Raw genomic sequence first — 544,365 nt, 5'->3', positions numbered from 1 at the left:
AGGAGAAATTAGCGATTGGTCAAATAAAATTGTACATGCATGGTATAGAAAGGCATCGAGTAGGTTGTGAACCTGCAGTACTCAGGCAGTGAGGAAAGGGGAGAAATCAGCTGTCGGGTAATAGGGGATAAAAGGTTAGGATCAACTTTTACTGTACACTCCTGATTGCAGGACGCCCATCATTAATCACAAATAAAATAGCTTCACAGAAGATCCTCTCTAAGAAAATCATGGGGATTTTTCTCACACTCTCCATCCTCAGGATTCTGGTCTCTCCTGAACTTTTTCTTTTTCCTGGGAGTCTCCTCCAGTGAGTCATCGCCACCACCTTGTCAGAGGGAAGGGGATTTCTGGTTAGTGTGCCTGCCTACTCAGCCTCTCTGGGGGCGTTGTGAGCTGGGGATCCTTCCTGACAGCACCTTTAACGCCCTCATCTATCAGCCTCGCCTGAGAAACGACCAGCTGATGAGCTAAGGAGGGATTTATTCCTAATATCTAACCCAAACCTGCCCTCTTTTAGCTTAAAGCCACCCCCTTGTCCCAGGTCCCATCTCGGGGGAGATGCTGAGCCCTTCTCCATCGGGTGCACCTCGAAGGGAGCAGCACTGCAGCACCCAGGACTCGTTCCCGGTGCTGTTCATGGTGACACCGAGCTCACCGTGTGCCATGGGTCCTCCTTCTGCCATCGGGATGGAGAAATACAGAGCTGGGATGAGCTTGGGCAGGCAGCCGGGTGCTGTCGTGGGACGGATGCACGCAGGTGGTGGCCCCAAAAAAAGGGACAGAAACACTGCAAAAACCTCCTGAGGGAGAGAGGAGCACAGTCACACTGCATTGCCTTGAGGTGACACCACCAAGGCTTCATGCGGGTCCAGAGCAGGACTTTGGGAGGTTTTTGGGCTTCTGGCTTCTTCGCAGGACACCACGGCTTAGCCTTAAGGTGTCCCCAGGAGCAGGCTCAGCCCCACGCTCTGGGTGGGCACACGATGAACGTGAGGGTGGCAGGAGACCGAAACACGCCAGGGACATCACGGCTGATAAAACGGGCAGCCTTGAGAGCAGATGTAGAAATTATTTCAAGCAGATGCCACCCAGCACCCCGTGTCCGTACGTACCTGCCCCACGTGTGCTGCTGGCCACGGCACACCAGGAGAAAAGAAGCAACTGTCGCTGAAAACCTGGGCTGCAGGAAAAAAAAAAATAGTTTCTAGGATTATCCTTGCTCTTTTATACCCTGTATCCTTTCTTTCTTTTTTTTTTTTTTTTGGTACTTTTGATTAGCATTTTTTTTTCGCCTGAAAACATGTCAGGTAGACAGCTGTATACTACAAGGAAATGATCACGCAGAGTAAATCATCAAACAAGTTGCCTAGAAAAAAGAAAGCAAAGCAGCACCCACCCTTTATGACTCCAAACCGGTGACACCTACACAGCACAATCTTGGACGAACGTGTGAATGCCGAGGTTACGATTCTGTTAATTTGCTTTTCCAAGAACGCAGGTTTTTAGGTTGAGTCAGATTAGAGCTACTACAAGAAAACAAACTCCGACAATTTGTACCAGAGGTGCTGAGAGGCTGGAATATTTTTCCTGGAGAGAAACCCTTCCCCAGACTTCTGTCAGTAGGTATAAGGTGCTGTTAATTAATCAGGTTATTAGCAGAGAATACATTATTTAGGCAGCAGAAGTCTATCACAAGAGCAGATTCAAAATACATAAGATTATAAAATCTTTGTTTCGGAGTTGAAGGCTTACCCAAAACACCCCTCCAGCAGCAGAAACGAAACTCAGGTTTCGAAACCCAGGGCAGCTCCAAACTCCTCCTGCAGGGCAGGGGCAGGGGCCAGCCCGTCCCTTGAGTCATTTATGTCCTCAGCTGCTTCCTCCTCGCACTCTCGCAGCCTGTAAATGCTGGCTGCTCTGCCGAGGGCTTTGTTTTTGGGTCTCAAGGGCTTTGTTTTTGGGTCTCGAGGGCTTTATTTTTGGGTCTCGAGGGCTTTGCTCAGGTCTCGGTCACCCACTGGGGAGACACATGGGACGTGGGGCTGGTACCAACCCGGCTCCAAGGGCTGGTGAAACACCAGGAATTGGGAAATCCCAGGAATTGGGCACAGGTGCAGGAGCCCCCGTGCCTTTTCTCCCCAAGAAAGGGACATGTGTCCCTGTCCCTGTCCCCTGGTGCTCGTGGGGACCAGCAGTGACACCCATGTGCCCCTGCAGCAGCTCAGCCATTGCCTCGCTGGTGCACCCACCACCTGCTCGAGCAGCAAAATAAACACAAAATTCACACTTCTGTGGCCAGTTCTTGGCCACAGCACCTGCCCAGGGTCGAGGGAAGCTGAAACAAGCAGGACCCAGAAGATGAGGAACCTTGTGCCAGCTGAAGGTGCCGAAAGTCAAAACCCCTCTGCCCATAAATGCGTTGTCAACGCCCAGCAAGAGCAACCCCGGAGGTGTCATGATTTGTCGCTGGTGTCCCTTGTCCCCTGCCTTGCCGCCCTTGGTGTCCCTTGTCCCCTTGCCCCACTGGAACCATCCCAGGCCATGCTATGAGGTCCAGTCCCCGTGCCCAGCCCTGACCGGGGACACCGAGCCCCTTCTCCGGTCCCCAAGGGCTGGGCACCTCCACTGCACGCACGTCGGGGCTGAGCACACACCGTTTGGCTCTTCTGGAAGAAAGATTTTTATTGAGATCTTGGCTTGGACGGGAGACATTCGGGGTGGGCACATTTTGGGGGGACAGGGAGTGACCACGAGGAGTGGTTTCCAGGCACCGCAGAGCCCTGCCAGCTCGCAGATCAGAGCCAGCCCCCATCAGAGGGCACAGACCAGAGCTGGGGGCGCAGCCACCGAGGACCGTGAGCTTTTGGGGTGTCCTGAGAGCCAGAGCTGATGGCTGGTTTCCCTCCCACCCCCTGCAGCACCCCATCCATCCCCGTGCTGTCAGTAGAACACCTTTTCCAGGTAGGTGTTCAGGAACATCCCCGTGGGGTCCAGCTTCTCGCGGACAGAGCAGAATTTGGGGAAGGCCGGGTACATCTTCTCAAAGTCCTTCCTGGTGCAGCTGTGGGCCTGGGGGAGAGAAAAAAGAGGGGGCTGCCCGTGGGTACAGCCTGCCAGGAAGCCCCCCTGGGTAAAGCCACATATTGAGGAGCTGCACCGCATCTCCTCAAGGCACCCATCTCCCTCTGGGGCTCTCCTCTGAGCCTCTCCCAGCCGCAAAGACCCCACCAAGGGACGAGAGAAGGACCCCCCCGAAATGTGAGGACACTTCTACCTTTGCCCAGTGCGGTCTCCCACCGTATTTCTTCATGATGCCCTCGTAGGTCAGCCAGTAGTTGAGCCGGGGCACGTTCTTCCCATAGGGCCTAAAGAACAGGCAGGGGGGATATCATCGGGGGCCGTGGAGGGGATCGCACACCCTCCCCCCAAAAAATGCTCCCCCAGGGGAGAAGGGCAACCCCAGGGACCAGTTGCTGGCTTTTTGGCCAGCACCAAGAGATGGAAACCCTCTTGGAAACATCACGGCAGTGCCCAAGACCAGGCTGGATGGGGCTGGGGGCAGCCTGGGCTGGGGGCAGGGGTCGTGCCCATGGCAGGGGGTGGCACTGGGGGGCTCTGAGGGCAGCAGGGGAAGGGAAGGGAAGGGAAGGGAAGGGAAGGGAAGGGAAGGGAAGGGAAGGGAAGGGAAGGGAAGGGAAGGGAAGGGAAGGGAAGGGAAGGGAAGGGAAGGGAAGGGAAGGGAAGGGAAGGGAAGGGAAGGGAAGGGAAGGGAAGGGAAGGGAAGGGAAGGGAAGGGAAGGGAAGGGAAGGGAAGGGAAGGGAAGGGAAGGGAAGGGAAGGGAAGGGAAGGGAAGGGAAGGGAAGGGAAGGGAAGGGAAGGGAAGGGAAGGGAAGGGGGGGCTGCAGCTCACCTGTACATGATGATGTTCATGTAGCAGCTGTCCCGCTGGAAGCAGGGACTCAGCCAGATGCCGTCCCCCCGAGCGAAGCGTACCTCCACGGGGTAGTGGGCCACCATCTTCGGGTTGTTCTCCAGGGCAGCCTTCAGCTCCAGCAGGGCTTCCTTTGTCTTCTCACTGCCCAGGAGTGGCACGGTTAATGCCAGATCCCTTTGGGTTCAACCCCCCCCAGCTCCATCCCTGGCCCCATGCTAACTCAGGGCACGTCCCAGCGCCCCCCTCCCATTGCTGTGCACCCCGGGATGTGGTGTGACATGGAATTGGTGCCCCGGGACAAGGGTGCCAAATGTCCCCATGCTATGTTTGAAGCTGGGAATGGTGCCACTATCCAGGAGCCTTTCCCCGTGGCCTTGCTGCTGCTCTGTGCACCATGAGCTGGGGCAGAGCATGGGCAGGGGATGGCTTTTGGGGTTTTGGGGTGGCCTGCGGAGCCGTTTACATGGGGATGGCCCAGTCCTGCACGTGCTGCTTGAAGCGACACTCGTAGTTGAAGATCTTGTAGCTGACGGCAACGTTCTCCACCCGGGAGCTGAAGAGGAGCCAGAAGAAGAAGCGGTTGATCCAGCACACCAAGCTGGGCACGAAGGTGCTGCGGGGGGAGAGCGGGAGGTGAGACCCCGGTGCCAGGGCAGGGAGGCAGCTGCGGAGCCCCCAAATCTCATCCCAGGGGTGCTGGGCAAAGGGGGTGCCCCCTGAATGGGGCTGGAGCCCACCCTGGGGCTCAGGACTTTTTTGGCTAAAAGCTCTCTCTCTGCTGCAAAACCTCGGCACGCTGCTGTGTGCACACGAGAGGGCAGTGCAGCCCCAAGCATCAGCCCCAGCCCTGCTGCTCCTGCACAGGAACTCTCTAGGACAGGAGCAGGGAGCCTTCCTCATCCTCTTCCTCCCAGGGGTGGCTGGATGGGGTGCTGAGGGACACAGCCCTGCCCTGCCACCATCCCGGGGACACCCGACGGCACAGATCTTTGCGCAGAGGTGCAGGGGACGGAGCTGGATGAGGAAAAAAAAAACCCTGGAGAAAACCCACCCAAATCCTGGGCGCTGCCCGGATGGTGCCCCTACCTGATCCAGAGCAGGAACTCCAGCAGGTAGTAGCCAACGGCATAATCCCAAAACCAGCTGGCGGAGGAAGAGGGGGGCTGCAAAGCCAAGCAGAGGATGATGATGATGGTCATTATGGACGGGCAGGGGCTGCATCCTTCCCCACCCCACTGGGGAGCACGGGTTTGGAGAAGGGCACCCCAGGACCCCCCCCAGATCTCCATCCCGTGAGGAAATAGGGCCAGAAAATCCAAAATCCAGTCTCAGAACGAGAGCAGGCTTTGGGAGGGGGATGCTGAGGGCTTGCAGAGCCCCGGCTGTGGCCGTGCTGAGGGATGCAGCTTTGGGCACGTCTCCAAACTCCCCTTCTCCCTTCCTGCTCGGGCCCGGCAGCACCTGCCTTGTTGGTGGGGTCCTGGTAGATGACGCTGACGTTCTCGCTGTGCGGGAACCACAGGAATCGGAAATATTCGGATCTCTTCAGGTGGTCCTCCAGGTGATCCAGCACCTGCAGCAAACCAGAGGGAACGGGGCCTGGAGGGAGCCAGGACGCACACACAGCCAGGATGTGCGGCACGGCCCCATCCCAGAGGTGTCCCCTGCTCCGAATGCAAAGTCACCAAATTATTCATAAAGACACAAAAAGGAGCTTTAGGAAAAGCAGCTCTTTAAAGACACCGTGGGCGAGCTGCCTGCTGGCAGCCGAGGACAGCGAGGAGCGGGGAGGTGACAGCCGGGACGATGCCGGTGACGGGGCTGGGGGTGGCTGCAGCCCCAGGACAAACTCAGCCTTGTCCCAGGGACATGGAAAACGAAATCCCCAAGGAAATTTTTGCCTGACCCTGCAGATATGGGCAGGCACACCAGCCCTCGTCCCTGCTCTGTGCAAGGATGGTGAGGATGCGTGCTCACCCTGGGCACGGTGCTCTCCATCGCTTTTCAAGCAGCCTCCCCGTCCCCAGTTCCTCTCACCTCCTCTCCTCCTCCACCGCTTCCAGCTTCGCAGAAAGGCTCAAAGACAACCCGGAGGCTTTGCTCCAGGAATTTGCTTGACATAAAGGGGGAAGCGTGCAGGGAGCAGTGACCCATGGACGTAACCCCAGGGAGGTCAGGGCTGCTTGCTTCCAGATGGGCCGTTGGTATTAACGAGCTATTAATCAGCAGGCCCGGCTGTTTTAGCACCCAGCACTTTGCTGTGACCCCTCCATAAGGTTACAGCCATCGTGCACTCGCGTGGTGCTGGTGGGACGGCAATTAGTGTTAATTAACAACCAAACGCTGCTGCCATCAGCTGCACATCTGCACTGCTCGCAGAGCCACGAGCTCTCTCCAAGAAGGTCCCAGTGCAGCGTGTTTTCTGGCTGGAAAAATCCTTATTTCCAGCTCCTTGCCTCCCCACGGGAACAGAGGGTTGTGCAAGCAGAGGCAGGAGCCACGACCACACGTTTTGACCCCCTCGGTGTAAGGAACAAGTGCACCGAGGAGCTAAAAGAAGTGGTGGAAAGAAGGGTGCAGCGGGCAGCAGCCTTCCCAAGGTGATCCTGCTCGTCTTCCCGAGCCAAAAAAAAAAATAAAAAATAATCAAATTGCCAGCAGGGCGACCTTTAAAATGTGCTCCTTTGATCCCTCTGATAGAGTCAGATTGGTCTGAAGAAAATAAAGCCGTCGGCTTTGTAGGCTAATTGCAGCAGAGCCGAGGGCAGCGAGCTGGCCGGGAGTCCTTGGGGACGCTGCCGGCCGCCTGGGCTGGAGGCAGAGGTTGGCAGCGGAAATCTTGGCGCTGTTACGTGGCCAACACACGCAACGGAGATGGCCCTGGAGCACGAAGAGACCCTGGGGGATTTGCTGAGCTTCGCTTCCCTCCCGGAACAAACCCCTCTGCTGCGCAAAGGCCGGGTCAGAGCACGCTGCTTGCCTTGTGCTGTCCATCAGAGCAAAGCAGGAGAGACGGGGAGCTCGTGGTTTTGGGGAAGAGGTGGGTGCTGAGCCTCTCCCCGTTGCCTGTACCCCCCTGGGAGATCATCTTCCATGCACCAAAAGCAACGCCAGCCCAGGAGGGACCGGGTCAGACCCTGCACTGCGAGGGGATGCACAAAGATTTGGGCACCAGGTGGCCGTGGGGGACCTGGGCTTGAGGGATGCGCCCCAAGGATTTGGGACACATTTACACAGGACACACCACGGGGCTCGGGTGGCCTCAGGTGTGCCACGAACCCCCCTTGTCTGTGCTTTGATCCTGGTCACCACGGGCAGCCAGAGCAGCTGGGAATATTCCAGGGATGGAGACGATCACGAGGCCAGGAAAGAAGGCATGCAGATCTTACATAACCGCAAATCCAAGCCCGGCTCCTCTGACACATGTATTATTTGCAACGTCTTAGATAACTCGGGCTTAAATATTTCAGGCAACCTGCTCCCTTGCCATTATTCTCTTCCGCTTCGCTGGGCGGCTCGACATGAAAGCCTGGAGATCTGGAAGCGAGCGAGGAGCAACGACAACGGGGGATTGATAATGGCATTAATATTTATAGAGTGCATTCCTGCTTCGCCCTCCTGACAGCCCCGAGGGACGGGGAAAGACACGCCGGCCCCGCGGGGCCGAGGGCATGCCCTCAGCCTGGCCCCTGCTCGGCACAAAGCTCCAGCTCCTCGCTAAAAGGCAGATTAGGAGGTGTAAAACCTTCCTCCGGCTGGCACCCTGCTGTTGCTCGAGGCGAGATCTGTCCTTAGGAGAGCTCCAGGGCAGTGCCAAGCCACCCTGCACACCCCTGGTGCCCCGGGGGGAACGGGGAGGGCACGCTGTGGCTGGACCAGGCGTCTCCAGAGGCACCTTCCAACCTCGGTCACTTGGAGATAATGTGAGATTTGGGCTGAGGAGAGGTGCCTGAGCCTGGCTGAGGATGAAAGCAAACGCTTCTCCAAGCCTTGCTGATCAATCCTGCAGCGAATCCTGCTGCTTCAGTCCCAGGAGCATCCATTTTTCATGAGCCCAGCTCAACCAAGTTTTGTGCTGTCGTTGGCCAGGGCTGGAACTGGCCCTGTGGGACTGGGAACTGGGATGAGACAACGGCTGGAGGTGCTGCTGAGGTTGACACACCAGCGGGGGTGTCAGGCCTTGCAGGAGGACAAAGACAACCAGAAGCTGACTCAAATCCAAGCTCCAGGAGTGTTTGCTTTCCATCACCACTGTTTTTTTCCTTCCTGCTGGATGCTGTGCCTCAGTTTCCCCATCCAGCAAGGTAACTCCTTCCAGCGAGCCCCGTGGTGTTGGGAGGCCACCAGGACTCCCAAGGGTCTACGTGCAGGTGGTGCCGTGCTCTTGGTTTTAGCCCCCCGATGACGGGGGTGACCTGGGACACGCTCGGAGCCAACCGTGGGGTGCTCAGCACCCGATTGAGGAGCTCGCCCCATCCAACATCCCGGCACCACGGGGGTGGGAGAGCTCTGAGGAAACGCAGCCAGAATTAGGAGTTCATATATCGGCAGAAATGGGGAAAGTTGGTTTCGATGTGTTCCCAGGAGAAAGGGTTCCTCGGAATTGCTCTCCAAAAATCCCCGCAGGGCCTTCAAAAGGCTCTCTGAAGGATCTGGATGGGACAGCCACCAGTGCCATACACCCCAATCGAGGTGATTGGGAGCTTTGGTAAGACGGAGACAGCTGAGGCCAGTAGTTTGCCAACATGGGAAACCATTTAAAGGGAGTTTTCCACCGTGGGGCTCCATGCAGCTCTGTGGCTGGGCGCTGAGAAGGGATTTCTCATCCCCAGCGTGGTTCCTCTCAAATTCAGCTCCAAAACAAAAAAAAATAAAGATTGAAACGCTGGGAGGTGGAGAAGCCCATCCCAAAACCAGGCAGCCCTCACGCACGAGAAGGGCTGGAGGTAAGACCGAGAGCACAAGGTGCTCTAGGACCATTTCAGGGAGCAGCTTCACCCCTGTGCCTTCCCCTGCGGCTCTCCCCTCTTGCCCGGCTCCCCTCTGCCCATTTCTCCTGCCGGGAGCTTTGCCCAGCCCCGGGGAGCCCTACCTCGGTGAGGGTGGAAGGGAAAGCCACCTCGTGCAGGTGGAACTGGGGCACGCACTGGAAGGTGACGGTGAGCACGACGCCCAGGCAGCCGAGGTGCAGGCGGGCAGCCTGGAAGATGTCCGAATTGACCGATTCGGAGCACTCCAGGACATCCCCCGAGGCCGTCAGCAATGAGAGAGCTACGACCTGCCAGGAGGAGAGGAGAGACATCAGCAAGCACTCCAGCTGGTGGCCCGTCACCAGCCCCGAATCTCGCATCCACCCCAAATCTCACGGCTGGGGGCTGCGCCAGGGTGATCTCTGCTGATCTGCACCCCACCAGCCCCAATCCTGCCCCTTCTGGTGTGGTTGCATGAAAGGATCCTGCTCTCCTCAGGGAATGCCAGGAAAAGCCATGAGCTGAAGAAATAAATCTTCCCCAAGTGACTTCACCTCTCCACACCCATTAGTAGGATCACCATACAGGTTTTGAGCTAGGAACGGGGCATTTTCATAACTGTTTAATTAAAAACCAACCTGGGCACTGCTGAGGCTTGGTTTGGGGGTGGGCTCCAATATTAGGACTGCTTTTCCTTTGGTACAAACTATTTTTTTGGGTTACAGGGTCCTTTCTGGGTCAGGATGACCAGCCCCAGAGCGGGGACGATCCCCACAGGCACCGGTCGATGTCCCTGCATCAAAACCATCCCCCGGGTCTCACCTGGGTGGGGAGGATGCCGTGCTTGATCCCCGTGTTGTGCGTCCCCGTCCCAATCACGCCGGCCGCTGCCACCTCGGAAACGGCTCCCAGACTGCGGGCAAAGGGGTTGGGTGAGCACCTCAACCTCCTCCTCGGGACAGCAGACATCCCAAAGCAACACAAGGAGAGGATTCTCCCACACCCCTTTTCTGTGTCCCACCATTTGACCCGGGGCAAGGACGGGCACCTGGGGGGCACCCAGGAGCAGCCCCCGCACGCGTCCCACTCACTTGGCCAGGGCCAGCCCGTGCTTGCTCAGCTCCACGTTCAGATCCGAGAGGAAGATGCCGCCTTCCACCGTCACTTGCTGCTTCTCCTTGTCCACCTGCAAGGGACGGGGCACGGGGACGGGCAGAAGAGGAGCTCCCCATGGCACGCTGCTCCTCCCGAGGTGACAGGAGAGCCGCGTGCCACGCGGACCCAGCTCCTAGATGGGTGCCAAAAGCACCTCTCCAAGCTTGCATCCAGCACGCCAGGAAAGGCTGAGCTGCCAGAGGGCCCCTGGCATTTGTGGGGGAAATGCCCATTCCCCTGTCTCCTGCCAGCATTTTCAGGGGCTGGTTTAGGAAAACTCCCCTCCCGACCCCTGCCCCAGGTGTGGCGGTGCCAGTGCGGTGCCCAGCCCTCGGTGCCCACCCCAAAAATGGCTCAGGACCACCTGGCCCACCGCAGATCTCACCTTGAGGATCCTGTTCATCTTCCCCATCTGGATCATGAAGTCGTCGGTGCAGGCGATGTCGGAAGGCGAGTGGCCGCCCCCCACCACCTTCACCCTCTTGCCCCGCTGCCGGGCCATCTCCAGGATCTGCAGAGGACACAGGGAGAAGGGCAGAGACCCCCACCTCCACCCTCACCTCTGACACCACCTTTACACTCAAAATTCACCCGCTGGGGTTGAAAAATTCGCCCCCCAGAGCCCAGACCCTTCTTGACGCAGCCCTCGGGACCACCCCAAAATGGTGATAACCCATTGGGGCACCCTGTGGGGCCGTAGTTTTTCCCTGCCTGCTTGCTCCCAGTGCCTGCCCCTTACCTCCCGGACCTCCTCCACCGAGGTGGGCTGGAAGTAGAGCTCCGGGCAGGAGCCGTAGGTTTTGGCCCAGTTCTGGAACCTGACTCCTCCTTGGCCATGAACCTGGAAAAAAACAAATCCAAGAAGTGAAGCAGTGCCCCCCAAACCCCCCCCCCCCCAATACCCTACACACAGCCCCATTTCCCCATCAAAGCCCCTCTTCCCGGGGCCAGGTTCCCCAAGGCCTGGCCCTTTGGGGGCTCAGGGGTCACCCCAAATCCATGGGGTCCCAATGGTGACATGAGCAGGCCACTGGGCCTGCTGCAGGAGGCCAGGCCCATACTGGGGACATTATGGACATAAATACACATGGAGCCCTGCCCTAACTCTTCGTGTGGCCCTTTTGGGGACATATATATGGACATAAATACAGATGGAGGCTTGCCCTCCCTCTTCGTGTGTCCCTTCCTCTCCTACCCCCCTCATCTCATTTTCCTTCCACCCCTCCCTCCGATGCATTCAGCTCTTGTGCAAAGATCCCAAATCTGGCCAAACTGCCCCAAGAAGCAGCAGGGGCTCTCCCAGGGGGGTCCCAGCCCCTGCCACCCCAATGCCCCCTTCCCAATCTCCCAATCCCTCCCCTGAAGGCTTTGCAAATCTCCCAAAAGGAGATCGGAGCCCTCGGGGCAAGGGGGCTGCCTGAGTTCAGAGACAGGGGGAGCAGGCAGGCTCAGAAAAAATCTGTGGGTTAGAAAAAAATAGGAAAAAAAATATAGAAAAAAATAGGAAAAAAATAGGAAAAATCAGAAATCTGTGGGTTAGAAAAAAAAATAGAAAAAACATTCCTGCTCAGCAGCCGGAGCCTGACCTTATTTCGTAGGAATCTGCTGCCTTCCCTCCCCCCTCTCCTGATCAACCTTCCTTGTTTCTCATCCCCATCATTTAATTTGCTATTAAATCCCCGTCGAAGGTCGCAATAAATAAAGCCCTTCACACGCCTGCACCTCCCTCCCCACCCCGAGCGATGGGAAACCCACCCCCCCCCAGCTGGGTGGGCTCCCCCTTACCATGCTGCCGGCCTCCTGGAGCTGCTGCTGGAGGTGGGGGGACGTGGGGGTGATGTGGGGCGGCGATGTGGGGTGGCGAGGCTGGGTGATGTGGGGCGATGATGCGGGGTGATGATTTGGGGTGATGGGGGGCAGCGATGTGGGGCGATGTGGGGCGATGTGGGGTGATGTAGGGTGATATAGGGCGATGTGGGGCTGCTCCTGCTGCCTGGGTTGGTGAGCAGCTGCTCCTCAAGCCTGGGGTCAATGAGTAACAGCCCCGCACCCACCGAGCTCTGCAGGGGGAGGAAAGGGGCTGCGCCCTTCGCCCCCAGGCAGGTGGGGGGGAGCTGGGCTCGTCCCACAGGGCTGCTGCGAACCCTGGGGCTCTGGGAGGAGATTCCTCCATGTGAAGGCATGGCATTCCCTGGAGCAGCAGCCAAAAGGGTCAATAGGGAAAAATCCTGCCACGTTTTGGGGCTGCGTGACCCCCGGCGGGGTGGGCATGGGGAGCAAGGTTTGGCCTCCAGCATCACCTCTCCACGCGCACTGGGGTTCTTCCACCACACCTCACACGCTCACTGTGCACCCAAAATTCTCTCCCCGTGAGCAGAACCCAAGCAGGGGCTGGCAGCAGCTCCCCCCGTCGCCCCTTTTCATCTGAAGGACGGATGGGGCGAGCGAGGAGCGGCACTTGCACGGCGAGGCTGCGCTTTGGTGATAAGAAAGCTGGCCCCTCATTAAGGGAGGATGATAACGAGTCACCCGAGCCGCCAGCACCCGCAGCAAGGTGACCCACGGGGGGCTCAGGACACCCTGGGACACCCGTCCCTTCCCGCACGCAATTATTAATAGGGGAAAATTGCTGCTTAATTACAGAGCAGGAGCCTGCGACGGACCCCGCACCCAGAGCTCTCCAGGGGTCCCCACGTCTCCCTTCAAAGCTCCTCCCGAGCCCCCCCGCCGCTCTTCTCCTGCCCGCATTAGAGCAAATTAATGAGTAATTCGCCCACACATCTTCCTGCCCGCATCGGCGCCCCCGGGGAGGGGGCAGCTGATTGGGGTCAGACCCCTCCAGCTAACAGCTCTGGGGCCAAGTGCTGCACCAGCAGGCGCAAAGGTCAGCAGAGCCTCCAAAAACAGCCCGAGGGATTATTCATTAACAGAGCAGCTGGGGGGGTGCACATGTGGCTCCCCTGCACGCTTTTGGCACCCAAGGGGGGTGACCCAGCTTGGGTCAGTTTACCACTGAGCAGCAGAGATTCCTTTGATTAAATAAATCAATAAATGAACAAGGGGAGGGGGCTGTTGCATTTTGCCAGCTGGTGAAGCCGTTTGTGATTTTTTTATTTATTTTTTTCTGAGTGTCTTTGTGAATCAGGGAAGGGTTGGGTGGGATGGGAGCTGCCCAGGCATGCTGCGCGCCTCCCTCCTGGAGCAATTGCTGCAGAGTTTGGCTTGGTGCTGCTGCTGCAGACCCCAAGCAGGGCAGGATTCAATCCCCTTGGGTTTATCTCCTCCTCTGCCCCGGGGCCGGGCAGTGCCTGCAGACAGGAGCCGCTGCGGCGCCTCTGCAGCTGCTGGCACAGCCCCGGGGTCCTGCTCCGGGCCGCTCTCCAAAAGCTTATTTTCAGGAGACCTGCAAAAATTTCCGACCTTTGCAGCTGTTTTCCTCACTGTCACATCTCATTCGCACATTGCAACCTGTCCCCAAATTGCAGTGTGTTCCCAAATTGCACCACATTCCCAAATTGCAACGTGTCCCCAAATTGCACCACGTCCCCAAATTGCAATGCATCCCCAAATTGCAATGCATCCCCAAATTGCAACGTGTCCCCAGATTGCACCACCTTCCCAAATTGCAAAGCGTTCCCAAATCAGAGAGCATCGGGGAATCAGAGAATCATTTTGGTTGCACCACGTTCCCACACTGCAACATGTTCCCCAATTCCACCACGGTCCCAAATTGCACCTGGGGGCATCAGGGTTTGCCCAAACTGCTGGCTCGTGTCTGGAGCACGCGAGGGGTCTGCCAGAGCCACGACCCCCCTGTGCAGACGGGGTCTGGGGCTTGGCTTTGCCGCAGAGCTCTCCGAGGGTCTGGGAGGTGAGAGTGATTTGAGCACTGGCAGCAAGCGGCTGCTTTTCTTTTTTTTCCCCTCCTTCTTGCTTGTCCATTTAAAAAATAAAAGATAAAATTGAATTATGGGCAGCTTCTATTCTTTATTTCTTGCCTCTCCGCCTCCGAGGATTTCATCCTCTTTCTCCTTCCCCTGATAATTGCTTTTTTTTGTGCTGTATCAGTGGGATGGGGCCCTTGGACCCGTGTCACCTGCTGTGGGGAGCTGGGTTTTGGGGCTGTCCCGGGGGGGCTGTGACCCCGTACACACACCAGGACCCCCCCTGTGCCCCCTGTGGATCAGTGGCCCTGCTGCCTTTGCACTTTGCCCAGCACCGTGGCACCCTCCCAAGGGGCAAAACCCCGCTAGGAGATGGAGCCAGGCCCCATAGGGTTACCCGAGCTTCCCCAAAGCAACCCCCAGGGTTGTAATTTAACAGCTCCAAGGGCTGAGCCTGGCCGGGGGCTCGGGGGCAGCCTGAGCCATGCCCCAAAGCGCCTGTGGTTCACTGCTTCCCCCTGCAGAGTCGATATTTTTCACTGCAGGCTCATTTTTAAGGAGAAACCAGAGGAAATGTGCATTTTCCAGCCCACCCCTGGCATGCGTGGGGCAGGAGCATCCCCAAAACACCTGCACCCCGCACCCCGGTGCATGCACCCCATGCCCATGTGGGTCCCGGGGGGACCAAAAAAAAAAAAAAAAAAAAACTAGCAGGGGATAAATAATGGGAATCCCAGCTTTAATTCCCATGCACGGGGACAAATCTGGCACGAGGCTGAGGGGCAGGTGGCGAGGTGCAAGGCCAGGCGGGGGTGGCCTGAAACCACCACCCAAGCGGTGCGCAAATCCCTCCCCCAGCTGGATTTATTCTTTGCCAAGGCCAAACCGCTGAGTCTCCGCTCTCCCAGGGCCACGCAATGATTTTTCTTCTCGATACTAATATACTTTTTTTTTTTTCCCTTGTTCTTGAAGGTTTGGATTTATGGAGCAGGAACCGCAAAGATTTTTCTCTTCTGAAGCCAACCTTTTGTGAGCTGCCCCTCGTGCCGAGGCAATTTCTTTCAAGCCTCTGCTCCTTGAATCAAGGACTTGAAACCCCCCCGGCTTCTCCCTCACATTTTCTGTTTTCTTGATGCTTTGGTGACCCCCCCAAGGAGCCGGACATCGGCCACGGGGCATTACGAGGACGTGGCTGGTTCGACGCCTTCATCAGTGCTCACCAAAATTTTATGGATCCATTGCAGGGTGCTTCTTCCCACCCCAGCCCAGCTGAAGCCTTCCTACCTGCCTGTCCCCCCCCCAACCTGGCCGGTCAAACCCCTGCGGGGGGCTCGGTGCCCTGCAGCCCCCCCAAAAAAAACCTGTAATGCAAACCCAGGGGCACCCGGCGCCTTTCTGGGGGCGTTTGCATGGCTCTGGATGGGGTCCCTTGGGCTCACCACCACCCTGCCCCACATCTGCTTAGGGTCTGGGGGCTGTGGGGCGCCTCTGCGCTGGGGGGGGTCGCTCTGGGCTAACCCCATCCACCCGTCTGCAGAGCCTCAGAGCTCCCCAAGCGTGCCGAGGATGCGTGCGCCCAGGGGACCTTGGATGCGTGCACCCAAGGGACCCAAAAATGCCCGCACCCACGGGGCTGAAGGCTGCAGGAGAGGGGTCAGGGAGCCTGGATTGGAATTCAGGATGGGGGGGCTGCCAGAGCAATGCCTTGCTTTGGATTTGGGGGGTGCAGTGAGGGAAAGGGGCTCGGGAGCCATCCCCAGGGTGGGCGCAGGACCTGGGCACGGTGCGCTTGCAGCTCCAGAGCCCCCCGATGGGTGCAAGCACCCAGGGGGGGGGGATTGCACGAGGGGCTGGGGGGGCTCCCTGTGCCCCTCAGGCTGCATTCTGCTCTCCTGCAAACGCCCCCGACAAAACAAGTGACGAAGCCAGCCCTGGTGCCAGCTCTGGGGCCCCCTTGGCAGCCCCCACCTCGCTCTGGGCAGGCTCTGGCCGCCGCTCCCGGCTTTTATATTCCAGCAGCAGCCTCCAAAACAGCTCAGGAAGCCAGCAGGATGGGGAGAGAAAGAGAGCCAGAGCTCGCTGGTGGATTTATGGGGAGCCGGAGGGAGCGGCTGGGGGGCCCCACTGGCACCCCGACCCCACAGCTCCCAGGGGTGCCCCCCAGCTCGGATCCGTGCCTGGGGTGCTGAGCATTTTGGGGGGCTCGCTGGCAGAGCCAGAGGTGCTTGGAAGGGAGATGAGCCGGGGTGAGCAGACGGACAAACCGCAAACCCTGCGCTGAAAATAGCCGAGGAAGAGTTTTTTTGGGGGGGAAATACCAAGCGTGTTTGCCCGCTCCTTCACGCCGCCCCGGCTGTCTGCTCGCAGCTTCTGCTGGGGCCAGAAAAAGGGGTTGGAGCTGAGGAAAATGGCACGGCAGGCACGAGGAGGAGAGCCCTGGCACCTCGGGGACGCCGGGGATGCTGCGGCACCAAGCCGCCCCGAGGAGCAAGGGGGGGGATAAGAAGCAGGGGCTCAACCCTCTTACGAGCCAGCAGAGAATCTCCAGGGGTGCCCCAGCCCTCGGGATGGCCCCGGAGGAATTTGCAGGGAAGGGCTGAGCCCGGTGCTGTGGGGACGTGGGGCTGGCGCATCCCCAACCCACGCTGAGAGTCGATGGGAGCCCCTCGGGTCGCTTTGTGCTTTATTTCTCCATGTTTTGGGGTTTTTTATGGGGGGGGGGGGCGATTTTGGCAGCAGCATTAATTCTCACCAGTGCATCCAAACCTCTCTGAGCACACCCCCGGAGCACGGGCAGCCCCCCGGGATGGGGTGGAGGCGATGCAGGGAGTAGGGGGGGGGATTTGGGGTGCTGTGGGGGGGGTCTGCGCCCGGCCCCACTCACAGCCGGGACCCCCTGGGCATGGCCACGTCGGGGGGGAGCCCCTCCAGCCACTCCACCAGGATCTTGTTCAGCGCCGCCGGCCTGGCAGGAAGGGCACAAATTGGGGTTTGGAGATGGATTCTGGTGGCACTGGGGGGGGAGTGCCCAGCCCCCGGGGGGGGTGTCGTTTTTTGGTACCTCTCCATCTGCGTCCAGTGGCCGCACTCCTCCAGGTGACCCCGGCGCAGCTGCGGCACCTTGAAGGGGGGCAGCAAGGGGGTGTTATGTGCTGCCCCCCCACCCGGCAGCAAGGATAAATCCCCCCCCACATCACCTCCACCCCCCTCTGGGAAGGAGATGTTGCCCCCTCCCCGCTTATCCCCTTCCTTTCCACAGCTCCCCAAACCCAGGGGTCCCAGCATGGTTCCCGGGCACCCCCTGGGGGCTTTTCCAGGGGGATTCCCGGGGGCTTTTCCCCCTTTTTTAAGGTCCTGTTACAACGAGGGGGGGCGGGGGGGGCGTGCACCTACCCACTCCTCCATGCCCTTGCTCATGCTGGGGTGCAGCACCACGTCCTTCCCCGCCGTCACCATCAGCGCAGGCATCAGGATCTGGGGTAGGAGGGGAGAAACACGGGGAAGGGGGTGGGCGAGGGGCACGGCGGTGGTCCCATACCCCTTTTCCTATGGGGGGGGGGGGGCACAGGATCCGTCCCCACCTTCCTGTCCTTGGCGGTGAGCGCCCAGCGCCAGTTGGGCCGCATGTTCCGGTACCAGTTCAGGGGACCCCTGGGGACGAGGAAGAAAACGGGGGTGGAGACGTTGGGGTACCCGCTGCCCCCCACCCCAAAACCCCACATCATCGTCCCCACGCGGCCTCATCTCCCCAGGGACTCAGGGAAGGGGTTTGGGACCCCCCCAGGGGTTTGGGACCCCCCTCTTTCCAGCTCCTACCTGAACCCGGACTTCTGGAAGCGCTGCACGTAGTACTGCAGCTCGGGGCCATGCAGGATCAGGCTCTCCGGGGGGTTTTCGGGGAAGCCCACCAGCAGCCCCCCTGCGGCACAAAGCGCCCGGATGGATGCGACCACCCCTAGGGCTGTGCCCCCCCCAAAAACCCCAAAATTCAGCCCCTACCTCGCTCCTGGATGCCGAGGAAGCGGGGCGCGGAGGGCAGGCGGTCCTGCGGGGAGAGAGCTCGTGGCCCTTTTTGTTTCCTTTTTTTTCACCTTTTTTTTAATATTTTTTGCCCCCTCCTCAATTCCTCCTGCCCTCTGCACCCCCCCTCCCCGGAAACCTGGAAGGTTTCTGCCCTGGACCAAGAGATGAAGTTGCAGGGATGGACAAAACGATGGCACCACGGGGAGGATGGAGAGCGCCTCCCCTGCCCTGGTTCACTCTGGTCCCTACTGATGGCAGCACGCCAGCATCAATTGGAAAGGATGGAGAGTGCCTGAGGGTCACTGGGGCAGTGCCAAGCCGCCCCCAAATCCCAGTAACCCCCCCCAAACCCTCCCCCAAGCCCCTTTCCTACCTCCTTGCGGGTGGAGCGGATCAGCGCCTTCAGCGTGCGCCCCACGTCCTTCTCCAGCTCTGCCTCCGCGACGCCCTGTGGGGGGAAACCGAGCCCGGCCCGGTGCTTGGGGGGCACAGCATGGGGACAGGGGGCTTTTTTTTTGGGGGGGGGACACACAGCAAGAGCCCCAGGGGGCAGCAGCTTCGCCATGGGGCAGGCGATGCCCACGCGAGCTGGGGAGCCCAGCACGGGCACGCCTCCCATCCTCCCGGGGGGGGGGGTTTGAGCCCCCAAAATGATCAAATTGATAAATTTCCCCTCCTTTCTCACCGGTTCCTGGAAGTAGAACTGGTAATCGAAGGTGGGGATGCTTTTCATCTTCTCCACGATGTCCACGCTGGGGTCCGCGGGCCGGTACGGGGTGTTGAGCGAGGCCACAGCCCTGTGGCACCACGGGGAGCATAAAAAGCCCAATGCAGGGGGTCGGGGGGCACAAAACGGGGCTGGATTTGGGGTGATCCCCACAGGGATGCACGCCAACCCCACAGGGGCAGCACGGCGCCGACCCACCTCACTCTTTCGGGGTAGAAGAGGGCCATGTGCCACACCACCACGCCGCCCCAGTCGTGGCCGATGAAGACGGCTTGAGGGATGCCCTGCAGGGGGGGGGACAAAAGGGGAAACCACGAGCGGGTCCCCAAAGTGAGCATCCCAATGAAAATCCCCCCCCCAAAAAAAAGAAACCAAGCAGCAGGTGGTGCCCCCAGCGCGGAGAGGAGCTTTGCCATCCTCCAAAGCAGCAAAAAGGGTTGGGGACACGGGGCACCCCGTTAATTGCCCCGTTAATTGGGAACCTGCCCGAATGGGGATGGAGAAGGGGGCAGAGCTGGCTGGAAGGGGCTGGGGGGGGGGACCCCCCAGGGCTCGGGATGCAGCCCCCCAAGGGATTGGGGTGGGCGCATCCTGCCCGGCACCGCGCTTCCCCCTCGCCTCCCTCTCCGCCGTCCCGTCCCCCCTTGGGGGCCTCCAAACAAACCCAATTAAAAGGGCAGCTCAGCAGCCGGCTCCTCATTAGCTGACGAGTTAGAAAGGTAATTAAAATTCCCTTCCAGCAGCAAGAGCTCCCCGAGGATGCTGGCGGGAGGGGGGAGGGGGGGGGGGTGAGGTCCCGTGCTGCCGCTCAGCCCCCTTCCCGTGGGGGACCCCGGGGTGCTGGCGACCCCAAAATTACTTGGGGCCCTGCCATGATCACACAAAGCCCCCTAAAACCTCCAATTTTGGGGCCAATAGAGCTAAACGTGAATCCCCCCCACCCTGCGGGGGAGCAGAAGGGGAGGAAGACCCCCAGCCGGGCACGGGGAGGGGGCGCAAGCTGTGGGGCTCCTCACCATTTTATCCAGGAAAATCGCCAGGTCCTGCAGGAGGGAAGGGGCAGAAGGTGAGACGGAGAAGGGACAGAGCCCCAGCCATGCCCCACAGGCCCTGGGGTGGGGGCTCCAACCACAGCCCCCCCCCTCCCCATATTCGCCCGTGCGCCCGCAGCGCCTCACCTTGCAGATCTGCTCCTGGGAATACTCTTCTATATCTGTAGGAAACCCAAATTCCCCTTGGGGTAGCGCTCATACAGGGGGGCCATGACAGCAGCAGCCCCCCCCGCCTCCCTCTCCACCCCCCCCCCCCCCAAAACTCCCAAGGTCCAGGAGCTTTGGGCAGCACCAGGCGGCACCCGTTTGGTGAAAAATAACAGCAAATTGGGTCACTGCAGCCAAAAGAATCCAGCTCTGCGCCCTCTGACCCAGCAGATTGGGGCTGGAAAAGCCCCGGGGGGCACCCACAGCCCCCCCCCGAAGCTGTAAGGATGGGGTCAGCTCACCCAAAGGTGCCGTGGACTCCCCGTAGCCCTTCATCTCCAAGGCGATGACGCGGAACCCAGCGTCAGCCAGCGCGGGGATCTAAGGGGGGGCGAGCAGAAAACGGGCACCCCCAGGGGCAGGCAGGAACTGAGGGGGGCAGGAGGGACACGAAGCCACCCCCGTGCCCGTGATGGGGGGGTCCCAAATCCCTGCGTGTCCCTACCTGGTAGCGCCAGGACAGCCAGACCTCGGGGAAGCCGTGACAGAGGCAGATGGGGGGGCCCTGCCCCATCTCCACGAAATGCAGCTGGACGCCGGGCTGCAGGGGGTGGGGAGCCCTCAGTGAGCTCGCTCCACCCAGCACCAGCTTTAGGGGCACCCTTGGGTGCTCCTGCCCTCCCCGGAGCCCTTTATGTGGGTTTTGGCACGCGGTGCCGGGGTGAACACCCCCAACTTTACCCGTATGGGGACGTAGCCGTGGCTCACGTCGGCCGGGTCACAGGCGGTGGGCAGGGGCTCGTCCTCGTGGAGAAGCTGCGGGGCACGGGACGGGCTCATGGGGTGGAGAACGGGACCAGGAGCCGTGCACCAGCACCACCACATCGCACCCAGAGCCACCCCAAATCCCTCGGGGTATCAATAAGGCACGAGGGCAAGCGGAGCCAATGCTGCAGCTTGGTTCCCCTTCCAGCACCGAGCCCTCCCCCAGACCCCAAAAAAGCAGAACCTGAGGCTGCCGGCTCTGCAGAACCCCGGGGAGGGATCGGGATGTCCCCAGGGGATGGCAGGGTGCCCGTCCCCGCTACCTGCCTGCACGCCCGAGAGCTCCTGCAGCTCCTTGAGGACGGTCTGGGTGTCCCTGACCAGGATGGTGGCCATGCCCAGCTCCCGGGCTGGCTTCAAATTCTCCCCGATGTCATCCAGGAGGATCACCTAGAGCAAAAGCAGGGCGAGAAGCTGCTGCTGGGGGCACCCCTGGGTGCCCCGTCCCTCCCCAACCCCACGTCCTTGGGCTCGGGGAGCTCTCCAAGGAGCTCTCCAAGGAGCACGGCTCCGGCACCCAAGGCAGCGACCGAGGGCTTTGGGTGCCAGGGGTGCCCCTTGGTGTCCTTGGGTGTCCCTGGGTGTCTTGGGGTGTCCCTGGGACACCATCGGTGTCCTTACATCCTGCGGTTTGGCCTGCAGCACCTCCAGGGCGTGGGCGTAGAGCCGGGGGTCCGGCTTGTGCAGCCCGGCGCGGCACGACTCGATCACCACGTCGAAGTGCCTGCGCAGCGCGCCCAGCAGCGTGGCCGTGAAGAGCCTCCCCGCGCTGTCGTCCACCCAGTTGTTGGTGAAGATGCCGGTCTTGAACCCTAGGGGAAGGCAGAATTGGTCAAACACCTTTTTCCCCCTTTTTCCCCTCTTTTTCCCCCCCTAATTTCATGCCACCTCTGCTCCCCGGCGCAAAAGCGGGAGCGTTTTTTTCGGGCGTCACAGCCTAAAAATCTGCTTTGAAGGCTCTGCCCACACCGCAGGCAGCTTGGTAATAAACCCAGCGCACCCTAAAACCCTCCAGGAGCACCAAAACCCCTTTGGGTCCACCCCACGGGGCTGCCCTCCCTGTCCCCAAGGCTTATTACGGGGCCAGCTGGGACCCGGTGCGCCCTGCGGCACCGCTGCTGGGGGCGCAGCAGGATCAGGCCCCGGTGCTGGGACAAATCAGCGTGACCCCAAATCTGCTGCACCAAGGCACTGAAGATGTTTTTTGGGCTTTTTCCACATGTGCACAGCCAAAATTTGGCCAGCCCAAGGCGGGACCCACAGCGGGGACATCACAACCCAGGGGCGCACGGGGTCCTGGGTGGGGACGGTGCCTCAGGACCACCCGGGGACCCCCCATACCCATGGGATTTGCTGGGAAAAGGGGGAATCTGCCCCCCCCCAGCACCCACCGTTCCTCCTTAGCACGCCGGCGGCCCGCAGGAGGGGGGCATTGACCACCCCCTTGGTGGCCATCTCCTCGAAAGCCCGGGCGATGGAGAAGGTGGGGGGCAGCGCGATGCCCGCGGCCGAGGCACGCTGCTTGCAGCCTTCCTCCGCCTCCGAGAAGAGCTGGAAAAAATAAAAAAAAATCAGCAAAATCAGCAAAATTCCAGCGGCTCCATCCGGAGGGGGGGCCGGGAGCACCCCCTGGGCTCACCTGGGACAGGGTGATCTGCCCCCGCATCAGCTTGGCGTGGGGGCTGTCGGGGCCGCCGGCAAGCAGAACATCCCGCAAGAAATTGCTGCAAAAAAAGGGAGGAGAGGTTGGTCCGGGGGGGTTGTAGGGACCCCAAAAACAAAGGGAGGGAAAAATCCTAAAGCTGGGGGGCGGCCGGGGGGTGCCAGAGCCTCCCCAAAACCAAAGGGAGGGAAAAACCCCGAAGCTGGAGGGTGGACACAGGGTGCCGGAGCTGGGGGGGGACCCCAAAATCAGGGGGAGGGAAAGACCCCAAAGCTGGGGGGGGGTAGGATATGGGATGGGGAGGATGCAGGGAGCGGGGCCGGCCTCTCCATCTCCTGCTCGTTACGGAGCTGCCCATTAATTTCGGGTGGCAGCTCAATTACTTCGCCCCGGCTACGCGACGGGGGCCGATCTGCCAGGGGAAAAAGAAAAAAAATAAAATAAATAAATAAAAACGCCGAGAGAGAAAGAGGTACTTTGTAAGCTGCAGCTCGGGGAAGAGTAATTTGCCCTATCAGGAGATCTCAAAGGGCCTTCTGGGGAGGCCATAAAATAAAATCCCGGCGGCTGGCTCCGGGACAAAGCTCTCCGAGCCACCGGCAGCGCAGCACATCCTAAAATAAAGCGGGGCTGCTCGTGCCAGCGGGCTCGCTGCCACCTTTTTTTTTTTTTTATTATTTAATAAGGTGAAGGAAATAAATGTCTCGTCGCTTGATAAGGGGAGGAATTTATGGCTCCTCCTGCCCCGCGTCCTCCCGGTGTTTCCTAACGCCTTGCTTCACCCCGGCCACGCCGTAACCGGGCCAAAGAGCAGCAGGGGAGAGGGTTCGGTTGGTGAACCCCTACCCCCCAGGGCACCCCCACGGTGCTCCCTGCCCTACAAAGACACGGAAAACCCCGTGCCCACGCAGCCACAGGGCGATAAGGGCAGGATGAACCCGCTGGGGGCAGGCTCGTGGGGTTTTTGGTGCCCTAAGACCCTGGGGATATAGGGCAGGGGGGTCCCTCGGGGCTCAGCGCGGTGCCCGGGTGCTGGTTTTTTGGGGTGCTTTGGGGCAGGATGGGGTTAAACACCCGATGCCAGCCGCTTGGGCTGCGTCCAGCAGCGTTTTGGGGAGCGGTGCCAAGGGTGAAAGGGTGCTGCGGGGAGGGGGTGTGGCGAAATGGCCCTGAGGGAGCCCGGTGGGGGAGCCCAGCTGCGTTGGGTGCTGGTGCATGGGGATCTGAGGGGTTTCGGGGTGTGACACCCGCACTGAGCACCCCATTTGGGGCTCTGGGGCTCGGCTGCTTTCTCCCGAGGCTCCCCCAAAGGAGTCAGCAGCTTGCCTCACCGCCAGGCGGGCTGCCCCGTCCTGCCCCGTCTTGTCCCATCCCATCCCGTCCCGTCTTGTCCCGTCTCGTCCTGTCTCGTCCCATCCCACCCTATCCCTCCTGTCCTGTCTCATTCTGTCCTGTTCTGTCTTGTCCTGTCCCATCCCATCCCAACCCTCCCGTCTTGTCCCATCCATCCCCTCCTATCCCATCCCCTCCTATCCCATCCCCAATCCCATCCCATCCCTCCCATCCCATTCTATCCCCCCTGTTCCATCCCATCCCATTTTGTCCCATCCCATATCCCCATCCCCATCCCATCCCCATTCCCATCCTGTCCCTTTCCTTCCATCCCATCCAACCCCTTCCATCCCATCCCATCCCATCCCATCCCATCCCATCCCATCCCATCCCATCCCATCCCATCCCATCCCATCCCATCCCATCCCATCCCTCCTGTCCCATCCCATCCCATTTTGTCCCATCCCATCCCATTCCCATCCCCATCCCATCCTATCCCTCCTGTCCCATCCTATCCCTTCCCATTTTGCCCCGTTCCATCCCATCCCACCCCATCCCACCCCATTTCGTCCCATTCCCACCCCATTTCGTCCCATTCCCATCGACGACCCCACTCCCTCCAAACCACCGCGGGCGGCGCCTCCACACACAAAATCCACCTCGTCTCCACGGTTCTCGTGCCGAGCCGCGCTCAACAGCGGCGCGGGCGGGCGAAAAAAAAACCAAAAAACCCCAATTCGGGTCCGGGACCCTCCGGACCCTACCGACCCGGACCGGGCCGGGCCGTACCTGGGCAGGCCGCAATCCCGTTCGCAGGAGCCCAGGTGGTGCTGCAGGCCGGGCCCGAACAGCACGCCGCCCAAATCGAACAGAACCGCCCGCCGCGACATTGGGGACAGCCACCGTCTGAGCCGGGATTCGAACCCGCGACCTCTGGATTGCCGCGGTCAGGACACGCCCCCCAGGGACGTCAATCAAGCGCTGGCCACGCCCCCCCCCAGCCACGCCCACCTCGTGCTCTGGCCACGCCCACTGCCCGCGGACCGTGGCTTCGCGCTGGGTCCTAGCGCCGCCCGCTCCTGGCGTGGATTCTCGGAGGGCTCGTATGGGGCTGAGCTCGGGGCTCCGTGGCACTGCTCGGGCTCCGGCCACGCAGAGCTCGAGTGGATTCGTGGTGTTCAGAGTGGAAAGGGGAAGGGGTGCATGGGGAGAAGGGCTTCTGAGTGCTGCAGGCATGCACACGTATGTACACACATGTACACACATGCACACACACATACACACATGCACACACACATGCACGTGCACATATGCAAATACAAATGCATGCACACACACATGCCCACACGTGTCCGCATGCATGTGTGAACACCTGCACGCCTCCATGCACAGCTCCGTAGCTGTTCACATGCACACAGCTACGTGTGTGCACAGCACAAATCTCCACGTGTGTACAAGCACACGCACAAGCACAGGCATGCATCCATTTGCACAAGCATGCACAGAAACATGCATGAGATGCAGACATATGTACACGTGTACAAACACACGCATGCACACACACACGTGCATGCACACACATGCATGTAGCCCATGCACGCCAAACACGCATGCACACTGAGCACGTGTGCACACCGCCAGGCACATGTGAGCGTGCAGAGGATGCGTGTGCACTGCTGAGGACGTGTGTGCACACTGAGCTCATGTCTGTACTGCCAGGCATGTGTGCACACAGAGCATGTGCATGCACACAGAACACGTGTGTGCACACGGAGCATGTGTGTGCACGCTGAGCACGTGTGTGCACACTGAGCACGTGTGCATTGCTGTATTGCATCCACATGTGTGCATGCTGAACATGTGTGAACAAACGCACGCTGAGCACACGTGTGCACACGGAGCACGTGTGTGCACACAGAGCACGCCTGTGCATTGCCGGGCACACGTGTGGATGCTGACCATGTGTGTGCACAAACACGCACACTGAGCACACGTGTGCACCACCACGCAAACCTATGCACCCCAAGCAGGTGTGTGCACGCCCAGCACACGTCTGCATGCCTGGCACATCCGTGCACACGCGTGTGAGGCTGAAGCTGAGCCCACTGCAGCCAACACCCCGGCCTCGCTCACAGCACCCCCATCCCAGGAGTGTGCACCCCCCCCCCTGTGCGTGCAACCCCCAGCCCTCGAAGCACGGTGTGCCCGGTGCCAAGCACGGCGTGCGTGTGCACGTGCGTGTGCGTGTGCGTGTGCAGCGTGGGCCGGCCCCCAGCCTCCGGAGACGCCGGCAGTGCCCGTCGTGGGACAGCCACCGAGCCCAGAGCAGCGGTGAGCGGGGCAGGGGCTGGGGGGGCTGCAGGATGGGGAGGGGGGGGCTGGAAACAGCGAGGTGTGCCATGGAGAGCCCCTGCCTCAGTTTCCCCATCTGGTGAGGCTGAAGCTTCAAAAGGGGACGGCGGGGGGGGGAAGGGGTTGGGTGGGGGGCATTGAATTTTTGCAGACAAAGCGCAGCACAGCCCGGGCATTCCCTGATGGGATGTTTTTTGTTTGTTTTTTTTTTTGGGGGGGGGGCTGCTTTGGGCAGGGTCCAAGCTCCAAGCGCGGAGGATCCATGCATTTAGCATCTGTGGGCACCCCGCTGCTGGGGCGCAGCGTCCCCCATCCCACCCCTGCCTCCCCAAAATCCCCCTAAACCCCCCCAAATCCCCCAAAAATCCCCCAAAATCCTCACAGGGGGACTGATCGGTGGCTGAAAGCCCCTTACCCAGCATCTGGCACGGCTCATGTCCAGCTGGGTGCTGAGACCCGAGGGGCTCTCTGCACCCAAGGATGCTCACGGCAGCCCCATCCCATCCCGTCCTGCTGCAGGGGGGGTCTGGGGCTGAACACCACCCCCCTTGGGGACACCCAAAACCTCCTCGCCCTCGCCGGCAGCCGCTGGTCTCCACCCGCCAGCCCCGGCGCCAGGGCTTTCCAGCGGTTCCCAGCGCTTTCCAGCGGTGGTTTTGAAAGAGCCGCATTGTCTGCTTCCCCCCCCCGCCGTGGCCCCCTGCTTCTCCGTGTGCGTGGGGGGGTCTGGGCAGCGAGCTCCCCCCCAACAGGATCAGCCTCACCCCCTCCGTGCCTCAGTTTCCCCCTGGCACCTTTTGGGGCGCAGGGGGAGTGGGGCTCAGCCCCCCAAACCCCCAGATCCCTGGAAACGGTAGGCAGGGAAAAAACAAGGGGGGGCCTGGGGAATCCGAGGGTCCCCAGTGGGTGCCAAAAGGGTCCCAGAGGGGCGCGGGGGGGCTGAGCCGCAGCCCCCTTTGTGAGGGCCCCCTCCCCTCTCCCTGCAGGACACCATGGTCCCGCGGGACCCCGCGTGGTGCCTGCTGCTGGGGCTCTGCGTCCTGCTCCCCGTCGCCGGCACCCAGGGGACCCCAACCGAGGATGCGGGGCCGGGGGTCCCCGAGCGCTGCGGCGTCACCTTCCACACCCCCAACCCCTGCGGGGCCCCCCAAACTCCCCCCTCGGCCTCTCGCCAAGAGCTGGAGCATCTCCAGAGCCTCCTGCAGCAAACCAGGGCCAGCCTGCAGGACGTGGAGGCGGCGGCGGCGCTGGAGGAGCACCGGCCCCGCTACCAGGACGTGATCGCCGAGGCGCTGCCCGCCATCCGCGGGGCCAACCGGGAGTTCCAGGAGAGCCTGGACAACGTCCGCAGGGAGCTGGAGGCGCACGTGGCCGAGAGCGAGCACCCGCAGGAGGTGGAGAAGAGGGAGAAGTGAGTGCTGGAGGGGTTTTTGGGGACGCAATGGGGTGTCCCCCCGGAGGAGGTGGGCGCAGAAGGGAGCGCGGTTCGCGGTGGGGAGGGTGGGAGCCAGCCCCATGCTGTTGAAAACCAACCTGGGGGGCTCCTCTCTGTGCCCCCAAGGGGATTTGTGGTGGGTGCAGGGGGGATTTGGACGCTCAGCAAGCCTCTACGATTAATCCCCATGCACTCATCCCGATCCCAAACCCAACTGGGTGTCCCCATTGTGCCGGGTCCCCCTGCTCTCTCCAGGGTGGCACGCGAGGAGGGGAGCTTTCCCCTCGCACCCCCCAAACCCCAATACGCACCACGAGGCTGCGGCCACCCTACCCACGCTGGGGACAGCCCCGGGGGGTGGCTCTGAGCCCGCTGTCCCCCTCCCCAGGCTGCGGAAGGACGTCCGCGTGGTGGCCCACGTCCTGCGGCTCACCGCCCGCCTGGCCCGCGCCCTCGACGCCTCCTCGCAACGCCTCCAGGACGAGCTCCACCAGCGCCTGCAGCGCTCGGCCGCCCGCGCTGCTGCCGCCCCCCAGCCCTAAGGCTCTGCCCCCCACTTTCTATATGGCCTTGCTTGCTGGTAGGACCCTTTTTTGCCCCCCAGCCGGCTCGCCCTCACCGCTTTCGGGGTGCCAGGCTCCAACACGCGGTCCCCGGGGTTTGGGGAGCGAGCTGGGTGCCGGGCTGGCACCGGCGCACTGCCCGTAGCCCCAGCCCCAAGTTTTTAACGCATTTATCCCGCAGGAGCTGCGCCCTGCTGGGGCACAACCCCATGCACCCTACGCACGGGGAGATCCCCCCCGCTGCAGGCTCCTTCCCACCAGAGCTCTGCGCCCTCGGGCCCTCCCCGAGGTTGCTTTGTGCATGCAGCTCGCCAGGCTCGTGTGCCAGTATCTGGGGGCTCCCCAGCACCCCCAGAGTGCCTTAAAAACGAACCCCAAATCCTTCAGGGCTCGGCTGGTGACCTCCCCGCATCGCAGCCCTCCTGGATGCGTCCCCGCGTGGGCAGAGCCACTGCCAGCCCCCGTTACTCCATCACCCAGCCTGAAACACCCCCAGCACCCCCCGGCTGCTGGGAGCAGGAGGCTGGGGAGCTGCAGGAATGGGGACAGGGATGGGGACGGGGTTGGGGACAAGGTGGCTGCGCATGTGCACGAACCACCCAGCAGTAAAATCGAAGCTGGCAACCGGAGCGCACCGAGCCCAGGGGGGGTTTGGGCACCAGGAAAAGAGCTGGAGGCAGAACACCCCGCTGCTTTTGGGAGCCAGGGGGGGGGGTCTGCTGGCACAGCGTGTCCTGGGCACCCCAATGTGCTGGGTGTGGGGTCCCCGCTGTCCCCATGGGGTCCCAGGGATGGGCATGAGGTCAGGGATGCCTGGGGCAGCGGCACGGTACGACTTGAGGCGCTGCAGGCAGGGGAATAAAGAGGCACCGCGCTCTGCGTGATCTCCGTGTCTGTTTTATCTCCGTCCTCTGCTGCCTGGGGGTGGCCGTGGCTGCCTGCAGCCCCCCCCCCCGGCTCCGAAATGGCACGGCGAGGGCTCGCTGGCAGCTCCAAATGGTGCCCGGCACCTCCCGGTGTGGCTGCAGCGGGCACGGTCCCCTCGGCTGCCCCGTGCCCATGGGACACTCGGGGACAGACCCAGCCGGGGGGGGCGCTTCCCCCAAGCCCCCCTCGCTGCCTGACCAGGAATCAGCTCCAGAAAATGGAGAGTGCAGAAAAATGTCTTTTTTTTTCCTCTCCTGAATCACTCTCCACGGCCTTACAGCGTTCACCCTCCTGGACCCAGACCTGGACCCATCCCCAAATCCAGGGAGACGTCTTTGGAGACCTCCCCGCTCTCCCCAGCTGATCTCTGCCCCTCTTTCTCACCCCCCCCCATCCTCCTCCTCCACCCCCAGCACCCCCACCCCATCCCCTGACCCTGTGGGCAGCTTTAGGACGCATCCCCATGGGCTCAGGACCCCGCAGAGGGGCTCAGCACCTTGAGGACACCAGGGACGGAGGCAGGATGGGGCGCAGAGAATTCCTAGGGGGGGAGAGCAACAAATTCCAGCACCCCCCCACCCCGAGGAGCCAGGCTCCTGGTTTATCTCCCCGGGGAAAGGAAGCCGATGATTGCCCAGGTCCCCCAGGGCTGGAAATTGCAGCCCTGGGCTTGAGACGCAGGAAGGTTCGAGCGCAACATTTCCTAGCAGGAAGGAAGGGGGGAGGCTGGTCTGGGGACACGGCTGAGCCTCCGGGGAGGGGCGCACGGACAGGTTCCCCATCCTCCTGCAGCTGGGGAGCTGACCAAAAAAACCTGTCCCCATCCCTGTCCCTGTCCCCAAATCCCCGGACAGGCTTGGGGTGACTCGGTGCGTGGCTGCGGGCGATGTGGGGAGGTGCAGGGGGGGTGTCTTGGCTTTTTTCTCCCACTTTTGGCCCAAAATGGGGCTGAGGCAGACCACGGGGATGTGCCAGGCCAGCTCCAGGCGTGCACCCCGGGGGTCGTCCCCTGCAGTGCCCCCCGTGATGCCCCTGCAATGCCCCGTGCACCATCCCCGTGCACCATCACCATGCACTATCCCTGTGCACCATCCCAGTACAACATCCCAGTGCACCATCCCAGTACATCCCAGTACACCGTGCACCATCCCAATACAACATCCCAGTGCACCATCCCAGTACATCCCAGTGCAACATTCCTGTGCACCATCCCATCACCCCCATGCACCATCCCAGTACATCCCAGTGCACCATTCCATGACACCATCCCAGTACACCATCCCCATGCACCATCCCACCATCCCAGTGCACCATCCCAGTACATCCCAGTGCAATGACCTGTGCATCATACCCATGCACCCTCCCAGTACAACAACCCTGTGCACAATCCCAATGCACCGTCCCAGTACATCCCAGTGCAATGCCCTGTGCACCATCCCCATGCACCCTCCCAGTACAACAACCCTGTGCCCCATCCCAGGGCACTATTCCAGTACATCCCAGTACAACATTCCCATGCACCATCCCGTCTTCCCCCATGCACCATCCCAGTACAACATGCCAACGCACCATCCCAGTACATCCCAGTGCAATGCCCTGTGCACCATCCCTATGCACCATCCCAGTACAACATCCCAGTGCACCATCCCAGTACATCCCAGTACAACATTCCCATGCACCATCCCATCTTCCCCCATGCACCATCCCAGTACAACATGCCAGCGCACCATCCCAGTACATCCCAGTGCAATGCTCCATGCACCATCCCCATGCACCATCCCAGTAGATCCCAGTGCACCATCCCAGTACACCATCCCCATGCACCATCCCAATACATCCCAGTGCACCATTACAGTGCACCATCCCAGTACAACATCCCAGTGCACCATCCCAGGACACCATCCCAGTACATCCCAGTGCAATGCCCTATGCACCATCCCTATGCACCATCCCAGTGCAATGCCCAGTACATCCCAGTACAGCATTCCCATGCACCATCCCAGTACACCATCCCAGTGCACCATTCCAGTACATCCCAGTGCATCATCCCATTAAACCGTATCACCATCCCCGTGCACCATCCCCCCACCCCAGTGCACCATCCCAGTACATCCCAGTGCAATGCCCCATGCACCACCCCACGCACCATCCCAGGGGACACCCCTGCAGTGTCGTCCCCCCCCACCGTGCTGCACCCCCCCAACCCCTCTCCCCCTCCATCGCCCCCTCCCCTTCCCACCCCCCCCGTCCGAGCGGGACCTCGGAGGAAACCGGGGACCCCCCAGCCTCCAGCAGACCCCGCAGCCTCCCCCCGCCCGGGGAAGCACCTCGGGGGGGGGGGGGGGGCAGGAGCTCGGTGATGCTGATGCTGAGCGGGGCCGCCCCCCCCCGCCCTCCCCCTGCCGTCCCCGCCCTGGGGCTGAGCCCAAGCAGCCTCCGGAGCCCAGAGCTCGCCGGAGCCTCCCCGGCGCAGCATCCCCGGCGGGGAACGGAGCCCCGAGACCCCCCCCCACGGGCTCTGCCCGAAGCAGGTAAGGGGGTGGCAAGGGTGGGGAGGTGGAGAGGAGGTGGGGAGGGACCCCCGGACCCCCCCTCCCCAGTTTGGAGGCTGGGAGCAGCAGGGAAAGTTTCCCTTTACGCACGAAGTTCCCGTCCTACAGGACCCCCCCCCCCAATCCGACAGGACCCCCCCCCGCGGCTATCTGTCCTTTATCTATTCGTTATCAGCACGAAGAGGGGGGCAGACACCCTCCTGCCCCCCCCACCTGCTCCTCGCTGCCTCCCCACCTGCACCCAAGGGTGCCGAGAGCTCCCCGCAGCACCCAAGGGTCCAGCATTCAGCAGCGGGGTGCCAAGGGCGTGGGGGAACCCGTCGGGAAATTTTTAGGATGTGGGGGGAGGAGGTGGGGCTGCAGGGAAGGGAGATGGCACAGGGGGTGTGAGGGATGGGGTGGTGGGGATGTGGGCACCGAGAGGTGGGTGCAGCCTCCTGGATGGGGCAGGGGTGTTTTTGTAGGGGTGAAGCCCCTGGGGGCTCCATCCTCACCCACCCCATCCCCATCCCCATCCCCTTCCCCATCCCCATCCCATCCCATCCCATCCCATATCCCCATCCCATCCCATCCCATCCCCATCCCATCCCATCCCATCCCATCCCATCCCATCCCATCCCATCCCCATCCCATCCCCATCCCATCCCATCCCATCCCCATCCCATCCCCATCCCATCCCCATCCCCATCCCATCCCCATTCCCATCCACCTCTGGGTGGGGGTGCACCCAGCGCACCTCCTTCCCCTCCCCAACATTTATTATTTGGGGGGGGCCCAGCTTTCCCCACACCACATCCGAGCCTGGCAGCAGCACCCCTGGGCCCCCCCATTTCAGCCATGTGGGGCATTTCCAGCTCGGCGCAGTGGCCACAGCTCCCCCTTCCCATTTCCCACCCCCTCCATCCATTAATCAGCCCGGGTGCGAGCTGGAAACTGCGAGCCCATGACGGCCCCTTGGTTTTATGCTGTTGGGGGGGGGGAAATTTGGTGGTGGGAGCTTGGTGGGCACCAGGAGTGCTGGGCTGGGGGGCTCCTGTGCCTGGGGGTGGGAGAGGCTCGGGTTGGGTATAGAGGGGTCACCTTGCAGGCATGGGAAGGAGCTTTTGGGACCTCTGCAGAGCGAGGGGTTTCATCACTGGAAGAGATTTGGTTTGCTGGGGAGGGAGTGGGATGGGATGGGATGGGGATATGGGATGGGATGGGGATGGGATGGGGATGGGGATGGGGATGGGGATGGGATGGAGATATGGGATGGGATGGGATGGGGATGGGGATATGGGATGGATGGATGATGGATAAGTGGATGATGGACGATGGATAAATCGGTGATGGATGGATGACGGGTGGGTGGGTAAGCGTGGGTGGCACATCTCGCCCCACTGCCAGTGCCATCTCCCCAAATCCCCCCCCCCAGGGACAGCTCCGTGCCACCCCACCATGCTGTCCCATGGGCAGGGAGCCTGGGGACACTCCCCCCGGGGAGCATGAGCTCCCCAATCTCTTCCCAAACACCCACTCTGAAGATTTTCACCCAGGCCGCTATCTTCCAGGAAAAGGAACAAAATTCGGGGCAGGGACCTCAGCCCAGACGCCCAGCTCCATCCCCGGCTCCTCCAGCGCTCGCTGCCAGCAGGGACCCCCAGGACCCCCCTCCGGAGGTGCCCCATGGTGGCTCTCCCCACCGAGGCTCCTCGGCCACCGTTGTCCCCGTGCCTGGGGGCGCTTGGCAGGCAGCAGGGAGCATGGGGGGGCTCTGCCGTGGCTTCGTGCCCCTCCTCGCCTGGTGCTTCATCACCTTCCAGGAGGGTAAGGGCAGCTCTCGCTTTCCCTGGGGTACCCAAATTTCCTTTGCTCCCCTGGGTCCCAGCCTAATTTGGGGATGGGGGCTGTGGGTTGCTGCACACCCTACGGATTTGGGGTTCAACCGCCTGCACAATTCCTTTTGGGCTGCTCTGTGCTGTGCAAAGCCCCAGCAGAAATTTATGGGGCTCTGCAGCGAGCAAGGACCGAGGCAGCTGGTGCTGAGCACGCCCTCGGCCATCCCAGAGCAGCGTTTTCTCTCCGGGTTTCTTGGCTGGCATTGCAAAATCGTCCTTGCACCACGCCGCAAGCACGGGGCAGTGCAGCAGGGGACAAATCCCCTCTCCCCATCCCCACCTGCCCGCTGCAACAAAGGGGGGTTTGCCAAGAAATACCCCTTGCCAAAACAGGGCAGAGAACCAGGACACCCCCACCTTGCAATTTTTTTTGGGGGGGGCAGATCTTGCCTTCACCCCCAAGCCCTGCTGAGGTGGAGCAGGGAGCAGAAAGCCCCCCAGGACAGAGAATGGGATAAAGGGGATGAAATGTTTAATCACTTTTATTTTCGGGGATGTGCACCGCTCTGTTTTGGGGGGGCATGGGAGGGTTTTTTTTTCCCTTTTTACCCAGCCCCCAGCCCCATCTCCTTGCAGCAGCCCCGGCGCAGAAGCAGCCCCGCAGCCACGCGGAGGAGCGCCTCTTCAAGCACCTCTTCACCGGCTACAACCGATGGTCCCGGCCGGTGCCCAACACCTCCGACGTGGTCATCGTGAAATTCGGGCTCTCCATCGCGCAGCTCATCGATGTGGTGCGTAGCCCACCTGGGGGACCCCAGCCCCGTGCCTGCGAGCCCCCTGCAGCCCCCTGAGGAGCTGCTCACGAGTTTGGGCACGGTTTGGGGCCCCTTTGGGCACACAGCAGTGAAATAGGAATCCCCAGGGGATGCTCAGGGCTCCTTCCACTTCTTGCCCACTTCTCCAACCCTTCTGCTCGACCACGGGCAGGGGAGACTCGTGCGAGGGGGGCTTCAGGCAGCAGCACCCCCTGCCCATCTCCATGGGGTGCCAAGCCACCCAGCACCTGCCCAGCCCCCCAACAAGCTGGGGGCTGCTCCCCTCATCCCCAACCTCCCTTTTGGGAGCAGGAGAGCGTCGAGGAGCATCCGTCCATCTGGTTTTGGGCTGTGCTTGTACTCCTTTTTGGACTGTGCGCCGCAATTTGCTATTTATTGCTGCCATCTAGCGAGCAGCCAGCCTCTCCCTCTCCTTGCACTGGCACCAGTTGCTCCCAGGAGCTGGAGCCCAGTAGCAGAAGGGGCTGCACATCCAGCAGCACGTCCCTCTCTGCCTGCCTCGTCTCATTTCTCCCCATTTCACCCCCAAAACAGGATGAGAAGAACCAAATGATGACCACCAACGTCTGGCTGAAGCAGGTAGGAGCCTGGGGAGCAGGAGCGTGCCAAGGTGGGCAGAGCATCTGGGGCAGAGAGACCCTGCTGGGGGCAGCTCCGGGGTGTTCTCCCCCTGGTGGGGTGATGCCAGAGGAGGAGGAGGATGAGGAGGAAGGCACGGGGCAGACCCAGGGCCTCCTGATGCCCCCTGTGCCTCCCTCCAGGAGTGGAGTGACTACAAGCTGCGTTGGAACCCGGAGGACTTCGACAACGTCACCTCCATCCGGGTGCCCTCTGAGATGATCTGGATCCCCGACATCGTGCTCTACAACAAGTGAGATGGGGTGTCCCCAGGGCCAGCTCCCCCATCCCATCCCATCCCATCCCATCCCATCCCATCCCATCCCATCCCATCCCATCCCATCCCATCCCATCCCATCCCATATCCCCATCTCATCCCATCCCCATCCCATCCCATCCCATCCCATCCCCATCCCATCCCATATCCCCACCCCATCCCATCCCATCACATATCCCCATCCCATACCTCCTTCCCCATCCCATCCCATCCCCATCCCATCCCATCCCATCCCATATCCCCATCCCATATCCCCACCCCATCCCATCCCCACCCCATCCCATCCCATCCCATCCCATCCCATATCCCCATCCCATACCTCCATCACCATCCCATCCCATATCCCCATCCCATATCCCAATCCCATCCCATCCCATCCCATCCCATATCCCCATCCCCACCTCACCCCATCCCACCCCCTCCAACCCTCTCACCTCTCCCCCCACAGCGCCGATGGGGAGTTTGCCGTGACCCACATGACGAAGGCCCACCTCTTCTCCAACGGGAAGGTGAAGTGGGTGCCCCCCGCCATCTACAAGAGCTCGTGCAGCATCGACGTCACCTTCTTCCCCTTCGACCAGCAGAACTGCAAGATGAAGTTCGGCTCCTGGACCTATGACAAGGCCAAGATCGACCTGGAGAACATGGAGCACCACGTGGACCTCAAGGACTACTGGGAGAGCGGCGAGTGGGCCATCATCAACGCCATCGGCACCTACAACTCCAAGAAGTACGACTGCTGCACCGAGATCTACCCCGACATCACCTTCTTCTTCGTCATCCGCCGCCTGCCCCTCTTCTACACCATCAACCTCATCATCCCCTGCCTGCTCATCTCCTGCCTGACCGTGCTGGTCTTCTACCTGCCCTCCGACTGCGGTGAGAAGATCACGCTCTGCATCTCCGTCCTCCTCTCCCTCACCGTCTTCCTGCTGCTCATCACCGAAATCATCCCCTCCACCTCGCTGGTCATCCCCCTGATCGGCGAGTACCTCCTCTTCACCATGATCTTCGTCACCCTCTCCATCATCATCACCGTCTTCGTCCTCAACGTCCACCACCGCTCGCCCAGCACCCACACCATGCCCCGCTGGGTGCGCGGCTTCTTCCTCGACTTCATCCCCCGATGGCTCTTCATGAAACGCCCCCCGGCGCTGCCCCCCACCCAGGGGGCCGCGGGCCAATACGACCCCCCGGGGACCAGGCTCAGCACCTCCCGTTGCTGGCTGGAGACCGACGTGGATGATAAATGGGAAGAGGAAGAGGAGGAGGAGGAGGAAGATGAGGAAGAGGAGGAGGAGGAGAAGGCGTACCCCGGCCGTGTGCCCCCTGCCCAGGGCACCCAGTGCCGCTACGGCTGCGGGCGCCAAGCAGGGAAGGCGTCAGGGGGTCCAGCCCCACGGGTGCCCCCCAAGGAGGAGGAGACGGGCTCAGAACGGGGGCTGCTGCTGTCCCCCAGCATCCTGAAGGCCCTGGAGGGGGTGCAGTACATCGCCGACCACCTGCGAGCCGAGGATGCTGACTTCTCGGTGAGTGGGAGCCCCCAGGGCTGGGGGGGTGATGGGGACACCCCCCCGACCCAGTGGTGATGCTGTTGCATCCCTCCTTGGGGAGACATTTTGGGGTCCCCAACTGCTTCCCTGCTGTGCTGAGGACCCCAAAACCAGGAGAAGACCCACAGCCACCTCCTGGGAGATGCGTGGTCCCCAGTGCTCTGTAGCTGGGCAGATTTGGGATCCCCGGGGGGGGGCTGCACCCCCTGCCCACCCCCACCCCTGCGCTCACAGCCCCCTCTCTGCCTGGCAGGTGAAGGAGGACTGGAAATATGTGGCCATGGTGATCGACCGCATCTTCCTCTGGATGTTCATCATCGTCTGCCTGCTGGGCACTGTGGGGCTCTTCCTGCCACCCTACCTGGCGGGGATGATTTAGGGGCTGGGGGCGACGCAGGCTCCCCCCCCCCCCTCCCCTGGGGACCCTCATCTCTCCCCGGATGAGGCCGTGATCGTGGAGGACCCTTGGGTGGGAAAAGCTGGGGGGGAACAAAGGGGGTGCTGGGGGTGATTTGGGGGTGGTGGGGTGGGATGTTCTCTCCATAGACAGAAGGAGAGCACCTGGAGGCACCTAGGAGAGGTGTCTGCTTCCTTGAGCTGCCTCAAATCCTACCTGGAACCCAGGGGATGTGCCTGGTTGTGACTCCAAGGCGCTGGGTAAGAAGAGAGGACCCCAGAGCCGCTGCTGGACGCACCCTGGCCGCAGGGTGCTCAGGACCATGGGCTGGCGCGGTCACCAAAATGTGGGGCGGGTGATGGAGATTCGGGTGGCTCTGCTGAGCCTGGCCAGTCACCCTGCAGCATCCCAGACACGTGCTTGGGTCTTGAGGCCTTGAACCCCGGGGTGCTGCCTTGCTCCGAGGTGCTGGATCCATCGGCACGGGGGTCCCATTCCCCTGGGACCATCCTGAGCAATCATCCTCTCCAACCCACTCCCACAACCACCTGCAGACCCCCAAAATCCCTCGCTCTGATGACTGCTGCCATCCAGCTCTGATTTCTAGCTTCCATGTACCCAAAAGGACCCATCATTAGGAGGGACCGAGTCCCTTCTGCGCCCTGGAGCTGGGATTTTCCCTGCAGTGCTTTCTCCTCCAGGAGACCAACCCAGGCACCGCGGTGCTGGATGCCGTCTGAGAGGCTTCAGAGAACACTTTGTGCTGTCAGGAGTGAAATGGGCTGGAATAAAAGCTCGCCGAGAGACGTGAGCATCCCAGGGGCATCGTGGAAAGGTGTACGAGGCAGCGAGTGCCCAGGCTGGATGTGTGCACGGGTACACCAGCCATATGGTCTACGGAGCCCACTGTGCTCGTCTCAGCCCCCCAAAAGCCCCTCCTGGGCTGTATCCCCTCTCCTTTCCCCTCTCATCTCAGCCCTGCCTGTCTGGGGACGTGGCACAAGATCTGGGGGACCCCCAGTGTGGCATGACGTGCGCCCCTGTGCACCCTTTTTTTTGGGGGTCCCATTCTTGTGGTCGTGCTGCAGAAATCTCCTCCCTGAATTGCCCATGAGTTCCTGGTGGTCCTCAAAAAAGCAAAAGAGCTGTGGATAGTTTTGTTAGCCAAAGTTTTGGGAGCAAGGAGAGCCTGGATTTGGGGTCTGTGGGGCTCCAGAGGTGCACGAGGGGCACCCTCGCCGTGGGAGGGCCGGGACCCATCCTTTAGCCAGGAGGAGATGGTGAGCTGGGGGGGGGGGCTCGCGGGGGCGTCAGGCAACACAGGCACAGCGGGGCTTGGTGCATGGTTTATCTCAGCCAAAACGAGCAGCGTGGTGGGAAGATGCTGGGGAAAAGCCCGAACCGTAGGATTTCCAACTCAAGCACAATCGGCGCAGAGACCTGGGGGCCGTCGTCGCTTACGCAGAGCAGCTCGGGGTGAACTGGGCCCCCTTCTCCTGGCCAGGTTGTGGCACCGATGGGGTCCCAAACCTCCCCCCCTGCACCCCCCCCAAGCTGGGGCCGGGCACAAGACCCGACCCGAGGCAGCGCACGGCCCCGAGCCCCTCGTTAAATAAACCTCACAGGGAAACGCAGGCAGCCCCTCCAGCGAGCACGCCGGGGCTCCCCCCTCCCCACGGGAAGCCAGCTCCCCCCCCGGTCACCGTGTCCCCGGCTCCCGGCGCCGAGGAGTGGGGTGCGGGACCCCCCGCCCAGCCCCTCGGAGGGGCCGAGGGACGGACACACGGACCCGCCGGACGGACACATGGACCCACGGGGTGGGCACAGGGACCCACGGGGTGGGCACAGAGACCCAAAGGATGGGTACAAGGACCCACGGGATGGGTACAAGGACCCACGGACCCCCGCCAGACAGACACACGGACCCCTTGCTGGCTGGGAGCGGGATGCCACCGAGCCCAAGGGACCTTTGTCCGCCCTCGGGGACAGCCAGAACCCGCCCTCTCCAAAAAAATCCTTTTGAGGGACGAGTCCCCTTCTTCAGACGACCGACGAGATGATGCTAAAGACACGAGCAGCTGCAGGAGGAGGGGGGACAGGGAGGGCAGGGCGGCGAGGCCACGGGAGACACACAAAAGCCAGCTCCTCCGTGATGCTCTCCTCCCTTCTCCGCCGACCGGCGCGCGGTGCCGCCTCTCCTCCTCTCCTTCCCCACCCCTTCTCCTTCCCTCTCTCCGCTCCGTCCCTCACTCCAAGCACAGCTTCACCAGGTTGGCCTGGAGCTTGGCTTGGTCCACGGCATCCAGGAGGTTCTTGGCGTCCACGGCCAGGGTGTGGGAGGCCGTCAGCATCTGCCGCTTGCACTCCTCGCTCAGCGAGGTGACGGCGTTCTGCTGCGCCAGGCGCATCTTGTTGATGAGGTCGGCCAAGTCCTTGTTGAGCAGCTTCTGGGTGCCCTCGATCTGGCCAGGACACGTAAAAGGGGTTAGGGGATGCCTGACCCCGCTCCCTCCTCCTCCCGGCCCCGCGGGTCCCTACCTCGGTGCGGGAGGCGGCGGGCAGGACGGGCAGGATCTCGTCCACGCTGCCGATCAGCTTGCGGAGGGACAGGCCCACGTTCTGTTGGGGGAGCAGTAGGGTTAGCACGGCCCCAGGCACAGGGAAGCAATTCATGGGAATGTCCCTGACTCAAGGGTTCCAGTGGGGAGAGGGGCATGGGGGGGAGACGCTCCCCGTTGACCCCAGATGGTGATGGAGGAGTAGAGGATGGTGGAAGCGTTCCCGTCATTGACCCAAGGATGCAACGGAGGACTAGGGCATCTTGGAAGTGATCCCAAAATTGACCCAAGAACACAACGGAGGAGTGGGGCATATTGGAAACGCTCCCACCATTGACACAAGGACACAAAGGAGGAGCAGGACAGGTTGGAAGTGCTCCCACCATTGACCCAAGGAATCAATGGAGGAGTGGGGCATCTTGGAAACGCTCCCATCTTTGACCCAAGAACCCAAGGGAGGAGCAGGACATGTAGGAAATGATCCCATCATTGACCCACGGACCCAAAGGAGGAGCACGATATGTTGAAAACACTCCCTGTTGACCCAAGGAGGTGATGGAGGAGCTGAGAATGGTGGAAGCATTCCCATCATTGACCCAAGGACACGACGGAGGAGTGAGGCACCCTGGAAACACTCCCACCTTTGACCCAAGGACCCAAAGGAGGAATAGGACATGTAGGAAATGATCCCACCATTGACCCAAGGACCCAGTGGAGGAGCAGGACAGGTTGGAAATGCTCCCACCATTGACCTAAAGACATGAGGAAGGAGTGGGAAATGCTCCCATCGTTGACCCAAGGACCCAATGGAGGAGCAGAGAATGTTGGAAACATTCTCATCATTGACCCAAGGACACAACGGAGGAGCAGGACGTATTGGAAGCGCTCCCACCATTGACCCAAGGACCCAATGGAGAAGGACATGTTGTGAATAGTCCCACCACTGACCCAAGGACCCAACGGAGGAGCAGGACATGCTGCTAACGCTCCCTCCCATACACGTAAGACCTTCCCAAGAAAGAAGGACCCTGGGAAGTTCTCCCATGCAGCGGCAGCACTCAGTGCACAGACTCCCAGCTCCCTCCCCACTGCTCAGATCGTCTCCCCCTCCCCTCCCTACCTTCACCACCAGGATGTACCCCTCGGGGGGCAGGAGGCTGATCTCGTTCTTCAGCTGCAGGACAGCCCGCACCAGGTCCATGACGTTGCTGTACACCGTGTCGTCCGTGCGGTCCAGGTTGGCCGTGGGGGCCGGCTGGATGGACTGAGGGCAAGCAGGGCCACCGTGGGCTCGATGCCCCGCGGGCAAGGAGGGAGAGACCAACACCCCCGGGGAGCCCTGGCCCACCAGACCCAGCCACCTCCCACCCGTGTCTCAGAGGCTGAGGGGTCGCCCAGACCCTTTTGGGGCTTGGGAGGGAGAAAAGTCCCCTCCTGCAGGTGCAGAGGGTGATGGAGAAGGACTCAAACCGTGGTGCCCAAGGTCTTACCTGCGCCCCGAGTCTTGGAGGCTTCTGGGGGGGCCCCGTGAACTCCGCTATGCCATCAGTAAGGGAAAGGAAGGAGAGTCACTCTGCCTGCTCCCCGGCACACCGTGAGACCCCTGCCATGTCCCACAGCACCCTGGGGACCCCAACCAGCCCTGGCGGCATCCCACCACCCCTCCAGCACCAGGACAAGGATAACGGGGTGCCCACAGCCCAGGGGGATGCTCCACATGGGAAGCAGCTGTGGGCACTCACTGTAGTCCATCTCCTTCTCCGGGAGCATCTGTGGGGGAAGAAACAGCAGAAAATGAGGGGTGAAAAGTCCTGATCCTGCCAAAGCAGGGGAGGATCTCTGGGCACCCCCAGGGTAAGGACCCCGCTGTGCCCCTGTACACGAATACACCCAGCCCCGGTTCCCTGGCACTGGCGGCACTCACCAGAGGGGTGTTGTTGTTCATGAACACTGTCGGGTCCTGTGGGGGGAGAAGTCGTGTGAGAGGCACCAGGAGAAGGAAAAGGATGGGGAAAGGGAAAGGGAAAGGGAAAGGGAAAGGGAAAGGGAAAGGGAAAGGGAAAGGGAAAGGGAAAGGGAAGGAGAAGGAGAAGGAGAAGGAGAAGGAGAAGGAGAAGGAGAAGGAGAAGGAGAAGGAGAAGGAGAAGGAGAAGGAGAAGGAGAAGGAAAAGGAAAAGGAAAAGGAAAAGGAAAAGGAAAAGGAAAAGGAAAAGGAAAAGGAAAAGGAAAAGGAAAAGGAAAAGGAAAAGGAAAAGGAAAAGGGAAAGAAAAATGAAAAGGAAAAGGAAAAGGAAAAGGAAAAGGAAAAGGAAAAGGAAAAGGAAAAGGAAAAGGAAAAGGAAAAGGAAAAGGAAAAGGAAAAGGAAAAGGAAGAAGAAGAAAAAGAAGAAGAAAAAGAAGAAGAAAAAGAAGAAGAAAAAGAAGAAGAAGAAAAAGAAAAAGAAAAAGAAAAAGAAAAAGAAAAAGAAAAAGAAAAAGAAAAAGAAAAAGAAAAAGAAAAAGAAAAAGAAAAAGAAAAAGAAAAAGAAAAAGAAAAAGAAAAAGAAAAAGAAAAAGAAAAAAAAAAAAAGAAAAAGGATGGATTGACCCCCCCCCAGAACCATTCCCACCCCTCTGCTTCCTCCCTGGCAAAACCTTCCCAAACTTTGTCTCCTTCATCCCAACTCCCAGCAGGGAAAGCAGCACGACCCCCCCTCACCTTGCCCAACATCAGCCACCGAAACCCATCTCTGATCTCCTGGAGACCTCCACGATTTCCCTAACTCCTGGGAGACCCCAGAGCACGCCCCAGGAGCTCATTTCCCAGCTCCCCTTCCCCTCGTGGCCCCGTCCCCACCTTCCCCGAGGGCACCGGGACCCCCAGGACCCCCAGGACCCCCGTGCTCAGCCCCACGACACCAAACGCCAGCCCCTCGCCCCCGCAGCACCGTGCTGGGGGAGCTGGGCTTGGCTGCGTCAGCCGAGCTAATAAAAGCTTTTCTGTCTCTTTCTGCCTCCCCGAGAGCTGCCGCGTTAGTCATGCCTTAGCTACCTTGGCTCCTCGTTTAAAAAAGCGTTACAAAAGCTCATTAAGACGCAACCGCAAGTGCTTAATAATGGCACAGGTTTCACAAGATCAATTTCCCGCAGCAGCTCGGGGAGGGTTTTTTTTTTTTTACAAGTGCAGAAGACAAAAGGGGTGCAGGCGAGCTGCTCTGGAGGAAAGTGAGACCCGCAGCAGGGCAGGGTTTTTGCATCGCAACCCAACCACGAAAAGCAAGCTGTGGCTTTGCCTGCACCTTCACAAGGGTGGGAGCACCCATCTGAGAGCCCGACCCCAGCCCCGGGGCACTCACCAGGGATTTCTCCTCCTGCCGCAGCCACTGGTAGTCCTCCACCATCTGCTTCTGCTGCTTGTCCAGGACCTGCCGCATCTTCAGCCGCTCCAACTCCCACAGCTTCTGCGCTTCCTCCCTGCTGCTGGGACGGAGGAAATCTTCCTCCTGGCGCATGGAGCCAGAGGTGATGGAGGGCTCAGCAGCCAGAGCCCCCCAGGTCTCAGCACGGGAGCCGGAGCCCGCTGTGCGCATGCAAAGCCATGCACCAGACCCCTGCCACCGTGAGCCTGGGGCTGCTCCACACCGACCCCAAGGAGCCCCCGGGCTTCCAGCAGTGAGAGGAACCCACCAGAAGACCCCACACCTTCTGCACCACGTCCCAGCACTCCCAGCTCTGTGTGTGAGCCCTGGGCAGCATGCACAGGATGCCCCAGCACAGCGCATCGTGCCCACGGTGCGGGTGCTGATGGCACCGGGGCCACCCTGGTGTGATGGACAATGCCTGCCTCTGATTTTGGGGCTGTGCAGCAGTGCTGAGGAACCAGGGCAGAGCACCCAAGCTGCCAAACACCACCGGCACTCCAGGTAATGATGCTGAGCATGAGGAGCCAACCCAGAGCCCTGAGGTCCCACCCGTCCCCAGCGCACCCCTGCCCGTTCCCGGAGACGCCGTGCCCACTGCTCCTTCACCAACGTGCCCCCTGCACGGACACGTGCACAACAAGCATGGCAGGGGGCTGCGAGCACCCAGAGCCCTTCACGGGCACGATGCCTCCAGCTGCAAGCAGCACAGAGACAGGATCATGCAGAGCACGAAGCTGGAAGCGGCGCAAGCAGCAGCGCAAAGCACGGCGCGGAGCATCGCCCCCTCCTCTCGCTCTGGTGAGGTCCCCGGGGTGTCCTCGGGGTTTTTGGGGGCCCCTCTCTTACCCTCATGCTGTGGCGCTTGAAGACGTTGTGGCGGTTGAGCGGCGGGGTGTGCAGGGAGCTGGCCGGAGACTGGTACTCGATGGGGCTGGTGAGCGTGGGCGAGCTGGCACACAGACCCTCGGGCACCTGAGGGCGCGGGGCGGCGCGGCACGGAACGAAGCCGGGGGGAGGTTAGTGCGGACAGACGGACAGACAGACAGACAGAGAGCGTGGGAAAGCGGCTTTCACACTTTACAGAGGAGCGGTGGTGGCCCCAACAGGACCCTCCTCACCAGGAGGTTTGCTCTGGCGTCCAGAGCATGGGTTTGATATTTCCTGTACTCCTGCCCAAAGCCCTGCCTGGCACCAGAAAAGCACCCAAAATAGTGGCTGCTCTTGCAGGGGGTGCTCCAAGGAGCAGAGCAGACGGTGGAGGAGGTGATCTGTGCCCCCCCAGGGCAGCTAAACCGAGCTGCAGGTGACATTGAGGTGCAGCCAGCCTCCTCTCCTCCCAGCCGTGCACGCAAACCGCCCTGCCCTGGGGTAAAAGCCGCTCTCCGAGCCCTGAGGCAGGACAAGACACGGGCAGGGCTGAGCCCGAAGCATTGCGCTGTCCTGCTGGAGCTCTGAGTCCCGAAAACCTCCAGCTACCAAGGGCTGGAGCTCCGGGCACGGCTTCCTGGCATCAAGCCCCTGTTGGACCCCCGTAGGCTGCTGTGGGCGCGCAGCCTTACCTGGAACTGCAGCTTGGGAGCCAGGAGGTTGTTCTGGGGAGGAGGTTTGTACCTGGGTCTGCTGGGCTGCAGGGGGAGAAAAGCGGAGTGGGTGCAAGCCTGGGGATGCCCCATTTTGGCTGCACATCCTTGGGTCAGGGCACAGGGAAGGAGAGAGAGCCCCACAGCCTCCTGCCCACCTTGGGGGGCGGCTCCTGGAAGGACGGTGGCTCCAAGATTTTGGGAGGCCGGTGGCGGTTGTTGCGCTCCTGCTCCTTGGCCAGCTCCTTCTCCATCAGGTAAATGTCACTGCAGAGGAGAGGGACAGCCCAAGGGGTTGTCACAGCCCCCTGCAGCAGGGACGCACATGCGAGATGGGGGTGGAAACCAGGAGGGCGCACACAGGGATGGGGAGAGCCGAGCGAAAGGACCAGGAAAGGACCATGGGGAAGGCACAACAACCAAAACCTCCCCTGCTCACCTCAAGCTGCAGACCAGGTCCTTGAACTTGGGCCTCTCGCTGGGGTCGTAGTCCCAGCAGCGCGTCATGAGGGTGTAGAGGACGGGCGGGCAGAGGTCAGGTTTGGGTAGGCGGTCGCCCCTCTCCAGCACCCCGATCACGTCCTTGTTCTCCAGCCAGAAGAAGGGCTGCCGGCCGTAGCTCAGGATCTCCCACATGCACACGGCTGCGGGGCACAGGGGAAGCCCCCCAGATGATGATGTTGGAGTGAGCGCCCCGGGGACCAGCCCCTCGCCCTGGGGTCTTGGGGACCCGGTGGCTGTGCCAGGCTTTGTGGCAGGTCGTGGGGTTCTTGGCATTTCACCCCCAGCCCCATGAGCACCCCAAATTCACGAGTCCCCTGGGGATGCTTGGACAGCAGCGAGCCCTTTCCTAGGGTGCCTTTGCCCAAAACTCAATGACACCCCTGAACCAGGGCAGGATTTGTCCCCGTGCAGCAGGATGGAGCCCCGGGATGTGCCCAGGACCCGCTCCGTCCCCGTCCCACCACGCACCAAACATCCAGACGTCGCTGGCCGTTGTGAAGCGTCTGAAGTTGATGGACTCGGGGGACATCCACTTGATGGGGAGACGGGTGATGGATGCTGCGGGGGGGGAGGCAGACGGGGGCCGTGCTTGTGGCTGCAGAGGGGCCGAAGCGAGCCCCTGGCCCCCTCGTGCTCCCCTTACCTTTATAATACTCCTCGTCCTCGATGTACCTGGAGAGCCCGAAGTCCCCCAGCTTCACGCACTCCGGGGAGGCCACCAGGATGTTCCTCACCGCGATGTCCCTGCGAGGAGAGACCCTTGGTTATGGAGAAGGGCTGGACCCCCCCTCAACCCACACCAACCCGCTCCTCCGGCTCCCCAAAAATGGGTCTGCAAAGGGCTCCCCGGCCTCTGCCTTTCGCATGGTCCTGCTCCCCAAATCTGCCCCCCCCAGCCCCACGCTGCCCACCCCACCTGTGCACGCAGTTGATGGCCTCCAGGTACGCCAGGGCCTTGCTGATCTGCAGCGCGTAGAGGATGAGGGTGGGCACGGCGAGGCAGTGCTTGTTCTGCTCCAGGTACTGCCCCAGCTGCAAGGGGACGGGGACAGGGAGGGGGTCAGGGGCTGATAGGGTGGCACCGAGGTGGGTTGGGGGTCCCCAAAGCCTCAGTCTCCCCCCTCCACGCACCTCCCCGTAGGGGTAGAGCTCCATGATGATCCAGGTGGGTTCCTCCTCGGCGATGCCGATCAGCTTCACGATGTGCGGGTGGTCCAGCTTCTTCATCAGCACTGCGGGGAGACCTCCTCAGCCACCCCAAAAAGGAGGGGCCCTCCGGGAGCCCAAATGGCACCCAGGGGTGCAGGGGAACCTCCCTGCCATGAAGCCACAGAGAGGGAGCAGCAGGAATTGCCAGGGAGGGCTGGGGGTCCCATGGGTTTTTGCGCACAGATGGTGCCCACCTGCTCCCAGCAAGCTTTCAGCAGCTTTTCCTCCCCCCCTTCCCCAAAAAAATGGGAATTTGGGGCAAAAGCCACATCATGGGGGAGCACATGGGACCCTTCCTCCAGCTGCTCAGCTCCACGTTGCAATGGCAATGCGTCCCCAAGCAGGGGGGACGGGGACAGACCGTGCCCTGTCTCCCACCCCAGCCACCCCATGGGCTCCCCCTGTGCCCCACAGGGCACGGGGTGCTGCAGAGGAACCCCAAAAAGAAGCAGCCCCCCAACGTACCCGCCTCGCTCAGGAACTTGTCCTTGTTCTCGGGGCTGCAGTCCTTCTTGCAGGTCTTCACGGCCACGTTGACCCGCTCCCCCTTCTGCAAGGAGAGGCAGGGGCAGCTCCACCCCGCTCCCCCCCCCGTGTAAAGGGGGCAAACGGGGGCAGGGGGAGCACGGCTCACCCACCGGGTTGGTGTAGGTGCCCTCGTACACCTCTCCGAAGAAGCCTTCCCCAAGGATCCTGCCCAGCGTCACGTCCTCCCGGCAGATCCCGTAGTGCTGCACTGAAGGGACGAGGGCGCCCATCCCATCCCATCCCCATCCCATCCCATCCCATCCCATCCCATCCCATCCCATCCCATCCCATCCCATCCCCATCCCATCCCACCCCATCCCACCCCATCCCATCCCATCCCATCCCATCCCACCCCATATCCCCATCCCATCCCATCCCATCCCATCCCATCCCCATCCCATCCCATCCCATCTCATCCCATCCCCTTCCCCATCCCATCCCATCCCATCCCATCCCATCCCATCCCATCCCATCCCATCCCATCCCATATCCCCATCCCATCCCATCCCATCCCATCCCCAGGTTGGGCAGCGAGGGCAAAACCAAATCCTCACTCCCAGTTTTGGTGGGCTGGTGGGGATGGGGTGAGAAAGGGGGGTGATGGGTGTGAAGGCACCTGGGGATGACACCCACCTCCAGATCTCGGTCTTGAGGACTCGTCGGGGATTTCAGCGTAAATATCGGAGTCTAGGGCAAAAAGGAGGGCAGGGGGCAGCAGTGCAGACAGCGCCCCAGGGGCAGGATCCGACCCTCGGTGCCCTGGGCTGGCCTGGTTTGCACCCGGGGTGCTTGGCTGCACCCCCCCTCACCTGCCACACCAAATCACAGCCCCCCCACCCCTTCCAACACCCACTGGGCTGGGGGGGAGGAAGAAAAAGGGGGAGGAAGCCCCCAGACTCACCCACGCTCGCGCTGTCGGCCAGCACCGAGTGCCGCTCCTCCAGGTGCCTGTGGGGTGGGAGGACGGGGTCACCAGTGGGGTTAGGGTAAGGGTAGGGGTCCCGGTCCCCCCCCAGGGGGCTGTGCACTACTCACGGGCTGGGGATCCGCGGCAGGCTGCTCCTCTTCTCCCTTTCTGCAGGAGGACAGCAGCGGTCACCCCCCCAGTGTCCCCTCACCTCTCCAAGGGGAGAAGGGCAGGCACCCCCCCAAACTCCCTCATGATGTTTTGGGATGGTTTTGGGGGGAGGTGTCCGGCCTCCTGGGCACCCACCTCTCCTGGGGAAGGCGATGAGGGAGGTCTCCAAGCCCCCCTGCAGCCGGCAGTAGCCGTCAATGAGGTCTGCCATGTTCTCCGCCTCGGCCAGAGAGGATGTCTTGATGGATAGGGACTGGGGGGGGACAGGGGGATGGGTGAGGGGCTGCACCCCCAGAGCTGAGGGGTGTGGGGGTGTGGGGATGGGGTGGGATGGGATGGGATGGGGATGAGGATATGGGATGGGATGGGATGGGGATGGGGATATGGGATGGGATGGGATGGGATGGGGATATGGGATGGGATGGGATGGGATGGGATGGGGATATGGGATGGGATGGGGTATGGGATGGGATGGGATGGGATGGGATGGGGATATGGGATGGAGATGGGATGGGATGGGATGGGATGGGATGGGGATATGGGATGGGATGGGATGAGATGGGATGGGGATGGGATGGGATGGGATGGGATGGGGATATGGGATGGGATGGGATGAGATTGGATGGGGATGGGATAGGATGGGATGGGATGGGGATATGGGATGGGATGGGATGAGATGGGATGGGGATATGGGATGGGATGGGATGGGATGGGGATATGGGATGGGATGGGATGAGATTGGATGGGGATGGGATGGGATGGGACGGGATGGGATGGGATGGGGATATGGGATGGGATGGGATGAGATGGGATGGGATGGGATGGGATGGGATGGGGATATGGGATGGGGATGGGATGGGATGGGATGGGATGGGGATGACCCCAAGCTCCCCAGCACCATCACCGCAAGCACCACAACCCCAGAACCCCCCAGACAAGGACACTTTGGGTGGGCTCTGTTTGGGGGCAGACCCCCCCAGCAGCAGCTCCAGGCGGGACCAGGACTGCCCACCAGCTCCTGCAGGGCAGAGCTGCCACCCCACAGTCATCCCCATCCCACCAACAAATCCCCACAAGTTTTGCCCCCCTCCCCATCCCCAACCCTGAGCCCCCTCACCTGGGGGGTGCCGCTGAGCCCCAGCTGCAGCACGGCCCTGCCCTCCTCCACGCTGGAGCACCTGATGGACTTGATGTGCTTGAATTCAGCCAGGCAGGTGGGCTGGGGACAGAGGCATGGCCCCACGCTGTCAGAACCATCGGGGGGTCCTCACAACCCCCCCCCAGACACCCCCTTTTCTCGGGGACCCCTACCTTGGCTTCCTTGCTCGTCATCTGCCGGATGCCCTTGGGCCCGATGACCAGGTCCACCGTGATGTTCCACCCTTGCTGCAGGGATGGGGAGCAGAGAGAGGAGGTCAATTTTGTAGGGTTCTCCCCCAAAACCAGCTCTCCCCCCCTCCCCATTTTCTGCGACACCCCCAGAAAGACCGACCGCCTCCAGGAGGGGCTCGGAGAGGGGCGAGCTCCAAGGTGAGAGGAGGATGGTGCAAGGCAAGGAGCCCGGCGTGGGCACTTCTCCACCTTCAGCAACTTTCAGGTGCCTGCTCAAACCCTCTGGGCTTGCTCCCCTGCCTCGGAGCCCGGGGAGAAACCCACAGAGCAGGGAGCAGCCCCCCACGTGTCCCCCCCAGCCAGGTGGCTTTGGCCACGCTGTCACCAAAAGCTGCTGGGGATGCTCTGGGTGCACCCTCACAACCCCACCGTGGCATTTTCACCCAAATCTGGCTGGGTTTAAGGTGCATGGTGGGCACAATCCCAAGTGCCAACCCGTGATGGGGGCTTCAGGACCACCCTGGCAGCAGGGTGGGGGTCCAGCCCATGCCCCCAAATCCCCTCCTGCGGACTCACGATGAGCTCGCAGCGGTAGCTCTCCTGGTCGATGTTGGCGAAGGTGGCGAGGGTGTGCAGGAACTTGAGGATGCACTCCTCCTCCCGCAGCAGGGCGTACTGCTGGAAGGTCTGCTGGATCATCTTGCGGAACTGCTTGGGCTGCGGGCGGAGAGGCTGCTGGCCACGGCACGGGGGCACCCGGCACCCCCCGGGGACCTGGCCACGGCGCGCCGCGGGGCTGCGCGCACGGGCGCACAAACACAGACACAGCAGGGCACGCCCGTGCTCATCTGTGTGCACAGGGACACGCGTGTGCACGCCGGCACAGCTCCGTGTGTGTGCACAAGAGTGGGGGGAGATGTGCACGCACGCGTGCGCACGCCAACCCTTGCACACGTGGCCGCGCTTGGGTGCGCACATGCGCGCGTCTCCGCCAAAACACCCTCACAAGCGTGTGCCAAGCCCCGTCCCCGCGTGCAGATGCACACACAGCCCCACACACGCCTTGGTGCACACACACACGGACACCCCCAGGCACCCAGGTGCGCCCCCACACCCTGCATGTAGGTGTTCAGCCCCCCCCCTTCCAGGCGCACGCCCCTCACCTTCAGGTTCTCCTGCATCTGACTGGGGAAGAAGAGGTCCAGGCCCACCTCCTTCCTGGGGAGCAGAGACCCCACACGCATTAATGGCCCCATAGGGACCCAAAAAGGACCCGTAATGCATGGGGGGGGGGGCACACCAGCAAAGGGGGTGCCCAGGGCCATGGGGTGCTCCTTGGGGAGCTTCCCCCACCCACCCCATGCCAGCAAGGTGATGGATGAGGGAGGATGAGGAGGCTTGGAGCCCTAGAGCAGGCTGGAAGGGGGGTGGATGAAGGGTGGGGGGGGCTGCGGGGGTCTCTCGGGGAGACCCCAGGGCTTCAGGGCAGGCTGTGCCTACTCACTCCAGGAACTCGAAGTTGGACTTCTTGTCCAGGGCGTTTTGGGGCATGTCCTTGTAAAACCTCCTGCGAGAAAAGTGACATCAGACGGCCACCCACACATCACCACGCATCCCCCCCCCCTCAAATCCCTCCTCCACATCCTTCCCCTTAGTGCAGAGCCCCCCCATACAAGGTGCTCGAAGCCCCCTCCCACTGCTGCCACCCCCAAAACCCTCCCGGCTGCTCATCCCGCTGCGCCCCCCCCCAAAAAAAAAACCCAGGGGCACCCACCTGAGCTCGAGGCAGCCCAGCTGCAGGGCCATGCCCTCGCTCACCTTGCTGGCGTAGTTCTGCATGTACTCACTTCGGAGCTGGGGGGGCAGAAAGGGAAGTCAGGGGGTGGAGGGGAGGCCACCTGCGCCCCCAAGGGTCCATGCACTTCCGCATCCCGACCCGGGATGAGGCAGGGAATTTATTGCCATGGGACCATGGGGGGGATTCTGATGGGGAGGAGGTGATGCCCCCGGTGCTGGGGGACCCCCCCAGACCTGCTGGTAGAAGTAGAGCAGCGTGGTCCTGTCCTCTGTGAAGCGCTCCATGTAGTCCTCGGGCAGGTAGCGGATCTGCAGGTCGTACCTGGGGGGCACGGCACAGCCCTCGGTGAGATCCCCAGGGGCGGGCTATGGGGGGCACAGAGAGGGACCCCCGCACCCGAGGGCTCCGTCCCCTACCTCCACTCGGCCTCCAGGTGCAGGCACTCGTATTTCTCCTGCACCTCGCCCACCGTCAGCTCGGGGTGCAGCCAGTGGATCTCGTCCGACTTGACGTGCTTGAGGCGCAGCCCGTAGCACTCGGCCAGCTTGATGTCGGGCCCGATGCGGCCGCTCACCAGGATGGATTTGATCACCTCCTGGGGACGGGACGGGGCAGGGAGGAGCGGGGCTAAGCCCCCTGAAAGCCCCCAGGACCCTCCCCAACCCTGTCCCCCCTCCCCGTGTCCCCTGCGCCGCAGCCGGCTCCGGCTCAGAGCTGCTGCGGTTTCAGCGTGGGCACCCTCGCCGCGCAGCCTGTCCTCGCACAGAGCCCAAATTGCTCTCGCCACCTGCCCCACGGACTTGACACCAAGCCACCAAGGTCTGCAGATGAGCTTTGGCCAGCTCAGCCACGAGGAGGAAACCCAGCACGGCTGCAGGCGCAGCCCCGTGCTCAGCCCCTGCAGCCGCCGCTCGCTCGAGCTCTCCAGCCTGCTCTGCAGAGACACAGCCCGAAGGCGACCGAGGTTTTTTTGGGGTGTTTTTTGGGGACAAAAAGCCTGAAAGGGTCATTTCCAGCCTGGAAGCTCAGCAGAGCTGCCCCGATGTGCTGAGGGCAAGCTGTCGGGGCAGGCGTTTCCTCGCCGCGGCTGGCACCGTAGGCACCGTGCCCACGGGTGTGGGGACAGCGGGGTGGCACGCACGGCCCTGCAGCTCCTGCCTGGCCTTTGCTCTCTGGCTGGAGGCCAAAAAGCGAGCAGAAGCTGATGGCACAGCCCGAGCTGTGCCTTGCAGCGAGCGCCGTGCCTTGTTTTGGGGCGGGGGGGGGGGGTGCGAAATGCTGGCGGTTGCACTTAGGTCCGCAGGTCAGAGCAAGTCCTTCTGAAAGAAAATCTCCCCGTCTCCAGCTACTTGGAGCTTTGGGATCTCCAAATCCAGACACGGTTTCCAAGCCTCCAGGAGCCCTCGGGGAAGTTCTGTCCTTGAGGTTTTCCTGCTTGAAGCCACAGCAGCTTCTGGCCTGGGGAGGAGCGACCCGGAGCATCCCAGCCCTGTGCCCAGCCCAGGGGACAGCCAGACCCTCTCCGTTTCCTTGTCCCCACTTGGATTCCCCACAGGCATCTCCTGATGAGTCCTCTCCTTCTCCAACCACTCCTGTGCTCGTCTCCAAGCCCTTCTGCCACGCCACGAGCTCCTCTCAGGGGATACAAGGAGGGGATGTGCCAGGAGCGACCCCCGGCTCGGCTCTGATCCCCTCCACCTGGGCTTCCCCCCGAGGGGGAGCAGCGTCACCCCCTGCACCCACATCCCCCCTGGGATGCTGGAAACCATCCCCAAACATCCACAGAGGGATGAACCACAGCCAAACTCCTCTTTGCTGTCCAAAAAGGGGCCGGGGTGACTCAATGGGGTTGACCCCTGCTGCAGGAAGGAGGGGGGCAGAGGAACCCTCGCCCTCTCCAAGCTGGGCTGCTGGGGACGCCCAGATCTCCTCTCTGCCCCCCAAGATTTGGAGCCCAGGGGCTCTGGGGGCTACCAAGCTGTGAGAAATCCTCCTGCCAGGATCTCCCCCTGATCCCAGACGGACAAACCGCCCCCAGACGGACCAAGTGCCCTCCCGTGCGCCTCCCTGCCCAACGTACCCGTATCTCCGTCGTCACCGGGCACTTGACCAGCTTGAAATTCTTGCCCATGTTGAAGCTGTTGCTGTAGAAGCACACCTTGAGGATGCGCATCTCCTCCCGCTCGGCTTCCAGCGGCCCCATGCCCAGCGTGGCCTCCAGCGTGCCGCCCAGGCTGCGGAAGGAGCTGCTCCGCGGGCGGCCCAGGGGCTCGGGGACCGCCGACATCCTCAGCACGCCCGGGGCGCTAGGAGCTGAGCATCCCTTCCCTGCAGGGAGAGGAAAATATTGCTGGGGGGTTTGGGGGACGGTGGGAGAGAGAGGAGGGGTACCCCAGGGAGCTGCGGGGATGGGGATGGGGTAGGGAGAGCTGTATGGGATGGAGGGAAGGGGATGAAGAGCGATGGAGAGATAGAAAAAGAAAGGGAAAGGAGTGTGTGAGGGTGCTCGCCCTCCCCGTGTGCTCCCCTCCAGGCAGGACCTGCGTGTCCCCAGCACCCCCTGTGTGTCCCCAGCTCCTCCAAAAAAGTGTCCCCATGTCCCCAGCACCTTCAGAGCAGCACCCCAGTATCCCCAGCACCTTTGCCACAACCCCTGCGCCCCCAGCAGCTCGCTGCTGCCCCTCACCACGCGGACACCGCCGTGCGCACGAGGTTTGGGCTCCGTTACCCAGCTCTGGCCCCAAATCCCCCAGCACAGCGGCCACCCCTCGCCCTCCATCCCACACATCCAGTCTCCACGCTCACCCCAGTCTCCCTCCGTCCACGGCCCCAAAAAAAGCAGGACAAGGCTTCGCCCCGTGCCACGGCGCAGTGCCACTACTTAGGGGAGCCGAATTTAGCCGAGGGCTCCGTGCAGAGACACGAGCAGAAAGGGGGGAGAGAGCAACCCCGGGCCCGTCACCACGCGGAAGGGCAGCGCTTATTTATACCGATTGGCCCTTTTTATTTTTAGAGGCCTTCAGCACAGGTAGCCCGCTCGCAAAACGTCCCGCAGGGCTGGAGGGGAAGTGGTTTGAGTTTTCGTTTTACCAGAAAAAAAAAATAATAAAATAAAATAAAATAAAATAAAATAAAATAAAATAAAATAAAATAAAATAAAATAAAATAAAATAAAATAAAATAAAATAAAATAAAATAAAATAAAATAAAATAAAATAAAATCAGCCTGCGTCGATCTAAAAGGGCATGGGATCGTGAATGATACCAAGCAGGTCCCAAATCTTTTTTTTGTGGGGTGTTTGGGGAGGGCAGGAGGGACGGGGAAAGCCTTGCCCTGAGTGCCCTGGGGCCGCTCGCTCGGTGCCAGCAGCTTTCCCAGGCTGTGCTCTTTGGGTGTGCAACAATAAATGTGGAAATTCACCCTCGTCGGGCCCTTCCTGGGTCCAAGCCCTCGCTGAGAGCTCGGCCCTCGAGTTACTGATTAACAGCCAGGAGGCTGTTTGCAAACAGCAGCCCCAGCTGCTCGCGGGACAAACCCGCCTGGCGTCACTCCTGGGCTGAACGGCCCCAGTTTGGGGGTCCCTGCCCTGGAGGAATCATTTCTGGAGGCACTGGGGGGGCTGGGGAGGACGTAGGGACACCCGGAGGGGTCTGCCCTGCGGATCCAGGCAGGTGGCAAAGGGATCTGGAAGGGGGCAGGGGATGGGGAGGGTGGCACCCGAGGGGTCCCCGCTCTCCGCAGCGTGCCCATGGGGCCGTACAGATGGGGACAGTGCAGGGACAACCCCAAAGCACCCAAGAGCAACCCCAAAATGCCCAGGGGGATGTGACATTTCCCCGGGGCATGGGAAATGCAGCCAGGCACCCTCGGATCCCTCACGTGCCGGCAGCGAGCCCAAAAGCTCGGGGTTGTGCGTGTGCGCTCGCACATTTCACACCATTTTTTTTTTTTAATTTCTTTTTTTTTTTTTCTCAGCTTCACAGCAAGGCAGGGAGGATCTCGCAGCAAGCCACATCCTTTTGCGGAGCCCTCCTACAGCCCCTGGCCCTGCAGCGATGCACCCCGTGGCCTCCCCGCTCACCAGGAGGGCTGAGAGGGGTTGGTGGTGGGGGTGCAGGGACCGCCGGTGCCCCCCGCCCACGGTGGCCGTGCCGTGCCTGACGCTGCGGCCGCCCGGCCTCGCTGTGCTGGCCCCCCCCCTGCTTCCTGCTCACCGAGATCAAAATAGAGATAGGGCCAAGCAGAATTAGCAAGCCCCCAGCCTGGCCCGGCACCCGGGGGCAGAAATATTCGCTTGGGGTTTTGCTGCTCCCCAGCAGAGGATGGGTAACCCCCCCCCAGGGTGGCACCTCTCCTTCCACCCAGGAGGGTCGGCCAGCCCCTCGGTGTGTCCCCCCCGTCCCCAAATTCACAAAGTCCTCACCAAATTGCACAGCAGCTTCTCCTGCAAGCCCCAGACACCTACAGCTGAGCCCCGTGTCCCCTGGGTGTCGGGGGCACCCTCCTGGGGGTGTCACAGTGGGGATGGGGCCCCAGAGCTCAGCTCCCCGGTAGGAAGAGCTTTAGGACACGCGCTGGCGTTTCTCGGGGTGTGTGCACTGCCTGCTTCTTCTTTCTCCCCACCTTCCTTCCTTTCTGGTTCGCTTTCCCCAGCCCCGTTCCCACAACGCGGCCCCTTGCGCTTTCACTGGGGCTGAGCCCAGGGGGCAGAACCAGGGCTGGGTGCCCCCCGCGTGTCCCCACCCCAGTGGGGGACGTGGGGAGCACCCCACAGAGCACCCCACGCTCTCACAGCCCCCTCCAAATCCCTGCACAAGATGCCCAGCCAAAAAAAAGTTAGGAAGCTGGCACAGCACCCCGGGGCGCATCCCCGCCGCCTTGGGCACCCCAAGGACCCCTCATCCAGGGTGGCCATGCCCCACGTTCATCTGGCCATACACAGCCCTAATTTTCAGGGTGCAGAAGGGGCAGCACCCCATATTTCCCCCCCCGCCCTCTCACCTCCCCTCTGGCACAGGGAAGGGGTCCGAGGGATCCTGGCTCTGCCCCGGGCGCAGCGGTGCCGTGTGAGGACAGCGACCCCGAACCGAAACCAAGCCCCTGCACCCCAGAAACACCACCAGCCCCCTTCTGAAGCCCCTGCGCCCCCCCTACAGACCCTCCCCGTCTCCTCGGGGCTGTGCTGGGGCACCCCAAAACGCCCCCCCCTGCACCCAGCCGCCCACACGCAGGGCGCACCGGGAAGTTTCTGGTGCCGGGGACGCAGAAAAGTTCCGTGCCCGGGCACCACTTACCCCCCAGCCCTACCCAAACCCCAGCCACTGGGGGGGTGTGGGGGGGGTCCACACATCCCTGTGCACCCCCAGCTGAGCCCCCCCACTCTCCCCCGAGCTCGGTGTGACGAGTTTGCCCATGCTCAGCCCCCCTGGTTGAACAGAAGGGGGCAAAGGGTTGCGCCCTAGCGCTGCCCCCAGGGAAGCCGGGGTTTTGGGGGGGTGAGGGGGGGAGCAGGAGGCGGGGGGCACTTACAGAAAGTGGGGGGGGTGTCCCCTGTGTGTCCCCCCCGAGCCCGTGCCGGCGGTGCTGCCTCTTCCTGGTGACGGGGCCGTGCGGAGGCATTTGCATAGTGCCTGTCACGCAGCTCATGCTCGCACATGTGCCGTGCACGGGGTGCAAGTGGGGAAAAGTGCCCCCCTAATTCACCCTGGGTCAGTTGGCTCCGGCCCCACACTCCCCGTCCTGCCCCGTGTCCCCCCATACAGCCCCCTTGCCCCCCACATCCCCAAATCTGCCTCAAAGCGCCCCAAATCCGCTGCATTTCAACCCCCCCAACCCAGTTTTGGGCTGCAAGCCCCCCTCCTCCCACAGGGCTGGGGCAGCGGGGACCCTCCACTTACCCCAGCCCCCCAGTCCCCCGGTCAGGGGGCTCCGTCCCTCATGCCAACATCCAGATTTTGGCACCCCAAACCATGCTGCCTGCTCCCTGCTCAGCTCCAGGACCCCAAAAAAAAACACAAAACCACAGCCCCCAGCCCCTTGCCCCCCTCCTGGGGGCTGCAGCGCTGCGCTCTGTGCCAAGGTGCCCCCGGAGCACCCCGGGCAGTGGCGATCCCAAAAGCCAGGGACGAGATCCCAAAGCCCAGGGACAAGATCCCAAAGGCTGGGGACAATTGGGGGCTCCCCACAGCACTGCCCGCCCCACCCAAGCCCTGCCCCATCCGTGCAGGTATTTTGTGACTCACAGCAAGAGCCTTAGGGTGCCGGGAGCCCCGCACCAAGCCTGTGTGCCTCAGTTTCCCCTTTCCCTCTGGGAAAAGGGTGAGGGTCCCCATGGGAACCCCATGGGAGCACCATGCCCTGCCTCGGGGACTGCTGCCTGTCCAGGGCAGGGAAGGCAAGGCAAAAAGACAGCAGGGTCAGGGGTGACGGGGACATCAGGACGAGTGTCCCATTGCAGTGGGGTCGGGGTGTGCGGGATGGTGCTGCCGGCCCCGCCACGTGATGCCCGGAGGAAGCAAATTTCACAAAGCAGAGGGAGGAAATGACACAAGCTGCAGCCGTGGGGAGGGGTTGCCCCTGGGGGGGTGTTGGGGCAGGTACAGGGGGTGCCGTCCTCTCTGCTTGCGGACCCCAAACCAAACCAACCCCCTGCTGACACCCCCGGCGCCCCGTGATGCCCAAAAATGCTGCCAGCGATCCAAAAGCACCCCCAGACCCCATGGAGGATGGGTCCCAGCACATCTCCACCTGACACCTCTCGTGCCGCAGGGGCATTATCCCACCCCTCACCCCAACACACCCCCATTTTTATAGGGTGAGGGTGTTTTTGGGGTGCAGGGCTGTGCCGGGACACGCATCCCACCTCCCAGCCCGGTGCTGCGGCTGCACCCAGGCAGCTGGGCAGGGCGGTGGGGGCAGCAGGCTCCCGAATATCAGGAATTAGACACGGCGAGCTGCCGTGACGCCCACGGCCGGCAGCTCCCCAAGGGGGTGACTCAGGCACGGGGAAAGATCCGCGTGTTCCCGGCACGGAGCCGGCGAGGGGACGCGGCACGGCCATCTGCGCAGGAACAGCTCGCCACCAGGCTCCCTGCGAGCACAGAAACCTCCCCAAAAAAATGCTCGGGCATCAGGGTGCACAGCAGGGACGGGGTCCTGAAGGCAAAATGTCCCCACCGGGCTTGTTTGCCACACCAGTCCCTTCTGGTTTCCACACTGATGGAGAGTTTCCAGGCCAAAAATGCCCAAGTTTTGTCCCTTTGCCATGCCACAGCCATCAGATTCTCCGTGCTCCAGCTAGCAGCAAGCCCCCTGGCACAGCCTGGGCATGGGACCCCCTCCCCGAGCATCCCCAGGCTCTGTGGGCAGCGTGCTCCATCCTCAAAGCCATCTCTGCTCACCCAGGCGTGCTGCCCCGAGCGCCTCCAGACTGCTTGGAAATGGTGATTTTCCAGCAAAACTCCAGGTGAGCAGGAGCAACAACAGCACCTTTCCCTCCCCAAAGTTTCCAGCCCATCCTGCTGCAGGACCAGGCTCCCAGGACCCTACAGATGTGCCCAAACCCCGCGCTGCATCACGGGGAAAAGGCACGAGGGAAAGGCACACCGACAGCCTGGCAGAGATCCCAAAATCAGGCTGGGGGGGGATCGTCGAGCCCCTGAAAGGCAGCAGAGGGGGTGCTGGACGTGCTCCCCCCTCGGGGTGATGCAGAAAACACGGGGCTGAGCCCAGGACTCAGAGCTCAGCCTCAACCCTGCGCACCAAAATGGTCCTCCCAAAGCAGGCGCAGCGCCGCCAGGTTAAAAATAACCCCGAGCAGCACACAAAGCCTCCCCTTGGAGAGGGGAACAGCTTTCCGGGAACATGGTGGGCGTATTTCCCGGTACCCTTTCTGCTGGAGAAGGAAGCCGAAGGGCTCGCAGCATCGGGTTTTGGCAGGCGGGTGCCGGTCGCTAGGCATCCCGGTCGCCAGGCAACACGCGGGTACCAATTGATGCTGTGCCTGCATCCTTTATTTTGGGGAGGGGAGAGGGTCTGGGGCAATAATCCACCCTATATCCAGGGCTGGTGTGCGGCAGCATCTGTGGGATGTGGCCGGCATCACCAAACCGTGACACCTGCAGGGTTCACGGACGGGAGCAGCGCTCGTCCTTCCTCTCCCACCAGTACCAGAAGCGCCCAGTGTCTGCTGGAGCTCTGTGTGCTCACACTAATTAACCTCCTCGCCTCCATCTCTGCTTAATTAGGGAAACTCAGCTCCTCCTGACCCCCTGGGCAGGCTGTGTTGGGGCAGAAATCAAGCCAGAGGGTGCCAAGCTGCAGGTCCCCCTGCGCATCCGTGCCCGTGCCCCGTGCTCAAGCCCGAGCTGTGGCTCCGCAGCCTGGAGCAGCTCAGAAGCCACCACCGAGCCCCCTCCCAAAATCATTTCACTTTCCCAACTGCCAGACCCCGGCACGGGGCGCTCTGAGCTTTTGGGCAGTGCCCACAAGAGGGTCTCGCCGTGCCCCTCGCTTTATCTGCGCCACCCCCGGCGGCCGCAGCGCGGCTCGGCACCAAGCGACCCCCCTGGCCCAGCACGCTTCTTTCTCAGCAGGGCTTGGATCTGCAAAACGTGGGGAAGTTTGCGTTTCTCAGGGGAAATCTGCTGAGTTCGGGGAAATTAATTTCTGTCATTTAATCAAGCATTTCATTTTGCCACCGTCGGTCGTTTTGGTGCGCGCCGGCACGCCGCTTGCTGCGAAAGGCCCATGCAGGACAAGAGTGCCACAAAGCTCAACGTTTCTACCCTTTGCTAAGTTTCCAACCTTTTTGTCGGAATAAATAAATAAATAAATACAATTTTAAAGGCCATTTAAAAAGTGAAATAAGCTGAACGACCCCCAGAGGTTTCTCTGTTGTTTGCCCCTCTGCGCTCATCGCCCTGCGGACACCAGCGCGGGGGCAACACGACGTTTATTCATCTTTAACTCCCCCAAACCGTGAGATTTTTAAAATCTTCCATCAAACCTGCAGTGCACAGCCCCTAGGATTTAAACTCAAGATTTTCCTCGTGCTCCCTCGCACAAATGTCTCCCTGGTGGTGCTCTGGGTGGCACCAAGAGCGCCCGGCCTCCTGCGCCCTTAATGACCCCTGTGCCAAGCTCCTGCGGGATGGGGGCAGCTTCTTTTTGCCCCCCTGTCTCCGAGCACCATGGCTGGGCAGCGATGCTTTTTTTGTAAAATGAGGACAGAAATGCTCTCATTTTGTAAAACGGGGGGCAGAAGTGCTCTCACTTTGCCAAAGGGGGGGCAGCGATGCTCCCACATCCCCCATGGGTGCTGCATTCCCGTGGCTGCACGCCCTTTGCTATCTCTGCGAGGGGCAGGGCCTGGGAAAGGGGGGGAATTTCCCGTCTGAAATCCCTCGGTGCTTCAGCCTCGGGAGATAACAACGGGCAGCAGAAGGCTCCAGGTGGAAATTCCCCTCTCCTGTGGCTGGAACCGGCCACGGGGACAGGCGCAGGTATTTCGCCTCTGGCTGTAGTGGCAGAGGGAGCTGTAGGAAATCCCCCCCCATCCTCCTCCTCTTCCTCCTCCTCTGCTACAGCCCTGCTTCTTCCTCAGCTCAGGGTGCTGTGGGTCACGGCGAGGGGAGCCCCAACCTGTCCCCCCAGCCCCTTATCCACCCCCAAGCCCTCACCAGCTGGAGCCCAGCAGCACCACCAGCATCAGCGTGGCTTCACCCGGGGCAAGGAAACCCTCGGGGACACTCAGAGCCTCCTTGTGTGCCCCAAAAAAAAGGAACAGCCCCCTGCACGGAGGGAAAGAAGGGGCGTCTGCAGGGTGCTAAGCGTGCGAGGTGGTGGGCGTGCAGCGGGCTGCGGGCGCATTGTGGTGGCCGCGCATTGTGTCAGGGCGCATTGTGGCGGCTGCGCAGCGCGGCGAGGATGTGCAGGGAGGCAGGTGAGCGGCACCCGAGGCAGAACAGCTCAGGAAGCGAGGCTGGGGCCAGCTCGCCCCGGAAAATCCTAGCCGTGGCAGCTCTCGTGCTGAAATGGGAGCTGCGTGAGCATGGCGTCGGGCTGGTGCCGCGTGGGAGGCACGGGGAGCGAGGCAGGACTCAGCCCTGCGGGGAGGGATGAGGGCAGGGAGGAGGCTCCTGCATCTCCTAACGGGGCACACGGTGCTGGTAACCACCCTGGAGGCCACCTCCACGGGGCACAGCGTCGCCCAGCAGCTTTTTCACACGGAAAAGGACACGTCCAGGCCACAGCTCGCGTCCCGGGATGACGTGAGTCATGCCCAGCCAGCGGCTGCGTTTTTCCAGCGGCTGCACAGGGAGCCCGCGAGAAGTCTCCCTCTGGAAGAGGTTTTCCCCGTGGGAAGCAGAGTTTTGCTGGAAGCACCTGGGGATTGTGTTATACCACGAAGCGTTCGCGCTGCCCCCAAAGCGAAAAACATGGCTGAAGGCCGTGGGGTTTCCCCGGCTCGCAGGAGCTGCGTTTCGAACGCGCCGGGTTCCTCTTCCCCTTTGAAGCTGCTTCCCCAAACAGAGCTCGGAGGCCTTGCCGTGATGCCCCCGCCCCACCGGGCTGCGGAGAGGTGGCCAAGCCAGACAGACGGTCACCCCCGGGAAGGATTTTTCCTATGGAAAATAAATTTTGCCCCCAAATTCCCCCAGGGAGGTGTCTCCCCGTGATTTTTGTGCCGAGCATCCTAGCTTTTAACCTCCTTGTCCCCTGGGCTGCTCAGTGGAGGAGGAGACCTGCGGATGCACGCTCGCCTTCGGGAATGCGAGAAGGCTTCGCAGGGAAGGTTCACGTCTCCCATCTACTCCTCGTGAGTAATAACCGTGCCAGGGAAAAAGCAAAATGATTCAGATGTTGCCTCCCCAGCCCCCAGCCTCCTGAAAAGAGCCTCAGCGCCGAGCGCTCACAGCAGCTGAGCACGAAGGCGTGGAGGCGCAGAGCCTGGGGACGCGCCGGACCCCACAGGCACCCTCGCACTCTGTGTGTGTCTCGTGGGGTTTCACACCAGCGTGTGCAAGACTCCAGCAGCGAGGCCGAGCCTGCATCTGCCATGCACACACCGACACCACAGGCTGTGCGTGCGCCCCTGCCTGGCCTTTGGAGACGTGTCGTGACGCCCCATGGGGTGCTCCCGCACGGCACCGCTGCCCCGTGTGTCCCCTGTGGGACATTCCCAGTTCCGTGCGCCCTCCTCTCCTGTCCTGGCACTCCGAAAAGCTGACCCCATGCAGTTTGTTCTGCCCTGTCCCACACTTATGGCACGGAAAAACAGCAGCAGGAAGGTGCCCAGGCTGGATGCTGTGCCAGGAGCAGTGAGTGAGGATGGGGCCAGTCCTGGACCATCGCAGCTCCTCTCCAAGCCCCCACATCTCCCTGGGCTCTCCTCCAGCAGGAGGAGAACGCAGAGGGGCACTGCAGCTGCCTGCCCCCAGCAGGTTGTAGGGCCCTGTGGACGTTTTGCCCTAAAAAAGCCCCTACTCTGGGCGGTTTGGACACGGGCAGATTCACCCCCTGCATCACCCCAACGGTGCTGGCTTCGGAGGAGCAGCGTGCCCTGCCTGGATGACACAACCCCGGCCCAAAACGGAAAAAGAAACTGCAACGAGAGGCACCCAAAGCAGAGCAGCACTCGGGCACGCCGGCACCTAGTGAGCACGGGGGTGTTGCATCAGCCCCTCGCACCGCAACGCTCCCGTGTCCTCGTCCTCCCCGTTTTCCCCCCTTTGCTCCTCTCCAGGTTCGGCAGGAGAAACCGCCCTGCCCTTGGGCAAACAGTGAGCTGGCAGCAGATAGCAGAGCGGCACCTCCCGCCCCGCCACCACGGCCCAGCTTTTCCCCAGCACCCCGGCACGGATGTGAGCGACGGCCCCGCTCCCCATTTTTCGCCCCGAAAGCGAGCGGTGGGCGCTCACCTTGGCGTGAGGGGCGCGTGGGGGACGCCTTGGCGCGGGATGACCCCGTGGGAGGCTTGGCAGCCTCGCCAACAGGAGGGCTCCCCGGGTGGGTGCGTGTCCCGCGGGCTGGTACCGGTGCCGAAACCACTCCTCCCCGCCGCCCGCTTCCGGATAGGGCTCACCAGGGCTGGCGAGAGCCACGGCGACGCCGCCGAGGAGGAAGAGGAGGCAGAAGGCGAGGAAGGCCCTGAGATCCCCTCACCTGCCCACCCAGCCACCCTCTCCGGGCCCCACGATGCGGGTCGGGGCAGGTCCCATCCGGGAATTTGGGCACGGAGCCCGGCAAGCCGGTGTTTGGGGCCGGTCCCGCTCCCTGCTCGTACCTGGGAAGAGCTGGCAGGCTGCCCCCATGGAGCCCCGGTGCTGCGCAAGGGTCGGGGCAGGAAGGAGGATGGTGCAAGAGCCGCTGTGCCAACGTCCGGGGGTGCGGGGTGGGGGCTGGCACCGTCACCACCACCGCCTTGGGCCACCCCCCCCCTGTTTACGGGGTGCCCCAGGGCTCCCCGGATCTTTGCTCGCCGAGGATCCCCTCCACGGGTGGGCTGCCTGCAAAAGTGCCCCCAGCCCCGGAGCAACGCCGAAACTTAACCTCAGCCGGGGTTGGGCACCGAGGAGCCGAGGAAGAGCTGGAGGAGGAGGAGGAGGGGTCACCCCAAAACATGGTGGTGGGGAGGGAGGGGGTTGTGGGGGCACAGCCGTGCAGCGGGGCGGGATGGGGGAAGCAGCGGGGTGAAGCCGCAGCGGGGCACTTCCCCTAAACCCCGGGCAGGCGTCTTCCTTCTGCCGCCAGCTCTGCAGGCAGAAGCCACAAACTGCATCTGCTGCAGCCCCACAGGCTCCGTGGGCTAACGGGCTCCTCCTGGGAAGCCCCCCCAGCCCCATGGCAGAGATTCCTCTTCCCCACGGGCGATCTGGCTCTGGGGCTGGGTTGTGCCATGGGGGGGAGGGCTGCATGGGGGTGGCGCAGCCCCCTGCTCCATCCATCGGGACCCCATCGCTGCTGAGACCACCAGCAGGGTTTGGGGGAGCCGTGACCTCCCGGGGGTCCCCTGCAGAGTGCGCATCGGTGGCTGCGCCCCATGGCTGGGCGCAAGGGGGTCCGGGGGTTCCGAGCCCCCCACCTCGGGGACCAGGAGCGCAGGGTGGTCACCGTCACCCTCTGCCAGCCCAGAGCTCCCGCGGCGGCTCTCCCACGCAGGCGGAGCGGCGCTGACAGCCTGCGCCCACTCTCCGCTTGCCAGCCGAGCTGTTTCCACGCCTAAATGCCATCCAAGCCCTGCAGCTACCTCCTCACGCCCCGTGCGGGCCAGCATCTCCAGCAAAAGGGCAAGGGGGGGGAGCGCAACGGGCAATGGGTGACCCCCTCCTAGCATGGGTGGTGTTTTTTTTGGGGGGGGTGAGGGCAGAGACCACCGGCTCCAGGATCCCCTCCGGCTCCGTGGAGAGCTGAAGCAGCCCCCCGCACACATTTCTCTCCCCGTGCCCTCCCGAGGAGGTGCCTGGGCTCCTCGTTAAGTTTGGGAGGGACACCGCGGGACGCCGGGCAGCACGGCCCCCCCGGGGAGCAGGGCCAGGCTTTGGTCCTGCTGATCCCTGCCAAAAATGACCCCCCCCATCAACCCCAAACCTCCCACAGCAGCTTCAGCCCCGAGACTTACAGGAGAGCTGGTTCAACAGCCGGCTGAGCCATCCCATGCTCCTGCACCCAGGGCGAGCTCGTAGCTAAGAAATGCTGGAGAGAAACAGGTTTCCCCCCGCCTCCCCGAACAACCCCCCCCCCTCCTCCCCTTTCCCCAAACCACCCTCTTCTTGGCACGGAGAGAAGCGATAAAAGCTGACAGGATTTATTAATAGCACCTCTCCCATCAGCAAGGAGCGGGGTTTCGGCACGGCTTCGAGCATCCTCGCGCGGGGCTGCCGGAGGCCAAAAGGCACCAACTTACTTTTGGCCAGGGCGCAGGGGACGGTGCCGGAGGGTCTGGGTGCCGGAGGAGGAGGACACGGGTGGCAGCTCCGGGGCCTCCAAGCAGAGGTTTGGCGTGCTGAGGAGAGGAGCAGAAGAAGTTGTGCCGTGCCGGAGTCAGGCAGAAACTGGGGAGACGCAGGCAGGAGAGGCGGTTGGGGGTGTCCTTCGAGCAGGAGGGTGGGATGCAGCGGTCCCCACTCGCTCGGAGCCGCTGCACGGCTGCTGCATGTTATTGCTGCCATCTTCAGGACGGCCAACCCGGCCTCGATTTGGGGTTTTCGGGGAGGAAAAATCCCAATCCTCGGTGGGAGGCTGCTGCGGGGCGGGCACAGCGCTGACACCCCCGCGTCGCCCCCAAAATCCAGCTCCGTGGCAGTGCTCGGTGCTGGGGGCACCCCAGCAGGGCTGGCAATGGGGTGCCAACGGGGTCACGAGATTGGGGTGCTTTTGGGGTGGGTGTCACTAGGAGCCGGGATAAATATGCTGCTGGTAAGGGGTGCACCCCAACAGGAGCATAGGTGCTTGAGTCAGCAGCGTGGGGACCCCATTTCCCCAGTGTGGGTGCCCCCCACCAGCCCCCCATTTCTCCTCAGCAGGGTCAGGCCCTCAGGTTTGGAAAAGGAGGAAGGATTTAGCAGGAAAGTGCCCCAAATGGAGCTAGATCTGCTCTCCTGCTCTCCTTTCGGAGCTCTGACCGGGATTTTTCCCCCACTACGCCACAAAGGGGCCAGGCAGGGGTCCTGCCCCCTAGCCCAGGGATGGATGAGGACGAAATGACCAAAATGACCGAAATGACCGAAATTACACGTCCTTCTCCACCCGGAGCCACTGGTGCTCAGGACAGCGGGGTGGCCACCAAACCTGGAGGAACTCAGCTCCAGTGGCATCCCCGCGCTGTTGCCATGGGGTTGCCATGGTTTTTGTGTCTGCTGTTACCATGGAGAGAGGAGGAGGAGGCCGGGAATAGGGGGATGATGCCAGGGGCCACCGGCACGTCCCCCAGACCCCGCACCGAGGAGCTGGGGGGGGTCTCCGGTTCCCTTTCTTGCCCTTCTGGAAGGTGCCTTCCCAGGGAATCCAAGTCGGCTACGGGCAGCCAGGAGTAAACGGGGTGTTGGGGAAGGGCTCTGGGGTTGCCCCAAGCTCTGTGGGGCTGGGTGAGCCCATCACGGTGGTCCCAAGGTAGGAGAGATGGGCATGGGAGGACAGGTTTTGTAGGCACGGGTTGAGCGGGGTCACACGTCGGCTGAGATTTGAGGTCCCCTGGTTTGGGATTGAGGAGGTCCGGTGGGTGCTGCAGTCCCTGATGGATTATTCTTTATTATATATTATAATTATTCTTAATTATATATTATAGGATTTATTTCTGCTGCGTGGTTGTCCCGTATCTGGGGACACACGTAGGGCAACACCTGTGCACGGCGAGGTTCAGGAGGGCACTCAGGTCCCAGTGGGGCCGGGCGCTGAGCTGGCCCTAAAAATCACCGCGGCAGCTCACGAGCGTGGTTTTATTTGAGAAACGAGCCCACGATGGGGGTTTTACCTGAGAAACCTTGATGCAGGTGCACGGAGATCACGGCTGCGAGTTCAGAGGGGTCCGTGAGGCACAGACACCGAGGCTTTATGCCCTAAATTTCCCCATCTGATTACAGATTTACACATAATTAATGAAGCAAATGTGTAACAGGCCATTAAGAATTATGGCCAAGAAAGCAACTATATATAGATAAATCTATATTGTCAACAGGAGCAGCAATCAACAGTGTAGTAGCAAGTGTGTATATATATAAATTATATATATTAATATACAGGAACGTGCCACTATTAATATATAATATGCAACATGTAATATGTAATATATGTGGTATATAGTATGCAGTTTATAGTATGTAATATATAATATGTAATATATAACATGTATCATACAATTAATGATCTAATTATAATCTGATTATCTAATAATAATCTAATATATAATATATAGTATATAAAACATATAATATGTGATAACATAACATATAGCATATAGCATATAACATATAACATATAACATGCAATATAATATGTAATATATGTAACATATATTATAGAATTAATAATCTAATTATAATCTAATTAATAATAATCTAATATATTATATATAGTATATATAACATAATATGTAATAACATATAACATATAATATGCAATATAATATGTAATATATGTAACATATAGAATTAATGATCTAATTATAATCGAATTAATAATAATCTAATATATAATATAGTATATATAACATATAAAATAAATATATATTTCAGATATCAGGTATATCAGATTATCAGATATATCAGATATGATATATAGTATACAATATGCAGCATACGATATATAATGCACAATATATAGTATATATTATTTATAATGCACAGTATATAGTATATATTCTTTATATTTCGTAACATATAACATTACAGGAAATTACCACGAGTATAGTAGCAAATACACTGACGATGGCTTTTTTATCTGCAACGGCCAAGAGCGGTCGCCGATTCCTACTTTCTCAGGACGTTTTTCTCTTTTCCAGACGAGGTGCTGCTGTTTCAGTTCCTCGTTGCTGCCCTTCGTTTCAGTATCTCAGGCTGCACAAAGTTCCTGGGTGCACCCGGTGCCTTTCCAAGGAAGTTTCTGGTTCCCAGGCGAGGTTTTGCGGTGGCCAGGGCATTTGTGTCTCGATCATTAATTTAGCCAATTGTTGTTTTATTGTTTGATTCAGTCTTTCTACTTTCCCTGAGCTTTGTGGGTGCCATGGAGTATGGTATTCCCACTGAACACCTAACGATTGACGTAATAATTTTATTATTTTTGAAGTAAGGTGTGTGCCCTGATCAGAATCAATGTTTATTATCCCATATCTAGGTATCAGGTGTTCTAATAGAATTTTTACCACCATTTGTGCTACGGGCTAAGCTTCTACCCATTGTGTTAAATGATCTACTATTACCATATATTTTGTATATTTTGTGTTTTGTATATATTGTATATTTTATCCTCTCTACTTTGGGCAATTCAGTGCAACCGACTTGTACTTTCTCAAAAGCCCTATAAGCTGCTTTGTTTCGTTTCTCCCTCCCGTGGCTGCTTGTTGAAACACTTTCTTTTTTATCTTCTGACAAGTTAAGCAACGGTTATGTAATAAAAAACAAAAACAAAAAAAAAAAAAAAAAAACACAATGCAACCAAATTTTTTTAGTAAATGATCACTTAACGCCTTTGTACCCCAATGTGTTTGTGCATGCAAACGTCCCAATATTTGCTTCTCATAAGCTTTTGGCAATATCTCTTGCCTGTCTGTCATGGTCCCTCTGCCCCAAAGGGCTCACACCGGTGATTTTGGGATCACAGCCTCCTGTTGAGGCAGAACTATTCACATTCCTACATCCTCTTTTCCCTGCTCATTCAACTTCAAACAGCTCTGTTAAATACATGCCACACCTTCTGCAACTCTTTTAACCCTTCCTTTATTTTCTCCAGCCTGTATTTTTCTCATGCCAACACCAAAGGCTCAGTCAGGGGCCAACTTAATTCCACTCTTTTCCTCTAAGATGCTGAAACAACATATCAGTATGAGACATTTAATCCTATTTTCCTTCTCTACTCAAAAAAAAAATAATAATAATTGCAAGACAGTGTTATAGTCGATTGATCTATAAGGTGGCCATATAATTTATATAGTGGCCACCACTGATTGCAATACTTAGTGAAAGTCCTCTTGCTTTCTGTGCCCCCCAGTTCTTCGAATGTGCCAGTATGCACCCAAGGAGGCTTTCTTTAAAACGTCTTTCTTTCGGATATTACCCATTTCCTTGATTTCCCATTCCCATTTATTTATTTATTTATTTATTTATTTATTTATTTATTTATTTATTACTATTCCTGCACCCAAGGAGGCTTTCTTTAAAACGTCTTTCTTTCGGATATTACCCATTTCCTTGATTTCCCATTCCCTTTTATTTATTTATTTATTTATTTATTTATTTATTTATTTATTTATTTATTTATTACTATTCCTTACTAGTTACTTGTCCTTTCTTTCAATTTCCACGCAAAACTTTTTACTGAGGGTTTTTACCATCTTTTCCTAATCTTCTCCCCAAATGTCCCAATTCTCTGGGATTGAACTCTTCTTCCCACGTACAAACTTTACTCTTTCAGATTATTAACGAGCCCCGTTTCAATCATAAATCCACAGAACTTCAGGAAAACAGCTGAAGCAAAAATCTCTGGGGTGGGGACTCGGCCAGCTGCCTCCCAGCCAAGCAAAACCACCCAAAAAACAACACAACCTCCTCTGCCCCAGGGTGCTAGGAAGGAGCTGCCTGGGAAGGAGGCCTCAGCAGCGGCTGCTGGGCCGGCTCGAGGTTCCTTTGGTCCAACGCAGCCCCAGCCTCCAAAAATTTAGCTGGAAACCCCATCCTTCCCTCCCTGCAAGTTTGCTCCTGAGCTGTTTTCGTGGCCTCATGGCCTGTGCCTCCCGTCCCACCGGGTTTTGTCTCTCTGCTTCCCACCCGCCTCCTCTTTTGGGACCTTTCAACCTCCCCAAGCAGCCTGCTCCCAAAGCCGTGCACTGCGAAACCTCTCCAAATGTCCAACCCCAACGCTCTGCGACATAGGTTGAACCTCCCTTTTTTTGTGTATTATTTTGTTTATGGGAGGCAGTTTAATAGGAAAACAGGGCAGGCTGTGGTGTCAGGACAAGTGCACCGAGCTGCTCCTCGCTTAGCCTTGATCAGCATCATTTTTTTCTCCCTTTCTCCCTATTTTTGCCTTGCCTGGTCCTCTCCATCTCTTTTCTCAATCCCGTGCTCAGTGGTCGTGAGGAGCAGGGATGTGCCATGGCACCCCACAACCTTGGCCCGTCTCATGCTGCTGCTGACTTTGGATACCCTGAAGTGGGACCTGAACATCACCCCGAGCACCGTGTCCTGGAGGAGAGCAGCTCAGGCCGCTCCTGCAGGACCAGGAGGGCTTCCTCCAGCCGAGGTGGAGGAGGGTGGCATTTACATCATCGGGTTTATGGAGGGAAAACCCATTGCGTGCAGCATTTGTTCCGTTGCAAAGAAAAATTCATCCTGCAGAGGAAAGCAGAAATCTACCAGTCCCTTGCAGCATCCATTCAAAACGACCTGCTGCTCTGCTATGAAGGTAAGACCAGCCACCTCGTTTTTTTCCTCTTTGTCCCTGGAGGTTTTGATTTTCACAGAATAACCCCAGTGAGGGCTCAGCAGAAGGGCCCAGGCTTACCACCTACCTGTAGGAAGGCTGCGAAGAAATCTACGGGGCAAAAGGATTATCTGTTATTTGGTCACCAACTCGTGGAGATTTCTGAAATCCAAAGTAGATCATGCACAAATAGAGAAAATTCCTTCCCTGATTTACTCTATTTTCTGTATTTTTTGTAAATCATGGATATTTTCTAGCAGTAATTCATTCTTATTAGACTGACTGCCTCTGAAGGAAGGAGAGGAAGGATGCTGAAGCAATAAGCTGCTGAATCTGATTTTGGTTTTTCCTTCCTTTCCTATCAGTAGGTGGCACAGTCAGAAAGCGAAACGTTTCAAAACCCCAAATCCAGAAGTTGCTCGCCTTGGCTTTGGGAAGACACCTTAATTCCTGGGGTAGTTAGTTGTGGAAATGCACTGCTGGGCCAAAGCAGGGAGGTGTCCTGGGGATGGGCCACCCCAACAGAGCTCTCCTCACAGCCAGCTGCTCTTTCTCTGACCTCTGGAAACATTCGTGGGGCACGGGGAAAAAATTACGGAGAGGAAAGATAACGAGCTCCTGTTGGGGAACATCCCTGTTTAATTAGTGCCTGCGAAACGTGCAGGAAAATGGGCTTGGGCCAGGAGTCAAAAAAGGGACAAAGTCCTGCCCCTTGTCCCCACCTGTGTCCTCGCTCTGGATCCCCGTGTGACAGTCCCCTCTTTGCCACAGAGGCGGCCACGGTAAGAGGACTACAAGCCTTCCAGCGGATGAAAACCATCCTTAGCACTGGGGTGACGAGAGAGGTGGAGAGAGGAATGTTTGAAAGAGCTGAGGAGAGCATGAAAGGGCACCTCCAGGACATGCAGGTACGTTGGGCGCCTTGGGGACCTCCCTCCAGCCATGGTCAGTGCTTGTGGGTAGGGGACAATGGTCCAAAAAGGATCTTGTGAATGCGTGTGATAACGGGAAGGAATTTCCTTGGGAGATGTTGGCTTCAGCAGGTTCTCTGGCACTGCTTTTTTTGGCAGCAGAGCAGCCTCCAGAAGCACAGAGGTGTTTGACACCATTTATCCATTGCACATCACCACTAGGGACCAAGTTGAGCTCCAGGCACCAATGTGTAGACCCTCCTGTACTGGAGGGGCTGCCTGCAGACTTGTAACTGGTCTAGCAGTTACCTGTAACTGGTAACCACCTCACTCCTCTCCCCACATGAACCACAGTTTGGGTGAGGGGGCTTCGAGGAGCTCAAAGCTGCCACCTCCACCCCCCGGAGCCCATCAGCCCTGGTGGGCTCTCGTGGCTCATTTTACCAGAGAGGCTGTGCTCTGAAAAGCTGTATGGAAATCCTTAACCCTTATCAAAATATCGAGCTGTGCTTCAATCCCCACATCCATAACGTTGGTGCGGGCACGTGTTTGGTGATGGGGATGAATAAATACCACCTGGCTTCCCAGGGGGATTGCCCTGGGGGAATCTCCCCGCTTCCCCAGAGCAGGAGAGGCAGGGGCAGGCTTCCCAGGACCAAGGGGCAGATGTCCAGCCCGCTCTAACAGGCTCCTCTGTTTTGCAGACTTGCAGAGAGAATTTTTCACCATCATCAACATTCACAAGGCCCTGCAATCAGCCAAAGTCGCTTAGAGAGCCGCGGGAATTGTCTCCGACGATGTGGTTTTATTATTCACGTTGGTGCCTTGTTCTTGTAATAAATGGCAAAGTCCCAAATAGGGTTACAATCAAAGTTTACAATTTATTAAGGAAATAGAGGCAAGCAAACAGCGCTGGGTGTGCCGGGAGTCTCTGCTCCACCAAGACGCACACCAGTTACATCAAGCAGCTGATTTTTATGCTGCTAGGCTAATACATATTCATTACTACTTCTAAAAAACCAGGGTTATTATAATTAGTTTCCAAATCCAAACCCTCCTACTGGTGCATGCGCATCAGTCTCCGGTGGTCCCTCTGGGGGTCTCTGGGGGTCTCTCGTGCTGAAGGCTCATAGTCTTCCTCCCTCTTGTCCTTCTCCTTTGTCCAACTTGGCTGGATGTCAGAGACTTGTGCAGCGTCCCCTGCAAGCTTTGTCTTTTAGTCGTCCTTCAGCTTTCCCCTTCTCCTTAATCTCCTGGGCAGATATCAGAGACTTGCACAGTGTCCCATGCAACAGTCCCAATAGTTAGCAGTTATTCTGAACCCCCTTTGTTCTTATCCCCTATTGACACGAATTGCTGGACCATTCCTTTGCAAGCTACGAGAACTCTACACATTAACCACTCTGTTCTTCTTAGACCTGTGGTTATACAAGGGTATGGAAGACAGAAATCACATTTCATCATACCCCAGCATTGTTCCATACGGACACAAATCAGATGAACACATTTCACATTCTCTTTACTCTGTGGCTTCATGATTGCTTTTCTGATTGCATTTTCTGACTGGTGGGGCCAGTGCATAGACTCCACCAGCATCCTGCAGGCTTGCTAGCAGCTTTGCCTCCGTGCAGGTGAAGCTTGGTGGTTTTGGGAATATTCTCATAACACTCTCTATCATTTGCCATCCAGCAGGATCTAAGCACGCACGATGCCATTTTGGAGACAAAAAAAGGCCTGAAAACAAGAAAGGCCAGAGCAATAAGGCTCAAGATGCAGGTATGGTATACCTTGTTATTTTGGTGACAAATGCATGTTACAGTGCTAATGCTTATGCACGTGCCTTTTCCCACAAAATATATTTGCTTCCTTTTCTTTCCATTTGCCATGAAAAAAAATAAATGGCAACATCTAACTTTCCCATCTAGGTAACATCTTGTGACGAGGTTTATCAAATTAGTGGGCACCTGGAAGAGAGGTGCTGGCCTGTGGCAGCTGCACCAGTGATCTCCTACATGTTGTTATAAGCCCTTCTGTCACTGACTAGCTTTAAATGCAGGTGTGGGCTGCGTGTCACCTCCTCCCTGCCCAATCTGTCCGTGGCTGTGGCTGGCACCAGCACCCTTGCTCTTGGTTGCACCGGTACAAATACAGCGAGGTGTGAGGCAATTCCATGGGCTCCTGCATCAGGGTTTGTCTGCAGGAGAAGGCTGGCCCGTGACAGCACAAAAAAAAAGCCTTTAAAACATCGCTCAGCAAGGCCTTTGACACAGTCTCCCACAGTGTTCTCCTGGAGAAGGTGGCAGCCCATGGCTTGGACACTCTCTGTGCTGGGATAAAAAGAGGCTGGATGGCCAGGCCCAGAGAGTGGTGCTGAACGGAGTGAAATCCAGCTGGCGGCTGGTCACGAGTGGTGTTCCTCAGGGGGCCCATCCTCTTTAATGTCTTTATTGATGATTTAGACGAGGGAATTGAATGCCTCCTCACTAAGTCTGCAGGTGACACCAAGCTGGGGGGAAGCGTCAATCTGCCGGAGGGTCGGAAGGCCCTGCAGAGGGACCTGGACAGGATGGATCGGGAAGCACTCGGGTCTTTATCTCTTCCTCCCTCAAAAAGCTAAGTTAGCATTACACTGACTACTCACGGAGGCAAACTAAGCATGCCCAACTGCAGTTCATTTACTCAGGCAAAGCTTCTAATTGACTAACCTGTCTCAGCAACTTCCACATCTCTCTCCCAGTCGCGACTGATCTCCTACTGATCTTGGGCAGACCTGTGTGGAGCCAGGAGTGGGACTCGATGACCCTTGGAGGTCCCTTCCAAGTGGGGATATTCTGTGATTCCCCACAGCCCCATGTGGTACTGATGTACCCCATTAAAAGTTCAATAGAGAAATTAAGTGGCATTTGCAGCTCCATCCCTTTCTGCCCCGTGTTTCACAGGGGTTCAGGCATAATAAAAAAAGGAAATGAATACCTTGCTATTTCCCAGTCTTTCCAGCCTTCTGATAAGAGAAGCTCACCTTGGCTGGCAACGTGCAGAGAATAAGTGAGGCGGGGGAAGCCCATGGGTCTAACAGTTTTGGGGTCTCACCCACACAGAAAACAGAGGCTCACGAGGAACAGTCTGCAGGCTGCCATCAATGGGTTCAGCACGGCGGTAAAAGGCGAATTCATGGCGTTTGCGAGGGACACGAATATGAATGAGTCCAAGCTCCAATTCCTCTTACAAGAGGTGAGTGTGAAACAGGGAAAACCCAATGAGATATCCCTGTGTAGCTGGCCCAGCCCTGGGAGTGGGCTCATGAGAGCTCTCGAAAGAGAAATCCTTCTGAAAAAGAAGGCCATCTATGAGTCGCTTGAGCTGTCCATCCAAAGCACCTTAACGCCGTATTACCAAGGTAAGGCTGCTTTTCCAGCTAATTGCGTAGCTGACGCTGTGAGTTGGATGCCTGGTCCTGGGGCACACTCTCCCAGCTTGTGTGTGGAGTCCGCAGAAGGAAACAAAACAAAAGTCCGAGAAAGAAACAAAACAAAACAACAACAACAAAAAAAACAAAACAAAACAAAACAAAACAAAACAAAAACAAAAACAAAAACAAAAACAAAACAAAACAAAAAACCAAAAACCATCAAACTGGAGTTTGGTTTGGCTTCATTTCCCTGGTTATCCCCAGAACCAGCTTTGGTCTCTTAGTAAACAAAAAATTGATTTTTTTAGGTGGGGATTTCCTACTTCGGTCCCTGCATCTCCAGATTTCTGACTTCCTATGAACTCTCCTCTACCTCATCCCAGGCCACTCAGACTCATTCCCGTGGGTTGAAACCCGACGGATTCGAACCGCGGTCACGCACAGCATGATTCATCACAGTTATCTGAGGGAATTTCCTTTCTGCTGGCCAAGGATCTGGCACGCTGGTTGAGCAGAGGCAATGGGCACCTAGGGGGGGTGCGGGCTCCCCTCACCGACTCCTCAGCTGCTTGGGGTATTGGTGGGTGGGAGAGGGCTTGGGGGCAGATTTGGGGAGCTGTGTGTCCTAAAACAGCTGGGCTCTGCAGGTCCCGAGCTTACTTGCATGTTTGCATTCATTTGTACTTAATCATATTATCATTTTATTCCCATTCTGTAAAAAAAAAACAAAAAGGCCAACAAAGTCTGTCTCATTTTGCTTTTCTCCTTGCAGATCTGCAGGAAGAATGCCAAGAAATCCTGGATATGCTGAAAAACTTGTGACAGCCTGGCTGACCAAAAAGGCCGGCGCGAAGAGGCTTTCTTTACATTTTGAGCACTTCTTTTTTATCTTTTTGCTTTTTTTTTTTTTTTTGCTTTTACTCATTCAGTTCATTGCTTTGCTGTGGTGGCCAGCTTGAAGTAGAAATTTTAAAGATGCCAGGGGTTAGACTGAGCAGCTCATGGGGACCCAGAATGGAGTGGGTCCCTTGGGGGTCCCGTCTCACACCCCTCCTGTTTTTCCCCTTGCCAGCCTTTTCCAGCGAGCCCTGGACGTGCAACCACGAGACCTCGGTTGCTTTCTTGAACGTGTTCAAGGAAACAGGACAACAGATGATTAGTTTGATTGCACTGGTACAAAAAGTATATAGTTTATGTGTGGTTTTTATAATCTTTTCATAAAAGTGAATCCCTTTCTACTATGCGTATCAGTTCTCAAGTGTAAGCCAGCACGGTAAGACACCCATGTCTGAATTAAAGCCAGAACCATCCCCAGAGAAATTGGTAGTGTGGCAGGTAAGCAGCAAAAGCCACAAAAGCGCAAATCTGCTGGAAGCGATTTACAGGAAATCTAATAAAATACAAACCTTTTTGGGTTCGGTGTGGCCGATACTTTTTCCAAATGCAAAAGAAAGATCCCCCTTGCATCCCCCGGGGAGCGATGGCAGTGGGACCACACCAGTCCTGCCTTCCCCCCCCCTCCCCAAAGCCCATCCCGGGCTCCCCCTCCCATCCCTCTCCTCCCTCCCCGGGGCGGGGACGACCCCGAGGGGGCGTGCGGAGCCCGGCGCCCCCCCCCTCTCTCCCCTCCCGCCCCCCTGCTACAAAAAGCTCCCGGCCCCGCAGCTTCGGGCTCCAGCTCCGCCGCCTCCCGCAGCCGCTGCTCGGCCTCGGGGGGCACCCATGGGGGGCTGCCGGGGGGAGCTCGGGGCCGCCCCGCCTGGGGCTGGGGGGTCCGCGCCCGTCCCCGACACCGCCGCGCAGCGCCGGGCTTGAGAGGGGCTGCGGGGGGGCTGCGGGGCTCGGCCCCCGGTGAGTCGCGGGGAGAAGCGATGGGAATTTTGGGGGGGGGAGGGTGCGGGGATGGACCCCCCCTGCCTGCTTCTGTGCGCCCTGAGGGGCTGCGCGGGGGTCGCTGCCTCCCCAAAGCCTCCGGTGCGCCCCCCGAGCATCCCTCCGAGACCCCCGGGGGTCGCCTCCGTGCTCGCTGCTCCCCCCCCCGGGTCATGCTTGGGGTCGGGAGGGTGATGCCGGACCCCCCCGGCTGCTCCCCAGTTGGAGAGGGGGCGTCCCGCAGAGCATGTGGGGGCTCGGGGAGTGGGGCTGGGGGCGCACGGCTGGCCCAGCCTGGCAGGGCTGGTGGGGGGGGCTTTAATTCCTTCCCCAGCAGAGCAGTGCGGGGATGGGGGCGTGAGGGGCTGCCCCCCCAAAAGGCAGGTGCCGTAAGGACCCCCCCGTGGTAGGCGCTGAGCTGCAGCCTCCCGACCCCAGAGCAGGGTTGGGGTCCCATGGGGGAGCACAGGGGGGTACTGGGTGCCCCTCGTGGCTGGTGGGTGCCCCTTCTCGGCCCCCCCCCCCCAAGCCAGGGGTCTGCGTTGGTGGTGGGCATTTCAGGCTGCCAGCTGCTGCTGAGCTAGCCCGTGGCTTCTCCATGGGGTCACCGCGGGGTCTGGCTCTTCCTCGGGGGGCTTCCAAACCCATCCTGGCTTTGGCAAGAAACCTCGCGCTGAGATGTGGCCACCTCTGCCCCCTGAGAGGTCCCCCGGCAGCGGGTTGGGGTCCCCCAGGAGCAGATATTGGGGTCCCCCAGGAGCAGGTCGGGGTCCCCTGCTTCATCCCGGGCCGTGCTGGGTGAGCGGGGTCAGGACGTGGCACGGTCCCCAAGCTCCTCACCTGCCCGCTCGGCCCCGCAGGGGACAGGAGGATGGAGAACAAAGCCATGTACCTGCACACCTTCGGCGAGAGGGAGAACGGCTCCGTCTTCGAGGAGCCCTTCGAGGGAAGGAACCTCTCCAAACTGAACCTCTGCGAGGACGGTGAGTCCATGGCGCAGCGCTCCCTCTGCTCCCTTCTTCATCCCGGTGGCACGAACCCAGGGAGATCCTGGGGGGGCACACGGGGGCTTGGCTCACCCGGGGAGCAGCTCAGCAATTTGTCCCTGCGTGGATAAAAGCATCTGGCCTGGCTTAGGATCTGTGGGTCCCAGGGATGCAGAACCGAGGAGGAATCCCTGCGCCTGGAGGGGGCTGCTGGTGGGCGCGTTGGGGTCGGGGCGTTGGGGTCGGGGCGTTGGGGTCAGGGCGTTGGGGTCAGGGCGTTGGGGTCAGGGCATTGTCCCTGGTGGATGCGTGTCACAGAGCACGACTTTTTTTCCTCCAAACTCTTGCTCTCGTGTGTGCGCTCTTGTCCAGAGATGCCCCACGGTGGGGTTGGTGGCACCGGGGCGCGGTGGGACCCGCATTTCTCATGGGACCTCTGCCTCCACCGCGGCCTTGCTGAGCTCTTTTCCTCTCCTCGTGGCCCGTCGAGTGGTGTCTGTGTTGCTCTCCATCCTGGCTCGGTCCCTGCCGGGAGATTTTGTCCCCTGGAACAACCCCCTGAAGGAGACAGAGCAGGGACGCAAACCACGGCGTTTCCCCAGCTTCCCTCCAGGATTTTTTCACGAGGCCTCTGCAGCCGGGACGGGCTGAAGCGGAGATGGGAGAGGTCCCCTCGGCTGGCAGCTTCGCTCAGAAACCACCTGGGGGCTGCCAGCCAAAGCAGGCTTGTTCTGGGGGGGTTCCCAGCAGCGCCGTGCCCCCCAGGCACAGCTCCGTGGGGATGGGGGTCTCGCCTTGCCAGGCTCAGGCACTGGAGCGCGGCGCTTGGGGCATCACCGGGGCGGGTGATGGGGAGCCCGGGACAGGCTGCAGCCAGGCTCTGGGAGGTTCCAAATTGTTTTTTGGATGCTGGCGTGGTGCAGGTGGCTCGTGGTGCTCAGTGCAAGCAGCGATGTGGCCTTACTGGGGCTGGGGACCCTGGGGCTGGGGACAGCTGCGGGGCCGCGGGGCGCATTTCCAGTGCCAGTGAAAGCTGAGATTTGACGTCTCCAAACTCGCTGTCACCCCACAAGGTTCCCAAACCTCATGGTTTGGGATGCCCAAGCAAGGGGCAAAGCCAGCAAAGAGCCCACAAGGATGGATTTCAGGGAAACACCCAACATTGGGGTGAGGATGGATGCTGCACCCTGGGCGCAAACCCAGCGCCTTCTGCTCCCACCCCAGGTTTGGGGGCGAGCCCTGCCTGCTCCCGGCCCCCACCTCTTTCCGCGGCCGGGCAAACCGCAGCCTGGCTCCCCTGGGGGTGGGCAGGGGAGAAATATTTTGCTTTTCCCCTTGGTTACGGGGCCGGAGCACACCCCTGGGCCGCTCGGAGCGCGCTGTTGTGAAAGCCGGGCTCGGCGAGCGCAGGCAAGGGAGGAGTGGGTGGTTCGGGGCGCGGGGCCAGCTCCTCCCGGAGTCTCCCAGGACCTGATCTAAGTGTTAATGTCAGAAAAATATTGCAGCTTTCCTCATTATGAAACCCTCGGCTCCAGCTGTTTGGCCGGTGACAGCCCGCCCCGAGCAGCAAATGGGAACCGCATGCGGGTAATGAGTTGCACATTGGGTGGGTTGGGGAGGGGGGGGGAAAGGATGGGGGGCCCTGCCCTACACCTTCTGCTGCTCCAGGCGCCCTCAAACCCGGCTTCTCTTGGGATCCAGGGGTCAGCCAGCGTGACCTCAAGCGGTTTATTATTTCGGAGCCTGGAGGAGCCTCCCTCAGCCCCAAAACGGGCCCGGGTTGAGCTCTACACCCAGCGTAACCCTTCAGGGGCTGGGGGCTCTGCCCAAGGGCTGTGAGGTGATGGAGAAGGGGACAACCCAGCCCCTTGTCCCTCCAGCACCCCGTAGGTCCTTGGGGTGGGATGGGGTGGGCTTTGGGGATGTCTCGGGGTGCGTCGCTCGTGGCCACAGGAGGGGGTCCCCTCCCCAGGGGGCCTGGTTTTGGGGCTGTTGTGCCTCACCTTTTTGGATTAATTCTGGAGCTGGGTGGTCCAGGGCTGTGCCTGGGGCTTAAAGGGCAGAGAGCAATGGGATTATGGCATCCGAACACCGAGGGGCTGGGAGTTTTGGGGCTCTGCTCCTCATCCTTCAGTCGGCGTCCACGGGGACATCTGGGATCTGGTGAGGGGCAGACCCAGCAGCACCCTCCAGCCCGTGGGAAGCTGCTGGTTCCCGGCCGCTCTTGGAAACCCCTCTTGGAGAAGCGCCTTTCGCTTGGGGTTACCACCACCCCATCACCCCCTCGTTTGCGCAGTGCCCCCGGGCTCACCAAGCGGCTCCGAGGCATTCATCCAGAGCAGTGCTGCAGCCCTGGGGCTGGGGATGGAGGCACCGGGTCCACCTGCAGCTCTGGGCTGTGTTGCATCACAAAACTTTGGGATTTACCCGTGCGGGGCGCAGGCTCTCACCCACCTCCCTTCCGTGGCAGGACCTCTGCTGTCCCTCGCGGATTTGGGGCTGTGACGCCCATCCGGGCTCTGCCTCCCAGCATCGCCCAAACTCTCCCAAAACACAGGTTTGGGCGAAGCCCCGAAGCAGAGGGCTTTTCCCTGGTGCTGGCTTCACCCTGAGAGAACCTTTCACGTGCTCCCTTTGTGCTTTCCTTCATTTTTTCCTTCTCCCTGCCCTCTGTGCCGGTGTTTTCCCCCCAGGGTCCCCGCCAGGCTCTCCGCACCCCATCTATGCTTGAAAGCAGACACACACAGACGTGCTGCCCCCCTCCCCACAGCCACGAGGCTGCCGAAATCCCCCCGGAGGTGGCTGTGGGTGGGAGCAGAGCCCCCCCCCAGTGACGCCGCGCTGTGTCCCCAGGTGCCGGGCGCAGGATGAAGGCGGCCGGGCGCTGCGGGCGGCTGGGCTCGCTGGCGGCGCTGAAGTACGCCGTGCTGGGGCTCTACCTCCTCGTCTTCCTCATCCTCGTCGGAGTCTTCATCCTCGCAGGTAAAGGCCGGGCATGGGGTGATGTTTTTTTTTTGGGGGGGCATCTCTCCAGGCTGGCTTGGGGAGGGCTAAAACCTGGCAGCCCGAATCTCTCCGGGGTGCCGTGGCCACCGGTGGCATCCAGGGGGTTCTGTGCACACAGACCCCCCCCCAGGACCCTTTTGGGGACCCCCAGGCTCTCTCAGACGCAGGCAGGGCATTATCCCTGCGCAACACATCCCTCCAGCCTCCCCTCCTTGGATTTGCTGAGCGCGGGGGCAGAGCCCAGAGGGCAGGGACGGGAAGGCTGCCCACGAGTGCCTCTAATTGCTCCCAGCCCTGCGCACGCATCCCCTGTGCTTGGCTTCACTGCTGGCTTGTCCCCCCCCCTCGCCGTTTTTGGGAGGATGCCCACACCGCTGGAAGCCCCCCACGGAGCAGCTGTAACCCCCCGTGTGGGTCCTGCGGGGCGGGGGGCTCCCATGGGTGCCCCGATGAACCCAAAGATGCTCCAAGGCATGGGCCCGTCGCTTCCCGGGTTGGACCCCCCCAGCACCTCCCTGCTCCAGCCCCCGAGCGCTCCCCAGGGCTGGGCAGAGCTGATCCGATTTCTGCCCCCCCTCCACGAGCCCTTTTGAGGTCTGAGGGTGATTTTTTTTGGTGGGTCCCCTGCAGCAGGGAGCAGGACGGGTTCCTCATTTCCCTCCTCGCCGCCCAGCCCGTGCCTGTTGCGAAGGGCAGATTTTAGCTTTCCGTGGGCTGGGGAAGGGACAGAGGGAGGTTTCGCTGGAATTTGGAAGCCTTTCCCACTGATTTCTTGCATTACATTGTTTTAATGTTGTTGTTGGAGCGAGGAGCCCTGCGCTGGGGATGCCACGAATTGTGCAAAGGGCTCGGGGCAGGCGCGCATGTCCTGGGCTGAGCTACAGCTGCTCGCCTGAGAGCAGCTCCAGCAATAACAGGAACGAGATTAGGGCCCCCGACGACAGCGGGGAGAGCTGGAGCCGTGGGCATCCTCAAAGCCTCCCTCCCAGAGCCAGGATTTCGGCTGTCAGGTTTCAGCAAGACCCCCGGTCAAATCGCCTCGCCCTCCTGGCTGTGGATGGGAGCTTCAGAGAGGCAAAATTCAGCTGAACCCAGGGGGGTCCGACCCCTTTGGGGGTGCCAAAACCCCGGATCTGATGGCAGGAGAGCAGCAGGACCCAGCCCTGAGACCCCGTGGGCTGGAGAGCCAAAAATTTGGCTGCTGGGGGAGCATCCAAAAGCGCTGGCCGAGGAGAAGCGGCGGCTCAGCAGGGCGGTGGAAAGAAGTGGTGATGAAGTGGATGAGCAGGCGACGGATGGATTGGGGCCCTGGGAGCTGCTCCGCCTGCCAGCGCCTCGTTGTAGGGCTGTTAATGGGGAGAACCTCCTGCTGGAGGGATTTCAGCTCGGAGGGGACCCTCCCGGATAGCTTGGGGGCTGGGGCTAAGCTCTCCAAACCTCCTTGTGGGACCAGGGCAGCTCCGAGGGGGGATGCTGAGCCCTGTCCGTCCCTGCCGTGCTCCCTTTCTGCCCAGGGGACGTGAGGAAAACCCAAAAAAGCCTCCATCCCACCCCGTATTTTGGGTGCCCAGCAGCCCCGTGCATCCTTTCCCGGGGCGGGTGTGGGTTTGAAGCTGGCCCGGGCAGGCGTCCCCGCTCCGTGGCAAAGGGGTGGAAAATGAGCAAGCTGCTCCTCTGCCTGCGCCCCTCCCCGCTCCTGGGGTGTGCGCGCTCCTCCAGGCACCAAAAAGGAGGGGAAAAGGTGATTTTTGTGAAGCTGGGGCTCAGGGGGAGCTGGTGCTCAGTCCCCATCACCCTGGGGAAGGGGCTGAAGCCTGCGGGGAGCTGGGCTCGGCTGCTGGAGACCCAGCGCTTGGGGTTACGGGGGGGGGGATTCATGCCCAAGCCCTCCTTGTTCCCCAAAACGGCACCAAACCACGCCTGAGCACTCCTGTCTCAGGTTTTTTTCAAGATCTGGGTTAAATCCTAATATTACAGAGCTTACACCTGCATGCACAGCTCTGCACCGGGGTGTCTGAGCCCAAACCCGAGGCTGATCCCACTCCTTTGCGCACCTTCGTGCCCCTTTTTTTGGGGCAGCAGGAAGGGCTGACGGGGCTTGGGGTAGGGCTCTTGCGATCCTTTTCTTTTTTTTGGGATGGACTAAAACAGCTCATGGGTGCTCCCAGGGCAGGACCCGGGGCTGGGGCTGGGGATTGGGGCCAGGAACCGGTGGGGACGGCAGCCAGGAAGACAGCTTGTCCCGAAAACACAATAGTTTGGGGGTGTGGGGGGGGAGCAGCTGCTCGCCGAGCCCTTTTGGGACCATGAGCTCAGCCCCAGGGCTGCCAGGCCTCGTGCTGGAGCTGGCAGCGGGCTGATATTTTGGGTGTCCGAGGCGGGGAGGGCGGGAGGAGGCTGTGTGGGACCAGCACCCGCCCATCTCCTGCTCCTCCGGCTCAGCCTCGCGCCCGCGGTTGTGCCGGATGAGTTTTTGGAAATTGTTTATAGGGTTTGGGGCAACTCCGTATTTATAAATAACCACAGGTAGAAGGGGAGGGAGCTTGCCCGTGCATCCCAGCCCCCTGGAGGACCTGCCTTTTTGGGGATTTCTGCCCGTGATGGCCACTTGGGGCCTCTTCTCCCCTCGGTTTTATTGCGAGGAAGCTGATGCCTTCATCCAAACGCTGATCTTAATCCCAACCCAATGTCCTCCATCGGTTCCTCCTCCTCAGAAATGGGCAGGATGGTGCCGGGGTTGCTCCAGCTGAACCCCAACACCGCCGAAGGAACAACACTGATTATTTTTTTCCCCTTATTTCTCATTATTCCTGCGGGTTTGGCTTCGAGTCCCTCCTCCCCAGCCCTGGATGTGTTGGAGACCCAGCGTCACAGGGAGAGGCAGGGGGTGGTGATGCCCCCAGGCTGGGTGGGGGGTTTGAGGGTGCTGCTGGGCTTTACTGGGTGCCACTGGGCTTACTGGACAGCTACGAGCTGCTGAGATCAAAGCGGCTGGATCAGGGGTGCCCCCATCCATCCCGGGGGGCTGTATAGGATGGAGCGGGGCCGCACCTCTCCATCAACCCCATCTCCACGGGGGGTTTTCTGATGCCCCCCTCCCGTCTCTCCCTCGCAGTCTCCCGCCCGCAGACGTCCCCCGAGGACCTGAAGGCGCTGCTGGGGAACGTGAACCGCCTGAACGAGAGCTTGAGGGACGTGCAGCTGAAGCTGCTGCACCTCCCGCTGAAGGGCGAGGTGATGGAGCACGTCTGGCGGCTGCAGGACCTGCTGCAGAACCACTCGGACTCCTTGTTCCTGCTGACGGGCTCGCTGCAGAAGCTGGAGGGGCTTCTCTGGAGCCTGCAGAGCCAAGCCAGCCAAACCGACAGGGCCGTGTCCAGCCTGTGGGACAGCCTGGCCCAGCAGAGCGACGCGGCGCAGCAGGAGACCTACAGGCTGGCGGTGGAAGGCAACAGCAGCCGGCTGCTGCTCCAGCACCACGAGCACCTCCTCAGCCACCTCGGCAGCCGGCTGGAGGGGCTGAGCGAGCAGGTGACGGCCGCCAGCGGGGCCGTGGATGCCATGAACAGGACCTTCTCCTACGACGTGAACGTCCACCGCGCCCGCATCCAGGACCTGCAGGTGCTGATCAGCAACGCCACCGAGGACGCGCGGCGGATGCGCCTGGTCCACATCGCCATGGAGCAGCAGCTGAAGCACGAGCTGGCCATCCTGGGCAACGTGACCGAGGACCTGAGGCTCAAGGACTGGGAGCACTCGGTCGCCCTGAGGAACATCTCCGTCATTCGGGGTAAGGCGAGGGCGTCTGGTTAGGGGATCGCTTAGAAGCATGGAGTATCGCGAGTTGGAAGGGATCCGTAAGGGTCATCGGATCCGATTCTAGGATTCTAGGATTCTAGGATTTTGGGTAAGGCGATGACATCTTGTTAGCAGCTCCCGTAGAATCATGGAATCATGGAATATCCCCAGTTGGAAGGGAACCGTAAGGATCATGGAATCCAATTGTAGGATTCTAGGATTTGGGGTAAGATGAGGACATCTTGTTAGTGGCTCCCTTAGAATCATGGAATCATGGAATATTCCGAGTTGGAAGGGACCCGTAAGGGTCATCGAGTACAATTCTAGGATTCTAGGATTTGGGTTAAGGCAAGGACATCTTGTTAGCAACTACCTTAGAATCATGGAATCGTGGAATATCCCAAGTTGGAAGGGACCTGTAAGGGTCATCGAGTACAATTCTATGATTCTGGGATTCTATGATTTGGGGTAAGATGAGGACATCTTGTTGCAGCTCTTTTAGAATCATGGAATCATTGAATATCCCAAGTTGGAAGGGACCTGTAAGGATCATCGAGTCCAATTCTAGAATTCTAGGATTCTAGGATTTTGGGTAAGGTGATGACATCTTGTTAGCATCTCTTTTAGAATCATGGAATCATAGAATATCCCCAGTTGGAAGGGACCCATAAGGATCATGAAGTCCAACTCTAGAATTCTATGATTCTAGGATTCTATGATTCTATGATTTGGGGTAAGGCGAGGACATCTTGTTAGCAGCTCCCTTATTATCATGGAATATCCTGAGTTGGAAGGGACCCATAAGGATCACAGAGTACAATTCTATGATTCTATGATTCCATGATCTGGGGTAAGATGGGGAAGGACATCTTTTTAGAAGCTCCCTTAGAATCATGGAATCATGGAATATCCCGAGTTGGAAGGGACCTGTAAGGATCATCGAGTCCAATTCTAGGATTCTGTGATTTGGGGTAAGACAAGGACATCTTGTTAGCAGCTCCCTTAGAATCATGGAATATCCCGAGTTGGAAGGGACCCGTAAGAATCATGAAGTCCAATTCTAGGATTCTATGATTCGGGGTAAGATGAGGACACTTTGTTATCAGCTGCCTTGGAATCATGGAATCATTGAATATCCTGAGTTGGAAGGGACCCATAAGAATCATGAAGTCCAATTCTAGGATTCTATGATTCGGGGTAAGATGAGGACACCTTGTTAGCAGCTCCCTTAGAATCATGGAATCATGGAATATCCCGAGTTGGAAACGACCCGTAAGGGTCATAAAGTCCAATTCTAGGATTCAGGGTAAGATGAGGACATCTTGTTAGCAGCTCACTTAGAATAATGGAATATCCTGGGTTGGAAGGGACCCATGAGGATCATCGACTCCAATTCTATGATTCTATAATTCTAGGATTTGGGGTAAGACGAGGGCATCTTGTTAGCAGCTCTTTTAGAATCATGGAATCATGGAATATCCCGAGCTGGAAGGGACCTGTAACGATCATTGAGTCCAATTCTAGGATTCTATGATTTGGGGTAAGATGAGGGCATCTTGTTAGCAGCTCCCCTCACTGGTGTATGAAGCCAGGAGGGTGTCCGTGGTGCTTTGGGGGTGCTGGGAGTGAGCCCCATGGCATGGTGATGCCCCATGGGGATGTCTCAGGTGCTTTGGGATGTAGCAAATCCATCAGGTTTGGGTCTCTGTGGGGTTCAGGTGTCTCCATCACCTTGGATGTTCTGTAGCTGGTACCCTGCTCGTGCTCCACACGAGGGAGGAAGCCCACCAGGTCCCCTCACTCACCCCCACCCCACCACCACAGAGCCCCGTTTTTCCATGCTCCCCTTCCCCTGCTCTTCTCCTCTTTCAGCCCATCCCAAATAACCATCCCATCCCTCCCAACCCTTGACCACCAACTCTAGCTTTCGTTTGGCTCCAAAGATGCGTGAAACAAGAGAGGGGAGGGGGCTGCACGCCTGGGCTGGGTGGGAAAGGAAAGGGCTGAGCTCTTTAGGGGCAGGGACAGCTGGGCAGGCTGCAAAATATTGGGGATCCCCCTGATTTGAGGCGCAAGAGCAACGGGGAGGAAGCAGCAGGCAGCAAGCCCAGGGTGGGCTCGGGGCAGCCCTGTCCCCAGCTGCGTTTTCAAGGCTGGAGCCCCTCGCCGAGGACTTTGGGGAGGCCAAAATATTAACAGGTTCAACAGGGGCGAGGGGAATTCACTCTGCTGCCAGCCCCCCCGAGCAGGGGTTGAGCGTTTTCCTGGAGCTTCTTGCAGATGGGAGCGAGTGCCGGGGCTGCTGCCAAGGCTTTTCCCTCCCTCTGGCCGCCGGCTGAGCCAGGAGGGGACAGATGTGGCTTCGTAGCAGCTGCAGCCACCCTGGCCCGAGCCTGCAGGTCTTAAATAACGGTGTCAGCAGCGAGGGAGGGTGCCCGGCCCCGCCGCCAGCCCCGGCCGCTTGCACAACGCGCTGGGTGGGATGGGGACGTGCTGCCGGCCGGCTCCATCTGGCCGGCACGAAAAGCCTCATCCAGAGGATTTTGGAGAGGTTTTTTCTCCTGAACGCTCACATCAGCCCAGCTGCAGTGCTCGGGAGGATGGAGCAGAGCAGGGGGCATCTGGAGAAGGGTTTTTGCCCCCCGCCACAAGCCCTGAGCCCAGTGGGGTGAGGACAGACTTGGCACAGGGGCCTCTCCTTGTCACCCCTCCGTGCTCCTCCATCCTCACCCTCGCTGTCCCTGGGTCCTGCAGAGCTTTTACTGGGTCCTGCAGAGCTTTTACTGGGTCCTCCAGAGCTTTTACTGGGTCCTGCAAAGCTTTTACTGGGTCCTACAGGGCTTGGCCTCCTTGGGCTCTTTTAGGGCACAGGGAGTCACTGGCTGGGCGCAGCACCACCTGCTCGTGCTCTCATCTCCTTCCTATTTCTTTTTTCTTGGTCCATCTACTCAGCTTTTCAAACTCCAGCAGGCCAGCGAGGGGATTTAGGGCCATGCAGTGACACCCCTGCCCAGCAGATCCCTCTTCCCACCCCAAATCCTCTCCTCGCTGTCCTCAGCTCTCCTGGGTGCCGGCGTGTTTTGCACCCTTTTTTTTTCCCCGTGAGGCTTTCTGGCTGACAGCTTTCTGCACGACCATAAGATTGTGGCTTTTGGGGTTTCTAAGCAAACAACACTCAACAATTTCCAATTATCGCCCTGGCTGGGGCAGGACAGCGACCGGATGACCCTTCCGGCCTCTCTCTGCCCAATTTTCTATCATCCCATGACTCATTGATTTTATTTATTTTATTTATTTTTTCATCCCGTCCAGTTTCTTCCAGCGGGCTCAGCTCCTAATTGCTTTCAGCTTGGTGGAGCTGGCCCCTAGCAGGCTCTGTCACCGATTTTGGGCCTTGCAAGAGCTTGCAGAGAGCTGGTGGCTCCTTCCTAGCCTCCTCTGTGCCTCAAATCCCCTCCTGTAGGCTCATCTCCGCCCTTCCAAAATGCATTATTTATTTATTTTTAAACTTTCCTGGAAGATATTTTCACTGGAGATGTCATGGGGTGGAAGGAAATTCCAGGAAATTTAGGCCTGCGCCCAGGTGGAGCTGCAAGGTGAAGTTTTCAGGCGTGTGGAACAGGGCGATGGGGTCGTTTTTGTCCTTCAGGGCTGCTGGCATCGTCCCCCGTTGTCATTTAGGGACTCCTGCAGCCAAATCCTCTTCGTTGCAGGGCCCCCGGGACCCAAAGGAGACCCAGGCCACGAGGGGATGGAGGGGGAGCCCGGCCTGCCCGGCCTGCCCGGCCTGCGAGGTAAGGATTGAAGCGTCCAGACCGGGGTGTACAGAGCCAGGGCCGCAACCCCCATGGGGTTTTTGGGGCCCCCAGCCCTTATGGAGCAGCCCCCATGGGGTGTTTGGGGCCTTATGGGGCAGCCCCCATGGGGTTTTTGGGGCCCCCAGCCCTTATGGGGCAGCCCCTAGCCCTTATGGGGCAGCTCCCATGGGGTTTTTGGGGCCCCCAGCCCTTATGGAGCAGCCCCCATGGGGTGTTTGGGGCCCACAGCCCTTATGGGGCAGCCCCCGTGGGGTTTTTGGGGCCCCCAGCCCTTATGGAGCAGCCCCCATGGGGTTTTTGGGGCCCCCAGCCCTTATGGGGCAGCCCCCATGGGGTGTTTGGGGCCTTATGGGGCAGCCCCCATGGGGTGTTTGGGGCCTTATGGGGCAGCCCCCGTGGGGTTTTTGGGGCCCCTAGCCCTTATGGGGCAGCTCCCATGGGTTTTTTGGGGCCCACAGCCCTTATGGGGCAGCCCCCATGGGGTGTTTGGGGCCCCCAGCCCTTATGGAGCAGCCCCCATGGGGAGTTTGGGGCCCACAGCCCTTATGGGGCAGCCCCCATGGGGTGTTTAGGGCCTTATGGGGCAGCCCCCATGGGGTGTTTGGGGCCCCCAGCCCTTACGGGGCAGCCCCCATGGGGTTTTTGGGGCCCCCAGCCCTTATGGGGTAGCACCCCTGGGCTCCCCCACCCATCAGGGCACTGCTGGGGGTCTGACGTTTCGGGTTCTCCGTAGGGGGCTTTTTTCCATCTCAAGAATGCCTTTTTTTTTAAATTATTATTATTTTTCCCCGTTCTTCACTCAAACCATTGTTTTTGAGAGAAATCCGATTTACAAACCAAGCTCGAGGCTGTTTCTCATTTCCAGCCAACCCTAGAAACACCGGGGTTGGCGCCCAGGACTCGGGGACGGCACCGGGGCTGCCAAGGACCCCCCCTGGGCGAGGGATTTCTGTCCCCAGAAGGATGGGGGTGGCAGGATCCGTCCCCAAAAATATTGCACCCCACTCCGATGATGGACCCACACCAAAATGGGGGGGCTCAGCACCCCATAAAACCCCATTTTTCATTGCCCCGTTGCCCCCACGGGGGTGGAAACCCGGCTGCTGTCCCAGAGCCCTCCCCAAAACTCTTTTTTTTTTTTCTTTTTATATTTTTTTTTTCTTTAAACAGCAAAACCAAAACAAAATCCCCGGAGGCTTCACCTGCCCGGAATTAGATATTTTGGAAATAAAATTCCAAAAAAATAAATAATAATAATAATAAAAAAAAAAGTTTGGCAAAGCCCAGCCCAGTTTGGGCACAGATCGGTGCCAAGGGTGGGGGGCTCTGAGGGGGGGGTCCCGGTGCTGCATCGTGACCCCTTTGCTTCTCCCCATCCTCCAGGGCTGCCCGGGGAGAGAGGACCACCGGGGCCGCGTGGCCTGAAAGGGGACCAAGGGGACCTCGGCCCTCCGGGGCCGCCTGGGATGCGAGGATTCAGAGGTAAGGGGCAGCCTTCAGGGCCCCCAGAGCCCCCCCAGTACCCCCCCAGTGCCACCCCTGCCATGGGCACGACCCCTGCCCCCAGCCCAGGCTGCCCCCAGCCTGGCCTTGGGCACCCCATTTGTGCCAGGCTTTTTTATTTTATTTTATTTTATTTTATTTTATTTTATTTTATTTTATTTTATTTTATTTTATATATTTTTATTTTATTTTTAATATTTTTATTTATTTATTTATTTATTTTTATTTTATTTTAATTTAATTTAATTTATTTTTTCTATTTTTTATTTTTTATTTATTTTATTTTATTTTTAATATTTTTATTTATTTTATTTTATTCTATCTTATTCTATTTTATTTTATTTTTTTTTCTATTTTATTTTATATTTTTATGGTCCCCTTCTGGCTCCCCGTGGTTTTCCATCACCCCACCACACCCTACGGGCTCAGGGAGACCTCTTAAAAGAATCTCCAGGCTGCAGCCTAAATCTAAATTGGGACGGGTAACAACTCCCAAAACAGCCTCTTTCCACCCCAAAACACCCACTGGGGGTGGGCGGGGGAGGCAGGAAGAGCCCTGCCCAGCACCACCCCGCTCCTGCTGCCCCTTTTTGGGTTCATCCCGTGCGCTGCTCCTTGTGCAAAAGCTTCCTTCGTGCAGGCTTTTTTTTTTTTTTTTTCCTGAAAGCCCCAAAACCCACGCAAATTTCAGGCAAAACCCGTGCAGATTTGGCTCTTCCGATCCGAGGAGCGAGCCCTGAGGGCAGCTTTGACTCTCCTGGCTGGAGGAATTTGGTGATGGCACCAACCCCACGCTCCCACCACCCTCTCCGGGACCCGTGTGCCTTACCCCAGGGCCAAAATCCAGAGGTCAGAGCGCTCAGATAAGGGAAGTTTCGCCCCAAAACCCCTTCTCCAATAAATCACGCAGCACGCTGGCGGCGAGTGCCGAATTTCTACGCTTTTTGGGATTCTCTGAAATTGATAGGAAACAGACCCGGAGCGAGGCAGCTCTCCAAGCCCAGGCTTCGAGCGCAAGCTGCTTTCCTGCACCACCAGGCTCACGCCCCTCGGAGGGGGCTCACACCCCTCCCCGAGCGCAGGAGAGCCGGCAGCCTGCCCTGGGGGACCCCAAAACCTCTCCCCAAAATCCCTGGCTCAGACCACAGCGCTTTTTTGGGGCGAAAAAAGCACCCCCAGCCATCCCGGGTTTGGCCTTTCCTCTCCCAGTTGCGTTCCTCTCCCGGTTGCTTTCCTCTCCTCGTTGCTTCCCCTTGTTACGTTTTTCTCCTCCTAGATGTCTTTTCCCCTAAAATTCCCCCAAAAAGGGATTATTTTCCTCGTTTCCATACAGCGGGGGGTGCTCTCCAGCTCAGCTGGGATTTCGTCCCAGCAGGGATGCTCCAAGCCCAGGCAGCAGCGGTGCCACCCGCCGGGCTGCCCCCCTGCCCACCAGGGAGCTGCTCTGCGAAAAAATAGGGAAAAATGGGGAAAAAATAGGGAAAAATGGGGAAAAAAATAGGGAAAAATGGGGAAAAAATAGGGAAAAAAAAGGAGAAAAAGCTGCCAGGAAGAGCCCAGAAACAGCCTGGGAGAAGCCAAGGCTGCGTGGGCAGCGTCAGCTCCGGGGATGGAGCAGGAGGCACGATGCTCATGGGGTTCGCTCCCTGCCGGCATCTTCCCGGCTCTTCCCTCCTCATCCTCAGCCAAAATCGCTCCCCAAAAGGTCCCGGTCCCGTTCGTACCAGCCCCAGGATGGCACAAATTTTGGGACAGGACACGGGGGTGGGGGGGCTCCAGGCTCAGGGCACCCCTTTACTCCCCTCCACCTCCAAACCTAAATCTCAGCACATCCTGGTGGTGACGGCGGTGCCAACGGGGTGCCGGCATCATTTTGGGTGAAAAAAACTGCTTTTTTTTTAACGGGGCCAGCAGCCCAAGGGCTGAGCTCTGCCTTTTTTTCATCACGTGCAGCCCAGCAGCAGCATCTCCAGCCCCTCTCCTTCCTCATCTGGTTCCCATCAGCTCCGGGCAGCTTTTCTCCATCTGACACAGCTGGGGCTGCCCGGGGGGGGGGGGAGCAATTTCGGCTTCCCAGAGCCTCCGAGTTAAAGGGCAAGAATTTCCTGTGTGCTTTTATTTCTTTTTTTTTATTATTATTATTTTATTATTTTATTTTTTTTAATTTATTTTTTATTTATTTCTTTTTTTTATTATTTTTTTTTAATTTTTTTTTTTCTGCTTTATCAGAAATCTCCGGGCGGCTGCGGGTGCGTCCTTGGTGGCTTTCTCTACGCGGAGCGGGGCCGGGGGGGGGGCTGCTTTGCCTGGGTGGGGGGCTCTGAGATGTGAGAAAGCCCCCCCCCAGAGCCACCCCCCCGGCACGAGCTTCATCCCCTCTCCTCTTCCTCTTCCCAGGTGACCGAGGACCCAAGGGAGAGAAGGGGGACCGAGGCGGAGAGCTGGGTAAGTGCTCCTGGGGGGGCATCTCCCTTTCCCCCCATCACCCCGTGGCGATGGGAGCCAAACCCAAGGGGGCTGCAAAGAATCAGCCCCTTTTTTCACTTTTTTATTATTTTTTTTTAAGTTTATTTCTCCCCTTTTGCTTCGCTGGGGAAGGGAAAGGAGGAGTTTGGGGGTGCTCGGAAGAAACGGGCGCAGCAACACGGAGGAAAAAAAGGAGAAATTAATTTTTGGGGTCGTTGGGGGTGATTCAGAGGGGAAGGGGCTGGGGGGCTGCGCTCGGAGGGACGGGGCTGTGGCTGAAGCCCCCCAGGGTCTGATCCTGCGCCCCTGCAGCACGAGGGGCAGCTTTTTTGGGGCATTTCCCCGTGGCCCCGATGCTCAGCGCATCCCCAGCTCCAGCTGGAGAGCCCCCAGGGTGCACGAAAAGAAAAAAAAAAGCCTTGGGGGGGTCTGGATCCATCCTGGAGCCTGGCCCCAGCAGGTCCTGGAAACCCCAAATCTCCCAGATCCCCAGCGAGCGTGCCCTCCTAGGGAACATTTTCCCCAATTTGGGGAAAATTCCTTTAATTGGTGTCCCCCCTAAGCCGCCTTCGCCCCCGATTCGGCACAAAGCGCAAAACGAGGCAGTTTTGGTAAAATCCCAGCACGTGGGGGCTGCACCCAAAATCTGAGCCTGCTTGGGGACCTGGGCGAGAGGGGTGGCAGAATTCCTAAAAGCAAGAAAAAAACACAAAATCTGGAGAATTGGTTGGGTTGGGGGGTTGGCACCCCAAAATCCCAAACCCTTCAGCTCTCCAAGCGCCGGAGACGTGCGCATTTAGGGACGCGGTTGCGTGGTCCCCTCCATGTGTCTCTGGGTGTCCCCTGATGTCCCCAAATGTCCCCAAATGTCCCCCCCGATGTCCCCAGGGGTTGAGGAGGGGCTGATCCGGCTGGTGAACGGTTCGGGCCCCCACGAGGGGCGGGTGGAGGTGTTCCACGAGCGGCGTTGGGGCACGGTGTGCGACGACGGCTGGGACAAGAAGGACGGCGACGTGGTGTGCCGCATGCTGGGCTTCCCAGGAGCCGACGAGGTGTACCGCATGGCCCGCTTCGGACAAGGTCGGGGACAATTTGGGGACAAATTGGGGACATGGGGGGGGACACCACAAATTGGGGGAAAAAAATAATAAAAAAATAAAAAAATAAAAAAATAAATGGGGGGGCTGCAGGGCTGCAGGGGGAGCTGAGTCCCGGTGCTGAGCACGCAGCCGCTCGCCGCGCCGCCGCCACCCCAGGGTTTGGGGTTTTTTGGAAGAAAGGTTTATTGGGGTGATTAGTTTTTTGGGGGCTGGACACAACTTGTGATTTTTTTTATTTTTTTTTCCTGTTTGGAATAACAAAAGGTTTTTATTTTTCATATTTTTTATTTTATTTTTCTATTTTTTTGTTTTATTTTTGTGAGACTTCTGATTTTTTTTTCCTTTTTGGAATACCAAAAGGGTTTTGTTTTTTATTGTTTTTTATTTGTTTTTATTTATTTATTTATTTTTTTTTTAATTTTTATTTTTCGTATTTTTTATTTTATTCTTCTATTTTTTATTTTATTTTTATGAGACTTCTGATTTTTTTTTTCCTTTTTGGAATACCAAAAGGGCTTTATTTTTTTTTATTTTTATTTCATTTTTATTTATTTTTATTTATTTTATTTTTATTTTATTTTTATTTTTCGTATTTTTTATTTTATTTTTATATTTTTTATTTTATTTTTATGAGACTTCTGATTTTTTTTTCCTTTTTGGAATAACAAAAGGGTTTTGGTTTTTATATTTTAAATTTTATTTATTTATTTATTTATTATTTATTTATTTATTATTTTTATTTTATTTTATTTTATTTTTATTTTATTATTATTTTATTATTATTATTGTTATTTTAAAGCTTTTAAAAAAACCTCATGGCAACGCCTGGCACCCACCCTGGTGGCCTTTGCCCCCCCCCCAGCTCCCAAGCCCGGGGGGTGGGGGGGCCCTGTAACCCCTTCCCCACCCACTAGGACCATGGTGCCCACCCTATTGGGGTCCCTTGGGGGGGGACACCCCAAGCTCCAGGACCCGGTGGCCCTGGCAGCACCTTTAGGGGACCCCAAAAGTGCTGCGCCACCTCATTTGGATACCCTGGGGGGGGGCACAGGGTGGTGCCCCCCCCTCTGCCACACACCCGCAGCCCCCTAAATCTTTGGGACAACAGCGTGCGTCTTTTGGGATTTTTCCCCAAAAACAAGGATTGTGCCTCCTGGGTGGCTGGGGAACCCCAAAAATATAGGGTTACGCCCCTGGGTGAGCATCCCAATGTCTGGGACCCCCCCTGGATGAGGAGGGGGGCTCATCCTGACCCCTTTTTTTTTTATAGGGACGGGCAGGATCTGGATGGACGACGTGTCCTGTAGGGGCACCGAGGACAGCCTGCTGCGCTGCGGCTTCTCCAGCTGGGGCAAAACCAACTGCGGCCACGCCGAGGACGCCGGCGTCAAGTGCCTGGCGCCGTGAGGGGGGGGGGGGGCACCCCAAAATGGGGGCACCCCAAATGGGGGCACCCCAAAAGGGGATGACCCGAGAGGGGGCGCCCTGAGAGAGGACATCCCAAATGGAGCACCCCAAAAGGGGACACCTCAATTGGGGACACACCAAAAGGGGACACCCCAAATGGAGCACCCCAGTTGGGGACACCCTGAGAGGGAACACCCTGATTGGGGACACCCCAAGAAGGGACACCCCAGTTGGGGCACCCCAATTGGGGACACCCTGACTGGGGACACACCGAAAGGGGACACCCCAATTGGGGCACCCCAAATGGGGACACCCTGATTGGGGACACCCCAAGTGGAGCACCCCAATTGGGGACACCCCAAAAGGGGACGCCCCAAATGGGGATGCCCCGAGAGGGGGCACCCTGAGAGAGGACATCCCAAATGGAGCACCCCAAAAGGAGACACCTCAATTGGGGATACCCCAAAAGGGGGCACCCCAAATGGGGACACCCTGAGAAAGGACACCCCAATTGGGGGCACCCTAATTGGGGACACCCTAAAAGTGGACACCCTGATTGGGGATACCCTGATTGGGGACACCATGATTGGGGACACTCTAACAGGGGGCACCCTGAGAGGGGACACCCCAAAAGGGGACACACTGAAAGGGGACACCCCAAATGGGGCACCCCAATTGGGAACACCCTGTCATTGGGCACCCTAAAAGTGGACACCCTGATTGGGGATACCCCAATTGGGGCACCCCAAAAGAGGACACCCCAAATGGGGCACCCCAAATGGGGACACCCTGATTGGGGACACCCCAAAAGGGGACACCCCAAGAAGGGGCACCCCAATTGGAGACACTCTAACAGGGGACACCCCGATTGGGGCACCCTGAGAAGGGACACCCAGAGAAAGGACACCCCAAATGGGGCATCCCAAGTGGGGCACCCCAAAAGGGGACACCCCAAAAGTGGACACCCTGATTGGGGACACCCCAATTGGGGCACCCTGAGAGGGGACACCCTGTCAGTGGACACCCCAATTGAAGACACCCCAAGGGAGGACACCCTGATTGGGGACACCCCAAGAGGGGACACCCCAAAAGGGGACACCCTGAAAGGAGACACCATAAGAGGGGGCACCCCAATTAGGGACATCCCAAATGGGGACACCCCAAGACGAGACAACCTGATTGGGGACACCCCAAATGGGGATACCCTGATTGGGGACACCCTGTCAGTGGGCACCCCAATTGGGGACACCCCAAAAATGGACACCCTGATTGGGGACACCCCAAATGGGAACACCCCAAATGGGGACACCCCACCTGGGGACACTCTTGGGGTCACCGAGAGCCCCCGCCCGGCCTGGCCCCCGCTTCCCGAAATGTTTTATCCCAAATAAAGCTTTTTTATTACCCCCCAGCGGCCCCAAAACCTGGTTTCGAAGCTTTTGGGGTGCGGGGGGGGAGCCCCCCCCGTGGCTCCTCGCCCCTGCCTCGGGGTATTTGGGGGGGGGGGTCCCAATGGGATGGGAGGGCTGGTTGTGGGGTTTGGGGGGGCTGCAGCAGGGCGGGGCACCCCACAGCCGGACCCCGACACCTCCAGGGGCTGGGGGGCTCAGAGACCCCCCCCCAGGGATTTGGGGACCCCACAGAGACCCCTCCCCAAGGACTTGGAGACCCCATAGAGACCCCCATAGGGACTTGGGGACCCCCTGGAGACCCCCCCCAGGGATTTGGGGACCCCATGGAGACCCCCCCCAGGGGCTTGGGGACCCCATAGAGACCCCCCCAGGGATTTGGGGACCCCATAGAGACCCCCCCCTAGGGCTTAGAGACCCCCTGGAGACCCCCCCAGGGCCTTGAGGACCCCACACAGCCCCCCCCCAGGGCATTGGGGCCCCTGGTGCACCCCAGAGCCCCCCCCCACAGCTCTTGGGGACCCCCCAGAGCCCGCCCCAGGGACCCCCAGGGCCCCCCCCAGGCCCCGCCCACCCCCGCTCCGCCTCCCGCAGCTTTTTGGCCGCCCGCGGCCGCCGTAGGGGGCGGGGCTCCCGCGCGCGCAGCATTCAAACGGCAACGGCAGCGCCTGGGGGGGGGCTACTACGAGGAGTAGAGGTAGGAGTAGGAGGAGGGGGGGATAGGAGGAGGAGGGGGGTGAGTAGTAGCAGCGGGGGGAGGAGGAGGAGGAGAGGGAGGGGTAGTAGGGGCCCGAGGAGTTGTAGTAAGGGGGCTGGGGAGGAGGAGGAGGAGTAGGGGACTGAGTAGTAGTAGTAGTAAGGGGGCTGGGGAGGAGTAACTGGGCGTGTAGTAGTAGGGGATCGAGGAGTAGTGGGGGGCTACGGAGTAGTAATAGGAGGAGGGGGCCCGAGGAGTTGTAGTAAGGGGGTGTGGAGTAGTAGGGGGACTGAGTAGTAGCAGTAGGGGGGTGTGGAGTAGTAACAGGCCCAAGGAGTAGTAATAGGGGGCTGTGGAGTTGTAGTAGTAGGGGTCTGAGTAGTAGTGGGTGGCTGTGGAGTAGTAGCAGGGTGTGTAGTAGTAGGGGGGATGTGGAGTAGTAGTAGGGGGGATGTGGAGTAGTAGTGGGGTGTGGAGTAGTAGGGGGCCCGAGGACTTGTAGTAAGGGGGTGTGGAGTAGTAGGGGGGCTGAGTAGTAGCAGTAGGGGGGTGTGGAGTAGTAGCAAGCCCAAGGAGTAGTAGTGGGGGGGCTGCAGAGTAGTAGCAGGGTGTGTAGTAGTGAGGGACTGCGGAGTAGTAGTAGTGGGGGGCTCTGCAGTAGTAGCAGGGCGTGTAGTAATAGGGGGCCCAAGTAGTAGTAGTAGGCGGGGTGTGGAGTAGTATAGGGGGGCTACAAAGTAGTAAGGGGGTGTGTAGTAGTAGGGGGCTGTGGAGTAGGAGGAGGAGGCTTGCAGAGTAGTAGTAGTAGTAGGGAGCCCCCAGAGTAGTAGGGGGCCTGCAGAATAGTAGTAGTTAGGGACCTGAGGAGTAGTAAGGGGCAAAGTGGTAGTAGCGGTCCAAGTGGTAGTAGAGGGCCCTTGGAGTAGCAGCAGTGCTGTTTAGGGGCTGAGCCCAGCCCCCGGGGGGGGGGAGCTCCTCGGTGCTCTCCCCGGGGGGCTGCTGGTGGCCGTGTAGTAAACCCTCTACTCCCCGTTGTAGGGCTCAGCTTGCAGCCATGGAAGCCCTCAAGTCCCAAAACGTGGAGCAGAAGGAGAAGCCTGGTGAGTTACACCCAGGTGTAAGCACTGAGGATGCTCAGGCTGGTTGGTGAGTTACACCCAGGTGTAAGCACTGAGGATGCTCGGGCTGGTTGGTGAGTTACACCCAGGTGTAAGCACTGAGGATGCCCAGGCTGGTTGATGAGTTACACCCAGGTGTAAGCACTGAGTAGAGGTGCTGCCATCTGCTGTCCCCTCCTCAGTGCCTGCTCACCTGCGGGCTTGTTTATTTTTGTTGTGGGTGATTTTTTGGGTGATTTTTCTTTTTTTTATATGTGTGTTTTGTCTTTTTTTTTGTCTCTTTTTTTGTCTTTTTTTTGTCTGTCTTTTTTTTGTCTTTTTTTTGTCTTTTTTTTTGTCTTTTTTTGGCTTTTTTATCTTTTTTTTTTGGCTTTTTTTGGCTTTTTTTTTGTCTTTTTTATCTTTTTTTTTGGCTTTTTTTGTCTTTTTTTTGTCTTTTTTGTTTGTTTTTTTTTGTGATTTTTTGGGTGATTTTTTCTGTTTTTGGTTATTTTGTGATTTTTGTTTTTTGTGATTTTTTGTTTGTTCTGTGTTTTTTTTTTATTTTTTTGTGTGATTTTTTTATTATTTTGTGATTTTTCTTTTTTTTATATGTGTGTGTGTTTTCTTTGTCTTTTTTGTTTTTTTTTGTGATTTTTTGTGTTTTTTCTTGTTTTTTTTTTTTTTTTTTTTTTTCTGGGTTTTTTTTGTTTTTGGTTGTTTTTTTTGTGATTTTTTGTGATTTTTTTGTGTGATTTTTTTTGTGATTTTTTTGTGTTTTTTTGTGATTTTTTTTGTTCTTTTTGTGTGTGTGATTTTTGTTTGGTTTTTTTTTTGTGACTTTGTGATTTTTGTGTTTTGTTTTTGTGTGTGATTTTTTTTGTGGTTTTTTTTTGTGATCTTTTTTTTGCAATTTTTTTTGGGGTGATTTTTTTGGGGTGATTTTTTTGGGGTGATTTTTTTGGGGTGATTTTTTTTTTGGTGATTTTTTTTTTGGTGATTTTTTTTTCTGAGTGATTTTTTTGGGTGATTTTTCTGTTTTTTTTACCTTTTCCCAGAGCCGTGCGCAGCGTCCGTCACCATCCCGGCCTCCCCCTTCATGCAGAAGCTCGGCTACGGCACCGGGGTCAACGTCTACCTGATGAAGAGGTACGGGGCCAGGAGGGGGACCCCAAACCCCAAACCCTCCGCACTCCCAGACCCCCTTTTACCCAAATCCCATAAATCTAAATCGTGACCCAAACTCCCATTTCTGACCCAAAATCACATTTTTTTCCCCATTTAGGTCCCCGCGGGGTTTATCCCGCTCCCCTTGGGCCGTGAAGAAAATCAACCCCAAATGCAGCCGGACGCAGCAGAGCCTCTACCAGCAGCGGCTGAACGACGAGGCCAAAATCCTAAAGGGCCTCCAGCACCCGAACATCGTGGGTGAGCCCCCCCCCTATTAAATTCGGAGCGCTAAATAACCCCTGATTTGGGGAAATTTGGGGAAATTTCGGTAAATTTGGGGTTTTGCTTCTTTTTGGGTGCCGCGGGGAGGAGCAGCAGCGAGGCGATGCCCTCGAGGCGTGGAATTAGGGATGTGGGGTCAGGAAGGGTGTGGGATCGGGTTGTGTCCCCCCAAAATTTTCCCAAATAGGCTCCGGGGAGGTGTTTCAGGGCCAGGAGTGTTTGGAGGAGCCGCTCCAGGCTCTTATCTCCCCTCTTATCTCTCCTCTTATCTCCCCGCTCCGTTTGGCATTCGTTCCTCTGTGCCGCCCCAAAACGCCGCCTGGCTTCTGGCAGGAATTTGCAAACACACAAAATCTTGACCTTTCCAGCTTTAAAAAAAAAAACACTTTTCCTTTTTTCCTTTTTTTTCCCCTTTTTCCCTTTCTTTTTTATTTCCCTTTTTCCCTTTTTCCCTTTCTTTTTTATTTCCCTTTTTCCCTTTCTTTTTTATTTCCCTTTTTCCCTTTTCCTTTTCTTTTTATTTTTTTTCCTTTTTCCTTTTTCCTTTTCCCTTTCTTTTTTATTTTCATTTTTCCTTTTCTTTTTTATTTTTTTTTCCTTTTTTCCTTTTTCCTTTTTCCTTTTTTCCTTTTTTCCTTTTTTCCTTTTCCCTTTTTCCCTTTTTCCCTTTTTCCCTTTTTCCCTTTTTCCCTTTTTCCTTTTCCTTTTTTCCTTTTTTCCTTTTTTCCTTTTTTCCTTTTTTCCTTTTTTCCTTTTTTCCTTTTTTCCTTTTTTCCTTTTTTCCTTTTTTCCTTTTTTCCTTTTTTCCTTTTTTCCTTTTTTCCTTTTTTCCTTTTTTCCTTTTTTCCTTTTTTCCTTTTTTCCTTTTTTTTTCCTTAAAAAAAACATTGAAATATTCCCAGGTTGAGATTTCTGCAAACGCCACCGTGCCCCTGCGTTCCCAAGCATCCCCTATTCCCTCCCTGACACCAGCTGCAGGTGTCACCCCCCCAAATAAAAAAAAAAAAAAAAGAAAACAACAAATTCCCCTTTTTTCCTGATTCTCTGTCCCTTGATGATCAGGGAACCCCCCCCCGTACCCTTTTGGGGGGCGCAAAGCAGAGCTGGGGGCTTTTTAGGGGCGCTCCCCTTGCTCCGTGCCCAAAATCTGGGGCTCATCCCCCCACCTGGCGGGGTCACCTCTCCAGGAACCACCCCCCAAAACCACCGGGACCCCTTGGGGTGAATCCGTGCCAGCCCCCAGCCCCTAAAAACACCGGTGCCAGCTCCTTTTGCCTAAAAAGTGATTTTTTTATTATTTTTTTAAGGTTACCGCGCCTTCACCGAGGCCAACGACGGCAGCATGTGCCTGGCCATGGAGTACGGGGGCGAAAAATCCCTCAGCGACCTGATCGAGGAGAGGAACGCCGCCCGCCTCGGCCCCTTCCCCGCCGCCACCATCGGCAAGGTGGCCCTGAGCATGGCCAGGGGGCTGAAGGTGGGTTATGGGGTCGGGGAAACCAAAACCCCAAATTGTGGGGGGGGTGAGAGGGTGCTGCGAGGGGTCCTACAAGGTTGGGGGATGCTCGGTGCCGTTTTTGCGCCTCTCCCGGGCTGAAAAAGGTGATTTTGAGGGCTGGGAGTTGGGGGAAAAAGTGATTTTTTTTTAGGGTTTTGAGCATCGGGGGTGGGTCTGAACCACGGCACGGTTCCGAGAGCTGCTCCTAAAGCTCCGCGGGGATTTTTGGGGTGCTGGGAGGAAATTTGGGGCAGGGAATTTGGTGCTGCTGCAGGCGCAGCTCTGAGCTCCTGGAATAAGCCGGTGGCTGCTTCCAAGGGTTTATTCCCAAAACAATTCTCCCAGTTTTGCTCTAAAAAACCCCAAAACCAGAGTGAAGCAGCCCCCCCGCGCTAAAAAACCCCAAAATCAGAGTGAAGCACCCCCCCCGCGCTAAAAAAAAAACAAAATCAGAGCGGAGCAGCCCCCCCGCGCCCTGCAGGCGGGCGTTAACCCATCCCCGAAATTTTAACGTGAAAAACGACGGATTTGGTGCTTGGTTCTCTAACCCCGCTGGCTCCTCGGTGGTTACGGGTCCCCGCGGGGGGGCTTTAATTGCTTTTCTCCGTGTCCCCCCCTCCCCAGTATCTTCACAACGACAAGAAGCTGCTCCACGGGGACATCAAATCCTCCAACGTGGTGGTGAAAGGCGACTTCGAGGCCGTCAAGATCTGCGACGTGGGGGTCTCCCTGCCCCTGGATGAGAACATGACGGGTAGGGGGGGATTTTGGGGGCACCCAAATGCTCGGGGACTCCCCGATCCCTGGAGAAGGGGGTGCGGGAGCTCTCCAGGAGGTCCGGATCTGTTCCCTTTTGTTTTTTGGGAGCCGTCCCCTTTTGTTTTTTGGGAGCCGTCCCCTTTTGTTTTTTGGGAGCCGTCCCCTTTGGGGTTTTGGGAGCTGCGCCCTTTGGTTTTTGGGAGCAGCTCCCTTTGGGTTTTTTGGGAGCCGTTCCCCTTTGGGTTTTTTGGGAGCCGTTCCCTTTGGGTTTTTGGGAGACGTTCCCTTTGTTTTTTAGGAGCCGTTCCCCTTTGGGTTTTTGGGAGCCGTCCCCTTTGGGTTTTTGGGAGCCGTCCCCTTTGGGTTTTTGGGAGCCGTTCCCTTTTGTTTTTTGGGAGCCGTTCCCTTTGGGTTTTGGGGAGCCGTCCCCTTTTGGGCTTTCGGGAGCCGTTCCCCTTTGGGTTTTTGGGAGCCGTCCCCTTTGGTTTTTGGGGGCTCCTCCCTTTGTTTTTTGGGAGCCGTTCCCCTTTTGTTTTTTGGGAGACGTCCCCTTTTGTTTTTTGGGAGCCGTCCCCTTTTGTTTTTGGGAGCCGTTCCCTTTGGGTTTTGGGAGCCGTTCCCTTTGGGTTTTGGGAGCCGTTCCCTTTGGGTTTTGGGAGCCGTTCCCTTTGGGTTTTGGGAGCCGTTCCCTTTTGCAAGGAGCGAATTTGATCGGAATTTGATCAGAATTAGAAGCAAACAAAGCAGAACCACGGGGGTGGAGGCGGAGGGACCCCGGTGGCTTTGTCCTTACCCCCCAAATGTGTCGGGTTCCTTGCAGTGAGCGACCCCCAGGGCTCCTACATCGGCACCGAGCCCTGGAAACCCAAAGAGGCTCTGCAGGACGAGGGAGTGATCACCGACAAAGCCGACATCTTCGCCTTCGGGCTGACCCTCTGGGAGATGATGACCTTGGCCGTGCCTCACCTCAACCTGGGAGGCGGCACCGACGACGAAGGTTGGTGGCTGTTGCATTTTCTGGGGGGAAAAAAAGCCTTTTTGGAAGTTTCTCCCTGAATAGGATTGGGTTTTTCGGGTCCATCTCAGCACCACCAAGGTGCTGGGTCTGCCCTGGATGCCGTATAAAAACCTCACAAATGTTTTTGTCTGCGCCACCCCAAAAATCCCACAAAACCATAGACAGCCTGAATCCATCTGAGCTGTTCTTGGGTGATTTTTGAGGTGGAAAAAAGGAAAACGAGCGCCCTGCCTGCCCCTGTTTGGCTTTGTAACTCTAAATGAGAAGCTGATAAGTGACAGTAATTAATCACCGCAAACCAGAGCTTTGTGAGAGCTTCGGCACAGATGGAGAGCTCCTTGAAACTCAGCTGCTCCTCAAATTCCCATCAGCCTGGCTCCCTGCTCTGGGGGTGGGTTTAAAAAACGTCCCCGAGCCTCAGGGCTGTGCCTCCAGGAGTGTAGGAGCGATGCCCCGCCGTGGCTGTGCTGTTAAAAAGATGCAGAAAAGGGGCCAGGAAGCCACGCAGTGACCTCCTGCTGGAATTTGGGGGCAGGGATTTGAGCGAGGCAGCCGAGCCTGCTGCGACAGAGAAGCCAAAACCAGCTCCTGTTTTTTTGCCCTGCTGGGAGAAACAAGACGGGCACAGCTTTAACATCAAAAACCCTTAAAGAACGAGGAGAAAATCGGGCTCTGAGGGCTGCCGGAGCCCAGGGTGTCCCCCTCTTTTTCCAGACGAGTCCTTTGACGAAGACGATTTCGACGAGGAGGCGTACTACGCGGCGCTGGGGACGCGGCCGGCCCTGAACATGGAGGAGCTGGACCCTTCCTACCAGCGCATGATCGAGCTCTTCTCCATCTGCACCAGCGAGGAGCCGCAGAAACGCCCCTCGGCCGCTCACATCGTGGCAGCTCTGGAAGCCAGCCTGCCCCCGGAGTGACAACCCCGGCTCCTGAGCCAGCGAGGCCGTTCCCGAAGCTGTGTTACCCTCCTAGGTTGTAAAATCTGCTCCTTGCAGAGCCTAAATCTGTTCAGAAATAGCCCTTTTTAGCCATTTTTAGGTTTAAGGATGTGCCCTCGATGCGCTCCGTGCAATGCCCCCCCAGGTCTTCCTGAAGTGCCCCTGAGCTGTTTAAAACCCTCCCCTGGTTGTGTTTAACTTATCCCCGTCTCTGGTTGATGTTCGTGGCAGACGTTGAAAAGAATTTGTTCTCTAATTTGTGTAATTAGTGCTTTTTTTAAAAAAAAAATCCGAAGGGAAAGGGGTGCGGGTGGGCAGCACCCCCAGGGAGCAGCTCAGCACCAGGGGCTGCAGGCTCCTGGATTTGGGGTTAGGAAAGGGCTAAAAGAGCTGCTCCCAGTCAGAAAAGACCTGCTAGGACCTGGATTTGGGGTTAGGAAAGGGCTAAAAGAGCTGCTCCCGGTCCCGTAGGCAGCCTCTGGCTGCTGTTTTAGCCACCTCCTTTAACGAGAAGAGCTTTTTGGTTTCCCTTTCTCCTCCGTGCACAGAAAGGAGCCCAAGCAGCAGCGTTTCACACAATTTATTGAGCAGGCAGGGGTAGGTAGCTCCCCCTAAACCACGCTGGGAAGGTTCCAGACCTTACACAGCAGAGGCTGAGAGAGATCCTGCCCCGAGCCAACTATTTACACCCAGCCCAGCCCTTCACATTCATCTCCTGCACGCTCAGGATTGATTTCCAAGCACAGTGCACACCGAGCTCCGCTCCCGAGCTGCTCACACACGCGCGGGTGCAGAGCTGGGGGTTGAACACCTCGGGGAGGAAGCAGCCCTCTTTATATTAAAACTCTGAAAGGGAATTAAGTTACTTGCGATAAATTTTTAACTTTCAGAAGAATTATCTGCCAGCCGAGCGAGCTTCTGCTCGGTTTCACAGCAAGGTCCCAACCCCAACGCAGCTCTGTACGAACAGCGAAGCCTTCGAAGAGGTGGAAGGCAGCAGGAAAGCAGCGTTCAGCCAGGTTCCAGCACCAAGACATTACTTTTAAAAACCAAGGAATTAGCTCAGCTGGCTTCCCCCCCCCTCGATGTGTGATTTCCAGGCGGCTCAGTTGCTGTGCACGAAGTTGTAGACGAGGAAGCTGGGCGTCCCGCAGTACCTGGTGGCAAACAGCTTCCCGTCGGGCGTGGGGTCGGAGAAGGCGATTTCCTCCGTGCTCAGGTAGCTGCCGTACATGAAGGTGCTCCTGGAAGGAAGGAGAGAGCCGTCAGCCCCCGCTGCTCCTTGATTTAACCCCGATAATTACCCTTAAGAAGCTGTCGCTCCTTAAGCCTGGCTCTCACACCAGAGAGGAAGGCTTTGAGGACGCCGTTTGCCCTCCTGGATTCCAGCTGCAGGAACCAGGAGGCGTTTTAAGGTTAGTCCAAAAAAAAAAAAAGGAATTTTAAGCACAGACAGAAAGCATCACCGTGCCTGAGGACGTACACTGGCGGCTCTGGAGGCAGGAGAAACAGCCCTGGCTGATCAATTTTCTGAATATTGAGCTCCAGATATAACAGGATCTGGTTATATATTTATAAATCTACGTGTATGTTACATTTTAGATGCATATTTAGATATAAAGTGAGCAGATATTACCAGATAAACATTACTACAAGCTCGTGAGATAAATATTATCTAAATATTATCTAAATATTATGGTGAGATAAAAATTATCTAGATAAATATTACGACAGGCTCAAGGACAGCCACCAAGCACAACCTCGAGGCAGGGTTCGAACGGATGGGGGACGCCCTCCTGGTGCTTGAGCAGAGCCAAACACCCTTGAAAAGCTCCAAATTTCCTGCTCGGAGAAACTTGAAGTGTTTGCTCCATCAGTAAAAACCTCTTCCAGCACGCTTTCTCTTGGAAAACGCAGCCCGTGGAGCTGTGTGTTCCGCCGTTAGCTTGGCCAACACTCGTGCCAGGCTTCAAATTCACCTTATTTACACCACCAATATTTAGCTACACGAATAAACCCGATAACCCCAGGTTTCAACCCACCTGATAACCCCGTATCAGGACGAGGGGATCTCAGAGGTGCTCGGTAATAGGAGAAACTTCAGCACGTTGCCTCCGAGCGCTGCGTGCCACGATCCCCATTCCCTCCCCGAAAATATCCCCCCCCCTACCCGCTGGGATCCTCCAAATACCTGACCACGTCCAGCATGCGGCGCGCGACGCCCTTCCTGCGGGCCAGCCCCAGCACCCAAATCCTGCTGACGCCGCAGACGGCGGGCTCGGGGCGCGTGGAGCAGCGCCAAGCACGGTGCTGCTGCAGCGGGTCCTGCCCCGGGCTCTGCGAGGCCACCGGCTCGGCCAGCACCCGAAACGCCTGCAGGGGATAAGGAGAAGAGTGGAGATGCTGCTTCCAGCCCCTGGGACCCCACAAGGGGGTTTCACAGGGCAAAAAACCCAAAGCGGGGTCAGGTGGAAGCTTGCTCTGTGCAAATATCTCTCATGGATACCAGCACGAGGTTTTCCTTCGTTTTATTTTTCCCTCTCCTGTGCAAGAAGAGGATTTCCAGTGTATTGAGCCCGCAGTTTTTCCCCCTTCCCAATTAATTCCTAAATCACACCTGTTTGATTGACTCAGCCACGAGGCACCCCACAATCATCTTCTCGTTGGACACGAACAGGTACGTCTTGGTCTTGGCTGGGCAGCTCAGCGCCACTTGCTTAAATCCCAGCTCGTTATCCACGATTTCTCGCACGTCTTCAGCCTGAGGAGAAGCGAGAGAAGCGTCAGGTCACACAGTTCCTCAGCTCAGCACAAAAACCCCTCCAAAAAGGGCTCACTTCCCTCCAAAAATCCCGTGCTCGCTCAAGGTCAGGCTCCACGAAGCAGCCACAAAATGTTTTGCAACTTTTTTTTTTTTTTTTGAAATTTTGAAATCCCGTGATGCCAGCACTCACTGCAGCCAGCCTGGCAGCTCTGTTGTTTTTCAGACAGCCCCAAGCGGGCTTTTTGGGTGCTGTTTTTAAATAAAAACACTTCCCCATTTACCAAGAGCCCCCTGGCAGCAGCCGTTCCCTCTGCCTGCACCAAGAGGGGGCTCTCGCTCGCATCTCCCCCTTGCAGAGCGCTCAAGGACTGAAGAGCCCAGCTTGTGCTGGTTATTTAGGGACAAAACATTGGGGCAGGGGTGGGATGTGCATCCTCAGCACCCCAAATCACTCACGCCAGAGCTGCTGTGACCCCGCCGAGCCCCATGAATTTCCAGGGGATGTCTGCTCGTGCGCCGGGGAGCGCAGCCAGAACTCCCCCGCAGCACAAGCCCCAAAACAAAAAGCCCTCGCACCTTCTTGACGGCGTATTTCGGGTCAGCTGGAAGGATCAGGACGATTTTCCCATCCCAGAACTCCGCCACAACCCGCTCTTTCTTCCAGCCCTGTGGCAGAGAGAGGGGAAAAAAAGAAAAAAACAAACAAAATAAAACACGGAGTTAGCGGTTTGGCGAGAGGGGAAGTGATTCAGCCGTAAGCTGAGCCACCTCAGCGTGCAGGAACAAAGCCAGCTCGCAGCCAGCCGACCTTTTTGCTGGAGCTGCACGGAGCTCTCACGCTCAGCTCGCTCTCGGGTGACAAAATATGACAAAATATGACAAAATACGACAAAATATTTGCCTGCGGCTGCCTCGCTGCCCCACCCCGGCCCTTACCACGTAGCGCAGCGCCTCCAGGAACCTCTCGTGGTGCTGGATGTGCTGGGCTTCGTCCTCGGGGTTGCCAGCCGTGTAGATCATCCCGCACGACTTGCAGCCCACGGCCCCAAAATGCTTCTGCCCGGCGTCCTGGGGGAAAAAAGGGAGGTGGATAAAGCGTGGGTCCCGCGGGCTCGGGTTCAAAACCACGCTCGGGCGAAGGAACGAGGGGAGGAAGGGGGTTGCGGCAACAAAAATCAAGGCTGGAGTGTTTGGTTTGGTGGGAATGCAGGGAGAGGAGCGCAGCTTTTTGCTTGTTTGCAGAACTTTCAGGGCTACAGAGCGTAAAATCACTCGCAGGGTACAAGGAACGCGGTATTTGGAACGAGCCCCGGAGCAGATGGAGGGGCGAAACTCTGCGCCAACGACGTAAAACAACACCGCGAAAACAAAGGCAAACCATGCAGAATTTTCTGCCAGTTCTCTTAAAAAAAAAAAAGAAAACAAAGCAGCAACATTTTCACAGCTCTGAGTGCAGGGAGGGGGAGAAAAGGAACCGGGCGGCAGTGCAGCAGCAGGTTGTTCAGCACTGACGTGCACCAAAGCCTCGATTTTTAAGGATTTGGTTTATTTCCCTGCATGCGAGCTCCTGCAGCAGCTCTTTTCCCTTCTCCGTGTCCCCTTTTGGGTGTCCCCATCCATCCCCTGTGTCCTGAGGGTGTCCCCTCTGTCGGTCCCAATTCTGCCACCGTCCTCTGCCGTGGGCTGGATCCACTCGGGCAGGGTGAAAAATAGGCAGGGACCCACCTGGGGCAAGAGGGTTCCTGCTTCTGCCTGCCTCCTGGAGGAGTTTTTGTTAAATATTTCTGGCTGCAGCGCTCAGTTCTTCACCCAAATCACGCTAAGTGTCAGCCCCTGGGGGCGGGTAGGGGGGAACGCGTAGGGGTAGGGTGTAAAGGAAAAGGAAAATGGGGAAAAAGTGGGGAAAAATAGCACTGCGATAATATATCAGTGTTATTTATCACCAGCTCTTCCAAATCTGATGGATTTTTCCTTATTAAACGCTTTCACTTTTGCAGAACAGTGCCAGGGAAAGCCCCCCCTCAGCACCACCACCACAAAACCGTGCCCTTACGATGATCATCTGGTCCCAGGAGCTCGATTCCTTCGCCCTCTTGCTCTTCTGCAGGCCGTGAGCTGCTTTGGCAGGGGGGCTGGATCCGAAGGGAGAGCTCAGATCGTCCAGAGCAGGCTGCGTCCTGAAAATCAACCCAGAGAGGTGTCAGCCCTGCAGCTTTCGGCAGCATTTTGGGAAAAACCTTTGAGGGGAGCGGGCTGGAGCGAGGCTGAGACGCGTTTTTCCCCGGGCTGGTGACCCAGACACGGAGGATTTACAGGAATTCACCAGTTCGTGATGTGGGTTTGAGCTACAGGGAACGAGCACTGGTTAAAATTGTCAAGAATTTTGTTTTTTCTAACCTTACCTTTCGGCTTCTGCGTGGATCGAGGCATTTCTCGAGCAATTTTAAACAGGAAAATCTGTCAGCGCTCCCCCTGACCCACGGGAGGAATTCGGAAAGCAAATATTGCAATCGGAGCTCGCTTCCAACACCTCTCCGTGGCACAGCCCTGCGGTAGCAGCGAGCTTTGGAAGGTTTCTTTTGGCTCGTTTAGAAGGAATTTTGAAGGTTTTTGTTGTTGGTTTTTGTATGGTCACAACAAAGCAGGCTCAGGGTGTTTCCCTTACGAACAAAACCTATCAAGAAGTTGATTCGATAGGGGAGAGGGATTTTTCTAATGATTTTAACTATTTTTTTATCTATCTAATTATTTTTATTTATTAACGATAGTTAAAAGAAAACCTTTATTTCCTTTATAGTTCCAAAAGTGAAGCCTATCAGCTCAAAACCACAGCAAAATCACAAGTTAAATGTACCACGGCGAGCAAACAAACGTGTATTTCCTTATTCTCAGGCTAGCAGCCACCGAAACCCAGCGCACCATTCGTTGTTTGGCCTTCCCTTAAGCAAAACAACAAAAAAACAAGAAAAAAAACAACTCCCAGACCTCACCAGGCTGATTTCTCTTATCTCAGTGCACGGAGACAGAAAGCCAAGCTCCTGTTCTGAGTGCGTGTGTGTGTAAAAATGTGTATTTGTATGGAAACGTATAAAAACTATTTTTTTTTATGCAGATATGGCTCGTCTGGGAAGAAAATTAACAACTTCTGGGACGAAGATGAACGTACCTTTTCTTGCCTGCAGGGAGAGCGCTGAATATGGGGTAGACCTCTGCATTTGAAGACGAAGCTGGAAAAGAGAAGTGAAATTATTGTGCTGCGCTCATCTTTAGCACACGTCGAGGCATGGAAAGAGGAATCCAAGCCCCAGCGAGGCTTCGGAGTGACACGGATCTGAACTCTGCAGACAGGAGATTTTGGGATTGCCAGGAAGCTGTTGGAGTACATTAAAGTTTTATTCAGGAGTGGTGCCCGCACGTCCTCACCTTCACGGCACTGATCAGGGCATCCTGAGCTTTCCCCTGACGTTTGCAATCAGAAGTTGCTGCTGTGGTCGTGCTCCTCTGGCTATTAACAGAGTTAATCAAGCCCAGGTTTTTAATTTTCCCTTATTTCGGCTAAGGCAAAGGGCTCGACTGCTCTCTGCTCTCATTTCTGACTGGATTTGCTAACAGACAGAGACTTCTCGGTAATCACAGGAACCTAAAAAAGTGCCTAAGCTGGAAAGTGGAGCTGAAAGCCTCCAAAACCCGGGCTGTGAGGATGAAGCAGTTCTTTCTAGGCTCAGGACGCAATAAAAACGTCTCTTGTTAACAGCAGAAGTGGAAAGGATTCAGGAAGAAGGCAGCGATAAATAACAAAAAGCCCCAAATTTCCTAGAAATGCAGGAGCTTCGAGGGCCAAGATGCTTCTTGGGAAGGGCCCCAGCAGACAAATAACAGGTGGAGGAAGCAGAAAGGGAGCCTTGCAAAGAAAAGTGGGGAGCAAAGCCAGAATCGTGGCCAGCAGCAGAGCGCGAGGAGCCTCGGGACACAGAGAGGGGGCACAGAAATGAAGAGCAGCAGGAAAACAGAGCCCGCAGCTCCAAAATCAAACAAGATCCCGTGTGGAGCAAGTGTAAAGAGGGGAAAAAATAAAGGGATAAGCTCAGGAGTGCTGGCAGCTTCCTCGAGAGATTGAGTCCAGATGTGCAAGGAGCGGGGCGAGAGAAAAACTTGGCTCCAGCAGGGGTGACCCAAGGCTATCGGGGCTGGAAAAGGTAACTTTGACAATGGGAAAAGGGAAAAAAAGCAGGAAATTGGGAGCAAAGCACAGAAATTGTACATTTCTGTAAGCTTCCTGGCACACGTTAGGGCGTGCTTGGAACGTGAGGCAGGAGGTGGAGGCCAGTGGCTTGTTTTGCCTTACAAAATAAAACCCACAAGCAACACATTTTCCTTTTATAGCCTTGGCGTTCCCAAGGGAGGAACGAAAGCCTCGCGATTCATTTCTAATTCCTGACAATTTCCTTGTATTAACGGGGGAAATTTGGCATAGATAAACCTGCTAGAAGAAAAACGGGGAGAGCTGACAGGGCCAAAAATGTCCTGGTCCAATAATTAGCGTCAAAAATTCACCGCCAAGACAAGAAATGCAGGGTGGAGCTCCCCGGGCCACCACCAGGAATAGATAACAGATGATAACGGCCCTGTAGATGGCAGATAAGGAGGTGGGAGAGATTGATTTTAAAAGGATTCCTACGCTGGAAAGGGTTGGGAAAAAACGAAATGGTTGGGAAAAAACAGAGTGAGATGAGGAGGAGGGGAAGAAGTGGGGGAGCCTGGCCAGGAGGGACAGGGCTCAGCGTGGAGGAAGCAAAAAAACGATGTTGGATGCCTGAGAATCAAGGTTTTAAAGGAAAAGTGGAAGAATTGGGGTAATTTAGTCCAAGAAGAAGGCAATAGGGGAAAAACTGGGTTTTGCTGAGCAGTAAGGTGAAGAGGAAGGCCAGGCTGGGTACCAGGACAAAACCCAATTTACGTCTGCTCGCCACGAGCACAGATTTGGTCGCTTCTGCCCAGCTTTTTGGGACACAAACCTGGAGCACAGCCTGGGAACTCAGCCAAGCTGCTCTCGGGGGATGCGAAAAGACCTTAAAAAGCCTCTTCCACCTCGTTTCCCTCCAGCAAATATCCAGAAGCCGAGGGAGGTGGGGTGCGACTCACCTTCCCTGTCCCCTTTGTGCGGAGATGGGCTCGGAGGAATCACATCAGCCGGCTCCTGGGCTGGGGCAGCGCCGATTTCCTCAGCACCCTGTGAATTAAAACAATTTTATTAGGGTCAAAAAAAAACCTCCCAGCTCTCGGGGAGCAGCTACAGAACCCCCTGCAGTTCGAGCACCCCTGCCGAGGTGCAAAAAGGAATTAAAATTCCAGCTTTTTTTGTCGTCTGTTGACACCTGGCTATTTTTCACCACGGTTCCTTCCTTACCTCAGGCTTAATTCCGAGAACATCCCCTATATATTAAGGATTTTTTAAGAGTTAATTTAATTTAGGTGCCTAATTAAAGCCACGCTCACCTGTCTGCATCCTGATTGTGACCTGAGCAGGGAACACGAGCGCTGTTTTAACACCTCATGCACCCTAGCAAACACTATTGCACCTTCCATCCAAATTAAGGGCTGCCTTTCCTTCAAAATTTGTAGGATTTTTATTTAAATTAACCAAGGGATTTCCTTTCTAAAGGGAAAAGCTCCCTCCCTCCCATATAGCCTTAAAATGCGCAGTTTAAGCAGCTCCAGAATAAAAGTTTTAGGTCTGAAGGGACAAATCCACCCAAAAAAAAAGGAAAAGGAAGGGAGGAATTCTAAAATTAATGGAAAAATCACTTCTTGGTAGCAGCTCCCCGGCTTGTCAGCCAACATCCTGAAGGATTTCCCTTTATTTAGTTATTTTCACTCTCTCGTGTCATTGCTCTCATTATTATTATTTTTTATTTTGTTTTCTGTAAGTGTTTGAGGAAGCCCACCTTGTCCAGGCAGCCCTAAAATGTTGGCTCTTTCTTACCTCTTTCTCTGCCATCCCTCGAGGCTGACACCCGAAATGATCAGGGCACGATTGTGTAATTTAAGAATTAGACAATTAAATTACAATTAAATTACAATTAAAGGAAATAAAGCGTTTGGTGCTTTAACAATCCCGGTGATTCTTTAAAACCAGAGATGTCTGAAGCTGAGGGATTTGTGTTTTTTTTTTGTTTCTTTCGAAAGAAACAAACTCTGGAAGCCTCCCACGTAAATTCCACTAAAATCAAAGTTTCCCAAGCTGATTTTTGCCTTAAACTCTGCTCTTTTCATGTTTTTTTTTCCCAGCCTTGGGGCAGTCAGCGGGCGAAGCAGCTGCCTCCAGCAGAACGTGAAACCAGATCAAGGCCAAGCTCAGCCCGTGCAGGTTTCCCTGCACCCCGCTGCCCTTTTTGCTCCCACGTGGCTTTGAGGCCAGAATTTGGTGAGAAAAACGCTTAAAGGTGTCACAAAATCGTCTGGGGACCTGCTCTGAGCTCTGTTTTGGGGCATTTCTGTGCCACCCTTACCTGTCACACCTAAAAACAAAAAAAAAAGCAAGGTCCACACCCTGAGCTAACCAACCCTCCTCCAAATAACAAACCTTGGGGGAGAAAACAGCCGGGGAGCAGCCCGAGGTGGCTGGCGCCTCCCGATTACGGCACCCAGCCCTAAAAAAAAAGCCCTAGAGAACCAGAAAATGTGTTTTTTTTTGTAAAAACGTGGTGCTGGGGAGCTGCCCTTCCTTTTTCAGGACCCTCTGACGTTCCTAACCAAGCTGGCTCAGCCCAAATCACCAGGACGCATCCCTCTGCCACCTACCACCTTCTCTGCGTCGCCGTCACCTGCAGCAGGAGATTTTTGGGGGCGCGAAGGGGCAGCAGGGGTGCCCCCCGTGCCCTGCAGGGACATTTTTCCTCCACTTTCTGCATTTTTTCCTTCCTTTCCGTGCCTCAAATCCTCTCCGGGCTCCTCGTTTTCCTCCTGAGGCTCAGCAATCCCGTTCTGGGACCCCCCCACTTTAGGATTTTCGCTTGGAGGAGCCGAAGGAGCTGCCCCCGCTGGGGTCCTCCCGCTTCTTTCCGCAGCCCCGGGGGGGATTTGGGGAGATTTGGGTTCTCCGGGGTTTTTTTTGGAGCGCGACCTCTTCCCGGCGGAAAAAAACGCCGCCCCCCCTTGCAGCTTCAAGGCCGGCTTCACCGTCAGGCTGAGCACTCGGAAGGGCGAATCCATCTTTTTTTTCACCAGGTTTTCCTTCTCCACGCCGATTTTCGGAGCCGGGGGGGCCGCCTTCACCTTCTTCGCTGCTTTGGGGTGGTTTTTTGGGGCGTTTTTGCCGTGTTTGGTGCTCGGAGCAACCCTGGCGCTCGTTTTCCCGTTGAGGTTCGTGCTCCTGCCGCTTCCAGCCCCCTTCCCCTCCCCAAAATTCAGCTTCCCCCCCAGCTGCTTCCTCTCCAGCAGGGTGAGGTACCGCTTCTCCTTGCTGTAGAAAGACACCACGGGCACCAGGGGCTGGCGGGAGGATTTCGGGGACGATTCCGATTTGGGAACCCGCAGGGGGGACACATCCAGCCTCCTGGAGGGCGCCGGTTTTTTGGGAACGACCTCGTTTTCCTTCCGCTCATCACCAGAGCCCGGCGACCACTGGATTTGGGACGCACACCAGTGCCTCCGGCACTTCTTGCGCGGAGAAAGCCCGGCGAGGAAGCCCAGCGGCCCTCTCCTCACCGGGGTCTCAAAAGCAGAGGCTGGGCTGCGAAAAGAAGCGAAAAGCAAACATTTTGGGTACAATTCCGAGCTTTTCAGATCTTATTTCCCTCAAATAACTCTTTAAGTTTCGCCCAGACGAGCTGCTGTACCAGCAAGTGCCCATAAAAAATACTTGCATCCTCCCTCCTCCCTCCACCTCAGCTTTTTTTTTTTTCTTTAATTTTCAGCTTTGTATGAAAAAATTCGGAGGGTTTTTGGGGGGATCTAACTCACCCCTCGGGCAGAAAACGCTAGTTTGGTTCTAAAATAAAGAGTTGGGTTGGTTTTTTGAGGAAAATTAAAGATTTAGGAGGGGTTAAAGGACCTGGCAGGGGGGCTGTGGCTCTTTTGTTTTTTAAAAAAAAGCATTAAATTGTGGTTTTATTAGGAAAATAAAATATTTAGCAGGCGTTAAACACACTTATCAGGGGGGCTGTGGCTCCTTTATAAAATAAAATAAAATTGTAAATTGATTTTATTAGGAAAATAAAAGGTTTAGGAGGGGTTAACGGACCTGTCAGTGGGGCTGCGGCTCCTTTGTTTATAAAATAAAACATTAAATCGATTTTAAGAGGAAAATGAGGATTTAGGAGGGGTTAAACACACCTGTCAGGGACGCTGCGGCTCCTTTATTTTTAAAATAAAACTAGAATTTGTTTTTATTAGGAAAATTAAAGATTTAGGAGGGGTTAAACACACCTATCAGGGGGAATGTGGCTCCTTTATAAAATAAAATAAAACTATAATTTGATTTTATTAGGAAAATTAAAGATTTAGGAGGGGTTAAAGGACCTGTCGGTGGGGCCATGGCTCCTTTTTTTTTTTAAAAAAAATAAAGCATTAGGTTAATTTTAAGAGGAAAATTAAAGATTTGGGAGGGGTTAAACACACCTATCAGGGGGAATGTGGCTCCTTTATAAAATAAAATAAAATTGTAAATTGATTTTATGAGGAAAATAAAAGGTTTAGGAGGGGATAACACACCTGTCAGGGGGGTTGCAGCTCCTTTATTCTTAAAATAAAACTATAATTTGTTTTTATTAGGAAAATTAAAGATTTAGGAGGGGTTAACACACCTGTCAGTGGGGCTGTGGCTCCTTTTTTAAAAAAAATCAAGCATTAGGTTGATTTTATGAGGAAAATAGAAGATTTAGGGGGAGTTAAACACACTTATCAGGGGGAATGTGGCTCCTTTGCTTTTAAAAATAAAACATTTAATTGATTTTAAAAGGAAAATAAAGATTTAGGAGGGGTTAAACACACCTGTCAGGGGGGCTGCAGCTCCTTTATTTTTAAAATAAAACTATAATTTGTTTTTATTAGGAAAATTAAAGATTTAGGAAGGGTTAACGTACCTGTCATTGGGGCTGTGGCTCCTTTTTTTAAAAAAAATAAAGGATTAGGTTGATTTTAAGAGGAAAATTAAAGATTTAGGAGGGGTTAAACACACCTATCAGGTGGAATGTGGCTCCTTTATTTTTAAAATAAAACATTAAATCGATTTTAAAAGCAAAATAAAGATTTAGGAGGGGTTAACGGACCTGTCAGGGGGGCTGCGGCTCCTTTTCTGCGGGGTGCGCGTGGCCATGGCTCCGCCGGGGCGCCTAGAAGACGATTTTAGTGGGGTGAGAGAGATTTTGGGTTAAAAAAGGAACAAATTGGTAATTTGGAAGGGAAAGGGGAGGCTGGGGGGGAGGAGGGGCGTGAGCTCCGTCCCGTCCCGATGTCCTGGGGAGGGTGAAACCCTACAGCACCTCAGGGCAGGGTTTTGGGGTTTCCCTGCCCAGAGGGAACCCAGCAGGGTTCCTAGACCCCAGACCCAGGATCCAGACCCAGAGCAGACCCCAAAACCAGACCCAGACCCTAGACCAAGACCCCAACCCCAGCCCCGTGATCCTAAACCCCAGACCCAGACCCTATACCCCAGATCTATGATCCTAGACCCCAATTCCCTGACCCGAGACCCATGATCCCAGACCCCAAACCTATGACCCTAGACCCAGACCCTAGACCCCAGACCCACGATCCCAAATCCCAGACCCCAGTTCCTACAGCCAGGTCCTAGACCCCAAACCCAGCTCCCAGACCCCAGACCCATGATCCCAGACCCTAGACACATGATCCTAGATCCCAGACCCAGGTCCTACACCTATGATCCTAAACCCAGCTCCTAGACCCCAGACCCATATCCTAGACCCACTTCCCAGACCCCAAATCCAGATCCTAGACCCCAAAACAAAGACTCCCAGACCCACGATCCTAGACCCTAAACCCCAAACCCAGATCCCAGACCCCAGTTCCCACACCCCAAACCTTAAACCCAGGTCCTACACCCCAAACGCCAGACCCAGACCCTAGACTCCACACCTATGATCCCAAACCCAGTCCCCTAGAACCCAGACCCCAAACCCCAGACGCAGACCCCACACCCCAGACCCATGATCCTAGTCCTCAACCCAAGACCCATGATCCCAGACCCAGCTCCTAAACCCCAAAACCAGTTCCCAAAGCCATGATCCTAAACCCCAAACCCCAGACCCAGGTCCTACACCCCAGACCTATGATCCTAAACCCAGCTCCTAGACCCCAGACCCAGCTCCTAGACCCAGTTCCCAGACCCCAAACCCAGATCCTAGACCCCAGACCCATAACCCCAGACCCCCAAACCCCAGCTCTCCAGACCCACGATCCTAGACCCTAAACCCCAAACCCAGATCTTACACCCCAGTTCCCAGACCCCAAACCTTAAACCCAGGTCCTACACCCCAGACCCCAGACCCAGGTCCTACACCCCAGACCCATGATCCTAGTCCTCAAGACCAAGACCCATGATCCTAGACCCAGCTCCTAGACCCCAAAACCAGTTCCCAGACCCCCAAACCAGTTCCTAGAGCCATGACCCTAGACCCCAAACCCCAGACCCAGGTCCTACACCCCAGACCTATGATCCTAAACCCAGCTCCTAGACCCAGTTCCTAGACCTCCAGACCCATAATCCTAGACCCTAAACCCCAGACCCCAAACCCAGATCTTAGACCCCAGTTCCCAGACTCCAAACCTTAAACCAAGGTCCTACACCCCAAACCCCAGACCCAGGTCCTACACCCCAGACCTATGATCCTAAACCCAGCTCCTAGACCCCAGACCCATAACCCCAGACCCCCAGAGCCACGATCCCAGACCCCAAACCCCAACCCCAGACCCCACTTCCCAGCCCCCAAACCTTAAACCCAGCTCCTAGACCCCAGACCCAACTCCCAGACCCCAAACCCAGCCCCTAAACCCCAGGCCCAGGCCCCAGACCCCACACCTCAGGCCCCAAACCCCAAACCCAGCCCCCAAATCCCAAACCCAGCCCCAAACCCTGGCCCCAGACCCCGAAAAGCCCCGATCCCAGACCCCAAACCCCGACCCCAAATCCCCACCCCGACCCCCTCCCCCCCCCCTCACCCCGCCGCCATCGCTCCCGCGCCTCAAACCCGCGCCGCTTCTCCCGCCCGCCCGGCCCCCCCTCCCCATTGGCCCATCTCCTTGTCACTCATCCCGCCTCGCGTCGCTATTGGTCGAGAGGCTCTCTGAACCCGCCCCGCTCGCCGTCCGGCCAATCAGGAAGCAGAGCTCGCCTGATAACCTGAGGGAGACTCCAACTCCCAGCGTGCCTTGCGAGCGCAGGGCCGCCTCCGGGCGGCGGGAGCGCGCGGTGCATGCTGGGACTTGTAGTCCCCCCCCCCCCAACATGAAACGCTCCTTGCCCGGTCCTTCCCTCCCGTTATGCGCATGCGCAGAGCCCTCCCCGGCTTCACCTTCCCGGCCGCGCGGCGCATGCGCACGGCCCGTAGCAACGCCGCCGGGCCCGCACTGCGCATGCGGCGTCGCCCCGCGCGCCTGCGCCCTGCTCGCTTCCGGCCCCCGGCGGCAGGAGCGGGCGGAGCGGGCGGCGGCTTCGGCGCTGCCATGGTGTTCTACTTCACCTCCGGCGGTGAGCGCGGGGCCTTACTGGTCCGGACTGGGCCTTACTGGTCCGGACTGGGCCTTACTGGACCGGGCTGGGGCCTTACTGGTCCGGGCTGGGGCCTTACTGGTCCGGGCTGGGGCCTTACTGGTCCGGACTGAGCCTTACTGGGCCTTACAGGGCCGGGCTGGTCCGGACTGGGGCCTTACTGGGCCGGCCGGGGCCTTACTGGTCCGGGCTGGGCCTTACTGGTCCGGGCTGGGCCTTACTGGTCCGGACTGGGGCCTTACTGGTCCGGACTGGGGCCTTACTGGTCCGGACTGGGGCCTTACTGGTCCGGACTGGGGCCTTACTGGTCCGGACTGGGGCCTTACTGGTCCGGACTGGGCCTTACTGGGCCGGGCTGGGCCTTACTGGGCCGGGCTGGGCCTTACTGGTCCGGACTGAGCCTTACTGAGCCTTACTGGGCCGGGCTGGTCCGGACTGGGGCCTTACTGGGCCGGCCGGGGCCTTACTGGTCCGGGCTGGGCCTTACTGGTCCGGCCGGGGCCTTACTGGACCGGGCTGGGCCTTACTGGGCCGGACTGAGCCTTACTGAGCCTTACTGGGCCTTACTGGGCCTTACTGGTCCGGCCGGGGCCTTACTGGTCCGGGCTGGGCCTTACTGGGCCGGACTGAGCCTTACTGAGCCTTACTGGGCCTTACTGGGCCGGGCTGGTCCGGACTGGGGCCTTACTGGTCCGGCCGGGGCCTTACTGGACCGGGCTGGGCCTTACTGGGCCGGACTGAGCCTTACTGAGCCTTACTGAGCCTTACTGGGCCTTACTGGGCCTTACTGGTCCGGGCCGGGGCCTTACTGGTCCGGTCGGGGCCTTACTGGTCCGGTCGGGGCCTTACTGGTCCGGTCGGGGCCTTACTGGTCCGGTCGGGGCCTTACTGGTCCGGTCGGGGCCTTACTGGTCCGGTCGGGGCCTTACTGGTCCGGTCGGGGCCTTACTGGTCCGGGCTGGGCCTTACTGGTCCGGGCTGGGGCCTTACTGGTCCGGGCTGGGGCCTTACTGGTCCGGGCTGGGGCCTTACTGGTCCGGGCTGGGGCCTTACTGGTCCGGGCTGGGGCCTTACTGGTCCGGGCTGGGGCCTTACTGGTCCGGGCTGGGGCCTTACTGGTCCGGGCTGGGGCCTTACTGGTCCGGGCTGGGGCCTTACTGGTCCGGGCTGGGGCCTTACTGGTCCGGGCTGGGGCCTTACTGGTCCGGGCTGGGGCCTTACTGGGCCGGGGAGGAGCCCCCGGCCCCATTTACCCCCCCTCCTCCAACCCCAATTTTTTGGGATGTTCCCGACCCCTTCCCACCGCGGGAGCACTCCAAATTTGTCCAAAATCCTCCAAAATTCACAAATTAAACCCTATAAATAATAGGGATTCCCCTCTTTATCAATATTCCACTTTTTTGGCAGCGTGAGCCTCATTTTCCCCAAATTCCTGCCTAAAAAACTTAATTCCCGAGCATTTAATTTCAATTTTGGGTCGTGCCCGTGCCCCTGGTGCGTTTTGGGTACAAACCAGAACTTTTTTTTTAACCTTTTTTTACTGGAAACGACGGAGCAGAGCCCCCCGGGGCTCCCCGAACCCCTTCTAATTTCTTTTTTCTCTCTCCCCCCCAGCTGTTCCTGCCGTTTACACCATCTACATGGGCAAGGATAAATACGAAAGTGAGTGAGCCAAAATTAAACCTGCTTGGGGGGGGCGCCTGGGGGTCGGTTTTGGGGTTCCCCGGGGAATTTAGGGCCGGGTGGCTTCGTGTTTTGCTCGAAACCTCGTCAAATCCTACAAATTATTCCAAATTTACCCCTCTGGGTAGAGTCACCGAGACTTCAGCTGCTCCTAAAAACGAATTTGTGCTCCGGAGTCCTTTTCCCCTTCCCTTTCCTTTAGGGAAACGGGAAGGAAACCGGAGGGAAATTTCCTCCTGGGTTTTTTTGTGCCTCCTGCTTGTAGGATTGGGATTTTGGGGGCTCCTCAACCTCACCCCCTGATTCCTGCCCCCCCCTCGTGGCTGATTTTTATTCTGGGAAGGCGATGCTGCAGTGACAAATTTCCTGACGCTTCTATTTTGCAGATGAAGACCTCATCAAGTACGGCTGGCCCGAGGACATCTGGTGGGTACCCAAAAAAACACCAAAAACCACCAAAATTCCCCGCTCTGGGAAGTTTTTCTTTTCCCAAAACCACCAAAAACCACCACGAAGAAAACAAAGTTTTTCTTCTCCCATCCCTTTGGTGCTTTCCAGCTCATGGCGGCGTCACCCGCGGGGAGTTTTTGCTTCACGCCTTGCTGCTGGAGGGCTCGCCCTGCATGCGGGATGAGTTTTTAGTAAAAAAGAAGGGGAGAAAATACTTAATTTTAATTTTTTCAGCCTCAAATCGATGTGAACGGCGCTCCCAGGAGGAGAAACCCCGAGTGCCTTGCACGCAGGCGTGGAAATGAGGAAATTTTCCCTGGTTCTGCCCGTGCTTCGCTCCTTAGGCAGTAAAGTTCCCCAAAACGGAGCGTTGCCATCCCTTATCTCCTGCTAAACGCGCTGATTTGGGTTTATTTATTTGGGTTTGTTTATTTGGGTTTGTTTATTTGGGTTTGTTTATTTGGGTTTGTTTATTTGGGTTTGTTTATTTGGGTTTGTTTATTTGGGTTTGTTTATTTGGGTTTGTTTATTTGGGTTTGTTTATTTGGGTTTGTTTATTTGGGTTTGTTTATTTGGGTTTGTTTATTTGGGTTTATTTGGGTTTATTTGGGTTTATTTTGCAGGTTTCACGTGGACAAGCTCTCTTCTGCCCACGTCTACCTCCGCTTGCACAAGGTGAGCTCACAACACCTGTGTTTAAAAGGCCCTGGGGAGCATTTCCCTGCTCCCACGAGCTTCTGAAACCCTTTTTGGGGAAAGCAGAGCACAAATTGTGCGCGTTGCTTCGAGCTTCTCCTTAAAAAAAATCCAAAAAAAACACAAAAAACTCCAAAAATCCATAAAACAGAGTGCAGGAGGGCTGGGCGTGCTCGCAGAGCTTCCCCTCGTGCCCCTGGTGGTTTTTTGGGTGCCCCTGGTGGTTTTTTGGGTGCCCCTGGTGGTTTTTTGGGTGCCCCTGGTGGTTTTTGGGGTGCTCCTGGTGGTTTTTGGGGTGCAGCTGCTGACATTGCCTCCGTCCGCGGCAGGGCCAGACGGTGGAGGACATCCCGAAGGAGGTCCTGATAGACTGCGCCCACCTGGTGAAAGCCAACAGCATCCAAGGTAATTCGGGATCCCGGCTGCAAGAAGCCTCCTGGAGCCGGTTCGGAGGCGTTGGCGTCCCTGCTCCTCACCGGGGGGGGGTTATTTCGGATCAAATACTCACCAAAATTCTCCTCTGGTACTTTTTTGGGGGGCAGATGTTGCTCGCAGCCTCGTTAATCTGCATCTGGAGCTCGTTAGCCCTGCCTGCAGCGCCCCCGTCACAGCAGCAAGCGGTGTTGTGGGGCTTTTCTGTTCCCTTTTTCCCCTTCTTTTTCCCCTTCTTTTTCCCCTTCTTTTTCCCCTTCTTTTTCCCCTTCTTTTTCCCCTTCTTTTTCCCCTTCTTTTTCCCCTTCTTTTTCCCCTTCTTTTTCCCCTTCTTTTTCCCCTTCTTTTTCCCCTTCTTTTTCCCCTTCTTTTTCCCCTTCTTTTTCCCCTTCTTTTTCCCCTTCTTTTTCCCCTTCTTTTTCCCCTTCTTTTTCCCCTTCTTTTTCCCCTTCTTTTTCCCCTTCTTTTTCCCCTTCTTTTTCCCCTTCTTTTTCCCCTTCTTTTTCCCCTTCTTTTTCCCCTTCTTTTTCCCCTTCTTTTTCCCCTTCTTTTTCCCCTTCTTTTTCCCCTTCTTTTTCCCCTTCTTTTTCCCCTTCTTTTTCCCCTTCTTTTTCCCCTTCTTTTTCCCCTTCTTTTTCCCCTTCTTTTTCCCCTTCTTTTTCCCCTTCTTTTTCCCCTTCTTTTTCCCCTTCTTTTTCCCCTTCTTTTTCCCCTTCTTTTTCCCCTTCTTTTTCCCCTTCTTTTTCCCCTTCTTTTTCCCCTTCTTTTTCCCCTTCTTTTTCCCCTTCTTTTTCCCCTTCTTTTTCCCCTTCTTTTTCCCCTTCTTTTTCCCCTTCTTTTTCCCCTTCTTTTTCCCCTTCTTTTTCCCCTTCTTTTTCCCCTTCTTTTTCCCCTTCTTTTTCCCCTTCTTTTTCCCCTTCTTTTTCCCCTTCTTTTTCCCCTTCTTTTTCCCCTTCTTTTTCCCCTTCTTTTTCCCCTTCTTTTTCCCCTTCTTTTTCCCCTTCTTTTTCCCCTTCTTTTTCCCCTTCTTTTTCCCCTTCTTTTTCCCCTTCTTTTTCCCCTTCTTTTTCCCCTTCTTTTTCCCCTTCTTTTTCCCCTTCTTTTTCCCCTTCTTTTTCCCCTTCTTTTTCCCCTTCTTTTTCCCCTTCTTTTTCCCCTTCTTTTTCCCCTTCTTTTTCCCCTTCTTTTTCCCCTTCTTTTTCCCCTTCTTTTTCCCCTTCTTTTTCCCCTTCTTTTTCCCCTTCTTTTTCCCCTTCTTTTTCCCCTTCTTTTTCCCCTTCTTTTTCCCGTGTGGGGCCAGAAAAACCCTCAGTGGTCACGTTCATGCAGAGACCTTTAAAATCTGCTCTCAGCAGGGGGAGAAATCAGAACTTTTTCCTTTTTCTCTCCTCCCCAGGCTGCAAGATGAACAACGTCAACGTGGTGTACACGCCGTGGACCAACCTGAAGAAAACGGCGGACATGGACGTGGGGCAGATCGGCTTCCACAGGCAGAAGGACGTGAGTGCTCGCTGCGGGCACGGGAGGACACATCCAACCCACCCAAATCCTCCCCGAGGAGGTGAAATAGGGTGCCAAAATTAAAGGATTTTTTGTGTTTTTAAGGTGTTTGGGTTTTTTTGGTGCTCCCCCAGGTGAAAATGCTGACGGTGGAGAAGAAAGTGAACGAGATCCTCAACCGGCTGGAGAAAACCAAAGTGGAACGCTTCCCCGACCTGGCTGCCGAGAAGGAAGCCCGGGACAGGGAGGAGAGGAACGAGAAGAAAGCCCAGATCCAGGAGATGAAGCGGAAGGAGAAGGAGGAGATGAAGAAGAAGAAGGAGCTGGAAGAGCTTAGGTAAGGGGGCGAGAAATCGCGGTGCCAGCGCCGGGGGAAACGGTCACGGCTCAGCGATTTGTTTAATCCCCGGCCCGGCGCGCTCAGCTGACCGGCTGCGGCGGTGTCTGCACGGCCCAGTGGTTTCCTTTGTCTCAAAAATAAAACAATTTCCCCCTTTTCTCCTCAAATAAACTCGTCGGGGAGCTCTGGGCCCCGGCTTTCGAAATCTCGAGGGAAATCAGGCCAAAAAAAAAAAACCCCTCGCGGGGTGGGAGCAGCCTCAGCCTGCTCCGGTTTTGTGTCCCAGCTTCCTGCTGCATCCCCAGCGTCTGGGGTCCTCGTTTTTCCCCTAAAAAATCGCTTTTAAGCCCAAAAGGTGGTTAGAAATGTCGTGCTGACCTTCCTGCCATGCAGCAAGTCTCGTTTTTCCCCCCCCCCTTTCCTGCCTCCCCACTGCTGGCCGGCCCCCAGGGCTCGCTTTGAGCGCTTTGTTGTTTCTTTTGAGCGATAACGAGGCTGGAATTCGAAAAACTCAAGGTTTCAACACCCGGAAAGATCCAAAACTCAAGGATTCCACACCCAGAAAGCTCAGGAAAGGGTTTAGAGGCGCAAAATAAACCAGGAGAAATCAGCAGCAGGCTGCTGAGCGAGGGCTCTGCCTTAATGCTGAGCCTTCCTCCGGTGCTGCCTCGTCACCACCCAAAAATTAAAAAATTAAAAATTAAAAGGGTTTTTCTGTCCCCTGGGACGATTTGAGCTCGGGACAAAGCTGCTGAGGCTGCGGAGAATGAGCCCGCACAGCACACGCGCTTTGTTTTGATTACCCAAAGAGCACGAGGTAAGCAAATACTCGCTCAATTTGGAAAGGAGAAATCGATTTTTTTTTATTTTTTCCCCTCTGGTCCTCGATCCTGTTTCATCCGAAACGCCTCCGTCAGTGGGTTTGGGAAATTTATCCTGTAAAATAACGCGATTTCCCTTCCAGGAGCTACTCGTCCTTGATGAAGGCGGAGAACATGTCCTCCAACCAGGTAGGAACCCGCAGAAAATCTGGGGGTGTGCACAAAATCCTCCTAAAATCCTCCTAAAATCCCCTTTCCCACCCCAGAGGAGGAGCATTTGGGTGACCCTGAGCTTAAAATCCTTTTATTTTTTGCACTCTGATCCCTAAAAAAGCGCCAGAGGAGGCCGTGGCTTTGAGGAATCCTCCACTTTTTCCTCCTGGCTCTTTGTCCTCTCGGATTTCGCTGAGAGGGCAGGAGCCCGGGGTAAATGGCAAAACCCCAAATCCTGCTGAAATTCCCCTTCGCCCCTTTCCCTCCTGACTTTTTCTCTCTTTCCCCGCAGGATGGCAACGATTCCGACGATTTTATGTAAAAAAAAACGAAAAAAACTCTTTTTTTCTCAAGCCTGAGGTGGTGCGGGACGCCTGGGGAAGTCGCCGTCGCCGAGAACACCAAAAAAAAACACCAAAAACACCAAAAAACTGACAACTCGGACCCCGTTTCTTCCCTGGTTCTGGCTCTGAGCCGCGGACACCTGGAAAGGGGGGAAAAAAAATCCCCGTTCCTACACCCACCTCTCCCCCCCCCGGGTGGAAGGAAGCAGACTTTGGGGCTCGGGGTTTTTTTCGAGGTTTTATTGCTGCAGCTTCAGATCCTGAGAGATTTGGGGAAGAAAAAGGCAAATTTGGGCTGCCTCGCTGCCGTTTTATCCCAAAAGGGGGCAGAAGCAGAGATTTGGGGTCCCCCAACCCCAAAATCCCACTGCTGATGGCACAGCCCTGGGGGCAAGGGATCCCTCTGCCATCGGGGGGGTGTAAATTTGTAAATGTGTTAATTAAGGCTCGTTAATTAAGGGGCTGCAAACGAGGGCTCCGAGCGCGGCACCGCGTGCCTCAGAACAACCCCCCCCCCCGGGGTTAATTTGGTTTAATTAACGCAATTTTTGGGAAAACTCCGCAGGGGGGGGGAGCTGGCGCGGAAGAGGGGGGTTTTGTGCAGTGCCCGCGCCCGCTCCGAGCTCCCCGAGCGCTCTGTGGGGTTTTTTTGGGGGGGTTTTGTGAACCGATCCCAATAAACGGTGCAGCACCTGGACAAATATCCCAATTTTCACTCATTTCGTGTTCCTAAAACCCTAAAACCTCCTCGTGTGCTGCTCCCTGTCCCCATTTCCCCCCCCCAGACCTTATAAATCCCCATTAGGGTTCCGAGGAGCCATCCCCTTTTTTTTTCTCTCTCCCCTTTCTCCTTTCCCATTTTCTGCCCCAATTTCCCCCCCGGGGGGGTGTTTGGGATTTGGGATTTCTCCTCCCAGCCTTGGGAAAGGGCTCGGGGGGGCCCTACACCTCCCCAAATATCCCCAAATGTCCCCCCCCAGGGTGCTTTTTGGGGGCACCCCATGGGTGCTGAGAGCCTCCAGGGGAGGAAACCTCCCCCTATAGGGCCGAATTTAGGGTGAAGGGTGAATTTTAACCCCCCCGAGAGGTGTTTTTGCTCTCGCTGGAACCAAAATGTTCAAAATTGAACCAAAATCTTGGCCCCAACGGAGTTTTTTTTAGGGGAGGAAGAGCCCCGCCCTGCCACCACGGCCAGGCCCTATAAATAAACAGGTTTTAGATCAGGAGGCGCCCGTCCCCTGAAGATCCCCTAAAGGCTGTGGGGTTTGGGGTCGGGGGGAGCCAGGGGGTTCAGCCCCCAGGATGAGGAGGAGGGGGGGGTCCCTGTAGGGTCCTGCTCCTTTTGGGGACCCCTCTTGGGGTGCTGAGCCGGGCTGGGCGCACGGATGGGGGAATTTGGGGTGTAAAGGGGGCCCCAAAACCCTACAGGGCTGCTCCCTGCCCTTGGGGCCAACCCTACAGCTGCTCAAGGGAAGAAAAGGATCATTTATGGGGTGGGGAGCTGCACCCTGACCCCCCCAGCACCCCAAGGAGCCCCCAAATCCCAGTGGGGCCACTCTTGGGGTGCCCATATCCCCTGGGGACACGTTTTTGGGGTCGAGGCAGGGTGGGGAACAAATTTCCCCCTTCCAGCTGCAAGGGAGTGCCGGGGGGGCCCTATAGGGTTGCGTCCCACCCCCCCCAGGGCCAAAATCCCAAATGAAAGGGCTCTTTCATGGGGTGAGGGCGGTGGCTGGGCTGCAGCTGCTGCTGTTGTGCTTGGCCCCGGCTGCGCTGGGCTTGGGGTTTCCGTGCTGGGAAACGGCCCCGGGACGGCACCTTTTGGGGTCGGCGTGTCCCCGACCCTATGGGTGTCACCTTTTGGGGTCTGTGTGTCCCCATCCCTATGGGTGTCACCTTTTGGGGTCTGCGTGTCCCTGTCCCTTTGGGAATTGCTGTTTGGGGTCTGCGTGTCCCCGTCCCCGTGGGTGTCACCTTTTGGGGTCTGTGTGTCCCTGTCCCCGTGGGTGTCACCTTTTGGGGTCTGTGTGTCCCTGTCCCTTTGGGAATTGTTTTTTGGGGTCTGTGTGTCTTCATCCCCCTGGGCATCCCCATTTGGGGTCTGCGTGTCCCCGTCCCTCTGGGTGTCACCCTTTGGGGTCTGTGTGTCCCCATCCCCTTTTACATCACCTTTTGGGGTCTGCATGTCCCTGTCCCCCTGGGCATCACCTTTTGGGGTCTGTGTGTCCCTGTCCCCCTGGGCATTCTTATTTGGGGTCTGTGTCCTCATCCCCATTTGGGGTCTGCATATCCCTGTCCCTCTGGGCATCCCAATTTGGGGTCTGTGTGTTCCCACCCTTTTACATCAACATTTGGGGTCTGAGTGTCCCTGTCCCCCTGGGCATTGCTATTTGGGGTCTGCATGTTCCCATCCCCTTTTACATCGCTGTTTGGGGTCTGAGCGTCCCCATCCCCCTGGACATCCCTATTTGGGATCTGCATGTCCCCGTTCACCTGGACATCACCATTTGGGGTCTGAGTGTCCCCATCCCCTTATGAAACCCTATTTGGGGTCTGCGTGTCCCCGTCCCTCTGGGCGTTGCTATTTGGGGTCTGCACGTCCCCAAATAGCACGGGGCAGGTTTTTGGGGTATTTTGCTCTGCGCCCCAAAAGAACCCTCACCCCGACGCTCTGTAGGGGCAATAGGGTCGGTGTTTGTGGCCCCCCCACCTGGCACCGAGCAGCCCCGCAGCTCTGCAGGCGGCGTTTTGGGGAGGAAAACAGGAAAACGGCGTGCCAACAGCAACAAACAGCGCTGCGGGACTGCGGGGGGGGCACGGGGATGGGGTGGGGATTTGGGATGGGGATTTGGGATGGGGATATGGGATGGGGATTTGGGATGGGATGGGGATATGGGATGGGGATGGGGGTATGGGGTGGGGATATGGGGTGGGATGGGATGGGGATGGGGATTTGGGATGGGATTGGGATGGGATGGAAATGGGGTCAGAATGGGGTGGGAATGGGGACTGGGATGGGATGGGGATGGGGATATGGGATGGGGATTTGGGATGGGATGGGATTGGGAGATGGGATGGGGGTGGGGATGTGGGGTGGGATGGAAATGGGGTCAGAATGGGGTGGGAATGGAGAATGGGATGGGATGGAGATGGGGACAGGAATGGGGATGGGGAGCGAGCCATCCCCAAATCCGTGGGTACCAAATCCCAATTCCCCCCCCCCAGGCAGGCAGCAGGTCAGGGCTGTGCGAGACCTTTATGGGATTTTTTTTCGCTCTGGCACCACAGGGAGGGGATCCCTGGCAGATCCCAATTTGGGGCCGGCTCCTTCCCCCAGCGCCCCGTTGGTTTTGGCACCGCGACCCCAAATCGGGTACCTGGGGCCCCCCAGCTGCCCCCTCCCTGCCCTAAGCAGGGGAAAAAAACCCACAACCTGCTCCGGGGGGGCAGATCCCACCACCCCACACAGCTCCCACCCCACAAAAATCGGCCCCAGGTGGCCCAGAGCAGCAGAAGATCTGTGGGGTTTGGGATTTGGGGTTTAGGGTTTGGGGTTTGGGATTTGGGGTTTAGGGTTTGGGGTCTGGGTTTTGGGGTTTGGGGTTTAGGGTTTGGGATTTGAGGTTTAGGGTTTGGGTTTTGGGTTTAGGGTTTGGGATTTGGGGTCTGGAGTTTTGGGATTTGGGGTTTGGAGTTTGGGGTTTAGAGTTTGGGATTTGGGTTCTAGGTTTTGGGATTTGGGGTTTGGGGTTTGGGATTTGGGGTTTAGGGTTTGGGGTTTAGGGTTTGGGATTTGGGGTTTGGAGTTTTGGGATTTGGGGTTTGGAGTTTGGGGTTTAGAGTTTGGGATTTGGGTTCTAGGTTTTGGGATTTGGGGTTTAGGGTTTGGGGCTTGGGATTTGGGGTTTAGGGTTTGGGATTTGCAGTTTAGGGTTTGGAGTTTGGGGTTTAGGGCTTGGGATTTGGGATTTGGGGTTTGGAGTTTGGGGGTTTGGGGTTTAGGGTTTGGGATTTGGGGTTTAGGGTTTGGGGTCTAGGTTTTGGGATTTGGGGTTTGGGTTTTGGGGTTTAGAGTTTGGGCCTTGGGGTTTAGAGTATGGGGTTTGGGGTTTAGGGTTTGGGATTTAGGGTTTGGTGTTTAGGGTTTGGGGCTTGGGGTTTGGGGTTTAGGGTTTGGGGTTTAGAGTTTCGGGTTTAGGGTTCAGGGTTTGGGATTTGGGGTTTAGGGTTTGGGGTTTAGAATTTGGGGTTTGGAGTTTGGGGTTTGGAGTTTGGGATTTGGGGTTTAGAGTTTGGAGTTTGGTGTTTAGGGTTAAGGGTTAAGGGTTTGGGATTTGGGGTTTAGGGTTTGGGATTTAGGATTTGGGGTTTAGAGTTTGGGGTTTGGGATTTGGGGTTTAGGGTTTGGGGTATCCCCCTGATTAGCCCCAGCCCAGCAGCACCGGGGGGGGGCTACATAGGGGGCCTCTCCCCCCCCCCCAACCCAGCTCCAGCCAAGCTGTAGGACGGGGCGAGGAGCCCAGGCACCCCCACGGGGCCTGCCGCCCCCACCCCAAATCCCCAGCCAAGCGCTGCCCCTGCCCACACCAGCACCAGGAGCCCCCCAGAACCCCCTAAAACCCCCCAAACCCCCCCCAGGAGGCAGGAGCCGCGGGTCCCTTTGGGGTTTTTATTGTGCCACGAGTACAAAGCGAGGGGCTGGGGGGGGGGGGCAGCATCTGGGGAAAAAAGGGGGGGGGGGCAAACCAGCTGCACCCCAAACCCTATAGGGCCTCGTCCCGCGGGACCCCATGGGCTCGTCGCCCTCACCACCCAAGAGCCAGGGGCCAGCCCCACTGCACCCCAAAATTTTGTAGGGTTGGAGGGGTCCGGACCCCCCCCACACCTGTCCCTTGGGGCTGGCAGCGGGGGGGATGCTTTTGGGGTTGCAGGGGGGGGGGGCTCCAAGGCTGGCTCACGGGCCGGGGGGGCCGGGGGGACCCGGTGGTCCCGGGAGACCCCGTAAACCGGGATCTCCTTTGGGTCCTGTGGGGCCGATCCGCCCCACAGCCCCGGGGGGCCCGGGGAGCCCCGGTTTGCCCTGAGGACCTGGGGGGCCCTCGGGCCCCGGCCCCCCCTCAGGTCCTGGGGGTCCCGGGTCTCCTTGGGGTCCCGTTTGTCCCACGGAGCCGGAAAACCCAAAACTGCCCTTGGCACCCTTGAGGCCGGGGAACCCCTTGGCACCCAGGGGTCCCCTTTCTCCTTGGGGACCGGGGGGTCCCGGGGTGCCGGGGGGGCCGGGGGGGCCCGGTGACCCCAAACTGCCCGCGTCTCCCTTCTCTCCTCTGCTCCCCGCAGCGCCCTTGGTGCCCACGTCGCCTTTAGGGCCGCGGGGTCCTGGGGGTCCCGGTATACCTGTAGGGAGGAAGAGGAAGGGGGTGAGTGCGAAATCTGGGGGGCGGTGAGCCAGGGGGGTGCCCGGGGGGGGTTTTGGGGGATTCTGGTTAAAAACAGAGCTGATTTGGATTCTGGTTCTCTGTGTGGGGCACCCCCAAACATGCAGAGCCCCCTTGACCCCCTTCCTGCAGTCCCCAAGTGTCAACAGGATTTGGGGTCTGGGGACACCATAATTGCTTTTTTCTGGAGCAAAATCCCCCTTTTTCAACCCAAATCACCATGGAGAGCCCCCAAAAGGGCTGAGCTGAGGGGTCCAGGCAGCTCCGACCCCAAGACACCTCCGTGCCCATGGGCTCGATATTTGGGTACCATGCTGGATATTTAGGGTCACCCTAATGGCTGCGGCGGGGATGGGGGGGCTCCCAAAATTTCGGTGGCCGCCCTCACCTCGCAGCACGGCGACGTCCCTCAGGGCCTCCCCGTGCTTGGCGTCCACCCCCTTCATCTCCTCCAGCAGCGCCGACAGGTTGCGGACCTCGAAATCCAAGCGGGCCCTCAAGAACCCGAACCCTTCCCTCAAGCCCTCGGCTTCCCCCAAGGCACGGCCGAGGGATGCGTTGAGGTGCTCGAGCTCCTCGGCTTGGGCGTGGAAGCCCAGGGTGCAGGAGAGCCGCACGTCGTCCAGGTAGCGCAGCATGGCGTGGACGTGCCCGTCGGTGGCGTTGACGTTGGCCGCCATGGTGGCCAGCTCCAGGCGCTGCCCTTCCAACCTCCCTTCAAGCTCTTGGAACCTCTCGGCGGCCATTTTCTGCCCGTAGCGGCTGTGGTAATGGAGGTCGCCCAGGTTTTCCCGTTGTTCGTCCAGCGAGGAGGAGATGTTGTCCAGTTGTAGCTGCAACCCCATCACCTGAAGCACCAGCTCGTGCATGCCCTCCGCCGTCTCCCCCGCCCGCCGCCCCGCCGCCCCCAGCCTGCCCCGCAGCCCCTTCACCGCCTCCCCCGTCTCGGCGGCGGCCGCCCGAAGCCCCCCAAGGAGCCGGGTATGGTTGTGCCACCCGGCCTCCAGCTCCTCCATGGCCTCCTTCTCCTCCTCCACCCTCCTCTCGGCGTTTCGCAGCCTCCCCCAGCTCTGCCCCAAGCTGGCGTTGAGGCGTTGTATGGCCGCCATCGCCTCCAGCCTCTCCTCCATCAACGCCCGCAGGGACCCCCGCAGCCCCTCGGCTTCCTCCCGCCAGCCCCCGACCCTCGCCCAAAGCTGGCCCAAAGTGCGGTTGAGTTGCCCGGTGGCCGCCCAGCAGCCGGCCAGTTGGGCTCCCAGTTCTTGGCCCGAGGAGGCCAGGAGGTGGTGGGCTCGGGAGGTGTTGTCCAAGAGGGTCTCCTGGGCGGTCAGGGAGAGCCGCACGGCTTCCAGTTCGTCCTGGAGTTTGGCCAGCTCCTGGCCCAGTTGGGCCGGTTGGTGGCACTGGGAGCAGTTGGCTGAGGTCTTCTCATCTGGAGGAAGGGTGGAGGGGAGTCTCAGACCACCGCCCACCACCAGGACCCACAGAGCTCCAAGTGGAGGCCCAGAGCCCACCACCAGGACCTACAACCCTTCACCCTGAGGCCCTAAGCCCACCACCAGCACCCACAGACCTCCACCTTGAGGACCACCACCCTTAGTCCACCACCATGACCCACAGACCTCCAAGTTGAAGCCCACCACCCACCACCAGCACCCACAGACCTCCAAGTTGAGGTCCATAGCCCACCACCAGCACCCACAGACCTCCCTGTTGAGACCCTCAACCCACTACCAGAATCCACAGACCTCCAAATTGAGGCCCTAAGCCCACCACCAGCACCCACAGACCACCAAGTTGAAGCCCACCACACACCACCAGCACCCACAGACCTCCCTGTTGAGGACCACCACCCACCTCCATCACCCACACACCTCCAAATTGAGACCCTCAGCCCACCACCAGGACCCACAGACCACCACCCCAAGACCCTTAGCCCACCAGGACCCAAAGACCTCCCTGTTGAGGCCCACCACCAGCACCCACAGACCTCCAAATTGAGACCCTCAGCCCACCACCAGCACCCACAGACCACCACCCTGAGGCCCTTAGCCCACCAGCACCCAAAGCCCTCCCCGTTGAAGCCCACCACCCACCACCAGAACCCACAACCCTCCACCCCAAGGCCCTTAGCCCACCACCAGCACCCACAGACCTCCAAATTGAGACCCTCAGCCCACCACCAGCACCCACAGACCTCCCAGCTGAGGTCCATAGCCCACCACCATGACCCATAGACCACCACTCCAAGGCCCTTGGCCCACCAGGACCCAAAGACCTCCAAGTTGAAGCCCACCACCCACCTCCAGCACCCACAGACCTCCAAATTGAGGCCCTCAACCCACCACCATGACCCACAACCCTCCACCCCAAGGCCCTTAGCCCACCACCAGGACCCACAGACCACCAAGTTGAGACCCTCAACCCACCACCATGACCCACAGACCACCACCCTGAGGCCCTTAGCCCACCAGCACCCAAAGACCTCCCCATTGAAGCCCACCACCCACCTTCAAGACCCACAGACCTCCACCCCAAGGCCCATAGCCGACCACCAGCACCCACAGACCTCCAAGTTGAGGTCCACCACCCACCACCATGACCCACAGACCTCCAAATTGAGACCCTCAGCCCACCTCCAGGACCCATAGACCTCCCCACCAAGACCCTTAACCCACCACCAGCACCCACAGACCTCCAAGTTGAAGCCCACCACCCACCACCAGCACCCTCAGACCACCCTGTTGAAGCCCACCCAGCCCCTGGAGCTCCACGATGGACTCACCCAGCCCCTGCAGCTCCCCCCGGATGGCCAGGAGCCTCTCCTCGTAGGACGCCTGCGCCGAGCTGATGCCGCCCGCGATGGAGTCGACCCTCCTGAAGACTGGGGGGGCGATGAGCTGAGGGGTCAGGGGGGCGCCGGGAACAACCCCAAATGCCCTCACCTCCCACACCAAAGCCTTTGGGACCCCCAAAAGAGCCTACAAAGGCTTTGCAGCCCCTCACGGGGGGCACAGGACCACCCTAAAAGCCACAGGTCCCCCCTCAAAGCCATGGGTGTCCTGTAGGGCAAAGCCCCCCATGATCCACCAGGTCCCACCCCCACCCCCACGCAGGCAGCAGGAGGGCCAAAAAGTCAACGAAGACCATGGGGTGGGGGGAAAATTGGGGGATTTGGGGTCGTTTCACCCCATCCCGCACCAAGCCTCGTGTCGGAGGAAAAGAAAGGGGGAAAAATGGGGAAAAAAGGGGGAAAAATGGAGCCCCCCCCGTGCTCACCCAGGGTGGCCAGCACGGTGACGGCCACGATGAGCAGGATGGAGAAGACGTAGAGGACTTTGACGGCCGTCTGCAGGGACAGGTCCCTCTGGCAGCGGCTGCAGCTGCTCCCTGTAGGGTGGAGGGGTTTAGGGTCAGGCCCTGCTGCTGCCCCCACCCCCCCGTGGAAAATTGGGGAGGGGGGCGGCAACGAGGTGGTCTCGGCGCTCACCGGTGGTGCGGAAGGACGGCATCGCCTCCTCCTTCTCCTCCTTCTCCTCTTCCTCCTCTTCCTCCTCCTCCGCTGCTGCTGCCACCAGGGCCTCTGCTGGAAGGGGAGGTGGCCCCATGGGGTCAGGTGGCCCCATCCCATGTCCCCATCCCCTGTGACCCCATTCTGTGCCCCCCATCCCCTGTGTCCCATCCCCCTGTGCCCCAATTCCATGTCCCCATCCCTGTGCCCCCAACCCTTGTGCCCCCACCCTGTGTCCCCCATCCTGTGTCCCCATCCCATGTCCCCATCCCATGTCCCCATCCCACATCCTCATCCCGTGCCCCAATTCTGTGTCCCCATCCCTGTGCCCCCACCCCCTGTGCCCCCATCCCGTGCCCCCACCCCATCCCCCCCCCAAGCTCCCCAAGCTGCTGCACCGATAAAAAAAAAAAGCAAAATAATCGCTAAAAAAAGCAAAACAAAGCCCCCCCCCTGAGCCCTCAGCCGATTCCAGACCCCCCCCCTTTAATGGGGCAGAGCACACCGATGGGGGGGGCACAGAGCCCAGGACCCCCCCCCAGCAGCAACACCATGAATCCCCCCCCCCCGGGGGGCACCAGGCGAGCGCACCACGACCCAGGAGGGGGCTGTACCCACCACCTACACCCCCCCACCCCCAAAATTTGCCCCCCCCTGACCTTCTCCAGGTGCCGGGGGCAGAAGCGGGGGCTGCTCCGTGCTTTCCACGCCGGGGGGGCCGCGAGGGGCCGCGTCCCATGGCCGGAGTGCTGGCACCGCCAGCGTCCCCCGCTTATAAACCCCGCCGCCCCCACGGAAACCCGGGGCGGCACCTGGGTAGGGGGGGGTTGGGGGGGGTTAGGGGGGGCCCTCCCGCTCCCCTCCACGGCCCTCCGGCCTGTCAGTTTTCAGCTGTCCCAAATTTTGGCTTTTTTGGCCCCAGGAACGAGCGGCAGAGGCTTGGGAGGAGGAGGTGCGCATTGGAAGCCCCCCCCTATTGATTTGGGGGGGTCTCGGAGCGGGGCTGAGCCCACCCCACAAAAAAAGCTGCCCATGGGGTGGGAAAAGAAGGGGGGCAGCCCCACAAGTTTGGGCACCCCATGGCCGCCCCCGATTTTGGGCACCGTGCCGGGGACCCGCGCTCGGCCACCGCCATCCCCTCTACCACCACCCTCACCCCTCTCCTTACATCCCCCACCCCCCAAAAAAAGCCCCCGCCCCCTTTGTGCGACCCCGACTCACCTCTCATCACCCCAAAACCTCCCGGCCAGCAGCGGGGCCGTGGTGACCCCAACCCCGTTGCCACCCCAAGGCCTCAGCGCCCCGCTCCCCGTCGCGCCGTGCCGGCCAGCATGGCCGGGGCTGCCGGGCTCCCCCGGCCCCTCGCTCCCCCCCAGCTGGGCCAGAAGATTTTGGGAACCCCTCAAAAGGATCCCAGTGGGCGGGGGGAAGCCCCCAGGACCCCTTTTTCCCCCATGGGGAGCGGGATGGGGAGCGGGAAGCGCGGCCGGGCTTGGGCGGCGTCCAGCGGAGCGCGAGGGGCTGGGGGAGAAAGGCAGCTCCCTCCTTCCTTCCCTCCCTCCTTCCCTCCTTCCCTCCGGCCCTAATGGTTACCAAATGGCTGCCTGAGTGCCCCGCCGAGCCGTGCCGAGCCGTGCCAAGCTGTGCCAAGCCGTGCCAAGCTGTGCTGAGCCATGCCAAGCTGTGCCAAGTTGTGCCAAGCTGTGCCAAGCCGTGCCGAGCCGTGCCGAGCCGTGCCAAGCTGTGCCAAACTTTCCCAAGCCGTGCCAAGCCGTGCCAAGCCGTGCCAAGCTGTGCCAAGCTGTGCCAAACTGTGCCAAGCTGTGCCAAGCTGTGCCAAGCCGTGCCAAGCCGTGCCAAGCTGTGCCAAGCGGTGCCAAGCTGTGGCAAGTTGTGCCGAGCCGTGCCAAGCTGTGCCAAACCGTGCCAAGCTGTGCCAAGCTGTGCCAAACCGTGCCAAACCATCCCAAACCATCCCAAACCGTGCCAAGCTGTGCCAAGCCGTGCCGAGCCGTGCTAAGCTGTGCCAAGTTGTGCCACACTGTGCCAAGCCATGCCAAACTGTGCCGAGCTGTGCCAAGCCATGCCAAGCTGTGCCAAACTGTGCCAAGCTGTGCCAAGCCGTCCCAAGCCGTGCCAAACCGTGCCAAGCTGTGACACGCTGTGCCAAGCTGTGCCGAGCCGTGCCAAACCATGCCAAGCTGTGCCAAGCCGTGCCAAGCTGTGCCATGCTGTGCTGAGCCGTGCCAAGCCGTGCCAAACCGTGCCAACCTGTGCCAAACCGTGCCACGCTGTGCCAAGCTGTGCCGAGTCGTGCCGAGCTGTGCCGAGCCGTGCCAAACCGTGCCACGCAGTGCCAAGCTGTGCCAAGCCGTGCCAAGCTGTGCCAAGCTATGCCAAGCTGTGCTGAGCTGTGCCAAGCCGTGCCAAGCTGTGCCAAACCGTGCCAAGCCGTGCCGAGCCGTGCCAAGCTGTGCCAAGCTGTGCCAAACCATCCCAAACCATGCCAAGCTGTGCCAAGCCGTGCTGAGCTGTGCCGAGCTGTGCCAAACTGTGCCAAACCGTGCCAAGCTGTGCCGAGCCATGCCGAGCCGTGCCGAGCCGTGCCAAGCTGTGCCAAACCGTGCCAAGTTGCGCCACATTGTGCCAAACTGTGCCACGCTGTGCCGAGCCGTGCCGAGCCGTGCCAAACCGTGCCAAGCTGTGCCAAGCCGTGCCAAGCTGTGCCAAGCTGTGCCAAGCCGTGCTGAGCCGTGCCAAGCTGTGCCAAGCTGTGCCAAACCGTGCCAAGCCGTGCCAAACCGTGCCAAGCTGTGCCAAACCGTGCCAAGCTGTGCCAAGCTGTGCCAAACCGTGCCAAACCATCCCAAACCATCCCAAACCGTGCCAATCTGTGCCAAGCCGTGCCGAGCCGTGCTAAGCTGTGCCAAGTTGTGCCACACTGTGCCAAGCCATGCCAAACTGTGCCGAGCTGTGCCAAGCCATGCCAAGCCGTGCCAAACTGTGCCAAGCTGTGCCGAGCCGTGCCAAGCTGTGCCGAGCTGTGCCAAGCAGTGCCAAATTGTGCCACACTGTGCCAAGCTGTGCCAAGCTGTGCCAAGCCGTGCCAAGCTGTGCCACACTGTGCCAAGCTGTGCCAAGCTGTGCCGAGCTGTGCCAAACCGTGCCAAGCTGTGCCGAGCTGTGCCACATTGTGCCAAGCTGTGCCAAACTGTGCCAAACCATCCCAAGCTGTGCCGAGCCGTGCCAAGCCGTGCTGAGCCATGCCAAGCTGTGCCAAGCCGTGCCAAACCGTGCCAAGCCATGCCGAGCCGTGCTGAGCTGTGCCAAACTGTGCCAATCTGTGCCAAACCGTGCCAAGCTGTGCCAAACTGTGCCAAACCATCCCAAACCATCCCAAACCGTGCCAAGCCGTGCCAAGCTGTGCCAAGCCAAGGGGAAGGACGCTGCGGGGTTGGGGAGATGCTGGGGGCCACTTTGGGGGGCTGCGCCCAGTGGTGCTGGGGGTCCGGAGCCTCGGGGTTGGGTCCTGGGGTGGGGACGGGGGACGGGGTCCTGGTCCTTGGGGTTGGGGTCAGGGGGTTGGGGGTTGAAGCCGTGCGCTTGGGTCAGGGGTCAGAGGTTTGGGGTTTTTGGGGGTTTGGGGGCTGGGGGCCTGCTTTGGGGCCGTGGTTGTGGCTGTGGGGGGCAGGGGCTGTTTCCCCACGTGGCGTTTTCCCCCTTTTTTGCCATTTTCCTGCCTTTTCTGCAATATTTCCCCCCCCAGCACCTGCCCACCTCCTCCCCCGGGTTCCCGTCCTGTCCCCATCCCACATTTGAAGGCATTTCAAGGCCGTCACTCCTCCCCGGCCCCATTTTGGGGCCTTTTTGCTGCTTTCTGCAGCTCCCCCGCGTGCCCTCGGGCCGTCCCTGATGACTCACGGCTGGTGGCACGGCTCCAGGGTGGCCGATTTGCCCGATTCCTCCTCTTTTTGGCGCAGCTTTTTCCACCGCCGACCCGCTCAGTGCTGCGCCCCACGGCCCCTCTCCAACCACGGGAGATTTTTTTGGGGGGCAGGCACCGTTTTCTCCCCAAATCGGGTGGCTGGAGGTGAAAAACCCCAGCCCCTGGCACCAGTAAAAGGGGGGTGCCCACCCCTGGATGATTTTGGGGGGGTGCCCCCAGCCCCAAACCGGGGCTGGGGGCACCAAATTTCGGATGAATGCGCCGAAAAGATTTAATAAAAAACCCACAGAAGAAAAAGATTTAATGATAAAAGATTTAATAAGAAAAAATTTAGTAAGAAACTCACAGAATAGGACAAAGACACCGACAGGCCCCGTTTCCCACCCCCCCAGCCCCTTTACACCCTTTTCTCCCCCCCCTCCCCAAAATCCTCTCCCTCTCCCCCCCCCAACTCCCCATCTCTGCCTCCTTTTGGGGTCCTCTCCGTGCCCCTGCACCTCCTCGGCCGCCCCCTCCTCCCTTTTTTCTCCCCCCCCATTGCGCACAGCCCTCGAGCAGCCCCCCCGAGCCCCCCTAGCACCCACCCCCTGCCCCAATTCCCCCCCCGCTGCCCCCCAGGCTCCCCCCTGCCCCCCTTTTCCCGTAGGCGTCCCCGTCCTGGCGCAACCTCGCCAACCAGGGCAGGAAGGGCTCCAAGGGACCCGGCGCCCCCTCGCCCTCGCAGGGGCTGAGCCGCAGCTCCAGGGGGAAATTCGGGATGATTTGGTGGGGGCCCAGAGCCCCCCCCACGCCGTGCAGGGAGCGCACGGCCGCCAGGATCAGCGGCAGCCTCCTCACCCAGCTCTTGCCCGCGCTCTGCGCCAGGCGCTGCAGGCTGCCCACCACGAGCTCCAGGGATTTTTGGGGGGGCTGCAGGGCGCCCGTAGCCCCCAGGCTTTGCCGCAGGGCATCCCGCAGGAAGGTTGAGCCCTGCTGGCAGCCGACGGCGCGGGGGGTGCCGTAGGGTTCCCAAATTTGCTCCCGGAGGATCCGGGCAGCCTCCTCCGCCGAGGCTTGGCGCATGGGGAAGGCGAGCGGCCAGCGCGAGGCTTCGTCCACCGCCACCAGCAAGAAGCGGGGCCCCTCCTGGTTGGGGGGCAGCCCCTCCTGGTTGGGGGGCAGCCCCCGGATGAAACCGAGCTGCAGGCAGGACCACGGCCCTTCGGGGCGTTGGGGGGGCAAGATCCCTGCCTCCCCCTCGTCCCGGGCGCAGCGGGGGCAGCTCCGCACCCAGCGGCTCACCTCCTCGCCGTCCCCTTCCCAATTAGCCAGCTGCCGCACCCCGGCCAGGGTTTCCCGCACCCCCACGTGCCCCCGATGGCACCGGGCGATTATTTCCTGCTTCTCGGCCTTCGAGGGCTCCCAGTTCTGCCGGTGCTTCACGGTTTTGATCCCGTCGGGAATCCTCTGAGCCCTTTTGGCCACTTTCTGGCTCCACTCCGCCTCCTCTCCGTCCCCGGCGGCGTGCCTCAGGTGCAGCACCCCTGGGTTGGCGCGCGCCCAGCGCAGGACTCGGAGCCACGGCTCCTCCTCGCCGCTCGCCCCCGGCCCCCTGCCCAAATCCTCAGCCTCCCCTCGCAGCTTTTTCACCAGCGCCTTGGAGCTGGCGTAGACGTAGAGGGGCCAGGAGCTGCAGTGGCGCTGCAGCAGCTCCCAAATCGCCTCCAGCTCCGCGCCGGGCGCCGAAACTCCCTTCGACAACCCCAGCAGCCAGCGTTCGGCCAGGTTGGTTGCTGCAAAACCAAAAAAGAGAGGCCCTCCTTGGCCCTGAACGCCGCCAGCCGTGAACCAGACGTTGCCCGGGGGCGTGCGGGGTGGCAGCAGCTCCAGGGAGGGCGCGGGGGGCACGGGGGAGCCGTAAGGGGGGTGCCCCCCGTTGGGCTGCGCGTTCCCTTCCCCTCTGTTGACCAGCAGCAAGGTCCACTGCTCCGGGGCAGGGCTCGGCCAGCAGAAACTCCTGGTTTCGCCCCAAAGGAGGTATTTCCAAGGGGAATGGGGCATTTGGATCACCACGGGGGCCGGCCCGATGAACTCCTCCTCGAAAGCCTTCAGCGCCCCGAGCGCCGCCAGGCACCCCTTCTCCCCGGGGGAATAGGGCACCTCGTGGGCTTTCAGGAGCCAGGAGCTGAAGCTGACGGGCACCAGCAGCCCCCTCTCGTCCTCCTGCAGCAAGGCGGCCCCCGCAGCCCCCCGGCTGACCCTCAGCCTGATGACGAAGGGCTCGGAAATCTCCGGGAAGCGCAGGGCAGGGGCGGCGAGGAGGGCGCGCTGCAAGCGGCTCAGCGCCCGCCGCTGCTCCGGACCCCAAACCCATTCCTCCTCCTTCCTCGTCAGCCTCTGCAGCGGCTCCACCAGCTCCTTGTAGCCCTCCACGTGCTCCTGCAAGGAGCTCAGCCACCCCAGCAGCTGCCGGAGCTGGTGCAGGTCTCGGGGACAGGACAGGGTCCTGACGAGCTCCAAATTGCTCTCGGTGATCTCGCGCCCCCGCGCCGTCACCGTCATGCCCAGATAATTCACCGCGGGCTGCACCAGCTGCGCCTTCTGCAGCTTGGCTTTGAAGCCCGTGCTCTGGATCAGCCTCAGGACCCTCTTGGTGCGGGCTTCCGTCTCTTTTTGGGTCCTGCCGGCGATGAGAATGTCGTCGGTGTAGTTGGAAACCCAACCTCGGTCCGCCGGGGGGAGGCGGGAGAGCATCTGGAGCACCCGGCGGTGCACGATGCTGGTGGTGCCGCAGAAACCGGGGGGGAGCCGGGCGAAGAGGTACTGGCGACCCCGAAAAGTGAAGGCGAAGAGAGCCCTGCTGGAAGGAGCCAAGGGGATGGCGAAGGAGCAGCGAGCCAGGTCGACCACCGAAAAGAACCTGCTGCAAGGGCTCAGCGCCGTCACCGCCCGGGTTTTGGAGAGGGACTCGGTGGCCACCCCGGTGGCGACCCTATTGAGGGCGTCGCAGTTGAGCGTCAGCCTCCAAGTCCCCTCGGGGCCTTCCCGGTCCAGCCAGAGGGGGCTGTTGGAGGGGGACGTGCCCCTCACCACCACGCCGGCGTCCAGCATCTCCTGCAGGATGGAGCCCACCACCTCCTCCAGGTGCCTGGAGAAGGGTTTTTGGGGTTGGAAAGGCACCGGCCCCGTGGTCCTCACCTCCACCTCGCCGTCCACCAGCCCGCAATCCAGCTCGGATCTCGCCCACAGGCTTGGGAATTCCTCCTTCCACCTCTCTTTGCTCCCGTCCTGCAGCTCCGTGGGCTCCAAAATCCACATGATGGGGTGTGGGGGGGGGGAAACACCGCCGGGGGGGCCCTTCCTTCCTCTCGGGGATTCGGATTCGGGGAGGGGCTGCTTCCGAAGGGAAGGTTTCGCTCCGAAAAACTATGGCACGAAAAATGCAGCAGAAGGGTTAAAAGCTGGGTCTGAGCCTCGGGGGGGGGAGGGAGGAGGAGGAGGAAGGTGGCAGTTTGGGAGGAAGGTGGCGGTTTTTTTCGTCCTCCTCCCCCAGGCTGGAAGATGGCAGCTGGGTCACGGTGTCCCCTCCTCTTCTGGCACCAAGGCCTGGGGGGTGGGGGGGGGGGGAAAGCGGAGCATTAGGGGGTGCTGCACCCCAAACGGGACCCCCCAGGAGCCGAGGGGTGCACAGGGCACCGAGTGTTTGCCCACAGGGGGGGCTGCGAGGAGGTGGGGGCCCGGTGGTGCCTGCGGGGGGGCTGGCAGAGCGCAGCTGCGCACCCAAAGGTGCTGCTGGTGGCTTGGGGGGGGGGAAAAAAGGGGGTGTAGGGGGGTGCCAAAGGGGTTTAGGGGGGTGCCAAAAGGACTTAGGGGGGTGCCAAAAGGGTTTAGGGGGGTGCCTAAGGGGCTTAGGGGGTGCCAAGGGGACTTTTGGGGTGCCAAAGGGGACTTCTGGGGTGCTCCAAGGGGGCTTAGGGGGTGCGAAAGGGACTTAGGGGGGTGCCAAGGGGGCGCACCGCTGTGCAAAGGGGGCTTAGGGGGTGCCAAAGGGGATTTATGGGGTGCAAAAGGGACTTTTGGGGGTGCCAAAGGGACTTAGGGGGGTGCCAAGGGGGCTCGCCGCTGCGCAAAGGGGACTTTTGGGGTGCCCAACAGGACTTAGGGGGTGCCAAAGGGGTTTAGGGGGTGCCAAAGGGGATTTTTGGGGGTGCCAAAGGGGACTTTTTGGGGTGCCAAAGGGGATTTTTGGGGGTGCCAAAGGGGGCTTAGGGCGTGTTGAAGGTGTGGCAAGGGAGCGCACCGCTGTGCAAAGGGGGCTTTTGGGGTGCCAAAGGGACTTAGGGGGGGGGGGCAAAGGGAACTTTTGGGGTGCTCCAAGGGGATTTTTGGGGGTGCCAAAGGGGGGGGGGGCTCACCGCTGTGCCGAGGGGGCGTCACCGCTGGGTCCCGCCGGTTTCCTCCCCACTTCCCCTGCCGGGCGCTGCGAGCATCGCCCTCGTTGCGTCTGTTCCGGGAGCTGGGGGGGGGCTTACGGCGAGGGGGGGGGGCTTACAACAAGGGGGGGGGGCTTACAACGAGGGGGGGGGGCCAAGCTGCGGTTTCTGTCCCCGAGCCCCCCCCCAGCCCCATTTTCCTGGGGAGCTGCGCTCCGGGGGCTCCTTAGCGCTGCGCCCCCCCCCTTGTGCCCCCCCCGGTCCTGTTGGCACCCAGAGGGGACCCCCAGGAGCAGTGGGGGGGGCTCCAAGGCCTGGGGGGGGCTCCTCGTTTCCCCCCCCCCATAACGCCCAGGCCTGGGGGGGGGCTCCTCGTTTCCCCCCCCCCATAACGCCCACCCCTTGGGGACCCCCCCCGGGGATGCTCTGCGCGACCCCCCCCTGCTCCGAGCCCAGCATCACACTTAATGGGGGGGGGGCTTTTTTTTGGGGGGGGGGGCGTTTTATTTTGGGGGGGGGCATATCCCAAGCGGGGGGGTCCTTTTTTGGGTGGGCGCATGCCCCTAGGGTGTCCTGGAGGAGGAGGAGGAGGGGGGGGGGCTGCGTGTGGTCGTGCCTCAGTTTCCCCTTTTGTGTTGGGGGGGGTGCAGGGTGCTGGGGGGGGGTCAGACGAAGGATTTGGGGGGGTCTGGGGGGGATTTTGGGGGGTCCCCAGGGCTTTTTTTGGGGGGGGCGCTGGGTGCGATGCGCTGCGCCCATCCCCACGGCACCAGGGCGCAGCGTAACCAAAGTTGGGGAGGGAAAGGGGGGTCCGGGGGGGTCCGGGGGGGGTCGGGGGGGGGTCGGGTCGGGAGGGGGGGGGCCGGGCAGGGCCAGGCGGTTCCAGAAAGCTCCGGGGCCGGGAGCGGGGCGGACCCGCAGCGCCTGGGGAGGATAAAAAGGGGGCGGATTTTGGGGGCGGGCGGCGGAGCGCGCCGGGGACGCACGGAGCGGAGCGCAAGGTCCCGGTCCCTTCCCTTCCCTTCCCTTCCCTTCCCTTCCCTTCCCTTCCCTTCCCTTCCCTTCCCTTCCCTTCCCTTCCCTTCCCTTCCCTTCCCTTCCCTTCCCTTCCCTTCCCTTCCCTTCCCTTCCCTTCCCTTCCCTTCCCTTCCCTTCCCTTCCCTTCCCTTCCCTTCCCTTCCCTTCCCTTCCCTTCCCTTCCCTTCCCTTCCCTTCCCTTCCCCATCCCATTATTTTTTGGGGAGCCCAGCAGTTATTTGAGGTCAGCAATTATTTTTTTTTGGGAGGGGGGCAGAGCCCCCTTGCAGCCAAGCTCTTGCCCAATTTTTTTATTTTTTTATATTTTTTTGGGGGGGGCTCAGGAGCCACTCTGGGCTATTGCACAACCCCTTCTGTTTTACTTTATTTTACTTTATTTTATTTTACTTTATTTATTTTATTTTACTTTACTTTCCTTTACTTCTTTTTTTTTCCTTTTTTTTTCCCTTTATTTTACTTTTTTCCCTTTATTTTACTTTATTTTACTTATTTCCCCTTTATTTCCCCTTTATTTCCCCTTTTTTCCCTTTATTTTACTTTATTTTACTTTTTCCCCTTTATTTCCCCTTTTTTCCCCTTTTTTCCCCTTTTTTCCCCTTTTTCCCCCTTTTTCCCCCCTTTTCCCCCTTTTCCCCCTTTTCCCCCTTTTCCCCCTTTTCCCCCTTTTCCCCCTTTTTCCCCTTTTTCCCCTTTATTCCCCTTTATTCTCCTTTATTCCCCTTTTTTTCCCTTTATTTTCCCTTTATTTTACTTTATTTTCCCTTTTTTTCCTTTTTTCCCCTTTATTTTCCCTTTATTTTCCTTTTTTCCCTTTATTTTCCCCTTTTTTCCTTTATTTTCCTTTATTTTACTTTTTTTCCCTTTACTTTACTTTATTTTCCCTTTTTCCCTTTTTTTCCCTTTTCCCCTTTTTTTTCCTTTTTTCCCCTTATTTTACTTTTTCCCCTTTTTTCCTTTTTTTTCCCCTTTTTTCCCCTTTTTTTCCCTTTTTCCCCTTTTTTTCCCTTTTTTCCCTTTTTTTCCCTTTTTTCCCCTTATTTTACTTTTTCCCCCTTTTTCCCTTTTTTTCCCCTTTTTCCCTTTTTTCCCTTTTTTCCCCTTTTTTCCCTTTTTTCCCTTTTTTCCCTTTTTTCCCTTTTTTCCCTTTTTTTCCCTTTTTCCCCTTTATTTTACTTTTTTCCCTTTATTTCCCTTTATTCCCCTTCATTTCCTTACTTTATTTGGGGAACCCCCCCGGGGGGGGGGGGCTCCCACCCCCCTACCCCACACCATACAGGTCAGCCCCCAGCCCCCCCCCAACCCCCCCTTAACCCCCCCCTTAACCCCCACCCCCTGGGGGTGCCCCCCCCATTCTCAGGGACCTCTGCTCTGTCCGGGGCCGGGGGGGGGCCGTGGGAACGGGGGTGCCCCCCCCCGTGGGAAGGCAGCAGCAGCTCCCCTGGCCCCGTGCCCGTGGCCGGGTGCCCGCTGCTGACTCACAGCCCCGTGCCCATTTTTTTGGGGGGGGGGGGCAGCATCCTTCTGCCAACCCCCCCCAAAACCAAATAACCCCCCCCCAAACCAAACAACCCCCCCCCATTAAATAACCCCCCCCAAAACCAAAAAAACCCCCCCCCCAAAACAAACAACCCCCCCCAAAACCAAATAACCCCCCCCCTTAAATAACCCCCCCCCCCATTAAATACCCCCCCCTATTAAATAACCCCCCCCCATTTTTGCCAGGACCATGGCACCGCCGCTGCTGCTGCTCGGCCTCCTGCTCGCCTGCGGGGGGGGGGCCCAGGCCCTCGTCCCCCCCAGCGAGCTCAAGCGTAAGTGGGGGGGGGTCTAAGGGGGGTATCGGGGTTGGGGGGCACGGGTTGGGGGTTATTTTTTTTTTGGGGGGGTCTGCTGTGGGTTGTGGGGTGCTGGGCTTAGTGGGATGGGGGGGCTCAGTGTCCTGGGGGGGGGTTTATGGGGTTCAGCATCCTCTTGGGGGGGTCGGGATGGGGGTCAGAGTTTTGGGGGGGGGGTCAGGATGGGGTTCAGCACCCCAAGGACCAGCAGTGGCATCCAGACGGGGTCACCAGGCTGCTTCTTTGGGGTGGGGGGCACACGGTGATGGGGGGGGGGGGGCTACCCAAATCCCCCCCCCCCCGGAGACCCCAGGGATGCGCCGAGCCCAGGCGAGATTTTGGGGCCCCTCCTCTCCATTTGGGCACGCCAAGAACCCCAAATCCCCGCATCCCCTGGAAGGGACCTCTTTTATTTTATTTTATTTTATTTTTGGGGGGGTCGCAACCATCCCTGGGGGGGCGTCCCCCCCCCCCCATACCCCTTTTTACTTCTCCCCCAGGCGAGATTTTGGGGCCGCTCCTCTCCATTTGGGCACGCCAAGAACCCCAAATCCCCGCACCCCCTGGAAGGGACCTCTTTTATTTTATTTTATTTATTTTTTTTTTTTTTTTATGGGGGGGGTCACAACCACCCTGGGGGGGCGTCCCCCATCCTTTTTACTTCTCCCCCGGAGACCCCAGGGATGCGCCAAGCCCAGATGAGATTTTGGGGCCCCTCCTCTCCATTTGGGCACGCCAAGAACCCCAAATCCCCGCACTCCCTGGAAGGGATCTCTTTTATTTTATTTTATTTTTTTTGGGGGGGGGTCGCAACCATCCTGGGGGTGTCCCCCCCATCCTTTTTTTACTTCTCCCCCAGGGCTGTCGGCGGCCGGCAGCAAGTACGTGGAGGCGGAGGTGGAGAACGCCGTGGGCGGCGTGGGGCGCATGAAGGCGCTGCTGGAGCGCAGCAGCAAGGAGCACCAAGCGCTGCTGCACAGCCTGCAGGAGACCAAGCGGAGGAAGGAGGTGGGCGAAGAGGATGAGGAGGATGAGGATGAGGATGAAGGCTCGGGGGGGTTGAACCGGTGCTGGGTGCCTTGCAGGAGGCGGTGCAGCTGGCGCAGGAGAAGGAGAAGGAGCTGGCGGCGAGGCAGGGGGTGTGCAACGAGACGATGCTGGCGCTGTGGGAGCAGTGCAAGCCCTGCCTCAAGCACACCTGCATGAGGTTCTACTCCCGGACCTGCCACAGCGGCTCGGGGCTGGTGGGGAGGCAGGTGAGGAACACACGGGGGAACATTTTGGGGTCGTAAAAGGGGTCTCGGTTTGATTCTGAGCCCCCCCAAAACCCGGCAGCTGGAGGAGTTCCTCAACCGCTCCTCGCCCTTCTCCGTCTGGGTGAACGGCGAGCGCGTGGACGCGCTGCTGGAGCGGGGCGAGCGGCAGGAGAGGAGGCTGGAGGAGCTGGAGGAAGGCTTCGGGATGCTGGAGGACGGCGTGGACGACCTCTTTCAGGACGCCACGAGGGTTTACGGTCGCCGGGCCCCATTTTTCGCGGCCCCCTTCGGGGGTTTCCGCGAGGCTTTCCTGCCGCCCCCCGCCGTGCGGCGCGTCCGCGGCCAGAGGTTGGCGAGGGAGCTGAGCCCCTTCGGGTGGCACCACCCGGCTCGGGGTTTTCACCACCTTTTCCAGCCCCTCCTGGAGCTGACGCAGCGGCTGCTGGACGGGGGGGCCGGCTCCTGGGAGCACCCCCTGGTAGGATTCGGTCCAGGTAGGAGCTTGGCACCGTCGGGGACAGCGCTTCCCGACACGGCTTGGGGTTGGGGATGAGCTCAACCCCGCTACGAGACACCGGAGAATCCCCACGGGAGGCTGGGAGCTGTTGGCAGACCCAGGCTGTTGGTTTTTTTTTATGTATTTTGATTTTTTTGGGGTGTTTTTTCCCCGTCGGGGCTGCCAGGGGAAAGGCAGGTGTTGGTTTTGGGCGCGTTCCCACTCCCCTAGGGGCTTGCGCCATCGCCTCCGTCTCCGGTTCCTCCGTGTAGGGCGGCCGGGAACGGGGCTGTGTCGAAACCCGGGCTGGCACGGAGTGCCCGGGGCTACAAAACGCCTCGTTTCGGGGCCAGGAAATGTTTTGCCGTGAAGTCAAAACTTCCGTGGAAAAAAAAAAAAAACACCAAAACACTCGGGTGTTGCACAAGCACCCCGCGGCGCCAGCCAGGGCGCATCCACCCCAAACCGAGCCCGGGGAGCGCCCCCCATTCCCCATCCCCGACCCCATAACTCTGCCCTGGGGGCTGGTGGCATTTTGGGGTCCCTGAGGGTGCCCCCGACTCCCCGCAGAGTCCCGAAACTTCACCAACGATCGCATGGTGTGCCGCGAGATCCGCCGCAACTCGGCCGGCTGCCTGCGGCTGCGCGACGAGTGCGAGAAGTGCCGCGAGATCCTGGCCGTGGGTGAGTTTGGAGAGGTCGGGGGGGCACCTATTTTTTAATTATTTTTTTGGGGGAAGGGAATGAGACACAAAACCCTCTTTTTGGGGGGAGAGCAGCGGGGTGCTGAGGGTGCCGTGCGCCCCGCAGATTGCTCGCAGGGGGATCCGGAGGCTGGGGAGCTGAGGGAGGAGTTCGAGGACGCCGTGCGCTTGGCCGAGCGCTTCGGGCGCCGCTACGAGCAGCTGCTGGGCGCCTTCCAGGCCGAGCTGCTCAACGCCAGCAGCCTGGCGCAGCAGCTGGAGCGGGATTTCGGTTGGGTCTCGCGCCTCGCCAACCTCAGCCGGGGCTCCGACGGCTTCCTGCAGGTCACCACGGTGCGTGCCCGGGTCCCCAAGGGTCCCCCCCATGGCCCCGAGGGGACTCCGCAATCCTCCAGGGTGCCCCCATGTCCCCAAAGGTCCCCCCGGTCCCCAAGGGTCCCCCTTGCCCTTTCCATCCCCAAAGGTCCCTCCACGTCCCCAAAGGTCCCTCCTCGCCCTCTCCAACCCCAAGGGTCCCCCCTTGCCCTCTCCAACCCCAAGGGTCCCCCCTTGCCCTCTCCAACCCCAAGGGTCCCCCCCAGTCCCCAAGGGTCCCTCCTTCCCCTTTCCAGCCCCGAGTGTCCCCCCGTGTCCCCAAGGGTCCCCCCTTCCCATCCCCATAGGTTCCCCCAATTCCCAAGGGTCCCCCCTCACCCTTTCCATCCCTGAGGGTCCCCCCCAGTCCCCTAGGGCCTCCCCTTCCCATCCCCAAAGGTCCCCCCTGGTCCCCAAGGGTCCCCCCATGTCCTTTCTATCCCCGAGGGTCCCCCCGTGTCCCCGAGAATCCCCCCCTTGCCCTTTCCATCCCCAAGGGTCTGCCCCTGGCCCCGAGGGTCCCCCCCAAATCCCTTTCCATCCCTAAGGGTCCCCCCATGTCCCCCCCTGTCCCCAAGGGTCCCCCATGTCCCCAAGGGTCCCCCCATGTCCCTGAGGGTCTCCCCTTGCCCTTTCCATCCCCAAGGATCCCCCCCATGTCCTTTCCATCCCCAAAGGTCCCCCCCGGCCCCAAGGGTCCCCCCTTGCCCTCTCCAACCCCGAGGGTCCCCCTGTGTCCCCAAGGGTCCCCCCTTCCCCTTTCCATCCCCAAGGGTCCCCCCTATGTCCCCAAGGATCCCCCCCATCCCCAAGGGTCCCCCCTCACCCTTTCTATCCCCAAGGATCCCCCCCCCCCCGTCCCCGAGGGTCCCCCCATGTCCCCGAGGTCCCCCCCCAGTCCCCAAGGGTCCCCCCTTGTCCTTTCCATCCCCAAGGGTCCCCCTTCCCTTTTCCATCCCAAAGGGTGCCCCCATGTCCCCGAGGGTCCCCCCATGTCCTCCATGCCCCCCCTGTCCTTTCCATCCCCGAGGTCCCTCCCTATCCCCAAGAGTCCCCCCTTTCCCATTCCATCCCCAGGGGTCCCCCCCGTCCCCAAGAGTCCCCCATCCCTGAGGGCCCCCCCTTGCCCTTTCCATCCCCAAGGGTCCCCCTGTCCCCAAAGGTCTCCCCCCGGTCCCCAAGGGTCCCCCCTTGCCCTCTCTAACCCCAAGGGTCCCTCCCACGTCCCCAAGGGTCCCCCCTTATCCCCAAGTGTCCCCCCGTCCTTTCCATCCCCGAGGGTCCCCCCTTTTCAGCCCCAAGGGTCCCCCCAATCCCCGAGGGTCCCCCCTTCCCCTTTCCATCCCCAAGGGTCCCCCTGTCCCCAAAGGTCTCCCCCCAGTCCCCAAGGGTCCCCCCTTGCCCTCTCTAACCCCAAGGGTCCCCCCTTATCCCCAAGTGTCCCCCTGTCCTTTCCATCCCCGAGGGTCCCCCCTTTTCATCCCCAAGGGTCCCCCCATGTCCCCAAGAGTCCCCCCAGTCCCTTTCCATCCCCAGGGGTCCCCCCAATCCCCGAGGGTCCCCCCATGTCCCCAAGAGTCCCCCCTTCCCCTTTCCATCCCCGAGGGTCCCCCCCATCCCTGAGGGCCCCCCCTTGCCCTTTCCATCCCCAAGGGTCCCCTGTCCCCAAAGGTCTCCCCCTGGTCCCCAAGGGTCCCCCCTTGCCCTCTCTAACCCCAAGGGTCCCCCCTTATCCCCAAGTGTCCCCCTGTCCTTTCCATCCCCGAGGGTCCCCCCTTTTCATCCCCAAGGGTCCCCCCATGTCCCCGAAGTCCCCCCCAATCCCCAAGGGTCCCCCCATGTTCCCTAAGGTCCCCCCATGTCCCTGAGGGTCCCCCCTTCCCATCCCCAAAGGTCCCCCCGTGTCCCCAAGGGTCCCCCACAATCCCCAAGGATCCCCCCTTGCCCTTTCCATCCCCAAGGGTCCCCACCCCATCCCTGAGTGCCCCCCCCCCGTCCCCAAGGGTCCCCCCCTTCCCCCCCCCCACCAGAAAGCGTGTCGGGGCAGACAGAGGCAATTGCGCACCACCGCCCTGCACCCCACACCGCCTGTGGGGCCGGGGGGTGGGTTTTAGGGTCTCAACCCCCCTCCATGTCCCCCCCCCCCCCCAAAGGTGTTATCCAAAGTCCCCGACCCCTCGGACCCCTCGGCGCCCCCCGCCACGCAGGTGACGGTGCAGCTCTTCGACGGGGAGCCCCTGGCCCTAAGGGTGCCCGAGGACATCCCCTGGGACGATCCCCGCTTCATGCAGAGCGTGGCCGAGCAGGCGCTGCGGCACTACAAGGACAACGCCGTGTGAGTGCTGCCCTAAAGGCGATCCTAAAAGCCCCAAACCCCACGTTCGGGGCGATTCCGAAGGCGGGAGTATGGTGGGAGGGAGTCTAAAGCCATAAATCCCACATTTGGGGTGATCCTAAAGCCTAAAACCCCGCATTTGGGGCAATCCTAAAGCCGGGAACCCCCCCCAGGGGACGATCCTAAAGCCCAAAACCACATTGGGGATTATCTTAAAGCCCAAAACCCCATATTTGGGGCCATCCTAAAGCCAGAAACCAAGTCTGGGGTGATCCTAAAGCCAGAAATCCCACATTTAGGATCGCCCCAAAGCAGGAATCCCCACATTTAGGGCAATCCTAAAGCTGGGAACCCACCATGGGGGCGATCCTAAAGCCCCAAACCCCACATTTGGGGCCATCCTAAAGCTAGAAACCAAGTCTGGGGTGATCCTAAAGCAGGAATCCCCATGTCAGGGGCAATCCTAAAGCCAGGAACCCCCCATGGGGGACGATCCTAAAGCCCAAAACCACATTGGGGATGATCCTAAAGCCCAAAAACAAGTCCAGGGTGATCCTAAAGCCAGAAATCCCACATTTAGGATCACCCCAAAACAGGAACTCCCACATTTAGGGCAGTCCTAAAGCTGGGAACCCACCATGGGGGCGATCCTAAAGCCCAAAACCACATTGGGGATGATCTTAAAGCCCAAAACCCCACATTTGGGGCCATCCTAAAGCCAGAAACCAAGTCCAGGGTGATCCTAAAGCCAGAAATCCCACATTTAGGATCGCCTCAAAGCGGGAATCCCCACATTTAGGGCAATCCTAATGCTGGGAACCCACCATGGGGGCAATCCTAAAGCCCAAAACCACATTAGGGGCGATCCTAAAGGCCAAAAGCCCACATTTGGGGCCATCCTAAAGTTCAAAACCCCACATTTGGGGCCATCCTAAAGCCAAAAACCAAGTCTGGGGTGATCCTAAAGCCAGAAATCCCACATTTAGGATCGCCCCAAAGCAGGAATCTCCACATTTAGGGCAATCCTAAAGCTGGGAACCCACCATGGGGGCAATCCTAAAGCCCAAAACCACATTGGGGATGATCCTAAAGCCCAAAACCCCACATTTGGGGCCATCGTAAAGCCAGAAACCAAGTCCGGGGTGATCCTAAAGCCAGAAATCCCACATTTAGGATCACCCCAAAGCAGGAATCCACACATTTAGGGCAATCCTAAAGCTGGGAACCCACCATGGGGGCTGATCCTAAAGCCCCAAACCACATTGGGGGCGATCCTAAAGGCCAAAAGCCCACATTTGGGGCGATTCTAAAGCCGGGACCCCCCCATTGGGGGCCATCCTAAAGCCAGAAACCAAGTTGGGGCGATCCTAAAGCAGGAATCCCCCATGGGGGACAATCCTAAAGCCCAAAACCCCACATTTGGGGCCATCCTAAAGCCAGAAGCCAAGTTTGGGGTGATCCTAAAGCCAGAAACCAAGTCTGGGGTGATCCTAAAGCCAGAAACCAAGTCTGGGGTGATCCTAAAGCCAGAAATCCCACATTTGGGGAGATCCTAAAGCCCGAAACCACACTGGGGGCAACCCTACAACCCAAACCCCCCCTGTTGGGGGCCATCCTAAAGCCGGGAACCCCCTGTAGGGGACCACCCTAAAACCCAAAACCAAGTCGGGGCGATCCTAAAGCCCCAAACCCTACATTTGGGGTGATCCTAAAGCAGGAAACCCCCTATTTGGGGGTGATACCGGGCTCACCCCCCCCTCCTGTCCTTCCCCTACAGGGAGTAGCCACCCCATTACCGCAGCAGCCCCATAGGGGGGCTCGGCCCCCGTTGCCTCCCCCCACTGTCGGCACCGTTCCTACAACTGGACCCCAAAAGGCCGGGACAGAAAACGAAGGTAGAGACCCCCCAGGGCCTTTTAGGGCCGCGCCCCCGCCTCAAATAAACCTCGCAAAAAGCAGCCGTGTGCGCCTGGATTTGGGGCGAAATGGGGGAAAAATGGGAAAAACGGGGGAAAAATTCAACCCGAGGGTGCTCGGGGCCCTAAAAATAGGGTGTGAGGGACCCCAAAAAGGACCCCATGGGGGGACAATGAGGACCCAAATCCTGCTATGGGGGGGACACAGACCCCAGTGTCCTCCTGGGGAAAGGGGACCCTATTGGGGCCGTCCCCCACCCCGTGACATCCCCTTTAGGGTCCCCGACCCCGTGCCATCCCCTTTAGGGCCCCCCACCCCGTGCCATCCCCTTTAGGGCCCCCCACCCCGTGCCATCCCCTTTTAGGGCCCCCCAACCCGGTGCCATCCCCTTTAGGGTCCCCCAACCCATTGCCATCCCCTTTAGGGTCCCCAAACCACCACTCAGTGCTCCGAGGTCACCCCCACTTTATTTGGCACAACCCCAAAAAATGGTTGGGGGGGGGGGGCGCGCAGAGCAGCGGGGCCAGCCCCGACCCCAAACCCGGGAGCTCCCCACCGTGCGCACCCCATTCCCATATCCCAAAAAAAAGGAGGAGGAGGAGGAAGGCTGCCCTATAACACCTTGTCGAGGGCAAATTCAGCTCGGCAGCCCCAAAAGGAATCCGGATAGGGGATTTAGGGCTGCGCAGGGATATAGGGCGGATATAGGGTGGATATAGGGTGGGGGCTCAACCCTCCCCATTAATACCCCCCTGCTCCCCCTGCAGCAACCCCTCCCTCTCCCCCTCGCCACCCCGTTGGGCGCAGGGATTTAGGGCTCGATGCAACCCGTTATAGAGCGCCGTGCCGGCCAGCAGCACCCCAAACCCTACAAGCTGTAAGGCGTGGAAGCTCTCCCACCCTAAAATCAAGCCGAAACCCCAAACGGCCAGGGTGCGCAGGCTGTCCAGGACCATGCGGGTGGTGGCGCTCAGCTCCTTGGTGACGCTGAGCCCGGCGAAATTAAAGAAGGCGATGCTGGTCACCGTCCCTAATAGGGCCACGGAGATAATAGGGCGGCGGGCCACCTGGCAAAAAGCATCGGGGGCGTCCTCCAAAACCCCCCTGGGGTTGGAGCTGAAGCCCCCCGCCGGGATGTAGTACATGGGGATCAGGAGTAGGGCCAGGAGGACGAAGCCGAAAAATCCTATAAGGGTGAAAAAGCCTATAAGGGTGGAGGAAGGGGTGGGAGGGAGGTAACGGGGTCAGGCGTGGCCCCAAAAGGGTGGATCCCACCCCGCAAACCTGTCCTAGAGCTGGGGTTGGGGTCCAGCAGCCGCTCTTTGGGGGTTGTTATACCCTGAGCCCCCCCAAAATGGTGCTCCCCATATTGGGTTTGCACCCCATGCACCCCAAATCCCTCCCCAAAAACACCTGTCCCCATATTGGGTTTGCACCCCATGCACCCTATTACCCCCTAAACCCCCCCAAAACAGCTCTCCCCATATTGGGTTTGCACCCCATGTACCCTGTTACACCCTAAACCCCCCCAAAACACCCCTCCCCATATTGGGTTTGAACCCCATGTACCCTATTACGTCCTGAACCCCCCCCAAAACACCTCTCCCCATATTCGATTTGCACCCCATGCACCCTATTACACTCTGAACCCCCCCAAACACCTCTTCCCATACTGGATTTGCACCCCATGCACCCTATTACATCCTAAACCCCCCCCAAAACACCTGTCCCCATACAGGGTTTGCACCCCATGCACCCTATTACATCCTAAACCCCCCAAAAACACCCCTCCCCATACTGGGTTTGCACCTTGTTACATCCTAAACCCCCCCAAAACACCTCTCCCCATATTGGGTTTGCACCCCATGCACCCTATTACACCCTGAATCCCCCCAAAACACTCGTCCCCATATTGGGTTTGCACCCCACACACCCTATTACCCCCTAAACCCCCCCAAAACACCTGTCCCCATACTGGGTTTGCACCCCACACACCCTATTACATCCCAATCCCCCCCCAAAACACCCCTCCCCATATTGGGTTTGCACCCCATGCACCCTATTACATCCTGACCCCCCCCAAAACACCTGTCCCCATATTGGGTTTTCACCTCATGCACCCTATTACATCCTAAACCCCCCCAAAAACACCTGTCCCCATACAGGGTTTGCACCCTATGCACCCTATTAGGTCCTGAAACCCCCCCAAAATGCCTCTCCCCATGCTGGGTTTGCACCCCATGCACCTTGAAACCCCCCAAAACACCTGTCCCCATATTGGGTTCTCACCCCATGTACCCTATTACATCCCAATCCCCCCTAAAACACCTGTCCCCATACTGGGTTCGCACCCCACACACCCTATTACCCCCTAAACCCCCCCAAAAACCCCTTTCCCCACACCAAATTCACCCCCCCACACCCCCTATTACCCCCTAACCCCCCTCCCCATACCATTTCCCCCCTCCCCTTCACCAAAACCCACCCCAAACCCCCCCTTTTACCCCGTGCCCCATAAAACCTTCGGTCCCCACGGCCTGCAGCGGGTGCACGTCGTGCTTGGAGACGAATTTCTCCTCCAGCACCATCTGGGTGGCCACGATCACCTGCGCCATGACGATGAGGAGGTCACCTGGGGGGGCCAAAAAAATTAAAAAGGGGGGGTCCCAAATCTTCTAAATAGGATTAAATAAAAAATTTATAGGGTTTTTAAAGAAATAGGGGCGAGGAAACGGCGCCGGGCGCGCCGGGGGTCCCCGCTCCACCAGGGCGCACACCGGGTGCATCCAGCGGCTCGTTTTTATGCTAATTTTATGCTAATTACTACTATTAATTAAAAAAATAATTATTATAATTAGGTTTTGGGGTCCAGTTTCCATCCTACAGGGGCACGCGCATCGGTCTCCAATGGGGTTTTTCGTGCCGAAGGCTCCAAGTCTTCCTCTCCAAATTTTTTTCTCCTCCGTCCCCTTTGCGCTCCTTGGGCACCGTCCCAAATTTATAGGTTTTGTCTCCCAGACACCCTTCAGATCCTTTTTTTTTCCCCTTTTTCTTAATCTTTCGGCCACCTGGCCGGGTGTCGGATATCCCATAATAGTCCCCGGTTGTTCCCAAATCCCCAGCCATCAAAAACTTCACCCAAAATTCGCGAATCATTTTCGTTTTGACGCCTCGCCAGAAATTAAAACATTTTTCACCAGGAATTCATGGGGACGGCCCCAAATGGAGCAGCCTTAAATTAATCCCAAAAGAAGACAAAAAAAATTAAAATAAGGCTGGAACCGTTCGAAAAACCCCAAATTTACAAAATAGGTTCGTAAATTTGAGGAGCATTTCCCAAAAACTTAATAAATTGGATGAGGAGGGGGGGGATTTGGGACGCGCCGCGTTTATGGGGCAAGAATTAAATTTAGGATTCGGGCAGGGCTTGTTCTTTATGGCCACCGATTTTTAAGACATTCTTAGCACCCCAAAAAAAGGCTTTTTTCCCCCCAAAAAACGGGGAGCTCCACCTACCCGTGATCACCTGGCTGAGCTGGTGCTGCTGCCCGCGGCCGCCCCGCAGGTCGGCCAACCCCACAAGCAGCAGCCCCAGGATGGTGACCCCGATCCCCAACCACTGGCTCAGCTCCAGGCGGCGCCCCAAAAACCCCACAGAGAGGAGCCCGGTGAAGACGATGACGGAACCCCGAAGCATCTGGAAGCTGGAGGCGCTCGTCATATTTAGGGCTGGAGAGGGAAAAAGACAAAAAAATGACCCCAAAATCATTTTCGGCCCCACGGCGACGCCACCACCCTTTTGGTTTGGGTTCCCCAAACCCCATTGTTGGTTCAGGGGGTCCCCAAACCCCATTGTTGGTTCAGGGGGATCCCCAAACCCCGTTGGGGATTTAGGATGTTGTAGGGTCCCCCAAAAAGCCCCCCCAGCACTCACCCACGTACATGATGCTGGTCCCGGTCATGTCGCAGAGCGCCGGGGGCAGGAAGAGCAGCGGGTTATAGGGTCGCGGGGGGGCCATACGGGGTTCCGACCTCCTCCTGTCCCTCCACAGCAGCAGGTAGAAAACCCCCAAGCAGGAAAATTCCCCCAAAAACATGCCCACCGCCTGCGGGAGGATCGGGTAAGGGGGATGACGGGGGACGGAGCCTTTTAGGGTCTCTCCCCGCGACCCCAAATCCCGCTCTCACCTGTAGGAAGGGGTGCTGGAAGCGGTGCTCCCCCGTCTCGCCGCAGCCCCCGGCGCTGAAGTTGTCGGCCCATCTGTGGGGTGGGAGAGAGCCATGGGGTTAGGGGATGTGGGGCAGATCCTAAAAGGCACCCGGAGCTGTCCTCGTGTCCCCCTGTCCTCATCCTACATTTATTTAGGGACGAGTTGTAGGGCAGGAGGATGACGCCACACCCAGGGGGCAGCTTTGGGGACGGGGTCAGCTTTAGGGACAAGGGGACAGCTTTGGGGTCAGCGCTCCCCCAGGTAGGATCCGTGGCCACCCCAAACTGCTGCCGCTGGCCCCGTTCCCAAAAAAACAAAGCTGAGTGACAGGCAGGGAAAGGGGACACCGATTTCCACACACCGCAGCGACGCGGTGGCCCCGTGCCCAAAAGGATCGTAAGGGACACCCCAAAAGCACCCCCCTGGGTGGCCCAGCCCCGTGGTTTTGGGGTTTCTGGAGGAGGCCGGGCACCCACGCGGCCCCGGAACCCTCAGCTCCAGCCCCACGGCCCCAAATCCTGCCCCACAGCCCCCAGCTCCAGCCCCATAGCTCCAGGACCCCTGGGACCCCAGCACAAGCCCCATAACCCCCAGCTCCAGCCCCACGGCCCCAAATCCTGCCCCACAACCCCCAGCGCCAGCCCCATAGCCCCCAGCTCCAGCCCCACGGCCCCAAATCCTGCCCCACAGCTCCAGGACCCCCAGCTCCAGCCCCATGGCCCCAAATCCTGCCCCACAGCCCCACAACCCCTAGCTCCAGCCCCATGTCCCCCAGCTCTGGCCCCATAGCTCCAGGGCCCCCGGGACCCCAGGACCAACCCCATAACCCCCAGCTCCAGTCCCACAGCCCCAAATCCTGCCCCACAGCCCCCAGCTCCTGCCCCATGGCCCCAGGATCCCTGGCCCCTGCCCCACAGCCCCATAACCCCCAGCTCTGGCCCCATGGCCCCAAATCCTGCCCCACAGCCCCCAGCTCCAGTCCCACAGCCCCAGACCCCCCAACTCTGACCCCAAGCCCCCCATCCCCTGCCCTATGGCCCCACAACCCCAGCTCCAGCCCCACAACCCCAAACCACCACCCTAGGCCCCCCAGCTCCTACCCCACGACCCCAGGACCCCCAACCCCTACCCCACAACCCCTGGCTTCTGCCCTAAGGCCCCACAACCCCCAGCCCCATGACCCCCAGCCCTATAACCCCACGACCCCTGGCCCCTGGCCCCAGCCCCACAACCCCAGGACCCCAACCCCTGCCCCACGACCCCCAGCTCCAGTCCCACAACCCCAGGCCCCCCAACTCTGACCCCAAACCCCCCAACCCCTGCCCTATGGCCCCACAACCCCAGCTCCAGCCCCACAACCCCAAACCACCGCCCTAGGCCCCCCAGCTCCTACCCCACGACCCCCAGGCCCCCCAACCCTGACCCCAGGACCCCAAGACCCCCAACCCCAGCCCCACAACCCCAACCCCTTTACACTGACCCCACAACCCCACAACCCCCAGCACCATGGGGCAAGGCCCAGGCCCTCCAACAGGCCCGGGGCCTACCCCAACCCCCCCCACCCCCCCCAGGACCCCCGGCCCAGCCCCCCCCGTGCCTCAGTTTCCCCAAAAGCACCCCCCAACCCTATAGGGGGGCTCATAGGGGGTCAGGACCCGGTACCCCCCACCCCGGGGGGGTTCAACCCGACCCCTCCCGGCCCCCCCCGCGCTCACTTGGCCGCCAGGGTGTTGATGGAGCCGGTGAGCAGCATGAGGGCGGCCAGGCCCAGCTGCCGCCGGGACCACGACATGGCCCCCTCCGTCCCCTGCGCCGCCACCGCCCGCCCTGAGGCGCCGCCTGGCCGCGCCCCCTTATTTAACCCCGCCCCGCGTGACCCCGCCCACCGCCGCCGACCAATCGGAGGCACGCCCCCCGCTGTGGCCACGCCCCCTCACGTGGCCACGCCCCATCTCGGAGGCCACGCCCACAAACGCCCCTGGCCACGCCCCCTATGGTTAAGCCACGCCCACTCCCGCCGTGGCCACGCCCCCGGGGGTCCGCATGGTCCTAGCGCCCGGTCCCCCCCATGTCCCTATATCCCTCTTACCCCATATCCCCCCATATCCCCCCCATATCCCCCCATATCCCCATATCCCCCCATGTCCCCATAGCCCCCCATATCCCCCATATCCCCATACTCCTCCATGTCCCTATATCTCCCCATATCCCCCCATACCCCTCCATGTCCCCCTGACCCTATATCCCCCCCTGACCCCATACCCCCCCATGTCCCCATATCTCCCCCATAGCCCCCCATAGCCCCCATGTTCCCATATCCCCCCATGTCCCCATATTCCCATGACCCCATATCCCCCCACATCCCCATATCCCCTCCATGTCCCTATATCCCCCCCATGTCCCCATGTCCCCATATCCCCCTGACCCCATATCCCCCCATCCCCTTATCCCCCCCATATCCCCATATCACCCCCATATCCCCCCCATGTCCCCATGTCCCCATATCCCCTCATATCCCCCCCATGTCCCTATATCCTCCCAATGTCCCCATATCCCCCCATATCCCCCCATGTCCCCATGTCCCCATATCCCCCCATATTCCCCCATCCCCATATCCCCCCAATACCCCCCATATCCCCATATTCCCCCATATCCCCATATCCCCATATCCCCCCGTCCCCATATCCCCCTGACCCCATATCCCCCCATCCCCTTATCCCCCCCATATCGCCATATCACCCCCATATCCCCCCCATGTCCCCATGTCCCCATATCCCCCTGACCCCATATCCCCCCATCCCCTTATCCCCCCCATATCCCCATATCACCCCCATATCCCCCCCATGTCCCCATGTCCCCATATCCCCCTGACCCCATACACCCCCATGTCCCCATAGCCCCCCATATTCCCCTAGACCCCATAGTCCCCCATGTCCCCATATCCCCCCCATGTCCCTATATCCCCCCCCGTATCCCCATATCCCCCCATATCCCCCCTGACCCCATATCCCCATGATGTCCCTATATCCTCCTCTGTATCCCCATATCCTCCCATATCCATCCCGACCCCATATCCCCCCCATATCCACATATCACCCCCATATCCCCCCATGTCCCCCCTATGTCTCCCCTATGTCCCCCCCATAACCCCATACCCCCCCATGTCCCCATAGCCCCCCATATCCCCCCCCGACCCCATATCCCTTCCATATCCCCCCCATATCCCCCTGACCCCATATCCCCCCCATGTCCCCATATCCCCCCCATATCCCCCCATATCCCCCATATCCCCCTGACCCCATATCCTCCCCCATGACCCCATATCCCCCTGACCCCACATCCCCCCCCATGACCCCATATCCCCCCCCATATCCCCCCATATCCCCCTGACTCCATATCCCCCCCCGACCCCATATCCCCCCCATATCCCCCTGACCCCATATCCCCCCCCATGACCCCATATCCCTCTGACCCCATATCCCCTCCATATTCCCCCCATATCCCCCTGACCCCATATCCCCCCCCCGACCCCATACCCCCCCCATATCCCCCCAGTGCCACCAGATGTCGCCCTTGCTCCATTTGGGGGCGGGCGGGGAGGCCCGGGGGGGGCCTCACTACTGGAGGTCTTTTGGGTTCGCCTCCCAGTTCGTCCCAGCAGGGCCCAGTCGCCCCTATGGGATCCCCTGGGGGCACTGGGGGCCTCCGGCATCACCCCGAGGGGGCAGGGAGGGGAGGCCCGGGGAAAAGGGAGGCTGAAGGAGATGGGGAAGGGAGGCCGAGGGGATGGAGGCCCAGGGAAGGGAGGCCAAAAGAAGGGAGGCCAAAAGAAGGGAGGCCAAAAGAAGGGAGGCCGAGGGAGATGGGGTTCGGAGGCCAAGGGAAGGGAGGCTGAGGGGAGAGAGGCCAAAGAAGAAGGGGTTTGGGAGGTCAAGGGAAAGGAGGCCCAGGGAGAAGGGGGAGGGAGGCCAAGGGAAGGGAGGCCAAGGGTGATGGGGTTGGGAGACCAAGGGAAAAGAGGCCCAGGGAAGGGAGGCCAAGGGAGAAGGGGAAGGGAGGGCGAGGGAAGAGAGGCTGAGGGAGACAGGGAAGGGAGGCCGAGGGAAGGGAGGCTGAAGAAGAAGGGGTTTGGGAGGTCAAGGGAAAGGAGGCCCAAGGAGAAGGGGGAGGGAGGCTGAGGGAAGGGAGGATGAAGGAGAAGGGGAAGGGAGGGTGAGGGAAGAGAGGCTGAGGGAATGGAGGCTGAGGAAAAGGGGTCAGGAGGATGAAGGAAAGGAGGCCGAGGGAAGAGAGGCTGAGGGAGACAGGGAAGGGAGGCTGAAGGAAGAGAGGCCAAAGAAGAAGGCGTTTGGGAGGTCAAGGGAAGGGAGGCCGAGGGAAGAGAGGCTGAAAGAGACAGGGAAGGAAGGCTGAGGGAAGGGAGGTTGAGGAAGAAGGGGAAGGGAGGCTAAGGGAAAGGAGGCCGAGGGAGACAGGGAAGGGAGGCCGAGGGAAGGGAGGCTGAAGGAGAAGGGGCTGGGAGGCTGAAGGAAGGGAGGCCGAGGGAGAAGGGGAATGGAGGCCAAGGGAAGGGAGGCTGAGGGAAAGGAGGCCAAAGAAGGGGTTTGTAAGGTCAAGGGAAAGGAAGGCCCAGGGAAGGGAGGCCAAGGGAGAAGGGGAAGGGAGGCCGAGGGAAGAGAGGCTGAAAGAGACAGGGAAGGGAGGCTGAGGGAAGGAAGGCCAGTGGAGAAGGGGCTGGGAGGCTAAGGGAAGGGAGGCTGAAGAAGAAGGGGTTTGGGAGGTCAAGGGAAAGGAGGCTGAGGGAGAAGGGGGAGGGAGGCCAAGGGAAGGGAGGCCGAGGGAGAAGGGGGAGGGAGGCCAAGGGAAGGGAGGCCAAGGGAGAGGGGGCTGGGAGGCTGAATGAGGGGAGGCTGAGGAAGAAGGGGTCGGGAGGCTGAAGGAAAGGAGGCCGAGGGAAGGGAGGCCAAAGGAGACAGGGAAGGGAGGCCAAAGGAAGAGAGTCTGAGGGAAGGGAGGCCAAGGGAAGGGAGGCCAAGGGAGAGGGGGCTGGGAGGCCGAGGGAAGGGAGGCTGAAGGAGAAGGGGCCAGGAGGCTGAAGGAAAGGAGACCGAGGGAAGGGAGGCCAAAGAAGAAGGGGTTTGGGAGGTCAGGGGAAAGGAGGCCCAGGGAGAAGGGGGAGGGAGGCTGAGGGAAGGGAGGCCAAGGGTGATGGGGTTGGAAGGCCAAGGGAAAAGAGGCCCAGGGAAGGGAGGCCAAGGGAGAAGGGGCTGGGAGGCTGAATGAAGGGAGGCTGAGGGAGAAAGAGGAGGGAGGCCAAGGGAAGGGAGGCTGAGGAAGAAGGGGTCAGGAGGCTGAAGGAAAGGAGGCCGAGGGAAGGGAGGCCAAAGGAGACAGGGAAGGGAGGCCAAAGGAAAAGAGTCTGAGGGAAGGGAGGCCAAGGGAAGGGAGGCCAAGGGAGAGGGGGCTGGGAGGCTGAGGGAAGGGAGGCCAAGGGAAAAGGGGTCAGGAGGCTGAAGGAAAGGAGGCCGAGGGAAGGGAGGCCAAGGGAGAAGGGGAAGGGAGGCCAAGGGAAGGGAGGCTGAGGGAGACAGGGAAGGGAGGCTGAAGGAAAGGAGGCTGAGGGAAGGGAGGCTGAGGGAAGAGAGGCCAAAGCAGAAGGGGTTTGGGAAGTCAAGGGAAAGGAGGCCCAGGGAAGGGAGGCCAAGGGAGAGAGGGCTGGGAGGCTGAATGAAGGGAGGCTGAGGGAGAAGGGGGAGGGAGGCCAAGGGAAGAGGGGCTGAGGGAAGGGAGGCCAAGAAAGAAGGGATCAGGAGGCCAAGGGAAGGGAGGCCAAAAGAAGGGAGGCCGAAGGAAGGGAGGCCGAAGGAGACAGGGAAGGGAGGCCTAGGGAAGGGAGGCTGAGGAAGAAGGGGTCGGGAGGCCAAGGGAAGGGAGGCCGAAGGAATGGAGGCCAATGGAGAAGGGGCTGGGAGGCCGAAAGAAGGGAGGCCGAGGGAAGAGAGGCCAAAGAAGAAGGGGTTAGGAGGCCAAGGAAAAGGAGGCTGAAGGAGACGGGGCCGGGAGGCCGGAGTGGGACGAGGCCGTGTCTCCCAGCCCTCTCCCAGCACCCTGGGGGAAGTTGGAGGCTGGGAGGAGTGGGGACAGGAGGGGGGGTTGGGGACAGGGTTTTGGGGACGGTGGGTTGGGGCCATTTTTGGGGCGATGCTGCTTTGGGGATGTTGGTTTGGGGACAGTGTTTTCGGGACGATGTTTTGGGGTTGACGGTTTGGGGACATAGGTTTGGGGACATTAGGTTGGGGACAGTCGTTTGGGGTCGTTGGTTTGGGGATGGTATTTTGGGGACATTGTTTTGGGGACTGTTTTGGGGACAGTGCGTTGGGGATGTTGGTTTAGGGACATTGGTTTGGTGACGGTGTTTTGGGGGATGGCGTTTTGGGGACTGGTTTAGGGACATGGGTTTGGGGACCATGGGTTGAGGACAGCGGGTTGGGGATGCTGGTTTGGGGACGATGTTTTGGGGTGGTGGGTTGGGGACAGTGGTTTGGGGTCATTGGTTTGGGGACAGTGGTTTAGGGTCGTTGCTTTGGGGATGGTATTTTGGGGACATCATTTGGGGGACAGTTTTGGGGACGTTGGTTTGGGGACGTTGGTTTGGAGATGGTATTTTGGGGTCATTGTTTTTGGGGCACAGTTTTTGGGGCCAGCAGTTTGGGGACAGTGCCCTGGGGTCGGTGGGTTGGGGCTGGCAATATGGGGACAGTGGCACAACCCCTGTGCCCCCCCTGAAGCCCCCCTGGCTTGGGACCCCCCCATCCCCACCACCCCAAACCCCCTGCCCCTGGTGGTCCCCATCCCGATGCCGCATCCAGCACCAGGGTGACCATGGGAACCCCAAAATATCCCCACCCTGGGGGTCCCAAATCACCCCCCCAGCACCCCCAAAGCCTCTTTATTGGGGACGGGGCCAGGAGGGGACCCCCGAGACCCTTCTGCTGCCACCCCAAGGAGATGATGGTGGAAATCCCAGAAACGGGCACAGGGGTGACCCTCATCGGGGTCCCCAAAACCCCAAAACCCCAAAGGGACGGCGCGGGGGGGGGTCACGGTTCGACCCAGCCTTTATTTCTCTCCGGAAGGGAAACCAGCGGCGCAAACACAATTTTGGGAAAACGGGGAAAAACCTCGTCCCGGGGGGGGTAAAATCCTTTTTTTTTTCTGGGTATTTCTCTCCCCCTTTATAGGGTCACGGCGTAAACGCGCCCTCTCAGAAATGCACATTTTTTTGGGGGGTTAAAAGGTGAGAAAAGAAGCGCCGACGGGCCCCCCGGGGCCCCCCTTGGGTTTGTTTTATTTTTTGGGGGGGTCAAGAGGGGTCGGTGCACGTCTCGGTGTCCCCTCCTGCAGCCCCCTGCCCCCGTTGGGTGAAAATTAGGGTTTTTTCCCCCACTATTCCCTTTTTCTGTGATGGGGACGGAGCCCCCGTGCCCCCCCTGTGCCCCAGAGCGGGGGGAGCACCCCAAAAATTGGGAGCAGGGTGTGGGGTGCGATGGGGGGCAATGGGGTGTGATAGGGAGCAATGGGGGGCTATGGGGTGTGAGGGGGCACAGTGGGGTGCAATGGGGTGTGATGGGGAGCAATGGGATGCGATGGGTGCAATGGGGTGCTATGGGGTGCAATGGGGAACAATGGGGTGCAATAGGGTGTGGTGGGGCACAATGGGGTGCAATGGGGAAGAGTGGGGTGCAATGGGGTGCAATAGGGTGTGATGGGGTGCAATGGGGTGTAGTGGGGCACAATTAGGTGCAATGGGGTGCAATGGGACACTATGGGGTGTGATGGAGTGCAATGGGGTTGCTATAGGGTGCAATGAGGTGCTAAGGGGCACAATGGGGTGCTATGGGGTGCGATGGGGTGCAGTAGGATGTGATGGGTGGCAACGGGATGTGATGGGGCACAGTGGGGTGCAATGGGGTGCAATGGGGCACAATGGAGTGTGATGGGGTGCAACGGGGTGTGATGGGGCACAGTGGGGTGCAGTGGGGTGAAATGGGGCACATTGGAGCACAATGGGGTTCAGTGGGATGCAGTGGGGTGCGATGGGGCACAATGGGGTTCAATGGGGCACAATGGGGTGCAGGGGGGCACAATGGGGTGCAATGGGGCACAATAGGGTGTGATGGGGCACAATGGGGCACAAGGGGGTGCAGTGGGGCACAGCCCCAAGGGTGCAGCTTGGGGTTGTGACGATCAAGGGTAAAAAAACCTCCTCATGCCCCGCATTGTCCCCCAAAAAAACACTTTGCCCCAGGTGACGCCTCCATCCCCAGACCCGCGATGAAGATTGGGGTCGGGGGGGCACCCTACAACCCCAGCCCGGGCACCCCAACCCCTGGTGGCATTTTGGGACCCCCAGTGCCCTGCTCACACCTGGAGAGGGTACCAGGGGGTGCCAGGGGGTGCCAGGGGGGGTCTTGGGGTGCCAGGGGGGGTCTTGGGGGCTCCCCGGACAGGGATATGCGCTCCCCCCCTCTTCCCACCCCACCTCCCCAATTTTTTTCCCCCTTTTTTCCCCGCCGCTTTCCGCCGGCTCCCAGCGCCCTCTCCGGCTCTTCCAAAATTTCACATTTTCGAGGAGTGCCATTTTGCAACGTAAAAATAAAAATAACCCTTAATTTAAGTTAAAATAAAATAACCCGGCCCCCAACCCCCCCCATAACCCCCCTATACCCCCCCAACCACCACCACCACCGTCACCCTCCTGACCCCGCAGCCGCCCCGTGTCCTTTGGGGGGGTCCCCAGAGGGTTTGGGGGGGTGAATTCGGGAAGGGGGGGGTCGTTGGCTATGGGGTGTGTGGAGGGGGGGGGCTACACGGAGCTGCGGCGTTTCACCAGCCCCTGGAAGGCCGAGAGGCTGTGGAGGCCGGTGGAGACGGAGCTGATGGCCGACCGCCGCGCTCCGCAGAAGCAACGTTTGGAAGGGGTCTGGGGGCAACGGCCCGGGGACGAACGCCCCCGTTCCACGCAAGTGTCCGAAGTGGACAAGTCCCGGGGGATGATCATGGGGATGGAGTACTGCAACTTCTCCCGGCTCTTGTACCACAAGCACGAGCACATGGATTGGAAGTGGAGCACCTCGGCGTAGACATTACGCAGCCCCCCTCCTCCTCCTCCTCCTCCTCCTCCTCCTCCTCCTAACGCCATGCCCCCTGTGGAAGCCATTGAGGCACCGGGGGGGCTCATTTCATCTCCTTGCCCTCCTCCTCCTCCTCTCCTCCTTGCCCGGCCCGGTTGAGCAAGGCCCGGTGCTCGGCGTCCCTCTTCTCATCCTCGGCGTTCATGGTCATGAAGCGCAACACCACCAGGTTGAGGAAGGCCCCGATGACCGTCAGCCCCGTCAGGATGTAGACGAAGCTGAAGGCCACGTACTGCGGCTGGTTCTGCAGCGCCTCGTCCTTCTGCAGGGCCACGTAGTCCCCGAAACCGATGGTGGTCAGGGTGATGAAGCAGTAGTAGTAGGCGTGGAAGAAGCTCCAGCGCTCGTAGTAGGAGAAGGCCGCCGCCCCCACGCACAGGGTGCTGATGCAGGAGAAGAAGCCGATGGCCACCATGTTGGCCATGGAGACCTCGGCCCGCCTCATGCCCAGGCACTTCTTGGCGCGGTGCAGGAGGTAGCGGACGAAGGTGTTGATGCGTTCCCCCAAACTCTGGAACATCACCAGGGTGAGGGGGATGCCCAGCAGGGCGTAGATCATACAAAAAACCTTCCCGCCGTCCGTGCTGGGGGCCGCGTGGCCGTACCCTAAAAAGGGGGGGAGAAGGTGCGGAGAGGGGTTTGGGGTGGTCCCGGTGTTTTGCAAAGCCCCCCTGCTGTGGTCAGCCCGGGGGGGTGTGGGGTCTTGGGCCGCAAGGGTTGGGTGGGGATGGGATGGAGAAGGGGAAAAATGGGAGATTTTAGGGAATGGAGAGGGGAGGGGGCATGACTGACCTCTGTCACCCCATCCCTGTGTCCCTGCAGCCCTGTGTCTCTGCGTCCCCATGTCCCCGCATCTGTGTCCCCATGTTCCTTTATCCCTGTATGCCCATGTCCCTTTATCCCTATGTCCCCATGTCCCTTTATCCCTGTATCCCCATGTCCCTGTATCCTTGTATCCCCATGTCCCTATATCCCTGTATCTCCATGTCCCTTTATACCCATGTCCCCATGTCCCTATATCCCCGTGTCCCTATAACCCTGTATCCCATGTCCCTATAACCCTAGGGGGTTATAGGGGGTCCCTGCATCTCTGTCCCCATGTCCTTTTATCCCTGTATCCCATGTCTCTGCATCTCTGCATCCCCATGACCCTATATCCCTGTGTCCCTGTGTCCCTATGTCCCTGTGTCCCCACGTCCCTATATCCCTGTATCCCATGTCCCTTTATCCCTGTGTCCCCATGTCCCTTTATCCCAGTATCCCCATGTCCCTACATCCCTGTATCCCCATGTCCCTATAACCCTGTATCCCATGTCCCTATATCCCTGTGTCCCTTTATCCCTGTATCCCATGTCCCTATAACCCCATGTCCCTATAACCCTATATCCCATGTCCCTATATCTGTGTCCCTTGTCCCTTTATCCCCATCCCCGTGTCCCTACATCCCTGTGTCCCATGTCCCTATAACCCTATGTCCCTATAACCCCATGTCCCTATAACCCTACATCCCATGCCCCTTTATCCCTCTGCCCCCAGGATCTGCCATCGGCCCCCCGGGGGCTGCCAGTTCCCCATCCCTGGGGGCAGCATCTGGCCGTGCCCTAAATCTCCTGCCCGCGCAGGACGCACGCAGATGGGACCGGGTGGGGGGGGAGGATTCCGGCCCCGTAACGCAGCCCAGCAACAGCCAGCTCAGCCCGGGGGGGCCGGGGGGGCTGGAGCTGCCACGAGGGCAAACACCCCCCTCCTCCTCCTCCTCTCCTCCTCCTCCTCCTTCCTTCTCCTTCTCCTTCTCCTTCTCCTTCTCCTTCTCCTTCTCCTTCTCCTTCTCCTTCTCCTTCTCCTTCTCCTTCTCCTTCTTCTCCTTCTCCTTCTCCTTTCCCTTTCTTATTCCCTTTCCTTTCTTATTCCCCTTTCCCCTTCCTCTTTCCTCCCTTTCCCATTATTTTCCTTTTCCTTTTTTCTTTCCCTTTCCCTTCTTTTTTTTCTTTTTTTTTTTTACTTTTTCTTTTTTTCTTTTTCTTTTTCTTTTTCTTTTTCCTTCCTTTTCCTTTTCCTTTCCCTTTTCCTTTCCCTTTTCCTTCTCCTTCTTCTCCTCCTCCTCCTTTCCCTTTCCCTTTCCTTTTTCCTTTTCCTTTCCCTTTCCCTTTTCCTTCTCCTTCTCCTCCTACTCCTTCTCCTCTTTTCCCTTTCTTATTCCCTTTCCTTTTCTTATCCTCTTTCCCTTCCTCTTTTCCTTCCTTCCCCATTATTTTCCCTTCCTTTCCCTTTCCCTTTCCCTTTCCCTTTCCCTTTCCCTTTCCCTTTCCCTTTCCCTTTCCCTTTCCCTTTCCCTTTCCCTTTCCCTTTCCCTTTCCCTTTCCCTTTCCCTTTCCCTTTCCCTTTTTTCTTTTTCACTTCTTTTTCAACTTCTTATTTTTTCCTTTTCCTTTTCCTTTTCCTTTTCCTTTTCCTTTTCCTTTTCCTTTTCCTTTTCCTTTCCCTTTCCCTTTCCCTTTCCCTTTTCCTTTCCCTTTCCCTTTCCCTTTCCCTTCTCCTTCTCCTCCTCCTCCTCCTCCTCCTCCTCCTCCTCCTCCTCCTCCTCCTCCTCCTCCTCCTCCTCCTCCTCCTTCTCCTTCTCCTACTCCTTCTCCTCCTTTCCCTTTCTTATTCCCTTTCCTTTTCTTATTCCTCTTTCCCTTCCTCTTTCCCTTCCTTCCCCATTATTTTCCCTTTCCCTTCCTTCCCCTTCCCCTTCCCCTTCCCCTTCCCCTTCCCCTTCCCTTCCCCTTCCCCTTCCCCTTCCCCTTCCCCTTCCCCTTCCCCTTCCCCTTCCCCTTCCCCTTCCCCTTCCCCAGTTATTCAAAGCCTCCAGGACCTGTTCCCCATAAGAACAGCCGTGTTCCCCTACACGTGAAAAACATTTCCATATATTAGGGCACATGGAAAACTTTAGGATGTTCCCCTATACGTGGAAAACATTTGGGTATTAATTAATTAATATTAATATTAATTAAAATTGGGGACCCCCCCGGGCACCTCTCCCCCGGTGCCGGCACCGTCCCCGGGTCCCCGTGGGCCATTTCTGAGCGAAAACTATCGGGGCCGGCTGGACTTGGGGACGGCTTTGGGGACCCCAATGCTAGATTTGAGGCAAATTGACCCTACAAAAAGTTTTGCCCCTCCTGGGGCCCAGCCCTGCCCTCTGGGGACCCCCCCAGCCACAAAGCCGTGTGGGGTCTGCGGTCCCCTTTCCTCCTGCGCCCTGGGGGGTTTCAGGTCCCCTTTTTTCCTGTGGGGGGGAGCTGGGGGGCTCCAAATCCACCTGCTGCTCCCAGGGGACCCCAAATCCACCTTCTGCTCCTGGGGGACCCCAAATCCCTCAGCTGCTCCTTTAGCCCCATTTCCCCCAGACCATATTTAGTAAATTTACCCCAATTTCCCCAGGGCTATATTTAGGATATTTAATATATTCAGCCCCATTTCCCCGGGGCTATATTTAGGGTATTTAACCCCATTTCCCCAGGACTATATTTAGGATATTTAACCCCATTTCTTGGGGCTATATTTAGCACATTCAGCCCCATTTCCCCCAAAAAGTCCAAGCATCAACCCCCCTCCTCCCCCCCCCCCCAATTCCATCGGGCACTGCCTGATCCCTGCCACATTTTTGGGGTGAAAGTCGGGGATTTTAAAACCTGAAGGACTGGCAGGTGGTAGGGGAGACCCTGGGGGAGGGGGGCGAGCCCCAAAACCCCTCTTGCTTGCCCCCCCCATTTTCATCCTTTATGGGACCCTGCAGATGCTGTGTGCCCCCCTGCCCTATTGGGGACCCCTTCCCAGTGACCCCATTGTGGCAAGGTCCAAATCCTGCCCCCCAAAAAAACCTTACAAAGGGGGCTCAGCACCTTTTCCCTGCTTCCACCCCCCCCCCCCCCAAAAAAAAAAAAAAAAAACAGCCCCAGAGGGTGCCAAGAGGGGAGAAACCCTGGCACGTCCCCAAGGCTCGCGGCTGCCTCGTGGCCTTTTTAGGGCCGCGGAGGAGCAGGTGTAGGGCTGGGACCTGGAGCACGGCCAGGGGATGAGCGGGCAGCGGGCCATGGGGCTGCAAAAAGGGGGGGGGGAACGGTGAGGGGCTGGGGGGCTGCGGGGTGGGGGGTGCCGGGGGTGAAGGGGGTTAATTATGGGGCTGTAGGGGTGCAAGGTATGGGGTTGCAGGGAGTGAGGGGATGGGGTTGCAGGGAGCAAAGTTATGGGGCTGCAGGGGGCAAGGTTATGGGGCTGGGGGCTAGGGCTGCTGGGGGCAAGGGATATGGGGCTGCAGGGGGCAAAGGGATGGGGCTGCAGGGAAATAGGATATGGGGCTGCAGGGGGCAAAGTTGTAGGGCTGCAGTCCCCGTCCCCCCCCCGCGCCCTCCCCCGTGCCGCGGGCCCGATGCTGTCATGGAAAATCCCCGCAGCGGCCAAGGGCCGTGTTTGCGCTGACCCAAAACTGGCAATTTTTCACTCAATTCTGGGGCTCCGCCAGGCCTGTTCCCGGTTTCCAACACCCCCCCCCAAAAAAAGTTCTCCCATTCTCCCTGCCATGGGGCTGGGTGCTGGTGGCCCCCCAGAGGGAAGGGGTCTCGGGGGGGGGGATAAAAACCGTGCTCCAGAACCCGGCACTGTGCACAAGTACCCAGATTGTGCACCGGCACCCAGCTCTTTGCACGAGTGCACAGCACCTTGCACAAGCACCCAGCACCTTGCACAAGCACCCAGCACCGTGCACCAGCACCCAGCACCATGCACCAGTGCCCAGCACCTTGCACAAGCACCCAGCACTGTGCACAAGCACCCAGCACCTTGCACAAGCACCCAGCACCTTGCACAAGCACCCAGCACCATGCACCAATGCATAGCACCATGCATTTGCACCCAGCACCGTGCACAAACATCGTGCACCAGCACCCAGCACCCTGCACAATCATCCAGTACCATGCACTAGCACCGTGCACAAGCACCCAGCACCATGCACAAGCCTGCAGCACGGTGCACCAGCACCATGCAGAAGCACCAGCACCATGCAGAAGCACCAGCACCATGCAGCAGCACCCAGCAGCGTGCACTGATGCCCAAATTGTGCACCAGCACCATGCAGCAGTGCCCGGCACCGTGCACAAGCACCCAGCACCGTGCACTAGTGCCTAGCACCATGCACCAGCACCGTGCACAAGCACCCAGTGCTCTGCACAAGCATCCAGCACCATGCACCAGTGCCCAGCACTGTGCACAAACACCCAGCACTGTGCAGCAGGGCATAGCATCATGCACCTGCACCTAGCACCATGCACCAGCACTGTGCACAAGCACCATGCACCAGCACCCAGTGCTCTGCACAAGCACCCAGCACCATGCACTAATGCATAGCACCATGCACCAGCACCGTGCACAAGCACCGTGCACCAGCACCCAGTGCTCTGCACAAGCACAGAGCACCATGCAGCAGTGCCCAGCACCCTGCACAAGCACCCAGCACCATGCACCAGCACCCAGCACTGTGCACCAATGCATAGCACCATGCATTTGCACCCAGCACTTGCACAAGCACCCAGCACCATGCACCAGTGCATAGCACCACACACCAGCACCGTGCACAAGCACCATGCACCAGCACCCAGCACTCTGCACAAGCACAGAGCACCATGCACCTGCACCCAGCACCATGCACCAGCACCGTGCACAAGCATAATGCAGTAGCACCTAGCACTGTGCACAAGCACCCAGCACCATGCACAAGTGCCCAGCACTGTGCACCAGTACCCAGCACTCTGCACAAGCACTCAGCACTGGTGCACAAGCACCCAGCACTGTGCACCAATGCATAGCACCATGCATTTGCACCCAGCACTTGCACAAGCACCCAGCACCGTGCACCAATGCATAGCACCATGCACCAGCACCATGCACAAGCACCGTGCACCAGCACCCAGTGCTCTGCACAAGCACCCAGCACCATGCACCAGTGCCTAGGACCACGCACCAGCACCCAGCACCCAGCACCAGCACCCCCCAGCACCCCCGCAGCCCCTCTGCTCTCCCCACCGGGACCCCCCCGCCCCGAGGCAGCCGCTCTTCTCCCCCCCTTTTCCAGCCCCACTCCTCCCCGGCCAGGATTTCTCCAACCCTGCCATAAATCCTGCGCGCTGCGCTCGCTGCAGCCCGGCCGAGAAAAAAAATGTTGAAGCCAGCCCATAAATCACACGCGGGGCTCCGGAGCCGGGCCCGGCTTCCCAGCACCCAGATCGAGCTTGGCAATAGGAAATAGGAAAAAAAAAAATAAAAAAAAGACCAAAAAATCACGAAATTGGGCCGCGGGTTGGTTTTTGCCCCTCAGTAGGCTTCAGAGTGAACGGCCCCGATGGCAATACCCCGGGCAGGGTATTGGCACCCCCCCAGGGGTGTTTTTGGGGTGGGGGGGGGGCGTTTTAGGGCAACTGGTGGCCCTAAACCGGAGCAGCAGGGTCCTTCCCCACGGCGCGTTCACTCTGAAGCCTACTGAGGGGCTGGAGCAGCGATGGAAATAGCAGCGGGGGGGGGCGCACGGCAAGGCCCTGGCTCCGACGGGGGGGGGAAAAAGCAGCCAAGGACGGGCAGCGAGGCCAAGGGCTTGGGGGGGGCGCAGCAGGGGGGGGGGGCGAGCCAACCCAGCCTTGCCACCCTGTCCCCGTGTCCCCCCCCGAGGTGTTGGGGAAGGGGTTGTGGGGTCCCCCCCGGGGTGGTGCCCGCGTTCCCGTGTCCTCGTCCTTGTCCTCAGCCTCTTTTTTTGCCCCCCCCCCCGGGGGGGGCTGAGCAGGGAAGGTCCCGGCACCATCCCGCAGTTTGGGAACATGGGGGGGCCACCAGGAGACCCCCCCATGGGGGCAGAATTAGGGACACGGAGGGGACACCGCTGAGCCGTCCCGTGCCATAAACAACCCCAAAAGGGGGGGGGACAAGGGGGGGGACAGTGACAGATGGTGGCACCGTGGCCAGCCCCCGCCACCTGCCCCGAGCCCAAATGGTCACAACGAGGTGATTTTGGGAACAGGGGACACGTTTTGGGGCCGGTGACAGCCCCCCCCCCCCGGCACGTGGCACGGACACGGGGTACCCGTGCGCGCACCCGGCTGCCACCAGCGCTGTCCCCATGGGTGTCACCACGGGGGGGTCATCTCTCACGGACCCCCCCCCCACAGGGCAGCAGCACCCAGCCCCGGGCACCCTTGGGTGCCCCCCAGCTCCCTCCCCAAAACCAGACCCCCCCCCCCTCCCTGAGAGTGTCAAAAGGGACGGAGCCCAGGGGAGCTCGGGGACAGGGGGACGCGTGCTGGGGACAGGGCCGCCAGGGACCTTCAAAGCCTCGATTTTTGGCTCTTTTCCCAGGAAAAGGGGAAAAAAAAAAAAAAACACTACAAAAAAAAAGCACAAAAAGCACGGAAAACTTCAGAGCGGGGCCCAATTTTCCTCTTTTTCTCGTTTTTTTTTTTAAAGCTTGCCCTGCGCCCCCCCAGGATCCGTCCCCGGCTGGGGACAGGCACAAAGCCCCCCCCCCAACGACCCCCCCTGACCCCCCCACCCCTCTCACGTCAGACATAAGCTGCTTCCCCGAGCCGGCCCCAGCTGCTCCGCCAGCCCCCAGCCCATAATAACCCCCCCAGATCAGCCCTGAAGCCCCCCCAGGACCCCCCCCAACCACAGACCCCCCCCCCAGGGTCCTGCCTGCGGCACGCTGAGATTTTAGGGGTCCGGGGATGGGGACGTTTTGGGGCTGGGGGTTTATAGGGGTCCTGTGCCCCCCCCCTCTCTGTCCCCAGCCCCCTGTCCCCCTCCCCTAAAAGAGGGGGGAGCCTCCAGCCCTGCTGGACCCCAAAACCCCCCCAGGATCCCCCTGCAGGGCCTGGAAGTGGGGTCCCTGCCCCAAAACAAGGCTCAGCCCCCCCCCAAACAGCCTAGGGATTTAAGAGGGGGTGGGAATGGGGGGTGGGGGGGTGATTCCGGGCAGGGGATCCCCAAAATTGGGGGGCTCTGGGCTGCGGGGATGGGCAGGGGGTGTGGGGGGGTGTTTTGGGGTTTTGGGAAGGGGGCTGTCTGGGGTCGGGTGGTTTGGGGAGGGGACCTTTGGGGTGGGATTTTGGGGAGGGTGCCCTTGGGGTGGGCTTTTTGGGGAGGGGACTTTTGGGGTGGGCTTTTTGGGGAGGGGTCCTTTGGGGCCGGGCTTTTTGGGGAGGGGACTTTTGGGGTGAACGTTTTGGAGAAGGGTCCTTTGGGGTCAGGCATTTTGGGGAGGGGTCCGTTGGAGCTGGGCCTTTTGGGAAGGGGACTTTTGGGGTAAGCGTTTTGGAGAGGGTGCCACTGGGGCCGGGCGTTTTGGAGAGGGGTCCTTTGGGGCCGGGCGTTTTTAGGAGGGGACTTTTGGGGTCGGGCGTTTTTAGGGGGGGACTTTTGGGGTCGGGCGCTTTTGGGTGGGGACTTTTGGGGTCGGGCGTTTTGGGGAGAGGTCTGGCGGGGTGGGCATTTTGGGGAGGGGTCCTTTAGGGTGAGCGTTTTGGAGAGGGTGCCACCGGGGCCGGGCGTTTTGGAGAGGGGTCCTTTGGGGCCGGGCGTTTTGGAGAGGGGTCCTTTGGGGTCGGGCGTTTTGGGGAGGGCTCCGGCGGGGTCAGGCCTTTTTGGGGAAAGCTCCGGCGAGTCTGCACAGCTTCAGCAACCAACCGTGCAGCTCCCCCTAACACCCCAGGGCTGCGCGCAACGGGGGGCCCCCTCAACATCTCCCTCATCCTCCGGGGGCGCACAGCGCAGCGCACCCCTCATCCTCCGGGGGCGCACCCGCAGGGGCCGGGGGCGCATCGGCAGGGGGCCGGGGGGGGGCACGCCGTTACCTATGGTGGTGATGACGGTGATGGCGAAGTAGAAGGAGCCGGCGAATTTCCACTGCACGCCGGCCTTGTGCGGCTTGAGCTTGAGCACGACCCACTCGAGCTCGCGGAAGCCGGCGGCGCTCAGGTTGTACTTGCTCCGCAGCTCCTGGCTGCGCGCCTCCAGCCTCCGCCGCTCCTCCGTCTCCCCCTGGGACTCGAGGGCGTCGAAAACGGCGGCCCCCACCAGCAGGTAGGTGAAGGTGCACATGATGAGCGCCAGCGTGCGCACATTCTGCCGCTTCATGGTGCGCAGCAGCGGGCGGCGGAGGAGGCGGCGGAGGCGGCGGAGAGGGGGGGAGGCGGTGGTGGAGGAGGGGGCGGCGGGGCCGTCTGGGGCATGGCGGCGGCGAGGTGGAGAGGTGGGGGGGCGCTGGGGTCCCGGTGGTGGTGCTGGTGGTGGTGGTGGTGCTGGTGGTGGAGGTGGTGGAGGTGGAGGAGGAGAGGGGAGGGGGCGGTGGAGGAGGGGGCGGGTGGGGGCGGAGCTGTCCTTCAGCACCAGTGCGCCCCCCCCCGCAATGGGAATGGGGATTGGGAACAAGGGGGTGGTACTGGGAATGGGGGTGGTGGGAGTGGTGGTGGGGAATGGGCGCTGGGAAATGGGAATGGCACCGGGACTGGGCACTGGGCACTGGGACTGGCACCAGTACTGGCACCAGGCACCAAGCACTGGGTACTGGGAATGGCACTGGGAATGGCACCAGGCACTGGGAATGGCACTGGGTACCGGGCACCAGGTACTGGGCACTGGGCACTGGGAATGGCACCAGGTACCTGGCACCGGGCACTGGGAATGGCACTGGGAATGGCACCAGGCACTGGGAATGGCACCAGGTACCTGGCACCGGGCACTGGGAATGGCACTGGGAATGGCACCAGGCACTGGGAATGGCACCAGGACCAGGCACTGGGCACTGGGACTGTCACCAGTACTGTCACTGTGTGCCAGGCACTGGGTACTGGGACTGGCACTGGGTACCTGGCACTGGGAATGGCACCGGGACTGGGCACTGGGCACTGGTACAGTCACCAGTACTGCCACTGGGTACCAGGCACTGGGTACTGGGACTGGCACTGGGTACTGGGCACCAAGCACTGGGAATGGCACTGGTATCGGGCACCAGGCACTGGTACTGTCACCAGTACCACCACTGTGCACCATGAACCAGGTACTGGGACTGGCACCAGGTACTGGGCACTGGGTACTGGGAATGGCACCAGGTACCTGGCACCAGGCACTGGGAATGGCACTGGGCACTGGGCACTGGGCACTGGGAATGGCACCAGGACTGGGCACTGGGCACTGGTTCCATCACCAGTACCACCACTGTGCACCAAGCACTGGGTACTGGGCATGGCACTGGCTACTGGGCACTGGGACTGCCACTGGATACTGGGCACCATGCACTGGGAATGGCACCAGGACTGGGCACTGGTCCCATAACCATGCACCAAGCACTGGGGACTGGGAACGTCACTGGCACCAGCATGGCACCGGTACCATCACCAGTACCACCACCGTGCACCAAGCTTCGTGCGCTGGGACTGGCACCCGCACCAGCACGGGGGTCCCAGCGGGCTGTACTGGTACCAGTGCTGGCACGGGACTGGGAGCTGCCGTCCTGCTGAGCCGGGGGCAGAACGGAGCTGCCCACGTGGCCCCGGGACGCTTTTTGTCACCTGTTGACACCCGAAACGAGGAACAATTGCGCTTGGCACACGTGCTGGCACCTCAAGCAAGATGCCAGCGGGCAGTGACACGGGGCAGGGGACAAATCCTGCCCCCCAAAAATAAATCCCAAAAGAAATTAAAGATAGCACCAAGGCAGGAGGTATCCCGAAGGATCCCTGGGGGGCAGAGGGAGACCCTAAATGCCCCAAAGCAGCTCGGTGCCGGGTTTGGGGCTTGGGGATTTGGGGACCTGGTGGCACCGTGGTGCTGTTGGGGTATTGGGGTGCTCCTGGGGTGCTCCTGGGGTGCTCCTGGGGTTTTGGGGTGCTCCTGGGGTGCTCCTGGGGTTTTGGGGTGCTGCTGGATCCCCGGCACCGTCCCTGCTTTGCGCCAGGCGGAGCGGCGAGGTGCGAGCAAACAGAGCACAACACAAGCTGTCGCTGGCAGCTGCCGCCTCGCCCACCAGCGCGGCCCCGAAAAAAAGGCAGAGGAAAACCTCTTTTGGGGAGAATCCGGCAAAAATTTTTCCCCGCTGAACCCACGGACGCCAACCCCAGGGGTCCAGCTCCGGCAGCTCCAGGTCCCCCGCTTTTTGTGGGGGAAGGAGCAGCGAGAAGGGAACGGGTCCCCCCCTCCCCGTTCCCAAATCCCAAATCCCAAATCCCATATCCTGGCGGCCAGGTCACAGCATTTAGGGTGACTACTCCCTGCTCCTCCATCCCCATCCCTCCATCCCCGTTCCTTCACTCCTGAGCCCCCCCTTTCCTCCTCGGTCCCCCCCCCCGTGGCCGTGACTCATGCCCTGCGCAGCACAAAACGTCTCCAACCCCCGGCCACTTTCGCCTCTCAAAAACCCACAAAATGCATCCGGGCTCGAGCGAGGCCCATTTACTCCCTTCCCCGCTGCCATCACGGCTGCCAAAAATAAAATAAAATAAAAGGAAAAAAAAAGAAAAAACCCTAAAAAGCAGGCTGCCTTCCGGAGTCGGTCCCCGGGGGGGGGGGATTTGATTTTGTCTCGGTAGAAATTTGCCTCGTGCTGCTGCTCCGGGGGCACTGTGAATTTTGGGATGGGAGGGGGTGGAGATGGGGATGGGGATATGGGATGGGATGGGGATGGAATGGGATGGGATGGGGATGGGGATATGGGATGGGGATGGGGATGGGGATGGAATGGGATGGGATGGGGATATGGGATGGGATGGGATGGGATGGGATGGGGATGGGGATGGGATGGGATGGGGATGGGGATATGGGATGGGATGGGATGGGGATATGGGATGGGGATGGGGATGGGGATATGGGATGGGATGGGGATGGGATGGGATGGGATGGGATGGGATGGGATGGGATGGGGATATGGGATGGGGATGGGGATGGGGATATGGGATGGGGATGGGGATGGGGATATGGGATGGGATGGGATGGGATGGGGATATGGGATGGGATGGGGATGGGGATGGGGATATGGGATGGGATGGGATGGGATGGGATGGGATGGGATGGGATGGGATGGGATGGGATGGGATGGGGATATGGGATGGGATGGGATGGGATGGGATGGGATGGGATGGGATGGGATGGGATGGGGATGGGGATGGGATGGGATGGGGATGGGGATGGGATGGGATGGGGATGGGATGGGGATGGGATGGGATGGGATGGGATGGGGGTGGGGATATGGGATGGGATGGGATGGGGATGGGATGGGATGGGATGGGATTTGGGTATGGAGGGACAGGATGGCAGTGTGCCCTACAGTCCCTGGGGACACGACACAGGTCTGGGGGGGCTCACAGCCACCCCCTCTCCCCACCACCCCCCTAGAGCATCCAACCCATGGGGCAGGGCGCAGAGACGCCCCCTCCCCACCCCTTCCCCTCCCCGTGCCCCCAAAATCAACCCCTGCCCGGGCGAAGAGCCCTGAAAAAACCCCGAGGAAAACACCCGAAGGCTGCTCCGTGCCATCTGGAGCACAAAGAAAAGGGAATTTTAATTAAAAACTCATGAGCTGCTCGCTATAAATACACCGCCTCGGGAACACCCAGGGCTCGGCCGGAGGAGCCGTGGGGCGCACGGGGATTTTTGGGGGGGGTTTGGACCACCCCGTTTAGGGTGCTCGGATGGGAGCACCAATATCGGGCACGCTGCTGCCCTGGGGGAGGAGAAAATTGGGGTAACTTTGCCCAAAGTGCCCCAAAAAGGTGCTCCTCCAGGCTCTGGGGGTGCCCAACAAGGGGAGCTGTTAACCCTGAAGCCTAATGATGGGTTTGGAGGAGGAAAGGGAAAGGAAAAGCTCTCCTGGAACGGCTCTGGGTTGGATCAGGAACGTTTCTGGCTCGGGATTTTGTCCCCCATCGTGGAGAACCAGGTCGGGATGGGGCAGAGCAGCCAGCCCCCATCCGGACACCTCCGCCAGGAGTTTTTGGACACCCCAAATTCTGCTTTCAGTAGCCACGCGGAGACCTTCGCAGGGGGAACCTGCACCTGGGGACCTCTTGGAGAGCCCCCAAAGCACCTCCATCAGGGGTTATACTGGGGGATACTGGTTCTAGACTGGGTGATTTGGGAGGTTTTTTCCATCTTTAGTGAATTTATTCCGTGCTCAGCGGGCTCCAAGGGGGCGCAGCACGGCCTTGGGAGGGCGGTGGGAGCGCGGGGGTGCACAGTGAGGCTTCGCCTGGGTGCAGAGCATTTTGCTGGCCACGGGAAGGACAATTTGGGTTTTTATTTAGGGGGATCACACAAAGCTGAGACGCTCGGCAAAAAGCCGGGCGAGGGGGGACTCCTCCAAAATGCTCCGGACCATCCTCAGGCTCTGTTGGAGAGCCGAGCTCACGGAGGGGCTGGGGGGTCTGGAGGGCTCCAAAAACCCCAATAGGGACAGGGACAGGGACACGGGTGGCACCGGCTGCTCGTTTTGGCCGAGTCACCTCCGGGATGGAGGAGGTGATGTCCGGAGCGACCCCGGCTCCCGGCACCGCGGGGAGGAGGCTGGGAGCCAGGGGGTGCCAGGAGGGGATGGAAACGCCCGAGTTCGGCTTGTAAATTGGGGGGAAAAAAACAAAAAGGAGAGGGATTTTTTGGGGATGTGGCATGAAGCACCGGGGACACGCGGAGAGCGGTGTCCTTGGTGGCAAGGAGAGCAGAGGGGTGAACTCAGCCTGCTGGGATCTCGGTGGTTTTTGGGGTAAAAGGGGCTGTGAGCAGTGGGGTTAAAGCCCTCTTCTTGTCCTGAACGCTCTTGGAATGGTTGCGAGGGACTCCTGGAGGTCCCCCCCGCTCCAGCCCTATTTATTTAGGGGGATAACCTCCTGCTTAACCCGGCCTTGAAACCGAGAGCCTCCAGCGCCTGGTGTGACAGCAGAGGAACGAGCTCCGAGCAAATCCAATTTCCTCCGGAGAGCAAAAACAACCCCTGGCAGGCGAGGGAACAGCACGGCCCCCGGCTGCTGCTCCCCCCGAGGACACCACGGACCCCGGTGCGCTCACCCCGCAGCCCCTCGGCACCATCCCCGGGGGGGCCACGGGGACTTTTTGCTGTCCCCTAAACCCCAGAATTAATACTAACGGATCCCAAACCCCCCCAGGAAGCAAAACCAGGAGATGCCAGGCGCTGTCAACGCCCCCCCCTTGCCCGTTTCTGGCTGCATCACGCTGAGGAAATTGGCTGCGGGCGCGGTGCGGAGGCGCAGCTGCGTTTTTTGGGGGGCCTGGGCGAGGCTGATTTCATCAAACCGCCGCCAGCCCGTGCCCGGAGGACCAGGGGGGAGCAGGGGGGAGCAGGGGGGGGGCAGGAGGGGAGCGGGCAGCAGGGATCCGCAGCCCCCCGGAGCCAAAAAATCCAAGTCCCAGATGGGAACAGAGCGGGAAGAGCACCCCCGGAGCAGTGCGCATCGCGGCCAGGCAGGCAAAATGGGGGGGGGCTGCTCCTGGTGCCTCCCCCGAGAGTTTCGTCATCCCCTTCTTTAATTTGGGTCTTTAATTTGGGTCTTCTTAGGGTTCCCAAAACGCCCGGGCTGAAGTTTGGTGTTTTCCCACCTAATCACACACAGAAATGGACCAAAAAGCAGCCCCCAGCGGGTAGCGGGTGCCGTGCCCCCGCTCCTGCACGGACCCAACCCAGAACCTCCTGGGGGGCTCCACCCCAAAAACAGCCCTGCCTCCAGCCCCATACAAGCATCCTATATGGGCCAGAAGACCCCCATAAAATTCGGATGCCTCAATCTCCCCAAAAACGCATCCCCCAGCTGCTCCATGGCACCAGCTCCATGGCGCAGCCCCAGGACGCTCTGAAAGAGGGGTGTGGGGGGGCTCCCACCCCAATAGGATCGCCCTGGTGAGGGGCAGGGAGCCCCCCTATGCCCTGATTAGGGTTTTTTTGCAGCGTAATAGGTTTTTTTTTGTTTTGTTTTGTTTTTTTTCCGCACAAAAGGGCCAGCACCAGGAGAGGAAAAGGGAACCCCGGAGGGCGAGCGCCCACCCGAGCGCACCCACGCTGGGCACCCTCCCGTCCCCCGTTTCCCCCCCCCCCAAAAAAAAAACCCAAAACCCTCTTTCCTCCCTCATTATCTCGCCGGGAAGGGATCCGGAGAAGACGGCGCAAAGCGCTATTTTAAGGGGCACAACCTAATGCGCAAAAAAGCCCGTTTTTCTGCCAAAATGGCCCCGGCGCTGCGCTCGGCCTCCCCGCCGCGGGGCCCCATGCCCAAGTTAGGCGAAAATATTCGGCGCCGCCGGCCGCCGCGGGGGCTTTTGGCCACCCACCCCAAAAAAACCTGTCACCTCGGCGGTGGTGGCCCCGCGGGGACGTGGTGGTGGCCCCCCCCTTTCCGTGCCACCCCCAAGGGTCCTGCGGGGGATGGATGGATGGATGATGGCAGCGCTGGGGCTGTCCCCGTGACCTTGTTCCTGTGTCCTTGTCACCGTCCCCGTGCCCTTGTCACCGTCCCCGTGTCCTTGTCCCCATCCCCGTGCCCTTGTCCCTGTCCCTGTGCCCTTGTGCCCGTCCCCATAACCTTGTCCCCATGACCTTGTCTCCATCTCCGTGTCCTTGTCCCTATCCCTGTGCCCTTGTCCCCATCTCAAAGCCCTTGTCCTCATCCCTGTGACCTTGTCCCTGTCCCCTTGTCCCCATCCCCATCCCCTTGTCCCCATCCCAATCACCTTGTCTCTGTGCCCTTGTCTCCATCCCTGTGCCCTTGTCCCTGTCCCCATCCCCTTGTCCCCATCCCCATGTCCTTGTCCCCATCCCTGTGCCCTTGTTCCCATGCCCTTGTCTCCATCCCCCTGTCCTTGTCCCCATCTCCAAGCCCTTGTTCCTGTCCCTGTGCCCTTGTGCCTGTCCCCGTGCCCTTGTCCTCATCCCTGTGCCCTTGTCCCCATGCCCATATCCTTGTCCCCATCCCCATGCCCTTGTCCCCATACCCATGCCCTTATTCCTGTCCCCTTGTCCCTGTCCCCTTGTCCCCTTCCCCTTATCCCCATTCTCTTGTCCCCATCCCTGTGCCCTTGTCCCCATCCCCATGCCCTTGTCCCCAACCCTGTGCCCTTGTCCCCATCCCCATGCCCTTGTCCTCATCCCTGTCCCCTTGTCCCCTTCCCCTTGTCGCCGTCCCCTTGTCCCCATCCCTGTGCCATTGTCCCCATCTCCATGTCCTTGTCCCTGTCCTCTTGTCCCCATCTCTGTTCTCTTGTCCTCATCCCTGTGCCCTTGTCCCCATCCCCTTGTCCCCATCCCTGTGCCATTGTCCCCATCCCCATGTCCTTGTCCCCATTCCCGTGTCCTTGTCCCTGTCCTCTTGTCCCTACCCCTGTGCCCTTGTCCCCATGCCCTTGTCTCCATCCCAATGCCCTTGTCCCTGTCTCCTTGTCCCCATCCCCATCCCCTTGTCCCCATACCAATCACCTTGTCCCCATGCCCTTGTCTCCATCCCCCTGTCCTTGTCCCCATCTCCATGCCCTTGTCCCCTTCCCTGTGCCCTTGTCCCCATCTCCAAGCCCTTGTCCCCGTGCCCATGCCCTTGTTCCTGTCCCCTTGTCCCTGTGCCCTTGTGCCTGTCCCCGTGCCCTTGTCCTCATCCCTGTGACCTTGTCCCTGCCCGCAGGATCCCTGGGGAGCACAGGCAGTGGGTTGTGGGGCAGCATCACCCCAACTTTAGGACAGATTTGGGTTTTTCCTCCGTTTTTCAGCACGGTGAGGGGACTTTCCTTGAAAATCCCATCGTGTTTCTTCCTGGGGTGTTATATTTATTTATTTATTTTTAATTAATTTATTTTTTTAGGCTTGCCATCTGCCAGCCCCTGCTCCTGCTGCCGAGCGTTTGGACGGGGAATAAAAACCCTAAAAACACGGGGCAGGGGGATAAATAATTCATGGGGCAGGGACTGAACAAAAAATAACACTTTTTTGGCCAAATCGTGCCACTTTCCTCCTCCTCCTTCCCTATCGCTTTCTGCTGCAGTGAGCCGGGATGGGGAGAGCACGCCTCGATCAGCTGAAAAATGGGGGAAAACCCCACAAAATCCAAACCCCATCTAAGCTCCCGTTTGCCCATCCCTGGGCAAAATCCCCGCTCCCTCTTCTTGGGTTGGGGGCACCCCTGGGTGCTGTGGGGGCACACACAAATCCTGACCTGGAGGAGAATGAGATTTTGGGGACACCTGGGGTGGCCCCAAAGGTGTCCGGACCTTCCTCCTGGGTGTCCGACCCTTCCTCCTGGACCCTCGCCATCCTCCTCCTCCTCCCCCAGGACCCGGTTTTTAATTTCGGTGGGGGCTGGAGGAGGGAAATGGAGCAGGACACGTGCTGGCCGTGCCTGCTGCCCGCAGTCACAGGCTCGTTTTAGCTCGGACGAGGTGCCAGGGCATTGTCAGCAAGGAGAAAGGGACAGCGAGGGGACAAAGGGCTGGCTGCCGAGGGGTGGCCGAGAGATTTTGGGGCCCCCACACATGGGGGCTGTCCCCTCCGTGTCCCCTCCGTCCCTGCTGCCTGGAGCGGGGCAGGGATGGATGGATGGATGGATGGAGGGATGGATGGAGGGATGGATGGAGGGATGGATGGATGGATGGATGGAGGGATGGATGGATGGATGGATGGAGGGATGCAGGAGCTGGGGTGGGATGCTCAGCATCCCGGTACCCAGCACAAATCCTGTCCTGATCCCCTGAGACCTTGCCCCAAAACGATGCTGCAGCCCTCGGGCATCCACACACCTAAAAAGAACATTTTTTTTTTTGCTCCATCCTCGGGAAATCTGCCCCAAAATTAAGTCTGGAGCGCTGGAGGCTTCTATTTATTTATCTTTTTTTTTTTTTTTTTATCCTAAGCAACACAATCCGCCAGGTCCTGCCCACGGGGGCTTACCCAGCTGCTGCTGCCCGTCTCGTTGGCACCAAGGGACAAGGAAAGGGTCACGGCCGTGAAACGGGACACCGGCAGGACACCCGGTGTGCCCCGGGCAGGGAGGGGAAATAAACCCTCTGGAGGGGAGAATAAACCCCCTGGAAGGAGAATAACCCCCCTGGAGTGGGAATAAATCCCCTGGAGTGGGAATAAATCCCCTGGAGAGGAGAGTTTGTTGGGTGGCAGAGCTTGGGCGCACGGGGCTGTGGTTTGGCACCCAGGACCCACCTTGGATAACAAATTTCCACCTTTATTAATGCACTTAATATTTATTAAGTGTCGTAAGCAGCGATTTGCACTCGACCCATGTCCAGACAGCTCCTTGCAGGGTGTCGATGATGAGCCCCATGGGCCACCAGCACCCCACACCATGCGCCCCCAGCCCTGCTGCTCCGCTCAGCCTGGTGCAGAGCCACCAGCCCTGCCAACAGAGGCTGGGGGGAGCACCAGCATTTCTCCACGTGTTTTTTTTGACCCTGCACATCTCTGCCTGGTCCCTCCTCATCGTCCTGTTGACCCTATTTAGGGGGATCTTGCTTCCTCGCTCATCCCCCGGAGCCTCGCTGCGGCCACAGGGAGCGCAGGGGGCCAGGCAGGGCAGGGAGCTGCGCCCAAGGGGGTTTGGGATGAGGCTGGATTTGCCCAGCCACAGCACCCCAGCTCCTTCCAAATTAATTCCTCCAGCTTTTCGGGCTAGCTCCAAGCAGCCATCCCGTGGGAAAGGGAGATCAGCGATTGCAGAAGCCCCCACGGTGCCGGCGCCGTGCCCATCATCTTGGAGCCGGGTGAGCAAAGGGATGAGAAGCATCCTTCATCCTCCCTGGGTCATTCCTGCCAGGAAAAGCCCTCGGAGGGCTGGGACGAGCATTTCTCCAAGAGCTGGACCCCCCAGAACTGGGAGGGACAGCCTGGCCGTGCCCCCAGGAGGTGCCTGCAGCAGCCGGGGAGCAGAGGCAGGGACAGCACGCCCCGCTATCAGCCCTGCCAGGTGGCTGATGGAGAGCTGCGATTGCCACAGCAGGTCCCCAAAATGCAATTAGTGCCCTTAAAACAGCAGCTCCACGAGGCTCCAGCTTCCAGGGGCAGCGTTGGAGGGCAAGGCTTGGCTGGGTGGATGGGGGGGAGCCTGAAGATAACGCCCCGGCGGTGATCTTGGAGAGGTTTGCAGGGGGGAGGAAGGTTTTGGGGAGCTCGGAGCAGGGGTATCACAGCCCACGTCTGCTTTGGAGCTGCTGGAGGGTGGCAGGAGAGGGGCTGAGGCCACCCAGCCACGCAGAGAGCACCTGGGGCTGCCCCCATCCTGCCCCCTCTGCGCCCCTTTCCCCCCGCGGACGGGGGCAGAGCTCGGATGTGGGGCACGCAGGAGAGTTTGGGGCCCACACCTCCCTTTGGATCGAACAAAATCAGGGCACAAATTGCTCATCACCTGCTTTTCCCCTCCCCACTCTGTATTAAAACCCCTCCATCCCCTCCCCTTCCCACGGCAGAGCGCACCGGGCCAGCTCCGCGTGGCTCTAATTGCGGCTCTGCTCCGTGTCAGCCTCTTGGCTGCTCTCAAAGATCACGAGGAATTGATTTTTTAATTTTTTATTTTTTTATTTTTTGCCTGCGAAGCACTCAGAAAGGCTTATTTTTAAATTCTGCTTTCCTCTAAAGCATCCCATTTTTCTTCCTGCCCGATTTAGATCCTCGGATAAACAGGATCACCCTGCGCGGGTAATAAATATCCCTGACCCCATCCGAGCCCTTCGAGGTGGGTTCGTGGTGAGCTGGCTCCTGTCTGGCTGCGCGGGGAGAATAATTAACACCACGGCCAGCAGTGCAGGAAGGTAAAAGGAACTGTGAGATCCAGGCATTAAAAAGGAGGTTTAAATACCCAAAGTCTGGCTGCGTGACCTGGTGCCATTTGGGCACGTCTGGGTCCCCAAGGTCCCAGGACCAGGCTGGCAGCGGGCAGGAGATTTTTTCCACGAGCTGCAGCTACACCTCATCGTGGGTTGGTTTTAGGGTCTCCTTCTCTTTTTTTTGGGTCCCTTTTTTGCAGCAAAGACACACAAAGGAGGCTTCGTGTGGGCTGGTTTCGTGCCAGCCCTATCTCCTCTCCACGGCCAGGGGAAGAGCATCCTATAAAGAGGCAGTGACATTGGGTTTGTGCCCAGGGCTGGGACACTTCTTGGGGTCCCTGCCTCTTCCACGAGACCTCTCGGAGCCTGGTTTGCTCCTTTCACCCACCTCATTTTGGTTTTTTTGGGTGTTGGTGGTGGGCAGCAGCGCTGTTGGCACCAGGAGGGGCTCTGCTCCCTTCCCATGTTCCCAACCCCATGCATCTGGAGAGGGTTTTGGGGAAGCTCCAGGAGGTGCTGGCCTGGAGAAGACACCCCACACCATGTCCTACAATCTCTGGTCATGTCCCAGCCCCATCCCACGCCTTTAACCTCGGGTTTCACCTCTGTGCATTCTTGCACCCCGGGGCAGCGCCGTCCACCCCATTTTTGATCCGCTCTCCCAAGCGCCACGGCCAAGTTTGCCTCGCCAAGCGATCGATAAGGAGCTGCCTGAGCCGAGCTGTGTTGGGGTAATAGCATTAGGGAGTCCGGGGGGGAATGAAGGAAATAACAACTGGCTTTATTAAGGGGCTTAATTAAATTACGGGGGCAGGATGGTTTTAAGCTCCAGTCCCGAGCTCTCGGGAGCGCACAGCCCAAAACCTCGCAGGGCTCCTTGGAAAACCTCAGCACGGGGTGCTAACTTGGATCGAGGTTTCCACGAACAAGTGAGCCTGCAAAATGTGTGCCCCCACCTGGGTGCACAGCCAAAAAAATGCAGAATCGGGGCATTTCAGGGATGAAAACAGCGCTGCGCTCTGGGCATGCAGTGGCCACGAGGATATTGATGGCAAAACAAGGGGAAATGTCTGGCAGGTCCCAGCACCCACACAAAGCCCTGGGCTCGCTCTCCCTCGGAGGCCAAACAGCAACGGGGAGGCTGCTTCGTCTCCAGGACACCACGGGGGGAGAGCTGGGATGCTGGCCCCGGACGGCAGCGGTGCCATAAACGCGCTGGCAGGAGCAGCGAGGGACATCTGCCGAAGACACGTAATTGAATTTTATGGCAGCGAGTGGATTAAGGGATCTGCAACGGGGAGGGGGGGGGTGGAAATCACAGCGGCGCAAGGCTGTGGAGATGGAGAGATGAATCCCAGGAGGGCAGGAGCTGAAAGGAGCTGAAATATCGGGGAGGCAGCAAGTTGGGGATCCTGCATGCGCAGCTTGGACAGCGCCGTCTGCGTTCCTGCTTCTGCAGGGGTTATGGAAAAAAATATGGGGCCATCCGAGCCTTTTTTCTGCCTCTTTTGGTGAGGTTTGCCAGCACCCTTTGAGAGCCAGAGGCTCTGAGATTTGAGACATTTTGGGGATGGAGATGCCTCACGTCTCATCGCAATTACAAGATCAATTTTAGGGGCTCGCACCAAAGGTCGCCCCTGCCCTGGATGCTGCCCTAGGGCGCACGGGGCTGATATTTCTGGTCTCCAGACACTCCTGGAAGCCAGGGGAAGGTCTCAGATGTTGCGTAAAGGAGCCAGGTGCTCTTGCAGACCACCATGCTGAGCAGAAATCGGGGACCCACGGATCAATCCGGCTCTGTCCCGACCCCACGAACGGGTCTCACATCTCGCAGTGCCACGCGGTGACGGGCACCACGTGTGGCATTTCCCTGTTTGCTTTCCAAGCCTCTTATCTCCCCCCCCAGGTTGAAAGTCCAACCTCTTCGGATGGCACCGGGGTGCGCATCTGCCAGGTAATTCACCCGGCTGCAGGGCGGGGGAAGGCAACCACGAGAGATAAGGGGGCTGAGATAGGAGCCCGCCCCATAAATGAGCACCACGGGGGGGGGGGGGCAGGGGGGCAGGTTGTCTTGTTATCAGTAAGAGTGAGCGGAGATAAGCTGCAAACAATTAAATGAGGGCTGTGAGTTGCATGGTGCTCATAATGTGAGCCTGGAGATGCTCAGCCCGGACTCCTCTCCCCCAAATTTGCCCCCGCTGATGCCAGCAGGGGTGGCTCAGGGCGAGCCCCTAGGAGCAGGGGGGTCGCCTCGTGCTCTCCTCCACTTCTCCCTCCCTGAAACACTGTAAAAACACCAAAAAAACATCGCCGTGCCCCCGCTCCCAGACATCTGCTGGTGGGGGCAAAGAGCATCCTACGTGCGCCTTCCTCCCACCCCATCCATCCTCCTCTTCCTCGGTACAAAAGGGGCCTTCCGAGGTGGTCTTGGGTCTTCCTGCATCACAAGGCACGCTGATTTCCTTTATTAAAAGGTTCCTCATGTTTTAAATGTATTTTTTTGGGGGAAAGGAGGGCTTGCATCGGTCTGCGGTGCCGCTGGGCTCATGGCACAGGGGGGCTGCCTTCCCCTTCTGGCAGGCTGGATCTGGAAAAAGAGCCTCAAAAATAGGGGCCGAATTCGTTCTGGTTCTGGAGACGGGGTGGGGTGAGATGAAATGGGGTGAGACAAGATGGGGTGAGGTGGGGTGGCGAGGTGGGAGGGCGAGAGGAGACGGTGCTGGGGATCACAGGGACCTTGAGCAGAGGACCCCATGGGCTCATGTCATTCTATAACACACACTCAAACCCCAAAAAGACAGAATCTGCAGCAGCTGCAAAGCAAAACCCCAAAACTGGCTGGGCGCTGGAGCAGGAGGAGGACCCCCTGTCCCGAGGGATGTCCCAGCTCCCCCAGGCACCTGCAGGACACCCGACCAAACACCCCAAACCAGGAATTCCTGCCCAGCAGGACCAAGCAGTGAGAAAACTGAATTCTGAAGCCAATTTTTGTCCTGGTCCCATTTTCCCCTGGTTTCCTCTCCTGTGCTCAGAGCCCAGTGGGCAGGAGCGCCGTGTGGGAGCAGGCTGGAGCCCTGCTTCGATAAAGAGGGGAATTTAATTGCTTCGTTACCAAATACTGGATGACAGAATAATAGCCCTGCACAGTTTCATTCCCCTGAATGAAAACATCTCAGGGAAGCTGTGATCTATTTCATTTTTATTTTTATTTTTTATTTTTTTCCTTCTCTCTCGCGCGCCTCGGCGGCTCACGCGTCTGCCCAACGACAATTCAATTAGGAGAGACCTCGCTCCCTTCCACACACGGAGGAGCAGCAAAACAGAAGGAGAACAACGGTTGCATGAAATTATCTCAGCCCAGCCCCTTCGGAGAGGGAGAGGACCGAGGGGGTGCTCTCCTCCCTGCGCTTTGTGCTGGGTGTGGGGAGGCGAAAGGGCCCTGGCTGTGCACAGGGTGCAAGCTGCCTGATGCTCCCTCATTCTCCTTTCTTCCAAATATTTTTTTTTTACATTATTCCAAGGCCAGGGCTGCGTGGTTGAAAGGGTCTTGCTCACCTCTTTGAGCCCTGGAGGATAATTTGGCTTTAAGCTTGCCGGCACCCCTACATCTGTGCTTGGAGAGCATCGCCCAGGTCCCCTCTGCTGCCTCCCCAGAGCGCGCACAGCAGCAGGTCGTTCTGCACTGCTTGGATGGACATATCAGGACCCCAAAATCTCACGGGGTCCCCCAAAAATCCCTTCCCACCTCCAAGCCCTGCCTGGTGCCATCCCCAAGCGAGGAGAGCCCTGAGTCACGGTCTGGGCACAGGCAGTGCCTGCGAGCGCCCCGGTTCCTCCCAGCTTTCATCTCCAACACAGTGTGGGAAGGAGCCTCCGAGGACCTTTTGATTGCATTTCCTTGGAAATTTCGCTGCCCAAATGCGGTCGATGACTGAGCCAATGCAGGCAGGCTACGCGCCGGGGCCAGAGAGGCCAAAGAGCGCCGGCGAGTCCAAGCGACACGCTAAAAGGGCAGCGCTTCCCCATCCGCTTCCCCGCAGGGATTAATTCCTCCACGTACAACTTTCAGAGCATTACTCAGCCCGCCGGTGCTTGCCACACGCAGACGTTCAGGATTAATCCCGGGGCAGAGCTGGGAGAGGTTTTTTTTTTTTTTTTTTTTTTTGGCACAGTTTTGGAGCTGTTTCCCCACGCTCCATCGCTGGGGTGCTGCTGGGTGGGAGCGGGCACTGGGGTGACTCCTGCAATCCCAGCTGGGAACGGTGTTTTTTTTTTGGGGCAGGTGGTGCTCGCATTCCTCCTCGGTTTCCAAGCACTTTCTGGGAATGAGTCAACACCCACGAGCCCATCCATCAGCCTGTCCTCCAGCCGCCCGGGGAGGAAATGGATGCAGCGGGCAAGGGCTGCTCGGCGTTGCTAAAAGCACATCCATCTTCCAGCCTCGCTCGGTGCCTGGGGGACGGGGACGGGGCAGAAAAAGGCTGGAACAGGAGCTGGAGGCACCGAGGAGAGGATTCAGACCGGGATTGCTCTCAGGGGAAGGAGTGCCTTCCGTGCACAGGAGCCCGGGATGAGCCGAGGTGCGCATTTTGTGCCATCCCCAGCCCCTTGTGTCGTGGGGCTCCAGCTCCCTAAGCCAGTAAATGCTTTATTTTCTCCATCTCCCACAAGAAAAGCTTCTCACCTCAAGGCAAAGCCACCTTCCTGCCCCTTCATCTCCCCCAAACCCAGCAGGACCCCAGCGGGCGGTGTAAACGAGGTGGGTTTATCCGCGCTGCTGGCCCATTTGGGATGGATCTTCCCATTTAGCACTGCCGGGAGCAAGTTTGCACCCCGATTTGTGTTTAGGGGAAGTGTGATCCACGGCCCTCGCTCATCAGTTCATCACGGGGGAAACAAATGTTGTATTTTACTGAAATTATTCCCTGAATAAGGAAATTCATTAAGCCCCAGTGCCCCCATCACCCGGAGCCCCCGGGGTACCGCAGCGGGCGAGCTCAGCTTGGCCACGACACCTCCAGAGGGGCACACAGGAGCCTTGTATCTCGGCACAAAACTCATTTTACGCTCCCCATCATGAGTCTGGGCTTTAAAAAGTCTCCCACTGCCCACACAGAGCAGCAGCAGCAGCGCAGGCAGCCCAACGAGTGCAGCAAAAGCCGGGGCCGGATGCCGACCCATCCGCCGCACCGCCTCGGAAGGGATTACATATGCAGAACATGCAGCCCTGTCTCCTATTTTTTATTTATTCTTATTATTTTTTTAATTTTCCCTTTGTCATTTCCCTTTCCAATCACTCCGCATGCTTTAGGGATTAAGCGCCTGGGTAGCAAACCCACATTACACGCGGCTCACGTCCCCGGGAGAGAGGACGCACCGTGCCGCCTGCACGCCCCGAGAATAATGCGCCTGTTTTGGTTTATTATTTTATTTTATTATCGGGGAAAAACTACACATGTAGAGATTACAGAAACGCCGCTGCCTGGTGTGCCCGGCGGGGAGGGAAGCGCTGGCTCCTGCTCCTGCAGCAGGGCTGATGGATGGGTTGCTCCCCACCCGGCGCCGCTCGGAGAAAGCCCTAAATCCTCCCGTGGGGACCGTGCCCCTGGCACAACGGGGGACCCAGGTGGCTTATTATGGGCTGGCGGGGACATTGAGCCACCCAGGGGTTGAGGTGGTTGCGTACGAGGTGGCATTTTTGGGGGGGACACCACCAGTCCACCACCCCTAAGGGAAGGGGACGCAGCTCCGGAGGGCTCCGGCTCATGTGGGGGTCTCCAAATCTGCAGAGGGGGCTCCGGATGGAGCTGGGGAGGGGTTCTGGAGGAGAAGAAGCTCTACAGATTTATTTTTTTTTATAGCTGGGATCTTCTGATCCTGTTGGCATTCCCGGCCTGTCCCTGCTGCTGAGCCGGCCGCCTGCTGCTGGCTGCCGATCGCCCTGCTGATAATTTCATTCCGTCCCCTTCGCGCTGGTGATCTGAGAAAGCAAAATGTTTTTTTCCTGCTGCAAACCCTTCGCCGTGCTCCTGGTTCCTTGTTCCTGGCTCCCAGCTCCCAGTTCCCAGCTCCCAGTTCCCATTTCCCAGCTCCCAGTCCCCAGTTCCCAGCTCCCCGTCCCCAGTTCCCAGTTCCCCGTCCCCAGCCCCGGCTCTGCTGCTCGCCCTGCCTTTCTGCAGCCCCCCGAAATATTTTGGGAGCTTTTTGCCCCAAAGCTAAAAGATTACAGACAGGAAGGGAAGGAACCAGGGACGTGCCCTGATCCCATGCCAGGGGTTATCCTCTGCCACAGCAGCCCCACGGGGCACTCGGCCACCAGCTCACGTCACCCCCAAACCCCTGAACATCTGCCGAAACCAGGAAGGATTTACCAGGATTTCCTCTCCCCTCTGGGCTTGAAATACAAATGAATCGTGCTGAGGATTCAGGCCTTTTTATATCTTTCCTCTTGCTTTTTTTTTTTCCCCCTTTTTTCCCCTCCTCCTTTGTAGTTCCTCCAGCTGCGGAAAAGCCGCAGAGGGGCTGCGAAAGCTGCTGGGAGGAGAGCAGAGAAGCCCTGCTGCTTGTTTGGGACCTGCTCCTGGGTTTTGCTGCTTTCCCCTGCCAGGATTTGGATAAATCTGGCCCTTGTGTTTCGCTGCTTATCACGCTCCCCATCCCAGGGTGGATCTACAAGCCTGGGGTTCGGGTCCCCAAACCGCTCCGCGTTGCGCATCCTCGTGCACCGCGTGCCCCCTGCCAGCCCGGCAAAGCGTGGGGCCGTGCAAACAGCCACCCACACGTGCAGCCCCAAATGGGATGGAGCAGAGAAAGGGGAAAAATGGGGCAAAGGATGGTGACGGGAGAAACGAGGGCTCCGGAATTTCCTTGGGGTGCCTGTGCCCCCCGTGCCAGCCGTGCGCCCCAGGCCGTGCCACGCTCCGTGCCCCTGCTGGGAGAGAGGCTGCTCCTTTCCCCGGGTGCCGCAGCAGAAGCCAAGGACACTTTAATGATCAGCCTCGTGTAATTACTTCCCCTCGGCGGCGCAGATGGCAGGGGGTGGGGGACAGATGCTCGCCACGAGCCGCGGCCCCCCGGCCCCAGCTGCGTCACCGCGGGATTATGCTGCCGAGGGAAAAGCGGGGCACGTGCAAGGGGAAGGAGACGTGGTTCACTTAACGCTGCCGTTTCACAAAACGCCACGAATTTGCCTTCAAGGGGGAGAGGAGAACCCCTGGGGTTTGATCTCTTTGGGGTCGTCCCTCCTGCAGCCCCACTCCAAAGCAAACGGCACCGGGACGCCCCCCCCTTGGGGTGCTCAGTGCTGGTGCCATGTTGCTGGGGTCTTTCTGATCCTTAAAAAAATAAAAAAGGGTTTTCAGAAGACAAAAAAAATGAGCAACTTGACCATTTCTATCATCAGGGAGATTTAATTGTGGCAGCCCGTCCAGGTTTCCTGACGCCAGCACAATCCATCACCTGTCCGGGGCTTAAAATTTGGGAAACCAGGAGCGAAAACAGCAAATTCCCGTGCAGGAACCGTTCCTCTGTCCCGAGGAAGAGTCTGTCCCAAAAGAGTGATGAGGGAGAAGAGAGAGCTGTGCTTAAGGAATCAAACTGTGGCTCTGGAGGGCTTAATTAAAACCCAAGAGCTGAGAGTATTTAGATAAGCTGTCAGTCCGCATTACGCCGGGCGCGTTTGACTTTCCTGCGTTTAATTAAAGCTATCTGCACGCTCCTGGAAAACACTGCAAGAGCTGTCAGGGGCGTTGAAAGGTAAAGACAAAACCAAACTGAAAGAGGAGGAGGGCCACGTCCCCATGTGTGTAAGAGGGGTGGGTGGGAGGGCACGTTTTGGGGGGCTTTGTGCTCGGTGGATGTTGATGGAACTCCCCCCAGGAGGCTCTGGAAGGTCCCAAGGGTGTGGAGAACACCAAGGAGGCAGCAGAAAGGCCCCCAAACCTCTAAAATTTCTCCTCATTTCGGAAACTGCACAGCAACCATGTGCAGAAAGTCTGGCTCTCCAACCCAACCCAAAAAACCCAACCCAACCCAAAAAAAAAAAAACCAACACAACCCAACCCAACCCAACCCAACCCAACCCAACCCAAACCAACCCAAACCAGCCCAAACCAACCCAATCCAAACCAACCCAACCCAACCCAAACCAACCCAACCCAACCCAACCCAAACCAAACCAACCCAACCCAACCCAAAAAACCCAACCCAACCCAACCCAAACCAAACCAACCCAAACCAACCCAAACCAACCCAACCCAATCAAACCCAACCCAACCCAACCCAAACCAACCCAACCCAACCCAAACCAGCCCAAACCAACCCAAACCAACCCAAACCAGCCCAAACCAAGCCAAACCAACCCAAACCAGCAGAAGATACATTAAAATCATGCTCAAATTGCTCAAATTTATTCTCCTTTGCCTGATCTTTGAGCAAAGCCCGAACCATAAAGGTTTTTGTACAAAAAAAGGACGATGTGAGGCTGAAAATGCCTGAGCTCACCAGGACCCTTCCCAAAGTTAGGGGTTAAATCCCACAGCCCCAGCTCAGGGATGTTTGGGCAAAGCAGCCAGGACATTTCCCTGGGACTCTGCCTGCCAGGTCTCAGAGCCCGGGGATGACGCAGGAGCTCCCAGGCACGCGCCTCCAGCAGCGTCAGATTTATCCTGCCAGAGAAAAAGCAACTCCCAGGACAACAGGGAACGCTGCCTGGAGTGCAGAGGCTTTTTTTTGTTTTGTTTTGTCTTCCCCCAAAAATGGGGTTTGAAATGAAAGGGTTTTAAGGCCAGGCTCCAAGCTGGGGTGGTCCAGGGGGGTGGCAGCAGCACCTCGCGGGGTCACCACGGTCCCTGCTGGAAACCTTCAGCCCCCTGCCCTGCTGCCTCCTTACCAGCAATCCTCCTGAATCCTCCTGCATCAATCTCTGCACTCTAGGATGTTCCAGAAGCTTAAAAACCGAGGGAAATAGGGCTGGAAGGGTTTTTGGGGGGGTGGCAGGGTTTCTCCCCCGGTGCCCTTGGAGAGCAGCGTGCTCCTGCTGGCACCCGCCTGCCCCATGCCCAGGCTGCGCCCTCCCTGCCTCTCATCCCCATGAAAAAAAAAAAATAAAACCACATTTTTTTTCATGCTGAAAGTGGGAAAACAAGCATTTTTTTTTTATTCTGGATTGCCTTCTTTCTGCCCAACGCCGGGCTTGGTGCTGCTGGCGGGGCGGCCGCCCGATAACACACATCCCCAGGCCAAAGGAGCTCGCAGACTAAACAGGGAGAGGTGGGAAGGAGCCAACAGGGCCGGCACACGGGGTGATTCACCAAGCTGTCCTGGCAGGGACGAGGGCTGGAGCGATCCCATAACTCCAGCTGTCCTGCTGGGACGAGGGGTGCCCACCTCGGAGGGGTTAGGGCGAAGCAGCCAGCTCGGTGGGAAGGGGGAGAGCGGCTGGAGTTTTTGGGGACACGTTTTCACCCAAGAGCCCCAAACTTCTCAGGGTGTTTCGGTGCCATCTTCATCCCCTGTCCTCTTTTTTTTTGCTCCAGAAGGGATGCCCCAGCCCTTTATTCCTTTATTTCTGTATATCGCCCTTCCCTTCAGGGCAAAATCCCTTCGCCCCGTGCCAGGAGCCTTGCTCTGATGGGTTTTAATCCAGCTGAACCATCCCCGTCCCCAAATGGTGCAAGGACCCCCTTCCTCCCAGCCCCATGCAGGTCCCATAGAGATGCAGGTCCCAAAGATTTGCAGTTCCCATACAAAGTGCAATTCCCATACAAAATACAGTTCCCATACAATTACAGGACCCCCAGCACCGAGATCTGGACCAGGCAGAGCCCAGCCCAGGACCCCCGGGGTGCCGCAGGGTCCGGATCCGACCCCGCTCCCGGTGCGCGCATCCTGCGGGGCTGCGCTGCCCTCTAACGGGGGAAGGGTTTGAAAACCTGAGGAGCTGCAGAGCCAAGGAACCTGAGCATTTTTTTTTTTTCTTGGCACAAACCCTTTTCTACCCTTTTTTTTTGGGGAAGAAACCTGAGGTTTCTTGAATTTGCGCCTTGTTTTAGGGGGAGCTGCAAGCGCTGCGCCCTTGGCAAGCACCGCGTTTTCTGTGCCAGGATGAGCCACGGACCTGGAGAACGCCCTCAAAATAAAACTCTGAGGGCTGTGAGCATCCTTGGAGGGGTTTGGGTGCTCGTGTGCTGCAAACACCCCAATTTCTCCTGGTTTTTAGGGGCTCACCAGGATTGGCTGCACCTCCCTGGGGAGGCAGAGGTGACCCCGGTGCTGCACGGAGCCCTGGGGAGCAGAGGGCAAAAGGCTCAAAATCTGCTGAAGCAGCTCCATCAGCTGCACCCAACAGTTTAAAGGGTGAGGTTTAAGGCTTCCAGGAGCATCCCATAACCCCATTTCTTACAACCAAGAGGAGAGGGTGAGATATCCCCCGTGGAAGCCCCCCTCAGGGCACCGAGCTCCGCGGGGTCTCCATGTGCCAGGAGGATGCTCGTGGGGCTGAACCTGCCTTGGAAATGCTGTCCAGGGCAAAAAATTGTGGGATTTCCTTCCTCAGAGGCATGGGGAGCTGCAAAATCCCCGGGGGGTGATGTTGGGGGGCTCAGGCTGGGGCGAGGAACTGCAGAGGGGCCTCGCGGGGCCAATAAATGTTGGTGAAAATGATGCCACGAGCGATTTTTTTTCTTATAGTTCAAAGAAATGGATGTCCCTCGGTGCCTGGTCTTTGTACCACCTCATCGTGTCTGCTGGCAGGTGCTAAAATCGTGCACCATGCGAAGAGGAGTTTAAGAGGTGATTTTGGAAATGCACTAAAACGCACAAAAACTTCCCTCGGTGTGTTAAAATCAGCTTTTGAAGCGCTGGAGCAGCCGGTCCCCATCAGCCCTTCTAATGGGGGTGACACGAGCTCACAGGGGGAGTGCTGAGCTTTAAAAGGGTTATTTCGCTTCGGATGTCAGCGAGTGGGGAAAAAAATCAATAAAAAACTGCTAAAAAAAAAATGCATTTCTGGGCTTTCAAACGAGCACGCACCCAGGGGGGTGCAGGTCCTCTCCAAGCTGGCTCTGCGGTGGGCAGTGGGAACAGTGGGGACAGCTGGGTGGCACTGCTCTGAAATGTGTCACCCGCGTCCAAGTTAGCAGAAAATGTGTCTTTTTTGGCAGAAATGGAGCAAGAATAAGGCTGTTCCCAGCCTCTTGCAGCACCATCCAGCAGCAGCAGGAGCCTCCCAGCTGCCTCCCCCTGCAGAGCACCCCCGGGCTCTCCGGCCCTAAATTTCGCAGTCCTGAGCATGAAGATTGAAGGAAATGGCCTCAAAATTTAAGGAAATGGCCTCAAATTGCCCCAAAGGAGGCTCACGTTGGATATTGGGCAGAATTTCCTCATGGAGAAGGTGGCGAGGGGCTGGTATGGGCTGCCCAGGGCACTGGTGGTGTCCCCATCCCTGGAGGACGTTTAGGAGACGTGTGGTGACGGGGACATGGTTTAATGACGGGAATGAGATGATTTTTAAGGTCCCTTCCAACCCCCCCACCCTATGGGCCTCGGAGGGTCAGGCTGATGGCTGGACTGGATGACCTTGAAGATCTTCTCCACCCTACACGGCTCCACGAGTCCATGACTCCATTATTTTGTGATTTCTGCTTCCCAAACCCGCCTGTTTTCCCCCATCCACTCCAGCTGGGTGCCCCCCACCACCACCAGCAGATCCCCGGGCAGCAGGGCAGCACAGGGGGCTCCTTCCCTGCCAGACGGTGACCCCATCCCACCGAGCTAATCCCCTGCCCGTCCCCAATCCCAGCCAACCTCTGACATCCTGGAGCAGCAGGAGAAGCCCCCCGATGGGCGGCTGCCCCCTCTCCTTGGGGTCCTGCTTGGTCCCCGTGCACACAGACCCCATCCAGCACCACCTCCCTCTGCTTTACGTTTATTTTGGGGCTCTGCCTCCCCCATCCCGGAGACCAGCTCACCACCGAGGGCATCCTGGGTGCTGTCCCTCACGCTCGGTACTCGAAGAAGCTGTCCCGGACCTCCCTCTCCTCGGAGGTGACCCTTTTGCCCGAGGGGAAGGTCTGGTAGGTCCGCAGGTTCTCCGGGGACACGCGCTGCAAATGCCACCGGGTCTTCCCGCTGAGAGGGGGGCTGCGGGGGGGCAAGGCAGCAGGTTACCAGCTGGGCACTGAATTTCTGGGCTCTGGGGGTTGGTGGCAAGGTTGCCAGAAGGTCCTGAAGGCTGGGGGGCAGCGGGCATTGCGCCCAGCTTTGTTCTCCAGCACCCTTAGCGGCGCAGGAGCTGGCCGTGCGCTCTGCTCCGGGAGGAGGATGAGTGCCTGGCCCTTGTAGCAGCTGCTCCCCTCTTTGTCCCCCTTTTCCCACTCTTTTCTCCTCAAAATGGGACCGGGGAGGTGAAGGAAACCCTCCCCACTGCTGTGCACCGTCCTCATTTCAGGTGGCACAGGGCACAGCCAGCGGTGGCCAGCCCAAAGGGGCACAGCGCGCAGCGTGGGGGCAAAGTGCTCCGTGCCCACCCATTAACCACAGGGTTAAACATCTTTTTGGGGCTCCACACCCAAAATTTAAGGGATTCGTGGGCTTCCAGGCTTGGTCAATCCATGCCAATGCTCCCAGGGGCTCTAGGGACCAGGAGGGCGCTGCGCCTTTGCGGTGGGGTTGTCCGAAATCTTTTTATCTTTACGCACCCACAGGGGCGAGCTTCACCTCGAGGGGCTCAACGAGGGCCCCCCAAGGAGAGGCAGTGAGCGGGGTGGGTTTGTCCGCAAGGGGTGAGGGGGATGCCACGATCATCCTCCCAGTACAGAGGGGCGAGGAGAGGTGGGATGGGATGGGCAGAGGGGCTGGGGGACCCGCGGTGCCCAGGAGCCCCCCTGACTGGTGCCGGTGGCACAAATTGCTGACAGAGGGTGAGTTTTGCCTTTCAGCTTTTCTGCCCTCCTCTCATCTCCAGGACCCATTTTTTTGGAGGTAGCTGCTTGGCAAGGGGCTGGAGCAGCCGAGCAGAGGACCCCCAGCTCTCCCCACACCCCTCAGGCTGGGTCCCAGCACCCTGGGGCATCCCCTGGGTACTCACAGGTCCAGCGGGTGCGGGTACCTCTCCATCTCCTTCACGGGCAGCACGAAGTAGGGGACGGGGTAAAGCGTCCCGGTCTTGTCCTGGTAAAACTCACGGTGCTGCTGGGCCAGCTGGGGGCGAAACCAAAATTGTGCAGGGGTCCGGGCAAGCAGTGCAGCCCCCCAACCCTGGGCAAGCAGTGCAGCCCAGGTATCGATACAAGATCAATACCTGGATTGATACAAGATCAATACCTGGGCTGAAACCCCCGGGGTGCTTCTGTCCCCATCCCCGTCCCCGTCCCCACCTGGTAAAATTTGCCCAGCTCCAGGGCCCGGCCCCCATCCAGGTGGAAGCGGGTGCGCAGCGGGGTGCGGGGCACCTCCTCCGGGTAGGGCGCAGGGGGCTGGGGGCTCCGCGGCTGTGCCATGGTGGTGGTTCCTGGGCTGTGTAGGGTGATGGGTTTTCCACGCCTGCGTGGGAAATTCCTGGTTGGTTTTCCACTGCTGAGCATCCTTTTTTTCCTTCCTCGCCCCCCCAGGTCACCAGGACACGGTGGCGGGGTGTGGAGGCAGGGGAGGGCTGCACGCACCCATCCCTACCGCTTTTTTCGCCCATTATCGGGAAGGTCCCCGAGCCCTTTGCGTGCTCACAACCCAGTTATCAATAATAATTCATGTTCCAAAACTGTGGTTTATCCAAAAAGCCCGTAGGATTCCCCATGTGTTCACCCAAAAGATAGAAATGCACCCTCTACATCCTCGCCCCCCCCTGCAGCTCACTGCTGCGTCCGTGTGCCACCAGCGCTCCCCAAAACCCCATTTCGCAGGGCCAGGGGAAGCCACTTCTTTCCCCAGGCTCTGCACAGGACCCGAAATCAGGCTTTGAGGCGGCGCACAGCACCTCTTGCCGCACGCAGAGCAGCTTTTCCAGGAAAACCCTTTTTTTTCCAGGAAAACCCTTCCTGATCTGCACACCAAAACCAATTCCTTCGCTTTTTGAGCGCAACGCAGCACCACAGCTCCGCTCATTAAGGACCCAGCTGAGTTTTCACACGGTTTTTTCTCACTGTTGGGTGGATGCTGCTTGCCCTGGAGGGGGTTTTTCCTCATTTTTTGTTTTTTTTTTTTTTTTTTTTTTTTGCCTGCAGTTTGCTGTTCACCAGAGCAGCCAGGAGAAAAGGAGCGGGAGAGATGCTCCAGGATTAAAGCACATAGGGGAGGATGCCAGGGGGTTTTGGGGCATCCTGCAGTGATTTGGACAAGCCCTGAGTGCAGCTGCAGGATTTATTCCTAAAAAATAAAAGGAGAGGTAGAAGGGAGCAAGAGGAGATGGGGAGAAACCACTTGGGGATGGGAAGGGGACAGGGGGCAGGGGGAGGACAAGCAGGAGCTCGGTGATGCTGGCAGGGGCGAGGGATGTTTAGGATCCGTGGGGAAAAGCCCCAAATCTCCCCCCAGGACCCAGCAGTGTTTCAGCAGGGAGCACAGCCCCTGCCAAAGGATCCACGGGGGGTGCAGGATCCACGGGGGGTGCAGTCCTTACCCACCGCAGGTGCCCCCAGCCCGGCCTGGATCCCTCCCGTTCTGCCCTGAAAGGTCACAAACACCATCACCAGGCAACGGGGGGAGCCCAGCACCGTCCCCCCCAAACCTTCCTGCACCCCCCCTGCGCCCCCCAGCACCCACCCGTGAGCATCGCCTGCTGCCACCTCCTGCGCCCCCCCTGGCACCACTGCCTGCACGCCCCCCACCAACCCCTGCGCCCCCTCAACCCACCCTCTGCAGGAAAAGCCCCCATATTTCCATATTTTATTTTATTTTATTTCCATATTTTATTTTATTTTATTTCCATATTTTATTTTATTTTATTTTATTTTATTTTATTTTATTTTATTTTATTTTATTTTATTTTATTTTATTTTATTTTATTTTATTTTATTTATTTTGAAGGGGGGGTTGTTTTGCTTTAGGCAGCTCCTTTGTGAAAGGGGGAACCGCGGGCTCTTTTCCTACCCCAGGAAGATAACTGGGGACCTGTCCCCAAAAACTTTGGGAAAAGTGAACCATCTACATGGAACCAGTGCAGACAACGATTGCATGCACAGACAGAGGCAGATTTGGTTAAAATAATTTAAAAAAATCCCATTAGGCTTGCAAGGATGAGTGCGTGAGCTCGGGGACATGCGGGAATTGGAGGGGCCGGTCTTTATTTGCATCTTGATCTGATAGGTCGGAGATATTGCAAATAAAAAATAAATAAATAAAATTAAATTTAAAAAAAAATTGGAGAGAAAATAAAAAGAAAAGGAAAGAAAACAGAAATCCAGAGGCCTTCCAGCACCTTCATTGTGCCAGGATTTGCAGCTCTGGCTCCGGAGATGTCCTGGCCACCTCTCCTGGCCAGAGCACGACCCAAATTCTTGAGGTCTTGTGGCCGTCTTCTCTGGTTCCCAGTGAGCTGTGGATTCATCCAGCACGGGATTAGTGGGAAGAGGGGATGGATTGATCCATCCCACAGGAGTTTTCTACAGAAAACCTCGTGGGAAAGCACTGCGTGTCCCCACAGCCGGCCCCTCTGCAGGGCGCACGGGTTAGGAAAGCTGGGGTTGGTAGTTGTGCTGAGTTCAAGAAAACGTGAAAACCTCCATATCCGAATCTGTAAAAAAATAAAAGACAAAAGGAAAAAATAAAAGACAAAAAGAAAATCTCCCCATGGAGGGAGCTGCTGCAGTGCCGAGTACCAGAAGAGGGGCGAGCAGCCGCGGGTGCAGCCGGCGGTGCTGGAGAGGTCACCGGAGCTGTGACAACGGCTGAAGAAGTGGCTGACGTTAACCACGAGCAGGCTGAGGCTACGAAGGGACCAGCACCACGAGAGCTGTGCTCGCCAGCAGCTTTCCAGCAGCAGTCACCGGGGCAGAAAGCTCACGGCACGGAGACGGAGCTGGGATTTGGGAAGAGCTGGGATTTGGGAGGAGCGCTGCTGCGCCAGGGCGCTGCGCTCTCGGGGCTGCCAAACCCCGGCTGAGGGCACGAGAACTGAAGCCCCCGTGGGATAAAAGGGGGCTGGGGGTCCCTGCGCACACCCAGGGCAGCTCAGATCTGCAAGGAGAAGCCAAGCAGAAGCTCCAGCTCCTCTGGAGACCAGCAGGATCTTGGCATCGCCGTGCTGGATGGGGAGGTGCAGGGCTCCTCTCCAGGCAGGATGCTCAATTTGGAGGATTTGACTTACACAGGGAAGTTTCCTCCTTTCTTACAAGCCCTTGCGTTTGCTCACGCTCCTGCTTTATGTACAGAAATTGCCTCCACAGCATTTTTTCCCTTTTCTTCCGAGCCCAGCACGCACAGGCAGAGCCGCCCACCGCAGCACTCCGAGCTGCAGATGATGCCACGGGGCGGCCTTACCCCACAAAGCCTCGCTCCTGACGGCTGCATCCCAAAAAAAAACCTACAAAATGAAAAAAACTCGGTGCGGGGGGGGTCCACAGCTGGTGCAGAGAGACCTGCAGCAGGCAATTTGGGTTTGGGAAGAGCTGGGAGGGGGAAAAACAGAGGGGATTATTTGGCAGAGATTGCTCCTGCCTGTCCCAGAGGTTCCCGGTTCCCAGCTCAACCCCCAGCCCCTCTCCGGCTCTCCGAGGAGCTGGCGCTGCCCACAAAAAGCAGGGGAAAGAAAAAGATGGAAACTTTCTGCAATTAATATAAAGGATTTCAGCGGTTTGACAAATGGGGAGGCTGATGTGATTGCTCCGAGCGTAGGAGGAGAAGAGCTGGAAAAAAAAAATTAGAGAAAAAGAGTTAAGAAGAGAAAATTTCATTAATTTTGGACGCGAAGTCCTGTAGCATCATCAGAAGGCCATTGGTTTTGGGGATGGATGATTGGATTGGGCTAATTTTGATGGGATGCTGGTGCTGTGGGGGGTGCACAAGGAGGGTCCAGCTAAGGCCAGATCCTTTCCATGGCAAGCTCTGCTTTCCCCTTAGTCTTTGGTGCAAACCCGTAGTAAATAGGAGCAATCAGCAGTGATTCAGAGGTGGGTGTGTGGTTTTGTTCACATGCAGCGATGTGAAAATTGCGGAGAAAACCGCGATTTGTGTTTATGAAGGGCATTTTCTCACCTCGCTCTGCTGATTGCAGCCAGCCGGGGGAACGCTTCGGGTGCGCCGTGCGTCGGGGACCTGTGTGTTGGCTCGGCTGGGTTCCTGCGTTGTTCCTGCTCACCTTCGTTATCCCATTTAATTGTGTAAGGGGAAGATAAATCACCGGCGGGGCAGGGGGAGACCTTCTCCATCTAAAAATAAAAAAAAAGCACTGAGCTTCTTTAGGAAGCAGACAAACACCAGCAGAGTTTGTGGAGGGACGTGAGCAGGGGCGCAGCTCCATCCAGAAGCCCCATGGGGGGGGGATTTGCACACCCGTGGGGTTCCTACAGACCCCAACTCTTGGGATGGCTGGGGCTGGGGGCACCCCTGGGTGCCCCTGTCCCCCTCCTGCCCCAGTAGGGTGCCCAGCCCCACGGCCCTGGGCTTGGGGAGCTCTCCAAGGAGCAGCCCCCGGCCCCTCTCCACGGAGGGGAGAGCCAAGCACCTGTGGGGTAAACTCGTGCCAAAACCCACGAGAGCTCCTCTGGACGATCAGGACTAAGCTCAGCAAAACCCTCGCTGCCCCCAGCCTCCAGCATTTTAGCAAGAGCGAAGGCAGAGGGGGGGGAAAAGGGGCTGAAAAAACAGCAGTTCTGCCCAGAAGGACCAAAAAGGAACCAAAAAATGCTGTTGGATGGAACCAGGTGCCCTATTTCCACGGTTTTATTACCCATTTGTGAAGGCTACACCCTCGCTTGTCTCTTTTTGATGCCACCAAAGCCCTCCGGGGCTCGCTCTCCACCCCAGGAGTATTTTTCTGGGAAGTGCTGGGCGCCTCGCAGCGGGGGGAACCGTGCCTCAGTTTCCCCACTGCTGTGGGGAGGGTCTGGGGGGTGGTTCCTACATCCCCCCCCCTTTTTTTTCAACCACCTCCAGCCCCGGGGAGGGGCGGGCGGGCAGGCGGGGCCGCTGCCGAAGAAGGGATTAATTCGGCGCTGGGGAGGGAGAGGGGGGCACCGCGCACCGGGCACCGCGCAGAGCCCCGGGCGCATTTCGGGGCGCATCTCCGCGCACAGCCCCGCGCATCTCGGGGCGCATCTCCCGGTGGAGAGCCCCGGGCGCATTTCGGGGCGCATCTCTTGGTGGAGAGCCCCGGGCGCATCTCGGGGCGCATCTCCCCGCACATCCCCGCGCATCTCCGGGCGCATCTTCCCGCGCAGAGCCTTGCGCCCCGCTCCGCACCCCGCGCATCTCCGGGCGCATCTCCCGGTGGAGAGCCCCGGGCGCATCTCGGGGCGCATCTCCCGGTGGAAAGCCCCGCGCATCTCGGGGCGCATCTCCCCGCATCTCCCCGCATCTCTCCGGGCGCATCTCCCCGCGCATCCCCCCCTGCTCCTCACCCCATGGCTCTGCAGCTCCAGCTCCGCACCGTCTCCGGCCTCCGCGGCAGAGCCGACCGCATCGCCAAGGCGGCTTTCCGAGGTAATGGGGAGGGGGCTGCGGGAAGGCGGAGTTGGGAGAATTTGGGGAGGGGTGTGGGGGTGTCCCCGCGGTGGGCTGTGCCCGGCTGCCCCCTCCCTGCCTCAGTTTCCCCGTCGTGGGTGCACCAAGGGGGTCGCCCAGCCCTCCCCGAGTTGCCCCCTCCCCATCCCTGCTGCCCTGGGGAGGGGGATTTGTGCAGGGGATTGGGGAGGGGAAGTCCTAGAGGGGTGAACCCCACTTCCCAGGGGATGGCTGGGGGGGAATTGGGCCACTTTTAGGGTCAGGGCTGCACTTTGGGTGGCAAAACGGTGCCACCAGGGTAGTGTCACCAGAAGGGCTGGGAGAGGAACTCGCCTGGCTCCAGGACCTGCTGTGAGCTGGGATTTCTTCTGAGGCTGCAGTTTTGGTTCTGCTCCGGTCCCTTCCAGCCCCAAAACCTTCCCGGGGGGGCTGCAAAAGGATCCAAACCTCCCCAGGGCTCCGTGCCCTCAGCACAGCCTCTCCTGCCCCGTCCCTGCCCCAGGAGCCCAGAGCAGGGTTTAGGTGCTGCCCGCACCGACACACGGTGCCTGACCCCATAGCTGGGGACTTTTGGGGTCCGGCTCCTGGTGGCCCCATCCCTGGTCCTGCAGGTGGAGCTGGCTGGTGTGAGGTCCCCGAGAAAATCCCACATTTGTGGGTGGGAAGCTTCGTGGCAGGGGACTTTGGAGGGTGGTTTGGGATGTTTGGGATGTGCGCTGCACCTTCTGGTTCTGCTTCCAGCACCTGCCAAAGGGATTTTCTGCCTCTCCTTGGGGAATAATTAAATCTGAAAGGGTCCAGCTATGGGATGGGGCATTCCCTGCAAAGAGCCGTGCCCGCAGGATGCCCCAATTTTGGTAAAATGAAGTTGGAGATGCGGTGGGAGGGGGTGCCTTGGCCTCCAGGGGCTGATTGCGCCCAAAGCGCCCGCCCTGAGCCAGATTTAATTACCTGGGAAGTTTAAAAAAAATCAATTTAATTCAGTGAGATACTCAGCATTTTCCTAACACCACAGGAGGCAACGTTATAAAGAAGATATTAATTAAAAATATTGGTGGGGAGGTGAGGTTATCCCACGAGGGCAGCCAAAAGCTCCAGGCTGGGGTTCCTGGGACGTGGTTTCGTGGGTGAGGGGCAGGACCTGGTGGTCTCGGAGGGCTTTTAAACCTAAAATATCCACGATCTACAAGGCGATCTACAACCAACCCGTGTCTCCTCTGCAGGGCTCTCCTTCTACACCCGAGTGCTGGAAAGCTGCGAGGACGAGGCCAGGTTTGAGGAGGTAAGAGGAGACGTGCCTGCCTCCTGCTCCGTCTCCCCTGCCTGATTTTCCATACAAATTCCCCTCCTCCTAGGGGATCACAGGGATTCCCAAGGCACCAATACCTCCTTGCAAGGAAAAAGGGGGAAAAAAAGCAATTATGGGTGAAAAACTCAAATTTAAGTGTCTTGGCACCAGCTTTACGAGCTCCAGCATTTCCCTGGTGGGTGCTGAAGGATCTCAAGAACCTCAAGACCCCATTTTGCTGGGGCTGGGGGTGTCGGGGGTGATAATTGCGGGGCTGCCCCCAGCAATTATCTGATGGGAGAGTCCAGGAGAGGAATATTTCCATACACAAATGACAAATAATTAACAAGCCCAGGTGGTATATATATATTTTTTTTAATTTATTTTTTATTATTGCCTCACTGCAGCACCCCAAATTCCCCCCCCACACCAGGAGCCTTCACGGGGAAGCTTCCCTGCCCCTGCTCGGCATTCGCGAGATCCCACCACCAGGCTGGATTTGGGCTGCCCCAGTGGTTTCCATTTGTTTGTTTTCCTCCCGTTCCCTTTTTTTTTTTTTTCCAATTATTTTTATTCACGGCTCAATGAATTATGCAGGACCTGTGCCTTCCCAGAGCCTGGGGAAGCAAAGCTGCTGATTATTTCAGGGGGTGGCCGCGGTGCCGTGGCTGTTGCACGGTGGCATCGCATCCCGTGTGCACCCCGAGTGGCTTCTCCTCCAAAGGGAAAAGAAAAAAAAACACCTTTTTTAATTATTTCCTTTTATTTTTTCCCCTTTTGTCAATAAAACAGATAAAACCGACCCATCACCCGCTCAGCTTTGCGCAGGGTTTTTAATAAGACTTTTGGCAATAAACCCGCGAGGAGGACAACCGGCCAGCCAGATGGGGAAGGAAGGGGTGCAAGGAAAGCAGGGGGGGCTCGGGGGGCAGCCCCAGCTCTGGGAGGTGCCACGGTGATGGATGGTGGGGATGGTGTGCTCTGGGGCCGTGTTAACGGGGTCTGCTCACAGGGCTGGGGTCAGGGAGCAGGGGGCAGCCCGTCCCCGTATCCCACCTGCAGGTTCAAGGCAGAAATAAATGATTTATTACTGAAGGTAACCAGCTGCGGAAGCCAATTATCTAGAAGGGTAATTAATTGCTGATTGAATTCTGGTGTGCCTTTTTTTTTTTTTTCCTTTTTTTTCCTTTTCTTTTTTTTTTTCCCCCATTAGAAATTTGTTAAGACCGAGGCACAGGGCGTCTCTAATTTAGGAACCTCTGAGTAAAACACGAAAATCCACGGCCTGGGTTGTATTAGAAATCAGTGAGTGACCCTAATAATCCTTACCAGGCTTAAAAAAATAATAATAAAAAGTTTTTCCTGAGGTTTAGAGCACAGCATCCTCGGGGGAGTGATGGCCGTGATTTGCTGCGGGATGCCCCAGGGCATGGGATGTAGGATCTGTAGGATAGGAAGGAGCAGGGCTGGGTACCCCAAATCAGCTGGATTTGGTGTTTTTTTTGGGGGGGTTGTGGGCAACATCCAGAGCGAGGTGCTCGCCTTTACTGAATTGCATTCCCCGGGGTTTCAGGCAGTGGATGGGGGTCCTGTGGAAACAGGGTGGGCACCAGGGCACGAATAATGCTGGGAAGAGGAGTGGAGCCACGGAGAGCAGCGGATTGGGGCTGTTCCCCGTGTTTTGCTGCTCTCCCAGGTGCAGGGCTTTGGGTTTTGCTCGCTGGCTGTGGTGTTAACGGCCCCAAATAGGTTTTGAGGCACGGAGAGCTCTCAGCAAGGCTCCGTGGGGATGCTCAGAGGGGTGCTGGGGGCTGCACAAATCCATAGGGCAAGGGACAGCCAGGTCCCCGACCCCATAGCAGGGACTCACCCACGTGCAATCAGGACGGAGGGATGCTCGTTCCAATTCCTCCCCAAAAATTGATCAATTACATTCCCAAGGAAGACTTTCTGGGGCACTTTACCCAAAATCCTGACTGCCCCACTCCGGTGGGTGCCAGAGCCCCGGCACAGGTCCTGGGCACGGCGCCTTGCTCCCCATCCCTGTGGGAAGCAAAATGATGTCGTGAGGCCATTTCTATATTTTTTTTCCCTATTTCCAGATGTTTTTATATTCGCTTCCTTGACTCACTGCAGGAAGCATAAAAGGGAAGAAATTAGCTTCAGAAATAAGCGTTGGAGTGTTTCTGAAGAGTCACAGACGCCTTCCTGTGAAGCTGCTTGGCCAGCACTTTCCCCCCAGGCTCTGAATTCAGCCCTGCAGCAGTGCGGGGCTCGGTCCCACTGCCACGTCCCCGTGTCCCCAAGGCACCGAGAGCATCTCAGTTGGGGCTTTGCTCAGACACGGGCGGCTGGAAGGGATCCGAGACTTGGAAAATGAGGAAAATAAGCTTGGGTGGTTTGGCTTGGCAGGGTGATTCCTTGGCTTGGGGAGGAAAAGAAGGAAAAAAAATTGAAACCCAAATTTATCTTTTATCTTTATCTTATCTTTTATCTTTTATCTTTTATCTTTTATCTTTTATCTTTTATCTTTTATCTTTTATCTTTTATCTTTTATCTTTTATCTTTTATCTTTATCTTTTATCTTTATCTTTGTATTTTCTTATCTTTATCTGTATCATCTTACCTTTACCTTTACCTTTACCTTTACCTATCTTATCTTTATAGATATAAATACAGATATCTATATATCTATATCTAATCTATATAGATAGATATAGATATATAGACATCTATATATCTGTTTATCTATATCTATATATCTATATCACATAGATATATAGATATTATTTATATATCTGCATATCTTTATATCTATTTTTGTATAGATAGATATTTATAGATAGATATTTATAGATACCTATACCTATAGATAGGTATCTATAGATACCTATATCGATATCTATATGGATAGGGATATAGATATAGATATAAATTTGGCACCAGGACACATGGTTGGCAAGCCTCCTGTGATACAGCCCTGCCTTTTTCATGGCCCTCCCAGCCCCATCCTCATCACCCCTGCCACCTCTCCCCGTCCCCAGCCTGACGTCTCCCCGTCCTTCCTCCCCAGACCTTCCGCTGGCCGGTTGCGAGCAACATCGATGGGAACGAGATCCTGGAGGTGCAGGTCTTCAACTACAGCAAGGTCTTCACCAACAGGTGAGAGCGGGGCTGCCCTTCCCTCCCTCCGTCCTGCTCGAGCTTCCCTCTTGGGTTTGGGGACCGGGGGGTGAGGAAGAGGTTGGTGATGCCTCCTGGGTTGGGCAAGGAAGCCCAAACCCAACATTTTGTGAAATAACACTTTTTGTGAGTGCAGTTGCTGGTGCCCAACAATTTATTTGTGGTCACTGCCACGTCTACAGCATGGTTTTGTGAAGGTGCTGACACCTATTTCAATGCCCTTTGCATGTGTTTAAGAGAAAATTAAATCTTTTATTAAATTAACAAGGTGGATGTCGATATCTAACAGCAGTTCTCCAGCTCTGCAAATTCTGCAATTGTTTGTTTATCTTATTCTTCCATTTTTCTTACTATTTATCGCAATTTGTTCTCACCTGGGTATGGTTGTTGCCAGGACTTACGCATTATGTGCAATGTTATGACAGCTTTTTGAAGGTTTATTCCAGTTAAAGTTTTGCCCACACGCTGATAATGAACGCGAGAGAGGAGAAGTTTGTCCCTTCTGTCAAATTAGTGGTTTTCATACCATTTTCCATGCTGTCACTGCAAAAATACGGGAGCATTTCACAAAAAAAATGACTGATGAGAATTGTCCTGCAGAACATTTACACTGACATTATAGGGAGGAAGAAAACAAAAAAAAAAAAGATGATTTTTTTTCAAGGTTTGCAGACTGCATTAACAGGCAGCCAAGGAGAGGTTCTGCAGGGCTCGTCCTGCTGCTGTGCCCATCCCATAGCCTGGCCCTTTCTTCTCCCACAAGCTTTGGCTTCGGAAATAGGAGCCAGGACTTCACAGGGAGCCTGGGGATGGGAGGAAGAAGAAGGTTTGAGAACTGGAGGGTGGAAGAAAGGGACCTGGTTGACATCCAGGTGCCCATGGGCAGGGAAGTCACCGTGAATCCATTGGGTTGCATTGGGGCAGTGGGGCTGAGCACCCCCTTACTGCGAGGTGTCACCCAGCCGTGGTGTGTCCTGGGGTTTGCTGTCGCTCCCAACCCTTTCTCCTCGGTTCCTTGTCTTTACAAAACCCTTCTGCAGCCAAGGAAGGGCTTGGGCTCGTGGCTGGATGTTGGATGTTGAGGTTGGTTTGCCTGTGGTTGGACGTTGGTTGGGTCTGGCTCTCCGGAGGAACACACGCTGCTGTAAGGATTTGTAGCAACAAAAAAACTGTGGCAAACATCTCTGCTCTGAAAACAAAGTGTTTTTCCCCAGCTGGGGCTCAGTGGGGTCGCCAGAACGTCTCCCAGATGCACACAAATGTTCACGCAAAAGCTTGCTTCTCAGCCCAAAAACGAGGGGACAGATGGTGTGCAGGGCAGGCGTGTTAAATAGGCACAATTAAAAAAAAATGAGAAAAAAAAAAAAGATTAGCTACTTTCATCTTGCTTTTAAGTCAGAGCTTGAGCAGCAGGAGAGTTGAAAAACTTGTGTTATTCAAGGAGCCCCCAGGGGGTGGTGGCTGGGCTTTGGGGGGGAAGCTTGGCTGATGGAGGGGGCCAGGGCTTGTGGGGACATCCCAGCTCAGCGTGGTGTGAGCCACTTTGAGCCACGTTCAGACCGCTTACTGAATTCCTTCCTCTCCCTAGGTGACCGAATTCTCTTAGAAATCTCCAAATACCCAACACAAAATAAATATCCCCGTAGCACAGCCGAATTACTTAAAATTACTTTTTTTTTTTTCCCTTTGCCACACTGCTTATACAGGAGGTTGGCTGCCTCAGCCAGCCGACAGCCACTTGCACTGCTAGGATGACATTCAATTTTCTCATTCCCATCACTTTGGTTATTTTCCTTGGTTTGCTTTTGGTTCCTGCACACACCTATCAGCCTTACTTTCAGCAGCACCTCCACCTTCACCCCTCGCTGCTGTGCAGTGAGCAGGGATCCGACCCCACTTTCCACCACCTCAGCCCCCTTGGCACAGAGAAAGCCCCACGCTGTGCTCCGTGCCCCAAGGACTCAGAAATCGGGACTCAGGGGTTCCCATCATGGTGCTACAGCCCACAAAACCAGGAGCACCTCTGCCTGTTTTTTGCAGGCATTTTCATCCCTTGAAAGCTCTTGCGCCTTTGTAGTCAGAGCATCCCTCCACCTTGCTTTTGAGAAGGCTGCTCCTGTGGTTTTTTTACCATCCTAAATTGTCTTTGCAGCTCATTATCCCACCAGTGTTCAGTTTTCCTCCTCCAAAGCACAAGCTGGGCACACCTTACCCACCTCCCTCCTCCCTTCGTGCAGCCAGGCAGTAATTGCTTCGTTACGCTCCACGGTGCAAATTCCTGCAGGGCTGTGGATGCGCCAGCTTTTTGGAGCTGTTCCCAGGAGTGCAGACCAGCCTGAGGTGTGGGTGCTGCTTCTTGGAGGTGTTTTTGGCCCGTGAGTGCCCTTTTGGGCTGGTTCGGGCACGTTGTGAGGTCCTCACCACCCTGCAGGGCTGCCTCTGCTCCCCGGTGATGGAGTGCTCGTTATCTGGAAATTGTTTTCTAAGTTATTTTTACATGCCAGTCACTGATGGAGTAGTCATCGGGGTTTAATAGCAAAATTGCACTATATTGCTGCCATTCAGCGATGACTATCAACTGATACCCTATTTTTAGAGTTTCTCCATTAATCTGCTCTTGTTAGTGTGTAGCATCGATAGCAGGCACAGCAAAACCAAACATTTTGTTGGAACCTATTCCTTTAATGCAGTTACCGAAAAAATGACTCTGAAGCACACCGAGCTTGTTTTGACACGCTCCATCTCCTCATAAACTTGCCTCGAATGCCACTGATTACACTCCAGTTTTTAATTGTGTTTTTGTTGAACCCTATACAAGATTTTCTATGATTTTCCTAGGATGGCTGCCAGGTGAGCCGGGCTCTCTCCGTTCACCCCAAGCGAACACTTTGCTGTGCCGGGCCTTCTTTGTTATTCCAAGTTCATTACAAATGCTATCAGCCAGTTTGTGTGTGATGATTACCTGCAAACCACCCCTGGAACAATGCACAGAAATATTTATCCAGCATCTTCGCCTGCTTTATATCACAATGGGCTGGAACAGCAGCTACTGCCCCTGTTTCTGGGGTGCTTTTGCCTTCAAAAGTGAAGCTTATTGTCCCCAGAGGCCGGTTGGAGGATGCTTTTGTCCTGCTGTGGTCCTGGGGTGGGTGCTGGGGGCATCCTGACACCGTCAGGGACAGGTAATCGGGAAGATGCTCTTGTGGCGGAGCATCCCCAGCTCCCTGCAGCAGCTTTCCAGACTTTAATTACCTGCTCCATCTCTCTCTGCTAAATTAAAAAGCACTTCAGGTTGGAAACAGTTTCCTCGTGCTGGCATTTACAGGCAGGGGTAAAATGATCCCCAAAGCATCCCTCTAGCAGTGTGTGTCCCCAAGGCAGAAGGCCACCAGGAGCCCAAGGGGGCGATGGCAGCAGAGCCTCGGCCTAACCCTATGGGAGGCCTAATGGGGGAGGAAGGAACTGGTTTCAGATCTCAGCATCAGTGGCAGGAATCAACCAGCAGAAGACGGCTCCAAGTCCGAAATATAAAGGGATTAGCCACGGATTTAAGTCCTGCCTGCTGAGAAATGCCCACACCAGCACACCCAGGCCGCGTCCTGAGGCAGGGCCACAACCACCGCCCGGCCTTCTGTCCCAGGAGGAGGACAGACAGACAGACACAAATCTTGGCCGGGAGGGAGAGGAGAAAGGAGAAGCAGAGCCCTGGCACAGGCTTTGGAAAGGCGAGCCGTGGTGAATAATTCACGTGCAGCTGATTAGGAGGACTTATCAAAGCCCCAGATAAAGGCCCGACACCCGATGCAGGCCCGACGTGAATAATGGAGGGGCCTGGTGCCGAGCCACGGCTGCGTGGCTGTTTCCTTGCCTTTGTCTGCTGCCCCGTGGCCAGCACCATGCAGCTAATTAGCTGGTAAAATAATCCTTCCCTGGCCCTGGGCCCCTGGGCCCAGCTGATTGCTGCTGGCTCCACCGAGGGGCTGTTGGTTTGGGCCTGGTGGCTGTCCTCGGGAGCCGTTCCCCATGGATTTGGGTGCCCAAAAAAGGGGGCAGTGCATTGAGAGAGTTCATGAGGACATCTTAAATGAGGAAAACCTTCCTCTGGTGGCAGTTTCTTCAGTAAAAATGTGTAAAGAACCTCCTGATTTCCATGGTGGCCTAGGGACATTTCCCCCGTGATGCTTATTCTCTGTCTCCAAACCACTCTCCTTGGTCAACATCACCCAATGTCACCTCGTTGGGGACCAAGAAGGTTGAGTGGAAGCAGAATGCCCCATACCAAGGCACAAAGAGGTATCAGCACCTCCAAAGCCAGCAGGGCAGTGCAGATGCCCCTGCCCCAGCACCTTGTGGGGGTGCAGGTTTAAAATCCTGCACCAAAAGAAGGACAAATAGGCACGGTTTTATGCATCCATCTCAAAGACATGGGATGCTCCGTGTGGTGCCACGCACCATGGAAAGCAGGTGTGGAAGCCAAGCAGCTGTTGCATTGTGAGATGATTTGTAGGAACTCGGTGAGGAACTCCTACAGGAACACGATTAATTTTTGCCCTTTCCCTTCTGGTCCACTGGGAAAACTTAAAAAATATCTCCAGGGTGAGTGAAAATTCATGGCATATGATGCCACAGTGCCCTGGGAGGGGGCATGTGCAGGAGGAAGGTGTGTGATGTGGGGTCCCAGATGTGGACTCGAGTGTGTCTGGGCAGGAGAAGACACCGTGAGCCATGTACCAGCAACCTGGGGTGGGGGACAGAAGTGTGGGAGAGGCAGAGAGAAGCAAGGAGCAGGTGGAGGCATCAGCCAGGGCAGCACACCGTGATGGGGAGACACCAAAGGACACCAACAGCCACAAAGCAGCATCCCCAAAACAGCAGCTCCTGCCCTGACCCACGGGGACCACCTGGACCAGCTCCTTCTGTGCCCCATGTTCCCCCCATGCCTAGAGCCAGGATGTCCTGTAAGGATGGAGAAAGCTGCACAAAACCCCACACCTTTTCCTCCGAGGAGGTTTGTTTTCCTCCCTGCTGGCTGCATGTCACCGTTTTCCTCTCCGGGGTGAGAAGAAGCAGTAACTGGATCTGTCTGAGGGCGATGCCGGGGTGGGCACGCTGATAACACCCCCAGAAGAAAGCTGATCCTTGGAGAGCAGACAGCAGCTGGCTCCCCTTACCTGGCCAAGAAACAGAAGGACTAATACCGAGGGCTTTTGATACAGCTCGCCAGGATAAAACAGAGCTTCATTTCATCCTTTGTGCTCCAATTCGGATCTCTGCAGGGTTCGTGCCTGTAGTGAGCAGCTGCCCCCAGCAGGACTTGGGGACACCGAGGTGCTCACCGTTCCTGCTCGCCTGCAGACGATGATGTGCTGCAGGATTCGCTGCAGGAGCCTGCAGTGCCGGGAGCTTTCTGCTGCCAGAAATGCTGAAATATCACAGCCAGAACCTGCAGCATCATCGGCGTAGCAGCCAGGTCCCGGGGACACCACGAGGTTGCACCCAGGGGGTCTGTGTCCGACCCAGCGGAGCCCCGAGTGCACCCATAAAAATGTGGTTAAAGGCAAAAACAACCCTGCAAATGAAACCGTGTGCCTTTAACCCAGATAAAGTGTTTGCAAAATATTTCAGCTGATAGATCAAGAAGGATCTGATAGACCAGAAAAAGGGCCAAAAGCTCTGGAACTGCTTTATTTATTTTATTTTTATTTTTATTTTTATTTTTATTTTTATTTTTATTTTTATTTTTATTTTTATTTTTATTTTTATTTTTATTTTTATTTTTATTTTTATTTTTATTTTTATTTTTATTTTTATCTTTATCTTTATCTTTATTTTTTTATTTTTATTTTTATTATTTTCTTTTTTTTTTTTTTTTACTTTTATTTTTATTTTACTTTTATTTTTATTTTTATTAACAGTAAATTAAGTTATGCCTCTTCAGTTCAGAAGGGGAGATAACTTGTCTTAACTTTTGGTTAGCCCTGAAGTGGTCAGGGAGCTGGACCTGATCTTTGAACGTCCCTTCCAAGTGAACCATTTTATGCTATGCTGTGCTATAACAGATATCCATCAGGCTAAACCAGGGAGTTATTCATCACTTTTTCCAGCAGAAAAAAATGTGAAGGTTTAAAGGAAGACATCAAGAAGCAGGCTCAGGATGAAGTGAGCCTTCAGACAAAGCCAGCTGGGCTGTGGAGGGCTGAAGTTTACAGGCTCAAAACTGAATTTGGCATCTTCGTGGAATAAAAAACTATGCGAGTTTATTGAACACAAGGATTTTTTCCTCTGGGCCAGGAGCCTTAAGGTGGGCATTTTTCATGGGCCAGAAGATTGCTCACTGACCAGCAGGGTTTGACGAGCTTCCTGATGTGTCTGGGGTATCAGGATACATTGATTTTTCCTCCTGAGAGCCCAGACTCCCTACCCTTTCCAATCCATGGGCTGTCCTTTTTATTTATTATTTTATTTTATTTTATTTTATTTTTATTATTTTATTTTATTTTATTTTATTTTATTTTATTTTATTTTATTTTATTTTATTTTATTTTACTTACGATGCGTGCCCGGAGCTTGAAGCATCCTGAGGAGCCTTTTTCACCGCACAGCCAAAACGCAGCTTCCTCTGTCATCATCCTGCTGCAGCCACAGCTTCCCAAATCGCTCACCTCCTCATCTCCCCTCCACACCCTGGAAAATTAGCTTACCCCGTGGGTGTGTGCAATCATTCCTGTTTTGTTAATGGCTGGATAACCCGGAGAAATGTAGGACGCCCCAGCTGCTCCACCTCAGCAGCCTCCAGACACGAAAAGTTGCTTCGGTGAATTAACTTTATTTTTTTTATTTTTTTTTTTCCCCAAGCAAACTCTTGCAAAAATCCTCATTAAATATGAATGGGTTTTCATTCACCCTGGAAGACAAGCGGAATAGCAGAACGAGTGCCAGCCCTGTCTCGTGGAAACAGATCCTGTCGGGAAAGTCACTGGGGATGCGCTCACAGACCTGGTTGCCAAAGGTGCTGACGCGGATGCGCTCAGACTTGGCACGGTGTCTGACTCGGCGGCACAAAATATTTTGATTAAGAAATGAAAATGAAAATCTTGTCACGGCAGGTGCTGGGGGTGCCGTGCATGTGCTAAAATCCCAGCAGAGATTGGGGACGGGGACGTGTCACCAGGCAGAGCTGGGCGCATTGTGCAGCCGTGCGCAACTCCCTGCGGTGGCGAAATGGGGAAGGAGAAGGATGGATGGATGGATGGATGGGTGGGTGGATGGATGGATGAGTACAGAGAGGCTACCTGCATTCCCAAGGCTTTCCTGGGTTCAGAAACAAAAGGTTCCCAGGTTCCAGGAGCAGAATTTGCCCACGGAAGAAATGGTGTCCAAGGGCTGAGCCAGCAGGGAAAAAAGGAACAAGCCTTCATGGGCTGAAGGATGCTGTTGGCAGAACTAGACCAAGCTGCACAATCTTCAGATTTGTGCCTAATAACATCTCGGGCTTCAGTGCTACAGCCTTTGCTTTGAGGGAGCAAGGAATTCAGTGCTGGCAATGCCTGGCAGGGTTCTACCCAGTCAGTGAAATGCTCTGGGCACGGCTCGCAGAGGGATTCATGGAAAGCTGGCACGTGCCACGAGGGCAAAGAGCAAAGAGCAGCACGTGGTGGGATTTGCAGCGCTCCCAGACCGCCCCGATCCAGGGCTCCGAGCCCAGAATTGGGCTGGGTTGGTAACAGAAGAGGCTCCAGCAGTCTGATAAAATTACGAGCGACCCAGAAAAACTCCCTCTCGCTTTCCATCCGCAGAAATGCCAGAGGGAGGGAGCAGGGCACTCGATGAATTATGAAAGGCTCGGAAGTGAAAGGCGGCGCAGACGGGTGCTGAATATTTCATCCCCTCTGGCCGGGCTCTTGCTGGAGACGTGGGCTGGGAGGGGGCCAAGGAAGGGGACCACCACCCCAAGGCATCTTTCTGGCCCTTCCCAGAATTAAGCTGGGCTGAGCTCTGCTACCAGAGCCAGGGGTGCAGAGTCAGAGCACGCAAGGAGATGCAAAGACACGCAAAGAAAGTGGTGCAGGGACCCCTGCTTTTCTCCAGCCTCAATTAGAGGCACTCACGGGCAGCTTTTGGGTGTTTTTTGGCTGCAGCTCAGGCTGGGGGAGCAGAGAAGAGCTGGAGATGGGTGTGATGCTTTTCTCCTCTGGGCTTCGCTCTTCTCAAGCTGTTCCCCCTGGGGAACGCAGCAGATCCGTGTGTGAAACGCCTCCTGGAGATGTTTGCTCCTTGTTGGCCTCCTGGGCTCTTTCCCCACTCGCCCTGCGATGTGATCTGACAGCGCCAGACCCAAACACGCTCGCAGGCAGAGCTGCAGCCCAAGCACGAGGTTGCTCCTGGTGTGAGATTCCTTAAATTAAGGAAAAAAAAACACACCACAAGTGCTTTGTTGCTGGAGAAGCAGCAGCTGTGAGCCCTGGGCTGCGGGGGATCGGACGGGAAGCAGAGGTGCAGGTGGTGAGAGCTGGGCACGGGCACATCCCCCCCGCTTTTTGTAATCCACAACAAGCCAAGGCAGCTTGAAACCACTTCAGAGCGCTCTCCCCAGCTCCGTGGGAAGCAGAAATGCCCCGGGCTGAGGAGCTGCAGTCACATTTTGTTTTCATTGCCTTCACCAACCCGAGGGTGCTGGAGGGGATGGTGGAGGCAGCCGGAGCCCAGGGCAGGCTCTCCGGCTGCCCCCAGCTCATTTTGCATTTCCAGCCCTGCTGGTAAGGACTTTCTGAGAGTTCCCCATCCCTCTGGGGGTGTTTTTGCTTGCAGACACCTCTGCCACGTGCTCCAGCCCTGCACCTTAGGGCTGTGCAGCATCGCCAAGGGGCTGCATTTTGTGCCAGCGGGTAAAATGCAGAGAGATACAGACACATGCAGGAACACGAACAGCACAGTGAGCAGCCAGCCGAGCCTAAAAACCTTCACAAACAAACCTCCCTAGCAAGCAACCATACCAAAATATCCTGATTTTAGAGCTCAGGCCACAAGAGAAGCTCTCCAAAATGACTTTGAGCTGACCTCCAGCCAGCCAGGAGCAGGGGACAGCCCTCCAGCCCCCCAGCCTTGTTCAACTCTTGTTGAAACCTTTCCAAAGCAACAGAGAGCTGCCTCTCCTGCAAACAGCGAATCCCACTAATTAGCAAACCCCGAAGCCCAGGCTGGTACGGCGTTTTTCCCCTGATAAGCTCATCCCTGGGAAGACGCAGCTCTCGGTGGGAAGCGGTGCTGCATTATTCATGCGTGCAGCCACTGGAAACGCTCGGAGAAAAGGAGTTTTTGCTCAATCTGGTGTCTTTGGGGTGCACGGGGAGCTGGGGTGGGGAGGTGCAGGTCAGTGGTGCAAGGCAGCTCCATTTTCACCTTTTCAGGGCTTTTTCCGTGTCGGGAGCCACACGTTGATTCACAGCTGGCTCTTTCCTCGGGCTGACTCAACCCAGGCTGCGCAGGTCCCCCTGGTGCCGCGCCGGCACACGGAGAACATCAAGCCACGGCTCCTTGACAAGCCATGAGCCAGCGAATAAATAATGGGTTTTATTAGCGAGTTTCAGGCTCCTCTGCTCCCCGTGGCATCCTCTTGGGCTTTTAATTTAACGAGCAGGGCTGCTTTTGGTGCACGGGGCTGCGCTCCTGGCTGCGGGGTGCAAAGAGCTTGGGCAGGAGCCGCAAGGAGCAACGAGGTGCCTGCAGCCAGGGGGGTTCAGGTGCTGGTGTGATGCTCGGGGAGAAGGATCCACGGTGGTCAGAAGGTGTTTTATGCCCTAAATCAGCCTCGGTGTTTGTTGTATCCCTAAATCAGCCTTGGTGATCGCAGCAGCATCATAGGATAAAGGATAATATCAAAGGGTCCCAGGGTGGTTCGTGTTGGAGCATGAACTTTCCACGAGCTCTCCGTGCTCAAAGCAGGCTCAGCACCACCTCCAGCAACCAAAATCGTCCCGTTTTTCCCTTTCCCGTTAAAAATGTTGTCCTGGTGGGTGCTCGCCTGACCTTTCTCTGCCCCGTAGGCTCATCGGCACGTTCCGCATGGTCCTGCAGAAGGTGGTGGAGGAAGGGCACGTGGAGGTGACGGATACGCTCATAGACGACAACAACTCAGCCATCCAGGTGGGTCGCGGCTCTCCTTCCCTTATCCGACCCTGAAGTCCCACTCTTTGTGCCTCTCAGGGGAAATTTGGGATAAAAAAATGCCCGGTTTGGGTCTGCGCCCTTCATCCAGAGCCCCCCAGGTCCGGCTGATGCACCTCAAGGGAGCTGTTTGCCATGGAGACTGAGTTTTATGACACACATGGAAATCCAGCTACTTTTGATCTTCCTGTGTATCAAAATGCTGGTGTTTTGATTTAAAAAAATAAAAATAATAAAAATTCAGCCTTTCTGCCTGCTAGACACAACATTTTCCTGCCTCCATAAGCAGGTTCTGAGGCTCAGCACAAGGGAGCTCCATCAGCAGCGACAGGAGGTGACTTACGCTTTCTGGGGCTTGTTTTGGGCAGAAAAGCCACGTTCCTTTATTTCCCCTTTGTTTTTGGGATGGTTTAGCCCCAGGTCTAAGCTGGAGCTGGGAGGTGAGGGTGCAAGCTCACTTTTGGGGCTTTCATCAGGATTTCGGTCCCTTCTCCCGTGCAGTCTCCATGGCAACTCCAGGAGAGTCAAAACTCACAAATTTGTCTCCAAACCGCTGCTGCCGGGCTCCACTTCATCAAGAGGAGGAATTTGGGCTGCAGGAGCCCTGCAAAGAGAATCCAGAGGGCAACGCCTGGGGCATTTTGGTGACAAAACGCTGTTGGAAACCCAAAAGTGGCACAGATCCCACTGAGCAGCAGGGTCAGTGGGGGTGTGGTGTTGGCAGAAAACCCAGTTGGTGCTCCCAGGGGTGGGCATCACCTCTGAGATGCGAAGAAAAATGTTTTTTTTGGAAATGATGCTCTCCTCTTTACGTGTCTTCTCTCGCACAGGGACCCCCTGTGCTTTGGGACCCCCCTGTGCTGTGGGATCCTGAGTTTTGGGACCCCTGTGCTTGGGGACCCCTGTGCTGTGGGATCCTGTGCTGTGGGACTCCCAAGTTTTGGGACCCAAAAGACCCAAAAGCTGCAAAGCCAGGAGGGGTTTCGTGGTCGTGTAATATGGCCATCAACAAGGGGCTGTGGGACAGCTCAAAAATTATTGGTAGCTGGCTGGGGAGCAAATAAAATAAAAGATAAAGACAAAAAATTAAACTAAATTAATAAAATAAAATAAAATAAAATAAAATAAAATAAAATAAAATAAAATAAAATAAAATAAAATAAAATAAAATAAAATAAAATAAAATAAAATAAAATAAAATAAAATAAAATAAATAAGTAAAACAAAAATAAAGTAAAAACAAAAACCATACAAATAAAACCCAATACAAATACAAATCTTTTTAAATGTCCAGTGATGGACATTAAATGAGCCAGCAGTCCTTCGATGAACTATTCCACCGGGTAATTTTCTTTACCATTACAAGTCAGAGTTTCGTTTTCAGTGTGAATTTGGTTTCAGTTTATAACTATTATTTTCTCTCCGAACAAGTGACAATTTTATTCAGCCCCAAACCAAAATTGTTCATTTTATTGCACCCATCATTTCTAGTTTCTTTTTAAGGATTTTTTCAAACTTTAAAAAATAGTTTTAAAATAAGATTTCAAGAGAAAATGTCTCCTAGCAGCACTGAAGTGGCTTGAAAATATGAAAAATTATTATTTTCATATATCTCCCTCTCCTCTGTATTTGCTTTTTCAAGCCATTTGAAGCAGCTGGGTGGGGGCAGCACGGTGGGGCAAATCATTTTGATTGACTCAAATTTGCCTTTTTCCACGGAAAGAATAAAATCAGTCAAAACCTTCCATCCAGCTGGGCTCATTGAATGTCCTGAGTTCCTCCTGGCCACATCCTGCATTTCTTGGCCCTTCTCCCTCCCTTGGACACCAGCAGCGGGATATAAAGCCAGGTAGTTTTATATAAATTTAAAATTAAAATGAAATTATAAATATAAATATAAATATAAATATAAATATAAATATAAATATAAATATAAATGTAAATGTAAATGTAAATGTAAATGTAAATGTAAATGTAAATATAAATATAAATATAAATATAAATATAAATATAAATATAAATAATACAGGTGGTTCTCCTAAAAATACAGGAAAAGGAAGGTTTTCCATCACATTTTTCCTGCTCAGGGTTTGCCTCTCCAGCAGTCGCTGGCAGCTGATTCCTGATGGATACTAACCATGGGAAATTGTGTATGCCCTCCAAAAACACCCAAATTATCCTAGAATCGTAAAAATCAGAGAATATCCCCCATTTTAAGGGATCCATAAGGATCGTACTGGGAGGCAGCAGCTCGGCCACCCGATGCGGGGCAGCGCTGATCCTTTTGGGGTCCCTCTGCTGGGGACGTGTCCTCCCTCCTCAGGGCTCCTGCCACCACCCATCCCATCCCTGGGGTGACAAATTTTGGTGACATGGTGACAAATTCTCCTTTCTGCTAGAAAAAATCCCGTCCTCACGTCTAACACCAGTTGTCTTTGCATTGAGCTACCCAGTAGCTTCCTAGTGGAAGGTGAAGAAAGATTTGGGGTTCGGGTTTGGTTTAACCTCTGTGGCTGATGGTTCCATATTTGCCTTTCCTAAATTCTCCGTTTTTAGTGGAGACACTTTGCTGGCTGCTCCGACCAAAGCAGAGTTTTTGGGACTTTGGCCCTCAGGACAAGGCGTTGGTGGCTCACATCTTCGTCCAGGCCTTAAAACCCTGCAGGCCTTCCCCCAAAATGCCTCAAGCTCTGGATGAGAAGAGCTTTGGGGGACGTAAGGCAGCAGCTCCTCTTGCTTTTGGGATTTTTTGGGCCCTGCTTTTCTTGGTGCTGAGCCCATTTCCTCGTGCGTTGCAGACCAGCATCTCCATAGAGATCCGCTACCAGGCCCAGGACGGGACGGTGGGCACGTGGAGCGACAAGGAGTTCCTGGAGACCCCCGGACCCCACTCAGAGGGGGACAGCAGACCCCCTCTGGAGACCGACAGCCTCCTCCCTGGTCTTCGGCAGAGCTCGGACGTGTCCCCGGGGAAATCCAGCCAGCAGCCTGCCGACAGGAGCTTCAGGAGGTAATGGGGACAGTATGGTGGTGGCTGGGATGCCACCAAAGGGCAGCAGCATCCCCAGTACCCCATATGGGGGGATTCCCACCCCATAGCGCTCCTCTTCCTCCTCCCCAGCATCTGTGGGACCCACACCACAGCTGGAGGTGAGGATGGGACATATGGGGCCTTGTGTTGGTGCCATAAGGGCCTGGTGCTCCTACAGAGGCCTACAGCACAGAGCCAAGGCCTCCCACGAGCATTGGGATTTGGAGCATGTGGCAGATGTTTGGGTTATAAACGTGGTTAAATACAGATCTGAGGAGGGTCTGGCTGCTGGCAAACCCCTCGTATCGGGTGGGATTGGGGCTGGTTGATGAAGTGTGGGGTCCCGCACCTCCACCCCAGGGCAGGAGGCAGGTCCGGACCCCATAGTGGTGAGGATGCTTATGGGGTCTCAGTGCCACAGGGTCTCATGGTGAGGCCGGAGGAGACACCAGGGATGCTGATAAGCCCTGTTTTCTGCTTTGTCCCTCTAAATATCACCAAACTTAAACGAAATCTCCATCCCAAACCAGGAAAGGCGAGCCCTCTTTGGGTTCATGGCTCCACTCCAGTAGCTCCCGAACCCCGCTGGAAAAGCGGAGCCCTCAAAGCCCTGAATTTGCTTAAAATCTCGTGGAAATTGGTAACCAGTAGAGGAGGGGGGGAGCTGTGCATGGGGGGCACAGGGGATAATAACCCCCCAGGACCACACAGCCCCTGGCTGAGGGTCGCAGCCCAACCGCTTGCAAGGTGAATCTCGGAATAACCCTAGGAATTGGCCAATTTAAAAAAATATATATATTTGCACCAAAAATACTTGCAGCTCTGCCAGCTTGTGCACCCCCCACCCTGTGTTTTTGCAGTCGTGTGTGCCGGCAGTGTTTGTTTTCTGCCTGTGTTTAGCATTTTATTACGGCCATATAAGGGCAAAATTTCTTTTTCCCCACGTTGGGATTGAAGAAATATATTCCCAGTTGCCTGCATCGCTCGTAGGCACTTAATTAACTGTGTGAACTGGGCCGAAACCTGTGGATTTTCAGGCAAATGGGAGGCACGGGGCTTTGGGGAGGGGTCTTGGGGCACAGCCCTGCTTGCAGAGCCCCCTCGCAGGGTCCCATCCTGCCCCTACAGCTGGAGGTGGCTGAGCTGCCCCCGTGCTGGTGCAAAAGGACTTTTTGAGGCTGGTTTGCACCCATCCTTCCTACCGGGGAGCTGAAATGAACGCAGAGGTTTAGGAACAAGCAGCAGGGATGTGTGGGGCTTGAACACCACCACGGCAAATCCTGCCTGGCCCTGATCCTTTTGCTTCATTTCCCCCACAGCTCAGCAGGAGGGTGAGCAGCTCTCGGGGGTCACAGCCTGGCAAAAGCCTCCGAAACTTGGCAGCATTTTTTCCTTGATATCCACAACGTTTTCCAAAAAAAAAATCTCATCCGCAGGGCTCACCCGGAGCTCCTGCTGCAGCTCCTTCCCTGGGCATCCCAGGAGCAGGCAGTCACCACAAAATTGCAAAGCGTGCTCTAATCACTGCCCCAAGCAAGATATCACGAAGATAAGTGCACGAGGGTGGCCCCGGGCTTCTCCTGCTGCCTTTTTCCCAAGGAGAAAAGGGGATGGAGAAGATTTGTCCCGCAGCAGGAGCACAGGGGGCTTCGGTCCCCCCGTGGCCATCAATATCAGCCCCAATACGAACGCCAGGGAGGAAAAGGGCCTCATTTTTCCCATCTCACCACCCCCCGCAGGATGGAAGAGGACGAGATGTATTACCACAGCGAAGACGAGCTCCTGGGCGAGGGGGACACCCTCAGCCAGGGCTCCCTCAGCACGAGGTAGGGAGGCAGCCAGCACCCAGCGGTGCTGGTGGCCATGGGGTGTGCAAGTGCTAATTTGCTCCTGCCGTGTCCCCGAGGATGTCCCGCAAGCTTTGCAGCTGGATTCCCACTTCTCAGTTGCAGGAGAGCTGCAGCAGCATCCTTGGAAAAGGATGCTCGGAATTGAAAAAGCATCCTTGGAAAGGATGCTCGGGGGCTGGGATGCAGGAGGAAAGGCTGTGGGGCGCTGCCTCGCCTGGGAAGCCTCTCCTCCTCCACATTTGTCCCCAAAACCTGAGACCAGAGAAGGGACAAGCTCCCTGTGATGTGTGTTTCTGTTTGCAGTGTTTTTTTCTTGCCGTGCAGTGCTGTGGTTTGTTCCCCACCGTGCCCAGAAAGGGTTCGGGGAGGAGATGCAGCAAAGAGGTAAAACCCAGGCACCAAGCTGACACCATGGTCCAGCCCCACAGGGCAGATTTGGGATTATTTCCCATCCAAAACCTTTCTTTGGATGGGGAAGATCAGGATGGGTGCGATGTGTGCCAGGCAGTTTGTCTTCAAAGGCAGGCAGCGTGCCCTTGCACCATTAATCTGGCAGTGCAGGGGTACGTGGCAGCGGCTCGTTGGGGACATTATTTTGTTTTTCAGCCAATTCCCTTTTTTGAGAAGGTGCAGGAGGGGAGAACAAACGGGTCTGAAAGGGGAAGAGCAGCAGCAGCAACCAGGAGCACATAAATAGTGCCGTGCTTGCTAGGAATTTGCCAGCTGGGACCAAGGGAGCTGCCTGCAGCTCAGCCCCGCAGGCAAATTCCTCCATCAGGTGCTCCAGGTCCCTCCTCCACCACCAGAGGAACGACTGCCGTTCCCAAAAGATGCTCATGAAAGAGGAACAATCTTATATTCTGGACAAAAACAGCTTTGTCCCCAAACCCACCAGCCCCTGAGGCTGAATTCCTGCAGCTGGGCACAGGAGCTCGGAGGTGGGTGCGGGTGGATGGGAAGGGGTGGCCAACATCAGGGTTGGCCCTAAAAAAAATAATCCTAAAATACTGCCCCCAGATGTGGCTTCTTTATGGCTTAGCCCCTGCCTGATGGATCCCCTGGGAGCCTGGGCTCATCCTCTGCTTGCACACATGGCTGGAGGCAGGTGTAGGGTCCCCGTGTTCCCCCTGGAAATGGGGATCCCACCCCAATGATTGCAGGTTTTTTTTTTTTTAAATGATTGTTGTGTTTTTTGTTTTTTGTTTTTTTGTTTTTTTTTTTGCCTTTGTGTTGCTGCTTTTTTTTTTTTGGGTGGCAAGCTGGAGACAAGCCAAACAGAAGCCAGCTGCCACCCCAGCCAAAAAAAAATCCCCCATCAATCCCCAGCTCTCTTTGAGCAAATTCACCCCAAGCAGAAGGGCGGAGGGGAGGAAGGAGGTCGGCACGGAGGGGACCAGTTCAGCTCCACCAGTTCGACCAGTCTCAGCCCCAGAAACCAGTCTGCGGGGGCACAGAGCGTGCTGGGGCTGCAGGGACCGGTGTGAGGCTCGGCTCAGACTGGTTGTGGGTCCCCAGGCATGCGTGGAGTGCTCTGCTGTGGTGCTGTGCTCTGAGGTTATCCTGTCCTGGCACAAATCATCCCTTTTTAAAAACTCTGGCACAACAGAGGAGCCCTCTGACTTCTTATCACAATTTTTCCACCCTCTCTCTGTAAACGCCCCAGCCTTGGAGACGACGCAGAAGAAGATCAGCACCTTAGGTAAATACCCCCAGCAGACCACAACCCTGAAATCCTGCCCTTATCCCGCTGAGACACGCTCAAAGTCTTGCTCTCCAGAGGCCAATTCCTTAAATCCAGGCCAAAATGTCAAAACCTGGGGGCGCTGCCCAAATTTCGGTGGGATGGGGCTGTGCGCGCATCGCCTCTGCCCACCGCCTTGAACCCGAGCCCCCGCCACGCACCACCTGATAGCTGCTGGCCTTGAAATATTGATGGGCAGCACGGAGCCCTCAGCCGAAAGCAATCTGGGCACGGTGAATTATTGATCGTGCCTTTTTTTTGTCCGTGCCCAGCGGACCCAAACCGTGCCCGCTTGGGTTCAGCTCTCTGCCCTTCACTAATTACCCCCACGGCTCGTTTGATCCAAAGCTGGCGTCGCCGCCAAGCTCTGGGGTTGGATTTGGTGATGGAAACCATTTGGGCACACACGTCTGTGGTGTTGCACGTTGCCTCCATCAGCACAATTGGGCAACCTGGGTCCTTTTTTGTCCTGAGAAAAGGCAACGAAACCATCTCCCAAAAACCATCCAGCACATCCAGCAGCAGCAACCAGCAGCTGGGCTGGAGAAGCCTGGAAGGCACTGACCAGGTCGTCGTGTGCCCTGCTGCTGGTGGGATGCTTCAAGAAACCTGACGGTTTGGTTTTTTGGTTGTTTTTCTCTCTTTTTGGTGCCTCGCTCAGGATTAAGTTCAACGACGGATACAAGTCAGTAGCAAGGTACCAAAACGTTGTGGCTGGTGGGGGGTCGCCCTCATCCTGGCCCATCCTGGTCATAAAATTAGGGAATCCTGTGATGGTTTGGGTTGGAAGGGACCTTAAAAAACATTTAGTGCCAAGCCCTGCCCTGATGCAGGAGGAGATGCAGGAGGAGGTCTGTGCTTTGCTGCTGGGGGAGGTGGAGAGGATGCAGAATTTGGGATAGGATCACTGTCCTGCTGCCAGGACGGTGCCTCCTCGCTGCCTGGCCATGAAGTTCTGGTCAAGACCAGAGCAAGACCAACCTCAGCATCATCTCCAGGAGATCCTCCTGGGGTGGGGATGGCAGCTGGTGTTCCTTTCCCCTATTTTGGTGGGCTCCCGTGGGCTGTGGGAGGGTTCATCTGCTTGGGGGGTTGGTTCTTCCTCACGTTCATCCTCCTGGCTGTGTCTCTTCCAAACAGCGAAGACCCCGAAGACCTCAGGTACCAGGGATGGTTTTCCTTCTTGTCTCAGGCCCTTTGGGCATGCTGTGTGCATGCAGGTGGTGTGTGTTGGCATATCCCTGCACGGTGTTTGGCCCCAAAGAAGGATCCTAATTTCTTCCTGCCCTCTTCTTACTGGGGGGCAGAGCTTTCTTGTGCTCGCCCCAATCCCTCCTCCCCAAAGGGCAGGGCTTTGGGGTTGGTCTATTCTCCCCTATGATCAACAAGGACATCCTTTTACTTGGTAGCCTTCTGAAGGAGCTTGGAGGATTGAATTTATCTGTCTGCCTAGCTCTCAGTCCATCCATCCACCCACACATCCATCCATCCATCCATCCATCCATCCATCCATCCATCCATCCATCCATCCATCCATCCACCCATCCACCCATCCATCCACCCCAATACAGTTCTTACTAGCCACCACCCCATCCTAACGTTATTTTCTCCATCTGTCCATTGATCCATCTCAATAAAATCCATCCGTCTCATTGAATTCCTTTCCATTCATCTGTCAGTGCAATTCTTTCCATTCATCCCTCCATCCGTCCACTTCCATATAGGTCTGTCTCTCTGTCCATCTATCCCAGTGCCATTCCATCCTTCCTCTTTTCTTTTCTTTTCTTTTCTTTTCTTTTCTTTTCTTTTCTTTTCTTTTCTTTTCTTTTCTTTTCTTTTCTTTTCTTTTCTTTTCTTTTCTTTTCTTTTCTTTTCTTTTCTTTTCTTTTCTTTTCTTTTCTTTTCTTCTCTTCTCTTCTCTTCTCTTCTCTTCTCTTCTCTTCTCTTCTCTTCTCTTCTCTTTTCTTCTCTTTTCTTCTCTTTTCTTCTCTTCTCTTTTCTTCTCTTTTCTTCTCTTTTCTTCTCTTTTCTTCTCTTTTCTTTTCTTTTCTTTTCTTTTCTTTTCTTTTCTTTTCTTTTCTTTTCTTTTCTTTTCTTTTCTTTTCTTTTCTTTTCTTTTCTTTTCTTTTCTTTTTTCTTTTCTTTTCTTTTCTTTTCTTTTCTTTTCTTTTCTTTTCTTTTCTTTTCTTTTCTTTTCTTTTCTTTTCTTTTCTTTTCTTTTCTTTTCTTTTCTTTTCTTTTCTTTTCTTTTCTTTTCCTCTTCTCTTCTCTTCTCTTCTCTTCTCTTCTCTTCTCTTCTCTTCTCTTCTCTTCTCTTCTCTTCTCTTCTCTTCTCTTCTCTTCTCTTCTCTTCTCTTCTCTTCTCTTCTCTTCTCTTCTCTTCTCTTCTCTTCTCTTCTCTTCTCTTCTCTTCTCTTCTCTTCTCTTCTCTTCTCTTCTCTTCTCTTCTCTTCTCTTCTCTTCTCTTCTCTTCTCTTCCTTCATCCATCCCTTCATCCACCCATCCACCCATCCATCATCCATCCATCCCATTCCCATCTCCTTTTCCTCTGGCACGCGTGTGAGCTGGGCTTTTTCGGTGCTTTCTGCATGCTGCTGAGCAAGATTTTGAGGGCAGAAGGTTGGTGCAAGTTTTGTCACCACATCAGGACAGATCTCACCTGAACTTTGTGGTTGCAGAGCTAAGGCTAAGGGCAGAGAGAAGAGACACCTCGTGTTGCCATTCAGGTACCTGACTCGTGATTTAAATCCTCTCCACCCCGGGCAGATTTACAACGCAGATGGCCCAGCCGAGCTGTTGCCATCAGCGTTTGCTTTTTTTGGATTTCCTCGGCTGCCCCCCAGCTCCAGGCTGACCCCTGCCCGTGCTGGGCTGAGCAGGAGAGCCCCGCTCCTCCTGCACCTAATTTTTTGGGTGAGAAAAGATGTCCATGGCCACAGCTGGGGAGCTGCAGGAGGAAAAACTGCTTTATTAGGCTGGCTGGAGCTCCTGAAACACACTGAAATTCGTTTGCTTTTTGTTCCCCCGATGCCCGGCCACCGGCTCCAGCAAAGGCAGAGAGAAGACGAAGGAGCACAAGTAGGTTTGCTTTCTCCACTCCTTCTCCTCCTCCTCGTTTCCAGCTGTTTTAGCTCACCTTGGGGCTGGCCTGGTACCTTCTGTGCTCTCCCCTTCCCTAAATCTGAAAATCTGAGCCTCTCGGGTCCGGAGGAGCTCAGGTCTCTTGGATATTTGGGGCAGGAGAGGGGTTTGGCACGGGTTATCAGCCAACAAGACCTGGCACCAGCTTTACAGTCCTGAAGGCAGACAGGAGAAGAGGTGGGAAGAAAAATCACTGCCCTGGATAGCCCGGTCCTTGCTGGTCGCCCTCCCAGGCTGGGTGGAAAGGGGAGAAAAGGGATGGGGATGGGGTTGGGGTTTGGGATAGGGTCTCCAGCACAGCCTGGGCTGGAGGATGGGGCACACATGGGGTCAGAACCTACTTTATGGACAAAATTCCTGCAGAGAAACGAGCCGTGACAGCCCCGCTCTCTTTCCCTGCTCTCAGTTCCCCAGTAAAAAGCAATGATTTGAGTGTCCTACCCTGAATAATTAACCTCTCCTTGGAGCTGCAAAACTCTGGATGTGCCTTCCTCCACCGAATCAAGACAATTCATCAGCTCAAACCCTTGTTAGGCACCCGAAAATCTGCGGGAAGCACACGGTGGGAGGCTGGGTGGATGCTCTGGTGTCTAATACGGGGCGAAGCTCGCTCGGAGACACCAAACCAGGCTGCAGCGGGCCAGTAGCTGGCACGATTTTGGAGGGTGCCCAAATTTGGAGGGTGCTGCAGGAGGCTCCAGCCAGGCAGTGGCAGAGGGGGTTGTGGCACAGCCTGTGCTGGCATCTCAGGTTCACAGCTCATGCAATATTCATGCGGGGACGGTGTCAGCTCTCCGCCGGCTCCTGCCGCCTCCCCTGCGTGTTTTAGCCCGGCAGGAGCCACAGAGGGGCTGGCACGGCCTTTCCTTAACGCTGCCAAAACCCTGCTGTGCCCAAAAAGGTGGATTTTGGGCAGGGTGCCCATCCCTGCTCGGCCCTGACCTGCTCGTGGGGCACGAGGGGGTGGCCGTCCTGCCGTAGATGTTGGTGGATCTCCCGTCTCGGAGGAGCTCTTCCCGTGTCTCCTGACGGCCAGCGGGTGAAGGTAGTGCCCCCGCGGGATGGGGAGGGGATGGGGGCAGCGATTGGGGACCTGTCGGTGCTCATCTGGTTTGGAGAAGGTGACCGAGGGGGTTTGGGATGGGGTCGGAGCTGCTGGGGGGGGGTTACCTGGGTGCCTGCCCCCAGAGCACTTGGGATGGCTTCCTCCTGGTCCTTTGCTTCTTCCCTTCTTGATATTTGCCAAAACCCACCCGAATCCACTCCCTTTTGTGGTTTTTGGTTTTCCTCGGTGGTTGTTTCCTAAATACTCATCCCCCTGGGGCTGCAGTGCCCGGGGGAACACCAGGAGGGGCAGGGCGAGGGAAGAAGGGGGGGCTGAGCCCAGCATGGGGACGTGGCCGGGTGCCCTCTGAACCCTGCTCTGGGGCTCAGGCTCATCTCACAGGTGGGCTAGAGGCTCTCAGGATATCTATTTCCCATTTCTGGGGCCTTTTCATGGGATCCTGGAATGGTTTGGGTTGGAAGGGACCTTAAAGACCACCCCCTTTCCATGGGCAGGGACACCTCCCACCACACCAGGCTGCCCAAAACCTCTTCCCACCTGGCCTTGAGCACCTCCAGGGCCACCAACCTGACCCAGTCCCATCCCTAAATCATATCCCCTAGTGCATTTTCAGCTGATTCTCGAGGCTAAAAATCTGCGTTCCCTCCAGCCAGGGTGCAACTCTGAAGCTCCCAACTCTTTGCAAACAGCAGCACGGATTTGCACCCAAATAAGAGTGAAAAAATCTTCATGGAAATGCCTGAAAATCCGTTGTTGCCTTCAGCAATCTCTGACCCTTGGTTCAATCTGTATTTTAGAGCAGCCCGGTGTTGTGATAATCCTGTCGTGTGCTGAGCGCTGCATTTTGGGGGCATTTTATGTCACCCTATTTTATGACTGCTCAGAGCATTTGCTGCTGTAGCAGAGCAAGCCAGGGACTAGAAATTAAATTCATTTAAATGGTCATTTAAATAGATTAAATTCATTAAAACGGTAAATTTAATGAATTAAATTCATTAAAATGGGGAGAGCTGAGGACACACCCCAGGATGCATCCATTTAAAAAAAACACTTGAATTTTGTCCCGTTTCCTTCTGAACTGGACGAGGTGTAAATGGAGGCTAACAACAAAGTGAATTTTCAGCTCCAGCAGCCAAATATTTTCTCTCAGACTCCCGAGATGTCTCTGTTGAAATGGGGAAGTAAAAACAGGGTCTGGGTGCCCGAAGCGCTTGTGGTTGCATCCCACCGCAGCGTTTGGAGCCAGGGGGAGTTTTCCTCCTGATGCTTGGCTTAAAAGGATTAACATTTTTGGAAAGCAACCGGCAGGCAATTTGCAAACCTTTGCCCATCCAGCCCAAACCCTCCCGAGTGAATCTGACCCCATCCCAAAAAGCAACTGGGATCCCCTACCCTGGCCCCCTGCAAGCGAGGGGAACCTACACAGCTTTGCAGCATCCCTAGTCAAAGACATTACTGATTTTTCACACCGAGGTGGCTAGAATTGGTAATTTTTAGTGAACTATTTATTATTTTTTTTTAGGTAATTGCCCTAGGGAGCAATCGCACGGGGGTCAGGAGAGGAAAGGAGCAGCAGGGGCAAGCAGAGAACAGGGCCATGGGGCAGGAGGAAGGGTTTGCTGGTGCTGCTGTGCTCCAGCCTCGAGTTTTATCCCAGTTTGGGGCATTCCTGAGAAAATATGAGGCCCGAAAATCACAGGCAGTGAATTTATGGGGACTTTGGTGTCCTGGCCCTTGTTTGCAGCTGTCCGTGTCTGCTCTTTCGGCTGACTTTCCTCTCTTGCTTTGACCCGTGGAAAGCTCCTACATTTCTCACACCCAAATTCAGGACAACTGCACTGAAAACACATGACTCAATTTTATTTTTATTTTTTATTTTTTCCATTTCAGAGCTGGGAAAGGAGTTTTTTCAGCCATGAAGCTTGGCAAGGCGCGTCCCACAAAGGATGACCATCGGAAGCAAGGTAGGTGCCGGGAGGGGAGCGTTCCCCGCTCCTGTGCTGCTTTTCCAGCATCTCCCACACCCCAAAAAAGCTCCTGAGAGACCCCACGAGGGGCTCACATTGGGCACAGCCCATCCATAACTCAGTTATGGAGTGCTTGGTGCAGAGAGAAGAGATCTCCATGGGGAAATGGGTGGTGGGACCTGATGGAGAGACTTCCCCCATGAAGCCTTCACCGGACAGCAATGTGCAACTGTGGTGAAAAGCCTGGAGGTTGGGCATGCAGCCTCCAGCTTTTTTGGGGGGATAATTCACAGACGTGACGATGCCAAGCACAGTTTTGCCCTTGCGCCTTGGTGCTTGCACAGGCATCAGACAAAGGACGGGCTCAGCCTCCACGGGGGCACCTGAAACCAGACGCCTTCCCGGAGACACACGGGGGGCAGCGGTCGGAAATTCCTTGCTGTTTCCATCCAGATCGAAGATTGGGTTTCAACGGCAAAGAGTCGGGGCAGTGCCTTCTTGTGGGGAAGGAGGAAGGGACCTTAAAGCCCCCACCCCATTGCCATCCCCTGCCATGGCCCTTGGGCACTGCCAGAGATGGGGCACCCCCAAGGCAACCTGTTCCAGTGCCTCACCACCCCCTAATCGATGAATTTCCTCCAAATACCTCATCTAAATCTCCCGTCCTTTATTTTAAAACCATTTTCCTTGCTCCTGGAGCGAGCTGGGGGCCTGCCTAGGCTGGGAAAGGGGCTGGAAACCTGCACCCCAGGAGCAATGTTGCTCCGGTGTTGTTTTACCCCTTGCACTCGGGGCTGTTTCTCATTTTTCATTTTTTTCCAAAGCTTGCTGCCCTCACAAAGCCGTACACAACACGTTCCCCGGGTGGAATAAAACACCACGTGAGGCAAACCTCCTTTTTTTAATCCTTTTCGGACCGGGCTGCCCGTGAGCCGACCCGGCGCCCGTTGTTCTTTGCGTTATCGGGGGGAGGTCGATGGGACGTATTGGTTACCTTCCTCGGCACCTTTAATTATTCACCGAGTGGAAACAACGAGAGGCATTCCTTTGTCTCCCTGTGCCTATGCAGATGAACCCGCCGTTTTGGAGGCAGAAGACCTGGACCGAAAAGCCATGAGGCTCGGGGGGGGGCTGGACCCGGACACCATCTCCTTGGCCTCCGTCACAGCCGTGACCACCAATGTCTCGAATAAAAGGTGAGGGCCAATGGGAGCTTGTGCAAGCAGCGGGGGCTCGCTGGCACATGGGGGGGTAAAGGAAAAATCATGTCATCCCATACATTTTTGGAAATGTCCCACAAAATGTGCCGCGGTGGCTTGCAGCCCCGGGGGCAGAGCATGGGCAGCCCTACAATCTGCAGGGAAAACCCTCACATTGAAGGGTTTTCCCTGCAGATTTTAGGGCTGCCCATGCTCTGTCCCATCCGGCAGAAAGTCCACTGACTGATGGTTCCCTCTGCTCCCCCCCCCCCCAAAAAGGTCCAAGCCCGACATCAAAATGGAGCCGAGCGCTGGGAGGCCGATGGATTACCAGGTAGGCGATGGCTCTCGGAGGGGAAGATGCTCAACAGGAGGCTTTTAGGAGAGGAAGAGGCAGACCGAGAGCTTTTATTTGAACCTCCTCAGACCACAAATTTCAGCAGTGTCACTGCTCGAGGAGCAGGAGCTCCTCACCCCAGCAGGTCCCCCTTGGCTCGTGGGGCGGCTCGGGGACCAGGAGGACGCGCTCTGCATTAAGCCACTTGCTGGTGTGGCTCCCCATCCTGAATCCAATCATCCAATCGGCCCAGAAAGCCCAAATTAACCCATAATAGCAGCAACCCACCTCCAAAGCATTTCTCTTACTTCCCAAGAGCTTTCATCCTGCTGGTTCATACTGAAGACTGTTAGCAGCCAAAAAATCACTGTATTTCCTCGGGTAGGTTGGGACATGGCTGCTGCTCTCTTCTTCAGCTCCATTCCTGCCACTTTAACCCAGCACACGAAGAACCACACATTTGGCTTCTCCAGGCTCATATGAGCCATATTGCTCCCATTTTTTTCCCCATTTGGAGCCGGCGTGACTCATAAGTTGGTTTCTCTCCTCATTTTCACCGAGGCGTGCCGAGTCGGCAGCAATTTCGCTTTATGTCCTCGGCACAGCAACACCTTCCTGGGGACACCTCGGAAGGATGCAAAGAAAGATTTTTGTGAGAGATTTATTGCCGAGCATTGCCAGATCCGCTTGTGAGACCAAACAGGAGCAGGATGTACGTGGAGGAGGTTTAATTAGACTCATAATGAACCTAGACCGAACAGCGAGGCTTTCGGGCACTGAGTGTGCTCGGTTCAGGAGAGGTGCAACCAGAACTTAAAAAGGGGGAAGGAATTGCAGCCAAAAGACAGAAGGGACACAAATTCTGGTTATTTCAGCACTGCCAGGAGAGGATTGTGCCTTGCCCTCCTCCTCCTCCGTTACCCTTTCTCCTTGCAGGAGCACTGCACCCTCTGTATTTTCTAGCAGAAGCACCTTAGGCCAGCTGGGTGTCACCAACCAAGCTTCTCCTCCCCAAATCCCCCAGAATTTATTATTTTGTGGGAAGCAAACCCATGCTCCATGCTCTGGGGTTGAAGGATCAGGGATGCCCTGGGTCTCCTGCTCTCACCACCTCGCAGCTCTCGGGCTTGTTTGAGCAGCTCGGTGTCCTTGGTGTGAGAAAGAAACCCCAAAACTGCCAACATTGTGATGAAAACGCTTCAAAACCAAAAGCCAGGCGGAGATGGGAGTCCAGGAGCAGCATCTGATGGGGGAAAGCCCCACGAATCCCTCTCCGCAGGTCAGCATCACCATCATCGAGGCCCGGCAGCTGGTGGGGCTCAACATGGACCCCGTGGTCTGCGTGGAGGTCGGAGAGGAAAAGAAATACACGTCCATGAAGGAATCCACCAACTGCCCCTACTACAACGAGGTGGGTCTGTCTGACCCACCATTTCTTTCCTGGCAGACTGAGCACCGTAATGCTGTCTTTCTTCCCCAAAAGATTTATTCTCCTGCCCTCACGCCTGCCCTTTCCCTTTCAGTACTTCGTCTTCGATTTCCACGTGCCCCCAGACGTCATGTTCGACAAGATCATCAAGCTCTCCGTGAGTGAGCGTGGTGGCGTTGTCCTTTTTACCAGGTTTTAAAGAAAACGACCCCGTTTTGCTGATGCACTGGGAATGGATGTAAGGTCCCTGACAGGGGCCGAGGTGTTCGGTCCTATGAACCTCACCCTGGTCCCTCTCTGCCACTCGCCTTCAATTGCTGGGGCCACACAGCCCTCCGTGGCTGACTGGGGGTGTTTTAGCTCACTAATGAGGAGCCCCCACATCCATCCCATGCACAGACCGGCTCTACAATTTCTCCCACAACAGGAATTAATTAGGGCACCGATTTTGATCATCCTAAAGACCTTTCAGGTAAATGTCCTGGTGTCCTGTTGCCATAGTGGCTGGAAAACTGCACCTTGGTGCAAAAAAAAATGAATTTCTTTTTATTGTTTCTATTCAATCCAAATAATACAGGCTTGCAAGACTGCTAAGCAAGAGCTGCCAGCTCTGCCTCTTAGGGTCCTAGTACAGACTAAGGTCCTGCACCGAGCGAGGAAAATGCATCAGCTCCTTTCCTGCCCGACATTAAACATCTGGAAAATGCCAGGGTATGGGCAAATCTCTGATTTGTTTTCCCCTTGATTTCCAGGTGATCCACTCGAAAAACCTCCTGCGCAGCGGGACTTTGGTAGGCTCCTTCAAGATGGATGTTGGAACCGTTTACACCCAGCCGGGTACGTGACCGTGATGTGGGACCACCGTGCATGCCTGAGCCCCTGAATAAACACCTTTACAAGGCAGGCACTGCTCCCCTGGGTGATGCCAATCTCACTTAATTAGTGTCCCAGACATAAGTTTCTGCCTAAAAAGCCCATTTCCTGAATCAGGGAATCGCGTTGAGTCCTGCCTGGGGGGGCTGACAAAGCAAATACACACCCAGGGGACCTGCTCTGATCATTGCCCCTCTGAGGGCTCCGTGCTCGCAGCATGCCAGAGCTGAACACATCAGCATCCCTTTGGAAAAGATAGCTCCAAAATCACTGCATGAGGATGAAATCTGTCAAAGGCACGTTAGGTCTTAATGACTTCGAGGCTACATCCCTCTTCAGACAGTTTATCCCATCGTTTCTCTGTTTTTAACACGAGACAGATCTTTTAATTATTTTTTGGGGAGTTTCAGCCCAAATTCCTGCTGTGCTCCGTTCCGACAGTGACTGTCTTGTCCCCTGGCTTCCAGAGCACCAGTTCTACCACAAGTGGGCCATCCTGTCCGACCCCGAGGACCTCACCGCCGGGCTGAAGGGGTACCTGAAGTGTGACATCGCCGTCGTAGGCAAGGGTGACAACATCAAGACTCCTCACAAAGCCAACGAGACAGAGGAGGACGATATCGAAGGGTAAGGATTTGCAGAGCCAGCTTCACACAGCCTTTCTTGGGAAAAAGGCACTTTTCGTGCCTCTTTACCTTGGGTTGTATGAGGACAGAAGGATTTCCAAATCACCCCTCTTATGCCCATGCTCACCTTGTGCAATGAAACCAGAGGGACCGAATAAGCTGATTTTTCAGAGAGAAAATAGGACCCTGCCACCCTACAGACCCTCTAAAAGAGGCTGTGGAAGGAAAAGAAAAAACAAAACCAAAAAAAAAAAAAAAAAAACCTACAAAAAAACACCAAACCAAACAACCCCCCCCCCCCCCCCAAAAAAAAAAAAAAAAAAAATTCATGTCACTTTGTCTTGGACAGCTCCAGCAATTCCTCTAGAAATTATTTTGTCCACATCATCCCCCACGGCTCTCATTTCTTCTTCCAGAAGAGGAAAAAATCTGCCAATAAAAGGCATTTGGTGGAGTTCAGGTCTCACCCCAAAATGATCACCCCTTCTACCGTGATAAAGGCTCTTCTAACATCCCTTTAATATGGTCTGCTTTAGATATCTAAATTAAATGAGTTAATTAAATGAATTAACTTTAATGAATTAATGAATGAATTAAATGAATTAAAAAATGAATTAAATTAAAATCGTCCCCTAGACACCACTGACAACAATGCTTATACCATTTGGTGGGACACAGATTGTCCCAAGGGCACCTCAATAGGTTCCTCTAAGATTTTCCTTACAAAACATCCCTCCCCATCCCAAAACAGGGTGGAGGCAGGACAGCAATAAAATGCAGGGCTGCAGAAATTGCCCTCTTTCCACCTCCTGGGGCTGGTGCTCAAAAAGTGGGGCAGCTTCTCACCCTTATTATTTTCCTCTCCTGCCCAACCTGGCCACCCAAGGGCTGCGCCCAGCCCAATTTGTGCCGTTGCAGGAACCTCCTCCTCCCAGACGGGGTCCCGGCGGAGAGGCAGTGGGCTCGTTTCTACATCAAGATCTATCGAGCAGAGGGGCTGCCCCGTATGAACACCAGCATCATGGCCAACGTGAAGAAGGCTCTCATTGGGGAGAACAAGGACCTGGTGGACCCCTACGTGCAGGTGGTCTTCGCGGGGCAGAAGGTGAGGGAGCTGCGTGCGGTACCGGGGGGTGACCTGAGCAGGAGCAGTCCTGGCACAAAAAAAAAACAGGGGAGGTTTAGGTTGGGTATTAGGAAGAACTTCTTTACCAAAAGGGTTGGTAAAGAATTTTTTTAGGTAAAGAATTTCTTTACCAAAAGGCATCGGGATGGGCTGCCCAGGGAAGTGGTGGAGTCGCTGTCCCTTGAGGTCTTTAAAAGACGTTTAGATGTAGAGCTTAGGGATATGGTTTAGTGGGGACTGTTAGTGTTAGGTCAGAGGTTGGACTCGATGATCTTGAGGTCTCTTCCAACCTAGAAATTCTGTGATTCTGTGACACAGAGGCAGGACAAAACCACCGTGTTTGCTGCATGCCACGTTCCCCGCTCTTGTGCAGACTAGGATGGGGTGGCAGCAGCCCCAGGAGAGGAGGAGAGCCTGTTATGGGGGGAGCCTCATGGCAAAATGTAGGTTTTGGGGGTCACTAGCAAGGAGGAATTCAGGTCGTGATGGGTTTTGAGCTCAGGCCACCCAAGAGATGTCAAACACCTTTCTTGTCCCGCTCGGCAGGGGAAGACATCGGTGCAAAAAAGCAGCTACGAGCCTCTCTGGAACGAGCAGATCATCTTCACAGAAATGTTCCCCCCCTTGTGCAAGCGGATAAAGGTCCAGATTCGAGACTCGGACAAAGTCAACGACGTGGCCATCGGTACCCATTTCATCGACTTGCGGAAGATCTCTAACGAAGGAGACAAAGGTAAAGCTAAAGCAGGGTGCAGATGGAGAGATTTTGCTTTGGCAGAGGTGTAGCACGACAGCCCAAGCTCTCTCCCCACGCACATCACTAGACGATCTTGTAGGTCCTTTCCAACCTCATGTTTCTATGATCCTTTAATTCTCCGTGCATATTTAAGTCCGTATCACTGCGCACACACCAGGAAAGTGCCCTCCTTGCACACCCCCTTCCCTACGTGCAGGCTACCTGCCCACCTTCGGCCCCGCGTGGGTGAACATGTACGGCTCCACTCGCAACTACACCCTGATGGACGAGCACCAGGAGCTGAACGAGGGCCTGGGCGAGGGTGTCTCCTTCCGAGCCAGGCTTCTGATGAGCCTTGCTGTGGAGATCTTGGACACCAGCAACCCGGAGATCAACAGCTCCACCGAGGTGCAGGTGGAGCAGGCCACATCAGTTGCTGATGTACGTAAGCCTCCCCTAACCCTAAAATCTCCAGTGGAGAGTTTGGAGTCTCGGTTATCTCGTTTAGTTATCTCTGGTGTCAAAATCCGAGGATTTCATTTACTGTTGCCCTAAATATTATGGATCTCCCAGGACAATGAAAGCAAGTCCTGCAAGGGTTTCAGGTTTTATGACCATTCAGATGCTGGGAGTTGGAGACAATGAGGGTCATCTCCAGTGTTCTCACTCCCATCCTTGAAGACGGGGTTAAAACAGAAGCCAAAGCAACTTTTTTTGGGGCAGATGATGATAGGACAAGGGGGAATGGTTTTAAACTACAAGAGGGGAGATTTAGATGAGAGGTTAGGAGGAAATTCTTCCCTCAGAGGGCCTGGAGACCCCTCAGGTGGGTCAGGCTGAGGGGGATACCCCAGGGTGTCCTTGAGAACCCATAGGTGGTGGCACCTCACCTCCAGAGAGCCCTTGGGGTGCTGAGAGGGGCCAGGCACCCCTCTGCCCAGCACTGGGCATCCCTCGGGCTGGCCTGAACCCCAATCCATGGGATTTTCCCTGCAGAACTGCACTGGGAAGATGGAGGAGTTCTTCCTCTTCGGAGCCTTCCTGGAAGCCACCATGATCGACAGGAAGATTGGTGACAAACCCATCAACTTCGAGGTCACGATAGGTTGGTTGGGTTTCGGCGAGGGTGGTTTTGGGGAGCATTCAGAGGGGAGAACGAAGGATCCAGAGCCAAGAGTCTGTCCCCTTTTCCATGCTACCACGTGCCAGACTTCATTTCGCATTTTATTCTCGAGGTAATTACGGGAACCAAATCGATGGCACGGCCAAGCCCGTCCTGCGGAGGAAGAAGGAAGGAGGGGACGGGGACGAGGAGGAGTCCGAGCTGCTGCAGAACTCGAGCGAGGATGAAGGTGGCGAGGACGGAGAGATGGTCTCCGTCTCCTCATCCCAGCCCATGAAGCCGCTGGTCACAGACAGGTGACGTGCCCACCCGGCCACACAAAGGGACCGAGATGGGCTCTAGATGATCTTTCAAGGTCCCTTGAAATCCCTGATATTCTGTGATTCTGTGATTTTTTAATGGCTAACAAGGGTTGAATTCACCTCTCCCCCAGCTGTACACCCAACACTCATGGCTGTCCAGTGCTCTAAAACTGTGGTAAACTGGGATGAGGCTAGGCAGTGGATTCAAAAATCATGCAGAAAATAGGTCCATTCCTGTACACGTAAATTCCATGCGTTCAGGAAATTAATCTAAAGCCAGGTTGCTCCTGAGGAGCACTTCCAGTACTGCACGTCAGGGAGGAGAGGTTTGGGCTTCACCTCCTTGCTCTATTTAGCCACACGACAGAAAAATGTCACAGGCACCATGCGGAGGCAGGCAATATCCATCTAGAGATAAGGCACAGATTTCAGCAGGGAAGGCAATTTGTGCTGGGACAAGCTGTGTTTTTCTCGTCACTTGGGATCTTAAAAGCTAGACAAGGTCACGGCCACCCAGAGAGGGGAGGGTGCAAAAATAATAATAATAAAATAAAATACTGGAAAAAAAAAAAAGTCTGTGGGTGCACATCTGGTTGTCAGCAGACAAAGTGCTTCTGCTCTACCTGCCTCAGTTTCCCCAGCTGTAAATTTTATTATTTTAGCCGTGTTTTACCAGTAAATAGATGTTATTTATCAGAAATAGCTGGCTGGCTGAACTCAGTTGGGAAACAAAACAAGCCACGTTGAACTGGGGCTGCTTGCACTCCAGTTTAGGTGTCTGCCTGGGGGTCCCTTGCTCCAGCTCCTTGTGCAGGTGAACACCAAATGGTGAGGGGATGAGGGGATACCCTTGGAGAGCCTGGGTTCAGCTGCTCATGATCCCTTCCTCGGAGCCTCCAGCCTCTGGGTGCCGGAGCACGGGGCTCTGCTGACATCTTCTGGATGGAAATCCCCTCGATGGCTTCATTGACGAGCAGAGGGTGGTTTTGGGCTGAGGGTGACCCCTGCAAGATCTGCAGTAGCTTTACGCAGTAGCTTTATGTTTGCGTGGGCTCTGGCTGGGGACAGAGTGGGGTTTCCCTCCTGGTAATCGCCAACCTGGATGGGATTTGGGGTTGGGAAGGGTGCTGGGAGAGCTGGAGCCTCTCTCCTCGAGGGTGAAGCTCACCTCAGCCCCCTTTCTCCCAGCCTGACCTCCTGCAAGCCCCTTCCCCATCACAGCTCTGTCTTCATAGGAGAGTCGGGAGACAGAATTTGGTGCTGGCTGGGGCACTGAGCACCTCTTCTGCCTCCTCCTGCAGGAACTACTTCCACCTGCCCTACTTGGAGAAGAAGCCCTGCATCTACATCAAGAGCTGGTGGCAGGACCAGCGCCGCCGGCTGTATAACGCCAACATCATGGACAAGATTGCGGACAAGCTGGTCAGTGCGGGTCGGGGAGGGAGGCAGCCAGGGCTTGAGTTGGCCACGAGGCACTTCCAGGCTTCCCAAAAAACTCTGCAGCTTGCCACAGAGCTGGGTGCTAGGTCCCAGAGATGAGCGCAGTGCAGGTGGAGGCTCACAAGAGCAGACAGTGGATTAGAGGGGTCCAAAAAGGACCCACGAAGATAAAACCTATCCCATACAGCCAAGAAACCGTGGCCCTAGCCCAGCTATTCTCATCGGGGGTGATGGAGCTAATCCCACCACCCAGAACCATCTCCCCCTCACGGCTTCCCCCGTTGTACTGCAGGAGGAAGGGCTCAACGACGTGCAGGAGATGATCAAGACGGAGAAGCCGCACCCGGAGCGCCGGCTGCGAGGGGTCCTGGAGGAGCTGAGCAGCGGGTGCCTGTGAGTAAAAGGGGGTGTGCTGCACACCCCTGCTCTCTGTAGGGCAAGGCTGTGGCACTGGGAGGGGGACATCACCTTGACCGGTCGTCCTCTGGAGGATGGGAGAGCATTTTAGCCATAGAAATGTAGAATTCCATAAATCCAGAGGGAATATAATCCCCTAATTCCACCCAACCTGGCCTTGGGCACTGCCAGGGATGGGGCACCCACAGCTCCTCGGGGCAGCCTGCTCAGTGCCTCACCGCCCTCACAATAAAGGATTTCTTCCTTTCCTTTTAATTCCACTTCTTTGGCTGCCTTGTGGCTTGGGCAAAAAAAAATTGAGGGCATTTCTCCGCAGTGAGGTGACCTCCTGGTGGCACAGAGGCAGCCCCGCTGCTTGAGCCATCAGGATCCCATAAAATTCATGCTGCTGACCCTTCCCGTAGGCGTTTCGTGACGTTGGCTGACAAGGACCAGCACCACTCCTCCCGCACGAGGCTGGACCGGGAGAGGCTCAAGTCCTGCATGCGGGAGCTGGTGAGTGTGATGCAGCCAGGCAGGGAAATGAGGAATTTTTGGGAACGGGGCTGGAACATGGCAGTGCAATGGGGAGTTTGGGTCCTGGGTGTGCTGGTTTCTCTGTGCACGGAGGGCTGGGGGTTGTATCTGAACAGAGGAACCCAAGAGCACTTAGGTTTTCCAAAGGTCCCAGGTGTCCCACAGGTTCACAAACTGAGGGCACTGGAAAGGATTTTTGGGAAGCCCTGCAAAGTGCAGCTGCTCCAGCAGTAGAGAAATCCTAAATATTTGGGGCTGGTAGCCCAGCTCCTTGCAAGGGAGTTAAACAAGCAAAAAGACGTCCAAAAGAGAAAAAAGAAAGAGCAGGGGCTTATCCAGCTGGCTCAGCACAGGCCACCAGCTTCTGTAGCCAGCTGCATCCCACCAAGCCATGAATTTACCCCATGAAAACCTACACGCCCCTTGTTCTGTCCCGGGCTCTCCTTTAACCGCAGGAGAACATGGGCCAGCAAGCCACGACCCTGAGGTCGCAGGTGAAGAAGAACACCATGAAGGACAAGCTGAAGCTGGTGCAGAACTTCCTACAGAAACTTCGCTTCCTGGCGGACGAGGTGAGAGGGACAGGGACGGCACCATGGGGACAGGGATGGCACCATGGGGACAAGGACGGCATCACGAGGCAGCAGCCAGGCCTCGTGGAGGGCCTCCCAGGCTTGTCTGGTTGGAATGAGTTAGAGCTAGAAGGAATTTAAGAGCCCGTCTTAGCTGGCCACAGAGCTGGGACCTCTTGAGGATGAGCTGAAGGTGGTGCCCCCAGCCTCCAGCCATGGTGACACCGTGCAGGTCCCCATGCATCAGGAGGTGGCACGTGTCCACACAGCACCAAAATCATCGCCAGGGGGACTTTTCTGGCTAGGCAGGGAGCTGGTAAAGTACATGGCTCTTCAGAGGGCTGTGGGATACAGCCCTGTCCTCCTGCAGGACTCAAACCATCGCATTTTTATCACAGCAGCATGCTCTTGCCTCACTCCGGCTCATGGGTAAGAGAGAATCCACCATTACATGCCAGTTCCTCACAGTGCTTCCAAAGAGATGCTTCATCAGCACAATCTTTTTTATTTCCTTCAGAAAATTACCGTTCCTCTGATATTTTCAGGTTCAGATCGGATCTGTGGGGTGTAGCCAGTGGGGGTTCCTGGCCCTTGTGGAAGCTGTAGTCGTTGCACCTCCTTGTTCTCACTTCCCATGGCAAGCTCCCAGGCTCAACTACATATTCCTTGCTGCAGTAAGGGCAGCCTCAGCTCGGATTCTCCACTACAGAACATAAAACAGGCTGTAGGGCACGGTGGGAAACATCCAGAGCAGGGAACGGAGGCATGGCCCCTGCCTTACAGCCCCCATGGCCACTGAGTGAAGAAAAAATCTTTAGTCTTCTATCCCAACATCATTCTTTCTTGTTCTTGTTCTTGTTCTTGTTCTTGCTCTTCTTCTTCTTCTTCTTCTTCTTCTTCTTCTTCTTCTTCTTCTTCTTCTCCTTCTCCTTCTTCTCCTTCTTCTCCTCCTTCTTCTTCTCCTTCTTCTCCTTCTTCTCCTTCTTCTCCTTCTCCTTCTTCTCCTTCTTCTCCTTCTTCTCCTTCTCCTCCTTCTTCTCCTTCTCCTTCTTCTCCTCCTTCTTCTTCTCCTTCTTCTCCTTCTTCTTTTTCTTCATATTAATATAAAATAATTTAAACTATAATAATAACAATTTCAATTAGAACAAATGTAAATCCCAGTTTCTTTCCTGCTAGGCTTCACCCTGCTGAGACTGGCTCTCAGCAGCTTTGCTTAAGCAGAAAAGATTCTGCAGTGGGAGGCTCAAAACCATTTCTGTGGCCCCCAGGTGGCACAAGGCACATCCATCTCCTGCAGGATCTGCTAAAATTGCCTTCCAAAGGTCTACAGCCCTGCCAGTGCCTCCAGTCAAAGAGCTGAGACACCAACAGGGCTCTTTGCTGGTGTTCGCAGCCCCAGCACACCATTCCCGACATCTTCATCTGGATGATGAGCAACAACAAACGCATTGCCTACGCCCGCGTCCCTTCCAAGGACATCCTCTACTCCATCGTGGACGAGGAGATGGGCAAGGACTGCGCCAAAGTGAAGACCGTCTTCCTCAAGGTGCCTGCCCGTCTTCCCTGGGGAACATCAGCCAGGAGAAGGGAGATGGAGAAGGGGCAAACTGGGAGGACGGGAGATGGAGAAGGGGCAAACTGGGAGGATGGGAGATGGAGATGAGGGAGCTGGGTATCCAGTTTTGCTGGTGATTGAATACTAGGCACAACAGATCCATTAGTGATGGTGGAAACGTGCTGCTAGGATGTGTAAACCACTGGTTTTACATAGTCTGGTGGGTGAGAAATGTCTGTAAGGAGAGAGGTGTTCGATCCAGCTGGCCAGGAAAGGGAAATTTGTCTTGGAAAGAGGAAGCCAACATGGTAGGAAGAAGATAAAACATGAGACAGAGTAGTGGGCATGATCCAAATTGATGAGGGCTACATCCCTGGGTGTAAGTGGGATACTCCCCACTGGAAGGGGAGTGCAGCAAGAGGTGGTCCATCCAACTTTATGGCCTCCCTTATTTCCACCTAAACTCCTCTGTCCTTTGTGCCCAGCTACCTGGGAAGAGGGGTTTTGGACCTGCCGGCTGGACGGTTCAGGCCAAGATGGAGATTTACTTGTGGTTGGGCCTCAACAAGCAGCGCAAAGACTTCCTGAGCGGCCTGCCCTGTGGCTTCGAGGAGAAGAAGATCGCCAGAGGCCAAAACCTGCCGTCCTTCCCACCCATCAGCCTCCTTTACACCAGTAAGAGCTTGTCCTACCAGGGGGAGCCTGGTGGGACACCACTTGCCTTCCAGGAGCTAAGGGGAAATGCTTCCAGTTGTCCCACGGGGAATCCTAGAGGGAGCTGGGGTGTGGGAATTGTACCTCCTCTTCCTCCTGCCCCATTCATAGCTGCCGTTCTGTGCACTGAGGAAGTCCTTACCCATTTGGGAATCGTGTTTTGAACCAATTTCCTTCATTAGTGCCAGTCCTGAGCAATAGCATGCCTCTGAGACCTTGCTCTCCGGGCTGAGCCCCACGGCTGGGCTCCAGACTTTCCTACCAAGCTGTCCCATTTCCCCTCTCCGTTGCAGAGAAGCAGGTTTTCCAGCTGCGAGCCCACATGTACCAGGCCAGGAGTTTGTTTGCTGCCGACAGCAGCGGCCTTTCGGACCCCTTTGCCCGAGTCTTCTTCACCTCCCAGAGCCAATGCACCGAGGTGAGCACCGTCTCCTGACCTGGAGGGCTGCAAGTGGGAATAACTCGTGGCTGCTTTCCTGTTCTTGTGGCTTTTTGTTTCTGGGAAGAGTCCCTGGGAGATGCCCCATGGCTTGCTGACCCCAAAAAAACATTCATGCAGCCAGGTGCTGGAGCTGCAGCCTGAAATGTGGCTGAGACAAGCTGGGGCTGTGCTCATTCTCCTGAATCCATCCCCAGGAGAACTGAGACCAACAGCCTGGCCCCTGCCCAGGGTCCGAGTAAGTCCCTCTCCCCTTTTTCCAGGTCCTCAACGAGACCCTCTGCCCAACCTGGGACCAGCTGCTGGTCTTCGACAACGTGGAGCTGTACGGAGAAGCCCACGAGATGCGGGACGACCCCCCTATCATTGTCATCGAGATCTATGACCAGGACACGGTGGTAAGATGAAACTCAGCAGAGGAAATTGTCCCTGATATAGATTCTGTGATTACTCCTGGCTCATGGGCAAGGTGAATAGGGCAGAGGGTGCAAGAAGCAGCCTTTCTCCCTTTGATCCTTAAGGGTCCCTTCCAACTCAGGATATTCTATGATTCTATGATTCTATGATTCTATGATTCCTGACCCCTGGGAGAAGGTCTCCTCGCATATCCCAGGGCACAGACTAGGAGCCTCTGCTTCTCGTTAAATCTCTTAGACTCAGCTGAATGATAGCTTATTTTTGGAGAGTTTTTGTGAGGTGGGAACCAAGGAGATATTAAATCAGCCTTTCCCTTCAGGGTAGCTGCTCAAGCCAGCCCTAGGCCAACTTCTTCACCTTACTTGAAGATGCTGATGCCTTAGATGCTGATGCCTTTGGATGGGAAGCCAGCAGTGAAAGCTGGCGCTGAGCTTTGGTGTCCCAGCCCCAGGGGGCTGATCCTGTTCTGACCATGCTGGGGAGAGCTGGGAGGCTTCATACTGGGCCAGCAAACCCGAGTGCTCTCTTCCCCTCCCCAGGGCAAGGCTGACTTCATGGGCCGCACCTTTGCCAAGCCGGTGGTGAAGATGTCAGATGAGCAGTATTGCCCACCACGGTTCCCCCCGCAGCTGGAGTACTACCAGATCTACAGGGGCAACTCCACCGCAGGAGACCTGCTGGCGGCCTTCGAGCTGCTCCAGGTACCAAAAAGCCCAGCCCGAGGGAGGGGAAGGATGGGCTGGAGGGTGGAAGGCAGTGGGGTCAGTCCGTTCTTACACAACCAGCAGGTAGTTGGTACATCCGAGAGGAGCTGGAAGGGTTTAACACAGCTACGGAGCCACCACCAGGGCAGCTCCTGCCCAGTTATACTGGTCGAGATGATGTGCAGAGAGTCCCAGCTTCCTTCTGGATAGGGCACCCCATTAAAATGTTCCATTAGCCAAATCTCCCTACAGCATCACTGGGAGATGCCAACGGGAGCCTTGGTGCTCTCTGAGATGCCAATTTGAAGGTCTAAAGGGTCCCCTCCCACCCAACCCATTCTGTGGTTCTGTGATCCTAATCCGAGCTGCATCTCTTCCAGATTGGTCCTGGGGGCAAGTCAGACCTGCCCCCGATCGACGGCCCCACAGACATGGACCGTGGCCCCATCCTGCCAGTGCCACTGGGGATTCGGCCGGTGCTGAGCAAATACAGAGTGGAGGTAATTCCATCGGAGCACCAGGTTTTAATGTTCAGCAACTGGATCACCCCTGGCTTAAATATGGGCACCACAGCGAGCCTAAAGAGCATTTCGGTTTGGCCATCAGCTTCCCTCTCCCTTGGCTGCCTTGGTAGAGAGTGGAGATGGAGGCAACACAGCCCGAGATGCTCTGTGCACAGTGCACCCATGGGTGCGGGTGTCCCTGCTGGCTGGAGATGCTGCAGGACTCATTTCCCAGTCCCAAACACTCCCAAGGGATGCTCAGAACCAACTCCTTTGGCCTCCAAGCTGAGGGCAGCCCTCTCATGCCCCTGCTTTGCCTCCTCCTCCTCTCCTAGATCTTGTTCTGGGGGCTCAGGGACCTGAAGAGAGTGAACCTGGCGCAGGTGGACCGGCCCCGGGTGGACATCGAGTGCGCTGGGAAGGGGGTGCAGTCCGCCCTCATCCAAAACTACAAGAAAAACCCCAATTTCAGCACTTTGGTCAAGTGGTTCGAAGTGGTGAGTGTTCCCCCCTGGGTCCTCAGCCGAAATCCAACCTTTCTGAAGCCCAAACTGGGGCTCCCAGCCCCTTTTTTTCAAGCTCCCCTTCAGCAACAGGGGACTTGAGCTCCATCCCAGCCGGTGGGAGCCTTTCCCTGCCCTGCTGAGCTGCTCTAAACCACCCCTGCTTTAGTCCCTGCTGCTTTTTCCACCCACCAAAGTGGACATCCCGCAGCCAACATCCATCCCTTGCTAACCAGCCCCCCTCTGCTCCCCAGGACCTCCCGGAGAACGAGCTGCTCCACCCGCCCCTGAACATCAGGGTGGTGGATTGCCGAGCCTTCGGGCGCTACACCCTGGTGGGCTCCCACGCCGTCAGCTCCCTCCGAAAATTCATCTACCGCCCCCCAGACAAGAAGGCCCAGCACTGGAACATGACAGGTAACCAGGAGCACGGCTGTGGGTAACGGAGGGGTACGGGCAAAGAAGGAGATTCGATGTTTCTTGCTCTCGGTGAAGGGGATGGGGACAACAGGGTGGGAAGCTGCTGGCCCCGAGTCCCCGTGGAGTTTTTTTCCTCTGTGGATCTCCCCGTGTGCTCCCCCTGATGCCTGTGAGACAAGGAAAGCTTGTTCATTTCTTTGCTATAGGAATGTTGTTGGTTTTTTTTCAAGCTGTAAGGGTTTGTGCTCATTTTCCCTGCTCTTCTTCTCTCAGCAAGGTGGCCACACGTCTCTCCAGCATGTCCCTTGCAGGATCTCACCCGAGCTCTCAGTTTCTTCTCTACACTGTCCTCCTTTTTTCTCTCTTTCTCTGTCCCCTGTCCAGCTAAACATCTCAAAGGCTACCTGGCCATGGCCAACGGGGCCCCTCGCTCTCGCCCCACAGGGGAGATCGTTGTCAACATGGAGCCTGAGGTTCCCATCAAGAAGATGGAGACGATGGTGAAGCTGGAAGCTGTGAGTATCCGCGTGTCAGCGCCACGTTGGCATCTCTCTCCAGATGCCAATCCCACCCAACGGAGAGCCACCTTGTCCTGCTGAACACGGGGCCGGGCTGAATCCTGGAAGGAAGGGTCTTGGTGTTATAAATGGCTCAGTCCCAAAATAGGGTTATAATCAAAGTTTACAATTTATTAAAGGAATAGAGGTAAGCAAATGACACTGGGTGTGCTGGGAGTCTCCGCTCCACCAGGACGCACACCAGTTACATCAAGCAGCTGGTTTTTATGCTCCTAGGCTGATACATATTCATTACTACTTCTAAAAAAAAACCAACAGGGTTATTATAATTAGTTTCCGGAATCCAAACCCAAAACTGGAGCATGCGCATCAGTCTCCGGTGGTCCCTCTGGGGGTCTCTGGGGGTTTCTTGTGCTGAAGGCTCATCGTCTTCCTCCCTCTTGTCCTTCTCCTTTGTCCAACTTGGCTGGATGTCAGAGACTTGTGCAGCGTCCCCTGCAAGCTTTGTCTTTTAGTTGTCCTTCAGCTTTCCCCTTCTTCTTAATCTCCTGGGCAGATATGAGAGACTTGCACAGTGTCCCATGCAATAGCCATAATAGTTAGCAGTTATTTTGAAACCCCCCAGATATCAGAGAATTGAAGGAAAAGCCTACAAACACATTTCCCTTCAAGCTCTCTATTGACACAAATTGCTAAAACATTCCTTTGCAAGATCCAAGAGATATATACATTAACCACTCTGTTTTTCTTAGATTTGTGGTTATACAAGGGTATGTAAGACAGAAAATCACACCCATCACACCTAGCACTGTTCCCTACTGACACAAATCAGACAAAAACGTCTCCCACCAGCATTCACCTCCCCGTGTGCCCGTGTGTGCTTGCACTCGGCTGCGCTGCTAACCTGCTCTCCCTCTCCCTGTTCCCTTCCACGCCGGGCGGCAGAACTCCGAGGCGGTGGTGAAGGTGGACTTGGTAAGTGATGGAGCTGCTCCTCCTCCCTCCTCCCAACCCTCCGTGCCCCTTTTCTTGCCCTTCTGGGTGGCTGTCAGAGGGTGCCAAGGCAGGGACCTGCAGATTGGGAAGCATTTCTGGGCTTGTCTCAGCCCTACTGTTCCCTGGGATTGGGATGCTGCAAGGGTAGAGATCTGCACATCAGGAGATGTTTCCTTTTCACCTGACCCCTCTCCTTCTCTGTCTTTGCTTCCCTCGTCCCTGCAGTCCGAGGAAGAGAAGGAGAAAAAGAAAAAGAAGAAGAAAGGAGGAGGAGGAGGAGGAGGAGGAGGAGGCGAGGAAGTAGAAGAGGAGGAGCCGGACGAGAGCATGCTGGACTGGTGGTCCAAGTATTTTGCTTCAATCGAGACTATGAAGGAGGTGGGTGCAGAGCAGGGGGGTGAGACACGTAAGGTAGAACTGGGGAACGTCGTTGTCTCCTGTAGGCAAGGTCTCAGCTCTCTCTCAGCAATTTCCAAAGGCTTGGGGCCGTGCTGCTTTCCTTGCTTGCCTGCTGGCAGAGCTGAGCAGGCTTCCCCTTCCGTGGGTGCACTGGGGGTGTGAAACAGAGCTCGTTTTGAAGCTCCAGGCTACACCCTGCAGCTTTCATCCCTCCAGCACTGCCAGACCCCAGCTCGCTGCTCGGAGCTGCGACCCCCAGGCAGTCACTTCTAGCGAGCACAGGGTCCTCAATGTGGTCACCCACCCCTTGCTCACTTCTTTTTTCCCCCCCAGCAACTCCGGCAGCAGGAAGCAGCCGCAGCAGAAGCAGAGGAAAAGGAAGAAATGGAGATTGCAGAAGGTGAGCAGAGGGCGAGCAGGGCCAGCAGGGGAAGGACCGGGGCTCCTCTCGGTGCTCGGGCACCCCTTTTGGAGTTCCTCTGCTGCATCAGACGCTCCCAGCAGATACAAACCAAGGCAGGATTGATTTTGGTGGAGCAATTCAGGGTGCTGGCGGGGAGCCGTGCTGCTGTCCCAGGGCATTTTTGTGCAATCACCAGTTCCTAGGTCACTGGAAGTGCTGCTTTGGCCACGCAGATGCGTTGAGCGTGCCAAGGAGTTGGTGCTTTTAGATCTCCTTCATGGGGTTTTCCATCCTCATTCTGCAGGAAGCTTTAAAGAAAGAAAACTTCTTGTTTTGCCCCAGTTTTTTAGGTGAAGTTTTAGCCAGATAAAAGGTGTGGGATTGCTCTAACCTGGCTGCTTTTAGCTGTGCGTAGAGGCGTCCTGCTCTGCTCTCCCTGCCTAGCACAGGCAGAAGAAAAATGTGAGCGCCCAGTGCCAGATCTCTGACCCATTTTCAGTTCCATGTTGCAATAGGATAAATTGTACCCTAAAAGCATAAAATTGTGTCCTGGCAGGGCTGCCGGGGGGGTGTCTTGTATCCCACACCACTTTTGTCTTGCCTTCTGAGCAGAATCCATTTCCTTGGCACTCCCATTCCTTCCTCCTTTCCTTTCCACACCGTGTCCTCGTGGCCGTCCGTCTGTCCCCATCTGAGCTGCCCAGCAGTTACAAAAGCTGGAGGATCGAGGCCATCGAGGCATTGCCTGGGCTCCTGGAGATGCTGTGCAGCGATGGCCAAGCTCAGGGAAAGACAGGAAAAAGCTTGAAAAGTTGCTCCAGGGCTGGGCTGGGAGCTGCAGGCTGTCAGCTTTCACGTTCCTCCTGTTTTAAGGACTTTGATCAAGTCCCCCCCCTTTCCCTGTCTTCCCCCCCAAAATTCATTTCCATCTCCTCCATCCCCGCTGCTTCCCCTCGGCCTCAGAAATCAAACTTGATGACTCTCCCATGAAAGGCTTCAAGGGCCAGGCAAAGAGCAAGGAGAAGTCCAAGGCACCCAAAGAGGACAAGAAGAAGAAGCAGCAGGCGGCCCCTGAGCTCCCCGAGAAGAAGAACAAGCAGAAGATCGACGAGCTGAAGGTGCGTGTGGCAGGAGCAGGATGGGAGCCCGTCCCAGTTATCTGCAGCCCTTTTTTTTAACCCAATTCCCCTCTTTTCCATCCTCTAGGTCTTCAACAAAGAGCTGGAAGCAGAGTTTGATAACTTCGAGGACTGGCTGCACACCTTCAACCTGCTCCGTGGGAAGATCGGGGACAACGACGACAACGCAACCGAGGAGGAGAGGATAGTGGGGAGGTTCAAAGTGAGTCCGGGTGCTGGGCTGGACCAGGACCGGGGCAGCCCTTGCCTCCAGGCTTTTCTCCTGAAGGTTTTATAGCAGGAATAGAAATAGAAAACAATTTGCCTTGACCCAGCCACAGCACCTTGCAGGGTGGGAAAGCCTCCTAAGGCAGCCCCGGGAATCAGATGGCTCCAGGTAGAGCATCCAGAGCATCCACAGGGATGATCTGCTTGGGTTTAAGTGATGCTCTGACCCAGGACTGCCCCTGCCCAGCACGGGATCCCGGCTCGTTGTCCCAATGTCACTTTTCCTCCTGGAAATCCCTGCCCGTGCACCCTGCTGGTCCGATTCCCGGGGCAGCAGGGCTCTGCTCAGGCTGTGCACTCCTTCTCTTGCTCCAGGGCTCCCTGTGCGTCTACAAAGTGCCTCTCCCCAATGATATCACCAAGGAGGCAGGGTACGACCCCACCTTTGGCATGTTCCAGGGGATCCCCAGCAACGACCCCATCAACGTGCTGGTCCGAGTCTACATCGTGCGGGTGAGCGTAAGAGCAGGGGGTGATCCCGAGCTCCCTTCCACAGCTCGAAGCCACAAACTGGCCCAGCATGCAGCAGGGCTTCCCACCAGTTTATTCCAAGTGATTCGGCTGAGAGGGAACAAAGAGCTCAGCCACGTGGCTATGAAGGGGCTGCTGGTTTCAGGGACCAAAATTGGGGCCGTCCCTGATTTGATCACCAGCACGGATGGAGCTGATGTCTCTCTTTTCTCCCCAAAAGGCCACGGATCTGCATCCTGCGGACATCAACGGGAAAGCTGACCCCTACATCGCCATCAAGCTGGGGAAGACAGACATCAAGGACAAGGAGAACTACATCTCCAAGCAGCTGAACCCTGTCTTCGGAAAGTGAGTTGCCCAACTCCTTGTTTGCACCCGGAAGGGGTGAGCTAAGCCTGAGCCAAGCTTGAGAGCCCTTGGACCTGCACCCTGTTCATCCCACAGCTGTTTGGGGTTCAAAAGATGGGGCTCATCGCACTGCAAGCAGCGTAGACATCCTCAATTAAGCCATTTCTCCTTCAGCAGGAGCATGGTCAAAGAGTAAAGGATGTTTAGGTGTCCGTATCTGATCACGATTAAGCAGCTGCTGTAGGAAACGTGAGGCCTGAACTCCAGTGAGGGGATTGCCCGGCTCCACAGTGAAACAAACTCAATTTTGGGGTTTTTCAGACCAAGCAATGACCTCCTGCCTAGGGACAGAGCCACCTCACCCCCGGGTGGCTTTGAGCAGCAGCCCAGTACCTCAGCGTGTCCTCTTGCTCTCCATCCGCCTTCCCCTGCCCTAGATCCTTCGACATCGAGGCCACCTTCCCCATGGAGTCCATGCTGACGGTGGCAGTGTACGACTGGGACCTGGTGGGGACGGACGACCTGATCGGGGAGACCAAGATCGACCTGGAGAACCGCTACTACAGCAAGCACCGAGCCACGTGCGGGGTGGCACAGACCTACTCCATGTACGAGCACAGCTTTCCCTGCCCGCCCTCCTGCCTGGACCCATCTCTGTCTCGTCTTCCACACCAAGCCTAGGTTTCCTGCAGGAATCTCCCTCTTCCGTTGGCTGCTGATGGGGAAGTCTGTGCTGTACCTTTACTCTTCCTGGGGTTGAGGATGGAAAGAGATGGGCGATGGCACCAGAAGGGGCTGAGGGGCACTGGTGGGGCTGGGTAGGTGGGGGAGCGAAGGAGCAAAGCGGAGCTTCAAAGCCAAGCGGGGTGCACTGGGGTCGGAGGTAGCGCAAAGGAAAGGGGTCGGGGTGGAAAGGTGCTAGCAAAGGGTAGAGATCGGGGTGCAGAGGGAGCTCGTCTGCTCTCAGGTTTCAGATTTGGAGCCTCAGATGCTTCCCCTGTGAATGCTGGATGCTTCATGGCAGGAGCATTTACCTCGCTGGGGAGCAAAATGGCTTTTTCCTCCAGGTCTTGCCACTACCTCACTGCCCCCCTGCGCTCCTGTTTGCAGACACGGGTATAACGTCTGGCGTGACCCCATGAAGCCCTCGCAAATCCTCTCCAAGCTGTGCAAAGAGGGCAAGGTGGACGGGCCGCACTTCGGGCCAGGAGGAAGAGTGAAAGTGGCCAACAGGGTCTTCACCGGCCCCACGGAGATCGAGGATGAAAACGGTACCAGCCCCGGGGGGGTGAGGGCTGGGGGGAGCAGGGTTTTGGGCATTTTTTCATCATCCAGGGCTGGAGACAGCTCTGGTGGCCCCATAAATGGCTCGGACTTCAAATACCCTTATATACAGGGTATGTAAGACAGAAAGTCACAGCCATCACCCCATGCAGCCCCAGCATTGTTCCATACTGACCCGAATCAGATGAACACATTTCACACAGGTGTCTGCAGCATGGCCAAAAGCTGCAAGCCCAATTGGGATGCCAGGAAGAGCTGGGATCCTTTTGGGGCAGGGAAAGAGGGTTGTTTGCTTTCCTTCTGCCCTCGCAGGCCAGAAGAAACAGACGGACGAACACTTGGCCCTGACTGTCCTGCGCCACTGGGAGGACATCCCACGGGCAGGCTGCAAGCTGGTCCCCGAGCACGTGGAGACGCGCCCGCTGCTCAACCCCGACAAGCCGGGCATCGAGCAGGTCCTCAGAGCATAACCCCAAATCTCTGGGTCCCCTGGGTGCCCCGTATCCACCACAGCATGGGATGGGGAGAGCCCCATTCTGCCCCACAGAGAAGCTGGTGGGGGATGTTATGGGGTCTGGGAGCAAGGAGGGATCCGGGGAGCTGACTGCACCTCTCCGACCCTGCAGGGTCGCCTGGAGATGTGGGTGGACATGTTCCCCATGGATATGCCAGCGCCTGGCCCCGCCACCGATATTTCCCCCAGGAAACCAAAGAAGTAAGGAAAATCTCCCAAATCTGTGGGGAAAACCCAAAGCTTGGGGGCAGCCCCGCTTCTCCCTGCTCTGCTGCTGCTCCGCAACCCAGCCCTCTGCCTGGGCACCCCGACCAGACATCCCAAAACTGGAGGCACCAGGCGGTGTCCTCCCCTTCCAGAGGGTTCCCCTTTCTCCTGCCCCTTTTCCCACCGCCTCCCCTCCTCGTCTCCCTCCCTCCTGCCAGATACGAGCTCCGGGTGATAGTGTGGAACACAGACGAGGTCATCCTGGAGGACGACGATTACTTCACGGGCGAGAAATCCAGTGACATTTTTGTCCGGGGGTAGGTAGAGCGCGGCCAGCCCCTGCCACCCCCCTTTACTTCAACCTGGGGGACCCCAGGGTGGGTTTTGGGGGAGCTGTGGGTGCGGGGTCAGCGAGCACCAACCCTGATGCTGTTTTCTGTGCTGTCTCTGCCTCTCCACCTCCATCTCTGGCTGCTTGGAGCCGTGGGTTATTATCTGGCCACGCTGGGCTCCTCAGGTCCCTTTGCTGGAGGCTGGGTCAGCAGAGACAACCCCAGCCCAAAGCTGACTGCAGCCGACCCTAAATCCTTCTGAGGGGCTCAAATACATGTGAAATAGGGATTCTGTGGACACCTGCAGTCAGTGGGGGTCAGACTATAGGGTTTCTTGCCCTCAAACCCCACTGGTCCCTCTAGGGCCTTGTGCCCCATGCCCATGCTGCCCCTTGGAGAGGTTGCTGCAGTGCAACCCCAAGTGTGCAACCCCAAGCAACCCAATCCCAATGCTTATAGCTCCAGGTTTTTCCAGTTTATCCATGCCTTGCTGGCCTGGAGACATCCCAGCTGCACGTGCAGGATGTCCCCATGCCCTCTTCTCCCCACCATGAGAGCACGTCACCCCTGTCACCCCTCCGGGCCCTGCAGGTGGCTGAAGGGCCAGCAGGAGGACAAGCAGGACACGGACGTCCACTACCACTCGCTGACCGGCGAGGGCAACTTCAACTGGCGTTACATCTTCCCCTTCGACTACCTGGCGGCGGAGGAGAAGATCGTCATCTCCAAAAAGGAGTCCATGTTCTCCTGGGACGAAACCGAGTACAAGATCCCGGCCCGGCTCACCCTGCAGGTGTGGGACGCCGACCATTTCTCGGCCGATGATTTCCTCGGTAAGAAGGGATGATTTCCGATGATTTTTGCCGATGGTTCCGTTGATTCTGATGATTTCCTCGGTAAGCTGGGGCAATGGGGTGGCCAGCAGGGGTCCCTCAGCAGGGGGATGTGGGGTGAGATGACACCAAGATGGGAACAGAGCCTGGGAGGGCAGCCCTGGTCCTCAAGCCCCAAGATCCTACAAACCCCTATATATAAAACAATCTGCAGCCAACAACACCAGATCTCAGGGAAGGAGCATTTTTATTCGTGATTGCCACGGCGGGTGTCCTGCAAGAAGGAATGCACAGAAAAAGTGTAACCTAACCTCATATTCCCTATCACCCGATGCTTGATTCCTCCTGTTTCCTTGTTGGCTGAGTTCTACAGGTTCACAACCTACTCAACACCTTCCCATACCATATATAGACAATTTTGCTTGACCTGCTGCTAATTTCTCCTTTTCCTCCTTTTTTTCCCTTCTTCTCTCATGCCTAGAGGCCCCATAATTTTTGTTTTTCCTGATTTTGCGCTGCTCATCTTGTTTTTCTTAGCTATCCCCCTTATTTTGGGGCGGCAGGACCTTCCACTGTCCCCTTTTGTACTTAACATACTCCCCCCTGCACGATCACATTCAAATATGCAATGTTAGCAGGATTTTACACTGCAAAACCACGACTTGAATTCTCCCACCCCTTTAGGTACAAGAACATATAGAATGAGAGCCTTTATTTCCACTGCTGCTGTTCCAAGGCTGTCCCCATAGCAAAGATGTCAGCTTTTGAGTTCCCAGAAAAGTCTTCCAGGATCATCTTTAACCAAGGTCTCTCATTTTGGGGTGCAAATATCTTTGCTTCCCGTCGTCTCCTGCCAGGGGCCATCGAGCTGGACCTGAACCGCTTCCCCCGGGGAGCCAAGACGTCGAAGCTGTGCAGCCTGGAGATGGTGACAAATGAGGCGGAGCTGCCCATGGTCTCGATCTTCAAGCAGAAGCGGGTGAAAGGCTGGTGGCCCTTTGTGGCCAGGGATGAGAACGATGAGCTGGAGGTCACTGTAAGGATGGGGAGGGAGAAGGGGGTGGTTTTCTGTCGTGGGGATCGTGCTCTTTGCAGAACACCCCCTAAAGCCTCTTCTGCTCCCTCAGGCCCCCTCTGTTCCTATGTCTTGAGGGGGGCAGGTGGGGAGCATTGCCTTGGGCTCAGCAGATCTCTCTCCATGCAGGGGAAAGTCGAGGCTGAACTACACCTCCTGACTGCAGAGGAGGCAGAGAAATCCCCCGCCGGGCTGGCTCGCAATGAGCCTGACCCCCTGGAAAAACCCAAGTAAGTAGGAAAGCCCTCTCCCAGCAGATACCTGGGCTTGTAGGGTATCTTTTTGTGGGGTGGTCCTCAGGGAGGGAGGCATAGTGGGGAGGTGAAGAAGGGTTACACCTCAGGGGATGTAGAAATGATGCAAAATAGCCCAGGGAAGGGGGTCCCAGGGCTTCCCTTTGCCCACCATATCCCTAGCCATGCTGCCTGCCCTCCCCATGGCCATGGCATCCGTGAAAACAGGCGTTTCTTTCCCCGGCAGCCGCCCCGACACGTCTTTCATCTGGTTCCTCAACCCGCTCAAGTCCATCAAATACCTCATCTGTACCCGCTACAAGTGGCTCATCATCAAAATCGTGCTGGCCCTCTTGCTCCTCATCATGGTGGCCCTCTTCCTCTACAGCATGCCAGGCTACATGGTCAAGAAGCTCCTGGGGGCATGAAGCACGGGGGCAGCCAGCCCCCAGCCCAGCACCACCTCCTGCCCCAGCCCCGTGCCCTTCTCCTGCCCGCGGCCTCGGGGGACATCTCACTGCTGCTGGCCCTCCTCTGCTGCATTTCTCCACGGATCCCATTTCTGGCTTTATTACTAAAGAAATGGGTCCGGAGGAAGGCTCTGACCCTGAGGCTGGGCATCCTGGGCTAGTAGCAGTGACCAGCTGGCCACTGTGGGGCACTCAGGCTGGGGGTCCTGGACCCCTTTGCCACTGCTCTGCTGCAGCAAGAAGCGGAGCAAGAGCTGGGGCTGCATTGCGGGAAGCTCCCCAAATTCTCTTTGAGGGACATTGAGAAATGGAGCCCTAGGCTGTGCAAGGGGCCAGCCCTGCCCTTTTTGGGGCGCTGGCAGAGGCAGGGAGGCGTCCAGCAGCACAAGCCTCTTCCCAGGGCCACCAACCCAGCACGGGTGCTGGCTGGACACCCCTGGGGCTCACAGGGACCCACAGCCTCTGTCACCACGTGAGCTCCCCTTGGCCATCTTTTATGGCTTTGGTTTGTGCTCACCCAGATGCATCGGGGCTGGGGCATTTCTGGCTGTGTATACTGGGGACGAGGGAGGGAAGGGCTCTCTTCTCAGCTCTCTGCCATACTCAGCTGCTGCAGACCCACCATGCTCAGCTTCAAGTGTGCAAGACCCTCATCCACTACCGGAATGACTCTCGGGGGTGTTTTTAGGACACTGCTCTTGTACTCTGTCAATAAAGTCTCGGTTTCACTGCTGAGCTCTCTGCCAAGCTCTCATGTTGCTGGTGACAGGGTATATTTAGTGGGGACTGTTAGTGTTAGGTCAGAGGTTGGACTCGATGATCTTGAGGTCTCTTCCAACCTAGAGATTCTGTGATTCTGTGACTTTCAGTGCTGGTACTCCCTGAGGGCAGCAGGCCCAGTGTGGAAAACAAGGCGGCCATTTTGTGAGGCGCCATGGCCACCTCAGCAGACATCTTGTCCTGGCTGAGGGGAGGACAGGCAGCATGGCTGGGGCTGGAGGGGGCTCTGGTGCCTCTGGGTGCTGCTGGAGTTGCTCCTCCTCTGGGGCTGGCTCCTACCAGCCCTCCTCTGCTGCCTGACCAGCCAACGCCGCTGTCTTCTGTGCTGGCTCTGCGTCTCCGCCTCCATCTCTGGCTGCGTGACCTCCATGCGTGCCTAGCTCGGCCACCCAGTTTTGAGCTGTGCATTATTATCCAGCACACCGATGAGGTGGTTTTGGAATATAATGCTTTGATGGCAGGAGAGACGTCTAACATATGCATCAGGGGGTAAAGGCTGAGACCTCATTGCTTGGTCCCGCCTGCCCCTGTCCCCTCTTGTCTTTGTGCCCCCACGTGGCATTTTACCCCACAACCTGCGGTGCCAGCACCGGGAGCCGAGCTGTGGTTTATTCCCAGCACCACATCACTGACCCAGAAGGTGGGGAGAGCCCCATCCAAAACTCACCCGTACAGAGGCACAAGCATCTTCCCAGGGCACCAACCCAGCACGGGTGCTGGCTGGACACCCCTGGGGCTCACAGGGACCCACAGCCTCCATCCCTGCATGCCCTCCCCCTGCCCATCTCACTCATGGCTTTGGTTTGTGCTCATCCAGATGCACTGGGGTTGGAGTATTTCTGGCTGTATATACTGGGAAAGGAGGGAGGGAAGGGCTCTCTTCTCAGCTCTCTGCCTTACTCAGCTGCTGCAGACCCACCATGCCCAGCTTCAAGTGTGCAAGACCCTCATCCACTACTGGAATGACTCTCGGGGGTGTTTTTAGGACGCTGCTCTTGTACTCTGTCAATAAAGTCTCGGTTTCACTGCTGAGCTCTCCGCCGAGCTCTCACGTTGCTGCCACAGCAGCTGGATTTGGTGGTTTGTGTCCCCAGTAGTCCCTTGCGGGGGAAGCTTCAGGGACCTGCTGTGGTTTGGGCAGCTGCTGGCAAAGCATCAGTGGCACTGCAGGAGGGGTGTTCCCTCCTCAAGGCTATTGCAATCCCCAAGGGACATTTGTCAGAGCAGTGGGGACTTCCCAAGCCAGTCCTTCCCTAAAATCTGGACATTCACACACAAAAGAGCGGTGCAGGAGGCAGTGAAGCCCTTGGGGAAGCTGCCCCAACACCCCTCCATTGAGGGTTTGTGGGTGCAGCACACCCCAGGAGGCAGGAAGCCCCCCATGGCTGATGGCTTGTCACCACTCCAGGGCACCTCAGGGGTCCCTTGTCCTCTGCACTGTACCAGGGATCCCAGCCAGGCCCCTGCACACCCCACTGGGATGTTTGTGTGGCTACGGGGAGGAGAATGAGGGAGCATGAAACAGTGAAGAACCACTCCCGTTTATTTGCATTCCTACTATTTACCAAATCGGATTCGTTTCACCCCGTGAGGTGCAGGGGGTGATGATGAAGGGGAGCTGATCAGCACCTCTCCCGGCATTCCTGCAGGCATGGAGACGGCCACCGTCGGCACGGAGGGGGAATGTCGCTGGTCACAGAAGATGCAGCCCCTTCTCCTCGCCGACCGCAGCCAGTAGCGCCGGGGCTGCCCAGCATGCAGCCACCTCAGTCTCAAGCTGCCAGGCAGAAAGGAGGTGGTTTTGAGGGGCTGCAGGGCTCCCCTTGGACCCCCTTGAGATGGAAACCCCATCAGGGAGGCCCTGAAGAGGTCCAGGGTGGGCACGGAGCGGGGACCTGGGTTTGGGGCATCCAAAAAAGAGGCTTGGAGCAAAGGGGTTGTGCTGTGTGTGAGCTTCGATCAACCCTGGCCCTCCATCAGCCGTTCGGCTTTCCATGACACCCACCTCCCTCTGCATCTCCCGCTGCGTACGTGCCTCTTCACGAGCCTCCTCAGGGCTCTTCGCCGCACCCTCCTGCTCCTCCACGTGCTCCTCCTCTTAGCAGTCCCCTGTGAGTGCACAAAACTTATCCAGCAACATTTCCCTTCCACCACGATCCATCCCCAGGCCCTGGGGGCATGGCAGATGCCCTGAGGAGCCCAGGAGCAGCTCTTGGGCTTGGGCACCGGGTGCTTCATTACCTCTGGCGATATCATCCTCACGGATTTGGCAACCACGATGGCTGCCGACACCGTTTGGCCCCAAAGCGAGTGGAAGCCAAGCAACTTCATCAGATTCTGCAGCTGGACGATGAAGAACCACAAGGCCAGCTGTCCCAGCACCCACATCGGACCACGGGGACCGCACCTCGTAGATAAATGGTGTGTGCCCAGTCCTTGTCCTGTGTAACAGAGCCACCAAAACACAACCAGAGGTTAGGATCAGGCTCCTCATTCTCTCATCCCAACGCTCCCAGAGCAGCATCAACCAGGGCTGGAAGGAGCCCTTGGGAGGATTAAAAACCCAGTGAGACCCCAAGGGAAGGGGAGGCTGGGGCCATAGCAATGCTGCCTGCTCCTACCCGCCTCCTTGCTCCTTCTCCCAGCTCCACACTCCTAAGCCACGAATTTAATTTCTCGCTCAGCCTCTGGCTCACCACCACGAAGGCAAAGTGACACTGAGCCCCCCGAAGCCCCCCGAAGCTGTGATGCAACAGTTCCACCCCACTGCCACACAATGGGTGGCATGGCCCCAGGGCCGCACTCAGCGTTCCCATGCAGGGACAGCAGGGACAAATCCGAGCGACCAAGGGTCTGGTGGCCGAGGGTCGGCAGGAGAAAGCCCTTCTGAGAAGGGAAGGGAGCTGCCCCAGGGTGGGCACAGCCAAATCCAGGCAGATGAGAGTGGGGGAGCGTGAAACAGGAGGGGAAGGAGCAGCTCAGGAAAGCTCAAGTCACGGGATTCCCAAATAAAACTCCTGTCCACACTCGCTTGCTGTTGGGGGTGTGAGAAAAATCTCAAGAATTTTCTTCAGACACACCTTCAGTGAAGCTATTTTATTTGTGATTAACGGCGGGCGTCCTGCAAGCAGTAAAAGTTGATCCTAACCTTATATCCCCTATTACCTGACACCTGATTTCTCCCCATTTCTCACTGCCTGAGTACTGCAGGTTCACAACCTCCTCGATGCCCTTCTATACCATACATGTACAATTTTATTTGACCAATCACTAATTTCTCCTTTTCCTTTTTTTTTTTTTCCTTCTCTCATGACCAGAGGGCCCGTGATTTTTGTTTTTTTCCTTTTTTTTGTACTGCTCATCCTGTTTTTTCTTACCTATCCCCCTTATTTTGGGACAGGGGGACCTTCCCCTCATCTGCTTCACGCACTCCCCACTGCTCTGCCGCACAATCCCTTTTGAATATGCAAGGTTAGAGGAATTTCCCACTGCAAAAACATCTTTTATAGCAAAAAAATGCCTTCTGCTGGTGGTCATCAGGGGGCCGTGGGGATGAAGGTTGATGCCTCCTCTTCATCACCGCCAGCTGACCCCCTGCCTTTGTACACACTCAGCTGCTCCTCAGCTCCTGCCCAACCCACAGGGTCAGTCTCAGCTGTTTTTTTGGGGCATATTCCCCGTTTTTGTCAGGAAACGTCCTCTGTGAGAGGCCCCGAGACCCTTTATTTTGGTTAATTTGCACAGCAGCAAGCCAAGACATCCAACACCACCTACCCTAATGCCATTAAGCGACCCCCATTCTCCCATTCATGTCTTTAATACTAATGACTGCTTTATTTAGACACCACTAATGAGTTTAAGCAAGCCCCCATTCTTCAACCCCCGTCTTCAACTGGTACTGGGAGTGGTTTACTGGGAACACTGGTGGCAGGGGGGTGTTGGACAAGACCTTGGAGGCCTCTTCCAACCTTGGTGGCTCCGTAACCCCATAACAGAACCCCCAGGACCCCACCATTACCCCCTTACACCCCCCCACCCCTCCATCCCCAGGCCATGGAAGCTTCGAGAAAAAGCGCGCGCCCCGTTGCCTAGCAACGCGGGGGTGTCGCAGTGCGCATGCGCCGTCTCCTCGTTGCTAGGCAACCGCGGATGCGCCGCCGCGCTTCTGCGCATGCGCGGCGCCGCCGTTGCCTAGCAACGGGAGCGCCATGAGGCGAGGGGGGGGCGCCGAGGAGGCTCCGCGGGGCCAGGCCCCGACCCCGGCCCCGACCCCGATTTCGACCCCGATTTCGGCCCCTCAAGACCCCGACAGCGACCCCGATCCCGGCCCCGGCCCCGAGGAGCGCATCGCCGCTCGCCGCCGCCGCATCGCCGCCCGCCTCGATGCCAAGCGCCGGTGAGGAAAATGGGGAGCCCTCCCCCCCCCGGGGCCCTCTCACTGAGGCCTGACAGGGCCAGGCCTCGCAACCAGTGCCCCAAAACAGCGCCGATTGCAGCGCCCCAAAATCCGGCTTCTGGTCGTGGGTGGGTTCCTTTTCCCTGAGGTGGCGCCCCCGCACCAGGAGCAGCTCGCCCTGGGCTGTCCTGAAGGGTTGTTAGGCACTGGAAGGGGCCGCCCAGTGGTGGAGTCCCCATCCCTGGAGGTCTTTAAAAGACGTTTAGATGTAGAGCTTAGGGATATGGTTTAGGGGAGGACTGGGTAGTGTTAAATCACATGTTGGACTAGGTGATATTGGAGGGCTCTTCCCACCTAGATGATTCTGTGATCTCCCATAAGCTCAGGGACCATCCTTGAGCTGGCACCAGAGGTCTCAGAACATCCCCTACCCCACACAGGCAGTGGGTCTGAGCACCCCAACCGTGAGCTGGCAGGGGGCAAGGACCTAGCGTGCCCATGACAGCCTTTACTGGGTCCAGGACCTCTCACCCAGCTGGTTCTGGGTCAGGGACTGCCCCAAATCCCCACTCCCTGCCAGTTGGCACAGGGTCCCAGTTACAGGGCGGCACTGGGTTAGGGTTAGGTGCTTTGGGACCCCATCACCAAACCTTAACGGTAATGTCCACTTCCACCCCAACTTTTCCTCTCCTCTGCCCAGGCAAGCCCTCGGAGAAGATGAGGAGCCAAAGGAAGAGGTTGAGGAGGAAGAAGAGGAGAGAAGGAGCCACAAGGAGGTGGAGGAGAGCCAGCAGGTGCGGCAGTGGGACGGGAAGGTCCTCTCGTGTCCCTGACCTGTAGGCATTTGCTTTTACCCTTCTAGTTCTGTGCAGTTCCCAGTGTCACAGCGCTCTTGACATGAAAAGAGGCAGTGACAGAAGGGTGGGAGGCGATTCCTGGGGTGAATCCTGAGCGTCCCTCCTCCCAGAGCTCAGCTCTCAGGGCGTGACGCGTGCACCACCTCCTTCACAGAGGCTGGCCAAGCTGCTCTTCGAAGGCACGCAGATAGTGACCAACATCCAGGTGGCTGCGGACTCGAGGGAAACGCAGAGGAGGGCAGAAGAGGCAGAGCTGAAGCAGCAGAGGTAAGAAATTGTGCTCTGGGTCTGCACCGCTGACCCAGAGCCCTGCCTGCAGGACCCCGAGATCAGCGGGGAAACACCAAGTCCTTGCTCCAAGCTGCCTTTGGAGGGCACTGTAGGAACAGTTTGTGGCAAACTGGCTGTAGCAAGAGCTCTGACCCTTTCTCAGCTGGGGAAATCTTGAAGGAACCAGGAGCTGTGCCCATAGAGGAGGTTTGGGGGGGGAAAGCTGCTGCTGCGATGACATCTGGAGGACACTTTTCAGATTAAATCATGCAGGGGAGTGCTCCTGTGGTGTTGTACATGCTGCAGGCCACTGAACCGTGTCTGGAGCAGCTGAAGAACTTGCTGCCCTGCCCCAGCTCCCAATTTACCTTCTCCTCCCCACTGCCTGCAGGCTGAAAAAGCTGGAGAACGAAGCCAAGTCCAGCGCCTACGAGTCTGAGAAGATCTCCTCCAAGTGGGCCTTGGCTGAGGACGTGACAGTCCCGCAGGAGCTGTGGCAGCTGCTGAACCAGCAGCAGCAGCAGTGCTCGCTGCTTCTGGAGGAGAAGAACAAACTCATCAGTGAACTGCAGCAGGTAGCACAGGGACCGTGGCAGTGGTGATCTTTCCTCCCAGTTTCCCTTTTACCCATCCCTGGGCTCTCTTATCCCTTCGTCCTCATCCCCTCTTCCTTTTTGGTAAAGGCAGCATCTGGGTTTTCACTCTGTGAGCCCCTGAGGCTTCCTAGAAAAACGAATCTCTCCGATTTCACCATCTCCTATCCTCCTCCAGGAGCTGAAAAACAAAGATGAGCAGTACGTGCAGGCCATGAAGAAGCAGTCGGATGACATCCACCTGCTTTTGGAGAGGATGGAGGAACAGATCCGGATCGTGCTGAAAACTTACCGCCACAAACTGCATCACATTGAGGTACGGCCCCTTTGGTGGAGGGAGAATCCAGTTGGAAAGCCTGCAGTTGTTCCTTTCTCCAGATTTATGGCAAAAAAAAGCCTCGGGCTCATTGCACGGGCTGGGCTGGAGTTAAATTTCCACAGATTTCCAGGGAAATTCTCGGGGCTACCCAGCACCGGGGCACCTCTGGGCTCTGCGTGGCTGTTAGCAGCAGTCCTGGTGGGGCTGCAACGTCAGGTTTCTGCCTGTGAGAGGAGACATCAGGCCAGCGTGTGCAGCACCAGCTCCTCTCCTGATGAGGACGAGCATGAAATTGTCACTGAAATCGTCTCTTTTACAGCAAACTTTTGAGTTCGAGCGGCGAGAGCTGCTGGACAGCAACAGGAAGAAGTGGGAGGAGGCCATCCAGGCCCACAACACAAAAGAGGTAACGTCCCCACCAGGTACAGAAAAGCTTCCAGGCCCAGAGCTGCTGTCTGACAGTGAGAAAGACAAGTGTGTGTGGAGACATCTGGCTCCCTCAGACAGAGGGGCAGTTTTCAGACTGCTCTGTTGGGGAATTATTTGTGCATGACCTTGCTTTGTGCTGGCTGAGGGAGCTGTGATCGTTGGAGGAAGCTGTCACCGTTAATGTTTGGTGTTCTCCCTTTTGCCCACAGCTGGAATACCTGCACGCCCGCATGAGGAAGGTGGAAGAGTTTGAGAAACAGCTGAACCAGCTGCGGGTGCAGGATGAAGAGGAGTACAACAGCATGAAGATCCAGCTGGAGAATGACGTGCAGGTAGAGGAAGAGCAGACGTGTGCCACGGGGGCAGCTCGCACTAGGTTTTTCTTGGCACTGCTGGTTCGGAGGGGCAGCTTAGACTCCTGTAGCACTTGAGCAAGGAGGTGTGAAGCAACTGGGAAGGCTGAGAGCTTTGCTACTTCTGGGATGGTGATTACGAGGAGAATCAAATAGATTCAATAATCTATTGAATAAAAAGATTATTGAATAAATAAAATCAGTTTGAGCGTCCTGACACCAGATCGTTTCAGAGCAAGCTAATTGCCATTCTGTCAGGGTCCTTGGCCTAGGAAGTATGAGCTTTTCCCTCTGACATCTAACCGCAGACCCACAATTTCTCTAATGCCCTTGAAGCCCACATCACACCAGAATTATCGTGAGTTTGCCCTTTCTGAGGTAGCCAGGCATATGGTGACAGAGTACAGTCCTCCCAAACCCCGGAGCCACAGCCTCCCAGAGATACAGACACCTCTTAATGCACCCAATTGCCTGTGAGGAGCAGTGAGAACAAAGCAGTGCACCTCTGCCTTTCCACAATTTTTCCCTAGGCTGTGAGGTTTGCCCCAGGCTGTGGGGTTTGGTTTTCCCCAGCATTTTTTCAGCCTGAAAGGGCAAGTGCAGGGGGACAGTCCTGACCCTGTGCCATCTTCATCTGATAACCCAAAGGGTGTAAAGTCCCAAATCATCCCTGAACCACTTCGGGAGGGAGGCAGCAGCACGCTGGAGATCAAGGTTCACAAATGACACGGTGCTGCTGGTGTGAAAATCTAGCTGCAGTTTCAAGAAGGTTTTATATTCTATATATTTTATATTCTATATTTATATTCTATATATTCTATATAGAATATTTTATATTCTATATATTATTTTTATATTCAGGGAAGTAACCATTCCTCTCCACTTTGTACCTACAGGTCCTTGTCCAGGTTTGGCAACACACTAGGGATTAGGGGGGGAGAGTCTTGAGCAAGTAAACAAATGGCCTGTAATAAAAGGATGAAGGACTGGCTCTGTTTAGACAAGGGGAGAGGTTTGTGTTAGGAGATTTGTCTACAAATACGCACGGTCTTGCGTGCTGGAGGAGGAGAATGACTTCCCCGTGCTAGATGCAAGTAAAAGTTAGGGATTTGGGTTTTGGTAGGGAAGATTTAAATTAACATTCAGATCAAGGTTTGAGATTTCAAGCCCAGAAATGGCAAGGATTTTTTGGTGGTTACCAACAGCGTCTGTGCCGGTCGTTTGCTGTAGAGCCCTCCTCCCCCTGGCTAGCCGCCCCTATATATTGTTTAACGTGACCCCATTTGGGATGGAATACCCCTTTTGGTTAGTTTGGGGTCGGCTGTCCTGGGTCTGTCCCCTCCCAGCTCCTGCTGCCAGGACAGAGAGAGAAGCTGAGACGTCCTTGGCTTGGTGTAAGCACTGCAACAATTAAAACATCGGCGTGTTATCAGCACTTTTCTCATCCTAAGCCAAAACACAGCACCCTCCCAGCTCCTAGAAAGAAAATTAACTCTGTCCTAACTCTTTATAGCCCAGACTTCACCTTTCCAGGTCAAGAATAAGACAAGAGAAGTTGGAAGTTGTCACTTATTAACAAGTGACATCATTGTCCCGAGGTGTCTCTCAAACAAGAGCTTAGTCAAGAGCTAAAGCTGAAGACCCATGTTTTTGAGGCTAATGAGTATTCCCCGGTTTTATTAGATGGCAATCAGCGTTTTAATGATGGGGTTTGGGCCGTGGCTTTTCTCCAGCTGCTGCGAGGGGAACATCCCTCGGCCCTGCAGGGATTTGCCTTCATCATGGCTTCAGTCAGGCTTTGATCCCAGGCAGGTGGGGCTGCTGCTGGGTGCCGTGCGTTGTTTGTACGCTCCCTGTTGCACACAGGGCTACTCAGGAGAGCCCTGAAGCAGGTAGCAACGTGCTTCTTGCCTCTCTCCTGCAGCTTGGACCCCTTCTCCTGCCCTCAGAGCCCCCCCGGGCAGAGAGCCAGGCTCTCTCTGAGCATCTGGTGCAGAGTTGGGTCTCTCTGCTCTGCAGTTTGCTGTGACCTTGAGGGAAATTCTTCCCTCCGAGGGTGGCGAGGCCCTGGCACAGGCTGCCCCGAGAAGCTGCGGCTGCCCCATCCCTGGAATTGTTCAAGGCCAGGTTGGACGAGGCCCTGAGCAACCTGATCTGGTGGCTGGCATCCTGCCCATGGCAGGGGGTCGGAATTGGGGGGGCTTTGAGGTCCCTTCCAACCCAAACCATTCCGTGGTTCTTTCTCTGAAAGCAGCAGCCCCACGAGACAGCAGCAATCAGCCCCGGGAGCAGCTCTTCCTTTCCTCCAGGCTGTGCAGCGAGACCCCGTGCTCACAAATTTATCAGTGCAGGAAGAGAAGTGTCGGTTGTTTTGTTCTGGAGCTCCTGCGGTCACTCCTCTGTGTCCCTTCCTCCAAGTTCGGAGCCTTTTGGTTAATTAAATGAAAGTGGCAGGAGGGCAGAGGTCCCAAAGGCACTCAGTTCTGAAAAGTGAGATGAAAATCAGCAGCCAGGTTGAGGAGCGAGGCCCGTGTTAGTGCCTCAGTGAGCAGAAGCTGGGTACAGCTTCAATCCCTTCTCCTTTCCCCAAAAATGGTCCCGCAGCGTGGACAACCAACGTCTCCATCACTCACCATGCATGCCACGTGGCCAGCCGGGAGAAATTGTGGGAAGATGGGACTTGCAGATGCAGATTTAGTAAGACCTGGGCTTCGGTGTGGCTTTTGCTCGTGGCCCAGCTCGTTTTTGTGTTTTCTGAAATGCCAGAACCTGGAGAGGCAGCTCCAGCAGACCAAAGCCGCCTATCTGCTGAACCAGGAGAAGCTGGAGTACAACCTGCTGGTGCTTAAGAAGCAGGATGAGGAGAACACCATCATCAGATCCCGGCAGAAGAGGAAGATCAACAGGTAACAAAAACATCCCTGGAAGATGGGCTCTGCCTTACCACTGTCACCTCCCAGTATTCTTTTCTTTTTTCTTTTTTCTTTTTTCTTTTTCTTTTTCTTTTTCTTTTTCTTCTTTTTCTTTTTCTTTTTCTTTTTCTTTTTCTTTCTTTCTCTTTTTCTTTTTCTTTCTTTCTCTTTTTCTTTTTTCTCTTTCTCTTTCTCTTTTTTCTCTTTCTCTTTCTCTTTCTCTTTCTCTTTCTCTTTCTCTTTCTCTTTCTCTTTCTCTCTTTCCTCTTTCCTCTTTCCTCTTTTCTTTTCACAGGCCAGTGACCTCTGTCCCAGCCCATCCCAGGGCAGTGCCATCCCCAAAACAATTTGAATAAGCTACCAGAGGGGAAACTGTGCCAGCTGGGTCAGGCTCAGTCACACCTTGGCACTGAGTAGTCCCTAGCAGACAGACAGCCCCAAGTCCCAAAGCCTTCATCCACGCTGGATTCGCCCAAAGGTGCCTTTTTGGGAATCCCCAGCTTTGCTGTCCCTCTTCAGGCTGCACAGCTCACTGAACAACCTGAGGACAAAGCTGGACAAACAAGAGAAGCAGTTCAGAGAGGAGAACCAGAGCCTGGCAGCCGACTGCGAGCGCATCACCGGGCAGTGCAAGGAGGTGCAGAAGAGGATGAGGTGGGCTGCGTGCTGGCCACCCACCCCGATGAGGCCTCAGAGTGAGGTACAAAGGGAAGCTGACTCATTTTGGGGCTCAGAGCTCACTGCCATGGTTTTTTCTCTCTTCTGCACAGGCATTTTGCTGCCAGCGACGCTGAGAAGTTCACGGAGGTCTGGCTGATGAACGAGGAGGAAGCCAAGCGGCTGATGCGGAAAGCCCTGGATGCGGATCGCATCATTCACACCCAGCAACTGGGGCTGCCCTGGGAGCAGCCTCGCCACTGGTTCCTCAACAACATCGGCCCCCTCAGGCGTTACAAGGCGAAGAGGATGGCCACCAAGCTGGCTGCTGAGGTCCTGGCAGGTGGGACAGAGCCCCTGGCACCCCTGTGGCACTGGGAAACCCAGTTCCAAGTGAGCCAGCTCGCATCCCGGGCTCTTTGGGATCCTTTCCAGGTCTCAGGGAACAACTGGGATTTCTCTGGTGACTCCCACAGTGGCCAGTGCTGGTTTGGGGAGCGCGGTCAAAGCATCTAAAGACTTTTGCTCAACTTTTTTCTGCGTTTCAGGGAGCAGCTGTGGAGGAGAGGAGGAGAAAGCGAAAGAGGAGGAGAAAGAGAAAGAAGAAGTGGGCCGTGGAGAAGGAGGAAAAGAAAACATAGCAAAGGCTGAGAAGGAAGAAGTGAGTGACAGAGGAAGAAGAAAAGAAAGCACAGCGAAGGCTGGGGATAGAGTCACACCTCTGCCAAACATCTCCAAGAAGACTGCCAAGAGGATCCTGGAGCTCCTGAGCGACGAGTCGGTGAGTGGTGATGCTGCTCCTGCCCTGCTCAGGAAGGGCAGGCTGCAGGGGGCTGAGTTCTGGACATGAATGCAGACACTGCTGTTTCTATGCCTGCTCTGTGTGTGTCTCCCAAGGGTTTCCTCATTGAGAGAAAGCTGCTGAGGCCTCTGCGTGCGCTGGGAAAGCACGAACGCACCCTCCTGAGGCTCGACTCCATCTTTTCGGTGAGTTATCAGTCCTCAGAATCATCCAGGTTGGGAGAGAGCTCCAAGATCACCCAGTCCAACGCTAACCAGTCCTCCACTGAACCAGATCACCACATCTAAACCCGTCGGGGGCTGCAGGGATGAGTTTCCTGAGGGAAGGCCGGCAGTCACATGTGAAAGCTCTGTGTGCAGGACACGATGGCCCAAGAAATGGCTTAAAAAAACCATCTGGGTGCATTTCAGAAGTGGGACTGAGCTGCCTGAGGGGGTCCAGCTGGGCTTGCTGGGGCCTCTTTGTGGCAGGGAGGGGAAAGAAACACCGCAGGAGGGCATGAAGCACCGTGGCCAAGATTTCTTCTTGGCTCAAGGCCGTCCTGCTGACAGTGAACACCTCCAGGCTCCCTCTTTCTATTCTCAGACACTCCCACCCCCAGAAACCTCTGTCGGTCTCACGCAAACCCCTTCTCGCCGCTCACCCCCTCTCAGATCCTGCACGAGACCCTAAAAAATGCAGTTCGTTTCGCTCCCCCTCCCGTGTTGTCTCAGAGATGTTCCTCTGCTCCCCAGGCCCTCGAGATCGACAGCGAGGACGAGCTGCAGCGCCTGGTGGATTTCTTCCTGAAGTTCAAAGCCCAGGAGGCGCCTCTCAGCCAGGTGGGACTGCGGAGGCAGCAGTGGGGAGAGCCCACGCTGAGAGAAGGGGAAGCAGAACATCACCTGAACCCCCAGGGTTCCATTTTCCGTGGTGCAAGCAGAGCCTGTGGCAAAAAAATGAGGCTGAGGGGTTGTGAGGATCTTCTGCAAAGCTTCCCAGGGCCTCTCACCCATGAGATGTTGCCCAAACTCCCTAAATATGCTAAAGCTGCGGGTGGTTGGAAGCCCAAGGTGGCTTTTGGGGACGAGGAGGTGGTAGAAGGGCACCGTGCCCAGCCCCCTGACCTTCCCTCCACCACCAGGGAAGCCCAGGTGGAGAAGATGTCATGGATTTGGGGGAGGACAGAGCGGGCAGCGAGGCCGGTGAGCTCAAATCTCCTCAGGGACCACCGGGCCCCCTTCCATCTGCCTGCATCCATGCTGACGATGTCCTCAGGATCCTGAGAGCATTTGTTCGGGGTTTTGACAAGCCGAGGTAGGACAAAAGGCACAGCAGAGCCAGACAATCACTGGGACAAAGGGTTTTGGGGTTGTTTGGGCAGGGCTAGGGGATGCTGCATCGCCCTAGAGGCAGCTGCGGGGTCGTGCTCGTTGGCGTGATGATGATGAAGGTGCTCAGCGCAGCTGAAGGCTACGGGGTCGGTTGTCACCCACGAAGGACAGCACCCCTGGGGGCTTTATTTTGGGTCCCTCAGGGAGAAAAGCAGGGCAGCAAAGGAGGCGCTGCAGGTTCGGGACAGCTCCAAGGACGGGGAGTACTGGGAAGCCCTGGCACACGTCATCCCAGAGACAACCCTAAAGCTGTGGGACGCGCTGCTGGTGGCTCTGGAGGAATATTAGTGAGTGGCCCCACCTGCCTGGGGGTGCTGGCCCTCAGTGGTGCTGGAACCCACCCAAAAACCCCCCAGCAGGGAGGTGGAGGTGGCTCAGCTCCCCGTATCCCTACAAACGGGGCTTGACGAGGGTCTCACAGCCCCCAGAGACCCCGCTGACACCTCCCCGCTTCTCTTTTGGGGCCGCTTTAACTCTGCCTTCCCCTCGCAGCAACGTCCTGACGCGGAGAGCCAGCCTGCTGGCCGAGCTGGCCGAGCTGCAGCAGCAGAATTTGGAGCTGTGCCTGATGCTGGAGCGCTACAGCACCTCCGGGGTGAGCGTGGGGTCCCTAAAAACAGGGGACAAAGAGCTGTGATCCCACACCAGAGGGGTTTTCCAGCACAGGGACGTGTCCCCGAGCTGCTCCTCGCCGTCCCCACGCACAGGACGTGGCGGCAGGGACCTGGTATCATCACCATCATCTTCCTCTCCCCGCAGGTGACCAGCAAACTGCTGTCCCCTCCCGTGCAGCGCCTGGACCTGGAGCTGCTCTGCCCCTGGGGGGCACGGTGAGTGCTGGGGGCTCTTTTCTGCCCCAAACTGATGCTGCAATGAGCCAAAGCTTCCCGGCTGGGGCTAATAAACCTCTCCTACACCTGTGCCAGGCGTGTGTGTCCTTTCCACGCGCTCCTCTCCCCTCTGAAGGTTATTTTTCCCTCGATTATTCGTTTTTTTTCCCCTCGAAAAAAAAAATCGATTATTTTTCCCTCGTCGCTCCCCGCTCTGTACCCAAATTCCCCATTTCTCAGGCGATGCCAGCCCAAAGCAGTGCCACAGGGTGAATTATCTCAAAGAAGGCTGCGTCGCATCCCTCCCCCTCCGTCCTTCACCCCCAGCTTAGATATCCCGACAACTTTATCTTTTATCCTTGACTCCCCAGCACAGCACCAGCCCTTTCTCATCGCACATGCGTTCCCAAGCAGCACAACACCCTCTATTTTTTCCTTTTTTTTCGCCATCTGCGCCCTTGAAAATAGTTTTCCCCCTCCTCCTGCTCCCCTTCTGTGGGGACCTGATGTTCTTTATGGGGCTGTTACCCTATGGGGCTGGCAACACCAACCCCAAGACACTCCCCTCTCCCCATGAGGATGCTCCAGGGACAGCAGCGAGCCCGGAGGGGGCCGGGCCGGCTGCCGTGAGCCCTCCCCGCAGCCCTGCCTCTTCCCACCCCGTTCCGCCTCCCGGGACACCCTCGCTGCCTTCAGCCCAGCTCCGAGCTCCGCTCTCGGGATGCTGCCGGCCCCCGCACGGCCCCCGCATCGCTCCGCACGCCGGAGGGGACGCTGCAAGCGCTGCCGCTCGCCCTCAGTAAGGTACGGGGCAACCGGGGAGGGGAAGGGAACAGGGGGGGCTGGGGACCGGGGTGGGGGTCCTGGCACCGTGGTGGGGGGGTCCTGGTGCTGGGATGGGGGTCTTGGCACTGGGATGGGGGTCTTGGCACTGGGATGGGGGTCTTGGCACTGGGAAAAGGGGGTCCTGGTACCGTGGTGGGGGTCCTGGCACCGGGGTGAGGGTCTGGGGACCGGGATGGGGGTCCTGGCACCGTGGTGGGGGTCCTGGCACCGTGGTGGGGGGCACCTGGGGTAGGGGAACAGCCCCCGGGGTGGCACCGGGGGCGAGGAACCGAGCACCAGGGGTGACCGGGAGAAAAGCACCAGGATCCGAGCACCTCGCCACGGGACTTTGGGGGGCTCTCCAAGGGATAAAGGGGGGTCTTGGGGTGCTTTTACTGGGGACGGGGTCGTGGGCACGGGCTCGTAGCATCCCGGAGCCCGCCCAGGCCAGCGGTGTCACTTAGGGCCGGTGCCCAGCTTGGGAGGGAGCCGGAGGGGGTGAGTCAGAGGCAGGAAGCCGATTGCATCAGGAACCGGGGCTGGTTTTCCACTCGGGGTTCTGGGAAACCCAAATTTGGCCTCCCTCCAACCTTCCTTATCCCCCCTGCCCTTCTTATTTCTTCTCCCCAGCGCCATGGAGAAGGCAACCAGCCCCCCGCCCGGCAGCTCGGTGATTTTAGCTTCGTCCTCCGCGTCCACCTTGAAGGAGGAGCTGCTGTGCCCCATCTGCTACGAACCCTTCCGTGAAGCCGTGACCCTCTGCTGCGGCCACAACTTCTGCAAGGGCTGCGTGAGCCGCTCCTGGGAGCACCAGTACCACCTCTGCCCCGTCTGCAAGGAACCCGCTTCCCCCGACGACCTCCACGTCAACCACACGCTCAGCAACCTGGTGGAGATGATCCTAAAAGAGGAAGGGCAGCGGCGGGGCCGCCCGGCCGCCCTCTGCACCGTGCACCACGAGGAAGCCAAACTCTTCTGCCTGGACGACAAGGAGCTGGCGTGTTTCTCCTGCCAGAGCTCCAAGCAGCACGAGGGGCACAAGATGAGGCCGGTGCAGGAGACGGCTGCGGATTTCAGGGTGAGATGATCCGGGGGAAAAAATTAAAAATTAAAAAAAAAAAGAAGGGATCGGTTGCATGGGGAGCACCCCGAGAGCTGCACCCCGCTCCCAACGCTCTGCCTGGCCCTGAGGGCTCAACGCTTCGCCCCAAAAAAGCCTGCGGGGAAGGGGAGGGGTTTGGAGAGCTGCCCGCTCCCCGCGTGTTTTGTTTTGTGTTTTTTATTTTTTTATTTTTGGCTGAGCTGGATCCGGCCGTGCCGGTTATTGCAGCAGCAGCAGCGCCTCGGGGCTGGGCGCGCTGATTTATTTTTTTTTTTGGGGGAGGGTTTTCGCGCACAACCCAGCCCCAGAGCCAAGGGGGGGATGTGGGAGAGGCAGCCCCAGCCCCGTGGAGCCACACGGGGAGGAAGAAGAGGAGGAGGAGGAGACAGGGCTGGGGCCAGGCCCTGTGCCAGGACCCGCGGCTGCCGTGACTCAGCCCCGCGGGGAGCACGCCAGATTTATTTCAAATGTCGCGGGGACGGAGCCGGCACGGGGGAAAACCAGGATTTGACAGCGTGTTGAATAATAATAATAATAAAAAAAGGTTTAATAATAAAAAAACGGGGTGGAGGACTTGCCGTGGAGCAAACGTCCTCCGGCGCACGGCCCCGAGGTGCGCGCTGGGTGGCTTCGGCTGCAGGAGGGGGAAAAAAGGGGTTGGGCTGAGCGAGGATCCTGCTTAACCGCGTCCTGCTGGGGTTGGGGCTCTTGTCTTTCCGCATCCGAAACCCGGGGGCGTAGGCTCGCGAGGGTCCTGAAGGCGTCTCCCCCCCGCAGGCCAAGCTGAAGAACATGGAGACCTCCCTGCGGGATAAAGTGAAGGATTTCGGGACCGTGCACCGCAGCTACGAGTCCATCTCCAAACACAACCAGGTGCGAGGCTGGAGATGGGGTGGGGGCGGCCACACGGTGTCCCCCCCGGGGCTGGGTGACAACGAGCACACCCCGGGCAGCGGGGCCGTTTATTTGGGGTGGGCAGCTCCCAGCCGGAGGAGAGCTCTGGTTCCGTTTTGGGGAGGATTTCGGGGATCCCAGTGGGGTGCCGAGCTGGGGGGAAGCTGTGATAAATCCCCACCCCGGGCAGGTGGAAACCGTGCGCCTGGAGGAGCAGATCAAGAAGGAGTTTGAGAAGCTGCACGAGTTCCTGCGGGATGAGGAGAAGGCGCTGCTGGCCCAGCTGCAGGAGGAGACGCGCCGCAAGCAGGACCTCGTCGAGGGCAAAATCAAGCAGCTGTCGGACGAGAGCCAGGCTCTGCTCAACGAAGCCTGCCAGCTCCAGGACGACCTCAAAGAGGACGACTACACCTTCCTCATGGTAAAACCCCCCCCCTGGGGTCCTCGTGGCTCCCCCAAGCGAGGCCACAGTGGCTCTGGGAGATCCTCGGGGTGTTTATAACCCCCCCAGGAACCTGTAGGAGCAGGGATTTGATGCTCAGTGTCTTCTTCTCTTTCAGACCCACAAGAACCGCAAGCGCAGGTGAGTCCCGGCCCCGGTTGTGACCCCTGTACCCACAAAATGAGGTCCCTGCCCCACACAACGTCCTGTACCCTCACGTCCCCTCCTGTTGTGGCCTCTCAGGGCAACGTGCTCCAGCAGGACAAGGTGCTGGGGGCCCCCACAGGTGCCTCAGGCAGGGTAAAAACACCCAAAAATGGAGCAGCATCGCAGCTCTTGGGGTCGAAGCATTAAAACCCCGATAGGGGAAGAAGGGCACGGGTGGGATTTTTGGTGTGGGGACTTTCCTTGGGGGCAGGACCTTCTCTTGCTCTGCTCCTGCACCGAGCCCAGGAGGAGAAAACGCAGGGTGCTGGTAGGAAAACCCCTGTAGAAACCCAAAGTTGCCAAAAGACCCCCCCCAAACCCCCTGCCTCCACCCCGACCCGGCTCCATCCTGCCCTAGGATCGCCTGCACGGTGGAGGAGCCGGAGGCCGTGGCCTCGGGGATGCTGATCGACACCGCCAAGTACCTGGGCTCGCTGCAGTACAACGTGTGGAAGAAAATGCTGGACAACATCACCGTGGGTGAGGCACCAGGGGATGTTGGGGGCTCCCCAAAAAGGGTGAGAGCAGTCTTTGAACGGGGCAGCGGGTGCTGGGGCAGTTGTGCCTGCCTCTGATGGGGCTGGGGAGACAAGGATTGGGTGCAAAAAGGTGCTCTTGGGCACTTAAACCCCCCAAAAAAAGCCCCAAAAAATTAATTTCTCCACGCAGGGGCGGGCTCGTGCCTTTGGTTGTCCCCAGAAAGGAAAGGACGGGTGGGTGGGTGCTTGTAGGACCGCGCTCCCCCCCCTGTAAAGCTCATCCCCGTGGCAATCCAGGCTCAGCCCTCCTAATCCAGGTCTTCCCACCTCAGTCCCCTTCAGCTTCGACCCCAACTCCGCCGCGGGCTGGCTCTCGGTGTCCGAGGACCTGAGCAGCGTCACCAACGGGGGCTACAAGCTGCTGACGGAGAACCCCGAGCGTTTCACCTCCGCCCCCTGCATCCTGGGCTCCCGCGGCTTCTCCGCCGGCTTCCACAGCTGGGAGGTGGATCTGGGAGGCATCACCAACTGGCGGGTGGGGGTGGCTCGACCCCGAGGGAGAACCCCTTGGAATTTTCACCACGACGCCCGCTCCGGTTTTTGGTACCTCTACCGCCTGCCCACCGACGGCGAGACGTGCCGGGCTTCCAACGCCGCTCGCTCGGAGGCCACGCTGGGCGAGTTGGGGAGGCTCCGGGTGGAGCTGGACTGCGACGAAGGGGAGCTCTCTTTCTACGACGCCGAGCGCAGGAGCCACATCTACACCTTCCACGAGAAATTCGGGGGCACCGTTTTCCCCTATTTCTACATGGGGGCCACCCCGGTGGGCGCGCTGCCCAGGGCGCTGCGCATTTGCCCCGTCCGGGTGCGCATCCAAGAGGACACCCCCGTGTAGCTGCCACCCCTGCCTGTGTCCTGTTTTAAGACAAACTTTCCCTAGGAAAGAAAAAAAAAATGAAAGGGAAAAAAAAAAAAAAGAATTTATGTATGTACTGCCTCTGTTTTTTTTTAAATCTTTAATAAAAATCGGGTTCTGGTATTGCTGTGTCAACGTTTCTCAGCAGCTGTCCCCGGCCCGCTCTGGCTCCTTTCCTGCTCTCCCAGCAAAAGTGAGGGGGTTGTAAATAGAAAATGAAAGCAGCCGGGGGCTTTCCAAGCTCGGGGGCTCCAGGACTTCCAGTAAAACGACCCAACGGGGACGGCTGGGAGGGCAGAAAAATAAAATAACCACCCGTGGGGACATCGGTGACAGCAACGTCCCTTCTTTTCCTACCTTCCTCCTTTCAGGGACCTTTCCAGAAATCCCCCAGATGTGGAATTTATGTTTGGAGGCTCAGAGGTTGGAAAAAAGGGGACAAAAACTCCTCCAGAGCAGGGTCACCAACCTCGGGAAAGCCTGGAGGAGTGGTGGGGACACGACAGCGGCCACCCCATGTCCCCAAATCCCCTCCGAGCACCCGTGGGTGTGAGCGCGGTGATCGATCAATTTTTACTTTGCGTCAAAAAAACCTTTTCCCCCGTAAACCCCAAGGCCACCTGGGTGCCCCCAGCCTCGCAGCATCGCCCGAATCCCCCCCAAAAAAATGGGACAGCTTCCTCGGACGGGTCCCCGTCCCCTCCAGGATGGTTTTGGTGCCCGTGCTGTCCGGGATCTGCGGGTAGGATGCTGATATTAACGCCGGTTTCCATGGTTTCTCCCCATTTGCATCGGATCCTCCTTAGGAAGCGGAGCTGCTGGCAGGAAAACAAAAGGGGGGGGCGACCCGGGGGTCCTCCGCCTGGCTTACGTGGGGCTGACGCGATCCCGTTCCCGAGGAAAAGCGGTGTCAGCGTCCCCGTTTCCTTCCCATCCCCATGGGGACGTTGCCCAACGCCCCCCAGCACACCCCCGAGCTGGCGATGCTTGGAAATTCGGTGAATTTCACCCGTTTCGGTGAAAAATACAAAATTGTTTGGGGGAAATGATGAATTAACGAGCTACTTGGGTGGGGGGGGGGTTTGTGCCCCAAAACCTGAGTGTGGTGAGCTCCCGAGCCCAAACCTTCCCCCTCGCAGCAAGCCAAAGGCTCCCAATTTATTTTCCATCTCCGTTTCTGACTTATTTTTGGCTGCGGGAGCTCCAGGGGTTCCCCAGCCAAACCCACGCAGGACAGGATCGATGCCCCCCCCTCCTCCAACCTGGGGGGCATCCCCGACCCTACAGACCCCATAAGTTCCTCCATCCCCACCCCCAAATATCCCTGCAGCCCCCCAGCTGGGCACCGAGCTCCCCAGTGCCATTTTTGGAGGGGGGTTTCAGGGCTGTCACCCCCCCAAGGGGGGGCTGAACCGGCTGCCATTCACCCCCCCCTCCCTTTATCATCCAGAATTTATAGGGACAGCCGAGATTTCGGAGAAGCAGGCGGCTCTCCCATTGGCTCCTGTCCGGGTGATGATGTCATTTCTGCCCAATCTGGGGCAGGGCGGTGCTTTTTTATATATTTTTTTTTAATTTTTCCTTTTTTTCTTTTTTTTTTTTTTTCTCCCTCCCTGCTTTTTGTCCCCTCCCCAACCCCGCGGAGCCCTCAGCATCCTTTTTTTTGGGAGCCTCCGCTCCCAAGGGGGGTCCCCAACCTCGCCAAGGGGGACCCCGCTTTGGGAGGAGCTGGGAAAGGGAAAAAATAAAGGGGGGGGGGGGCTGGAAAATGGGGCCGAACAGCCAAAATTAGGCAGTGGCGCAAATGCCAGGGTTTTTTCCTCCCCGCCACCAATTTTTTGGCCACTTTCTCCTCCAGCCCCATCCCACCCGTGCCACGCTGACCCCCCCAATCCCACCCGTCCCCCCCCCCCCTTGGGGACAGCCCCGCGTGGATGGGAAAAGGGTCGGCACGTGGCAGGTCCCCAGAGTTTTGGGCAGACCCAAATCTCCTTGGCCTCCTTTTATTTTGGGTCTCGTTTAGCCAAAATTAGGCCGGGGAGAAGCTGCAGGGGGGGGCCGCCGAGGTGCTGTGGGGTCACCGAGCGTCACGACCCCACCTGGGGGGGCTCCGGCACCCAGCCCTGTGTCCCCCCCACCCCAAAAAAAAATTCGTTTCCTTTGGGATTGGGGTTTCAGGGATGCGTTTGGCACCTCAGGGATGGGTTCGTGCCCTCAGCCTGGAGCTCAAAGCAGGGATTGTTCAGGGCCCCCCCTCTGTGGGGTGCCACGCGCCCCGGTGCCAGCCACGGCCGGGCCCCGTCCCCCCCCCACATGGTCCCCACAATGGTTTTTTGTCCCTTTTCAGATGCTGCAGCTCAATTTTTCCCCCCCTTCGTCCCCTCTGCGTGTTTCTTTCCCTCCTCGGGTCCCCACAAGCCCCACGGGGGTCCCACAGCCCCCTCTCTGCTCTCCCAGTTCGCTCCCTCTTCTCTCCCAGTTTGCTCCCAGTTTAACCAGCCCCACCCAGCTCAATTTTGGGGTGTCCAACCATCACACCAAACCCCACGTCCCCGCTATGGGGAGCGCAGCTCGTGCCAAATATTCGGTGTCACCGAGCTGCGGTCACCCACGGTGTCACCCCAATTTCCATCCTGGGGTTGTAGGGTCTGCAAAGCCACCCGCCGGGCATTTTATGGGGGAAAAAAAACTCCCCACAACCCAAAAACCCGTGGTGTTTTTTGGGGGGGGAGATGGTGCCTAAATTTACCCGCACGGTCCCCCCGGGGGTGCCGGGCTCGTGATTTTTCGCTTTCGGCATAAATAGGCCAGGGTGAAGCGAATTAGGGGCTGGCGGGGGGGGCACGGAGCTGGGAGGTGTCCCCACCCAGGGGGGTGTCACGCACCGAAATAATTTTGGGATGTGGGACTTGGCCTCGCCGAGCTCCCATCGCCTAATTTTGGGGGCAAGAATTGGTCCTTTTGGAAAGGGGTCACACACACCCGGTGGTGTCCCAGCCCCGGGAGGATGGAGGGGACACCCCAAAATGTCCCCAAAGGCTTTGTCCTGGTGGGGGGCGCTTTGTCCCCACCTGGGGACATCGGAGCTGGGGGGTGTCCCCAAGCCCCCCGCGCGGGGAGGTGCCCGCAGCCACCAGCTCCCGACCGTTGTCACTTTGTCACCGCCCAGCTCCGTCCTGCTGGGCCGTGCACGACCCCATCCCCAAGCCAAAGCTGGGACCCCGGTGGGTGCCGGCCCAATTTTGGGCTCAAATCCCCCAAAAATAAGAACTAAAACCATATAAAAAAAAATAAATAAAAATCCCATTTCCAAGCGTTTTCCTGCCTTCCCCCCTCCCGTTAATTTCATTTTTTTTTAATATTTTTTCGCAATTAATTTTTTTATTTTATTTTTTAATTTTCAATTTATTTTTTTTTTTTTACCTTTTCACCCGAAAATAGCAGCCGGCCGTGACGTCACCGGGCTGCTCCCCGGTTCGCACGGCTCGGGGCCAATTGAAGGCGGCCGCGGGGCTGCTCCAATCGGCGGCCGGGGAGGTGATGTCATTTAGGGGGGGGTGGGCACCGAAACCCCCCCCCCTTTTTATCTCCCACCCCCCCTCCAACCCCCCCGGGGTGGGGGCAGCTCCTCCGAGCCCCCCGCGCCCGCGTTAAATGAGCCCGGAGAGCGCCGAGCGGCAGCGCTGGTGCCGGCGGTGGGGTGAGCGCACGGGGCTGGGGGGGGAAAAAACCCAAAAAAAGGGATACGGGGGGGGTGGAGGGATGTAGGGGGTGGGGGGGAAAAGGATTCATTGGGAAATTTGGGGAGGGGGGCGTTGGGAAGGGGGGGGTCGCCCTTTGGATGTGGCTCGGCTTTTGTCCCCCTCCAGCATCCTCAGCGGTGGGGGGATTCCTGCACGCCCCCACCCCATTTCTTGGTGTGTTTTTTGGGGTAGCGACCCCCCCTTGGCTTGGCATCCCCCCCCCGTAACCTCCCTTCCAGCCGGGGACCCCCTCGCCCTTTTTTTTTTTCCCCTCCCCATGTACAGGGGTCGCAGGATGGGGTCCGCAGCCCCCCCCCAGCCTTTGGGGGGGGGGCATCCCCAAACCCCCAGCACCCCAAATTATTGCAGGTGGCAGGAAGCCCCCCCAAAATATTTATTTTAAGGGGGGGGGACACCAGGAAAATCCATCCACAGCGCTGAAAGCTTCGAGGAGGGGAGCGGGGAGCCCCCCCCCAAACCCCTCCATCCCCATCCCCATCGCTCTGCGAGGGAAGGGGGCAGGAGGGGGGGTGTCCCCGCTGTCCGTCCCCCCCCCCCCCCAAGCAGAGATTTGGGTGGGATTTGGGGTCACCCCACTGGGTTTGTCTCCTGGGGCTCCCTCCTGGCCACGTGCGCCTCGCCGGCATCGCCTCCGCGCCCTGGGTTTGGGCAAGGCTTCATCCTTTTTTGGGGGGGGGCACAGCGGTGATGGAGCCCCCCCGCCACACCCAGCTCCACCATCGGGGCTCAGCGGGGTGGAAACCTCCAAACCCCAAAAAGGGGTCTTCATCCTGCAAGGGGGAGCAGGGCTGGTGGCCCCCCACTCTTCCTGGTGGCCCCCAACCTCGATAGAGGGGGAAAAAATGTTGGGTTTTATCCTCCAGCCAGCATGGGAGGGATGCCAGGAGGGCTCCTGGAGCCCAAAATTCCTCCGAGCCCCCCCACGCAAGCCCAGAAAAAAGGAGGATTTGGGGTGGGAACGCGAGGAGGGGGGAGAAGGCTTCCAGGCGCCGCCACATCCCCGTGCACAGCCTCGTGTGCGCACACGAGCCACCAGAGCATCCCCACCCTGCCTCGCCTCCACGCCTCACAGAAACCAAAAAAAAAGGGTTTTAAAGGCAAAACCCTTCGGGAAAACCCTCAGAGGGGTCTCACCCTCCCGGGGGGGTCGCTAAAAAAGAGGGGGGTGTCTCCAGGGAGGTGTCCCTGCAGGCTGCCACCTCGTTTTGTCCCTTTTTTCCTCCCCCACGCGGCGGCAGGTTGCTTGGAAAATGCAGAGGCGATGCAAGAAGGGGGGGGGGTCGGGATTTTGGGGGATCCCACAGGATGGATCGGGGCGTGCTGCAACTGGGGGGGCTCCCAGAGACCCCCCCAGAGCCTCCTTGCCCCGGGATGCCCGCGGGGAGGTTGCTGGAAGGCACGGATTTGGGTCCCCGTTTTATGGGGTGGCGGCACGGTTGCAGTCGCGCCCCAGCAGAGGCCGTGCAAAAGGGGGGTGCACTTTTTTTTTTTGTGGGGTGGGGTCTGCGAGGGTGGGTGTGCAAGCGCACGCTGCTCCCGGCACGGCCACGCACGTGAAACGCGTGTGGGTTGTGCAGGTGTGGGATGGGGAAGGGCTGCGGGTGCCCAAAACACGGTGCCGCACCAGTATGTACCCATCGCACCAGTATGTGCCCATCGCCTCGCACCAGTATGTCCCCATCGCACCAGTATGTGCCCATCACATCACACCAGTATGTGCCCATCGCACCAGTATGAGCCCATCACACCAGTATGTCCCCATCACCTCGCCCCAGTATGCGCCCATCGGTGTCCCCCCCATCACCGCCCTGTCCCCGCATCACACCCCTATCCCCCCACCCCAAATCCCTGCCCACGAGGCTGGAAATATCCAGCTGCCCCCCCCCCCGGTGGGATATCAGGGCCGGGTGAAGCCCCCCAGCCCCCCCAGCACTCATCCTGCCTTTTTTTTTTGCCCCCCCCAGCCCCCAGGATTGCTCTCTCTGCAGACGCCCGAGGATCGCCGCGCCATGACTCTGGCTGGTACGCAACCACTGTGGGGTCCCACGGGGACAGGGGGCAGCTTGGCTCCGTGCCCCCACCCCCTGACACCCCCCCAAACACACTGGGGCACCCCCCCCAAACCCCTCGCCCACCCAAAAAGCCCCGGGGATGGCCAACATCCCAAGCTGACCCCTGCTTTGGGGTGCGCACGGCACCCCGGGGGTGCCATCCAACGGGGTGTGCGTGTGGATCGTGCACCAGGATGGGCAAAACCCCTCTTTTAAAGGCACCCCCATCATTGCGTGCCTCAGTTTCCCCACTGCACGGTGTCTTTGCACACCTTGCATCACCCTGCTGTAACCTAGCAGACCGTGCCAGCCCCATCCCAGCCCGTCCCCAACACACGGCAGCCCCTGCCCGACGCCGGGCAGGCCCCCCGCCCGCTGACCCCGCTCCCACCTTCTCTCCCCAGCTTACAAAGAGAAGATGAAGGAGCTGCCTCTCGTCTCCTTGTTCTGCTCTTGCTTCCTCTCGGACCCCCTGAACAAACCGGCGTACACCTATGAAGGTAGGAGCCCCCCGTGTCAGGGCACCCACAGCTCCTCTGGGACGCCCCCAGTGTCTCACCACCATCAGCACCAAAAATTTCTTCCTTAAAGCCAATCCAAATCCACCCTATTTCAAGTTTCAACTATCGTGCCTCCTCCTGGCACTACAAGCCCAAAAATCTTTCCATATTTCTTGAAAACCCCCTTGGGCAGGGCACCGGGAGGGTCTCCCCAAAGCCTTCTCCTCTCCAGACCCCCTCAGCTTAAGGGCTGAGCTCCCTTCACCCCCCAGGACCCCCAGCTGGCTGCCCTCCATCCTTTCATCCCCCCTAATGTGGGAGGATTTGGGAGGCACCCGTGCCAGCAGTCAGCCCTTGCCCCTCTCCCAGCAGACACCGTAGACCTCACCTGGTGCGTCATCTCCGACATGGAAGTCATCGAGCTCAACAAGCGCACCTCGGGGCAGTCCTTCGAGGTGATCCTGAAGCCCCCTTCCTTCGACGGCATCCCCGAATTCAACGCCTCCCTGCCCCGGCGGCGCGACCCCTCCTTGGAGGAGATCCAGAAGAAGCTGGAGGCGGCGGAGGAGAGGAGGAAGGTGGGTGCGGAGGTGGCGCCCGCGGGAGCGCACCCCGGGGGAGGTGACACGGGGACACAGCCTCGTGCCCATGGCACAGCCACCGCGGGGGACATCGCTGAGTTTGGAGGGGGTGGTGGCATCGGGGAGGGAAGGAAACCGTGGTCCCTGTGGTCCTTGTGGTCCTTGTGGTCCTTGTGGTGCTCGTGGTGTCCACGGCGCCCACGGCCACGGTGCCCCCTTTGCCCCCCGCAGTACCAGGAGGCCGAGCTGCTGAAGCACCTGGCGGAGAAGCGGGAGCACGAGCGGGAGGTCATCCAGAAGGCCATCGAGGAGAACAACAACTTCATCAAAATGGCCAAAGAGAAGCTGGCGCAGAAGATGGAGTCCAACAAGGAGAACCGCGAGGCGCACCTAGCGGCCATGCTGGAGCGCTTGCAGGAGAAGGTGAGACCCCCGCGGGGTTGGAAGGGGAAAGGGGAAGCACCGGGACACCCATCCGGGCACCCCGCATGGCTCATGGGGTGGCACGACCCCCTGGGGACACCGCCGAAGGGGGGGGCGTTAGCCAAAATCCAGGTCCCACCGGGGCGGGGGTGACCCCAGAGGGCCTGGCGTGTCCGTGCTGCCGTGCCGCCGCTGTGTGCAGACCTCTTCTCTCTCCCCCGAAGCAGGTCTGCTCCCAGCCTCAGCACGGAAGGTCCCACCACCCTCACCACCTCCAGCTCCCTCCAAAACATCCCTTCTGCAAGGAGCTCGCCCAGTGCCCTTCTCCAAACGCCTCGGCCAGCCCTGGGGCAGAGGCAGAGAGCACGAGATAATGACGGACAATCCGAGCTCGCCCCATCTCCTTTGGGGTTCCCGCTCCGCCTTGTCTGGCTGACGTCTACCTCCTAGATAGAGGGCGAGGACAATCTTGCAGTCTTGTCCCCGAGTGCCTCCACGGTCCTTAAAACCCTCTTAAAACCCGGGGAGGAGAGGACGCAGTTGACCCACCGCTGTCCCTCCGGGGACGAACCTGGCCTCGCGAACGCCCTCGGTGCCTTCGAACCCCTCCGAAGCCGCTGGCCCGCCCGTGGGGCCCGAAGCCCGGCGAGCTAACGCGTCTCCCCCCTTCCCTCCCACCCCCCCCCAAACCCTCCCCCCACAGGACAAACACGCAGAAGAAGTGAGGAAAAACAAGGAGCTCAAGGAAGAGGCCTCCAGGTAAAGAGGCGATGCTTGGACTGACAGCTCCGGGGAGGTGGCGGAGGCTGCCGCAGCGCGAGGCCGGCTGGTGGAAGGGGACGTTCCTCTGCTTTCTTTGTTTGTGAATGTACAGAGTTGACCAGTGAAGCCATCCTAGTCGTTTCGGGGAGGGTGGGGAGGGAGGCGAGCGGATGGGTGGGCGGGCGGGAGTGCGCGCGCCTCCCCGGTTTTGGGGTGCGCGCCCCACGGGGGTCCGGCGTGCCGCCTGCCGAGGAGGTTGGAAGGAGCCAGCCTTGGAGCTGGTGAAGAGGAGAGTTGGCCCCGGGGATGGAGAGGGTGGGGAGGGAAGGGGGGAAAATGTGCGTCGTGTGTGACTTTCGTTTGGTGCTGGGCAGGCGGGCGGGTGCGCGCCCCCCTCCAGCTGCGGTTCTCCGGCTCCGTCCTGCCCCGGCGGGCTCCTGGCCATCGATGGGCAGCGGCATCTCTTGGTGACCCCCCGCTCCTTTCATCCCATCTCGGCTCCAGGGTCTTAGCCAGGGTGGGTGTTACTGGCCCCTAAACCTTCCAGCACCGCTTTGGGGGAGAGGAGACCCCTCGCTGGAGGTGGTCAGAGCGAGACTCGCTTGCTCCAAAGGCTTCAACCCGGCTGTAGGAGATGCTGAGGATCCTTTTCAGGGTGACACCGAAAGACCCCAAAGAGCTGCTTGTTTTTTTGTAAAAAATCTCCCAAGACTCATCTTCTTGGTAGCTCTTGGACAAAAATCCCTTTTTCTGCTCCAGAGTGACTCCAGGGCGAGAGGCAGCGTGGGGCACCCCGCTGCTGCCTTGTCCCAAGCCGTGCCCCCCAGGAGGTGTTTTGGGGAGGGAGATCTGTGCCTCCAGGGAGGGTGAGCAGGGCAGGGAGTCCTTCCTTCCCAGCAGGAGACATCGGAGACTCTGCTTTCTGCCCCGGGGGTCCATCCCCTCCTCTCCCAGTTGCCAGCAGGCACTGGTCCCAGTACCACCAGCCCCTGGCATCTCTAACCCTGATGCAAACCAAGGTCTCGGTCTCCTCTACAGCCAGAGAAGGTTTTTACAAGCACTGATTCAGGTCCAGAGGGAGCCGTGTCTCTTCTTGTGCCATGAGATGCTCACCCCGACCCCGGGGGCTGGGGAGGGGGACCCGCCCCTGGAGGGGCTGCCAAAATCTGGAGCGTGGGAGAAGGCGGCGGGTGAAGGAGATGGAGGGGGCTGTTCTAGCTGTGGCACGAGCTGTCCTTTTTTTTGTATACTATGGTTGTAAATAAACTGCCTTGGCATTTCTTTTGTTTTCTCACGAGCGGTGCAGTGTCTCCTGTGTGTGGTTTTTGGGTGGGGTGGGGGGGGCACCCCAAGTTCGCTTGCACTGGGGTGGGGAATGGGGCTGAGGGGGAGCATGAGCCAAACTGGAGCTGTTTGCATGGAGAGATTTGGCCGACACGGTGAGGATGAGGGGGCTGGAAACGTGCTAAGGTCTATATTGAGGCCAGATGACCCCCTTTGGTCCATCCGTGGAGCGAAATTTCGTGTCCCCAGTGTCAGGAGAGCCAGGGGGAGTTCTGCTTCCCCAGCCCTAAGGAGGAAGCAGCACCAATTCCTCTCTTCCTTCTCTCACCCTGAAAGATGGTGGCAGCAAAATTTAGGACCAGCTTCCCAAAAGAGCCAAATATCCACTCCTCCTGGGCCAATGGGGTCCTTGGTGGGGTCCCCAGGGGGGTTCAGACCTTCATGGGAAAGCAAAGATTGTGCCCAGGGGGTCCCATCACGCCCAAATGCGACAGCAAAATGGGGGACCACGTAGAAAAGGAGATGGAGTCAGCGGTGTGGAGCTCACCGTGGCCACACAAAATGGTGGGCTCCGCATTACCAAACCCCCAAAATCCACGTGGGAGAGGAGCTGGAGGCTGCAGAAGGTTTTGTTAAAAACGCAAGAAGTGAGGAAAGGCCACAGGCTGGAAGAGTGGGCAGGAGGCATAAATCTTGAGCGGATGACATCAACAGGAATCTCGAGGCTGACCATCAGCAGATTTGGAGGGGCTGGCTAAACCCACAGGAAACAAAATGCTGCTCTGCTCCGTCCGTTTTATTTTAATAAACAAAGGATAACGCAATATATTGTTCTCCCCCAGGGCCCTGGGCCGCAGCCTACAACAGCGTGTGCACCGCGGGGCCCGAAGGGCTGGAGGAACCGTGGCACAATGGAAAGAGGCACCCATGCTGGGCTGGGGAGGAAGGAAACAGGGAGAGACCGAGGGAGCTTCCTCCGAGGAGTCTTGGAAAGCTCCCAAAAGCTTTGAGGAGGGCGGCAGAGAAACGGGGAGCAGAGCCAGGACAGCAGAGCTCGCCCTGGGGAGAAGCCAGTGGGTGGCAAGGGAGGAGAAAAAAAGGGGGCACCGAGGGGAAGAAGGTGGCAGCAAGGGCACAGCCAGGAGGAGGCTGCTTGGAGGAGCAGCCAAAAACCCCAAAACCGCCCCAAAAACCTGACCGTGTCCAGGCTCCTGGTGCAGCATCCCAGGTTATCCCATCCATAACCTGCAGCTCAGATCTTCACCAGGTCTCAGCTCCCGATGTGCATGGATGATGACCCAGCGAGGCTCAGGGAGCTCATTTTTCTCCCCTTGCTCTTAACCTGTAGCACAGCTGCCATTCCCCTTCCCTGAACCCTCTTTGAACTCTTCCGCCCAAACGAAGCAGGAAAAAAAAGGAAATCTGATTAAAAATTCATCAGCAGCCGCAGCACGGCCGTGGGCTCCATCTCTTGATCCTGCGAGGAGGCGAGGTCGGGAGAAAAAAAGAGGGGCTCTAGCTGCAACTACAGATGAAAAAACCCTACAGAAATTAAAGGAAAGCAACAACAACTCCTCTTTATCTAGAACAAGGCAGTAAAATAAGACTTAAAATCACTTCTAATCATTCCTGCAAACCACACCTAAGGTGGATAGAAGATTCATCAGTTCTTTGCCAGAGAAAGGACCAAGAGGTGAAAACGCGATGGAAAAACGGAAAATCTTCAGCATTTCGATTTTTAAATCCTTTTATTTGGGGCATAATTATTGCAGCTACACAATCCCTGCCAGAGAAGCGAGGACCACTGCGGATCTTCCTCCTCTTTTGGCCACGATGAGGTTTGGGCAGTGAGGTTGGGTCTCCCTGCTCTCCCCAGGGCCATCTCAGCACCTTGCAGGACATCCCTGGGTTGAAGCGTTGGACCTCCAGTGCTAAATACACACACAATAATGTGAACACCAAGCCAAGAGATGTAGAAAATAAATGCAGGATTGCTGGTCTGAATTTACTCTTGGGTTCACATCCAGAGCGCTCAACACCTCCCCTCAACACAAGCTGCGGCCTACAAACCACCCCAAGCCAGCAGCTGCGTTGGGGCTCAGGCCTTGGGGAAGCCCAATCCTGCCAAAAAGAAGTGCTGCCAAAAAAAAACTGCTGCCAAAAACTGCTGTGAAAAACTGCCCCATGCTCGTCTTCGCAAGGCCATCCTCATGGCCCACCTCCATGGCGTGAGGAGAGCTTTCACCACCCCAGCACCACTGAAGGCCTTCACGCTCCCGGGGGTGGTTCAACTCTCTCCGAGGCCCACAGGCAGCAAAAAGGATGGTGGCTCAGTCCATCAGGGACCCCCAGGCTCAGTTTTTGCTCCCGAGGAGTTATTTCCACACACTTTTGTTCCCAGCAATGGGTGAATGGAAGAAGGCCCGGGCCTGCTTCACGGGGAGAGGTGGGGACGGAAGGTGCGTGGCCGGATCATCATGGCCACCTTCCTCAGGGAGTAGTAGTCCGTGTCCTTCCATGAGTACCACACGATGCCGTCGGGGCCCAGGATCTTTCGGTTTTTAATGGAGTATCGGCCGCCCTGCAGTGCAGAAAGAAGGATGGGAAACACACGGAGGTGTCAGAAAATTGATCACTCAAACACCACAGCGACACGGTGGGAAGGGCACGCAAAGCTTGACATATTTCAGGTGCTCCCAGAGGAGGTGGCATCTCAGGCCGCATGAGTCACCACCAAACGGCCCCAAAACACAGCATGAAGAGGTGGCTTGATGCTTGTGTCTGATCCCTGGCACCGAAAGGGCTGGGCTGCCCCGGTGCCAGCACTCCCTTGAGCCCTGCTCCAAGAGCAGAGCTTGGCCAAGCCATGAAGGACTGCAGGGACGTGAGGACCCTGTCCCCAGTCCTTGAGTGCCACCCCTGTGTCCCTTTTCCCCCCTTTACCTTGTAGTACACCCCGTTGAGGTTGGAGAAGAAGCACTGGTGGTACCACCAGCCCCCGTGGGAGATCTCGGCACAGATGTTCCCCGAATCGGGCGTGCTGAAGCTCCTCTTGTTGTGGTACCAGGCGAAGGAGTCCTCCACCGTCCCGCTGAACCCATCCACGTGCAGGCGGTAGTAGTTGGCCTCGTCCTCGATGCTGCCAGCAAAGGGGAAATTATTTAAAAGGGGAGAGTCCGAGCCTCCTCTCAGGTTTGGGGACCACATTCCTGGTGTGGGCACCTAGCAATCATCGGGCTGCTCTGCCCAGGCTCCCCGCTGTGATTCATCACCTCTCAGAGCCAAAGCCGATGGATTTCCCCCTTCTGGGGGATGTTTTTGGCGTGACTCAGGGCGCTTGCTTTAGGTCTGAGCCAGGCAGACCATGACTCTACAACCACAACAAAGGGCTGAGGCGGCTTTGGCAAGACAAACCCTCTGATTACACGGTTCTGCCTCTCCTCCACAGAGCAAACATCCTGCCCTTCACCTTGACCGAGCTAATTAGTAATTTGCCCCCTGGGCTAGCAAAGGTTGAAGGTGACTGCTGTTGCACATGGCATCCGATGAGAAAAAAAAAATCGGGGTGACCATTCAGAGCACGTTTCCTGGCAGAAGATGCTCCAAGGTACTTTCAAGCAACATATTTTTTTGTGGTTTTGTTTGTTTTGTTCTGTTTTAAGGTATTTTCAGCAGTTTGGGGGTCTACCTTAAGCCCCAAAGCTTCAAACATGCAGCGCCACCCTGCACATCCTCCCACGGTCACCCACAAACATTTCCAGCAGAGAAAAGGAAAGAGTTCATCTGGGACTGTCTAGACAGACCTGGCCATCCCTGCTTAATAAAGGACGTGGCTGATGTGTTATGGATAATAAAACGCCAAGAATCAGTGGAGACCACCCCAGCTCTTACCTGAAGACCTGGTAGAAGGCGTGCTTGTGCTTGTTGTTCCAGTCCTCCAGGTCGATACGCAGCGAGTAGTCCCCTTGGCTGGTTATCTTGTGGATGTTCTCGTTGCCCAGCCAGAACTCGCCGCTGAGGTCCCCGAAGCCCTCCTTGTACTCGTTCCAGGTCCGATTGAAGTCAACCGAGCCGTCCTGACGCCTCTGGATGACCGTCCAGCCCCCACCTGCAGGACGGAAAGGAAAAGGGGAGTCTGTAGGGAAGGTCCATGAGTCCCAACGCCTTCACACGGTGTGGTGTCACCTCTGAGGGTCCATCTCCAGCTCAGGAAGGTGGCTTTAAATGAGTACGGTGGTGCTCCGGGGGAGGCAAATGTTTTGGGACTGGAACGAACTGGAGATCCTGGAGTTTGGAGATTGTTATGTACTGTTCCCGCAGCACCACAGAGGCACACGAGCTCTCTTCCAGCATTGTCTCACAGTCTCCATCTGCTCTCCCATCTGTCTGAATCCCTCTTTCTCATTTCATTCCGAAACTGTAAGACTGAGGAGGGGACTGGGGACATGTTTTTATTTGCTGTTTGTACAGGCTGTCACCCGGCAGTGTCCAAGACTGTGACAATGGTCGTGCAAATAATAGCAATGCCATTACCACACTGCCTGAACAGCCCGATTCTTAATGAGTGCTCGTGTCCACAAGCTGCCATCACCTGTAGATCTTTTGGGCCAACCTTCCCCAGTAGGCGAGAAGCCTGCCTGTGGGCAACCAACCCCTTCCTCCATCTCGGGACGTGTTAATGTGACATGGCCATCCTGGCAGGAGAAGACCCATGGGGCAAGGAGCTGACAACCCACCGCGGTTCCCTGACAATTGGCGTCATTCTTCCCAAATCTGGGCCTCGCAAAGTGATTTTGTTAGTAAGGCTGTACCTAGGGATGACGCGTTGTGTATGGAAATTTAGACAGCAAAGGTCCGGGTGGTCATCTGCTCCCACTTTTACACCCCAAAATATCTCTGGGCAGGCTCTCCCCATTTAGGGATCCATTTAGGGATTGCTCTCTGCTGCCCGGAGATGCTCCAGGCACCCCCTCCTCCAGAAGGGCTTCTCTTCCCCAAAGCCATTTGTGGTATCCACTAGATCTTTGCAAATACCTTGGGTATGTGAGGAGATCCCAAAGAGCCCCAAATGCCTGCGTTTAGACAACCGAGTCCCAGCCCTAATGCCCGGTTTGAACTCTTTATCCAAATTTCCCTTTCTTTAGCCAGCAGAGAGGCTGTAACCCTCAGCTAGGAGACAGCTCGCAGGGACACATCTCCCACCCCGAGCTCTCCTGGCAGATGGTGTAGGTCCCGCGGTACCTTCGGTGTCCATCTCGCACAGCACCTCGATAGGCATCCCTCCGATGGAGGGCATGATGCTGTAGACCCCCGACCGCCGGAGCCCGTTGTAGTAAACAGAAGCACAATCGATGGGGCAGTTCCTGGCGTGCTTCATCTCTGCAAGAAAGCGGAGAAATGCGACATTTGGGGATCAAAACCGTTCCGAAGACTCTAAAGATGCTTCTAACCGGGATGTGCCAGGCGGGATTTATTTTGTCTGCCACGAGCTATCTATACTTCTCGGCTGGTGTCCCTAGAGACAGGCTCATGCAGAGGGTAGCTCATCCTGGCTTTACGTGGGAGAAGAGAGAAATCCACTCTCCTCCCGTCACCTACCGAAGGGGCTTGGCTGAATTCTCTGCAAAAACGTGCCCAGATAAATTTGAGGTGCCTGGGAGCATCCTGGCTGGCTCTCAGGTGTCCCAGGTAGGTCCTGTCCCACATCTTCCAGGCTTAGGGGGATGCTTTGGATGTTCTCGAATCAAATTATAAAAAGGTGACGTCAAATTATGGAAGGGCTGCCACGGGTGTAGGGTTGAGCTCCAGCACCCCTGAACATCCCAATTCGTGCTCAGGGAGGAGCACACAAAGGCAGCAGGTAGGGTCGGTGCTGTTGGTGTTGCCTCCACCACGACATGGGTGGCCAAATGAGCTTTGCACTCTCTTTCTCTTTCTCTTTCTCTTTCTCTTTCTCTTTCTCTTTCTCTTTCTCTTTCTCTTTCTCTTTCTCTTTCTCTTTCTCTTTCTCTTTCTCTTTCTCTTTCTCTTTCTCTTTCTCTTTCTTTTTCTCTTTCTTTTTCTCTTTCTTTCTTTCTTTTTCTTTCTTTCTTTCTTTTTCTTTCTTTCTTTCTGTTTCTTTTTCTCTCTTCCTTTCTCTCTTCCTTTCTTTCTTCCTTTCTTTCTCTTTCTCTCTTTCTCTCTCTTTCTCTCTTTCTTTCTTTTTCTTTCTTTTTCTATCTTCCTTTCTTTCTTCCTTTCTTCCTTTCTTTCTCTCTCTCTTTCTCTCTTTCTCTCTTTCTCTCTTTCCTTCTCTCTTTCTCTCTTTCTCTCTATGCAATTTTTGGGAAAATTCTTACATTAGTTGGCCTGGGAAGAAGTAACGTGCCTCTCCCCCTGGCATCACCAGCTCAAATCAGACCAAGGCTGGGAGGTGAAAGCCATCGGCAGCTCCTGTGCTTGATCGAACCTGCTCCTTTCTGGAGAAGGAAGACCCTGGCTTTGTAAGACCGGGTGCACCATTCTGGAGAAACATCTCTTCATCCTTTCCTAACATCCTCCTGGACATCTGCTCAGCATCGAGTGCTGGGACCAGTCCTGGGATCCCCAGGGTTCTGCTGTGAGCTCCTGGGGTGCCCCCAGGGATCCCGGGGGGCTTTGGGGTTTTGAAATGGGGCTGGGCACGGGGGGCAGCACCCCCTTACCAAGACCCTGGAGACCCAACAGGTTGCAAAACCTTCCAACAGCTCCAGGTGGAGCTTTGCAGATCCCAGCTATGACGAGCCCCGGTCCGAACGTTGTCATAAATGGGGATTCTTTGGCAGAAAACTGGGGCAGAACAGCAGGGGAAAAAATAAAATAAAATATGCGTTTTTTGATTGGAAGTTCCCATGTTTGCTAAAAAATAATAAAATGAATAAAACATTTCAGTGACTAACAAGGAAAACAAGCAAACAAAAACTGGCAAAAACTTAAATGCATTCATTAAATCTAGAGTATGAGAAATAATAATGGAAAATTGTTGGTTTGGGGGAGTTGAAGAGTATTACCAAAGCCCTGATTTCATGTTATGAATTTTTGAGACAAAATGATTTCTTGCTCTTTTTCTTTTCTTTTTTTTTTTTTTCTTTTTCTTTATTCTTCTCTTCTTTGTTTCCTTTCTTCCTTTTCTTTCTTTCTTTCTTTCTTTCTTTCTTTCTTTCTTTCTTTCTTTCTTTCTTTCTTTCTTTCTTTCTTTCTTTCTTTCTTTCCTTCCTTCCTTCCTTCCTTCCTTCCTTCCTTCCTTCCTTCCTTCCTTCCTTCCTTCCTTCCTTCCTTCTTTCCTTCTTTCCTTCTTTCTTTCTCTTCTTTTTCTTTTTCTTTCTTTTCCTTTTTCTTTTTTCTTTTTTTCTTTTTTCTTTTTATTTTTTTCCTTTTTCTTTTTCCTTTTTTCTTTTTTTCCTTTTTTTCCTTTTTCTTTTTCCTTTTTTCTTTTTTTTCTTTTTTTTTTTCTTTCTTTTTTCTTTTTTCTTCTTTTTTCTTTTTCTTTTTTTTTTCCTTTTTCCTTTTTTTTCCTTTTTTCTTTATTTCCTTTTCCTTTTTTTTCTTTTTTCTTTTTTTTCTTTCTTTTTTTTTTTTTTTTTCTGATGGGGAAACAGTCCCTGGAGCTGGGAGGAAAGCCCCTGCAGCTGACTGCAGGTGGAACAACAGTGGGAGCAATCCCAACAGGGGCTGTCAGAGCCAAATCTGAGCCCTGCGATCATCTCACACCAACCAGGGAGAGGAAAAAAAACACCAAGGTACCCGTGAAGGCAGGCTGGCTGAAACCAGGCTGCGAGCAAAGAGGATCGAAACCCTTTTTTCCCACCCCAGCATCTCCCCATCACCTGGCCGGTGCGTCTCCTCCTGCAGCCTGATATCTGCGGGGCCGAGGCAGGTGGGGTTGCGCCAGACCCAGTCGGTCAGCACCGAGACGTTGTTGATCTGCGCCTGCATGTCGTAGAGCAGCGTGGCCTGGATGTGCTGCAGGGTGCTGGCCTCGCTGGACCGCTGCTCCAGGTCCTGCACCCGCTGCTCCAGGCTGCGGTTGGGGCCGGCCGCCTCCTCGTGCTGAAAGCAGGGCAAAATTTGGGATAGAAGGGGGGATTTGGGGGCACCCCGTAGCCCCCTGGCAGGACCCAAAACCTCTTTGGGGTTCTCCATCACAGGTGGGATGTGTAGAGGTGAGCTGGGTACTGCAGGAATTGTTCCCAAATGGGATTTGTTCCCAAAACCCCTCCAGCTTGTTGTAGGGTGAATCCAGCAACCCCATAACCACCGCTGGGTTTTCCCCCCCGAAGCACTCCCCCATTCTCCCCTCGAGCAACAAAAGCTTTTCAGCACCCTGCAGCGAGGAGCTGCCCGTGTGCCACCAGGAGCCACCTCCTGCTCTTCAGGTACCAACCCTGGAGATGCAGGGCCCCAGCCCCTTTTACCACCTGTATTTAGGATGTGATCCCATGTAGGATAAATGCCCGGGCTGGGCGGGGGGCTCACACTGAGATGGGCACCCCCAGCCCCACCAGCACGCACCAAACGTGCTCCAGATGCCCAAATACCTGCAAAACCGCAGTGATGCTGCTTTCAGGTTGGGATTTCCTCCCGTGGGAAGGGATTTGTGCATCCAGAGGATGTTTTCTGCCCCGATAACTAACGGCAGCCCTACAGCATCCTTCCCAAAACCACTTCAGCATGGCCTGGCCCTGCCAACAAGCCCAGATCACCTCGGGATGAGCCTGCCCGTATCCCCAAATCCCAAGCAGATAGACAAGCAGGGGGAACGAGGCTGGGAACCAGGGGGTGTGCCGACGTGGTGCGCTCCCTATCAGCCCCGTAATGTCTCTGGCTCGCCCATAAATCAGCTCTGCCCCACGAGCCGTGACCGACACCAGCAGCCTGCACCCACGCGCCAGCCCCGTGCGTAAAGCCGTGATGCTCTCTCCCAGACAATCCCCTCCTCCTCCACAGCCGACACCTTTTTTTTTATTTATTTATTTTTTATTTTTTTTTATCCCCTGCTGCTGATTAAAACCAGCACGGCCGGGCTGGTTTCAATCAGCAGACCCCGCCGCATCCCTTTGCTCCAGCAGGGATGGTTTTATTGGGGGCTTCTCCATCAGGGCGCAGCGGGGTCCTGCTCCGTGCAGGCTGTTATAGGGCTGCCCACCCAAACCACGGTGGAATAAGGGAGGTGGAGAGGGAAACAAGGCAGAGAAGGGGTCACCTCGTCTCACCCCATTTTGGGGTCCCCGTTAGCCCAAAAAGGAGCTGGGACCTGGCAGAGCCTGCTGGGGAAGGCTCCTGGGGTGCTCGGAGAGATATCCGTGCTGGGCGGAGGAGCTGCCATTGAGCTGCAGGAGAAGCACTGGTGGCAAAGCAGCAGGAGGCTGATTTATGGGGCCGGATTAAAGGAGCAACAGTGCCTCAGAGGGAGGAAGGGAGCCCTAGCCGGGCTGGATGGTGGGCACGGCGGGGAGGCAGCAAGGGGAGGTGGGGAAAAAGCAGCCTGCCGGGCTGGGCACGGGCATTGGGAAGTGGCCAGAGCACCAGAGTTGGAAAACTTCTGGTGGAATTGTCCCTGTGACTGTAGGGTGTGGAGGGGACTGGCTCAGCAGCCATTTCTGCTTCTGGTTTCCTTGCTTCAGCTGCAAGGCCTCGTGTCTTCCCACCCTGCATTCAGCTGCGCTTCTTGCCATTCCCCCCTCCTGTGCTTGGACCGAGGGCTGCGCTCATTGCCGAGCTCTCCAGGCTTTGTTCTCCTCCCGCTTCTTCTTCCACCCCTTTACATTCCAGCGTGTGTTTTTTCAACAAAAAAAATAAAAAGAGGAATCGCTGTAGGTCTCTGCCGCAGCTTCCCGCTGAAAACAAGGCTGGGTTCAAAGCAAGCGCTCAGGGCCCTTTCCGAAAAAGGGCTGAAACCCCCTGCAAATGGCCCAAGGCGGTCCCAGATATCCCCAGGGACATCCCCTCTGCGAGTGCAGGTGTAGCCTGGTGGCACGGGCGCTGCTGGCCCTGTCCCCAAGGTGTGAACTGCTTGGGTAGGGTTGGGGACCTGGATGTCCCCCCCAGGACCCTTGGGTGCATCCTTGTAGGGTGCCGAGCCCAGCAGCACCCCCAGCTCCTTCCCTGCTGCTCACCTGGGATCCCCTAGGGGAGAAACGAGTTCTCCCAACTCCTATCAACAGAGAAAGGGATAAAAAACTGAGCACGAAGACACAGAAATTATCAAGAGGGTGAGAGGGGAGGCAAAAAGGGAGAGCAGAGAGGATGGGAAGGGACCTGTGTAAGCAGGAGGAGGGTCAGTGCTGTGGTCCAACCGAGCATCATTGCCTCCCAGGGACCCTACAGAAGAGGCAGGGTGTTACTGGGGTGTTTCAGAGCTTGGAAAGGAAGACAGGATTAAGGGCATGAATGCTGCATGGAAAATATCTACTGTTCCTCTGCCTCCTTGGCCCTGAGCTGCAGGGCTCGGGGAAGGAGTCAACCTGAGATGTGGTTCGGCCCTGGGTGCCTAAAACTTCATCTCGAGCCCCAATATGGGTAAGGGGTGAGCGACCCCAACCCATCCCAGGCAGGCTGAGAGGTGTTGGGGATGGTCTTCCTCCTCCTACAGGGATAAAACCAGAAGGTTTGCAGCTCACGCTAAGAAAGATCAGCCCTGGAAGGCTCCCGAGTAAGAGGGGTTTAATGGATAAACCCCTGTGGTCAGAGCAACGCCCCACAGGAGGGGGGGACCTGACGAGGGCATCCCTTTACCTGCAGCTCCAGGACTTTGATGCGGTGCCGGTGGTTCCTCAGCTCCTCCTGCAGCTCCGAGATCAGCTCCCGCAGCTCCAGGATCTGCTGCTTGCGCTCCTCGTTCTCGTGGAGCCAGTAGGACACCTCGTCGGTGCAGCGGAACATATCCGGGCACCGCTGCTCGTCCCCCTGCGGCAGGGTGGCCACGATCCGGCAGCGCCCGTTGGGCAGCACCTGGTTGCTGTACTCCCCGCACTGGATCAAGCCCGTGCCCTCCTGGGGCTCCTCGGTGTCCCCGTAAGATGCGGGAAGGGATTTCGGCAGTGAGGGGACGCTCAGCACCGCCAGCAAGAGGAGGGAGAGCCAAGGTGCCCCGGTGGGGATGGTGCCGGGGCAGAGCTCCATCGGGCGCACGGGGACGGTCCCCAAGGGTGGCTCCGTCACCTCGGGCAGGGTGTTGAGCCCATGTGGGACCACGCTGGTTTTCCCCACATCCCAACGCGCTGGAATTGCCTGGAACAGGAGCCGGAGCAGGGATGCAGGTGGTGGGGACAAAGGGGAGCAAGGAGCCCTCCCACCACGCTGCCCACCGCCTCCCCAGCGGCTCATGGATTTGGGGCTCTCCCCATGCCCCTCTGTATGGGTTTGGGGCAGATGTAGCCATAAATAGGGGTATGGAGGGCATGGTGCCCACCTGATGGGGAGCCCAGACTACCAAGCTGCCCCTGGCAGGGTCAGATCTCCATCCCACACCTCCATCCTGGCCCAATTTCCCCATGGCTGTGGGGTCGGTTGCCCCAGGTGGGCTCAGGTCCAAGCGGGATGGAGGGACGGTGACCTGGCTGATAGCAGGACAAGACAAATACATAAATTTATCCCTTTTATCCAGAGAAATCAGCCTGACCCTGGGGCTCCCCACCGTGCCAAAAGCCATCCCAATCCCACCCCAATGGGGATGGGGACGTGGGAGGACACCGAGGCTCCCCAAGCACCCGCGGTGCTGGCACCTACCTTGGCAAGGACCAGCCGGGTGCTCCAGCAGCAGGCAGTGAGCAGGGACTGGCTGTGGGAAGCAGGGCAAGCATCGGGGTTTGCTGGGCACTGATTCCCCCTGATCCTCTCACCGCACTATAAATAGGGCCCCCAGAGCCGCCGGCCCCAGACGGCGCACGGCAGGCGGGAGCACAGGTCCCGGCGTGACCTTATCAGCACAGCGGGGATTAAACCAGAGTCTTGGCTTGAGGGCACGGCTCCCTGCTCCCAGACACCCCCATCCCATCCCCATCCCATCCCATCCCCATCCCATATCCCCATCCCATCCCATCCCATCCCATCCCATCCCATCCCCATCCCATCCCATCCCCATCCCCATCCCATCCCATATCCCCATCCCCATCCCCATCCCATCCCATCCCATCCCATCCCATCCCATCCCATCCCATATCCCCATCCCATCCCATCCCATCCCATCCCATCCCATCCCATCCCATCCCATCCCATCCCCATCCCATATCCCCATCGCATCCCATCCCCATCCCATCCCATCCCATCCCCATCCCATCCCATCCCCATCCCCATCCCATCCCATCCCATCCCATCCCATCCCCATCCCCATCCCCATCCCAATCCCATCCCATCCCATCCCATATCCCCATCCCACCCGATCCCATGAGCCTTTCTCCGGGGTTAAGCGGGCAGTTTTCATCGTTCCCCCCATCACGCTGGCTGCTCCTTGCGAGAAGGAAGAGCAATCATCCACCCAGCTAGAAATGTCAACAGGCTTGCTTAATTAAATATGCTAATCATTCTGACATAAGAATGCGAGCTGAAACCAGAGATTTCCAGGCTGGACAAAAGCATTGGCTTTGGGGTTTTCTTTACTCCATGAAGAGTTTCCAGATGATGTTCCCAGATTGATTCCCACAAAGGAGATGCTCGAACCGGCTCAGACGGCCCCCAAAAGCAGAGGAAAGCCTGAAAAGGGGGAAATTTGTTAATGGGCATCTGCAAGGGGGGGTGTTAAGTGTAGGTGGGTGTTAGGTGTAGGGTTTTCACTGGTCTCCTTTGTTTCTGTGGGGTTTGGGGGCAGAGCAGGGAGGTGTCCTGCTGGCTCAGGACACGACATTGCTCCATGGGGCTGATTGCCCCATCTCCGGAGCCTCCGGGTGTCCGTGCGTCTGTCCACATCCACCACCCAGGGCAGCTCAGAAAAGAAAACATCCATGGGCAAGCAAAGCCCTCCCCCTCCGAGCCCTTTTTGCATTGTTAATTAATGGGGAGAAAGCGGGGAGAAAGCACCAGCCCACCCCCCTGCTGGGACAGGGACCCCCAAGTGCTCCGAAAATCACTTTTTGTTCACGTGCTGCCTCCCCGAGCTGCACTCTTCTCTTTTTCAACCCGGGTGTGGTTTTGAATGCCCGTTGTGGGAGCAAAAAATAAGGGCGAGCATCGTCCCTGCGGCACCCAGGAGCTGTGCGAGCGTGGGAGCAGCCAGCCTCGGCTGTGGCGCTGGGCAAAAAGGTGAAAAAAAGCCCCAAAATCAGGCCACGGGGCTCTGCTGGGACCAAACGGGGACGGCGAGGGAGGCACCGTGCGAAGGGACACCGTGGGAAGGGGCTGGGAGAATGGGGCTGGGGGAGAAAAGGCAAAAGGTGGGTGCAGGAGAGGGAGGAGAGGTTGAGCTCGGAGCCCACCGAGATGCACAGCAAGGGCAGGGAGGGAGCTTTCCCCAAATCCTCTTTCTGCTCCGGGCAGGGTGTTTCAAGGCAAATGGAGAAGTTTGGTTGTCGGAGCCAAAATTTCCTGCCAGCCCACGTGGACGCAGCGAAATATTGGAAGCTCAGCACCCGGAGCCTCAGTTTCCATCCCCATTTCTCCCTCCAGGTTACCCACACCACCTCCAACCCCGGCACAGAGCTCACCGCCACGCTCTAGGGGTTGTGCCAGGAGGTCCTGCGATGGCCTCGGAGAGCTTTGGGTGCTCCTTTTTGGCTCCTCCACATCACCAGCAAACCCCGCTCCAGCACCACAGGACCCTCTCCTCTGCCCAGATGGGGTCGTTCGCCCTCCAGGGTCACCCCAGGAAAGACCCAAGCTCAGCCCCATTGGGACAGGACGAATTGCGCCCCACAGCCCCCTTACGGGGCGGTCTCGGGGCCAGGACCCAAGGAGAACATCTCGCTCTCGAGCCTCATCCAAGAGCTCCTCCAGGGCGATTAGCTAAAGACCAGCTTCTTTTTATTGCGCACGAGTGGATAGACATTTATCGTGCCTGCCTATAATGCAACCCATTATCCTCCTCTCCGACGGGGGCTGCTGGTCCTGCTGGGGGGCGGCGGGGGAGGCGAGCCGGAGGAGGGATGGAGCCGGGCACAGCCGGGCTTTTGTGCGGCCACTCAGGAGCCACTTTCCCGGTAAATGTTTGGGCTCCTAAATGGATGTGACCTCCCCTCCCCCAGCCCCTTTTCCCTTTCATTTCTTCTCCCCATTATGCTCGGGAAAAAAAAAGAAGAAAAAAAAAAAAAAAAGAAAGAAAAAAAGAAAAATAAAACCACCCTCGTCCGGATCATTAGCGTCAGAGGCGGAGAGGGGCGCTGAGTGCCACGTGGAAGAGGCGACCGAACATTTCGTTCAATGCCCCTCGAGTGGCGTCTCGCTCAAGGCTGCTCCTTCAACAAAGGGAGATGTGAAAACGGGGCGGCCGGGCAGGAGCTGCCTCGCCTCTCCAGGGAGACAAAGCTCGGCCATTTCGGCTCCCTTTCCGCTGATGTCTGCCTCGTTTCGGGGGAGCGTTTAGGCAGGAGGGGGTGGCGGGGGCTCAACGGGAGCCTGGGCGATGAGACGGCCACCGGAGAGACGTGAGTGCTGAGGTGCCCAAGGTTGAGCACTCGCCTGACCCATCCTTGGCGTCCTCGGGGGGTACACCCACCCCACGGTGGTCCAGGACTGTCTGAAACCAGCACCTGGAACCCCTTGGCCAATTCCTTACGAAGCATTTCTGCTCAGAAAGAGCAGCCAGGCACCGGGATGGGTTGCCCAGGGAGGTGGGGGAGTCCCCGTCCCTGGGGGTGGTCGAGGAGAGGTTGGACGTGGTGCTTGGGGACAGGGTTTAGTGGTGACGTTGGTGGTAGGGTGGTTGGAGCAGATCTTGGAGGGCTTTTCCAACCCTAAAGATTTGAGGGTTGTATGGTTTTACGCAGACCAAACCACCCAGGTTCAGCCCTACCCGGTGCGTGCACCCTGCAGGTCCCAAATTTTGGTAACATCCGCACAGCTGGAGGTCCCCATCCTCTTCAGGAGGCACAGATGTGCAGGGATCGCACCCAGATGAGCCCCACTTCTGCCCCTTTCCCTCTCCCCACGCTCGTTTCTGCAGAGACGAGGTCCCCAGCACCACCACAGCCTCCATCAGCCCTTTCTTTGCATTTCTTTTAGGGAGAAATGTTAAAAAAACTCAATACTTCCCCATTTCTTGTTCCTGCCCAGTGGTCACCCAGGTGTCCCCAATATTCAGCATCCCCTGACCGTGCCTTGGCCACCTGGAAGGCAACACAGGTTTGGGACCACTTTGGTGCAAAGTGCCCCAGGGCTCTCCCGGCTCCCCAAACCCATCCCAGTGCAGCCACAACCCCACTGCCAGGACCGAGGACGTGGCTGAGCATCACCGTCCCTGCAGATCTGCCACCGTGCTTTGTCACCAGCTTTGTCACCAGCTTTGTCACCAGCTTTGCCTTCAGCCCTCCAGCACAGAGCCACGCAGCCGGCACGTTTTTGGCAACCTCCCTGTGCTCCATCCCTGCTGGGACCGGGCATGGGGATGGGGATGGGCGTTATTCCACCCCCTTAGGACCCAGGAACACGGTGCGAGCACAGGGCTGCGGGAAGGGATCCCCTGCCTGCATCCAGCTGCCCCCTAAGAAGCCGTAATCCCTCTTAGGGGCATGGGCAGTAATCGGGGATTTGGCTCCGGGTGTGCAAATGCGCGTGCAAGGCAGCGCCTGCGGGCACGTGTGGGTGTCACAGCCCTTCCAGCCTGCTTGTGCCCTGGGAGTGTGTGTCCGTGGGGATGCCACCGGCTCAAAAAAAGGAAAAAAAAGGAAAAAGGAGTGAAGAATAAAGCATAGAACCGGACAATTTGGGGTTCCTGGCTCCATTTCGCCCAGGATGGCCCTGCCTTCCCATGCCAGGTGCTGCCTCGCTCCCCATCCTTTTTGCGCACGGACGCCCCTTTCCTGAGCTTCCCAGTGCTCCGAGCAGGTTCAAAACAGCCCCCAGCTGAGAGGGCTGAGCCTTCGGAGAGCAAACAAATCCCTCTGCAAGAATAATTCCCTGCAGGAGGTTTCAGCCCCGGAGCCCTGTGGCCATCCCCCACAGCGCACTGGTCCCAGGACACCCATATCCATCCCGTACTGGAGATGCTCTGGGATATTTTTCACCCCTTGCACTCCCAAGAAAATAAAACAGCTATTTTTGCCTCAAAAGCTCTTTTTGAGTATAAATTGCAGTGGCTGGGGGACAGGAGCGTGAGTTTCTCCTTTGCAGCTCTGTGCTCGCAGGGAGGGCAGGGGCCAGGAGGGGGTCGTGAGCCCTGGGGATGCGCTGGGGTCGCTTGTTCCCAGCATGGTGCCCAATTTTTGTTGGAACCAGAGGCGAAGAGGCAACTTTATAGATTTTGGCATGTAAATATTGCTGAGGAAAGGGCACTGGCCCCAGAAATCTCCAGCAGCAATGCGCTCCCCAGCTCGCCGTGCCACCGCTGCTTCTTTCATCCGTTTGAGGTCTGGTCCTGCTTTTTTTTGGGGGGGGAATGATTTGATTCAAGCAGAAAGCAAGCAGCCCATGGAAAAAGGAGACCCCTCACGTGTCCCGTGTCCCGGCCAAATAAATGATTTTTTTTTTTTTCTCCCGGAGGCTGGCCCATGCTGCTGCTGATGAGGAGCCCTGGTGCCTTCGTGCCCACCTCGACCTGGTCCCCCTGGGTTAGGGGATGCTCGGTCCTTTTCAGAGCTGCCCTCCAAAATTTGGCTCCGAAACCAAGGTGCACGGCTTGCCTTTCACCAAGGTGTGTGCCCAGAGGCTCGACCAGAGGCAGGTTTTTGTGCGTTTGGAAGGATTTGTTGTCTCCTTCCCAGCACGAAATAGCCACCGGGTCAACTCTCCAAAGCACGGCAGGAAATTTCCTTAAATAATAAGAGGGGTGGGGATGTCCCAGCCGCCAGCAGCACTTGGATACGGGGCAGAACCACGGTGCCCCAAGGGACGTGAGGCTGCCAGGAGGTCCTCAGAGCCCACGGGATTTGAGTGTGGCTGCGATATTCACACCGCAGCCCAAGGCTCATTCACACCGAGGTGAGATTTGTTCTCCAAATTAACACGGAAAGGCCAAAACTCACGTGGCAGATGGGTTGTGCACCCTCTCACCTCCAGCTCTCAGCCCTGGGGGATGAGGTGGGGATGAAGCCACCAGGGATCCCCAAAAGATGCGTGCCCCAAGCCCCAACCAGCCCAGGATTTGGGGTAGCTGGAGATGAGGTGGGACACGAGGAACCCCAATCCCAGCACGGATGCTGCACGGAACCATCCGTGGCAGAGGAATCCTTCATCCCAGTGCCTCTCCTCAACAAGGTTTGGGCGATTTCCTAAACAGATTTCTCCCTTATAAAAATGAAGGGCTCAGATCGGCCTAACGAAGACGAACGAGCGCTTAAAGCCGGAGCCGTGGTTCCGTTTTGGCCATAAAGCATCTTAGAATAGCTCTCCGTCACGGAAAAAAAAAAAATAAAAATCATATTGCAGAGCAGGGGCTCGGCCCGGGGAGGACGGAGGCAGGTAATGCAGTTAGGGGCACGGCAGCGGGATGCGGATTGCTTGCACCGCGGAGGTCCCCTGGATTTTGGGGAGGTCTGGGGGGGCTGCAGAAGGCACAAACCCAACCGAAATGATGGAGGGAGACAAAAAAAAAAGGGGAGCAGGGGGTGGCAGAGGAGCCTCCTGCCTGCTTCATCCTTGCACCAAGCTCAACGCCAGCCGGGGTATTCCTCGTACCTGGTGTGCTTTGCCCGTTTAGTGACCCATTTTGGGGGGATTTTTGTCTCACCCCGGGGAGCTCGGGTAAATCTGCTGCGCCCCAGCATCCTTCGGCAAGGTGGTGATGATGTCTGGAGGACATCCACCTGCTTTTACCCCCCCCGAGAGACAACCCCAAACCCCAGCACCTTGCCGGAGCGCGATGCCGAGTGCCGACCGACGCTCCCGTCCGACACCTGTAACAAACAGCCCCCATTTCCCCCCCCCCTCACCCCAAATCGAGCCCCAAGGCTGCTAACGCAATTAGCAGCATCTCCCGGAAAAAAAACTTGACGAGCTTTTAGCTCGCAGGGAGATGCTAATCCCCCCCTCCCCAAGTCACCGCGGGGACCCAGCCCTCGCCGCCCTCGCTCCTCTTTTGTTCGCTACCTGGAAGGGTCCCTCTGTGCGTGCGTGTGTCCCCCCCCCCCCAAAAAAAAAAAAAAAAGGAAAAAAAAAAACAACAAAAAAACGCCTCCCAGGATCCAAAAGGGGCCATCAACCATCCAGAAGACGGCGGCGATGCGACGCCCCGAGCTCCCCGTGGGGTATAAAAAAGCGCCGGGGATGCGGCCAAGTGGCAGACGCTCTCCGGGAGCGCGCGCGGAGGCGGCCGTGCTCCCAGCCCACGCCGCAGGTAAGAAGGGTCCCGGGGGCTCCCTTGGGCTCCAAACCAACCCTGAGGGATGCGCTGAGATCCTCCTGGGGGGCACGGAGGGGAAAAACTTTGCAAAATGCCGGGTGGGATGGAGTGGGGATGCGGGCGCATGGCGTGGGTAGGTGGGTGCTCCCCGGGTGGTAATGGAGAGGGGATAAAACACCCCCCGCACACCCCCCGAAAGGGTTAATTCAGCCCTGCCTCCTCTCTCCTCCTTTTATAACCTTTTTTTTTATTTTTTTATGTGTTATTGTGTGCTAATCTGTTACAGCCCTGCTCCCCGTGGTCGTGGTGGTCGCAGCCTGAGCCCCCCCGGTGCTGCCGTGCCCGGGGAAGGTTTTGGGTGGCTGCCGCCAGGCATAAAATGGAAAATCCCCCCCAAAAAATACCTGGGATAGGTCTGTCCCGCTTTCCTCTCCCCCCTGTGAGCCTCTGCTCGCTCTCAGAACTCCCAAACACTTTTTTTTTCCCCCCCCTCTCCCTTCGCCCAGGCGCGACCCAGCAGCTCTTCCCACGCTCTTCGGAGCTGGCTTTTTGGGGCTTGTGGGATGGGATTTGCCCCCCCCGGAGCTCTCACGGCGTGGGGAGAGGTGAAACACACGAGTCCCCACAAAGTTAAAAAAAAAAAAAACTCAGGAAAGTGTTGGTTTTAGCAGAGAAATGCATGAAACTCACCCATTCCGTCACCGATGACACCAAAATTCACATTTTCTTTAACCGGGGGGGAGTCCAGGCTCACGGCTTTTCCTTTTTCTTTTTTTTTCCTAATTTCTCAAGGTTGGGGTGGAAGCACATTTTTTAGGCAATTCAGCAGCTCCTGAGACGAGGGAAGGGGAGCATCCTAGGAGGGGACATCCCAGGAGGGGACATCCCAGGAGGGGACAGCGGGGCCCAGGTGTCCTCGGGGTGCCTTAAAAGTGTCCCGGGGATACCCCTGACCCCCCCAAACCCGATTCCTGCTGGCAGCACAGCAAGGATCCAGGTTTCGGCTGGACCCTGGGCTACTTCTCCCAGCTGCCATCCTTCCGCAGGCAGCGGAGCCACTCCCGAGCCCTCCACTTTTCCAACCACCAGCAGCTTTTTGCAACAGCCCTGCCCGAAATCCCGGCGATTCCCTTGCCTATTGTTCCGTGCGCAACGCTCCCACCTCGCTTCCTCACCCCCCCCTTGCTCTTTCAACCCAAATTTGCAGCCTCCCACCCCGCAGGACTTTCGGGTGGGTCGGGAGGGAAGGAGGGAGGATGGATTTGGTACCCAACCTGGCAGCAAAGGGATCGCAGGGGATGGAGGCTGAAGGCAGCTCCATTTCGCCTTCGCCGTGCCCCCATAACTCATGGTTCTGTGGCTCTCCGGAGAGGGCAGCGAGCCCCGCTGACAGCAGCTGTCAGCAGCACGTCGGGTTTCCTAGCGGTGACAAAAACCCGGGATTTCGGAGAGGAAAGCAAAAATGAGAAGTAGGGGGGTGGTGATGGCCAGGCTGCGGCTCCGTGGGAAGGAGCAGGGATGCAGGGAGGGGTGGAGGTAGGTGGAAATTGAGTGCGTGCGGCCCCAGCGGGGGCAGCCACCCGAAATTTGGGGTTTGCTGGGGCGAAATGACTCCCCTGGGGTTTGTGTCCAAGTCGCCTTCGTGTATTTGTGGCAAAGAGCCACAAGTCCTGCAGGCAGGGGTAGCGGAGGGGTCTCCTGAACCACCTGCAGGAAAGGAAAAGGGAAAGGGAAAGGGAAAGGGAAAGGGAAAGGGAAAGGGAAAGGGAAAGGGAAAGGGAAAGGAAAAAAAGGGAAAGGGAAAGGGAAAAGGAAAGAAAAAGGAAAAGGAAAAGGAAAAGGAAAAGGAAAAGGAAAAGGAAAAAAAGGAAAAGGAAAAGGAAAAGGAAAAAAAGGAAAAGGAAAAGGAAAAGGAAAAGGAAAAGGAAGAAAAAAAGGAGAAGGAAAAGGAAAAGAAAGAAAAAAAGGAAAAGGAAAAGAAAGAAAAAAAGGAAAAGGAAAAGAAAAGAAAAGGAAAAGAAAAAAAGAAAAAGAAAAAGAAAAAGAAAGAGAAAAAGAAAGAGAAAAAGAAAAAGAAAAAGAAAAAGAAAAAGAAAAAGAAAAAGAAAAAGAAAAAGAAAAAGAGAAAAAGAAAAAGAAAAAGAAAAAGAAAAAGAAAAAAAGAAAAAGAAAAAAAAGTGTATTTTTTTTTGTCTTTCTCCCATTTTTCCGTAGTTTCGTGCCCGCATCCCCCCCCGGCCAGGATGTGGGGCGCGCTCTGGAGCATCCTGCCCGTGGTGCTGGGGCTGCTGCTCGGCCACCCCGCTGCTGCCAGCGGCCCGTGCTGGGAGAGCAGCAAATGCCAGGACCTGGCCACCGAGAACGGGGTTTTGGTAAGGTTTTGGGGGGGTCCCTGTGCTTGTTTGGGTTTTCTACCCCAAGAAATGGGGGTGGGGTGGGGAGGGGGCAGCGGGGATGATGTCCTGTGGGGTCACCACCTCGAGGTGATGCTTTGAGCCCCATGACCCAAGGGGGCTCCGTGCCCCAAGGGGGTTTTGTGCCCCAAAAGGGTTTTGGGGGGTTCCTACCTCTTGGCCGCACTGGGTTTTGGGTGGTTTGGGTTGGAAGAGCCCCCAGAGCCCCCCCAGTGCCACCCCCTGCCATGGGCACGACCCCAGCCCCCAGCCCAGGGTGTCCCCAGCCCCATCCAGCCTGGCCTTGGGCACCCCCAAGGGATTGGGGACACAGGGGTGGCACCGGGCATTGGGAAACGAGCTCCAAAATCCACATCCCGGAGAGGACGGGGGGGACACAACGATGTCCCCGATGTCCCCAACGTCCCCGATATCCCGACTCAGCTCTCCCACCCCCCTTTTGGCCCCCCCCAGGCGTGCGCCAAGGCGTGCCGAGCGGAGCTGTCGGCCGAGGCGCCCATGTACCCGGGGAACGGGCACCTGCAGCCCCTCTCCGAAAGCGTCCGCAAGTACGTGATGAGCCACTTTCGCTGGAACAAATTCGGCCGCCGCAACAGCAGCAGCGGCCACAAGCGGGACGAGGCGGCCGGCGGCCCCCCGCCGCCCCGGCGAGCGGCCGAGGAAGAGGAGGAGGAGGAAGGAGGAGAGGAAGAAGGAGCCGGGTTGGGGAGGGAGGAAGGCAAGCGCTCGTACTCCATGGAGCATTTTCGCTGGGGGAAGCCGGTGGGGCGCAAGAGGAGACCCATCAAGGTGTACCCCAACGGGGTGGACGAGGAGTCGGCCGAGAGTTACCCGCTGGAATTTCGGCGCCAGCTGGGGGCCGAGGGGCTCCCGGGCTTCTCCGAGGAGGATGAGGAGGAGGAGGAGGAGGAGGAGGATGAAGGCGAGGAGGAGAAGAAGGACAGCGGCTCCTACCGCATGCGCCATTTCCGCTGGCACGCGCCGCTGAAGGACAAGCGCTACGGCGGCTTCATGACCTCGGAGCACGGCCAGACCCCGCTGGTGACTCTGTTCAAAAACGCCATCATCAAAAACGCCTACAAAAAGGGGCAGTGAGCGGGGGCACGGCCACCCCCCCCGTCCCTGGGGACCCCCCGTCCCCGGGGACCCCCCCTCCTTCTTCGTCCCCACCTCGCCACGGCCCCCGCGTAGCTTTTTTTAGTGCCGTCGCTCCTCGTCTCGCCGAGAACCTCGTGGATTTTTCGCCCTCGCAAATCCCCGCCCGAGGGATTTGTCCTCGTCCTCCTCCCACCCCAGGTGAAGGATTTGCCCTCGTCCTCCCACCCCAAAACCCAGCGGGGCCGGGGCGAAGGTGGCAACGCAGCCACCGGGCGCCCCTGGGGAGCGGCGGTGCCGGCGCTGGGTCCTTTCCATCCCTTCACCGAGCTGTACAATACTGTAAATGATGGATTAAAAGGATTCTAAAATAAAGAATGATGATTATTATTTTTTTTTTGGCAAGCTAGCCGGGTGTCCGTGATGTCTCTGGGGCTGGTTGGTTGGTTGGTTTGGTGTTTTGTTTATTTTTATTTTTTTTTTTTTGTTTAATTTTTTTGTTGTTGTTTAATTAATTAATTGCCCTCTAAATGACAAAAACGAAGATTCCTAGGTCCGAAGGAAAGCTGCATCATTTATAAAGCCACGTCCAAACCATTTTCTGATGCGTGGAGGTGCAATGAAAGCAGAGGGGATGGGGATAAAGGTTTTTTTTTATGGGGCACAGCCCGCTCCGTGCTGATCTTGGAGGTTTTTTTTCCAACCTGAATAATTTCCTGATCTTTGCAGCTCGCAAGGGAGCCAAACCAGGGGCAGAAATGAGCCCAGGCCCCACGTTTTGCTAAACTTTTTTCCCCCAGATTGCAGGGTCGGGGGAAAACGGAGGAAATATTAAATGAGGGGATGCCACAGGATGAGAGAGGCGAAGTTGCAGGGAATTTAACTGCAGGGATGCGAGGCAAGAGCAGAATTTACCTGGAAGAGGAATAAGAAATCCTCACCCCTTCCTCCAGCCCCTAAGGAGAGGGCACGCAGGTGCCGTGGACGTGCCGAGACAGCAGACCCCAAAATCAGCAGACCCCAAAACCAGGAGACCCCAAAAACCAGCAGATCCTAAAACAGCAGACCCCAAAAACCAGCAGACCCCCCAAAAAGATGGCAACATCAACATTTATTCGAGGGCACGTTTGGAAATCCCGACAGCCTCGTGGCCCTCTCGGCAGCCCGCTCCCCTCCTGCCCTCGGCTACACACACACACACGGGGTGGGGGGGGGTAAAAAAACCCCACAGTGCCCCCAAAATACAGATGTAGGAACGCACACATGCACCTAAGGGCCAGGTTGATAGAAATATATTTTTGTCATCTATCCACGCACCAGAATCTAAACTAAAGGTGACGTACAAACGGGTCACTGACACGGGGGGGACATTTACAAGTGGAGCTGGGGGGCCCGAAAGGCATCGATTTTGGGGAGGGAAGGAGGAGAGGGTGCAGCAAGGGAGCAGGGGGGGCTCGTGGAAATCCCCCCCCTCTCACCAGGGGTTTGTCCATGGGGTAACATGCAGGCTGGGAGCCCCAAATGGCAGCGGGTCCCCCAGGATGTGCCCCGTAGCAGCCCCACAGCTCTCTTTCCCCTCTTCTTTGTGTTTTGGGAGGGGTTTTCCCCCCCCCCAAGCACACAATCTGGGGGTTCGGTGCTTTTTTTCCTACTGCATTTCCATCGGGGCAGCAACGGGAACAACCCCTCCTCGGCCAAGCGGCTTCTTTGCGTTCCCGTTGGCAGCCCCAAAATCTCACCCAGCCAAAATCCAGGCTCCAAGGGGGACCGGGCGGAATCCGGGGAGCAAAAAGGGACGGGAACGGGGGACAGAAACACGGGGGGGGACCCCAAAGAGGGGCAGCAGCAAGGGACAGAGCCTCGGGCGCTGGGCAGGGTGGCAGAGCCCTGCTAGGAGCGGGGAAGTGCCACGAGGCAGCTCCGGGACCGAAATCCACCCTTGTTTTTTGTTTTTTTTTCCTGTCCTCTTTAAGCTAGGTCATTTCCTAAACCCGGATTTACAGGACGACCACACAAACAAGCGCTGACCTCGGGGCAGTCACAAACTGTATCCGCCACCAAGAAAAGAAAAAAAAAAAAGACCAAAAAAAATAAAAGAAAAAGATGTCGATGTGTAATTACAGCTTAAAATAACCGCGGGGAGACGTGGCAGGGAAACGTGGCGCGGCCGAAACGAGGAGCAGGATGCAGGCAGAGGTGCTGAGGCCACCAGGTGGCTGAGTTTTCCTGCTGGCCCTGTGCCACGTGCAGCTCCCACGTCCCCAATTTCAGACCCTCCTAAAATTGGAAGGCGTTTGGGAGCAAGATTTACCCTGTAAATTACCGAATGCCTCCCAGGCGTCCTTTTCTTCCCCATCCCTACCATCTCCAGCTTGCAATTCTGGCTCAGCAGGAGCCAAAAGGATCCCAAATTCTCCCCCGAGGGTCTTTTCTATCCCTTGTCTACAGAAAAAAACTCAACAGCCACGTTTCTCCCCAGTCCAAATCCAGATCCACAGCCCGCCAGGTGCAGGGTCTGAAGGTGGGACCCCGTAAAACCCCTCTCGTTGCAGCCACCTTCCCGCAGCACTCGTGGTTTCTGAGTTAAGCCAGGAATAATCAAAGGGATTCTGTTAAAAAAAATAAATCTCTTCAGGCCGTAACGCCAAAACTGTGAAATCCTGAACCAAAAAAGTGAAAATAGCTGGTTAATGGTTGCCAAGTCCCAGCGTGGCTGCTCCTCACGCCTCGTGCCACGGCTCCGGGCGCCCCACTGCCCGCACGCTGCCTGCTGATGGCATGGACAAGAAGCACAGCTCCCCTCCTCGAAAAAAAAAATAAAAAAAAAGAAAAAAAAAAAAAGCGTTTTCCCAAATAAAACATGTTTTCAGGTGACCTGGGACCAGCCAGGCTGCTGCGTGCAGCATCCACATCCGTGATGGGACAACTGCCACCCTCGTGTCGCACCGGGCACCCTCTTGGCCAGGACATCAAGGGCAGCTTCGAGGAAAATTCGGGGAATTGCCCCGCACCAGGGCAGCTGCCAGGAAGACGCAGGCCAGGAGCTGGCTGTGGGGACTGCGCGACCCCAGAGACCTGCCTGGAGCACGGGGCACGCTGCGCCCTGCGTCCCCTCCTGCTTTTTTCCACTCCCACACCCTGCAGCTTCCTCCTGCACCCTCGCCGGGGGCTCTGGCCGTGGCTGATGGATGATTTGGGGAGGGATTCCCCAAGGATCGGGTTTGGCTTTGTGCTGGGAGGATTTAGGCGCCCGATGCTGTCCGCCAGGAGCCAGCCCCTCTCTCCTCTCTCCTCCCCAAAAGCAGAACCGCAGAGGGAGGGCAGAACCACGACACCTCCCCGCACCTCCTGCCAAAAAACGTGGCTGCAGAGGGTCACGAAAGGGAGGCCGGGAGTCAGGTCCGTGGTGCCAAGGAAGCTCGGGGTAGCCTCGGTGTCCGTGTCCCTTTCTGTCACATGCACGAGGACGCGGTCCCCGCGGGGCCGGCGCTGTCTCCCCAAGAGGTCCTTCGACCGTCCTAGCAGCGCAGCCGCCCTCAGTACACGCACAGGTCCGGGAATTTCATCTCGTACACCGGGATGGAGTGGTTCTGGGGCTGGCCGTAGGCAGCTGTGATGGTTCCCGACGGGCTCGGCGGTGGCCTGAAAGAGGAGAGAGGGAGGGAGGCGTTTTACGGGGTTGTTTTATAAAGAAGCGAAGCCTGTTGCAAAAAATCATGAATTTTTACACCGCTTCAAACCTCTCCCGTGTCCCAAAGCCGTGGGGAATTGCAGCAAACAAACCAAAAGCAAAAAAAAACAAACTCAGCGACCCTGTGCCATCACAGACACCCCAGCCCCGGGCCAGCACCCATTCCCAGCACCCCAAAATCACCACGAGGGGGATTCTCCCCAACTCACCGTATGGTGATCTCGAAGATCTGGTTGAGTTTGCTCTGCAGCAGCGTCGCCTGCAACACACGCGGCGGTGGCGTTAGTGCAGCTGCACCCCCCCGGCAGGATACACACCCCACCGGCCTTCCCCGGGGAAGGAGGAGGGTGGCTTGGCAAAATTCAGAGCCTCATCGCCACCTTCCACCTCTCCCAGAGCCACAAACTCCCCAGATTGTGGGGATTTAGGTTTGGGGACTCACCCGGGCGCCGCAGTGAGCGGCGATCTCCTCGAAGGGGGCTTTCTGGAATTTCTCCACCACCTGGCGCCTCCGCTCCCGCTCCTGCTCCTCCACGGCGACGCTGTCTACTGAAGCAGAGGGGAGATGGCTCTCAGGTGCTCCCCAAACCTCGAAGGATTTGGGCAGCCCTAAAAAAGCTGAGGATGGGTCTTCGGGGACACCCCGGGGGCAGGGAGATGGAGCTGCCTGGCCACCCTACAACCTGGGGGCAACGCTGCTGTGGCAGAGCCCTGTGGGTCCGTGGTGTATGCACGCAGAGGGGTGACTCTACCCAAAAACCCCTCCCCAAAACACATCAGCCTCCTCCTCTTCCTCACTTACCTATGGCCTTCTTCAGCGTCTCATACGTGATCTCTTCTGCTGGTGCTCTCTAAAGGGAAGGGAAAAGCAGAGGGGGCTCAATACGCAGCACAGGACGCTTTTGGGATCAGAGCCAGCCAAACATGCAGCCAAAATGAAGAATTTTAACTCAGCTGCACGCTGCCAGGCTGCTAAAACAGCACCGAAGGGACAATGCAGCCTCTGCAACCCTGGCTGTGAGAAACTAAGTTGTGTTTTTGCAGTAGAGAATTAATTTTCTGTATTCCAAGGTAGTTTTGTAGGCATAATAAGGAGAAATGCTGAGTAGATAAGCGGCCAGCAGAAGGCCTCGCTGTTCCAAAATAAGGTGGAAGCTTGAGACAAACAGGATGAGCAGTGGGAGAACAGTAAAACAAAGATCATGGGTTCTCAAAACATAAGAAAGGAGAAATTAAAGGATTAACAAAAAGAAAAATTGGACGTATATGGTGTAGAGGAGCGTCGAGCAGCTTGTGAACCTGTAGTACTCAGCCATGAGGAAACAGGAGGTGATCGGGTGTCGAGGAAAAAGGAATAAAAGGTTAGGATTTGTTTACTAAAATGTGCTCCTGATTGACAGGACGCCCGCCCTTGCAATCAGGAATAAAATAGCTTCACAGAAGGTCCTGTCTGAGGAAAATCGTTGAGGTTTTTCTCACGTGGTGTCTCACGGTACCTGCTCTCGCTCAGGACTGTTTCTAGACTCCACCTCGACCTGCAGGGAAATGGTCTCACCGATGCTCTTCCTCTTGGACAGGCGATCTTCATCTGGGGAGGAAGAAAACGGGCAGAAAAGCTGATGGCAGCCACCCCGGCACCCCCAGATGTGCCTCGTGTCCCCTCCCCAGGGTAGCAGCCAGTCTGCTCAGGTTTTCACCCTAATTCACCCAAGCCCAGCAGGTTTCGTGGCTCCATCAGTCCAGCCATGCATGTGGCGACCCCAGAAAGCTCCCACCTGATAGTTTCATGTTTCAATTTCCCCAAAACTGCACCTCTAATGGAAGGCAGAGCAAACACCGGGCTCACGTGTGGCACAAGGACTTCACATCCCCGTTACTGTGTGGAATCAGGGACTGGTTTCCTGCCCCACAGCCCTCCTGCACCCCAGGGCAGCACGTACCTGTCAGCTGGGGGACGTAGGGAGTGCTGAGGCGGTCCGAGTTGTAGCCGCTGCCCCCCAGCACCTCACTGATCTTGCTCTGCCAAAAGAAGACCTCCGGGCCCAGGCGGTCGAGGCTCTTGCTCAACCTACAGGGATGGGAAAAAAAAAAAACAAAAATGAAGCCCAGGGGAAATGGGAGCACCTCTTCTGCTCAGGGAACAGCACCAGGAGGTTTCCGGCCCCTTTTGGTCAGGAACAGTGGGCTCACGTGGCTCCACTTTGTGTCACCACAGCTGGAAATCACAGAATCACAGAATTTCTAGGTTGGAAGAGACCTCAAGATCATCGAGTCCAACCTCTAACCTAACACTAACAGTCCCCTCTAAACGAAATGGCACGGTATCTCCGGACACAGTGGTGTACAGCCAGCTGGGAGTGCCAGCTTTGGCAGCTGGACCCTTCCCTGACTGCACAGGGTTCTCCTCGTATCCAAAAAAAGGATGGAGAACACTCGATGCCATCCCCAGATGGGAAAGGAAGACAAGAAGAGGCACACAAAGGGCTGATCAACTCTACCACTCCTATAGGTGCTGAGTCCCCAGGATCAGCTGGCAGGGAAGAGGATTTTTCCAGCAGAGGCTCTCACCTGGGTCTCTCCACGAACACATCCTCGGGGAGCAGATAGGGAGCCTCCTTCTGCCGCATCTGGATGACCTGCGGAAGGCAAGGAACCGAGCTCAAACCTCGCAGGTGCTGTGGGGGTTGCAGCACGCAAGGATTCAGCCCGAGCCCTTCGCACCTCGTGGATGTGCTGGCAGAAGGTGGGCACGGTGATGAGCTGGCTGATGAGGTTCAGGTAAGCTGCTCCGAGGGCAAAGAGCGCGCAGCGGTTGTACGCCGTCAGGTTGTCTTCGTTGATCTGGGCGATCTCCTGCAGCAGAGAGAGACAGAAAACCATGAGACGGGGACAGGCAAGGTCCCAGGGGGGTCCCCACCCACCTCCCAGCACCAGCAACCTGCAAACATTTCAGCTTTTGGAGCAGAAGCTGGCACGCTGATTAGGATCAATCCCTGCAAGTGCAGAGCTGATCCCACTGCGGCAGAAGAAACGGGTGAGGAATTTGCATCCCCCGTGCTCAGAGACCCCAGCTCCAAAATAAATCCCCCTCCCAAAGGCTCCTTCATTTCCTCCACTGCCTCTTCCCAAGCGTAGCCACACCTGCAGAGATTACACCTGGAGGGGACGAAGCCAGGGAAGACGCTGGGGAAGGAGCATCCCGGCCCACCCCGCACCAGCAGCACGCCCAGCTTCCCATCTGCCCACCTGCACCGCCAGCACCAGGCGGATGAGGTCCACCACAACCTCCTCGTTAGCCAGCTCGATGCTGATGAGCATCAGCATGCTGTAGAGAGCCTCGTAGTGAGCCTGCACGTTGCTCTCCTCCTTGCAGATCAGGTAGATGTGCCGGTAGAGCTGCTGGCCGTGCTGTTGGGACACGGAGGGACACGGTCACCTACTGAGAATCCTCTGCAAACAACGCTTCCATCGACACAAAAAAAAGAAAAGCAGCAGGGCCCAGCAAAGGGGCCACCATTCATGGTGATCCAGAGCTCTTTAGATCACTAAGCAAATGAAAAAAGCCCCGGGAGAGGCAGCTGTGACCACCAGGTGGTGGTTTCACCGCCAAAAAGCTGGGAGAAATAAAAATAATGAAAAAAACAACAGGCAAATTTAAAAATCACTTGATAAGCAGCATTTGGGACACCAGCACATCCTGGAATAGCCATTTCTCGGGGCAAATAGCAGATTTAGAGGTGTACAAAGGCCCGTGGACAAATCCCATTGGCTTTTCCCGAGGATATCCCCGGGTTTAGTGGTCTCATGGGACCCCAGGTCCCTATTGTAGCTTGGGGAAACCCAGACACTGTTCCCACACGGGTCTGTGTAAGGACAGCTCGACTCAAACCCCAACTCTACCTTCTTCATGAAGACAGTATCCTGGCGCGAGCACTTCTCCACCTTCAGCTTCAGGACTGAGATGTCGCTGATGGTGCTGCAAGGAAGGGGAAAGGGAAAACTCAGAGAGGAGGAGGTTTGCACGATTCCCACACGCCTGCAGAGCTCTGGCCAGGAACAAGCCCTCCGGGAGGAACCAAGGGTGGGGAAGCTGAAGGTTGGCTTCAAAACCCGTGTGAGCAATTCGGATATTCAAGAAGAGCCAAATCACTACAGGATTTCAAGGCAGTGGCACTCAGGAACACAAAGGCAAGTTGACGAAGCAGCATGCACGCAGGCTACTTTTAGCAGGACCACCGCAAACCCCATGGAGGTTTATTTCCATGTGAGATTAGTCACCTTCTTCTGATTTAGCTTCATTCCTCTCCAGAGTAAGGCTAGCTAAATGCAGCGCAGCGCCACCCAGCAGGGCTATCTGTGGGGATGCAATGCAGTCGATGAACCCCCTCGAGGATATCACTGCTCCTGCAAATCCTCCTGGGAGCAGTTCTGCCTGACCACGCTCGTGCCACATCCCCCTGGGCACAGAGAGGCCCCCACACCCCTCTGGCTCCCGGCAGCATTAAACCACCCCAAAAATTGGCACATGATTTAATAAGATCTCTTCCAGCAGCTCCCAAGCCTGCCGGCACCCTTAAACCTGGCAGATCTCCCTCCCCAAATCCTGCTCTGTGGGGTCTGCGGGTCCCAGCCCCACCGGGGAGCCCCGGGCACGGACCTGATGGTGGCGAATTTCTGCCGGTTGCCGTGGCGATCGATGAAGCTGATGAGGATTTCGAGGACGAAGAGGCGAATCTCAGCATCCTCCATGAGGGCAGAGGAGAGCAGCCTGTCCAGGAAGGCGCTGGGAAGCGCCGTCAGCATGTTACTGCACTGGAAGCCCACGGAGACCTGCAGGCATCAAGGAAAAAAGAGGCAGGGAAGGGGAAAGTGCCACTCAGGGGGTTAAAATACAGTAGTAAAAAGGGGATGCAGGCAGAAAAAAACTAAGTAGAGATGGAGCTCTTCCTAAACTACCCCTGGGGAGAGAGGTTCTGAGCTCAGGACCCTCACAGCAGGCCTTGAAGGGGCTGGGCACGCCTGCAGGGACAGGGACAGCTTCATACCTGCAGCAGGGACTTCAGGAGCATGATCTGCGTCAGCCGGTTTCGGTTCTCCCTGTCAGGGAGAGAAGAAATAAATGGTAGAAGCCATGGGCCAAACCAAACAACCCTCCTCCCACACCCCCAAAGAACAGAGAAGCCTCAAAGGGCAGGAGCAGCGTCCTGGAAGTCGCCACTGCACACAGCTGCGCTGTCAAAGTCCCTAAAAAATGAGCACTAGGTTTAACAAAGAGAAGAAATCTTGAAGTCTTTCCTGTCTGAACTCAATCTTCTACTGGAAGAAAGGGACACATGGAGCTCTGGAGGGATTTCCAGACTGTCCCATCACCAAAACCTGCTACACCCCAAGAGGCAGCACTCCCCGAGGTGGAACCACAAGCTGCAGCTCCTCTGCAAGCTGCTGGTTGGGTTCAGCCAGACATTCCATAGCAAGCACCAGCCCTCACATCTCCTGGGATTTAAAAATTCTGCCTGGAGGAAGCTCAGGAGCTGGTAAAGGAGCGGTGACAAACAGCCTGGCACGGCCACAGAAACGCTGAGAAGCAGCAGGGGGCTACAGGCACGATCCTGCTCCTGCAAAGAGAGCTGCTGAACAGCCCGGGGAGCCCAGCACGTCTCTCACGACAGGAATCGGGATCGAACCAGGAGCTACCCCCACGTGAGAGAGGAGCAGAGCACGTCTCCCATCAGCCCGAGCCTCTCTGCCACACAGAAACAAGTGGGAACAGCCTGACCACGCTCTGGGGATAAATATAGCCAGGAAATCTGTTCGCTCTTTACCTCCACGTTTCAGCGCCGCTACCCTCGCTCCAAATAGCTCTCAGACTCGGCTCCAGCACTCCTCAAGAGATTGTGTTGTTTGGGTGTTTTCCTTCCCCTCTCTTCCCCCGCAGCCTACCACGCCGCGGCAATAAAAGCCTGGAGGCAGCTCGGAGGGGCCAAAAACAGGGTGGGGAGGCAGCAGGGAGCAGCTGGCCCCACGAAGCCATAAGCTGCTCAAAAACATAAGCTCCTCAAAAGCCACGGCCGCCTCGCTGCTCTAAGCACCCTGTCTGAAGTCACTCCCCTGAGTTTTATTCTTTCTCCCCTGCTAATTTTGGATGGCACCCCAGGGCAAACAAAGCTCCTTACCCAAATCTTCCTGGTGCCCAAAGAAAAGCAGAATTTCACTGCCTGTAAATGCCTTTCCCCCTTAATGTGTTTCTAAGGACCTCAAAACCTGGTAATCATGGCTGCAGCAGACAGCAAAGGGTTTTGAACAAGGGTCTCATGTTCCTCAACTCCCCTTGGTGGAAGCTCTTGATGCTCAGACTTTCCAATAATGGAAATAAAATATTGAGATCAAAGAAAATATCGATAAAATTGAGATCAAATAAAATATTGAGATAAATGGAGATAAAATGACCCACCTCCCACCTCGTCCCCAAAAGTGGGAAGTTTCAGGAGCTCCCCAGTACTTCCAGCCCCACGTTCGAAGCTTTTTGCCTCCAGGCACGGGGCAGAGGAAGGAGAGCAGGGCAGGGGAGAGGAAGAGGAGGGAGGAAGGCACCCGTTCTCACCCAGCTTTGCCAGCCTCGATGGACTGCTGCGAGGACGGCAGCGGCACCTTGTTCATGATGAAAACCATCACCTCGGACTGCTGGTACGTGGGCAGCGTGCTGGCGAAGGACCCTGAGGGGACAAGGACACGTTGAAAACTCGTGCAGCACAGCCCACCACCCACAGGACACGCTGCCCTAAAAGTAAGAGGACTGTGGGGTCGGCCAGCCCACCCTGCTCCAATCCAGCCCTCGGCCAGGCTGGGATAAGGAGAAAGCCTCCCCGGATCTGGTACCTGCAGGCAGATTTTCCTCCAGGTGATTCAAAACCCATCCAAACAGGAGGAAAAGCCCCAGGCTCAGGTTGAGAGAAGCCAAGCCCTGCCTCCAACCCCTTTTTTTTGGGTACATCCCCACCCTCACCAGCTCCAGCAGGCTCTACCTGCCCTCTTCCTCCTCCTTTCCTTCCTCCCTCAGGGTCTCCCACCCGGGGAGAAGCACGGCTCTGCCCTCACACCGCAGCTCCTCCGGGGATTGCTGGGGCTGCGATGCCACCTGGCGATAACCCACAGCCACACAAGGGATAAATCCCACTTCCCAGGGCTGTTTTTAGGACGGGGGGGATTCCGTTTCAACCCTGAGACGCAGAGGCAGAAAGCTCCCACCCCAGCACAGCGCCAGGCGCCGCAGGAAGCCCCACCTATGGTTTTAATGACGGCCTCCTGGAACATCCTCTCCTCGTGCTCCTTGATGATCTTGGTGCTGACGCCCGCGGTGCAGTCGTAGCTCCCCGTCAGCGCGTAGTCGATGCTGAGCCTCAGCTGCCTCAGCAGGGTGTTAAACACCTCCAGCACCGTGGGACCTGCGAAGAAAAGATGGGAGAGCTGGGCCAGAAGAGAGCCGTGCTTCTTCCCAGGGAGCTGGAGCCTCTAATTTCCCTAAGGATGGTGTGGTTTAACAGATTGAAAACCCTTTTGGCAAAACACACGGTAAGTTTTAAACCTATCGGTCAAGATAGGAGGGAAACAGACTTCTAGGGGCAACAGCAGCTCGGTGTATTCAGGGCAAGCCCCAGAAAAAGAGCCCTGAAAATCCCTTTGCCCCCCTGCATGAAAGAGAGGGCTGGCATCACACCCAGCTGCCTAAAGCCAGCCGTATGTGGGTGTCGTGCTCAGGTGCGCTGAAATAGCACCCAAAAAATCCCCAGCTCTCCTGGATGCTCCGGACCAGATCCCATGCACCTACCTACAGATCCCGAGGCTGCAATCACCGCTGCCTCCGACAGGACCTCGACGATGCCCGCGCGCACGGTGGCCGCGCTCTTGCTGTTGGCATCCAGGTGCCCCAGCAGCTGCTGGATCACGAGGTGGGAGTGCTGGGGCTGGAAGGGAAACGTGAACATCAGCGCAGGGGCCACGTGCACGAGGCAACGACCTGCTTCTGTAACCCCACAGAGCCACCGAGGACAAATCCCGCGCGTGTGTCCATCAGTGCCGAGTCCCTCGCTCTTTCCAACACAGCTCCGGCTGCAAAACGAGAGGGCACCCCCAGAGGAAGTCGTTTTTACAAGAGCTCGGAGCAATTTGCACAGGAAAAATGATCTGAAGAGCGGTTGAGATCGAAGGAAATTGTGACGATTAATCCTGGGGATTTCAGGGAGAAGGGTCCCGCTGAGTTATTGTGACCCTACACCTCCAGCAGGCATTAACAGGATTTTATAAAATCTAGCAGGGCTGTAAAGGATTTTAGGCAATTTGCAGGATTAGAAACATGAAACGAAAGTGGGGGGATGGCGACGTGCTCGTCAGAGCACTGCTTCCCCGAGCAGGGCTGTGGCTTGGCTGAGTCCAACAGCAAAGCAAACTGCCAAGGGGGTGAAGTGGGGCAGCCCCGGCAGCGTGGGGAGTCAGCACTGTGCCCATCATCACACAGGGACACGTGCATGGAAAAAAAAAAAGGACATTTTCCTTCATTTTGGGGGTTAACAAAATGGAAATTCCATAGCCAGGGCTCCCAGTGAAAAGGGGAAGAGTCTGGCAGGCTCTGTCCCTGTCTAAGGACTTTCCACCCCTCCTTTTCTGCAGGGACAGGGAGCTGGGGTTCACTTCCACGGCAGTGATCTGGGAAGAGGCAGCTTCCCCCCCAAAGCCTGACTGATTCCTTCAGAGTGTTTCACAGCCTGCTGCCAACCCGTCTGATTCAGCAGGGCTTTGCTTTCTGCCGAGAAGAAGGCAGGCACTGCCAGGACTGAGATACAGGCACCCTAAAACGCACCCGGGTGGCACCCAACATTTATCTGGGGGGTCCCCAGCCCACCCTGCCAGCCTGCAGCCTGTTTTGGGGCACATTTTGGGGGCTGGATCCATCGCAGGAGCTCGGTGTCGGCGCTGTGAGGATGCAGCAATGCGGCAGCTGCTCTGACTCAGCCCAGCCCCAGCCTCTGGCAGGAATCCCCCCAGCTCCCCACCTGGATGGAGTACATGATGATCCTGAAGCAGCGGGTGGCAAAGATCTTCGGCTCCCAGAGCGAGTGGTTATCCAGGTGGCTGGGGAAGAGATGGAAACAAAAGGGGACGGTAACTGCAGGTCCCCCGAGGCACGCAGTGTCCGGGGACAGCCAGGAGCAGCAGGGAGCAAGCGACACGGGTGAGAGCAGGGCCACCAACTGCTCTCTGAAGCCATTTTTCTCAGCAACAGGTATCTATCCAGTGCCATTTTCCCTCAACGCATCCGAAAAGGAGAGCCTGAAGCCCGCTCACCGCCTCCAGCACGCTGCCAGAGGAGCACGTGCCTTCACCCCAGCTCCAACCCTCATCATCTGCTTCTCCGTGCCCTCGTGGCGAAAAAGAAGGAGGCCCAACTTACATGAGGACGGGTTTGATGGCGTTCTTGATGTTGCCGTACGCCGCCCGGCCCAGCAGCTCCCTCAGGCACCTCTCCGCCAGCTCCGTGGGGCTCTCCTTCTCCTTCTCTGTAGCTTGCAGTGGCGAGGGGGAGCGGCTGTGAAAGCAGAGGAGGGCGACAAGAGTGGAGCCGAGCGTGCAGAAGCAGAGGGGGGAGAAGAGGCACGGAGCCCAGACGGGGAGGGGATGGAGCAGAACTGTCGTGGGATCCGCCTCGAGCCCCTGCTGCCACGGGTCACCCTGCCAGGAAGGCATCGGGGCACAGCCCAGGCATAAATTGGTGCTGGGTTTGAGCCAGATCGGTGGGCGCTGCAGGTACAGGGATCACAGGGCCCCCTGGATGTTTGGGATGGCCCCGTTCCCAGCCCCACACCGTGTCAGGCTGCAGGAACAGCCCCCACGTCCCCGGGACTGGAAGGAGACTCAGTTATCAGGATGTTATCAGTCTCCCAGGGGGGACGCAGCCTCCCAGAGGAGGAAGAACAAAGCAGGCGGCGTGGCGCAGCACAAATCTCGCTGAACACGCACGCCCCAGAGGGGATCCCTCCCTTTTTCCACGCTGGGGCCGTGTGGCATGGCAGGAACACAGCAAACGCCTTTTTTCCACTCCATTGCTTCAGTTCACAAGAAAAAAGGGGATTGCATCCGGCCAAAAGCTGTCTTGCCAGGCCTGATCTCTCTCTCCTAAGCTTCAAAAGGAAAATCCCAGGAGAAATCCGTGCCTGCTTCCCCACTCTGTGCTCCTCAGCTGAGCGACTCCCCTTCAGACACGCAGCTGGTGGCAAGCAGGCAGCCAGCAGGGGGTTATGCCACAAGAACGGAGGGGCAGAGCTCTATTTCAGCTCCTCACATTCCTCTTGCCTGGCCGTAACCTAATTGCTCAGGTAGCATTTCGGCACAAATCCTCGCAGGGGTCAGCCCACGGAGCAGGCAGCTCGGATTCTTCGCAAACAGAGCGTGTCCCACCTGCAGGGATGGTGCTGCGAGCTCTCCTCCACAAGAACCACGCTGCCCTGCAGTGGCTGAGCCAGCAATCACCTTCCCAGCACCAGGTACCAGGCAAAACTCCTGCCATCTGCATCATGGACACTCGCAGGGCTTCCCCTCCGACCACCCGCAGCTTTTTTTTTACACCAGGTGCAGGCACAAAGCAGCCCACGGTGTCCTCCCCAAAAAAAAACCTGGCTGAAAGCAGCCCCGAGAGGCAGAGCCCTCACCTCTCAGCCTCCTCCACGTGCTGCAAGTTGAAGAGCAGCGAGGGCACGATTTTGTCCATGTGCTGCGGGTCCCAGATGTTGGCCTGGAGTTCGTCGTTCACCGTCTTCCTCACCACCCCTTGCAGGCCTTTAATGCCAGACATCCGGATCCTGGGGGACAAAGCGACATCAAAAGGTTACCCGTCTATATCCGTAGATAAAACTTCACGTTTATAGACACACACATACACACGGGGGTGAAATTGTACAAGAAGTTGGAGAAAAGGTGCTAATTTCTGCCCTGAAGGAGGGGTTCACACCAATAATGCCCCAATTCTCAGCTGTGTGCCCAGTACACCCCAGGGATGTCGCTCTGCCCCGCATCCCACAGCTTCAGCTTCCTATAAACCGACAGATCCAAGCAGGAAAGGCTCTGAATCAACCCAAATCGTTGTGGCAGCAGCAGGCGGCTCCCATCCACAGCCTTTCCTTCTCCAGGTGAGCTGCAGCCACGCTCTAACTCAGATGGAGAGGTGGCACCGGCCTCTCCCGAGGGATTTGGTTCTGTTTTTTAAGGATTTTGTTGCTTCCTCTGTTCCCAATAGCCACACCACACCCCCAGGGATGCTGGATAGCAGGAAACCAAGAGGTGCTGTGACACCTGTGTCTCTTCTGGGTCTCCTGACCCTGCTCTCATCAACAAAGTTATCAGGAAAAATCTCCCTGCGCAGCTAAGTCTGAAACCAGCCCCTCAAAACCTTTTGCTAGTGCCTAAGAAAGGCAGAGAGTAGAAATAAATGCGTTGAATAACCTGCTCCGAGGGCTCCCTAACACATTTGCAGACCCAATTGAGGCAACGATCTGCCCACGACACTGTTCTTGAAGGACCACCGAGCAGCAGCAAGGTCGCGGGAACGCCGAGCCCTCCTTTTTAATTACAGGAGAGGCCGAATTTCCTCCTGCATCAGCAGCAGGGCCCTAAAAGTCAATCGGAAATAATGAGCCTTCGCCATTGCTTCCTGATTAAGGAAGCGACCTGCAAGTCTGCAGCAGCGACAGGAGGCTGGAAGTCCCCAGAAGAGCAGAAAACCTCAAAGGTTCAGGGTTTCAAACCTTAGGGGTTCAGGGTTTCAAACCTCAGGGGCTCACCCCTCTGGAAAAGGGCTGGTCCCTGGTACTGCAGCTCCAGGAACAGCACCAGGCTGTGCAGAAACGCTGCCTGACACCTTGCTTTCACTTAAAAATCGCCCCTGGCAGCAGCCACGGGTGCCACGGTGCTGTGCCATCAGCACCTCGCGGGGAGGCACGCAGCCATTTCAAGTGCTGGGCCTTTTTCAACACGCCACCGCGAGCTCTGGCAGCAGTAAACAACATTAATCTGTCTGCTTTCGTCCTAATTAATCCCCTCAGGGTACGTTTCCCAGCGCAGCAAAGCCGGGTCGGTGCTCAGCGCCGTCTGGAGACACACGGCCACCTTTAAAGGTGGAAAATAACAGCCCGCAGCTGCAGGAGGCGCTTTCTGAAAGTGCTTTCGTTCTGCTAAAACTGGGCTTCTTCCCAGCACCAGCACCTTTTGGAACTGGGAAACAGGGTCGTTTCCTTGCCTTCTTTGAGCTGTCCTAGAGCAGAGGTGAGAAATGCTTGGGGAGGCGCTGAGACAGCTCAGGTGGGCAGCCTGCAGGTGCTGCCTGCCCACGTTTTGCCCCAAAATGAGAAGTTTTCAAGCGTGCTGTGCCCAAGGGCGCGTTTGTCCCTTGTCGTGTGCTCACAGCAAGGCAACGCCTGGGCGGAGCTGGCCCTGCTGCCAGGGCAGAAAATGCAAACTGGCTTTTCTCATGCATTGCACTGCATTTTCTACGCTTGTTTCATCCTCCCAGAGAGGCAGCAGGGCTTAAAGTTGGGAAAATAAATGAGGGGAGAGAAGAGCAGATGATTTTAAACCTGAAAGCGCCCAGCTCTGGGGAATCACAGCACCAAGCAATCGGTCCGTGCAGCCTGCTCCCAAAATGAAGTGTTTCTCCAGGAAAAAAAACAAAGGCTGGGGGCACAGGGAAGGCCCCCAGCACACTCGTGGCACTCACTTTGTCCGGATCTCCAGGTCGTCGTGGCTGGAGTGGCACATCTCGCTGAAGCGGGAGACGAAGAAGTCGTAGCTGCGGTGGTAGGAGGGGGTGTCCTCCTCGATGTTGGCAAACTTCACGAACTGGGAGGGAAGAAACAGAGGATCAGCACGGAGAAAACGACAAAAAAAGTCTCAAAACGCCTCTCCAGACCAGCAAACACGCCCCAGGCTCCAGCAGCACTGCGAAGGACGCCGCTAGGGCAGCTTGCACGTGCTCAGGGCCACAAAACAGCTGCACCCAGGATGTCCCCAGGCAGGAACGTGTCACTGCACGGCCCCACGGGGCTGCAGCAGCGCTCAGGTCTGGCTCTGGGTGCTGTCAGCCTCACCGTGAGCCCAGCAGTCCCAGCAGAGGGCTGCAAGAGCAGCAAGGCACTGAGTTAGAGACAATAACGAGAGAGAAATGTGCCCCCAGCTTCTTTCCAGCCTCCCAGCTGGCACAAAAACCTTCTGAGCTTTCCCAAACGGGTGAAAACAGCCTGGGGAATGACAAGGAAACAGCCCAGGTCTGCCCGCAGCACCCAGCAAGCCAAAGTCCTGGCTGTGGTTTCTTTCTGGTTTTGGGTTTTTGTCTTTTGTTTTGTTTTTGTTTTGTTTTTTTTTTTTTCAGCCATCTGACCCCACAGATCTCGGGGTTGCAGCTTTCAAGGAGAAAATTTAGCGGGGGAAGGAAGGGATAACCACATTTTCGAGCTTTCTTCTGACTTCCTGAAGTTATTCCAAGGGTCAGGCAGGAAGGGGAGAGCTCGGCTCCTGCATTCACGCTGACAGGAGTGAATAAAAAAGGGCAAAATAGGTAAAACGTCTGCAGCACGAGAGTGGCCACAAAATGCAAGGCTCAGGAGCCGCTGGGTAAAAGCGCTCTCTGCCAGGCGAGGAAAGCAGCCAAGAGACACAGAGGAGCTCTTGGGCAAGATCCAAGCCCTCCGGAAGAGGTTTCAGGATGGCTGTGATCATCCTGAGAGGCTCAAACTTACCTCCGGGGGGTTATAGGACCACCAAACACCTCCCAGGTGCTGCGTGGTGCCTCCTTCTTCACCCTACGGGCAGGCTCTCCTCTCTTTTTGCTCCCTGCGTTTGCCAGCACCCAGCCCTGCCACGAGAGCAGCAGGGAAACAGCCCCTGGTGTCCCTCTGCAGCTGGCCAAGCCAGCCTGCCCGTCCCAGCTCTTGTCACCCAGGGCTGGGCAGCGATCAGCACGCTGCGCCAGGCTGGGAATAACGTCAGCAGCCAAGGCTGGCTCCGTACCACCGAAGGAGCTGGCTCAGCCCTGCCAGGAAGCGTTCCCAGAGCGCAGGGACCGGCTCCGGCTGATAAACTCCCTCTTACTCACCAGCAAAATGCAGGGCTGTTACATAAGGAACCTCTGTACCAGGCAGAGAGCACAACGTGGTGGGTTTTTTTATTACTTTTTGTTGGTTTTTTTTTAAGCTCGTGGCAACTCCACGTGCAGCCGGAGGCGAGGGCAGGATGCGCAGCGAGGAGCAGGCACCGGGGGAGCCGTCCCGAGCACCCCACGGCCAGGAAAAGTTGTGAAAAAGGGAAGAAAAGGGCACGTCCTCAGCAAAAGTGGCTGAGGTTGGCAGTGAGCTGAGGACTTTGCGCCCTCCAGCTGCTGCCAGGGGGTGCTGAGCACCTCAGGGCACTCAGACCATGCGCAAGCTGCCCCTACAAGGGCATCTGTGGGGGGTGCCCACCCCGATCCCACTGCCAACGTGTGCCCCGGGGCAAAAAACAGCCCTGGGACAGGGATGGAAAAGTCCCAGCGAGAGTTGTGCTGGCAGGGAGGGCACCAAACCTTCAGGGAAAGGAACTGGTGTGAGATCTGTCGCTGAAAACGAAGCTGAAAAGCTGCTCTGGGGCTCCGTGACCCATCTCCACCGCCAAAATTTAAGACCCTGCACCAAAATGCTGCTCCTGCTGTGGTTTGGAGGGCTGTGGGGCTGGGCAGGGTAACGCTGCCGCCCAGAAATCCAGCAAAGACATCGGAAGAGGCACATGAGGAAGGGGGAAGAGCTGTTTAAACAACAAATCCACCACGGTTCGAGGAAAAACAAAGCAGGGAGGAGGCCGAGCTGGAAATTAGACGGTTCCTACCCAAAGCAGGGACGCTGCCCGGCAGCCTCCTAACGAGGATGAGGAACCAAAGTGGATTGGAGCTGCCGCTCCATATGTTCACCCCGGGGATTATAGGAGGGGGTTGTGGGATCCCAGGCTGCTGGATTTTGCTGCTGCTGCTGCTGCGCCGGGTCCTCGCGGCCCCTCTGCGGCTCGTGGCGAGGAGGGAGATGTGTGGAAGGAGAGATTTCAGGGAGAATGACTCACGGGGAGCAGGTTTCTATAAACAACCTCCTCCCGCCTTCGCCATCAGCTCCCTTATTGTGAAGGGCTGCTTGAGACAGCAGCCACTAATTAAGCCCGAGCCCGAGGCACATTCCTTGTTAGCAGATCCTGGGAGAAGTGGCTCGTTATCCTTACTCACTTCTCCACACCAGAGCCCGCGAGGTTTCTCTGCTGTTTGCCCTCCAAACTCCACCACGTTCCAGAAAACAACGGAAAAAGCCACTAAATCATCCTTCCTCACCTGCACCCCTCGTTACAGCATCCCCCACCCATGGCTGCCCACGGAAAAAACGCTGCCTCCCGCTCTGGGGTCAGGGCCGGGACCCTAAAATCTCTGCTGGGCATCGTGAGCCCTTGCAGTGAGCACTCAGGGGCTGGGCAAGGGGATGTTGCACGTGTTTGTAGGCAATGCTGCAGCACAGCGCAGGGGATTTTGTCAGCAAGAGAAGAGCTGCTCGCTTCTGGGCTGGATCCAAGCGCCCCAGGCACATCTCGAGAGGTTTGGAGAGCTCAGAGGGATGAGGGTAGTGCCTGGAGATCCTGCTCCCATCCCCAGGAGCTTCCCCAGGCAGCTCCTGCAGCACACTTTGGGGCTTGTAGTGGCATTGTCACAATAAAACCACCATGGTAAGGTGCTGTCGGCAGCAGGCAGCCCTGTCCTGCTGAGTTTTTGATGCTCCTGCTCCTCCCCGAGCTGAGGATGAAGAAATGGGCAGCTCCCATCTCAGCTGGGAGCAATCAGCAGCCAGGGAGAAGGGGGAGTGAGAGGTCTCCACTCCCATCATGCAGCAGAGAAAAAAAAAAGAGGGCTGAGCTGTCCCTGAATTTCTCAGGCACTCGAAAAAGCATCTGCCTAGACCACCAAAGCAGGCTGGGCTTCACCTAACCCCTCTTTTTTTTAAGCTACGCCCAGTACTCCCAGTAAAACCAGCAAGGAGCAAGCTGTCTCCCAGCAGGGTGGCAGCTCACAAGCATCCCCGCTGGCTGGGATCAGCAGTCTGGATGTTGTGAGGACATCACCTCGCTCGTTTTATGGCTGTGACTGCCGCATCCCTGGCCTGGCCAAGCCATTTATTTGCTCTGATTAAGCCAGGCCTTTTATGAGCACAACGAGCTCCCCAAATCCTCCAGGGATCATCCTAAGTCGGGCTATTGTCTGAAACTGCTGACGGCCCCCGTCGTGTCCTCAGGCTACTCTTGGAAAAGAGGAATTTGAGAGCTGGGGGGCACAGCGGCAGAAATTGAGGGATGCGAGAACTGCTGGGGGCTCAGAAAGCTCACCCATCGCAGGACGCACACAGGGGGACACCCTAAACCCTCCCCCACATCCCCTCGCCCCCATCCCAGGGCCGCAGGGACGCCAGGCAGGGCTGAAAGCCGGGGAGAGGGGCAGCAAGGCGCCGCCGCCGCCTCCCCCCCGCGCTGCTACGCACCGAGTTGGTCCCCAGGATCTGCAGGTTGGGCTTCTCCGACTCCAGCAGCTTCGCCACCATCTTCAGGAAGCTCTCCACGAAGAGGTTGATGCTCTGGCAGTGACAGGCCATCAGGAGCTGGTCCAGGGCTTCCATGGCGATGCAGACATACCTGGGAGAGGGCAGAGGGCAGGGTGAGCACGGGCGCAGCCCCACGGAACCTCCCTCCTCCTCCCTTCTCCCCAGTAAAGCCATCCCAACGCCAAACTTCTGCCCCAGCTGAGCCAACGGGGAAGAGTTTACATCCTAAATAGCTTCCAGGGGTTGTTAGTTGGCTCCCAGCATCCCTCCTCCTAAGGAAAATGTGGATGTTCCAGGATCAGGGCTGCCAGCAACACCGTGCACCCCTCCCTGGGTCCTCTCTGGGCTCCCCTTGCTTTCCTCCAGCCTTTATATCCCGTGAGGAAGCGCTGGCACAAAGCGGGCTCAGCATCGAGGGCAGCAGCCCTCGCAGATCCAGCCCTGGCCACGGAGAAAGGAGAGGATGAGGCCGCAGTGCTGGAGGAATTACTGACGTGCTCCAAAAAATATGAATATTTCAGCACAGCAAAGTTTACTCGCAGGGCCACCGAGGTTCCTGGGCTGAAAAACATTTCCTCCAGCAGGAGCTGGATCCGGGCTATTTCTTCATCCGTTCCTGCCACACTCCTGCCTCCAGAGGAAGCTGGAAAGCCTCGTGCCCGGTGCTGAATCTCACTCAGGTGCCCATCAGGTGGCGAATGATGACGCATCTTTTCTCCGGAGGCCCCAGGCAGCCCGACACACCTGTGCCAGCCCTAACTGCACGCTAAAAGGCAGCTGGGGAGGAAAACTGCCCTCTCACGGGAAGGAATAAGTCCTAAAATTCCAGGTTTTGGCTGGTAAAACACAGCAGGACTGATCTTTTCTCCCGAGGCCCCAGGAACTGGTGAAACCTGGCTGCGTGCTCGAGCGGAGCCTGTCCTTTGGACGCTTCGACGAGTTACAGCTCGTGCAGGTACCGTGAAAATCAGCACCAAGCGTTCCTGGGTCTGCCAGGCTCCGACCCATCTGTCAAACTGGGTTAAAAACCAGCCCCGAGGGAAAAAAAGCCACGGAGGGGTGACCAAGAAGCAGCAGGAAGCACCACGCTCCTTTCTGGTAGGAAAGGAGGCTGGAAACCACGCCACGGGGCCGATATTATCGTGTCAGCGTGACTTCTCTCGTGGGGACGTTTCAAATTAGGCTTCAAAACTTGGCCTGAAGGCGCAGGAGGACGGGGAGGGAACGCATCCCCCCTCCCGAGGCTTGTGATTTGATGTCAAACCCCTCCGACAGCCTTTTCTTCTTCCCGACGTCAGGAGCAGAGCCCCGTTACCAGGCGCAGAACACCAGGCAGGGTTTTTGGCCGTCCTGTCACTCCCGGGGACGAGGCTTTGAAGGTTTGCCAACTTCCACGCTTCTGAGGCAGGCCGCCGGCTCCTCTCCTCTTCCCCCGGGATGAAAGGCTCAGCACCACGCAGCCGAGCCCTGGCTTTGTTCAGCAGACAGCGAGGATCAAGCCGGGAGCTATTTCAAAGGGAAGGAGCCCTCCCCAGCTCCCCCCCTGCCCCGTGTGCTTCAAATCAGGGCACTCGCGCTCGTTCACAGCCAGACATCCACCCACTGGGGGGTTTAGAGGCCCCTCGTGACTTTGAGAAGAGTTTTCACATCCCTGCGGGCTTCCACCTCTCCCTTCTGGAGGCAGGAGTCCCTCTGCAGCATCCTAAAAGCTTTGGGACGCCTCGGAGCATGGACCAGACACGTCCCCCTAGCCCAAAACCCCGCTCTTATCTTCTGGCCTGACTTTATGCTGATAAGAGAGGGGGCAGAAAGAGCCCTAAAGCCCTCACCCGTATCGGTGCCGGCTCACGTCGCGGATGAGGCGCTCGGAGAGGTAGGCACCGATGCGATCCAGCTTCTCCGGGGCCGACAGGGCGTAAAAAGTCAGCTTCTCCATGTTGGTTTTCACCAGCCCATCCTAAAAGAGAGCGGGGCAGGGCGTCAGGGCAGCCCGAGCCAGAAAGCATCAGGAGCACAAACCGTTTCGGCAGCATCTCGGTTGTGAAACGGAGACAAAAAGGGGAAATTTGGGGTGCTTCAGGAGCAGCTGGAAGCCCCTGGGCATCCCCAAATCCCATTTAGTGAGGAAGCAGCCAGGGCACCAAACTTTCCTGCACCCAGGCAGCTTCTGAGCTGAAGCTTTAAGAAGATCCCGCTCTTAGAAGCTGCTTTTCCTCTCCTACAAAGAGGGACAAACGCCTCCCCGTGTGGTTTTACGAAGCCAAAGCACCCCCCAGCCTCCCAGGAGCTGTTTTGGGGCAGGTCACGCCGCATCCCCGCAGCCCCACAGCTCCAAAAACCAGCGCCTCGCTTACCTCTGGGTCCTCGGGGAAGATGTTGTCCACCAGCCTCTTGTAGCGGGGCCGCAGGGCGCCGCAGCAGCCGCACACACCTGGGAGAGAGGAGGCAGAGCCGGTGAGCAGGGATAAAACCCCTCAGCCCCTGCGTGGAGATGTCCTTGGGAGGAAAACGTCCCCGGATTCAGCGGCACCAGCTCGATGACAAGCCAGCATTTAGCGGCCAAAAAAACCACAAAACCAGGAAAAAAACGCAGCTGACAGGCAGGGATTTGGCTGTTGACCAGCACCGTTTGACGTCGGAGCGCGACCGATTTGCTCCTCTCGCCCAGGGAAGCAGCTCCCCGATGGGCACAGCCCCCTCGGATTTGGGTTTCTGGACCTCGGGAGATCTTCTGCGGGTCCTCAGACCAAGACGGAGAAGGAAGAGAGAACATCTCGTTGCAAATTATGGAAGGAAAATGGAAATTATGGAAGGAAGCGACCCCATTAAATCCCACGGCCCCGCCAGCAGTTATCCCACCTCCAGCAGCGGGATTTCGGAGCGTGGCTCAGGGTTAACCCCGGGAGAGCAGCCAAGCTGCCACCCTCGCCCCGGTGAAGGAAGCCAGGAGCAGACCCAGCGCGGATCCATCGATAATAATTACTTAATTAAACCCCGGTGCCTTCCCTCTCACCCGACGTGACCCCTTCTTCTCCAAGCACAAGGTTTTTAAGGCCTCACCTGCAGGCAGAGCAGCAGCAGGACGGAGACGAAGCCCCCTGGAGGGGGACCAGGCACCGTAACCCACCCCGGGAAGCATTTTGAGCTCTTTTGGGATGGGAAAAGCCAGGACCCTGCTGCCCAAACCCTAAAACCATGCCAGGGCAGGATCCCTCACGGCCTAGCTCCAGCCAGAGGGAGGACAAAGCCTCGTTCAGGGCACGATTCTCTGATGCCTCGTACGAGGGCTGAGCTCACTGCAGCTGGGCGCTCATCCCCCTGCCTGTTTGCATCAAACCAGGAGGAACTTTCCCGTCCCAAATCCCTGCCTTCCGTCTGCTTGAACCCAGCCTGGCTGGAGAAACGCGCGCACAGACAGGGGGGAGTGTAAAAAAAAATCTGTAAGAAACCGGAATAAAAATAGCACGGAGCTTGAAGAAAACAGAAGGTTTTGCCTCGCTTTACTTCCCCTCCCCTAAGGGCTCTCCAGAGGGGGAAAAAAAAAAACAAAAAAAACACAAAAACAACAAGTCTGGTCCCAATATCTGCAGATAACATCCCCAAATGCTCCAAATCTTCGCACCAGGGCTGGCAACAACCCCCCGTGGCCAAGAAGAGCGGCTCCCCTCTCCCAACCCCAAGCCAGCACCCCAAAAAGAAGCGAAACGGGGTAAAGGGAGGGGGGGGGGAGAAGCGTACCTGCTCCGGCCACGTGCAGCATCTCCCAGGAGCAGGCAGGGCCGGCGGCGCACAGCTGCAGCGCGGGGCTCAGCACCCAGCTGCTCAAAGCCATCGCGGCCGGGGCGAAGGCGAGGGGCTCGGGGGGTCGCTCTCGGCCCCAAAGCACCACGAGAGGAGGCAGAGAAGCGGCGGCAGCATCGCTGCGGGGCGATGCTCAGCCGAGCGGGCGTTTAAATAAATAAGGGAGCTTTCAGCGCGGCTGCTGAGTCACCGAGGCGGCTCCGATGGCAGCTGGGAACACGGCGGCGCTGGCTCGGCTCCGCCGGCGGGGGTGGGTGGGGAGCTGGGGGGTTTGGGGAGCAGTTTTTGGGGGTACAAGATGCAGGGGGTGGGTTTGGCAAGGTCCCCAGGGCCTGAAGCTTGCCCCTCGTTAGCGCTGCTGGCTAACGAGCAGCACGGGCAGAGATAATGAGGGGGATGCTCAGCGGGTCGCGGCTGACCCCAAAAGATGACCCCAAAAGATGACCCCAAAAGATGACCCCAAAAGATGCAGGGATGGGGAAGGAGCGAGGATGGACCCGTGCGGTGCCACTTGCTCTCCTCCTGCCGGCAGCCACGGACATCAATTTTCTTCAAGAACGGGCAAACTGAGGCACAAAGAAACACGATTTGACCCCCTCCTTGTGGGAAGAACGAGGTGGGGAACCCACAAACTCGGGGCTCCTGCTGGTGCCCCGAAAATGTGCACGATGTCGTTGGTGTCACCTCCACCTCGCTGCCCCCCCGGGGTCACTTTTTGGGCTCCTCACCGCTCTCAGGTCACGTCCGTGCTCTCACGGGGGGGTGAAGCGAGCCAAAAGGGCCTTTTGCTTTGATAGATCCGAGAAAATCGATCTAATTGGGGATAATTATAGGGTCCCTGCTATACCGGGGGCTTTTGGGATGGCAGAGCAGCCAGAGGAGACCGGGACGCAGCCACACACCCTCCCACCAGGTGCTGACCTCGACCCTTTCCCCACAAACCCCCTCCCCTCTTCCTATTTCAGCGGCACGCCGGCGACAAACCCCAACAGAAAGCCTCCCAGACGCCTTACGCAGAATTTACTTAATAAGGGCACTCCGGCTGATTGCAAATAAATCTTAATTAAATCAAGCAAAATCCCTCGTTAAATCTAATACGCCGCGAAGGTCGCTCGCTCAGCTCCGGGTAGGGAAAAGGGACCCGGAGGCAGGGAGCTCGGTGCTGTCCCCACACCCCGAACCAGCCACCTTCCCCTAATCCCCTTAGCCAAATCCCATTTACGTGCCCGACGTGAGAGCCTCCTCCCTGCCCGGCTTCCAGCTCCCTCTTTGCTTTGGGTAAACCTGCTTGGGGCACAGGATGAGATCTCCGAGGCATGGTGATGGGAGAAATGTCACCGAGCGATATTGGGGCTGGCCCGGAGACTTTTTGGTCCCGGTCCCTGTAGGGTTGGATGAAGCTGGGAGCCCCAGGTCACGTCAAGAGGGGAGAAATTATTGGGGATGGTAAGAAATCAGCAATTTGCATCCCCATACAAAGGAAGAAAAACCATAAAAAGGCGAGAGACCCCCCCCAGCACATCTAATGGGGCAGGCAGAGCTGGGGAAGGGGCTAAATGTGGCTCAGCCCCCCGGTTCTGTTCGTTAGGGGATGCCCTGATGGTAATTAACAGCTCCCGAGCTCCCCAAAAGGCTCGGGCTGTGTGGCTGCAGCTTGCTCCCTGCTCCTCGATCGCCGCTCGTCCTTCAGGGGGCATCAGCAAAGCGTCCTGTGAGGAGAGCCAGCCTCGGGCTGCGAAGGCTGGATGGAAAAGCCGTGAGCAAAAACACTTTAGGGGACAGCAAAAACGCTTTGGGGGACACCAAAAACACTTTGGGGGACGTTGCAGAAGACCCAGACACTTCACCAGCTCAGCCCGCCGGCCCGACACCCCAGCAGGCACACGCCAAGCTCCAGCAGCAGCCAGATTAATTAATATTTCCCTGCGGTGATTAAGGCCGGGCATTAAAACCACACCGCACGCGGGGGAAGCCACGCGGTGAGGGCAGGGAGCTCGGTGCCACGGTCCCAGCACGCGGGGAGGAGAGGAGAAGGGGAGTTAAGCGCCTTAAGGGGAGCCGGTTTCATTACACAACGCAGGGCAGAGGGAGATTTGGGGGAGGAAAGAGCTTAAATAGCAGGAAATTTCACTCAAAACGCCAGCCCCGGCTAGCAGCAGGGCTCCTGGACGCGAGACGTTCGCTGGGCACGGCGTGGATGAGGTGGTTTTGGTCCAGGTCCAGCCTCCGAAAATCTGCTTGGTTAAGAGCTGGGTTAAGGTCCACAGCCTCCAAAAATCTGCTTAATTAAGAGCTGGGTTTATTCTGCGAGCCCACACGGCACAGAGGACACAGGAAGGTTTGCAAGTTGGGAAGGGTTTTAGAAAAAAGAAAATAAAAATGATTTTTGAGTGTTTCACAGCAACACAGCGAGGTTTGACGGGAGCTGCTGACCGGCCGCGTTCCCGTGGTTCCCCATTTCCTTGGGATTTGCTAAATCAAAGCAATCAAATTCTGCCCAGCCGTAGCTTGGGCAGAAATCGTAACCAAACAGCCTCACAGAGAAGGAAACGAGATGAAAGCGCCGCGGCCACGCTTTCCTCCACCCTTTTCCTGGGCTGGTGGCAGCCCCCGCGGAAGGGGGGAACAACTCCGGGCACCCCGAGAGCTCGGCGGTGTCTGCTCCTGCAATTAGCGCTTGTGCAACATCACCAGAGCCCTGAAGCTGTCGGGTTTGATGAGCTTCGAGGCGAGCCATGCCAGCTACTGGCCTGGCACCGGCCCCGTCCTCAGTGCAGATGTCAAACTCTGCCAGCTGTCGTTTGGTTTGAGCCCAAAATAAAGCCCTGGACACGACCGCAGCCCTCGAGGTTTGAGCACGAAGCTCAGGAAAGCCTCCGGCACCACCACCAGCCCCTTCTCCTCCGCGGGCGCTGAATTAATTTGCGGATCGTTTAGTTAAAAAGCACAGAAAAAGGGGAAAAAAAAAAAGAAAAGAGAGTTTAATTGCACTTCACGTTCCCCTGCTGAGCCATCCGGTCCCACCGAGGGCGATTTATTCAGCGCAGAACCCATCGGCTGCTGGCTGGGACTCGGTGGCACGCCGGCAGCCCCAGACAGCTCGCAGGGACCTTGCTGGCGCCCACCCGGCGGCGCCGCCTCCTCCCCGGGCAGCCAAAAAGCCTGGTTTCCCCTGCTGCCGAAAGAAAAAACATAAAAAATAAAAAAGGGAACCTCTATTTCCAGCTCCTCTGGGGTGGGAGGAGACAGCTCGTGCCGGCACAAAGCGCAGGGAGGGAGCGTGGTGGAAACAAACCCGGTGGCTGCCAGGGTTGGGTAGGGCTCCCGAGGCCGGCCGCAGCTCCAACAAGGCTCCAGGGATGCCAAAAAGGAGCAGGGGATGGTGAAATCCCGCTGGGAAGCCCCCACGGGACCATAAAATCCATCCCATGCCCGGCGTTCCCGGCTCTCACCCTACTCTCTGCTTGTGAAGCCGTTCCCGGAGCCCCTCAGCGGCACAGATTTCGGATTGAAGCCTCGGTGCACAAAGCAGGGCACAAAAGCGTGGGTTTCCCCCGAAATTGGGATCAGAGAGCCCCCAAAAACAGGGCAACCCTGTTCGGCAGCACCCCAGCTCCTGTGGCATGAAATATCCCGAGGAGAAGCTGATCCCTGAGCCTGGCTCGGGACAGGGAGCTCGCATGGGAGATGGAAGAGCAGCCTGAAGGCCGGGCTCACAAATCCATGCAACGCCGGCTGCCCAGGCTGGGCTCGGAGCTCTCGGTTCCCCCATTTTCACCGAAAGCTGGGAAAGGAAACCAAAAGCGGGGAGAAATCAGGCAGAACTCCCCCAAAACCTCGCCTCGGCCACGCGAACGCCAGCGCTGTGGGGTTAGAGGGATGGAAGCGCAGGGCGGGAGGGCATCACACCCCATAAACACCTCCCCGGGGGGCAGGCAGGTCCCCGAAATGCTCTGCGGGCAGGACGCCTGCCCCAAAACTCCCCCAAAAAGCCCTAATCTAATCCCAAATGCTGGTTAAAAGAGAGATTAAAGAGATACGGATAATCCCCTGCATCCCCGCTGCACCTTGCAGCCCGAGCATCCCCCGGAGCTCTGCCAGCCCCTGGAAGCTTTCCAAGCCCGCGAGCTGCAGCAGCGCCCGGCTCCGGGCGAAGGGACCGAGCGTTTGTCCTCAAATTCACATTCAGGTCCCCCGGGGACGCTCTGCCCTTCCTCACGCTACATCCCGGGAGGAAACTCGGCGCATTTCCGAGCGGGGACATCCCCAAAAGTGTGGGGTTTGGAGTGGGGGCACCCCCCGAGATGCTAGAGGAGGAGGTGGGGGCAGATTTGGCACGGGGGCACCTCCCCGCGGGCAGCCGGGGGCCGAGCACGCCACAACCCCGACATTTGGGGGGCTTTTGGGGTCTCGCCTCTCCCATTTGGGGCGCTGCTGCTAACGGGGGCAGCACCCAGAGCTCGTGGCAACCTCACCACCAGCTGCCCCAGGGCGAGGAGGGGAAGGAAACGAACCCCCCCGGGGGTTCTGCGGGTGGAAAAATACCAGCTGGGAGACCTGAATGACTCAACGGAGGCCACGGAGGAGGCAGCACCGTGACGAGGAGAAGGGAGGAAAGGAAACCGAGCGTCCCGCCTCGGCCTCCCTCCCCTCCGGGTTGGAAAATCCGCTCCCAAACCCGCAGGCTCCGCTCCTCTCCTGGGTGTGTGGCACCCCGAAACGTCCCCGCTCCGTTTGAGCCCTAAAATCGAGCGCCCCATAACGCAGGAGGGGAGGGGAAGCACCGTGCCCACGCCGCACTCACCCCCCGGCACCGCAGCTCCTCGCTGAGAAGGGGCTCAGCCGGCAGCGACCCCATAAACAGGGGGCTCCGGGGTTGGGGTTCCCATCTCTGCAGCGCCGACAGCCCCGGGAAGGATGCTCGGGGAGGGAGGATTTAAGAGCCCTTCCCAAAAATCTCCCGGCAGCTTAGCGCAGCCCCCGGCACGGGGGGGGCGGCCAGCTGCTCGGCCAGCTGCTCCCCGTTACGCCCAGCACCACCCCGTTGGCTTTGGGGTCACGGGGGTGTATATAGGGCCGAGCTCTGCGTCGGGACCTGCAAGTCCCCAGTATCGCAGTGGGGGGTGATTTATAGGGACAAATCTCTCCTGGTATGGGGTGGGGGGTGTGGGACACCTCCCCGGGTAACCAGGTGGAGCTGGAGAGCCCCACACAAAGGACTGGGAGATTTCCCCTATAATCTGGGGTCAGCGGTCCCATAAAGGAGCTTCCCCTCCCTGTCCCGGGGAGGAGGCGACCCCAAGAACCTGGGCTGCTAATGTGGTTAATGGGGAGGGGGGAGGTTAAAAGATCCCCCCCCCTCAATGCCCCACTGATAAAGGGGGCGTACGGCCCTTTATGGGACCACCCTGTGTGTCCCAACCCCAAAGAGGGGTCGCCCCCCAGTAACCAAGGGGATGCATGGCCCTATAACAGACCGAAGTCCCCCCCCAGGCCCTAAAAAGCGGTCACCCCCCAATAACTGGGGGCGTGCCCAGGATGGAGGTGCCCCCACCCCAAAAAGGAGGCACCCCCCAGCCACTCTGGGATCACGCAGCCCTATATAGGACCGAGGCTCCCCCAAACCCCCCCGGGGGGGCACCCCGCAAAAAAAAGCGAGGTGCACGGCCCTATACAAGACCGGGATCCCTCCACCCCAAAGAGGGGACACCCCCAGTAAGGGTGGGGGGGATCCAGGCCCGGTACAGAACGAGCCCCCCCCAAAAACCACCGGAGCGGGGGCGCACGGGGGAGGGGGTGCCCTAAACCCAACGCGGGGGTCTCGCACGACCCCCGCCCGGTTCCGCAGGCACTCACCGTACATCGCTGCTGCTGGCCCGGCTCGGCTCGGCTCGATTTGCCGGCCGGGGGCGGCACCGGGAGGAGAGGGGGGGGGCGGCACCGCAGCGGCTCCTCCCGCAGGCACGGCTGCAGCGCCCGCCCCTGGCACGGCTCGGCTCGGTTCAGCACGGCCAAAACCTCGCTAAAAGGCTGGTGCCCCCCCCGTTGGGGTTGGGAGGGACCCCCAGAGACCGTAGGGTCCGTCCCCTCTGCCTGCTTGCAGGGGAATTAGGTGTTAATTAAAATATTTTGGGGAGTTGAAGGCGCGCTGGGGGCTCCCCGGGTGGTGGAGACACGTTCCCAGGGGATTTGGGGGGGGGACACGCGGTGGCTGGCACATCGAGGGGCTCCCCAACAGCTCTGCTTAACCCGGGGTAAATCAAAAAGCTAAAATGTGGGGTAAAACGTGGTGAGGAGGGCAAATCCTCCTGCCCCACACACCCTCGCCCCTTAGTTTGCAAGGATTTGGGACCAGCGGCTCGCTGCAAAGGGTCACGGGGGTCACAGGGACAGTGGCCCTTTGGGGCATGGTGGTAGCCACAGCCCCAACCCCAGTCGCCACCAGGAGCCCCGAGGTCCCCTCAGCTTCACCCCAAACACACAGGGCTGCTGCGAACCCCTAAATCTGTCACCACTGGAGAAACCCCACAGAGCCTCAACGAGACACACCAGACGCGAGCACCCTGCCCTGATTTAGGGTGCGGGTCCAGGCTGCCTCTAGGACCTTCCTCCTCCTGATTTATGGCACCAGAGGAGGATGGAGAAGGCTCAAACCCTCCCCACCACCAGCACCGCCCCCGTCGGGCCCTACCTGTCATCGCCACGCTGGGTCGTGCCACCACGGGGACCCCGACGCACTCCAGCCTCGCCCTGAGGGGACCCTCACGGTCACCAGCCGACCTCCAGCCTCTCCCCCTGCCAGCAGGGGGGAAGAAACACCAAATTATTTGGGGATAGGGTCAGGAAGAGTGGCCCCCGTCCCCACTTTGGGCTCAGAACCGCGGTGCCGAGCTCAGCACGGCACGTGGGGCACCGAGAGCTGCTCAGCTCCGGGCCTTGGGGACTTGTGGTGACAACGAGGAGCCTCTCACCCCGGCCACCTCCTTTGTCAGGCACGTCCGTGTGTCCCCGGCCCCGTCTGCTCCCTCCTTCCTTCCTCCCGCAGCTGTTTCCATGGACACGGAGCTGCTGCAGCAGCAGCAGCCGCAGCGGGGTCGCCGCCACCGAGCCCTGCATCCCATCGCCAGCCACGTGCCAGGGGCAGAACCGAGCCCCAGACCCACGGGAGGGCTCCCCGGAGCTGTTCCCGCAGCCCCCTCGGGGTTTTCGTGGTGGATCTCGCACACCCGGATCTGTTCTGGTGCCCACAGCGGCCCCGTCGGGCTGTTCCCATGCCCTGATGCTTCTCGTGGTGCTTCTTGCACGAGGATCCCCTTCCCGGGCACGAGGATCCCCGAGGAAGTCGCTGTGTGCCCAGCTGTGAAGCCAAGCGCAGGATTAATGAATTACTGCGTTTGTTGTCATTAAGACCCGGGTAATTGCGCTGCTGCTCCGTATTTATTACTGCTCCGTTACTGAGAGATAAATCATTTATCCCTAGAGCTGTTTGTATGGTGTCTGGTACCGTATCCCAGTCCTGTAAGGCTGCCTGGACTCACGGAAGACATTGGTGTGGTGTTAAACGACCTCCCTCCACCTCCTGCCCCTATACAGAGGGGCTCCAACTCTCCCAGCCCCAAGAAAACCCCACAGAGGATTTATATCTGGTCACAAAACGAGGAGAAGAAGCAACCTTTCTTCCTCCTCTGTGCCTGACAAAGGACACGCTTGAGCCAGGCTGGAAGGAAATCCCAATTTCCCCCTTTCTCACACCACTCCGCTCCCAGAGAGGTTTCCAAGAACCATGAGCATCCCCATGAGCAGAAATAACTCTACGTGGATGCGTAGGACCCACGGAGAAAGGGTTAAAGGGATGGGCTCACAGCACCACAGAGCATTGTGCCTGCTTCCACCCAACGGCCGGACAGCAGGAAGACGAAGCACGAACACAAGATAAAGAACAAAACCTCGAGATAAGGTGACGTGAAGATGGAGAGCAGAGCCAGAGCCATAAAACACCCTGAGACGTGTAACAGCGGGGCGCTTTTGGCAAAGATTTATGAGAACAGATAACGAGGCAGCAGGTTCCCAAACTGCCCGTAACAGATCTGTCAGTGCAGCTCCTCGCTGCCACTCAGGGGGAAGCCAAAAGGGGCAGCGAGGACCCAACACCCAACACCCCTCATCCATGGCACGCACCAGGGATCCCCACCGCAGCCCCGGTGCCTGTGAGGAAGCGGTGGCGGTGTGTGCAGCCAGTGTGTTCCCAAATTTTGTACAATAAAATCCCTTTCCAGGTGCCCTGCCACCCCCTGCTCCATGCAGGGACTCTCAAAACCTGACACGTGCTCCCAGGAGGAGTTTGGGACAGGAAAACCCTCTCAGGTCCATCTCTGCTGTAACAACGAAGTCCCAAAGAGCTGAGAGGTGCTCAAACCACGTGGCCCCTGCCTTGGGAGCTCCTGAACATGAGGTGATTGAAGAAAGGGGGCTCAAAACCCCCAGCAGCTCCTTACGAGCCACCTCCAAGGGGGACGCAGCCCTGCTGGTGTCCATAAATCCCCATCTCACTGGTGCCACCCAGACTGGGGAAGGCGCAGTCGCAGAGCCGTCGTGTCCCCCTCCTGTTACCTTGTCTTGGAGGCATGATGCAGGGCTGCTCCTTCTCATCAGAGCCTAGAACGAGCAATTAAAGCTGTTAATTACAACACAGCGCCCTGGGACTAGCTGCCCAACAGCCCCTAACCAACACCAGACCCTACGTAATAATGTCACCACCAAACCCTGTCCCCAAGCACCACGTCCAACCTCTCCTTGAACACCCCCAGGGACGGTGACTCCCCCACCTCACTGGGCAACCCGTCCCAAGGCCTGACTGCTCTTTCTGAGCAGAAATGTCTCCTCATTTCCCACCTGAACCTCCCCTGGCACAACTCGAGGCCATTCCCTCTGCTCCTATCGCTATTTATCTGTGAGAAGAGGCTGATCCCCAGCTCCCCACCCCTTCCTTTTCATATGAGGCTCAAGATTTCATCCAACCTGGCCTCAAAAACACCTCAGGGACGAGAAATCCCTCGAAATCCGTGGAAATCCCCGGGCAGCGCCTCAGCACCCCCTGACGGAAGGACCCCTCACCCCCTAACCCAAACCACCCCCTCGGCTTTAAAACCATTCCCCCTCCTCCTACCAACACCCGACTGACCAAAAACCCTCCCCAAATCCTTTATAAGCCCCAAGGAGCACTAAAAAGCTCCAAAAACGGCTCCAGGCGAGCCCCAAAGCCCTGAGGGGGACCCTGAGGGGAGCCCTGAGGGGGCTCTGAGGGGGCCCCTCCCCCCTCCCCGTCAGAAAGGCGGGAACCGCAACTCCCGCCAAATCTCGCGAGATCTCCGCCTGCCGCCGTTGCTATGGAGACGCGGGGGGGGGAGGGGGGAAGAACCCGGAAGTGTCGCGCGAGCGGCGGCGCAAGGGCGCTGAGGAGGCCCCGGCCCCGCTCCCGGCCTAAAGTCGCCGTTGTCGCCGCTGTTGTCGCCGCCGCCGCCATGGAGGCGACCGCGCCGAAGCGGAAGGAGCCGCGCAAGCCGCTGCGGATTAAAGTCATCTCCATGGGCAACGCGGAGGTGGGCAAGGTGAGGCGGCGCGATTGGCTGGCGGGAGGTGAAGGACAGGCGCGCTGGCCAATCGGGGAGCGGGCTGCCCCGCTGAGGAGGTCGCGGATTGGTCGCCGCGCTGGCAAGGCGGGGAGCCAATCAGAGCGGCTCGCTGCGTACGGAAGGGTGGTGAGAGGCTTCGTGATTGACAGCGGAGGGGGCGGGGCCACGCGTGGATGCGCGGCTCTTATTGGCTGCGGTTGGGGGGCGGGCGGGTTTGTACGGCAGCGGGCGGGTGTCATGGCGGCGCCCATGGCCGAGGCCCGATGGCCGTCACCCGGCCCCGTCTGAGGGAGCCCCGCGGCCCTGAGGGCCCGGCCCTGGTGGGGGGCTCCCAGCCGGGTTTTTCTCTCAAGCGCTGCCCTCCCCTTGTGTTAAATAAATAAAATAAAAGTCTTTTAAACATCTAACACCTCAAAGTCCTCTCGGGGCAGGCGAGTGCCTGTCAGAGAGCGAAAAACCTCGATTTTTCCCCCAAAACAGCGTGAGCACAAATCCCTGAGGTATTTCTCTCTCTGAGGCCCACAGCAGCGAAATTCCTCTCACAAACAGGGGCTCACCCCCCGGTCAGGGCAGAACCAGGGCAGGTGGGGATCCTTTGGGTCCCTAAACGTGTTTTTTTGGCAGCCCGAGGAGGCAGCGTGAGGTGTTCCCCAAAATTTTGGGGGCTCTGGCTTCCCCACGTCAACAAACGGGTTTGAAATAGGGGAATAAATCCCTTCAAGAGTTTTGTGACACTCATACCTGCAAATCCAGGCTTCACATTCTGCCTGCACAGCCATTAAAGCATCAGCTGTGGCCTTGCCTGGCTCTGCAGAACCTTTTGCCGGGTAAGAGGTGCCTGGACAGTGTGGTTTTCCCTTAAATCTCCTTAAATTTCCCTTAAATCTCCCCTTCTGACCTGCCCACAGCTCCCTCAGTCTCGCTCAGCAGCCACCCCTTTACTGAGATGTGCCCTGAGGCTAAGCACAAGGATCTGAGCTTTTTCTTCTAAATTCTTAAGGGATAACAAACACCCAAGGGTGGAATCCCAAATTTCCCTTTCTTTTGCAGAAAGAAAGCTGCTCCTGGTAATTATCGATACTTCGGTTGTGAGTTAAGTACTTGGTTTAGGGACTTAGGGCAGAAAATGTCTCTGCGGCCACCCAGCAGGCTGAAGGCTGGCGGCTAATTCAGCATGAACGTGACCGTGTCCTCCCGGTGACATTTTCCCTCTTCCTTCCTCCCAGAGCTGCATTATAAAGCGCTACTGTGAGAAAAGATTCGTTCCCAAATACCTGGCGACCATCGGTATCGACTACGGCGTCACCAAGTGAGTGTCTTTGTGGTGAGGAGCTGGGGTGAGCCACGTTTTGTGGGGGTTTCTGGGGGGTCAGCGAGGTGTCTGCTGCAGGGGACAAAGGGAAAATGTGTGTCCTGTGTCCTGCTGCTCCTGGATGTCCTCGTGGCACTGATGCTGTGGTGTACAGGGCAAAGACCTGCAGCCAGGCTCTGCTGCGTTAGTTTCCCACATCAGATAATCTGCATTTCACCTTCTGAGAGCACAGAGCCCCATTACCATGTTACATCCAGAGCTGGGCCTGTCCTCCTTGTCCGAGCAGCTCTTGGGACGATTTTCTGACCATTAAACCATGCAGTCAGAATTTCGTATTGATTTCCCTGGCCCTCGTCACCCAGCTCTTTCTCTGCAGAGGAAAAGCATTCATCTGGAGGCACAGCCTGTGCGAGGGTTGAGGCAGAGCATTCTCAAGCGTTTCCTTCCTGTTCTTTCAGAGTGCAGATCAGAGACCGAGAGATCAAAGTGAACATCTTTGACATGGCGGGGCACCCGTTCTTCTACGAGGTAAGGCAGCCCCAGCCCTGGGCAGCACATCACAGAGCTGCCCTCAGCCTGCCCATCCCCGAGTTTTTTTGGCACCTGCCAGCTTTCCTCAGCATCCTTGAGGGGCTTGGTCCAGTGTCTGACACTGGATCCTCGCTCTGCCCTGCTGCCTCATCCACAGGGACACAGAAACACACACAAATGGGTTTCTCAGTCATTTCCCAGACCTTACAATCTCCCCGTTTATTGGTCTGATGCTTTGCCACTGTGCCTCATTCTTTTGTGCATGCAGATTCATAGAATCACATCACAGAATGACTTCGGTTGGCAAGGACCTTAAAACTCATCGAGTTTCAACACCTCTGCCCTGAGCACAACCCCTGCCCCCAGCCCCATCCAACCCAGCCTTGGGCACCCCCAGGGCTGGGGCACCCCCAGCTCCTCGGGGCAGCTTGTTCCAGTGTTTCACCACCCTCATAGTAAAGAATTTCCTCCTAACACCCAATCTAAATCTCCTGCCTTTTAGTTTCAAACCTTTCCCCCTTGTCCTATCACTAGCTGCCCATATAAAAAGTAAAAGAAAATAAAAATAAGTCAAAAATCGGTCTTTTATGGGCTGTCTGCTCCCCTGTGAGTAGCCCAGCGAGGTATTACTCGCCTAGCTTTTGCTGGTACAAACAAAAAAAAGCTGTTTTTTGGCCCTGCAGGTGAGGAACGAGTTTTACAAGGACACGCAGGGAGTCATCCTGGTCTACGACGTCGGCCAGAAGGAGTCATTCGACGCGCTGGACTCGTGGCTGGCCGAGATGAAGCAGGAGCTGGGCCCTCATGGCAACATGGACAACGTCGTCTTCGTTGTGTGTGCAAACAAGGTAGGGCCCGGCAGGGAGACAGGTCTGTGGTGCAATTAACAGGTGCAATTAACAGGTCTGTGGTGCAAGGCTCCTCGTGTTCCTGGCGTGAGGCAAGCTGTTGAGGTCCCTCCAAAAGGGAAACGCTGTCAGGTTGTAGAGAAGACATTTTAAGAGCTGGATCTGTGTTTGAGGAGCACTAGAGACCTTCTATCATCAGGGCTTTGAGAATGTGGTGGCCACACATCGGTCAGAAAGGGATCAAGCAGCAGCTACGTTATCTCTGTGCTATGTGGACTCTCACACTTTTTTTTGTTTTTACTTTCTCTGCTTTCTTTCTCTGCTGCCTCCATCCCCTCGGGATAAAAAATCAGCTTCTCCAACCAGATCATCAATAGGTGATCGTCCTCAGAGCTGTGTTCCTCCAGCTGTCGCTGCAGACCGTGGTCAGGTTCTGACCTTTGCCTTTTCTCTCCTTCCAGATCGACTGCACCAAGCACCGCAGCGTGGATGAAAGCGAGGGGCGGCTGTGGGCAGAGAGCCGGGGCTTCCTTTACTTCGAGACATCAGCACAAACGGGAGAGGGAATCAACGAGATGTTCCAGGTAACGTGGGATGAAAGCCATGAGGGCATAGACCCTGTATGGACCCAGGGGGGTCTAAAATCCTCCGAAATTCCCGAATCCCACAACACCTCTTAGCCCCCTGCCCTAGAGGTAACTTCGCAGTGAAGTGCCGCCCCAAGAAAGCCGTGACTTTCCCCTTTTTTCCCCCCAATTTTAGCGTTCCCTCCTGCTAACTCCTTCCTGTGCCCGCAGACTTTCTACTCTGCCATCATCGACCTGTGCGACAACGGCGGGAAGCGGCCCCCCTCCAGCGTGGGGGTCAGCTTCACCAAAGAGCAGGCGGATGCCATTCGGAGGATCCGCAACAGCAAGGACAGCTGGGACATGCTGGGAGTCAAGCCCGGAGCCACCAGGTGAGGGGATTTCGTGCCTAACAGCCCGTAATCTTCCAGTAATCTACCAGGAATCTTTCTGGTAGCTTCCGTGATCTTCAGCTTCACCTTTCTCCAACTCTGGAGAAGCTTTTAGGCTGCCACGAGGCTGCTGCCCACGTTGTCAAAGAGAGATTGCAGCTTTTCCAGAAATTACGCTTGCATACACTTTATAAAGGACCAGGCGAGCAGATTGTTGGCTAACATCACTCAGGACTCCCCCATCCTCCGAGCCTCACCTCTCCGAAAAGCAGGGGCTGAGCCAGAACCTTTTTCCAGCCCCCTCACACCCACGAGGAGAGCTCAGCAGCCCGGGAGGACTCCCCTCCCTCACCGGGTGCCCCCTTGTGCACAACCCTTGGCTCGAAGGGCTGCGGGGACGTGCAGAGCCTTCGCCCCGGCGTGTAGGTGGTTTGATGAGTCAGGGTTCCTTGTGCCCCCACGCTGCCTCCCAGCTTTCTGGTGCCCGTGCTGCCACCCAGGCACGTGGCACGTGGATTTTTTCCACGGTGGAAAGGGTGGGTGCCTGCCCCGGGAGAGGGATTCTCCTCTCCCTCTGCTTGCGCCCTGCTGAGAAGTGCCCTAAAACTGTGGTGCCAGCAAGGGAGAGCTTCAAAAGTGTCTCCTACTCTGCTTTTTCAGCCAAAGCAAGGCTGCTCCGGGCTGTCTGTGGCTTTGTAGCCCTCACTGTTGTGCTATCTCCTAGGGATGAGGTGAACAAAGCCTACAGGAAGCTGGCCGTGCTGCTCCACCCCGACAAGTGCGTGGCTCCCGGCAGCGAAGACGCCTTCAAAGCCGTGGTGAACGCCCGGACTGCGCTCCTCAAAAACATCAAGTAGGGATCGGAGGCCCTCAGAGCTGGAAATCTTCCCCTCCTCCTCCTCCTCCTCCCAGCTAGCTCCCGAGCGCCCCACAAGCTGTGGGGCTGACCCCTTTCCTCCTCAGATTTACCCGCTGGCACGGCCACCGAGCAGGGGAGCGAGAGCCCAGCGTGCTCAGGATGTGTTATAAAGGGAGGAGATGGCGATGTGAGGAAGAGGAGGGGTTGCTCGAGGAAACCTCTGCTGCTGCGGGAAGGAACTGGCTCCAGGGAGCGCGTCCAGTTCCTCCCCAAATCGTTGTGGTGCCAAGGACGGTCCCTTTGGAAGGATGAAGGCTCTTCCCCCAAGCACCCTCCTCATCACAGCACCTCCCTGAGCTAAACCCGGCAGGGAGAGCCCCAAAAGCTGCAGCCCCTCACGCCCCACGCTCCCTCTCGAGTTACACCCCCCGTGGCAACACGTTAGGCATGGCCGGGTGAGACAGCACCCCAAAAAACGCAGCGCCCCTACCCCTTTTTTGGCATTCCTTGGTGGTCACCCCAAAAAATGCCTGGAGGGGCTTGGGATCCATCTGGGGGTGTCCCTAACCCACCCCCAGATTATCCTTTTCATTTTTTTTCCTTCCTGTGGTCGGTGCAATTTGTATTTATTTATTTATTTCTTCACTCGAGGCAGCTTTCCTGTGTTCCCCCCCCTTTCAAACCGTGCCGTAGATCAGCGGCAGATCCCCCCTCTCCTCGGCAGGAGGCTTTCAGGAACTTTTTAATTCCGGCGGCGTTTCGCAGCGCTCTGCTTTCTGCTTCCTTCTGGGCACGAGAACCCGGCCATCCTGCTGGGGGGGCCGCTTTCTGCTCCCCTGCTGCAGCTGTGACAGAGGGGAGGTGTTGCCACGCAGGATTAATGCTTAAAACACCTCCACGTCTCCCTACCAAACCTATTTCTCCGCGTTTTTTTTCCGTCGAGGAGCGCTGTTCGGCGACGCTCACCCACCTAGCGCTGCCGCTGACCTTCCAGGTTGTGTTCTTTTTCTAAATTAAACCCCCCCACCGCCCCCGTTTTGGTACAAAGGCAGCCCGGTGAGCTGTCCTCCCCGCCGTGGCTGCTGGCTGTTAATCTTTAATTGCCCTTTGACTCATTTCTCTCCTCCCCAGCCTGCTCCGGCCCAGGCTGGTGGCGAAGAGCTGCCCTCCGGGGTGCTGGAAGTTGTGAATCAACCCTGCAGAGCTGCACCGAGGGAATGAGCCCCACGGGGACGGGGTGGGGGTCTGCAGCCCTCCCTGGCTGCTTTTGGGGGACCTGGAGCACCCAAAGGTGGGGGGGGGCTCTGTCCTCGCCCCCCGTGCGCACATCTCCGTGCTGGCTGTGTCCTTCCTCACCCATTCCCAAATTTCCCTTTGGCACCCAAAAATCCATCCAGGAAACCTCCGTTGGGGTGCCTGCAGGTACTGCCCACCTTCTTCCCCCAAAATGAGGGGAAAACACGAGGATTTGGGGTCTGGCCCCATACCCTGTCCCCCTCAGCCCCTGCCGGGTCAGGTTTTTGCTGCTCAAACCTCGTTCCCTGCACACACCTGGGCCCAGGGGCTGAAATTTCCCCTGGGCTGAGCCCACAGCTCTAACCCCGAGCACTCCAGGAGCCTCCGGAGAGCTGCGGCTTCGCCGCTCTCGTTTTGGGGTTTTAATTACAGCCCAGAAGCAATTAGCCGGGACAGCCTCTCGTTAGAGGTCCGGAGCTGATCGAGGGCATCTCCATCTGCTTTAAATCACCTCCAGGAGGGCCCGAGGGGAGCAGGCAGCGGCTGAAAGAGGAGAGGGAACGTCCCCAAAAGGTTTTTGTGGGGTCTCAGCCTCCTTGGGGTGATTCGGGCAGGATTTGGGCAGCCTGGGTGAAGGGGGACATGCAGAGGGGGGAAGCCTTGGTTCTCTCTGCACCCTGTGGGGACGTTGTAGGGTGGCTTAGCTGCTCTGGGACGGGGAGGAGAATTTGGGGGACTACACAGGGGGTGTGTGGGGGGAACATTTCCAGCTCCCCCACACCCCAAACCCATCCCCGGGCTCTCCGAGCATCCCCAAAACCCCGCAACGCCCACGCCTGTGCCAACCCCACGGGATCCTCGTGCCTCCCCGCTTCTCCCCCCTTACTCCCCCAACCCTACCACCCCATTTCCATCCCCCCCACCCTTTTTCCAACATCCTCAGGGCCTCCCCCGAAACCTTTGGCAGCGAGAGGGTTACGGAAGGCGGGGACGCACCGGGAACGGGGATGGGGGGGGCGAGCACCGGGACCGCCAAAGCCGGCGGTGGGCTCCCTCCCCCGGCCGGGGGAAAGCCCCCCTGCCCCTCCCCATCCCTCCACCTAGCTCGGGGCCCAAGGGGATGCAGGAGGAGGAGGAGGAGGAGGAAGAGGAGGAGGAGGAGGAGGAGGAGGGCACCGGAGGATGCTCCCGGTGGCGGCGGGGCCGCACCTGCGCTCCCCGCGCTGCCGCAGCCGGGAGGGAGGGAAGGAGAGGGGCGGAGGGGACCTGGGGGGGGCTCCCAGGCTGAAAGGGGTCGCCCCCCAAAAAAAAAAAACCGGCTGCCCTGGAAGGAGGGGCAGGGAAGGCATCGCGACATTTTTCCGCTGGCAGTGCGCAGGGGCTGGGGGGGCCGGCTCGGCACCGCTCCCGGCAGCCGCTATTTATAAATCCTCCCCCCCCCCCCTTCTCCGCTCAGCACCACCAGCAGCAGCAGCTCCAGCGCAACCTCTCGCCTTCCTCCGGCCCTTTTTCTCCGCCGGGGGGAGAGAAAAAAGAAGCCCCCCCGCCTCCCCTCCTCCCCAAAAAGGGGATGCCCCGCTGAGCGCGCTCGCTCGGGGGGGGCCGGTGCGCGTGGGGGGAAATTGGGGCGCAAAAAAAAAGAAAGAAAGAAAGAAAGAAAAAGAGAAACGGAGCCGGGCGATGCGCAGCGATGATGAGGATGATGATGCCCCGGCACAGGGCTTTCTCCGAGCCCGAATGCTCGGCCGAATATTCGGCCGACTACTCGGTCAGCCTCCCCTCCGACCCCGAGCACGGAGTGGGGCGCACCCACGAAGTGACGGTGAGGAGCTCGGGGCCCTGCCTCTGCCTTCCCCGCTCGGCTCGCCTCACCTTCGCCCCCGAATCCTTGGAGAACCTCTACCAGACTTATTTCCGAAGGCAGCGCCACGAAACCCTGCTGGTGCTGGTGGTCTTCGCCGCCCTCTTCGACGCCTACGTCCTGGCCACCTGCGCCCTGGTTTACGCCGAGGACAAATTGGCCCCGCTTTTGGTGGCGGCGCTCGGTTTGCTCGCCCAAGCTCTCCTCTTCGCCCTCTGCAAATCCCGGCTGCTGCCCGAGCGGGCGGCTCGCCGTTTCCTCCCCTCGGTCCTCTGGGTCCTTATTTTGGCCCAAATTTTCTGCTACTTGGGGCTGGGCTTCTCCCGCTCGCCCGAGGCCAGCGACACGGTGGGCTGGCAGGCGTTTTTCGTCTTCTCCTTCTTCCTCACGCTGCCGCTGCGCCTGGCGCCCATCGTGCTCATCGCCGCCGTCTCCTGCGGCGTCCACACGCTGGTGCTCGGCGTCACCGTCGCCCAGCAGCGCCAGGACGCCCTGGATGAGGGCGCCTTGCTCCGACAGGTACGGGGAGGGGACACCCGGGGACATCGTTGGGGTGGGGTGGCACAGGGAAGGTGGCCTCGCTGGGTGAATCGTTGCAGTTTCGTGTTTTTTCCGTGCCCATCTTTTGATCCTAAAGTTTGGGCAGGGCGCCGAGAGCGCATCGGGGTGGTTGGTGGAAGGACGGTGTGCCCTCGGCGCGGGGAGGGGATGTGGGCATAGATACAGCCCCCTAAAAACACAGGTTTGTCCCCAAAAGCCGCTCCGGGGTGCGTGGATGCGTGGGCTGAAATTTGGCTGCTGGGGAAACCGAGGCACGGGGGGCTTGGGGTGGCCCTGTCCGCCCCGCCTGGCGGCCCTATTTGTGCTGCTTTCCCTTCGGATTGCAAAACTGGCTAAAAATGGCCATTTTTTTGGCCGAAATGTGGCACGAGGCCACCGTGGGCCTTCCTCCAGGCTCCCAAACAGCCGCCGGAGCGTTCCCAGGAGATTTGGGCAGCCCCACGCGGGCACCAGCCCCAAAAACGCCCCCACTGTGGGGCCAGGTCTCCATGTGGGGTCACTCAGTGTGGGGCAGAGCCCAGGGACACTTGTGGCTGATTCCCTGCAAAAACAAAGCTGGAAAAAGGGCAAAATCCCGATCCCAAAAGCAGCCCTAAGGATGGGCCACCATTTCGGGCAGGGCGGCGCAGGATGGGAACGCGGGGGCAGAACGGGCCCTGGCTCCTTGGGCTCGATATTTCCTGGGAAAATTTCGGGCAGCTTCAGTATTTCCTGGGGGAATTCCCACCTGGAGCAGCTCGGGACTGTTCTCACCGCCCCAAATCAGTGGGGTTTGTAGCCAGAGGGGTGATGCCCCTTCCCCTGCTTCCCCAGCGCCGAGAACTCGGTGCGCCGGTGGCTTTTTAGGGGGGAAAATCCTGCTGGAAACTCCCAGCTCTGTGGGTTCACCGCGAGCACGCCGTGGGAGGACCCTATGGAAAGCCGGGACGCTCTGGGGCAGGTCCTGGGAGACCTCCTGCCGACAGAGGAAGGAGGGGTGTGGGGTTTTTTGCCTGCTTTTGGGGAGATTTGGAGCCGGGTGCTGCGTCCCCGATCACCCCAGGAGCTTGGAAACGGAGCCTGCTCTCCAAAACCCCCCAAAAATTCGGACTTTCCCCTACCCCTCGGGCATTTGGTTTGGCACCAGAGCCCGCACCCCTTCCGCGGGACACCTCCTGGTGTCCCACGGTGCAAGGAGAAGCACTTTGGGGACAATTCCTGCAGCACACGGGACGGTGCCGTGACACCCAACCGGGGGGACACCACTCCAGGAGCCAAAATCCTCGCGCGGCAGCGGCGTTCCCAATTCCCTCTCCCTACGTGGGACCCTAAACCCGAAGCAAACCCTTTGCAACCCCAAGGATGCTTCCAGGAGCAAGCTGACGGACGCAACGGGGGCTCCAACTCCTTTTTTTTTTCGTCCCCAAGGCCACGACAACGCCCGGTGCCAACGCGCCGGGAGCCGAGGGGGCTGCTCGGGTGTCCCCCCCCTCCGGCGGGCATGCGCCGCGGCCGCGTTAATCATTGCTGGGGCCAGCAAAACCTTGGCAACGCCGCATGCCTCAGCCTCTGCCTGCTGCAAAAAAAAGAGGAACATTATGTCCAGAAATAAACATCATTCGCTTTATTATTATAGACGTCCGGACGGCTCCCTGAGGGCAGCTGCTATTAATAGGATGGGCCGGCGGGTGCCGCTCGGACCGGAGCGGCTCAGGGGGGTTTTGGAGAAATGCCGGCGGTTTCTGCCCCCGTCCTGGATGTCCAGGAGGAACCCCAAAGCTGGATGGCACCGGGGAGACCGGGTTTGGGGTTTTTTGATGGCAAATCAGCCCCACAAAGCAGCTGCAAAGCGTTCTCCAGGGTTGGGCACGGAGCGGGGTCTCCATCTCCTGTTTTTGGCTTCGTCGCTGCTCGTTGGGCTCAGCCGCTGGCCTGTCCTCAATTCGGGTGGCCCCACACACCCGAAAGGGACCGCAGGGCACCGTTTGGGATGGACGGAGATGCCCTCGGATGGGGTGGCATCGCTCCTCTGCGGTGCACAGCCTCACCCACGTCCTCTCCAACGGGGACATTTGGGGTGCCGGGACGTGTTTGGCATCACGCAGCACATCTTGATGGTTTTAGGGTGCTCCCCAGCCAGGTGGGGTTCCCCAGCGGCCCTACACGTGCCGAGCCCTGCGGAGCGGTGCATTGCCATGACAACCCTGCTCAAAAATAGCGCCCGGCGGCTTCTTTGGGGGTTTCTTCTCCGTGCCCACCTCCAGACGCTCCTCGCTTGCCAGCTGCTGCGCTTGGGGCTTCCCGGGAATCCCAAGCCGTGGCAATGGGGTCGAGCTGAGAACGGGGCAGAGTCCATCCCACTGAAGGCTCTGCGGGTCCCTGATGCTCCCCCCCCGGCTCCTCATGCTCCTTTCTCCCCCCTAAAAAATACCTCCCTGCCGCAAACCACTTCAGCCTCCCCACATTTCCCACCACGTGCGCCTCCGCGCAGCCTTCCCTGGGGCTGCCCCCGGCCCCTGCGGACCCGCTGCTGCTTTCCAAAACACCTCTGCAAGCTTTAACGAGGCGGAATCATCCCACGGGGGCTGCAAGCTCTCCTGGGACCCCCACACGGACACCTCCAGCAGAGCAACCCCATGGTGATGGTCCCCAACGAGTCACCCCAGCGGATAACCATGTCCCTGCTCCACCAGCTCACCCCCAGCCTTGAATTCGTGTCCTCCTCCAAAATATAATTATTTTTTTTTGTATTTTTTTGGTTTTTTTTCCTGCAGCTCCTGTCCAACGTGGCCATCTACCTGTGCGCCATCACGGTGGGCACCATGTCCTACTACATGGCCGACCGCAAGCACCGCAAAGCCTTCCTCGAAGCCCGGCAATCCCTCGAGGTCAAGCTCAACCTGGAGGAGCAGAGCCAGCAGCAGGTAGGGGGGCACATCTGGGGACAACCAGGTGGGATATGGGACGGTGGAAAGGGGGAGGGGAGGACCCAGGTGGGAATTATGTCTTTGGTTTTGCGCCTTGGGTTCGTCTGGGGACTCGCCGTGTGGCCGTGCTCCCGCAGGACCTCGTGGATTTTGGTGGAGGTGTCCCCATGATGTCCCCATCCTTGTGTTGGGGACACGCAGCAGGTCCCCAAGCACGGCCCCAGCCCCAGAGAGAGCCCCATGGCTGGTCCCCATCCTTGGGGATGTCCCCATTGCAGGTCCCCGTCCTTGGGGATGACCCCATGGCAGGTCCCCATCCTTGGTCCCATCCCTGTGGCACCTCCCTGACCCCACAAACGACCCTACAACATGTCCCCATCCCCATCAGGATCTCAGAAATTTCATTTCCCATGGGTCCGATCCCACCATGGGGCTGGGGTAGTGACACTGCCCCGGAGAGACCCCACTGAGAGGATCCGGGGCGCTGTCGGCACCAGGCAGCCCTCAAATCCTCGTTTTCCCCAGCCACCATCCAGTTACGAGCCCGGCTAATTTTAGAGCCTTATCTCGGGGCCTCTCTCCCTGTCTCCCATCTCTTATCAGCTTGAGCCGCTGCCAGCAATTCGCTCCCAATGGCAACGGAGATGCGTGGCGGGGCCGGCCCCGGGCTTTTCGCCCCCCATCCCAGCCCCTCTGAGCCCAGGGGGAGAATTTTGTGGCCCCGTTCCCAGCAGGGATGGCCCCTACAGCGAGGCCATCAGCAGCTTTGAAGCTCATTAGGCCAAAATTTTTCAGGGTGGAGAAGAGGAGCTGTTCCTCCAGCAACAGCCCTGCCGTGTGCCAAAACCCCAAGACCCCGGGGGAAAACCCTTTAATTAGCAGCGTGACTTACACCGAGCGCACAGCCCCGTGCGCAGCCCGCTCCAGGGGTTTGTCCCTTCCCCAGCTCCGGGGGCTGTGGGGACGGGCGAGGGGCGCAAAATCCCCATGGGATCGCTCCTCCTGTGGGGACCCGGAGTGATTTTAAATCAAGAAAGCCCCCTTGTTGTGGTTTGCCCACCCCCTGGGCAGCTTGTAGGGATTTTATCTGGGACATCGCTGCAGGAGCCCCATGTCGGGGCTCAGGGATCGTTTTGGGGCTGCTAAAATCTGGGAAAACCCAGTGAGTTTTAATTCTTGAGCTCAGGGTGCTGCAAACGAGGTGTTGGGCTGCATATCCAGGTGCTGCAGAAGGGCTCCTGGTAAAAAAAAGCGAATTTTCAGCACTTCTGCCCGTGCCAAAATAAGCGTACGGCACCGAGCACGGAACCTGCCCCCTCCTGGTCACCAAAACGGCCACTTGCAAACCTCCCGGTGACAATTTGGGAAACGGGACGGCACGGGTGGCAACAGCATCGCCTCTTCCCTTGGCTGTGGGGCTTTTGGTGCTGCCCGGATTTCGGGCACCAGGCTGGGAGCACCCAAATATTGGCCTGATTTGGAAACGGGCTCGCTAATGGGAACAAAACGTGGATCTGGAGGGCGAGGAGACGCTTTGCACCGTGGATTTAGAAAACAGCACAGGTTTGGCTTAAACTCGATCCCTCTTTGTTTCCCTGTGCCCCCCCAGGAGCGGCTGATGCTCTCCATCCTGCCCAAGCACGTGGCGGACGAGATGCTGAAGGACATGAAGAAGGACCCGAGCCAGAAGGAGATGCAGCAGTTCAACACCATGTACATGTACCGCCACGAGAACGTCAGGTAGGGCCGCCCCTCCCCGCCGGGCTATTTCTGCTGGGGGGGGGGAGAAAAAAATAATATAAAAAAATAAAAAATTCCCGATTTGTTGTATTTGGCGGTCCCGCAGAGCCCTAGAAGGAGATCAGGGTGGTTTGCTGTGCCTAAAAAAAAGGGAGATGGGGGCTGGCCGGTGGCCAAGCAGTGCCTCGGGGCCACGTTTTGCTCCAGCCGTGCTTTGCCAAGCATCGCTTTCAGCCGTGTCCCAAAAATAGCCTTTTTGGGACATAAAATAGCCTTTTTGGGACATAGCTGGAATGACCGTCTCTATAAAAAAGAGATGTCTCTATCTGTCACCTCGCTCCCCCCCCCGCAGCATCCTCTTCGCCGACATCGTGGGCTTCACGCAGCTCTCCTCGTCCTGCAGCGCCCAGGAGCTGGTGAAGCTCCTCAACGAGCTCTTCGCCCGCTTCGACAAGCTGGCAGCCGTGAGTGCCCCCACCCAGGGGACCGGGGACACGCTGGACGGGCCCTGCCTGGTGGCACACGTGGCCAAAAATAGAGCTGGGAAGGGGTGGGGGCCCGCCGAGCCTCCGGGGAGCCAGGGAGGGAATGGAAAAATCGGATGATTTGCGTCCCTCGTGGGCACGGGAGACCTCAGCACGGGTCAAGGATGGAGCAAACCCTGCCCAGGAGAGGGATGGGGGCGGTGAGGTGGCCTGAGGGGGCTCATTTTGTGTTCCCCCCCCCCTCCCCAGAAATACCACCAGCTGCGCATCAAGATCCTGGGCGACTGCTACTACTGCATCTGCGGGCTGCCCGACTACCGGGAGGACCACGCCGTCTGCTCCATCATGATGGGGCTGGCCATGGTGGAGGCCATTTCGTAAGGGTTCCTCGTCGTTGACATCCCCACGGTGTCCTCGTCGTCGTCCCTGGGGTGTCTGGTGGAAATTTGGGGGGTCCCTGTGGTGGGTGCTGGCGTGGGCAGGGGCTCCTGGTGCTCCGCCAGGGGGTGACCCCGTTGGGTTTCTCCAAGCCAGGACAAAACCCTGGGTCTTTGGGTCTCCCCTCCTGTGCCAAGCGCGTTAAATTAACGAGGGGCTGATCATTAATGAAGCGTGGGAGCAGAACGGGGTTTGGCTAACTCCCGTATCACCCCTCTGCCCCCCCAGCTACGTGCGGGAGAAGACCAAGACGGCGGTGGACATGCGCGTGGGGGTGCACAGCGGGACGGTGCTGGGGGGCGTTTTGGGCCAGAAACGTTGGCAATACGACGTCTGGTCCACCGACGTCACCGTGGCCAACAAGATGGAAGCAGGAGGCATCCCGGGGTGAGCATCCCGTGCCGGGGCCACCATTTGGTGGCCCCCTATCATAGTTGTGGGGTGGCCCTGGCTTTACGGCACCCTGCGCGCCCCCGCAGGCGCGTGCACATCTCGCAGAGCACCATGGACTGCTTGAAGGGCGAGTTCGAGGTGGAGCCGGGCGAGGGGGGCTCTCGCTGCGAGTACCTGAAGGAGAAGGGCATCGTCACCTACCTCATCGTGGTGCCCAAGCAGCCCCTGCGCAACGGGATCAACGGGGTGGTGAGTGGCGACGCGGGCACCGGCGCCGCGGGCGAACCTCGGCGAGCCTCGAGCCACCGCCTTCTCCCCGCAGAAGCTGTCCCTCACCTCGTCCCACGGCGGCTCCCCGCTGCTCGTCAACACCAAGGAGCGCAACGGCAGCCTCAGCGTGGCCTGCGCCACCCCCGATGAGGCCGAGGAGCCCGACGCCAGGGCCAGGGGCACCTTGGAGAGCGGGGAGGAGGATGGAGAGGTAGGGCACAGGGGGAGCATCCCCTCCAGTGATTTATTTGCGTTTTTTTTGGGGGGCTGACACCTCGACCACGGCGTCAACGGGGGGGTTGACGCCTTGACCTTGATGCTGGCACGTTTTTTGTTGATTTTTGGCTCCGTGGTGCAGGCGGTGAACCCCTCCTTCCCCAACCCGCGGCGCCGGCTGCGGCTGCGGGACCTGGCCGAGCGGGTGATCGACGCGTCGCAGAACGAGCAGGAGCTCAACAAGCTGCTCAACGAAGCCCTGCTGGAGCGAGAATCCGTCCAGGCGTGAGTCACCAAGCTGGCAACACGTCCTGGCACGGTCCTGGCGCCGTGGGGTGCTGATGGCCGTGTCGCCGGCAGGTTGAAGGGGAAGAGCACTTTTCGGCTCTCCATGCGCTTCATCGACCCCGAGATGGAGACGCGCTACTCGGTGGAGAAGGAGAAGCAAAGCGGGGCCGCCTTCAGCTGCTCCTGCGTCGTCCTCTTCTTCACCGCCTTGGTGGAGGTCTTCATCGACCCCTGGTGTGTTCGGGGGGGGACGCTGGGGGTGGGTGGTCCCAGCCCATTTTTGGCCCTACAAGGCTTCGAACCTGTCCCCTCTTGGTTTTTGTTTTTTTTTTTGGGGCAGGTTGGTGGCCAACTACGTGACCTTCGTGGTGGGGGAGATCCTGCTGCTCATCCTCACCCTCTGCTCGCTGGCAGCCATCTTCCCCCGGGTGAGAAGGTTAAAGGGGGGGGGATGATGAACCGTAACCACCCCCTGACCCCAAAATAGCGGGGACGCACCCGGGATGGGGCTGGATGAGGTTTGGGCTTCTTCCCCAGCTGGGTTTTGTGCCAGCCCATCACCCAGTTAGGACGCTGAGATGTCCCCCCCCTGCTGCGTCCCACCTGGGTGAAGCCCCCCCCGTTCTCCTCCCTGCAGGTTTTCCCCAAAAAACTCGTCGCCTTCTCCACCTGGATTGACAGGACCCGCTGGGCGCGCAACACCTGGGCCATGGCTGCCATCATCATCGTCACCACGGCCGACATCGTGGACATGGTGAGCCCACGGGAGGGGGCAGCGCAGGACCCCGCTCTGCCCTTCCCCTATTCCCCACATCCCATAATTGTGCACGGCCCCGTTAAACCAATCGTTAAACCAATTCAGGCCGAGCTGCAGTGGGGAGGTGGATTTTCGCAGCGGGGCTACCCGCTGGTTGGGATGTCCTCCTCCCTCCCCCAAAACCCCGCATCCCTTGGGTGGCTTCGCAGCCCTTTTTTTGGGGGACACCACCACCTCTCATCCCCCATCCTCACCCTGTTCCTCGTTCCCCCAGCTCAGCTGCTGGCAGGACTCCGGAGGGCTGGGCAACGGCACGGCAGCGGTGTCGCCACCACCGCCGCGGCCGGGGGGCTGCGGGGAGCAACCCAAATATTACAGCTACATCGCCCTGCTGGCCCTGGTGGCCACCATCATGCTGGTGCAGGTCAGCCACATGGTCAAGCTGACCCTCATGGTGCTGATCACCGGGGCGGCCGGCACCGTCAACATCTACGCCTGGGGGCACATCTTCGACCACTACGACCGCCGCCGGGGCCAGCAAAGCGCGTAAGGGGCAGCAAGGAGGGGGTGGGCACGGTGCGAGGGTGCCCCCTTCCACCCTACTCTTACACCTTGGGGTGTCTCCCAGCAGGTCGGCGCTGGTCCCCTCCAAATATTCGATGACAGCCATGATTTTCATCGTGATGCTCAGCTTCTACTACTTCTCTCGCCACGTGAGTTAAAGCCGCCCCCTTGCTTCGCTCCCCTCTCCGTTGTTCCCTCCCCAAATTTGTGCACGTGCCCTGATTTTTGTGCGCTTCAAGGAACCATCTCCACCTCTTGTCCAACCTCTTGCCCAAGGAAAACCACCACGGAAGACCAGGACCACATCAGCACCTCCCTCTTGCCCCTAGGATTTAGGGCAAGCAGCATTACCATGGCCCTAATTAGGGGGCCACCTCCCATTAGGGCTTCACCTCGCCCCAAAGCCACCACCCGAGCCCAGACCAGCCCCCAGGATGCTCCTGGCGCTGGAGGGATCCCACTGCACCCCTCTCCCCCCCCATCCTGCAGGTGGAGAAGTTGGCCAGGACCCTCTTCCTTTGGAAAATCGACGTCCACGACCAGAAGGAGCGGGTCTACGAGATGCGGCGCTGGAACGAGGCCCTGGTCACCAACATGCTCCCCGAGCACGTGGCCCGGCACTTCCTGGGCTCCAAAAAACGCGACGAGGTGAGGGGGCACCCAGGGTGGCACCACAGCCCCGCCGTCCCCTGAGCCCATCCTACCGAGCAGGACTCGTGTTTTGCCCCAAATTTTTACGTGTGGCCCCCCGGATCCAGAGAAATTTGCCAAAAAGGCTCCAGCTGAGCATCTTTGGCTGGATAAAGATCATTTTTTTGGCCGACTGTGAGCACCCTCATTTTTTTTCCCACCCACACCCAAGGGAAACCGAGGCAGTTTGTGCTTTGGGGGAGGGTTTGGGGTTTGCTGGAGGTGCAGGCTCCCCCCCACCGTCCTTACCCACACCCCCAGGAGCTTTACAGCCAGTCCTACGACGAGATCGGCGTCATGTTCGCCTCCCTGCCCAACTTCGCCGACTTCTACACCGAGGAGAGCATCAACAACGGGGGCATCGAGTGCCTGCGCTTCCTCAACGAGATCATCTCCGACTTCGACGCGGTGAGTCGGGCCGGAGCTGGCCACGGGGGCACCATGGGGGACTTTGGGGACACTTTTGTACCTCCCCCAAGTTGTTCTGAAGCTCTTTTTCCACCGCTCAGCTCCTGGACGAGCCCCAATTCCGCTGCATCACCAAAATCAAAACCATCGGCAGCACCTACATGGCCGCTTCTGGAGTCACCCCCGATGCCAACGCCAACGGCTACGGTGCCAAGGTGAGGGGTCCCTGCGCCTCGGGGGGGCACTGGACGAGGTTTTTTTGGGGTGGGGGGACACTGATCCTGCTCCCCTCGCAGAAGGAGACCCTGTCGGATAAGGAGCGCTGGCAGCACTTGGCCGATCTGGCCGATTTCGCCTTGGCCATGAAGGTGACGTTGATGAACATCAACTACCAGTCCTTCAACAACTTCATGCTCCGCATAGGCAAGTCCGGGGGGGTTTCCCAGAGCCCACCCCGATGTCCCCAGTGTGCCACGGAGGGGTGACAGCCACCCTGCTCTCCTCGCGCAGGCATGAACAAGGGCGCCGTGCTGGCGGGCGTCATCGGCGCCCGGAAACCCCACTACGACATCTGGGGCAACACGGTGAACGTGGCCAGCAGGATGGAGTCCACGGGCGTGATGGGGAACATCCAGGTGAGGTGGTGGAGAAATTGGGAAGACGAGGGATGGGGACGGCCCCAAAAACGCCCTGTGCAGAGTGTTGAAGGGCTGGGGGTGGAGCACGGGGGTGCTAAAATTGGGATGCTGCAGGATAACGGGGCAGGAACCTTGTTGGAGGGTAGACCTGGTGCCCGAACGTCACCCTGGGGTCCCTGCTATCGAGGTTGTGACCTGGGCAGGGTCCCCCCAGCCTCCTGCTGTGGTCCCCGCAGGTGGTGGAGGAGACCCACCTGATCCTGAAGGAGTACGGCTTCCGCTTCGTGCGCCGCGGGGCCATCTACGTCAAGGGCAAAGGGGAGCTGCTCACCTTCTTCCTCAAGGGCCGGGAGAAGCAAGGCTCCTTCGTCAACGGCTCGTCCGTCACCCTGCCCCATCAGGTGGTGGACAGCTCCTGAGGGGCTTGGAGCCCGGCAGCCAGCACAGCCACCAAAAAAAAAGCCCCGCGCCAAACGGGGGCGCTTTGGGGGGAGGCCCGGCACCCACCGCTGCAGACACCGGGGACGTTTCTCCCAAAAAGGTCCAGATCTGAAACCAAATCCGAGCAACCGAGCCCTTCCAAGCACCTTTCCTGAGCTTCTGCTGGAGGTTTCCAGCGGGGTTTTGCTCCCGGGGCCGAGCAGGAGGGAGGCAGGGGGCTGCCCCTGTGGGTTCCTCCGGCCCCACACAACTCCCAGCCCCCGGCGGGCATGGGGCTGGGGTCGCCTTTCCCCGGGGCATCCCGAGGGACATCCGAGTGGCACCGCCGCGCTCGGCACGAGGAGAATCACACTCAGGGCTGGAGGGGAAGGCACCACCACGTCTCTCCTGCGTGCTGCAGCGCCTGGGGGGTCGCCGTCAGCCCGCCCCACGTCCATCCTCGTCACAAACCAACCCTAATTAGGAGCCTGGGGAGAGAGGGGGAGCGCAGTCCTGCCTTTGGCTCCGAGAAGGAAAAGAAAACAAACAAACACAAACTGATATTGTGTATTTAAGATATATAAATATATATTATATATATATATATATAAAAAGTACAGATTAACATTTATATTTTTAACTGTGCCCATTCGCTCCCCGGGGCAGAGCTCGCTGGGCTCGGCTGCTGGTGGAAGAGGGGAGCAGGGGGGAGAGGAGGCAAGCCCGGGGTGTAATTAATTACGCCGCTAGTTTCTTGAATAGAAAGCAGTTGAATTTCAAAGCCTGGTTTCAAAGTCTGCTGTGTTCTGGGGTCGGAGGTGCAGCGAGAAGGGCTCCACAGCCTCTCCAGGGGAATATTTGAAGGGGTCCCCAAAGGGAAGGACGATGCTTTGCTTCTTTTTCCCTTGTTGGGGCTCAGCTGGCTCTGGCAGCAGAGACCCGAAACGCTGGGAACCACAATTTGATGATAAAGGAGTTGAATCCCTACCCCATCCCTCAAAAGGGAAGAAAAAAAATCCCCATCCTCAGCCCGTGCTGTTCCCCGTTCCATCCCTGCACTCGCAGGACCTGGCCGCTGGTGCAAGCAGCACCCAGGTGGAACAGGAGCGATGCTGATGCAGGGAGAAATCTGCAGCCTCGCCCAAAATTCAGGCAGCTGAGGCTGTTTGCACCCCAGGACATAAACCCTGCGGGCACAGAAGTTCTATGTCACTGAAATGATTAAGCCTTAAAAATACTCCCGTAAGAACACCAAGTTTTTAAGATCTGACCCAAACTTGGAAGCGCACAGACAGGACACCACGAAAACTGTCCCGTGCCCAAAGAGAAGGAACAAAGAATGTCCAAAGCCACTGCTGGTGTGAAATCTCCTACACCAGACCCCCAAAAAGCCTCCAGGAAACGTTGCTCTCGATTCCAAGCGAGCCAAGTGCTCCTCAGGGGGATCCCAGCAACGGCGCCGGGCCCGTGGGAAGCATTTTCTTGTTGAGAGCACGCCCGGCAGGGGAGGAGAGTTACTGGGGAGAGCCCGGGGGACTTATCAGTGCTTGGTCCTGGGTTTCTTCAGCTTTGCTGAACGAGTCGAAGGCTTTGTGCAGGGCCAGGCGGCGAAATGTCTCCGAGTGAGCTGCTGCCATCGCTGCCAGCTCCGCGGGAGCGTTGGCTGGGGGGCAGAAGGAGGTGGGGAGAAGAGATTTACCAGCACAGAACTATTTGTTTCTCCTGCTCCCCTTGTCCCGAGGGAGTTTTTACTCTCCTGTGCCAGTTTTCCTGCTCGTAACCCTTCTCTCTCCTTCCTAACCCTTCGTGTCCTGCATTTCCAAGGGATTTGGGAGCACCACAACCACCCTGCGGCTTTCCCAGCTCAGAAAACACCAAAATTTGTGGGCAAGGGCAGAGTTTCACCTGTAAGGAGTCGGTTTCTGTGGGCAAAGCAGAGGAGGAACTGCTGATATCCTCCTCCAGCTCAGCTGCAGCTGGGCTCAGCTCACACAGGGAGGCCTCAGACCACGGCTGGTGGCAGGAGGAGATTTTAAAATCGAGCTGCAATGTTTGGAGCTCCATCTAGCTGCGCGCTGGTCCATGCATCTCGCAGCCGAGCCAGCCAGAAGGGGAAGATGAGTGGAAAACTGCACGTCTGGGGCAGGGCGAGCAGCATTTTGCAGCACTGCTGACACCTTAAAAGGGGTCATAAACCTCACTCCTGCCTCTCTCTGTGCAATGGGGGCAGTCACAGCCCGGCTGAACAACTCGAGACATCCCAACAGCAGGCCTCAGCATCTACATAACCCTCATTAACCATTTCTCTAATTACAGAGAGGAATTCCTGATGCTGAAGATGCACAGCGAGCTCTTTCCTCATGCAGAAAAACGAAAACTTGCTCCTTTTTGTCCCCCAGCCTGAGCTAGGAGGAACCCCCAGCCATTTCAGAGCTGCCCCAGACCCCTGCACCGCCCACTTACGCGTGCACGAAACGATGGCTTCGGTGGGGAGGCTGCAGCAGAGATCTGAGTAAAGCAGCTTGGCGCTGAACAGAAAGCTCCCGTTGTCACCTGAGACGTTGTAGTGGAAGACCAGCAAGTTACACAGGGAGTTCCTCTGCAAGGGCCCTTCCAGGCGGTCTGAAAAACGCTCCTGAACGGACAAAGACAACTTCTGGACACGGAGCTAGGACAGGAGCCCGTCGGCGTAGGGCTGGGAGCTCCCCAGGCACAGATCCCCCACCCCCTGCGCCGTGCCCACCCGCCCCGGGGTGGCTGCAAAGGCAGCAAAACCCCACGAGGGCAAGATTTCAACAACCAGTGCTCATCCACACCTCGCAGCCACGCTCCCCAGAGGCCTTTTACAAGAGCTTAGGGACCTCGGAGAGGGGAGGCAGCTCGCCCTGTGCTTGGCAGCAAGTTTTAAACGAGCCACAAGACCTCTAAATACCCGAATATAACTAAAAAATAAATATAAATACCAGCGAAAAATAAATAAGTGTGAATACCAGCGAAGCAGGCAGCAGTTTGTAGCCACACAGCTGCTCGTTAAGCTCTGAAAACCCGAGCTGTGAGCGCTCTGTGTAAAAAAAACCTGCCTAGATGTCCCCCAGCACTTCAGAGGGGCACACACTTGTAATATTTGGTACAAAAAAGGCAAAAGGAGAAATGAGCAGCGCTGCTGCAGCCCCCCGGTACCTGCAACTGGTCCGCCTGGTACCTCCGGCCAGCGTAAGCGTTGAGGTGGTCGGAGAGGACAGCCAAAAATCGCCTGATGTCCGTCTGCAGGTGCCTCCTGGCAATCTGCTCCAGGGGGATGAAGGTGGGCACCGAGTGGCGTTGGATCTGCACCTCGGGCTTGGTGAGGACGTCCAGGTAGTAGGAGTGCAGGTAGGTGCCCTCGTAAGCAGTGCTGATGCAGAAGCACACGCCCCGCTTGGTCAGCTTCCCGCTGATCCCTTTTTGGGGGTGCAGAGAGAGGGATTTGAACTCGGTGCTACCAAAACTCGGCACCAGGAGGAACTTTTGTGGGGGCAGCACAGAGTGCAGGAGGGGGCCGTATCCTCAGGGAGGTCCCTGGGACTTGCAAGAGGTCAGGGATGTAAAAACCAGCATTTTTTTATAAAGGACCTTCAATAAATCCAAGTTCAAAGTAGTTTAAATTCCCAAAAACTGGGTTATGCTGGTACTTCCAAGCAGTCCTGGCTTCCAGGGAGAAGAGGCTGCTCCCAGGGCAGGAAAGCAGCATCTCACTGCCCCAAAAAGAGTGGCAGGAGCACTCAGGGGCTAAACCCGCTTGTACAACGCAAGGAACTATCCCCACACCGTCCCTCTAAGGACCAGAACACAGAGCAAAGGTAAATTGCATTGGAAACAACACGAAAATTAATTGAAAGTTCAGGAACTGATGAAAATAAGGTGCTGGGTTAGCACCTCGCACCAACTGGCTGTGTAACTACCTCATTCCCAAAGGATTCGCTAGGGCTAAGGTGGTCACACGCTTTCCAAAATCTGAACTCACACCCCAAAACCACAGCCAGGAGGACACAGACAAACCTGGAGACTTTACCTGTGAGGTAGAAGAGCTGCAGCAGGTCCTTCATGCTTCGTATCTTCCACTCCAAGACAGCCTGAGCGCTGGGCTGCTCTGGATCTGTCTTGACACCTTCTTTCTCCAGAAGCTGCAAAAAAAAAAAAAAAAACACAAAAAAAAAAGACAGAAGATGAGAGGGGGCAGAAGGCAGCGGCACCAAACTTGTTGCCTGCAGGGAATGCAGCCAGGCTGCGGAGAAATAACCCAGTTCTGGGCAAAGCGAGGCAGATTTTCGAGGGGAAAAGGGGAAAAAAGTTCAGAAATAGCCCCACAGCCTCCAAGCAAGTAGACCCAGCAGTTCTGGACGACACCGCGCTGAAAACAAGGGGCAGAAGGACTGAACATTGCTTGAAAAAGGAAAATAAAAAGCAGCAGCTGACTCTAAATTAATAATTTCAGTAAATTCATGCTACAGGAGCAGGACGGAGCCCTCTGCCAGGTCTCTGCAGCAAGCTCTTTCTCACCCTCTTTTGCTGCAGCTCCAGTTTTGCCCGCAGCTCGTCCCTCTGGGCTCTCAGCTCCTGCACCCTGGCCTTCAGCCCAGCCAGCTTTTCCTCTTGCTGCTCCTTTTCTTCTTGCTTCAGGGCCGACTCGCGAGCCTGCGCCTCCAGCCTCTCCAGGTGAGCCAAAACCCCTGCAAGAAGAGCACAACAGGCTCAAAAACCCAGCTCTGGTTATTAACTACCTGAAAACGTTACCCAAACCGAAGTGGTTCTGATGTCCTGAGAAGCAGAGTAAAATATCAAATGGATCAAACGGACAGTCCTGACCCTAAAAGATCTGCAACCTCCCGTTTTATTCCTCACCCAGAGCAGCAGAGGGGCTTTGTCTGATGTCCCCATACCCTAAATTTGCCCTGAAACACAGCGTGGCGGGGCGAGCCAGGGCATAAAGTCCTCGTCTCAAGCACTTTATGGTGTGTTCCTGGGCGAGGGCACACTTTGAGGACAGCATACATCACCCCCCGCAGCAGCAGCTCACCGTCCTCTGAGTTTGATTTCCCTTTCTCCATCTCCCTCCAAGCCTTGGGTAAGAGTGGGAACGCAGACGTCATCCCTCCTTCTTCCCGGGAGGCGGCTTCCTCACGGGGCCTCTTCTTCCTCGCGCTGCTGGAAGGGGGCTCCGAGAAGTCCTGGAGCTGGTCGGGCTCCGAAATTGGGGCACGAGGATGTCCTGGGGGCTGAAAGGGACGGTTAGAAGCCACCCAACCCCATAAGGAACCCTCCCGTGAGCGCAGGCAGGGACAAGATTCGACACCCCAAGCCCAGGGGGGTGACAGGAGTTAATGGGATGAAGAGGGGCTGGGTGGTCTGGGGCCACCAAATTTGGCGGGGGGGTACACACCCAAGGGTTGGGAGGGGAATGGGGGGGGATGTGGGGGTCAGGGAGACACAGGGCAGCCTGGAGAGCCCCAGTAATGGGGGTGTGGGGGTCAAGGGCGTATAGGGTATCCCAGGGACACCCCCCAAAAGAGGGCTGGGAGGGGTCAGGGGGACACGAGGTGACCCAGGGACCCCCATCAAGGGGTTTGGGAGTGTCAGAGGGACACAGGGTGGCCAGGGGATGCCCCCCAAGAGGTTTGGGGGGGGTCAGTGGGACAAAGGGTGTCCTGGGGACTCCAACTGATGGGGATGTGGGGGTCAGGGGGACATGGGGCAACCCGGGAACACCCCCAAGGGATTTGGGGGGTGGTCAGGAGGACACAGGGCAGCACAGGGACCCCCATTGAGGGGATTTGGGGGGGGCAGGGGGACACAGGGTGGCCAGGGGACACCCCCTGAAAGGTTTTGGGGGGGGTCTGAGGGACATGGGACAATCCAGGGACCCCCATTAAGGGGATTGGGGGCGTCAGGGGGACAAAGGGGAGCCCAAAGGGTTTGGGGGGGGGGGCTCAGGGGGACTCGGGGCCGCCCCCTGAGGCGATTTGGGGGGGGCAGGGGGCGGCCTGGGGGTACCCCCAAGACATTTGGGGGGCTCAGGGGGACACGGGGCGGCCCGGGGACCCCCAGAGATGGCGAAATAGGAGTCAGGGGCAACCCAGTGACACCCCCTCGAGGCGTTTTGGGGGATTTTAGGGGATTTTGGGGGGGTTTTAGGGGGTTAAAGGGACCCCCCCTGCCCCCTCCCCCCCCCTTTCCCTCTCACCCCGCTCAAACTCCGCGCTCAGACCCCACCGGAACTACGTCACTCCCCTTCCTCTTTTTGCCGTACAACAAAATGGCGGCGCCCTCTGCTCTCTACCCCCCAGCACGCGCCGCCATGTTCCCCCTTTCCTTCTATGAGCCTGCGCGCTGCCGTACAACAACATGGCGGCGCCCGGAGCGGCGGGGGCGGCGGCGCTGGTGCAGTACGTGGTGCTGCGGGGCGACCTGGCCCGCTCGTGGCCGCTGGGCGCGGTGGTGGCCCAGGCCTGCCACGCCGTCCTGGCGGCCGCCCACGCTCACGGCGGCCACCCGGACACGGCCGCCTACCTGGAGCTGGGCGGCGCCATGAGGACGGTGGTGCTGGAGGTGCGCGGGGCATGTCGGGAAAGGGGCGCCCGCCGCGCTGAGGGGGAGCCGCGGCCGCCATTTTGAGGCGGTGCCTGGGGGACCCCCGCACCCCTCAGCAGCGCTCCCTGGGGGCCCCCCCGACCCCAAAACTCGGTCCTCGGGGACCCTCAGGGATCCCCCGACCCCAAGCTCGGTCCTCGGGGACCCCCCGGGACCCCCCGACCCCCAGGCTCGGTTTTGGGACCCCCCCAGGCTCCCCTCAGCAGTGCTGGGTCGGTGGGCGTGGGGGGGGAGAGGGGTTTGTGGTAGCCCGATGAGGAGTTTTTTGGGGAAAAAAAGGGTGTTTTGGGGGTGTAGTGGTTGTGTGGGTTCCAAACTTGCTGTTGGTGGTGGTCACTGTGGTAACATAAAGGAAAAAATGTGGGTGTGGGGCACAAATCCCGTGAGGAGAGGCTGAGGGGGCTCAGGGTGTTTAATCTGGAGCAGAGGAGGCTGAGGGGGGGCCTCGTTGCTCCCTAAAACCACCTGAAAGGAAGGGGCAGGGAGCTGGGGGCGGCCTCTGCTCACAGATAAACAGCGATGGGAGCAGAGGGAATGGCCTCGAGTTGTGCCAGGGGAGGTTCAGGTGGGAAATGAGGAGACATTTCTGTCAGAAAGAGCAGCCAGGCACTGGGACGGGTTGCCCAGGGAGGTGGTGGAGTCCCCGTCCCTGGGGGTGTTCAAGGAGAGCGTTGGATGTGGTGCTTGGGGACAGGGTTTGGTGGTGACATTGGTGGTAGGGGGTGGTTGGAGCAGATGATTTGGATGATTTCCAACCTTAACAATTCAATATTTCTCTGTGGTTCTTACAGGCGTTTTCCACCCCAAATTTCACTGCATTTTTTTTCTCTTCCCCAGGCTCCGGACGAGGCCGCCCTGACGGTGCTGGCAGAGACCCTGAAGCAGCACAGCATCGACCACCAAGTGTGGACTGAGCAGCCCGAGAACGTTCCCACCTGCCTGGCGCTCAGACCCTACCCCAAGGACCAAGTGCACCAGCACCTGAAGAAGTTCAAATTGCTGAAGTGATCCCTGCTCCGGCTGCGGGTGGCCGTGGGCAGCTCTCCTCCTGAATCAGAGCTTAGATTGCCCCCCGACAGGCTCTAGGAATAAAGCTGCTGCGTCTCCGGAGCGCTGCTAGCGCTCATCAGCCTTGTGGGATAACGGTTAAAAAGTGTAAAACTCGTTAGTGGAGAGGATTAAATATTTGTCTGTGCAGATTGTGACTCTGTTATATGGGTCTGTTTGCAGTCTGTGTGCTTGTAGATCTTCACTCTGCCAGCGCAGGCAGCATTTTAGTGTCTGCCACACCTGGAAATGTCTCTGGTGTGTGTTAGGAGTGACGTTTTTCATGATTAGATCATGTTTTTTTTCTGATTTTCAGCTTGAATTTTGCCTCATCCCTCCTGTTCTGCCCCTTACACAGCAGGTACGGTGCTGCTGTCCCTGCTGTTCAGTTCTGTGGCTGCTTTAATTCTCCCTGTTCTCACTCAGGGGACCCAAACCTGCCTGAAAACCCACAAACTCCCGCTCCCAGCCACCCTTCAGGGTCAGATTAACCCGGGGCAGCGTTAGGTAGGGCTGTGCTGGGTTCTCTGCCTTCCTTACAGTGCCCTAAGCTTTGTGCAGCCCCCCAGATTTATTTCTGTCTGGTTTTTCACAGCTCCTGAGCTCCTGAAGCCGTGACAAAACCCTGCTGGGAGCCGTGCGAACAGCAGACGGCAGCATCGGCCCGCGAGCCGGGATCTCTGCAGCTCTCAGCCCGATTTCTGCCTCGTTTATGCCCGTTTTTGAAAGCAGCTCAGCGTCCTGTGAGTTTCATTTCCCCCTCATGTTAAAAAAATCAAAAAAACAACAAATAAAGAAAGCGCTGCTGGCTGGAAGTGCCCCTGACCCGCAGCTCCCTGGCTGGGTCACGCTGTTCGCACCGCATCAATTCCTGCCCGTGCAGCCCCCAAAATCTCCCCGCTGCACAACGCTGAGGAACCAACCCCTGGTGGGTGTGAGGAGGGCACCCCGAGCTGTTTCTTTTGGGGTTTTCAGAAAAAAATGAGCAGTTTTCGCCCCCCTCCCAGCTTCAGTAGCACTAACCCATGAGAAGCACAGGATGAAGACCCCCAGCACCCTCCTCTTCCTCACCCACCGCCTCCAGCCCCCAAGCAGGAGCACTGCAGCCACCCCCCAGCCCCAGCTGAGCACCCCAAAACACTCAGGCACCCCAAAACCCCCAAATTCCCGATCCCCCCTTAACCACCGGGGCTGCGGCACCGCTCCGGGTCGCCCCTCAACACAGAAACAACGAAACGTTAAGCTGGCAACTCGGGTTCTTTTTCTTTTTTTTTCATTATTTGTCATCTTTTAACTCTTGCAAATGTCAATCAACAAAGCTACACATTTTTTTTTTGTTTGTTTGTTTTCCACACACCAGCGCGATTTTAGAGAGAGAGGGAAAAAAAAAAACAAAAAAACAAAAAAACCCCACGGCCCCCCCCCGCTCCCGTAAAAGTCAGCAGTGAATATTAAAAGCGACCCCCGGCTAAAAGAGAAGAAAACAAATTTATACAGAGCTCAGAGCTATTTACAGTGACAGGCTTGAGGGGGAAAAAAAAAAATAATAATAAGCTGTATCTCCCAACAGAGACTTCAATTATTATTATTATTATTTTATTATTATTATTTTAAATAGTTTAAGCTACCTCAGCTGTTAAACACAATCAAAGCAGAAAGAACCGACTGCTTAATTTTATTTAATATTTAATCAGAAAATTTTATCTACAATAATTGACAGACCCCTCCCCGCCCCCCCCGTCCTTCCCCCTAAAAATTATTGCAGTTTTTTCCCCAAACTGTTCTTTTTTTGTCATTTTTTTTGTCTTTTTTTTTTTTTTACTTTTTCCTGTTGTAATATACACGTCGTGGCCTCTGTTCGCTAGGAGGCCTTTAAACCAGCATAAAACATGGAAAAAATGGTGGGTCAAAATACTCTGTTTTTTTTTTTTTTTCTTTAAAACCGACAAACTCACGATTGCTAGAAAAAGCTGATTGTACGCACAAGCGGGCTGGGGCAGAGGGGAGAGAAGGTTTTTTTTTTTTGTTGAAGCATGAATAAAAACGGCCTTTCTCGCAGAAGTCCAGCGTCGACCCCTTCCGTGCCCCACGCTGAGACGTGATCAGTGACAGATCCAGCTGAAACTGAGCTTGCTCTTCCTCCTCCTCCTCTTCCTCCTCCTTTTTTTTTTTCCTCCTTTTTCGCCTCCTCCTCCTCCCGACGCAGTCCTCCAGCTGCCTTCTCCCTCTCCCCTCCCCGCCTCCCCGAGAAACCTTCGGCCAGATTAAGAAGCCAGCAACTGATTACAAAAATAAGAATCATCTGTAATTTTGGCTCAAGAAACCGACTGTCCCGCCTCGTCGCTTCGCCAACATCCAACGCTTTTTTTTTTTTAAAAAAAAAGGAAAGAAAAAAAAAAAAAGGGGAAAAAAAATACCCCCCCTCCCAAAAAAAAAACAAAACAAAACCAAACCAAACCCCCTTTTGGCTCCAAACACTACGAGCTGCAGAATGGCTGCGGTTTGAGATATCAAAAATCTCAGAAAAATAGATAATATATATATATTTATATCTCTCTGTACGTCTCGATTATTTTTTTTTTGTGTTTTTTTTGTTTTTTTTTCGATTTCACATTCCTCGAAAAGCGGGTTATTCAGTCAGTAGCTGCTGAAGAAGGCTCTTCTGCTGGCCCTGCGGGGGCGGCGGCACCGCGGCGGCGGCGGCGGCTGCGGTTTTCGGGGCGCCCAGGGGAGCCGGCGGGTTGAGGTAGGGGTCTCCTACCAGATTCACTGTACACTGCACGTCGGCAAACACCTGAACCTGCTGTACCTGCTGGGACACAAAAGACAAGAGGGGGGGTTTTAGCGGGGACGGGGCAGGGGCCCGGAGGCGACGGACTGGGTACTACGTGAAGTGGAAACTCACTAGAGACATCCTCTAGTCTGGAGCCACCACAGAGAAGAACTCTTCTGTCTTCTTGTCCTACAAAAAGAAAACCGCTGCACTCATTCGGCTCAAGGGCTCTGGCGAGGTTCACGGCGCTCGTTTTATTTAAAAAAAAAAAAAAAAAAAAAAGGGAGAAAAATAACCAAAAAATGTTTTTTTTTAAAAAAAATAATAATTAAAAAAATAAAAAGCCAGGCTGGCATCCCCCGGGCACCGGGGAGCTGGCGGTGCGGGAAGGCAGCGGCGTGGTCCGGAGCGGCTGCTTGATGAAATTAAGAGCGGCGGCGGCTGCGGCGGCGGCGTTGTGGGTCCCTGGGGGCTCTGCAAACCAACGCCGCGCGGACGGGGAAGGGGAGAGCGAGGAGGGGGAAGTTTTGGGGAAGAAGGCGCTGAATTGAAGAAGGTCCCGGCGTCAAAGGCAAAAAGCCCGCGAGCCAACGGCGGCGGCGCTCGCTTTGGGCGCGCCTCGCGGCCTCCCCGCTGGACGGACGGACGGATGGATGGATGGACGGACAGACACCGTCCCGCAGCCTCCCTCTGGCCCTTTCCCCTTCCAAATCCCCTCGTTCTGCCCCAGATCAGCGCCGGCGGCACCGCCTGAGAGCAGTGGGCACCTCCCCGGGCACCCTGCGGCGGCGCCGGGCAGCGGGGCCGGCTCCTTCCAACCCAAAATCGGAGCTGAGGGTTGAATTCCTGCTCCTCCTGCCCCCTGCAGTTGTTTTCCCAGCTCGGGTGCAGCGTTTCTGCTCCTCCGCGTTAGCAGCAAGATTTTAAAAGCGCTCTGAGCGGCGCACAGAGCCAGGGCTCGGTGAGGCTGGAGAGCAGAGCAGGATTTCTGAGGTCCCCAAGCGCCGGCGGCGGCAGGGACGGAGCCAGCCCCGTGAGCCAGAGCTGGCCACAGCCAAAATCTTGCCCGGTGCCGAGCGCGGCGCCACGGCACGGCCGGGATGGCTGAATTTTGGGAGCACGGCCAACTCCTCTCTGTACCTGAGATGTGCTTAGCAGTTTCTTACTGACCTGCGCCCCGTCTGCTTCTGTTTTCAAAAGGTCAGTGGAGGAAAGCTGGTTGCAGTAAAGGCCCGCGGGTCTCAGCGCCGGGTCATTTACCTGCGGGAAGCAAAAAAAAAAAAAAAAGGCTCAGCGAGGGCTCCTGGAGGTCCCCTGAGCCACTCGTCGCCCTCTCGAGCCCAGCCTGGGTGGATTTGGGGAGGGGGAGCCCACGCGTGGGGCGGTGCCGGCGTCCTCCTGGCACCCGGAGCGGGTTTGGGAGCTTTTTGCCTTTTTTTTTTTTTTTTGTGGCAGCATCCTGGCCTTAAATAGCCAAGGAGCAGCAGGTTTCCACGCCAGCCTCTCAAGTTTGGGTGCAGACACTGGGAAATTTGCTAAAAAGCACCCAAACACCTCCCCAAATTGCTTTAAACAGTCTGAGGGTGCTCTGCCCCTGGATAAGGGCACTTAAGCCAGGCTCTGGCACGGGGGCAGGAACCACGGGAACCTAACACGGCTTTGGGGGAAAAGAAATCACCCGGGGAAGGCGTTTGGGGACAGGGGAGAGGTGGCACTGACCTGCTCCGAGCACATGGAGTTCATCCCGGGCATCTGCAGCGAGTTCATCTGCATCTGGCCCGCCATGGGGTTGATGTTCTGGACGTTGGTGTTCCCTCCTGCCATGGAGACGGTGATGCTCATGTTGTTGTACATCCCCTGCTGCGCTGGGGCCGGCTGCGTCTGCCCGGTTTGGCTGAACACGCTGGGAGGGAGAGGAGGAAAAAAGGGTTAGGAGGGTGGTGGTGGTGGGGGGGAGGATGTTCTCTGCCTGGTCGGGGTGGGATGAAGACCCCAGAGGCAGCGCTGGGTGTGCGTGAAGCTGGGGGTGGTGTGGGATTTGGGGAAAACGGGAAAATTTTGCTCCTGCAGCCTCCTCGCTTTCTTCCCTGCACTAAGGACCATCCTTCGGTCCATCCAGGTCCTTGGGATGGAAAAAGGGAGGGACACGGTGGCATTAGAGGGGCTGCAAACAGCCCAGGGATGCCCTGGAAGGTTGAGGAGCACGGTGGAAACCTCTGCGCCCTGCTCCTGCTGCAGCACGGGGCTGCTCAGCGTGACCTGGTGGGGCAGGAGGGACACCAGGGGGCAAGGGGGGACCACGAGGAAGAAATACAAAGCCCTACAAAGTCCTTCTGACCCCAAGCTCTCACTGCTGCCTGAGCAGGAGAGGTGAGCTGAGCTGTGCCCAGATCCCAAGCAACACCTTCTGGTTTGTTTCTTTTTCCTGTTTCTGGCGATTTGAAGCCCAAACCTGACTCGCACACAAAACCAGGCAGCAGATTTGGTGATTTCACCCCCCCATGGGTGCGTTCGTTAAAGAGGCACCAGCACGGGCCACAGTGGCACTGCCACACGCAGCTCCTTTTATTGCCACATTTCCTAAATCCCCCTGCTTTCGTGGCACGTAACGAAGCCACAATTAAAAACCCCAAATTTGCTCCGCGTCTTGCCCGATGCGTGCTTGCTCCGCAGGCTTCTGGCCACCCCGAGCCTGGGCGCGCAGCCCCCGGCTCACGGGGGTAGGAACCAAAAAAAAAAAACCAAAAAAACCCTTAAAAATCCCTCCCAACATCCCCGCCACCTTACTTGCTGTTGCCCATGGCTCCTTGCTGCCAGCTCTTCATGTCGGGGGACTGATAGCCCGGGGTCGGCGGCGCCGGCTGCAGCATGGGGCTCTGCGACGGGGGGAGCTGCGGCGACATCAGGGGGCTGCTGGGGCTGAGCGAGGGGGCGAAGGCGGGCTCGTTTTGCTGCCCCATGCCTGGGGAAGGACAGAGGGCATCAGCCAGGGGGGCGGTGGGATGCTGGCGGTGCCCCCCCTTCTTTCCTCCTCCTCCCCCTTGCAGCTGCAGGAGGATCAGCTGCGAGTTTCGGGCCCAGGCTCGCTGGGTTTCGTTTCCAGCAGCTGCCACGTGAATATTTTGGGGCTGAGCGGGCGGGGAACCCCCTTCCCACAGTGGTTGCCATCGGCTGGTGGCCTTATTTTGTACCACACCTGGATGGGAAACGGCTGGGGCAGCGATAAAGTCGTGGCTAAGGGGGTCCTGCACGGCTGCTGCGCCCTGGGGCGGCCGTTTCCTTCTTGCTGAGACCCCAAAAAGGACATGAAGACCTTCAAGCACCCAATCTAGCGTGCCCTCCTGCTTGAGCTGATGGATTTCACGAGAGCTCTGTGCCCACGAGAGATGCAGGAGCTGTTTGCAGCTCCTTTAGGGTGTCTTGGCAAGGATTTGGTCTGATCCCGAGCGTAAGTGTTTAGGGGAGTGCTTTTCAGGGGAGTGCTTTGTGGTTTGAGTTTGGTGGGAAGAGTAAAAACAAAATAAATGAATTGTTTGCCCAAATATTGTGGTTTTTTTTTTTTTTTTTTTTGAGATTCAACCAGAAAAGGTTTAGTAGAGGTGTGCAGAAAGAGCAGCGAGACGTGGTGTGAGATGGCAGCAGCGGAGCCCGCGGTGCCGCAGCATCCCCCGAGGTCACCGCTGTGCCCTCCACCTCTCTCCCCGCGCCACTTTCCGAGGAGAGCAGACAAAATCAAGGACAAAACCTCAAGCAGGACCCAGCCCTTGCGATATTTGGCTAAACCTGGGTTTTCTGGGAGCATTTCTGCGTTCCTCCTGCCCCTAGGGGCACACGTCCAGCGCACTGCACCTCCCCACACCCTCACCACCCCTTCCACCTACACCGAGAGGGGTTTTGGGGGGGCCCCCTCCGGCTTCACCTACCTGAACCCGAATACTGAAAGATGTTTTGCTGCAACTGCGGGGTCATCCCGGCGCCGAACTGCCCGCCGACGCCGCCCATCATCCCCCTGTTGACCATGGCGCCGCGGTTCGCCAGCGCGGCCTCGGGGCTGGACGCCAGCTGCGAGAAGGGGCTGGTGGAGGTGGGGGGGTTCCCGGGGCTCGTACCGTAGTTGGGGGGATAAGGGAACTGCTGCGGGGGGGCTTGGGGAAGCCGGGCGGCCCCCATCTGCACCGGGAGGCCGGCCGAAGGGGGGAGGTTGTTGCCGAAGCTCTGCTGTCTCATCAGGAGGGCTCGCTGCTGCATCAGCTGCCGCTGCCGGTGCTGCTGGCTGTAGAGCTCGCGTTGGCGCTGGGCCAGCATCTGGGCGTTGAGGGGGGGCTGTAAGGGGGGGAAGGAGATGCCCAAATTAGCCCCCAAATGGCTGGCAACAACCCCCCGGCCCTCCCCTTCCCCTTAGGTTTGGGGTGGACGTCCTGATTTTGCGAGGGGAAGCTGGAAAGGAAGAGGGGAGCAGCCCCAGGGGGCTGTAAATCCGCTGGGTTGTGCGGATCAGAGGCAGGGCAGAGCCACCCCATTATCATTGAGTTCCTTTTATCCGAGGGATGCAGCAAAAAGCCCTTTTTGTGCCTAAAACCCTCTTCTTGGGCTCCCAGAGAGGGCCACTCAACAAAGCCATCGGCTGCGATGGAAACCACCGGGTGCCCTCCTCTGATATTCCCCAGGGAAATTCAGAGGCTGCTCGGAGACGTGGAGTGAAGTTACCCGAACTCAGCCACGCTTCCTGACCTCTCCAGGCGTTTCACCCGCTTCATTCGGAGCGAAACGAGAACTTTAGGGCCTGGGGATTTGTAGGATCATTACAAAGATCCACCGGAGATGCTGGTATTTAAGGGACGCCGTCTATTTCCCGGAGACCCTTCTCACCCAGGTGGAGGGGATGGAATAAAGGGAAATAAACCACAGCAGCTCCTCGGCAACAAGGTTTTGGCACGCTGGGTGGTTTTTATGCCCGTAGGAGAGGGGATGGGGGCACCCTGAGCTCCCGGGGACCGTGTCACCGTGCCGTGTCCCCCTTACCTGGGGGGTCATCTGCTGCTGCATGCCCGCCCGCATGTTGATGCCCACCGGCGAGCTGGCTGCAAACTGGTTGAGGATCGCCTGCCGGTTCTGGTGGATCAGCTGGAGGGGGAGAAACGGCAAAAGAAAACTCAGGAGAGCAGCCAAAAATAAATGTCACACCAACATCGGGAGCCGCCGACCCTCCGGGCTCCCTAAATCCTCCCCTGGCCACCCAGGGAGGTTTTTTTTACCTGCTGCTGGCCCTGCAGTCGCTGCTGCAGCTGAAGCCGCAGCTGGTTGGGGGCGGTGGGGGGCCGGCTGAGCGTCTGCCGGGGCTGCATGGCCCCCATGGTGGTGGGAAAAGCGCCGCGGGGCGGCGGCACCTGCACGGGCATGGGGCCGAAGGACGGTTTCTGGCGGACCATGCCGGGGAAGGCGGCGGGGAGGTTGGCGGTGGGCGAGGCGGAGGAGTAAGGCTGGGGGTAGAGGCCGGGTTTCTGCTCCATCAGGAGCTGCGGGGTGGCTTGCTGGGGTTGGAACCGCTCCGTCAGGGCTTCCAGCCCGCCGCCCTGGGGGAGGAAAAAGAGAGAAAATAAAATAAAATAAATAAAATAAAATAAAATAAAAGCCTTACGGTGGAGACCGGCTGAGCTCCAGCCCGGCACGCTGGAGGAGAGGGTGGAAAGGTGCTTGCTGTGCCACCCAACCCCTCACACCATCCCTCAAAGCTCTGCACTCGTGGTTTTGTCTCGATAAATGACTTAATTTGAAAGAAATTGCTGCTGTGCTGCGCGTTGCAGCCCCATCCCTCGGCTGGGAGTAGGGGATGGCCCCAGCCAAGTGCCCTAAAAGATGCTGCTCTGCCCGGGCAGGCTGCTGCAGGGCTAGCGCTACCCCAAGGGTTACCCCAAACGCCCACTCCCCAGGGCTCTGCAAACCTCAGAGGGATGGGAGGGATTTAATTCGTCTTGCTTTGGAGCAGAGACCCCAGAAAAGGCTTTTCGGGAGGGCTCAGGGCCCAACCAGCATCGCACCCCGCTCGGAGATCGACCTGAGCATGGGAAATATTTTGGTTTTCTCTCCCTCCCAGAAATTCAGATGGAACTGGTTCAAGGACTGGGTTTTAGGTCCTAAAACAGCAGCCCCAAAGCCAGGCTTGCCAAAACGAGGCTTTTTCACTCTTTTCTCCCCAAAATCCCCAGCTTGCGGCCGCCTCCTGATTAAAAGAGGCGCAGACACCTCCGGCACCTCCTCTCACCACGTCTCCAGTAACAAGGAGATGCTGGGGGGACCGGGCACAGGAGGGGGCTCAGGAAAGGCTTTGGCAAGAACACCTCTGGTAGGACCAGAGGGGCCGAACTCCCTACCCCTGAGTGCATTTGTAGGGAAAAAAAAAAGGCACTTGTTGATTTTGGATGCACGGTGTGAGAAAAGAGACCTGGTTTTGGAAGGCAAATAAATGCTTGGCTTGGGAATCGTTGATGGGTCCCCCAGGTCCCTCCCGAAAAGGGGACGTGCCACCTCCTGGGATGTCCTTGAGCTTCAGCAGTGGAGGAGGAGGCCCAGAGCACCAGGAGGGATCTGCTCGCAGAGGGTTTCTTTTTTAGGGCACAGGTTGGGTCGGTTGTTTTGGAGAAAGCGCGCGTGCGAGCACGACGGGGCGTGGAAAAAGGACCCGCTCTACGAAAAACCCTGATCCATCCATCCCATCTTCCACCTCCCTTGCTGTTCTTCCTACAGAAGGGCTTCCCCCTGCTCTGTGCCCTATTTTTGACGAAAACCCAGCTCCTTCAGACGCCAACGCCTGCGACGGGGGCCACGGCACCGTCCCAAAACGCCGCCGGCGACAGCGCGGCAGAAGTGGCGTTGGTTCCTGCGGTTAAATCCGAGGCAGAGGGGCAGCTGCAGTGTAAGCCAATCTCGGCCACAGGGTTTCATACCAGCCAGGCCATTAGATATATTATTAGGCAGAGTAATTAAGGCCGAAGGAATCTCTTGCCCGGGGGGGGGGACTCCAGCTGGAAGGCTCCTCCGAATCCCCCGAGCGCGGCGGGGAAGGGGGACGGCCCCGCCAGCTCTCTCCCCACACACCCCGACACATGAGCCGTGCGGGGATGGCAGCCTTCAGGCTGGCTTTTCTCACGGGGGGGGCTGCTTTTTTAAAAAAAAATAAAGCCCAGAACGAGCTATTGGGTTTCACGGGGCTGCTTTCCAACGTTTCCAGCGGAATGGCACCGGATCGGGTGTCCTCTCCCAGTCTGATGTTCCCGCTCACATCTGGCCTCCCGTTGGCAGATGCTGGAAATCTTCCTTCGCCCTCATCTTGGCCCCCCTCCGCCCAACCCCAGCAGCCCCAAACCCTTTTTCTCCCCCCTCTACCTGCACCAGTTTGTCAATGCCAAGGGCTCGGTCCAGCTCGGCCAGCTCCGTCTCGTCTTTGCCGCTCAGGAAGGACACGAGCTGCTCGAGCAGGGCTTTCTCGTCGTTGCGACCCTCCGGCGTGGTGGGAGGACACAGGAGCTCGTCCAGCTGCGAGGTGATGCAGGGGCTGCGGGGACAAGAAGCCGAAGGGGACACGTGAACGTTGGCCAAGAGGTGACAGGGATGAGCCCTGCCAAACCCGAACGTCGCCGAGCCCCCCGGGCGCGGGGTTCGCTGCGCCGGGTGCTGCCGGCTTCCCACCCCGCACGGCACCACGAGCTGCTTGGCAGCACCAAATCCTCCGAGGAACCAAGCCAGGACGGGGTTTTCGGGTGGGTTCTGGAGCGCAACTTTGCGCTTTTTGCTCCGCGGGAGCTTTGGGCAGGGCAAAAAAAACTTGTGCAGGCACGAAAACGGCGAGGCCGGGGAGGCGCTGGGACAGCCGGGAGGGAAGCAGCTGAAGGCGAAGGGAACCTTTCAGCTGGAAAAAAAAATAATAAAATAAAACAAAAATAAAAATAAATAACATCTCTGACAGGCTCGCTGGATATTCTTTGGGAATAAGATTAATATGTAATGAGAGACATTCCAATGACGTGACTAATTGGAGCCGATCGGATTTGCCGGGGCTGACACAATGAAGGGAGCCGGGGCACATCACGCTCGCGGAGAGGCACAAAAGGAGAGGGCTCCAACATGCCAGCGGTTCCCAAGCAGCAGACATGTTGATCCTTTTAGCTCCAGATGAGGACCAGATGTACAGTAAGGAACCGGAGCCAACCTGACCGAGAGCGCTGCCGCCAACACACGCAGCTTAAGCCGGGGGGAAAGAAAATACTCGGAGCTGGGATTTCTGAAATCGCAGAGAGGGAGGCGGGGAGGGGAAAAACGGGGCTCGTGCCCCGCAGCCGAGGTCCCTGCCGGGTGCTGCTCCGTGTCAAACCAAGCCCCGAAGCCCAAAAGGCCCAAGAATGCAGCTTGGTGCCCAAACGCATCGCTCCTGCAGAGAAAAGGGGAGGAGAAACTTGTTTCCTCCACGTTAAGAGGCAGCGAGGGGCTAAATTTGGGTTGGCGACATCTCCAGGCAGGTGACCAAAGTCCTTTTTGTTTCGTGCTTCGAGGTTTTTTATCCACCACAACCATTCTGGCTTTTTTTTCAGGGTGAAAATCTGATTCTGCACCCAACGTGGGGCGCCCGACTCGTCCGCGCAGCTCAGCCCCTGAGGTCCCCGAAAACACCTCCCATGGCACAAAAGCTGCTCCAAAAGTTCTCCTGCCTCCTGCACGTGCCCTGGCCACCTCGGGAGGATGAGAGGAGCGCGTGAGAGCAGCCTGGAGAACCCTGGACGTGGTTCAAGGAGCCTTGGAGCCGCTCCACGGCGCAACTGCCCCGCTTCCACCGGCGACACGGGCGCAGCAGAGGGGATGTGGTCGTCCTGCCTGCTTGAGAAGCGAAGATCCGGAGGATTTGGGGAACGGGAGAGCTTGGAGAGGAGGCTCCCCGTGGCCAGGCAGGAGATTTGGGCACCGCCAGCTTGCGCTTAAATTCATTTCCCAGCCCTGCACGATCTGCTTGCTCTGGCTGGGGTCTCCTCCGGGGACCCAGCAGCTGCTTGGACCGCGGGCACCTCCCGGCTGGAGCCCGAGCGAAGTTCGTTAGCGAATATTCATTAGTGCAACACCGCTGGGGCACGTCGGTAGTGCAAAACTCAGCCAGGAGAGGCTTTTCCTTGGCGGCGCCTCCGCTCCCAGCTCGAGCCCAAGCTGGGTTTTTGCAGCTCACGCTCTCTCCACCTCTCGTCCTGCTGTCAGCTCGTGGTCCCAGTTTGTGTCCTGGCTTTACTGGGGGCTCCCACCACGCTGGGGGCTTTTCAGCACAGACCTGACGGAGCCATAAAAAGCCCCACCGGGCATCAGCCAGCCCCGCAAGCATCTCTTTGCTTGCTTTCTACCCCCTAAAAGTTGAGAAAAGCAACGAGGAACTTGCAAAACACCAGCAAAACACCTTTTGGAGCCATCCAAACCACTCTGCACACCCGGGGACCGTGCAAGGTTCGCCGCCCCTGCACTTTGCCAGAGGTGTGACCTTACCGTGCCCGTCCCGAGCCCTTGACAGCAGCCTGGGCCCTGCTCTTTGCCTCAATTTGGGATCCTGCTGCTGCTGCTCGAGCCAGGAGCAAATCCAGCTCCCTTCCTCGCAGCTGTGCTGGCTTGGGGAGAAACAAATGACTCCAGCACGGCTGCCTGACTCAGTGCTTGGAGCGCGAGGCTGCTGAGTAAGGGAAGGTCATTTGTGCCCGATCAGGCAAGCAGAGCGGCGTTTTCGGGAGCTTTTAGGGAGCTTAAACCAAGATTGATCCTCGTAACCGCTCTGCCCTTCGTCAGGTCTGCCCCGTGGATCTCGAGCTGGTGACGAAGTGATGGCAGCACCAGGGTTTAAAAGGGGAGTTGTTCGGGCTGATGGAAACGCTGCTCCTCGATTAAACGGGGATTTATTTTCTCTCCCATCTCATTCCAGCAAGGAGAAGCTGAGCTGTTCGAGCAGAACTTCAGCAGAGCCCACTTAGGCGACCCTTTCCTTGGGCTGAATGACGAGGTTTTCAAAATTAATCTGGATTTAGCCCCTAGAAGAAGATCTTTGGCTCCTGCCTTGCTCAGAGGCAGCTCTGACACGCGTCCTCTTCGTGGCTGGAACAGAGCGCTCATCTCCTTAATTAGCAGAGCAAGTTTTGCCTCTCCACAAACCATGGATTTGGGCAGCAGGAGCTGCAAGAGGATCCTCGCCTTCTAAAGTGCTGCTGCACCACCTCGAGGTGCCCCCCGCATGGCAGGGCAGCAAGCACGGAGCTCCATCAGCAGGGCTCCCCACCCTACTGGCCTCTTGTCCCCAAAATAACCAACCTACAGCACCCTCCTGACCTCCTGGCCCCAAAATAACCAACCTACAGCCCCCCGAGGTGCGGTACTTACTCATCGGGTTTACTCAGAGCGCCTCGATTCATGGGTGCCATGCTGCTCTCCGTCCACGGGAGCTGCTCCCCCATGCCCGGCTGTCCAAACTGGTGATCCGGCACCCCCATCTCCAGCTCAGACATTCCTGGGGGGAGAAGCAAAGGTTGGGGAGGGTTAGGGTTAGGGTTAGGGTTAGGGTTAGGGTTAGGATTAGGGTTAGGGTTAGGGTGTCGGGGAGGGCTCGGGCACGGCTGGAGGGGGGCGCAGAGAGGTGCCATCCGTGCTCGGACCTGCTGGGGTGAAAATGCTGGCGAGGTGAGGTCCTGCAGGGACTGAGCACCACGCTGCTGAGCACCCCGTCCCACCCCAGCACCCCAAAATCAGCTTTGGGACTACGAAATCTCCCCCATTAATGATGCAGCTCACGTCTGCTGATTGCACTGCGATGGGTCAGGGACGACACGGGGGCTTTATCGTTTCAGAAAAAATGATAAAAGAGGGGAAAAGAGGGCTTAGGGCTTTAAAAGGAGTGACAGGAGCTGTCAGGAAGCAGAGACACGAAGTCACACGGTTTGGGTAATTCGTGACAAGACCCCAAAGCATCGTGCCTTGGGCCAGGAGTCCCCTGTCGGAGCTCCTACAGCTTCCAGCTGTGGATTTGTGATGGTCACTGCCGAGAGGGTGAGCACCCACGCAGCTGCTGGGCATGCACCAGACCCCTAAGACCCTGCCCAGCTCTGGAAATGTTCACCCCATCCAAATTTCTCTTTTCAGAACATTTCCAGCAAGGTTTTTATAATCTAGTCCAAGCCAGAGGGTTCATTCCTGAAGGCCGGTGGTTGCTATCGGGGATTTGGGGTGAAGCAGCCCACACCCACCGGCATCTTCTGACTCTATTTTGGAGAAAAGTGAATTTGTGCAGGGCGAGGAGCCAACGCAATTAGATTAAATTCAGCAGAACTTGGAGCCCGAGCCCAGGACATGAAGATTTATGCAGCTGGAGACCTGACATCATCCCCTTCGAAATAGGAATTGGGACCGAGGATCAAACGGCGTCCTGGCTCAGCTGGCCACGGAGCTCCACGCAGATGGAAATGGGGGAATAAATCCAGTTCTGGAATATGCCACAGGTGGCCAAGCCTATGCCAAAAGCCCCAAAATTTGGCAAGGTGGCACCGGCAGAGCTTCCCAAAAGGATTGGGAGAGAAACCCCGAGCCCAGCCTGGTCCGGGCAGGGGCCGAGCCTGGGCTGGGGGTTTTATTTCCAAAACCAAGAGCCCCGAGCCCGCTCTCTGGGCTGGAAACGTGGAGAGCTCCATCGGGCACGGCGGCGCTCCTTTACTTCTCCAAATGTCTTAAAAAAAAAGCCTTAAGGTTGCTTGGCAACAGGCAGCTAAAAGCAGTGGCAGCAGCAGCTCCAGCGGGGCCGGCTCAGCGCAGCCGCGGTGCAGTTGCTCCAACCCTTCCCCGCTCGCCTGACAACAGTTCCCCGTTTGGGATTTTTTGCTGAAAACTGCAGTTTTTTCCCCAGCAGAACATCAGGCCCCGGCTGCTCGCACGCAGTCCCGAAATTTGGGTGTCAGCCTCGAGCAGGGGGAAGGCAAAGCTGGGATGGGACCCGTGCGGGGCTGGTGCTGGGCACCGCGCTGAACGGGGAGGGAAATTGTAGGGCTGAGCAGCTCAGCGGGCTGGGAGCATCGAGGAAAGAAAGGGGCAGCGTCAAAAAAATGGGAAGGAACGCGGTTTGAGAGGAGGAAAAAGAAAAAGGGAAGGGCGAGCTGCCTCGGAGGTGAAATAATGTTACGTAGCTGCAAGCTGCAGCCTCTGCAGACCCTGAGTGCAGCTCTGGCTCCTGCCTCTCCTGGAGGGGATTTGTTGGAGGAGGAAAACTTGGATGTAAAAAAAAAAAAAGGGGGCATGGGAATGGAGTACAGCAAAGATTTGGGGCTGGTGTGCTCCTGCAGGCGCTGAGGCTTGCACAATTGTGGGAAAAGAAGAGCTGGGCACCACTGCTCCGTGGCTTTCCCGTTTGCGATGGGGTGACCTTGCCCCAAAAAGCTCCCTAATTTGAGTGCTTTAAGACATTTTGCCTTGCTTTTTTCTGCCAGAAAGCCTCAGCAGGACCTGAGGATGGTAGAGACGAGTGGATATTTGTGGCAGCACGTACCTGTGTCGGGAGGGAAGGGGTTTGGTCCCATCACTGTGCCCCTGCCCTGCTCGGCCGGCGCGCGGGGCCGCGGGCTGCTGCCGTTGGTGGCAGGGAAAGCCACGGGTCTGAGCTGAGCCGGCTCCAGAGGGTCGCAGAACTCGAAGGGAGCCCGAGCAGGCTGCACGCCCTGCCCGCTGCTCAGAGCTGGGGGAAGCAGGAAAAATAAATCAACGAAGAAATGAAGAAATAAAAGGCACGAGACGGCTCAGCCCGAGGGCTCGGCGCAGCGTCGCGCGGCGCTCGGGGGATTCGGGGTCCTATCGGGATGGGGGAGCTGGGATGGGACCCGAAAAACTGCTAAAAAAAAAAGCAGCTCCAGTGAGAAATAAGCAACTGGGTATAAAAAATAACCAGAATCAGCTGGGCATTAAAAAATAATAATTATAAACTATAAGTGTGGAAGGTGGGGGGGACAGGGCTGGCATTTAAAATATATACAAAAAGAGGTTTGGGAATTTGGGAGCTCCAACCGACAGCACCGCGATGCCTGCGAGGCTGCTGGGTGCAGTTTTACAGGTCAATTTGTGCTCTTTTTGGTAAAATCTCGCTTTTCCCATTTGCTGGAGGTGGCTGTGCCTGTTACAGCCCCGGCACGGGCATGGGGACAGCAAGGAGCCAACGCCACGGGCCCCACGTGTGTTTCTCCTACACGACACCCCCATTTTCTGATTTGCTTGTGGGCTCCTTCAGGAGACAAATCCTTATTTCTGGGGGTCAAACTGCTCACTTTGGGGAAAGATCAGGGATTTTTGTTTTCTTTTAACCCCTTTGTGCTGGTCCTGATGCTACACCTGGGTGTATTCAGCCCGTGAGACCAGGCACACCTCTGCTTTATCCCTACCCTCTTACATCAATGCTTTTTGGGATAAAACCCAGATCCTTGAGCATCCCTGACACCGGGAATGGGATGCCAGCACCCCTGGGTGCCTTTAGTTCATGTCTTTTCCCACCCCAAGGACCTGGTTTGGGGACGAGCCGTGGATTTGCCCCGTGGACACCTACGGTTGAGTCCGGCGGGGGCTCTGGCGGCGGCGCTGGGCTGCAGAGGGGCCGTCAGCATTTCGGGTTTGACGGCCACGCCGCTCTCGCTCCTCTCCGGCCCGCACAAGCCCGGCAGCTGGGCTGCCTTCTCCAGCGACGGCAGGAGCTGGTCCAGCTGCTCCAGTTCGGCAGCAAACTGAGAAAAGAAGAGCACAGGTTTGGGTTTTTTTGCTTTGTTAATACCCGTATGATTACGCTGAAATGATAATAATAAAAAAAATAGCCCAAAAAGCAGAAGTGGCTTTCCGGAACCACTGCCCGAAGCTGCGCCCGCCTCGGGCAGGTAATTATCGTCAGTGGGCTGGTGAAATATTGAAATATCGAAATATCAGATGGCTTTTCCTGCCTCCTTCATCCCTGGGAGTGGCCGAGGGGATGTTTAGCCCGGAGACTTGAATAAATGGGGAAGGGATTTGCACCGCAGGATGCACTGGTGGCACCGTGACGCAGCAGGTTGGGATTACAGGGGCCGAGATGAATGAGCTAAAAGGAAAAAATGGCTCAAGAGGAGCCAGGTCTCTGAAAATTTAAGGGTATGGATCATTTCCTGATGGGCCACCCTTCAGAAAGGCTGGCCATTAACATGTTGTAATGAAGAGACACCTCGAAAGCACTGGAAAAACCTTTTTTTTGGAAAAAGCCCTGGGATCCTTTCGCCCTCCCCAAGCTCACGGAGCCGTTTTCCAAGGTCCTCCTGCGTGTTTCCCACGAAGGAAAATCCACTAAATTACCTTCTTTTGCCTCGTTTTGCCAAGAGCAAAGCTGCAGGTGACGCTGCGCCCTGTGGCACCCCGCTCCATCCCTCCCGAACCCAAGATGCTCCCCAAAACCACGATCCCAGGGGGTTGGGACCCCACAGACCCCACTGACACCCCCAGCAACGTCACCAATTTCCTCCTTGACCTTGAGCCCGTTTTGTTCCCTGCCTCTACAGCCCCGTGGCTGTACCTGCGTAGACAAATCGGTCTTTTTAACACCCGTGGCAGGGCGCACGCTTTTTTTTTCTTTCCAGTAAGATTTGGAGAATTAAATGATGTTTAGGCAACATCGGTGATGGAAACCCTAACACGAAACCCTGGGTTTGCAATGGGGTTTTCATGATAAACCCTATTTTCTGGTGGACTTCCTCAAGTTTGCAACTCGGTGAGGCATCAGGCTGGGCATGAGGTTATTCGTGCAGCAAGGAGGGCGAGCAAAAGGCTGGGGAAAAAGGCACATGGAGGAGAAAAAGGCATAAAGCAGAGTGTTGGCTGGCTGGGAGACATGGTATGGAGCGAGCTGCAAACAGAACAGAGCATCCCTGAGCATCCCTGGGCATCCCTGAGCATCCCTGGGCATCCCTGAGCATCCCTGTGAGCCCAGGAAGTGATCCTGGAGGAGCCTGGGGTGCCTCAGAGCAAAAGGAGCGAGGTCGTCTTCCCAGAAATGACTACGAGGCAGGATCCGATCAGAAATCCGTCAAGGTCAGGATCTTCATTTCCAATCCCACGATTTTATCGCAAGCTTCAGCTAATTGGAATTTTCTGCAAAGCCCCCGTGCCAGGAGGCACCGATTTCCGCGAGGATCTCTGACTGTTATCGTGCTTTTTTTTTTTTTCCTTTTGGAGAAATATAAAGATTCAGAAGCCAAAAAACAAGTGAAAAAGATAAATCTTTGGTTTGGGATTCTCTCTAAGGCTGGCCCGTGGAGGAGCTGAGCGCTCCCAGGCACGGGGTGCAGAGGGCAGGTGGAAGGCAAGCTGACCTGCAGGAGAATTTCCTCTAAACCTACCTGGAGTTCAGCTCATGCCTTCGAGCAAAAGGACTGAGAGACTTTCTAAACCCTCGTCTTTTCTTCTGTATTTTTTTTTAACTCTTGAAATTCCTACCAGCAACGAGCCCTGCTCAACCACTTCTCGCTCTCGCTCCCAGAACAGGTGGCTCCCAGCTCACTCGTGGCGTTTCCAGAGGATAAAGCCGGAAAAGAAATAATTGCCAGGAGGGTGCCTCACCGTCGTGTCGTTCCTAATTGCTATTTCAACGCAAACAGGAAAACAGAAATCCCAGGGAAGTGCTAGATTTTATCCGAAATGGCAGCTCCCCCTCCCCACGCCTCACCGAGGCCATCCAGCTAACAGAAACCATGTGGAGGCTGAACTCTGCGCTCAGATGCTGAGCAGTTTAAGGGTTGTTCACTCCTTCGAACACGCGCTTTAAGACTCCACAAACCCTCTCCAGCCTCTTTTATTAACTCTTTGGAAGCGCTCGTTACGGTCCGACGTACAAGCCCTGACATTCTCCAGCTGCCTGGGGAGAGATGCTTGGAAAGGAAAAGCCACGAGCGGGTCCAAAAACGCCAGCTCGCTTCCAAAAGCGGAGAAGAGGGGCTTATAAACACGGCCAGGCTCCAAGTCCTCCGAGCCCAAGCCCTTTTCTGCTTTCTGGAGCCCCGCAGCGGGCACGGTGCAGCCCTGTGCTGCTCCCAACCCTATAGGAGCATCCCAAAAGTGGATGGCAGAGGCTGGATAACACATCTTGACTTGAGTTTTCCTAACGCAGAGGCAAACTGCATCCTTCTAGATGACGGCTCCCAAAAGGGAGACGATGAGGGGGGACGGGGCTGGGGTGTCCTGCGAGCGGAGGCCACCAGGAGAGGAAGAAGGAAGGGGGGAGATTCCAATTTTCCTGCAGCATCACTGACCGCAGCTCCCCAGCAAAGCAAATACAGGATAAAGGATAAAGGATATAGGATATAGGATATAGGATTTAGCATATAGGATATAGGATATAGGATATAGGATATAGGATATAGGATATAGGATATAGGATATGTGATGTGTGATATGTGATATATAATAACGATAAGTATGATATATAATATAATAATATAAATAACATAATATAAATAACATAATATCCATAATATATATAAAATAATAAGGCCCTTGACCTTATTAAGAGCCGTGTCGTGTGCTCGCCGTTCCAGGCTCTTCGTGCTGTATCTCTCGGGCTCGGCAGCCTTATTTGACACAGTCGGTGAGCAGGCTATCAGCCTGGCTCCCAATGTCAGCCTCTCTCTGTTCTCGTCGCTTAAAAAGGATTAAGCAGCCTTATCCATGTTGCCATCTCCCCCGGCTTTCAAAAATAAGAAATCTCTCCTATTCAGAGCCGCATGTAATGAATATTTATACGCTCAAATCTCTATTGCAGAGATCTGTCGCTGGATTATTCAATTTAATAATACTTTTCGGATAACTAAAAGGCCCGTATAATTGCTAATCTCAGCCAACAAGAGGGCAACAGATTGAAAATTCCCAGGGACGCGAGCCCTGAATGTGCCCAGAGATGCAGAATTAAGAAGCCTTTCACTTGGCAAGGCGCACATGGCCTCCTCTCCATTCAGGCCCACCACCTGCAGCAGGGAGCACCGTTTCTTTCTCCTTTTTATACACCTCGCCGAAGCCTCTTCCCTCCTCCCTCGCCATTGCCTTGAAGGTTTGGGTTGCCAAAATGTGAAGCACCCAGACCACAGGGCACGGCACCGGTGCTGGAGAAGGTGGCACCGCTGGAGAGGGTGACATCTCACCCACGCCTTCTTGCTGGGGGCAAAATGGGGCAAAACACCAAAAAAAAAAAAGACTTTTTGGCAGTGCTGACCCCAAAAGCTGTGAGGATGCTCATGGCAAGCACCTATTTCACCAGCACGGACTCACCTGGCCCTGGGACTCCAGCTTCACCTCCTCCGCGGCCGGAGGCTTGGCCAGCGGCACCGGGGCGGTGTTGCAGGGCTCCATCTGCTCCGTCTTCTCCACCTTCACCTTCACATCGTCCAGGCTGAGGGCTGGAGCAGCAGCGAGCTCCTTCTCGTCCTTGTCGAGCAGATAACGCAGGAGCTGGTGATCCTTGACATCTTTTTTCTTCAGCGCCTCCGGCTCCAGCTTGATTTCTGGGTTGCCCGGGAGCTGGCTCGGAGCCGTGGGGGTGGTGGCGGGGTTGGGGACGCTGTCCTTTTTCTCGTGCTCCATGGCCAGGGTGGTAATGTCCGAAGGGCTGCCCTCCTGAAGGAGTCTATGCAAAATCTTGTGCCGCTCGGTCAGCGAGCTATGCGAGGAGGGGCAGGTGCTGCTCGGAGGGTTGCCGGCGGCCAAAGTGCCGGGGGCGCCGGCGCAGGCGAGCGAATCTTTGCAGCTCGTGTCCGCGTCGGCGTGCCGAAGCTGCTGCTCCGCCGTGGTGGCCAGCAGCTGGACCAGCTTGTGGCTGGTGGCTTGCGAGCACTTGCTCTCCCCCTCGGCGAGCCTCTCGCCGCCGTGCAGCATCCCCGAGGAATCCAGCGGTTTGCTGTCGCCCGCGCCGCCGCCGTCGGACTGGATCATCTCGCTCAGGATGGAGGCGATCTCCTTGCTGTCCTTCGACTCGGTTTTCATGGGCTGCATGCCGAGCCGGCCGGGGGAGCTCTGCGAGCCGAGCTGTCGCAGCACGGGGGGTGGCGTGGAGTAGCCCACCGGCGTGCTGGCACCCTCGTTAAGCCCCTGCATAGAGTTTATGGGGGCGTTGGGAAAGGACCTGGAGCCACCGCCGCCGCCCCCGCCGCCAGCGCCGCCGCAGCCGCTGTTTGCCATGCCCACGGGGGAGTGCATGGTGGGCATGGGGGGGGAAAAAGGATTGCTGGGCCCCCTGGGTCGGGGTACCAGTCCCGGGCTGACCCGGTGCCTAGGAGACATGAACTGCGGCGGGGTAATCCCTGGGCTGTTCATGGGGGAGCTATTGAGGTTTAAAGTGTGGTTACTGTTCTGGGGACCGGCTTGTCCCTGGCTTAAGGCAACGTTGGCTCCGATCTGGTTCCCAGGCGAACACCCAAAGCTGCTTTGGCTGCTGCTGGAGTTGCTGCTGTGGAGGCCGGGGCCGGGCTGCTGCTGCTGGTTGCCGGCGGTGGGCAGCAGGCTGCCGTTGGAGGGAGGGATGGAGGGAGGCAGGGCCATGCCTTGCCCCGGGGAGATGCTGGGGTTCAGCGAGGGGCTGACCCGGGGCAGAGCCATCGCCGAGTTAGTGTTCTCCTGGGGAGACAGCATGCCGTGATCCCTGCCGGAGACAAAAAGGGGAAAAGGGAAGGAAGAGTCAACGAGAGGCTTTGCTCAAACCTTCGCTGTCGCTCAGACAGTTCCTGCCACCCCCCCCTTTTTTTTTTTTTTTTTTCCCTTTTTTTTTTGTTCTGCAGAGATCTGAAGCCTGGAGAGCAGCAGCTTGCAAACCCTGGATCCATGTCAACAAGCGTGGGAGGAGGGCAGCAGCTTTACCACCTCCCAGAAAGGTGCCACAAGGCTGGAGCACGGCCGCTCCCGGCTCAATCCTGCAGGCATCACCTCCTCCAGGTCCTGCGCTCCGAGCTCCTCTACCCTTCCCTTCCACCCCGACCTCCTCCCGTCTCTCCTGCACAGCCCAGGTCCGCAGCCTCACCTCACCCTGCTCAGCCAGTTCTTCCGAGCCTCTCCCTCCCGAAATATTTTCTCTGAGTTCTCCAGGGCAAGGCAGAAATCTCAGGCATGTCTGTAAAAGCTCTACCTGAACGCCCGGCGCTGCCTCTTTGCAAAACGGCCCATCATCAACAAAACCCTGCTGTGGTGCTGCCGTTTGGGTTTGGATCCCCCCGCGGGGTTCAGAGCTCCAAAGCAAGGCCCTAAACGTACCTGTCGATGACGTGGATGCCCATGATGAAGGGCTGCATTTCGGGACTGGAGGGGTAGCAGAGCTTGCACTTGGTGTGGGCGCTGAGCACCGTGCCGTCGCTCAGGGTGAACCGGTACGAGGGGCTGAAGGCCGTGCCGCGGGTCATCACTGAGGGAGACAGCCCAAAAAAGACACAAAAGGCCCTTAGGAACCCGAGCAGAACCACCGAAAACATCAGGAAGAGGATGGGGGAAGAAAAAAAAAAAAGCCTGGGGCAACGCGGGGACAAGAGCAGCTTCCCAGCAGCCCAAAACCTACGCTGAATTTTTGCTAACCCCTTCGACCCAGCTGCTTCCAAGTGAATAAAAGAGGCCAGAATAACCCCGTGGCCACCCTACTTATTCTCCCAGCTCTTTTTTTCACCCTTTCACACCATCCTAAACCCACTGAGCACCATCCTCGAGCGTTCAGAGCTTATGAGAGGCCATCACTGCATGTCCAGTGTGCAGTACGGACACGTGGAGGACCACCAGCCAGCACCAGGAGCTGCAGCAGGATGTTTCCACTGAATGAAACCTCTCCAGAAGCTCAGGAAACCTTCCTGTGCTACCTCCTGCTGTCCTGACATCCTTTTTGCGAGCATCCTTGCCCACAGAGCATGAAGAAGCACAAACTTCTTCCGCTGAGACACCGGGGATGGCATTTGCATATGGCACAGGGGAAAAAAAAAATCACATTTTGCTCAATGTAACGCCCAAATCTGGCCCGTGGAAATGTGTCTCCGTTCTGTAATTTCCTGAAGGGTGCGAGGGAACCTCCTGCTGGGCCAGCTCTGCTCCTCTGCGGCTGGAGGAGCAAATCCAGAGCTGCTCAGCCCTCTCCCCTCTCCCTCTGGCACCCGGCGTTTATCCTTGCGGTGTTTGTTTTTGCAGAAAGCATTTCCCCAGCAGCGAGGGCCATGCATCAGCCTCACGAGAGGGAGAGAGGCGGGGAGAGGAGCCTGTTACCTTCTTGAAATAGCTGCTTGGCGTAAGATGGCTCTCTGCCCTGGGGCTGGAAGAAAGCGTAGATGCACTTCCGCACTAAATCCTCCCAGCCCGTCCTGCCGGCGGCTCTCAGGGAGCTGGTGTCGATGGAGATGATTTTACCTGGGGGGGGGAGAGAGAGAAAAGGGACGTTACTCGAGCACAGCAGGGCTGCAGGACACATCCCTCAGCTCCTGAAAAAAGGGGTCTGCAGATGGGTGCCTGCACACGAGCTCGACCGTGAAAGAAGGTGGGGAATCGTGCTGAGCTTGAGGCTGAGCCCCTGGTGCTGAGCACTCATGAAGGATTCGCAGGCTGCAGGGAAGTCCATGGTGATGATTAAATATCAGAAAGAGTCACCAGAATGGCTACGGTCAAGCAAAAAGCAATATTTGGTTGAGAGCAAACTGAAATCTGAAAGGGGATAACTGTTTTATCCCTATCAATCAGCAACCTCGATGCCTCGATGATCAAAGAGCGGAGAGGGGCTGCGTGTACGACACATCCCAACAGCCAAAAAAAAAAACAGGAGGTGCCACAAAAACCCAGAAGGAGGGGAGGAGGACACCTTCAGGTCCCAGTGGCACCCACACCGCTCCCAGTAGCCTGCTGGTTGGCCAGCAGCAACAGCCCCAGCTCGGGCATTACCTGTGGTGTCTTGCTTGGTCACGAAGGATTCGGAAGGGGCGACGGCTGCCGGTCGGGGTAATCTCCTCGCAATGCAGATCAGGCATGACTGGAAATCTGCCAAAGCAGAAGAAGGAGAAGGGATGAAGAACGTGAAAGTCAGACCTCACAGCCACCGCCTGCAACTCCGAATTTTAATTAAAACAGCGCCGCGGTGCTCGACTGCCACGTCCTGCCCGGGAAGCGTTCACCCCGAGCAGTCCTCCAGCCCTTCAAAGCACGGAGGCTGTCTCGAAACTCTGTCAAGTTTGCTGGAGGAGAGAGGTTCCCAGCGTTTGGAGAAATTAATTGTAAAGGGCTTTTTGGATCTGGCAGGATCGTACAATAAAAGTCGGCGCTAAAAGCCAGCAACTGTCGGCTTCAGGCAAAGTATTTGGTCATAAAATACCATAATTTATTCCTTCCAGTCATGATCTCCTGTGTAAACCGCAGTGGATTAATTCAGCTAATGTGCTGGAAAATAATAGCTGGTACACAGAAAGGAGAGTTATGGCATCTGCAGGGAAGCTCCTCTGCTCTCCTGCTCCGCGCCCCAGCAGCGGGAAGGAAGCAGCCCTGCTGCTGCTGCTGGGGTGACCCTTCCTGGCCCAAGTCCCTGCGGGGATCTGAAAACCTGAAATTTGGCTGAAACCAGGCCGGCAGCACCATGCTCGGCAGCTCCCGGGGCTGGGAATGCTCTGGAGGGTGTTTTTGGGCACCTACCCCACTTGCTATGAGTTAGGGTGTGACGACACCTCGGGCTCACCCCAAAACCTCCCATTTTTTGGGGAGCGAGTAAAATTCTGGAGGGGCAGCTCATCCCTGCCCCGTTTCCAGGGCTGGAAGTACAGGATGCTGTGCCCTACCTTCTCCTTCCTCCTTGAAGGACTTGGGCTGGGACACGGTGAAGCACTGCATCACCTCGTAGCGCTGGCGAGCCTCCTGGTTCTCCGCTCCCGGCTCGTCGGGCGGCCGGATCAGCATCCTGCAGCTGAAGGTGTGGCTGTTGCGCCGCGTCGCTTCTTGAGGCCAAGGAACTCCGTTTACTGGAGCAGAGAGAGAGAAAGGAGGAGAAGAGGAGGGGTTACAAGTCACATCTCTGCACAAATATTGCCAGGTAAGAGCACCTAGAACCAGACTGAGGTCAGAACATCACCGTGAGAGCCATCACACTGATATGAATGAATTTCCCTGCACACAGCTGATAGACGTTGTCATCTCCATCCTATACACAGGGAAACTGAGGCACCGGGTGGCTGAGACACTTCCAGAGCCTGGGAGGACTCCTGACTTCTGCTGTTTTCCTTGAAATCCTCCTGAAATGAAGCTCCTGGGACGTCTGCAGCAAGCCAGCTTCCAGCTGGGCATCCCCAAAGAGGTGGAATTGCTCTTCCTTCTCTTTTCTGGGGCTGAAGGAAAGGCGAATCACCCACTGCTCTCACCACAACGAGACCTCCTGGTGCTGCTCCAAGCGGCTGCTGCCGCCTCCAGCCCACAGGGAACCTCACCGCGATTTCACGGCGGCGCAGCACACAGCAATTAAAACTTCCCCTGGCTTTCCTCGGAAGTGCTTTAACCACCGTGGCGCATCCCAGGTTTCCTGATCATGCAGTTACAGTCAGGTCAACGTTTCTGTCATCAAGCAGTGCGTTTGGAGGACAATTCGGCTGTAAAAAGTCACTTTTGGAGCTGGAATGGGCTCTTGCGCCCATCCTAACATCCTGCTAACTTTACCTGGCTGTTTCAGAATGACAAAAACCTGGAATTTAAACCTCTGTTTTTTGGTAAAGCTGCTGAATTGGCTTTGATTTTTTCCCATAACCTGTTTTTTTCCCCCATAAACTTGGCAGACACCTGTTGGAAGGCTCGCGTCGCTAACCCCCCTCCAACATCTCCGCAAATATCCGTATTCCATCGAAGCGATTCTGCCACCAGCAGATAATGAAGCTCTCGTACAACCTGATCTGCCAGGAGAGCCAAGGGGCTTGTAACATCCGAGCGGAAGAAAACACACAGCTGTTCCCAGCCTTCAGCTGGGGAACCGCAGGGAAGAGACAAAGCCTGAAGCTCCACGGGCTCAAACTGACGCGCGGCCGTATGTACAGGTGGTTAAAACCATCACTGCATTTACCCCGAAGGAAGACAACTGTGGATTTCAAAAAAAAACAAACATATTTTTAAGTCGGGCTGTTTGGAAAAGGCTCGTCTTCATTTTGATAATCACGGTTATTTCCCCAAAGGTGTCGCTGGGTGAGGTATCACAGCTCAGGGTGCCTCCCCTGCGTTATCCTTCTGATGTTGGGTGCAGAGCTTTCAGCTGTGGGGAGGAGGATGGTGGAGAAAAGCCCCTCTCCGTAGGCAAAACATCTCCTGCATTTTGTTGGGCAGCACCAGCCCTGAATCCCTGCTCGGACTGCTTTGAGCTCAGGCTGTTTCTTGAAGCTTTCAGCTCAGCATTGCTTGCAGAACCACATTCCCACCCATCCGAGCGCACGCAGCCTCTGCAGCTCCTTCTTCTGCACGAGAGCATCCTCTGAGAGCCCGAGGAAATGCCTGCATGAAGCCAAGGAATAAAAACTTCTCCTTCAATTGCCTCCAACACCGTGCGTGTGCCTTCGTGGGGTGACACTTCCAGCTGTCGGTGTCCCGGTGTGGAAGATGGAAGGCAGAGAAAGGAGGCACAGGAACATTTTAAGCAGCATTCTCCGAGCACCAGCTGATAACACAGCGAAAATTATTTGAGAAACAGCCCAAGCTCAGCACCTCCCAGGTCAAACCATGACCTAACGCTGCAGAACCGAAAGCCAAAAACGGAGCAAACCTCCTGTGGAAGAAGGGAGGAAAAACCCAGCTCAAAGGCTTTCTTACCTAGCGATTTGGGCAACAAATTCTTGACGAACTCGGCGTGATCCCCCACGTGCAGGATGCTGTAGACGCTGGTGTTCATGAGCTCCTCCTGGTTGTAGCCCAGGTAGCTGGTGACGTTCTCGGAGACGAAGACGATCCTCCCCTCGCGGTTCACGACGAAGAAGAAGCCGTCCAACGCCTGAAAGGGGAAAAAAGGTGGTCAGAGGGTCCCTGCAGTGAGACGGGGACTGGACAGCAAGGTCCTGTGCTGTGGAGGCACTCTGAGAACGCTTTTGTTCCCTGCTTTTTCCCTCTTTTCCCCAATTAGAGATTGTTTTACACCAATTAACGCACTAACGGGAAGGAGCGAGTTCAGAACCACTGCAGGTCCTTCCCCAGAGCTCAAATAACAGCACGTTTGCTTAAACATCAGGTCTGCAGGCTGCGCCGAGGACGTCTCCGCTTCCACGTCGTGTGCCAGCAGCCCATAAACAAACCTTTTCCGAGGGCCAGAGCTGTCCGGAAGACTCTGATTTGGCAAGACGTTGAGGTTAAGCATATGCCCGATTTATTTAATTGCAGCCCAAGAAGTGCAGAGCCCTCGCCTCTTGCAGAATAACTTCTTTTTTTGTTTTTTTTTTTTGTGTATTTAGGATGCAAGTGGCAAACTCCTGCCATCGAGCGGATGAGGACAAGCGTGAGCCAGCCCCAGCCACGCAGCACGGGAGCTCTTCTGCTGCCTGTAGCGAGGACACGCTGAAGGTTTTTAGCTCCCTGCTTTCTGGTGCTCCGCAACGAGCTCGGAGCTGCAGAGCCCGGTGCTTCTGCGAGGAGCCCTCGAGAAGGCTGAGCGCTGATTTGCACTTTTTAAGGCACGTGAAATCGGCTGAAATGATGAATTCCCATGGGCAGGATTTGATTTTCACCCTCCTGGAGTTTAATTTCTACCTCCCCTACCGTCAACGGCGAGCTCTGATCATCCTGCAGCCGGACCTGGCCACATCCCAGGGCAGGAGGTGCCCGGGGACATGGGAAACTTGTCACATATGATGTCCCCAAATCCTCAACATCCCCAAAAAAACCCCTCCCAGCTTCGTCCCTGCCCAGGAGGGAGCTGCTCTGCTGGAGAGCTGCTGGGCTGCACCCCGGGCACCTTCCGAAACGCAGGTTTTGCTGTGCAGAGACAGCAAGTGCAAGGAACTGGAAGTATTTCAGGATAAAAAAAAAAAGACATAAAGAAGAAAGAAATCTTTTGTCAAAATGGTTCTGGCAGATCGGCTGCAATTTTCCTTATTCCCAGCTGTTGCCTGTTGCCAAGACAACCAGCCTTTGCACTTCGGGTGCCCAAAAAAAGACCCAGGCTGGATGGCAAAGCCCCACAGACCCCTCTCCCCAGCAGCCACTGGTTTAGGGGGGTGACCCTGGTGGCAAGGGCTCCAAGGTGCCATCCCGTGGGGTCCCAGAGGGTTTGGAGGTGGCAGCGATGTCACCACCGTGCTCCACGTCCCCCAGGTCCAAGCGTGCTGCTGGATTTGTCCCCAGCATCACGCTCGGGGTGGCCACTTGGGCGTGCTGGCCCCATCCAGCAGCTCAGAGCCCCAGCCCCGAATCTGGCAGCGTTTTCACCCCAAGGGATTTAAAACCCCGCCTCAGCCAAGGGCATCCCGAAGCTGGAAGTCATTTTGGGGATTTTTTTTTTTCAGCAGCAGAGGCTGAGTTGCTGCTCGGGGACTGGCGAAACCACAAATTGCTGCTTGTGGTCAGTCCGGACAGCAAGCAAATTCCTGGGGCGAGCAGGCTCCCAAAGCTGCAAAATCACCTGCGGGGCTGGCAGGCAGGGCCCCCATTGATAACACCGAGTCCTCTGACATGGGGCAAGGGCTTCCCGACTCAAAATACTTCGTGGGCATGTGCTGCATGCATCCACAAGACCAGGAAACCGGCTGCTGCCACGTGCCTCCCCCCCAGCACCCATCCCAGCCCCTCCTGAGCCAAGCTCGCAGCCAAATGCTGGAGACGCAGGCTCTGGAAAGGGAAAATCCCAGGGATTTGATGTGGGATAGCAGCACTTTTCCCCCAGGCTCGGCGGCAGAGGGTGGCTTTGCAGGGGAATTCAGCCTCCAAGTCCAGCACCGCTTCTCCTGCTCCCATGGGAGGCCGAAAAGAAAATCTCTCCTCGCCCCTGCGGGTAAGAACTGCGGTCCCACCGGGCGTTTACAACCAAACAATGCACGCCGGGTAATTCTTGGTGATGAACGAGGTGATTTAATTAATTTCCCCGGGTTTGCAGCACTTTTTATGACACTGAGGTGTTGCTTCGCTCCTGGGTGCTGCCACCTCCTCCGGGTCCCTGCACTCCTCGGTTAAAATCGTGGTGGGTAAAGGCACATTCCCAAGGCTGCACTAGGAAATATGGGGATTTACTGCTGCTAGACCTGGAAAAGCGAAGCTTTCTCACCTCCAGGGTGACACCAAGGTGATCTGTGCAACGGTTTGGGTGCTTTCGGTTTGCAGGAGTGCCGAAGCAGACACCTTACCCTTATCAGAACCCCAGCAGAAATTTGGGGAGGCTGGAAAACGTCGCAGGATTCAAGGGGTGGATGAAGGATGAGAGGTGTGCCAGCTGAACAGCAAGCTGCCAACTCCTCCTCTGCAGTTTGATTCCTTTGGACAGCTCCACTCCAGGGTTCAGAGAAGAGCAGCGTGGCACGGGCAGAGATGAAGCAGGTCTGGGAAAGCTCTTCCAAATCTCCCCTTGCACTGCAGGCAAATCCCAAGCTTCATCACCACTCAGCCAGCCAGAACAGCCCAAAGGTGCCACTTTGGCTGCCACGCTGGTCCAGAGCATCCCTGGGGCAGGGCTGCTACACACAGCTCCGATTTTCAGCTCCTGGAGGCAGGGACGTGCTCCTCCCCGTGGGCTTCTGCAGCTCCCCCTCACATTGCTGGCAATGCAAAGAGCATCCCATGGCCCCAGGGCCAAAAACGTGGGGGGTGCCTCCCTCCTTGGTGCCTCGTTTGGGATGCAGATTGGTTTGATAACGTGCTCACCACCAGTGGATGCAGGTATCCTGACTCCCACCCCAGGTACCCCCCTGGGAAATGACCAGCTGAACGCTTTAGGACTCCAAATTTGTCTCTGGGATCTATGATTAACATCATATCCACATCATACACTCAGCTCAAGCATGCCCACCCATCAGAGGGGTAATAAAGCCTCCTTCTCTGCACGTCCACGTAACGCAGGTCCCACTGGGGGCTTCCTGCTGCGAGCAGGCTCTTCCCCAACTTCTAAAACCAACAGAAACTTGAAGCAAATTCTTCCTGATTTTCTGACAACAGCAGGATGCAAACCTGGCAAAAGCCATCCATCCACACGACCCATATTCCTAATTTCTAAATGAGCTCCATTTCATCCACGCTTAAAGAAAACTCAGGGTTTTAACACTGGTATTAAGAAGCTACCCAAAACAGCTCCATTTTACCCCAAGAGATTCATACACACATTTCAACTCTTTGGATGTGCTCTGCCAAGCTTGGTTCCGACTCCCTTTCTGAACGACTTGCTGAAGCTGAGGGCTGAAATGAGATTTTCTGCAGTTCAGAAGAGGGACACGGCTGGGGCATCCCTGCCGCACCCACGCTGCCTTCCCCCTCCGAATTTTACCTCGTGGGTGCGCTGCTTTGCTCAGCAGCACGGTTTCAGCACCTACCTCCAGCAGAAGAGGTCCCAGCGACTCCTTCTCAATCACTCCCTGGCTGCTGGAGGAGATGTCGGACTTCTGGACTTCATCATCGGCCGCTTTCTCTGTAGCAAAAGGGAAAAGGGACGTTTCAGCCAAAAGAATCATAATTTTACTACTGCAATATTCCCGAAAATAAACAGAATATTGACGGCTGGACTTCACATTTCCTGCCACCAATGCGTGATGTGCATCAAAAGACTTCAGCATTTCCATGTCATCGCTCAGCCCTGTGAAGGGGAAAAACTTGAAGGAAGATATAATGTCATTTCTAATCCTAATAAAATAAAGGCACTAATTAGATCACGATCCTCCACTGGCAGGAAGAAAAAAAAATCATCTCAAGCACAAGACTGGAGAAACAGAAATCCAACATCAACATTTTGAAAAGGAAACGGGATATCCAGTTTACCACGGGTTATGGTGTTTGAGCTGGAACTTTTTGGACAACGAGTTAATAAATCACTGGTTGGGGGGATTCCCAAGGGGCAGGATGTGCCAAAAAAAAACCTGGCATGGACTGAGGGCTGCTGACCACACAGGTAAGAATTGACTTGAAATGCTGGGTAAGAACCCAAAAATTTGGGTAAGAACTGACCTGAAATGTTGGGTAAAAACCTGAAATGTTGGGTAAGAAGTAACCAAAAAAGTCGGGTAAGAACTGACCTGAAATGTCGGGTAAGAACCCTAAAATGTGAGTAAGAACCAACCAGAAACATTGGGTAAGAACCCAAAACATTAGGTAAGAAGCAACTCAAAAAGCCTGGTAAGAACTGACCCGAAACATCGGGTAAGAACCCAAAATGTCAGGTAAGAACCAGCCCAAAAAGTTGGGTAAAAACTGACCCAAAATGTGGGGTAAGAACCCAAAAAGTTGGGTAAGAACCGACCCAAAACGTTGGGTAAGATCACGAAATGTCGGGTAGGAACCAACCTAAAAAATCAGGTAAGAATTGATCCGAAACATTGGGTAAGAACCTGAAAAGTCGGGTAAGAACCAACCTGAAACATTGGGTATGAACCCGCAAATTTGGGTAAGAACTGACCCAAAACGTTGGGTAAGAACCCGAAAATGTGGGTAAGAACCAACCCAAAACATTGGGTAAGAACTGACCCAAAACATCGGGTAAGAACCAAGCCAAAAAGTCGGGTAAGAATTGACCCAAAACGTTGGGTAAGAATTGACCCAAAACATCAGATAAGAACCCAAAACATTAGGTAAGAACCAACTCAAAAATTCGGGTAAGAACTGACCCAAAACATCGGGTAAGAACAAACCCAAAACGTCGAGTAAGAACTGACCCCAAACATCGGGTAAGAACCAAGCCAAAAAGTCGGGTAAGAATTGACCCAAAACGTTGGGTAAGAATTAACCCAAAACATCGGGTAAAAACCCCAAAATTTGGGTAAGAACTGACCCAAAACATCAGAGAGCAACACTGGTGTTTGTCTCACACTCCCCCGAAGGTGCTAGCTGCTGCGTGCAGCCACCCCGAGGAAGGTGGGCTCCATCCAGCAGCGAGAGGCAGGTGCCAAGTGGGATGTGATAACGCCCGTGAGCGCGACCCACGGCGCTGCTGGAGCTTTGGGGCTGCTTCGTTTGCTCTGCCACGTGCTCGTGCCTCTGTCTCCAGCCTCGGCAAACCCATCCCTGGGGGTATCCAGAGGTGAAAACACAAGAAGTTTCCTCCAGGTGGAGGAAAAGCCTACCTCTGTCCGTTCCCATAGGGCAGGGAATGTTTTTTTGGGGAATAAAACCCGGAGAGCAGCAGCGGGCACACCGAAGACGCAAACTGTGGGGTTTCTGTGGCTGGGGTAGGTGCTCCCCGTGCCTCTCGCTGCCCTCTGTGCTCACCGCTGTTCCCGAGTCCCTCAGCGAGAGCCAAATTGCGTTTAATGTTTTGCAGCACGTCGGAGTCACCAGCGAAGTGTCTAATTCGCCGTAATATTTACTGCAAGCAGCAGATCCGTGCTGTGATTCATTTGCGCGGCGATCTGATCCTATTAACGAGTGGCAAGTTTTATTACTCAGCATCAAATCACGTTCGCGAGCCTTCCAGATGTGTCACTTGACACACTTCATCCCCCGCATCCTCCCAGGACTTTCCCCCCCTCTCCAGGCTCGCTCCGTGCGCGCTCCTCCCCGACTTTGCTCTGCACGGCACATAAAAGGGCTCGGAGGGGAGCAGGCTTCAAAAAGCGTTTGCTTTTCAGACCGAGCCATGCCACGAGCTTCCCCCGATGATTTATCGGGTGATCTCTGCCTCTGCTTTCGCTCTCCCCCGGAGGCTGTGAGCAAAGAAATCAGCTGAGAAGCGCCGCGTCCTCCCTGCTTGCACGGTCCCGATGGCAGCAGGCTCCAGCACGGGAGGGAGCGATGCGACGAGCACCTAGCGCCACCTGAAAGCAAAGAAATCCTAAAATAAAGTGTTTAGGGTGGCATGGGATCGCTGAGGAGAAGCCAGCCTGGTCTCTGTCCTGGCTGGGGGCTGCGATGCCATGGCATCCTGCTCCGCGTGGCACCGGGGCAGGAATTCAGCCCCTTACTTCACGTAAGGCGCTTAAACGCAGCTCTTCAGCATCATCTGGAGCAGCCGGACCTCGGGAGAGCCGTGAGGAATGCGTTACCACGAAGCCGTGCTGCTCCTTAACCCGTTGCTCTCATTTTTCTTTTTTTTTTCCTTTTTTTAATACGTCTCGCTTGATGCTTGATGGCTTGAGCTGCGGGGAGCATCCGCTGCGGGGCCACGCGTCCCGGAGTGATGATAAAGCCAAAGTCACGGTCCCTGCGGCCCTGGAGCTTGTAATTTAATTACCAAGCTCGTGCTGGATGGACAGATCGACAGGAAAACAAACCAGCACGAGCAACAAAAGCACCCTGGGAGACAGTCGGGATTCAGCCCCGGGGGGGCTTTGGCATCGTAAATCCCCCGCACACAATAAAAGTCAGGCGCAACCAACGGCCCTGATTAGAACGTAATTGCCTCCAACGTGATTAAAGCGGCTTCTTCTCTCGGCACAAAAGGGAGACGAGCGATTTGAAATGCATTCCTAAAACGATGCCCTGATTTCCTGACAGCCGCAGAGGAGCTGCGGATCCCCTGCAAGCCAAAAAAAAGGAAGTCGCTGGGACTTTACCCATGCTGGGAGCAGGGCACCCTTCCTCACAGCAGGGTCACCGCTATTTTCGCCTTTCTCCATGAGGTTCTGCCTCGTTTCCCTCTCTGCTGTTATTTACCCATCCTCCTGAGCTGGCTTTGCTGCTTCCATCCCTTCGGCAGGTCTGATTCTTTCTCTGCCGTGATTTTGGGGACACGGGATGCCCAGGATCCTACAATCCATCTCCTTCATGGTCCCCGTAGCCACAGCCACGTGCCTGGCACAAGCAAGCATCCAAAAATAGGAGAAGATGTGTTACGCAGAAGCAGGGTAGGAGCCACTATGGCACTTGAGGGCACGATGGCAAAGTCTCCAAAAAGCATGAACCCACCCCATTTTACCCAAAACGTGACAAAACCAGGTGGTGAGAAGAGCGATTGTGCTCCACAGGGCTGGAGGAGCGGGGCCACGCCACCGGAGTGACAGCAGGACCGCAGGTGGCTTTGGGGACACCTCCCCGAGCTGCCCTTTTAGAATAAAATACAGGAACACAACTGCCTGATTCTGCTCTTGCAATTTTTCGGCTGAAACTCTTTTCTTTTCCTTCTCTCCCCAGGACAATATGTAGTTTCGGGGAAAGGAGTACGAAAAAAAAATAAAAAGAATATATTGAATGTGGCTCTTCTGATCCTCGCGGGTCCCTTCCGGCTCGGGATATTCTCTGATCCTACGAAGCAAGGGTTTTTTGTTCAGAAGCGTCGCGCTCTGAAAAACCAAAAGGCACCCAGAAAATCAGAACAATAGCGTCCCCGTTCCCAGCACGGAGGCTTTTCACATGTGTCATCCCGCAGTGACGCGCGAGGAGCTCGCCGCACTCCCGGGGGAGCCCCCGCGGAGCACCCAGCGCAGCCCAGCGCCGCCCTGCCCCATCCAAGGGCTTTTTTTTTTAACCCCAAATTTCCACGGGAACGTCCTCTTTCCATTTCGTTTTTGAGTTTGGGGGTTTTTGATTTTTTTCTGGAAAATTGAATCGCTTGGAGACCAAATGTCCAAGGAGAGAGGACTTGGAGCCTGTCGGGGTGCTTGGGCACCCGGTGGGCACCGAGGAAAACGGGGCAGGGTCCCCGCAGCCGAGCCTGGGAGCTCGGGACAAGGATGGGAAGGAAAACCCCAAAAAGCCCTCCCTAGGCACGAGGACTTGCCTGACCCCGGGCAGCTCGCAGCCCTAGACCTGCTCCGGCTGCTGGGTGAAAACAGGAGCGAGGCGAGCGAGCCCACATCTGCAATTTCCCCGACGAGGAGCTTTGATTTTGAAGTTAATTAAAATCAGATGGAGCAGGCTCGGTGCACCCACGGATCGGGAGCGTGACGGAAAGCTATGCCATTAATTAGTGCCTACTACGGGACTCATCAGGCCAGCAAAGCCGGCAGGAAAAAAGAAAAAAAAAAAACAAAAAGCTGCCATAAAAATAAAGCACTTGGCAGGTTTTCTGAGCGCGCTGCGTGCACCTTCCAGAAAATACATGGTGTAAAAGAGCCACAAGAGGAGAAAAAGACAATGGAAAGCAGCATGTGAGGGGATCCAGACTGTAAAAAAAGGGGAGTTTTAGGTGGTTTTGAACAGTGCCCGGAGAAGAAAGCGTGTTTAGGGCTTTCTGTGGGATTTGGGATTGATGCTGGGGAAAGCCTCTGAGCACCGCTGGCTGCTGGTGGTTGTGGTGGCCCGGCCACCCGAGGAGACCCGAGGTCAGGAGCTCGTGGTGTGGGCACACGGCCACACGGAGTCCAGATTTGGGGACCAACGTGGTGGGGAACGATGTGGTAAAGGATTTGGGGCCACGTGCAAGAGCTTCAGCGACCCTACTGACCCACCTGCTGGAAGGAGCCGCTGTTTCCATGCACAGACTCTTCGGGTTGGTGGTGGTTGGGTTTTTTAGGGGATTGTGCTCGACTTCCCTCCACGTGAGGACCTCAGCGAGGCCGGGCAACGTTCACGTTTGCTTTTAACGAGCCTCCAGAGCTAATCCCCATTAACACTGCCTTGAGAAGCCCAGTGCAGAGCCAGACACGCTTTTGCAGCTCCCGTTGGAGTGGATTAAAAACCTCGTTGACATCCTCCGAGCTGAGATGCCCCAACACGCCCCACGAACCTTTCCAGCACCTGGTTTAGGGTTTGGGGGTTCCCTCTTGTAGGATTCTGGATGGACCCACAAGACACACCATTAATTCACCAGGAATTCAGCTCAAGAACCACCACACTGGTTCCTGCTCCTACCAACGAGCGTCGCTTTCTTTGGCCAAGTTGACGTGGAAAAATCAATTTTCCTGCTTTTGGTAAAATCCTCGATGAACAGCGAAAAGAGCAGAGCAAAGCGCGCCGCCACCGAAGCAGAAGGAGAAGGAGATTTCTTTCCGTCTTCACACCTTTTAGAGTTAAACATTAATGGGGTAGAGATGTCTTAAGTTAAAAAAAAAAAAGGCTGGTTGTCTGAACAATGCCAGGAAAAATTATACGGTGCTGAGTGAATGCAAAATTAATGAGCGCTGAATGCTGACAGGAGCTAACAGGCACGAGGAGCTGAGACTTTTTACAGTCAGCTCCGAGATCAAGCAGGTAGAACATCTCCGTCTTACCGGGGGGAGGGAGAAAAGGCAAAAAAAAATCTCTTCTCTCTCAATCTGAAGAAGTTAATTCATTCAAAAACGGTGTCAACTCGGCACGGCCACATCTGCGAAGACGAGAGAGGAAAACGTGCCGCTCCCCCCTGGCTTTAACTCAGCTTTGGCGTAGCCTTTATTCCCCTCCTGCAGGCATCGAATACATCGCGACGTGCTTTTAACGACCCGATTTAATTAATTCTGCAAAGAATTAGACCGACGCTATCGTCCCCGCATGCAGTTATCTTGACGCCCCGGCGCCGTGCGCGCACTCGAGTCCGGGCGAAGTTAACGGCGAAAAAATCCGCTGGTGTCAACTGCTGAACCCTCTCGACGCTCCGAATTGCACGGGCACGTCAAATATGTTCACTGCACAGGCGAGGAGACGGCTGCCAAAGCGTGCAGACAATGTCAGAGCCGAGCTGGGCGAGCTGACACTTCCCGTGCTGCTCCCAAAGCAGCGCTCCCCACCCCGGCTCCGCTCCTCCTCCGGCTCCGCTCTCGCGACTCCCATCTGTCTCTCCCGCGGCGCCGAGGGTGAGCTGTCAATCCGCAGCCATCCCCGGGGATCCACTTGCTCTCCCCGAGGGGATCTGGTGGAGAAAAGGTTTGGTGGCACGGTGGAAGCACGCCCAGGGGCGGCTGTAGGGTGTGCGTGTTGTCAGGAGGTTCAAGAGTTGCTCCAGTTGTCGGGGAAGGGAGGACGCTGTTTTTAAGGACCCTGTGTCCATCATTTCAAAGATTTGGGATGGCCCAAACCATTCCCTGCTCCTGCAGCCACCTCCAACCACATTTTAAGGACCTGTGTCCATCATTTCAAAAATTTGGGATGGCCCAAACTGTTCCCTGCTCCCCTATGGCACAGTCCGTGCACAAAACCCAGGCTCGGTGCAGCAGCTGCCCCAAAGCTGGAGCAAATATCAGCCTGGGAACCCGATCTGCTGCTCCAGCCCTCATCAGCCCCACGATTCCAAGGTAGTTAGCTGAGACTGGCGGCTTAATTAATTAATGAAAACACTTCTCATAACGAGGGAGGGAAGCTGCCTTCCTAAATAGCCGGGGCAGAATGAAAGGTGTCCAATATTATTTAAAACCTTCCCAAATGGCATCGTTCGCTTGGCCAGGCTCTGGGGCCACCAGCTCTTTCCTCCAAGTGCCCCAAATACCCCAAAATGAAATTGTGGGGCTCAAAGGAAGCCTAAAATATGGACAAGGAGCTCGGCAGCTTCTCGATGAGCACTGGGGAATAATTTCTCCCCATTTTGCTGAGATACGAGCTCTTTCTTACGCAGGGCTCTTACGTGAAGGCACCTTTCTTGTCCTAATAAAAGCTGTTACCTCCTTTTGTCTCCTATTTCTTTATTTCCTTTGCTCTCATTGAGAGCATTAAAGCCTACAAAAGTTTGTTCGGGGGAAGAAATGAAATTAAAGTGGACGGAATCCCACGGCCACCTCCCCACGCTCAGCCCAGTGACTTTTTTTCCCCATGAGGAGGAGGCTGACAGTGCCAAGTCACCAATTTTGCTTTGGGACACCAATCTCAGAGGATGCAAAATCCACACTGGGCACCGTGCCGCGGCCAGCACGGCATCACTGTTGCCTTCGAGGGCAGAAGGATCTTCTCTGGGGTTTTGTCTGGCTCCACGAAGGATGCTGTGGTTCAGGATAAAGGATTTCAGTGGAAGGGATTTTTTTTTCCTCTTCATTTTCTGCCTCTCTGAAAAATGAGACAGAATTGAAGAGGGAAAAAAAAGGGAAAAAGAAAAAGCTAATCCAGCACAGCAGAAGGCAAGAGGAGGAGTGATTTCTACAGGTGGTTTATGACTCCCTGCATGATCCACACGCCTGTTACATCCTATCAGAGCCTCTTCTTGCGGCTAGGTGCTAAAGGATTTATTAGTTCTTGACAGTGTGAGATGTTTAAAAGCTTGAGGATGTAATAACCAAATGTTCACTTGTGAAAAAAAAAGGCAATGCTTGGAGAGGGCTGCGCAATTCTTAGCAGCCTCCCCTTCCCCTCGTTCTATATTTAAGCTGCCAGCGAGATTAAAACTGTCAGAAGAGGGATGAGAATTTTATTGACATGCTTTGTAGGTGGTGCGGCTCCAGAAAATAAACATATACAGGGGATGCTCCCTGGCGTTGCTGCACAGGCAGCGATTTTTATAGCGCTGACCTGGGGGAGTTTGGAGCTGAAATCGATTCCTGATATAAAACAGATTCCAGGGGATGTGGAGAGACAGACTTCACGAGCGTCTGCGGGGAATGTAGGCAGAGATGCAACCCCTTTCACATTGCACATCGAAGCAAACAGCGGAGCAGGGGAGGGCGCGAAATTCCCCAAATCGGCTCCGAGGAACCCCTCACGTGTCGTAGCTGCTCTCCTAAAAAAATACCCCGTTTTAGTCACCCCTGAGTCATTTTGCATCGAGAAGAGCAGGCCCGTCCTGCCCTGGCGACGGGAGCAATGAAAAAACATCCATTTCCTTGGGAAAAAAGGAAAAAAAAACAGCGTGGAGAGCCCTGCAAGAATTTCTGCATTACATCACTTCTGCTTGTCACTTCTGCCTGGAAAAGCAAACTCGCGGCCCGAGCTGCGAATTCCACGCCGCGTGTTTACAGCTCGGAGGACACAGGAAACGAGACCTCCAAATGGGGAGATTTATGGGGTTTAAGGCCGGGAGGGATCGCCGCCTTGGCCAACCTGGCTTCCCGAACGCCGCGGAGCCATCGGGGTTCACCCACTTCTACCACAAGGAGCCCTCAACTTCTGTTTGGCTCAGCCCTGCCTCAAGGGCTGCCCAATCCACCGCTTCCCTTGGCAGCTCCTTCCCCAAGCAATCGCCCTCCGAGCTATAAATCTGGGCCCTCTTCCTAATTTGTTTTTTTGTCTGGCTCGGGCTTTGAGTCATTCTTTGTTACACTGGATTTAAAAACCTCGCGGGTAAGCCAGGGTTTTCCGTTCCTGACAGCGCTCACGCCGTGTCATCAGCCTGCCCCCGCTCCTCCGGATACACTCGGCAGAGCTCTTCAGCTTTTTCCAAGCTGCAAGATATTTTCTCCAGCCCCGAGTCATTCTCATGGCTCTCTCCTCTTTTTCCTTCTCCAGGCTTCGCAATCCCCTTTTCCCAGTGTGGACACCGGTCTGAGCTCCAGTGGGGTCCCACCTCTGTAATGTCACCCACGTCGTGTCATCCCCGGGATGTCCACTTCACTTTTTGTCTCATCAGAGGTTCACGTTGACCATCCTTGCTCCCAGGATCTCCAGGTCTCCTTGAGCACCATTCCCCAGGCACCATCCATCCAGCACTCCTGTTATCACGACGTTGTGCCTCTTTCCACGTCCACGAAGACATCGGGTGGCATCCAGGTGTGGCACAGGCTCCCCAGAAACTCCACCAACCTCGATTTTGGGAACAAAGGGGTTCCTCAGGACAAGGAGAGGTAGCCAGCGGCGTTCCTCTGGCACCCGAGGTTTTGTCGGTCATGCAGGGAGAAAAGACGCGGCCACCAACTCACCGGTGGGTGGACCCATCACCGTGAAAGTGGGACAAATGGTAGGAAGATTATGGGACTGCTCTGCCAAATTGTGCAAATTTCATCCACATTCTGCTACTGGAAGGTCACGCACGCATCAACCAAGAGCAGGAGCTTGGGTGAAAGGTTGGGGACGGCTCAATGGAGGTGACAGGAGACGACAACGGTCGTGGGGTGCTACCAGCAGCAACCTCGTGCTATTGGTGAGGTCTGCTAATAGAAACGGTGACATCTGGTCTAATTAAATCAAGATAAATGAAGCTAAATTGGAAGAAGTGCAGAAAAGACTTCCGAGGCTGATTAAAGGCAAGGCACAACTCTGTGACACAAAGAGCCCGGGAGAGCTGGGTTTGTTTGGACTAGTCGAGCGAAGGTAGAGAACGAGCGCGACAACTTCTTGCCAATACATTAGGGAAGAGCGGTAATTACCAAGCAGGAGGAAGAACAAGCTAAATTAAAGGGCAACGCGGGCAGAGAAATGATCAGAAACTCATTTCCACCGAAAACGAGCAGGTGGTTTCTAATCAGGCGCGGAGGGAAGCTCGGTGGCGATGCTCAAATTGGACGGAGAGCACCGGGAACACAACACAACCCCCCCTACCACTCCCAGCAATTAGCAGTGGGCTCTTCATTAGCACAAAAGAATTCCCCCAAGGATGGAATTTAACGGTTAAAAAGCCTGGATGTGTTTGAGCTCTGTTTGCTTTGGATCAGCCTCCCCCGTTGGGCTTTCAGCGGGCACCTACCGAAGCCAAGGAGGAATTCCTCCTCCCCGCCAGGGTCTGATCTGGCCTCCGGGGTTTGCTTGGTTTTCCTTCTCTAATATTTGGTGAAAACTTGTCCTCCGAGCTGGGATGGAAGCGGTGAGAGATGCTCCTAGCAGCACGAGTCTCCTGGAGTGGTTTGGGAAGAAGCAGCTCCTGTAGGGCTACGGCAACCACCGCATTTGGGGAATAATAAAGGTTTTCTCCCCTGCACCTGCAAGAACCCAGCACCATCGTCCGAGGAGCTCCTCTGGAACCCTGGGGATGAAGCCAGGGTCTGCAAAACACCGCTCGAAGATAAAGGCAAAGCTCCTGATTTCTGACCTCCTTTAAAGCAAACAGAATCGGGGTAATGCTGATAAAGTCGATGCGTTGAGAGCGGCGCCTATGGAACCAGGCTGACAGCCGTAGCCCGAAGAGACTGCAACCGGATTTGAGCTTTGACACACACCTTCATGTGGTTTTAATTAATTAATTAACGTAAACCCCTTCGAGCGGTTTTCATTTGCCCCTTTTCCAGAAGACCTTCCCTCCTCAGATGCCAGCCTGGCTTTTGTTCTTCAGCAAAACCTCATGGGTTAGGGCTAAACTTTTTGTGCACGACACATCGCCGGCCTTACAGCTGCGATGCTTTCAGCTCGGGCTGTTTCCCGAGCCTTCGGTTTCATGGTTTTCCACGTAAAATGGTTTCAATCCCCTACCTGACCATGCAAATGCTGCTCTTCCACTGCATGCAAGACTTTTTTGGGTCTACTGAAGGACCTCGGTGTCAAGTCAGCCCATAAAAACCTCCCATTTGGCTAACTCCTGTCCTCTTGCATTGGTTTCTGCCACACTGCGCCTCCTCCCAGCCTTACCGCGTTGGTCTTTTCTGCAGACAGGACCACCTTGCCCTTGAACTTCACATTTTGACTTCTCTTCACCTTTCATACATCCTGAGTCCCTCCTGATGGCAACCTGCACTTGGTAGAGCGGCTCCAGCTCCTGTCTTCATCCTGCTCCTTCCACATGGCCACCCTGGGCACCACGACCAGCTTTAACATCACGTCTTCATCAGGTGGGTGGAGATGTGTGTCCTCCTGATGCCACTTTTTCTTAAAAAGAAATGCTAATTTTGTGTTTTGTTTTTTTTTTCCCAACCAAAAATCCGATCTCCTTCCTTCCTGGCTAGCAGAGCAGCAGGGGAGAGGAGAAGCAATGGGTACGAGCGAAGCGTTCAGATGGGATGGGAGGAAAACTTTTCCAGCTGAGTGCTGGAGAAGCAATTGCACACTCTCCATCCTTAGGGGCTTCCAGAACCCAACTCAGTAAAGCCCCGTGAGCAGCCTGTGCTGATCCCAGAGACCTCCCGGGGATCCTTCAAGCCCAAATCCTGCTGCAGCTCCGGCCTCAGCGCCCCGAAACGCACGCTGCCAGCAACGGGCTGACAGCTTTCAGCCCCAGCCGCCGAGTTAAGAACCCAGCAGGAATTCTTTAATCTTCCTAAACCAAATGGAAACCATGAAAAAGCTCGAGTGAGAAGCCCCAGATCCTGCCCTCCCACGGATTTTATCAGCGTTCTGCCCATTTGTCAAATAACAACATGCTCGGCCTTGTGATCTTGTACGACACCAAATGAGATGGAAACAAGCTTTGTGGGGAAGGAGATGCTTCCAGGCTGACAGAGAGACTGCCAGAGCCCAGACAAAACGTTCGGCTTCTCCAAGAGGACGCTGGGTTACAGCACTGGGAAAGGGAAGGACCAAAATGAAAGAGAATTCAAAAATGTAAAAGGCTAGAATACAAATTTAGAGAGAAATAATAAAACTCTGTTGAAAACCGGGAACTCACCAGCAGGAATTAGTAAGAACAAAGACCAGGGAGCAAAACTGGAGGAAGTTAAGCCACGTTCCTGCCCCAGGATGAGTGTGTCCTACTCCTGGGTTAAAAGCACTAAAAAAAGGCACCGAGCACGTTCTGCACGCGGTTCTTTTTCTCGCTGGCTCGGGGGCAGCAGTGCCGGTGCTCCAAGGACCTGAGCAGCTCAATCAGACACTGGGAGTGCTGCCTCCCATTCCAATCACGGGGAGAAAGATGAATTCAGATGGGAGTCGGTGAAAGAAGGGCACGCAGACAATTTAGCAGGATCCTGAACAGAATAAATGCATCACGATTTTTAATTCCTCGTCCTGGCAAAACAAAGCAGGGAACTGCCAGGGGGCAGGAGGGAGGGGGAAGGTCCCCAAGGTACCTTCTGCTCCTGCACTGGGGACCTCCAGCCCCTCTTGGAGACTCAGCAACACGGACCTGGGTTAGATATTTCCTCATAGCTACCTAAAGTAATTTTACGAGCTTTAATACCCTACCACATCATACCCTACCCGTCCTTTTCTGACCACTAAATACAAAAAACGAAGCTTTTATTTTTTTTGTTGTTTTCTTTTCGGAGCTCGCCATATGGTGGCATTTCCAACCGCCGAAAGAAACTCGGCATTCGTACCGCAGAGGCTTCTATACGTTGCCTGAGGACACAGGACCTCTCCGTGCCAGGAGCTGTACGTGTATATAATAAAATAAATCCGGGGCCAAAGACTCCGAATCTCAGCATATGACAAGACAGCAGGGAAACTTAATTAAAGGCAAGCCACTGACAGCCCAATGATCGTATGCAACGGAGCAGCCAAAGTCAATAATTATTCCATATACTTCGCTTAATTAACCCAGTGTATTTACCCAAAAGGAAAATGACTTCCCCGAGTCGGTTGCCTTACGAATGGGGGGTGTCCATAAATTAAGGATCGTCTTCTTTTGGGGTTTGGTGCTTCCCAGTGTCTATAGGTTTAGGCAACATTTTGGGGGAAAGCTACTCGGAAGCCGTCAGGAGGACGCGCCTCCACCACGGCCTGGAAGGGGACGCTTAAAATAAATGGAAGAACAAATCCTGGTGGGGTTGAGCAGGCTGAGAAGAGAGAGAAAAACGCTGAACCCCTGAAAATCATTAAACCAAAGGCTCCAGACATAGCCTTCTGCCCCTCCTTGCCCAAAGTAATTCGACTTACAAATTGAGGGTCATCTTCGCAGGCTAACGCAGCCAGGCGCAGAAAAGGAAGCTCGTTCTTAACCCTCTGCCCTCTGAAAACGTCCTGAAATCAGGTCAATATTCTCTAACGTTGTTAGGGAATGAAACTGCAGCAATTAGAGATGTGATTTTTTCCCCCCCCCTGTGCCCCGGCAGATACAAATTTAGCATCTCGGCGGGTCAGGGGTCACTCCTGCGGCTCCCTCGCTGCCGCGAGCAGCTCTGCGCCGCGCAGAAGTACCGGGTGCCTCCATCAGACGGAGTTGTACGAATCCCAGGAACAAATCCATCCTTCTGGCAAGAGCAGAACAAACCTGCTGGGCTTTTTTGGAGCTCGCAGGACCAGCGAGTCATACGCAGCCCCCCTCAGGTGTCCTGGCGGGGCTGGGAGCTGCTCCTCGGCCAGGTCGCCGGTGGCTCGGCTCGGTGCGGTGCTTCGGGCAGCCAGCGAACATCCTGCAGCCCTGCGGGAGCAGCCGAGCGCAGGAAGGACGAGGAAAGGAAGCCCTGGGACGCCCGCGGGGGCCGAGCTGGGACCACGCCGAGGTGTTTCAAGGGCAGCTCGTCGGGTTGCGGAGGCGGCGTAATGCAAAGCTCGCTGCCAGGTTGATTTATCCTGGTACGGCGCTGCGCTTAACGCCGCCCGCTTTGGAAGGAAATTAAGGACCTCGGCGATGCAGAGGGCTTTGGGGGAAAAAATGTGGTGGCTTCGTGGTAAAAAGGACAATTCCAAGGTCGGTGGGGGTATGAGGGAGGAGATATTGCCCCTCAGATGGTGCGTGGGGCTCGCGTCCCCCGTCTCCAGCACACCTCCGCATGCCAGACACCCCGTCCGTAACCCAAAGGTTGGGTGCTGCCAAAACCGGGCGTTTCAGCCGAAATTCTTCTGGGGAATAAGGAGAAACCTTCCCAGAGCTGCTGTGCTGCAGAGCCTGCCATTGCAGTGGTGCTGGATGCCAACGCTCTGCCTCTCCTTGGGGCAGGGGTGACCACTTTCTGTCCCCGGGGCTCGGGCTCAGGACCCCTGGCTGGTATGGGGCCAGCGGAGGGAATTTGGGAAGGAAAACCTTCAGGCATGGGGCCAGGCCAGGAACACGGCATCAGCTGCCTCTGCGCACAGCACCAGGGTAAAGGGAGGACAGGAGGGCACTCAGCGAGTGATTGAAGGTGGGAAACACCACGGAAACGGGGGTTGGAGAGAGGAAAAGAGCTCCGGGAAGCAGGGCAGCAGCCTCCTCGGGAGCACCACAGAGCCCATTGCTCACCCATCTCCACCAGAGCCTCATTTTATGAGGTTGCTCACACCCAAACCTCTGCCTAGACCCCAAACTCTACAGTGCTTGTATGTAGACAACGCAAATTTTGCCATTTTACAGAAAAGAAACAAAACAAGTGGCAGCCCGCGCACCGGAGCGGTATTTCCATTATCCCTGCTCATTTCTGTAGCCACCGAGATGCCCTATTTGTACCCGTAATTTTTAAAAGGGGTTTTCTTCGTTAAGAAAAGTGGCAACTGAGGGATTTGGTCTCTGCCCGGCAGGGTTTGAAGCAGCACCTTGCTCTGGAAGAAAATAACCTTGGCACCCACGTGCTCGGCACCCTGCAAATCTGGACGCGAAGCGGTGACCCGGTGCTGTGCCCCACCGAGGCTCTGCCACCCCGCAGGATCCCCCCCAAAAAAAAAACCTCAACCCCGAGAAACTTTTGCAGGACAGATGAAGGCTGAAAAATTAACTGCCTGGCCCCTTCCTCCGCGGCGTTTATTGCCGTCTTGGCAGAAGAATTTCAGGTTGCTGCCACAGCCGCAAACTGCTTGTTCTGCCAACTGTACATTACTAACATTGGAAGGGGGCCAAACCTAGGAATCTTTTCTAAAAGCATTTGCTTCATACTTTAAATAGCAGCCCGGCAGGCAGGGGGATGGGAGCACGGGCTCGGCGCACGCGTGCGAGCTGCTGCCGGCCGGCCCCGTCCTCGTCCCCGCTCCCCCAGCGCTGCCACCTCCCTGCTCACACCCAGCCGGCTCCACGTCTCACGAATTTCTTTTCCAAATGAAATTAATAATAATTATGCCTGTTTTTTTTCATTTAAAGCCCCTCTGCTGCTCTGCCACAAGGTTGGGTGCGATTCTCCCCGGTGCCGGTGGGTTTTTGCTGCTTGTTGGCTGCTTCTCATCGCGTGCTGGGATGGCTGCAGAGCGCCGTGTCACGTCATCGTGACCCCAAACCTTCAGGCTCCTTTCCTGGGTGTGAAATAACGCCCACAGGTGGGTTTCCCAACACAGCACGGCAAGGAACGCCGCTGCAAGACACTTAAAACGTTTTAGGAAGCAAAACTCAACCTGGAGAGCTGGCAAATATTGATTAGTTGTGTGCTGGGAAACAGAGAGGGGGATGAGGAAGGGCATGGGCAGGAAACGTGATGTCCAACAGCCAGCACAGCTCTGAGGACACAAAATTGCCTTTGACCACGGGACAAATATCCTGGCATTTAGCCAGATTTCTCCTACCTCCTGACGAAAAAACCACTCCTGCAATAAATGGCAAAGAACAAATACGGGTGAAGTTTCTCTTCTTGGGTGATTTGGTGCAGCGCTAGATAAGCCCGCAATACGGAGCAAAGCTCAAGGAACGAGATTTTTTTAAGTCCTGCTTGTCCTGGTTAATGTTCAGCCCCGCTGGGCAACGTCAAGGAAAACTAATGAACGGTGAAGTGGCAGCGAGCAAGGAGCTCGGCGTGCTCACCCACCACCAAATTCTTCTTGGAGCTCAGCCCCGACATGAATTAAATCCATGTTTTTAGCAGGAACACGAGCCTAACGCTTCGCAAAGCGTCTCTTCCTCCTCGTAGGAGTGCAGCTCGGTGCCTAAATTAAGAGCAAAGCAGGAGGACCTTACACTGCCGCGTAAATTGTGTGTGAGGGCCTCGATGGGCACCCCCAGGTCCCGGCTGCAGGGTTTAGGAAAACTTTAGCATCTGGTATCACGCTCGGGGCGTGCAGCAGGAGCTTTGGCACAGGTCCCGGTTGACTGATGATGCTCTCCGAGCGTTGAGACGAGCTGAGTGGCGTTCACCTTGTGCAAAAAGGACATCGGCTCCGCGCGCCCGCCCCCGCAGGGCTGGGGATGGGCTCGGGGAGGGATGCTGAGGCTGCGAGGCTGAATCCTGCTCCCTGACACGCACACACCTGAACGCACCTCGCCTCTTTTCCTGGGCGTCGCTTGAGCCCTTTGGACCTGCGTATTTCAATTTGTGAGTTGACGCTCGGGGTGAATTTTAACCTTTACACGGCCTCTCAAGCATCTCCTCTCTGTTTGCCGTTCGCAGTGCCCGCGTTCGCCGGCGCTAGGTGGCTTCGTGCCCCTCTGATCTGTTGTGTTGGCAGGAAAACACATCTGACAAGGGGAAACGGTTCTCCACGAAATCTTACGCAGCGCGTGGCAGACCCAGCTGTCCTTCACCTTAGCCCAGCTAGAAAACGGGTTTTCTGCTCACCCTAATGGCAGCATTGCTGATAAGTACTGAATAGGACCAGTCCCGAAAGCTTACCACGTGCTTCTCTTCGTTGTAATCTACAAAATAAGCCCAGGACAAACCACAAACCCTGAGCCAGGCACCACCTTGCAGTGAGAAGCACCATCAGACACCAAGGTGGCTCCTCCAACGAGCTCAGCAGCGGCCCTAAAAAGCACTTTTCATCTTAACCCATTCATAAAAGCAGGAAAAGGAAAACTGAAAATGGAAGTCCTGATTATTTGCTCAATTTAGGGTCCACAACGCACCGGGAGAAGGCTCCCCAGCTTTGAGACAAGCCAGGGCAGGAGGCTGCTGCCTTACCTTGCTCCAACCTCTTCATCTGCTGGATCTGGTCAACCGTCTTCTTCAGGATCTTGCATTTGTCTGGTTTGACACTCAGGGTGTCGATGTCCCCGATGTTTGCAGACAGCAGCTCCGCCAGCTCCTCTAAATATTTGTTCTCCTGTTCCCGACGCCGCTTCTCATTGCTGCGACAGAAAATAAACAAATTCAACGCCATGGTAATGATTTCCCTCCGCTGCTCAGCCCAGCCACACCTATGCTAGGCAAGGACCTACAAATACAAGTGCTGGCCACAGTCACGGCCTTGCTATAAGCCAAAAAGCTCCAACACACTGGGGAGTTCATTCAGGCCTTTGTCTGGTTTCATATGTAGAAAAATATTCAAAATTAACGCCAAGGAAGACACGTGTGTCCCAGCCCAGCAGACCTGTAACATCCAGGCCTTTCTCTCCAAGTCAGTTTTAAGCCTACAATTTAAGCCTCTCGTTTTTCTAAAGCCACTCCTCCAGCTGTCGCCAAGTTAAATCCTAAATTCACACCTAGAGGCTAACAACATCCACCAGAGATCACCAAAGCGAAAATCACAGCGACCGTGTCACAGGGACAAGGGCGAGATGAAAAATATTCATGAGATAACTTTTTTTACGCACTGAAAACTGCTTTTTATTATTTTTTTTTAGCCCAAAGCCAGTGCAGAAGCCCCAGCACTCTCCCATCGCTGTTTCTACATTCTGAGGGTTGAGGACAAATTATTCACGTGCTAGAACGTGGCCGGCATTAAAGCCACCCTCCATACCACCTACCAATGCCTTTTATCTGATTTTTTTTGTTTTTTTTTTCAATAAGCCACCTAATCTTTCTTGTAAGCTCCACAGGACGCACTATCTGGAAGATGCTATCTTAGAAATTACTGCCTGAAAGTTACGCCGACATGACGTACATGTGGCACGATGGGATGGTTCTGGCCTCAAAGAGGCCAAGATTTCGCACGTAAGGCAGAGCAGAGTTTCCAGAAGACAAGGCAGGTCCTCCAAAGCCCCTCTGCCCCACGAAGGGGGCGTGGAGCATTGCCAGAAAATGCTATTACCCCAGCTTAATCAAAAACCCAGTTCCAGAGGGAATTTGGATCCCATCACGGATGGGCTCTGATGTGTGCTCTGGGATGAAACGAGCTCTGCTAGCAGCTGGAGGCTTTGCAAAGAGGTTTGCTTTGTTTTATCTGCCAACAGGGGTGCGTAGCGAGAGCAAGGCATCAGGACCTTGAAAATCCCCTGATAACTCTGGGTAATCACAGCTGTCCAAAATCAGAGAGACAACACCAGCCCTCCCCTCCCAGGAGCTCCTTGTGTAGCCTACGTGGTAGTTTCCTTATTCTTCCTTAATTCCAGCCATTTAATTAGCTCAATATCCAGGCCTCACAGGCAGGCTCTGCCCCTCGGGTATTTTGCTGTTGCTTGAAGTTGTTCTCAGGTGAAAATATCTGAAGACTGCAGGCCACGGGGAGCCTCCCATCACCTCCTACAGCACCTCGGCCTCTTCCTCCCCTTGGCACGACTGCCAAGGGGGGCAAGAGAAACGGTTTGCACTCAGGGCACTCAGCAGAGCAGCAGAACCACAAAAGAAAAGAATTATCATCCACAAGGCAAAGCCAGCTGCAGGGTGAGGAGGACACGAGCTGCGTTTCTGCTCGGGTCACCGGCCTTGTGGAGCCCACGGTGAAGACTTTCCATGGGGGGGACACCTGGAAGCTCCCCTGCAGTGACCTCAGGAGCTTTTGCTTCCCAATCCTGCGGCTTTCAAGGGCTTTCAGGGAGCCTGGCCAGCTCCAGGGTCACGGGGCAGGCTGCATTCCCAAGCGGTGCACCAGCAGTGGGTCCCCGCCACGACCTCAGCCTCTTGGACGTGGGCATCAGCGCAGGCAGCACTGCAGAGCAAGGCGAGCTTTGCAAAGTGACCCATTTACAACGTGGAAAGCACCAAGCCCTACCCCATCACACGTCCTCGAGGGACCTAATGCCCTTGGCAGGGACTGGGATGGATGTGGAAGGGATGGGTCTACCCGAAAAGTGTCACCTTGCCCCCTCCTCACTCCTACCGAACGCGCTGCTCCCGTTGCCACCACGAACGTGCTGTAAAGAGGCCAGCAGCGCTTTCGTTTTTTTTTTTTTTCTTGGATATTACCAAAAAGAGAAGCGAGGCAAGGTGCCAACAGGAGAAGAATCCCTAAGCGGAGAGGCAGAAGTGAAGGAAAAGCGAGCGAACCCACTGCAAAGCCCGAGCGAAGCGGCGCGCCGAGCCGGAGGCACGCCACCAAGCACTCAGGATCTACCCAGCCACGGGCAGGCAAATGCTCCTTGCAGGAGCCGGATGAGTATTTTAGTTAAGGTCAAATTAATTCCTAGCTCGCCCCGCGAACCGAAAAGAAATAGCAGGGGGAAAAAAAAAAAATAATAATAAAAAAAAATCCCTCTGTTGTGGGTGAGCTCATTTCATGAAAACCCTTAATGTCGCTGTTGCTGTGGCAACTTTCGAATTGTAGGAGGGAGAATTGGCCAATTTTCCTTACATAAAGGCATCATGAGAATATTACAGCAGTGGGCTGTTCTTTATGACTCCGAATTATCATCAAAAGCAACAGTTAAACCTTCCCGGTTTTAACAAAGGAGGTTTGAAGTTCGCTTTGCTCCAGACCACGTTATGAAGGGACTGTGGGCAGTCTGCGGGACTTCGGGAGGACGAGGTCCCTGCCCTGTGCCACTGCGAGCTGGGAGATTTCCTTTCCTAAAGAAAGCAAAAAACAGCACAGGGGAGGACTTCTTGGTCTTGCTCACGTGCTTCAGCTCTACTGCTTGCTGCTTGGTGGCTTCGAGCTTCTACGAAGACTTTTGGGTGCTTCGTGCGTGTGAAGAATTGTGCTTGGATGAGGAAGGAGAATCCTTCATCCCAAAGTCCCTACTTCTCTACGATCAGTTTGTTCCTCGCCCTGCACATCTGGAAAACTTTCTGATGTCTCTTCTCGGGGCGCTTAGTGGTGTGAAAAGCAAACACGAGCCTCGTTTCCCAAAGGCAGACCAGACAAAGCAAGGCCAGGTGTGTGTGCCCGTGTATCTAGAGCAGGTCCTCCAGGAGGGGGGTGCGAGCCCACCTTGCTCCCCATGGCAGAGCTGTGGGGACTCGAAGCACGGGGGCTTCATCCTGGGGTGGGGACCAGCCCTGAGAGCAGCCTGGAGCCAGCAGCGAGGGCTGCAGAGCTCTGACTCAAACAGGCACCGACTCCAGTGACTCAGCCAGAAATGGGAAACGGCTCACGTGATGGCTACAGCATTTGTTAGGAATAAGGCAGATACCTCAAGGGCTATCAAAATGTGTTCTGCAATTACTTCTTGTTTTAATGGCACGGATAAGCCATGAGCTACAGAGGCTTTGTGAGGTGTGCAAACCCTACGGAGGAGAGACGTGACGATGAAAAACTGCAATAAACTGAAATCCTCAGAAAAGCACTTAATATTTCTCTCCCTTATTCTACTGGAACCCTGTAGCCTTTGCACTTATTGCCTACCATGCCATGTAGAGCTATAACTGACAGAAAACACGCCCAGAGTTTGCTCAGTGCATCAATATTCTGTGACGATGAGCAAACAGGCTGTAGAGGCACAGTCAGCAGCAGCGCTGTAAATTCATCCTCGCTAATAGACGATATTGCAATGGAAAAAAAGATGCACAGGATTCACAGAGCCAGCAAAAGCCTGGCTCTCACTCGTGTGGATCTAGGACTTGTTAATGTTAACTCAGCTGGCAACGAGGCTGGGATGGGAAGGCTCAGTCATTAGCAAAGGGTGCGTTTCCACAGGGAGCTGGGTTTTGAAGCAGTCTGCATCAGCAGACAAATGAAAGTATTTCAGAAGGAAGCCGTTTCCTAATTGCACCATGGAGCACGAGGGTCTCCACCGAAGTTTCTGAATATTACACAATAGGTATTTCTCGAGAAGCTGGCATGAAGAGGCAGAAGGCTTGGGATGATCTGCAGCCCTCACTACTGCCCTTTACAGAAGTATCTGCCCAAAATTTACCCCGAGCAAGCTTTCTTGATGCTCCTCCACTCGATCGAACGCTCTCGATTTATAAAATCAATACATTAACTTTGATAACAAGCCTCTAATCATCATTTGCCACCTAACAACAAGCAGAGCAGATGGGGAGCTGCATTTCCATCATGCTCCATCTTCCACCGCAGCCACTGATAAAAGCAAAGCGAAGTTCTGGTGGGAAGTGTGAACGTTTACGAGTGGCTGAAACCCGGCTCCATCTGCTCGAGCAGACGGGACCAAACGACGCCGTCAGAATGACAAAGTAGCCGGGGCAGGGGATGGATCCGGAGCAGCACACGTACCTCTGGGCCGTGTCGCAGGGCGAGCCTTTCCTCTTCCGCGAGTCGGGGTTGGCAGGGTCCGTTGAGCTGTCCCCAAGGCCGCTCATGTTGACCTAATTTGCACCTGGAAATGAAGAAAAGATGGGGTCAGGAGGAGGGATCTGCGGTTTCAGGATTGGTCCCGATGTGACAACACCAGAAAACATCAACCGAACCACCTCTGAAGAAGTAATCAACCCAACGCAAGTTGTCCCGATTGAATTTATGCCTCGTTTCGGCAGTTTGTGAGGGAAAAGGTGTGAAGAGAAGACAACTGGTCACGTTACCCTCCTTTTGGTGTCCCGCGGTCACCATTTGGCCAAGCCAGCCCTCACCACCAGCACCAGCACCGCCACACCACAGCCTGAGCTCTTCCCTGCATCCCTGCAGATTTGGGCTTCCTGGCCCTTACGAGGGCTTTGTTTACACGCACACATTTCATCCCTTTTGGTTTTATTTCCTTTTCCTGCAAGCGTTGCCTTTTAGCTTTTAACACATCCCCAGCCCCGGCGCCATCTCCTCCTGGTCCCTCTGCCTCAGGGCTTCCCGAGGCCTCGCCACCCGCCTTGTATCCACATCCCGGCTCCCCCCACACCTCATTCTCCCCTGTCACAGGGCCTGGGCTTTAATTAGAGCTGCCAAATGACCCATCTACAGCAGGACACGGCATCTTCCCACCCCCTGGAGGGGCTGAAAGCCTCCCTTGGCCTCTCCCTCCATGAGGCACCTCCCGGCCTGCTCTCCTCAGCGCCCAGCCGGCCTACTGATATTTCCAGCGTGTAGCTTCCAGAGATATCGGATAAAGAACCTAAAAGGGGCCTGTAGGAAAGCTGGGCAAGGAATGAAGCATTGTGTAAGGCCACTAAGGGCAAGGAGGCCAGTTTAGTCTTTTCTCAGGATCCTTCACCTCTGAGCTGCACTGAAGGGGTTTAGCCAAAGACCCAAGAACCCAACCCAACCCAGTCACCCTGCTCAGGATGCCCAAATGGGACCAAACCTGTCTCCTACGGGTCTAAAAACCCTCCAAGACATCAAACCAAGGGACACCGCTGCTCCAGAAAGCAATCAGCCATGCACGGTGCCTCTCTTGCTTTCCCGAAGCTGTTCAGTGATTTTTTTTTTCCAGTCACAGCAATAATTCAATGCTGGATATTGCCACCCTTCAAATACTTCATTTATTTTCTAATTTTTACAAGTGTTTAGCATTGTGAGAAGATACAATGCCTGAGGAATAAAGTAATGGGACCCCACACAAGAATTTCGTTGTGTGGGTAGGGAGCAAAGGGACCAAGTTATTAAACTTAGTTCCCCTCATTTCTTACATTGCTTTCCAAACGTTGGAATTTTAACGAGCACTAAAGCGTTGACAAAGTGCTGTAAAACAAACCCTACAAGACTCTTTCACAGCCTCCCCAGCCCGGATTACCAAAGCATTTTATTCAGCGGGCCCAAAAGCATGGCTCGATGCCTCCTCCGACAGGGACGCTCTGGACCGACCCGATGACCCATCTCTGCGCTCACCTTTTAAACCATCTCCTCCGAAATAAAGGGAATATTTCTGCTTCCAGAGCAGCAATAAGGAAAGCAAACCCTTTCTGCAGCACACAACCATTTCTGCTAACGCCTGCGTCACCATTACCAAGGTGAGAGCAGCTCCTGGAGTCATTTCAGCGATACCAGCGCCGCCGCTCGATGCCAGCTCCTGTGCAGAGCAGGGTGAGCTCCACAGCTCGTCCACAGCCAGGAACCCTGAGCAGATGCCAGCAAGCCGGCCATGACCACGGGGACGAGTTCATTCCCCGCTATTCGGCGTGTTTGAAACGAGGAGCGATGCCAAAGCAAATAGACAGGAGGGGGGAAAAGGTAAACTCTTTAAAATATTGGTGATCCGAAAACTAGAAGTGATGCATCACCTGCTCGGGGTGAGAAGGGGTTTCGAGCTTTCAGACAAGTTTTCTGGGTTTTCAAACCCCTTCCTTCCACAGCAGACAGAGCAAATGGCAGCCTGGTGGCTTCCTTGGCTTGCAGTCAACATCTGCCTCGTGCACAGGTCAAAAAACCCATCAATATTGACATTAAAAGTTTAACTTGCCCCCACCAACACACCGAATCCTGATAACTCGTGTTGCTTCTCCAGGCCCTGATACTGCATTATCAGCCGCCAAATCAAAACAAAACAAAACAAAAAACGTTCTTTAGGACCAGGGACGTGGCAGGTAGGGGCAACCGTCCCACTGGGATGCGTGACCTTGGCAAGAGCCACCAGATGCCCCAGAGAGGTGAATTAAGGACAAAATTGCAGCCTTAGCTGAAATCCTTGGCTTGCGTTAAGCCCTTGATGTAATACATTCAGTGTTTCTTTTTATTGTAAAAGTAGTTTATTTTACAGCAAAACTTGCCAGGACGGACAGGCCAAAAATGTAATCTGGTCTAAAAATAGGCAGCTGAGCCCCGTGAGCACTGGTGGACAAGGGCAAGGGTTGCGCTCCCGGTGAGACCACGCTGGGGCATTTTCGCAGGAAACCTGATTTCTAAACACCAACTTCTTGTAAAAATGTTAATATTCTGCTCGCTTAGGAAAGCAAACAGAAACAGACGAAGTGCAGCATGACGGTAACGAAAACAAGCTAATTAGTTCGGCTGGGGGGGGAGCAGGGGCAGCGGTTTCCAGGCTTTGTACGAGTTGTCCCTGCTGCAAACCTGGTAAAACAACTGCTCCTTTGCTGTCGCTAAGGTTTGCCACCAGAGCTGCGATGAGGGGCTGCACCCAACGCTGCTGTTTCACCCAGGGGATGCTCAGGGGTTATTCGTGAACCCGCGACCAGCGCCGCGTTGACGCACGGTTTTTGGCTCTCCAAAAAGGAGCCTCATCCTAGAGACATCGCAGCTGTCCCCAGCCCACCGCTCGGACACAAATCTGCTTCGTGTTGCAAACCCAAGATATTCAGTGTGTGTTTTCTGTAAGCATGGACATTCTCAAAAAGCCGCTGCAATTTGCAGCTTCACGCGTGGTCCTAGGATGTGCAAGTCAGTGATCTTGCAGCAGCGGTGTAAAGGAGCAACGCTGCAACTTACCCCGCACGTAGCAGCAAAGAAAGCTCCTCTGACACAAATTGCAAAATTGCAGCTCCTTGTAGCCAGCTAGACCAGGGCTAAACTCAAGCAGCAGGCAAGGTCTGCAGCAAGAACTTCTCAGAGATGGTTCTTACCCCGTGGAGACAGATACGGCACCAGGCACGGGTTTGTCTTGCCGTCAGCACCCCGCTGCACCACTGCATCTGCTCGCAGGGGACAATTTGTCTCAAAGAGACTAATTGGAAGAAAAAAAAAAGCTGAAGAGGGGAATGGATAAGAAGCACGAGAGCTGACGTCACCTCCCACAGCCATTGCGGATGAATCCACCTCTGATTTCTATCCCTGCACTCTCCCCTCCTTCATCGATCCCAAACGTCCACCTGAAGGAGCTGCTGCTTTTTGGATGCTAATGAACATCCTCGCAGGGACAAGAGCCTTGCTCACCCGGGACATAGAGGCTCCAGCCCCAGCCCACATCAATATTTCAACACGACCTTAGGGATCTTGACAAGAACTCAATTTCCATATTAACAAAAAATAAAAAAAAAAGAAGCGTGTGAATTGCTGAGGCTTAGTGCTTGTGCTGTCATACTAACACCAACTGTGATTTTGATTTGTCCATGACCACTGAAAGCCAAAAAAAAGACAAGAGCTGACCGCTGAATACTTAATTCTCACAGAACTTCATTTTTCTAAAATTTATTTTCCATATTTTGGATGAGTTTGACCCAAAAAACAGCTTAGAAAATACTGCTGACATCCACGGGAGAGAGGCACAATCAGTAGGGCTGCTCTACAGAGAACTCCAGCATTGGAAAAATCCCTCACATTACACCCATTTATCAGCAAAATACAACCCATCTGTGCGTACACAGCCTCAATTAGAGGTAATTAAGAGCATACTCGGAATGTCATAAGGATACATCTATATCGTTGCCCTCACAAGTTCATCGCCAGCTGCTGATCCGAGCACTGGGGTCAGAACAAGATTTAATTTAAAAGAAAAAAAAAAAAAAGCACCAAAAAAAACTTCTGCAGATTACGGGAGAAACAACGAAGCCGTAATGTGGCTAGCGGGGAAGCGAGGGGTGAGACCGAGTGAGTCACTCGCTAACCCGCTGCATGTGTTGTTACTTTGGGTTTTTTTTCTTTCAAACTTCTTTTCCTGACCTCATCCCCAACAACAGCAACAAAAAAATAATAAAAAACAAAAAAGGAGAGACTTCCAGCCCCGCTCTTTCGGCTGCTGAAGTTGTCAAAAACAAATGTCACATCTGTTTTGTGCAACGCTCCTTGTGGGGGGGGAAAAAAATCCCTGGATCCATATGCCACCGCGCCAGCACTGGCCAGCAGACACGTCTGCCTTCAATTGAAATCCTCTTTTCTTGGTACCTTACCCCAATTTCCCCGCCTGTCTCCTCCTGTCTCTCCCCCAGCCTCTGTCTCCTGCCCGAGCCCCACCGAGATGCCGACAGATGGACCCTTTGGCTCTGGGACATCAAACCCTACCTGGAAAGAACAGTTGGAATAAGAAAGACCCTGGGTTTCTGGCAGAAGATGAGCAAAGCAGTGCAGAAAAGAAAGGTGGAAATAAAACCCGTCAGCAAAAGATCTCCAAGTTGTTTTCTTCCTCTAGGAGCCCCGTCTGCTTCTGTTGGTTGTGAGTCCATCTTTATGGTGCTCTGTCACCCCAGAGCGCAACACACAGCCCAGGGAATGCAAATATCAGGATTTCTCTTCATTCCCATTACCTATCCTGGCCTGAACATCCCCTCTTGGCATCGAGTGATCAGCCTTGTATCATTACTGCAATAATTATTATTATTACAGCGATGATGTTGGTGCAGTGCTCAGAGCCTCCAGGGATGCCAGCTTGGCTCTCCTGTGTGGGACCGTGGAGGGGACGCAGTGGCACCTGTTTCCATGCGGGGATCCAGGCAAGGAGAGATGAAAATCATCACCTGAGACCGAATTCAAGCAGAATTCAAAGCACCTCAAGATACGGCTAACCGAGAGGAGCTCAAGGTCACCAGGAGGGCTCAAGGAAAGCTGCGGTGGCCCCGTGTCCCTGTGATCATTAGGGCCACAGGAGGAGGGAGATGAAGGATGAAGATTTATTTTCACCAGCCTCCAAAGACAGAGTGCTGGGCACTTTTTGGTGTGAGGGCAGAGCAGCTTGCTCCGATGTCCCCACAAACAGACGCTGTGTCCCTGTTGCTGGCTGCACCCCATGCCCCCGGTGCCTGCAGGGCTGGTGTTTGCTTCCCTTCCTACGAGCTAAGTGGGACATGCAGAAATCTTAATTATCGCTGGCTCTGCCGAGGCAGCAGGCTAATAAAAGCTGTCAGCTCGGGGATGCGGTGGAGCGAAAGCCCACGGTCTCAATTCCCCAGCAAGCGTGCGAGCGCATCCGCGCCCACCTGCTGCCTCGTCCCGTGGGCAGGGGGACACGGAGGACAGGCTCACGCTGCCAAAACCCTTCCAGAAAGGTTTTTCAGAGCTGTTTGCCTTGAAGAAAATGGATTCCAGCACCCCTGGGCCCAGCAGTGCTGCCTGAGGGGCAGGGGGAGCCTCTGGGCCTGGCCCTGGGCAGCGCTGAGCAGAGCCCGGCTCCGGCCTCTCCGCACCTCCCTGTGGGTACTGACGGCCATGGGGGATCTTTGAACACCCAGAAGTCACACAGGCAGTACTAAAGATGGTGGTTACGTTAACCACATTAGCTGTAAGAGGACTATGTGGAAAATTCCTGTCAGGGAACAAGATCGGAGCCCAGCGGCTGGAGCCTCGCTGAGGCAGCGAGAGAAGTCCTTCACCGACAGCGGGTAGATCTGTGTCCTCCACAGAGCAGGAGGGGGTGAAGGGCATACTAATGTGAGACCAACCCCACCTTCCCTTCGTGGTTCTTCCCCTAATTTTAATTCCGAGCACTAGAAACTCCTCCGTGACCACCCGACAGAGTAAACGAGCTTTGCTCTCTGAATTCAGGCTCCTCCATGGCTTAGTTCTTTTACCCACAAGAAACGTTTTGCTTTGGAAACGTAGCACGGGCCGTACAATCGATAACATCGAACCTATGTGGCGGAAGGTAATTCTGTCTATGGAAACAAACAGAAATATAAACATCAAAGTGGATTTCTCGAGGAGGAAGGCACAGGCCAGCCGAACCTCAGCTCCAACTCCAGTTCAACAAGTGCTCGCTCGCTACACGTCTGACACCCAGAAAGCACAAAAAAAGGGAAAGATGTATATAAATCAAAGTCCTTGAGGACTAAGCATCGTCCTTACAGAGACAACGGTCCGCAGGGCTTAGAGAAATGGTGAATTTTAATACACCAATCATCTATATTGTATTTGCAACTCGCAGACCCACAGCAGTCATTCCCCCTTAGCCTAGGGATAATTCCAGCAGCCAATTTGCTTTACAAATGAATGGGAAAATGTGGGAAAGGGCCCTGCCTCAGCACTACAAAAATGAATAATCCAGCTGTGGGAAATCAATATTTGATGCCTGAGGAGCCCTCTGGAAATCCACAATGCCACTCTGTTATTTTCCCAAGCTCTCTTTCAAAGCCGCCTCAGCTAAAACACAACAGACACAAGATAACTGATGTGCCGCTTATTACACTAATTGCAATCATCTCCTTGTTACCTGGTGCTCACCCACATCTGTTTGTCGTAGCCATCTGTCGTCTGTCTTAATTAGATCACGCACTCGCGGGGCAGGGGCTGTCACAGCACGTGGGTTCCTAACACCGCCGCGTCCCACTTCTGCCCCAGCATCTCCGCGCCGCCTCGAGTCCCCTGGCAGGGCAACACCACTGCAAATATAGGGCAGGCAGCTGGAGAAAAGCGATTCAGAAACAAACAAACACCCAAAAAGCTGAAAATGAGCTGGGTAAGAAGCCCGCTGCCCTTTCAGGGCCAGGGAGCAGCGCTATGTCCTGGGGGACTTGCAGGTCCCAGAGACCAGGAGGGTCATCATTTCTAGGATTTCTTTCTAGGATTTACCTTTCAAGCCGCTCTCGGATCACTCACCGCGATGACCAGGCACCAAAACGAAGCCAGTCATGGGGATAAGATGCAAAACTCCACTTTTCCTTCCACTCCATTCCAAAACCAACAGGAAACCACAGAAGGACTCGCCGCCCCACGCCGCTCTCCGCATCGCTGCTGCCCCCGGGCAGGAGCCCACCAGCTCCTGCAACACCTTCACGAGGTGCTGCCTTCCACCTGATCTCTCCACGTTAGTTTTTGGCGCAGTGAGATGCTGCTGGTTAATTATTAGCGACTCGATGTGTCGGCCCAAGTGCTTCCTGCTAAACCTCCCTGTCTTGGAGGCTTTCTGCAGAAGGTGGCTGCTCAGAAGATAATTTCCATTGCTGACTCGAGAGATCAGCAGTGATGGTAGCTACATATGAGGACATTAGAGTGCCTACACTTAAAAAAACAACACGAATGACACGGTGTTTCCCATTTCACTAGATGGATATCCCACTAGGAGCTGGTGTAGGATCCCACTGCTGCTGTGGGATTGCCCAAAGCCCTGGACAGGACAGCCCAGCTCACCCAGCACCACAAGCCAGGGAAGGAGGGCACTATCTCAGAAAGATGCCCAGGTACCCCGAAACTATTTGCAATTGAGATCTTTATGGCTCATAATTTTGGCCCAGCTGAGTTATTCCCCCCTGCCACAAGACACCCAGGTAAAAAGCCTTTTTGGAAGGACGACGGCACACTTCCCTTGCCAACTACTCAGAGCAGGTATGTTAAAAGAACACCTAAAGATCTCCAAGTCTTAAAGGCGCTTTGTTTTTCACCCTCATTAAAAGCCCAATAGAAATTCAAATTTCTCCTTACACCAGCTGTTTTCCCACAACACACCAACTGGCTTATTAAAGAGCTGCTCACGAGCGGCAGCACGTCCTCCTCCAGCCTTTGCATCTCTGCATTTCTGCCTTTGCAAAACCTGGAGAAGAGGCCTCTGCACATTTGGTTGCTGTTAGCAGCTGTGCAGCAGCCCTGGGAGGGGAGAACTGTGCCAGCAGGGCTGAGGGGCTGCTTGTCCCCGACCCCAAAGCGTGTCCATGTGAGTGTGCCTGCCCTCTGCCTTCCAGTTGAAGCCCAGAAGTGGAAACTCCGCTTCGAATTTGCCCGAGTCACGGAAGAAAACCCACAAAACTTTGTTTATGCACATTTTTGTTGGCATTCAAGCCTCCACGCCACGCCACCTCCACGGCCTCCACGCCACCCCAAAGCAAAACTAATTTTCACACCAGAGACCCTCCTTTGCTGATTTAGAGCAAAAAGAAGAGGCAAAGGGGACTGCGGTCATGCAGGATGCTGCAAGGTTTACGCCTCTCCCTAAAATCTGGACTTCAGCGCTGTCCAACTCAGATGTAACTAGATTTTTCATCTTGGGACGAGCGCTGACAGCACCAGCAGATGCTTTTCGTGCAGCAGCCTCATTTTTTCCAGCAGTTTCTGCACCGCTTTGTATTTGGGAGCCTGGGGAAGAACCCCAGGCTCTCCTCTTCGTAACTTCGTGCTCTCCGAGCTGCCCCAAACACCGGAGGGGACAGGAGAGGGGGAGCAGGGGGCAGCAGTCACATCTGCTCTACCCTTACGGTCCCCCCAAGGCTGTGTCATGCGTGGTGACAGGTTTGGGAGGCAGCGAGGCTGCTAGCAAGGTTAGGTCGGTGGATGAACGGTCAGAGAACAACAATGGTGATGGGAGAAACCCTCTGAGAAGGTGAGTCAAGGTGAGGTGTGTATAAATTAATAATGCATCGCTCCACCAAGCTGTATTTTTTTGCCCCCTTCCTCCAAGCTCCCTTTTAGGGCCACGCATTTCCCCGTGATCAGCCCGGGATGACAAAACCCCCCTGGATCCCAGGATGATAAAAACAAGCTGCTGCCCCCCCAAAAATATTATAAGGTTCAGCGCTGAGCCAGAACGTAAGAACCAACAGCAAATCCAGGCAGGACTGAGTCCAGAGCCTGACGCTGCAAATCCTTCAGGGCTTTGACCCAAGAGGAGTTAGGGGGGAGCAGAGCATCGTCACCCTGCTGCCAGCACCACAGGGCTCGGGGCTCTGCTTCGGCCACCTCTCGCTAAAGGATGCTGAGCAAAACACGCAGCTCTGCCCCCATCACGATGGGAAAGGAACCCTGCTCCTTCAATATAAAAAAATGAAGTTTTTTGAAACCACTTTGCCCTAATAATGGAAATCTGCCACAAACACAAAGTGATGAAAAGCCCCTGACTTGCCTGAACGGAGATGGAGACACAATTTGGTTGCCATCCTTCAGCAGCCTTCCTCGTGGAGCTGCTTGTGTCTGAGAGGCAGCGAGGATCACTTGGCAATGTTTACAGCAGAGATAAGATAGAAAACACAACTGCAAGAAGCGTAACCTTTTCTCCCAGTAACTGATAGGAAAAGTGGGTTAATTTATACAGCTTCTGAAAGGAAAAAATAACACTAATTCCCCTGTAGTCACAGAACATTACACACTTAGTTTCATATTACGTTGGTGAATTACACTTTGCAATTACACAATTTTCTCTATGGGGAGAATAAATTATTTGGCAGAACGTACAAATACATCAGGTTCTCATGTAACTCAAATTAAACTGCGGTGGAAGCACATGTGGCTTTGTAAGAAGCGCCGTGAGCCTGCCTGGGTTAGGGGATCGCTTGCAAGCAGCAGCGTGGGGACAAATCCTGAGCTGGGACACGTTACAGGAATGTCATCGAGCAGAGAAGGCGCTTGGCCAGCGGTGTGGCCGAGCTGCAAGTCCTCAGCTTGCCCTGGCCTCAGCACCTTTGACACCAGGAGCAGGATGGAGCTGGAAAAACTCTTTTTAAGGAGCAAATTGGGGATGCGGACTCCGTGTCATGTTGGTTGTGGTCCTGCTCTAGTGAGGATTTGGTCCCTTCTATCCAAAATACGCAGGATTTACTCACATATATATATCTACACACACCTACACACCTCTCATTTAATGTTTCTTTAATGTACTTCCTTACCCTAGCTACCTCGGATGCATGGATTAAAGAATGATGGCCAAGGGCTCTGCAGCAAAACTGCGTGAATGCAATCAGCTCAGCTCCAGCTTCGATTCCCTTGTGCTACAGGAATGGCGATTACGTCCCACAATCACCAATTTTGAGTCTTTCAGGAAAAATACACGGGAGGCAGTGCCTTGCTGTATGCTTAAAGTTGGTCAAAGTGGAACTCTGCCGACAAACACCGCTGGTAAGAGGCAAGTAGTGCCAGTGCCAGTCGTCCAAGCACCTCTGTGCATCAGAAGCACACATTTTGGGGAAGGAACGGTGCCAAACAGCAGCCCCGACAGCTGCCAAGCCGCTCAGCCCTCTGGAGCACAAAGCGTTTTTAATTAGCATTCTCGCTGCAGCAATTCAAACCCAAAATCCTCCTTGAAGCCCAAAAACTGATGCCTGCCACGCCTGCCTTCAGCGGGGCCAGCTTCAGCTGGAAGCCCAGCAAAACCCCCCGAGTTTCTGCTGTTTGGCACCAAGCGTGGAGCATCCCCGGTGGGAGAAGCTCCTGCAGGGCGTTAAGCCGTGCCTCCGTGTCTCAGAGAGGAGCTTTGGCCATCGCAAGGGGCCTGGTGGCTCAGACACCATCTGCTGAGTCAACAACACAGCCCCCAGCGAGCCCAGAAATGCTAAGAAGTGGAGTTTTGGGCGGGCTGGACCTCAAATTTAAGGACTAACCTTGAAGCTGCCCCCCAAAGAAAGCCGAAAGGAGGCTGCCACCCCTGCAGGAACGTCACCTTCTCCTCTTTTGCTTCTGCTCCATTTCGTTTGATCACATCTGCCCCACTTTCAAACACTTCGCACTTCCCCTCTGCTCTCTTGCCGTCCCCACCAGCAGCACGGGTGCCACCAGCACCAGGTGACAGAAATCCCTGCCGACAGCCACAACCTCTGCTTTCCACCTTCCTTCTCTGCCTGCTCCTCCTCAGCCCTCTGTGGGACTCCTCTTGGGTTTATTTTTTCCCCTAGGGCTCTCCAGCTTCAGTTCCTCTGGGAGAGGGAGGCCAAAATGCGGAGGATCACAAACCAGAGCTGTGAAAATATGAAAGGACTTGGGGAAAAGGAGCAGGCAAGAGGAAAGCTTCGATGGAGAAATCTTTTTGGGGAAGTCTTTTTGGGGAGAGAGCAGAGCGAGGCAGCCTGGCCGAAGGAACCAGAGCAAGGCGTAACCCCGAGAGGAGCTGACACCCGTCTGTCTCCGCGGGGTGTGAATTCTCCCACCAAAAACACATCCCTGGGGAGAATGATGGCATGGAGAAGCTCTCACCACTGCCATCTCGGCACAGCACGGACGAATTCAGCATCCAAGCTCCTGCTAGAGCCAGGAAAAACCAAACCGAGATGTCCAACACCAAGAGGATCATAAGGACTATCAACGATGATCCTTATGGGATCAACGATGATCCAGTCCACGCCCCGAGCCTCAGGATTCTGCGCGCTCGGGGCAAGCAGAATTTGGATGGAAACTCTTCCCGCGTCGTCTCCGAAACGATGACATTTCATCCGCCGGAGAGAATTTTGCGCTCACCAAAACAAAAGCTGCGCGTTACAGAGCTCGTTTGAAAAGCCTGCTGCGGCTTCCCCGTGAATAAATTAATCAGTTTTATTAGATGTGATGCTAAATTCCTGAGCGACAGCTCCGCTCCTAAAGAGGCGAGCTGCAGGCTGCCTGCCACGGAAGAAGTCTGGAAGGCGCCAGCCCGAAGAGCTCGTGTAACACGAAGCTAACCCAGCCGCGGCGAGCACACCAAAAATAAAAATATAAAAGAATACGTTCTTAACCCATTGATCGCTAGCCTGCTGCAAAATCCGAGCTGGCATTACTAGTTAAATTCTGCCTCATCTCTCATTATCTCGGGATTAGCAGAGGAGGCGGGGAGATCATCCTGGTTTAGCCGCCCCGCGATAAGAAGCCGAGTGTTGGTCAGCTCTCAGGTTTTGTTAAAAGATAAAAGAAGGCACAAATGCACATTTTTTTTTAAAACCACAGAACTATGAAGAATTAAAAAAAAAATAAATCTGATTCCGATTGCTGAAGCCGAGCTTTAGAAAACCTTCAGGCCAAACGTCCCCCTGGGACGGCACCTTGATTGCCTCTACCTGGAGCTGCGGCAACCACCTGCGCCCCGAAGTCCTTCCCCACACTTGAGGAGCACCCCTGTGGGTTCTGGACCCACTTCTCCATCCCAAAGCCACCCGTTGACATCCTTTTGATACCACACCGACACCCACCAGCCTGATGGAGGTGTGGAGAGGCACAGAGGCGCCAGCTGGAGGTCCCTGTGCCCCCCAGCCCACGGGGTCCCTCCGGAGCACGGGGACACGACTCCCACGGGGACGCCGCGATGGGACCGGGTGAATTTGTGCGTGTCTCTTTGCCTCCTTCCTCCAGTTACAGGCTGGAAACAGCGACGTGAGACCCCGCCAACCTCCTCCTGCAGCAAACACCAGCTCCAACCACGAGACCGAGCCAGGATTCGGCCACTGCCACCAACGGGCAGCGCCCAACCTGCCGCCGTTCACCCTCTGCATCGACAGCCAACGGGGACAGCCCTAACCCCATCCACACAGCCATTTCGCCCACTCCATCTGGCAATTAATGCGGGATTTAAAGGCGTTATGAACATTTGGAGATCTCCAAAAGGTGCCTGGACGTGGGGCTGGGCACCCAGCTCCGGGAGGCCCTGCTGGGGCAACGGGGGAACAGATGGACCAAGAGGTGGCCCCTTGCTTTTACAGCTACCACCACGACGCAGCACGATACCTTTGGAGCAAAGCGTTCGCCTTCTTGTATTTGGGTAGCCCTTGGGTAGCCCTTGAGTAGCCCCTGAGTAGCCCCTTGGGTTGTTGGTGAGTCCAGAACTTGGGATTTCAGCTCAGCTCCGCGACGTGAGCTACATCCTGCCTCAGCAGCGCATCCCAAGTATCGAAACAAACTCCTGTCGTCAAAGATATTTTTTCCCCGTTGCATTTAGAAGACAAAAACCTCTATTTTGCTTTCTCCACAGGTCCTGGCAATGCTCACGACGAGGAGCATCCCTCTCTACCGGTGCTCCAGCACGGAATTTCACTCACCAGGACCTCACGCCCGCACGTTAATTTGCCCGTGACCAAAGCAAACAATCCATCAAAGCAACCAAGTGCTTCGCCCTCGCTATTAACGGCCTACCCTTCACGTAACCAACCCTATCAGCAAGACAAGCTGAGTGCTGCGCCGAAGCTTTTTAAATAGAGAGGAGCCATTAGTGAGGCAGAGTAATAATAAAAAAAAAAAAAGCATAAAATTTGGTTTCTTTTCTGCGCAAAGTCAATCTTTGCGAAGTCTGTAGAGGGAGATACTGAAAAAAAAAAAAAACAAACAAACCACAAGCGCGCACAAAGAGGAATGCAGCTTAAGAAATGAAGCATTAGCAGCCTCTTCAAAATAAAGCCGAGCCCTTGTGGAAGGCGCTGAAGATCCAGGCGCAGCAGCTCCTGGCTAATTGGATTACTGCTGTTAGAGCGACGGCCCCGAGCCGCAGCGGCGCGGGCAGGCGATGCGCGGTGCGTCGTGCCACGTCTCCGCCTCGAGCAGGGCACAAGTCAGGTGTGGACAGCCTCCAAATCGCATCAGAGCTGCGTTTTTTGGGGCAGGGATGAGCTGAGCCCTTCCCACGGCTCGAGGTGGGAGCCATCCTCTCCCTTTGACCAGCAAAGCTCCCTCGCCGAGGAGCCGGCGAATCGCCCAGCAGCGTTAGCGGGATATCTGCTAAGCCTTCTTGTATTTAATAACTTAATTAGGGATCAGAGAGCTATCGAAATTTGCATACAATACGAGATTCGGAAGAGCTGAAACCATCCCCGAGAACAAAAACCTGATTACGAAGCAAGCCGGGGACTTGAGGAATAGGGGCAGGAAACGCAACGAAAGCCAGCCACGCGCAACCCAAGGGGGCTCATCCTGCACGGGATCGCTGGATTTGGGGGTGCTGCGGTTGGGTTTTTAACCACATTAATCAGAGCAGGTGCTAATCCGGAGCGAGGTATCGTGTGTGAACGCAGCGGCGGCAGAGGAGCGCTCGTGGATTATTTGGACACGGTCAGCGGAGCGCGGAGAATGAAGGGCTCAGGTTTGGAGGCAGCATCAGGAGCTCTCTCTGCGTAATTAGCTAACCAAACAGAGAATTATGCACAGCTGAGATCACCTTCTCAGCACAACGCTAGCAACAATTGGCCATAAAAGAGCACGGCGGATGAGAGCGCGATGAAAGGGATTCAGAAGGAAAAGATTTCAAACAACAAAGTGCGCCCAGCCTGAGCGAACCCCGGGGAAAAGGGGAAGCGGCTCGATTCGAGCGGCTCTGAACCTCACATCGCATCCTCTGCGGGCCTGCAGAGGGGGAGATTTTCAAACCACAAGGGGCTGGGTTGATGAATCTTGACCAGGGAAAGGCAAAATTGACCTGGAATTTCCCAGGTGGGTGGCGGAAGAGGCAAAGGACCGGTTGAGGGATCGGAGAGGGATCCTGCTTTGGGGAGAAGACAACCAAAAGGGTTATTTCTACGTCGGTGAAAAAGCACCAAGGAACAAAATCAACCACACCAACCCCACCTCGTGCTGCAGCAGAAATTCCCCTGGCTGTAGGGCCGGCACCGAGAGGCCTCCACCTCCACGGGGAGCAGGATGAGGCCCCGGCCACCTCCACCTCCACCCCGCGACCCGCACGAGGCTGAGCCCTGCTCGCAGAGCCGGGATCTCGTTACCTTGAGCTCCTGCTCCCCGGGAGCTGCGGCGGAGCAGGAAAATTGCCCGAGCAAGTCTCGGGAGCGCAGCTGCTTGCTCTGGCTTCTTACAAATCTTCAGGCATCTCGAAGTAGGCGGAGTACAAAAAGAAAAAGGTTTCTAGAAACTCACGGCAGGGCGAGCAACAGGAGTTGAGAAATTCGGAGGCGGCTCGGCTTCCCCAACGTTTTTTTGGTTTAGAGCAGTACCGAAAGGGCCCGGGCACGGCCGGGGATCCATCGCACGAGGTTCAGCGAGGAGCAAGAGGCGGCTGCTGCCCGGAGGAGTCGGCGAAGCGCTCGGAGAATGCGGCGGGGGCCGCGCAGCGGTGTGTCGGAGGGCACGGGCAGGCCAGGACCTGCCTGGGGAGAAGGAGAAGGCTCGAGTCGGGCTCCGAGATTCAGCTCTGGGGGCTGAGCACGACTGCTGCCTGCCTGCCGCTGCCACAGGAACCTCGACGGGGCTCTGGGTTTCTGCCCAGGTCGCTTCTGCGTTTGCAGGACGCGGGTAGGGCTCCACGGTGCCTCCGTTTACCAGCCCCGGGTGATGTCCTCGGGCCAAGCTGGAGGCTGAGGTCTCCCCGCTGCCCTGCAAGCCCCCCGAGGTGCTTCCTCCACCCGTGAGCTTCGCAGGTCAGCAGCTATCACGCCGCAGGGGAAGCCAAAGCAGGCTGAGGAGGGCCGAAACGCAAGGCTGGGGAGAGAAGAAGTGGCCGCAGCGGAGGGGATGCCGCTCCGAAAGCGCAGATTCATTTTGTTTCCCCATCCTCTGTCATCTCCCTTTGTGCAAGGCTTGGATCTCCGAACACCTCCCTCTCCTCTCAGCTGATATTTTCGACTAACCATATGGAGGAAAAGGGGAAAGAAAAGGAGAAAAAAAAGAAAAAAAAAACACAAAAAAACCCACAGCAGCAGCGCTGCATGAGGGAGACAAAGCCGGAGCTTGTTACATCATTATTAATCCTCTACTCCTCGCGCTCCCAGCTGCAGCAGACACCTCCAAACCAGGAGGATCCCTGCCCTGAGGTCCTTACAAACCCAGCGAGCTGCAAGATAATTAAGAGGCAAACAAGGCAGCAGGGAACGCGGCGTGGGGAGGGAACGGAGGGGGGGAAGAAAGGCACCGTGAACTTCAGCAGCTCTGCAGAGGTTACCCCTGGTTTTACATTGAAGTGCCCCCGAACTGCTGGACTCGCTATTTTTGGAAGCCATCCGGCCAAAACCAGCTCATTTTTCACCCCCACTGACCAGCTAGACGGCAGCAGCAGATATTGAAGCCGCAAGGAGCTTCCCTGGGGGCTTGCTGGACGTGGCCCCGCTCGCCCGGGGCATCCTGTGGGCTCCGGGAGCGACCCCAGAGCTTCCCTCCAGCTTCCAGCCCTGCTCCCAGCTCCTTCCTTCCATCCACCCGCCCCGTGAACGATTTCACAGGGCAGGGAGTAGGTGCAGAGCGACTCGGAGAGCATCAAAGTGCTGCTCCCCACCCCTGCTCCATTTCCCTAATCCACCCCGGACACCTCGTGGCGCTCGGTGACTTTGGGCACAGCCCCGCAGCCCGTTTGCCTCCAGGACTTGCAGCTTCCACAAACGGCACAAATCGATGAATTGAAGGATTACTGCCACGGGGAGAGAGCCTGGTGGTGAAAAACACCCCTGCAAATTCCCCAACCCGAAGCCAAAACCCAAAACTATCAGCTAGGTGCCAGCAGAGGCACGGCTACGGCCAGCGGGTGCCCCGGCACCGCTGCACGCAGCATCCCACAGCAGTTAATTCCCATTAAATTATAAAACACACGCACGCAGCACGTTCCTCCCCCTTCCGTACGGCTCTGCTAATCCCAGCCAGGATGCAGGGAGCAGCGGAGATAAAATCAAGACGGGGATGGATCACAGAAGCAGCTGACAGCTACCTGGCTAGCTCAGGAGCTGGAGGCAAAGCTCTCCAGTACCTCTCGTCTTGCTCAGCGTGTCCAAAAAGAGGAAATTCCCCACCGAGACACAGCCCTCCCTTGGTCCGGAGCTGGATCCTGCTCTGTTTGGGCAGCCGGGAGCTGAGAAGGAAGAAAAGCACCCACTGCACCCGCTGCACCCGCTGCTTTTACGGCGTTTTGCTGAAATCCTGCGAGCCGAGGACAAACTTTTCGAGCCTACCTTGCGCAGCCGAAACGCGGGGAGAAGGCTGGGCTGCTTCGTGCAGATCAGAGACGGGGCACAGCCCCTGACGGCGTGCTGAGCACCACGACGGATCCAGCAGCAGCTCACGCATCAGGGATCCAGCCCGGCGCCGCGCTCACCGCCCCCAGCCACCCTCTCCGGGAGGCCCGCCGGCCGCAGCGCCTCGCATCCCCGCGATTTTTACTTTCACGGTCGAAGCTCCGCATTTAATTAAAAGCAGTCTGGCTAATTACGCTTTCCAGCCAATCCCCTCGTCTGCAGCCCTGCTGGCTGAGGAGAAATCTTCTTTTTCAGCAGGCGGAAAGAGGGAGAAAACGCAGCGGCGGCGGCGCCTGGAGGGCTGGGGCTGCGCGGGGACGAGGAGGGACCCAGCGGCACCGAGCACCGCTCGCTAACGAAGCCCCAGGGTGGCAAAGCAGCGCCCAGGGAAGGGAGAGAACCTCGTAGCCAGCCCCAATTTGCCACAAGAAGCGGCACCGCTGGAAATTATATTTATTTTCACCCCCATGGCCGCGCTCCTCAGCACGCTCCAGGTGCGCGGCCGTGACAACGACGGCGCTTGCACGGCAGCGCAACAAACGCCTCCTCCAGCAGCAGGAGCACAACAACCATTAGCAAAAGGAAGGTGGCAGGGGACGTTTTAGCACCCCGTTTTCCCCCGAGGACGATGTCAGAGAGCCCAGCCTGCGAGGAGAGGCAAAAAGGAGCAGGAGTAATTGCATCACCTCGTGCCCTTTGAACAACCTTTGGATCCTGACGCTTTTTTTTTTTTTTTTTTTTTTTGCCAGGGAGAATAATGAAAGGCAGGCTAATTAAGCAACGAACATGCCCCCGGTACGGGGTGTGAAAATTTTAAAAGTCTGACAAGTTGTTAGGAGGCGCGCAGCTCCCAGCTTCGCCTCCCTGCTGTCACTCCGGGAGCAGCCGCGATGGCGCAGAAAGCTCCTCGTGCTTTTTCCTCTTCCTGACACGGAGCAAAGAGCCCGTTTCAAAAACATTTCTCATCCTGCACACCTGCTTTTCATCTAAGGAATTCAATGCTGCTTGTCACAGCTATAGGATCACAGAATCCCAGAGAGGTTTGGGCTGGGAGGGAGCTCAGAGCCCCCCGGTGCCACCCCCCTGCCACGGGCACGGCCCCAAAAAGGTCTCTGAGGAGCCTGAGCCGGCACCGTGGGCACCCTCCATGTGCCAGGAGCTTCTGCTGCCTCATTACCGACCCTCCCCACATGAAAGCTGCCCTATAATGTCCTGTCACCACCAAAAAACCCACAGCACGGGGAGCTGGCATGATTTAAAGCCCCAAATTTCTGTCGGGGCCACTGGAGCAATCAGCATCAGTGCCGGCGTGGCTGGCAACGTGACTACGAGCACGGCTCTGACCACGAGGAACGTGCCTGGCTCTTCCTGTAGGTACCCAGCCCGTGTCAGTGTGAATCCCACATCCTCTCTAAGCCCACACAGAGCCTAAAACGATGCCACAACCCCTGCCCTTTTCCCAGGCAGGATGATCCGAGGCCAGGGTGCCCTCCCCGAGCAGCAGAGCTGAAGGTCACACGCTCGGGGACACAAAGCTGTGTCTTCAAGTCCTTATCCAGGACCTGGGAACTCTCCGAATCGTGGAAATCCACAAATATTCTGGGTGTGGGAGCGCCAGGAGGAAGAGGCAGCAGAGGAAGGGCTGGAAATAGGGCAGAGGCTGATGGCACCCAGGTTAGAGGGGCACCGAGGCACCAGCACGGACCCACCTGCAGCGTGCCAGGGTGCCCACAAAGCAGAGGGTAAACCCTGGTGAGGGTGGGAATGGGTAAATCACACTTTTTTCATTAAAAAAGAGGTCCTTTTAGTGCAAGGGTGCTCTATTTAAGACCTATCCGGGTAACAAGGGGAAGAAAAAGGGCAAAGAAAAGCGCTCCGAAAGCCCAGGGGCGACGCGAGGCATCACGCTGCCAGCACCTGGAGGTTATTCTCGTGCTGCTTAGCGGGGCACCGATGTCAACAGAGACAAAACAATTGGGGAAAAAAAAACAAAAGCCAGGTCTGGAAACCGTAAATTTGCCACTGCCACACAGGAGGGGTGCAGCAGTGCCTCCGGCGACGATTTAGCCTTCGGCACCGCCACAGCCGGTTGTTTTGGCACGGGGTGGGGACCCCAGGTTTGTCCCCTGCTCTTTTTTTGCAGTCCCCGTAGCACCGGCAGGGCTTGGAGCCGCAGCACGGCATCGATGCGAGGCAAGGAGCCGCCGAGAGCAGCGCGTGAGCTCCTGCCCCAGCCCCGAGTTCAGGCTGCCCAACCTCGCCGTGCACACGCGCCGTCAAAATCAGAGCGCTCCAGCAGCGCAGGTGCGCATCTCTGCCACGAAACGCCTCCACGGGGCTGTTTGTTTAAAAAATAAACTAAAATAAAATAAAAATGTTTCAAAGCCTTTAAGAACGGGAGGAATTGAAGCGCCAAACGGCGTTGCGAGCCCCCGCGCAGCCCCCAGGAGCTTCCAGCAACGGGGGGAGAGCTCCTGCAAATTGTGCAACGCCTCGCTAAGGAGCACCCAAACCTCTCCCCCCGCATGCATGTGAAATCATTAACTTCATCTGCTGCTTTTACTTCTCCCATCAATGATTAACGAACGTTAAGCAATCAGCATTTTTCCTTTTAACGAGGAACGCTCTCTTTTTTTTTTTTTTAGAAAAAAAAAAAACGAAAAAGAAAAAAAAACAAACCAAACAACAAGTAACGTCCTTACTTCTGCGAGTCGCTGCGAGGATTCCTGCCAGATCTCTCCAGCTCCAACATTTGCAGGCTGATTTTTTTTTTTTTTTCAAGGTCACCGCGGAAGCAGGGAACTCTCTCCGCCGCGCATTATTCTCAAGGTGCACGGCTTTACTCCGCCGCGCGCCGAAGGGGAGCCGCGGCACCCCAACCGCTCTCGGCCAAGTTGGATGGAGAAAAAAAAAAACACCAAAAAAAAACCCCGAGGGAAAGAAAAGGCAGCGTCGGAAAATGCAAATATCACCAGGCAGCAGCCGGACCCCGTCCCTTTTTCCCTTTTCTTCGTGCTGTTACATAAAAGCCTGGAAGAAGTGAGGTGGCGGGGAGCTGGCGCGGCGGGGAGCGCGCTGCGGCCGCCCCTACGCAGCCACCGCCCCGCTCACGGCCCCCCAAAAATTTCAGGGACACCGGGGGGACACCCGGCGAGGGGGCTGCGACGGTAGGGATGGCTCCCCGGGGAATGAGGAGGAGGAGGGAGGGGAAGGAAGCAGCGCTGAGGCTCGTGGTTTGGATTAAAAGCAGCGCCGGTACGGTCCTACAGGCTCTGGTTTGAAAAAAAAAAAATGAAGCAAAACGCCTGATTGCCGTTTGATTTTCAAGAATAAAAAGCAAAAGCAACACGCTCACTGCCTGCAATTCTATTTTTTTTTTTAATTTTTAATTTTTTAATTATTTTTTCTTTCTAATCTTAAATTCAGAGAGGTTTTTGATGTGCATCCCTGTAACTCACGGCTGCGTGCGCCCCGCCGAGCCCAGCCTCCCGTGGGCACACAGAATTATTGTTCCCTGTCAGGAAAAGTCACGACGTGACCAAAATGACCCCAAACCCTCATCAGACCCACATTTTGCTCCTCTACACCACGGAGCATTTTGGCACTGAGCAGGAGCAGCTTTTTTATTCCTCTGCAGGCTCTGGGCAGCCTGCTCCGGTCGGAGGCGTCCCCTGCCCAGGGCAGGGGCTTGGAACCAGATGATTTTTAAGGTCCCTGCCGACCCAAACCATCCTATAATTCTGTGGTTTTGTGATTTTGTGAAAGGGGCTCCCCAAATATCACCTTGGGCTTGAAGGCAGGTGGCTGTGGGACAAGGCAAGGGTGACAAATACCGGTTTGGGTAAAATTTGGGATGCGCACAGGCTGGCCCGCTAAGGAGCCGCACACGCTCCGGGTGGCTGGACAGAAACAGTCCTCACCCCATCCTCCTCGCGCTTGAGGCAGCACGAGGATGAAAACCAAGCCCTTAATTTCCTAATTAACCACTCTGGGAAAACGCAAGCTCCTGTCACCCTGCTGCCTTCCCCCAAAGGGACGTGTCCTGGTGGTCCGCAGCGCGGGGTCTCGCCGCGGCTGCGCGCCGCGCGTCGCATCGCCCACGCAGTCTGGAAGTTGTTTTACCGAGCAGTAAACAAAAGCAAACAGAGGAACCTTAAGATCTTTGGGCTGTAAAATGGCTGTTTTGGTGCGGATCCAAAAAGCTGCAGTTTTGCCATGGCTGTGCCAGCTGAACCTCTTTTTTTTTTTTTCTGGGACCCCGAGCTGGGAGCTCCGCCGCTGTCCCTGCTCTGTGCTGCTCGAGGAGGAAGCCTGGATTTCAAATTCCCTTCCTCAAACCCAAAAATGAATCGTTGCCACGATGGGACTTCTTGCCCTGACCAGCGATGGACACCAAAGAACAGAGGGAGAAAGCCTCAGAGGAAGGAAACCTCAGGGAGAAACTCAAAAGACGCATGATGGAGAGCTCCAGAAAACAGCAGCCAGGGAGAAAACACCTGAACCCACCACAGCTGTGTTCACCAGGGAGCTGAAAAGCCCAAATATTCAAAAATATAGGAAAAAGGGTGGAAAACACGAGGTAGACATGGGAGGAAGCCCTGGAGGACTCAGAGCCTGTACAGATACTGCTGCAGAATAACTTATTTAAGGCATCACGTCCGGGGGCATCCTTTAAATTTAGGATGTTACGGACACTGCGGAGACCTGCTGGGCTCCAGCTGCACAAAGACAGCACGAGGGGAAAGGAGAAAAACGTGAGAGAGCCGAAATTCCCCCAAAAATCCAACGCCCAGGTGAAAACCCTGCCTCCTCCACACCCTTGAGCAAACTACGCTGAGGACTAAACCTGGATCAGCTGCCCAAAAATCGGGTTTCTGATTGAATTATTTCAAAGCGAAGCTTTTTAATTAATTTATATTTTTTTTTTAGAGGGGATATTTCCAGTTTTTCTGCTCCTTGCAGTCTTGGAATCTCTTCTGCTGTTGCTTAACCCTTTGGCTGCCTTTGCTGGAAAACACCCATTTCCTTGGAGGAACGGGTAAGCATCTACTAGAAATCCAAAAAAAAAAGGAGAATATGGTAAGTTTCGAGAGTTTACCAACAAATTCCACCCCTTCAGCTGTTCATTTTTTTATGACTTCAGCAGCAAAAATACCCTTTCTGGCATGGCCCGGCTCCAGCAATGAATTTGATTACAGCTGCTGTGTTAAATGAATGATTAATAGATGGCTTTGTCAGAGCTGCATCTGCCTCTCCGGCAGCGGAGCAGCGCCTGAGAACATTGCTGTTAACCTGGGCGGAACGACAAATTTTGTCTTCATTATCTTGCGTGCTGGCTACCCCGCGTATTCCCCAGGCTGCAGGAAGGGAGGAGAATTTTCAGCCCCTCTCCTTGTAGGTAAAATAACAGAATAGAGCAGCCCGAGCCTTGCTGGAGCAGTTGGATGCACCCCGATAAAACGTCTCCGTAAAAACACTCAAGTGATGCAACGTAAAAAAGGGAGGTGAGCGCTGGCGAGGCTGGATTTAACTCTCAACCAGAGTTAAATAAGACAAAAGCTCTGGAACACAAAGAAGAATCTGCAGAAGCTCCGGAGCAGTCGCAGGGAGCCCAAGTTTTCCTTTTCCTGAGCACGGTGATTGCTCACGAGGACTGCAGGAAGCGAGGGAGCGGAGGAAGCGAATCCCCCGCCGCAGCTCCCGGCCCTGCTGGGACTCACCTGCAGCCACCAGGCTCCAAGTACAGGTGAACTGCTGAAACTTCTTTCTTTTTTCCCCAAAATAGTCGCCGATCTGGACACTGAAAACCTTTCTCTATAAAATAATTCAGAAAAAGACAACCCCCCCGCGGCAATTCACCCATCGCACCGTTGAGCTCTCAAGGCACGGCCGGGCTCGTTCTTTTTCTGCTTTCTCCTCAATCAAGCACAGGTTTTGAGCGAAAAGGTTCCAAACCTTTCACCTAGGGCAAGTCCCACTCCAACTTCAGTGACATTTCCACGCCAGCTCTTCCACCCTCCAAACCCCCTGGCACCACCTGAATCCCAAGGCGCCGCTCCATGACCACTTACCAATCCCCCAGCTCAAGAAAATTAATTAAAAAAGAGGTGAAAGCTGTTCTTCTGTCAAATACCCCTCCACGGTGGTTCGCCAGGGTACTCAGAGCCAGGATTTAGCTTTCTTTTATGCTACCTTTTATATAAAGGCAAACCTGAGGTGTTGTGATAGCCAGCAACACATCCTCAGGTCCCTTCTCAATGCCCCAAAACCGGCCTCATGTGGCTGAGAGCCTCCCCGAGCACCAGCAACCCTGAGCTCTGTGCTCCCAGAAATCATAAATCTGCTTTAAATGGGTGCTAAAAGGAGGAGAAGGAGGATGCCGGGACCTGGAGCTTGCCGTGTCCGGGTTAGGAAGGGAAAACAACATCCCTCAACAGCCTCCTCCACGGAGGTTCCTGCCCGCTCCAGGTAGCACCGAGGTAAGGGTCTGAATGGAAGGGCAGGGCCAAAATAGCTTTGTTTTGGTTAAAAAGCAACAGAAATAAGATGTGGGATTAATTCTGTGTCCGTGCTGAAGGCAGCAAATTGGGGATGTTGCAGCCCAGCGTCCCTCCGTCGCTTAAAAAAGCTGCAAGGAGCTGAGGAACTCACCGGGCTCTTGGTTCTGTTTCTGCAGCTCGGAAATGAAGCTCATGGTGAACGTCTGGTTTCAGCAACTGTCAGCACTTAATGTTTCTATTTACTCCAATCCAAAAGAGCAAACTCTAAATAAAAACTGAACTTAATTAAGCGTGTCGCATTCTTCCAGGCATGCCAGCTAGAGTCGTGCGCAAGATGCTTTTCCCAGCCCCTCTGCTACCAGCCCCGAGACACAAACGCACTGCCTGAAGCCCCCAAATCCAGCCCAGCCCACAGGCTGGCTTTATTAAGGGAGAAATCGGTGGCAGAACAAAATTCAGCCCCAGGTTTCTCATCCTTTCTCATCAACTTTCGGCATCCTCTGCACCCGGCTGGGGTCCCTGCGGCACCACGAGGTGCTCGGGGTGGGCAGACACGGAGACACCAACACTCGGGTGCCAGGGGCTGTGGGGTTTGGGGAGATGTGCACAGCATGGAATAAGCAGCTCGGGACAGGTTTGGGGTTCGAAGTCCCAGCCAAAAAATCCTGAGCCCTCTCCTAAAAGGGAAGGGACCTCTGTGTCCCTGTGGGGTACCCGGGACCGGCGTTAAGGGCGCTGCGACAAATGAAGTGAAATCCAAGTCACCAGGGAACAGGCTGCCGCTTATTTTCAGCACCAGCTGGGCCAGCAAACAAATGGCTGGTTGCTGACTGTTCAAACACGCTGAGCAGGGCTAAAATTACCCTTTTCCTTCTACCCACCCAAAATCTGCAGCTGCGAATCCCTCTGCACGCATCCACCTGGAGGCTTTGGGGTCCCGCTCTGGAAAGCTCCTTGGGGACAAACCCAAGGACACACCGCGGGGACAGCCAGTGCCAACATCCCCCGAGGGATGCCACCTTCTCCAAATTTCAGCCAGGATCTCCAAAAGCTTCCATTTCTCTCCAGGAGCTCCCCCCGGGCCAGGTGTGGCTCACCTGGGCACCGTTTCATCCACACCCCAGGCGAGCCGAGCGCGCGCGCGCACGTTACGTACACGGACGCCTCTCGCGGCACCTTCTCGGCCAGGAAACGCGGCTGCTGCTGCTGCAAAAGCTTCCCCGAGCTCCGGGTAAGGGAAGGGTGAATTTCGCTGCCGAAATGGAAGGCTCAGCCTGGAATTGCTAAGCGACAAAAACAAAAGATGTTCTTCCGAACGGATGGCGTGTGTTATAAACTCCGCAGTGGTGCAATCTCGATATTCAGCAGCACGAAGAAAGAAGCGCGAACTTCGGGGGGGGGGGAAAAAAATACCACAGCAGGCTGCTACCCCCTAAATCCCTAAAACACCCAGGCCAAATGTTTTCCACCCACAGCAGACCCCCATCAGCTCGGAGCAGCCACCGAGGGATCCAAAGGCAAAGCCAGAATTTTACAAATCGGGGCACGGCTGCAAAACCAGGGGCAGCAGCAAACTTCCTCCTCTAACCGTGCCCAGCACAGGTTCGCCGTGCAGGAGGATGCAGGCAAAGCTCAGACCCAGACCGACAAAAAAAACTTTGCTTAAATGAGTTCGGTCCCTGCGGGGACGAGCTCGATGGGTGGCACGGGGGGGTGGGCGCAAAGATTGGGGCTCAGTTTTGGTTCCTCTTTGTGCAAAGACACGGAGGCATTCACTGAGTTGGTAGCAAGAGTTCCTGCACTACATACTGTGTGTACATCTTATTAGTTAAATGTATGCATATTATATGGATTTCTATAGATTAGACTCACAGAATCATTTAATGGTTATAAAATAAAAGATAGCAGTTAGATGAGAGGTTAGGAGGAAATTCTTCCCTCCGAGGGCGGCGAGGCACTGGCACAGGTTGCCCAGAGGAGCTGTGGCTGCCCCATCCCTGGAATTATTCAAGGCCAGGTTGGACGAGGCCCTGAGCAACCTGATCTGGTGGCTGGCATCCTGCCCATGGCAGGGGGTCGGAACTGGGGGGGCTTTGAGGTCCCTTCTATCCCAAACCATTCGAGGATTCTACGATTTCGGTTGGCAAAGACCCCCAGGATCATCAAGTCCAACAGTTAACCTGGCACTGCCAAGTGTACCGCTAGAGCATGGCCCTAAGCACCACATCTACACATCTCTAATACATCCAGGGATGCTATATATGTATATATTATATGGTGTATATATTATATGAGATATATATTAGATGGTTTATATATCAGATGGTATATATACACCATACATTATATGGTATATATATTATATGGTATGGATATTATATAGTATGGATATAGGATATTATTATATACTTATATATTATATTATATTATATTATATTATATTATATTATATTATATTATATTATATTATATTATATTATATTATATTATATTATATTATATTATATTATATTATATTATATAGTATGTATATAGCATATTATATATAGTATGGATATTATATGGTATATATATTATATGAGATATAAATTATATATATACATTTATATGTATATATATGTTATAATATAGTGTGTGATTATATTACATTATATTATTATATTATTATATTGTCATATATTATTATATATTATTATATTATATCTTAATATATAATAGGAAGGAAAAAGATAATTTTAACACTGGGAAGCGTGTTTAACATTCAGAAATGAGTGATATGTTTGCTGGCCCAGCTGGTACTGAAAATAATTATATATTATATAGTATATATATTATAAATATTATATATTATATATTACATATTACATATTATATATTATATACTATGTATTATGTATTATGTACTATGTACTATATATAATGTATTATATATTATATATTATATATTGCATGTTATACGTTACCTATTATATATTACATGTTATATGTCATATATTATATTATATATTATATTATACATGCTATATATAATATATATTATATATTTACCAACATATATGCTATGAAGTATAACATCTAGCATCACATCACATAACAGAAGTCGTACAGAACATATATGTGTCTGTACACCCCGCAGACAGATGGTGCAGGGCCCCCCCAGGTGAAGCAGGGCAGCCCCCCCAGGTGGGCTCCCCATGGGCTCCTCCAGCAGCAGGCTCACGCCGTGACACACATTTTGGGGCATTTTCTGGCCCCAAAAGCAGTCGGAAGCAGCGTGCTACGAGCAGACCCTCCCTTCTCAGGGAAGGGATCGATGCCTCGCCGCTCGCTGGATTTTTGTTTGAATGCCTCGTAAGAGGCTCCACGACAGGAATAATTACAAACGAGTTATGAAAATAACTCCCCCCCCCCCCCACGGAGCAGCGAGGTCCTGAGGGTTCAATTACGTGACAAGAGAAAACAATCAGGAGACACCCTGGGTTCAGCCTCGCTTCGGAAAAATGTTTTGCCTTTGTTATCCTTACCTAATTGCAATGGCTTAGGTAACCAGGCTTAATTGGGAGCCAGCTGTGCCCGCGGGACGCGGCCCTCAGGACCCAACAGGATTTGTACCAGGAAAATGCAAAAAAAAATAATAATAATGATGCTAAAAAAGGCAGGTTCGGGATTAAGGCTCGGCGCTAGGGCGAATTGTCGGAGCTGGAGCTGTGTGGTGACCTCCTTCCCCCTTCCCTCTCCAGGAAAAACGCTTCCCCAAGTAGGCACGGAGGGCAGGCGAGGAACTTGTTGATGCTGGTGCTGCTCTCGAGATCCCCAGCTGGAAGCTCAGGGCTTTTTTATCGAGCTTCCAAAACACCGGGGCCCCACATGGGTCTGCACCGGGGAATATGAGTCCCCCAGTCCCCACAGCAAGGGGTTGGGTGGGTTTTAAGGTCCCCAAAACCCCAAATTATTCCAGATTCTGTGATTTAATACCCATCTGTCATCCATCACCCAGCCTGGCCTATTATGAATTATTTTTAAAAAGGGAAATATGTGCGGCAGGGCTCATCCCTGCGCTGCCATCAGCAGCAGTGAGATCGAAATTATACGCTGCCGGCACAGCGATTCTGATAAAAGAGCTGCGCTGCTGAAGAAGCCAAGCAGGCACGTGCAAAAAAAGGGACAAAACTCGTAGGAAATCTCAAAAACCTTCACCCTTGGGGATCGCAACCTAATTACGTGCCGAAAGGTTCGAGCACACGCCAGCTTCATCCCTTCCTCCGTGCACCGAAATATAAAAACCCTGCCCGTTTTCTGCATCCCCCCCAAGCAGCACGAAACCAGGGCACGCAGGAGGATGGGGCCAAGTGGTTGTGGCAGGTCGATGGCCACAGCAGGGGCTGGGAGGAACGGTGCTGCTCTGAAAATCCCCAAACCGGGGGTGGCTGAAGGTTTTCCGAGCCCCCTGCAAGCAAAGGGCACGGAGCTGCTCGGGAGATGGGGTAAGGGAACCACCTCCAGCGCCCAGCCTGGGTCCAGCTTGCTTTGTAATGATTGTTCCAAAGAAAACGAGGAAAGAAATTAGGTCTCAGCTTCAAAAAGCAGCGCGTTGAGTGCAGAAAGCCCTGGCGCTCTCCTGCAAGAAGATACGAGAAGCATTTTTCCCTACAAGCTGTGGTGTAGCAGCAAGCAATTGGTGCGAGGAGGAATCCAAAATCAAGCAGATCGTAAAGCTAATGAGAATATCGACGCTGCAGCTTTCATACAAATGCTTCTGAGATGGAAGCTTTTTCTCCTTTCTCCCCGTCAGAGCACCAACATGACCACGAGGAGGTCCCAGGGGAACCTCGCCGGCCACCAAAGCCATCCCTGCCCCGAGAGGGGCCGGGGGCTGCTCCTTGGAGAGCTCCCCGAGCCCAGGGCCGTGGGGCTGGGCACCCTGCTGGGGCAGGGGGGGGACAGGGGCAACCAGGGGTGCCCCCAGCCCCAGCCATCCTGGGATTTGGGATCTCCAGACTTCCATCAGGTGGCATTTCAGCAGCACCTGCGCGTCGTATTTATAAAGCACAATTAAAAACCTGAAGCCTGATCCATGAAGCCGGCGATGATTTTACAACCCACAGCACTGCTGCAAGCTTCTGCCTGTGCCGAAAAGCAGCACGGTGGAGGCCCTGCTCCCAGGAAGAAAACGAGCCAGATTTGGGGTTTTGGCTGTCCCCTGGGTCCGCCGTGCCACCGAATGCGCGACAGGTCTCAGTCTGAGGAAACGAGGGGGTGTCAATGGTTCGCCGATCCCCAGACGGCACAGAACAGCGCTTTCAGCTGAGGGAACACAAAATAAAGGCAGGTGACGTGACCGCACACGACTCCTGGGGAAACCACAGCTCGTTCCAGACAAGGGACTCACCAAAAAAGCATGTGAGAATGTGTGGGAAGGAGTGAGCACCTCTCGTGAATGAAACAAGGCGAGGGAGCAGCTCAGCACCCTCGGCTCACGGTGAGATGAGGGGTCCTGCACCTACAGCACCGAGCCTCGCTGCTCCCAGGGACACCTCCGTGCACACAGCGAAATCCTGGGGGATTTCAGGAGGGGAAGCATCTTTCGGCCACACCGGGCTGGTTTTGCTACGGATGGATTAAGCCCCAGGTGCGGAGGAGCTGATGAGGGGCGGCTGTGAAGGCGCAGGAAGGAAACCCCAAGCTGGGGAGCTCTGTCCCCAAGCTTGGCACACAGCAGCCTTGCACCACGGTGCCCGCGAGCACGAGGAATCACGTCCAGGCTGCACGAGCTGAAACTCTGCAACCAGGGCAGAGGCAGGGAGAAACCTTTGGCTGAAATCTCCGGCAGCCTGCGATGTGCAGGGATCTCCATGGCTGCAAAAACCCCTGGGGAAGCGTCTCCTGGGGAGGTCAACGCGATGCTCCGGGCTCCTCCGTGCTCCCCTATATTTATTATCCATATTTTTTGCCTGCAAGTTAAACTCCCCAGAACCCGATATTCCCCCCGCTCACCGCATGCACTCGTAGAGCAAGTCCTGCCACATTTTCCCCGGGCTGAGCAAGATCCCTCCGGGCCCGAGCGTGCCGAGAAGATGGGGCGTAGGCGAGGTGCCCCCGTGGCCATCCCCGGCTCCGGGGCTTCTCCAGAGCTCGGGACGAGAGGCTGGGGCCATGATTTCAGCCCTAAAAGGACGGGTCATTAGCGGGGATAATGGGGAGCAATTTTTATCACCGAAATCCAGCACGGGCGTGAAGGCAGCAGGGCCAAAACCAACACAAAATCTCCCCCCGAACCCATCTGGGTAAAGCCCAGCGCTTCCAAGGAGAGAACAAATTCCCACTGCTCTTCTGCTTGAGGCTCCCCGAACACAAGTCCTCCCGGGCGCACGGAGATTCTAGAATTTGCTTTCTGCTTTTTCACAAAAGATTTCCCCAAATAGCTTGATTTTGCAGGCTGCGAGTTAAAAGGCAGGCGTTTCAAAGTCTGCAGAGAAATCGTTGCTTTTGGGAGCAACTGGAGCACGGCAAAGGCGAGAAACGCTCCTCTTGTTCGCCGGCTTCTGCGCAGGCTGCCGGAATCGTTTTCCAGCTCTTGCTTTAATGTTAAAGCCCAAAAATATCGTGGTTCTTGGGAGCCTCAGAAACTGAAAGCAAAAGCGAGCTGCTACGTAAAGCCACGCTCAAATCTAAGCACGTTTTTAAGGGCTTTTCGATTTCCAGGTGCTTAGTGTTCCGTTAACAAAAAAAATAAAAGTCTTTTCTCCCAAATTTGTTAATGGCTCCCGAGGAGCCGCTGTGCCGCGAAATCTTCACATCCTACCCGAATATTATGCGTGCGGATCAATTTCGGTGGCACTCCCAAACAGCACGTCTTCGGCTTCCGCCTCAACACGATTCCTCTCGTGCCCAAAACAGAGGGAGAAATTATACCGGAGAAATTAGAGTAAGCTCATAAATGCTTCAAATTAGCTCAGCCGGGGTTTGCTTCCAGCCACTTTACAATACTTCCTTTTTTTTGACATGTTAGTAAGTTTGTTTTTTTTTTTTTTTTAGCCTAGGCTTGATCCTGCAGACAGGTCCAGGTCGATGCTCCGAGCCGTGGGGCTGTCCCCAACACGAGCCAAATTACAGGGATGTGCACAAAAACGCAGGGACTCGAGGATTCACACGTGAGCTGGCACAAGATGCATTTCCATCAAATAGCCAGAAAAGCAAGTATTGTGTCCAAACTCCAAAGCAGGGCACCCTCCATCCCACTTCCTATCACTTCCAATCACCTTCATCCCCGATTCAAGCCCGTACCCACAAAAATTAACACCCAAAGCAGCTCCTCGCAGCTCAGCAGGGCCAGGAGCAGAAGAATTTCTCTGCAAACACCGCTGCTTGCTGAGCAGCACCAACAAACCCTGGTGATAATTGCCCCCTGCATCATTATTTCACCACCACCATCCATGCTAACATGGGCACTGGTGAGGAATGTTACTGCTTTTCCTGTGTTTTGGGGAATATGGGGAATAGGGGGAAACCTTTGGGGTGATGAGGTGTCACGGAGCAGGCGCAGGATCACCCAGGCTCACCGCCCTGGATGGCATCGTGGTGGTCACTACTTCAAACATTATTTTTCCCTAAACAGTGCCTCTTTTTGAAAAAAAATCTACATATCAGGGGCTGTAAAAGCCCAATAGGGAGCTTCTATTTTTGAGAATCCACAGGAAAAGCAGCGGTGCTGCCATGGGGTGCTGCACACCAGTGCTGAGCCTGTTTTGCTCCATGCTGGCACCAGCACCAGGATCAGGACCAGCACCAGGACCCGTTCCCGAGCCTGCCAGCCCCACGCCAGCCCCACGCTGTCCCCGCAGCGGGGTGGCTCGCTGGTTGTCACTTGGGCACCAGCAGGGCTCGGGGAGGGCTGGATCCAGGAGGGTAATTAGTTACAGGATGCTTTTCCGCAGCTGGAGGTGGAGACCTGAATAAGCAGCCAGGCTGGCTTCGAGCACGTAATTAGCAGGCTGTTAAATTTGTGTGTCAGGTGTCACCGTGCTGGGGAAGGTGAAACACCCCCGGACTGCATCTGCGGAGGGCAAAGACTCAACTCTACCCCCTGTGAAAGGAGGGAAGACTGAAAAGCTGATGAAGGATACCAAGAAATGGAGATTTTCTCCAAGAAGTGGAGATTTTCTCCAAGAACTGGAGATTTCTTGGTATTCTTGGTTTCTTGGGATGCCCCAGCAAAGCCCACGTAACTCCAGGGTGCGGAGATCCCTGGCAGTCAGACCTGAGCTCACAACTTAAAGCTTAATTAAACTTCACCTTACCTCCTGCAAAGCACTTCCAAATAAATATCTGAGTTTGCAAGCAAGGGAACTTCTTTCTCTGCCTTGAAGCATGCTCTTTTCTAACTCACAGCAGCCCAGCTACACATCAGATGCCTGGGACAGTTTCCATACTTGGGAATCGAGGTGCAAATACACCGGTAGCAGAAATTTCCTATTTCTTCTTCCAAAAAAAAAGAGAAATCAGAGTCAATCACGTAATTCGAAACTCCACTGCAAAGTCTACCTGGCAGTTAGAGGTAGCTGTGATTAGCAGGTACTCTAATCACCGTTTCCCTCTGAGCACATCTCACTCTCCTGGCCCCAGAGGTTCAGAGGCACGGGGCTGCAGCGTGGTGCTGATCCCAAGGAGAAGGCAGTGATGCTCCCTGCAAGCTCCCCGTGGGCTCAGCGCGGGTGTCTCCACCACAGCTCCTCACCTGGGCTCTCTAAAGCATCCCTGGGGAGTCACGTCCCAAAAGGCAGAGCTACTCGGAGGGGCAGAGACTGATTTGGTGGGAAAAGGTGGGAGAAAGAGTAAGGGATGGTGAGAAGGAGCAGGCACAGAGCAGCCATTTGGTGATCAGTCTTAGAAATGCAAACCACACGACAGCTGCAATTCCTTCGTTAATGCATTCGCTTTGATGGAAAGCCCCAAAATGTGAGGACAGAGGGCGAGTATTCCGGCAAGGAGGAGGAACAGGGAAAAAAAGAGATGAGCGTGGTGCAGGAAAAGAGGAGCAGAAGGAGCCTGCCGTGCCTGCAGAACCCCCGTGGGGGCGGGAGGACAACGAGAGGCTTCATCCCTCAGCACCAGCCTTCATCAGCAGGGAATTAAACACGCAGCGACGCTTCTTCGAAGAAGGAAGGTGCAAGTTCAAGCAAACATACCTGTGCATACTTATTTCCTTCGCTTATGTAAGAGCCTGTAAGCCTGTATGCAAATTTTGTGGCATTTGGATCATTTCCGAGTTACCTCTGCAGCTCCGGAGCTGTTTCAAGCGAGCAGCCCCAGCCTCTGCTCACGAGCGCGCTGAAGCCGGGCTGGAGCTCACTTGCTGGTGAATCCGTCCCAGCCGTGACCACAGCAGCGATGCTTTTCCTGTGCAGCACATCCTGCCGTGATTTTAAAACGATACTGCTCATTAATCATGCAACCCAGGGGTTTTTGCAGCTCCAGCTCAACAGCCAGGGGCCGTGCAGCCCCTCGCAGCGCCGACCATGCTCCCCGTGGGCAGCAGGAACGGGGTTCACGGTGCTGAACCCACGCAGGACCCTTTAAACTCCAAAAACACAACCCAAGGGTAGCATCAGCTCCAGAAGACCCAAGGACTGGTGCTGGCCAACCTCTGCACCCCAGCCCAGGCTCCTGCCTCGCTGCTGTCGGAGGAGGACATCGCAGGGGGCATTTCTCTCCACCTAGGAATGGAGGGATTTTAACACAAAATGCCCTCCAGCTCATTTATTTCTGCAGCAATTAGTCCAGAGACAGCACAAACGAGCTTCAGCCAATTCAGAGCAGAGGTTTGGTTTTGTCCCCTTCCACCTCCGAGGCGAGGAATTCCCTTTGGGGTCGCGGCACTCGGGTGGAAAGGGAGCAGGCGGCGTGTGCGTGACAGCCCCGGCTCTCCCAGCTGCAAGCCTGAATTTTCTCCAGCACGAGGAAGTTGTCAGAAAACGCACTGTGTAAGCAAAAAATAAAATAAAATAATCAAATAAATCAGAAAAAATGTAAACTCAGCTTTCTGGGAACTCGAAGGCGTGGAAGAAAAGCGTGGTGGCTCCGTGCGAGCAGAGGACAGCTCGCTGAGCCCACCGGTTGGGCACTCCACCACTTCGTTATGCCACTAACGAACCTGTGTCTGCTCAGAGATCCTCACCCTTCCCCAAACCAGATGATGGTGACCCCAAAAATAGCCCGGAGAACTTGCAGGATCCAAACCCAGCACAATAACTGCATCGCCCCGAGGGCTGCGCTGCGTAAGCGAGCTTCTGCTGCCAAACCAAACTGATGCTGGCCACATGCTGCTGAGGCTGGTGGCAGAACCCACCCTAACGGGGGAATCTCGCTTTTGGGGCTGGGAAGTGTTTGAAGGGGTCGGGCTGTGCCAAACCTGGGACCTGGCTGCTGGAGTGAGCGCAGTTTCGGGTCCTGTAATAGCTCAGCGCCGCCGCAGCGAGCGGCGAGCCTGCGAATCGATCACGTTCCTGTTCGGTACATCCTGAAATATCCGCAGCTCGTGTCCTAATGAAATAGATTTTTCAGGCAAAACCTAAAATTACAGCCGACGGTTATGTAACAAACTGCACGTTTTACGCCGTGATCGATCTCTCCAAGCGAGAGGTAACTTGCAGCAGCACCGCGGGGTCAACGCCGACCGCGTTATCGCCCCTCCGAGTCCGGGAGATAAATGGGAAACTGGGGGGGAGCACCGAGGGCAAGGGGGAAAAACGGGGGAAAACATGGGAAAAAAAGGGCAAAAAACAGGGGAAAACATGGGGAAAAAGAGGGGGGGAAATAGGGGAGAGCCGGGGGAAATCCAGCCGACAAAACCCAGTGGCCGAGTGCTCGCAGCGAGTGGTTGCAGGTTTTTTTTTCTTACCTGACCCATTTCCATGCTAAAGTTAGACTCTGCGAGCTCTGCTTGATTTCAGCGCATTTCCTTTATTTTACTTTCAATTTTACTTTGTTCTCCCCCCACTTTCTCATCTTTTTCACCAGGGTTTCCTTCGCCTTTTTAAAGCCTTCTCAGGCCGAATTACTTTATTTTTGTGAGCGCAGAGAGGTCTCACATGACTCGAATCAGGTTCATCGAATAAATTCTGCAAAATTGCGTTTTGTTTTGTTTTATTTCCCTTTTTTAATTCCTCTCAATTTCCAAATCTGGCTGATGGCTTCCCTGTCTCTGCTCTTACATTTCAACACTCCCCTCCCATCTAGGACCATTTCTGGACCTTTGGTCCAGAGGTCCTGATGTTAGCAAGAAATCCTTCCATCCTAATAGGTACTTCTGGGCTTAATTTATTTTTATTATCACCGGTATTGTTATAATTTAACAGTGTATCTGCCTCCACACCCTTCCAAGTGCATCAGGTGTTTGCTGCAGGGAGATGAGCCCAGAGGGGCTGATGCTGCGAAGTGTAAAGTCTTCTTATGAGCTGTGAAGCACAATTGATGGCTTTATTTATTTATTTACTTATTTATTTCAAAGTTCATCAGCTCACCTGACACCGAGATGCAAGGCTTCCTTTTGGAGCACACCTAAACTCGGTGAGATTCAGAGTCCGCATGCAAGCTGATAGATGACAGCAATTCTTGCTGGCTAAAGGTTTAGGCTTGGGCCAGTGCCTTAACTGAGGCCGCATCCCTCCCTTTCTGAAAGTTTGATGTCTCACCAAAAATCCTACAGAAAGCAGATGCTAAATTCCAGTTTGCTCATGCACCTTTTGTGGGAAGAGCAATAAGTGGTAGAGACGACAGCTAATTTTAACTTCAACTGGCTCTCGGCCCAATTAGCAAATGCTATTTCCAAGCTTTAGGAAGCATCTGAGTACCCTGCAAGTGAGTTACAAGATCGTGTGGAGGCTTTCAGAGACAACAGAACAAGGGTTTCCATCCATTTGTACACAGTGGTTAAAAAACCCACAAAACTATAATTGTGTTTTACTGAGATTCAATTTAAGTCCAAGAGGAACAGAAAAGCTTCTTATCACGGAGCTACCAGGGGTCCTGCTACATAAAGAATTAAAAATTATAGACGTGAGATAATTATTAACTTTCACGCTGATTACCTTCGCATCTGTCAAAATACTTTAAAATACATTTTGAGCAGTTGTTCCTGCTCATACGGAAATTCAGCACTTCACTTTATTAGTCCATGCTTAGAGGTGCTCGGTGTTTCAAACACTACAAAGCCCTTTGCTAAAATCCTGGTTTTGCTCCAAACGTGGCCTTTGCAAGATCCCTGTTCTTATCTGTGGTTTTTTTTTTTTTTTTTTAATTGCATAGCATACCTTGAAACCCCAACAATACAACCTGGGCTATGTTTATTTTTCCAAAGCCAACTTCTCCGATTAACTATTAATTGAGATTGCCTGATAAAGCCTACCCGATCGTATTCACGCAGCCATTTCTGCACTGCCCACCAACAGATCCACCAAATTAAGTCCTGGTAGCACAGCAAAAGCGAAACCCCTTGAGCAATGCTACGAGGGAGCAGGCTGCACAAAACGAGCTCCGTGGAGCACAGCGTGCTCAGCTCCGTGCAAAGAGCAGGCGGGGAGGTGAACTTCCTTCTTCCATCGCTGCCGAGCAGAGCAGCTGCACAAAACACCTCATCCTCCCTCCTCCCCCTTCTCCTTAATCTAAGCATGTTGTCAACACGGCTCAAGCAAGAGAAATCTGCGAGCATAATTACACCTTGGGACTGCTAACATGACATTCTCTAATAAGTACTCCCCCGAGCATCTGCTGATCTAATAATTGGCACTAGAAAATAATGCGGGCTTATCTGCGCGGCGATGAACTCATTGACTAAACGCGGTGGCAAGGCACTGAGCTGTGGCAGGTACAGGGGAAGGATGAGGAGCTGATCGAACTTCTCAGACATCCATCAGGGTGCGATGCTACCTCAGTGCCTCGGCGATTTCGACGGTGCCAGAAAAGTGTTAAAGCATTTAAAACCGGGAGCGCGCCCGATCGGAGCGGCTGCCATCGTAATGCAGTCTGTAAAAAGAATTTTAAAAAAATATATAAAAATCCCTACCTGTCAGGAGTTTCAGGAATAGCCATTTTTCCATCGCTCAGTCAAAATGGGATTTCAATTTAATTTGACAGCGAGCACCATCCTCCCACACCATGGCCCAGGCAACGCCTGCAGCGAGCAGCCTGAGTTGGTCTTGCCTGCCTGCTTAAGGTTAGGGCCGTCGTCATTATTAATTGTCCAGAAATAATGGGAAACCATTAAAAATCATTATATCTGGAGCTCATTGTGGTGTTTCTTCGATAGCCACCTGGGCATGGTGCTGGGCGCCCTGCTCGGGGTGGCAACACAAGGTGCCCCAACCATCCAGGGTTCAGGGCCTGGCACTACACCACTTAATTACCATTTTTTGAGCCCTCTCCTGTGTGATTCTGTCTTTAAGGACTCAGTTATAGCCTTTTTTGAGCACTCTGTCACAACTCCATCTTTAAGCACTCTTGGGCACAACCAGGCCGAGGTGATCGCGCTGACAGGGCCGGATTCGGCCTTGTCGGAGCTCCGTGCCGTGAGGCCATGAGCTAAGCCACCACGACACCTTTAATGCCTCAGTAATTAGCTAGTGGGTATTAAGAGGCTCCCTTCCTTCAGTTTGAGAGGGATGGGCTACAGGACGAAATTTTTGGCAGGGACACGGCCTTGCGAAACGCCGGCAGTTCAGTTCCTCAAAGGACGGCACCGGCTTGCTGGTGGAGGGCCAGGTGCTGCAGGAACACATATGGGGCCGTCTTCCCAACACACATATAGGGCTGGCCATGCTACCTCGTGAAAAAACACACCCAGTGAGGTGATCAAAAATAGTCGGCGGGCTCTGGTGTGATAAAAATATGCGAGTCCTCGCCGCCTGCCCAGGCCGCGCTTCCCCACAAGCCCACGTGCCGCACGCTGCGACAAGAGACCATGGCTGGGAGAGAGCTGCAAAAACACCCTATTTCTGGTTAACGATGTAAAACAAACTGTGTTTTGCAAAAGCAGGCATTAAATAAATAAAAAAGTATCTGCTTCAGCTGAAAACTTCCTCACGGTTGGCCTAAAGGTGGCCCCTGGAGGGGCACCGGCTGCCGCATTTGTGAACAGAAATTGCCGAAGATCTTTGGGTAGAAACACATTCGGGTCCAAGTGACGTGGCAGGATTTGGGAACTTTCCCTTTAGGGCCATAAACCAAGCTCTTCAGGGCGATACGAGGCTTCTCCTACGCTCCAAAAGAGCACATTTTTTCCCCAGAAAATTGCCCCACTGTGGCAAAATTTAGCAATTCAGCCTGGAAGGGACTTGGGGTTTGTCTGGCTTTTAGGGTTTTGCTATTAAAAAGGGAGCTTGGTAAATGGTTTTGGGGCTGTGCATGGGGCCACGTCTATCCAGTAGGTATTGCTTTCACAGAGTACCTAAAATAATTTCAAACAGAGCCTGGCTTGCTGGAAGCTGCCAAGAAGAACCTAAATGAGTCCTTCTTAATTACCAACCTGTGCTTTAAAAGCAGGATGTATTCTTCTGGTTAATGGCAGATTACCTGGGAGTGCTGGTGACACCCCTGAGCAGAAAAATCCTCATACCAGCCCAGCCTGGCCCTACAGCAGTTGTTCCTTGGAAGGGAACCGGGAGACAAACCCTTCTGCCACCTCCAGATCATTTTATTTTAGGAGCCATTTGCCCCAAAGCAGGAGGCGAGGAGGTTACGATGGTGCCACTTTGAGGGAGCTGAAGACAGAGGGGTTAAGGAAATGGTTTGGAGACCATTAAATTAAAAAAAAGAGCTAAGTATTTAATTTTCACAGGCAGCTTCTGACAGACGGATGCCACCTCTGCTCATCTCCTGCCTTTAAGCAATTGCCTTGTGACAACCCAGGAGGGTGCTGAGCCCGGCACAGAGGACTCAGCTTCCTCCAGCCTGCAACAGGTAATAAAAAAAAGGTGATAAAAATACATCCACTTCCTGAAATGAGTCGTCGGGCTGTTCCAGAGCGATGCTGAGAAGCTCCAAGCCAGCTGCCACGCACCACGAAACGAGAGGCCAGCTTCAGATGCTCCCTGGGGTTGAAACCCCTGAGCAACTGGAGCAGGGGCATGGGAGTGGAAATGGAAATGAACACCGAGCAGGGAGGAGAGCGGGGCATGTTGCAGACGGACACTTTGGCCTGGCAGAGTACAATACAACTGAAATCTCACACGGATTCCAATAAAGCTCTGCCATTCCAACACGGGAAATGAATCCGGACTTTGAAAGAAAACCAGGAAGAGGGTTTAGGCTCCGTGCCCGAGATCAAGTACTATCTGTGGTAAAGCAAATTTCTGACCCTAAATTACTGCAATCTAATCTCTAGATAGCATCTGACCGCCCGTACGATAGCACACAGCAATATTCTGCTGCGAAATGCCAGCCTGTTAGGAACAGGAACAACCACCACACTCTCGAGCATCACATAAATACTCAGCAAACAAAACCGAATCGCAGCAGGAAGGAAAAACTTCTCGGATCCACGTCGCATTAATTAGTGCTTCTCGTTACCAAGAAGTAAGCTCGGCGAGAAGCGAAGTGCTGTGCTTGGAGCTGGAAGCTTCGTGGCCGAAGCGCGGCGGCGGCGGGGAGCAGCAGGCTGGTTCCGTGCCCCGCTGAGTCGCTGCCCGTGCAATTCCTGCACCTCGTGCCCGATGCTCAGCGATGCCAAGCAGGCTGCGGGGGAAGCTGCTGGTGCTCTGTACCTTTGGAATAAATTCACAGCCCCCCCGAGAGCTCCAGGCTCAAGCCTACCCCGCGCACAAACAGCATTTCCAACTATTCACAGTCCTATTTTGCAGTGCCCTGGCGAAGCGCGAGTGCAAGGCACTCACAGCTCGGGTTATTTTGTTTATATTAAAGCCTGCCACCACTGACAGCATTTTACCACGCCACAGGAGCACTGAAGTGCGTGCACGCCGAGCAAATATTACATCAGCGAGCCCGGCACGTGCGCAGAAGCGGCTCCTCCTTTCGGCTGCCGTCCCCGCAGCAGCCCCAGCTGGAGGTTACTTGGGGCAAGCGCACGCTGCCCTCGCCCCTTTTCGCTCCAGTTTTGTGCCCCGTAGCCTCTGATGGTGCAGGGGATCCCAAAGGTGGGCGCTTCATGGGGATTCCCCAGATAGGTGCTTTGCGAATGGAAAAAAAAATAATTAAAAAAAAAAGGTGATTGCTCAATGCTACGATCGCTTTAATTTTTCCAGGCATGTCCGAGCTTATTGAGCTGCAGAATTTCCAAGTGCAGCTACAGGCAGAGTGTTTTACAAGGTTATAGGTGAACAGGCAGCACGGATCTGGGTGCTACTGGGAGGACTGGACTGCTCCTCAGCCCTACAGGACACCCCTCGGCCCCACAGGACACCCCTCGGCCCCACAGGACACCCCTCGGCCCTCGTGCAGTTTGGAAACACATCACTGCCTACTGCTATTCTAGCCAGAACACGTAAAAAGACACTTTTTCCTTTTTTTTTTAAGCTCTATCTACATACGAGGGTTTTTTCCTGACAGTTTATCCCCTCCCCGATTCCCCCAGCACACCGCATCCCCACTCTGATTTGCTAAGCGGTGCGTTTGAGGAACAAAAGCATTTTAAAGGTCTTTGGGTTTTTGTTTGTTTTCCATCCAGAGCCAGCTCCAAGCCCCGAAACCACCTTCCATTTCCGAGAAGCTCCCACGGCTCAGCACCAGCATCCTGCTCCCTGCGGAGGGCAAAGCAGCACCGTGGGGGTGCTGGGGCAGCCCTTTGGCACTACTGTTCTCCAACACCCCATTTCCCTCTTTGTTTTTGTGCTTTACCGTAGCGAGACCGATCGGTTCCTTCGTTATATAATTCCTCCTCACATTCTCCTTTAGGTTTTTCTCCTTGAAGCAGGCTGCAGAGAGCTCCCGTGGCGCGAGCTCTGCAACAAAGGCATCTGCAGTGGGAAGCCTGCAAGACTCAAAAGTTTAGGAGGACCCACTGGGAGATGCTCCAAAAAAAATGGTAATTTGCTCGCCGAGAAAATATGACGGGGCTTCGTTTCGTCCCACCTTTCCTACGCGTCGCCTCCGAATTAAACAGAAGCGCCACGAGCTGGTTTGTTTCGTGTGCACGCCAAGAGGAAAAAACGCCACGGGCTTCTCCGCACGGCGTCCTCGCCCCGTGGAGCTGCTCTCCCCCGAAAGGAACCAGGTGAGAGATGCAGCTAAGCTAAAATGACAACGTTTTGCACCCATTTCGCCCCTGCAGGCTCCTGCTGTGTGTGTGTGAGGAAGAAAAGGGTAACGAGGAGGGGAATCAGCTCCTGCGCTCCAGCATCCCCGCGAGCGCACGCTTCGCGGGCACGCGCCCAGGCTTCCTGCTAAATCATAGGCTTGGCTAAAACAATAGGTACTCGTGGAACAAACAGCAGAATGAGAAGCATTTAAACAACAAAAAAAAAGGAGAGAACTGTAATTAGGAGTCCTAAGAATGAAGAAAAGGGATGGGGCAGCACCACAAACCATAGCCCTGCTTCGAGGAAGCGCAGGAAAATGCTGCGCCAGGTACCTAAAGTCTCGTGCCCTAGATATAAAGGGGGTGTTAAAAACCAGAGTGGTGATGGAGTGTATTTAAATGGTGGAAAAAGGGTAATTTCAGACTGCAGAAATGGGTGTAAGCGTGCCTGGGTAAAGGGAAAATGAACGTTTCTTGTATGGCACAGGAGAGCCAGGACATCACTGCACGGAGGAACGGGGGAAACCAGGAGGGGCTGGGGGAGTTCGGCTCCCCCGTGGAGGGAACGTGAGGCCAAACTCATTAAAGCACACAGGCCACGGGGAGTTCCAGGAGGCAAGTGCTGCAGAAATAAGCCCAAACCGATGTTATTACACTGCAGATATTAATAGCAGAAGAGAGGCACGATTATCCGCTGTGTTAAAACAGAGAGCAGCTTCCAGCTGGTGGACGCGGCGTGTGAAGCCACGGCGTTTGCAATCTGCTTTCATGTGAGGGATGGAAAACACGACCCCAGCTCCTCGTGGTGAGCCAGGCACCCCAAAACCCAGCTCCATCTCAAAGAGCATCCCAAAACCCTGCTGTATCTGGAAGAGCTGCACCCTAAAACCCTTTCCCTTCGATCACCTGGGGTGGCACTGGTGGCCTTGCGGTGCGTGGTGGCCTTGAAGGACCAATGAAAAGCAACAAACCCCGTTTTATACAGGAAAATTACACCAAATCCCTCCACTGACACTACTCAGCAGCCCTTAAAACCAAGCGGTTCCACGGCACAAAAATAGGCGAGTGTCGGGGAAAATGCAGCGGAAAGGCTGGGCTGCTCCACATAACGTTTCCGAAAAGTAGGACATCTTTTGAAAGGCACAGGATTGCACAAAGGTGACAAAGGGCTGCGAGCTATAAGTAACCCAGTGTCATTCCCGCTGAATTCTCCCCCAAAATTCGTCACTCGAACAGAGCTCCAGTGACGTGGCTTTGTCCAAGCAGTCAGGAATCATCACTAATGAATTAAACGGTTCTCAGAAGTGCAAAAACACAAGCAGAAAACCCAATCTTTCAAAGACAACTTCAACTGGGAAAAAAAAAAGCTAGGGGGAAAAGCCTACCTGGCTGCAGATCCAGCTCAGCACCCCTGGAATTCAGGAGGAAAAGCATTTTCCAGTGCAAACTGGAAAAATTGAAGGCCAGCTTACGTAACGTTGCGCACGCAACAAACATACGCTTTGTGTAAGTGCACGTTTCTGCTACAATGTCCTCAAGCTCCTGGCGCAATTTTTTGCAAAGAGAAAATGAAGCTCACTGTAAAAAAAAACAGAAAGTACCCGGTATTTGGTAAATATTTGAAAAAAATGCTTGGCTCATGAGGATGAGTGACCGTGCAGGGGGCTACACTTCACCACCACGAGCCACCCGGGCGCACGGTGCCTACAGCAGCACAACCAACACCGGCAAATCCGACGGCCCCAGCACTTCTGTGTGAAGTTTGCCCTGGTGTAAGGATGCAGTTTGCTTTCTCCTGATGCCATCACGCTATTAGAGGAGTAAGACTTTTATTTTCCCCCCGGTTAAAGCACCAAGGCACCGAGAAGCCTCAGCTGCAGCGCGGCGCTTGCTAAGGGCTGGGGCTGGGCGCTCGCCCCAGGGAGGCTGCAGCACTGGGTGCTCGCGGTGGAAATCACTCTCATTTTATTAATATTGACAAGTTTGCTTTGGGGGGCTCCCTTCAGAAGAAAGGCAACGAATTGCCACCCTATTTCATGACATAAAACTTTCCCAAGGGAAATACCCAGCCTCATTTTGAGGACCGCTGCCCCACCAAGATGAGCAAAGCAAGAATTGAACCAGCCTCTCACTCCCCAGCCTTGCATCGTGGCAGTCGTCTCCCTCACTGAATTACCCTTAAAAATAGCAAAGAATCAGGCCTGCGTGCACATTTTTCACTTCCATTCTTCTCTTCGGAGCCCAGGAAGGAAAACTCGCCGCAAGCACCCGCGACGAAGGGCTTTCACCAAGCCTTCAGCCAAGGTGGGTGCTGCTCTCACGAGCTACAGCCCTCAGCGAGCTGTCGGGAAATATGTATCAGCCTGCTGATGAGTTAATTAAAAATCTTAATACAATTCCTGTACTTACTGAAATTCTTCACCCCGTGTGCAGCCACGGTGCTGACAATGGATGGTAAGTGGCGCGCGGAGCGATTTCTATTTTTTTCGTGACTTATCTCCTTGTCTGCAAACGCTCCCGTCGCTGCTAACAGCTGGAAAATTGATCTGTCCTTCATCTGCAACATGCAGAATAGTTGCTGGATTGCTCCTACCCTGTCACTCATCCATTATTACTCCAGCATTTGCACAAACCGCTGCAGCATCCCAAACCCAGCCCCGGCGCACAGCAGCGCGGGAGGGCTGATGGAACAGCTCTCCATCAACGCTCGCGGTAATAACGAGAGGGTGGGAGAGGTCTGGAGTTTAACTGCTGGGGGAAGAACAAGCAACCAGCCTCTAATTGTAACGAAGAATTTCATCGGCTGGAGAACCCAGCAACTGGAAAAGCTTCCTCGCCGTCTCCCCGTCGGTCAGGAGGCTGCTCACAGCTGTATTTTCCATCCAAATATAGAGCCCGGAGAAATATCGAGCAAAGGGGGCTCGATGGTGACCTTACACCATTATATTGGAGCAAAAATGCTGCAGCTGTATCTGTACATCATCGCCCCGACATGTGCTCGGGTCTCTGATTACTGGCTTTTGTGAACCAAAGACGCAGGAGAGGGGGATTAAAGAGGAGACAAATGCAAGAAGTTTGGAGGAGCCTCAGGTTCGGGTGAGACTGCAGCCGGAGACACTCAGCAGCTTTGCTAAACTCCTTGCTGGGGTGATGGAAGCAGAGGGAAGCACCAGTGCCCTGCGGTTAAATAAAGGTGCACGGAAACCCCAGCCGGATTTGGCACCACGGGAGGGTGAGGAGAACGCCACGGGGTCAGGGATTTGTTCCCGATGCTGCGGCTCTGCTGCTCGCCCTGCAGCACCTGCCCACAGTGCCGGTCTATCTGCGAGGGAAAAGGGGTTTTGCTCGCATTCATTTCATGAAACTCAACTGCTGACCACCTGTGTGAGCACTAGAAGTGTTTTATCTTGCTAGAGAAGGTTTTTTCTATGCTGTGCCAATGGTAACGCATGGATCTGGACGGCATTTCCTATGAATTTTAGCAAATTCCTATTTTAATTGTGTATCAACAGCCACGAGCCTCGTGCAGGCTTTGCAAAAATCATGCAAACCTCCACCTGGCACAGCAGCCGGCCCGCAACCCCCCTACCAGGAATAACCCTCCCCACCAGCACCACTCTGCTTCGTTTTGGCAAATATTTTCCACTCCGTCAAGAGCAGAAACTTCCACCAGGGGAGGTTTAGCTTGGATATTAGGAAGAATTTCTTTACCGAAAGGGTTGTGAGGCTTGGGGATGGGCTGCCCAGGGAAGTGGTGGAGTCACCATCCCTGGAGGGCTTGAAAAGACGTTTAGATGTAGAGCTTGGTGATATGGTTTAGGGGACTTTTACTCACTTTCTGTCTCCGGACCGCTTCCTGGTACAGTTCCATACGTTTCAGGCTGCCTTTAACACATCCCCTTCCCCTCCCAATTCCATTCCGGTGTCTCAATAGAAGATTTTCCCTCCGTTTCTTCCACATTCAGAGGAACACGGGAACTGCTCCACCGTACAAACCTAACGCCGACAGACGTACAACCCATCTGATATGGCGTTACTTTGTTATTAAAATTCGCTAATTAGTTTGCCTTTCCACTCTTCGCACTGGGGCTTCTGACAGCGGAGCATTTCCCCGCAGATTCCTCCCCGTTCGGCAAACCCTTCACGCTCCTACCAGGAGCGCGCTCCCTCCCAGGTGACGTTTTGCTATCAACTGCAACAAGCAAGGGGGCAAATTTGCCTTTGATTTTGAATTTCATTTGAACTCCTCCAAATATATTTTCGTATACGTTCGTCTGCAGTGGGGATTTGTGGCGGCTCCGTTAAACAAATGTGTGGCTTTCACGGGATAAAGGAAGGCTGGGATGACACGGGGAAAGGAGCAGGGCTGGGAAGGGAAAGCACATTCAAGCCAGGGCTTTATTAACCTCACGAGGCTCCAGAAATCTGCAAGGAGAGGTCTTTATGGAAATAAAAGGGGAATGCATCGATGGGGTTGGGATTTGTTCCTGCCTCCTCGGCCTCTTCGCAGTCACCACCGCTCTCCTAGCCCCTAAATCAGCACCCCAAAAGGTTAAGTAAAGGTAAAGGAGTGAGAGGTAGAAAAACCTGGGGGGGACAAGGAGATTTTAGGAAAAACATCGCTCACCTTTCCACCTGCCAGAGCGAAGGGGGAGTTCCTGCACAGCAGCTAACCAGAGCCCCAGGTGAGAACCATCCCAGGGGAGCGGGCATCGGGCTCTGCAGGTGCTGGATTTCTCTCGGTGCTCTCGCTCTTGCCTGCAACGTCCTCCGAGGTGTTGGCATGGCCGGCGGGGCGAGGACAACACGCCACAAAGGAATTCATAGAGAGGAGGAGCAACATTCACATTTGCATCCCTAATCACCAGGATTTCATGGGCGCTGCGCTCCCGAAGCTCGCTCGTAATGAAAATTATTCACCAGCATTTCTGGTTCTTGGAAAGTACAGCTGTAGACAACGCCACTGTCTGCAGCTCAGGAGCTTGACTCACCCGTAAATAACAATCACAGAAACCAGTATTCAGGCAAAACGTCCAGGAAATGCTTCAAATTTTGATCCAGGCGAGCAGAGCAGCTCCCTACGATCTGGAAGACGGGCACGTGAGGGTTTTAAGGTGCAAACCTGCACACAGCAGGATCAGAGCCCCACATCGAGCAAAACCTCGCTGGCGTGTGCATGAGGCATCCAAAAACACCTCCTCGAGGAAGCAGAACCGGCACAGAAACTCTTCTCACTTTTTTTGCCAGCCAAGAGGTGGCTTTTTGGGTTTGTGTTTGTTTTCTGAAAGTTTCCCAGAAAACAGATCTTCCCAGCCCTGCGTTACTGACTCAGCACTGCAAAATGATTTGGGTGATAAATGGGGGAAAAAAAATCCCTCCCGTAACTAAAGGCACAAAAACTCTCACAAAGGGTTTAACTCTGCAAATCCTCTGCTCTCAAAAACAGATCAAAAGCGCCAAATTCTGGAAGTTGGAAAAAATACGGTCGAAATGGACATAAGCAATGCCCCTGGGCAACCAACGCTTAATGGCAGATGAGCAAATCCTCGCCTGGGCATTTTAATGTTTTGAAGGTGCTAACACCAAAAATTTCTCCCTAATGGAGGAGAGGCAGGTGGCCCAAATACTTCCTGCATGAGCCAAGCAGCCAGGCTGACCGAACTCCAGGATCTCCATGTGAAAACAAGAGCATCCGATGGCATTTAGGGTTTTAAAAAAAAAAAGAAACCCAAAAAGATCTCAGATGCAAAACTACAAGCAGCTCCCCCATCAGCACCGTCCTTCCTTTGCTTAGCAAGGAGCCCAAGTCACCAGCAGACATCCCAAACCCCATCGATTGTTTTCTTCTCCACGTAAGCCCAAAGCTTTTGTCCGTGGCGCTGCGCTGACACCTCCTCAGCACGTAACAAGCGCCCAGCACAATGGAAAACTTCAACGTCAAGCAAACACGGCTGGCACCAGAGTCAAAAAAACAAAAAAAAACAAAGCTGAGGGGCTCAGCTCAGCCCCGAGCACCTTCAGCAGTGTGGATGCTTTTAATATAAACGAGAACTGCTTTGCTAGGCTGCAATGTCTGCCCTACGAGCACAAAAAGAAACGTGCCGGGAGACTGCACACCCATGTGCCCGTGCTAATTTTTCAAAAAGGACAACGAAGAAGAGTCTTGAATATTGTTGTTTAGCAATCTAGACAGATTCTAGATCGTCTACCTGCTGTTAGCATGGCCGCAGGTGGGCGTGCAGGGCCCACGAACCCCAGCTCTGAGAAGCAGCACTGCTGGCACGTGCACCCTGCGAACTCACCGAGCTTCGGCCAACAACCAAGGGAGCCTTGGCTACAGCGGGCTTGCGTCGTCTGTGCTCTTTGCTTAATAAAAGCAGGCTTCAAGAGAGCCAAACCTGGGGTATTTCCTCCCTAAAGGCTGTGAGGTTCTTTGGATCAGTGGGGCAGAAACAACGTCCCCCTCCAAAAGCAACCGAAGGTGAAAGCGCCGCGGCTGCAGCGAGGGGCTGCGACTCCAGAGCTCACCTCCAGCAAATACCTCGCAGGAGATGGGCTTTAGAAAAGTGTTGCCACGCTTGCAAACCTCGTTAACAGCAGGAAATCTATTTAAAGTGGAAGGAATACGATCATTAAGGAATAAAGAGGGAGTTTCAACACGGCGAAGACCTAGGGCTAGGGCGGGGAGGCGGCGGGGCGCAGGCGGTGTATTTATGGCTTTTCATCTCCAAGCCCCAGCCCGGGATAAAGGGGAAGGGAACTCCACCAGAGCAAAGCGATTCAGCACAAGGCCAAAATGGCCATTTCCTAGGGGAAAGAATGAAATTGAATAAGCCGGGAGGGAAAGAAGAGCAAACAGATGGGAGGTGCCAGGTGGGATAAGGGCAGGGCCCCCTCCCGGCTTCTCCCCACACCCAACTGCAGGGGCTACTTTGCCAGCCCTGCTATCAGGGGAAATCCAGAGCACCTCACTTCAAACTCATCCAGAGCCCTTCCTGCCCGCAGCTATCCGATTTCGGGAGGAGGAATTTAACCCTTCCCCTGGCAGGGCTGCCTCTGCCAGCCCGGTGCTCCCGGAGCTGTCTCAACCCAAGCAAAGCCACGGTCGGGCACTTTCTTTGTGCTCAGCGCTTTGGGGGAGATTGCAAGGGGGAGAACACGAAAAAAGCAGAGCCAAGCACGCTGTGAAGTCACCCTGCCAAAAGCTGGATCTGGTCGAGGCGCCGGAGAGAAAGCTGAAGAAATCTCAAGAGCAGCAGGAGCTCGGGGTTTTTGTTTGCTTCTGATATGCTTCCCCGACTTCCAATCAAAAAGCGGCTGTTCTGTACAGAGGGAAAGGTGATCTTTTTATTATTTTTTTTTTGCGGTGAAAAAGCCTGAATTCACCTGTTTGTTTATCGGAGGAGTCCGCCAGCACAGTTTAATCATTAACTGCACGCACCGCGGCCGGCACTGCGCCGGGGCTCTGCTGGTGCCTCGTGGCTTGAGGGAGATGCCCAGCAAGAAATCCCCCCGGGGAATTGAGGCTGCAGAGTCGTGTGGATGACCTGTGGTGACGGCCAGCAGCAAGGCACAGCGCCACCGAAGCACTAATGAGTTTTCCAGCCAAGCCATCACGCCCAGGAGGAGCTTACCCGAAGCGCAGGACCACGCCAGGGTTACAGCTCCGAACGCAGAGGGAGCAGCGCGACAGCTCGCAGCCATTTGGCCTTTTTTTGCCTTCTGGCATGCGATTCAAAACCAATTTTCTCATGGAATTAGGGGTACAGGTCCTCCCTGCTCCCAGCCGTGCTGGAAATCCCACAGCCACGCAGCTGCTGCAGCCAAGCCGTCCTCTTGCTACTTGTTTTCACCGTTCCGTTCATTTCTAAATATATTCTGCTGTCTCTCCAAGTTACCGCTCCATTACAACTATTTTCCTTGAAGATATTGCCGGCTGTGGGCAAACCACAGAAGTGTTCAAGTCGTTACATGCATCAGCTAGTAAAGTGCTCCAAGGATGCTGAGCACACGCTTCTTGCTCTCGACGTTGTACCAGCCCTCGCCATAAAACATTTTGACTTCCCAACTTGGCGACTTTTAAAACTCTCCAGTTATGGACTCGATTCACCTGATCAGAAGCCTTGAACGCTGCGAGCCAGCCTGGAGTGCAACGACTTACCAAAACCACGCGTTATTCTTTAGCATAAACCCTCTACATACCATTCTGCCACCGCAGCAATTAGCTATTCAATTTTGCAAAACATATTGAGAAAGAACGGTTGATTCAGGCAATAATTGCATCTTTACGAGCTTTTAAAGCAACTCTTGTAGCTCCGAAGGCGAGGCAGACCGACTGCACATCTCCACGTACGGAAAATAACCCAAAGGAAGCCAAGGACGGAGCGAAACGGTGCCTTTTGCTTTCAGCCTCCTCAATAATTAATTCCACATGAAGAGGTGCTCCAGCGAAAGGCACCTCCACGACAGCTTTGAACTTTTTTTTCTTTTTGCCAGAGGAAAAGAAAAAAAACAGAGACCTGAATCCTTACCTCTACCTTCCCGAGGTGAAAGATGGTTCATGGGAAAATCAGGACTCTTCAGGTGATTCAACAGCAGCGGCGGCGAATCCTAGGGCTTCAGCAACCACAGGCATGGGCCGGCCATGAGCAGCCTTCACATCAATTCTTCAGCCAGGGAACCAGCATCAATTAACGAATCCTGCAAAAGAAGAGACAATCCGTCTGCGTTATCTCCCAAATAATTCACACGATGCAATTCTCGGCGCTTTGAGTGGGAAAACAGCAGTTAAGGTCAACTGCTAATTCGCAGCAGCATCATTAAGAGCTTGTTGACCTTCTCCACGCTATCAATTGTGAGTTGTTTTTTTTTTTTCATTATTTTTGGTAGGAGGACTCATCAAGGTTCCTCACGCTGCAAGTTTCTTGGGGGAATAAAGCAAACGAAAGCTTTAGGAGTCCAAGAAATGTGGATTTTTAATTCTCCCCTCCCTCCTTTTGCCAGCGCCACCCCTAAGACATAAAGATTGCCCTCCAGGAAAAGGCAGCAAAGCCCTGGTAGCAAATCCGCCGGCACAAGGCGGCATCCGTGCAAGCAAAAGGAGGTAAAAACCAGCCCCAGAAAATTGCAGCGGGTGTTTACAGGCCGCAGACCACCACCGAACTCGTAACACGCCGGGATAATTAGACGGCGCGGTGCCGCACAAAGGCGCTGCTGGTAAATTGCTGCTGTTACTAAGCGTGGAGCGAGATCTGGATCAAGGGGATTTCTCAAGTCCCTCCTCTTCCGCAGGCTCGCTGCAGCGCCTTCAATAAGCCGGGGAGCCTCTGAACCCGAGAGGAGCATAAATAATGATTCCCCTCCCGAGGTACATCGAGCCCGCGATGCGTCCGTGCGCTCCAGCCACCCGCTCTGCTCTAAGTCACGGCACGGATCAAGAGGAACCTCGCTCCTCTCAACCCAAATGCCGGTATTTTATCAAACCCAGGGCTTGCAAAGTCCTTGCTCGGCTGAAAAATAAATTTTTTGCTCTTCGTATTACAAAGTATCGCCAAAATTTGAACAAAAAAGTCATTTCAAACAAGAACCACGGAGACGAGCTCTGCAAAATCTCCTCCAAGCCACTCCGCACGCTGCAGGCTCCATCTGATCTAGCCGGCCACCACCAAGACAAGTCACACCACTGCTTTTAAGTTTTATTTCTAGCGGCCAAAAATTAATCTTCATCAGCCTGAGCCACCTAAGGGCTGATAGGAAACCCAGGCGTGTAGTTGCGGGGTCTCCTCTGCCGTCACCCCACGGAGGTGCCCGTGGAGGTGCCCAGGCATCGCAGCTCAGCACGCGGGGCTGGCAGCAAACCCTTTTTGTTTTAATTGCCTTACTTTGTGGGTTTTTTTCCTCGCTGGTTCAGCCCAGGGTCGGACACACACAGAGGGCCAGGCTGCGGGGCCAGGCATGGGACGGGAGGAGGGACCAGGGGGATCAGGTTTGGTCCCCAAGGAACCGCCACATCCAGAGCCCACGTTAGGGCGAGGAATTACTTCCAGGACGTGCCTGTTCCCTTTTTTTCTCTCTCTCCCATTCTTAGATCTTAATAACGCAGCCATCGTTAGCAGTACAACTGCTGTAAGTCACTCGTTATGATTTATCCATGCAAAATCAGGGAAGGCAAAAGGAGGGAGTCCAAAACCAGCAGCATCTCCAAGGAACAGCTCAGGAAACGCAGGGATCTGCACCCCAAAAGGCACAGCCCAAGGATTAGGGATGCTCCTGATGCTCCCACTCTGTACACACAGGCACAGGAATGGGCACAAAGGTCCAGAAGAGGAAGAAAAAGCATCTTAATGCCATCCATGACAGCTCCTGAGCTGACACGGGGATTGGGATGAAAGCTAGAAGTCGGGAGAGGCTGTGGTTGTTGTGATCACTTCCACCAAATAAACCTAAAGCAACATCCCCCACCCTCAGCGTGCCGGGAGGGCTGCACTCACCTCCCTTCGGACAACGAGATGGGATGATGCGAAGGAGGGAGGGTTAAAACCAGGAAAAATATAAATACTGATGGCAACGGTGAGTACGTGTTTGCAGAATCTCGGGGTGAGGTGTGTGGCAGGGGGGGATTTGGCTCCCGGTGCTAAAAAGGGCAATTGGGTGTGTTTTAAAAAAATGAACTACTCACCCCAAGCTGGCCCTGATGGAAAAGAAAGCAACTAGCAGAGTATATAAAAAATATATTTTGGAATTATATATTATATATTATTATTATATAATATGTTATATAATGCATTATTAGAATTATATTATATAGAATATTTATATATATATATGAAATGGAAAGAAGAAACATGGAAAAATGGAAAGAAGAGCAAATAAACTGTTGGCATATTAAAATACATCAGAAATGATGTGATACAAAAGAGCAAGAGAAGCCGAAAGGCACAAGAAGAACACAGTATTTGTAGGTTTGAGCACCCCGAGGTATCCCCATTACCTACAAACAGGGAATTCAGGCAGGGGCTGAGCACAGTCACTGCACGGGACCAGAGCAGCCACCAGCAATATCACAGGAACGGCAGAAGAATGCCCCAAATATTATATTTGTTAATTAAGAAAGGTATAGGCGAGCTGCAGGATGATACAGAGACGTTTCCTACTCCGAGCAGCATTTCAGGCAGCTGGGAAACGACAGCTATCGACGCAGGGCATTTTAAAGCAAGAGATCTTCACCTGGATCCTAGAGATCTTCACCCCGAGCACCATTTATCTGACTTTTCAGCCAGTTTTAACTTGGAGAATATTGAAGGAAACGCTGCTGGGCCAATATTTGAAGCACCAGGAGGGCGAGCGAGCGAGCAGCCCAGCTCACACCCCACGCAGACGAGGGACACGCTGCCGCTGTAAGCCCCGAGCAGGAATCAGAGGAAGCAAATAGCTGATGGCTATCAGCACAGATCACTCGTGGGGGTGTTTTCGCCAGGATTACAAGGTCGCCTGCAAACCCTAGCAGCTCTGATGCAACGTACTTGGAGTTCTGTAAATGATTGAACTTTGCAGGGTACGATTTCTCAAGTCACTGGAATCGCATTACATAACACGGGATATATTAAATAGATTAATAATTGGCCAGGCGACAAGTCATAAAAGCTAACTAGATCATCATCAATCACGTGCTCGTGCTGAAATCCCAGCAGGATCGGTTCTCGTGCCCTACATTACTCATTTCCCTGCAGGTCACAAGCAAAACTCAAGCTCACGCCGACTCCAGATCTGCATCTTCCACCGCGCCGACTACAAGCGAAGACGTTGCATGTCCTGATCAACGACTGCAAACTTGCATCTAGGAACAGAAAACCTTCCAAAAGCCAGGGGAGGGAGGCAGCAGCAGCAGATCAAGTCAGTAGCAGCCTGCTTGGTGCAGCGAGGGAGTGACAACTGAAAGCAGCAGGTGGCGAGTCCAAAAACCAAAGCAGAGACGGAGGTTTCTTCGCCCACGAGCCAGCGCGGTGCTCGAGCTCCTCGCCACAGGATGTTGTGCACGCCGAGAGGCTGTGCGAGCTCAAAGGGGGGGGGACTGGACATGCCACGGAGCAAAAATCCCCCAGTGGTTGCTAAATAAGACAGAAATCATCTCTGGCTGAGAGTCCTGTTAAACGAGCAGAGCTGGGCGAGTGTCCTGCAGTTCCTGGGTCCTCTTGGAGGCTGCACTCACAGAACCGAGCTCCCATCGCTGCAGATCCCTTAATTCCACCCTGAGAAGAGCAAACAGCACTGCAAAGCAGGAATTTGGGAACAAAGACCTCGGGGGCTGCGTTGCCCTGCCCCTGGCACAGCAGCGAAACCAGGGAGGTTCCCGAATTACAACGCAGGCTGTTGAAAGGATGCTGAAAGACCCAAAAGTGTTCGTGGTGAGAGGTCACAGCAGCGTGGCGCAGTCGGTTTTTAGGGAGAAGATTGGAGGTGACTGCACTGCCACCTGTAAAAACCCAGCTTAAGAGAAAAATGTAGGGGCCAGGCACCTCAGACCATGAGGCAAAAGAAACCAGGGAGCCAAAAACCTCTTTTATGTGATTCTGCGAAGATTGCTCAGGTCGGGGAGGCTGCAGGGCTGCTCTCCACGAGTCCACGGCAGCCCAGGAGCAGGAGAAGCGGCCGTCCCGCTGCCAGCAGCCCGGGAAGGGCAGAAATGAGTGAAAAGAGCTGAATCTTGGCTCTCCTTCCCAGAGCACAACACCTCGAGGCAATGATAAAAGTCACTTACAAGTGGTATTAGGCACGAGCTTTCAGCTGAAGATATAAAGATACCTGGAGGACAGGTAAAGGAAGGAAGTATCCATAGGTTACGTACATCAACTGCACTGGGTATTTTCCCCCTCATCAGAAAGCCTTTTAATTAGTAGCAACATGCATTTAGAGATTTCCAACATTTTTTAAAAAAAAGTCCTTTCAATAAAGCTCGCACTGACTGGTGATCTTTGCTCTTCTGTTTTCCTCCAAAATCCTGCGCTCAGCGTTTCTTGCTCACGTTATTGACACCTTCCCCTGAAAAGCTCGAAGTGAGGTTTTAAAACCAGCCACATTTTCACTTTTTCCCCCAATTCTGCAACCCAACAAAGCACAGGCATTGAAACACCCGATGTAAATCAACAGATTGCACCGCGCATTTGTAAATGTGGTTAAAAACAGACAGGAGTGCCTGGCACCTTTGCATTTAAATATCTCACTAATATTTCCTAGCGAATAAACGCCACCCTGCCATAAAAAGCCAGCAGGGAGGAGCTGAGAAGGATTTACTGTTGGTGGCGTGTTGGCAAAATCCCTCGTGTACTTCCTTGTTGCTCAGTGCCGTGCTACGCGTAGTGAGGACACCAGGAGAGAGGAGAGCAGCCTGCCTGCGAGGAAGATGCTGCACCAAAGCTTTTTTTTGCAGCTCCTCCACACTCTGAAGCTGTTGGGCCAGTGCAAAAGCCTCCTTTTTAGCTGTTTTTAACCTCCCTGGAGTGAGGATGCTCAGACAACAGTTTCAAGGCAATGCTAACTCTCACTACCTTCCCCCCCAAAAAAAACGTACTCACTTTCAGGTGCCCTTCAAATTCGATTTTGCTTAAAAACTTGCAAACGTTTTCGAGCATCTGGCAGGCCTCTTCTTCTCCTCATCTCCTTTTTCACGTGCTGCTGCCTGATTTATACCCAACACCAAGTGGAGACAAGGGGGAGCGGAGCCGTTTTGCAAGAGGGCTCGATCGGCTTTGCCAGGCCGCTGTCGCAAATTAAAAGGTCAGAAAAACAATCGCTGCGTTTGGAAAGAATAATTTTACACAACCGAGAAGGCAACAACAACAACAACAAAAAATATTAACTTTGTTCCAGTAAAGTGAGCTGTCTTATCTGCTCATGAGGAAGTTTAATAAACAGCTCGCTGTGCTTCTTAGGTTTCTGAACGCCTGCCAGGTTTTGCAGGGATCTTGCTTGTCCTAGCAGCGACTGCAGGGCTTTAAATGAAAAGCAGAAAGTGCAAAATGCATTTTAGAAGAAATCTGAAAAAGAAATTGATTGGGTTTGTTAGTTTAGCCGATCGATACCAACAGGCAATGCTGTAAGTCGAGTTACAGCTGCGGATTGCTCCTGCTGACAGCGATCAGGTCCTATGAAATATCTGCTGGCTCCAGCTCCTGGGGATGCTGGTGGGGCTGAAGGATCTGCCACGCCACGAAACGTGGGGCTTGACCTCCTGAGAGGTGAGCAAGGAGCAAAAAAAAAGAAGGAAAAGCATCAACGGAAAGGAAAAGCTGCATTCGTGTACTCAAGTCCAAGTATGAAACATCTTCCAGCGGGTCTCCGCGCCTCCTGCGCCCACGAATGCTCACCCCGCCGTAAATTTGAGTCTTCCACCCGCCTCATCGAAATGCAAAGTTCAGAGTTGCCAGTTTTGGTGTTTACACAAGCTGCTGTTGTTCCGAACCTGCTCAAAACTCCCCAAGTTGCTGCAAAGCCGCAGCGGGGCTCTGCTGGCCCCAGCCACACAGCTGGGATGCTTCAGGAGCTCCCGTCCCCAAAAAGGCAGGAGGCAAAAAGGGCAATCCAAACCTCGCCCTTGGCACAACTTGGCCATTATCTACCCCTCTGAGCTCTGGAGGGTACCAAAATTGCTGCAGGTCCCTGCAGAGAGAAAGCTAACGGAGGAACTTCATTAATTACCGAAGGAAGCTGAGACGGAGGCAGACCGAAAGCAGAAGCGTGCCTTAAAGGGGCAGGAAAAGCCCCAAACCAAACCAAACCCAAAGCGTTTTCCTTTCCCCGTGCCACCCAGCACCCCGTCCGCTCCGTTTTGCTCGGTGACTGCCAACTTAATCCCCGGCTCGCTCCTCGCCCGAGGATCCCCGGCTTCGTGTCCCAACACCCTCAAGTCATTAACCGCCCTAACGGCACGCTGCCTATTAGTCCGTAATAACTTCCTGATGGAGATTAGATCAGCCTTTGCTCCTCCTTCACCGGCTGAGCCTGAGCTCTGCGGAGCTCAGATATCACCCTCATTTTTGGGGACGACATTCCCAGAATCGTCTTTTTCTCTCATTATGGCCCGTTTGGTTGGCAGCCAAACGACGCGCAAATAATGATTTACACGGTTTAGGGCTCCTGCGTTGCTCGGGTCCCTTTCCTCCCCGAGCCTAACCGTTATCTTACCAAGTGTCTGCTATCATCTGCAAACTGCTTTGTCAGAGCGATGCCAAGGGGTGATAACCGCTCGCTTTCCTGCTGTCGACCCGTTGGGAACGCTGCCGTTGCGTTCCGTTTCCACCGGGCTCTACTTGGAGCTCTCTCTAAGTAATCCAGCAGAGATGATCTCGTACAGAAGAGAGGAACTGCTCCGAAGAGCTGTGCAAATGCTAATGCCGTGTGCTGCAAGGACGGCGCATGTTTGGAAGTGGAATTCAAGCTGCCACGAGCTCCCTGTTCCAGCAAACCCAGCTGCTACCGCGCTTCGAAAAATGAGATTAAAATCAATAATCTTTGATTATGGATTCAGAGAACCACCAGAGATTCAAAGAACCATCCTGCTCCGAGGAACGCGAGGCTGACTTTTCAATCTTTTCCACCTCTTTCAATCTTTTCCACCAATCTTTTCTCTCTCTCTGCTCAAAGCCCATGACAAAGGCAAGCAAAGGCAAAGCAATGCCCAAGCACGCGGATATACCACGGGGAATAAACCATGGTGGATATACCATGGCAGATATACCATGGCAGATATGCCACGGCCGATATACTATGGTGCATATACCACAGCAGATATACCACGGTGGATATAGCACAGAGGATATACCATGGCGAATATACCATGACAGATATACCACAGCGGATATACCACGGTGGATATACCACGGCTGATATACTATGGTGCATATACCACAGCAGATATACCACAGTGGATATAGCACAGAGGATATACCATGGCGGATATACCATGACAGATATACCACGTCCGATATACCACAGCGGATATACCACGGCCGATATACTATGGTGCATATACCACAGCAGATATACCACGGTGGATATAGCACAGAGGATATACCACGGTGGATATACCATGGCAGATATACCACAGCGGATATACCACGGTGGATATACCACAGCAGATATACCACGGTGCATATACTACAGCAAATATACCACGGTGGATATAGCACAGAGGATATACCATGGCCGATATACCATGGCGGATATACCACAGCGGATATACCATGGCGGATATACCACGGCCGATATACCACGGCTGATGTACCATGGTGGATATACCATGGTGGATATACCACAGCAGATATACCACAGTGGATATACCACAGGCGATATACCACGGTGGATATACCACGGCGCTGGGCTCGGCCCCTCGCCATCGCTCCAACAGCTGTGCGCTGGATTACAAGGATGCGGTGCGGTACTTTAAACTGTTTACTTTCTTCCTATCCCTCATTAAAACGTGCTTAATAACAAACACCAGCAGCCCAGGGCAGATGTTCTTGCCTCGTCGTCTTCCGCAGCAAAATGCAGTTTGAAAAAGCGAACGGAAAAGGGTACCGTGTCTTAAACAGACCAAGGATGTTGTACATAAAATTAGAGAGGTTTCAACAATTTCAGTCCATTTGTTAAGGCAGTGAGGGTGCTCTGGAGTCCAACAGCCACAACTTTGATATTAATTTGCACATCTGGACTTCTAGTTCTTAATTATCATCATCTTATGCTTTTCAACACTAAAGATACTTTATTGTCCTGGTATCGAACCCAATCCTCCCTGGAAAGGGAAGGAGAGCTTTAGACACTGGGAAATCCCAATTCTCTTGATTTCAAGGACTTTGGAACTTCACCTAAATCAGACCTCAAACATCACTTCCTGAGGGCCTGGGCCATGCTGTTTGATGGGAAAAATGCCAGGGGAGTAGTTTCCAAATGGGTGTGCCATGGTAGATGTCTTCTCATACCCATCCCCAAGGGGAACAACCAAGGGATATATCTTCTCGGCCAGCACCGACACCAGAAATGTGTAGTTCACACCTTCGGGAGCTCTCCACACATTTGCAGAGATGTAATTCAGCCGGAATAACAACTACGTCCAGCGGGGGGAATAAAAACCCGCAGGGAAGGAGGCTCAGGGGAGGAGCTGCGCCGGGAGCCACGGCCGGGCTCAGCAGCAGGGCAGTCACACGAGCCCTTGAGAGCTCTCGGCAACACTAAGTGGAAGATGGAAAGCACTCTGCAGCACCAAGCAGACACGTTTCTAACACAAACAGCCCTGTCCTCAGCCCCACGATTTCAGAGCTGTATCTCATCTCCTTCACTGAAGCCAAACTGTGGCAGAGCTCCTTCTATCCAAAGCAGTTTGGAAGTTTCAGAGAAGCTGACTAATGGGTTTCTTTTAAAGAGCTAAGCTGGTGGAATCATTTTAGGATATCTCAAGTGCCACGTCTTAATAACTGAATCTATTGGGATGATGAAGGGGAAAAAAGAAATGAAGGCAACTTTGAGCAACAACTGGCACTTGAAGATGTGGAAAGCTGTGCTGCTCCCTCTGCCCCCATTACTAACATGACTGCATCTGAGATTTTGGTACAATGCGGATAAATCCAAGAAACAGACTGGATATGAATCCAGGGGTACCACGTTTACCCTAATCCCTAGCTGCCCATTAAATAACCCAAAGCATATTAATGCTAAGAAGGCAATTACGTTGGAATTCCAACTCCATATCCTATGGAATACAATAATTCCATATATGCATGATATAAAAATATGTAGCTATGGCTACGGTAAGAAAATTCAGTAGTAAAAAGGTAATTTGGGGGATTCTGAGTGAAAAAAAATGTCAAGCAAAACCTTCACCACCACTGCGTTACTGCATACTAAAATATAACGCTGTTTAAACAGCTGAAAATGCGTGTTTATCCTTTTTGATCATTTCAGTATGATGCTTAGAGAAAAAGAAAAAAAAAAGGCAGACTTTATCGAAAGCCAAATTACTTAAAGCAGTAAGAACACTTGCGAAAGGTTTCCAAGTCAGGACCCTGCCTCCCTGCTGCTCTGGAAATAGGGGATCACCAGGAACGGGTGCCTGCCCTCATGGAGAGATGAAGTTAACCCGAAAGCTTTGCATCTTCATCTCCATGCTTTCTAATAAATAAATATAAAAAATAATGAAAAAAAACAGGAATTTCAAAATGTTTTAAGTTCACCTGCAGCCACCATTTCAGCTATTTGAATGATTTGCCCGAATCAATCCAGAATAGAAGCTGGAAAGGTGGGGCAGTATTGCAGCCTCGCCGTCCCCCCGACCACGCTGCGTGCCCCCTGCAAACCCTGCCCTGTTGGGAAGGTGTCACAGTCCCCACTGCTGACACCAGGCATCACCCCATAACTTCCACATGTAATGCCCGAGCATCAGCGGGGCTGAGGGGAAAAGCAGATCTGTGGCTGTGCCTGCGGAGCAGATTCTGATCCCAAAGGCAGACCGGAGAGCGCAGGTCCCCAGCCCTCTGCACCCCATCGCAGTGCAGCATTCCCATCACACTCAGCATCCTTTCATCAGCTCAGCATCCCGCTGCTTTTTCCAGGCAGCCTGCGATCCCAGCCAGGCACAGGCAGGGCTGGAAAAGGCCTTTTTCAAGGCAGGTGCTTATAAAAAAATCATTTCCTAAAGGAAGCCACGCAACGTGAATTGCAATGGTCCAAAAGAGGGGGAAAAGCCGCTTGCGGACTGCTTTAAGGCAACGCATTGAGAACTGTTTTTTGCAAAAGCTGTCAGAAATCCAGACGCCCCGGGCACTCCAGCCCACTCTGCTCGAGTTTCTTCCACCCCTGACACCGAGCCCAAGCTCCCTGCTGCTAGCAGCCCTTCAGCAAGCTCGGCTCAAGCATCAGAGGACGTGGCCGAGAGCTTCCACCTGTGGCTCGCGGCACCCCGAGCAACCCCGCTGCTGCGAAGCCCCTCGATCTAACCCCATAGCACTGCGACTCCTTTTCAGAATGAAAAGCAGATGGTAAAGGAATCAAAGCACGTGCAGCCAGAGCACTTATCTAAGCAGTTATTGAGAGCCAACGTCCCTCGTCGCTCTCCAGCCGAAGCGCACGGCTTTCAGATTTACAGCCCCGACTCTGATCCGCTCCCTGCTTTGCAAGAGCAGGGAATTTCCTTCTCCTTTTCCAACAGCAGCTCCGCAACCGCATGCATTCGGCTGTTTCGGAGCCAATCCTGCTCCGAAGCCTTAGCAGGAAGGAAATACGGAGCAGCTACCCCGGAGGTGGCACCGAGATGCGTTCAGCTGAAGGAACTTGCACGTCTCCTGCATAAAAATACCGGCTGAAGGGCAGCACGTTTCCTGGTGAAGCCACCTGCAAGAAGCCGAGGGCTTCGGACACTTCGGGTACTCCCAGCTGCAGGAGAGCAAAGCATGGGCAGGATGAGGCTGGGCACATTGAGGGGATGCCAAACCCCACTTGCCAGGGCTGTCTTTAATTGCACACCCATCTCCTAAGAAGAGCTGAAGAGAAGTAGCAGCGTGGCGAGAAGTGGAGATATTTGGGCAGAAGACAACGGGGTGGGGAAGAAGCTCCCTTACGTCTCCATCAGCCCCAAACGTGGCCCGGTGATTCCTCCATCGAGCCCATGAATTCTGACTGTCTCTAATTCCACTTCATTCAGATACCTAGAAAGGGAGCTTAGGAAAACGCATCTCAGCTGAAGCACCCGTTAGGATTAATCCGCATTTAGTATGGATTAATCCTCCGGCCACGTTTACACGAGAGCACCAGGGCTGCAGCTCACTGCACAGAAACATTATGGGGAGGGAGAGAAAATTAGAAATCCAGCAAAAAGCAGCCAGCCCTGCGTTTCAGGTGGTAACCAAAGTGACCTCCCTGCGGCATCGCCGTCCTGTTCGCTGTGTGGAAGGAAAGGCGCCCGAGCAAGGCGGCGTTTATCGCTCCCCACGGCAGCAAAACAAACCAGGAGCAAGTGCATAAAAGAGAAGGGAGAAGGAGGAGCTGGGAAGCCGTGAGAGCTTCCTCCTGCTTCGGTTTCTGCAGGTGCAGAATGGGAATTACTGGCACCGGCACCTTCGTAAGTCCTACGTGATTTGCTCACTTCGCCTTGCACAGCAGCGACGTCTCCGCCGCGAGTGACTCTGAAAAATTGTCACCGATCTGGGAAAGGAAAACTGCACGAATCCAAGCAGATGGCTAATCAAAAGGTTAGCTGCTGGATCGCCAGCCAGAGGAAATAAGGTTTTCTCTTCGGCGAAAATAAATCACATGAATAACATAAACACCGGTGGCTTAAGTCAAAATAAAAGTCGAGTGCGATTTGGACTTAAAACCTTCATCTTCAACCCGTTATCAAGGCGCTCCTGACTTTTAGTAGGCCGGTGTTAAAATAACCGTGGTCCTGCCCCGGTCCCGGCAGGCAGCAGCTTGCAGCACGGACTGCTGGTCACGTTCCCAAAATGCGAACGGGTACAAAGAAAGGCATCTGCAGTTCATTTCGGGGGCAAGATTTTCATTTATCGGCAGCCAAAATCATCACACTGTCACATCACCCAGGCTGTGGGTTGGTTGGAGGAGTGCTTGGCGTTTGTTTTCTTTTTGTGTTAAACACATAAAAATACAAATGGACGACGCCGACGTCCCACCACACGCTGGTAAGAGCTGGTAAGCAAGCGCTGGTCTGCGGCAAGAGACATTTTTAAAATCGGCTGTTTGGAGCTGAGCTTTATATATAAAATTTCCATGGTTACCTCCATGCAAGTTACCATGGATTAGACGGGACTAAGCACTTATTTTTCCAAAGCCATTTATGAGCATTTAAGAGATTTTTCCATTCCTGCCTCAAAGTATTTCATGCCATTAGCCACTGTTTTTCTGATCACATCCATTTCTGTATTAAGTCTTAACCAAAACTTAATTTTATACTTCTACAGTTTACACGAGCTGCATTAGGGATGCATGCGATCGGGAGATAGGGCGTGCATTTGTATAAAACATCGAGCTCATTTTGACAGCTAGCAAATTCAGAGAGTGAATTCAAGGCTACCAGGAAAGATTTTATCCTTCTACCGGAGAGAAAGCGATTGGATCAAACAGATTTTTCCAGATGTTCAAAGAGAAGTCAGGGGCTGTACCCACATCCATAACCGTGGCCAACAGCTACGCAGCAGCATTTAAACAATATTAATGACTCCTGCCAGCTCTGAAGGAAACCAAGGTAAAGCAGCGGTCTTTTTAGTCCAAAGAATAAAATCCTGGAGAATATACAAATCAGAGTTCTTGGTGCTCAGCACCACTGATGGAAAAACTCTCACCTGGGAAGGATTTCTGTATTGGTAGTTCAAGGAATACCAACTTCTTTTTACCACCATCTCCAAGATTTATTCGAAGTGCTCTACCAAAAAGAATACTGTTTCACAAGGGATGCCAATGGATGATGAAGAGCCGAGCTTGAACATCAGCTGCTCCGTCAGGAGGACACCTTACACTCAGAGAAATGGGTGCTCAGGTATGATGAACGATGCCCCCCCTTCTGTGCTGGAATTTATTTCTGCTCAGCAGCCACCCATGACTTATTTCACACACCAAGAGCCACCAAACCCTACCAGCCTCGATCCTCCCACCCCGCAAATACCCACACCGTGCCCCTTCTTTCTCTCCCCTACACACTGAGTGAATAAAATCCCCCCAAAGGTAAGGCAGAGCAGGCGAATAGTTCATCTGGAAGGTCTCGGTCCCACCTGACTGGGACTATGGGTGTGCTAAAATGGAATTAAGACACAGAAAATGAGTTACACGCCCCTGTTATTTGCAGCCCTACTTATCTTCCTCAAACTGCCAGAGGCATCCTAATCCCCGCTTTCAAGAGAATCGGTTCTTAAAATGAAAGGCAAATCATTTTCAAAGCCAGCCAGCCCAGAGGGGCATGGGCTTGCCCAGCTGCCACCCCCGAGGGGTCCCTGAGCCCCAGGAGAAGACATTTGGGAGATCCCCTAGCCTGGGATCCAGCGGGATCCTCCTCGGGATCCACTGCTGCAGCCCTGCCCTCGCTGGGCAGGGGGCCAAGACGTATTAAAGACAATTTAATCCCCCAAGAGGCAGTAGGGAAATCGTGAATTTATCCAGGCTGTCGCGATAAAGACATCACCTCGGTGCCGGGTGCCTCGGCGCCCGTGGGAGTCGCACGGAGTGGTTTCTCCTCGAGGCATTATCGCACGCGCAGCATGCACCAGATGGCTGGGACGTGGCTGAGCTGGAGGTTTCGACCACATCAATATTCCCCTTAAGTTGAAACAGCTTCCCGTGGAGTTTTGGAAGCAAAAGTTCGTTTGGATACCGTGCAAATTCGGTCTCCTTACTTCGGGACATTTTTTGAGGAGATGCAGATAAGCGCTGATTTTAAGAAAACATACTACAGAACAGCAATATATGCAGATGAAAGGGAACTATATTTTTTTAACCGAGTAAAAGACATGGCAAAACACTAACGTATGCAAAATACGCTTCAAAAACTACTTTTTTTTCCAGATCAATCCTAAACAAGAGCTCCTTGTGATCAAAACCACACAGAAATCTAAAAATAGCTGGCCAGGGAAAACACTAAGCAAACATTTTAAGGATGCTTCCTCTTTTGAAGGGATTTATTCACTATTTTTTGGTTTTCTTTCTTTCTTTTGGGGTTCCCAGCACTGGTTGGGCGTGAGGGGGGTGGCAGCGCCACAGGACCGGCCTCCCTTAGCCCAGCACTGCACAGGGACACCATGTAAGCACACCTGCACCTTTTTTAAGAAATTTCAAAGCGTGGAGCAGATGCTGAAGCCATTCACGCCGGGAGCAGCCCTTCCACAACCGGTTTATGTTTCCAGCCCTGCCACAGCGAGTCGCCTCCCCGCCGTTTGAAGTCTGAGGCGAGCTCGCTCCATCGCAAGCCTCGCCTGCAAGTAGCTGCTTGTGGCAGCCGGCGGCGGGGCGAAGGCTTCTCTCCACTTGGGATAGCTCTCTCCAGAAGAACTTGTTTAGGAAAAAGACCGTGGAAGCTACTGAAAATTGGAGAAATGTGGGCAAATGGCGTTAAAAAAGTCCTTCCTGGAGCAGGCCGCCTGAGAGGCTCTCGGCTGCGCACGTCACGCTAGGCCATGCAGGCCGAAGCTGGGAGCTGCCTGTGGATTGAGCACATTGCTTTTGAGAGATGCTTTTTCCTAGGTTAGGTCCTCTCTCCTCCCCAAAACACACACTGATTTCCTCAGATTTTCACTAAATCTGTACAAAATTTGCACCGCCTTGGTCACTAAACACCCCCCGCCTCTCCACACAGAGGTTTCACTTCAGTCGTGCCGCTCACTTCACGCCACACTCGCCAGCTTCTGGTTCTTCTCCCCTCTCCTTTCCCCAAAAGACCCCTAAGCGCTCAGAAATCAGCCCTAAAAACCTCCACAAAATGAGGGGAGGCTTTGGACGCCCAAAAGAGAGGCCCTAACCTCTCTGAGGTTTTATTTCACAGACCTTTAAGGACACACAACAGAAAGGTACAAATGTGGAGCACCTAACCAGAGACCAACACCTCCCTGTCAGACAGAAATTAAACTTTAACATGCCTCAAGAGTCCTCTTGTAGAAATATGTATTTGAAGCTGAGCAAGTGTAAGCCTTAACATGGTTTTAAATATCTGCTTGCAGGAAGAAACAAGATCAGCTAGGAGGATTTGGCTACATACAAAGTGTACTCATTTCCCAGAACGAGCAAATTAAAGAACAGTATTTTTTTTTTATTTATTTCAATGTAGAAATGTGATCATGCCACCTCTGGAAAGCTATCCACGAGGCTTGTGAAAATTGATGGAAGTACAGAAAAATCATCTCGGAGAAATTCTGGAGTAACGAGAGGGCCTGAAGGGAGATCGCCAGCAAGAATCCACATTGGAAAGCAACCGGAGGGGGATGGGAGGGCAGGCAAACTGCTACAAAATCCAGAAGCTAAGTTCAGCAAACACTATTTACTAAAATACTAAAAACAAGGACTGGGATCCAAACGCGAGCTCTGCAGACGTCCATCTGGCAAATGTCGGAGCCGTCCTCCTAAAGCTGCCTTGGCTGTGCGAGAGCAGGACTTATCTGCTAAGGAGAAGAGATGGGAAACAGCTCACAAAGCTCCTCCGTGCAGGCTTCAGAGCCTCTGGAAACGGTATTTCTTTGCTTTTTATTCCCACCATAGGAAATAACACACTAGAAGATACTGTTATCTTTTGCAGCTTGGTTAATAATGTGCCTAAAGCTCTTTTAACATCTACAAACGTAGCCTGGCTTCGCTTCCATGTGCTCAGCATTTGGAAAGGGATACACAGAAATTTGTCTCCCAAGGAAACACGAAACTACCCCGTCCAGGCTAGGATATGGGACGTACAGCATATAGGATTATGGGATACAGGACACACAGCTTCATAGTTGTGCAAAAACTACAAATACTCCTTTGATACGAGTGCCTGCGTCTTGTTAACTCTCCTCGAAGACGTGCTTCCAGCCAACTACACTGCTTTAGCCAACTGATGAAACAAAGAACTTTTGCCCCAGGCTCGAATGGATGTTTCATTAATTATGTGAGAATTAAGCGAAGATTAAGCGAAGATGGAGACCTCTCTTCCAAGAGCAGAGGTCAAGAGCTGAGAATTGGTTTGATTTCATGGACAACAACAAACTGACATCAGCAAGAGGCAAGGTTTCACTCAGGCCTGAGATTTTTGTAACACCAATATTAGGGTAGAGACCGGGTCCACTGGAGCAACCCGATGAAGGGCACGTATGACCAGTGGCATTAGGGACCCTGCAAGGTGAGGTGGCAGGGTTTAATTTGGGGTAAAAGACCTGGCCTTTCTGTCAGTCCAGCAGAGCTGAAGCTGAGCCACCAGAGAAGATGCTGCAACACAGCTAAAACATCTGTATGCATGGGGCATCTATCATCTGCCCAGGAACGGGCCGGAGCCATCATCTTAGAACCACAGATACAATCCCAGAGTGTTTTGGGTTGGCAGGGACCTTAAACCCCACCTGGTTCCAGCCCCCTGCCATGAGCACGACCCCTGTCCCCAGCCCAGGCTGCCCCCAACCCCATCCAGCCTGGCCTTGGGCACTGCCAGGGATGGGGCACCCCCAGCTCCTTGGGCAGCCTGCACCAGGGCCTCGACACCTTTATTAGGAAAGATTTCTTCCTAATTTCTAACCAGAACTACGTACTCGAGATGAAACTTGTGTCTCACCTCGCTCTTCAGTTCCTCTTGGCGTACTGCTTTCTCCTTAGCTGCGGGGGCGTTCAGGGGTCAGATGATTGCAGCAAATTAATTTTCCATTTAATATGCAATTTTCGACGACCATTCATTGAGCTTCTTGCCCTTAATCATTTTGCTTAATTCGTCTATCAAGGTTGGTTTTCCTCTGTGCTAAGTGCAAGGCCAGAGGGCTCTGAGCAAGCCTCGTGCCAAGAGCTCCGCAGCCCCAGCTCGCTCCCTGCCCAGGCTGCAAGCCCCTAGAGCCCCCTGCCAGGCACAAAAAATGCTGCCAGAGCTGCTGCCGTGCCATGATTTTTCCCCAAAAAGGTCCTGTTCTTCTGCAAAGCTGGTGGAGCAGGCACCTAAAAGATCACAGATACATCATCTCGGCTCCGTGCAAGGCAAAACCCGGCAAAAACTTACAATTTGTTCCACATTCTAGGACTTTTTATGTCATTTAGATATAAATCCCTGTCAGTTTAGGCTCTGAGCACAAGAGACACTTTACAAACCTGACCATAAAACGAGGGCTCTAGTGGCCGAGCTCAGCCCTGACCCAAACCTGCCTCCTGCTTGGCAGGAGCTTTCACTTCAATAACCCTGAGCGATGAGGCAAACCCCATCCAAGAGCTGGGGAAGGGGAGAAAGGAGAGATTGGATGCAAATGCCAAGATTACTGTATGGAAACAACATTTTTCAAAAATATTACACTTCCAAAAAGTCCTGGCACGAAGCGAGGAGTCACATCACTCATCAGCACCTGGGAACGCCTGAGACTTCCCATCCCGGCACCTCCTCTCCCCAAAATCCCACAGCAGACGCTGGACATTACATCTCTCTTCCCAATTTCTTACTGGGAGCTTCCCGAAGTGCCTTCTCATGGGTGAGGAAATCCAACAAAGCTTGGGTGTTGCATTTTCTTGTGTGAACGGGGATGAAATCTATTCTGCCTTGCCATCGAGGATTCAAGTGGGTTTACCTGATGGCCAGTCGCTCCACATCCTTGTTCCAGCCTTCTTCACGTTTTCTAAGTCAATTCCTCTTTTTGTTCGCCGTTAAAATTACAGAGTTTTTCCTTTTTCTTTTCATAAAGCGGCATTAATATTTCATGATTGCATTCTTCTGCATCGCAAACATATAAATAACTCCAGATTGCCGAGCGCTCCGACCGCCAAGAATCTGTTCTCTGCAGCCTCCTCTGACTTTTTGTGTTGCGAGGGGGGGAAAAAAAAGTGCATGAGGTACAACGAAAACGCAGCCTGACATCATCCGTAATTCTAGGCTTGTTCAAAGGCTTCGCATCTCCTTAAGAAGATGAAACCATCCCAGCAGGTCTGGTTAGCAGGGACGCGGAGTAACGCGGATCTAATGAAACTGCAGGAGCCGAAGAGGCAACGCAACAGGCTCGGCAGCAGGAACGCTGCACTGAGATTATTCACTCATTTCTCCTTCATTTTCCTAATTCTCTCTCGATGTGTTCAGCCGAAGCAGAGAAGCGTTTTGAGGCTGCTGTTGAGAATTGCAGCAAACGCCGCTGGCAGGAGCCCGTACGGCGAGACCTCATGCTATCACACGCAGCAAGGGAGTTTGGGAATCGTAGCATTTCTGATTTTCCCCCAGCTATGAGAATACGCCCTGAGATTTTCCACGCACGTGCTACATTTTTGAGGTTATTCTTCCCTTAAGGCTTCCTCCAGTCATTCGGATCCACTAAACTCTCCCCATGATACCCTGAAATAATCGGGTTTTTTGACGGGAGCCAGCAGCAATCCTGAAGTCTCATCTCAGCCCCGGCTTGGCATTTCCATCCTTCCTCCTTCGAGCACGTAAATGCCTGCAAGAACTGCTGAAAAACACCACCACCAAGTGCTTTTCGCTCAAAATTGGGTAAAGACACACCAAAAAGCCATACAACCCCACGGGCTAATGAGAGCGAGCCAGCTCTCCCAGCCCCACCGCCTCCAGCTGCCCACCTGCCTGCTCTTTGTAGGGTTGGGGTTGTTTTGTGGGGTTTTTCTTTTGCAGGACCGAACCGTCACGTCCGTAACCACCCTCCAAATAATTTGCCACAAATTCAGACACGCGGAGGCCACCACAGCCTCGTGCCCCAAATTGCCCATCAGGGATCTTCGCTGGACTCCCAGGGATGGTGCTGAGCTTCAAACCATTCGGTTTCTGCCTTCTGCTTGTGCCAGCCACGAGCACGAACGTGGCAGGATGGGACCACGGCACGCACCAGGCCTTCACAGCCGAGCTGATGAGCAGAGAGAAGGAAAAAAAGGGAAACTACAGGGACGTAATTTCACAAAATAAACGAACAAAACCGCTCAGGCTCTCCGGGAACGAAACTGCTGTGCCCATCGACTTCTCACACACCATGTTTTTACAGCAAAAGCACTCAAGTGCAAATCGTGGTCCCGTGTAACTACAGCAGAAGTAACACTGCCACTTCATCAGCGGATGGAAGAGGAATGACACCGAGGAGGAAAGAGCTTGTGCAGCGGCAGAGCGCTCCGACGGAGCAATGCTGTGTGTTTTTCTAATACATAATAGATCAAACAGCTTAATAAGAAATCAGCTCGTTTCTGACGGAACAAATATTCAAGGGCATGAAATACTGGTTTAAATTATTTCACTTACAGACTCGAGGAAGGGAAAAAAATAAAAAGAAGCCTGGGCTGAGCAAGCTGCATGCAAAACCGAAGCGCCGTGCTGGAGGCTGGGGGCTTTGGCGTTCCCCCCTGGACCCTCTGCTCCTTTCGGATTTAATATGCAGTCATACGCTCAAAATTACTTGCCTCTGCTTTACTTATGTCAAATGTGCTCAGCTTGCAAGTCATTTTTATTTTTTTTTCCTTAGCTGCCTGCCTGGTAAAGTCACCTGGGAGTTCAATGTCAATATACGCCGCGCTTTGGAGCAAAGGCTCTGCCATCAGAACCCTTCATTACAGCAGCGGGTACATTAAACGCGTTTATACATTATTCTTTGTTGTTGTTTTACTTGCTTTAGCTGGTGACTTTGCTTTTGGTTCTTCTTACGGATGGCCAGGATGGTTGGCGTTACCAGTTAATAAAATATTTAAAGTGTTCTCCTACAAAGAGATCTCACGCCTTAACACAAACCAGGAGCCACTGACAACTTCTAAGCCCTTCAGAAGGAAAAAAAAATAATAATTTTTATAGGGAAAGACACCGAGCAAAACTGCAGTAGGCTCCGGAACACCACGATACGCATTTCTATCTCGAAAATCATTGAACAAATCCACTTAAAAAATACCGAGCACAGCCCCAAGGCCACAAGCAGAGGAAAGCGGTTTAGCAGGTCAAACGAGACAACGCGTGCTCCAGGAGCCCTGCTGAAGCCACGGCAGCGGGTCTTGCATGGAAACACTGCTCAACGAGCCCTTGTGTCTGCCCAGGAAGGATTTCTCCGCTCACCATCACCCCGCAGAACAACCCGGCTCTTCCTCAGCAACGCCAGGACCTCCACCAATCACCCCCGGACGTCCTAATTGAGTCAGCAACTGGAGATTTTCATTTCTGCAGCCCGCTCGCTGCAGTGAGCCCTGATTTAATTTCCCCTAAATCTCCCCCAATAAATTACTTTCGCCCAGCCTTTGCCTCTGCGAGACCGCTCAGGCGGAGGCACGGCACCAGGAGCGGCCGAGAAATAACTTCGGGGAAAGTTAGCAGCCAGCTCTGAAAGGTCGTCCTTTACAATAAATTAGGCTGAAAAAAAGGAAAAGGGTCAGAAGATAAAGGTGAAAACCTACCAAGAGTTCTGGGGCAGTATTAACCATAGGAGAGGCTGCCACGAGGCCCCACCGGGCGTTATAGGGCTCTGTAAGGACACGCTACGAGGTCTGCAGCCTTTTTATCCTTTGGCTGGTTCTCACTCGGTGCTTCACAATTTAAATAAAGAGCATGGAGGGGAAAAAATGAGAAAGCAAAGTCTTAGAAATCGGCGTGCTGTGGCTCCCAAAGCCCCCAGACCCCATGGGCTTGCGAGACGTTCGGCGTCGTGCCCGCCGAGCCGACCCCGGCGCACGGAGAGCTCTCCCGCTGAATGCAGCTTGGGCCCTTTTCCCCAGATTTAGCAAGCCTAATAGGTTAAAGTACACGTCACACCCTTTCTCTACACCCACTACATAACTCTCGTCTTTGTTATGCAGACAAGCAGGCGAGCAGCTTACTAAGCATCTCCGCGTGTTTACAGAAGGCCGCGGCACGAGCGCGCCGATCTGCCCCGCGAGAGGCGGCTCCGCTGCAGCTCCCCAAAAAAAAGCAGCTCCCAAAGGGAGCCCCGGGTTCAAACAATACCTGAAAGGCTCGGCTGCATGCTGCAAGCCCACAGGGGTGACTGGGAACACAAGCTCCCCAAATAAATATTCCTCCATGGTGCTCAGAAAGCCTGGATAAACTCTGAAAGCTTCACGGGGTGATGCAGAGGAAAGGGGTGTCTGCAGCTTGGGCGCTCCCAGTGCCATCTCTTTGGGTGTGAGCTCGCAGAGGAACGAGGCTAGCAAGAAGAAAGCACGAGGAACGGAGCAAAATTCCCCGTGGTGCCACGATCTGAGCCTGCAGGAAGCCGTGGTCCCTCGCAGCATCTCCAAAATCCCCGCAGCCCCCGGTCTCCAGCGGGACGAAACGAAGGGACTGAGATGAGGCCGCGCAGGCAGCGAGCCCCAAAACCTATTCTTATTCAATTCCTATTCTTACCTCATCCCTCGCTTTTATTTCGGTGATGAGCCTGTGAGTTCTCAGAGCAGCAAGCACCGGTGCCGGGTTGTTACCCAGGAGGTCGTGGATCCTCAGCCCGGCCCCGAAGCCGGAGCAGCGCACGAAGACGGCCCCGATGAGCAGCGGCGAGGCCCCACGCTTCCCAAACTAGGTCACCGCTTTGAAACGGAGGTGTGGATGGCAGCACCAGCCCCACAGCAGGCGCTGCTGCGGCTCCACGTGCCTGCAGAAGCATTCCTGCCGCCGTGTAATTACGGGCTGGGACCACAAAACGCGTGCGCTGCCTCCCTCCTCGGCCGGCATCGCGCAGCCGGGCTCCAAAGCCATCTGAAAGGGCTGGCATCCCTCAAGACCCAGCTCCACAAGGCAGAGCCGCACGCGCTTTTAATTGATTCCTGCTTTGCAGCGCGGCAGCCAGACCCCTATGAATAGAAGCAGCAAAAGCTCAGGAAATGGTCTTTTTTTCCTCCCCCCTCCCCTCGTTTTGAACAAGGGGATTTTCTGGCTGCGTTATTGTCATCCTTCTGACTCAACGCACGCACTCGCGTGCGTGCAGGCACATCAGAGGGAGACGGGGCTGCTGTGAACGGAGAGCCGGTCTCCTGGCAATGACAAAAGGTTCATTTCCACTCATTAAGGGGGCTTGTAAAACGGCAGGCAGCGCTCGCGCTCGTCCCTCCGGCACAGGAGCAGGTTTGCGGAGCGAAATTTTCAGGAGATCAGAAAAGCGAGGGCTGTTCAAGCCCCACGCAAATGCCAACTCCCTAGCAACACGGGCTTCTTTGGAACAAAAGGCTCTCCAGGAAAGGTTTCTTGTCCCTCTAGGTCGGAGGACGCCCGGCATCACCCAAGGGTGCTCCCTGCACCCAAGGGTACAGGAGCGAGCCCGCGCAGCATTCACGGCGATGCACCAAAACGAGGCGAGGTGCTGGGTGCAGTCGAGGGTTTCTGTGGGTCCCAAGAAATCCTTGGTTTCTTTTTTTTCCAGAAAACTGATCTGAACGGAGGTCGGCACGCGGAGCTGTCAGTCACGGGTACCCGGAGCAGCCCCCGGTGCCACATTCATGGTTGGAAACACAAAACGGGATCCATCCAAAGAGCCAGGCGAGACCTCAGAAGCCACGGATCGAAAAATTCTCCAACCTTCTAGAGAGCAGGCAGAAAAAATACTGATACTGAACAGCCACAGATCATTAAAGACAGGCACTTACCCTTCTCCCCCTTTTTTTTTATCCTCCCCCTTGTGCCGGAGCAGCAGGCAGGAGCCCCCAGCTCACCGCCGGTGTTTCTGGACGCCGATGTGCCCGGCCCCTGCTGCCGTGCTGGTTTGCCTCGGCTAAAGCCTTCTGTTGTCAAGGGAGGTTTTGTGGCCGCTCTCTTTTGGTTACAACCTCGCATTTCAGGCTCTTGAAACATCTCTCTTCTTAATTCCTCCTTTTGTAGTGAGAGTGTGGCGCTGCTCATGGTTTCCACACTCGCTGCTTATTCTCAGTCATCCAGATCCCTCCGAAAAGGGGTTTTTTTTGAAGCAGTCGAGCAGAACGCACCAGTGTAAGACCGACTTAGGTTACAATCTAAGGCCTCCTGAAGATTAAAGCCAATTATTTCTAGGCTCTTACCCTGGTTTTCTTCTTTTCTCACCGAGGCTAAACAAGTTTGTTGAGGTTACGTGACCTTCTACAAACCGCTCCTGCCTCTTTTTAACTTCTTCCTTGTTCCGAGCGCTCGTTTCTGTCCAAGAATGGTGTTAAGTATTTGCTTGACAAAATGATCTCGCCACTTATTTACGGGGCGCCCTTCCTTTTGAAATATTAATCCCCTTGACTAAGAATACCGCACACATCTTTAGTCCAGCCTGTTTGGGAAGGGACTTGCCACAAGACAGCTTGGGATCTAAGCGGTGTGATACTAGAGCTCATTATTTTATTAGGAACGAGCACAACATTCAACCCCTGGGGCTCGCCGAACTGAACGAAACGTCGCGGGGAGATTTCAACGAGGGAACAACAAAAAGAGCCCGTACCATCGGAATTCCTTCCCCTCGTTTCCTCCGATTCCTCGTTTCTCATGATCTTGGCCGGTTGCTGGTTTTTCCGTGCCTCTCATCTCTATTCCACGACCCAGCCGCCTTTTGTCCGCTCAGCACAACGGCGCTGAAAAGAACTGGGTTATGGGCAGCAGGCAGGAGCTGCACGGGTTTGGATGCATCGCAGGAAGTTGACTGTGCAGAATTAAATCCCAGTTTCCTCTTCGGGCCGTATATATTGGCTGGCGAGAAGATTATTCTATTTTTCAGCAGCAAGGACGAGGGGGGCTCGCACGCCGCAAGCTGGAGGTGCCAAGACGGCTGAAGAAAATGATCAACGGGGTTTTCAGCAGGATGGGCAATTTTGGGCAGAACAGAGGCATTCGGGAGCAGTTCGTTTCATTTGACATTTCCCCTTCGTTACAGCTTCTTTTTTTTTCCCTACATATACACACACAAGCAGTTTGTACAGCAGAAAATGGAACTGGGAGGAAGCAGATGCGAGAGGGGAAATTTCGGTGAATTTATCTTGCAGAAGCAGGGCTGCTCCCAGAGCCCAGTCTCGAGCACGTTGTTAAATGAGGCAGCGAAGCCTCTGCCACGATACCGATGAAATTGCCTATTAGGAAACCTTGACTTTACACCTTTTATGAATTTAGACACGAGGATTTGTGTGTTTAATGCTATTCCATGCAAGCTGGTTTGTTTCCTTCCAAATCCACAAAATTTTGTGGACAAATTGCCAAAATTGTCCAAAGTTCCTCTTCAATTCCTCGCTACTAAAAACCTGCTAATTGCTCTCGACCATCCGAGCTTTCCCTGTCTTATTTTCCCCTTGTATTAGTTTCTGTACAGTTCACACCTTCTGTGTCTTCACGTCCGATTTACCACCTTAAAAATCCCACTTGAAACAAGAGAATTTATTTAGTTTGAAAACAAACGTTTGGACAAATGCGTTTCGTGGTGCTTCTTACCAAAACAGCCAGATTTTGGCTAAGACCCAGCCTCGCTGCCACCTCGATCTCACCCTGATGATGCAGGTCACCATCAGCCTCGTTTCCTTACGGACCCACTCTCCAAATACAAGGAAAATCATCCCTAGGAGCATTTCCCTGCACCTTTCGGTTATCAGCTCTGCCCTGCATCTTCCAGCACTCCCAGCTCCCCTCCAGGCACATCTCCACCCGGAGCAGCCCCTCGGGCACATCTCCAGTCAGGATAAAGCATCCCAGTTCTGCAGATCCAGCAGGTATCTGGATTAAAAGATGCCCCACCGGCACGTTTCGGAGCCCGAGCTGTCCTCACACCCAACACAGCTCCCTGCCACAAACCCAAGTTGATTTAACATCATCTTTACACTTTTGGACACCGATTAAAAATGAAAGAAGACAAATAAATCCCATCAACTGCCGGCACCGCGTCTGCTTTTCCTTTTTGCAACCTCCCCTTTAGAGCTTTTCCTGAATAAAGAATTTTACGGCCTTATTATAGTTGCGATGGTCCAGATCGTGTTATTATGCAACCTGTTGAGACAACATCTTGAAAGCATGACAGCGAGAAGCGCTGATGATGCCCTAATTATTACAGCATGACTAAGGAGTTTCACCCTTCTGATGTCCAGGGACGGGACTTTTACATAACTTCCCAAGGCAACGGGAAGATTTCATCCTCGGCTCGCTCTTCAAGAGGCTTCTCCTGAAGTTCTTCTCCAGCTTTGGCTCCGGCTCTGCAGAATTCCACCACCGACTTACTCCCATCTCCCAGGCAATTTATGGTTCTGGCACGACTCAGCGCAATCTATCACTCGGGTGACAGACAGAACATAAACTGTATCCTGGCTGACATCACTGCTGGAGTCCCTGGTGAAGTCAGAAGAAACTATTACCAAATGAAAAACAATGCTGTCAGAGCCGCACGCGCTCTGCCATTCCTCTCCTGCCATATTCCTTCCTCCGCGGAGGTTATTCTGGTTTAAAAGCCTCCTTGCTTTGTCCGAGAGGACTTTGCAACGCCGGTATTAAGCAGAGCGCTGAAAACACTCGAATAAAAAACTAAATAGGACAGCAAAGAGCAAGGCTCCGACGGCGAGGCAAGGGAGGTTGGCAATGCTCAAAGCAGCGCCGCGCTGCAACTGCACAGAAATTGGGTTTAATAGCCTTAAAAAAAAAAAAAGAGTGTATGAATAGAGGTTGAAGCTTCTAGAAAATGAGCAAGTGATTCGAGGCTAACCAGGAAAAGACAAAAAAGACTTTTTCTGGTTTTTTTTCCTCCTCTCTCACAGGCTCTGCCACCAGGAGCACGAGGAGCTGCGGAAGGCGAGATGCTTCGCGGAGAGTGCCGAAAGCAAGCAGCCAGGATCACCGAATAAACGAGGACCGACATTAAAATGGGGGTGAGATTCTTTGCTTCTCCTGTTGTCTTAATAATTCACCTTGCAGGGTACGTAAAATATTTTTCAAGGCAATTCCTGTGAAATTTTAGGGAATGAATAAGTGCATCCCACGAAGCAGAGCATGGCAAGGCAGCGCAGGAGGCTGCCGGCACACGGTACCCGCACCTCTTCCATACTTTTGTGCACTCCAAATTCAGTTTAACTAAATATACATCGACTTAAAGCAACATCCATCCTTTTAAAACGCTTCTCAACTTTGTAAAAGTTTCCTTAAGCAGTTTAGTTTTGCTTGCACAAGCTCCAAACGGGCTGGTGTCGGTACATCGTGCTCCCGTGCAGGAGATTACGGTCAAGACCAAACCGAGCTCTTGCTACACATCTAACTGGAACAGCGAGCCCGTAGACGTCCTGCTATGGGCTTTATTTTTATCTAAATCGGTTTAAATAAATAGAATTTGCATCTGGCTGGAGACGGCGTGTAGATAACCAGCATTCCTGACACACCAGTTGCACAACCTGCAGGCTGATGAGACTTGTGGTCAAGCTGCCCCAACGCTGCTCCCCCCTACAGCAGCACAACCACCCCACAGCTCTCCTTACCCTTTTTTTTTCTTTTTTTACAGCTAGACAGCCTGCGACAGGAGCAGCAGGCCCTGCTGGCACGGCTAGCTAATCTGTTCACACTGGGCATCCTGGTTCCCAGCCAATGTTTTAACAAACTCCCGAAGTGGCTGAAGCCAAGAGAGGACCTCTCAGGTTGTGATGAAGATACCAAGGAGCAGCGGTGGCAGGGAAAGCCAAAACAATCTGCTCGGATGCTCCTCCAAGGCCACGTTTTATCCCGTTCCCATGCTGTAACCAGCAGCTCGTGCGAAAACACGGGGTGGGGAGCACCCTCAGCTCTTGCTGCGGACGGGAGACAAAAGCAGTGCCGATCCCGAGCCTGCTGCAGACACAAAAGCATTGATAATCCTAGGAGCAAAGAGTCAAAAAGGAAAATGAGCAGAAAGCAGAGGAGAAACAGAGTGAAGAAGCTGCCCGGAGGGGTGCGGGTGGCGAGCAGCACACAACCCCTCACCTGGAAGAAGCGCAGCGAGCAGAAGCATCCTTCCTCTCTTCCATTAACACTCATGATTTGAGCTTCTCAAGATGCTGCCCGTTCTGATCGTCTGATTTTGACCGATTTCTCAAAATAATGGGTCGAGCCACCCAGGTTCTGGCAGCTCCGGGCTCCTCACGCTACGCGCTGTGGTTTCCTTTTGTTATTTTTCCAGCCTACTTCCGACAGCGACGCGAAAAAAGTTCCTCTGCACCCCCCCGCCCCAGGCTGAGATTGAACCATGTAAACATCAGGATGGTCTAACAGCTCGGTCTCACTTTCAAAAAAGGAAAAATTGCCTAAATTCAGAGATTTCGTTGCATCCCTTTGTCAATATATGCCTCCTTTTTTTTTTCTTTTTTAAATAGATGTTCATCGAGGAGCGGTTTAAGTGCTCAAAAATAAGCCAGGAGAAAAACTTGAAACTCATTTCAATCACACGTTGATAAAAAAAAAAGTCAACCCCTTTCTTCATCCGCTGAAAAGCAGTCATTTAGGCTGTCATCTCAGCGAGTGAATTAATTTTCTTAAGAGCAAGCGAGAAAATTAGAACGATTTAAGTCAGCACGGAGCGCCCAGCGAGCGCCTGCAGCGTTTCCCCGGGTTGTGCGTTGCACCCACCGCCCTTCCTTTGGGGGAAAAAGCTCGATCTCGTGGTGGAAGCGTCAAGGCAGGACACCTGCACACCCCAGGGGATGCGGGCACCGTCGGCAGGGTTGGGGTGAGACGAGGAGAAGGGTGTTTGAGCATCGCAGGTAGAGAACCACCGGCTGCGTGCTGCCGAGCTCCGTTTAGATGTCATTTGGGACACCCCAAAGCCAGATTTCACGAGGTTTTATTCCCCTGGGACTGACTGTGTTGCTGACAGGCTGAGAAACATCGTTTTCAGGTAAGGTTTCAATGCATTAGTCTGATTTTTAAACATCATTTTTAAATATCAGCTACCAGAGCCCTGCTTTATGCCATTTTAGGAACACCTTACGAAGAAAAGGTGTGAAAACTACCTTTGAGACAACCTTCAGGCTTTCCAAACCCTTTTTCTTTCCCAGCTAGTCACCCATTACCTTCTCAGTCCCTAACAAAGTCGGCAGGACGTAGACTTTGACCATCTGCAAACAAAACCCGTTCTGGGCAACGACGCACACGCTCTCACGCCTCCAGCCCACACTGGCAATTCATTCTCCCTCAAAAAGTTAGTGCAGAATTAACCCCCCCTGCCACCGGCATGGAGGGACACCCGAAATCTGCAGGCAATCCTGTAGGGAAGACGAGGTGAGGAGCACGGGGCTGTCCCTGAGAACATTTTGGGGTGTCGTGGCTCAGCACCACCAGCTGAGCATCCAGACCCCAAGGTGCTCCGTAGCCCTAACCCAACCCCGTACACCTTTTGGCTCTGGGGACTCTCACCAGTAGGGTTTTTCTGCCATCGAGGCTATCACAGCCATCAGGTTTTGTCTTTCAAAAGTGCTTGAAATGCAAAGAGATGGATTTTTTTTTTTCTTTACTGAAAAAAAAATCAGTGAAAGAATATTCTGCTGGAAACGCGTGAACCGGGTCATGGGAAAACGAACAGAAACTCAACGTCATTCAAACCATCTGAGAACACGATCTACGATCCCAAGTTATAAAAAAAAACATCCTGAGAAGTACAGACCTGTTTGTTGTATGATACGTGGCTATTTCCATTTTTTAACAGGTTCTTGGTCATCTCAAACAAGGCTGCGAGTGGTAGCGCTGCCGGCTCGTGCCAAATAAAGGGCTTCCAAGAGGCTTTCACCCAGAGATCAGGCTAAATGGGAAACAAGAAACCTCCACCTACATTAGACACAACAACAGCTGAAACTTTCACTGCACTAAGCCCTAAAAATTCCAGTTATGGCTTTAGCATTGCAATAGAAACAGGTAGGAACCGGCCCTGGCATCTCTGTGATTCCCCCGGGAGGGCTCTTCCAGCACCCATCGGCTCGGCCCCGTGCTCGGAGTTTAAAGATGCTTCCCACCCTCAAATCATCGCGGTCAACTTCCCAGCACGGTATCAGATACAAGAAATAAAATAAATTAAATAAATAAATCGTTTCCATCATTCTTTTAGACGTCATTTGCAAAAGAATAAGTTTGTCGCCGCTTTTGCGTAACACGTGCGCATCCATTACTTTGGGAGCAGAAATGTCATTTTAACCACTTCGAGCAGGAATTAGTCGATTCCAGAGATCCTAATAGGGCGTAATACCCTAAATGAATGTTGCCAAAACATTAAAAAAAAAAAAAAAGAAAAAAAAAAAAACAAAAAACAGATGGACACCACGTGCATCTGTTGGAAGCAAACGCAACCTTGCCCGGGATAAAAATCTTCATAAACAAAAAAAATAAATAAAGCCCCGCATATTTTTAGCTTGACTAAGAGGATTAGGCGAGGGCTTTATGAAGACATTTACACCAGCGCTGACAAACGACACGGGAGCAGCAGACCTGCCCACGGTAACTACAGCACGCAGCAGCCTTTCCTCCGGGACCTGCAAAAATTCAGGCTCCGTGGGTCGGATGCTGCTCGTGTCCATCCCAAAATGAGGGTGCTGGAAAGCCCCAGTGCCACGGCGAGCTGTCCTTGCTGAGGTTCCAGGTGGAAGCCCTCCTTCCCCAGCCCTCGTCTTCTTGATAAATTCATGCCCAAGCGCAAAACCCGATTTTCAAAGGATGCTAATTACTGGCAGCGTCTTAATAGCGTCATTAGAAACGAGAGCTCCCCGTCCATGCCAGGGATCGTGCCGGCATGCCAAGGGAAATTAACAGAGCTTTCCTCCATCAAAACAGGCATTTCTGCTTTAGGTAATGACAGCACCATTCAAGGGTTACAGCGCTTCTTTTTTCAAAGCATCGCTGCTAAACACACAGACCTCAATGAGCAGCAGAGATTTTTCTGTCTACACATTCACGTACCCACTTTTGGGGGGAATCGTTACGAAAAAGGCAATTCTGCTCAGCCACGACCTGCTCCACGGGGCCAACTTTGGATTTGAAGCTCCAGGATCTGACTGGGAAGGTCCGTTTGTGGTTCAAGCACGCACCAGAAAACCTCGGATCTATTTTCAGCTCTGCCATAAACATCCTCTAAGATCTTGAGCAAGTCCGGCTCGAGCAAATCAGGAAAAACTCTCTTCCTTTAGGATCTGAGAGTCGTTCTGCGATAAGAGTGAACCTCAGCACCCCCAAATAAACCAATGTACAGCATGGTTAGCTCAGTGTTCGCTTGGGTAGACAGCTTTATTTGCCTTAATTTTTGGGAAACAATCCCATTTAAGTGGATGAAGCCATTCCCAATCTAACGTCTTCTCATCACTCTTAAATAATTCAGCTTTTAAAGAAAAAAAAATGTATATTTTCAGATTTGATGGCTGAAACTTCTCGAGTTGGTTTGGACTTTTTTCTTTTTTGGTTGAAGGAGTGTTCTAGGGGGCAAAAAAATAAATGAGAACACAACAAATATCTCTTTAACAGCCCTTGAACGTCTACCAAGCTAAAACCCAAAAGACGTCAACAGCTGAATTTCCAGAGCTGGCCTTGAACTCGTAGGGCCTTTATTCTACCGAACAGAAATTGCGGTGCTTTCGCATCTCACAAGAGATACTAAAGGTAAATTCAACTCAACGTAGTGACTGCCAAGCTCAAGATCCCCGAGCTGCAAGGACGGGAGAAAAAACAATGGAGCAATTCAGAGAATTTCAGATTCAGAGCAACAGCTTGAGCGTGAGCCCGTGCAGCGAGCGAGGGCAGGAAACAAAAGCGAGCCATTGACCAAGGCTCGTGCCATCCTTCTGCTTCCTTCTTCATCCTTCTACGTCCTTCCTTCTTCATCCTTCTACTTCTACGTACCTTCCTACTACTCCTAGTAGGATAAATGTCCTTACCTTACAATAAAACCAATCCACACCGGTGTTTACAGCTACCAAGGAGTGGCTGCCCGTAGAGGCAACAGCTCGGGCATTTCGGCACTGGGAAGGCAGGAAGATTATTTAGGCAACGTTTTTTATGGACATCCTTAAATATTTAGAAGTCTCTGCCACGGCTGTAAATTACTCATCTGGGACGGGCTGTAAGCGCGCGGGTGTTTAATAGATAGCACCGGCTTCCATAAATGAGGCTTGCATGAAAAATAGTTAATAACGCTCAAGTTGACTATTAAAATACTTCCCTGTACTTACGTAGCACATATTAAAGAAGTGGCTGGGTAGTAACTGAACAAACCCCCATGAAAACATAACGATAACACCAGATTTTATAATTACGTGGATACCGTGACGGCCGTATTTGCCCAGCTCTGCTGTGGAACACAATTCACCCAAAGCCATTGTCACAACAAAGGTCTAAATATTAAAATATTTCCTCAAAACTTCTGCTAAACCTTTGTGGCTGCATAAGATCCATGGCCCAAAGACTTATCCATGCTAACATCAAAGTGTAACTAGGACTGAAAAAGGAGAAAAATTTGTTAGAGAAAAAAAAAGGAAGGTGTTCGACCATTTTTCCTGATTTTTTTACTGCAAATATTCACTAGGTTGTTACTCAAATATTTAGCTCAACGCTTCATGCCTACGAAAACTGCTGATTTAATTGCAATTTGAAAGTCCTTAATGACAAGCTTGCTAGCAGCAAGCAAGGCTGCAGTCCCTACGTCCTTACGTGACATCTCCCAAGCGCACCACACCTCGCAACGAGGAGCATTTCAACTTAAAGGCAGCTGAAGACGGAAATTAAGCCCAATTTGGGTATGCCAACCCAAGAGGGATCAAGGTAAGCAAAAAGTAGACGGCGTATATTAATAGAGATTACACTTACGTGACTGAAAAAAAAAAGGTGTACCGAGCATCACGTTACAATATATTTTAGACTTATTACAAGAAATGACAAAGACACTTGAATCACGGCAGTCCCTCCCTAAGTAGCTTATTTGTTTGTTTAGTTCCAGGCACAATGGGAGCTTGGGCTAATTCAGGTTGCCTGTTACTACCTCATTATAAATACTAATTACTGCTATTACTTACTAACCGTTTATTTGGGTTAACCTATAATGCAAGCCAAGATGCCTTTTCAAGTCTATCTCAGAAGCTCAGCAGGAGCAATTGTGATTCCAAAGCGAGCGCGAAGACAGCGCTTTATAGACTTTCTCCTCCTCTCTAACGAGGGCTTGATTTTTAGGGAGAATCCACTCCTTTGATAGAAGGAAATAAAGAAGAAATCCATTTGAGCCCTTGTCCAGAGCAGTACGAGGATGGGCGATGGTGGTGCGAAGCCCAGCAGAGTGCTGGTGATGGGAGAAGGGGGAGGCGATTTCCACTCTTCCCCTTTTGAAAAAGCAAAGATTTTGCTCTAAGTTCCACTCAGCCGTGTTTTGCAGCTATGCTCCAAGTGCTTTGCCATCAGCTTATTAAGCCTCGATACAGGGAAGTGAGATACTTGTTAGTTTTTGTTAGGAGAAAAATCACAAAGGACGAGAAAATTACTTAATAAGCTGAAAAATCAGATTTGGAGGCATCTCAGAGCCACGAAACGTAAAATGTTCTTTATCAAATTGCGGCGTATCCTCCGTCTGAACACCAGCAGTCCCCACAGCTAGTTCAAACCCTCCCGTATTGACTCCGCAGATAATGTTTTAATAAGCCTTTTATCACTTCATAGCATAAATGACAGAAATAGGTATTAAAATTAGGTCCAGCAGCTCTACCCAGCAGTGAGAAGGAGGAAAAAAGAAAAAAAAAAACAGATAAATGGTTCTATAGACAGCAATATCTAGCGATTTCGATCCGGTTAGCTGTGTTTCTTTAGCAAATCTGTGCCCGTGCATTAGGCAGGCACATCTCTGAGTGACTCCGAGTCCACGCATACTAATTTTCTGCCACGGGAGAATTCGAATAGGTCACTTCAGAAAAGAAAGATAAGGGGTTTTCTTCTTTTTTTTTAAAATGAGGATGAGGTTCAAAACGGCCAGGTATCCAGAACTTGTGATGCATTGAAGGAGCCTGCGGAGATAAGGCTATTCATAACATTTTCAGGGACCTTGAACCGAAGACGTGGTAGCCTTACACAGCAAAGTAGGAAATGAGCCGGGAATAAACAAAGCTGGGTTTCAATACTCAGGGAGAAAAAAAAAAAAAGAAGAGAGAGAAAAAAAGAAAAAAAAGCCATTTCTGAAAACACAACGGGTTGCAGAAGAGGAGAAAGACCACCGCCAGTTTTGACAATCTCCTGTGAAACGGGAGGGACTGGAAGAGCTGAAGGCTCAGATGAGGATACAAATTTGCCTGATGCCTTTTTACCTACGTGATCAAACCCTTGCAGAGCATCTCAGTGCCTTCCCCTGGCTGTTTTCTACTTTTTTATTCCACCTCTGCCACACGGTGCTCTCCAGACCCCATTGCACAGAGTTCAATAACCCAACTGCTGCGTCGGGAGAGCGCTCCGGCCACCCCAGGAACTGAAAAACCTCTGCTAAAACGTGACAAAAAATTAAAATCCTTGACTTTGGACGTGTCTACGAGGCAAAACAGCACACTTCCAGTGCACCCTGCCACCGGTGCAGCAAAGCACAGGGCTCCTCTCAGCCCTGGTGGAAAGCCCATCCTATTTTCACAGCTCTTACTCTGCTCTTCGTGCTCGTATTCTCCAGCATGACCCTTCCTCGCTCGTCCTCTTTCATTATCTCCTCCTGATGGAGAAACAGAACAGCCTTTTCGAAATTTCCAGCACTTGGAAGACACGGCTCCCACTCATCGCACCAGAGCACACTTAATCCTACAGCCTGTTCACGTGGCTGAAGTTCCAGATCGCTCTTTTTTTTTCCCCTGCTAGGAGCACAAGGGCTACTTCCCTTCTGCAGAAATCCGCGTGGACGTTGAGAAATGCCTTCTATCTCCTCAAGTCATCTTCCGAAGGTGGAACCAACTTGCTGATTAAAGCCAGCTCGCAGCCCAGCACAATTCCCTGAATGATTTCACCAGCTGAGAACAATGGCTCGGTGATGAGCCGCATGCATCATTCTGTGGGTTAGCTGCGAACTCATTTAGTGCTCCAAATCTCATTAGAACTCGCTGATCAGGATGTAAAATACGAGCTTATCTCTGAACCGAAGCCTTTCAAACAGCTCGAACCCAACTCGGCTCCTCTGTCTTCAAGCAGTTCCTGCTCACTCCTCGCGCTCTGGGAGCCCTATCTGAAGAAATCTCGTAGCAAACCAATTAAGATTATATTGCCGTGGCAGATTAGGAGACTTAAACCGAAACCTACACGCAGGTACAAAGGTCAAACACCGCAGCTCCGTACCTCCCCACGGCAAGCTGGACGAGCCCGTGCCGATCTGGGAAATGGGAATATTTTCCTACCCCGTGGAGACGGCGCACTTTGCAAAAATCCCCAGCAGAGTGGACAGCAAGAGGCTTGTTCCCCACCAGCAGGAGCTCTCAAAGCTCCTAAATTTGCAGCAAGACAAGCCCAGGTTGCAGCAATGCTCTCGTCCTGTCAGTGCTATGCCACCAAGCACCAGACTGCAGCAACCCCTGGCAGGTTCAGCATCGAGGATCCCCCGGGCAGCAGGCTAAGGGGTGGCACAGAAGGAGGAAAATATTTCCAGGCTGGTATTTTTTGGGTTTAGGCTGGGATTTTTTGGGTTAGTTTTAATTTTTAATGGCTGTTCTGTGCATTTTCCCCTCGCACTTTAAACCTACCCCAATGAAACTTCAGCCTCGCTCAAGGAGATTCATTGAACCTGTTCCTACAAACCCCCGAAAGTTTATTTCCACGCCAAACAGATGAATTACCAACCGTAGGTATTTTCCAGCACCCGAAGGAAACCCAAGAGGAAAAGCACGCTTCTCGCTTTTAACACACCTCCTCAAAAAGCTTTCGGGGTTATTTGAACCGGTTTTCAAGAAGCCTGGGCTATCTCTGCGATCACAGATTCTGGGGCAAGCGTTCGAGCGCGGGCACCTCCTCGCACGCACGGCGACGAGCGAGCGGGCCTGCCCCACGTCGGGGAACTAAAGCCGCGGGGATTTTTTGGGAGGCCGTATCAGCAGCGACGTGTTTCTACTTTTTGCCTTCTCCCCCAGCAGATCTCCCCTGCTGCTGGTGGTGGGCCTGGGGAGGAGAAGGCTCCGGGGAGACCTCCCAGCGGCCTGCCCGGGCCTGAGGGGCTGCAGGAGAGCTGGGGAGGGACTCGGGGTCAGGGGTAGGGCCAGGACAAGGAGGGGAGTCTTTAAACTCAAAGTTGGGAGGCTTAGATTAGACATTAGGGAGAAATTCGTCACTAGGAGGGTGGTGGGGCCCTGGTGCAGGCAGCCCCCAGGAGCTGGGGGTGCCCCATCCCTGGCGGTGCCCAAGGCCAGGCTGGATGGGGCTGGGGGCAGGTGTCCCTATGGCAAGGGGATGCAATTTGATGATCTTTAAGGTCTGTCCCACCCCAAAACACTCCGGGATTCTGCGATTCCACAGCCCAAAATGAGAACCCCGCTGTCATCCCCACCCCACCCAAGCAGCACACCCCATCCTCCACCACCGAGGACACGAAGCCTGGCTCTCATCATCTCTCCTCCAGCACCCCCCAACCCCAAATCCCCACCACCCATCCTCACCCTCACTCCCCCCAGACACACAAATCAGGACAGGCTCCCCACAAGGGTCCCGCAAAACCAGGAGTTACCCCCTCCGTACCCCAAAACCGCCCCAATTTTGAGGTGTTCCCTGCTCCAGGAGCATCTGCAAGCTGCATTTTGGGAACCTCTCCAAAACGAAAGCCACGGGATGCCTGTCAGCAGGGCCACTTGTCAGCAACGCAGAGGTTGCCGAAGCCAAACCTCTTGAGGGCTGCTGGCAAACCCCAGGCAAGTTGCACCCAATTTAATAAATCCACGTACACAGCTCGAGTGGTCGAGCATTCCGGGTGCTCGAGAGTAACCTGTCAAGTGCCTTTTACCTTTCAGGAACACCCTGCTACTTGGGTAAATTATTAAATTTCGATGATTCTGTTTTATTCGCCTGGAAAATGGGAGCAAAACCCAGGATTTATTTATTTTTTTTGTCTTGCAGGGGCATTAGAAAATGTAGCCAGCGCACGTGCGACGCTCAGTTCATATCAAAAATTAACAGCACGAAGCAGCTCATCATCTAAAAACGTTAGAAGAAAATTAAGTAGGTTGCAAAAAAAACTGAGCACTAAAAATTATAGAGTAACAGATTTATGATCATCTGTGCAACCTTAATCCGTTCCACTTTGCTGGTCCAACCCATACAGTGAATAAGTCAGAGAATCTATGGAAAAATATCATGTGGCTACAAAATTATAATTACAGTTGCATCTGTTTTTCCTAACTTTAGAAACGTTCAGCTTTACAAACTAGATCGCTTTTTTTGTTTAAACTTCCCAGGTTTTGGTTCTAGTCTGCAATAACAAATTGTTTTGTTTTGTTTTTTATAAGCCGTATTTAAACATACTTCATCCACAGAAGTACCAGGAAACTCTATTAAATTATCACATTGTCACATCGAAACAGGCTTAATTAATACAATTTAGGTAGTTTATTTTTTTCATTTTCACTGAATTTGAAAAATAAACTAGATTAAGTTACACTTCCCATGGAGCTATTTTCCATACAGCAAGCTTTGTATATACTGTACGGTTTCCTTTTCCAACAACAATAAAAGTGCAAAATCGGGCCAAATGCTATTTTCAATGACATTTCTGAATTCATTAAAGCTTTTTCTTCTATTTACTTTGGGCCTTCAAAGGGATTATCGCCACTGCATCTTCAAAAAACAGAACTTGATGCCAACATCGTCGAGTCTGGGCAAACTGCTCTAAAGGTTAAGGACGTGACTATTAATCCAGCTGTCAGAGGTGCCGGGATAGCACGGCTTCCACTGCTTTTGGTGTGCAAAAAAAAGATTTGATTACAACAAAATATCAATCTACGAATGCAATTTCACACACCCAGAGAAAATTCACATATGAATATTTTTACTATGAAGAGTTAAGAGTAACCTCTATTGAAAAATAACCATGTGGACACTAGAATAAAGACGGGAGAGCACCAAGAAAGCCTGCAGACAGTACAAACACAAGCCTTAATTTAAATTAAAGCCTTCATATAAAAGAAAGCACGAGTTGCATGCTGCTGAGGCAGAGCTAGCTCAAGTCCTTGTTCCTACCCCAGGAGTCTCAGAGGTGTACGTACCGCGGTGCTTCACCACCAGCTCTCCCTTTTTCCGCGAACCAGCACCCTTATCATGACGTTTGGAGACACAAACGGGGATATTTTATACCTCGAATCCACTCCAGGAAATTCTACCTACCGACAATTAGGCTTCTGACTGATTACATCTCAATAAACACCGGGACTTTGCGCTCAGCTTCACCTAAGCTGAGATACAAGCACCTTGTAAACGCTCCAGTTTCACGCGTAACAGTTTCGGGCACGCAGCACTTCGCTATTAAATCTGAATTTAGGAGTCGTACGAGAACGCAGCACGGCTCCTACTGTAAACGTTTGTCCTGTAAATGTTTCCAGAGTGCCCAGTTATCATGCCTGAAATCCTAACGCGGCATCTCCCATCATTAAAACTCGCCTGCTCTCTGCCTCTCCGCTGAGCGCGTCGGGAGCACGGAAGAAAAGCCTGGGGAACTCATCCTGCTTGGAAATCTCCGCTCATAAAAGAGAAAGAAGCAGCCAGCTGTTTACAGAACGAGCCGTAAGACCCAGGACTCTCCTTGTCAGCAACCACGTCCGAGAAGCACAAGAAAGACAAAAAGGGGGTGAAGCTCCCACGCCCAGCCTACAACAGGTTGAACTCCGGCTTGTTTATTTCCAGGCACAATTTTTCCAGTATGATTTAAAAGAACTGGTCACAAGCATGTGTCAAACTCCTTTGCAGGTTAGTCAGACTTTTTTTAAACAAGAACTTCAAAGGCCGAGGCTTGAATAGCACTTCCAGTAAAAAGCTCATCTCTCAACTTCTTCAAGACCTTTGAAGTGTGTTGATAAAACTGGATGTAAAGGCTCAGATTAAGAGCAAAACACAGGCTCTGGGGGAGAGAAGAGAGGGCGGATCGGTTAGAAGTATGCTGTTTACAAGAAATAAGAAGAAAGAGAAGTTAAGGAGTCCAAGCTGTGAGATTTCTTGTGCGCTTTACACATGAATTTAATTGATTTAATGGTCTGAAAACTCCAGGGCTTTCCTCTCCTATTTCCTTCAATCCAGGAGTTATACAACGCCAACAGAAAAGGGGAAAAACGAGAGAAAAATATTTTCAGTTTTCATTTTTAAGCCCCGGGTGCGCGGTTTCACTGAAAAATTATAATATCAACTTTATTTTTTATTTATTATTGAAACAACGAGCACGACTCTGAGATCCCTGGACAGGGAATGGATCACTTTGCTGGGGATTGGAAGCTTTCCCTGCTCTTGGGGCCCTTATTTCCCAAAGCCAGCACAGGAGAAAACACTAATGTTAGGTGTGTAATGCTGTCAACACCTCCCCATTTGGAGGCCGTGCGATACCTTTCAAACTCAGAGCAGTGTTGTGATTCTAAACACATCCCTCTGTTCATAATCAAGGCCTGAGCTGCACGTCTGTAGGAAAGCTGCTGATTTGTTTGGTTTTGCAACAGTCCCTCGTCCCTCTTTTCATCCTAGGAATACAAGAACCAAGCCTTCTTGCCTCACCTGCCATGCTGCTTTATTTTTCGGGTCGTTGCGTGCTGCAAACCCAAAAGAAGGAGACCCTTGGAGTTTCAGATGTCAAATTGGAAAAGGAAAACAAAAACCGAATCCAAAGAAACCCGGTTCTCAGCTCGTTTCATGGCATATTCCATGACATATCGTTCAAAATAAACACAGAATACACATAAATAGCTCAAAAATAGACATTTTAATGATTTTTTTTGTTTCAAAATAGCTAGCTGCAGCATCAGCCTCGACTGGGACATTTCTGACACTTGTTTAGAGCAGGACCTGGTGCTTACGGATCCCTTTTTCCTCTGCAGAAGGGTGCCAACGCATCCCACAACCACTCCGCTCATCTGTGGAAGCTGTAAGCTGACAATTTATAGATCTTTAGAGCAAAATATGGGTACCGGAGAGTTCACTCACCAAGGCAAGCCAGCAAATTGTTGACTTAGATGTTGCCTGCGCTGTTTTCATTTCCTAGATCACCTTCCTGCAGCTCTGACTCGCATCTAAGACAAGGCAAACCTCAGCGTGGACACGCTGGTTTAAAATTGACCACCAGGACAGCCTGCCTCAGCTCACAGAACAAACTAAACCGGGTTTCAAGAGGTTTAGGAGCATCCACACAAAGATTTAGCCACGCTGCTTTACAAACCTACCTCGTTTGGGCACGGCGACCTTGTCGGGGCAGCACCTCCATTCCAAGCGCATCCAAGGTCCAGCCCCAAAACCACATCCTGACTTTTTCCAACTCCCCCGAGGGCACCCTAAGGGAAACGTCCCACTGCTCCTGGTGCCGAGATATGCTGGGCTTGCTTCCCAAGCAACTGGGTCAACCGCACGAGAGCCTACCTGTCTTTCAGGGGAGCGAGGAGGAAAAGCATCGCAGGACGATCAGCGCAGAAGCTATCGAGCCTGCATTCTCCCCGCAGAGCGCGTTGGCTCTAGCCCAAAGCCAAGCGAAGCCTAGTTTCTAACCTACATTCCCCGTCAGGTAAATTAGTTCAGGCTTACAGAACCTCCAAACCAGTTCAGCAGATCTGCCTTTTGTAAATGACAGGGGCGCAGGCAAACCATGCAGCGCTGACACATCCTCGATGCTCAGGCCGGGGCTCGGAAGCCTCCGAGCGCTTTAGGTTGGAAGCTTTTGGTGTGGGATGGCATTTCGGGTGGTCATCATCCCACGGGGACGCTGCTGTCGTGGTACAAACCTGTTCTGAGCCAGCCCGACTCTCACCCGCCAGGCTCTGGGTGCAAAATTTGACGGTGCTCACAAGTGAGCCTGAATTTTTAACATCACAGCTACAGACAAACGAATTATTTCGGGTCCTGCTGCATCAAGGGGAGAGGTTAAAGGCTCCCTGGCTGCTCTCAGACACTCCCTGCGACACCTCTGCCCTGCCAGCAGAGCCACTCGTGCGAATCCTCCCCAGCCCAAGGAGCTGGATGAGCTCAAACAGCACCAGGGGCTCGCACATCACCGCCTCCTGCCCCTTTTCCTGCACCACCCCTGGCGGATCTACGACGAGCACCGGTGTTTGCTTCCCAGCGGGCCATAAAGCACTCTTCTGCTGCAATATTATCTAAAACGAAACCAAAACACTCAAAATTTAGGCTGCTGTGCCTCCCGTCCTGCTGCCCAGCACCATCCAGTTGCTTCCCCATCGCAGCTCTGCTCCTCCACCTCTTGCCTTTGGCTCAGACTTAAAGTTTTTGGATGCGGCGTCCACTTTTCCTCTATTTTTCCATCGATCCTACCCCACTGCAAACCCGGACCAGGATTCCCAGGTGCTGCAGCAATCCAAATAGCATATAACCATATAACCACCAATAAAAATCACTTGTTTGCATCTGCCAACAATTAAAGCCTGTATATACAGAAGGGGTGGCCGCATGCTACCGGGTATTACACGCTGCCTCGGCCCTTCAGCAATACCTCGTTAAAATATTTCCCTGCAACTCCGGGACATTCCTGCCCCAAACCCTGTCTTTAAAGGAAGAATCTAACTTTAAAACCCCCCCTTTTTTTTTTTTTTTAATTCCTCCCCTTTGATCAAGGAGATAAGAACCACGCTTCAAAGAAACGCAGTCAACCGAGCAAAACAAGAAGAACTTGTAGCATAAATAGTTTCCTTCTACAAAATATACTCTTTTTTTTTTTTTTAACCGGCAAACTATTTATGCAGGAGCCGGGATATTTTTAGCAGCGGCGCTCACACCTTCGTTTCTGACAACCCCTGCAAAGGCTCATGCAAATTACCCCCCCCCCCTCAGATTAGCGAGCGCCGAGGTGCTGATCTCCAGCAGATCTGTTGGCTGAAAATATTCTCCTGAGCGGCGTTTGTCAGCAGCCCACCCAACAACCGTGGCGAGAGCCCACAGGAAAGTCAACAGAGGGCACATGCTCCCCGACGCGGACTTTTACAACGTGAGAATGACACTGACACTACTCCAATAAATCTAGAGTGGAAGTGGATGACTAATTACGGGAATTAGTCATGCAATTGTGAGCATGTGTCTCAGCATTATCGGAGGGCACGGCTCAGGGAAAACATGAGCACCGAAATCAAAGTCAACCACTAGCGAGGAAGAAGCCAAGGCCTCCTCCTCGCCTCCCCCAACGCGAGGCTCCCCCCCCCTCCCTGCTCCCTATTTGTTTTGGAAGCGGGGATTTGCGCTGCCATATTGTTTGGCAACACGTTTCGAACGCCAGATACCCATCTTGAGCAAATAAGTTGAGATTTAACATTTCATCATGCCCATCGGCTGCGAGCCAGGTAGAGCGCTGCCAGAGCTACTACTGTTTATTATCTACCATCGAGAGCTGTTTGTCCCCTTAAGTGGCAACTTGAACTTTAATCATTTCCACCAAACAGCCCTCCGGAGTGGGAACGCTTCACCACTTCCCCAGAAAATCTAGCTTTGCACCCAGCTTTTCCTTCTTTTCCACGTTTCTCACCCCGCTGCTGTGCCAGAGGCCTTGGTTCATCGCTGTACGTGCATCACGCGCCGCAGCCAGTACCGTATCCAACGTTTTCAAAACTTTATCTAAAAGCAAGCGATGTTTAGAGCACGGGGACACTTACTGAAGTTATACAGGCAGAGAAACACAGCCTCCAAAGTGCAGTGGGACAGCACGTCTCTAAAAGAGGCGACGAAACACCTTTTTTCTCCATATACATTGAGCACCTTGCACCTACAACTCGCCAGGTACACCCCTCTTCCATTCATCGATATAAATACACACGCAAATATTGCACGCACGGGCGTATATATGGATATCCTGCCAGCCCACACAACCCAGGGCTTTTTTTTTCTTTTTTTTTTTTTTTTTTTTTTTTAAAAGGCTGAACCAGCAACACAAAGAATCCGAGCCCCGAGACAAGGCGAAGGAACGTGCAAGCACCACCCACACCCGGGTCCGAATTTCCAGCTCCAATATCCTTTGCTGTGTCACTCTTTTTTTTTTTTTTTTTTTTTGGCTATGCCCTATTTGGGCAGCGAAAATTCGGCATCTCCTGGCTCCCAGGGGGCCGAAAGAGCAGCCCAAAGGGAAGGAGCCCCCCACACGCACCTTTTCGCCCCCAAAAAAAGGGTGATTTTGGGGGGGGGGTGAATCCAGGAGAGCATCTGCGAGCCAGCGCGGCCGTGACCCACTTCTCGGCCGCCGAAAGGTCAAAGCGCACCTAGGAAACTGGAGGCTCTCGGCGCCTCCGCCAGCCTCCCTCGGAAGGAAACGGCTTTTCCGCCACCGATTTCCGACGGCCGAATGTCAAATATCCCCCCCCTACCCCCCCCCCAGACCCCAAACCCAGCAGAGATTTTGGGAACCTGCTGCGGGAGGCGATCGAGGGGGGGAGGTTTGAGGGGCACGGCAGAGGGTGATGGGCACCCAAAGTCACTGCCTGCCTTTAAGGGGGGGGTGTCGGCCATTCCCCCCAAAACCCAGCACGCCACAGCAGACCTGTTTCAGCCCGAAATCACCCCAAAACCCCCCCTGATACCTCCGAACCACCTCCAGCCTCCCCCAACCCCCCCCAAAAAAACCCTGGCGGCGCCCAACTCCCTCACCCAAAAAACCCTCTGGAGGGAGGGGGGGGGGGGAGACCAGCCTCTGGGGGGGGACAGCCTCAATTTTGGGGGGTAAAGGAGGAAATTTGGGAAATTTGGGGCTGGGGGGGGGGAATTGAGGAGGATGCGGCGGGCGAACAAAGAGCTGTCACCGCCAGCAGCGCCGCCGAGGCCTCCCCAAAGGGGGGGGTCCGAGGTTCACCCCCATCCCCGTGTCCCCCCCCCCCCCCCAAAAAAAAAGAGGCCGGCGCCCTCCTTTTCCCTTCAGCCATCTTTCCCCGGGACGTGGAAATTAGGAGGGCTCGAAAACTGCTCCTCCACTTTATTTTCCTCAACTTTTAGCATTAAATCTTCCAAAAAAGAAAGGAAAGGGGGGGAGGTGGATGAAGGGGAAAGGGGGGGGGAGGCTCGCTGCCTCACAACCCCCCCCCCCTTGTGGTATATCGGCCCCCACAGCCGCCATAGCAGCCCTGTAGGGGGGGGTGTGCAGGGGGGAGGCCGTGCCTCCACCATCCTCCCCCTCTTCTTCTCCCCCCCCCAGCCATGACAGCTGCCTGGGGGGAGGCTCCCGAAGGGGCAGTCCCTGGAGTGTGTGTGTGTGTAAATTTGTGTCCCCCCCCCCCCTCAACCCCAAATCCCGGCCTCCAGCCGGACACACCCCCGCCTGCGCGGCGGGGCAGCGGCGTGCCCCGGCCTCCCTCCCTCCCTTCTTCTTCTTCTCCCTCCTTCTCCTTCTCCCTCCTCCTTCCCTCTTGCCGCCCCCACTCACCTGCCCGCCCGGCTGACAGCAGCCTCCGGCCTCTCTCTTCCCCCACCACCGCCACCCCCGCCGGTCGCTCAAGGCGACAGCGACTCCCCCGGCCGAGACGGCGGGGGCGGCCCCGGGGAAGGGGAGGCTGCGGCTCTTCGGCTGAGAGGAGGACGACGAGGAGGAATTATGGAGGGAAGGGAACGGAGGCTGGCTTGTTGCTGGGGGCCCCGCTTCCCCCCGCTTAGCGCGGGGCTCCCGGCCACCCGGGGCCCCTTGCCTCGGCGGCGCGGTGGAGGCTGCGGGGCTCCGCCGCTCGCTCAGCCCTCCCGGCGGGACGGGGCGGAGCTGGGCATGGAGGACGAGGGGGGTGGCGTCGCTGGAAGCCGCCTCCTTCTCCTCCTTTCTCCTCCTCCTCCTCCTCCTCCTCCTCCCTCAGCCGCCATCTTGGCGCCCCCCCCAGCCCCATGGCGCCGAGGCGCCCCTGGGCTGAGGGAAGGGGGTGAGGGGGGAGCCGGGCGCCATCTTAGCAGCGGGCATGGCGCTGAGGGGCTGAGCCCCGCTCTGTGTGTGCCTCAGGTGTTTCGCTACCTCCGTCTGCCCCGCCACCACAAACCATCTTTATGTCTTTAGTAGCACAAAGCTCAACCACTTCATCCTCCACACGCCCTCCCAGCCCAGCCTCATCCTCCGTTAACTCCCCACAGAGCCCCATGGAGGCTTTCACCTCCCTCCTGCTCGCCAGCATGGTGCCACGAGTCGCCCGCCAGCTTCGCTTTCCCCATCTTCATCCCCTGCTTCAAGGACGAGCTGATGGCCGCCCTACGTCTTGAGTTAGCCTTGCTCTCCTCTGAGGCGCCGAAATACCTCTATTTTCGCTTGGCACTGAAATAAAAAGTTTAGTGAGGGGTCCGGGCTGACAGGCAGCCCCGCGCAGACCTCCCCGCGCTCAGTCTCATCTGAAGCATTTTTTTTCTGCTGTTTCCACCTCAAAGTGCTGCAAGTGGAACAGCCGCAATTGCTCCATCAACTGTTCCCTCGCATCCTGGCTGCGCGGTGTTACATTATTCATCGTCTCTGTGGAGCTGCGAAATCCCCAAACACCTTCCGTGTCACGAGGCAAAACAACTCAATGGGCTGAATGGTTAAAATAAACCAGAGCTTCAGGTGGCTCGTTTTCCTCCGTGGGGGCTCTTTATTCCCCGGGGCCTTGAAGAGTGCGTTTGTTACAACCAAACAAATTGGCCTTGAAAGGCCCAGTCAAACACACGAGATCGCAAATCCACCCGGCGTAGTCACCCCCATCGACGTCTGATCCGGATTTCGGCTTCTTTTCGGGGGGACCCACGCGGTTACCTCGGAGCTTTTCTGCTTCCCAAGGGGAAAACCCCCGTGCAGGCGTGCATTTCATAACTGCCTCATTATCTCCTGAACAGGATGGGCAGGCTGAGCCTGAATTAACTCTTTGGAAGGTAAAGGGCCAGGGGACATTGATTGTGTTCGTTGTTTTCCCTCATTTGGGCATCAAGAGGACTTTTTCTGGGCTAATTCATACCAGAATGGCTATCTGCAGGTCTATTTGTATCTAAAATGCTATGTATTTTGTCCACCTTAAGCTAGGCAAGTGATTCATGATTTATTTTTTATTTTTTTTAAAGGATTTCAGGCCTGTACGTGTCCATGAAAGCACTGAAACGAGTGGGAAAACGCTGAAGAAAAACACAAAGCGAAGTAGCGACCCGTGATGGTGCACCCAGGCCGAATTCCCTGCGGCAGAGCCCACGCTGCCTGCGAGGTGACGAGGGAATATTCCTGATTCCTCTTTAATTGCATACTTCGCAGGGGCTGAGGCAACGCTCGCTGCCGCTGCATGCTGCTGCATGACCCCTTGTTGCAACACATCTCAGTGGAAGTGCTACCAGATTCCTCCTGCTCCTGCTGCCTCCCTGACAGCAGCAGGGGGAAGGAAGCCGGGTAAAAGTCCCTGGCTTTTTCCTCAATCGCCAGCTCGCCACTGCCTCTGCAGGCTGTGCCCACTTTGCTTTTACTCCGGCGGAAAACGCTCAGCCTTCAGGACTAAACACCAAGCCGTAGAGCTTGGTGTTAGAATATTCCCCTCCGTGAATTCCTCCGGAGGAAGGGATATATGAGCTAATCGCAGGCAGTCGGGGCGTTTCGAAAGTTTGCCGTGATATTAACGCTGAGGAGTATAAAGCCATTTTTATTACTTTAATCTGCAAGTTAATTTTTAAATGGAATGCGGGTATAAACAATGCCATTTTTAAGTACATTACGGCGCTGTCAGGCTGTGACAATTTAAATGAATGAGACTTCAAAACGTATTATGGAAAGGATTAAATGTCTCATTGAAATACACATGGCAAAAATGAAATCCATCAGTAGGATGAAATTATATTAAAACTTCCTAGAATTAAATCCGAAACAAAGGCCTCCCCTACCAGGTAAGTGAGACTGCCTTGGGTGAGGCTTTATCTGAGAGCAGTTTTAATTTCCAACTGACTGCAAACGACAAATAATTCGCTCTTGTTAGATCTTTCCAGCCCAAGCACTTTGTAAAACAAGATGATATGATTATCTTCGTGTTACATTTACACAGCAGCGTTTAGGAGGTTGAAGTGGAGGTCAAGCAACAAGTGAGCAGTGGAATCGCCAACCAAACCAGCGCCGAGGTTTTCTGCTTGCCGTGTCCCTCTGCGTTACGCTGTCACCAGCAGCCTCTTTTTCCATACAATTCGCTTGGACTAAAGTCCATTTTCGGGCTTTATTTCAGTTTACAAAGCAGGCTATTTTAAGAGTTTCTTGTAAGTCACAAGCAGCCACCGTACAGTCGTTAACCCAAGAAGGTAACTTTAATCGTGGGGAGTTGAAAAGCTTCTTGGCCAAATTCAGCGCTGTAATAAGTAATAAATATTTTCTTTGATGATGGTTTTGCAAGCATTTAGGGCGAGCATGGTTCTTTAGAGCTCTGCATATTCTCTAAATATGAACTTGATTCTCTTTCATGCTGAGCCCCTGATGCGTGCAGAGCTCCCCCCTTACTACCAACTTGCTTATTCACTAAAAATGCAGCAGAAATGGTAAAATCGGTCCAAGTGGGGGCTGAACAAGAACGCTGGGTGTGGCAGCAGCAGGAACAAATGGCAGAAGGCTACAAGAGTGCTATTTGGTGATGGCATCTGGGCCAGCAGGTCGCAGCGATTGCAGCGTGGGTGTAGCTGCGGGGAGCCTGGCGACCTGGGGCAGGTGTCCCCATGGGGTAAAACATTGCTATCAGCTCCTAAAATATGGTAAAAGCTCACATGTGAAAGGAGAACCGAGAGCTGAGGATGAATTTCCAGCTCATTGCAAGATGAGGCAGAGCCCCAGGCACAAACACTTCGGTGCCTGGGCACCACTTGGTGCCTCTGAGCACCTGGGTACAAAAATATGACCGAAACCAGCTTTGTTTCAAGTTCTCTCCCCCCTTCCAAGGTCTCAGGTGCAGGTGTGCTGTGTATTTACCGCAACGTTGGGCCACGGTTTCCTGTGTGGCAGCCTTTTTGCTGGCGTTCGAGACCTCCACGGGGCACGAAGCTTTGGCTTTCTACCCGGCGGCGCACGCGTTGCGCTGAGCACCGAGAGCGGGACGCTTTCAGCACCCTGCTGGAACACCATTTCCATACCTCTGAAATTAAACAACCTCACAGCTGTGCCAAGACGAATGCCCAGCCTCGTGGAGGTGAATGAATGGTTTCACATCCAACCCGTGCCAGCCGATGCGAGCGCCGTGCCCTGGCTGCAGAGCTCCGGAGAGGAAATCCTTGCCCGGGATGGGATGGGATGGTTGGTGGAAGCAGCCCCGCTCGCTGGGGAAGCCTTAATGAAAAGCAGCTCATCAGCACTTACGTAACCTAATGATAATCCGGCTCAGGCCGGGCAATGCTTAAAGCCACAGCGTCTCTCTGCCGTGACCTATTTTACGCTCGATGCAAGGGCAGCAGCGTGCGGTTCGTAACTTTGCCGGGGTTTTTATTGCCTGCCGGGAGCGAAGCCCCACACACAAACGTTTCCCCTGCCTTCCCGGCTGCTTAAGGACCCGTTTTGGGTTCCTTGGTGGCTTTTTATGGTATCGGCTCCGAGCGCAAGCACAGCAGAGAGCAAATTGTAAACAGTTTGGAGGAAAACACTTCGTGTCCTGCAGGAAGCTCGGCGTACTTCAAGCTCAGCTTCAGAAGCTGCCCGGGGTCCGGGGGTATGTTGCAAAGCGCTTCTTCTGCCATGCCGAGCCACACAGAAAGCTTTTGTGTTTTTATTAGCCCTCACAGAACAAAAATGTATGCTTCCACATTCCAGGCTCATAATTACATTTGACTTAAGAAATTCATTAGGACGGCGCTGGCATAACTCGAACTCGTACAAGTGGCCAGCTCCCTGCGATCTTTTTTTTTTTTTTTTTTTTTTTACCTCTCCATCTACAGAAACATCAAGAGGAGATTAAATGCAGAGATGTTGATTCAGATCTCAGCGTTTAATCTGACCACAGATGGTGTCAAAGAGGGACAGCCGTGCAAAATAGCGACAGATTTTTTCCTAAACAATCGCTTTTTTTGTTTAATAAAGACAGAGAACGAGGCACCAAAATTAAAATATAGAGGAAATCTGTTGCCTACGGTTCCTCTCCCAGAGAGCTCTGAAGCGTTATGAATGGGCCGATTGCTGTTAATGATTAATAACGTGTTTATATTTATGTACTTAACTGAAGTTATTATTGTAACTGTTATTAATTGCTATCTTTAACAGGGTAAATATGCCATTCTTCATGACACCGGACAACTTAATGACACAGCTGGTCACCAAAAGGAGGCTGTAACATCGTGCTAAGCAGAAGAAATACTGCCTGTTCCGTGGAGGTACGCTCATTTTACAAGACACGCTTACACAGAACCTCGTTGGTTTGAAATCAGCGATGCCAAGACCGTATATTTGCTACCACAAGGAACACCAGGCTTTGCAAAAATTTACTACCGGGAGTAGCACTTAATGCTGATGGATTCCTGGAGCAGATTGTGTGGATCCCCCCTCTCTTACGGCTCGAAAGTTTGCTCGAGCTCGTTAGGAGTGGTTTGGAAAAGCCAAATTTTGATGCCTAACATTAGGCAGCTGAAGGTCAGAAATGAAATTACTTTGAAAAAGGTTTACAAAACTTCGCGTCGCTGGACGTATTACATGACATTTAGAAAAAGAATGATAATGAAGAAAAAAAAATTGTGGTGATCGTGTTTGTTGACATTTGAAACATTTGAAACATCTCCCCGTGGAGCTTGCAACCCAAACACGGCCGCGTTGTGCTAGCCTTTAAGAAACAGAAAGTGGAACTAAAGGAAATTTATTAAAATAGTGTGGCTGATTATACACTCTAAAGGGAAATCAAGTAACCTCATTTCCTTATCTCATCTGAGCAAAAGGCTAAAAAAAGGGGGTGGGGAAATGCACTTTTTTCGGTTTTAGTCATCTCAAGTATTACTAATCACAGAAGTACAGCGTAATTTGAAGTGCATTTCAATACGCTTCCGAGCCCTTTAAAGTAGACTTCTGAAATCAGAGGCTAAGGTGGTGTTGCTCATTGATTAAGGGGTAAGGGGCAAGGGCTAAAGAGCTCCTTTCAGCCCGGTGCAGGCACCAGGTCCCGCAGAGCTGTGCAGGATCAGGCCAGGTAGGTGTCAGCACCAACATTATGCAGTTCTCAGCAGGCAATCTTTAAGATTCAGCTCCGCTCGTAATGCACTTGGCTAATTGGATAATACTGCAGAGAGACGAGAGGATTTTCATGTGCCTTCCTGAAAGGATTTTTGATCGTTTCTGAGGGTTTTTTTTGTGTGTTAAAAAATATATTGATTGTTGCAGCCTGTGGGTGAGTGGCGTGATAGCTCCCATCAGAGTTGGTGTAACTTTGTCCTTTTTTGGCCATCCCGACGGCGAGACCAGGCACTGAAGAGGGAATAAACCAGAGCTATTCTGTAACCCTACCGAGCCGATCCCACTGAGAACTCCCTCTGTTTACTCATCTGCACTTAAAGACTTGTCAGTTTTATTCAGATGTCTACTTGCTCTGCGAAATACTTTCCTTAACCTACTTTTGATGTCTTTGAAGTATCATCTGCTTCACTAGTTTGAAGAGCACTAAAGCCCTCGTGCAGCCAATAGGCACTTAAGTGCTTACTTTTAAACCCATGAGCAGCTCCGTGAGGCACACGAGAATTGCTGCAGCTCGACAGATCTGTCAGTCCGTCTCCTTCACTCCTTTGTCTCCGACAGCGCTCCGACACCAGATCCCTGCTCCTACGCCTCCCTCTCCCTTCCCCCCCAGTGTGTTAAGGAAAGGAGAAGAGGGCTGCTGCCACGGCAGCAACTTCCCCACTCATTTGGGCTCCTACAACGCCGTGGGTGCCACCATGGGGCTGATAGCACCACGGCAAGCACCACCTTTCCCTTGTGTCCATCCCCATCCAGGGAGGCGCAACACCAAATCCATCCCATCGCCTAACCCCTAGGAGCAGTGCTGCACCTCAAAGCATGCGGTGGAAGGAGAAAAAACAACGTTTTTCCCCCCAAAAAAACATCATTGACCTCTGTTATGAATCATCCTGGGTGCTCTCGTTATCCCCCAAAGATGCCACAGCGAAATCCTGTGCGGTTAATTAGGTCCCTGCTTGTACCACAGCCTCCCGCAGAGGCAGATGCTTTAACCTGGATAACAGGCACCAGAAGTGATTAGAAATGCAAGAAAAAACAGGGGGAAGCAATCAAGGAGAGGAGAAAGAGGTAAAGGTGGTGCTTTAGGAGCACGATTTGCAGGGTACGCGGGAAGCGGTCGTTAAATGGGATGACTTCTTTGTCATATCAAATCAGCCACGTACAGAGGGGAAATGGGCGCCCTTGTCACAACCTGAAATTTACAGATCACGAAAAAAACCATTCTCCATTCTGTCCTCCACAGGTAGCACAGAGGGATGAGGAGCCATGGCACATTCACGTCGTTTTCCTCTGCTTTGGTTGCTTTCCATGGATCCCTGACACTGTTATGGTTTGGGGTGCTGGCACCCGATTTTTGACTTCATGAGGGTCCTGTGTGGGGGTAATAATTGATAACAACCTGGCTCGGAGAGGTTGTCCGTGTTCTGGCTGGTCAAACTCCTGTAAATGAGATGAATTTTAAGGGGGCTTGGGTTTCTGAGTGACCTGAGCAGGGAGAACACCACCCCCCGAGGTTAAACCAAACGTGAAATCCCAGAGCGGAGTGGAAACAGAAAGCAGGAATGAGACGTGCTGGGATCACAGCCCTTTTCTTTTGGATCCTTCCTGAGACAGGAGAAACCTTTCAGCAATGCAAGGCTTCCCCTCAGTGGCAACAAGGCAGCAGGGTGTCCCGCTCTTCCACCCCACGCACACACAATAATTTCCTTTTTCTCAGAGGCAAAGTCCAGTCAAAACGTGGCCCTGGAGTAAAGGAAATATTTACAGCACAGGCTACAGGCTGGGCTGGGTGTAACGGTGTACTCACTGCGAGAGGCCGAAGCAATCCTGCTTTAGGAGCCCCAAGTTTTTAACTCCTTCGGCAGAGAAACTCCAAGCGACAGCTGCCGAAATTCGCAGGTGCCACACAGCAGTGCCAGGCAGGTTTAGGGATCAAAGGAGGCTTTAACAGCGTCGTGTTGGGGTCACAGAATAAGGAAAAAGCATGAGAAATGACTATTTTCTTTTACAAGAAACAGGATAATGTTAGCATCACCGATGCTTGGACCCAACTACAGCTGTTGAGGCTGCTGACGGCACGGGAGGCTCTCCCAGTAATGATCTCATAGCACAAAAATACTCTCATCATAAACATATATTATCTAAAAACTGGTGTCCAGGTTGATTTAAGAACCCGATCCTGGAAATGAAGTAGGACCACGATATTCGGAGCCATGGGAGCTGAGATGATGCATAGGGAAAGGGTGGCTGCCAAATCACGCCTGTACGGGCAGGCTGCACTCGCGTTACCCCAAAAGATTTCCCAGTCGCTATGGTTACTCGATATTACAGCTCAATAGATTGGGAACGTGAACTGATAGCTCTGGAAATACACTGCGGGGGGGGGAAAAAAGAAATGGGATTAAATGAAATGCAAGCCTGACAAATCTGGTGCTCCTAATGAGGCGGTAATAACGGGGCAGGTTGAGATTGTTGGTGTGGGACACCGCGATGGGAGCTCGGTGTGTGCTGGGGTCACCTCAAACAGCTGCCCCCACGCGTAATGCCCCTTGTGCACATGTCGAAGGGGTGAAATACACACCAAGCTGCCTCGTGTGGGACCCCTGGAGTAAAACCAGGGCTGAGTCACAGCGAGAAATCTTTTGATGAAGCTCGAAATTCAGCAGGCTTGGCAAAAGCTGGTCACCCCGAGCCACAGCGGTGCTGCAGGTGGCTCAGCACCCTGGCATTGCTCTCTACGGGCCTCAACATCAGCCTCTGCTCTAAAAAAATGCCACAGGATTTGTTTTATCCGGTCATCTCCTGGCTTTCTGCTCCCTAAAGTAGCTAACAGCACGTTTATCACCCTGATAAATGTGCTGATATGCATCATCGCCTGAGCATCCTATCCTTCCTGCTCCTTCCCCAATCAGGTTTTTAATCAGTGCGTTAAAAACTAGACCCACGGCAGAGTTACACATTGCTATAACGTCAGATGAAAGGTGAAAACCCGAGGTTTATTTGCACTTTTTGCCTCCTAGCCACATTTTGGGGCAGGACTGCAGCTACTGCCCTGCTGCTGGCTCCAGCTGTGCCATATCCCAAGTTCCTACAGCCTGGCTGCTGATGGGACATCAAGGGGAAGGGGAAAACCACGACAGGACGATGGGGAAAGAGGGAAGGAGAGACCTCAGTGGTGCAGAAAGCACCACTAGATGTCTACAAAGTGGGAAAACTGAATTTCTTTCCCATAGGGGTGCTGCACGGGTGGATTTGGGAATGAGCAGGAGGCATTCGGGTGCTGTGCTGGTGGAGACGTGGTGGACACAGGGAGAAACACGAAGGCTTAAAGGTCAGGCGGAGAAGACGTGTCTCGCCGAGAGCACTTTAAAGAAGCAGAGGGAAGGAAACTGCTCCGAAGAAAACACATTAAATGCGAAAAATTGCAACAACAACAAAAGCGGAGAATAGGAAGAGAAAAAAAGAAGGAAAGCCCAGAGGGGCCATAAAGCAATTCTTTGTTTTTATGGAGAGTTTTCCACTTCTTCATTCAATTTGCTTGAATGCAAGCTTTATTAGTGGTTTTGGCCCTGCCCTTGCAAACAAATCGGGCGGCACTTACCACCACCAGCCCGGGAGGAGGTGAGATGCTTTGGGAAGTCACGCATCGTCTTCTTTCTCCTTGGGAAAAGCTGGCTGGGGTAACCCCGCTGATGGGGAAATCGATTGGCTGTCGATTGGCTTCTTAGAAAGCGCACTCTTGTCCTGGATGGGCCTCCTTGGCAGGGCTGGCTCTGCTGAAAAGACAAAGAAATGCTGAAAAGTCAAAGAAATGCTGTAAAAAAAAAAGGCTGGTGCGCTCCCGCTACTGACACAGCACCTCCGCACGTTGACATCACTTAAAAAATAAAAATTAAGTGGAGCACAACACAGCAGATAAAATTTGGGTTATAAAACCAACACCATACAGCTGGAAACGTCCCTACATTGTTAAATATTTGCCCCAAAGTCTTGTGCAGCCATTAAAGCATCTCTATGAAGACACTTTGGGGTAATCCCAAATTTTGGTGCCGGAGAATTACGCCAGAGGAAGCCACCAGAATTGAAATTGGAGGGTTTGGGTCATCAGGGCTTTGTCGTGGCCAACCCTGTGCATGTCCGTGTGCCCTCTGCAAGGGAAGAGGTTGTCCTCATGGTGTTGGCTTGTTGTAAAGGGCTGGGGGATGCACTCACGGAATTCGGGCAGGTTTTGTGTTGGAAGGACTGCAAAGTGTGGTTTGTTTTTGCACGGCGCTTTAAGATCCTGGCAGAGAAGTGAAAGGCGATGAGAAAACACGTGGCTCTGCAGCACTGCTTTGTAGCTCTGGGAAGAAACTTTCCCGTGTGCCGGTGCTTCTCCCCGACACCTCTCACCTTCTTCCTTGTTGGTTTCCCTTTTTTTTTTAAACAAAACTCAACCTCCCCATTCCCGCAGAGGCTTCATTTCTCATCCTCGTACTTGATCTTCCACATCAGAGAAGCGCTGCTGCTGCAGCCACGCAGCCCTCGCTCTGCCCATGCAGATGACAAATTAATCTAACATTTCACGTCCCAGAAATACTCCCTATTTCTCCCTTCCCTTTTGTTCTCTCCGTTGCTGTGCTTCTCCAGCGGTGAGGCTGGCCTCCCCGGGGAAGCTCCGTTTTCTTCCCGGAGAGACCGCAGCGAGTCCAAGGGCAGCGAAAAATGGGATCTGATTTTCTTGCTGGCTTCGTGATTTTCATTTAGGATTCAGCGAACGCGAGAGCCATCTGCTCTGTATGAAATATCCAATAATAGTTCTCCAGTTGCTGAATTCGAAGTGGAGACAAGCCAGGGAGGGAGGCAGAGCGCCTGGCTTGCCTCAGAGCTCCTCTGCAAGCACACGCAGCCGTGGCTTTGCCACCTGATTGCAGCGGCGTTGCCAAGAGGATGGGCGACTTGAAGACGGGACTGGGGGTCAGAGGAACAGGACTTTCAGTTTTCCCCCTCTTAGTACTGCTTTGTTTAGTGGGTGCATGGTGGCATGGTGCCCTACAAGCCCTAAAATCGCAGTGTTTGCTTGCCCAAGTGCTGGTTCTCCGCCCCTGGAGCCAACCAGGTGATCTTTAAGGTCCTCTCCAACCCAAACCATTCCAGGACTCCAGGATTACCTACGTTATCAAACCTTCTGGCACTGGGAACAGGTTCAGGTGCTAAAACCCCATCCCTAAGATCCAAGTCGATGCACGACGAGAGATACAGAAATCCCGGCAGCAGGAAGCTCCGTGTACAAAAGCCATTTTCAGCTTTTCCTGCCCAAATCCTCTTCGTTTCCCTGCAGCTAACGGCAGTGCAGCACACGTGGCGTTTCCGAGTCCAACGCATGGATCTGCTCTTTGCCTTGTGCCATTTTCACCGAGTTTTGCTGCTTTGCTTCAAGTTCCTCGATTTCCCTTCCTTCCTTTGAAGCGAACACTGCGTTACCTGCAGAATTACCTGGAGGTGCTGATATTTAAGGTGTTGGTTTAGTGCTGCCAGGCTGCACAAGTGGGAAAAAAACAAAGCTTCGCCCAAGCTGCTCTTTGGGACCATCTACATTTAACATCATCAGTCTGGGACCATCTCTGCTGCTCGGCAGACCTCACCCAGACAGGATTTTAACATTTATTAATGCAAAACTCACGAGTAGGGGTGCTGTGCTGATAGAAAAGGCTCTGTACTGATGTGATTTCGGCTCATCAGCCAACCTATATTAGCAAGATCTCCAGGAGCTCGTAGTTCACAAGTCAGTGCTCTCAGCATCACACAGATCACACACCTCGATGTTTTCCTAAGACAAGGGGCTGAGTGTCTTTGGGTTTTACAGCCCAGGTATATTTGCTGCAGGTGGGTGTTTGTAAAATGCTTAAAAAATGCCCAAATCCCTCAGGATTTGGCTGCCCAAATCCCTCAGCCTTGGCTGCCTCCACAGGGTTGGTCTTGGGGGGATGGCAAGCAGACAGCACGACCTCACAGCAACCCTAACGGGGGAATTTCCACTGGGTTTGGGGGGTTTGTTCCTCGAGGGGGTAAAAAACAGGCTGGGGGCTTGATGCTAAGAGGTGGAAGACAAGGAGATTGTCCTTTCACATCACCTAACGAATATCATGGTTAAAGGAGGCGAGAGGGGTCAGCACAACTCCTTTTTCCTTATCCCAGGCTTTCGGGATGCTCCTTGGGGCCCTAAGAAGAAAGACAGATGCGTAATGTCCTGATTTGCCCTCACAACCTGGTGTAGAAAGGGGGATCATTTTATTTACCTTTCCCATAAAGATGTGGCGAGGGCGAGCGGTTTCGATCCAGTCGCAGAAAAAAAGTGTGAAGTGTCACTATCGATGAATTCCCCTCTTCTAACAGCAAGTTTTAAATGAGAATTAGATGTGAAAAGGTGCCACTCCCACTATTAATTTCTTCTCTGCGCTGTTCCCTTTCCTCTTTTATTCCGCCTCATTTTCAGTCCCTTGCCAACGGATCCTTGGCAGCTCTCATAAAGGCAATTATCATTTTTAGCGAGGTTTTTTGCAGGATTATTTCTTGATTCTGGAGCCTCTTTCGCCCCGCGCTGCCCTCCAGCCTGCCCCAGCTCTGCCAGCCGCATCACGTGCCCCGTGGCGCTGCTGGGGCTCGGAAAAACCTGGAAACTTGGAAAATTTGGAAAGCCCGGGTGTGTTTGTGATTGTTGGGGGCTTGGAAGCGACCTGAGGCATCGCTTGAGGATGCTGCGTGCCCCGGCTGCACGCCGTGTTCAAGGCTCCCAGCGGGCACCTCTGTACCCAGCTGCTGAGCAAAAATCCCCTCCCCGTTCCCATTTTTCCGTTGCAAAAAGGCCTGGAAATAGGGATGTAAGAGTGAAAAGTCGAGACCCTTTGGGATTCCCTTCTCCGGGAGGCTCCAGAGCCGGGTGGGATGCTGAGCTCCGGCGCCACCGATGGGGATGCGCTCGCTGCGTGCCTCGGCGACGCTGCAGCTGTTCCTAATTGGGCCACATGTGCCTCATCCCTCCCCAAAAACCAGCCTGCTGTGTGGCTCTGCCTCCCTCTTTCTCCTCTTCCTCCTCCTCTTCCTCCTCCTGCTGTGATCTCGGAGCAGACGGAGCGGAGCCGAGCTGGCGTGGGACACCAAGGAGCAGGCGCAGCCGCTGCGACCCCGCTGCCGGGCTCGCTGTTCCTTTGGTGAGGACGGGGCTCCCTTCATCCTGCCGGGCGCTGCTGGTGCCATACAGCGCTGCATTTTTTCCACTTGAGATCAATACCGCAGCCCCACGGTCGCTTTTAACGGCCCTGCCGCCGTGGGGGCTTCCCCAGGCGGCGTTTGGAGAATGACACGAAGCGGTTTGGTGGCCCCAGCGCTGTGTCCACAGCCCTGGCACTTCTTTTCCCCTTTCCCCATGCCATCATCTCATCCTCCGTGCCATCATCTCGTCCTCCGTGCCATCATCTCATCCCCTGTGCCATCATCTCATCCTCCTTGCCATCCTTTCGTCCTCCGTGCCATCCTCTTCGGGCAGGAGTCCTGCCAACAGTTTATTTTATTACATTCCGCCGTGCGAAAAAAAAAATAAAAAGCTCTTGGCAAGAAATCTGACCACTCGGAACTTATTTGTTGCTCTTTTTTTTTTTCTGCTTTAACAATTCTGCATTGTTTGGGGCTGTTGCGCTCCCTCGGAGTCTCAGGTTTCGTGCATTCATTTGCTCTTGTCTTGTCAGAGCTGTCTGCCTGGCTCCTCGCACGCACGCTCTCCAGTCTCCAAGCCATTCTTTTTCACTTTACGCCCCTCTGCTGCCAGCTCCAGCTCGCTTTAAGCATGCTGTGGATTTGGTTTCTGCACTTTGGCTTCCCAAAAAAGGGAGGGAAATGCCTAAATATGCCATCTGGGGGGCAAAACTCCCGGCCAGTTTTGCGATGGCTCCTGAACACTGAACGAACCTGAAGGAGCCGGGGTTGTGGCTGGGCTCTGCTCTCAGTTGTGCATGCAAAAATCCGGATCAAGTCCCCAGCAGCACGAAGAAGCACCGATTCCTGCTGATTCCTGCAGATTCCTGCTGATTCCTGATAATTTCTGATTATTTCTGCTGCTCAAAACGAGAGCAGAGCTCGGATTTTGCCCCTTGGTTTCACACAGCAGTGAATTACACGCACAAACATCTTCCTGCCCGCAGGAACGCTCAGCATCCTCGTTCCCACGAGTGCAGGGGACGATGCCCCAAACCAGGGAAGCATTACCCTTGCTGGTGGGGATGTGGCCATCGGGTTTTGCTCCAGTTCCCCCAACGCAGTGAGACTGGCCATAAAACACAGTGGGAATTTCTCTGTCGTGGTCCAATCGATGCTGCTCCCAGGTGATGGGCAACCCCACTCTCTGCTCTTCTCGGCTATAAAACACCTCATATAAAACCATCAGGCTGTCTCACAGGATCTTTACTACTTGGTCTTGGTCTTTTTGGAATACTTTTTTTCATTTTTTCCTACCAAAAACCATCAGCACCCATTCATCTGTTATTGATCAGCATCTTTCAGAGCAGAGCGCTGCTGCGCAAGGGGCTCAGCAGCTTGCTTCTCCTCCTGGTTCTGCCCTGAACAGCTCTGCTGTGGGCTTCCTGCAGACCATGGCTTAAAAATCCCAAAATTTTCAGCATTTTTGTGCCCCTTTGCATTTTGAGATGCAGTTAAGGATGTTATGGTGAAGCCCAGCAGCTGGTGGTGGAGCCAGGCTCTTCCCAGCCCTTCATCTGGGCACAAATACTCCTCCTGTCTGTAACTGGGAGGATTCAGTGTCATTTATCCCCAAATTCTCTGATGCTTGGGACATTTGTGGAGGGAAAAGAAAGATCCTGTAGGAAAATATAAGATCTGATGGCCTGGCGTTCACTTGCCTGCCTTTTCTGCGTGTCTGAAGTTTTCTGAGAGCAGCCTCATTTGAAATTCTCCTTAACTCAACCCTGTTCAATTCCAATCCATTTGCTGCGTGGTTCATTCAGCTTTCAATTATTCACACGTTTAATCACTGCGTTTTAGTGCCCAGCGTGGTGAGGACCTGAAAGTCGGAAAGAAACGGGCTGTGTTAGAACTATTTACAGTTTGGCATTTAAAAGCAGAAGCAAACCCATGGGTTCCTTCTGAATTTGCAGCACCAAAAGGGAGGACCTGCACGCGCCTCGTGTCGACCCAAAGCAAAGGAAGGAGCCTGAAAATGTCTCATTCACCAGGACCCATGTATGTCTGCGTGCATGTGGGCTTGTGTTTAAAGAAAAAAGGAAACATGGAAATATCTGTGTTGTATGTGTGTATCGTCGGTCAGAAATGGCCAAAGAAAAGGTGCAAAAATCAAACTGTCTTTGCCATATATGGTGCCTCGTAAAATTCTGTTAAAATCTATGAAATAAATAAGGTTGTGTGAAATAAATGCAAGTTCTGTTAGACAAATGCTTCAGGAAGAAACCCCTGAAACCACAATCGAAAACTGGCCCGTGGAATTAATGAGGGAAGGACTGTGAGGATGCAGCGGGCTGTTGTCCCCGTGCTGCAGGGCCTGGGCTCTGGGTTGCTCGCAGCAAAACCTCCCTTGGAGGGGAAAAAAGAGAAAAAATGGAGCTTTTTGACGGTTTTAAATGCAGGTGAGCAGCTCTCGGGCACGATGCTTTTAAGGTAACCCCATACAAAAGCCGTAAGGGTGGAAATGGGGAGGAGGAGACCCGGCCATGCGGCCCGGCAGCGCCGCGCAGAACGCCGCCTCCGTTTCTGGGCCTCGTGGAAAATTTTAAAAGTCATGAAATTTTTAAGTAAGGACGTCAGAATGGCACATCAGCTCCCGAGGGCTTAAAATAGGGCGACAAATGACTGCCGGAGACACGTGGCTTAATTACCAGAGGCAGCAGGCCGGGATCGTCAAGTGTCACCGCTTCTCCTGGGTCTGGAGGGTGCGGGACGGGGCTCAGGGTGCCGAAATCTTTGGGCTGCTTTTCCACCCCGAGGTGCTCGGGGTTGGAAGGAGCTGGCGAGGAGGCAGTGATGTCTGCAGGTGGGATAGCTCCGTGTCTTCTCCGGGTGTTCTTCTTGCACGGAGCACTTCGTCTTGCCCTCCTACCGCATCTTTCGCAGCCTGGTTTCTGTAAGAGCAATATTTCGGTGGGTTTTTAGCACCCCTGAGCTCCCTCAGCCCGTCGCTTGCCCAAATTCTAGAGAAATTCTAGGAGTTTAAGTCCTACCCATTTCCAGAACCAGGCGGAGAAGCTGTGGTTTCACAAAGAGCTTTTGTAAAGCAATTTGGCAGCGAGGAGGCTTCGCCCACATGGGAATCGCCCGTCAAGCGTTTGGCTGAAAATCGCAGATTTGCACCCAAAAATGGCCCCAGGAAGGAGTCGGGGCTGAACTCCTGGGTCGTGCTGCCCTCTGCAGAACACGCGGGCGCCGTCCAGGCGGGCTCACAAGGAGAAAAATGTCCCTGGTGCTGCTGGGGGCGATGTAAAAGGGTTTTGGGGGCTGCCCCAGCCCAACGGGGCAGGGGGCTGGATGCAAGCCCGTGGCCAAAAAGTTTTTTGTTTTTTTTTGGAGCCGGGCTGCGTTGGCTTGTCCAGCGCTTTGGGTTGGGTTTTGGGGCTCTCCCGTGGGAGGACGGGGGTGAGGGAGAACCACAGAGGGTGAAAATACCCATCTTTTTCCCTAATTTGATGCCACTATGTGGTATGGGGTTGAATAGGAGGGAAGGGAAGGGATCCGGGATGGAGGAGGGTCCGCAGTGACCAAATCCAGGATATTTTGGGATCCAGGAAGGACAGGGTCCACAGCACTTGGGGTGGGGGCTCAGGACCCTTTTGGGGTGCCAGTTTAGGGTCTGGGGGCTCCCAGTGCACACCCACAGCAGCCGACAGCGTGCAGCGGGGCCGGGCGAGGCGCAGGAGGCCAACAGGGCGCGGCGGGTGCCACCCACAGCTCCCGGCCAAAGTTGAGCCGAGCGAGCAGCCGGCGACACCCGCGGCACCCCGGGGGTCCCACAGCACCCAGGTGAGCAGATTTGCACCCCCGGGGGGGGCACAGGGGGTGTCCAAAGCTTTGGGGTGCCCCAGGTTGGGTTATGGGGGGCTGAAGGTATTTTAGGGTCGAGCCCGGCACGCAGCTGGGGAAATTGAGGTAAGGTGGGAGGTGGCGGGCACCCCTGGGTGCCCCAGGGTGAGGCTGGAGGGATAATTTGGGGTGCCCCCCTCCCCACTTTGGGCACGGGGGGGGCAGGACGGCGCTGCCAGCACCCAGGAAGGGCTGGGGCAGGGCTGGCAGAGCGGGCTCAGCCTGTTCGGCAGCTCCCGGCCCCATTTGTTGGGCTCCCATCCCAAAAACTTCCCTGCTGGGGGGGCCCCGAGTGAATGCTGGGCAAGGCTGCGGTGGGATGTGGGGCTGGGATTTGGGGGAGGATGGGAATGGGGTCGATAGAGAGGGAGGGGAAGCCTTGTGGGGTCGGAGGAGCCCTGCAGGGGCGCAGTGGGGATGCAAAAGGGGATGCAGCCCCTTCCCCAACCCATTTTCCCCTCCCTGTTTATCATTGTAACGGGGAGAGGAGCCCCTAAACGTGGGATTTTGGGGCAAAACCGAAAGTTGTGGGGCGAGCCGGGGTGTGCCAGCAAGCCGGGACAGGGCACGGCTTCCTGGAGCCCGAGGGCAGCCGGGTGGCAGCGCTGGATGTCCCCAGCCCACCCCAAATCCTCCGCGGGCCGAGCCAGTGGGGATAGGAGGATGGAAATCCTACAAAAAAAATACAGGAAATGCTTGGGGGGTGCTCCCCACCCCGTAAGCACCCCCAGACCCCAAAGCCAAGCCTGACCTGTGCTCCTCGTTCCCCTCAGCTCCTCTTCCATGGCCCCGCTGTCACCGTGGGGTTTGGCCATCGCCGTCCCCGGGGGGCTGCTGCTGCTGCTGCTCCTCTGCTCCTTTTTCCCCAGGTAGGTGCCTCGGGGAAGGATTTTGGGAAGCCTGTTATAAACCCATCCATTTAAACCTCCCACCCCATACCCAAATCCCTCCCGAAGCGGTGAGGAGTTGGTTGTCCCCCTTTTTTTTTTTTTTTGGCCCGGGGTGGCCCCGAAGGTGGCCACGGGGCCGTTGATGGTGGCCACATCCTTCCGCAGGGCGAGCGGGCGCTGCTCCAGCCGGGCCACCGGGACAACGGAGCCGAACCCCGGGGTGCTGAGCGTGGTGAGGCCCTGGGGGGGCTTCGTCGTGACCCCCTTGTCCCCTCTGTGTCCCCTTTGTCCCCTCCGTGTCCCCTGTGTCCCCTTGTCCCATCCCCAAGCTCCGGTGACATCCCGTCCCCTCCATCCCTGGAGGAGAGAGCAGGCTGGCCAAAGGGACAGCGCCTCGTTCCCAGCCTCTTCGCGGCCCCAATGGACCAAATCTCCTCTTTTTTCCCCCAAAACGAAGGGTTGTTCGCAGGCGTCGCGACCCGCTGTCGCTGTCCCCGCTGCTGTCACACGGGCTTGGACAGCCCCCCAGCGACAGCTCGGGGAACGGCCCCCACATCCACCCCCCCACACATACCCCCCTCCCCATAAAAAAAACACCAAAAACCCCAAAAAAGCATCAGGGGGACCCGGGTGGGGACAGCAGCATCCCCCAGGGGGGGACCCGGCTTCATGGGGGGGTCAGAGAGGAGAGGTGAGGGGGGGACTGAGCCCAGCACAACCCAAAAATAAGGAGCAGGGGGGTGTGGGGATGGGGGGCTGTGGGGTGGGGGCACAAGGGGGGGGGTGGATGGACCCCTCCACGGTCCCGAGACCCGCAGAGAGCCCCAAAAGAGCGGGCACGAGTGGTGTGGGCATGAAACGAGGTTTTCTGGGGGGGATGCACAAATGTTGGGGGGGGTAAAAGCGTCGTGGGGGGTGCACGAGTGCAAGGGGGGATGCAAAAGGGTCTGGGGGGGTGCACGAGGGTCTGGGGGGTGCACGAGGGTCTGGGGGGGGCACGAGGGTCCTGGGGGGGGCACGAGGGCCTGGGGGAGTGCACGAGGGTCTGGGGGGGGTGCACGAGTGCCCGTTTGTTTCTGCTGCAGGTGAAGGTGCCCGAGCCAGGTCCCAGCGAGGGGGGAGCAGCGGTGGCAGCAGGTAGGGCACGGCGTGGGGACAAGGACAGGGCAGGGGACAGGCGGCCGTGGCTTTCTGCCACCCCCTTCCTGCTCCTTTAGGGTGAGAGGGGATCCTGGGGGTGCAGCCCCTCACGTTTGGGGAGTTTGGGATCGAGCTGAGCGTGCACGCTGCGCCCCGGGGGTTGAAGGTGAGGCGGGCGCTGGGCCGTTAATGATTTTAATGATTTACTCACTTGATGAACTTGGAGGAGCCCCAGGGATCCCGCGGGACTTTGAGCCGGCCGCCGGCCCCGCGCAGCTCCCAAAAATTTCACCCCGGTAGCAAAACCCTCCAGGAGGTGCCCGTTCCTCCCCCAGGGGTTGTTTTTCAGCGTCGTTCTGCACGGGAATAAAAGGAGAAAACGTTAAAATAAAAACGTGAAAAGCTCCGAGGGGAGAAATCAGATCGCCAGGGCCCAGGCACCCCTCGCAGCACCCCAGGCAGCTCCTGGGCCTCGTGGGGACGGGGTCACATCAAGCAGCACCCCAGGACCCCGTTCCCACCCCTCCTGGCTGTGTTTCCCCTGTTTCGTTGGTGTAAGGCTGAGAAGGGAAACCCCAAATGTGATGCCCCGGCCCGTTGGGGTGCACAGGATGGGTGCTCACGTTGGGATGCCCACTTTGGGGTGCTCATATTAGGGTGCTCATATTGGGATGCTCATTTTGGGATGCTCACCTTAGGATGCTCACTTTGGGGCACTTATTTTGGGATTTTATTGGAGTGCTCACACTGGGATTGCCCCATTGGGATGCCCAAACTGGGGGTGTCCCTATGGGGGCGCCCCCCTTGGGATGCTCCCATTGGGGTTTCCCCCTTGGGATGCTCACGGGGCACCAGGACACCGAGGCACCGGCCTGGATCCGACCCTACAACACAACCCAGCCCCGGACCCTGCCCTGCACCTCTCCACCCCCACCGGGGTCCCGCTCCCCAAACCCCACATCCCTACAGCTTGAAAGTAGGAAGAGAAACACCAGCTCACGTGCACCAAAACATCTCCCAGAGCCTCCTTCTCCTTTCGAGCGAACCACGGGGCTCGGCACCGCGCTCTGCCAGCTCCAGCCGCTGCCAGCTTGGAGCCTCCTGCTAAAATAAATATTTGAGAGGCGCAGGAAGGCGGCTCCGGGCACCCCACAGCCCCCATCAGCAGCCCCGGGACGCTCGCCTGGGTTTGCCTTTGCTTTCTGTTTCAGCTCTTGTAAAAAAGCAAAGAGCTGGGGGGGGAAATATGGGTGTTGGCATGCGGGGGAAACCCCTCCAGAGTTCTCATTTCGTCACGTTTAATCGTTAATATTTTATCCCCAAATTAGCGGGGTGCCCCCTCGCTCAACCTCTCCTTCCCTACAGGCAGCAAGACAAATGGCACCGCTGGGGGGGACCCGGGTGGCCTCGTGGGGCCACCTCCCGGCTCCCCCACGAGGACCCCGGATTTTCTGCGGCACCGCCAGCTCCCGCTCGTCCCCGGGGAGCCCCAAACGCCCGCGGTGGAGCCGGCGGGGGAAGGCGAGGGGCCCATCTACGAAAGCATCCGCTACAAAGCCAGGAAGCTCAGTGGCATGCTGAGGAAGCCCTGCGGTGCCACGGGGGATTTTGGGGACGTTGGGGACATTGGGGACAACCCCTGTGGGGATTCTAGGGACATTGGGGACGACCCCAAGCAGGGTTTGCTCGTCCAGGAGGAGCCGTGCGGTGAGGGCAGCCCCTGCCCCGTGTACGCCCGCGTGCGCAAAGCGCCCCGCGCACCGCAGCGCTCACAGCCCCACAACCCCGAGCCCGAGGAAGAGGCACCTCCAGCGCTGCCCGAGAAACTTTTTGATGACTTGCAGGATGACACGGAGGTATTTCGGACGAAGTTTTGAGCCTGGGGGGCTCGGGAAAGGTTTGTGGTGGGGTTTTGATCGCTCCAGGCAGGCGTGGAGCAGCTCCTGGGACTGGTGGGGCACTGGGTGCCCTGTGGGGTGGATTTGGTTTGGGTGATGGGTGCCACAGGGAAGGGCATCACCCCAAAAAAAAAACAAAAAACAGTGGCATCGGCTCGGTGCTGCCTGCAACGGCACGGAATGCAGGAGGGAAAGGTGTGGCTGCTTCCTGGAGAAGCTGAGGACACGGCGATGCCATCCGGCAGGTGAAGGGGATGAGTTAATTCATCTTCTGCTCTCCGTGCACCTTTTTCTCTCTATAAACATCGAGAAAAAAAACACACTCTGGGTGTTTTCCTTCCCAGCAGCGACAGGTTGTGGATGGGGGGGATGCGTGAATTCACCCCCGTTGCTGTTTTAATCCCTCCCTGCTCCCCCCCAGGCCCTTCGGCAGGGCTCCACAGGGGAAGCAGCGCCGGGTTTTGCTCGACCCCAAGCGTGAGCTGCCCCGATAGGGACAGAACCCGGCTTATCTCCCCCCCGAGGGCCTGGCAGCAGCCCTGGGAGGCTGGGAGCAGCACACACAGAGAGCAGCAGCAGTTACGTGGAGCAGCTGAGATAACTCCTGTGAGCGCTGCCGGGATGTCCCCGCACATCTGCAACCCCTGCTCAGGGTCCTCCAAAGCCCGAGGCGTCCCCATGCCTTGCTCCAGAGGTTTTGCCCCCCTAACAAACGCCAAATTCCATCCCATGGGGATGCAGCACGGGTGATTTTGCATTTGCAAGCAGCTGTGGGTTTAAATTCCCCTTCCCAGAGGTGGCCAGCTTCTGCCCTGCATCCGAGCATCCAAGATCTGAGCTCCCCAGCATCCAAGCATCCGAGATCTGAGCATCCGAGCTTCCAAGAATCTGAATATCCAAGATCTGAGCATCCAAGATCCAAGATCTGAGCTTCCCAGCACCCAAGATCTGAGATCTGAGCATCCCAGCATCCTAGATCCAAGATCTGAGCTTCCCAGCACCCAAGATCTGAGATCTGAGCATCCCAGCATCCTAGATCCAAGATCTGAGCTTCCCAGCACCCAAGATCTGAGATCTGAGCATCCGAGGTCCAAACATTTGAGTATCTGAACACCCAAGCACCGAGCACCCACCCCGGGTGCTGACCCTTATCCCCCATCTCCCCATCCCTGGCTCTGCTCCATCCCCAGCAGCGCTGCTGCAGCCAAAGCCACGCTCCTGAGGCCACAGAACCCAAAACGTGCAGCTGAGCATCCAATTTTGGGCTGTACTGGCAAAAATCTCCAGCACCCGGCGCTGGCACCTTGCTTTCTGAGCACCAACGGCTCTGCTAAAGCAGAAGCTTTCCCTTCTCAGCCTGCGAGCCGAAATGGGAGTGGTAAAAAAGGAGAAGAAAGGCAAAAATAGTGCCCTAATCCTCTTTTCTTGGGGTTGCTTTGGAAGCAGTGATGATTCCTGCGGTGTCCGAGTCCTGCTGCCCACCCAGCACGTGAAGGAGCCACTCAGAGCTGTGTGAAGAGTGCATGTGAGCCAAAATTGGGTGAAATCCCCTTAAAAGAGATGAGGAAAGAGGAAACACCACTCAAACAATCAGCTGGAGCACTGCGGGGTCAGCGCTGTGCAGAAAGGCGCCGAGAGGCTGGGACTGGGGCAGGCGGCGAGCGCCGAGGGATTGCTCAATTTTAGCAGAGTTTGGCAAAAAAAAATCCTCCCAAAGGCTCAGAGCAAGCTGCTGGGGCTGGCTCGGGTCTGTCCCAACTTGGGCCACGTCTCCCATGGTCACTGGGTGATACTGGGAAGAAATGAGGGGGCAGAAGGATCTGTGGAGCCCCTGCAATTATTGGGGCCGTGTGTGTTGGGAACAGGAAGGGCAAACCTGCCTGGAAGAGGGTTTTCTTCATCGGAGTCTGCTGGAACCGTTCGGTTTTGGCTTCTCCAGATTTGATTGGTGTTCTTAGAGCAGCAAAAATGGGATTTCCCCGGTCTGTAGCTGAATTGGGATGGGAAATCACGCAGGGTTCCCCTTCTCTGCCATCCCTCTGGGCAACCAAAGCATCTGTCATAAAAAGAGAAAAAAAGTTTCACAAAACTTCAAATGTTTCTGTGAAAAACGAGCAGAAGGAGAAAAAAAACAGAACAAGTTGTACATCCTCTGCAGCATCTCACCCCAAATCCATGGCACATGACCTGAGGAAGGCACAAGAGCCCCAGCAGCAGGCAGAAATGCTGCAGGGAGCTGGCAGCCTGCTGGGACACCCAGGAGACCCCACCAAAGCCAAGGGCAGGCGGTTTGGGGAATATTCTCCCTATTTTGCTGCCCAAAAGATGCAACCCAGGCAGGGGGAGGGCGGCGTGAGCTTTTGAAGCTCCCCAGGGAAGGAGCGAAGCCATTTGGGGTGGCGTGCAGAAGGGGGAAGGCCGGGAGGACCTTACAAACACCGGTGCCACCAAAGGGATGGGGGCAGAGGAAGAGATCCCACCCCAAAAACACCGTGGGTGGGAAAAGCAAACAGGCAGCAGGCTACGGCTGGGCTGGCATCACCAGCGGGCGGCAGGTGCTATGCCAAAGGACAAGGCTGTTAATTATTAATTTTCTCTGCTGAATGGAGAGGAGGGGAAGAGCCAGGGCTGGCTGGGGAACGAGCCCGGGGCTGCGGGGACAGGCAGGTTGGGGTTTACACGGACAGGCCTGAGAATAAATGCCTGAGATCCCAAAAAGCTGCACCCTGCACCCCAGATCTTCATTACGCTCCCCAAAGATGATAATTTCCCCCAAAATGGCCCTGCTGGGCTGCCCACCCCGGCCATAGAGGAGCTCCAGCTCATTTCCATCAGCCTGATCTACGGCACAGCCCCCGGTGCCTCGTTTTTTTTCCTTAGGAGCGACACATTTCAGCAGCTTGGATCCGCTCAGCTTCCAAAATTGGCCAAGATTTTAGATGCAAGAGGAAAAAATAACAAGGTACGCTTGGCAGAGGACCTGCGTATGAAAGGGTACTCGAGAATTTGTTGAAGCTGGGTAGGTGCCACGAAGGGAAGAGCAGTGCTGGGAGTGAAAGCAAAGAGTTAAAGGGAAAGGAGAGGGGAAAAAAAAAAAAAAAAAGCAAACAGGCCAGTTAAAAAAAAAAGCATAAGGAGGCAAAGAGCAGAAAAGGAAACCTCGTGAGTGTCTCTTCCCCTCTTGGCTTCTCCCGGCCGCGGGGAGGGGAGGCTGTGCTGTGCCAGCGCACCCAAAACAGCCGGGAATTTCCAGCGGCACCACCGAGCAGAGGAGCCACGAGCTGGAAATCCGCGGTGCCAAAAATAAAAAAGGGGAGGTGAGGGAGCACCGAGAGGCAGCGTGGGTCCAAAACGCAGCCAGGCTTTCATTTTAGGAGCGGGGATGGTGGAGGGATAACCATCTGCTGCCACAGCAGCCCCGAGTGTGCAACACCCCGGCGTCGGGCGTGCCAGGACGGGGAACTGCGCGAGCTCTGAGTGCGAGGCTGTTTGTGCAACCACAGACACGTTCGGTGGCTTTTTCTTGACCCCAGTGGGTTGGTTTGTTTTTTTTTCAGGCTCTCAGGGAGCGCTCGCATCACATTTCCAAACGTTTTCCTGCTTCCAGCAGGATAAGGCACCGAGGTTTTTTGATTCGTGAGCTGCGTCCGCCTGGAGAGATGCGCCCGGCTGCGCTGTGTGGGACAAAACCTGGCCAAAAACTGTCCCTTTTGGTGAAAACCCAGCTCTAAAAATCCCTGGTGACACCTCCAGCAAGGGCAAGCAGCCAGGAAGCCCACTGCTGCGCTCTGCGTGGCCAACAAGCCGGGCTCCCTTCATTTTTAAACAACCCCCACATCCCAAAAAGAAAAAAGGGATTTGTTTTAAGTCGTGCTTGCAGCAGCAACGGGTTCCTTTTGAGGTTTGTCTTCTCAGGCACCTCCAAACGTCCTGCGCAGCAGCCAGCCTGCTCCCACGTGGAGTTGTTGTCAAAAGTGCTTCAAACTGCATGAGGCTGGGAGCACCAGCTCTGGTGTCAGCACTGTAATGGGCACAGTGAAGTAACTGCCTTGCTCGAGCTGAAAAAAAACATTAAAAAAATTAAAACTCCCTAAGGGAGAGCAAAAAGAACAGCAGCCGTAGAAGAAACCCTCATCACAGCAGTGGCATGCAAGATCCTCATCATCTGATGGCCCAATTAAAGCTTTTTGGGAGAAATTAAATTTAATTTCAGGAGAAATTAAAGCATCAGGAGAAATTAAGACCCTGCAAAACCAAGACAAGAGAGGCAGGTGCCCCAAATCGGTGCACTTACAGGAGAGGGGGCTCGGGCACGGCTTCCCCTCACTGCTTTTGGCTCGCCAGAAGCTGCACTGAGGAGGGAAATCCCTCTGCGTGCTCGTGACAAAAGCCCTCCCAGCCTGCACGAAGTGGTTTGGGAAGCCTCGCTTCGAGGAGGCAATTAGCAGAAGGTCCCGTTGAGACATGATTGATTTAATCGTGGGATCGCTCGCGTTTTTCAAGGCAGGAACACGCCCGGGTGCCTCCTGAGCAGGAGGCACACGTGGAAAATGTTCAGGACAGTCACAGCCTTGCTCCTAGAAGGCTTTGGGGATTTTTAAGAGCTGGTTATGGGAATGTACGACCCTGTTCCTGAGCAAGAGAAGGGAGCAGGAGATAAAGGATTTCTTTTTTGGGGCTAAAAAAAATCCACGTTATCTGGAAGTGGCCAGACTGGGTCTGGTTCTCAAGACCTCAGTGCTGGTAAACTCACTCACGTCGCTCCTGCCATTGAGGCCAATGCACCAAAAAATAAGAGAAACCCTCCCAAATCCTGATGGATTTTGTAAGGCCAGGATTTTGCCTAAAATCTCTAAGTGTGAGCGAAAACAGGAGGCATCTGGGTATCACGAGAGACCATTAGATCCAGGGTGATCCCTGGGCGGATCACCCCGGTGAGATGTGCCTTAGGGGAACGTCTGCAGACCCTTGAGTTGGGAACAAGGGTGAGAGCGAGGAGAAGCAGCAAACCTGCACGAGGCACCACAACATCCTTCAGAAAGACGAGTTTCTGTCCCAGGAAAAGCAGCTGAGAGCATCCAGAGCCGTGGAGGGAGCCTCTCAGGAAAACGTCGTGGTTTTCTCCAAGTGTGGCAGCTAGAAATGCACTTCAGTTTTCTCCTCCTCACGTTTCTTCCCCAAATCACTTGATCCCACGAGCTGAGGAGGTTAAAAAAATAAATAAATCACATTTCAATGGCTTGCAACAAAACTTCAAGAATCACTTTAAGACTGAGACCTGGATATTTTTCACTCTGGACTTGCTCGGACCACAGCACACGTTGGTTCCTTTATAATATCAACGACATGGCAGGATTTGGTTCAAAATAATCAAAATAAATAAATAAAACAACTCCTGTTTGGTTGGTTAATTTGGTACTGGTGGCTTGGCCCCGCTTCATCTCGGACCAAAACACGACGACTGATATTAATAGACTCCAAATGTCAGTTAAGCAGTTTATCCTGAGCTTGTGTACTCAGAAATGAATAATCTCTTGAGGTTGAGGGCCAGAGGCCAAAGCGAAACGCCAGGCAGAGCAGCGGGTAGGTAAAACCCAGCCAAGCTCATTCAGCTGCCCGGCGCTGTTAGACTCAAGCTAAACATTTAATATTAAACTGAAATTAAAGCTGTGACTAACGACCGTCCCGTGGACAGGGTTTTGTATACAGGATTTTTCTTTCCATTGTGTTTTTTTTCCTCATTTTAAAGTGGTGCACGATAATTTTTAAAAACTGGGTAAGTTCACGCCGCATACATAGTGACAGGGGAACTCTGTACAAAGACAGTAAAACAGAAATTAGCAGATTTTAGGTCTTCCTACATACACCAGGCTCAGCCATCACATAATACTTTCAGCTGGAACTTCTCACTTAGGTGTTCGTGGAGATTCACCACGATTTCCTGACCGATTCCAAGAGAGCAGGATTTTGGGGACAGGAAAGGAAGCCTCTCTTGTAGGTAACTGGTTAATTTTTTTTTAGAAATCCTAGTGCAGGAATAAACAATTTCATGGAGGGCTGAGGTGACAACGTTCACGGGCAGGACAAAATCAGCCCAAATCCTCGTGCCCAGAACCAGGGAAAAGATCACACAGCCAGCGGGGTGATGGGATACAACAGTAGATGGGATTTAATGTCAATAAGTAACATCTTGGAAAAATTAATCATACACAGAGTTACAGGCTCTAACTCAGCTATTACCTCTCAGGGTTATTGTTAGCTTCAGCTGTTACCTCTCAGGAAAAAGAAATCTGGGGGTTGTCGTCGATAGCTCCAAGGAGAGCACTGGTTAAAACTCAGCAGCAGCCAAATCCAGCGTTGGCAGCTCGTCTGGAAGGAACAAAAACCAAAATAGCAAACATTATTACGTTGCTGCTTAAATCTGTGCCATGTTCTGATGACACAGGGAGGAGTTACCCAAGCACCAGAGGGAGAAGTCAGCTCCCGCACGAGGAGACCAAAAAGCCGAGGACGTTCGCAAACTACGTGACCGGTGGGGCAGGCAGGGAGAAGCTGATAAAAAGCTCCTGAGTCATGGATACTGCGAGGAAGGCTAAGGAAGAGTTACACAGCACACGGTTAAGACAAAAGCTGGGGACACCGAAGAAATCCCAAGGCAAACAAGAGGAAGCAAGTTTTTCACATAGCGCTTCGGCCACAGGTGAACCTGCTGGGGCAGGATGTCGCGGGGAAGCAAGAGAATTAAAAGAGTTCAAAAGGGACTAAACAAATTAATGGATTCGGGGTATATTAGTGCTATTAAACACCAGAGGCTGATGTTCTTCAGATTAAAAGCGGGCCATTAGCTGCAGGGAAGCTCCCTGCCCTGCACGAAATGATCTCAGTGCTCAATTTCAAAGGCTGCTCTCGTGACACGCTCCCACCACCGGTGCTGCTGCACTCGCTCACGGCCTCAGCTGCGGTCAGGCAGGAGCAGCAGCTCCAAAGGCAGAGGTGGATCTTGTCTGGGGGCCAGGCACATCAACACCGTGATGAGATTTATGTGCCTGCACTGATCAGGTTTCATTTTATTGGTATAGAGAGGAATCAACTGCCCAGTACTACACATTTGGGCTGTTTAACTGCTAGATTATACACGCATACAGCCTCTATCTTACTATTAAACAGTGTGTAACACTACATCTATCCCAAAAGCTTAGATCAGAGTTTTAAAGCACTATTAATTCTCATTCTCTTCAGCCTGAGCTCTGGTTTAGCTTCTTCAGCTCCATTTCACCAAAGATTTAATCAGACCTCAGCCCCAAACCCTTTCAATAAAGGTACAATTAGTAAAATGAGAATGACTAAACCCAGAGAGAGAACATTGTGTGCGTTTTATATGAATGTATCTTGAAGGGTCAGAGTTTTCAAAGGCCTTTGAAGAACTGTGCTCAATTTAGGACAGGTATTTCAACAAGTCAACCAATTATTCACTCAAATTTATGCATTTTTTGATGGGTTGCAAGCCGTCCTTTAGAAGGGCGCTGCCTGACGCTGCCAGGACGCAGCTCCTGCCACAGCCACTGTGCCTCCTGAAAAGAACCAAGTGGAGAAATTTAAAATAAGCACATAAATAAGCAGATATCCTTCCCTCAACCTGGATTTTTCCCCTTTTTTAATGAAATAACCCAAACGCCGCCCGCACGGGGTGCTGAGGGCGAGCCCCCCTCAGCAGGGCCCTGAGGGGGGCTCGCCTCAAGAGCCCCTTCCCCGGCCCGGGAGCCGCTGTCCCCAGCCCGTCCCCCACCAGGCCACCGCCAAACCGGGCCAGGAGCCCGCAGAGGCCGAGCCGGGAGCCTTCAGCCCCGCCGCTCCCCTCACAGGCGGGCACCGAGCCGAGGCCTACAGGCGGCTGAGCAGAACGCGAACCCCCCGCCTCCTCCGCCCGCCCACCCCACACTGGCGCCTCACTCCGCCGCAACCCCGCTTGAGGCGCCGGAAGGCGGGGCTTCCCCCGCGGGTCGCGCTGCTATTGGTCGCCTCTCCGCGCCGTCCTCTCCCATTGGTCCCTCGCGGCTCGCAGCCCGCCCCCGATTGGCTGAGCTCCCCCCCCCCCACCCCCGCCTCCTGGCTGGCGGGGGCGCGAACGTGCGGCGCGGGCTGTTCCCTTGGCCGGGGGGCGCGCGCGGCCTCCACGTGGGGAACAGCACGTAGGCAGCGCGCGCGGGGGGGGGCGCGCGGCGTGCCCGCGGGGGCGGGGCGGGGCCGCGAGGGGCGGGGGGCACGCGCCAGGAGCAGCCATTGGGGGGGGGGGTTATGGGGTCTGGGGAGGGGTTATAGGGGATATGGGGTGGTTATGGGGTCTGGGGAGGGGTCGTGGAGGATATGGGGCGGTTATGGGATGTGAGGGGGGTTATGGGGTGTGAGGAGAGGTCGTGGAGGATATGGGGCGGGTGTGGGGTCTGGGGAGGGGTCTTGAAGTATGTGGGGCAGTTATGGGGTCTGAGGGTGGTTATAGGGTCTGAGGAGGGGTCGTGGAGGATATGGGGCGGTTATGGGGTCTGAGGGTGGTTATGGGGTCTGAGGAGGGGTCGTGGAGGATATGGGGTGGTTATGGGGTCTGGGGAGGGGTTATGAAGGTTATAGGGTGTGAGGGTGGTTATGGGGTCTGGGGAGGGGTCGTGGAGAATATGGGGCGGGTGTGGGGTGGGCGTGAGGTTTGAGGGGGATTATGGGGAGAGGGGGGCGGCTGTGGGGTTTGAGGAGGGGTCTTGAAGGATATGGGACAGTTATGGGGTGTGAAGGGGGTTATGGGGTCTGGGGAGGAGTCATGGAGGTTATGGGGCGGTTATGGGGTCTGGGGAGGGGTTATGGAGGTTATAGGGTGTGAGGGTAGTTATGGGGTCTGGGGAGGGGTCATGGAGGATATAGGGTGTGAGGGGGGTTATAGGGAGAGGGGGGTGGCTGTGGGGTCTGAGGAGGGGTCTTAAAGGATATGGGGCAGTTGTGGGGCGTGAGGGTGGTTATGGGGCATGGAGAGGGCTCATGGAGGTTATAGGGTGTGAGGGGTGGGCGTGAGGGGGATAATGGGGAGAGGGGGGTGGGTGTGGGGTCATAGGAGGGGTCTTGAAGGATATGGGGGCAGTTATGGGGTCTGAGGAGGAGTCATGGAGGATATGGGGCAGCCATGGGGTGTGAGGGATAGTCATGGGGAGAGGGGGGCAGCTGTGGGGTGGGAGGGGTGGCCATGAAGGATATAGGGCAGCCATGGGTTGTGAGGGGTGGTCATGAGGACATAGGGGTGGTTGGGGGGGGTCTGAGGGGCATCCATGAAGAATTTGGGATGGTCATGGGGTGTGAGGGATGGTCATGAGGAGAGGGGGGCAGCTATGAGGTCTGAGGGATGGCCATAAAGGATATGGATTGGCAGTGGGATGTGAGGTGTGATCATGAAGAAATAAGGATGGCTGTGGGGTCTGAGGGGCAGCTGTGAAGGATTAGGGGTGGTTGTGGGGTCTGAGAGGTAGTCATGAGGAAATAAGGGTGGCTGGGGGCTGTGAGGGGTGTCCATGAAGGATTAGGGGTAGCCATGGGGTGTGAGGGGCAGCTGTGAGAAAAGGAAGGCAACTGTGGGGTCTGAGGGGCAGCCATGAAGGATATGGGGCAGTCATGGGGTGTGAAGGGTGGACGTGAGGTGATAAGGGTGGCTGTAGGGTGTGAGGGGGCAGCTGTGGGGTGTGAGGGGTGGCCATGAAGGATATGAGGCAGTTACGGGGTGTGAGGGGTGGTCGTGAGGATAAGAGGACAGCTGTGGGGTCTGAGGGGTGGCCATGAAGGATTTGGGGCAGCCATGGAGTGTGAGGGGTAGTTGTGAGGAAATAAGGGTGGCTGTAGGGTCTGAAGGGCAGCTATGAAGGATTAGGGACAGCTGTGGAGTATGAGGGGCAGCTGTGAGCAGAGAAGGGCAGACGTGGGTGTGAGGGGTGGTCATGAGGAAATAAGGGCAGCTATGGGGTCTGAGGGGCAGTCATGAAGGATTAGGGGTGGCCATGGGGTGTGAGGGATGGTAATGAGGAGATAAGGGTGGCTGTGGGGTCTGAGGGGCAGCCGTGAAGGATTAGGGGTGGTTGTGGGGTCTGAGGGGTGGTTGTGAGGAGAGGAGGGCAGCTGTGGGGTGTCAGGGGCAGTCATTGGTGTGAGGGGTGGTCATGAGGAGATAAGGGTGTCTGTGGGGTCTGAGGGGCAGCCACAGAGGATATGGGGTGTGAGGGGTGATCATGAGGGGATAAGGATGGCTGTGGGGTCTGAGGGGTGGTCGTGTGGAGATAAGGGTGGCTGTAGGGTCTGAGGGGCAGCCGTGAAGGCTTAGGGGCTGCCATGAGGTGTGAGGGGTGGTTATGAGGTGAAGATTGCTGCGGGGTGCGAGGGGCAGCCATGAAAGATTAGGGGTGGCCGTGGGGTGTGAGGGGCAGCTGTGAGGAGAAAAGGGTGGCCATGGGGTATGAGGGGTGGTTGTGAGGAGAAAAGGGCGGCCATGGGGTGTGAGGGGTGGTCCTGAGGAGATTTGGGGTGGCCATGGGGTATGAGGGGTGGTCGTGAGGAGAAAAGGGCGGCCATGGGGTGTGAGGGGTGGTCCTGAGGAGATTTGGGGTGGCCATGGGGTGTGAGGGGTGGTCGTGAGGAGAAAAGGGTGGCCATAGCTGTGAGGGGCCATCAGGAGGAAGCAAGGGGTGGCCATGGGGTGTGTGGGGTGGTCCTGAGGAGATTTGGGGTGGCCATGACAGATATCCATGAGGAATGAAGGGTGACCATGGCAGCTTCTGAGGCAGAAAGAAGGCTCCAGGGACCTCCTCCAAGCATGGCGCTGGGTTTGGCCCCGATACCACCTTCCCCTAGAGCAGGAGGAGGCTCGTCCCCAGCCCCCTCGTGCCACCCAGGGGACATGGGCACACATCCCGGCAGGATGTCCCCTCCGTGCTGTGGCAGCACGTCCCCACACGTGCCTCCTGAGCACCTGTCCTCGTCCCACAGTGCGTTTAGGTCCGTGAGGACTTCCAGCGAGCGCCGACTCGGAAACCCAAACCCGCAGAGCTGGGGGGTTAATTACGGGGTGTAATTGGCACTGCGAGCTCTCAGTTCGTAAATACATGCGTCAAAAAGAGCTATTGGAGTCCTAAAGTGGGCGATTTTAGGGTTTTAGGCAACTAGCGGCCCATGACCCCTTCCTGCCCCAAAAGTTTTGGATTAAAATGCCATATTAAATCCCGTCTCGCTGCGAGCGGAGGGCTGGAAGATGGAGCTTTCCAAAAATGATTTCTCCTTCGAATTAGAGATGTCTAATCTCAACCCCAATGTTCAAAGGGGTTTTCCTGGGACGCGTCCCCACAATGAGCACCTTGCACCCACGGTTGCACGCTCGCCGCCAGCCCCTGCCCGAGCGGCAGCCATCGCCGTGTGAGTTGTTCTTTATTTTTAGCAAATAAAATATTCTTTATATTTAGCAAATAGCTTTTATTTGGTGGTCGTTTAATTCTCCTGAATGCCGACATGATGCGGTGAAGCTCCCTTGGCAGACAAAAAAACTTTAATTTAAAAAATAATAATTAAAATCATTTGGAAACATATGGGAGACCTGGAAAAGGGACTGGAAACATTGAGTTTGGGTACGGAGGTAAAAGTGGGGATGTCACCGGGAAGGCAATGGTAACGCCAGGGACCCTACAAGGGTCTGTGTGGGTTGGGGGCTGGCGGATGAAGAGTTGTGGTGTCCTGGTGTGATCGTATGAGGGTCTGCATGGGTTGGGGGCTGGAGGATGAGGAGTTGTGGGACCCTACGAGGGTCTGTGTGGGCTGAGGGATGAGGAGTTGTGGTGTCCTGGTGGGACCCTACAAGGGTCTTTGTGGGCTGGGGGCTGGAGGATGACGAGCTGTGGGACCCTATGAGGGTCTGTGTGGGTTGGGGGCTGGAGGATGAGGAGCTGTGGTGTCCTGGTGGGACCCTACAAGGGTCTGAGTGGGCTGGGGGCTGGAGGATGAGGAGTTGTGGTGTCCTGGTGGGACCCTACAAGGGTCTGAGTGGGCTGGGGGCTGGAGGATGAGGAGTTGTGGTGTCCTGGTGGGACCCTACAAGGGTCTGAGTGGGCTGGGGGCTAGAGGATGAGGAGTTGTGGTGTCCT

At 55.8% G+C, this 544,365-nt stretch overlaps 28 protein-coding genes and 4 long non-coding RNA genes across 96 annotated transcripts in view; 14 read left to right on the top strand and 18 right to left on the bottom strand.

The window, feature by feature from the left end:
- The window catches only part of NUGGC (nuclear GTPase, germinal center associated), an 11,689-nt gene extending 9,813 nt beyond the window's left edge, over positions 1-1,876 (bottom strand). Inside the window, exons 1-4 of one of the 2 annotated variants that reach the window (XM_072036641.1) lie at positions 1,756-1,876; positions 1,116-1,183; positions 659-803; positions 248-328 (exon numbers count right to left, since the gene is read on the bottom strand). In XM_072036641.1, coding sequence (XP_071892742.1) covers positions 248-328; positions 659-803; positions 1,116-1,183; positions 1,756-1,864 — 403 coding nt within the window. In that variant the 5' untranslated portion in view covers positions 1,865-1,876. The other variant, XM_072036642.1, reaches the window with a different exon arrangement.
- Positions 1,877-2,665: 789 nt separating this feature from the next.
- LOC101802453 (L-gulonolactone oxidase-like) lies at positions 2,666-12,085 on the bottom strand. Its single transcript, XM_072036640.1, has 12 exons — positions 11,849-12,085; positions 10,803-10,904; positions 10,449-10,574; positions 10,000-10,094; positions 9,731-9,821; positions 9,031-9,216; positions 5,404-5,511; positions 5,025-5,101; positions 4,402-4,551; positions 3,915-4,079; positions 3,278-3,368; positions 2,666-3,072 (listed from the first exon to the last, which is right to left on the bottom strand). Exons 1-12 carry the CDS (start codon positions 11,849-11,851, stop codon positions 2,944-2,946), a joined length of 1,323 nt encoding a protein of 440 aa, XP_071892741.1. The 5' UTR covers positions 11,852-12,085; the 3' UTR covers positions 2,666-2,943.
- A 4,528-nt stretch (positions 12,086-16,613) lies between these two features.
- On the bottom strand, positions 16,614-26,497 carry EPHX2 (epoxide hydrolase 2). Of its 2 annotated transcripts, none has more exons than XM_072036639.1 (19): positions 26,484-26,497; positions 22,361-22,445; positions 22,113-22,272; positions 21,343-21,533; positions 20,989-21,111; positions 20,638-20,712; positions 20,402-20,497; positions 20,199-20,277; positions 19,876-19,910; positions 19,714-19,740; positions 18,896-18,981; positions 18,656-18,767; positions 18,344-18,418; positions 17,947-17,992; positions 17,764-17,866; positions 17,529-17,598; positions 17,341-17,421; positions 17,009-17,067; positions 16,614-16,912 (listed from the first exon to the last, which is right to left on the bottom strand). In XM_072036639.1, exons 2-19 carry the CDS (start codon positions 22,385-22,387, stop codon positions 16,828-16,830), a joined length of 1,530 nt encoding a protein of 509 aa, XP_071892740.1. In that variant the 5' UTR covers positions 22,388-22,445; positions 26,484-26,497; the 3' UTR covers positions 16,614-16,827. The 2 variants fall into 2 exon arrangements, with proteins under 2 accessions (XP_071892740.1, XP_038033257.2); XM_038177329.2 differs by lacking the exon at positions 26,484-26,497 and adding an exon at positions 24,506-24,671.
- A 4,923-nt stretch (positions 26,498-31,420) lies between these two features.
- Positions 31,421-37,866, top strand: CHRNA2 (cholinergic receptor nicotinic alpha 2 subunit). 4 transcript variants are annotated; one of them, XM_072036636.1, is made up of 8 exons: positions 31,421-31,524; positions 33,096-33,351; positions 33,983-34,153; positions 34,733-34,777; positions 34,960-35,069; positions 35,542-35,602; positions 35,678-36,622; positions 36,900-37,866. In XM_072036636.1, exons 2-8 carry the CDS (start codon positions 33,211-33,213, stop codon positions 37,023-37,025), a joined length of 1,599 nt encoding a protein of 532 aa, XP_071892737.1. In that variant the 5' UTR covers positions 31,421-31,524; positions 33,096-33,210; the 3' UTR covers positions 37,026-37,866. The 4 variants fall into 4 exon arrangements, with proteins under 4 accessions (XP_071892737.1, XP_071892736.1, XP_071892739.1 ...); XM_072036635.1 differs by having other exon boundaries at positions 35,542-36,622; XM_072036638.1 differs by lacking the exon at positions 31,421-31,524 and having other exon boundaries at positions 33,123-33,351; positions 34,002-34,153; positions 35,542-36,622.
- Positions 37,867-39,142: 1,276 nt separating this feature from the next.
- Positions 39,143-65,218, bottom strand: PTK2B (protein tyrosine kinase 2 beta). 10 transcript variants are annotated; one of them, XM_072036627.1, is made up of 31 exons: positions 64,939-65,218; positions 53,112-53,359; positions 51,448-51,626; positions 51,265-51,352; positions 51,008-51,087; positions 50,738-50,800; positions 50,397-50,451; positions 49,810-49,950; positions 49,213-49,287; positions 49,019-49,120; positions 48,037-48,154; positions 47,859-47,898; positions 47,725-47,771; positions 47,457-47,510; positions 46,934-47,031; positions 46,761-46,845; positions 46,218-46,318; positions 46,003-46,118; positions 45,730-45,830; positions 45,555-45,644; positions 45,022-45,226; positions 44,741-44,849; positions 44,562-44,627; positions 43,849-43,974; positions 42,937-43,083; positions 41,526-41,561; positions 41,344-41,371; positions 41,092-41,147; positions 40,722-40,865; positions 39,582-39,662; positions 39,143-39,505 (listed from the first exon to the last, which is right to left on the bottom strand). In XM_072036627.1, exons 1-31 carry the CDS (start codon positions 65,201-65,203, stop codon positions 39,290-39,292), a joined length of 3,360 nt encoding a protein of 1,119 aa, XP_071892728.1. In that variant the 5' UTR covers positions 65,204-65,218; the 3' UTR covers positions 39,143-39,289. The 10 variants fall into 10 exon arrangements, with proteins under 10 accessions (XP_071892728.1, XP_071892731.1, XP_071892732.1 ...); XM_072036630.1 differs by lacking the exon at positions 64,939-65,218 and adding an exon at positions 64,654-64,767; XM_072036631.1 differs by lacking the exon at positions 64,939-65,218 and adding an exon at positions 63,319-63,594.
- A 10,926-nt stretch (positions 65,219-76,144) lies between these two features.
- SCARA5 (scavenger receptor class A member 5) lies at positions 76,145-95,853 on the top strand. The gene is made up of 9 exons (XM_038177486.2): positions 76,145-76,337; positions 77,219-77,341; positions 80,198-80,326; positions 83,466-84,140; positions 87,862-87,942; positions 89,350-89,448; positions 91,867-91,914; positions 92,824-93,015; positions 94,306-95,853. Exons 2-9 carry the CDS (start codon positions 77,230-77,232, stop codon positions 94,440-94,442), a joined length of 1,473 nt encoding a protein of 490 aa, XP_038033414.2. The 5' UTR covers positions 76,145-76,337; positions 77,219-77,229; the 3' UTR covers positions 94,443-95,853.
- Positions 95,854-96,410: 557 nt separating this feature from the next.
- Positions 96,411-103,569, top strand: PBK (PDZ binding kinase). Of its 3 annotated transcripts, none has more exons than XM_072036620.1 (8): positions 96,411-96,548; positions 97,587-97,648; positions 98,704-98,794; positions 98,931-99,073; positions 100,405-100,574; positions 101,220-101,349; positions 102,175-102,351; positions 103,087-103,569. In XM_072036620.1, the coding sequence occupies exons 2-8, from the start codon at positions 97,603-97,605 to the stop codon at positions 103,290-103,292; spliced, it is 963 nt and encodes a 320-aa protein (XP_071892721.1). In that variant the 5' UTR covers positions 96,411-96,548; positions 97,587-97,602; the 3' UTR covers positions 103,293-103,569. The 3 variants fall into 3 exon arrangements, with proteins under 3 accessions (XP_071892721.1, XP_071892722.1, XP_071892723.1); XM_072036621.1 differs by lacking the exon at positions 96,411-96,548 and adding an exon at positions 96,752-96,762 and having other exon boundaries at positions 97,585-97,648; XM_072036622.1 differs by lacking the exon at positions 96,411-96,548 and adding an exon at positions 97,410-97,419 and having other exon boundaries at positions 97,585-97,648.
- A 309-nt stretch (positions 103,570-103,878) lies between these two features.
- ESCO2 (establishment of sister chromatid cohesion N-acetyltransferase 2) lies at positions 103,879-117,342 on the bottom strand. Its single transcript, XM_072036619.1, has 11 exons — positions 117,256-117,342; positions 115,347-115,409; positions 112,879-113,809; positions 111,220-111,307; positions 109,244-109,304; positions 108,131-108,254; positions 107,014-107,145; positions 106,654-106,743; positions 105,931-106,074; positions 105,505-105,686; positions 103,879-104,557 (listed from the first exon to the last, which is right to left on the bottom strand). The coding sequence occupies exons 1-11, from the start codon at positions 117,264-117,266 to the stop codon at positions 104,419-104,421; spliced, it is 1,965 nt and encodes a 654-aa protein (XP_071892720.1). The 5' UTR covers positions 117,267-117,342; the 3' UTR covers positions 103,879-104,418.
- A 318-nt stretch (positions 117,343-117,660) lies between these two features.
- Positions 117,661-124,987, top strand: CCDC25 (coiled-coil domain containing 25). 2 transcript variants are annotated; one of them, XM_072036623.1, is made up of 9 exons: positions 117,661-117,784; positions 119,420-119,467; positions 119,875-119,914; positions 120,562-120,613; positions 120,964-121,039; positions 122,463-122,566; positions 122,701-122,903; positions 123,871-123,916; positions 124,233-124,987. In XM_072036623.1, exons 1-9 carry the CDS (start codon positions 117,670-117,672, stop codon positions 124,260-124,262), a joined length of 714 nt encoding a protein of 237 aa, XP_071892724.1. In that variant the 5' UTR covers positions 117,661-117,669; the 3' UTR covers positions 124,263-124,987. The 2 variants fall into 2 exon arrangements, with proteins under 2 accessions (XP_071892724.1, XP_071892725.1); XM_072036624.1 differs by lacking the exon at positions 119,420-119,467 and having other exon boundaries at positions 117,737-117,784.
- A 3,952-nt stretch (positions 124,988-128,939) lies between these two features.
- Positions 128,940-134,781, bottom strand: SCARA3 (scavenger receptor class A member 3). 4 transcript variants are annotated; one of them, XM_072036615.1, is made up of 7 exons: positions 134,452-134,781; positions 133,890-134,042; positions 133,210-133,305; positions 132,999-133,109; positions 132,505-132,603; positions 130,108-131,151; positions 128,940-129,678 (listed from the first exon to the last, which is right to left on the bottom strand). In XM_072036615.1, the coding sequence occupies exons 1-7, from the start codon at positions 134,456-134,458 to the stop codon at positions 129,239-129,241; spliced, it is 1,950 nt and encodes a 649-aa protein (XP_071892716.1). In that variant the 5' UTR covers positions 134,459-134,781; the 3' UTR covers positions 128,940-129,238. The 4 variants fall into 4 exon arrangements, with proteins under 4 accessions (XP_071892716.1, XP_071892717.1, XP_071892718.1 ...); XM_072036616.1 differs by having other exon boundaries at positions 133,210-133,302; XM_072036617.1 differs by lacking the exon at positions 133,890-134,042 and having other exon boundaries at positions 134,452-134,779.
- Positions 134,782-137,734: 2,953 nt separating this feature from the next.
- LOC140002281 (protein NYNRIN-like) lies at positions 137,735-141,694 on the bottom strand. Its single transcript, XM_072036612.1, has 2 exons — positions 141,571-141,694; positions 137,735-140,581 (listed from the first exon to the last, which is right to left on the bottom strand). The coding sequence occupies exon 2, from the start codon at positions 140,471-140,473 to the stop codon at positions 137,750-137,752; it is 2,724 nt and encodes a 907-aa protein (XP_071892713.1). The 5' UTR covers positions 140,474-140,581; positions 141,571-141,694; the 3' UTR covers positions 137,735-137,749.
- An 859-nt stretch (positions 141,695-142,553) lies between these two features.
- Positions 142,554-151,564, top strand: CLU (clusterin). Its single transcript, XM_072036613.1, has 9 exons — positions 142,554-142,589; positions 144,349-144,437; positions 145,321-145,469; positions 145,547-145,717; positions 145,797-146,211; positions 146,784-146,897; positions 147,024-147,250; positions 149,425-149,606; positions 151,384-151,564. Exons 2-9 carry the CDS (start codon positions 144,353-144,355, stop codon positions 151,388-151,390), a joined length of 1,350 nt encoding a protein of 449 aa, XP_071892714.1. The 5' UTR covers positions 142,554-142,589; positions 144,349-144,352; the 3' UTR covers positions 151,391-151,564.
- A 407-nt stretch (positions 151,565-151,971) lies between these two features.
- On the bottom strand, positions 151,972-157,610 carry SLC35F6 (solute carrier family 35 member F6). The gene is made up of 6 exons (XM_072036614.1): positions 157,450-157,610; positions 155,712-155,784; positions 155,458-155,629; positions 155,040-155,252; positions 154,045-154,155; positions 151,972-152,709 (listed from the first exon to the last, which is right to left on the bottom strand). The coding sequence occupies exons 1-6, from the start codon at positions 157,524-157,526 to the stop codon at positions 152,252-152,254; spliced, it is 1,104 nt and encodes a 367-aa protein (XP_071892715.1). The 5' UTR covers positions 157,527-157,610; the 3' UTR covers positions 151,972-152,251.
- A 1,727-nt stretch (positions 157,611-159,337) lies between these two features.
- LOC140002046 (uncharacterized) lies at positions 159,338-162,491 on the bottom strand. Its single transcript, XM_072035135.1, has one exon. The coding sequence runs from the start codon at positions 162,007-162,009 to the stop codon at positions 160,516-160,518; it is 1,494 nt and encodes a 497-aa protein (XP_071891236.1). The 5' UTR covers positions 162,010-162,491; the 3' UTR covers positions 159,338-160,515.
- A 343-nt stretch (positions 162,492-162,834) lies between these two features.
- On the bottom strand, positions 162,835-174,226 carry KCNK3 (potassium two pore domain channel subfamily K member 3). Its single transcript, XM_072036611.1, is given in 3 exon segments — positions 162,835-165,002; positions 165,005-165,534; positions 173,805-174,226. Coding segments are annotated over 3 exon segments (1,215 nt in total). The 5' UTR covers positions 174,088-174,226; the 3' UTR covers positions 162,835-164,600.
- Positions 174,227-196,671: 22,445 nt separating this feature from the next.
- CIMIP2C (ciliary microtubule inner protein 2C) lies at positions 196,672-199,481 on the bottom strand. Of its 2 annotated transcripts, none has more exons than XM_027455480.3 (4): positions 199,376-199,481; positions 198,138-198,303; positions 197,849-197,961; positions 196,672-196,902 (listed from the first exon to the last, which is right to left on the bottom strand). In XM_027455480.3, the coding sequence occupies exons 2-4, from the start codon at positions 198,258-198,260 to the stop codon at positions 196,758-196,760; spliced, it is 381 nt and encodes a 126-aa protein (XP_027311281.1). In that variant the 5' UTR covers positions 198,261-198,303; positions 199,376-199,481; the 3' UTR covers positions 196,672-196,757. The 2 variants fall into 2 exon arrangements, with proteins under 2 accessions (XP_027311281.1, XP_071891234.1); XM_072035133.1 differs by having other exon boundaries at positions 199,380-199,456.
- A 1,616-nt stretch (positions 199,482-201,097) lies between these two features.
- On the bottom strand, positions 201,098-203,448 carry LOC113843367 (uncharacterized). The gene is made up of 3 exons (XR_003496649.3): positions 203,313-203,448; positions 201,949-202,121; positions 201,098-201,599 (listed from the first exon to the last, which is right to left on the bottom strand). It is a non-coding gene; the product is annotated as an uncharacterized lncRNA (long non-coding RNA).
- Positions 203,291-257,022, top strand: OTOF (otoferlin). 7 transcript variants are annotated; one of them, XM_027455474.3, is made up of 46 exons: positions 203,291-203,394; positions 204,639-204,697; positions 207,777-207,865; positions 217,930-218,029; positions 220,849-221,060; positions 230,771-230,844; positions 231,917-232,043; positions 232,326-232,380; positions 233,663-233,794; positions 233,907-233,969; positions 234,565-234,649; positions 235,153-235,312; positions 236,230-236,416; positions 236,984-237,170; positions 237,391-237,614; positions 238,170-238,278; positions 238,409-238,592; positions 239,900-240,020; positions 240,331-240,431; positions 240,860-240,950; positions 241,427-241,543; positions 242,937-243,089; positions 243,584-243,773; positions 244,106-244,230; positions 244,515-244,649; positions 245,208-245,369; positions 245,753-245,872; positions 246,211-246,372; positions 246,633-246,795; positions 247,183-247,313; positions 248,262-248,291; positions 248,538-248,690; positions 249,045-249,111; positions 250,078-250,232; positions 250,321-250,455; positions 250,836-250,973; positions 251,212-251,339; positions 251,777-251,947; positions 252,450-252,610; positions 252,936-253,078; positions 253,250-253,338; positions 253,563-253,661; positions 254,268-254,509; positions 255,367-255,545; positions 255,714-255,814; positions 256,065-257,022. In XM_027455474.3, exons 1-46 carry the CDS (start codon positions 203,316-203,318, stop codon positions 256,243-256,245), a joined length of 6,069 nt encoding a protein of 2,022 aa, XP_027311275.3. In that variant the 5' UTR covers positions 203,291-203,315; the 3' UTR covers positions 256,246-257,022. The 7 variants fall into 7 exon arrangements, with proteins under 7 accessions (XP_027311275.3, XP_071892707.1, XP_027311277.3 ...); XM_027455476.3 differs by having other exon boundaries at positions 203,296-203,394; positions 247,243-247,313; positions 250,108-250,232; XM_038177655.2 differs by having other exon boundaries at positions 203,296-203,394; positions 247,243-247,313.
- A 124-nt stretch (positions 257,023-257,146) lies between these two features.
- LOC140002279 (uncharacterized) lies at positions 257,147-261,095 on the bottom strand. Its single transcript, XR_011808647.1, has 4 exons — positions 259,689-261,095; positions 259,309-259,508; positions 259,073-259,176; positions 257,147-258,844 (listed from the first exon to the last, which is right to left on the bottom strand). It is a non-coding gene; the product is annotated as an uncharacterized lncRNA (long non-coding RNA).
- A 116-nt stretch (positions 261,096-261,211) lies between these two features.
- Positions 261,212-275,846, top strand: TRIM35 (tripartite motif containing 35). 4 transcript variants are annotated; one of them, XM_072036608.1, is made up of 24 exons: positions 261,212-261,463; positions 262,164-262,257; positions 262,475-262,587; positions 262,982-263,165; positions 263,362-263,499; positions 263,822-263,908; positions 264,141-264,263; positions 267,051-267,190; positions 267,716-267,850; positions 267,967-268,196; positions 268,402-268,634; positions 268,751-268,840; positions 269,390-269,476; positions 269,779-269,951; positions 270,172-270,315; positions 270,521-270,623; positions 270,788-270,858; positions 271,447-271,662; positions 272,314-272,761; positions 273,527-273,658; positions 273,870-274,100; positions 274,240-274,262; positions 274,687-274,808; positions 275,140-275,846. In XM_072036608.1, the coding sequence occupies exons 1-24, from the start codon at positions 261,276-261,278 to the stop codon at positions 275,700-275,702; spliced, it is 4,068 nt and encodes a 1,355-aa protein (XP_071892709.1). In that variant the 5' UTR covers positions 261,212-261,275; the 3' UTR covers positions 275,703-275,846. The 4 variants fall into 4 exon arrangements, with proteins under 4 accessions (XP_071892709.1, XP_071892710.1, XP_027311269.3 ...); XM_027455468.3 differs by having other exon boundaries at positions 261,215-261,463; positions 273,563-273,658; XM_072036609.1 differs by lacking the exon at positions 270,172-270,315.
- Positions 275,847-279,288: 3,442 nt separating this feature from the next.
- Positions 279,289-285,101, top strand: STMN4 (stathmin 4). 4 transcript variants are annotated; one of them, XM_038177589.2, is made up of 6 exons: positions 279,289-279,423; positions 281,452-281,509; positions 281,943-282,038; positions 282,408-282,616; positions 282,851-283,042; positions 283,270-283,736. In XM_038177589.2, the coding sequence occupies exons 2-6, from the start codon at positions 281,497-281,499 to the stop codon at positions 283,414-283,416; spliced, it is 657 nt and encodes a 218-aa protein (XP_038033517.1). In that variant the 5' UTR covers positions 279,289-279,423; positions 281,452-281,496; the 3' UTR covers positions 283,417-283,736. The 4 variants fall into 4 exon arrangements, with proteins under 4 accessions (XP_038033517.1, XP_038033518.1, XP_038033519.1 ...); XM_038177590.2 differs by having other exon boundaries at positions 282,411-282,616; positions 283,270-283,735; XM_038177591.2 differs by lacking the exon at positions 283,270-283,736 and adding an exon at positions 283,746-285,101 and having other exon boundaries at positions 279,290-279,423.
- A 1,661-nt stretch (positions 285,102-286,762) lies between these two features.
- Positions 286,763-297,527, bottom strand: LOC106018440 (techylectin-5B). The gene is made up of 7 exons (XM_072035140.1): positions 297,483-297,527; positions 295,841-296,335; positions 292,933-293,155; positions 290,330-290,467; positions 288,980-289,196; positions 288,032-288,227; positions 286,763-287,669 (listed from the first exon to the last, which is right to left on the bottom strand). Exons 1-7 carry the CDS (start codon positions 297,525-297,527, stop codon positions 287,523-287,525), a joined length of 1,461 nt encoding a protein of 486 aa, XP_071891241.1. The 3' UTR covers positions 286,763-287,522.
- An 866-nt stretch (positions 297,528-298,393) lies between these two features.
- On the top strand, positions 298,394-307,448 carry POMC (proopiomelanocortin). 2 transcript variants are annotated; one of them, XM_072036602.1, is made up of 4 exons: positions 298,394-298,401; positions 303,491-303,524; positions 305,745-305,902; positions 306,398-307,448. In XM_072036602.1, the coding sequence occupies exons 3-4, from the start codon at positions 305,774-305,776 to the stop codon at positions 307,037-307,039; spliced, it is 771 nt and encodes a 256-aa protein (XP_071892703.1). In that variant the 5' UTR covers positions 298,394-298,401; positions 303,491-303,524; positions 305,745-305,773; the 3' UTR covers positions 307,040-307,448. The 2 variants fall into 2 exon arrangements, with proteins under 2 accessions (XP_071892703.1, XP_071892702.1); XM_072036601.1 differs by lacking the exon at positions 298,394-298,401 and having other exon boundaries at positions 303,370-303,524.
- Positions 307,449-308,131: 683 nt separating this feature from the next.
- On the bottom strand, positions 308,132-340,149 carry EFR3B (EFR3 homolog B). 9 transcript variants are annotated; one of them, XM_027455459.3, is made up of 24 exons: positions 338,140-340,149; positions 337,860-337,963; positions 329,722-329,798; positions 329,197-329,324; positions 327,308-327,458; positions 323,491-323,612; positions 321,431-321,580; positions 320,176-320,310; positions 319,778-319,856; positions 318,556-318,691; positions 318,011-318,172; positions 317,332-317,443; positions 315,776-315,827; positions 315,388-315,560; positions 314,631-314,706; positions 313,977-314,138; positions 313,452-313,583; positions 313,299-313,366; positions 312,671-312,798; positions 312,227-312,318; positions 311,533-311,581; positions 311,173-311,279; positions 310,940-310,989; positions 308,132-310,681 (listed from the first exon to the last, which is right to left on the bottom strand). In XM_027455459.3, the coding sequence occupies exons 2-24, from the start codon at positions 337,864-337,866 to the stop codon at positions 310,576-310,578; spliced, it is 2,454 nt and encodes an 817-aa protein (XP_027311260.1). In that variant the 5' UTR covers positions 337,867-337,963; positions 338,140-340,149; the 3' UTR covers positions 308,132-310,575. The 9 variants fall into 9 exon arrangements, with proteins under 9 accessions (XP_027311260.1, XP_027311259.1, XP_071892699.1 ...); XM_027455458.3 differs by having other exon boundaries at positions 339,779-340,149; XM_072036598.1 differs by having other exon boundaries at positions 311,173-311,276; positions 338,140-340,148.
- Positions 340,150-340,344: 195 nt separating this feature from the next.
- On the top strand, positions 340,345-345,907 carry DNAJC27 (DnaJ heat shock protein family (Hsp40) member C27). 2 transcript variants are annotated; one of them, XM_072036600.1, is made up of 7 exons: positions 340,345-340,767; positions 342,027-342,109; positions 342,571-342,640; positions 343,327-343,491; positions 343,953-344,075; positions 344,289-344,449; positions 345,174-345,907. In XM_072036600.1, exons 1-7 carry the CDS (start codon positions 340,555-340,557, stop codon positions 345,304-345,306), a joined length of 948 nt encoding a protein of 315 aa, XP_071892701.1. In that variant the 5' UTR covers positions 340,345-340,554; the 3' UTR covers positions 345,307-345,907. The 2 variants fall into 2 exon arrangements, with proteins under 2 accessions (XP_071892701.1, XP_027311263.3); XM_027455462.3 differs by having other exon boundaries at positions 340,347-340,776.
- Positions 345,908-346,425: 518 nt separating this feature from the next.
- ADCY3 (adenylate cyclase 3) lies at positions 346,426-359,203 on the top strand. 3 transcript variants are annotated; one of them, XM_038177356.2, is made up of 20 exons: positions 346,426-347,117; positions 351,720-351,869; positions 353,482-353,612; positions 353,965-354,076; positions 354,347-354,474; positions 354,764-354,922; positions 355,015-355,177; positions 355,251-355,409; positions 355,557-355,699; positions 355,775-355,936; positions 356,043-356,130; positions 356,340-356,456; positions 356,734-357,005; positions 357,088-357,172; positions 357,513-357,671; positions 357,975-358,121; positions 358,223-358,336; positions 358,418-358,544; positions 358,632-358,756; positions 358,996-359,203. In XM_038177356.2, the coding sequence occupies exons 2-20, from the start codon at positions 351,768-351,770 to the stop codon at positions 359,176-359,178; spliced, it is 2,676 nt and encodes an 891-aa protein (XP_038033284.2). In that variant the 5' UTR covers positions 346,426-347,117; positions 351,720-351,767; the 3' UTR covers positions 359,179-359,203. The 3 variants fall into 3 exon arrangements, with proteins under 3 accessions (XP_038033284.2, XP_027311255.3, XP_027311256.3); XM_027455454.3 differs by lacking the exon at positions 346,426-347,117 and adding an exon at positions 347,170-348,924; XM_027455455.3 differs by lacking the exon at positions 346,426-347,117 and adding an exon at positions 347,172-348,924 and having other exon boundaries at positions 357,091-357,172.
- Positions 359,204-359,742: 539 nt separating this feature from the next.
- On the bottom strand, positions 359,743-365,532 carry CENPO (centromere protein O). Its single transcript, XM_027455461.3, has 7 exons — positions 365,400-365,532; positions 364,236-364,434; positions 363,719-363,888; positions 363,231-363,342; positions 362,360-362,619; positions 361,643-361,814; positions 359,743-360,842 (listed from the first exon to the last, which is right to left on the bottom strand). The coding sequence occupies exons 2-7, from the start codon at positions 364,306-364,308 to the stop codon at positions 360,694-360,696; spliced, it is 936 nt and encodes a 311-aa protein (XP_027311262.2). The 5' UTR covers positions 364,309-364,434; positions 365,400-365,532; the 3' UTR covers positions 359,743-360,693.
- Positions 365,533-365,560: 28 nt separating this feature from the next.
- Positions 365,561-367,003, top strand: PTRHD1 (peptidyl-tRNA hydrolase domain containing 1). Its single transcript, XM_027455463.3, has 2 exons — positions 365,561-365,764; positions 366,644-367,003. The coding sequence occupies exons 1-2, from the start codon at positions 365,561-365,563 to the stop codon at positions 366,812-366,814; spliced, it is 375 nt and encodes a 124-aa protein (XP_027311264.1). The 3' UTR covers positions 366,815-367,003.
- Positions 367,004-368,432: 1,429 nt separating this feature from the next.
- On the bottom strand, positions 368,433-511,782 carry NCOA1 (nuclear receptor coactivator 1). Of its 6 annotated transcripts, none has more exons than XM_038177354.2 (23): positions 511,471-511,781; positions 467,908-468,076; positions 418,503-418,605; positions 414,131-414,297; positions 397,148-397,242; positions 393,456-393,633; positions 391,454-391,633; positions 390,570-390,665; positions 389,904-390,044; positions 388,917-389,064; positions 386,946-388,311; positions 383,215-383,389; positions 382,171-382,356; positions 380,022-380,148; positions 377,010-377,178; positions 374,882-375,199; positions 374,649-374,750; positions 373,550-373,949; positions 372,414-372,588; positions 371,346-371,529; positions 370,797-370,886; positions 369,759-369,815; positions 368,433-369,665 (listed from the first exon to the last, which is right to left on the bottom strand). In XM_038177354.2, exons 3-22 carry the CDS (start codon positions 418,586-418,588, stop codon positions 369,771-369,773), a joined length of 4,428 nt encoding a protein of 1,475 aa, XP_038033282.2. In that variant the 5' UTR covers positions 418,589-418,605; positions 467,908-468,076; positions 511,471-511,781; the 3' UTR covers positions 368,433-369,665; positions 369,759-369,770. The 6 variants fall into 6 exon arrangements, with proteins under 6 accessions (XP_038033282.2, XP_038033283.2, XP_038033279.2 ...); XM_038177355.2 differs by having other exon boundaries at positions 368,433-369,662; XM_038177351.2 differs by lacking the exon at positions 369,759-369,815 and having other exon boundaries at positions 511,471-511,782.
- Positions 511,783-511,982: 200 nt separating this feature from the next.
- LOC140002278 (uncharacterized) lies at positions 511,983-517,193 on the top strand. The gene is made up of 3 exons (XR_011808646.1): positions 511,983-512,921; positions 513,108-515,701; positions 516,250-517,193. It is a non-coding gene; the product is annotated as an uncharacterized lncRNA (long non-coding RNA).
- LOC119716509 (uncharacterized) lies at positions 515,196-540,173 on the bottom strand. 15 transcript variants are annotated; one of them, XR_011808635.1, is made up of 13 exons: positions 538,451-540,154; positions 537,221-537,409; positions 536,130-536,268; positions 534,087-534,266; positions 532,119-532,502; positions 531,313-531,416; positions 530,524-530,668; positions 529,034-529,159; positions 527,085-527,327; positions 526,095-526,255; positions 520,805-520,979; positions 519,011-519,145; positions 515,196-515,325 (listed from the first exon to the last, which is right to left on the bottom strand). XR_011808635.1 is itself a non-coding variant. In XM_072036603.1 (12 exons), the coding sequence occupies exons 4-9, from the start codon at positions 534,109-534,111 to the stop codon at positions 527,302-527,304; spliced, it is 471 nt and encodes a 156-aa protein (XP_071892704.1). In that variant the 5' UTR covers positions 534,112-534,266; positions 536,130-536,268; positions 537,221-537,409; positions 538,451-540,155; the 3' UTR covers positions 518,324-519,145; positions 520,805-520,979; positions 526,095-526,255; positions 527,085-527,301. The 15 variants fall into 15 exon arrangements, 1 of the variants encoding a protein (XP_071892704.1); XR_011808632.1 differs by lacking the exon at positions 515,196-515,325 and adding an exon at positions 518,324-518,643; XR_011808640.1 differs by lacking the exon at positions 515,196-515,325 and having other exon boundaries at positions 518,324-519,145; positions 538,451-538,579; positions 538,667-540,154.
- On the top strand, positions 527,955-531,837 carry LOC140002277 (uncharacterized). The gene is made up of 5 exons (XR_011808645.1): positions 527,955-528,222; positions 529,056-529,151; positions 529,338-529,404; positions 530,258-530,309; positions 531,678-531,837. It is a non-coding gene; the product is annotated as an uncharacterized lncRNA (long non-coding RNA).
- Positions 540,174-544,365: the final 4,192 nt, after the last annotated feature.

Source organism: Anas platyrhynchos, chromosome 3 (assembly GCF_047663525.1).
Source record: "Anas platyrhynchos isolate ZD024472 breed Pekin duck chromosome 3, IASCAAS_PekinDuck_T2T, whole genome shotgun sequence".
Classification (NCBI taxonomy): domain Eukaryota; kingdom Metazoa; phylum Chordata; class Aves; order Anseriformes; family Anatidae; genus Anas; species Anas platyrhynchos.
This window is presented reverse-complemented; position numbering and strand designations above follow the sequence as displayed.

Bases quoted from the DNA above. Each gene is read 5' to 3' on its own strand.
- LOC101802453 (XM_072036640.1), bottom strand. The intron at 10,575-10,802 runs GTAAGGGGCAGG...TGTCCTCTGCAG, and splicing joins CGGTGGAGGAGGTCCGGGAG to ATCCTGGAGATGGCCCGGCA. The intron at 9,217-9,730 runs GTGAGACCCGGG...TCCTCCTGGCAG, and splicing joins ACGGCATCCTCCCCACCCAG to GTCGTAGCTCTCTCATTGCT.
- EPHX2 (XM_038177329.2), bottom strand. From the start codon at position 24,606: ATGTCGCGGCGGGCGGTTCTGTTCGATTTGGGCGGCGTGCTGTTCGGG. The intron at 20,713-20,988 runs GCAGGTAGCGGG...CGTGCCCCGCAG, and splicing joins AGGAGCTCTCGGGCGTGCAG to CTTCTCCACGAGGACGAGCC. The intron at 20,278-20,401 runs GTAGGGACACGC...GCCCCCCCTTAG, and splicing joins GGCTGTCCTGGCGCTACCAG to ATCCCCGCGCTGGCTGACGC.
- CHRNA2 (XM_072036635.1), top strand. From the start codon at position 33,211: ATGGTGGCTCTCCCCACCGAGGCTCCTCGGCCACCGTTGTCCCCGTGC. The intron at 34,154-34,732 runs GTGCGTAGCCCA...CCCCCAAAACAG, and splicing joins TCGCGCAGCTCATCGATGTG to GATGAGAAGAACCAAATGAT. The intron at 36,623-36,899 runs GTGAGTGGGAGC...TCTGCCTGGCAG, and splicing joins CCGAGGATGCTGACTTCTCG to GTGAAGGAGGACTGGAAATA.
- PTK2B (XM_072036627.1), bottom strand. From the start codon at position 65,203: ATGGCAGCAATAACATGCAGCAGCCGTGCAGCGGCTCCGAGCGAGTGG. The intron at 47,899-48,036 runs GTGGGTGCCCAG...GTCCTCCTGCAG, and splicing joins CATCGCCTTCCCCAGGAGAG to AAAGGGAGAAGAGGAGCAGC. The intron at 47,511-47,724 runs GTGAGTCTGGGG...TTTTTGCCCTAG, and splicing joins GGCCGACAGCGCGAGCGTGG to ACTCCGATATTTACGCTGAA.
- SCARA5 (XM_038177486.2), top strand. From the start codon at position 77,230: ATGGAGAACAAAGCCATGTACCTGCACACCTTCGGCGAGAGGGAGAAC. The intron at 77,342-80,197 runs GTGAGTCCATGG...CTGTGTCCCCAG, and splicing joins ACTGAACCTCTGCGAGGACG to GTGCCGGGCGCAGGATGAAG. The intron at 87,943-89,349 runs GTAAGGATTGAA...CCCATCCTCCAG, and splicing joins CGGCCTGCCCGGCCTGCGAG to GGCTGCCCGGGGAGAGAGGA.
- PBK (XM_072036620.1), top strand. From the start codon at position 97,603: ATGGAAGCCCTCAAGTCCCAAAACGTGGAGCAGAAGGAGAAGCCTG. The intron at 98,795-98,930 runs GTACGGGGCCAG...TTCCCCATTTAG, and splicing joins AACGTCTACCTGATGAAGAG to GTCCCCGCGGGGTTTATCCC. The intron at 102,352-103,086 runs GTTGGTGGCTGT...CTCTTTTTCCAG, and splicing joins AGGCGGCACCGACGACGAAG to ACGAGTCCTTTGACGAAGAC.
- ESCO2 (XM_072036619.1), bottom strand. The intron at 111,308-112,878 runs GTAGGTGGCAGA...TTTAATTCACAG, and splicing joins ACGGCGACGCAGAGAAGGTG to GGTGCTGAGGAAATCGGCGC. The intron at 108,255-109,243 runs GTACGTTCATCT...GTTGATTTTCAG, and splicing joins CTCCCTGCAGGCAAGAAAAG to GACGCAGCCTGCTCTGGACG.
- CCDC25 (XM_072036623.1), top strand. From the start codon at position 117,670: ATGCGGCGTCGCCCCGCGCGCCTGCGCCCTGCTCGCTTCCGGCCCCCG. The intron at 117,785-119,419 runs GTGAGCGCGGGG...TCTCCCCCCCAG, and splicing joins GTTCTACTTCACCTCCGGCG to CTGTTCCTGCCGTTTACACC. The intron at 122,904-123,870 runs GTAAGGGGGCGA...TTTCCCTTCCAG, and splicing joins AAGGAGCTGGAAGAGCTTAG to GAGCTACTCGTCCTTGATGA.
- SCARA3 (XM_072036615.1), bottom strand. The intron at 133,110-133,209 runs GTGAGCGCCGAG...TCCACCCTACAG, and splicing joins GCCGTCCTTCCGCACCACCG to GGAGCAGCTGCAGCCGCTGC. The intron at 131,152-132,504 runs GTGAGTCCATCG...CCCTTCCTCCAG, and splicing joins GGGGGAGCTGCAGGGGCTGG to ATGAGAAGACCTCAGCCAAC.
- LOC140002281 (XM_072036612.1), bottom strand. From the start codon at position 140,473: ATGTGGATTTTGGAGCCCACGGAGCTGCAGGACGGGAGCAAAGAGAGG.
- CLU (XM_072036613.1), top strand. From the start codon at position 144,353: ATGGCACCGCCGCTGCTGCTGCTCGGCCTCCTGCTCGCCTGCGGGGGG. The intron at 145,718-145,796 runs GTGAGGAACACA...AAAACCCGGCAG, and splicing joins CGGGGCTGGTGGGGAGGCAG to CTGGAGGAGTTCCTCAACCG. The intron at 147,251-149,424 runs GTGCGTGCCCGG...CCCCCCCCAAAG, and splicing joins GCTTCCTGCAGGTCACCACG to GTGTTATCCAAAGTCCCCGA.
- SLC35F6 (XM_072036614.1), bottom strand. From the start codon at position 157,526: ATGTCGTGGTCCCGGCGGCAGCTGGGCCTGGCCGCCCTCATGCTGCTC. The intron at 155,253-155,457 runs GTGAGTGCTGGG...TTCCCTCTCCAG, and splicing joins GACCAGCATCATGTACGTGG to CCCTAAATATGACGAGCGCC. The intron at 152,710-154,044 runs GTTTTATGGGGC...TCACCCTTATAG, and splicing joins GCAGGCCGTGGGGACCGAAG to GATTTTTCGGCTTCGTCCTC.
- LOC140002046 (XM_072035135.1), bottom strand. From the start codon at position 162,009: ATGTCCCCAAACCGTCAACCCCAAAACATCGTCCCGAAAACACTGTCC.
- CIMIP2C (XM_027455480.3), bottom strand. From the start codon at position 198,260: ATGGCACAGCCGCGGAGCCCCCAGCCCCCTGCGCCCTACCCGGAGGAG. The intron at 197,962-198,137 runs GTGGGGACGGGG...TTTCGCCCCCAG, and splicing joins AGCTGGGCAAATTTTACCAG to CTGGCCCAGCAGCACCGTGA. The intron at 196,903-197,848 runs GTGAGTACCCAG...GCCCCCCCGCAG, and splicing joins TACCCGCACCCGCTGGACCT to CCCCCCTCTCAGCGGGAAGA.
- OTOF (XM_027455474.3), top strand. From the start codon at position 203,316: ATGGCTCTGCAGCTCCAGCTCCGCACCGTCTCCGGCCTCCGCGGCAGA. The intron at 247,314-248,261 runs GTGAGTATCCGC...GCCGGGCGGCAG, and splicing joins CGATGGTGAAGCTGGAAGCT to AACTCCGAGGCGGTGGTGAA. The intron at 253,662-254,267 runs GTAGGTAGAGCG...CGGGCCCTGCAG, and splicing joins AGTGACATTTTTGTCCGGGG to GTGGCTGAAGGGCCAGCAGG.
- TRIM35 (XM_072036608.1), top strand. From the start codon at position 261,276: ATGAGGCGAGGGGGGGGCGCCGAGGAGGCTCCGCGGGGCCAGGCCCCG. The intron at 263,500-263,821 runs GTACGGCCCCTT...TCTCTTTTACAG, and splicing joins ACAAACTGCATCACATTGAG to CAAACTTTTGAGTTCGAGCG. The intron at 269,477-269,778 runs GTGGGACTGCGG...CTCCACCACCAG, and splicing joins AGGAGGCGCCTCTCAGCCAG to GGAAGCCCAGGTGGAGAAGA.
- STMN4 (XM_038177589.2), top strand. The intron at 282,039-282,407 runs GTAGGAGCCCCC...CCCCTCTCCCAG, and splicing joins ACCGGCGTACACCTATGAAG to CAGACACCGTAGACCTCACC. The intron at 283,043-283,269 runs GTGAGACCCCCG...CCCCCGAAGCAG, and splicing joins TGGAGCGCTTGCAGGAGAAG to GTCTGCTCCCAGCCTCAGCA.
- LOC106018440 (XM_072035140.1), bottom strand. From the start codon at position 297,527: ATGAAAACTGCCCGCTTAACCCCGGAGAAAGGCTCATGGGATCGG. The intron at 290,468-292,932 runs GTGATGGGGAGA...GCTTTCTTGCAG, and splicing joins GGAGGAGACGCACCGGCCAG to AGATGAAGCACGCCAGGAAC. The intron at 287,670-288,031 runs GTAAAGGGGGGA...TCTGCACTGCAG, and splicing joins TCAACGGGGTGTACTACAAG to GGCGGCCGATACTCCATTAA.
- POMC (XM_072036601.1), top strand. From the start codon at position 303,410: ATGCGACGCCCCGAGCTCCCCGTGGGGTATAAAAAAGCGCCGGGGATG. The intron at 303,525-305,744 runs GTAAGAAGGGTC...ATTTTTCCGTAG, and splicing joins GCTCCCAGCCCACGCCGCAG to TTTCGTGCCCGCATCCCCCC. The intron at 305,903-306,397 runs GTAAGGTTTTGG...GGCCCCCCCCAG, and splicing joins CCACCGAGAACGGGGTTTTG to GCGTGCGCCAAGGCGTGCCG.
- EFR3B (XM_027455456.3), bottom strand. From the start codon at position 331,199: ATGGCTTTGAGCAGCTGGGTGCTGAGCCCCGCGCTGCAGCTGTGCGCC. The intron at 315,828-317,331 runs GTGAGAACGGGT...TCTCCCTGACAG, and splicing joins ATCGAGGCTGGCAAAGCTGG to GGAGAACCGAAACCGGCTGA. The intron at 310,682-310,939 runs GTGAGTTGGGGA...CTCCTCTTTCAG, and splicing joins ATCTTCGAGATCACCATACG to GCCACCGCCGAGCCCGTCGG.
- DNAJC27 (XM_027455462.3), top strand. From the start codon at position 340,555: ATGGAGACGCGGGGGGGGGAGGGGGGAAGAACCCGGAAGTGTCGCGCG. The intron at 340,777-342,026 runs GTGAGGCGGCGC...CCTTCCTCCCAG, and splicing joins GCAACGCGGAGGTGGGCAAG to AGCTGCATTATAAAGCGCTA. The intron at 344,450-345,173 runs GTGAGGGGATTT...GCTATCTCCTAG, and splicing joins GTCAAGCCCGGAGCCACCAG to GGATGAGGTGAACAAAGCCT.
- ADCY3 (XM_027455454.3), top strand. From the start codon at position 348,235: ATGATGAGGATGATGATGCCCCGGCACAGGGCTTTCTCCGAGCCCGAA. The intron at 355,178-355,250 runs GTGAGTGGCGAC...TTCTCCCCGCAG, and splicing joins GCAACGGGATCAACGGGGTG to AAGCTGTCCCTCACCTCGTC. The intron at 356,131-356,339 runs GTGAGAAGGTTA...TCCTCCCTGCAG, and splicing joins TGGCAGCCATCTTCCCCCGG to GTTTTCCCCAAAAAACTCGT.
- CENPO (XM_027455461.3), bottom strand. From the start codon at position 364,308: ATGACGTCTGCGTTCCCACTCTTACCCAAGGCTTGGAGGGAGATGGAG. The intron at 362,620-363,230 runs GTAAAGTCTCCA...ACCCCCAAAAAG, and splicing joins GCAGCTCTTCTACCTCACAG to GGATCAGCGGGAAGCTGACC. The intron at 361,815-362,359 runs GTACCGGGGGGC...TTGTCCGTTCAG, and splicing joins ACCAGGCGGACCAGTTGCAG to GAGCGTTTTTCAGACCGCCT.
- PTRHD1 (XM_027455463.3), top strand. From the start codon at position 365,561: ATGGCGGCGCCCGGAGCGGCGGGGGCGGCGGCGCTGGTGCAGTACGTG. The intron at 365,765-366,643 runs GTGCGCGGGGCA...TCTCTTCCCCAG, and splicing joins TGAGGACGGTGGTGCTGGAG to GCTCCGGACGAGGCCGCCCT.
- NCOA1 (XM_038177351.2), bottom strand. From the start codon at position 418,588: ATGAGCGGCCTTGGGGACAGCTCAACGGACCCTGCCAACCCCGACTCG. The intron at 393,634-397,147 runs GTAGGTGCTGAA...TTCCCCTTTCAG, and splicing joins TGGGACCTCTTCTGCTGGAG to GCGTTGGACGGCTTCTTCTT. The intron at 391,634-393,455 runs GTAAGAAAGCCT...TCTCTGCTCCAG, and splicing joins TTTGTTGCCCAAATCGCTAG to TAAACGGAGTTCCTTGGCCT.
- LOC119716509 (XM_072036603.1), bottom strand. From the start codon at position 534,111: ATGAAGAAAACCCTCTTCCAGGCAG. The intron at 531,414-534,086 runs GTTTGCCCTTCC...TTATTTTAGCAG, and splicing joins GAAAACCCTCTTCCAGGCAG to GAGGCTCCAAGCTGGCAGCG. The intron at 528,955-529,033 runs GTCAGGCTTGGC...TTTTTTTTGTAG, and splicing joins GAGGGGAACGAGGAGCACAG to GATTTCCATCCTCCTATCCC.